Source organism: Hippoglossus stenolepis, chromosome 18, assembly GCF_022539355.2.
Source record: "Hippoglossus stenolepis isolate QCI-W04-F060 chromosome 18, HSTE1.2, whole genome shotgun sequence".
Taxonomy (NCBI): Eukaryota; Metazoa; Chordata; class Actinopteri; order Pleuronectiformes; family Pleuronectidae; genus Hippoglossus; species Hippoglossus stenolepis.
In genome coordinates, this window is record NC_061500.1 from 4,519,164 (window position 1) to 5,095,879 (window position 576,716).

Consider the following 576,716-nt stretch of genomic DNA (forward strand, 5'->3'; position numbering starts at 1 on the left):
AAGGCTACTAACCTTCTCATCAGACTGCATTTTTAATTAGAGATAATCAATATTCAAGGCGATGGATTTACCACAGTTTATATATCCATCAAGGATCATAAATACTTAATGCTTAAAAAAGTAAGAAACCCCAACACTCACAAAATTTATTCCCCAAGATTGTGGCAATCTGGCAAATCAGATATGATTAATTATAAATTGAACCATTACAGCACGCTTCAGAAGCTCACGTACCACAAATTGCATCCACAACTGGGGTTGAACATAAATTTGCTCTCCTGGTATTTCTGCAGCTCATATGCAAAGTCGCCGGGTCTGATTCACATGCAGGGTCCGTTTGACGCCCTGTAGTTTCATTTAGATCAAAAAGACTCAAGTAGACAGAGAATCACAGGATATCCAGAATATCTGATCATATACACACACACACATACACCCCCCCCACGCTCATCACCACCACCCCCACCTCACCTTGCCTCTGAGAATCTCCGCCACTCTAGAGACAGACTCATTAAATCAAAGAGCCAGAGAGAAATACATAACGCAAATACTCCCGTCTTTTGTCTTTGTTATGAGACACAGTGAATCCCGGTTAAGCACTTCCATGATTCTCCATGTTGGATCGTTCAGGGGAGCAGTGGACACTCGACGAGGCTTTGACAGTCACACCACATTAGTGCAGTAACTGTAAAAAAGGCCTTTCTGGGATTTGTCCCCTAAAAATATTCTCACACCACCGGAAGCCGGAGCCTCTCAGGAGCCTGATTTGAAACCTCACAGCCTGAGGACAAGGCAGGCAAAGGCAGAAAAATAAATTTAAAAAAACACATGCCCCCAAACTGCTCCTATTACAGACACAACATGGCAAAGAGTAGGGAAACAATAGAGTTATTTCCGCGCAGAGCAGAGAAGGACGGAGAGCGATGGCATCTAGGGGCAGAGGGCTGCAGGGCTGGGTAGGGGCTACCCAGGCGGAGGTGGAAGGAGGGGTGCTCTAATGGGCTCAGGGAGGCTGGCGAGCCCTGCTGGAGGCCCACAAGAGGCCCTAGCCTGTGGTCTTGCCTTGGGCGGGCCTGCCACAGCAGCAGTCAGGTGGGCTGACAGACTGAGGGAGAGGAGGCCCTCCCCATGTGGCCTGCCATCAACCCCCCCACCACGCCTTCCCTATGCACAGATGTTCAGGGTTTGGGGAGCAACAAGCTGTGCGGAAACACACAAAGACGGGAATTTAACGTCGGCAAGTTGCATCTGATCTGCGTCATATTCCACAGGATTTCTCTAATTGAGTCAATCTGCAGGTTTGAGCATGTGTCAACTGCGGACAGATTAAAAGTTAAACATTCACTCATGCAGCATGGAGCGCGCCGACGTATGAGGTTTATTAATTAATGGTCATTTACAGGCTTGAATTAAACATGAACACGAGTCCTGAGCGTCCACACATATTACTACAAAGTTTGTTTTTGAGAAGAGAGAATAAAGTGCCGGCATCAGTGTGAATCAGTGCATCGACACACAAGTCTTTTCTCTCAGGTGTGTTATGGACTTGTGCTCTGTACTTATACACTGGACCTTTGGCCGCAGAGCTCCCTGAAGCCCCATCCATATAGCCCACTGCAGGAGGTAAAGATCAGGGCGGCCCGGCCTGGACTCTCCCCTCCTGCCCGGCGAGGCGTGTGAAGCCTCTGGCACGACTCTCAGCATGGGAAAAGTGCAGCTTTATCACTGCTGCTCAAACATTCATCACACAACCTCTTCTGCAGCGCGCTCCAAAGGGAGACAATAGAGCCTTCATCAACTCCCATCTGAAGCTGCCGATTTACACAGAAGGTGGCAGAGAGGCAACTTCAAAGTTTTTTCGGGGGGGCCCGGGTCGATGCACACACACACACACTGAAGAAGAAGAAGAAGAAGAAGAGAAAGAGGAGAGGAGAGGAGAGGAAGGAGAGGAAAGAGAGGGGGACAGTCGAGGAGGAGCAGCTCTCTCCAGTCTGGAGGGAGGTCATTATCAGGCCATGTTTACCGCAGCACAGAGAACACTGATGTGTGCTGCTGTTTTAACATTTGGAATATAGCATTGCAGCCATCACTGCAGGAAAAATAGTTTATGTTCCCCTGTTTGTCTACGTATGCATGTGCAGTATGTGTGTGTGTTTGCGTGCAGTTGTTCCAAAAGCCGACTGAGACGAGACTTTAAAAGGCATTTGCGTTATTTCCTGCATAGAGAGGTGAAGGTCAGCGTTTCCCCGGCGAATATCAACATCTTTGCACAAACAGCAGAATAAATACTTTATACGATAAGGTATCGGGAGAATATACTGCAAGAAACATCAGATTTAACAACTAATACGTTAGTTGTGGACTCCTAAAACTGTCATTTTCTCTGCAACAAACAAACAAAAAAAAGAGGCTGCAATCAGTTCTCTGGGCTCGAGCAAATATCAAGTTGTTTCAAGAATTTTGTTGACTTGAGCTAATTCATCTGCCCTACTTTGCCTCGTTTAATATAATCATGAATTGCTGGAAAATTATAAAACAAGTGAACTCTCGCTCATTTAGAGACTATTTTTAGGCCTGGATATGAGAAAGAAATTAAATAAGCAACACATTAATTACATATGATCATTGTCTCAGATGTTTGTAGTTTAACTTTTGTTTAACTTAAATTATAAATGTGTGGTTTCACATTGTGAGTTCAAACCTAATGAAGGTCTATGACTGCAACAGAAGTGCTGCTGACAGTGAATTCAAGATGGTGGACGGACGCAGAAACAGCATTTCAATCCCATCGAGTCCTGTACATGTGGTAGAATTGACAATAAAGTTGACTCTGTCTTGACAGTGAGCAGGAGTTCACGACCTTGCCAGGAGATCAAGGTCGGTGGTTCGATTCTCGGATCCTCTCGTCCACGTGCCTAAGTGACCTTGGCCACATGATTGATCTTTGTTTTGCCAGTGTTTGGACATTTGAGACTAACTTCCTACAGGACTGATTTCAAGTACTGACGTGATGGTCCCCCTGATAATAATTAAGTCGTCGTATGTTACATGTTGTGGATAACTGTAGTTTCTCTGTATCGTCAGTGGACCACTTTTACACATAAAACGTGTGTGTGCTAGTGTGTTAATTCTAAATAAAATATGTATATAATCCTAGTTTTAGCCCATGCAGCATTATCATGAATAAACTGCTCTGTTTTCACATGTGGGCAAAGAAAAGAAAAAAACTGGAAGCGTCTTACGAATCAAGAACAATAAAGAACAATAAATGTGCAGTTATTTCTCTCAGTGGCAAAGATGTTTACAGACCTGCTGTGTCTCTCCTGTATCTACAGACCAGTTAACCCATATTTCATAAACACACAGTGTGACTGAAAATAGCAAAACAAAGTCAAACTATGCCTCATCGCTGGTGTCAAGCGAAGTACGACGGCGTATTTGAATTGGAAATCTGGCAAAGTGACAATAACAACCTCGTGCACTCGCTCGGAAGGCGAGAAGAGGGTTAAACGAACAAAGCCTTGAAAAAGAGTCCAATTCTCCAGCTCCTGCCCCGATCCTCGCAGTTACCCCCACAAAGTACACAAGAAAAAAGAAAATAGTATCATGCATATCATTCATTAGCAGCAAATAAAAGAAATTCTCTCTAATAGTGCCCCCAAATCCCCGAGCTCCCAGCACCACAGAGCGGGGAACTAAAGAAACAGGGAGGTGGGGGGGGGGAGATGCAAAAGGAAGCCGTCTCCCTCAAGTGCTTGTTAGGCCCAAATTATTACAGCGATGAATAATTTTAAAAATAAATAAGAAAATAAATAAATAAAAAAGAAACATTTATAGATCTAAGTATTATCAGAGGAGCCGCGGGTCTGTTGCCAAGCTCTCTGGGCCCGTTTGAAATCCGCCTTTGTTTTTCCCTTTGATCTTTAACTGCTAACCTATCCATCGCTTCACCTGATCCCCCCCGTTAGTGCCTCTTCACCCACTTCCCCTTGTTAAACTTTTCTCAATACGTGGCGCGGCACTGCCCGCACTAAGCGGTGTAATCATAATCGCATCATCATCATCATCATCATCATCATCATCCTCCTCCTCCTCCTCGTCATCATTAACTTTTCCCTGTTCTTTCACAACAATAATTAACATACTGCACGGGGAGCGAGATTACAGAGACGGCAGAGAGTAAATGAGGGAGTGCGGAGGAGCGCGGAGCAAACGAGTGGAGGGAAGGAGGAAGAAAGAAAGACAGACATGAGGGGAAGCTGCGACCACTTCCTCTATTCTCGCTTCCTCTCCTCTCATTGCAGTTCCTCTGATTCGCTTCCCTTTCCTCTCCTTGTGTCTCGTCTCTTTTCATCCAATTTCCTTTTCTCATGCTTCATCTCCTTATCTCGTCTTCTCACTCTTCATCTTCTTCCTTCTTCTTTGCTCTCTCCTCTCCTCCAGTGCCCTCGTCACCCCTCTGGACTCCTTAACTTGCACCCTATCTCCTCTCACTTCCCTTTCTTTTGTCCACTTCTTATGTTTCCTCTTTTCTGTCTTTCTCGAATTTTACTTTCGTCATTTTTCTTTCTTCCTTGTCTGGTTTCTCTACTGTCATTCTGCCTCCTTGCATCCTTTCACCTCTTGCTTCCTCTACTCTTCCTCCCAATGTTTCCTCTTTTCCTCTTCTCTTACTTCCTTCTCTCCCCACTGGTTTCCTCTCATCTCATTTCCTTTTCTCTCATCTAAACTACTCTCCTTTGCCTCCCTCTTGTTTCTACTATACTAATTGTTTCAATCTTTCCTCTATCCTCATTTCCTCTACTCTCATCTGTGTCTTCTCCTCCTCCTCGTTTCCTCTTTCATGTCCTCTAATATCATTTCCTCTTTTCGGACTTCCTCACATTTAGTCCCCATATCTTTTACCTTCTTCCTGATGCACTGCTCTTTATCACTACTTCCCTTTCCAATTTCATCTAATTTAGTCTCGTCCCATCTGGTTTACTTTTTTCTCTTCTTCCATTTTTCTATTTTTTATTTCCGATTTCCTTTCCTCTCCCCTCATATCCTTATCTTCTTCTCATCTTTGTTTCCTAGTTTGTTTACTCCTTCCTTCACCTTGTTTCATTAATCCCATCATGATTTCTCTCATCTTCATGACTCATACCTTGTTTCCTTTCTTCCTGCTTCCTCTCCTTGAATTTCCTTTTCTCTCATCTCATTTTATCTCCTCTCCTGTTTCCTCTCCTTTCGTCTTCCAGTTTCTTTTTCTTCTTATCTCCTCCCACATTCTTCTTTCATCTCATTTCCTTTCCTTGTTTCCTCTCTCTGTTCTTCTCTGAACTTGTCTCTTCTCATCCACTTTCCTTTCCTTGAAGTTCTTTCCTCTGCTCACCTTGATTTTTTTCATCTTATCTCATTCCTTTCCCTGTGTCTCTCTCTTCCTATCCTCATCTCTCCTCTCCTCGTTTCCTCCTCTCTCCTCCTTCCCATCATGCATCTCCTCAGGTTTGTGACCTCCAGTGCGGGGATGTCCCAACTCTGTGCTTTGTGCCCATGCTCTGATTTATATTGTAATGAGACTTGTCCCAACATCCCTTCCTCCCTGTACTCTCCCCCACCTGCCCTCCTCCTCCTCAGCCCACTCCCATCTTTTGCCGGTACCCTTCCTCACCCCATCTCCCCCCTTTGCTCCCTGAGCCCCTGAGTGGCTCGCTCGATTCCGTTTCATCACACATCAAACAGGCCTGACGCTCTCCACGCGGGCAGGACCCAGGGAGCGCAACATCTGCACGGGGAGGCAAGCGGGGGTGTGAAGGGGGGGTGGACTCTGGCCTCCGAAAGGGCGGGGGGGGTGCACGTCGTGCTACAAGCAGATGTCACTGGGACCTGAACAGCAGGCTGGGGGACGCCATGCGAAAGAGATGTAGCGAGGGACCCACCCCTGCAGCCCGGCCCAGGGAGGGGGAAGAGAGGAGATGAACCCGAGTTTCTCCAAACACTCCACCTTTGCTCCCCTTCTCCTCTCCTCACCTTGCAGCCTGGCTCCCCTCCTGCTCCCCCTTGTGATTGTACAATTAGGTAATTAGTCACCTCAGTGCTAATAACCTCATCATTACTTGCCTGTGTGTGCTTTCTCTCCATTTCAAAATCTGTGTCCTCCACAGGCGCTCCCCTGAGTCCTGACGTGGAGGTGCAGGGGCAGAGGAGGTGCACAATTACCTTTGTCTGGCTACTCCCCGTGGCACAGAGAGAGCCGAGGCTCTGATCCAGACCAAAGCAAAGGCCCTTGATAATGGAGACGGAGAGCCTGCTCTTTGGAGAGGGTCAAGATTGCTCTCACATCCATTAACACCACAGCTATTTCATCACTGCCTCGTTGTGGCAGGCGGGACCTGTAGAGGGACTGTGATCAGCCACCGTCGAGTGCAGATGCTGACATTTCCCCAGTTAGTGAAAGTGGCAGTTGGGAGCTTCCGCTGTCAATGAGTCATCAAAGGGCTTGTTTGAGAACAGCTGTTGACGTCAGTGCACTGCCACGAGCATTAACCCTAGTCGAGAAGTGAAGTTTTTCCTTTTTTTTATCCCCGGGATTGGTGATGATCCTTTCATCTGCATGGGGCTACAGGCAGATCTCAAAGTTCACAGAAATGTTATCTGTCATCAAAAAGGAATCCTTTTCTCTTAGAAGAATTTGGAAAAAGGTTGAGCAGAAGAGTTAATATTAATAACTGGATTTTTTTTTTGCCTGCTTCAGCATTTACTGAGAATCTCTCCAACTTTATACAGCTGCCCAACAAAGCATTCATTAAAAGAATAACAGTAGTTTTCTGTTTCCTGAGCGCCGCTGGATTCATTTCAATTCAGCGCAGTGTGAAACTCCAGTTCAACTTTTCTTGTGTTGTAATATTGAGCTAAGTCGTTGTTTTCAGACCAGTTCAAGCTGTCACACAATCTCAAGAGAGACTTAAAGTTAAAAACATCTACACTGACGACTGTATCTAAAGATGGATGGCATGACAGCTCCCCTAAAGTGAAGCCAAATAATCTTTATCGCCCCCTGGTGGCTGGCTGCGATGTAGGCAATAAACCCTGCCTCCTCCTCTATGTTAGTGGATGGGACATGGACCAAACTATCAAAACACGTTAAATAAATCTTTTCCAAATATCAATTCGGTCATTTTAGGTAGTTATTATGATACAGATGTTTGCTCAAGTGTTTGTTTCTAATAAGTTTGATTTTTATTAGTTATTCAATGAAAATAATGGTGACAGCTGAGACTGACTCTCGATTGGTCAAGCTCATGTATCAGTGGAACCTCAATACTGTTGCTCCACTGTATGTTTATTTACAGTCTGTCTACACCTACGCTTTAAGAACTATTATGCTGACGTATGTGAGGGAAATCTTGCGAGGTGAAGTTTCTTTTGAAGACAGATGATACGATCACCACATCTGAACTGTCCGTGTGAAAAGGTGCATATTAGACCTATTTAGTTCCCAGTTCCTGTATCAGACAAATATATATTTACATTTTGAGTATCTTTCATCTCCACCAAGGTCAGAGTGAGTGTTCGCAGAGATATTTAGTACCTTTCTCAAGTTTTGATATCTATTTGGCCTCCTGAAACACTGACATGTTCTGTCAGTTGATCTTTCCTAGAGTTTAAAGTCCCAAGTGGAACGGATGGCAGACGACCATTTCCGGATATTCACGTTTCCAGTACAAACACAAACCTATGGAAGGAAGTTGTTGCAGATATTGATGGGCTACTATAGACTACGTCAATCTTTTTCCTGAAGGTGCTCTACGCGTCAGTAGCAGGCAACAACACATGGAAAGCCATGAGAACCTTTTACCACTATCTTCGTCTACACCTGCAGATTTAAATCGATGAATCGGACAGGGATGAAACCGAGGAAGATGACGACCTTGGTCAAATTGTGTTTGGAGTTCGATCAGAGACCCGAGGTCAGCAGTGGATTTTCATTAGACGCAAAATTCTAAAAAGACCCCACTACTAGCAATAAATATCAAATATTTTAAAAACTGTTTAACAGGAGGAGAAAAGATCTCAGAGATTTTGATACAAAAATACTATGATACTGTTTTTTGACAAGACAAAATTGAACAATTAACACTGGGGCACAATTTTTAAACCTGTACTTTTCATTTCATGGGAACTTTGAACTTGTAGCATTTGTCAAATCTCCTCAAAGTTTCAACAGCACAGAAAAAAAATCTTCTCATCTTTGCCACAAATTCACCCTCATCCATTCCTCATGAAGTAGTCTCGTGTTTTAGGTTGGTGGAGTTTGGGTTCCCTGCTGTGCTCGCAGCGACAGCCGTCATGTCATCCTCTTTATAATTCAGATTTCATGGAGCCAAACATCTGTTTTTCGTGGCAGATTGAATCAGAGCCTCGGTCCTGACTCCTGACACTCACATGTCACGTTGAAGGACAGAGGTCTTGAATTATGGCAGAAACACATAAAGGCAGGTTGATGTTGTTATTGTAATCCCCTGTAGACCAATGAACAATTTCACCAGACTACTTTTTAAGTGCACTGTGGGGGTCGTATAGACGGAGATATTCTCCTAGTGTGCATCCATACTTGTATATAAATTAATTTTTACAATGAATAAAACATCCAGACTTCATGTGCAGGGAGTTTTAACTATGGAGACAAACGTCAAAGCACAGAGAGAGAAAATTAATCGTTGCAGCCAGTAACAATATTTTTCCTCTGTAACAAACTGCCGCAAATGGATTTCAGTAGCAAGTGCGTGGTAGGCAGCAGCCTTTATTAGACAGGGCTGAATGCATTGCTTTAGCCTGACAGCGAAGTCGGTGCACTTTATCACAGTCCGGGTAATGAGAGATAACTTCTCCGCGTCTGCGGGAAGCGAGTCCGGCACCACAACCCCCATGCATTTTTTATCAGCAGCAATTACTCAGAGCTTGTTGATATTTCCTTTTCGTTTCATTTGGGAACATTTGCATCAGATAACCAGAGGCCTGCTGTAGGGCTAACTGAGCCGCGCTGCAGTAAATTATAGGTCTCCAACTGTCCGACAGCATATCGGAGGATTTGCTAATGGGCCGGGCTGCAGCACGAGAGGTCAGCCGGTTCTTTGTGACGTCTGGGCTGTTGTCACGTCTCCTGGTTTATCCAGTCCAACAATTTGTGGGTCAAAACTTGGTGTCAGCTCATGATACGATCAGTAGAAATACACAGAGGGCTCAGTTACATGCATCTGCTTGCTTGTTAGCAACTCAAAAACTTCTTAGACGTGTTTTGAAAAGAGATTTTTGTTCATCGTGAGGTGAAATAGAAACATTTTCATAATTTTCACAAGGTCCAGAACTTTGACATGACAGCGGGAACTTTGGATCGAAACCACCAACCATGAAATTAATGGACAACCCTGCATCCTGATATCAAAATATTTCACCCGGTTCAAAACAAATTCACCCAGTTCCCATCATACATGAACAATAAAATAACTGTATTACCCCCCAAATGTGGCATTCACGCATCCGTGCTAAACATTCCTGCACAATTTGACGCATATTCTTGGGTATATATTTATAAATGTATAAGTCTGAATGACCTAAATTCCAAAAGCTATAACATTCCTGCAGATCATGAAAGTACAAAACAGTTGGTCTATTACCTATTTTAACGCAGCTCCTGAATCGGACTGATTAGATTTGGGACGGAGCCCTATCTTGCTCTCTGTGATTATGCTGCAAACACTGCTCACATAAAAGAGTCGTTTCCCACCTGGTCTGATTGGGACACCAACAAACGGTTAAAGAATAAATGGACTGTATTTATTTAGCACTTTTTGCCTTATTGACGAGTCAAAGCTCTTTAGATTAAAAGCCTAACACACATTCATGCAACACTTCTAAACACTGGTACTCCATTCACACACTGCCGGCCCAACTCTCAGGGGCAATTTGGGGTTAAGTATCTTGCCACTTCGGCCTGGAGGAACCAGGGATCAAACCACCACCCTTCTGGTTGGTGGATGACCCGCTCTCCCCCCTGAGCCACAGCCGCAAAGCAGCACATAGCAAAGTAGCAGGATTAACAGGATAGACAGCATGTTTCTACTACACACAATTTGATACATGTTTTGCAGTACTTAAATATAAAGTATCCAGAAATATACATTATATCAATATATTTAATTAATGAAACCACTGCCAAATGAGCTTGTGTGTGTGTGTGTTGCTGTATTGTCTCATTGAAACACTCTCACACATCCTCTCATCACTTTTAATTAGCTGCAGTTCTGCTCAATTAATGCTGCAGAGCTGAGGTGGAGATGAAGGGATGAGTATCAGTCTCTCCATGACAGCTCAGGTTAGATCAGGCCTGATTGACAGGCAGACTTCTACCCTGATCAAGGTGCAGAGACCAGGGCAGCTGCTTCCTGGTGTTTCGGATTTGTCGTAATTGACAGGTGCAGAGAGACGTTCGGGGGGTCCTGGTGGAGCTCTGCTCCGTTTATGCAGATTAACACGTCAAAAGTACAAATGAATAAATAAACTGGTAAGCACGAATCAGGCATTTAGCCTGAGGGGATGCCATGATTACTAGATTAAACAAAGTGACTAATCACAAAAACAATCCGCCTCAGAAGTGGAGGAAGTCAATAGACGCCAAAGCTTGGGGGTAAAAAGCTAAGTCATCTTAATTATTCAGCTATAGGCAAACAAAGATAGGAATTCATGATTAATTCAGCAATGACAGATAAAAAATAAAAATATATGAAGAGATACTGTAGTTTGGATGAAAGAGAATGTGCCCGGGTAGCTACATTATTCAAATGACGACATACAGGAGATTATGATGTTTTTGACAATGGACATTTTTAAAATTCAAATGAAATATTCAGATTTGTGGACAGGATCAGAGAAGTGGCACAAATTCCCAAAGCAGCCCGGGCACCGGAGGTAGAGGCCCCGAGGGAATTCTTTGGGTCAGTATAAAGAAGAAGGTGAAATAACAGATAACGAACAAACGCTGCACACGTGAGCTGTTTTGACACTAAAAAGAAAATCCTCGTTCCTTTGAAACCCAAATGAGCTGATGTGAGGTCCTCGTTCAAAACACACAACCAAGCCACTGCCCATGAATCCAGTCCTCAGATGTTTCAGTGTCTTTTCGGGGTGTTTCTTTAATACGGAGCCGAGTTGACCCGAGCAGCCGTAACCTCAGCTTGAACTTCCTTCATGTCTGGACACAACTCAGCAGCAAACACATCACTTCTCTTAAATTGGCCTAAAAGCGGCCCTGGTTTCCGGACTTCTCTCTACGTGCCGCGGACACCGGCCTCCTTTGACCTTCGCACCAAGCTGCGGCCTGAACCTCGGTTATTGATTTTTCTAACTAACTGTTTACTCCTCGTCTGCACACTTTCCCAGCTGCTTGGAGAGCATCGTGTGCCCCGAGGCGATCAGCAGGGCTCAGCTTGTTCCAGTCTTTGATCATCGTTCAGCCAGCGGATTAACATATGCACACTCTCTTCCTCTCTTTGTCGCTGAGCTTGATAATAAATCTACGGCCCTCTTCTTTCTATCTCTCTCTCTCGCCTCCCTCTCTCTCTCGCTTCAATATGGGACAAGCCATGAATCAATCACCCCCGCTTTACGCCTCGTGTCCGACATGGATGCAAATCACAGAAGGATCTGTGGGTAAAGCTCTGCTTATTAAAACCCGACGCCTGACTCATTACAACCCGCTCATGCACACGCCTGTCGCCAAGACGAACAGCAGGTAGCACGTGTGAAATACAGCAACATTGGACGAGATAAAACACAGAAAGACGAGATTAGCCGACTTCCGCGACTATTACCTCAACGGAGGCCAGAATTAAGCCTCACCCACTTTGCCAAAACTAAAAGAGAATCGAAGGCTAATGAAGTTAATTACCGCGGCATTGTGGGAGGTTACAGCCTCGTCTAAAAGGGGGCTTAATCTGAGGGAAGCCGCGGTGCCGAGGCTCGCCTCCGTACCTGCCCTCGCTGTGCAGTAAGTGTACTAATTAAGGTTGGTTTGAGTCTGCAGCCACCCCAGTTAGCTCACTTAAAGGGCCAAGGCTTCTGGGGTTTAGAACAACATTCACAACGACTCTGCAAGTAGGACACCGAGCAACCGTGTGTGAGAATGAGCAGAAAAACAGAGTGTGTGTGTTTTCCCAGGTAGATAAGTCACTTTTTTTTTTTCTTAAAAAGCAACCAATGTGGTTTCTCTAAATGGCCACCGCTGGGACACGCCCTCACTCCCCGTTGCTGTTCTTATTTATTACGACCTAATTATATCAGCGTGTCAGCGAACGTTGCCGGCTCCTTGCCCTAAATGCCACAACGCTCTCATAGCTGAGCTCGCACTTGCAGACCTTACGTTTCCAAGCCGTGTACCATTTAACCACGGCTTCTCGAGGCACGCAGGGTTGTTAAAGCCTGTTCTCTTTTTTTCTTTTTTTTTCAACCCCGCTCATCCCATCACGAATGCAACGGATGAGGCAAAGGAGCACACGCCGTGAATAAAAATACAGTAACAACATGAGTCCAGGACTGGCAGGAGGAGGAGGAGAGAGTGTGGATGAGTTCCCCTCCTCATCATCAGCGTGTCGGCCTGAGCAGGCCTGCAAGGAGCTGGAGCTGGGGCCCTATTAAAAAAAACAGAAGCCCAGCTTGCTGGAAAAGATCCGTCCTCTCACCTCGGAAAACAACAACCCCGCTCGCCCCGACAGCGAGACAATCAGCCGTGCACTGCTCAGGGTGAGACGGCGGTGACCCGGCATGCCGAGATGAGGCCGGTTCTACACACTGATGAGCGCTTTCACAGACATCAAACGGGGGGCGCCGCAGACCTCCTCACGACCTGCCTGTGCTGCCTTGTCTCCTGCTCTCTGCTTTTATTTGAGGTTGATACGGGCAGACGGATCGGCAAATATCGATCACGGCGCGCTTGGTAAAATTCTCCCTCCAGGTTTGAAAGGTGATTACAGGCCCTGGACCCAGCTGATGCAGACCGGGTGTGTGTGTGTGTGCACATTTACAGTTTGTGTTTTTCCTACCCCACCTGTCAGACAGGCCAAGGAGAGCAGCCCTATATTCTTTGGTTCGAGTGTCTCCAATCATCTGCAGAAGAGAGACATCTTTAAAAAAAAACATCCAGACAGAGACAGGCAGGCGGGCGGGCAGGCACACTGTACAACACAGAAAATAGGTTATAAAGCGTGGAGAATAATGCATGTGAATCCTAATCATCGAAATTCAAATGATTTGGATGCATCCCCAACCAGCCCTCCTCTCCTTGTCTGCCTTCTGTCGAGGCCTCAGAACTCACCAATAGGATCGGAGGGAAACAGGCTGCAGATTCAGAGGGTTTGCATTAGGAATGGCCCGTTATTAATTAAGCTTGTGGGGAAGAGTTTTTTGACAGCGGCTCCCGAGGCGGCAAGCGGTGTGGATCTTGGCGCTGACCTGGCCCAGCAGGGGTAGGAGCTGAGTCTTTGAGGTGGTGATGGTGTGGGTAGTGGGGTAGAATGGGCGGTGGGCGGGAGAGAAAGAGAAGGAGGGAGGAGGGGTGGAGGCGGCGGCGGCGGTGGGGGGGGGGCTGGCTCCATGCCGACAGCCAAGCCTGCCACGTCTGCATGCCCGCTTTGAAGTGTCACCTTGAGGGAAGAGCCGATGGCCGGGAAGCCAGGAGGGCGGGAGCCGCGGAGAGGAGTGGCACGGTTGGCATTGCCAGACATGGCGCTTTAATATTGCATGGGCTCCCGTCCATCTCTGTACACACTCAGGACATTCCTTCTGCTTGATTTAGTTTGAAAGTAGATCTTTGTTTTTTTTTTTCCTCCTCCTCTCTCGCCATGCTGTGGCTCAACACCTGTGCTGGTTTTGTGCTCGTTCTTTCCTGAACAAATGTCAAGCTCTGCAGTCAGAGGAACTTTAACAACTCCCTGCATTATGAAACTTGACAGTGTCGCGTTCCGCCTGCTGAGTGATGCAGAGTGGATGCATATGGCCTCAAAAACGCCTTCAATTATTACGCTGCAGAAAGTCGTGTCCAGCATCGTGAGTCACTGCCCTCAACTGGTTTATAGATGGAAATATTTTCATGTTTTCTGTAGGATTTGAGAATATTTGAATGATTCCATGTTTACTCTCCTTTGTTGAAGGTGAAAAACTGAAACTCAGTAGAAATAAAAGATTATTCCGAGTGATTTTACTGCATTAATGTTTTATAATTGCAGGACTTTGACTCCTTCTCACCTTCTACCTTCGTGTATCTTGAAACAAAAGAGAATAAGATAAAATTTGGTTTTATTAAATGTATGAGACAAGTTGATCAGCATTGGAAACCGACACTTTCCTCACTTTAAATAATAATAATGTCCTCTGCTGGTAAACGCGACTTGCGAGAATGAATCAGAATTAAAAAGGAAAACACTCTTAAATCGATAATCACATGCAACATTGGCCGACTTTCTGCTAAATCCAAGTGCGATCCAGTCTGGTGCTAATTGCTAATGTTGCTTTCATCACTCGCTCAAATGGCGTCTTCCTTGAGGAGAACCCACCGGGGGACCGAACTTAAACTTTCACTATTTTCCCTCCAGTCGCGCCGCGTTTCGCCCCGACCTGCTGCCAGCTCGGTTTCAGAGCGCGGCGGGGAATCAAACATGGCGTTAGTTTGAGGAGTTTATCAACAGAGGCTGCAGGAAGGAGGTGTTTTGAAGTGAGGGAAAACGCATTTAAAAAAAAAAAAAAACACTCACACTGCACGCACTTTCTACCCACTTTAACAACCGTCCCAGTTCACAAATAGCAGTTTTAACTCCCCTGATTAGCACTGACATATGCAGGCTTTCATCTCTCCCTCCATCTTGTTTTTTTAATCAGATTAACCCAAACGGGCATCCTTTAATGGCCTCTTTTTTAGGAAAGCTGAAAGAAGGGAGATAATTAAAATAATTAAACCGCTGGGACCGGCCTGTGCGCGCTCCTCTTTTCTTTCTCGCCTTTAAGTTTTGATTCTGCCTTGCTTACTGATTCGAGCAGCACAGAGAGAGAAAGACTCATCATCCTCGCTTAATTGCATTAAGTTGACTCTCGGAGGTCCAATTTTTCCCTCCAAAACTAGCAGCCAATGTAGGATCTGATCTTTAGGTGCATGTCAGCCATCTAAATGTGGAAGCAGAGGGGGGAGGGCATGTTTCTAAACAGCCTTTATGGAGCATATTTATTTAGTCAGCGAGTGTATTTTGCATAAGGCCGAAGATAAAATAAAAAAAAGCAGAGAAAAAAGTATCCTCTTTAATGATTATTTATTCATGGACTTTTAAGCTTTTAATGAGGACAAATGAAGCCGTTTTCCAGAGTGTCAGTATGTAGTATGCTTACCAAAAATATTCTTGTTTAGCATTATCTCTTGCACTGCGTCCGCAAGGAATAAACACTAACATTTAAATATAACTAGGATTTTGGAGCAAGACTTTGAAGCAATCAGTTTGTCTTGATCTTGCATGAATAGAAAATTTCCCCACAAGTTCTGATCAGACCCAGCGATGATGATGATGATGATGATGATGATTTATTAATTATCAGTTATCCTAATTGGAGTTAAATTGGTAAAAATTTCAATTGACGAAGATTGGATTCAAATAAAAAGGAGTTTGGGTAATTCCTCGGGTTAAATTGTTGAACTTAATTCGAGCAACTTTATCTATCAATGACCCCCTGAACCTGACATATAAATGCTCCTTAATATCAATTATTCACTAATATATTCTCATTCATATGAACACATGTGTCGTACGTTTGTAACTTCAACACCGACAACCGCAAAGGAGGAAAAAAAAAAAGTAGGCTATACGGCAGCATCTGAGTTATCTTCTGCATTATAGGTGTACATATCTTGAATATTATAATTACACATCTTCAGATGAATTCAAACTTTACTTCCTGTCAAAAAGAATCTAATGAATTTCTTGTATGAGGATTTTACTGAGAGCAAGAGCCCCGACATCCTCCTCAGAGCGCAGCCCCGAACTTTACACAAGCTCGGATGTGTCTTTCCCCCCTCATGCACTTTCGCTTCATTCAGATCATTTTCACAGGGCTTCATTTCAAGTTGGCACAAAAAGAGAGAGGGAAGAATCCCTTTGCTGGAAATACTTAAGATTTATATTTAAACTTTCATGGAATCTTTGAGAACATTGAGGAGCAATTTCACATTTGCACTGACATCTAATTTCTCAAGTAGAGTCTGAAAGCACAAATTGCCAAGGATTCCCTATGTGCCCAATTATCCTGCATCAATTTCCTTGACCCTGCGGAATGCTGGTAAATTAATCATAGCACTTTTTTTTTTTTTTTTCTTGAAATACATATGCACACGTTTGATAAACTAATCATACTTGGTCGGTTATGCTCACAAAAAATGATTCAGTCCCTAAAGTGGGATGAGAGTTAGCAGCAAGGCCCCGGGAATAGGGAGCTGATAAAACATACGTCGTCACATGTGCACACACAAAAACAATAAAACATGTGCACAAGAGAAAGTCAAACACAAAAATCACAAAATAACGTTAAAGCAAAAGATTCAAAGTTTTCGAATTTTATGTTTTCTTCTTTTTTATTTCTATTTTAGAAAAAGGAAAATCAAATCCATCAATTAATCAATACGACAGATTCAATTATTGATTAAATATAAATCAATATAGATGAATGTTTATATTCTATATTTATATCGCTGGTTTTAGTTTTTATGATTTTTTCAATCGTCTTGATGTTGTATTAATTTAATCAAGTAAAGTGAAATGTTAAAAAAAAAAAGAAATATATACAGACTGGAGGGAAACAAATCACATAATGACACTTCATCAATATCATCAATACGGCGGTCGTGTGTTGACCTTAGCAGCACCATTAACAGCCTAAGGATGTGAATCATCTTCAGCCATTAGCTGTGTAACACCACATTTACCAGGATGACTTACCTGTTGATCCCAACATGGCTGCAGTTTTCTGGAGCAGTTTTCTGGAGCAGCAGTGTCCTCTGGTGGAAAAGAGCAGAAGAAATGGAATCAAACACAGAAGACGCCACAACAGGGAAATTACCATTAACAAAGAAAGATATTCACCTGGGAATGTGCGGTTTTGGTAGAAATTAGAGACAATACATTTAAAAAATACAAACAAAGTAATATATTGCAAAAAAAAGAAAAGCAAACAGTAACTTGAGAAACAATTCTTATAATTAATGAAAATCTCAGCTGGAAAAGGTACAAGTCTAAACTGTTACATTACAAATATAAAATAAATTTAATTGTGTTAAATTGTGTGATATATTATAAAATTACAAAATTATATTTACCATAAATAACCCAAACCTGTAATAGTAAATGTAAAAGCCTAAATTAAAATTGACAAAATATTACATTTCAAATATATGTGTTACGTTTTACAATATAATAATATAAACTAAACAATTAGATTTTCCAACTACCCAAATCCCTAATAGTGAATGTAATAGCTTAAATTAAATTGAAAAAATATTGCATTAAAAATATCCACATTAAATTTAGTCATATATCATGAAAATAAATAGTGTCATATTTACCGTAAATGACCCAAATCCTTGATGTACAAGCCTAAATTAAAATCTACTATATATTACGTTGCACATAAAATTATTCAATTGTGATATATATTATGAAAAAGTTACTTCTCCAGTGAATACCACCTTCAACAGTTCTACACCAAAACATGAATTTTATGTTGTTGTTTGTTTTAGCGTCTAAAACTGTTGAATCTGAGAACAATGAAAAAGTTTCCGACTCACCTGGTGTGGAAAGAAAAGTTTGACATTTAGAGAAAAACGTTCATTCACTTTCTTTCTCAGTCAAAAGACTAATTTATTTAACTTCACTTAATTTAGAGACGACTGAGGAAACAAATGGCTCCACTCACTTTCCATTTACTTTCATTTCCAATCCACCTGCCAGCACAATACTCCAGGAAATAGTCAGCTCCCTAACTGTCTGTAAAGCCACAACTTATCCTTTGACTCGTGTTATTTTTAAAACAACCTAACACTTATTATTTTGAGCTTTAGAGGTGCTTGCTGGTGGACTTACCTTTGGTGGCCTTCTTGTGTCAACATGGGGTGTGTGCTATGCTAAGCTAACTGTTTTTCCTGGCTCCAGCACATAGACGGTTAATAAAAATGGCCGACGTGTGTCCACTTCGTCCCACCGTCCAGACATTCGGAGAGCAAAACCCCGCCTGTGCCCATGCTCGACCAATCAGGAGTCTGGTCTCAGCTGTCAATCATGACGTTTCGCCCCGTTTAATTGGCAGCAGAGAATAAACTTAAAAATAAACTCTTGAGCAAACATCAGTGCGGTGAGAAATAACCTAAAATTACCAATATTTGAGAAAAAAATATTTGATGTGTACTTGATCCATGTCCTAACCATCAACATGGAGGAGACTGGGTTTCTCACCTTGAGGCTATGGCAGCCAACCACCAGGGGGCGATTGAGTTTATATAATATCTATATAGTACAGCCTCTAGCTTTATATTTAATAATAACTTTATTTGTATAGCACTTATCTAAACAAGGTTAGCTAATGTAGCTATTCCTTCATGAGCGGCTCCATAGCGACAATTCTAATTCTATAGTTTATATAACGTGTTAACTTGTTAGTTTAACTTAACTTCACTTACATTTTTTACAATTTGGCATAATTTAGTCTTGTTCCTGATATAATAATAATAGAAGAAGCAGGGTTAGGGGTCATCTATACTTTTTAAGGCAATGTTTAGGATTTATAATATTTATTTTTTTTAATTATTTCTTTGTCAACCTGCCCAATAAATCCTATTATATAAAACACTTCAGCTCTATTTGAACGCAATATATTCAAATGTCTTGTTTTGTTAATTTTAGTTAACGAAAAAAATAAGTAGGAAATCCTAAAATTGTAAGTGGAAAAAGTTTGATTATTTTCATCTAACAAAAATAAAGGGCGAAAAAAGTTTTACTGTTTTGTCAAACAACTGAATTATTATAATTGTTTTAGCTTTTGGGCTCAAATATGTGTTTGTTCCATCGCACCCAACTTGAATATAAACCTCTTCTCATCTTCAATATCTGAAAATGTTCCGACACCAAAACAAACTAAGCTAATTGGTCATATTGACGTCGAGCAACATTCAGCAGCAGACACAAAGCAGAACTCAGGGGTTGTAGTGCAAAACATTGAAGACGATCTTTATTGTTCACAGTTAAACACAAGCCACTGCTTTAAGAACTTCCTTTTTTGCCGTTTTTGTCCCAGGTTCCCTGGCTCCGGTCAGAGTCCTGGTTTCTTCAGTTTGTGCTGATTGTACCTTCTGTCTTGATTTGCTGTTGTTACTACGGTTGGCGTTTAAAGTGGATTGTTGAACATGCTTTAGATAGCGAGGCAGAAGGAAATGACAGCAGGAGCTCCCGGTGGACAACAGGATTTAGACGACTTTGAAAAGAGGGAGTTTAGGTCTGATACTTAAACTGTGTTTGTCTCAGTCTCAACACTGTTGTTTGGAGATATTTGAATCCAGTCAGATTACAAATGTTTTCTCGCCATCTTTACCAGAGAAAACCTTTATATTTGGAGCTTGGGTTTGTGTAGCGTCTCTGGTCTCGTTCAAATTTCGGATATGTAGTGGTGGGCACACCTCTTGGGTGGCGGAATAAAAAGTAAAAAGGTACAACACAATTTGGAATTCTTAAAAAAAAAAAGCATAAAATTTCATCAGTTCCTTCATTTCGTTCACTTTCCTCATCTTTTCCGACACAGGAGAATCAACACGACGCCGTTACCTGCAACCTCGCACGCACGCTCGCAAAACAAAACACACTTCGACGTAGTTTAGCAAAAAAAAGTTAAGGTGGTCCAGCAGCAACGACGTCACAGTTCAAGGTTTCCCCGAGTAACACACACACACACACACACTCACACACACGCACCGATCGCTTCCATCGCTCCGCTGTAACACTCGCAAAAAAAACAAACACGAATCAAGTCTGTCGTCAATCCAAAGATCGAGGAAAATGTAACAATATTTCATGTGTGATTTAAGGTTTGTATTTTGAAAATCCTGCAGTTGTATTTGACAACAGCAGAGGATTTCGGTTTTATTGGTCCAATTTTTTAGATACCGTCTCTGAGGATTCTGTATCCGATAAATGTGACAACAGAGGTGAATGGAACTTTGTTTGTCGTCCTCACAGCATTGAAACAAAATCCTAAAAATGATTACAGCAAAGTGTGTTTCTGAAAACAGTTTCCCCGTCACTCCGGATAATCCACAGAACTCTGAATGCTGTTCGCTGTGAGGTCTGAGGACTAACCAGAGTAACTAGGAGGCTGTTTCGAGACAAACTGCTGCAGAGTGTTAGAAATTAAATGTTTCACCTCCATCGTTTCGGGATGAAGGGAGAAAACTGACGCAGATTTCTCAAAATATGGACATATCGACACAACTGGAGCCAATTTGGAAAAGTTTCTAATTTGGTTGATCGTTAAATCTCAGACTTATAGTGTCACATCGTGTTCGTCTTTGTCTCATGATCAAACTCATAAGTTTAGCATCCTCACTGGTAACATTGCAACTCAGTATTCCTGTCTCCTCCTCAAACAAACATTCTTCAGGGGAATGAATCAGTATAAATAAAAAAGAAAAAGAAACGCTGGGGGAATCCTGCTGTCCACTCAGAGGAATGGATCAAATAACACTGAATTGTGGAGAGTAGCAGACATGTTACTCTTGCTGATTTTGTAGCTCTTCTCCATTTTCAAACTTAAGTCCGTCCTCATCCGCTTTCCATCCCGGCTCAGTTCTATGTCTCTTAACTGTGCTCGTGATGTGTTTCATTGTAGTCCATGATCTTTAGATGCTGTTGCCGGGGGCGCCCTGACCCTGCCTGAACCCGCCCTACACCGGGCCCGGCCCCTGCCTTCTTGCGGGGGCTTTCCTGGCTGGAGGCCCGCTGCTTGGGCTCAGATGGGGGCTCCTTGGTGGGCACGGTGGGCACCGTGAGCGGGGTGGCAGGAGCTGGCATTGGAGGAGGAGCCGGAATGGGGGAGGGAGCAGGGTTGACGGGGGCAATATAATCTGGGCAGGGTGGCTCCACACACATCTCAGTCTTCAGACTGTGGGCGAGGCCCGCAAGGCGCGGAGGCGGCGGCTGCTCCTCGTCGCACTGGCTCTCGCTCTTGTTGCGGAACAGCTCGCGCGCCCTCATGCCCAGGAAGCTCTTGGCACTGGGGTAGGAGCCCACAGTGAGAGGCGCGTTGGCGGGGGGCAGGGGTGCAAGCGGGTTGACGTGGGGACAGGACAGCGAGGGCTCCACCAGCAGGGGCGGGGCCAGGTCCTGGCTGCCATTGATGGAGTTGGCTGATGACTTGGAAGAGTGGCTCGCCTTTGGTTGCCCTGGCGATAAAGTGCTGCCGTTGCCCCGAGGGGAGTCGTGCGGTGTTTTACTGGCCGCCTCCTCGTTCGTGTGACTTTTACTTGGTCCATCTGGCACCAGGACACTGTGGAGAGGAAAATATTGACGTGTTAAGAGAGATAATTGCTCCGTCAAGATGTTTAGAGCTGTAAAGGCGTGTAAAGTCATGACGTCCAAAAACAACGTGTTGATGTTGGGTCCATGCATGTGTGTTAGTATCTGCTACTGTAGAAACATGGCTGTGCAACAAGCAGATATAACGAGGTGACAACGATTCTTAGTTTCTGACATATACACTAACGAAAACATTCATTCATTCTATTTTCTAATGTGTTAAAGTTTATGTTTTTTATGTTTGTGTGATTGTGTGTCTGTCAGATCTGAGTCTGACCTGGTGTCAGCAAGAGTGTGTGGGTCAGCTCTGCCCCCTGGTGGCGAGCTGGCAGCAGTGCTGGCTGGAGCTTCCATCTCCACTCGGCTGTAGAGCTGCAGGAGTTCGGTCTGCAGCAGCTGAGTGATTCTCCTCTGAGCCGAATGTCTGCTGTCTGAGGCCTGCAGCTCCGACCTGAACACGGAGAGACGAGATCGGGTTCGAGGAAACAGAAGAGAAGCGAAGAGGGGGAAAGGAAATACGAGAACAGAGGCGGTTAAAATCAAGCAGAGGGAAAGAGGACTGACAGATTGTACAAACAGGCACAGAGACAGGTGACTGATTTCCAGCATGTTTACACAGGAGGTTTGTAGCTGCCTCTTTAAATACAAACACAATTATGTCATGTTGGATTTAATTAGACAACAGATTAATGTCTACACGTTTACAGGAGTTACTATTGTGCCGATGATGACGTGCAGAAAACAGCCATCAAAGTACTTGTCTGTGCATCATCTAGGTCATGATGATCCAAGAAAAATGAGACAATTGGACTTCTCATCCAAGACATGAGAACAGAACTTCAACTGAAGAGGCCAAACTCACTTTGCCTGACATTTCACATCCTCGAGGAACTTCTTCTGCTCGGCGATGAGGTGTTCCTTCTTGGAGAGGTGCGTCTCCAGCTCGCCGACTCTCTGTTGCGCCGCCTCCATCTTCTGACCCTGAACCAACAAACTCTGCCTCAGCGTCTCCACCTCTTTCCCGTAAGACGCCTGCAGCATCCGGGCCTCCTGAGGCGACGGGTCGTTGTCAACAGCAGCAGGAGGAGCAGGAGGAGCAGGAGGAGCAGGAGGAGCAGGAGGGAAGAAGAAAAACACGAGATGATGAAAGATGAATGAGGAACTTTATGGAGACATTTATTGTGACTCTACAGTGAATGAATCTTGGACCTATATCATGTTCACTTATACAGTTTTCCTCGCAAACTACTGTATCAGGGATGCAAACCGATGAAGGGTGATTTAATTAAAAGGAAAAAGCAGCATTAACTGAACCTGCCAAAACACACAATTCAACAACAATAGTTTCTCTTATTATTCATGAGAAATTAACACAAACCTCTGAGTATGTTAGTGTATCCTCATAGTTCAGATGAAGCTAGCTTCCTGGTAAAAACGCTTCAGTCGTTTTGACTTGATGCCCAACAAACCCAATTAGTTTCCCCTTTTTCCCCCACAGTACGTCTTCCCTGCATTTCACTGATTCTGACTCACACACACTTGCACTGTACCTTTGCATTATCGCCGCCGCCGTGGTGTAACTCCTGCATGGACAGCTTATGTGCCTCCCCGAGGAGCAGCAGCTGCTTGTTCAGGAAGCTCATCTGCTGCTGGGTGCTCTCGCTGTTGCTCAGCTGAAGGACACACGAGACAAACAATGACGACGGAGGGCAAAACAGCGATTATGCTACAAATACCTGTCCACAAATATCTGGGTTATACTTCACAAGATGATTTAGTAGATAATCATCTATGAATTCATCAGAGACTCAACAAGGAACCAAGTGTTGTGCAGATGCTTCAACATCACCCTAAGAAGCTAATTGGGGTTTATGACAGAATTCACTATGGGGTTGTTTTAAAAGAGAAATGTTTCGCTCTACAGCTGCTATGTGACAATTATCTTTAAAAAAAAAAATCAATCCCATCTGCCCTGGCGGCTAAAACGATTCCACAATTTGTATTCATGTTGTCCGCATTCCATGAATTAGGATCTTCACTCGACTGTGTGGATGCTGTCTGATTTGAAATGCCCGTTTCCTGAATCAACGGCTCCTTGTTTGTCAGGACTTCAGTTCAGTCTGGGTCAGAGGAGGGAAACAGAGCTGTAAAAACCCCAGGAGGCAGAATAACACCCAGATCCCCAACGTCACTGACCTAAAAATAGAGGGCGAGAGACGACATTTCCAAGGCAACTGAGCCTCGGGACAGACTACAGAGAGGTGACGGGACCAGGGTAGGGGGGGGGTGTGTGTCGTTGTAACCCCCTGCATGTCTGACCCAACTGTCTGCCACTGCTCTTACTGTCGTTCCCAGTTCTTCCATTTAGAAAACAGGAGGGAGGGAAAAGAAATCTGTGGATGAATCTGAAGAGCAGAGCTTGAAGTCTCTCGCTGATTTAACATAAAGCTACGTTTAAACACCTGCCAAAATAATACCAAACAAAAATGTGGATAAAGACCTTCTGTGTAAGCAGGATTTGGTTTTAAAGGTACCGACAAAGAAAGATGAAGGCAGCTTTACCTTGATGGTTGTCTGGTTGAGGAGGTGACCGGTGTGGCACACTTTGTTGTTGGCTCTCTGAAGCTCTGCCTCCAGTTCATCCATCCTTTTCTGACACTCCTGCACCTTACTCTGGAGACACAAGACAGTTTCAGATTAAAGACGTATGTGTACTGAATACGTGTCCTGTTATTTGTCCACAGTGTGTGTGTGTGTGTGTGTGTGTGTGTGTGTGTGTACCTGGAGCTCCTGATTCTTGGTGTAGTAGTCGTCTCGGCCCTGCTGCAGCTGCCTGATCTGACTGTGGAGCCTGGTCACCACAGTCTCCCTGTCATCCCACAGCTGCCTGTACCGTTGCTGCTCCACCTGCAGACTCTCCCTCAGAGACAAGATGTCCACACTCTGCAGGTTCAGCTGGTCCTTCTGGGGACACATTAACAACTTCAGTACAAAATCGTATAAATAACGAAATGTTTAAGGCAGTTTGCAACAGTCTGTGCCACAAGTTTTTGTGAGAATAGCGATGAACACACACAAAGAGAGACACACACGCATTTTCTCCACAATACTAAATCAGCGTGCAACATTTCTGCAGAAAATTAATGAGTCTTTCAGTTGATTGCTGCATGAATGTGCCAGCGATCCTCCCCCTTGTTTATGTTTCTTTCCTGGAGACAAAACAGCCTTCATGGCTTCTTTGTGACCATCACTTGTTGAAAACATAATCTGTCTGAATAGGCGCAAACAAAACAGCTTCAGTTCAATTTCCTCGGCGACATGCTGCAGATGAGACCTGACAGCAGAAGAGATTTGACAGCTGGAGTCATGAAGTGGCACAAATGCCTCAGCGATCAGTAGAAACCTCTGAAGAATTGAGATGCTCTTTCTCCTCTCGCTGATCAAAATGCAAAGAGGTTGCTGAAGAATAAAACCTGTAAACCCTGTCGTCTAATTGTTCTGTGGTGCTGCATCTCAATAAACAAAGACTACCACACACCTTTTGTCTAATTCAAGCACAGTTGTTATTTGTAAGTACCGAAATTTAAAAGGTGCTTAAAAGGGCAAATCTGTGATAATGAGTTGCAAACTCACCATAGCATTGTTCTGCTCCTCCAGTGCAGTGGCGTTGATGATGCGTCGGAGGAGGCGTCGGTTGCGGACGGCGTGCTGCTCCCTCTTGTAGCGCTCGTACAGCAGCTGGTTGTGCAGCAGGAGCAGCTGGCTGCGCAGCGTGTGAAGCTCGTCCAGCGGAGCAGAGCCTGGGGAGGCCATGATAATAATAACGTAATTAACACGGTCACACACACATACACACTGATAGGATTGGGATCAATTATCATTCAAGTGTGGGACGCCAAAAATAGCACAGTTAATGTTGTGTCAATATAAGTGAAGAAATTACTGTACATAAACGTGTGATATATAATCACGGTTCTGTTATCAGTTGTGAGATTTAGTTTTTAAACTTTGAAATTGATTTGCTGATCAGTCACACACACACACAGACAAAAAAATTGAAGATAAAATTGTGGTCGGTTAATCACAATATATTTTAAAAGTGTAAAATGCAGAACCGTTCAATCAAAATCAAAAAAACACCAAATCATAAAATTGTCCATCATAATTTTAGATAAACAGCATAATTTTTTTACGATGTATAAATGGAAAGAGAGCAGAGAAAATTTATTTTCTCTGGAGAATCTGATCAGTCATGAGAAAAGACAGGAGCTTTGTTTTAGGTGTAGTAAAAAAAAAGAAATGATTCAATTCCAGAGTTGTTATTACAAGTTGGCAAAGACTTAAGCAAAATCACAGTGTTTCCATTTTGTCGTGAACTGCAGCTGGAGAAAATCAGATTCCTGCTCTGGGAGACCGAGTGAAGAAGAAATCTCCAAACAGCCAAACATTGGAGTTTCCGACTTGATCCGTGATCTGCATGACTGTGGGAACTCTGTGTGTTCTGAATAACCTCGGCTTAAACAAATTCCCTGTCCGGCCTGGCAGCATTTTCACTTGCTGTTTATGTCTCAAGAGCTCGTGATGAATACCTAGTCATGCCTAAATAATGCTCCATCTGCAGTCTCTATAATAGCCTCTTTTATCAGTGTGCAACAGTGTTGCTGTGTTAGTGCTTTACCTCCAAAGTGCGTCCAGTCAGCTGACTTACTTGGCAAAGGTAATCTGTGAAGGGAGAGAAAGAAAAACTGTGAAAAACTTTCTCTGGGGTTTTTCTGTTCCTAAGCTGCTCTCAAGTGAAGAGCATTCATTATGCAAATGTGAGGTTTTGTAATGTCAAGGTGTTCAAGGGGCTTTAAGAGCTTCTGGGTTTTCTGTGGGGGCAGAATCTCCTTTTACCACAAACTCTGGACTTTTTAAACTTTGCAGAACTTAAATATTCACAAACAAAACCGTATAAGACACTTTATAACAAATGTATATTCTAATATTTGGATTGTTGTATCTTATAAATGTATCATGGAGTTCTCCAACCAAGATACTGTGGTTTAAAACTCTCTTGTCTGAATTAATTACAAGTTCAATTTCACAGAATACATCATTGTAAGTTTGACATTTTGGGAAATAAGCAAATTAGCTTTGATAATGAAAGTAATACGAGAAGATAGACGGATACTTTGTCCGACTGTTTAAGATGAAGCGGCAGCCAGCAGCCACTTAACTTGAAATACAGACTGGAAGCAGGCGGAAACAGTTAGTCTGCTTCTGTCCATCAGCAACCAAATCCACCTTCCAGCTCTAAAGATCGTTTTCTCACTGGTCAAATCGAGCTCATTTCACATTATGTGTCTAATCCAAGAGGGTGAAAATATAGATAGCATCAAATTAAATACTGCAAGTGTCCAGTTTGTAATAAAGTGACTTGTTGGTTTGTGTTTCAGGTGACATCACTCGCTCCATCGGCCGTGTTTGTCTCTGGCGAAGCTGTTAAAATGTGGCGGTGATGAGCGACTGAATTGATTGTTCTGAGCGACTGAATTGATTGTTCTGAGCCCGGCGCTGACTTTGCTGACACTGTCTCTACTGTTGTGTCATTGGGTTTGGAGGACTGGCTCACTCTGTGTGTGTTTGTGTGTGTGTGTCGAAAGAAGGGGGTGGCAGCTCCTGAACAATGTCATACTTGTTCTCGACTGGGTGTTTCCTTTGGGCCACTGAAACAGACTGGAAACAACCCAAGCAGCCTCGGCAGAGTGAACCGCACATCAAAACACACTCCTGGGTTTCTTCAGTGATCAACACGAGCTTCGCATTGACGACACATTCACAGAACTGCAGTATCTCACGATCCTCTCCATAAAACATTGGTCAATAGCATTTAGGATTTTCTACAATTGTGTAGAAAGGGCAGTTGAAGAGCAGTGTCGAATTTGGCGAGATCTGGACACGTTATAGAATCAATATAAATAAACTTTGAATAAACAGGCGACCAGTGCTCTGCAGCATCAGGAGGCTGGGACTCATCAACGTAGATAAAGAACAGCGCGTTCAACACAACAGCAACAACTGATTCTCTAGTTCTGGGTTCTGTGTACTGAGTGGAGCTTCACTGAACTCTGAATAAACAGGTGAACGGCTCTTTGTGCAGCAGCAGTGATCTGTGGAGTCCAGCAGCAGGTCTTTATTTGCCGTGGCTCATTTACTGAAGGTCACTTTAGCAGTTTTAGAAAGAAAGCTACAATCACATTTAACACAGATTAAGCAAACAGCCCAATCCAAACAGATGCGTTTACAATGGGCCGTGTACTCGTATGATTAAAATACTATCGCATTTTACAAGATTGCTAAAGGCTGATTCAACATCAAGCCCCTCACCTCTTAAGAACTTTATCGTGGACATCGCTCCCCTGCTGAACTAGGCGATCCAGCACCTCCAGTGGTGAAGCAGTCACTACCCCTTCCTCCTCCCCGTCCTCCAACCCCTCCTCTTGCTGTAACAGCTTCTCCATCGCCGCCTTGTGCACCGCCTCCGACGTCTTCTGGCCCACGAAGAGCGAAGCCGCCCTGGGCAGAGCCAGATCGAAAAACGACTCGTAGGGCACCGGGGCTGGCGTCTTGCTGCACGGGCTCGGGGAGAACATCCCGAACCTGCCCACCTCGTCGTCTGGGGCGGAGGGACTCCGGTGCAGGTGGTGATCGATCGGGGTGAAACAGGACTGGAAAGACCAGGACTGCTCGAGGCCGAGGGCTGAACTCCTGCTGTCTCCTCCTGCTCCGCCACCTCCTCTTTCACTGCCAACGCCGCTGGTGCTTGCCGTGTTCTCCGCTTTGTCTGGTGTTGACACAACATACTGGGGGCCGCGGATGGGGCCTTCAGGCTGGGCGTTGGAGTGGGTCTTGTCTTGTGCCTGACAGCCAGTCAGAGTCTCAGTGGTGTGATAGAAAGGGGAGTCGAAGCCCCTCGGGCCCTGCAGCTCCTGTGTGTCTTCAGTGATCTTCAGCAGCTCCTCTGTGATGGCAGCTGCAGCAGAAACAAGCCATTAAAGCTCAACATGAACCTGTGCATCTTCCATTAAACATTCCAACACCCACAACAGGTGTCAAAAGGTGCATTTACTTTTTGCACATTAATGGCAATTTTAATTATGAAATGTCCATTTAATAGTTCCCATGGATATATGTAGGTCTATATTTATTTTAAGTTGTGATAAATACATGTGATGTATGGCATCTGCTCTAGAATTTATTTGTAGGGGTCCCAGGGGCACTTTTTTGCTCTCACTCTTTTCCCTCCTGCATCATTAGTGTTGTTTTCAGTTATTAACATTATTAATTTTCTTTATATATATATATACACTGAAGTTACATACTGCAGCAAAGTATCTGCTATCTTCTTTATTAAGATATGCTGTAAATGAATAGACCCAAACTGGGTCATTTTGCGCTGCACAAACAACACAATCATACCAAAGATCATAAATAAAGATGGACGACACCTCCTCTCCACTTCCACTTTGACTTTTTGGTCCACGGTTTAGAACCTATACAGCAACCAGCCACCAGGGGGCGATCCAGATGTTTTGGCTTCATTTTCTAGAGGAGTCATGTCGGCCATCTTTATATACATGTCTATGAATCACACACACACCTTCCCACCTACCTTAAGATCTCAATTTGCCGTTTCTATAACTTTAGTACCGGATAATTTGGTATTTATGGATTCTTTTCTTGAAGAGGTTGACTAACAAAATACTAGGATCTGGTTCTATGAGATACATACACACACACACACACTAAAACCGATGCTCACCTTCTTCCCTCTCCTTCTCTGTTCTCAGCTGAAGCTCCAGCTCCTGTTTCTTCATGAAGACCGACAGCTCTGTTAAAGTCATGGAGACATTCTCAGCAGCTCCTGCATCTACAGAGGAAACATCTGCATCAGAAAAAAGTCCACTCGAAAAAGCACAAATACCAAAACTACCAATACAAATCCGGTGTGGTTATTTTTGGGTACGGTGATTTCCACATCAATAAAACTTATGATCCAATAATTCCCTGGTTTAGAATCACAAAGAGAGGTCCGCCCACCGGAGAGCTCAGTCGAGCCAAGTCCAAATTATATTGCATGAGTTCAGGCCTGTAAAAAGTCCTCTACTGTTAAATTTAATGCAATAAACTGCAGTAATTAGACTCATCATGACTCACCTCGATTTGTTGGTATCTCTGAACTCTTCTCTGTGTCTTTCACTGGCTCCTGACGCACCAGTGTGGGTTTACTGCTCTCTCCTTGTCGACGATCCTGAGAAATCACAGCATTGACAGTTTTATTCTAGTATTTCTTGTATTTACTCTGGGTTGGTGTTAATTTAATAACCTGCAGGTCAGAATTAGAGACTCTGCATTTGAATGCTCCTCACTGTCTTTTTGCAAACCACTTCCACTCAAGTTCCTGACAGATACAGGTTTTTAGTTTAACTACAAATAAAAATCATAAAAAAATAACAAACAACTTTAATTACTTTATCTTTTATCCTATTCGTTAACTTCTGAGCACAAATAGAAGACTTTAAAACATATTAGAAAAAGCAATTTGCCTCCTACTGTCAAGGAAATGAGTTTTCAAAATGACTAACGAGATGATTTGAAATGTCTGGCGTGTTTTTCATATTTGTTTGGATGTTTGTGATTGACGCAATAGGAAAAGCCTTCAACTGGCTTATGAAAACTTGATTAATCAATATTTCATTAAGTCCTTCAGGATATTTGTCTCTTGGTGATCGATTCCTGCACATTACAAACTCACTGAGGAGACAGTTTGAAAACTGGGAGAGATCCAAGGACATGTTTTTAAAATGGAGAGGACACAACATACCTTTCTTGGGGGACTGGACTGGACTGTGCTGGCTGGTAATGAGATTATGGGAAAGTCATCTGATAGGGTGGGTGGTGGGGAGGAGGTGGCTGGAGTGCTTGAGGCAGGGGTTCCTTTCCCTCCTGCTCAGACCAAAACAATCGGAAATGAAAATTCCACAGCGTCACTCAAGTGCAACATAAAAAAACCCCCACTGGTGCAGAGTTGAAATATCTTCTCATGATGTAACTTGTACCTGATGTGCAGTGGAAGCGGCTGGGAAGGTGTGAGGCACTGTGGGAGAGCTCCGAGTTGGGCGACATGCCCCTGGAGGAAGGGGGAGTGGCCATGCCACACAACGAGGAGGGGCTCCACAGAGGGTCCTTCCCCCCGCAGGAAGAGTTGAGTTCACAGGTCGAGTTCTGCAAAGAAAAAGACCAAAAACAGTAAGTTATTACAAATCTGTCAAAAAAAATGCAAATAAAATAAAAGCTCAATAAATTAGGTTACACTGTGCTTAAAGGAACAGTTCAACATTAAAGAAAAATCGTGTTGATACGTTACTAAACCATTTTCCCATTTCCAATCTTAAACTACCTGCTTGCTGTAATTTCATACTATAGACTGTTATTAAAGATGGACGACACTTCTCCACTTCCTCACACTATCCAGAAATGAAGATAAAATATCCCAGATATGAAAACTCTGCCAGCCAGAGTCTGCTCAGGTGTAATCAGGGGATGGAGCCCCGGTATCGAGGTCCCACCGATAAACAGGCCAATTGCAAATTGGTCTAAGCATTACAAACTTACTGGGTAACTGATTAATAATAAAAGTTGTTATATAATAACCTGGTTATGCAAGTATTTTATTAGTCCCAGTGGTATTTGCCTAAACAAACAGTCCTGGTTTAATCTGGATTTGTATTAAATTTTAACTCAATACACCAAACCAACACTTCTCAGGATAGTCAACGAGAGCCTGTATGAGAAAAATCTATTCATAATTTTAGTGAACAGATCCTTTAAGAAGTGACTCAGGCGGATATAAAAAGTTTTCATGCACGTTACTTGATTTTATGATCGCGACCCAGAAACCACAAACTTCTCTAATCACTGGGTCGCAGAGACAAATCCTCAGACGGACCCCAGGGGGCAGAACAACACCCAGACCGCTGCTTCATGTGGCCGGGCCAATAATAGAAAGCCAGAGACAGTATCTGCTACGCAACCAACCCTCAGGGGCTGGTTGTGGTCTACAGAGGGGTATCAGGACGAGGATGCCTTGTAATTCCTGAAGCTTGACCCAATGGTCTGCCAGCCCGGCGACTCTGATGAGTCAAAAACCGTCTGTCTGCTCACTTTCTCTCCACGCCTTACGAAACATGGCGGTCGGTGGTTGCTCTAATTGAGGGCTTTGTGGGGGATTCTGGAGGAAAGCAATTAACTCACCACATGTGACAGATGATACATGAAGTGTAAACATGACCCGGTGTACGACAGCAAGCAGCAAACAGAAGCTTAACGACCTAGCGCTCTGGTATTACCTCTGATCATCAGTTACGGACCAGTCTCGTGTATTAAACCAGGACTTTGACAGCTTTTGACCGGATTATGGATGATGTTACCTGGCGTCTGGAGGTCTGTGGGCTGCGGTAGGAGGGCTGTGTCCCTGAGAAGGGGGGCAAGGACAGGGGCGGGGGTAGCGGCTGCCGTGGAGTTGAGAATGGGGTCGAAGAAGAGCTTCCTGTTGTCAGGAAGAAAAATAGCCTGATCAATCTTCGAATGGATGCAACCTGCAGTTTTCTGTGCTCTTTTGGAAACTGCTGCTCAATGCTTGTGATTTAAACCAATCAGAGAAAAGAATGTTTAATTTGGGAAATAAAATGGAATTGCAAAGATTAATCCTGGTAATTACTTATTGTTTTGAGATATAAAACATTAGAGTAGTGAAAAACCTGAAAGATATATAGATATATACAACAAAAAGGAAATACATATATTGATCATCATGCATTTGTGTAAAAAAAAACTTAATAATAACATCAGCAAAATCCTTTAAAATCCAGTATCGTTCCAGTTTGGCCAAGTTTCATAAATATCCAAGATGTTTTCTGACCGTAGCTGCTGTGGAGGTCTGTGTAGGGGCTGGAAGTGCAGTCTTGTGGTCGCATGTGGATTTGGGGGTAAAAGCTCTCAGGCATGGTGGCGTAACCCTCCTCACAGGAGGCCTCCTTGGGGTCTAGAGACACTTTGGCACATTCGATGACGATATCATGGATTTCATACTTTTTCCACCTACAGAGAAACACAGCACCGTATGTCAAAGTCATGCATGAGAGAAGATGTAACACCAAATTGTTCCATAGTTTGGTTAAAGCAGCGTGCGACTTGCCTTGTGGGATCAAGCTCATGGTCCTTTGTTCCAGTCACCAGTTCAGGATGTATACGAACGTGTTCAAGCATCGGCTGAGTGGAAAGATTGGACACAAAATTAATATTAGCCCAAAAAACTTTAATGAAGAGCAGCACAGCAGAGCAGCAGAGGGAAAGTTCTCACCTTTACCACCTCCTCAAATGTTTCCATGTTCTCCTTCATGCTGTAGTGGGACCGCAGGTAGGACACAAAGTTGCACGGGTACATGCCGTAGAGGCGGTGGAAGAGGGAATAGACGCTGGCGTGCAGATGGATTAGATAAACCTCCGAAATATGCCCTGAATGTGTAAAAAGCCACAAATGTGAACTCCGGCATAACAAATTCAACTCACACTGCAAGATACTTTCAAGAAAAAGGCTAAAGGTGTAATGTAATCTGTTTTTAATATAGAGCTTTTCTAGTCTTGATGACCAATCACACAGTACAGTTTATTGACATTCATACACACACACATTCATACAGTGCATCTATGGGCAGCACTTCTTTCTCTTGGGGAAATTCAGGGTTCAGTATCTTGCCCAAGGACACTTCGGCAAGCAGATGGGGAAGACTGGGATCGAACTGCCGGAGGACGACCGCTCTCCCCCCTCAGCAACTGTCTACTTTTCAGCATCAGGTTAGCAAGATAGAGGTTCCTACCAGGGTTCTTAAGGTTCCAGGATGCCAGGCGGCCGAAGATGTCAAAATACTCCCACAGGTGTTGTTTCCCCGCTTGAGGGATCATGGGCAGCAGAGTGATCAGTACCAGTACTCCGGTTATCAGCACCACTACGTCCGTATCCGTCTGCCAAGGAGAATTTGTGGGAACTTGAGTGGCACGTTTAATTGCTAACATGCTGCATCGAACGTATAAGGAAATGGTAACTCTTAAAAATGTATAACTTAATTTTAACTAACTATAAAATCTGGTTCATGGAAGCTACATTAAGCCAGCCTCCAAAAAGGTCAGTGCAGATAAAATAAATTGCATTTAATTGACCTGCCTACTGCCTGACATGCCTCCACAATGATAAAAACACACAATGAAAAGCACAGTTGTTGAATAAATAGACTAATTCTCATCCTATAACCTCTCAACCCCTGACAAGGAGATTTCTTTGTTTATAACTGGGCCGTTACCTTGAGGCATTTGAGCAGCGAGAGCAGCAGGGGGTATCGGGCAATCTTGTGGATCCAGGACGGCTGCTTGCGGATTACATGGCCGAGCAGGGTGAGGGTGGGCAGACGGCAGGCCTGCTTGGTCATGCACTCGTTCATCTTGTCCAGAAGGTGCTGTGAGGAAGTCGGGAGAGGAGTCGCAGCAGGGTTAGATTCGAGTAGATACTCTCGCAGCAGTGATTTCACTGGAATTAATTGATTTGACTTTAAACTTTAAATCCTGTGACCAGGATTATGTCGTGATGGTTCTCACCTTATCATGTGGCTCTCTGACTGAGGAGAGGATATGCATGGCCTGGGTAGAATTAGTTTCCAGAAAGTAGTCCACCAGGCTGTTCAGCAGCATGGACCCTCGCTCTTTAAGAAAAACGGGAGAAATAAATTATTCATTTTTGAGACGGGCATAATAAATCAGGAGGTTATGTTAAAAGACAATGACTCTTCAACCAAACGCTAATAAAAAGGAGATGATAAAAGCTGTCAGGTGCAATCTATCAAAGCTCATTTATCAAACCTCACCACATTGACAAATCACGCTGACATGAATCAATCCAAATGGTCCTACCGGTGCTGAGCTGCTCATTGATAAGGCCTCGGATCTCTTCTAGCTGGTGGAGGTCGGAGGTCTCCAGGAGTGGGAGGAGGTCCCCCACATTGGGCTGCTCCCTGGCCATGGTGGCGGTGGCAGTGCAGGAGGTGGAGGCAGTGTCTCTCTGTCAAGGTGTCAGTCCCTGCCTGCCTGGAGGACTCCTGGGCCCACCCTCCGATACAGTCTCCAGGCACCTCTGCATCACAACAGGACAGAAACATTTCCCAGAGTTAGTCAGAGCCCTGATCGGGGATTAATGGTCACACGTGACGATAGTGACGCTGTGCAGGATTTTTCATCGTCATCGGCAATGATTAGAAGAACTTCATCTAAATTAATTAGTCATGAAGAATGATGAAGATTGAAGGGAATTGAGAAAATGTTGTTCCCATGATGTTGTCACATTGAAAGCTTTATACCATTTATTATCACGGACACCATTTATTGTTGTCATACACGTACCTGAATCCCAATTGAGCTTCAGTTTGAGTCCAACTGAATTAATTATCAATGATTTTTTCCATTACATTAATTCTGTGATTCCATCTTTAGTATCCAGTATTTTTATAACTCTTGTGTCATTTTACCAACTTAATTAAACAGCCCCTGACGTTGTGGCTGATAAGGAACCACATAAGAGCCATTGAGCTGCTTTCATTAAGTGACAAAGGTCCAGTTCAGACCTGGTATTAACATGCGCCGCTGGTGATACTGTCACAGGTGGACAGCTCAAAGTACAAGTGACAGCTCACCCATGATGCATTAAGATCTGATCACCCAGACCACATTCGAAGGTGGAATTGCAACCGCTCATTGACACTGACCTCATAAATACGTCTGCAATCAATGAAATGATCACACAGAGTCAAACTTAACACACAAGGTACAGTTCACCAGGTCCTGATTCTATTTGATTCAGGATATTTCCATCACAAAACATATTTTGCTCAAATATGAAAGAGATTCTCAGAGAACTTTCTCCATTGTAAAAGAAACCTGTTGCATTATACATAATTATGACTGTTACAACATGCACGAAGTGCAGAGGGTGTGGTGCAGAAACTCGGTCAAGTCAAGTCAACAACTCTTCATGGGTAAACAAATCCAATATATTCACCATTTGTACATACACAGTGTATTATAAACCATAACTTTATGTGGAAGCCCTTTGCAGCCTCTGTCAATAAGACATACACTTAATTAAACATTGCTAATACCAGTGAAACACACGCTTTGATGTGATTGTCTGAAAAAAACTACACTGGTTAGGACACAAGATAGAAAAAACTGTGTATCAGCATAAAAAGTAGAGCCATACATGTAGAAGACAAAGATGTCAACGTGGAAAGACAATGAGATTCTAGAGCTTGTGGTGATAAGAGCTGACGCTGGTGTCAATGTGACATGAACAAAAACATGCCATCTCCGCAGAGGAAGTCATAAATTAGGTCCTGCCTCCTGCTGCTCTACCAAGACGCCGTCCTCCGCCAAAACACTCCAGTGACTTTCCTGAACACATCAGACAATCCACTGCTGAGTTCTTCGGCAGAATTCAGCCGCGCAAATACGTTTCAAATACGAACCTCATTTGACCCCGCAACCCATTTCAATCCTTCCTGTTTACTGTCAATGGCCTAAATTCAAACCACAGCAAGAACAGGCATGAAAACCTGTCTACTGTTTCAGGTTAATAGTCTATTTATATTGTGTGTAATATATTTAGGCGCAACGCTGAGTCACTAGTTTCAATTAAAGCAGAGTCATGCAAATCTCCATCTGAAAAACAGGCCCAGATAATCTTGATAGGCAGGTCATTATCCTCGGGGTGTTTGTACCCAACAGGGGAGATCGCGTCAGTCTGTGTTTCAACACCTTGGCCACACACTCAACACACTAAAGGATGATTAGCACTTCATTAGTGACGAATAACAAATCTTTCAACACAGTCACATGACCCCCCCCCCCCAAAAAAAACAAGCCCCAATACAACAGAAGGTCATTTAGAAAACGAGACACGAAGGAATTAAACGATATCCAGCACATTTGATCTCATTTCCACTGAAGTCATATGTCGGACGGAGACACTGCCCTCGAGCTTCTCTCACTCACAACAGATCAAAACAAGATGATAACAGCCGGAACACGACATCCCTGCTTTTTGAATCCCCGCAAGAAGTCCCAACGCGATTGTCTCCCTGTTATCAATTAACTGCTCAGTCATGCGGCCGCTGGGAGGCGGGGGTGCGGGCAGTGGATTGAAATGTAGGTGGGGGGTTTTCCACCCGCTTCATTCTTGCAGGGACAGGTCAGTGGCACAGGAGCCACCCTCAGTGTGGTCCCAGGCAGTTTGGGATTAGCTCAGGACGAAACAAAGAACCTTTATGTGGCCCGAACGCTCCCATGTACACACTAGAAATAACATCTGGCTCAGTGCGAGCATTTACCGACAGGCTCCTTCTCCCCTGCGCAAATATTCTAAAGTGGTATCAGAGAGACAAACAACCTGGTCAGTCAATTTCAAGAAAAATGTTTACCATCCACCTAACTGACCTGTTCAGGGCCCTGCACGGCAACGTGGGATTTGTGGTTAGCGAAGTATCTTCAGGTTTGATTCTGGGGTTTGAGTTCACTTCTTAGGGGGAGTGAATCACCATGGTAACCTACCCTGCCCCTTTAACCTGCAGGTTAGCATCAGAGGATCTGATCAAAACCTGTCAACTGCCCAACTACTGACCAATCAGATCATTGCAAAACTAACACTGAGTCATCATTCCTATTGAGTCTATGTGTCAAACAACTACTCAATAACATTTTTAGCCATAAAGGTATTGAGTCTACACAAGCAATGTTCTCCAATTAATTTAGAGTCAATTGCAACAAAAAAAACCTCACAAAAACTAGAAAAAGAAGAAGCAATGCGAAAAATGTGAGCTCTGGTGCTCTTGTGGGAATCTGTTTTAATCTGAAACCAGTCCCGTTCCCTGGAAACCACTGGACTGAGTCCTCCGCTCACCCCGACAGATGGAATCCAGCAGTGTCGCCACCTCAGGACCCTTAATTTAGATCAGGAGACCGCCAGCTCATTTTAGACTGTGTTAAATTTTGTCAAAAGTCTTGTAAAGCAGCTTGTGTTTAGACGTTAAAGGTTGTTTACACTGTTTTATTAATTATATGCTGTAGGAAATATATTACAGTCCTCAAATTATAGCACTGGAAATGTATTATTGTGGATAGCAGTAACATAACCTGGAACACTGTAAACCTAGAATTAAGGAACATCACTGCTTTCAACTCATTTTCCAATTCTGTAAAAACAATGATGACTCAAATAGGTCACCATCTGGAATAGTCTTGTTTTTGTTCATCTAAATCCCTCATGTCTCCTTTTGATTGTCTAATTTTTACCAACTGTTGTATATTGTGGCTTTTGCCTCAGCTTGCATGTGTATAATATATAGGTTTGTTGTCTGTTCTCCTTTTAATATAAATCTGCCTGGGAGTGCAGATTAAAAATGTGTCAAAGAGAGTTAACTCTGGTGCATGTATATGAACCATTGTGCTCATATGAATGAATGGACACTGTCCCTTCTAAATAAATACAAGTTTAAACAGTTAATACAACAGAGGGACTGAACGTGTGTGTCAGGATATGAATGAGTGATGACAGGAAAAACAAAGTCAGGCTGAATTCAAGTATCAATGCAGCTGCAGGATATTGTTTAAACGAGCAGAGAGATGCATGAGGAGCTCAGTGTTGAAATGAAGCAGAAGTAGAAGTGATGCAAGCACCGAGGCCCCGGTGGCCCAGTGGCCCAGCGGACTGAGGTGCAGGGTGAAGGCAGCTGCAGGAGAAGCTGCTGCTGTGTGCGGACTGACCACAGGCTGCTGCTGCTGCTGCCTGTCGTAAACAACTCGCAGAGAACAATGGGCAGGGTTGGGTTCTACTTCATCCCCCCCGTTAATAAACCCACACGGGCGGCCTGTCCCGCACGAACCCGACCCGCAGCGAACCGAACACGCGAGACAAGCCCCCGACGAGGCGGGTTGAAAGCACCGACATCCACGTTAAACCCCATCACTCGGGAAAACAAGCCAGTCCCACCGCCGAGAGCTAACGTTAGCTGGCAGCAGCCAACCCCGCGCTCGGTCCGGGGCTCATCCCGCCTGTCAGCCGCGGCCGCACGGCGCAGACGGAGGCCCACCAGCCCCCGGTGGACCACACGGGTCCCGCGGGACGAGATTCGCTGCGGGGAAAGCACGTTAGCTGTGAATAATCGGAGCTGTTTACCTGTTAGAGAAGCTGCACTCCACAGGGCGCCGCCATCTTGAACACCTCACAGCCCATCCCACCGCTGTCACCCTCCGCTGTCGGGCTGCATGCGAACTAATCCCACAAGTTAGCGCCGCCGCGAGCCGCAAACCCGCAACTTTAGCGACTGATTTACCGCAAGAAATGTGAAAAACAAGTTTCGCAAATTACACCTGATGACCCAGGAGTGTAATCAACGCCCGGTCACATCGGGGTTTTCGCCGCTGTTGCAAAGCTAATATTGTTTTTGCAGTCTCCTCATTGGTGGAAGGATGGAGTGAGTGTAATGCGGTTTCGCGTGACCCACATGTGCACAGCGCACGCGCAAATTAGTCTTATTTTTTTTCACCAGGTTCATTTTCTTTGTCAAATTAAAAAATAACTAAAGTTTGTTATGTTTGAGGAAACTGAGACAGAGAAAAAAATCACTTTCACAATTCAAATGTTCATCTTCTTTGTCAATTTTTTAAAATGAAGTTAATAATGGTTGGGAATAAAATAAATAAACATCCACTGGAGGACAAAACTGATGAGATCATTCATAATAATGAAGCACTGAGCAATATATATTATATATTAATATTAATCCTCCAAGTCAAATGTATTCATGGTCATTCAAACGTTTATACCTCCTCACAATGTTAAAAAACAGGTCAGAAAGATTAGGACTTTTAATTTGAAATTTGAACTAGACAGCAGAGTTCATCAGATCTCACAAAACCGTTCAACTTATCCGCTTGGCACTTGTCATGTGTGTTGTTAGTGACCAAGTGAAGTGCAGAGTCACATTTTGTGCCATTTGGACTCACAGCACCTTAAATATCAATAAAAAAAATAAGCAACCAGTGCTTTGCAGCATTCAGTCTGTGTTAGTTGAACATGTTTTCTTCTACGACCTCAGATAAACTACAGTAGTCATCTGCAGCTGGAGCGAACCTCGGGTCAAAATCGCTGCCTGATCATTTTGATAATTTGAGTCTTATTATTTCAAAGTAAATGCACTTCATGATATTCGTTGTGTTGCCACAATGCTTCACATCGAGCTGAATTACAGAGCTTGGATTTTGAAAAGTCGTCAACTTGGGTCTTAAGATTATATCGATTGATCGACAGACCTCTGGAAAAAGCCAACATGAAACTGAAACAGCAGTTAAGGGATAAAGCGAATTTAATTAGATTTTTTTATGAAAAACACATTAAATCTTCCCTGCAGATAAACCAGGGAGGATGAACACAACGTTGTCTGACTTCACTCTGCCTGTTTATAAAAAGCTCTGCACACAAACAATAAAATACAGTGAAGATACACACTCAGACCACAAGATGGCACACTTGCACTTTTTCTCCTCATGTAACTCCCCTTCTCACCAAAGTGTTCCTCCTCTCCTGAACTTTGTTTTTAACAAGATCTCACATAATAATTTTTATTATTATGTTTATTGTTATTATACCCATTTTTATACCCATTATTATTTCATTTTATTATTATTATACCTGGTTAAACTCCTCTTCTGCAGCTGTAGTGTGTGAAACTGGAGCCTCCTTGGATGAAATCTGACTGAACATCTCTGTTGATGCAATGTAAATGTCCCGGACTGGTTTGGTGTGTGTATCTTTGGAGGTGCTACACCCTCATATGATTTCTTTATGGTCGTTTAAATCTTGCGCACAACACACACTCATACACCGGAATCCTGTAAATCAAACACTGTTAGGTAGAAACAATTGGTCGGATTTTTTGAGGGGGGGTTGAAAGTTCCCGTTTTCTGAAGTTCAAATTAAAAATGTACACACTGGTAATATGTTGTTGTTTTGAATGCAAAGTATAAGATCAGTTGGAAATACATGTATTTCTCGCCCAAAGCATTGACGTGTGTTTTAATTCATAACCTTGTAGTTAACACGTTTTCCGCTTCACCTGTTGTTTCGTCTAACTGCTGCAAAGGGCCCGTGTTTTTCTAGGCAAATTTCCCTCTGCAGCTCTGGCCTCTCATTGGTGGAAGCCACACTCAGATTCCACTGTGAAATTATCTGATTGGATATCAGGGAGGGGAGAAAAGAGACAGCAGCGAAGTGTGTGATGCTTTCTTTAAAACACTGCTTTGCTTTTCTGACTTTTAGGAAAGGATTTAACGACAAGTTCTCTGCCTCTACTCATCTTCTCCTTTTCCACAGGACGGGAAATTATTATTATTTAATATTATTTACATTTTTAAGACGCTCTTTATTTGGACGGGAACCTGCTCTGTTCACGGTGAGTGGCCGCAACTTGTGAAATAGACCGAAAAGTAGCTTATAAACTAAAATGAAACTTAGAAACAAACTTTTAAACACCTTTTGAAAATGTGTTAATTTACGATTATTGTCCTTCAAGCTGCTAAAATGTGAAGGAAATTGATTTTACAAGCCGTCTTTCACTTTCACAGCTAATTATTATTTTTAATTATAATCAATAATTGTTTTGATATTTTTATGTATAACTGTGAGTGGTCAAATTGTTTTTCTTGACGTTATTCGATGAGACATGAACACCCAGCGACCGTTCTAAGCTCTTCTGACCCGATCAAACCTCCTAATTAACTTAAATTAACCACTCGTTATAATTTCTCTGGTGTAGGATCAACATGCCTCGGTCTTTTCTGGTGAAAAACAAAAGGTGCACGTCCTATAACGTCCACCGTTCATATGACGAGGAGCCTGGCGCCGCCACATATACAGGTAAGACTTATTATATAATGTGAGTACATGAGGGACACCTAAACTGCTGCTGTCTACTTTTATTGACATAGAAAACAACTTTAGAGCAGCTTGCTTTGTATTAAACATTTAAAATGGGATATTAATTATGCTGATATCAATACATCAGTGTTCAAATCTGAAAGTCAAGATTTAGCTCTGACAGAATATCTCCTGTGTGATGAATGTCTTCCAAGAGGAGCTGCAGGGTTTTGTGTTTACTTGCTGTCCATAACCACACAGAGTGACGTATTCTGTTTGAATCAGTCCTTCTCATTTTGTTTGTTGCAGAAGTCCCACCAGCAATTCAGATCTCAGAAACTTCAGACGGGGCTCAGTCGGAGGGGGAGTTCTCCCCCCCGGACCGCTCCTCATTTGAAAAGGAAGAGCCAGAGCTCGCCTGTCCCTTACCCGTTCACCCAGAGCCAGCCAGGCCTCCTGCAGCTCCCACACAGCCATACTTCCTCACCGGTGAGCTGCAAGTGCATCTTCTTCTTATTCCTGTTGCATTGCATCACTTCAGATCAGAGTGTAAAATCATGTCTTCTTTTTCTGTGTCTGCAACCTCAGAGCCTCACATGGCAGAATTCCCTCCCTACTACAAGCCGTCGTATTCCTGGGATCAGGTGCCTTCGTCCTACGAGTTGCGTCAGGTGACTTTCAGCCCCACGGTGCTGCAGCACGCCAGCAATCTGTACACCCCCCACATCAGCCGCAGTCCACAGCCTCAGCAGCCTCTGGACTGCAGCACGCACTACTCCCCCACCTCCAACACCTACCACTGCATCACCTGTGACAAGGTACGTGCCACGTGATGACCTACAACATGTGGGAGATGATAGAAAATATCTAGGATCTAGGATAGTTTGCTCAATCCTACAATAAATCCACTGTACATTGAAAATGTCAAAAAGGTAGACGCATTTCATATTGATTTGATTACATCAGCAGGCTGTGTCACTGATGGTCAAACTTTGTTTCAGGTGTTCTCAACACCACACGGACTGGAGGTCCACGTCAGGAGGTCGCACAGCGGAACGAGGCCTTTCGGGTGCAGCATCTGCAGAAAAACCTTCGGTCACGCCGTCAGTCTGGAGCAACACATGAATGTCCACTCTCAGGTAAAACATCATAAGTCATCCTCAGCACTAACCTTTCATAGAGTTTGGATGACGTGTGAGAGACAGTCTGAAGAGTCAGAATCAAAGCAGCGAAGAAGAATCTGAGACGTTTACACTTTTAGACCCTTTGTGTGAATTAAGGTTGAAAATGCTGGATCCTATACTTCCCATAATGCACCTGTCTTTATTTGACCCTGAATACATCACTGTGACTCCATCAGGGTCATCTGTTGTCTTCAAATGAAAACTATTTCTGCAACTAGAATAAAATATATGAAGTTATAATTCAAAGAAAAATACACTTTTAGCACAGTGCCAGTTCTAAACCTACTGGTTTAGAATGGGCTGTTAGCTTAGCCTGTGGTAATGGTCTGTAGACTACTTCAGAATACCTTGTGATACTGTCACTTTTTTATTGTTTGTGTGCTGGACGTTGTGTGTAGAGCGTTTTATAAACAGTCGATGGTGCAGAGTGAAGTTAAAGAACTTTGTGTTCGTCCTACCTGGTTTATTTGCACAATGCAAAATACAAGAAAGAGTAAAACTAAATATTGTAACATTTACAATTCCCTGAAAACTGGGCAAAGTCCATCTGACGATGAAGACCATGTGTTATGACTGAAAGCACCAGAAAAACTGCCACAGTAAATGGACCTTTACTCTGAATGTCAGCGTTTGTGTGTAACACTTTTGTCGTACTTTTGTTTTTGATCAGGAAAAAAGCTTCGAGTGCAAGATGTGTGGAAAATCATTCAAGCGCTCGTCCACTCTCTCCACACACCTGCTCATCCACTCGGACACGAGGCCTTACCCCTGCCAGTACTGCGGCAAGAGGTTCCACCAGAAGTCTGACATGAAGAAACACACGTACATTCACACTGGTAGGTCTCAATATGGAGGTGTTGGAAAAACAAGTCAAACTGGGCATGGCTCCTCTCACTCTAATCATCTGCTTTCCAAGTGCAGAGTCTCCAGGAGTAATATAACTGCTGATAAATCTGAAAAAGAAACTTTAAACAAATGTCCTGTTGATTTGCCTATCTGGTTTTCCTGCTTCACACGGAGCTCTGTGAGAGGAACTTCCTGCAGCCCACATTTGTTGCCAACAAATGTCTAAACAATGGTTGGATTCTTCCCTCATTCATATGAATATATATTTTAAATTCATGGTAAAAATATTTGGCACCATTTGTGGTGCTTGTGCAAGGCAAACGTGATTTTCCAGAGCCAGTGGAGAGGAAGTTGAAGCTCCTTTTTGCCCCCACAAATCATTGGAACATGATCTTTGATTTTAATCCTGTTGATTTCTTATTGTATTCTTTGTATTTTACAGGTGAAAAACCTCACAAATGCCAAGTGTGCGGCAAAGCGTTCAGTCAAAGCTCCAACCTGATCACCCACAGCAGGAAACACACGGGATTCAAACCGTTCGGATGTGACATTTGTTCCAAAGGCTTCCAACGCAAGGTCGATCTCCGCCGGCACCACGAGAGCCAGCACGGCATGAAGTGAAGCCGAAGTGAGCACTAAACCCTGAGCGCAACGGTAGCACACTTATGTACAAATGCTTTTAATAATAGAAGCAGTAATTTATTGTTAACACTGATAATAACAAACAAGATGATATAACATTTATTTATACATCCGGTTTATTTTGGTCTTTTCAGATAATGTATAAAAATAAAGCTGTGAAATCAAATCATGTTTTAAGGTGATTTAACTTCAGAAAAATCTGTCATGAGGAAAATGAGTAGCTGATAAAAATATATTTTTTAATATATTGGAAGTTTTCTTCTTTCAAATATGTGTTTACATCCCTTTTGGTTTACTGTTAATTTAAAATAAGCTTCAGCAATGTAAACGCTTTTCTTCTTGAAAAATAAAGTTGAACTGAGTATGAAAATCTTTGGTTGCCCCGTTGAATAAAAATGAACAAAGTGTAATACAACATGCAATCCGTCGTGGCTGGAAGGGAAAAGACAAGCGGCGGTGTTTGTCTAAGATGACACGATGAGCACTGCAAACACACAATTTCTCGCCGTTCGACTCTTTCTGTGTGTTTTCCTGAGTCACTTTCCTGTCGAAGCAGGATGTAGAACAACGACACAACTGTGGCCTCGGGTGAAAATCTCTTGCGGGACCGGGAAGAGATATGGAGTGGAGTAATACTGCATTCAAATAACACACCTGAAACGGCATGCAAATCTGAGGCCGGGGAACTTTTCATTCCTCAGAATCGAGGAGAAAATGAAAGAAGAAGTTTTACATCCCCAAATGTTCGAGGCTCTGCAGCTTCCTCGTTATAAAGGCCAAACCAGCTCCATAATCTCAATATGAAATCAGAACTGTCGCATAGACGGTAATTGTGGCAACACACATCCATTGTTGCTGCTTGGCCTTCACAGTGAGTCCAGTGGGATACAGGGATTAAATAAGAGGCTGAGGGAAAAAAGGGATTGATTACTTAGTCAACTGTCACCACACCCAGTCAGCCTCCTGGATTTACTTTAACTCACCACCTTCCTCAAACACCAAACCTGTTGGGACATTAATCTGCTCCAGGCAAATCAGATCATCACCTCAGCCTGTTAAATCTGACAAACACTGCAGTCACAGTTTCTAAGACAGGTTTTTTAAGGGACGTTAGACCAACTGCTGGTGTAACGACGGGAAAGAAACTCAGCTTTGTGGCTCAATCGACCCTAATTGGGATGGAGAAGTTGGTTTTTATGTGAGAATGAATGACTTCTGTTAAAGTGCTATAAAAAATAGTCAAACAATAGAATATATTTCATATTTAAGGACATTTCAATTTTCAGAAGGGATTTCTTTCTACTTAAACAAGTTAAATAAATATAATTCAGAAACATATTGAGCATCGTATCACGTAACCAATCTTAATCTTTCGTTGATATTATTATGACGGGATCATTGCCTTCACTTGTGTCTTTGAGTTGAACAAACTTAAATGGATCAGTTCTTTTAACCTGGATCTCCGCCTCCCTTCAGCGTAGCAGTGCTTTGCTGGATTCTGATTGGCTGATTCGCACAAGTCTGACAAAAAAAATACAAAAACGCCATGTTGTCTTTACTCTTTGTGTTTTCACGTTGCTGGTCTGTGTCTCACTAAAGGTGCCTTCAAGTCATGTTATCTGCAAAGATGTCGTTACCATTTTTTTTTACATTACTGGACGAGTGCAGACACGTTTGCACTGCTGACGGCAACAAAGCTAAACCAGCTCTGTCATTTTTACCCGTCATTGTCTTTCATATCATGACGTTTAAGTTTTGACTAATGAGAACAAATTACATTCCACAGTTGATATTGACGTATTTAAATAGTGTAAATACTTTAAATACTTGTCAGAAGTGTTGTTTACTGCAACATGTACATTTTTCCTTGTTGTTGTTGTTGTTGGGGGATTGAAGCTGAATGGTTTTAGTCACATGTGTGGTTTACTCTGTGCAGACAGAAATCAGCTGCTCCGTCAAACATCTGCTTCCTTCTTCGGAAGCAGCTCTGTGAATAACTGTATCTGAGTTTATTTCACATTTTAGGATATTAACTTTTACTGATGTTGCAACTTGTCCTTTACTGTTTTGTCTCTCAGCATTAGGCCACTGATGACGAGTCCTCTGCCTTCAGAGAGACGTGGCCCAAACCCCTCCTCCTCCTGAATTTTTTCGGTTGCCTCAAAGTTGTTCAGAAAAGTGACCTGAGGAAGAATTTGAGTTCTACACTGTGCATCTTTGTCAGCTGGATAAAAAGGATTTAACATGCAGGGCCAAACTTTGGTTCATTATACTCAATACCACGAATCAAAAGATGGCATCACAGATTAAAGAACAATAGTTTATTCACCTGTGTTGCAGAAATCAGTGTCTGAACCGGGGAAGAGAGGAGACATGAGAGGTTACTGTCTGGCAAACAAATCTGTGAGCTTTATGCAAAATGTGTTGATATTACTGGGGCAGCGGGGTCTGTTGTGATCCCGCGCGACAGTTAGACCCGCCACCGCATCCTGCTGTGTCTGCTGAAAACAGAGCAAATCAAAATCCTGCACAGGTAACCAACAGAGAAGAGGATCATCCTGGGTGGGACTGAACAAACAGGACATAGGTCCTGAAAGAGAAGGGGCGGAGCTACAGGGGGGGTAGCCTGGGGAAAACCAGGATGAAGAAAGCGTGCGGGGCCCAGATGCACCTGTAACATTCCTCCACAGGTAAACAGGTGCACATGGGTGTGAAAAGCGTTATACTCAGTGGAGTCATTTTCTTAATTTATATGTTTGAACCAAAATGTCTGGCAAAGCATCAGAGGGAGAGTGAGCTGGAGCTGTTGATGTGGTTATCCAGCCCTCGGTTATTTGCATATGTGTGTTGCCTGAGGCGCTGTGGTATCCTGAAAGTTGCAAATACACCTGATTTTATTTCTCAAACAGTCAGAAATACAGTCACTGAGCAACATTTTTCTCACTCGAGATGCAAACGTATAGAGAAGACATGTACAGAAACAGCATAATGACAGTTTAGAAATATTTTTTGCATATTTTAAAAGTGTAATTGGTTCTTGGAGCATGTTGACATGGATCGTGTCGGCACAATCTGACACCAGAAACAGTCTCAGCACCAACAAACACAGAGATCCACCAAACCTGTTCCACCCGACAAAGGATCAAATCAACAAATAAATACAAATCAAACGTGACTGCACCAAACCGAATGCAGCTCTCTCTCTAACACACACACACACACACACACACACACACACACACACACACACACACACACACACACACACACACACACACACACACACACACACACACTGAAAGTAACAGCAGGTATTGCGACGGAGCACAGGGGTGAAATTTGTCTTGCAAATGGGTTCTATGCAAATGAACCCTGGACAGTTCTGTGAAAACGCTGCAGGACGCATGGATGAACATCCCCGAGGCCACGGGGCCACGCTCATGGAAAACTGAGCCCGAGATCTCCCCTCTCTACCCGTGAGATCATGGAAATCTGAAGCACTATTTACTGTCATCATATGGACCGTTTGTCTCATCCTATGGGTTTTCTAACCGGCTTTGTTTTGGTCATACACATCTCTGCTCCTCCCCTCCACTCCCAAAAAAAATCACTTTTACTGTTGCATGTCCCAGATTTTTTCTTTCTTCTCACCGTTTCTACATTTAAACTGTTTCCACGTGAGGTGATTAAGAAATTTAGGATTCATGCAAATGTTTAGTCTTATTTCTCTGTGGTGTTTGGACCTTTCTCTGAGGGACTTAAAGAAAAAGTTTCCTTCCCACGAAGCTTCTGGAAAACTGTTTTCCATAAAATCAGGGCCAAAATGTAAAATGATCCGAGTGGAGACCAATGGTAACAACTGGTTAACTAGGTTAAATCTTTAAGTGTATGAGAAAACAATATGAAACAACATTAACAACAATTATTGGAGAGTTTCTGAGATTCATTAAAGTTTAAAGACTTGTGGCTGAGGTTATAGGTGAAAGTAGTTATGACAGTGTCTTATTCATTTCCAGGGAGATTATTCAAGTGTTTAGATGCAAAAAAGCAGAATCCACAATTATGTAAAAGAAGAGCCATTCTTTTAAATATTAATAAAATGAATGATAACAATAATATATTTGTATAGTGCTTTTAACAAATGCTCAAAGAGACTTTACAGGATTACGTAAACAGAGAGCAGATGAAAATAGAAAACTATAAATGTAAAAGATACATCAAAATCACATCAAGAGACACATCATATCATATTGAAAGCAGTTCTGAGAATGTGGGTTTTCAGTAGATCTAGTAAAGAGTTTACATGATATAAAGATAATATACTACATAAAAATTGCAATATTTTCAGTGTATGGAAGTAGAAACTTCAGTTTCTTAGAGTTGTTGTTAGGAGTGACCAAGAACATCCACATTTTATTATCAGATAAAGTAAAAAAAAAGTTATGTTACATCCTGAAATCCTGATTATAAACACAAGACGGTTACCGACAGTTGTGCTGTTTTCTGAAAAGTTAGTGCAGAATGAGATGCCTGGCAATGATGCTTTGTTTACAAAACAGACAGATGAATCTAAAACCGAGCTGTCAGCAGATTTCCTCTATGTGACTGCACACAGGAAGCTGCTGTCACAGTGTGAGGGTGTGATACTGTTTGATTGCCAGTGACACTGTGTTGTGGTCCTGGGCTCCTATAGATAAGTGAAAAGATGACGACAGCACCTACAAAGTGTCGAGCGAGAGCGATAAGGGCGGAAAGAAAATCTACATTTGTTTGAGGCGGATTTTTCTTCAGGATTTAATCGTCTGTTCTACAAGCAAGCGAGACGACCTGCGGCCTTCAGGGTGGATCCGGTCATCAGAAGAGCTCCAACCTTCCAGAGATAAACACAACTCACCGACTTGATGCTCTTGAACATCTTATAGTTACAAATGTGGGCTTCAGCAATCGTTGTAAAACTCAGCTGGGACCTTTGTTCTCATCATCAAGCAGTAGCAGCCAGAAAATGATGTTCATTACTCACTAAAAGATGAGCTGGCGTGTCAATTAAATATGTCAGAGCATGTGTACGACACATTTAATGACAGAAGTGCCAATAAAGAGTCAAAAAACTACGGAGCGGCCATCTTGGATTTCGGAGTTGTGGGTGGTGAGGTTCCTGCGACTTAATGGATGCAACATTATTTAGGATTTGCTTTCATTAGTCAAGCTAGCAGCCTAGCTCTATGGCTGCTAACCACCATTTTGGTCCACATATTAAATCTTAAAGCTAATCATGAGTCATTTAATCAAAACTGGGAGAAAAATCATGCTTTTCTAGACCTGCGCCGTAATGTGCGCACGTATTTAACCAGTAATAAAGTAACGTGAAACCTCTGCTACTGGAAATGTTGGGTCTTCTTAGCCTTGTTGAGAGTTGTGAGTACATTTGTAACGTGGCTGCAGTGAAAGAAATCACTGGTAACAATCTTTTGTTTTGTCAACAGAAAGTGAATAGGTTCAAGTGGGTGTGGCCTCGTGTCTACATCACACACCCAAACATGGCCGTGCGTGCAGAACGCCTTTCTAACTTACAAACGGCGAGCTGACGGGACGCCGGAGTGCACGGGCTGAGTGAGAAGTCAGTGTGAGCGGAAACGGAGGGAGGGTTGAAATCTGAAGGCAGCAGACTCTTCCAGCACGAGCCGGGTGATGGAGGCCGACTGATAACGTTATCATGGCCGCCGCACACTGTAACGGCTGGAACAGGCCCGCAGAAAGGCAGGGAGGAGCGGACAAGCCCTCGACAGAGATAGCAGCGCCAAGAGCTGGGCCGACAGTCGATTTACGAGGGTCCCCGAGAGCGACGGGGTAAAAAGATAGAAAGAGAAAAAGATCATCAAAATCTTCACTTCACCACAGCACACAACAGATTGTCAGTCAGTGCCTCCCGTCCCCACCTCTTTATAACCTTCCCACAAAACACTGAGCTTTATAACACTGTGATAAACCTGTACCGGCCGAATGTGCAGTTGTACCCAGACAATATTCCAACAAGAACAGAAGCATAGAGTGAAGAATCTGACAAAACAAACAGAGATCCAAGGAATAAAATAAAATGAAAATAAAAAATAAATAAAATCCTTCCTGTAAGAACTGAGAGAATAGTCGTGGACATGATGACTAAAACAGAGGTTCTAAAACTAACAGAGAGAGAATACTGGACTTAGATTCGCCGTCATTTCACAGCACGTATATGCAGGAAGAGCACAGTTGTTGCTAAATAATGCTTCTGTCTTGTTCAAGTACAGAGACTGATTCAGGAACTGCTTAGCCTAGCTAAGTGTTAAGTCAAGCCCAAAACAAATAGACTTTGCAGAACCCAACTCTTATTTGCTTTACATGTTGCAACCTGGATTTAAAAATTATTTGTTCGCCCCAGGCCACTGAACTGTAATGCAGTTGTTCATATGATATTAAACGTGTATTTTTAGGTGTGGGTTTTATTCCTTTAACTGCAGGGTGAAATTTGCAGCTTTGGGTTTGTTTTTAGTTTTTTCATTTAATGCTCTTAATCTTTAATCTAAGACCGATCAACCTGGCCTGTACTTGACACACAGGGTTGAAATTCGGTGGTGCTGACAGGTTGACTATTAGTTGCTGTGTTGAGAGTCAGATGCAAAACAAGCTGACTCCCAATAGAGGAAGTTATTCCTTCAATCTCTACCATGTGAAATCTATGCACCTGGCATGACAAAATCATAAAATAATACATCCGATTGTTCCTTTAAAATAAATACTAATATAGGAGAGAACACCTCAACTCGAAAGAAGGCGATTCCAAAAGTGCAAATACCTCCAGGCCCACATTGTTGAAATCTAGTGTCAAGCTTTGCACTTGCCGGCAGACATGAGAGAAGAAGGCAAACTAGAATCAAAGTAAACAGAGTGTAATTCCCTATATGACTGCATCTTAATAAGTTGGTAAACTGACACATCTGTTGAGGCCTCCTTCTTCTCTGAGGGGTTGACAGTGTGTTGACAGTTTCAGGGAGGGACAGCACGCAAATCCTCTTTGCTGAGCCACTCCTGACGTCAGTGGACGTCTCCTTCCCACAATGCTGAGGTACTTTTAGTAAATGTTAAAGCCTTAAATGATAAGAAGTCATAGACGGATCCATTAAATTCAAATAGACTCTTGAAGATGCTTTCAGGACAATTCAGTAATTTGTGGGGTGGAACTTTAATGGAGGCATAATCTCATTGACTGTCATGTTTGGTTAAACACCGCCACCATGTGGTGAAAGACTGTTCAGCAACAGACACTTAATTTCAGCACAATATATATTGAATTTACTGTGAGTCACAATTCATTTTTTTTTTAAATTGAAAATAGAATAAGATGCAACAGGGAACTTGGAGAAAGTAGAAGAAGCCAACGATGAGAAAAAGAAAACACCAATAGAAAAATACACGTGCAAATTATACAGAAATAAATACATAAATTATATTTATTATAAATACAGAACCTGTCTGTAGTTCAATGCTTTGTGAAGTTATTAAAGTCTGCTGCTCGTCAGTGGTGATGGAACTACACAAAGCATTGAACTACAACCAGGTCCATCACTTTTGTGGGTCCCCTAGAAACATTTCCGTTGTCGTTTTTCGCCTTTACACCGCGTTTCTGTATTTGCACGTGTTGAGACTTTTTCACAGCGCGTGTCGTCAAACTGATAAAGTTGATTTGCACGTGTCTTTTTCTACTTGCGTGCGTTTTTCTAATTTGCAGTATAAATCAATGAATCTATTTATTAAAAACATAATAAATAGAGAAAATAAATGATAGAGGAGGAGCGAGATGCGTCCCCCAGTGTCCTGTTTTATTTATTATATTTTTAAGGTTTTGTTTGACGTTGAAGAAATCGTTTTAGTGACATCTGCGGAACTGTGTGTGTGTGTGTGTGTGTGAGCAAGGATTTCCGCCCGGCGTTATTTTGCACACGGACACGTCCTCGCTCTTTGCTAGCTACAGGCGCGTAAAACGGGATTTTCTTTTTATTTCACGTGTTTCTCGCGCTTTAACCGCAACTGTTACTGTTTCCCGTGAGTGTTACGAACGTAAAGGGGGGCTGAAATGGCGGAGTTCAACGAGTTGAAGCTGGATTTTACCCTGAAAGAACTGACCTGCGGGGCGGAGGACCGGGACGTGCCCGGCGCCTCGTCCACCGTGGAGCTGCGGCCCGACCGCCTGGTGTGTGTGGAGTATCCGGCGGTGGTGAGCAGCACCGACAACATGCTGGAGACCCTGGGGGGGGAACGAGCCGTGTCCAGAGTAAGTGGAGACATGTCCTTACTCTGTTTCCTGTTCCCATTATCTGTTCACAATATTCTCATCCAAGTGCCACCCTGCTGTGTATTTTACACATAAAAGTACACGATGTAAAGTAAATACATAACTTTAATAAAGTTGTGGGTGTCAGGCGTAACAAATGGACTTTATCTTAGTTATTCGAAGCTTGAAACAGTTTTACAAAGTCTCTTGTAGACTTACTCTAAGTTCAGGCTTCAAAATTAGATCTTTATGCTTTTATTGGCTTAATATTGTTTTGTACTATAATATATAGTAAGTCAACAGAGATTTGGACCTTGACATTGTAAGAACTTGATAGCCAAAGTTTTTTTCTATAAGTTTGTGGTTAACATATAATATTCTATGCCAATTTGAGGTAGTAAACAACCTGATGCCGATACACTGGCTGGACGGTTATTCCTAAATCGTTGTTATCAAACCCTTACGACAAAGAAATGTACTTGAGGTTGGATATTTTACAGTGTAACCCTAAATTGTATTAAAAGTAACTATAAAGTAAAGTGTCTATATATTTGTACAACAGTTACTAATAATTTCAGTCCATATTGGCAAACAAACGCCGACATCATATGTTCATATACCATATATGAAAGGCTCATCGGCTGAAAGTATCAACCAAGAGATATATCTGTCTCATCACTCATCCTATCATCTTATGTGTAATCGCCTGCAGAGATCTGATAACTGTCCGGTTTTCCTGTGACTCCTCAGACCTTCGCTCACCCCAACAGGCGTCTCGAGCTGCGTTACCGCCCTCAGGACCCCTTCGGTCACCCTCTGTGTGGAAACCGCTTTCCGTCCAGCAACCTCCTGCTCAGAGTGCGGCGGCGTGTGCGAAAAAAAGACCCCAAGGATGCGCAGATCCAAATGGATTTGCTGGGCGTCATCGGAACAACCTATAAATTCCAAGGTTGGACCAAAAGACTTCTCGTGTGTGAAGCACAGAATATGAATATCTGATGTCTAAACTTTATTAAAGGACAGGATTTGATCATCTCAGACATAAAATGATGAGTTTGTCCTTTTTTCTGATCACGTCTTTGTTCTTTGCAGGGATGGCCGACTTCCAGTGCCTCGCCGTGCATTCAGAAGGTGGAAAAGATGTGTCCTTGTACAACAAAATCATCCTTCGTAAATCAGAGAATCTGGAGTTTTTTGAGAAGCCCATGCCTTACTTTCTTCCCCCGGCCATCTTCTCACGTCTGGACAGTCCCGTGGATTATTTCTACCGACCCGACATCCATCACAAGTCAGTAATGGCTCCGTGATTTGAACCCTGATTTGACCACAACAACTGTTAAAGATACAAAGAGTGGAATTAGTGTTTTAATACTTTTGAATAGATCTTTTAATACAAATTTTCTGATGTCTATATTTGAAATATAATATTTTTGGTTGCACTGTGATACTAATGCATCTTTTCAGGAGTATAATTCATGATATTAATTATTTTCCCTCTCCGATCTGTTTATAGCCAGATGCCCTCCAACAAGAAAAGCTTTATCGGTCTGAATCGCGTGCGTCGGCCCAATAATGCCATTTTTGTCAGCTTCATTGATCCCACTGTGCCCAGTGAGTGTCTCGAGGGGGCCACGCTCAATTGGGCACGAGTCTGCCTGAAGGACTCTGACAGAAAGACTGAAGAACAACTGAAAGCGGTTTGTGTGGCTGCTTCCTAATTATTTCTACATGACGCTTTAACACCTGCTCCAGTTATTTTTTTTCCCATCAGATTGTTTTCACTCCATAAATAGCATCTGCTTTAAGTCGGAAAAAGATGTTGTAATGTAATGTTTTGCACGTACGATTTCACATCCTCTTCGGAGCCTTTATCTTATCTCAAACCAAACTTTTTGTGCTTAGATGTTTGAGAGCCGGCCCATCTGGTCTCGGAACGCGGTCAAGGCCAACATCAACATCCACCCTGATAAACTGAAACTGCTGCTGCCCGTATTTGCCTACTACATGGTGAGCTCCGTTCATTTTCCCTGATGTCATTCAGAAAAGTAGTAGGATGGAAAATTCACATGTATTTATGGGTTTGAATTGTGTAACACACAAGTCCCCCAAACAACCTCCATGACTCATACAGAAGAAAATGTATTGTCAATTAAACTTTTTTTACATAGTTCATAACGGCAGTGTTTCAGTGGGTTTTTATTTTCTTGTAAGTGTTCGTGATGTTCATTCTGTATATTCATTTATATCGTTTTCCCAAATTTGAGTTAAACGTGCAACTTAATTTTGAAGGTGACAGGGCCGTGGAGGAGTCTGTGGGTGCGGTTAGGCCATGACCCCCGAAAACACCCAGACTCCAAGATATACCAAATGCTGGATTTCAGGATCCGCTGCAGCAACAAGCACGGTGAGAGTGCTTCAACGGTTCCTATTGGTAACAATATGTTCGGTGACATTGTAGAATATAACTGATATTGACTTCTGGTTCCCTCCTTTTTTAGGTTATTCAATATCTGACGTGCCAGTAAAAGCCAAGAGGAGTGCGTTTAACTACAGTCTGCCTATTACGTTCAATAAAACAGGTGAGTGGGAGGGTTTTATTACATGTGTGTAGAGGATTTATTTTATTATGAAAGTCAACAAGTCTTGTCACAGCAGGAAAAAGTGTCAATAACAACATTTACATAAGTTTCTGTTTTGTTTACGTGTCCCAGTAAGTAACAACTACTAAAATGGTTAACTTGACACCATGAAAACACATTGACAGTAATTAAATCCATTGCTCTAAGTGGTCCGGTCAGATAATGCTTATTCAGCTCCCTAAATTAAATAGCAGTAACGTGTTCTCTATAATCTCAGCCATCTTGATGCTCTGCCAGAGTCAAGGGAAAACATGTTGGGCAAACTGCTGTTTTTCTTTTTCCAGGCCCTCAGCCAGCAAGTGTGATGGATCTTCCCGGTCAGGAGGGTCCCAGCTCCAGTCGAGACACAACCCCCGTCTCGTACCAGCTGAGGGTCAGTGAATGTCCAGTACTCCCACCACATGTGAAAGTATTATGACAAGCTAACTGGTTTCAACTGGTGCTTATGCTGAATGGCAGAGTGTGTCTCAAATGAGATTTCATGGGGATATTTTGTCTATTCTATTCATTCATTTATTTTATTTATGACGTTGCATATTATGTGAATGCCCAATAGTGAAAATGGTGGAACATAAAAGGCATTGTATAATTTTTTTCTCAGAGTGTTTTAAGTTGTACAATAAATACTGACCTCTGCATCATCTCCACAGGAGGCCTCCTATATTTTCAGAGAGGGCATGCTGCCTCCTCACAGACAGATGTTTTACCAGCTCTGTGATCTGGATGTGGAAAGGTAATCCAGTTTTGTGCACACACAGCAATGTTATTTTTCATCTTAAAGGATTTAGGGCAATCAGACAGAAAATGTCTATTTCTTTTAACTGGCATTAACATTTTGGAACTCAAGTTGTCCTCCAAAAGACTTTTGATAATGTGATTCATTAGGTTGACCAGCAGGGCTTCTTTTAAGAACCACATTTAACCAGATTTCCAAAGCCGGATCTTATGCTCCCACATATATTCTTTAGTTTTCATTAAATTGGAATCAAAAGGGGCCTTAGCAACAGCTCGTCTCACAGTTTTTAGTTGTAATGCAGTTGTTGGTGTGTTTCCAGTATCAAAGAGGTGACTGAGCAGAAGGGCGATGAACAGGTGTGTAACGAGCGGGACGGCTGGTGTGTTCTCGGTACCACCGACAAGCTGAGGGACATGATCTCAGCCATGATCAACAAAGTCACCCGGGCACTGAAACCAGGTAAGAAATGTAATGGGTTCCTCGTTGGGTCATACTTCACTTCCACAACAGACAGACACACAAACAGCAGTGAAAACATAACCTCACTGGTGGAGGCACATGGTCTGTTGTCTGATGTCCTTTCTGTCCCTCAGCAGTGCCTCCAGTCCTCAGAAGAAGCCAACGCAATGTGTCAAAATCCTCGATGAAAGATGGTTACGCAGAAGACGGGGAGGACGAGGATGAAGGTGAAAACGAAGACGATGACGACGATGAATTTGTGCCGTCTGAGGGAAGTGAAAACGAGATGGAGACAGAGATTCTGGATTACATGTAGCAAAGAACAGACATTTGATGACGCGTCTCTGTACTGATGATATTTTTGTATTATTTGTTTCTGTAAAGTGTAAAGTAACTTAGTGAAATGGAAATAAAAACCAAAGTATTTCTATTCTTTATGTTTGTGTGGATATATATGTCTTTAAACACTATGATTTTCAATTGGTCAGAAACTGAACATTTTATTAAAAACGATTCAAAATTATGACACAAGACGTACACAGCATTATACAAGTAAATTATCTAAATTGCCATCTACTGACCATATGCTTTAAAAACAATATCCTTCACTTAACTGTGATAGTGTGGTGGCTTATGGTCAAAACTCAAAGTGGCTTTAATGTTGCATCTGTCCCATTCTTGGGATATCGATGTATCAGGAACAGTTTCATTACAAGTTGCACAAATGTTAAATCAGACTCGAGGTTTAACTGATAAGAATTCGGTGGTCGGAGGTCGTGACCCCACAAAACACGGCTTTTAGTCAAGAATTTAAATGCAAAATGTAAATTAAGATTCCATCTCAATTTACTTAAGTTCTTCTTTATTGTAGGTTATGAAAGGTATTTATAGTCCAGGTTGGATTCCTGATGCAAAATTGCAAAAGTTGGAAAGTCACTTCTCAAAGGTTAGTATCATAAACCATCTTTATGTGAGACCTAATCAAGTTAATGCCTCAAAATGATTGTAAAGCCCAACACAACCTAACTGTGCAGTCACAGGACAATTAACATCCATATTAATATTTCTCATATCCTGTACCTTTGTAAAATGGCTTTAATTTGATATTCCATTAAAGGCAAAGAGGTTAGAATGGGTTCTCTGAGGACAAGGTGGGTAAATATTATGTAACAGCAAGAAAAGTTGCCCTCACACTGCCCAGTGGTCAGATGTTCAGGGGCGGAGTCCCCTTTATAAAAGACCAATCCTGAAAACCAACCTGGTTCTCAGTTATGATGGCGATGCTGGGGCTTTTGGTTGCTTTTGCCGTGTTCCAGGAGGTGATCACCGGGTCCTCTGTGAGTTCTTCACAATAACAATATCACATTTGTTCAATTCTAATATGTTCATTTGCCAAATGTCATTGATGTAGTGCTGTGATTTTGTTACTTCACAACTTTTTGTGTGCTTCTCTCTGTAGCTCGGGGTAGTGTACACGGAGGGGGGGATGGTGCAGGGCGAGAACATTCGTCTCGGGTACCGTCGTCACATGGACGTCTTCAGAGGGGTTCCCTTTGCTGACATCCCTGGAAGGTTTGAGAAGCCACAGCGTCACCCTGGCTGGGACGGTGGGTGATTGATCTTCTCGCAAATTAGATCTGACAATCAGACCAAAACTTAAACCGTGTGTGTCTTTTATCAGGTGTCATGAAGGCAACTGAGTTCAAAAAGAGATGCATTCAGGTGAACCTCATCATGACCGATACCAGAGGGAGTGAGGACTGTCTGTACCTCAACATCTGGGTTCCCCATGGCCGCTCAGGTAAACACAGAGAGAAGCACCAAGTGTCGTTCACGATAGATCAACACTGCAGCTGCCTCTGATTCTGTTTGGTCTGTAGTCTCCACAGATATGCCCGTCATGGTGTGGATCTACGGAGGAGGCTTCTTGGCCGGAGGCTCCATGGGTGCTAACTTCCTGGACAATTATCTGTACAGCGGTCAGGAGATTGCAGACAGAGGAAATGTTATCGTGGTGACGCTGGGATACCGTGTGGGAACTATGGGCTTCCTGAGCACTGGAGACTCGAGCATGCCAGGTAGATGGCGGTTTATTCTCTCACAACAGCCACAGAATCAATTATATTATAATGAAATGTTCCATCTTGTCAGGAAATTACGGTCTGTGGGACCAGCACGCCGCCATCGCCTGGGTGCACAGGAACATCCGCTCGTTTGGAGGAGACCCGGACAACGTCACCGTCTTTGGAGAGTCTGCAGGTGCAGCTAGTGTTAGCTTCCAGGTGAGTTTTGTTTCTAGAATCAAGCTCATTGAGTGTGTTGAAGTGGAAACACCTGAGAGGTTCAAAAACATGATGATAAAATCAGGAGCGTTTCAAGGGACTTTGTGGGTCTTAGGTAAAAGGGACCAAGGGGGCCCTGCATCGTAGAAAACCAAACCAAATGTACAGGGGACACTGGGTCATGAAACCCCCTGACCAGGCCCCGTGGCATGGAGTGTCGCAGTCTACCGTTCATAGCCGATCATAGAATTTAACAGAGTTGTCCCTCTCCTCTTCAGGCCCCCAGACCATTGCCTGCTATACCTACCCTGTTGCAACGCACCTGAATACAATGCATAGTTTGTATGTTTGAGTCTAACCTCTTTGTTTTTTTGTGTGTCTGCCCACAGACTCTCACTCCCCACAATAAAGGTCTGTTCAAGAGAGCCATCTCCCAGAGTGGAGTCGCCCTTTGCCCGTGGGCCATCAACAAGAACCCCCGCAGGTTCGCTGAGGAGGTACATCACGGATTCTCATAGATCTTTCCACTTCCTCTATTAGACTTTGACGTCTCTTATTAATAGTTATCAGGCATTTAAAGATGGACATCAGTGTATATTAAATGTAAATGGAACCCTCTCCTCAGGTCGCTCTGAAGGTCAACTGCCCCACGGATCAAACAATGGCCGCTTGTTTGAAGATGACCGATCCCGCGCTCCTAACGTTGGCCGGCTCGCTCAGTCTGGCCAGCTCACCTGATAGTAAGCACTGCAACCACACACAGTCGCCTAGATTACATTTACATTTCAGATATTGTTTCTTTATACAACAGCATCGCACAGAGAATAAACGTCCAAGTCAAAAGTGTGTTTTAAACACCTGCGAAGAAATTTTGCTACTTGCTATAGAGCTGCTTTTCTAGACATTACCTGTAGGAGCTGTGTGTTTTATGAACCAGCAATTTAACTGGACATAAAGAGAAACCTGACATGGCAAGACTGCGTAAGGTCCAACTGAGAGTGAATGGAAATACACATTGCAGATAGATTACAAACATGTTTCTATCTTGCCTCCAGTCGGCAGATTTTGCCTAAACCAAACATTTAACAATAAATGTTAAGGTATTCTTCAGATACAGTATGCACAACATGATTAAGTGTTAGTTTATACAAGTCAACAGCAGCTCCGTCAAATGGTAAGTAAGATGCCACAGTTGTAATGAGTGTCTGGTGGTATCTTGCCCCTGTTAGGCCCCATTGTAGGAAACCTGCTCCTGTCTCCCGTGATCGATGGCGACTTCCTGCCTGATGACCCTCGCAACCTGTTCCACAACGCCGCTAACATTGACTACATCGCTGGAGTCAACGACATGGATGGACACCTCTTCACCGGTTTAGATGTTCCTTCAATCAACTCTCCCCTGGTGGACACCCATGTGTGAGTTCAAGTGTCATGTGATCAGTGTGAAACATCGACTGCCACCACAGAGCAGTGTTTTATCAGACCTAACTTCCAACCATTCACATGTGCAGTGAGGATGTGAAGAGGCTTCTGGGTTCGTACACCAAGGAGAAGGGCAAGGCTGGTTTGGACAACGCCTACTCCACATACACCTCAACCTGGGGATCCAGACCAAGCAGGGAAATCATCAAGAGAACTGTGGTGGAGATCGGAACAGACTTCATTTTCCTGGTTCCTACACAGGCTGCTCTCTACCTTCATGCTGCCAATGCCACGTGAGAAAAGGGTCTTTTATTAGCGTTATCATTGTCCTTATCATTGTTTCACCATATTGATTTAGTAGTTGGGGAGTAAAAGTGGAGCTAACATCTCTCGGCTCCATGGTGGCAAAGGTAGGAGGATAAATTTAAAGGAACTAAATGGTAAGGTGCAAAACAAGGCTTGTACAACTAGACGTATGTCATTATAACCAGACTCCTGCATATATATATATATATATACTGTACATATATATATATATATATATATATATATATATATATATATATATATATATCATATCTATATTTAATAAGAATACAGCTTGTAGAGAGCATCTTTTTTCATTTTTTTTAAAGAACTGGCCGTACCTACTCCTACTTATTCTCCCAGCCCAACCGTATGGGCGGCATAGGCAGACCCTACCCCAGCTGGATGGGAGCCGACCATGCTGATGACCTGCAATACGTGTTTGGAAAGCCTTTCACCACGCCACTGGCATACTGGCCTCGCCACCGTGATGTCTCCGGCTACTTGATTGCCTACTGGACCAACTTTGCCAGAACTGGGTATAATTCTGCAGACACAATATACAGTAGAATCGCAGAAATTGGAGATAAAACAGTGACTGAAATAGAAAAACACAACTGCCTCAATTCAGTTGCTCTGTTGTCCTTGCTTCCACAGAGATCCCAACAAAGGAGAGCTGAGTGTGCCCGTCACATGGCCCGAATTCACCAGCACCTCACACCAGTTCCTGGAAATCAATTCCAGAATGAAGAAAGACTCTGTGGGACAGAAGATGAGAATGCGTTACGTTCATTTCTGGTCCAGCGTCTTGCCCAACCTTTCCACAACCGTCTAAGAATAAAGAGCTTGTGCAATAACCTTAAGTGTAGAACCATTAGATGTAAGGAATCACATCAGTACTGTGCATCATAAATAAATTGACAAGTACAAATAATATTTTGTTTTGTTTTATTTAATATTTTATTGTGCCTCAATGTAGTGCTAAAAGAAGGTGTGTTTTAGCTCAGCAACGATAACAGACACGACTGCTATGACATTATAATGTTTTGGTATTGAGTTTATTTAATGTGCAGAACATTATCATTGGTGCACAAGTGTGCGTTAACCTCATAATGCCAAATAAACAAAATCAAGAGCCTAGAAAAAATTGTCTTTGTTGGATTGTTTGTCTTCAACAAACCAGTCAGGTACAAATACACAATCTGCACAGCTTGACAACAAGACAATCTGACAACTGGGCAATGATCAGGTTCCGGCAATACATGACAGCACTGCCATAATGTTACCAGCCTGTCAGCATTAACTAGCATCCAGTTAGCTAGCCAGCTAACACAGCTAGCATAGGCCTAGAAGTTCAAAAAGTCAAGCTGCTAAACTTACCCCTTTAAGAAGAAAGTATGCTTATGTTTGAATGGATATATGTGCAGTTTAATACCAGAAGTGGAACCAGCTTAGTAACCTATGACCGAGAAATACGTCTGTTTTTGCTTTAAAAAACAAACTTTTTGTGCTTAGATGTTCGAGAGCCGGCCCATCTGGTCTCGGAACGCAGTCAAGGCCAGCAACAACATCCACCCTGATAAACTGAAACTACTGCTGCCCGTATTTGCCTACTACATGGTGAGCTCCGTTCATTTCCCCTGATGTCATTCAGATATATTGTGAAATGAAATTAGAACATGTGGAGACTGTCAAATTACAAGTTGCACAAATGTTCAATCAGACTCGAGGTTTAACTGATAAGAATTCGGTGGTCGGAGGTCGTGACCCCACAAAACACGGCTTTTAGTCAAGAATTTAAATGTAAAATATAGTCAAATGTGGTCAGATAATGAATCAGTAACACACATTTTGGAAGTCGATCTGGAAACTTTACTAAAATACACTTAATTAAAATTCCTTCAATCTCTTAACTGCATATGTCTGGATGGACATAAACGTTTCTTTTTAAAAAAAATTTTGATTAATGTCCTTTTTAATATGGTGCCATATATCAGGCACATTGTAAAATGGGTTTTGAAAAGTCCTGTATCATTATATGTTTTTTATAAAGTATTGAAGATAGATTCCATCTTAATTTACTTAAGTTCTTCTTTATTGGAGGTTATAAAAGGTATTTATAGTCCAGGTTGGATTCCTGATGCAAAACTGCAAAAGTTGGAAAGTCACTTCTCAAAGGTTAGTATCATAAACCATCTTTATGTGAGACCTAATCAAGTTAATGCCTCAAAATGATTGTAAAGCCCAACACAACCTAACTGTGCAGTCACAGGACAATTAACATCCATATTAATATATCTCACATACTGTACCTTTGTAAAATTGCTTTAATTTGATATTCCATTAAAGGCAAAGAGGTTAGAATGTTTTCTGTGCTTTGTGGACAAGGTGGGTAAATATTATGTAACAGCGAGAAAAGTGGCCCTCACACTGCCCAGTGGTCAGATGTTCAGGGGCGGAGTCCCCTTTATAAAAGACCAAGCCTGAAAACCAACCTGGTTCTCAAAGTCATGATGGCGATGCTGGGGCTTTTGGTTGCTTTTGCTGTGTTCCAGGAGGTGATCACCGGGTCCTCTGTGAGTTCTTCACAATAACAATATCACATTTGTTCAATTCTAATATGTTCATTTGCCAAATGTCATTGATGTAGTGCTGTGATTTTGTTACTTCACAATTTTTTTGTGCTGAATCTCTGTAGCTCGGGGTAGTGCACACGGAGGGGGGGATGGTGCAGGGCGAGAACATTCGTCTCGGGTACCGTCGTCACATGGACGTCTTCAGAGGGGTTCCCTTTGCTGACATCCCTGGAAGGTTTGAGAAGCCACAGCGTCACCCTGGCTGGGACGGTGGGTGATTGACCTTCTCACAAATTAGATCTGACAATCAGACCAAAACTTAAACCGTGTGTGTCTTTTATCAGGTGTCATGAAGGCAACTGAGTTCAAAAAGAGATGCATTCAGGTGAACCTCATCATGACCGATACCAGAGGGAGTGAGGACTGTCTGTACCTCAACATCTGGGTTCCCCATGGCCGCTCAGGTAAACACAGAGAGAAGCACCAAGTGTCGTTCACGATAGATCAACACTGCAGCTGCCTCTGATTCTGTTTGGTCTGTAGTCTCCAAAAATCTGCCCGTCATGGTGTGGATCTACGGAGGAGGCTTCCTGGTCGGAGGCTCCATGGGTACTACCTTCCTGGACAATTATCTGTACAGCGGTCAGGAGATTGCAGAAAGAGGAAATGTTATCGTGGTGACACTGGGATACCGTGTGGGAGCTATGGGCTTCCTGAGCACTGGAGACTCGAGCATGCCAGGTAGATGGCGGTTTATTCTGTCACAACAGCCACAGAATCAATTATATTATAATGAAATGTTCCATCTTGTCAGGAAATTACGGTCTGTGGGACCAGCACGCCGCCATCGCCTGGGTGCACAGGAACATCCGCTCGTTTGGAGGAGACCCGGACAACGTCACCGTCTTTGGAGAGTCTGCAGGTGCAGCTAGTGTTAGCTTCCAGGTGAGTTTTGTTTCTAGAATCAAGCTCATTGAGTGTGTTGAAGTGGAAACACCTGAGAGGTCGAAAAACATGATGATAAAATCAGGAGCGTTTCAAGGGACTTTGTGGGTCTTAGGTAAAAGGGACCAAGGGGGCCCTGCATCGTAGAAAACCAAATCAAATACACAGGGGACACTGGGTCATGAAACCCCCTGACCAGGCCCCGTGGCATGGAGTGTCATAGCCGATCAAAGAATTTAACAGAGTTGTCCCTCTCCTCTTCAGGCCCCCAGACCATTGCCTGCTATACCTACCCTGTTGCAATGCACCTGAATACAATGCATAGTTTGTATGTTTGAGTCTAACCTCTTTGTTTTTTTGTGTGTCTGCCCACAGACTCTCTCTCCCCACAATAAAGGTCTGTTCAAGAGAGCCATCTCCCAGAGTGGAGTCGCCCTTTGCTCGTGGGCCATCAACAAGAACCCCCGCAGGTTCGCTGAGGAGGTACATCACGGATTCTCATAGATCTTTCCACTTCCTCTATTAGACTTTGACGTCTCTTATTAATAGTTATCAGGCATTTAAAGATGGACATCAGTGTATATTAAATGTAAATGGAACCCTCTCCTCAGGTCGCTCTGAAGGTCAACTGCCCCACGGATCAAACAATGGCCGCTTGTTTGAAGATGACCGATCCCGCGCTCCTAACGATGGCCGGCACGCTCAGTCTGACCAGCTCACCTGATAGTAAGCACTGCAACCACACACAGTCGCCTAGATTACATTTAACCCTAAATGTTAAGGTATTCTTCAGATACAGTATGCACAACATGATTAAGTGTTAGTTTATACAAGTCAACAGCAGCTCCGTCAAATGGTAAGTAAGATGCCACAGTTGTAATGAGTGTCTGGTGGTATCTTGCCCCTGTTAGGCCCCGTCGTAGGAAACCTGCTCCTGTCTCCCGTGATCGATGGCGACTTCCTGCCTGATGACCCTCGCAACCTGTTCCACAACGCCGCTGACATTGACTACATCGCTGGAATCAACGACATGGATGGACACCTCTTCACCGGTGTAGATGTTCCTTCAATCAACTCTCCCCTGGTGGACACCCATGTGTGAGTTCAAGTCATTTGAAACATCGACTGCCACCACAGAGCAGTGTTTTATCAGACCTAACTTCCAACCATTCACATGTGCAGTGAGGATGTGAAGAGGCTTCTGGGTTCGTACACCAAGGAGAAGGGCAAGGCTGGTTTGGACAACGCCTACTCCACATACACCTCAACCTGGGGATCCAGACCAAGCAGGGAAATCATCAAGAGAACTGTGGTGGAGATCGGAACAGACTTCATTTTCCTGGTTCCTACACAGGCTGCTCTCTACCTTCATGCTGCCAATGCCACGTGAGAAAAGGGTCTTTTATTAGCGTTATCATTGTCCCCATCATTGTTTCACCATATTGATTTAGTAGTTGGGGAGTAAAAGTGGAGCTAACATCTTTCAAATCCATGGTGGCAAAGGTAGTAGGATAAATTTACAGGAAGTAAATGGTAAGGTACAAAACAAGGCTTGTACAACTAGACGTATGTCATTTTTACCAGACTCCTGCATATGTGTGTATATATATATAGTATATATATATATATATATATATATATAACTATATATATATATACACTACCGTTCAAAAGTTTGGGGTCACCCAGACAATTTCGTGTTTTCCATGAAAACTCACACTTTTATTTATCAAATGAGTTGCAAAATGAATAGAAAATATAGTCAAGACATTGACAAGGTTAGAAATAATGATTTTTATTCGAAATATTAATTTTGTTCTTCAAACTTTGCTTTCGCCAAAGAATGCTCCATTTGCAGCAATTACAGCATTGCAGACCTTTGGCATTCTAGCTGTTAATTTGTTGAGGTAATCTGTAGAAATTTCACCCCACGCTTCCTGAAGCACCTCCCACAAGTTGGATTGGCTTGATGGGCACTTCTTGCGTACCATACGGTCAAGCTGTCCCACAACAGCTCAATGGGGTTGAGATCTGGTGACTGCGCTGGCCACTCCATTACAGACAGCATACCAGCTGCCTGCTTCTTCCCTAAATAGTTCTTGTATAATTTGGAGGTGTGCTTTGGGTCATTGTCCTGTTGTAGGAGGAAATTGGCTCCAATCAAGCACTGTCCACAGGGTATGGCATGGCGTTGCAAAATGGAGTGATAGCCTTCCTTATTTAAAATCCCTTTACCTTGTACAAATCTCCCACTTTACCAGCACCAAAGCAGCCCCAGACTATCACATTACCTCCACCATGCTTGACAGATGGCGTCAGGCACTCTTCCAGCATCTTTTCACCTGTTCTGCATCTCACAAATGTTCTTCTGTGTGATCCAAACACCTCAAACTTTGATTCGTCTGTCCATAACACTTTTTCCAATCTTCCTCTGTCCAATGTCTGTGTTTTTTTGCCCATATCAATCTTTTCTTCTTGGCCAGTCTCAGATATGGCTTTTCTTTGCCACTCTGCCTAGAAGGCCAGCATCCCGAGTCGCCTCTTCACTGTAGACGTTGACACTGGCGTTTTGCTGGTACCATTTAAAGAAGCTGCCAGTTGAGGACCTGTGAGGCGTCTATTTCTCAAACTAGAGACTCTAATATACTTGTCTTCTTGCTGAGTTGTGCACCGGGCCTCCCACTTCTCTTCTACTCTGGTTAGAGCCCGTTTGTGCTGTTCTCTGAAGGGAGTAGTACACACCGTTGTAGGAAATTTTCAGTTTCTTCGCAATTTCTCGCATGGAATAGCCTTCATTTCTAAGAACAAGAATAGACTGGCGAGTTTCACATGAAAGTTCTCTTTTTCTGGCCATTTTGAGAGTATAATCGAACCCACAAATGTGATGCTCCAGATACTCAACTGGCTCAAAGGAAGGCCAGTTTTATAGCTTCTCTCACCAGCAAAACAGTTTTCAGCTGTGCTAACATAATTGCACAAGGGTTTTCAAGGGTTTTCTAATCATCCATTAGTCTTCTAAGGCGATTAGCAAACACAATGTACCATTAGAACACTGGAGTGATAGTTGCTGGAAATGGGCCTCTATACACCTATGGAGATATTTCATTAAAAACCAGACGTTTCCACCTAGAATAGTCATTTACCACATTAACAATGTATAGAGTGTATTTCTGATTAATTTAATGTTATCTTCATTGAAAAAAACAGTGCTTTTCTTTGAAAAATAAGAAAATTTCTAAGTGACCCCAAACTTTTGAACGGTAGTGTATATATATATATACAATATATATACATCTTTTTTCTTTTTTTTAAAGAACTGGCCGTACCTACTCCTACTTATTCTCCCAGCCCAGCCGTATGGGCGGCATAGGCAGACCCTACCCCAGCTGGATGGGAGCCGACCATGCTGATGACCTGCAATACGTGTTCGGAAAGCCTTTCACCACGCCACTGGCATACTGGCCTCGCCACCGTGACGTCTCCGGCTACTTGATTGCCTACTGGACCAACTTTGCCAGAACTGGGTATAATTCTGCAGACACAATATACAGTGGAATCGCAGAAATTGAAGATAAAAGAGTGACTGAAATAGTAAAACACAAATGCCTCAATTCAGTTGCTCTGTTGTCCTTGCTTCCACAGAGATCCCAACAAAGGAAAGCTGAGTGTGCCCGTCACATGGCCCGAATTCACCAGCACCTCACACCAGTTCCTGGAAATCAATTCCAACATGAAGAAAGACTCTGTGGGACAGAAGATGAGAATGCGTTACTTTCATTTCTGGGCCAGCGTCCTGCCCAACCTTTCCCCAACCGTCTAAGAATAAAGAGCTTGTGCAATAACCTTAAGTGTAGAACCATTAGATGTAAGGAATCACATCAGTACTGTGCATCATAAATAAATTGATATGTACAAATTATATTTTGTTTTGTTTTATTTAATATTTTATTGTGCCTCAATGTAGTGCTCAAAAAACTCCCTCTACATGTGTGCATTTGAAGTTAAGGTGTGTTTTAGCTCAGCAACGATAACAGACACGACTGCTATGATATTATAATGTTTTGGTATTGAGTTTATTTAATGTGCAGAACATTATCATTGGTGCACAAGTGTGCGTTAACCTCATAATGCAAAATAAACAAAATCAAGAGTCTAAAAAAAATTGTCTTTGCTTGATTGTTTGTCTTCAACAAACCAGTCAGGTACAAATACACAATCTGCACAGCTTGACAACAAGACAATCTGACAACTGGGCAATGATCAGGTTCCGACAATGCATGACAGCACTGCCATAATGTTACCAGCCTGTCAGCATTAACTAGCATCCAGTTAGCTAGCCAGCTAACACAGCTAGCATAGGCCTACAAGTTAAAAAAGTCAAGCTGCTAAACTTACCCCTTTAAGAAGAAAGTATGCTTATGTTTGAATGGATATATGTGAGTATCTTCAGTTTAAAATGTTATATCAGGGGACATTTTTAATTCCTGAATAGCTCTACAGTGAAATGAAGCATACGTCCTTGAATACTGATGGAGTGTGTGGATCTGTCACGGCAGGAAGGATCAAAAGGGATTTGTCTTGAAACACAAATACATTTTTCAGGCAACTTGCAGCACTGTTGTGTGTGTTGTGTGTTATCTTGGAGGTTTTTATCTTATCGCTAACCTCGTTTTTTTCAACAATCTGAGAAATACTCCACCTGCGTCTGTAAATCAACAACAACTCAACTTTTGTACCAGTTTTACAAGCACCAATGAGATTTCTCTCTTCCATGGGCTCAGGTTTTTTTCAATATGTGTACATCTACAATGTATATGCTCTTTATGTGCACGCTGTATCTTACAATTGTTTTTTAGTCATTCAAGAAAGTGTGACAGCGTCAACATTTAATACAAATGAAGGAAACAACACTCTTACTAAAACAGACCTGTGGTTCTCATGTCAGAATAAAGCCTCTGAAAATAAACCAGCCACTAACTATGGTTTCTTACATATTTGCAGTATTTAGTTTTATAGAAAATTCATTTCTAGGCGACAGGGTTGAATAGAGATGTTGAAACAAATATCAAAAATATTTAAAAAAGTAAAATATTGTCCCCTCCATGTTAAATACTGTGATTTAAATTTGGCATAAAGTGAGTATTCGTCTATCATTTTAAAACTTGAACTTTAAATTTTCCAAAACAATTAAACCTCTATGACCGTTCAACAAGAAATTGCCAAAATACCATAATGCACCCCTCAAATCCCTGAAGTTAATTCCGTCAGTTCATATGAGTTTTTGAAACATACAGCACGAAAACACTGGAATGGTTTTATAACTTGATTCTCTTCGTTTGGCCAAGTTTGCACCTTGCTGCTTCCCATCAGAGGTCAGAGGTTCAGAGGTCAAATATTGTCCGGTGAGACCACAGGTTGTATAACATGTGTAAACAGTTATATTTAGGGGGAGGTGGTCTATGTGTATATAAGCATGTGGAGAGGCATCTGCTGGTTACTGGACAGCCATGGAGAAAGTGAAGATTTTGTTGGCGGCTGTTCTGTCCCTGGGAATGGCCTCTGCAGCCTCTGTAAGTCAAATCATGATCGGAATCTGCAAATATGTGAAAATGAAATACTGTGCAAACAATCCTGACACTTTAATAGTTCTTCTACGAGCTGTACTTTATTTTGTTGTGCTCTTTATTTTTCATACTCCACTGTGTTATATACTGTAAGTGAATGGGAATGGTCTTCTTTTGACTGTGTGTCCAGCTGGGGGTGGTGCAGACAGAAGGCGGCAGCGTTCAGGGACAAAATATTCCGCTCCGTCTTTTCCGATCTGTGGACGTTTTCAAGGGAATTCCCTTTGCTGCGCAACCTGGAACCTTTGAGAAACCCAAACCTCACCCTGGCTGGGACGGTGCGTTCAGATCTGATCTGACCAAACAGAGCAGGACACTTGAATATGTATTTTTTGATGTAGAAGCTAAGAAATTTCACTTATACTGCAAAAATCCCCCCTTAACACTGAGAAGGAGCAATAACAATGCTTTTCTTCCTCAGGCGTACTGAAGGCAACTAAGTTTGCCAACCGATGTCTCCAGATCAGCATGTTCCAGACCTCGAGTTTCGGTAGTGAGGACTGCCTGTACCTCAACATCTGGGTTCCTCATGGCCGACAGGGTACCTTCTTTATGTTTCACCACATCGACATGAGAAGCACTGATACAGCAGAGGAGTTTCTAATTCTTTATTTTTCTCCTCTAGTGTCCTCCAACCTCCCAGTGATGATTTGGTTGTACGGAGGCGGCTTCATGGTCGGTGGCTCAATGGGGCCGAACTTTCTGAACAATTATCTGTACAGTGGTCAGGAAATTGCAGACAAGGGGGATGTTATTGTGGTGTCGGTGGGATACCGTGTGGGAACTTTGGGCTTCCTCAGCACAGGGGACTCCAATTTACCTGGTGAGTACGATTAATGGGGATTGACCGAAACAAAAGAAATAGTGTTAGAGTTAGTTTAATGTGTGTTTGACTAAAGATTTGTCACCATGACAGGGAACTACGGTCTGTGGGACCAGCACGCCGCCATCGCCTGGGTGCACAGGAACATCCGCTCATTTGGAGGAGACCCCGACAACGTCACCATCTTCGGAGAGTCTGCAGGTGGCGCCAATGTTAACTTCCAGGTGAGAGGCTCAGCTAACAAAACATTACGTTACAACTTTCTCATCCAGAAAACGTTTGCAAGTTCCAACTAATCATTTTCTTGATAGTTCATAAATTACTTAGGTAGCTAACGTTAGCATTTAACCATTCCTTGACATGAGGGCGGTTTTATATTGAAATATCGATGCAGGTCTTGGACACATTAATTTAAATCTGTAACTGAACTGGATGTAATCAAACTAGCAATGTAACGTTCACTGTCGTGTCTTCATTCAAGTTTAAGGTCCTAAACAGCTATTTCATGTAAACTATAGTAAACTATAGTAATTTTGATGCTATTTGCATGTGTTCCTACGCAGATGCTCTCCCCCCACAACAAAGGGCTGTTCAACAGAGCCATCTCCCAGAGTGGAGTTGCCTTCTGCCCCTGGGCTCTCAGCAGGAACCCAAAAAAGATCGCCGAGGAGGTATGTCACCATCAGATCTTCACGGAGGAAGTCATTGGTTTTTGGACTTTCAGCGATACAAACATTACATTTTATAGTTCTGACTTTTAATGTAACTATCAGCTGATATAATTACGTTGTTAAAACTAGCAAGAAGGCGTCTCACTAGTCAGCTTACAACACGGCTTGATTTCATGTTTGTGCTCAGGTTGCTGCGAAGGTCGGCTGCCCCACTGACGACAGGATGGTGGACTGTCTGAAATCGACTGATGCTGCGACTCTCTGCATGGCTTCTCCTAGCATCCAACAGGGCTCCCCGGACCGTGAGCGTTACTCCTCCACATCCACAAATGTGAAATTATGAACCCAGGAAAGAGTCACATACACAGAGGGCCAACAGTCCCCTTAAATCAAATCAAGCTGGACCAATTTTTACACACTAATAGAAATCAGTCCCTTAAAAGTTCCTCCTGCGCCTTTTAAAAATGAGCTCTGCCCAAAAAAACAACAGAAACAAATAAAAACGGACGCGCCATAAGATGCCACTTTATGATTAAATCTGTTTCAATCCTTCTCAGATCCTGGTGTGAAGAACCTGCTTCTGTCTCCGGTTGTCGATGGCGACTTCCTCCCTGATCAGCCCAGCAACCTGTTCCAGAACGCCGCCGACATAGACTACATTGCGGGGGTTAATAACATGGATGGTCACCTCTTCACCTCAAAAGACATTCCCTCCCTGGGCAACAAGAATCAAGACACTCCTGTGTGAGGCCTCATTTTGTTCCAGGCGCTCCTATAGCTCTGAAATTTAAATCATGACACGTAGGAGCCTCCACTGTCCTCTGACTAACCGAGCACGGCTTTATTTTCTCTGCAGAGAAGACGTAAGGCGTCTCCTTGCTTCTTATACCAAAGACAAGGGCCAAGCTGGTTTGGAAGTCGCCTTCACTGAATATTCCTCCAACTGGGGGTCAGAACCCAGTCAGGAGACCATCAAGAGAACTGCAGTGGACATTGGGACTGATTACATCTTCCTCGTTCCCATTCAGACCGCCATTTACCTGCACACTGCAAACGCCAGGTGAGGCCACGAGTTACAGTCCTGCTTAATATAACATGACAAAGTAATACTTTAGTTTGTGTTTGGAAAAAGTCGAGATATTTTCTTCTTTCAGGACTTTGGAAGTTAAAGTTTGAGACTGGCATCGTCAGATTGATGATAATGATGAAACATGTTGTGATGGTGTTGAACAGGTCTGGCCGCACCTTCTCCTACCTGCTCTCTGAGCCCAGTTTATTGGCCGGGCCAGGCAAACCCTTCCATGACTGGACGGGAGCCGACCACGCGGACGACCTCCAGTTCGTGTTTGGCAAACCCTTCTCCACACCGAGCGCTTACGGAGACAGACACAGAGACCTGTCTGGCTATATTATCGCATACTGGACTAACTTTGCCAGAACTGGGTAAAAAAAACACTTGTTATGCTTGTGCAAAAACATAACGACAATTTTATAAAACTTCACATCAAAACTTTCACTATTATTTTCCCAGAAACCCCAACAAAGGAAACCTGGCGGTGCCTGTGATCTGGCCTGAATGTACCAGTAATGGATACCAGTTCCTGGACATCAACGCTAAAATGAACGAGAGCTCCACTGGACAGGAAATGAGGTCACGCTTTGTCCACCTGTGGATCAGCACCCTGCCCGGCCTTCCATCGCATCATGACACAGATGCTCTGTGATGCATTTCCCGTTCCATTAAGACACATATTTTACTAATAACAGAGTCTGTACAATAAACTTTTATGTGTGGAAAAAACATGTTTTGTGGCTTTTTATATAGATGACCCTGACTAAAGTGGAAGCCTTAAACATCATCAGGAGAAAATACAATAATATGTAAACCGTATAAAAACTTGTTTTTAAGTTAATACAATAAATGTTAGTGTGCACAAGCCCAGAAAACAATATTTACAGTGTTATTCCTGTTTGTAAATCTTATTTTCACGTTGCAGATAATTTAATGCATGGTTGTGACCACTGTGAATCCAATGTCTCTCCATACATAATTACAAATGATATTTATTTGTTTTTAAATGATTGTGAAATACATTATTTCTTTGTAAATATTGGCCTTGTGAATTAAACACAATCTGCAGTGCCCTTATCACATACGACCAGTAGAGGGTGCATTCAGAACAGGCAACTGCTCCACTCAGGCTACAGGTCTGTCTCTATGGTCTGAATCTTCTCAGTGCAGAACTTTAATGATGCACAGTTACTACACTACACTTTGTGTTATGAGCTGCAGGCGTCTCAGACTGGCCCCAAAAAATATGATTCTCAATCATAACAGACTAGAAATGCACAGTTACTATTATTATTATTATTAGACAAGCACTACTAATGACCTTCCCACTATATTTCAAACATTTGTTTTCTTGTCGTGCAGCACCTTGTTCGTAAATCGGAAGACAAATTTCTACAGATTACCTCAACAAATTAACAGCTAGAATGCCAAAGGTCTGCAATGCTGTAATTGCTGCAAATGGACCATTCTTTGACGAAAGCAAAGTTTGAAGAACAAAATTAATATTTCAAATAAAAATCATTATTTCTAACCTTGTCAATGTCTTGACTATATTTTCTATTCATTTTGCAACTCATTTGATAAATAAAAGTGTGAGTTTTCATGGAAAACACGAAATTGTCTGGGTGACCCCAAACTTTTGAACGGTAGTGTATATTAGAATTATTATTATTATTAATACACTATACGGACAAAAGTATGTGGACGGCCCAGTCCAATTCTTTTCTGCACTTTTTGTCTTGTTTTGCATCTCGATGTTTGTGGCAGCAGTTTGTTTGAAGGCACTTCACAGTTTAAACCTCACACTGAGCCACATCTACACAGACACATATTCACAGTTTGATGTGGAAGAACCAAACTATAGAGGAGCATCAAACCTGCTGCTGGAGGTTTTCAAAATAACATTTGTCAGTCACTTAAGCTGGAGGCATATTTCAACCTATGAATCACTGTATGGATTTCATGGATTTCACAAAGGGACTAACTTAGTGTCAGACCATGGGCGTAGCTTGACTAAATACCTTGTCTCCAGGACACTTCGTAACCAAACTCATCCACTTACCCCGCTCCAGTGAGCAGACCTGGAGATCCGCTATGAAGGCGCCACCTGCTGGACTCTTCTCCGGGGACCTCATGTGGAGGTTCGAGGGGCCGCTGGATGCTCAGGCCGGGGCCGCGGTTCGCTGCATCATCGCCGGGGTCCTCATCTACGCCGCGTGGCGGCTCTACCGGCTGCTCTTCTGCCCCCTGGTGCTGCTCAGGGCCCTGGACGATGTGGGATACGTCCCCGAGGACGGACGCTCCAAAGCCCAGGCGGCGAACGAGGTGCGCCGCAGGAGGAAGATCGGTGACCTGCCTCCGGTTTATCCGAACGGGTGGTACCGAGTCCTGGACACATGCGTGCTGAAGAGGGGCCAGGTCAGAAATGTCACGGTTCTAGGTATGATAATAATATATAATATAATAAACATAACAACTAATGATATAATGTTAAGCTGTGTTCATTTTGCAAAGTTACAACAATTTAATAAAACACAATAACTTTTATCTGTGAGCTCCGTCAGGTTCATTCACATAACTCAGCAGATGTACAGGAATACACTGGGTCACTTACTGTGTTCAGTTACTATCAGTTACTGATGGTATTCAGATACTGACTCGATTACAGTCAGCTGCTGTCAGTAACTGGGTCAGTAACTGTATTCACTTACTGGGAGTATTCAGTGACTGCAGTAACTAAACGTATTCAAGTAACTGAGAGTACAAAGGTCAGTAACTTTATGCAGTAACTGAGAGTAATTGGGTCAGTAACTGTATTCGGTTACTGAGAGTATTCAGTAACTAACCCTAACCCTCACTGAGACTATTCAGTAACTGCAGTAACTGGGTCAGTATGAGTAAATGAGTGTATTGAGTTAATAAAGTATCCAGCCCAAATGTCTGCTTTGCAGTTAGAGACTGGAATCAAATGGATTACAAAAAACAAAGCAGCTAATCTTTTACATTACTCTTATTGATGCCAAACATGGACACATGCAGGCAAAAAAGTGTCATTCTCACGTGTTCAAATGTTTTCATATTCATAAAAACACGTTTACCTGATCTGAAGTATGGATGAATTACATGTACAATCTCACCTCCTACAATATAGAGACAACTAACCAATCGATTACTTTATTGACACAGAATCATTTTGCAACCTTTCCTGGGAAGGAAAAGTTTCACGCTACGTTAGTAGTTTCCAGGTAAGATGAGACCAGCTCAGTTGACAAAGTAGTTGCAACACACAGCAAACACACTGGCCCGCTGCCATTGTTTGAGAGGTTTACACTCTCGGCTGCTTAGTGACGTTCTCCTTTTGAACAAAGCCTCATTCTAACAGCTCGCGACTTGCGTGTCATTTAACCTAAAGGTGTCTTGGAGGTGAATGTTGTGGTTACTGATAATAACTTGGTATTGGATCTTGGATTTTTTCTCAATGGGGGGGCAATTGACACAGAGGGGCCAATTATGTCCAACATCCATGTTAGCTCTAGTGCCAGTGCCCCCTGGTCCAGCACCTGGATCTGCTTCAATTATCACATAAAGGTATTGAAGCTTCAACTAATTGATTAATTCACCGTCAGTTTATTTGCTGATTCCTGTTTAATCGTTTAAGTGAATAAGGGCCATTATATTTTTCTTTAAAACTTTAATGTTATATTTATTACTTCTGCCAAGGAGGTTATGTTTTCATCTGCGTTTTCAGGATCACGCAGAAATTACCCGAAGGATTTCCACCAAACTTCTCATATTAGGCATGTTTAGTTGACTGATATTTATGAGTGTGTGTAATTTGGTGTCCCTTGGTTTCCCAAAGGGACAGTTGGGCCTTGGTGGACGTATGAGCTCTACTGAGAGCCATTCTAGTTTGGATATTTGGCCACAGTCCTACAGACTCAATATTTATGAGCAGTGTGATGCAGTGTGACGCTCTGCACCACTGATACCTGACCTGCACTAATCTGGGAGCAATCCCAGCACGATGGGTCAACTAAATGTCAAGCAAAGACAGTGGATACAGAGAGTGAAGACCTCCAGATGTGGTCTCCAGGTTCGATTTCCACCCTCGCCACACGCACTGGTCACAGATCTACTGTGGAAGTAATCGATCCCCGGAGTCAAATGTGTGCTGCTTATTCTGGAACGCCTGTAGACAGAAGGATACAGGTGCCTAAAGTAGACTATTTCTGAGTGAACCTACTATAAAAATAATTTAAACATGTCTTGATTTTGTATTCAACAAAGAAATCTCCATCAGCCGTCAGATTTGTTGCAAAGATGCCGTGTGGGGGGATGTCTGTCATTGCAGACAGATATCAGGGGTCATGACTCTGTCCACTGCTCGCTGACTAGCTTCTTGTATCACAAGGGTCAACAGTTATCTACACAGACAGTGATGACGTTTTTTTAATCAGGTGAAATATTGCATTTAAAGCCTGACGCTGTTATAATGATTTCTCGTAGGCGAGCAGGTGGCAGTGTTTCGAGGCCAGGACGACAAGGCCTACGTGTTGGACGCCTACTGCCCTCACCTGGGGGCCAACCTGGCTGTGGGAGGACGGGTGGTGGGAAACTGCATAGAGTGCCCATTTCACGGGTGGCAGTTTGCTGGGAATGATGGGAAGTGTGTGAAGATCCCCTACGCGAAGAAAGGTAGGAACCGAACCAAGAAATCTCTCACACATTCACCATCTGACAAACATGTGAAGCAAAAACAAATGAAAAGATTATGGTGGAACATGAAGATTGATTATAGCCCAGCAGATTTATCGATTGGCCAATAATATCCGGCAATAAGAGCCTTTCAGAGAAATATCAGAACTAGGATTTTAATTTGCCATATACACCGATATAAAAACTTTTATTTTACAGAGTAATAATGCAGAGGAGATGTGTATTTATGTTTATATTTTATGTAAAACCATTGTGGAAAACTGATGGAAAATGGTTCATCTTCTTGCTAGCATGAATAGACTGTCGATTTTCTACGTTCATAAAAATCTAATTTCTCTTTATACATCCTGACTGAAGAGACAGTGAATCAGCTCCAGGTTTCATTTGTCCTTCAGTGCCTGATTTTGCGAAGGTGCGCCGCTGGCCCAGCTGTGAGGTCAACGGTCACATCATGGTTTGGTTTCACTGTGACGGAGAGGACCCTCAGTGGACTGTCCCAGAGAAGCAAGCGATCACAAAGGGAGAATGGGTCTACCGGGGTCGAACCGAGCACTTCATCAACGCTCACATACAAGTAGGTGGATGTGTACGTTTGTTTTGAGGGTAAAATCCAAAAAACTGCAGCCAGCCACCAGGTGGTGATCCAGATGCTTTGGCTTCACTTTTAGGGAGCCCGCCATCTTCATGTACAGTCAACGGTCTTGATGCTTGTCTGTCAATCCAGTCATGATGGTGTTTCATGCCGACTTCTCCTCTCTGCAGGAGATTCCTGAAAACGCAGGAGACTTTGCTCACCTCAATCATCTGCACACCCCGGGCATCATCAGCGGCAACGATCTGTGCCACACCAACAGCCAAATCTTTAAATTTTTCCAACATGAGTGGGAGGTAAGACTCTCGCTCTCTTTTAGCTCCATTATGCCATTAACTTTTTGATCTTTGACAGTGCAGGATATATTTGTTCTGAGAGGATGAAGTAGTAATTAGTCTGTTTGGTTTGTGTGTTTGTTAGCGACATTATGCAAAAACAACAAAATGGATTTTTACAAAACCTGGTGGTGTGTGTGTGTTTTTCCAGGCTTGCTGGGATCCACAGTCAGAGCCCAACAAGCACTGTGCCAAGATGTACTTGAAACATGGTTTGATTCTGTTTGGACACCACTGCTCCCTGGGGGATATTCACGTTGTGGCCTCACAGGTATGGTAAAGTTTAACTTATATATGCGGTTGAACATAATATCTATTTATATATAGTAATATAGTATTTACGGCATAAACAACGTAAATATTATTTAGAGTATATGAATGTAGTTTATGAATCAATACCTAGTGCATAAAAACTGGATTATACACATCACACAAGAACAAACAGAATGAAATGAGCAGACGTCTGTTTGTGTTTCAGGTTGGTCCCGGACTGGTGTTTCTCGATTTTGAGCAACTTTTGATTGGCCGGGGTACGATCATACAATGTGTGACACCAGTGGAGCCTCTACTGCAATGTGTCACTCACACCATCTTTTACCAGTGGAACGTCCTACCTCTGATCCCCAAAATCATCCTGGCAGGAGAGAGCGTTCAGGTACTTCACACACAAACCTGAATCACAGTGATATGGTCTTTCACTGTCATGTCATTTATATATTTTATATATTCATGTCGAGTGAGCTTCTCCTGTTTTTCTTTTTGTTTCTAGTTTGAGCGAGATTTGATGATCTGGAACAATAAGAAGTACGTCTCCAAGCCTCTGATTGTGAAGGAAGACTCAACCATCCAGAGGCACAGGCGCTGGTTCAGTCAGTTCTACAGCGAGAACAGCCCGCGGCTGCAATACCAGCACGACACTTTTGATTTTTGACCTCTCTGGACTAGAGGAGGAGAGATCAGCAGGGGAGAAGTCCGGGTCTCAACAGGGTGTCTCCATAGAATCCACAATTTATTTTATATGTCACTTATTTAAGGGGGAAGGTGACCTGAATTTTTTGCTGCAAGGGCTTTGCCTTCATTTCCATTTCCATTTCCATGAAAACTGTCCTTTGCCTGTGTTTCTGGGACTTTCCAGCCTGTGTCTATACAAGTGCCTGAAATGTATTTGATTAAGTGACTGGTTTGAAATTTGTAAGAACCAGTTTTACTGATCAAAGTAAACAATACTGAGAATGCCATAATTACCTTGTTGTCCATAAAATGTCCAAAAAGTCAAGATTGAAACACTCTCGTATTTTTATTACTACCAGAAATGTCCTTTACCCAGGTCTGTGTGCAGTAGCCTGTCTCCCTACGAGACCATAGCTGTGTCCCCCCTTGTGGGCTGATTAGACTGTGAATGCCAAACAGAAATAAGACGGCCTGGACTACGGAGGATTTCTGTGATCTGCGTCACTAGCTTGTCCCACAGTTACTGCAGTTGGACATAATAGGACGTTTGTTGTCCCTTGGTTTTAAGCAGGTGTAACTGTTCGGTTGTGTTGAAGCCTGCCAAAAGTGTTAGAATTGTACATCTCATTGATTGCCATCGCCATTATCTCCATTTCTATAAAATAGAAAACGACTTTTCCCTGAAAAGCAATGAACCCTGGGATAGATCAGCCCGCGAAGGATCAGCCCTCGTTGCTTGGTAATGAAAGAGCACATTTGAAGGACCCTTCAAAAATGGTTCTTCTAGAAGCACCGCTGTGACGTAATATGTCTTCAAAGGCAAGTCTCCGAAAAAAGGGAAGCCTCTAAATTGAGACACAGCTCATGTTGTGTAAGATATGCTTCATAGGGTGTTGCGTTTAATATGAATTCATGATGTAGCAACGTCCGGTTGAACAGTAGACTCTTTGTCAGCATTGGAAAAGCAAGGTCTAAGAAATTTGGTTTAGAAATGTTAAATTAAAATCACCATTAATGTGTTTTTTTAATAGCAGTGATATTATTTAGTTTATTAGCCAAATAACACATCACTTTAATATAAAGGGGCCAAATCCAGGGTAAAGAAAACAACAATTTGTACAATTAAGATGAAACATACACTATTCAAAACATCACTAGGATTATTTTATATTCAATTTCTGCCAATACATCCCTTTCACCTAAATCTCACACACTGGATGTTTAAAAGAATCTGTATTTCAAAATATCTCAGACGTAGCGTCACACCTCCACCCAACGGGACAGGATCTGGAAACTTCCTGTAGCCGGACATTTTGCATTACTTGGTACAGGGTGAATGGATCAAACTTAAATATATATATAGATATTTTCATAAGTAATAACTCGCTTACTGTCACAGTGTAGGTCTTAACACACAGTCGTGAGTTTTTGTTCCCCTCACTGCTGTAGCTGATCTGAAATGGATTTAAATGTATTTAATTATCATATCGTAATTTCGCTTGCTTTACCGACGCGTGTCCATGTGCATGAATGGATGATTCTTATCGTCATTTCAATTGACGGTCGGTTACAACAGGATGTTTCTGAACGGTCCGTTACACCGTCCTCATGTTTGGACGGTTTCACAATGGAGTTTCAATACAGAGTAACGTAGACTTTACTCCGTGGTGAGCACACCGACACGGCACGTCAGGAGAAATGAAGCGTAGCCGCTGGTCTCAAACAGTAACGTTCTTAAGGAGGAACGTGCACGGACACATTCTCTTCCTAGCATCCCTCCACGCTGCGGTGTTTCTTCAGTGTTGTTAGTTGTGGTTAGCCTGTGGTAGCTAACAAGCTGCTAGCTCAGCAACAAGTCTGCTTGGTGTGGAGGGGTGTCTTCATACTTTGAGGGTCCCTACTGACCCCTTCAAGTCATTACGGATAGTAAAAGCCCAGAAAATGTATTTTACACAATATGGGCCCTTTAAGACATTCAGTAGTAATCATGAGGTAAGAAATACACATTTCTGCTGTGTCTTGTGTTGAATTACTTCATGATGGGTGTTGACTTACAACTTAAAGGGAAAATGCTGAATGGCTGTTTGCTGAGCAACAAGTTGTGATATCCCTGTTCTGAGGAAGCTGCTGTCTTCCAGGAAAATCCACTCACTGACATACAGGTCAACCATAACCGTTCTAAATTACACAACGTGTTCTAGGGAAAGTGTGTGTTGTTCCATTTTAAAACCCCTTACCAGCGAAACCCTTCCGTAGACTTTCTCCTAATATGTTGTAATAGTCTACTTTTTCTCCGTAGATGATTGCATATTATGGCCTACTTGTTTTTAAAATAATTTTTTAAATCTACTGCCGAGCTCCAATAACATCAAGACATCACAAACTGAGATCTCTGCAGTGATGGCTTTACAGAGCATTAATCACAAAACGCCACTAGAGGGTAGGTTTGGAACACGAGTCCACTCAGGCTGCAGGTTTGTCAGTGTGCTCTTTGTGTTATGTGCTGTAGTCGCCTCCAATCGGCCTCATTTGTCTAAAATATGACGCAGTTTACTAAAGTATTTTTGTTTCGCCTTTCCAGCTCTGGCTCAGACCCAAAAATATCACAGTCACAAATCATGTTGACCCAAATCAGGACTGCTCTGAATGATTGCATCCATGTACATGATATATTGAATTCCTTGAGAGTGTGTCTACCGTGCTGTCTTCACACACTTGACTGTGGCTCAGCTCTGCTATGCGGTGCAGCCTCCTGTCTCATTTGAATGAGTCTTATTTTGAATTTCTCAGAATTCTATCTAGGGGTGCTCCCTCAGCAGTTTACTCTTTACTTGACCTTCCTGCCAGCCGGCCTGTTGCAATCTGAGCACTGTGAGTCAGCTAGATGTCAAGCCAAAGACAGTGGATACAGTAAGCAGATATCTTTTGATGTGGTGTCCGACTGGGTGACAGATTCAGTTTGCACAATCACCATTAGAGAGTTCCTAGAGATATAATACAAATCAAGTGTCATACACATTTAAAGGTCTTCTGCAGTGAGGGTCTCCTGTTTTTTTTTGGTGTCTAGTCAGAGCAAGATTTGATGATCTGGAATAATAAGAAGTATGTCTCCACGCCTCTTATTGTGAAAGAGGACTCAGTCATCCAGAAGCACAGGCGCTGGCTCAGTCAGTTCTACAGTGAGAACAGCCCGCGGCTGCAATACCAGCGCGACACTTTGGACTTTTGACCTCTCTGGACTATGTAGGAGAGACAAGCAGGGGACAGGTCAGAGTTCACATAAACCACATGTCTCAGGGAGTCCAGGATTTATTTATTACATCACATATAATATATTAAAGGTGGAAAAGAGCACCACATTTTTCAAGGTTAGAGATACCCACCTAAAAAATGTCATCAAAATCTAGCTATTTTTTTTCCTTGAGAAAATAAAGAAATTGTCCAAAAACGCAATATTTACAAAGGTTATGAATGTTTCTTGGATCTGCCCCTTTATCCCGATCCACACCAAAAGTTAATGGATTCTTCCTCGGCCCATGTTCCCTCCTTACACCAAGTTTTGTGGAAATCTGTAAAGTTGTTTTTGATCACAAATGAACAAATAATAATATTAACAAACCAACAAACAAACCGCACATGGTTGTGTTTCCTGTTTTACTTTGGTAGTCACCGTTGTCCCTTCCGGTGTTTGTCTGGCTTCCCCCCCGCCCTGGTGAGTTTCACCTGTGTCAGTGTTCACCTGAGTGTCAGTTGTGTGCGTTTGTCTGTGTGTGTTTTTTTAGAGAGTGTAGTTTCTCACCTTGCTTTTTGTCTGTGTGTTTGTCTGTCTGTGTGTGTTTGTGTGTGTGCGTGTGTTTGTCTGTCTGTGAGTGTTTTTCTGTGTGTGTGTGTGTGTGTTTGTCTGTCTGTGTTTGTCTGTGTGTGTTTGTCTTTGTGTGTGTGTCTTTGTGTGTCTGTCTGTCTGTGTTTGTCTTTGTGCCTTTTGGACACCTCTGCCTCACGCTGCCTGTTCACCGGACCAGTAAGTCTGATCAACGACTGTGTAACAGAACTTTTGTCATCACGCGGAGACATTTTGTGTCCTCGTCTGTCAGTTCTGACAGGTGATGTTTCTATGTCAACACACACCAGCTGCTCTATCACTTTCTCTCTCACTCTGCCTTCATCTGCATTAGAAAGGACACGTGTGTAAGTATGAAGTTAAATCCAGAACGCGCAAACAAACTGGGCTCAGCCTCACGTTCTGTCAAACGGCAGCTGTGTTTGTTTTCTGATTCACGTCTCAGATGACAGCTGATAATGATTTATGACTATTTAAAGAACCACTTCACCAGTTTGTCTTGTGTCTCTACAGAGAAATTAAACAAGTAGTTTGTGCTACTGCAGTTTGTCACAGAATCAGGTGGACGTCGTTGTCTCAGGATCATAATGTACAACAATAATAACGTTAGCTAGTGGAAAATCCCACAGTATATATTTAAAATGTTTATTTTACACTTGGCATTAACACTTTAAGGTAAAAACATGTTGAATGATGATCTTCTAATGTAGAAATAAACTTGTCTGCTGCAGTTTGTGCTGCGATGCTCTCCTCGTATTTATGTTTACAATTGTACAACAGGTGGGGTTGGTCCTGCTGCCACAACAAACTGGGGTTCGAATTACATAGGGGACTGTGTAATGATTTGTGAGTGATTACGATCCGAACTATCCTGAAAAAGTGTTTTTACTCTGCTGACCATTGTTCATTTCGATCTGTAAACTCCTTTGTCAATTCTCTGGATTTTACGTGCAGGTAATATCTGAAAACGGCTTTAGTTATCAGTTGGTCGTAGAAGACAGAGAGGACACGTTCTAAAGCAATCAAATAGTATCTGTTAGACAGCACAACACTTCTTATGAATAGCGCATGAACCCTTGTGCTCCGACTCAATATTGAAACATATTTTCATGACCAAGGCCAATCTACAGATGTAATGTGTATTTAAATATGCCGAATAAATCTGCTCTGCTCTGATGCGTTTGCTCTTGCATCTCTTAACTAGCACAAGCTTTCCATTGCACTAAATATGTCAGTGTGTTAAATTGAGCAGAGTAGTTAAATGTTCACCGTTCTACTTGGCCAGTGGCACTTCTCTGAGGTTCCCCTTATCTTTGAGTATGCTTATCTTATCTGGGTTCATGGTGGGGGAAAACTGTGCTGCCTTTGTTTTACTGAAGCATTACCTCAGCAGTTGGCTCATTGGATTTAAAGTAATGAGGAAATGTTGTGTTAATCTCTTTGTGATGAAGCATGGCGGAAGCAGGAGACCTCGAAAGTGAGAAGGAAGCCGTTGTTACGCTGGAGGAAAAACAGCTACCAGGTGCTGTCAGGGTTCTATACACAGCGAGGGGAGCAGAGAGGCGAGAGGATGAGAGCGAAGAGGTCATCCAGCCTCTGCTTCAGCACAAACACCAGGACAGCCGGGATGAGAACCACAGAGCAGACACTCAAACAGCGACAGATGTTGCTGACCCAGAGACATCTGTTCCACACGAGCTAGAATTGGCGGGCGGGGATCAGCGCGGCTGCAGCGGGAGTGTCAGGAGCTTGTGCAGTGACAGCGGTCGACGCGAGTGCCACATCTGCAGTGAGCAGTTTGATTCGCACACTTTGCTCGAATGTAACCACACACTGTGCCAACACTGCGTGGATGGCATCATGAGGCGGGCCAAAGACCCGGGCAGACTGCAATGCCCCTTCTGTCGGCAGACCACCCCGTTCCCACAGTGGGAGATCAGAAGACTTCAGGAGGAGTTCTACAGCAACTGTGTCTACGAGGCCACACCGGCCCTCGTCATCCGTCCTGGCCCTGAACCTCAGGCCGTCAGTGCATCACCTTTAAGCTGCTTCGCTAACACACTCAGAGACATATGTGAAGGCTGCAGTTGCACTTCCCACCCTGTCAGAGGACCGAGACGGATGGGACCAACCTCGCGCTGCCTCTTCATCATTGTCTCCGTGCTGCTGCTCCTGGGGCTGCTGGGCTTTTCCCTGTATTTGGCTCTTACTTATATGATGATAACCATCTTTTTCAGTCATGGCTAAACTTCTCAATTGAGGGACTTCAGGTTTTTCCAGAGTTTGACCTCTGGAAAAAGGTTTGTTGAACTTTGTGTTTTCACCAGAGGGACCAGGGTCTACATTCAGTTTCAGGGGAAATCCTTAAGGTTAAGAATGCCTGATTGGTCGAGTACTTTAAATATACTTTGTTTCTAGAGCTTGTCTCATTTCCAATCAACAACTTAACAATTTGAATCTCTGTCATTTTTACTTTTGTAGTATTACTCGATCTATACAACATAATTGTTGTTCTATAGTCCTCTGCATTACCGCCACCGCCTGGCGGACTGGAGTGGAACAGCTTGTTGTTGCTATTGGTTGTTGGTAGATCAGCCGGATAATTTGCTTAATCCCCCCTGGTCTTTTGACCACGGTGGAAACGTAGGTAGTCTGAAGGAACTTCTAGTTTCTTTTAATAAGTTCCAGGTACTTTAGGTTGAAACGCAGAAAAAGTTAATTGTTTTACAGTTTTTTTTTAATAACCTCATTGATCATTCCTTCACGCAGCCTGATCATTTGAGACACTTCCTTGGACTTACCGAGGAACAAAGGAGAATGTGAATATAAGTTATCAGCAACATAAATGCTTCTATCAACCTCTGACTTTTTGTTTTCTTTGAAGAATACTTTGTGCCACAGCGAAGCTAATGGAGGTTTGACTTTGGATCAAAAACTCTTTCTGGGTCTCGTGTTGACCTACTTCTCACTAGAACAGCTTGGATGCTTTGTGCTGTTACTGCTGCATATTCTTAGCAACAAAAACCCGGCTTGATCTCCTTTCAAAGTGCATATGAAGGAGACTGGGCCCTACAAGTTCACCTCTTACATCCATGTTGTTCTTTCAAAGACAATGATGACAGCTAGATTTAACGCTTCCCTCTTTAATTGTGGATGCACTTGCACCTTCATGTTTGTTACTATGTAAATGTGCAATTAAATATATATATATATATGCTGTAAGTAAGTACTCCTATAAACATATTGATCATGTCTGCTGTGTAAAAATTAAATCAGGTTTTCTGGGGAATTCTGGCATTCTATTGGTCTAAGTTACACTTGGTATTAACACTTTAAGGTAAAAACATGTTGAATGATCATCTTCTAATGTAGAAATAAACTTGTCTGCTGCAGTTTGTGCTGCGATGCTCTCCTCGTATTTATATTTACAATTGTAGAACAGGTGGGGTTGGTCCTGCTGCCACAACAAACTGGGGTTCGAATTACATAAGGGACTGTGTAATGTTTTGTGAGTGATTTCAGACACAGCTTTTGACGTTTTCGGAAATAGCATAAACTGTGAACTATCCTGAAAAAAGTGTTTTTATTCTGCTGACCATTGTTCATTTCGATCTGTAAACTCCGTCAATTCTCTGGATTTTACGTGCAGGTAATATCTGAAAACAGCTTTAGTTATCAGTTGGTCGTAGAAGACAGAGAGGACACTTTCTAAAGCAATCAAATAGTATCTGTTAGACAGCACAACACTTCTTATGAATAGCGCATGAACCCTTGTGCTCCGACTCAATATTGAAACATATTTTCATGACCAAGGCCAATCTACAGATGTAATGTGTATTTAAATATGCCGAATAAATCTGCTCTGCTCTGATGCGTTTGCTCTTGCATCTCTGAACTAGCACAAGCTTTCCATTGCACTAAATATGTCAGTGTGTTAAATTGAGCAGAGTAGTTAAATGTTCACCGTTCTACTTGGCCAGTGGCACTTCTCTGAGGTTCCCCTTATCTTTGAGTATGCTTATCTTATCTGGGTTCCTGGTGGGGGAAAACTGTGCTTCCTTTGTTTTACTGAAGCATTACCTCAGCAGTTGGCTCATTGGATTTAAACTAATGAGGAAATGTTGTGTTAATGTGATGAACAGACAGGAACAAGGGAAATCTCTTTGGGATGAAGCATGGCGGAAGCAGGAGACCTCGAAGGTGAGAAGGAAGCCGTTGTTACGCTGGAGGAAAAACAGCTACCAGGTGCTGTCAGGGTTCTATACACAGCGAGGGGAGCAGAGAGGCGAGAGGATAGGAGCGAGCTAGAATTGGCGGGCGGGGATCAGCGCGGCTGCAGCGGAAGTGTCAGGAGCTTGTGCAGTGACCGCGGTCGACACGAGTGCCACATCTGCAGTGAGCAGTTTGATTCGCACACTTTGCTCAAATGTAACCACACACTGTGCCAACACTGCCAAAGACCAGAGCAGACTGCTGTGCCCCTTCTGTCGGCAGACCACCCCGTACCCACAGTGACAAATGACAATGTAATGTGAAAGGGGTTAATCAACACATTGGAAATGTGTCTAAATTTCTGTCCGTCCAGAGTTTTCAAACTAAAATGTGCCCAGTAGAGTTTCCAAAAGTCTCCGTTTTAGGGGTTTGTCACCTCGGAGTAATGTGGATTTCAGGCGTAAATATGGCGACAGTGATACATTTTAAAGCAAAAACAGATAAGTGTGGATGTAGCCTATATGAGTTACCTGGTAGCTGCTTTCAGACATGCACTGAACTCTGCAGTTCCTCTGGGTTTTCTCCAGAGGGGGTGCATGTGTGAACGCAAATGTCCGAGTGAGACGCTCTCCAGTATCTGCAGAATTTTTCCGCCTGGCCTCCTCGAATAAAGTCCCTAGAAATCCAGGAGAATCCCACGTGAGAACAAGTAGAAAACAAATATCTCTCTGTGAAAAAGCGGTGACACATGCGTAGAAGAGATGAGATGGTGACAAGAGCTGACACCAGTGTGTTGCTGTTGTGAACCCGTCTGTGCAGGGAACCTCCCGTTGTCTTGTGCATGTGTGAAAGTCAAACTGCCGGTGAACTCTGCAGCCGATTCTTTGGATTTTACCCAGAGGTCGTGTCTGAAAGCGGCTTTGAGACTTCTGACAAACCCAGTAGGACCTACCTGCCTGCAGCATCAGATGGCAGCCAGATATTTTGGGCTTTTTAGCCTCCAGTTTTTCTTGGGAGAGAAACATATCTCGTTCACAAGGTCCTACATGAATAATGTATGCCATAAAAACTCAAAACATCAAAATCTGTTGTTTTTGGCTTGTTCCTCGTCCACCAAGAGGCCAAAACACATAACAAAGATTTGTTTAAATAAAATGTCAATCATTGGTTGACTGGCTGTTGACTCAAATGCAGAGGATTAAGTGAAGGGAACAGCCAAAACGTGGTTCTCAGAAGTATAAAAAATACATTTACTCACATTACTTAGAAAAAATGTATGAAAAATGCATGGATATCTTGCCTTGGGCAAACTAATGTAGAGACAATAACACTTAACGCCCTCAGTTTCAACATGGTGAGCTGTGGAACGAGAACATCATGTGAAAGGACAATTCGAAGCACTCGACGGAAAACACAGACTCTACATGTGTATACATACGTTGCATCTGGAGAACAGGACGGGTCTTTAAATCCTGTGGAATTATGTACGACTGTTTTCCGCTCCTGAGTCAGTGGACTGTCGATGACTCAAACGCAAAGTTGGAATATGAAATAGGGCATCGCTCTCTAATGTGAAATTTAAAAATGTGTCCATATTGATCAGGCCTGCAGCCGACCCCCCCCACAGGGCTCTGCAGGATGTTGGCAAGCAAAGATGGAGTCTGAAATCCGGAAGACTCGCTGTGTTCACTGCAGCACTAACGCTTCAGCTTCGGGACGAGCGAGCACGCGAGCTCTGAGGGGGCTCACACATCCATAATTTATGCAAGGACTTAACACTACATGAGAAACACATCAGATCGGCAGGCATCCATCTGGAGATGACTCATTGAGGCAATCCATTTCGCAGACCCCATCAGCTCTGTTTATGTCACAGCACACGGTCTGTTTGGTTCCGTGCTTCGATCACAAACTGTGGGCTCCATGTCGCCGGCGTCCAGCGATCGATGACGGACAACAGCTCCACTCGAAGCGCTGCTAGATCGCTTTGCTGAAGGGAGCCTCACACATCATTTATGATGCGCCTCTTCACACCATTCCACACGCACACGTTGCAAATGTGTTCGGAAAAACACTTGTGTGATGGAAAAAGCAACACAAGGAGCCGAGGCACAGTTTTCTGACAAATGCGACTCTGTCATGCTAAGCGCTAAAGCATGTAGGAGTTCAAGCACTACAGACTCTGTGTGTTGCATACATGTGTAATCCTTCAATTACAAACACTTCTGACTGTTTGAAATGATTAAAACAAGAAGTGAAATCACTTAAAGTCATTTTGTTTTTGTCAAAAATAAGATTAGACAACAGGTTAGATCTCCTTTAACAGGATATTGATTTTAATTTTAAGACCTTTTAATGCTGCCAAAGCAAAATGTCATCACCGTGTTGAAATCATGATTCATCACCAGATTTTGAGGTTTGAAAGTAAATATTTAAAAACCCTGCATAAAGCTCATTAAATTAAAATCACTAAGATTGCTTAGCTGCTACAATTGCTAATAACATCTTGATCGCCCCCTGGTAGCTGGCTGCAGTATAGGTTGTAAACCTCAAAAATCTTGTCTGTCATCTTATTAGTTGTGCTATAATTGTTCTGGTACATTTGGTTTTGATTAGGTAAGTTTGAAACTGACTTGATTGATGAAAAGTGATGTTTAAATATATTCAACCTTTGTTCTCGTATAGAAATATTCCAACCAAATGACAGATAAGTTAATGAGAAATAGTTTTTGTTGTTAACTCAAAACGCACAGATTCACACTCACTCCTTGCAGAGCACTGTGTGGGTTGTGTATCAGTCTGTGCTGCTTCTGTGTGGGTGGACGGCTCAAAGCGTGAACTCAAGATTGTGCCTGTGTGTGTGTGTGTGTGTGTGTGTGTGTGTGTGTGTGTGTGTGTGTGTGTGTGTGTGTGTGTGCGTGTGTGCGTGTGTGCTTCTGCGTGGATTAGTGTGTATATGTGTAAACTTAGGTTTAAAAGCCGACAATGATCTGTGTGTGCTCTGCTGCCTGCATGTGCTTCTTCGTGTGCATCAGCCTTCACAGGACCCTGTGTTGTGTTGCCCCAGCTGCAAACGTATGATATTATGGCTGCAGAGCAGATTGGTCCGGCTTTATTGATGTGTGAGTTGTCGATGAGTGGGCGGGGAGAGGAGGGCTTCATAACCTCGTTTAATAAGAGGCCTTCACACGGTCAGGGCCGACAATAAGTGGAAAGTTTTATACAAACTGGCTGTGGCACGGATGCTGGAGGAGGGGGTTTAATCATCAAGGGCTCTGTTCAACACCGTTATTTGTTACCTTCAGTGGATTGGTAGTGACAGGGACTTGTCTCGTTTGTTTCGCATTTTGGAGGCAGCGTATTTCCTGAATGTCGCTTTTTTTTTACTTTAGGGAAGAAAAACACCTTTTTAAAAAATGGACGTGTCCGGGCTGTGCTCCAGAGAGACGCTGTGTGTCGAGATCAGTGGAACCAACCACGTCTGACCAATCACACAAACAACCTGCAGCTTCTCAATCCCACTAATTATGTCCTCTTGAGAAGTTTATAGACACTAAAGTGATTTTCTTTGAAACTATAACATTGTATAGGATAGGAGCTGAACTAAATTGGAAGTGGAAATAATAATAACTTAGGCATGGTGATGCAAGACAGTGATGCTCTCCCTGAATGTTGACCCAGTATTTGAACTGGTTTTCTGGCCGTTTGATGGACTGGTGTCCTGTCCAGGGTGAACGTCACCTCTCCCTCAAATGTCAGCAGGGACCGGCTCAACCTCAACCCTCAAAAAGCAGAAATGATTGATCGGTGGATATTTCCAGCTAAGCCTCCTTCTAACAGTTAACGTACATTCTCCTTGTCTTAAGTTATGTCGAGAAAACTAATCAGATGTGAGCCGGACTCGTTGTGGGAGCACACAGCCGGCAGCTGATGGATGTTGATTTCCTTCAGCCTTGTGATTAATTCATCAGCTCCCTGCAACCCGGAGACACACCGCTGGGCTGCGTGATTTATAATTCAGAGCGTCGTTCAATGATTTTTTTACCCTGGCCTCTTTTTTCAAATCACCTTTTGTTTTCTTTTCCTCAAATGCACGAATCGTTGGTGTTAATACCCCCCCACAGTGAAATGTCTGACTGTTGTTATTAATGACATAAAAATGATTGATTCACTCACACTATTGTTTTTCATCCTGAAGCCTGGTTTGGTTAACGTGATGTATTTTGGCGTTTGCTGAATAAAGTCTTACCACAGTGTAAAGATCTTCTTTGTGTGTGTGTGTGCCTGTTAAGAAAGATCTTGTTTCCTAGGTAACCAGGGGGGGTTGATTCTGCTCCTGTATCTGCAGGGATGCTGCTCTCAACTTCAAATTACCCAACATGCACATCATCACGTCTGATTAATGAGCTGTCCAATGAGCTCGGTCCATTTCAGGGCGAACCAGACCAACCTCTCCCAGTGTCATGGAGGAATAACTCGCATCAAAGCGCGTGTCCATGGCTCAACTGTGACCTGAAACCCGTCAGGTCGGAATGAACACCCTCCTCCTCCATCTGCTCCTGTGCAATCGGGCTAATTCAGGGGGGAAATTAAATCTCACAAAGCCTGATTTCGAACCACACGCACCAACAGCACATCGGGCTGAATTAACGCTGCAGCAGCATCCACATGCCCTGCAGGTGAACGCGACCCCAACGCTGCGAGTGTGCATCCTCCACAGATCCGGCCCTTTCCTGTCTCATCACATTTTACGCGCATTTGGAACAAGCGAGTGCATTTATTTTTCATACGAGCAGCTTCTCCTCCAGCAGCATCACGCCAACGCGCAAATCCCAGAGTGGGGGGAGCTGCTGATGCGGCGGGAGCGCGCACCACCACCACCACCACCGCCACCGCCGCGGCGCGCATGCACAGCTGTCAGCACCAAGGACAGCGGCAGCAGCGGCTCATCCAGGAGCGACCGGCCTCACGGAGACAGAACAGTCCGCTCACAGCGCAGCGAGCAGCGGCCACAGGGAGCGACACGCACCCCGGAGAGGAACCGGCCTGGAGGCTCGGACTATGCTGCAACTCTCCCTTCAGAACCACCGGGAGGTTTGAGCTGTTCTGCAGAGGAGGAGATGGACAATGCGGTTCCCTGGTTAACACCCTGTCCCTAATATGCTTGTGCACATTCCTCCGCATTGCACATAAATCCACATCTTTTTCCTCCCTCCCTCCTTCCTTCTTTTTTCTTTTTGCACGCCCTCCCCCGCTCTACGCCGCCCACCTGGATCGAGCCCGCAGTCGTGCATACCGCAGGCTGAGCCGTGCTGCTGCCCACAAGCCAGTCGAGCCGACCCGCCACCGGAGAGGATAGCGGCCGGGCTGCACGGTGCCGTCTGCTGGTGCGCACGATGCGTCTGTTTCTGCTGGCGGTGCTCTTCTGGTGCTCCTGCGCGCGGGCCGGCTGCGAGCCGAAGATCGTGAACATCGGGGCCGTGCTGAGCCAGAAGAGGTTCGAGCAGGTCTTCAAAGATGCCGTGACCCAGGCCAACCAGGTCTACGGCCGGGACAAATTCAAGCTGACCGCCATCTCCGTCACGCACAAGCCCAACGCCATCCAGATGGCTCTGTCCGTCTGCGAGGACCTCATCTCCAGTCAGGTACAGTTCTCTGGTGCCTCTGCGTGGGCGCACTGCTCCATTCTCCATCCAACACCACCTAGATCCATGCACCTCCACCACTGTCAGACTACGCATCAGGCGCAGCAGCCTACAAATCCTCATCACTTGCAATAGAAAGTTGATTTAAACGCCTTCATCTGATGCGTTTTCTCCCTCAAGTGCCATCGAAGTGGTTATTAGACCAGACAGAGATGTTGTTTGTTTATCCAGAGCCTCACATTTGCAGATTAACTCTCCACTCAGCATGCAATGTATAGAAACACTAACAGAAAGCAGCCAACATATCATAACAGTGCTGCCTTTTATCCAATTTGGCATCCATGCTACACTTGCACAGGATTAATTCACTTTGTACAGAGCTCACCACAGACCCATCTGTTTTAATACAGACGTGAAACAAAAACAGACTTTGGTTTGGGGCATTTCTCTTAATGAGAGGGCAACTGTATATTTCAGGACACACAGCTGCAGAGCCACTGAACCAGTGAGGGGTGAAAATGAGGAGAACGTCATTAGCCACTTGGCGTTCAGTGAGAGTGTGATGCAGGATAACCTTTTGGCATGAGCAGAAACTGTCTGTATGTTGACGTGGATCACACTCGCTCAGACGCAGCCGGTTTGACATGATGCAGAGGGAACGTTCAAAACGTTTGTGCTACAATGAAATTTTTTTTTACCTCAATCAAGAAGGTTGTGTCTTCTTCAATGTCTTAAAATGTTTCCTTTGTTGCTGTATTTGTGAGCAAGATTCTGCAAAAACTATGAAACCCATTTGCACCAAACTTGGTGCAGGGATGGGGCCGGAATCGGCAAAGAACCCATCACGCTTTGGTTTGGATGTGGATTAAGGGACGGCACCAGAAATAATTTTTCACTCTCATAACCATTGCAGCAATCAGGCATTTTACAACATTTGCATTAGTTTTTCAGGGTATAAATGCATAGATCTTATTCTTCGCCTGTTTAGGACTAATAAATAAATATTTTAGATTATCAGACGACTTAATTTGCTTTTTATTTCTACTGCAAGCAGTATATAATCAACCAATGTTCAGGATTGCTTGGCCCTGGCGGAGCTATGCAACTAACTCTGCCACTCTAGTTTCCCTAAGTGCTTAAACGCCGGTTTTCCTTTCAGCTACACACGCTTTACGACTCATGCATGTGCTGCAGCTCTGACGAACAAAACACATTTCATCAGTTATGCACGGTGCATGCTGAGCGTGTGTATGCGCCTTAAAGAGTTGACACACACCGATGCACATACAACCTTCTCATGTGATGCTCTACATGGCTTTTATAAAAGAAGCCGGCGTTATGTCATAGCATGTTGAGGCGTGAAGTCCCTCTCGCTCTCGCTCCCACACACGTAATTAGGCCTCATTGGAAAAAAACACCCCCAGCTTCAGCGCTGCTTTCATGTCCTTGATCCTGTGTCTGGTGTAATGACTCTAATTGATACAGGCTTGGAGAATAATACTGTCACATCCAAGCTTTTGTCACCCAAAGCACGAGTGTGCGAGCCGCCTATCAGGCCGTACAGATTACACCAACACGGGTTTCAGTTCACCACACACACGCACACACCCTTTTGTAAATGACAAAGTGAAACATGGTTTAGACAGGAAAGTCCACAGAAGGTTAAATCGGATGAGAGTGGCTTGTAGGCCATAACAGTCAGTGACGGGGAAAGTCTGTGGCAGATGGAGGAGTAGATGCCTGGGAGCAGTCCTTGGAAGATAGACCTCATTTTTGACCCAACCATACGGAGCGCTCGTATCCAATAATCCATGCCTTCACAGCCATGCCATCTTTACTCCCCTTCCTCCGCATCTCCATGGCAGATCTCGAGGCTCTTCTTCAGGAGAGGCACACAGAAAACAACTTCTCTATTTGTTGACCCCCCTTTGGTTTGCTTAAAGCTGGAATAAGATAAAAACTAAACAGCCACATTATAATATTCTTCTGGCAGCACACACTCCTCCAAACAAAGGAGAACATTTCTTTGCTCTTCTGTTATGGAGGAGTTTGTCCCTGAATATAATTTATAAAGACACTCAAGGTTAAAAAAAATGTTATTTTTAACCGGTTATACAACATGTGTACCAATAAAAGATTTGTTTTTAAAGTATGCGCAATTTTCATTCATCTTGAGGTCGGGGGAAAAAAAACAGATGTTTCATTTGAGGCTGGAGCAGAAAACTGCCCCCGAGCCCAGAATCTGTGGAGTCATTTGTCTGTATTAATTTGATTAATTGTAGATAAAACTAAAGAGGAAAGGGCTTAAATAAATTTGCATTAATCCGACTTCAACTAAGACGAGGAACACTCTCTTACTTTTCCTCCACTAACAGCGTGAAAGTGATGAAATCTTGAGGCTTTTCTACATAAATAACCTTTTTTTATTATGTAATTATCATATATTCATCACTGTAATGTTTTCTTCTGGTGCTGACAGACCTGACAGAGTCATGGATGCATTGTGTCCTGTTGTTCCTGTATAAAGAAATATAAATGTCAGGATGTCAGAACAGTTTTTTGCAAAGTAATCCTGCAATAGAAGAAAATAGATCAATTTGATTAAGGAGGACGGATAATGGACATTTTACTCCCTACTCATGTAATTATAAACATGTCACATGTGATGAATGTGGTCACGACCATGTTGAATTTAAAGTTTATGCACGAGTTTGATTAATCTTGAGGTTGGAAAACAGATGTTTTCGTCCAGGTTGGATTTACATCCAGACAAAGCAGACAACTGCCCCCGAGCCCAGAATCTGTAACAGTCATTTGTCATTTGATTAATCGTAAACTAAACTAATGAGGAAAGTGCCTGAATGAATTTGCATTAAATCAACTTGAAGATGCAGAACACACTCTTACTTTTCCTCAACGAGCAGGTTAATCAGCTCTAAATAAAATATTGATGCTTTCTACAACACAGAAATGAAATGTTTATGATGTAAATGTCATGTATTCTTTATCATAATGACGTGTTTTGGGGCTAACGTCTTCGTTGTATTGTTTCAGGTGTTACTGTGTTTTTAAGCCTCCTCATGTTGTTGTATACTTGTGATGAATTAATGTTTATTAAGTTTTATTTTTCAGTACACTGCATGTTTTCAGTCTCATAATCTATATAACTACCAATTAATCCATCAAAAAGACAAATGGAAAGAGAGAAAACCTTTAAAAATGGATGCCTGTATGCCTATAGTGCGACTGTACTTCATCTTAGTGGCAGTGTCAAAAAAGACAAAGTGTTCTTCTTCTCTGTCTCTGCAGGTCTACGCCATCCTGGTGAGTCACCCTCCCCAGTCCAATGACCACCTCACGCCAACGCCTGTCTCCTACACCGCGGGCTTCTACCGCATCCCGGTGGTGGGGCTCACCACCCGCATGTCCATCTACTCAGACAAGGTGAGTGATAGATGAGAGAGATGTAAAGACAGAGACAGAGAGAGAGAGAGAGAGAGGACGACAGGAAGTGAGAGAACGCAGAGCGAGGGAGGACGGCGCTCCCCTGGGGCAGCTTCAAAAGCTTCTTAGATTAAACGTCCCATCGCTCTCCATTAGAGGAGCTGTGATTAAATGGGTTTCCAGCTGGAAATTGAAAGAACATCATTAATAATGCGTCGTCTGACCTCAGCAATTTTTTTTATCAAGCACAAACAAGTAAAATGAGACTTGAAAGCGATCGCATGAATAAAAAAACACCCACGGACTCGGTTTAACATCTTTTTAAGGGCACATCACTCACGAGCTTCATCAAATCAACGTGTCTTTTATTAGTCAATTATTTAAATCCCGGAGAAGCTGTTTTATCATTAAATGTTATATTTCTAAAACGGCCATTTTATCTTCTATGTGCTCTTTCAGTACATAGTTAAACATAAAGGTAGAAATTCACAAGACATGATCCTCCCCACTTTGCTGAAAACGCCATTTTGGAGCCTGGCTGCAGGGCTTCGCTCCCGTTCAGCCGCAGCAGCGTCAGTGAGTAAGTCGGGCTCACAGCCGGCGTGTCAGTTCATCCAGTGGGTGTCAGACGGGGGTCGAGGTCGGGGATCTGCAGGGACTAACATTTCTCCATGGTGACAGGGCCGACACATCAGACAACAAAATACATCTGCCCTTTAGAAGGAGAAGCCTTGTCTGTGCTGTCCAACACCATTGCACATCACTGGTGAAACATGTGATGCAATGGTGCCACACGGTGAAGGTTTGGTTTAGGGAACTGTCTCTGGTAGGGCAAGGGAATTAATTTATGTTAAAATGACTAAAACTCTTAAGGTTTGGTGGCTTTTGTCGCTATAGTCACAATATCTGCTTGATTAAGGCAGCTCTAACAAATCCACCAAATCCTGTTTGAAATTATTCAGTTTCCTGCTTAATATCGGAGATAAACGCTGTTTTTTAATAACCTCTAAGTCTTTTTAACTGATCTACAGTTCAGCTTTACTCTTCAACTTGCTGGACCTGATTCTGACAGTTAAAGCTGCGACTCACAGTCAGTTCCACACTTCTCACCAAAGTTAATTAGAACAGACGTTCAGGGTGAAGAGGGGAATGAAAAAAGGAAAAATTCTCCATATTCACACAGTCACTGATCCATCAAACTCATTTTAATGAAGCTGCTGTTTTATTGTGAAAAGGTCCCATGATTTGTTGATCCTCCAAACCCCCCAGACCTCCGACTTTTATGTCCAAACCAGGACACAGTGTTCTCCAAATGTTATCTGACTAAATCTTGTATGTTACATTTATAAATGTATTACAAGACGTAAGTGACCTTTTAAAAAGGCCAGAATCTGCCGTTTGGGAGAGTTTGCGTCCGCTCATTTTGTGATGAGTCATTCATTAAAAGTCAAGTTTTGTCATGTGTGTGTCTCATCCTCATCGTCTCCTGCTCCTCAGAGCATCCACCTGTCCTTCCTGCGGACGGTCCCTCCCTACTCCCACCAGGCGCACGTGTGGTTCGACCTGATGCGCGAGTTCAACTGGAACCACATCATCCTGATCGTGAGCGACGACCACGAGGGGCGGGCGGCTCAAAAGAGGCTCGAGACCCTCCTGGAGGAGAGGGAGACCAAGGTGAGACGCTCCTGCTCCGCACGAGCGAGGGCGCTTTTTTAAAACCTCAGAGGTCTTCTGTGTATGTAACTGTTTTCCTTTCTGTTGTGTGGCAACATCTCTTTCTCATTGTGTAAACATTGGCTAACACACCTAGAAACATCAACAGCGTCTAATGTGGTCTAATCTGACGAAAGTTTGTATGTTTATTTGCTCATCTTCACGTTGCTTTTCGCCATAGTCCAAATTATCCTGTGTCTATCCACAGTGGGAGCCAAATAGTGGACTTTAACACGGGGCTTTGCAAACCATCACAGACTGGGGGTGTGTTGAAGTGTTTTACCGGGCGGCCGCGGTGGCACTCAGGTGTTTCTCTCCACTCGGCGTGTGGAGGGACGAGGGGGCCGGTGTTTTCTTGCTCCCTGCTAACTCATGTTCACAAGATGCTGGAGATGGGGTTTTTTTCGGATACCGCTGATGCATCCATTTTAAGTGTAGCTCTGAGCTGTGTATGTGGGTCAGTGAAATGCTGATCTTCTGTGAGCCCGAACAGACTTGAGACTGCAGCGATGCGTGCCCTTTAGGAGCAGAGAGAGAGGAAGAGAGGGGGGGAAAAGTGCTATCTTTTTCATCCATTCATTTACTAAAATGAAATTACCTTGGGATATGTCTTTCTTTTGCTTCTTCTTCTTCTTCTTCCCTCTGTGTCATGCTCGCCCCTCTCTGGGGCTCTTTGCTGTAATTGTGTGGCTGAACCAAATGAGTCCTGGTTCAGAGATTTAATTAAATCAGAAGCGGAGGAGACATTGAATATGACACACACACACACACACACACGCACACACACACACACACACACACACACACACGCACACACACGCACACACACACACACACACACACACACACACGCACACACACGCACACGCACACACGCACACACACACCCGAGGTATTACAGAAGGCAGCTACAGCTGAAGAGCAAGCTGCGTCAGTTAAGTGACTGGCATCACTATCGATCAACAACCACCATTAGAAAAAAAACCATCTCAGTTAATCATGTTTAATTTTGCATCCGCATCCAAGCAGTTTGAAGGATAACGCTGATGAGTCAAATCATCCAGTATTGACTCACATCCTGCAGCCTGGAGGAGAGATGTGTGTATTAAAAGCCCTCAAATCCGCTGAATTCATCCAACTGACAACTGCAGCATCTGTGTCTCTGGAGTCTGATTTGCAGCAGCTTCAGAAATGATTCAGACCCCTTCACTTTTACTGGGTTGCAGATTTCACTTCAAGTGGGTACACTCCCATGGATCTACACTCAGTGACACAAAGTGGAAAAATAGAAAATATTGAAGCTGAATGCAAAAGGTGTTTAGTTTACCTACTGTAAAATAAAACATGGCGGCCTCCATAGAGAGGACCTGCTCCTCATGTAAATATAAAGTATTTAAATATAAAGGGCTCATTCTAAGGTAAAGAAAACAACAATTTACAATTGAAAACATCACTAGGATTATTTTATATTAAATTCTGCCAATAGATCACTTTCACATAAATCTTACACACTTTTTTACGGCACATCACGACAAAATCCAGCCACGAAGTCCGAGGAACTTTGTGTGAAGACCTCCACAATAAAATTTGTGCTGTAGCATAGAGAATATTTTCGATCTGCTCCGGGGCCCCCCTGGTGAGTTGCCCTGGGTAACCAGTCCTCTCACCTCCGCCTCTGCTCTGACATCTCCTGGATGCTACGACATCAGCAGAGTGATGAACTGTCTCTTCCATTCTCTGTCGGGTTTGTTTGTGTCACGGTGTCGAGTAATCACCTCAAACTGTAAATGCATTAGCAGCTTGAACTGTGGTAGGTGATGGGACACGATGCTAGTTTCCGTGCTGCAGATTTCAGCCTCGACACATTATCCTCTCATCAGGAAACAGGGAGGTGTGATTCTCGCCAATCACCCAATTTCTGCTGCATAAACACGGTGAATTTACATGATTATTATTTTTTAGCTCCACGCAGGAGGTCACGGGGGGGAATCGCTGCCACCACCGGCAAAGAGGCTCAGGACACGGTGGATTTAGTCAGAGAGCAACCGTGAGCAACACAACATGAAATATTAATGCCCGACTGTGAGGATACAAAAATAGATCGCTCAGAAAAACTCTTCGGGGAGAACGAGACAAAGAGAGGGTGTATTTGTTCGCTGTGCTGCCGGAGCGTTCTCGCTGAGAGGAATTTTACAAGCTCGGGACGCTTAAACACTCATTTTATCATGTTTAGTATTTACACAGTGGAGTGTTACGACAGACAGAAGCAAACTGTGTAAAGAATGTTAGTTTATTTGTGTTTTCTGCTCATCTAGTGTGTTAAATCTCTTGTTTCCACTATATACTGCAGTTTTATTTTCATCAATCTTTTAAAATGTCACAGAACCTTTATCATTTATCAAATGTAAGTGGGATTATCTATAACCCAAGTGACAGCTTGGCGTTTTGGTTTCATTTAAAAAAAGGATGGAACAATAACCTCATTTAAAATTACTGGAACCAAAACGCCTGACACGAAGCTCCCAAGAGCCTCAGCTTGTGTTGCGGCCTCTCGGCTCGGTGTGAACGGAGCAGCTTCTCCGTGTGCATCTGCTCGCCAGCCAGCAGTTCTGTTAACTGATGCACAGTCAGCGTCGCCTTTTGTGAAGGAAGGGAATCGGGCCCAGAGTGCACTGAGGTGTGAGCTGCGAAGTGAAGCAGCTGTGCAAGAAACCCCGTGAAGCAGAAAGACGACGCAAAATGGCTCCGTGGTCCCAGACAGGAAACCGTCCCCCGAGCTTCACAGGCCACACGGACGGTGAAAACCTCGGGTGTCTGAATTAAGTTTATCCTGCTCAGCGAGCCAGTGTCCAGTGTGGTGGCCAAATCCAACACTGCCTGCTGAATAGCACTATGTCGTCTTCATGAAGTTCTGTGTTGCAGAAAAGACTTCAACTTTCAAAAGGGAAAGCTAATTCTTTTTAAGATTTAAAGCTTATTCTTTAAGATCTTCCTGCAGCAGTGAGCACAGCCTGCTTCCCCTCTGAAGCATAATCCCAGACTTCACTCAGAATTCTGGCATTTTTAATTTAGAAAGCTCAATATTTGTCTTGTTCTTTTTCAATGTGGACACATCTATCCTCAGAACCAATTTAGAACGAGCATGTATTATCGAACTGGGACACAGCTTTTTTGAGCACTGGCTGGAATTGCATTGTAGGATGGAAAAATCAGAGAGTAAATTGTTGGCTACTCTTTGATTTGTGTCAAGTGGATTTAAAAAAACATTTACAGTGGATGAATGTTCCAAGCTTTTAATTAGTGTTTTGGTCAGATCAGTTACTAACGACTGCATGAGGAGAATTAGCTGCAGCCTTCGGGGCCAGAATGACATCACGTCAACAGATGGCTGGACAGAGTGAACGTTTCCTGGTGCAAGTTTTGTTGTTGTGAAAACTTTTAATGAGCTCTTAGTCACATAAATGTCGCACAAGAAAGGTCACACTTTGGATGTTTTGTCGGCTGTGATTGTTGCTGAGGCTTTTTGCATTTCCAGATGTGTTGCAAGACATTTGTTTGTCGTCCAATAAATGTGGTGACGCTTCGGACTTAACGGTGCGAGTTCAGTTATGTTTGTGAAATGTTGCGTTTCCAGTTGTGTCACGTTAACTGACAATTGCGTGAAGAAGAAACAAATATTTCACATAACTGACCGACGCAGGTGAATCACAGAATCATTGCTGATAATGAATTAAGTTCTGTCATATCTGTGGTATCTGGATATTTGGTCACGTCTGCTGCTCTTTGCAAGCCCCTCTGTTAAAGATCCCAATTTGAAGCAGAAAAGTGGAGATTTGTTGGAATGCTTTACTGCCCTCCATTTTCAACTGTTTATAATATTTTTCTGTGTCTGCATATTTTCTCTGTGCACATTACTCATCAGAATAAAAAAAGGAACTATGAAAACCTCGACCAACTGTCCTATGACAACAAGCGAGGACCTAAGGTATATTTGCATGGTCAATGCACGCCGCCCACCAACTTTCCAAACGTAGCAACTAGAAACCAGCCCAAACCAGTCACCAGCCGAACCCAGAAATGTCCCTCTCTTGGTAGCACGTGTTTTCTTTAATTTTTTACTTTTGAGACATTTCCCTATGATTTTAATGACGAATGATTTTGTTATGAAAAATCTATAATTTTCGGTCATTCCAGACAAAAAAAAAAGAAAAAAAAAAGAAGTCAGTGAACGGCGCCCCTCCTCCCCCGCTTTTTTTATCATTTTCATTTTCTCCTTTAATGAAGGAATGCATGCACTCAGAACACACACACACACTCACGCACAAAACAAGTTTGCAAGTCCATTCCTTTGTGGAGAACCGGTAGTGTGGGACGAAGCCGTTTCCCAGATGCTACTTCCTCCTGTTCTGTAGCACTTCCCTAGTTTTCGGCAAGTTTTTTTGTTGGGGGAAAACGTCCCCCCCACACCCTTCACCTGTTTTTAGTTACTGGTTGCATTGACCTTCTTCTTCCCCCCTACCTAACACATGCACGTCCTTCTTTGGAGCCTTGATAACCCTCAGTTTGCATGCGAACAAATGCAAAAGTTTTTTTTTCCCCCCTTCAAGCTTTTTTTTATATTTTTTAAATTTTTTTTAGTTCAGCCGGTTCCCCTGGATCGCTCTCCTTTTTTATCTCTGTCTCCCGTTTTCAAACAAAATCGGCCAAGCTCGAACCAAACAGGTAAAGAGGCAGCATGGTGTCTGAGGCAGGGAAAAGTAGCTGGCTTGACCTTTCTTATGCCCCGATCACAGGCAGAGAAAGTCCTCCAGTTCAGCCAGGAGACTAACTTAACTGCCCTGCTGCTGGAGGCCAAAGAGCTGGAGGCCCGAGTCATCATTCTGTCCGCCAGGTGAGACGTTCACAAACTACCAGATACGTGCATCCTAAAAACATAGTTAAAGGTTTGTTAAGTGTGTTTTTAACGTGTCCGATTCCAGCGAGGAAGACGCTGCTGCGGTGTACAAGGCGGCCCGCTTCCTCAACATGACGGGCTCTGGCTACGTGTGGCTGGTGGGCGAGCGGGAGATGTCGGGTAAAGCCCTGATCGAGGCGCCAGACGGTACGTTCATCCAGGAGAAATCAGCGGGAACGCACGAGTCAACCTCCCCCCCCCGCCCCCCCAGGCCGATCATAACACATAGAGGATTAGAGAAAGCGATTACATGATTAACTGTATAATGGTTTGTTGTGTGTTGAGCCTTTAAACGTTTAAGCATTCTCCGCTTAAAGGTTTAAATGGGGTGTGTCCGCACGCAGTTTTTTGGTTTAAACGTGCATGTGCTGGTTTATTCAAAGGTTCATTCATTCTGCCCTTCTGCCATATTAACACGCTGGTTTCTAATGAATTATAAAGGGAGAGTTTTGGAACAGGTAACTGATAGAATGGTAAGATACAACAGCCTCTTTATCTCTTTGTTCCTCACAATAATTTGTCACTTTTCTTGGTCACAAAACGTTGAGCGTCTTTTCTTCCAGGCACTCGAACACAAACCAAACCCCCAGAGCGTTTTTTATGTTTCTGTGTCCTGTCCGTGTCTCGTCTCATCCACCTCTTCTGCAGCTTCTCCCGGGAGTCTGCGAGACTGATGGACCTGGTTGCAATCAGAAAACTTAGCTGAAGTTGGATTGTTGCTTGGTTTAAATTTAGGTCTGGTGTTTTTTTCGTTCCTTCCCGACACAGATTTACCTGTGATGCTTTGCCCCAGTACTGAAAAAAGAAAAGAGATCCAACTTCAAGGGCCACTTTATACATGCTGCGAAAAGGTCATCGGTGGCAACATCAGAAAAGTCATCCGTTTATTTCACATCATTAAATTCCAAGATGTTTCCCGAGCAATCGTGGATCACACACCTGATGTCTGACCTTTATTCGGGATGTCTAAAGCCCTATAAGTTTTTTCTCACTCTGTGCATTGCAAAAGGATCCAGGGAGGCCGTAGCTGGCTCAGGTTGGTGATTGTCTGTTTATCGGCCCGATCTCCTCAGGTCTGATCGGCCTCCAGCTCATCAACGGCAAGAATGAGTCGGCCCACATCAATGACGCGGTGGCTGTGGTGGCTCAGTCCATCCAGGAGCTGTTTGAGAAGGAAAACATAACAGAGCCTCCGAGAGGATGCGTGGGCAACACCAACATCTGGAAGACGGGGCCCCTTTTTAAACGGTGAGATCGAATCTGACAGTGAAATGTCAGTCACTGGATCTCATACCTCCTTTTCGTAAGATATCATAGGAACCGTTTCATGAGACTACGTTGCAGTATTGAGCTTTGAACTGCATTTTCTACAGTGAAAAGTTCTGTATACATAAAGTTTAATTTTATAGGAATGGCTTAAGACTTTAACTTCATTTAGCCGCACGTGTCTCCAAATTTCTCAGGTCAAGAAAAGCTGGTTTCAAAGTAGTAAATGATCCTTATTCAGTTTCTGGCTCTATGGCTTGAGCGCCCTGCCCTGAGCGATACACAATCAAAGGCACTGCTGCGTTCCTAATAGGTGACACACGATATCCATGCATGAACAAGTGTGCGTTCATTCACACGTGTAATCGTTCTCATTCGCTCGCCGCAGGGTTCTGATGTCATCCAAATACCCAGAGGGCCTCACGGGACGCGTGGAGTTCAACGACGATGGCGACAGGAAGTACGCGCACTACGGTATCCTCAACTACCAGAAGACTCGACTCGTTCAAGTCGGCATCTACAACGGAACGCAGGTAAACAGAGACGGAACCTGTTTGATAAAATATGGTGATTTTATAGGATTTTGTCTTCTTTATTTTCTGCTCCCTGTCCGTTAGTAGGTTGTAATGTACCTACACTGTGTCATCCTCTATTTTTAAATCCATGTTGGACATGCAGACCCAGTTTTCTATCTATAGCACAATGCACTTACTGGAGGACAAGTCTGCAATTCACTGCAGACCACCCCGAGTGCGGACGAGAGGGGGTTTCAAATATTTATTGCCATGATGAATTGAAACATGCATAAAATTTACAGCAGATGGATTCTGAAAGGGTGAGAGAAAGAGGAGAGAAAGAGGAGAGAAAGTGGCTAAAGAACAAACTAAGATGAGGCTGAAAAGTGTTACACTTCCCCGTACGCTTTTAAAGTTTCATGTCTGTTTCACTCCTGAAAGTGTGACAGCCGCCATCTCGGAAAGATTCACTGTTGGAGGTCAGTGGAACCAGGGACTTCCTGGGAGGGTGTTATGTTATCTGTTAAGCTTGAGAGCGTTGACTGAAGACTTTTTTTGTTTAGGTTTACTCTTCACAAAATTTGAGTTTGATGCTTTGCCCTGAACTATACATTATAGTTATGTAATTTACATAAATTGTAAATATCTTTATAAAAATGTATGTCAGTTCATTCACCTCCAAACGATCCTCGTGAGCAGATGTTCCGGTAAAAGCTCGTAAAAGGACCTTTTATTTTTGTCACATTTCCCTCTGGATCAATCAAGTATCCATGAGTTCAATTACATTCCATTTGTAGTTAATGGTGGTTATTAAATTGGCCGGCTTTTCCTGGTAATAGCTGTAATAACAATAAGTTGGTGAAACCCTCTGGTATAAGACATAAGTCAAAGGTCGACGTGATAAATTAAAGGGACGCAGAGCGGTGGTTGTATAACGCTGACTCATTAGTGAAGCTCACCCAGTGTTGGAGCCTCATCAGCAGCTCGCCTTCTGTCAGCACTCACCTACATTACTTTATATTCGTGTGGCATCCCCGCAGGTGGTGATGAACAATCAGCGGAAGATCATCTGGCCCGGAGGAGAGACGGAGAAACCGCAGGGCTTCCAGATGTCCACTCGATTAAAGGTAGCGTACCTTCACAGTGCTGCTGCTGCGATGTGACGTCCGTGTCGACACGGATCGAGTGCGAGACCGCGGCTGACGTGCTCGCGTTGGACAGTGCGCTAACGTTTGCCCCTCAGAGAGGAGTGAAGCTCATCTATGTTAATAAAGGCAGCGGTGATGTATCCGCTATGACCTGTATCTCTCCAAATTTCTCCTGGGCCTCAGAATGGCCTCTCCTCGGCTATTTTTACACCCATCCCTTCATCCTGAGTATCTGGGGGTGTGTGCGTGCAGTATTTGTGGGTCTGTTGGGATATTTCCGAGTATTTTCTCGCTGTGGCGCTCTTGAAGTCCTCCGGGATTTATCGGATCAAGCTCCAACAGGCTAAACAGCTCTCTGTCCCATCTGTTGTAGATCGTGACGATACACCAGGAGCCATTTGTGTACGTGAAGCCCACTATGCCGGACGGAACGTGCCACGAGGAGATGACACTGAATGGAGTCTTAATTAAAAAGGTTATCTGCACTGGGCCCAATGAGACCATCCCAGGTAACACTTCAGGGACGTTTATATTATCACTGTGCTTTTACTGCACTCGCCAAACACCCACTGGAGATGCATACATATATATGCAGTAGGTATCTATATATGTATGCATGTAGCTGAGTGTGCCATTCAGAGTGAGTGGTTGCTGAGGTGCTGGGACATGCTTCGTCTGTGTGCCGTGTGTTCAGTGCGTGTGAGTGTGTGTGGTTGTCTGCAGTGCACCGTGTGTCACGCATCCTCCGTGTTCAGTCTACGTGCGCCGCCGCCTTTGGATTAAAGAAAACAAATCTCGCGCGTTTCCCCCCGGAGTGATTTTAACGTGCAACCATTGCTGTTTTTTTTACAGGTCGCCCAATCGTACCCCAGTGCTGTTACGGATTCTGCGTTGACCTCCTGATCAAGCTAGCTATGACGATGAACTTCACCTATGAGGTGCATCTGGTGGCTGATGGGAAGTTCGGAACTCAGGAGAGGGTCAGTTTCAACATCAACATATATATATATATTTTTTAATAACCTGCATATATCCTGCATGACGTTGCACAGGTTGCATGCAATATGTCACATTTCAATACTTGTTTTTAATGATTTTATTTTACTCCACTAACAGTTTTGATCTCACTAACTATTCGGAGGTGAAGTGATAAGCAGACTTCAAATGTCCGGAGGGTGAATCTGCATTTTATCCCTGATGTAGAGCCGGTTTTTGAATATCTGCACAAAAGGATTAGACAAGCAGCAACTGCAACTACTTTTATTCTGAAAAGGGCCATAACATCACCGAACTTGATAAAAGGAGAATGTTTCTGAATGTGCCTGATTTCTTATTCGTCAAGAGCCATGAATTATTCTCTGTGGAAATTGGTGAAAATGTCAGAAAAACCGACCTTTAGTGCAACGGTAAAGTCAAAGAAACAAAACTAACTTCTGCAGAACCCTGTGATTTTAACAGCTTTAAATCCTGCTGGAGTTTCTATTCGATTCTAACCCAGAAATTTGGAAGGCGAAAAACGAGCATGACATTTGATTCTTGCGGTGTTGTGCAGTGCATGATTTTAATTAGAAAACAGCAATCTGGCTGTTACGTAAGACGGAGACAGTTTCAAAGCTGTGGAGCACACCCACCCCCTCTAGGCTTAACCCAAATCCTTATAACTTGCACGCATGCTGTGGTCTAGACGGCAGCAGGTTGTTCACTGATCCTCATTCTAACACCTTCCTTTTCTGGGCTCCAGGTGAACAACAGTAACAAGAAAGAGTGGAACGGCATGATGGGAGAGCTCCTGGGGGGCCTGGCCGACATGATCGTGGCCCCGCTGACTATAAACAACGAGAGAGCCCAGTACATCGAGTTCTCCAAACCCTTTAAATATCAAGGTCTCACGATCCTCGTTAAAAAGGTAAGTGGCCTGTTTGCTGCTCCATCACCGAGACAATTATTACCCCCTGAACTTCCACCACAGCACAAATCTCACAAACAGGCAACCTGTTATTTTATACCTTGTTTTTTACAACACAAACAAAAATATATCTATACCGCTTATGACTTAGAGGGTCGGGTAGGGAGCTGGGAGCCGTTCTCCTACTACCCTTGTATTTTAGTGAAAGTACAGATATTTACTGATGTAATATAGTGTAATAAAAGTAAAAAGTACCCGAAAATAAATCTACTTGTGTACAGATACATGAAAAATGTACTTTTGCACAATAACAAAGTAAAGAAACTTTGTTACATGTCACCACTGCATGCATTCATGGTATTCATGTTAGTTTGGAAAATTACTTTCAAATCTGCATCAGAAACATTCAGTAAAAAGTATTTTCCTTCATGTTTGTCTGCGATAATCAAACGTATGATAATCGTTACAGTTGTTTGTGATCAATCAATAACGCGCTGCGCTGTGTGTTTTCAGGAAATTCCTCGCAGTACACTGGACTCGTTCATGCAGCCGTTCCAAAGCACGCTGTGGCTGCTGGTGGGTCTATCGGTGCATGTGGTGGCGGTGATGCTTTACCTACTAGACCGGTTCAGGTACAAGGGGGACCTGTGTGTGTGTGTGTGTGTGTATACGTGTGCCCATGTGTGTGTTCACGTCTGTCTATTCATGACTGAATCAGCGAGTGTGTGTGTACCTGCACTCCTGAGCGCTGCAGATCTTCCCTCAGTGTGGACGCGGAGGCAGACAGAGGTGAAGATCGTCTCCAACCATCCCACCGCTCCGTCCCTGTGCCACCCGTCTTTGTCTGCTTTTCCTTTCTGTGGACGTTGTCTCCCTCTCGCTTTGCTTGCTCTCGTCCAGTTCCCTTCCCTGCCTGGGGCTGCCAGGGTTTTCCCTCTCTGCAGGTTCTCAGCCATTTCTCACTTTGTCTCCTGCAACCCTCCCAATTTCTCCACTCTAGCCCGTTTGGAAGATTTAAAGTAAACAGTGAAGAAGAAGAAGAGGACGCCCTCACCTTGTCATCTGCCATGTGGTTCTCCTGGGGAGTGTTGCTGAACTCTGGAATAGGAGAAGGTGAGACACGACCCACTAGACAAAGAGAAGAGAATCATAACTGAAAACTAACAAATCGTCTCTTACTGAGCAGTAAATGTCCCTTTTTCCCAGAACAGTGGGACGTTGTCGAGAACCTTTGATCCTTTCACAGTTTTGCAGATTTATAAAGACAAAACGTGTCGGTTGTGGCTTCAGCTGCAGGAGTTTTTTTGTTTTAGGATGACAACTTTTTTCCTTTCAACTCAGCTTTAGCAAAAACAGGCTTTGATTCAGTTTGTCTTAAACAGTTTATACCCTTTGACTTCCCTCGATTCCTTTGCCTTCAAGAGTTTCCTTTTCCTGTTTGATATTTTAGTGGTTATATGTTTTTCTAGGTCATTTTTTCTAGGTTTACGTTTTGTTTAAATTTTTCTGTCATATGTGGGTTTGCATTGTTTGACTATTTACAGTAGTTGTTGTGTTTGGAGCAATACTCAGTGGTACTTACTAGAAATGGAGGTATCCAGCTAACTACCTCACTTATCTGACTTGAAGTAGAAAATGACAGAGCTGAAAGGTTAAAACTTGAGCTCACCTCACAGGTGCCCCGCGCAGCTTCTCAGCGAGAATCCTGGGTATGGTGTGGGCCGGCTTTGCTATGATCATTGTGGCCTCTTATACTGCCAATCTGGCTGCCTTCCTGGTGTTGGACCGGCCTGAGGAGCGCATCACCGGCATCAATGACCCAAGGGTGTGTAGAGTGTGGTGTTAGCCCCATACCATCACACACAACAACATTTTTATTCGTAGAAATACAAAAATTATGTAAAACTATTTATTATATAGCACTGGAAGTTATTAACAGGCATCACATGACTGTCTCCTCCCTCCTCCTTCTGTTTTCGCAGCTGAGAAACCCATCGGACAAATTCATCTATGCCACGGTGAAGCAGAGCTCCGTGGACATCTACTTCCGGCGGCAGGTGGAGCTTAGCACCATGTACCGCCACATGGAGAAGCACAACTATGAGAGTGCCGCCGAAGCCATCCAGGCCGTGCGTGACAAGTGAGTCTCGGCCAGGCCGGGCCGACCAGACCTAGAGTCGGCCGGCTGCTCAACCTATCAGGCACACAGGCCAGGGTCAGTCCAGTCAGCTTGAGGGTGGGTGGGTGGGTGGTGGGTGGGGGGGGAGAGGGACATGGACTTCTGGACCAGACGGAGGCGGCAGGTCTTACTGCGGTGCTCCCTCTGATCCAGGCCCATCGCCCGGCCAAGACAGGGACAGCGGCAGGTGTAGACGTGTCAACAGCAGTGGCACCAGTGTGAGTTTGAGCTAACATTGAGTGGAGCAGCCCCCTTTTTCAGGTTGTACCCAGACGAACCTCTTTGAGAAGGGGGGAACCCAATGGGGGACGCGCCCTCACCCATCGGGCATTGGATTTCATTTGGGTCGTAAGCAACGGTAGCGATTGCTGGTAAAAGCTGAATGACACACGATGTGGTGTGCAAGAGAGAGAGAAAGAGAGAGAGGGGGGTTGGAAGCCGTAAATGTGTATGTAAATCATTGTACTGTTGCACCGTAACCCCCTCCTTCCCCTCCTCCTCCTCCTCCCACCTTCCTCCTCCCGCCTCCCCCCTCCCCCTCCCCCACAGCAAGCTGCATGCTTTCATCTGGGACTCTGCGGTGCTGGAGTTTGAAGCCTCGCAGAAGTGCGACCTGGTGACCACGGGAGAGCTGTTTTTCCGCTCGGGCTTTGGCATAGGCATGCGCAAGGACAGCCCCTGGAAACAGAATGTGTCCCTGGCCATTCTCAGGTCTGTCCCAGCAGAAGCTGCATTACTCGTATGACTTTTTTCTTTTTTGGTTTCTTATTAATTTGATTTCATGGTCAGGTATCGACCAGTTAAAGCCGCCCAATACATTGCCTTATGTGACATCTTCTTCTCTGTATCTCCCCTCTCCGTCTGTCTGTCTGTCTGTTTGTCTCTGCACCTGTTCAGCTGTATGTCTTTCATTTATGTTGCTATCTGGGAGTGAGCGGCTCGGGTTATCCCGCCACCGCGGCCTGCATTAACTTTGTCACCTCTCTCCCCACCACCCCCTACAGTTCCCATGAGAACGGCTTCATGGAAGACCTAGATAAAACCTGGGTGAGATACCAGGAGTGTGACTCAAGGAGCAATGCCCCAGCCACACTCACCTTTGAAAACATGGCAGGTATGGTCCTCATGGCGTAGCTAAAGCGTTAAAAAGTGATTGGACAAAAACTGCAGTGGTAAGGTACTGTAGCCCTTTTTTGTCCAATACCTTTACAAAATCATTGTTTTAGTGTCGGCGTGGTTGCTCTGTGGAAGTGTGGTGTTCAGTATCTTGTGCTGTGGTTTTGTGTGGGTGTGGTATATTAGTATGATGTGGTTTTCAGCCGCTGTGGTCAGTAGGAGCTGGTTGAGGAAGCAGGGGCGACCACTGGGCATGATGGGCAGACCTTGCAGTCATGCTGAGTGGGAGCGGCTGAGTTGTCGACCACCAACTCACATGTCCCTCTCTCTGTTTTGTCTCTGTTCGTCTGTCCCGATCGGAAAGGTGTCTTCATGCTGGTGGCTGGAGGCATAGCCGCCGGGATCTTCCTCATTTTCATCGAAATTGCCTACAAACGGCATAAAGACGCCCGCAGGAAGCAGATGCAGCTGGCCTTTGCGGCCGTCAATGTTTGGAGGAAGAACCTGCAGGTAGGAAAGCTCACACTCGGGGAGGCCTCTAAACTTGGGTGCAAGAGAGCCAGCAAAGACCCTCACGGGGGTCGATTTCTAGGACCTTTTCCTTTTCACCACTGGTGGTCAAACTGCCACGTTGCCACATGAGAAACCGTGATCTCCGTTGTCGTCATGTACTGCAAGCGGCCACCCTGTAGGGCCTAAGAGTCTCGAGAGGCCAACAGCGCCCGTGTGTCTTGTGTGTGCCTGCAGGACAGTAAGGACGCCTCTGGAAGTCAAGCAATGGCCGGGACGCCCTCATTAGTATGTAACGATAAAGCAGGGGCCATTTTACACCTCATATCACCTCTCGCTGTTAGACTAACGATAAGATAACTGGCTTTGTGGCCCACCAACATGATGGACATCAGGTTTAAGCCTCCACCTTCCATGTCCATGGCATGAACTAATAGGTCTAAGCTGCTGCGGTGCTTTTAACGCTTCATAAGGTCAGATGAAGTGGACATGGAAAGCCAACGAAAGGAGATAAATCTGCAGTGATACAGTGATTACTGTATGGGTGATGCTCTTTGATCGTATCATATTTTAACAGCAGCCAGGGGCAGACAACACAAATAGAGCATGAAGAGTAAAATCAATGCCCTGGCACAATTGCACAGAAGTGACTCTCCCAGTATTGTCAGCGTAACTGCGTCATGCTACAGTGCACACTGTGTCTCCTTAACCAGTGTGGTGTCCACAGAGCAGACAACAAATAAAGAGAGTAAAACATGTGCACGCCGGAGGCTTCATGCAACACAGTGGCATCGGATTTAAGGGTCAGTTCTCCCAAATTTCAAAAGTGCATATCTTCAAATTCTTCTTTGTGCTTTGTGGTGTCAAGTCATGCAAATAGTTTTGGTTGCACGAGCCGGGAGTTTGACATATCTGCCGCCAAACCTATAAAATCAAGGCAAACCGAATCACATCTGATCAAAGCCACCTGCACGATGAGATACCACAAGTAAATGAGAATTTAGCGTTTTTAATTTGAGTGAACCGCCCTCTTCCATGTTCTAGCGAAGAACATGATTTGCCGCTGTGCTCCAATGCAATCAAAAGTGTTGGAGCTTCTCTCCTGCGCCCACACACGCTCCGTCCCTTCACTCTTTATGGTTTTGATCCCTGAGAGTCTGTGATGTGTGCAGCCCGTCTGCTGCCTCTCTGTAAAGCTCAGTTCCTTGGCCCTGCTGAGTAGTGACAGCAGGGCTGGAGGAAGGAAGGAAGGTACAGTATAAATCACAAGTGCCTGTCAGCAAATCCGTTTCCTCCAGAGAGTGTCTGCCATCGACCTGACTATTGTACGCAACTGTCGTGAGTGTCTTCATATGTTCGCTCTCTAGGTGCACACAGCAGGCGAATGCATGCGGGGGGGCATCACTGAGAAAGGAGAGGGACACACTAAACCAGCGCGTTTTAGATCCATGTCGGTGGTGATCATGTTGATTCCTCTGCTCCGCTGAACAGAGACAGCTCATGCATGTTCATCTGGCTCATCGACCGTCAACGTGGACCCTCGAGCTAAAAGAAAGGACACAATCTTCACTGCTCTAACTATAACCGCCGTAATGGGGTCTGATGCAAGGGGCACAGAAGGAGCCCACGGAGTCGAACTAATACAATCTGTTCTGTTCCGCGCGGACATTATTCCGGGATCTTATTAATACTGTTTGGGTGCACTGCTGCTCTGATTACTCACTGTGATCTGATTTGCACAAATTCCAAATGACAACTTGGTTATGTAGGACACAAACTCAGCACGATGGAAAAAGTCCAAGTTCCCAGTTTGTGTGGCCTCCTCCTTCCTCGGTGCGGCGAGCACTGAGACCTGGAGTCCCGTCGTCGGCCTCGTTTTGACTGCTTGCACCCGTGTTTGTACGTAACTCTGTGCTTACACTGCCTCCGGTCGGTGTGTGATGCAAAGCACTGCAGGGTACTGTGCGCCCACGTACCTTTCAACATGACGATCTAATCTCAGAGTGCGTGCACTTCTGACTAAGTGAAATCTGTTCACGTGGTACACAACTCATCCCCCGCTGGCTGACATCATCTCCACATGTTGTTGACGCTCAGACGCCCTCGGAATAAAAGTTAATTATCTAAGGTGCATGCAATGTTCGAGCTGCATGTCTGAGACTGTTTAGGAAGTGAAGCCACAGAGATGTAGAGGGAGCAGATCGAACGAGTACATTAAGCATTTAGCTGCTGTTTAAAACTAATTTATTCTCTATCATTTAAATTCATAAATTATATATCGTACAAAGTTTTATATCTAATTTCGTCTTACTTTCAGCTATGGACACTATTTGCAAATAGGCTTTTTACTGTCCAGTACAAAACATAGAACAAGCTGGGGAACATAATGGTGCATTAATATTTCCCAGAGGAGTTGATGGAGAACAAACCCAGAGTTAATATTGGATTCATATTGATGTGTAACTAAATTGGCAAATTAAAGATATAATATGTAGGAATTCTTTATTAAAATATAAAAAAAACAACTACACTGATATTATATATTTTGATGAATTGTGTACCTACATTGTTCAAACCTAGAGAAATCCACAAGTAACAGGACGTTTTATTTGGGTCGCCTTTTAAATGCGTCATATCGTCATATAATTGAATATAATCAGACTCTGAAACATCGGGTTGTGTTGACCTCTACATCCCTGAGAGGCTACATGTGTGGCTTGTGGCTTCCCCTTTAAAAAGCAGATGTCATTCAGAAGTGCACCGTCTGAGCTAAAAAAGATTTGTCCGTTTGGGTTGAAAACAAATTGTCGCAGTTCCAGCTCTCGGCCGACGATAATAACGATGATGTATGACGATGCTCTGCGGCGGCTCGTGTGTTTCCAACGTGAAACAGGCGGCTTCCTCCTCCACACTGTGCAAGTCCCATGCCCCGCTTCATCCGACGGCCCAGCATGCCCTGCATGGCCGGGACTGTGCACACGCAGCACCTCATCAGGGCTCAGAGCAACCAGACTGCAGCCCGACTGTTAGAAGAAGAGCACTGACCTCACCTGGGCACTGATTTCCTTTTTTTTTCTTTCTGAACCAAGACGAAAAGTTGCACAGGCTGAATTTCACCATTTACTAACATGAAATGTCATCTTCCAACAGGAAAAAAAATCATTTTATATTCTATTACCTGCTCTAAAATCAAGTGATGTTGTGCCAGCTTTCATCTCCACTCCACGCCAGCTAGTGCCTGCCCCTCCGCCTGACATCATGTCTTCAGGGCTTTGGGAGGAGAGCGCAGGTTGGCGGCGTGATGGGCGGTACGAGCGTACCCTAAACGAGCCTGGTCATGTGACCTGATGAACAAGGATGTACTGCGGGGCCCAGGGCTGGCCAGGATTGATTTGTCATGCTATTTGTTTTGTGTTTTACTTATTCTAAGTTTTTCCCCCTTTTTATTCCCTTCATCCATAAAGATGTTTTTTCGGCATGTTGAAATTCACACCACACTGCCCCGCCCGCCCCCAGGGCCTCCCCCCCGCCCCCCCCGGCTACCGCTCCCTCCTCCTCCACCTATTCTTTACGAACATCCATCTCAGAGCTGCTTTCTTTCTTTAAAACATTTAGCCTCTTGAAATCAAACAAATCGCTAATCTCTCCTTTTTTTGCAGCAGCAGTGAGAAACCATTTCTCCTCAATCTTTTGTTTTCTTGCACTCTTTCGCATTCTCCATCCCATTCCCTTGTGTGTGGGGTGAATTTCCGTTATACCGCTTTCAGGTATAATGACTTTAAATGGGCTTTAGTTACTGACATTTGTCGCTGTTGTTTTCCCTCCTTGATATGCATTTTACTGGCCTCTGATACTGAAGCTTCTCGACTTTTTAATACCTGCCTGGCTTTGGATGTGGATGTTTGCTTTGCTAGTTTTTCCTCTTTCTTTTTTTTATATATATCCACCCTTTTTGGGGGCTTTTGCTTATAAGGATTCTTCTTTAAAGTAATAACGATCAAGTGGATGGAAATTTATTTCATTTTTCTTTTCTCCCCCTATGCAGCCCTCTTCCTCTCTAGAGACTCAGGATGTAAGAATACCTTAATATGAGTTTTTTTTTTTCTTCGCACACCAACACGCAGTTATTGTGCCGAGAGTAGCTGTGGGGCACTCTGGCGGTATATGAGGGGAGGGAGGGCACCAAAATTGGCTCGACATCTTCTCAGGGAACAGCTTCTTTTTCTTTATTTCTTAGCAGGAAGGTACTCTGAGCGCTGTCAGAACAAGTACCGAGTAGATTCCAGATATCTTTAAAGGGTATTTTTGGCATTTCCAGTTGAACTTTCAACTGTCAAGCGTGTGTTCAGGCATTATCCAGCATATTTCAGATCTTTAAAGCAGTTTAACGCAGGTATCACACCCACTGACATCTTTACTAGTCATCACTCATTTCAATGCATCTCTAGGGGTCAAGTCAGTGTGTGTGCACATTTCTAAGGGTCAAACTGTGCCATCTCGTACAGTTCCTGTGTTGACATCGAAATGCAGATGCCCTCACACCAAGCCTGAACAGATATTTCCACTCTCTAACAGGCTGTATCCCTTTCTCTCTCCCTCTTTGTGCATATTACACTTCCAAGTGCTGTAATCTTTCTCACAAGGACCCTCCCTCTATTTAGACAATACACAGTAAGGTCATTTACTGGGGTGGTGGTGGTGGTGGTGGTGGTGGTGGTGGGAAGAGAGCACGGGTGAGACTGGAACCACGGTTGTCACCCCAGCCAGAGAACATGAATAATGTGTCTACATATATTCATTTTAGGATAGGAAAAGTGGTAGAGCAGAGCCCGACCCCCAAAAGAAAGCCTCTTTTAGGTCCATCAGTACCAACCTGGCCTCCAGCATCAAGAGACGTAGGTCCTCCAAAGACACGGTAAGGAGACGAAGAAGCGACATCTTCCCTTGTTTATTCCTCCGTCTCTTTTTCCGTTTCCTCTCCTCCTCCTCTTCTGTCTCTTCCTCCGTCCTCTTTCTCTGTCCACTCTGCCAACATCCCCATATCCGGCCGCGACAGAGACCCATACTCCACTCACCCATTTCCACGCGACTCCTGCAGCCTCTGCCACGTGTCTGTCCGTCTCACCATCGATCAGCCATCACCATCTCGCATCTGTAGCTCCTCTAAAGGCCGGAGGGCATCAGTGCAGGAACTCAGGGTAGGCCAGGGAGCAGGCGTCCCACGTGTCCAGGGTTTTTATTTTTTTGGTGGGATTAGTGGCTTCTGCTGGACGGGGGGGGCGACAAAAGCAAAAAGCAGTCTGCCAGTGGTGTTTTGTCTTGGGCTGCTCTTCCTCCGTGCCGCTGGTTTGGACGTGGATTCTGGCGATTGTGTCCTATTTGGTGGCGATGTGGTGTGTGTGTACTGTACATGAACTTGTGTCTTTACATGTTCGCGTCCTGTCTTTTTGATTGCTTGAACCTTCGTATATATCCACCTTTCTTTGCATCAAATCCCGCCGCTGTTGGTTTGCTTTTGGTTTGAAAAGCATGCGCTGGTGTTCTGTCTTTTTTCTTTTCCCATCTTCAAGGTAGTCGTCGTGACGGCCGGTCCTCCTGAGAAGAAGAACTAACGTGCTGTCTTATTGATCAACAGGGTTACACTCACGGATTCCTATTAATCAAATTACTTTTTTGCTTTGTCATATTTTTATTTGTCATGATTCTTGTTTAATTTTTCAGTGTCCTCGTGCTCTGACCTGTGCATGCCTCTTTCAGGGAATATTTTCAGGTGGTGAAAATGCTCTTCTCTTGTGTTTTAACCGGCTACAAACTCTGTGAAGCCTTAGACTCTCATTGTGTTTCAAGGCAAGCGTAAAACACAAGCTCTTCTCTCTTTCCCTAAATTGCGGTTTTTACACCAGTTTTGTTGCTTGACTCCTTTGTTGCAGCATAATGAGAGTGTCAGGTTTTCTTCACGCCTTCACAGCTCAGATAAAAAGCCCTGTTCGTTGCGGTGGGGAGGTTGTGCTCCACAAGCTCGGAGTGCCCTGACAGACCAGTGACCCGCGGTCATTGTCCCCAGCTGCTTCACCGGGCGAAGCTGGTCGCCGACCGAACCTGGAACAGGCCTCTAGAATAAAAAAACATAAATAAGGACGTTAGATCTCTGGAAATGTAGAACAGACACCTTCACGGAAAGAGAGGCTTCTGGAATAACACTGTTTTCAACGTGTGTCTCAGGGGAGATGTAGCCCGAGCTAACGGGTCACACAGTAAAGATATTTCTCTGCGTGTTATTATTTGCTTTCCTGTCTTTCTCTCTTTCTCTTTTTTTGGGGGGGGGGGATGTTTCACATTTAGCCAAACCACCTCTCCTCTTCCCTGGAGGTTTCTCATTTGAGTTGGTCTTGTTTGAAGAGAAGAAGAGTGGAATCGCCATTGCTAACCCGGTTCAGATGCTGCTTCGGGACCCCTAGTGGATACAAAAATAATATATATATATATACAACAGCTTTTAGTATCGCTACGAAAAAAGATGCTCTACTTGAAATATTTACCATCTTCAGTCTTTGACCATTATTTTAATTTTATATAAATGTTCTTCTTTTATATTAATGGATATCAATGGACTTGAGTGTCAGTGTCCCTCACCCACATGCCACACTGCTCCTCTCTCCCTCTGCCAGCATGCCGACTACTCTAACTGTCATAGAAACGGTAGAAGAAGTAGAAATGATCCTTTTTATTTTTAATCGTGCCACATGTTTAGAATCATTGAATTAGTAGCTTTATAAGCATTTCTTGTGGTTGTGATGTGAGTGAAGTGTCTCTCTCTTGCTGGTCCACTTGACCCCCAGTAGGGTGCGCTGTTAGCAGGTCCTCAAGGTACAAGACATTACGGAGGGGGCTGTAAGCCACACGATAATGATGATGATGATGCAACTCTCGGGTCAAGGAGATGAGCAACATCCACAATTTTCCACTTGTTATGATTGGGTCTGGATGTTGCCTCATCTGTCAGCATGTTAGTTGCATCACAACAGCTTCTAAAGCTCACATGCTTGAATACACTGGCTCTAAAGTGAGAGGCGACAAAATTCGAAGATCTTGCCTCCTAATTGAGAAAATACAAAAATAAATATTTGTGAGGCGGGTAAAACGGAGGCAAGACTCTTCCCTGTTCTGGTTCTGCAACAATATTTATTTGTTATGCATTTAATGTTCCAACTAAAGAGGTTTCAATGCACATTGGTCGTTGTGAAACCGGTTTTACCAACATGGCGCTGAGTCAGGATTATGACTGGCATGTTGGAAAAATCAGTTGGATTATGAAAAGCATAATGCAGACGACTCTGCTGCTCCGCCCAATTTCACAAAAATGATGAAGCAATTCCACAAAATCCTCGATTTATCCAGTATTTGACTCTATTCACAGTGTTTAATGAGGCATTGTTTCATCAGGTTTCTATTTTCTTGCTCATTAGCAGAAAAAAAGCCTCTTCAGCGTTGTGCAAACGTGGCTCGCTGCTGTCGAACACTGAAAAGACTCGGAGGCAAAAAAAGAAAATCACTGTTGCCATAGAAACTGAGCACCTGCATGGAACCGGGATGCGGTTTCCCCTCTCATCACCGTAGACGCCTACAATTCAACGCACTCTGCTTTGAACGAAGCACAGTGAAGTGGGGACGGGACGTAAGAGTCCCACACAACAGCACTTTGAAATCGGCCTAAAATTTCATCTTCTCTGCACCCAGATGCTAAAATTAGACGAGCCGCCCAGTCTGCACGAGTACAAATGGCTGCGGGGAGATGAATGAGCTGTCCGCTCCATATCCAGGACAGAACATGATCACCCAGGCTGAAAAGACAAATATACTAAATGATGCCCTCTTCAAATTTGCTGTTGTCTGCTCTCAGGGGCCTTACGTCCGCGCCCAACTAGCCCACCTCAGGCAAACTGCTTCCAAAATCGAATACAAAAAGATGTAAGAATGAAACTGAGGTCTGCCTGAGGAGGGTTAGAGAAAACCTCCTGCTTCAGAACCCGTGAACCTTTCGTCCTTTGGTTTTTCCGTATCGAAACCGAACCGTAAAAAAAACAAAAAGAATGTCCATTTTTCTGTTTTAAAACCAGAACTAAAAAAAGATCAACAAAAAAGAGAAAAACATTAAATAATCTTCTGGAAATGTAAAAAAGGGAAAACAGAAGAGTGTTTTAGTGCCTGCACCTCCGCATTTCCCATAGCGTTGTATTTTTCCACAGTATCACGATAACAAAACAAAAACTCACTTTATTTAAATTAATAAACACATTTTTTATTATACTGTTTTCCTGCTCTGGTTGTCCAAAACAAAAAAAACGACACCGGGTTTTTGTTTTTATGAATCCGGTTCGAAACAGAAAAACCAAAGAACAAAGGGTACATGGATTCTTCTGGTTCTTAAAATCTAAATTAACATAAAGAAATAATGTTGCAAAAAACAATATGCTTCCAAATGCTGCTTTTGCCCAGAAATGACATCTTGTCATGTGTCTGCTCTTTCCCTCCATTTGTTTTCACCTCTGCAGCAGTACCCACCCACTGACATCACGGGCCAACTCAACTTGTCGGACCCGTCTGTCAGCACTGTGGTGTAGGAGCGAGGGAGCCACCGAGGTCCGCTCCCCGAGGAGAGAGGAAACCAGACGAGGAAGGAGGAGGGAGAGGAGGAGACCTTTTCCCCTGTTCCCTTCGAAAGGCCGGAGCTTTTCTTTTTCACTGCCTGCTGGAGAAGAGGCTGAAAACTGAATTTGCACCTTTGTTTTATTTTTTTAGATAGATCCCTGAGCATGCACTGACGAACCCATTGGACTCATCTACAACACTTCTGTATATTATCCGCCGACTTATTTAACCTTGTTTCCGTCCTTTTACTCACAGATTTACTTAATGTTGGGTGTTTCTCTAAGTTCCTCCGCAGCTGTATAGCATTTAGCAAGCCAGGTTTAGTTTGGTTACGTTTAGGGATTTAAACCAGTACTGTTCTCTACATATCACTTCTAATTAGGGCCTGGATACCAATAGTAATATTTAGTATTTCTTAACAACATGTACTGCAATAGAAGGCGGACTGTATAAGCTTCAAAGTATTTTTTAATAGGAACTACTTGTGTTTTTATCTACACTTTTAGATGAGGATGGGAAACACTAATAATGGCACTAACAAAGAGAATATGACTACTCTCGTCTAATGGAAGCATGTGTGTGTGCTTGTATAAGAGCTTTATGTATCTGAATGAGGATACTGATGTTTGTTATTTTCAACATATAGAGTTTGTTTCTCGTATTTAATCTTGCACCAATCTCCCAAAAACGCATGTGTTCTTTTTTCTGGCAGGAACTCGGCTTCTTTTTAAGAAAAAACTGTTTGGCTTTAATTCTATTTATAGCAGGTGAAGTTTCATCATTTGTCTGTTGAAACCGTTACGTAAGGCTTCTGTGTTTTCGTTTTATTTTATGTCCGAACAAGTTTGACATGCAGCCACAAGCCATGTTGTGTTTGGGGACGCCCTCTCTCTTCCTCTCTCCTGCCGCGGCACACTTTCTCATTTCCAGTCTCGAAGGGGTTGCATCAAGGGGCCAGGTTTTTTCACCCAACCAGAACTCGGTCCTTCCTGCAAAACCTCCTCCCCGAGCCGTGCCGAGCCGGGCCGGGCGGGAGATCGTTTACAAGAAGGAACCTGAGTGAATCGAAAGCTTTGCTCAGCCTGCAGGTTTGTGTGCAGGTCTTGGTTAGATGCAAAAACAGGCCTTTTCCCAGCTTCTGGATGTGAGAAACCACTGCTGTCGGTTTACAAAGACTATCACTTCCCTTCCTGGTGTCTGGCACTGCAGAGCACTTTATGTCGAGGGGTCTCCCAAACCGAAATCTGCTGACTTACCCAGAACAGAACCACTAGAACATCAGTCTGATGTATTAACTTCTCCACTTGATTCAATTGCACAAATCTCTTTTTAATGCTTTATCGAGAAATCGTGTTTACAGTCTTTATAAAGAAAAAGAACAAAATAACACTTTTTAAAACACAATTTGGTTTCTGAACTTGAAACCGAGATGTTGCTTCTGATCCTGTTCTCCTTCCAGCCTGTGCATGCTTCTGTCTTCTTATCGGTGCTTTGGTTTGTTTTCGGGATGCGTGTCGTGGCCGTGTACAGTTGAGCTGAGCTGCGCCTCAGTCGAATGAAATGTAAATAAGAGTCTTATGTCCAGTGTAGGTGGGGCTGAGGAGATTGTACCGCGCTCGTTCGATGACTGCGCCTGAGAATGTCCTATGTTATAGTTACACAATACAGCCGTGACACACAGGCATGCATTAACACACAAGCGCACACACACACACACACACACACACACACACACACACACACACACACAAAACCCCTAAAGGGAGAAATTGCCTGTTTTTCTTACCTTTTTCCAGGAAAGATTGCATTGAATCATCTTGTTTATACAACTGTAAATAAAATATACTTACGTTGCCAACTCTAATAATCCTGTCATTTAATTATTTAAGGATTAAAACCAACAGTTGCTCACATTATCAATTAATCCAAGTCTCAATCAATCCAATTATTGTGTTGGCTGCAAAATATCACAAAATACTGCACATGGAAGACGAAACAATCTGTCTCAACAAAAGTTAAAAACATTTTACAGTTTGCAGTTTTGAGATTTAAAAAGTGTTGCGATCGCACAGCAACACGACAGATTTGTTTCACAGCTCCACTGCCCGCTGCTGAGAACAGTTCAGCACTAATGGAGAGAGAGTGCTGCTCACACGGGGGAAGCATCATATTTGGCAGCCAACTTACCAGCAGGTGGTCTGATCTGCTTTTGGCAGAGACGGACACTTTTCATCTCACGGTCCAGCGGAGCATGATGGAGCCTCTATCTCGCACAAGAGGTTGAGAGTAATTTCCTGGTCATTTAATTTATTATTGGAGACAGGACTGTTAATTAACTGCCCCAAACTTCTCCGAGCAGCTGCACCCTTCATGTTCATGTTGACTCATTTGGGTTTGGACGTTTTAATTTACTCTGGAAATCCGATTTTCTTTCTTTTCACGAGACCTATTATTAGAAGAGTTGTATAAACCTTATTAAACCTGGGGGTTACGAACCATGCACATCAGAGACTATTTATAAAAGTGAACAACGTGTCTCCACTTCCCACTACTCACAGATGAAACCAAAATATTCTGCATATATACCAACGCTGCCATGTTGTGCATTTGGAGTCAGTGCATGTGCAGTAGCCATTGGAGGACGGAGCTGTGGAAGGTCACCGATTGGCCACGCCACTCGACCAATCGTGAATCAGTCTCAGCTGTCAATCACGATGTTCCACCTTGTTTTTACACCAATTAATGAAGAGTGAAAACTTATCAGGAAGATGAACAACTGAACAAAAGCTCACATGACCTGTACCTTGATGTGGCCCATGTCCCACTTGCTAACATGGGGGAAGCGGGATTTATGTACACTGCACACAGCCACTAGGGGGCGATCTTCATTTCGCAAAGATAGACTTTTAGAAAATGTGGACTTACATTTAAAAAAATAAAGTGTAGGTCTGTGGAGAAAACTTAATTTTCACAGACTCTCGACTGATTATGCAATTTGCAAGTCTGTGTTGTTTGTAACTCTGCAGCCATTCACATGCAAATCCAGCATGACAACAACATGCAGCTCCACAACAGGCCACCGTTTGCCTGGGCCTTGTTTCCCCCATTAAAAGATTAATGATTACATTTTTTCCTCCACCTACATGTAGATTAACAAGGACATGACACAGAGGCTCCACCCTGACTAACCCTGAATGTGACAGAGCTGCAGGTTTCTTCTGTCACCGGCTCTGGCCTGGATAGAAGCATTTTTCCCTCCATGGCACCAGGAGCCTTGGAGCTGTGCGCATTCAGGGGCGCACGGATTGGATGAGGGTCAGCCCGGCTCTTTACCCGGGACATAAATTCAGCTCAGTCACTCCTTAGCTATCTCAAGTGAAATGTAAATCAGGTGGCAGGTGGAGCGTGAACCACACGCGGGGGTTATGGTAACTGCGGGAAGTCGTTCGCCACTTCTCTCTCTCTCCGCTTGGAGGTTTCCAGGCGCACGGAGGAGCTGCTCCTCTCACTTCTCAGCGTCACCTCATGGCTCAGCGGTGCTCCTCTCATCCCGTCCTCCCCGTCCTCCTCCTGCTCGGCGGGGTGGTCGCGGTCCTGCTCCTCACTGTCCCCGCTCGGGACGTCCTGGACGCGCCCGGGTTCGCGGTAAGGTCCTCTGGGTATTTTTGGACATGTGTCAGTCGATGTGTGTGGGTTGAAACTCAAGCTATGTTCTGCTGGACGAGGACACTCTGCTAATATATATGACTATATATAGTGACTATATATAGAGTGCAGCCTCAATGGAGGAAAGAGTCATGTTGATATGTGATATTATTCCTATATTCTGATTCATTCAGCCTTATAGCAAAGTACAGGAAATAAACAAAACCTTCCAAGACACCAAGGAAACACAAATAACAAACAAAAATGTTTGCAAAAGAGAAGTTAAAAAGTTAAAAAACTTAATTGCCCCAAGGATAAAACTGAGTTGAGATGTTGTTATTCCATTTTAAAGTTGCATAATATGTGCGAAATATGTTCCAAATGATTATTGTTTCAACAGCATTTTGATAATCATACATATATACACGCTAGTAAGACCTCATTCATTTTGAAATATATTTCTAAAATGCGGTTTAAAAAAACAATAACATATGGACCACACTTGTCTTGTGTTATATTGCTGATGAGTTTATGTGCCGACCCCTGTCCGTTGTTTTGTTTGTGTGTTTGTCAGAAGGATTAGGAAAAACCTGCTGAGCGGATTTTCACAAAACTCGGTGGAAGGATGGGAATTGGGCCAAGAAAGAAACCCAAGAAATGTAGCACTAATCCAGGAATTCTTTCATCACTTTCTTCCCTATGTTAGATAGGGTGTTTTTTGACACTTTCATTGATTCTTCAGAGAATAATTCATGGATCTCGATAAAAGAAAATACATATCATCATCGTCAGTATCTTTGTGGTGTGTGCACCTCATGGCTGAAACACAGATAGGCTGTAGTTGCCTAATTGTACTAACAAAGAACATGTAAAACAGACAAAGAATTAAAGGTCCATAGTGCAGGCCGTAAGGGGATCTATTGCCAGAAAGAGAATATAATGTTCATAACTAATGTAAAATCACCTGAAACTAAGAATTGTTGTATTTTCTTTAGCTTAGAATAATTCATTTATATACTTCCTCTTCCACAGAGTTCGTCATTGTTTCTACTGTAGCGTAGAACGGACAAACCAAACACTAGAGACGGCCTTTTGTGCTTTATGGTTCCTGCAGGCCACCGTAGGTCCTACATGCTTTGACAACATTGGTTGACACACCACAAAATCCTTCACACTGAACCTCAACAACAGTAAAAGGTCACATTCACCAATGCAGGAAACTGTCAGTGTGATGAGTTTCAATGTACAAGGCTCCATATCCATCATATATCCAACATGTCTGAAGTGAAGTATCAATGTTTTCTTATATTATCAAAGTAATTGCAACAGCAAACCTCCTCAGCTGAAAGTCTGAACCCACATTTGCAGGGTTTTCATCTGTAGTTTGCTGCTGTTTGGGGATTCAGAGCAGGATTTCACACAGACCGACTCCAGCTCCTGTTTCCTTTCCTCCCTTGTTTTTGTGTCACTCGCCCAACATCCCATGGCTCCTTTCTTTCAGCCAAATGTAGCTGCTCTTTCACTCAGTCACCAAAAAGGGCACAAAAGGTTTTTTTTCTTACATTTCGCAGGGAGACGAGTTCAGCAGTTCCCATAGTGTGTCAAACGAAGGGACAAAACACATCATTAGAGCGCCGCTGTGTCTTTGGCAAGTGTTGGAGCGAGTCCTCATACGACTGGCTGCACAGCAGTAATGACAGAATGAATATCAGATATAACGAGGAACACTCCCACATGTTACCGTTCACCTGTGAATCTCAGGGCCTGTGACATGTTTGTTGGCAAATGCCCGATCGTGTATGTGTGTGTATCTATCTCTGCACATGCATCTGTGTGTCTGTGTGTGTGTGGGGGCATGTGCGATTCCTCCCCGTTGGATCGTCTGTCACATTCCCTCTTGCACGGCTGAATTTCTGCATATTCAGAGTCCAGGTTTCTTTCACTCAAAGTGTCAGGACAACAGGTCTTAATCGCTGCACGGCAACAGGCAAGAGACTTTCTGCTAAAGGAACTGAGACAGTGACTTTTAATGGAAAATTCAAATGTTGACTGGATAAAATCCTGGCATCATGGTTGATTTATCTCAGTTTGTTGATGAGGAACATTAACAGTGCACTCTATTTCCTCATATAGAAACTGTGTAAAGGTTGATAATAAGAACATGATGGTTCACTTCCTTAGGTTGACTTACCGCAGGCCTGAAAACAACAATTGTTGAATGCACGAGAAGTGAAGAGACATGCGGACACACACTGAAAACATCAAATAGAACAGCACTCAGTTAAGCCCAAGGCCGCACAGTCCCCTTTAATAAAATAAAGCTGCTCCAGATTTCACACACCCATAGATGTCAGTCCTCTGAATGTGCCTGATGGCTTTCGTCAAGATTCATGAATTATTCCCTGGGAGATGTTGAATGTTGTGTCGCAATGTTAAAGAAAGTGATTTGTAAAATTCCTGGATCGACCCCCTTATTTAGAATCTGCTCCAAAATTGAATTGGTTCTTCCCCGACCCATGTTGCAGCTCTGCCATGCAATTTGTGGCAGAGCTTTAAAATCTCAAAACCAATTCTAAACGGAACAGGGAGCCAGTTGAGCGACGTCAGGATTGCAGTGATGTGATATCGTCTATTAAAACCAGGAAGAGGCCTATAGCTGCTCCATTTCTATGATTTCCACGTCTCTCCACCACATGGCCGAGTGTCATCTGATACCCAGAAGGCTCTCTTTAAAGGCCGACGCCATTATTTAACGTCTGTCCTTTTCCGTCTGCAGCGAACGCCTTTCAGATGCCCGAGATCAGTTTCAAACAGCCAAGATCTAAACATGTTCTTCAAACCCTGTTAAGTGGAAATGTTTATAGCCGTCTCTGTTCTCTTCTGTTTTGTATGACTCTTTTTGTTTATTTGTTCTCTGTAGTATGGGATTGTCCTGGATGCTGGATCGTCACACACAGCGTTGTACATATACAAGTGGCCGGCAGACAAGCAAAACGGCACAGGAGTGGTCACCCAGCACAGTGAATGCCATGTTAAAGGTAAGATTAAAAAAAAAAGACAATGAAAAGTTTCCTCCTTCCATAGAATTAGTTGCTGCTACATTATCTGTTTCTGGCCTTAGAAGGAAAGAAGCCAAACTGTCTGGGGCTGTTTACATTTCATAACATCACTGGTACATCTGTGGGAAAGTGTATTTACACACTGGCAGTTTCTTCTCCTTAAAACACACAGTTTCTGTGAAATAAGTCAAGAAACAGGAAACTAAAGTCTCACAACTAATGTGTCAGCAGCAGTGGTTGACACCCGCAGCCTGAGTCAGACTCTCTGGGAACTGTCATTATATATTTTATGATTTCAAAAAGTCAAGTTTAAACAAATGTAAACACATATAATGAATTCGAACTAGTGCAGTGCCCATTGTAAACCTGCCTTTTTGTGATGTTTTCTTGTCCTGTGTCGATGCTCCGGAGCTACATTCGATTTATTCCTTGTCATTAGTGAGTCCTCCTCAAACAGTTCCACAATATCACTTCTATAAACAGTCTATGAAAGTGAAGTTAGAAGATATTGTGTTCATCCTACCTGGTTTATCTGCAGTGAAGATTTTTATGTAGTTAATGTTTTTCATAAAATGAAACTAAATTAGTTTTAACACGGTTCACGTGTGTGACTTTAATATAAGTTTGAATGATTTACTTAACTGGTGTTATAATTTTTTCTTTACATTTCAGCTGTATGAAAGGTCTGTGTAGCATTCAGCACAATCTTCAAAGTTCACAACTTTTCAAAATAAAAGCTCGATACGACGTGTTATAGCTTTTACTTTGAAGACCAATTACTTAAGAGGAAGTGATTAAATGAATGTTTTTGCCTGACAGAGATCAGCACATTCAATTTGTATTAATATTGAACGTATCACACGTACAAATTGCACCAAATTCGACACTGCGCTCCCCATTTATACTTCCCTGTTGTTTTTACAATACACATGCTAGGTTAATAAGTTGAACGATTTGCAAGACATGCGATCCACTGATGTTTGTGGAATTAGTAGGTAGTAGTAGTAGAAGTAGTAGTAGTACAGCTTCCATCCTTTCAAACCTTCTGAATGTGAATGTTTGATCAGTGTGTGGAGTTTAACATCAACCCCTCTGATTGTGACAGGAATATTCTTTCACAAGATCGAGTGGGATCTGACACAGTTCAACAAGCCCAGCTGTTTCTTGTGAATTAATTGTATCACCACGACACACCTACAGCAGCTCAAGCAAACCTTTGTCTCCCTGATTAGTGATTTGGCAACGAGGACTGAGTCACAGTCTAGATGTGTGTGACCTCACTCCTCTCTCTGTGTCCTGTCTGAGATAAAGTTGTTTTTATTTTCCTGTCACAACCTGGATGATTCATTAAAAACTTCAGTCAGAAGTGGACTTTAATCCTTATTTGGATGCTTCAGTTAAAGTTTATTATTATTAATCATTTTATTATTACTTATTCATATTAAGTCAGTCACCAGGGACACGTGGTTCTGTTGATTGTTGATTTTTCTGTTTGAGCCAAAGAAAGCACAGTTAGTTCCACGTTGACTGATACGTTTTCAGCCATCACGTTTCTTTGGGTGCGATTGAACCGTATCATGATGCATCTGGGTCACAGCAGCGAGCACGAGCAAGATTCTGCCGGTTCATTTTGTAATCAGATTTTTTTCCTCACTCACTCAGGCGGAGGGATCTCGAGCTACGCCGGCCAGCAGGGAGCAGCCGGGCAGAGCTTAGAGGTCTGTCTGGACCAGGCGGTGAAGGACATCCCCAAAGAAAGACACCGGCTCACGCCCGTGTACCTGGGAGCCACAGCTGGCATGAGGCTTCTGAAGTGAGTCTGAGTGTCTGTCTGTCCTTCTGCCTTACAGTGACCGAGACCAACACAAAACAAGTGTTGTCTCTTGGGCCAGGGACATGCAGCATAAAGAATCGAGTAGATACTCCAGCCAATGTGACCAGACCTGAACTCAAATATCATTTCAAAAAATTGGTCCCAACCCGTGCGACCAGACTTCTGTGTCTGTCTGTGTTTGTTTATGCTCTATGTGACCTTTACTCCAGTTCTCTGAATCTAATTCTGCCTGATAGGTTCCTTTTGGTACTGTAATAAAACTAAAATGATTATCCTATCTTCTAAAGATAATCGCTTTCTTTACACTGCATTAAAACATAATTCCAAATTCATAAATAGCATATATAGGGATAAATTGGTGACTGGTATATTATCCTCCAATTAATAAAATTGATTTAGTCTTTTCACATCAAGGCATTTTCAGTCAGTTATTGAGTCCTAGTGTGTTACCTTCTCTTTACAGTGGAGGCAGAGTCTGTGGTTTGTCTGTGTCTATAATATAAAATTGAAACAATATAAAATATAAACTATGAAAAGGCAACAACGCAAAATTAATTGCGTTGTTGCCTTTTTTTTTACATTTCTATTTTCAGAAAGAAAAACATAAAGATAAATATGACTCTTGACTCTTGAAAATACAGTTTTCTTATTATTTTTGTTCTATATCCCATCAGTCAAATAGTTAGTTTTTTAATCATTTATCATATCAACAAGTTTTAGTTTACTTTTGAATTCATATTATGGCTTATATTATTATATAGGCTTTCTAAAAATAGTCAAATTACATTTTGGCATAACTTAGTTTTCTACATGATGCTGATTTAAAAAGAGACACCAAGAGTTAAAGCAACTTGTTCCTTGGGAAGTGAACTTCTCTTATCTTGGATGACACACTTGCATGTTTTGCCTACACAGTTTCTAAGTGACAGTTAGATATGAGCCCTGCAGGCACGAGTGGCTTTCTTTATTTCCATTCATTTGCATGGAGCAGGGATGTTGACATTGTGTTCAGACATGCTGGTAAAAACACAAGCTCCTAAGAACCAAACCTCAGGAGCAGGAAGCCGACAGGAAACTCGCACTTACCTCCACCCAGGCCGATCGTCCACTTTATCATCATACTGCATATTTAGATCTGAAACACCATTTACACAGAAATGTTCTGCAAACTGCTCATATCCACTGTGTCCGTCCTCTGATATAGTCGACAGTAACTGAACAAAGATCAGCCTCCTAAGAATTCTTGTTTTGATGATTGTTATTATCCAGATCCACTCCAAATTTCACCTACTCATAGATTTCGACCTTCTACACGTGTCCGATTTTTGTTTCATAAAGATCTCTGCGTCATTTCTTGGGAGATTCACAAAAGAATTGATCCCTAAATTTAGAACAGCCTTTCATTCATTTCCATGGAAACTGCAACAACACTGAAGAAATCCCTGTTTTTCCTCCGCACCAGTAAATACAGTCCGGAGCAATCGGGTCGGATTCTCCAGGAAGTGGGACACAGAATCCAGTCGTACCCTTTCAACTACCAAGGGGCGGCCATATTGAGTGGTCAAAAGGAGGGGGCGTACGGCTGGGTCACCGTCAACTATCTCCTCGAGAACTTCATAAAGGTACCGATGGAGTCATGTGGTTATTTCTATGGTGACTGATGACACCTAGTGGCGTCTCCTCGTTAACTACCACTCAGTCTGATGTACCGTTATTGTCTGAGTACAATCAGTATCAGTGTGTTTGAATGTATGTGATGTGAAGTTATTTTTTTTATAATCGACACAGAAACCCTTTTGTTTCTCTTAATATTCCTTTTCAGTATGGTTTCGTGGGGCACTGGCTTAGCCCCGGCAGACCCACGGTGGGAGCGCTTGATTTCGGCGGAGCGTCCACCCAGATAACATTTGCCACTCAGGAGGACGTGGAGGACAAGAACGACACAATGAAGATGCGTCTCTATGGACACGAGTACTCTTTGTACACGCACAGCTTCCTGTGCTACGGCCAGGACCAGGTCCTCAAGAGGCTTCAGGCTCACCTAGTCAAGGTGAATATGACACAGTGGCTCAACGGAAGAAAATCCATCTTATATGTCCTATATGAAATCAGTAGATGTTCATTGATCTCTCTGTTGTTTTATATGTGATAAAACAGGATAAGATGTGAAGCAATTGGGTTTAATAAAGGGATATCATTTAATATAATGTGGATGTTGTAAATGGGCAATTTAGATAAACATATTTATTATTTTGAAAAGCATTTTAAGTGTCTCTCATGTCTCTGTCTCAGTCTCAGGGTTATTCCCAATCAGCCGTCCACCCCTGCTACCCTGCAGGCCACAGCATGAGTTTCAAATTAAGCACTATATTCAACTCTCCGTGCACAGTGAAGTACGCGCCCAGCTCCTACAACCCAGAGGCCTCGGTGACGTTGCAGGGCAGCGGACATTATGAACACTGCGTGGGCAACGTGTCCGAGATCTTCTCCTTCGACAGCTGTTCGTTCTCCCGGTGCTCTTTCGACGAAGTGTTTCAGCCAAACGTCACCGGTAGCTTCATGGTAAGAGAGGAAATAAATGATGTTATAACGTTTTACCATTTCTGACTGTGTTGTACATGTCAAAGATAATGTCTCCAAACTCTGAGTTTTGTATTTCATGTCCTCCTCCATCAGGCGTTCTCTGCATTCTTCTACACTCACTCCTTCCTGCAGGAGGTGACTGGCATCACCGTGAACTCGCCGTCACGGCTGGATGACGCCGCCAGGACCGTGTGCACCATGAGCTTCAGTCAAGTAAAGTCCTCTTCTATTTAGGTTCTATTTGTTCATGATGTGTCACTTGTCATTTGTCATTTTAGAGTTATTTCTTGTTTAATTTGCTAAGATGTATTTCTGTGGTATCACTGTCTTAATATAGATTTCACATTTTTAATTAATATAAAGACAACTCTTATTGTTTAAATACACTTACCATGACTGGAAATTGAAAAGTGCAATTATTCTGGTATTTTTTATTTTATCTTCATTTTTTATTTATTTCATTGGAACATTTTCACACATTGAATTTTTGTTTGGTTCCAGATGTTGCTTCTTGCTCCGAAACAAAAGTCCCGTTTGCAGGACTACTGTGCCTCCTCCGTGTTCATCAAGGTTCTCATGTTGAGAGGCTACGGCTTCGACGACGCATCTTTCCCTCGCATTTCCTTCCAGAAGAAGGTGAGAACTTCATCATTTACACATATGTTATAAATATATAACACTAATTCCCCACTGACCTGCAGTAATACTTTGTTGCTGACCCTGCAGGCCGGGGATGCCTCGGTGGGCTGGGCTCTGGGCTACATGCTGAGTTTGAGCAATCTGCTGCCGGCAGAGAAAGTGGGGCAGAGGAAGGCCCTGACCCTGAGTGCGTGGGGAATGCTCGTCTGTCTCTGCGGCCTCCTCCTCAGCGCAGCCCTGGTCTTCATCATGCTCCGAGCTTGTGATGGGAAGAGGAAAGGAGGCAGTGACGGCCCCATCTAGATACTGTAGCAGCATGGTCAGAAAACAATAGCACAGATATGCAGTTTTACCTCCAACACGCTGGATCTGGATGATGGAGTGAACGTGTGCTTTCATTTAAAGGTGTTCACATTATCTCTCTGGCTCTTTTAACTCAATGCTGCAGAAGAACCATCCTAAACAGACCCATTGCTAAATATTTGGCTCCGACTGCATGGATGTATTAATGTTTTCTTTTCATTTCAAATCCAAAGTGCTGGAGTAAAAAGCCAACATAATGAAGAGTGTGACCAAAACTTCTCTGAGTGTCCTGTAGGTTTAACCACTCCCTGGTTGCACTGAAACGTCAGGCGAAGTCTGAATGTATATTTTATTCTTAGAGGAGACATATGATGCTTTTTTAAATTTCCTAGTGTGTTAAACAGGCTCTTTGTGACTGTGAAAGTTCTGCAAACATCCATCATTTGAAAATGGGTTTTTCAAACTACAACAATCTCTGACCACACAAGCGCTTTAGCTCGGTATCAGTTTTAATCCCCGTCCATACCAACGAACAAAGAGGAAGCATTCGGTTGTAGAATTGTCGCAGATCGTATGAAGCACTGTTAACCTGAAGCACACTGTGGAGATTACCACCAGTTTAATATAAAATATATATTTTCTTGTTTTTCTATATGAAGACTTTTTTTTTCCGCATTAAGCTTTGTTTGCAGAGTTTAACACAAAATAATCCATAATCTACAGCTGCAGAATCACAGGCTCTCAGTCTCTGGGCACATTTAAGCTGTAGCTCAATAAACGTAAATCACCACTCAGCAAAAGATTTGATTTAGTCCGTAATTGTGATGTGAAACACAAAAAAAATCAACTAATAAAGATGGAATGGACGAACAGGTTTTTCTGATAAAATATGTTTGTAATATATATATTTACCCTCATGTCAGCCACAATATTGTTATAGTTAAATAATTTATGTTGATATTTGTATACAGTAATGCAGAATTGTTGAATCTAACCATGATGCAGTATGTATCTGTGTTAAAATGAATAAATATTTCAATTGCAGCGATTCATGTAGCGGATGTTGAATTGTACATTGTATCATGTATATTTCTGGATTTTTAACATTTTATGAAATAAAACTTTTTAAATCAGAGCTTCATGGTAAAGGTTTTCTACTGATGTTGGATAAATCAACATTTGTAAGTGTAACAGTAAATGTGAAACATTTTCTATTAATTAATATTAGTTCAGATTAAATTTCTATATTGTCATATTACACTGCTCTTTGTTTGCTCACGTTGTAATGTTTGCTCCTCAGATAACAAAATAAAAGTATTTTCTTTATTTAAGAGGGACATTGTGATGTTTCCTTTCTCTTCATCTGCAGCTGGTTCTCTCCTCCCTGAGTTTCTCTGGACTACAACTGCTACGATGTAGGAAACGGATGACTTCTGGCACAGTTGCATTTGCCTTCAGAATAAATAAATAAATGTTTTTTTATTTATTTTGAATGAATGAGAATTGCTGTGTAACTCTCCAGATCGTTACTTGGGCTCAGCACAAATAATTCATATGACATTTACTATAAAATAAATTCAAGGACAGACCTTTTGCTAGTTTACACATTGAAAATGTTAAGCACATAAAACATGTGTTGGTTCATTTGCAACGAATGCCACACTGCACATTTGAATGTAAATAGTTTTGTATAGTATTTGACTATTTTTATAGTAAGTTTTTTCTACCTTGCTTTTATTTAAATTTAACTATTGTACTGTTGACCCTGTGTTAACTTGCATATGACAAATAAAACTTGAAACACCACAAAATAATATTTATTAATAATTAATAATAATATGAGATTCAATGTCACCATAAACATACAAAATATGTTAAACAAACAAAATCAATATGAAAGGTAAAAGTCCATCTCGATACTCGCCCAAACAAGAAAGAGCATAAAAGCCTGAGGTTTTATTAGTCTTTTATTTTGAAGGCATTAAGCGGAAGTATTGTTGTAGATACCGGAAGTATTGTTGAAGCTACCGGAAGAGTTTGTTTTGATGCCGGAAGTCTTTGCGTGGAGCAGGTGAACAGTGGAGGAGCCGCTCGTTCCTGGGATGAGTTCGTGTTTCTCCGTGGATTTAAACGACCCCCCGAGCTGCTCGTGTTTCTCCGGAGCTTGTTGAGAAATTAATATATTTTTTATTTACTTGTTGCTGAGAGGAAAGTGTGGACATGTGCTCTCAGACCAGGGCCGCGGCTCTGATGGCGGACATCCCGCGGGCTGACATCGATCCGTCCGGCGTGTTCAAGTACGTCCTCATCAGGGTCCACAGCCGAGAGGAGGGGGACGACTCCGAGGTGGACATCGTCCGAGGATACGGATGGGCCGAGTACCACGGTGAGTCAGGAGGGTCAGGACCCCATGACAGGGGGGCCCATCACAGGGGGGGGCCATCACAGGGGTCGATGGTGCAGAGTGATGTTAGAAAACTTTGTGTTCATCCTACCTGGTTTATCTGCGATGAAGATTGCAGAGTCAATGTTTTGAATGATGTTACTTTTGCCCTCTGCTGGACAACAGGGGAACATATAACTTCACCTTACTTTGTGCACTGTGACCTGGCACATTTATGTCACAATGAAAAACAATATATCAAATGGCAAAATAATTTCATTTATCAGTGTCATTTGAATATGTCACACATTTCATATAATACAAATAATAGAGCATTCTGGATTTCATTTTATTTCCTCGAGATATTTTACCTACTGCAGTTTAACCTGATTTATCCTAGATACAGAACTTACAATTTAGAAATTAAAAATAGTTTTAAAAACTGTTGTCATATTCTTCTTCTTGTAGCTGATATCTACGACAAAGTTTCGGAGGAGCTGGAAAAGGACGGACACCTGGACTGTGAGTGTATCGGAGGAGGGAGGATCAAACATGATGCCCAAGACAAGAAGATCCACGTGTACGGATACTCCATGGTGAGAGGTCCCTGCAGGAGAACAACAATAACTGAACACAGTGTTTTATCAATGTTGATGTACAAATATTGATTGTTTCCGTTCAAACGAGCATCATTTTAACATATAATCAAACCTTTGTTTTGGTGCTTGTCCTTCCAGGGATTTGGACGAGCAAACCACGCAGTATCCACGGAGAAACTAAAGGCTCAGTATCCAGGCTATGAGGTGACCTGGAGCAATGAAGGATACTGAAGTGAGAGCAGCCTCTGGTGGACGCTCCCTCTCCTGGACTCACAGAGTACTTAACTGACATAGTACTTAGCTGTAACCCCTCATGAGAAGGAGGAACACCTCATTAAAAGAACATGTTGGGTTTCATAAGAAGCTTTTTGAAATTAATCATTGAGGATTTAGTCTGGATTCCAACGCAGCAATCACACATGGGTGCAGATGAGAAGACCCTGGAGAGGAGGGGATTCATTCTCGTCTAAAACAAACTCTGAAGTGGTTCCTTTGCAACAGCAACATGATCCGACCACCATCAAACCCAGCTACCGGGTTAGCATGCCCCAGAACATTGTCATTATTAGCCCCCTTGTTCCGCTCAGTTGTCTAAAGGCTGCACGGCTTGAAAGAGAGTGGAGTATTTTTCATATTACCAAGATGTGATAAAAATTTGCCAACTCTGCCGTTTCTCTATGGTTCATTGCACTGAAATACGCACAGATCCAAAACACAGGATCTTCTTCATGCGTTTACTTTCTTTCTCCCGTCCCAGACCAATAAAGAGAGTATCTCATGTTTCATTTACTGATGCACATTTTTGTTCGTACCCAGGCTCTTGCTGTGAGGTGCTAACCACTAGGCCACCGTGCCCCCCTTGTTCTGATTATTCTCTGTGTGAAAAGAAACAAAACCAAGGGGGAAACACGATGAGTTTACAAATTCATCAACTGATTTGGGCGAGAGCAAACTATCTACAGGTGTGAAAATGCCCATAGACCAAAACTGGTCACATACTGGTTTTAGAGTCACGTAGTCTCTTGACCTCATCACCACATCTTGTTGAAAAGTGAAAAATTTAAATACTTTGTTGTATGTTTGATAACTGTCTCCTGGAATTTGCATATGAAGTTGTGTGTTCCTACTGTTACAGAACAGAACAAACATCCCCCATCGTTCCTTATCTGATGTTTGTTTTACAGCAGCTCTGTTCCTGGCAGCTGCAGACTGTAAACTACTTCTAATGTCATGACCTTTATTTAATGATAAAAGTACATGAACTTGAGGAACTCCCATTAATGATTAGTGTGTTATAATACAGTTCCCCACTTGTATCCTCTGTGGTTGTAGGTCAGACAATACTGCATTAGTTCATTGTTTTTGGACAAATCTCACAAAGTTGATGGCGAATATCTTGGCAAACCACTGGCAGCAGATAGAGTCGTACCACTGGGGTCCTGATAAATACAGGTCCGAATCATTATAGGTTTGGTTTGAAAGTGTCGCTGGGTTCACCAGCAAGTCTCTAACTTGGCCTGTGCACTGTTTGTAGCTGTGTAGGTAATGTACAGTGGGTTTATTTGAGATGTTCTTGCTGCAACAGGAAACATGTATTTTCAGATTCAGAATTGTTCATATTTTGAAAGTTTCCTGCTGAATATTGGAGATAAACACTGGTTTTTAATGACTTCTAATAAATTTTCACTCCATATTCCAAGACACTGAACATCCAATTCAAACTTTAAAGGAAACATTTACATAGTGTGTCTTTAATAAACCTCTAAAATACACAATTATCCCCATATTTAGCTTCATTTCTATTTCTCTGAAGGCTGGTAAAAATACCTGAATACCTAAGCTGGAATAAAATGTTCCCATCCTGCCAACATGACATGAAGAATCATGAAACATCTTCAAATTCTAAAAACTGCTCTTGTGAAGCTCAAAGTCAATACCCTCAGAATTATAATGTAACCTGTAGAGTGATTTTTGTGAAGACAACACCTGAATTCTTCCGTAATCGTGTTTCCAACCGCATCTCCTTCAGTTAATGTGCAACAAGCGGAAGTGTCCTGTACTGTAATTTGGAGGAAATTATTTTATGATGGTTCATTGCAGTTGCATGCTGGGTGAAATTAAAGTCCAGCTGTTATCTCTGTGAAAGGGAGAACAGGTCAGAGTCGACTATTAAAGTGTCTCCAGGTTGAGTTGGAATCTGCAGACTCATCTGGTGGAAGAGGGAGGAAGATGTCAGAGCGGGGGTGCTCAACGCTGCTCCTGCTGCTGCTCCTGCACTGGGGTAAGATCTCACTCAGTCCACTGTAAGAGTTTGGGTATTTATCAACACTGTTGTGAAGCAATAACGCTGCTAATGATATATAAACTAGTGGCCTTCATATTTCTACCCATGTCACAAAAATTACAGGAAGAAATGTTAAGGTCTTATCACCTTTTCCAGGAGCTTTCAACTGTCAAAAGAAACTTAAAACAGACAAGTGAAGAATCTACTTTTTTCCTTCTTGGTGCCAGTTTCACTTCACCTGCTCACAGATGTATTTTGTGGCTTCTGAGGTCACGGAGGTCATGTCCCCTTCTTCAGGGGCTCTGCAACATGGTAGGCAAAGCAAGCAACTGTCTGGGGCCCCAGGCTGAGAGAGGGCCCTTGAGAAAGACTGGCAACAAATGTAATTTGTGAGAACCCCTTTATCGGCTATGAACAGGAAACGTCACCATGGTTGGAAAAACCCAAACAAGGCCCTGTTTTAGTAATTTCAGAGGTTTAGATGAAGACTAGATTGTTTCAATGAAGGAACCTTGGGCCCTTTTACATGGGGCCCCCAAAGTCCCTTGAAACACTCCTTTCCACCTCTTTTCTGGTGGTTTAAGCAGACTCATCTTTAATGAGCTGATTACGGTTATTGCAGTTATAGTTATAATTGATTATAGACCCAATATATATGTATTATTTTAATGACATGCAAGGCAGCAAAGTATATCACCTGCTGTGAGTGTGACAAGTGTGAACTTCTCTCTATGAAACATGCATGTTCCTGCTCGGTGTCATGTTTGATTTCCAAACTCTGAATCAGAGACCTTTGGATGGACGACTGGTATTCTGCTGCCGTTAACCTGATTACGTCTCCCTGGCCTTTGAGCCTGTTGGCATTAACCAGGCCGTAAACCTCAGACAGTAAAGAGTCCTGATAAGAGAGTTTGGGGCTGAGTCCTCTGTGAGACTTTATGCAGCCTTCAAACAGAAGAAGAAGAGAGGAAAACACTTAAATAACCAGAATGTCACATCGTAGAGCGAGTACCTCCGCCAAGGCCCAACAGACCCCTCATGGGTTCATTTTAAGAAGTAACACTGTCCGCTGATGTTTTTTCTTCTCATAACACAGTTGCTGATTCTCAGGTTCAGTCGTGTCAGACCCCTGAGGGGAAATGTGACTTTGTGTGTGACTGTGGCGACTGCAGCGACGAGCAGAGCTGTGGTCAGTACTAAAATGGTTTTCCTTAAATATGTTGCCAGTGAACACTCTCATCTAAACTGAATTATTTAGTGTATGTTATTCTCACTTTGATGCCTGATCTAAAGACAGTTTCATTTTAAAAATGTAATTGTTAATAGTGTTATTTGGTGGACAATTATTATTTGTTCCTCATATTTCAAGGCTACACAGGAAAAGTCTTTGAGTGTGACTTTGAGGACGCAGCCCAGTGTGGATGGACCGACCGCTCCGTCAATGAAGCGTACAGCTGGGGGAGACACCAGAGAGGAGGCATGCTGCTGGACAGCGGGCCGTCCTCTGACTTCACCACCGGGACGGCTACAGGTATTATTTATTTATTTTCACTCAAATAGGGAATACATTTCATGCTGTGTCTCGGTTATACCACTAGAGTGCATCAGTGCAATGGCACAGTGGATCCATGAGTGAAGAATTCACAGCATATTAAAAACCAGCAGCGGTTAAATTCATCATATTAGATTGTAACTCATGTCAGGAGGAGATCCTCAGGGTGGTGTGTTACTGGAAGTGTTTCATTTGGATTATGGAAACCAATAAACCCTCTCATTCCATTTGAAGACTTTAAAACATACTGCACAGTTTCTACTTTGTGAAACTACGTGTAATTGTCAATGTTAGCTGACATCGTCTGTTTTCTGTTTTCTGTCATGAAAAGTAATTATGGTTTTAGTGACACTATTTTTGTATGAAGGATTAACTGTAACACACCATAAGGAGCAAATACAGGTTGTGATATAATGTGTTTTTTATGGTGAGTCTGCATCTAGGAGAGTTTTGTTTACTCTTATGTAAGATGAAGAACCAGATATTTGTATAAAACAGAGCTAAAAGAGTCGAAATACAGGACTTATATTCATCAGGTCGACAGAAACATGTGTTTGTATTTGCTGAACGTGCAAATAAGAAATTGTTTCTAAATAATTTTGGCCACATCAGCTTTAAAGATACTAATATGTCGGTGTTGAGTTTAAAAGAGCTGAAAACAATTGGTCAACAAATATATAAACAAATTCAGAAGTGCTGACATTGAATTAAATGAGAATTGAATGAAGCGGGTCCCTGCACTGACCTGTAACGTGAATAACTTGGGATATGTGACTGACGTTTCCCGTCTCACAGGCTGGTTTATGGGAGTGAATGCTGTGAAGTCCGAGTCCCTCAGAACTGCAGTTCTAGTCTCTCCAGAGATGAGACAGTCTTCAACAACCTGTCGTCTCCGTCTCAGATATTTCCTCTGGGACTCAGGTAACAAACATGACTGCAGGTCTTACATTTAAATAGTTCACCGTAAAAACATCACTTCTATCGACAGTATTTTCATTTATTACTGGTGTATTTTTTGGGGTTTCACGTTTTGTCCTGAAATAATCTCATAAATAATGATTCTAATTGAACAGATTATTACTCTGTTGTATCTCATAACTCTTCTGTGCTGGTGCTTGTGGTTTTTGTCTGGTTCCCTGTAGGTCACACAGGTCTGGGCTCCACACCGCTGTGGGCGTCCGTCCTTCGCTCGGATTCTTCAGAGGCCACAGTGTGGCGTCCTGAGGCCACCAGTGTCCGCGGCTGGAGGGAGGCGACCATCTTTTTGGGCCGTATTCCCACAAGCTTCCAAATCCGTCTTCACTCACAGCGGTCAGAGGGGCAAAAAGGAGACGTGGCCATCGACCAGCTGGAGTTTCTGGACTGTGCTCTGCCCTGTGAGTCCCTGAAAATATCCCACCAACACTTAATATTAAGAAATCAATCAATTGTCAGTATTTTGATGTTGTTGTTATCTGTCTTTACATCATCAGTGCCATTCCCTGGTAAAGAATGCCCAGCAGGGATGGTGAAGTGTCTGAACGAGGCCTGTGTGGAGCAGCGGCAGGTCTGTGACGGCAGCGACGACTGTGGTGACGGGAGTGATGAGAAGACCTGTGGTGAGAAGTCACATCGTCTGAGTCCCACCAGAGCCTGTGTACTTACCCAGAGATGGATATGACTCACAATGCAAACTAAAATATGTGCAAAACTAATAACACACCTCCACAAAGGCCCAACAGCTGCACCAAATTCCACACACCCAGTCCTCTAAACAAACAACTATATATACAATAGAAAATATTATAAAAAATTACAAAAATTCACTGTGTGAATGTTTTTATACAGTTAACGTGAGTTGTGTGTGTTGTGTGTCCAGAGGGCTTCCAGCTCTGTGACTTTGAGGCCGGCCTGTGTGATTGGGACCTGAGGTCCTTGTCCTCACTGAAATGGGTGCGGACGAATCAGGAGAACATTTCCATCTCGGATCCTCTGAGAGGACCAGGCAGGGATCACTCCAACAACAATGCAGCAGGTAACATTTCCATATATATATATAGAAACTGTGCTGTTCTTCTCTCAATCCTACTATTCCATACTATCATTATTATCATTGCAGGTCACTTCCTATATGTCACTGTCCCCGAGGGTGGTCTCTCAAGGGACTGGGCCACTTTTCAAAGTCGTCTCCTTGATCCCACCAATAGTTCACATCCTTGCAAGGTGAGAACTTGATTCTTTCCTCCAACCAGAGGGAGTTTTACTCCTCGATTTCAACAAATACACTTCAATTTAACATTTAAATACAAAAACATAACAAAAAAAAGAAGAAATGACTTTTAACAGTTTGAACGTCTATTCTTTAAGCTCAATTCAAATCTTTTTTGACAAGTTTCCGCCGTCTGCCTGCTGTAGATGGTGATGTACACGCACCAGTTTGGGCCGAGGTCTGGCGGTCTGACGGTGCTGGTTGCTGAGAAAAAGATCTACCCTGTGTGGAAGCGAGGCGGAGCCCTGGGTGATGTCTGGGTGAAGGCAGAGGTGGAGATTGTCGCCAGCTTCCCTTTCCAGGTGAGTCCCTCTCCTCAGGTTGTAGCTATAATCACGACGCTGATTGTAGCCTGCAGTAAAAACATCTTTACAACTGAGACCTGTCCCTAATAAAGGGGAATAACAGGAAAATCATTAGACATGGTAACATATTGTAATATATTCATTGTTTATAAAACAAATATAATCTGTGAATTTACATCTATGACGACGCATGTAAAGCCTCACAAGCTAAAAATGGAATTTTCTCTCCTTACAGATTTTAATAATGGCAGCAATCAGAGACTTTGCATATGGAGGTATCGCTGTCGACAGCATCACCTTGTCCCCTGAGTGCCGCAGATCATCTGGTAAACCTTGGTCTTAAAAAACCTAAATTCCTAATGAGCAAAGAATCACCCTCTGCAGGATGATAACATACTGTCTCACTTTCTCTCCCCGAACAGGAAACTACACCCTCCCAAAATTCCCAGATTCTCCTGGAGACCCGTGTGCTGAACCCGACAAGATGTGCGATTTTAACCCGGACTGTCCGGGAGCAGAGGATGAGGCCAAATGTGGTGAGTTTCTGTTTTATCCTCCATTACGCTCAGTTATCAACAGGTCTGCACCGGTACAAGGGAGGAAAAGTATTAACTATTTGTTCAGGGCCAGTCAAAGCAGAAATAAAGCATCTTATGTGACATCAGCTGCCAACAGAGAGTGACAGGTTGAAAATGACAGATTTCTAAAATGTTGAGTATTTGAACCAAGACCAGTAAAAAGGTGTATGCCCCCGGGATCAACACCTATTGCTTTGTGTTATCGTGTGATTTGCGTGTTTCGTGTGAGACGTCTCGTGACTGAATGAATCGTGTCTGCAGGGGATTTCTCGACCGCTGGAGGCAGCTCAGGCTGGACTGACTCCAGCATCGGGAGTCAGGGTTGGGTGCTACATCAGAATTCCACATCCAAAGGTGCAGTTTCATTACGTCACTCTCTTCAGTTTGTTCATTTCATTTCAAGTGTTTCAAAAAATGTCTAATTTTATCATCACATTTCCTAGAGGAGTACCTGTATGTGGCCCAGGCCCCCGGCCAGCAGCTGACTGACGCCCAGACTCGCACCCCCCTGCTGGGACCCTCTGGCCCCGCCTGCTCCCTCAGCTTTGATTTTGCTTTAACTGGAAATCCAGATCACATTGGTACGGCTGTTTTATTTTTTTACCACGTCTTCTTACTTCTTCCATTTCCCCCCTGACACACGACTCTGATCCTTTAATACGACTCCGATAACTTGTCTCTGCTGCAGGTGTGCTGTCTGTCAGGGTGATTGACAGCTTGCTGGGCTCGCAGGCTGAAACGTGGGAGTTCGCTGGGAAGACGGGAGCAGGGGAGGGGGCGTGGCAGCATGCCAGCGTAACTGTTGGAGCCAGGAAACATCGCTTCCAGGTCAGGATCGGCCCAATTAAAGAAAATATACATTGCGTGGTTCAAAAAAATCTACCCAGATACATTTAGATTTTTTTAACAGATTAATTTGAGTAAATGTACAAAATAAAACCATGGCAACGACTATGTTATGTTAGCATCCTCCTGCTGCTGCTCCCCAGATTTCAACAGTTTTTTAACAGTTTTTTTTAACAGATTTCTTTTCACTGTGTATTTCATTGCATTCATTGCGTTGTGTGTGAAGTCTTTGTATTTTCACCTATTAGTCCTCTGCCATTTGTCTTGTTTTCTCTCGTCCAGCTGGCGTTTGAGGCTCGTGCTGTGAAACTGTGTCCGTGCTCCAAGATTAAAGTGACAAACGTTAGCTTCGTCGACTGTCACGCCGCTTATTTCCCATCTTCTCCAACCGGTGATTCTCATATTCACAGTACTGCACAATCCATATGTTCATATTTTATCTACAAATCTTTGATGGATTCTTCTTTCCTTTTGTTTTTGTCCAGCACTGTCATGTAACTTTGAAGATGGACTGTGTGGATGGTATCAGGACAACAGTGACAACTTTGACTGGACGGTGCACAGCGGGATGGACCACACCATCGGGATCGGTGAGATATATATTCAAAATGAATTGAATAGATTAATTAAAAACTCTGTATGCAAATTTAAAATGTCTTTTCCTGATCTTTAAATCCCCCTCCCTGTCCCTCTAATGATGTCCAGGTAAAAGCCTCGTCGTGGACATGTGGAATCCTTCTCTGCGCGGTTTGTTCGGACGCTTGGTCTCATTTACGCAGACGCCCGGTCAAACAGAATACTGCCTGTCCTTCTTCTACAAACTGTACGGACCCAACACAGGTGAGGATGTGACTGTTATTGATAATAAAACATCCTTATCTTTGATCTTGTATTTGTGCTTTTCATCACAAACCGATTGAGAATGTTTTTACACCATCCTCCCCCCCCTCTCACTGATTCCGTCCAGGTGCTCTGAATGTAAAGCTGCTGGATGACCACGGGTATGAAACCATCCTCTGGACCCGCAGCGGAGCTCACGGCAACGCGTGGCACGAAGGACAATGTCCGGTACCGCACCAACTCACGAGCTTCCGGGTATGGACTAAATTCACTCTGCAATTATTCATCAGCGTCTCAAACATCACAAAACGTGCAATTTAAAAAAAAGGAAAGATAAAGACAGATTGTTCCATTTAATTTCACTGCTTTGCAATCTTTCTTCTACCCACAGCTGATGTTTGAAGCCGTTCGCTCCGGCTTTGACGGGCAGGTGGCCATCGACGATGTGGCGTTTGTGGCTCGTCCGTGCTCTGTGCCCAGGATGTGTTCCTTCGAAGGCCAGCGCTGCGGGTACAGCAGCTCGGGTAAAGTTCAGTGGCTCCACCGCAGCGGAAGCACCGCCACGATGGGCGGACCCAAAACTGACCACACTCTGGAGACCGACCTCGGTGAGAGAAGATGGGATCAAACCACACTGAGGTTTTAATGTGTGGGAAGGAAGCTGATTAAAGTCAAACTGTGCTTCTCAGGTTTCTACATGATGGTGAACACCAGAGCCGACATTCTTCCCTCGGGCGGCACGGCGGTCCTCACCTCCCCCGTTCGTCAAGGAGCCACCAGGACTGAGTGTGTGCACTTCTGGTACCACATGGGGGGAGCGTATCCTGGTGAGGCCCCTCCACACACACACACAAAACACACACACAAGGCCAAACAACACCATTTAACTGTGTGAACTTTGCAGGTTCTCTGACGGTGTACATGAAGCCGGCGAAGGGAGAGAGGGTGGAGATCTTCTCCAACCGTCTGAATCAAGGTGACGTCTGGCGCCATGGCAACGGCAACATCTCCAGCACCCTTGTGGACTGGCAGGTACAAGGGAGGAGGGAGGAGGGGGGAGTGATGGAAATGTAGATGAATGGAAAAATTGAGTAATATGTTGATTGGATAAAGTTATCGACATTTTATTTTTAAATTCTTTAACATTTTATTATAACCTTGTTTATATTATATTTATTGGAAAACTATTGTTATGGTGATCAACCAGGCTGTGTCTGTCCCAACTGACATTCATTGTCTATTTTAAAGTTTTTAAGTCCATTAAAAACCAGGACATGTTTTGTGTGTAGTTCGAACTGACAGTGTGGTGATCTTTGTTCTGCAGTTGGAGTTCGAGGTGATCGGAGCTGGAGGCAGAGACACCCACGTTGCAGTCGATGACATCTTCATTTCAGCGTACCCGTGTGACAATAAAGGTTTGTATCAACGGGACTGATCAGAATTAGGGCCAGAACTCAACCGGCTTTTCAGAGTAATGTGCAGGTTCATCAAGAAAATCAATCTGGTGCGATTTCAAACCAGCCACAAAGAAAACATTCCAGCCACAAAATTAAAGCTCTGCATTTTTATACACAGTCTATGCTTCACATGTTGGATACTGAGACCACATCGAATTAAAAGAATACACAATGCAAAGTATAGCGACATGATTCAAAGACGTTAAACAACATTTAAAAAAGGTATATATTTTTTAAAGCTTTCTAATTTAAAAATAATCAGTGCACGGGGGTGTCCTCTTTGTGATAGTGTCTTACTCTTGGTGTTTTCAATATGTCAGGTTCTAGGTGCAGTCTGGAGAGAGGGATGTGCAGCTGGAGCAACACGCACAACGTTAAAGTGGACAAACTGGACTGGGAGCTGACGAGTCATGAGACGGAGAAGCACTACTCCACCCCGACTGAAGATCACACTCTGGGCACAGAGAGAGGTGAAGCAGAGAAACAAACTTCTGTGTTCCGGTCGTTGTTAGTTAATCCAATAACATGTAGTAAACATGCACTGAAGTGTAAAATAGACCTCCTTCCCTTTCTTCTTTCCGCCAGGTCACTTCCTGTTCTTTCCAAGCAGCGATCGGACGGCAACCAATCAAAATGCTCAGCTGCTGAGCCCTCACCTGCCCCCGACCAAGGGCACCTGCCTGAAATTCTGGATTTACAAACCTTTCTCATGTAAAGATCAAAGTTCTACCATCCCACCATTACTGGTTGGGACAGTACAGTTATCAATAGACCTTCAAGGCGTTGTCTGGATGTGCGTGATTTACTCTAAATGTGTTGTTTTGTAGCGGACAACCAGCTGAGGGTGTCGAGGATGACTGAGGGTCTTCTGACTGAGCTGCTGGTGGTGAACGAAGTGGGAGGACTGTGGAAACGCTTTGACATAAACATCATGTCTACTGAGGAATACCAGGTCAGACTCTCACACTTAATACACTGCATCATATGAAGAAAGTGGCTATAACACGTTTCTAACACGCGACAGACAGTATCACGTGTAGAAAAGAGTTCCTCTGCAGGAAATGGCTTTAGTTTTCTCCACAGCACAAGAAATGATCAATTCATTCCTGTTTCTGTTGTTAACAGATTGTGTTTGAAGGAATCAAAGGCACTTTAGGCTTCATCGCTCTGGATGACATTGAATACACCATCGGGATCAACTGTGCTAAAACAAATTCAGACACGTGTAAGTGCTCCCATCCAAACAAAAATGTGTGGTATGCTCAATTTGTCAATTACCAGGACTTTTTAACTGCCTTAACGTGCAAAACCAGATTCTCTGCCTTTCAACTGAGATTATAACCATCATTTAAACATGTTCCCATTGTCCTCACCCCGCTGTCTAGTAGAACCAGAAACTGATAGTTGTCCACCTCCCCTGCAGCCTCACCAAAACAAGACAACGCAGGAGGGATGGCAGCCTCCGTCATCGTGCTCCTGCTGATGATCGGCACTCTGATCGCAATGCTGGTTTACTGCCTGCGAACTCGCCAGAAGTTTGAGGCTGCGTCCCATCAATCCTCATCTTCCACAGGCGGTGCTGGTTTCAGAAATGACACATATGAACCAGACCTCACAGTGAGTTCACTCAAGAAATTACTCAAGTGAAAACAAAGGCTATCGGTCTTGAAAGCGTTTGGTAGTGAAACTCTCAGTCCACAGACGAAGCACACAGAGAATATCAGGGTAGATAAGAGGAAGATTAACTCAGAACATTGACAAGAAGAAAGATAAAATATCATGAATTATCTATTTGTTTCACATGAATGAACTTATGACCTGGATCATCATGTGTTTATTTTAGGAAGACCGTGTGATAGTATCATCTTTTCATAACCATCCAATGGCCGCTGGGTTCAATAACGTCACTGTGAGCATATTATACCCTCTTATCATGATTAATGATTAACTGTTATCGTTTTGTCACCGTTGACTCTTGTCCTGTTGTGTTTCTGCAGTTCTCTGCTGATGACAGAGAGACGGAGGTGGCGTAAGGCAGGTGAGGAGGTCGTCCTGCCACCCAAAGGTGGCTTCGTGAAAATGAGGCGATATCACAGCAGAAGAACTGCTTGTGTCGCCCTTACATGACACACACACACACACACACACACACACACACACACACACACACACACACACACACACACACACACACACACACACACACACACACTCGAGGCTCGCAGCTCTCCGCCTGTCGACGGACAGACGGAGGTCAGAACGAGGACTTCAGATGTGTTGTGGATGGAAATTTGTTTTAAATTTCTTTAAAATCGAGATTGGCCATAACCCATGATGGCAGATATGACGTGTAAGGAGGTCCAGGTTAAATGCAACATGTCTGAATCATGTTGGTCTGGTTTCTGAAGAATTTAGCAGGTTGAGCTCCTTTCTCGTGGCTGAAGTGACGTGTCAGTCAATTCGCTGCAGAGTTTCTACTCAGCCTGTGAAACCAGTTGTATCGTGTTTTCTGTGGCTCTGGAGATTCTCTGTCAAAGGAAACTAGCTGATTCATCACCCAGAAATCTCAGCTTTACAAGAGAAAGCCTGAACTTCAGGTAGAGCGTTCAAAATGTTTCAGTTTACACGGCAGCGAGAATCTAATGAAAGACTTGATCAAGTTGTGTTATGGGAGGAGACCTTGTCTTGCACTTTCATAGAAGGACAAAGCTGAGTCAGTGATGTGTCCCTTTACAGAGGAAGGAGACAGAAAAGATGGACGATAAAGAGACAGTTAAAAACTAGTGGAAAGTTTAAAAAAGTTAAGAGAGGAAGAAGAAGTGTTTGGAAGAAGACTGTTGTACGGTTGCGCTATATTTGCTGTGAAACATGAGATAATTGATCAGTAATGATGAATAAATAAAAGTTGAGCACTGAAACACTGATGTCAGTATTTTTTTGAACACTTTCTCTTTAGGAGAAATAAAATGTGTCGTGATCATAATTCTTCACTTTTTTCTTGGTATTTTATGGGTGGTTTAAAATAACATTTCTAATGTTTTTTTGCTAGAACTTAAAGCAGAAAATTATCAGTCAAGAAAAAGAGACTAAGAACTTTAACTATAACTAATTCAATATTTAATTGAAAACATTGTCTAGTTGCATCTTCTCCACTTTAAAGATTTATTGTTTTTCTATAATCGTTTTTAGTCGCTGATGAGGCAGAACGGTGCAGCATCTATATCCTATATTGTATTCACTATATATTTTAGAGCATATCATGTATAAATCAGTTAATTGTTGATGATGAGAATAATCGATATCATTTTCTCGTTCATTTTCAATGGATGGATGTTCTAATAATAATAATATTAAAGGGGGTCCTGCATGCTCTTAATGTGAAGCTCCCTGCGTGGCTCTGATTGGCTCAATTTATGTTTCGGATGAGCTGATGACGACATCCTCCCCCTAGCAACGGTTGCGTCTCTACGGCAACATCATCTGATGTCCCCCCGCCGCTGTTGCCACCGTGGCTCTCATCTGTTGCCAGTGAGACGGAGAGAAATGATTGCGGAGGAAGCTGCGGTGTCGCGGGTGGAGTGAGGGAGACCACCGCAGCAGGAGCAGCAGCAGCAGCAGCAGCAGCCTGTGACTTGCAATGCCTGAAAGTTTGAGTGGAAACAGGGCAGCTCCTCTTCTTCCTCCTCCTCCTCTTCCTCAGCATTAAGGAGCCTCTCTCATCTGCACCGTTTTGTTTTCCTGAATGGATCCCGCCGTGCTCATCTTCCTCTTGTACGTGATGATCGCGCACGAGCTGGTCTGCGGCTGGATGCAGCACCGGAGGCAGGGCTGCAAGCCCCGGAAACAGGCTGCAGGACCTCTGCTGTGCTCAAGGTGTGCGTGTGCATGTGTGTATCTGTGTGTGTGTGTGTGTGTGCGTCTGATGGGCTGGGGTATAGGTATTATTAACTATGTGGAGACCTTAAACAGTCCACACACTACAGGGACATGTCCCCCTTATGTGGACATGAATAATTCAATTGTGAGGTGAAGACATTTTTAAAGGTTAGGGTTAAGGTGTTTTAAAGGTTCAGTGTGTAGAATTTAGTGACACCTAGTGGTGAAGTTGCATGTTGCAGCTGAATACCCCTAACCTCACCCTCCTCTTCCAAACATGAAGGAGAACCTGTGGAAACCTTCAGTTGTCATAAAAACTCAAAAGGTGTTTAGTTTGTCCTGTCTGAGCTACTGTAAAAAACATGGCGGCCTCCGTAGAGAGGACCTGCTCCAGAGGTAAATATAAAGTATTTAAACAAAAAGGGCCCATTCTAGAGTAAAGAAAACAACATTTCGTACAATTAAGATGAAACACACGAGTGAAAACATCACTAGGATTATTTTATATTCAATTTCTGCCAGTAGATCCTTTTCACCTGAATCGTACACACTGAACCTTTAAGGTGCATCCACTTCTTATGGGGACTTGTCTTAGAGTCTTAAATCAATAAAGAAAGACATTTTTGAAGGTTTCAGTTAAGGTGTCTTCAGAATGAGGCGTGTGGAGCATAGATTGTCTCGAAAAATGAACGACGAGTCTCCACCACCGAAACGGAGCCAAAATATCATATCTTGCACTCAGCCTCAGCGAATTAGCCTCTGGGGACAACAGTCGATATTTTGGGGCTTCTGGTAAAGACAGTGGATATTCAGGACAAAACTCAGTCTTCCATTGGCCGTACACTGTTTACATTCCAACTCGTTTCATTTAACAGAGGAGTTGAACGTTTCTTTACACACATGATTATTCTGTCTTTGCTTTTCCTTTGTTTAAACAACCTGTGCTTCCTCCTCAGTTCCCAGGTGTGTCAGGGAGCCCGGAGGGCGAGCAGCCAGTCGGTCAGGACCGACAGCGGCGGGAGAGACACGAGGAAGAGCTGCCGCATTGTGAGAAAAGCCTAACGAAGAGAGCTGCCAGACATATGAGGATAATTGTCGAAGACCTTTGTGTGTGAACTTGCAAGTTTATGGCACATTTGACAATTGAACAACTACTGTGGATATTTGTGTAACATCAACCATTTGACATTTTCACCACATGGACTTTTAGGCCAAAAATGCAGCATTTTTACTTAGACAAATGTTTTATTGCTGAATTCCCTTTGTCTTTGTTTGAGGTAATTGACGACTTAATGTGAGTTATCATGAGCATCTTGGATACTTGTTATTGGTCTGTGATTCACCATAGAACCATGTGCAGTGTAAAGTCAGGGATTGTTTGACATGTTTTTCCTCCTGTTCTCTGTCTCTCAGTGAAGTAAACTATTAAATAAAGAGGCAATAAAAAAAAAATCTTTCTTACTTTGTTCACTCAATCAATCAAATCAGGCTTTAACAAGGTGTTAGGAACGTTTTCATCGTCTCTCTGTCCCAGAGCCAGAATCACATTTCAGAGGCAGTTCTGGAAGAGTTTTTGTTTTGACTTTGACTAGCGTGGTATGAAAGTCACAAGTTGCTCCGAGCAACAACAAGAAATATTGGCAACAAAAGATGTTGAAGGGGGAAAATAACCACTGTAAAAAGTCAGGTTTGTAATATCAAGCAGGGTAATAAGGGAAAAACAAAATGGTAATTCATCCCTATTACTGGCTGGAACCAGCGCAGTGCCCGTTCTTAACCTGCCTGTTTGTTTGTCCTGTGGTGATGCCGGTTGCCGTTTTGCTTTCTGAAAGTGATCTTCAGTGATTGACTGTAAAAGCCGGCTGCGGGAGTCAGTCTGCAGAACCTGAAATGTTTTGTTTCCTGTGGTTGACCTCACGTGAACAGCTGTTATACCGCTATTTGTATTTGTTGTCTGGGTGTTGGGAACAATGTGGCGTGTCTTATAAACTTACCTTACTTAGATGACGATCAGTGGAATCCTGCACTGCAGGGAAAAACAAAACCACATGCACTGAAAGTATGTTGTGCATCGAGTTGGTTTTGTTTTGATGATATATTAAGATGTCCTGATGGGAAGGTTACCTCCAAGCATAAACAGGAAGTTATGGACTGCTGCCGCTCGCATGATCAGTGAAACACACCTTTACCAAAAATCGAATTCATTCCCTGGATAAGTGAAAAGTTTGACTAACTAGGTCACAGGGGAGCTGGAGCCAATCCCAGCGGACAATGGGCGAGAGGTGGGGAACACCCTGGACAGGTCGCCAGCATATCATCAATCAAATCAATCAAATTGTATAACCCATATTCACAAATTCCAAAATGTCTCATAGGGTTTAACATGGTGCGACATCCTCTGCCTGCATCACAACGCAAACAAACAACCTACGACTCCCACATTCACACCTAGAGTCGATTTAGAGTCTCTAATCCACTTGACCCCAATCTGCAAGCTGGGATTCAAACCACACCACCATGCCAGAGAAGAAATAATGATCCATAAATTTCTTGAAAACCAGTTATTCTTTACACTTTGTAAGTCGGTTCCTTCGAGGTCCTGGAGGCCCTGGAGCGTACTCTCTCATGTGTATCTAGCTGGCTCCGCGCATCACACACTTTTAAACACACCATCCCAGCGTCCCATGTGAACTGTCCTGTTTCTCTAGGAGCTGTTGAATTTCCACACTCCTGGCTGATCTCAGGACGACTGACCCGACGGAAAACTCATCTCTAATTGTGTTTAAGAAGCTGCGAGACTCTCGGCTCAGCAAACGGCAGACGCTATCAGCAGATGGATTCTCTGGCACAGGTGGGCGCTCATTACCATTTCTCGTGGGAGTTTACTGTTGCTTCAGTGCAGTCAATTCATTGACTCATTGTTTTTATTATGAAAGTGGCGAACGGGTTACAAATAATATTAAAGATTTAAGTGTTTTATAAGTGCTGATAATGTAAACAGCATGGATGATTATAATAATAATAATTATAATAATAATAATTACAGTAATACATTTTATTTCACGGTGCCTTCATAGACACCTTATATCGTAAAGAAATAAATAATTCAGGTTAAAAGCATTAAAATTAGATTAGGAGGTATGTCAGATGTTTCAAACATTATCACAGCTACTCTTACTCAGCATGAACGATCAGACCATTCTATAATAATCACTTTATTTATACAGCACCTTTTTAAAAAGTAAAGTTTACAAAGTGCTAGGACAGACAAAGCAGAAACAGGACACTCAGGGGTAAACTGCAAAAAATGTATTCACACTGATGACAATTAATGACTAAGAGCAATAAGAAGACAGCGTCATGTAAAAGCAAATAAATGCAAATAAACATAAGCATTGAAACGTAATAAAATATAAAAAAGACGACATCAAATAAAGTCAGGTCTGTAAAAGTGGTTTTCATGAAGTGATATAAAAAAGAAGTGACTCGATCTGTATTAATTTTATCGGATGACGTGTCTTTATGCAATGGAAACAAATGAAGCGGAGGAGGAGACCTGCAGTTAAAGGTGCAGCTGTTCAGTTAAATACCACAAACTGGTTCAGGTAGAACACACACAAGAAGCTGCCTTGGTAGATACTAACACCTGAAGTCACCTGCTACGCCGTAAGTCAGAATATATTATGTTATGAATATATTATATATATATATTATTTTTAGATTTATTTGTTGAACAAAACTGTGCAATCTTAATATCTTAATTTGTTTTTGTTGTTCCTTATATTTTGACATTTTATAAATGTTTTCATTCTCAGGTTTCAGGTCACACTGTAAGTTATTTATTTAATTAGAAAACGTTTATATGTTGCTGAAAGAAAATGAAAGAAAACTAAGCAAAGACTTTGTGTATATATAAAAGTTATATAAAAGTTCTTTATGCATTGGATTTGTTGAGCAATAAAATTATAATATAATGGTAAAATCCATGGTCATTCATGAACCAGAAATCAAATCAGTTGCCTGTTTTTCTCATTCTTATTACAGTCATTGCAGGAATAATGCTACAGATTTGTATCAGTAGTAAAAGAGAACAACATGAACAGTTTCTCTAATTCATTCAGCTTGTTTGTTTTTTTCTTTGCTTCTTTTGAACATTCCCTGTGAATACTCTCATAAATCCAGCTGAGATGAACTAAATAAGTTAATAAGTGAAATTCAGAATCAACCTTAATAAGCTGTGGACTTTGTGTGAAGGAGTGAAGAATTATTTTCATATTCTTGTGAAAACCTTGCACAGGTTGTGTGAGGAGGAAGAGGAAGTAAAGAACAAAAAGGAAAATGTTGGTCCACTGAACCTTAAAGGACAAATGAAAACATAAACAACGACACTTAACGTCTGTATTGTTTTCTCTGTCTGAAGGAGAACATGGCATCATTGTCACTCAGCTCTCGCCTCAACAAGAGCCTGCGTCAGCAGTACCTGAACCTGTCGCAGGAAGGGAAGTGCCAGGTCACCTACATCTGGATCGACGGCAAAGGAGAAGAAGTTCGTGGCAAAACCCGAACCCTGGACACTGAGCCGAAAGGCATAGAGGGTAAGTGGCCTACTTACTTGGTGATTTATTAGTTATCTCAACATTTAATCAGAAGGCCCACATTTTTAAATTCAATGAAAGATCTTTAACCTAACATGGAATAATTAAAAAGGTAAAACCATTAAATTGGATCGCTTAGTCTGCCCTTACATTCAGCTTGTGAGGAATTATTAAGCAAGTTATCAAATAGAAACCTTGTGGACAGGGAGTACCACAGCACGCCTTCATTGTACACGGCACACATGTGTGTACATCCTGTTGACATAACAGGTTTAGCTGGAGAACAAACATTTGCTACTGCTGTAATTCCTTTGTTCGAACACAGAGGGACTCGCCACTCGCTGATATACAATTTCTAAATCATTCTGTCACTCAAACTCGTAAACACGCTGACAATATTCAAAGACTGGATGAAAATAAATCGGAGGTATGTTGGCGGGTGCAACAAACATAACAAAGGAGGGTGGTTGCTGCTGCAGGCCGGACAGGAGAGAGCGTGAGACTGCTTCATGGGCAGGTATGAGAAGATGACATTCCCAAAATGAGGTGTGATCGGACACATTGTTGTCAGTGCACTGCTTTGATCAGGACGTGGAAAGAAATTTGATCAATGGAAACTTTGTCTGCAGTCAGTTGTTTAAGGGCACGTTGTCAAAATACTATTGTGTTTGTATTGGAAGGTGCACGAGGTACAAGCTGGTTGTTTGCCAAGTTCAATCTCTTCAACTTAATTGCAAATCTGCATGACCTTGCTGAACCTAGCGTCTGATGCAGTTAAACTACAAAGAGAGCTTTAAATATGTCTGAATGGATAAAGTCTGTGGTCTTATGAGCTACAGAATGGTGAAAAACCAGGTCTGAATTTGCAAGAGAAGCTTTTTGTCCTAATATTTTGGGTTAAATCGTCTTCTCAGAAATCCCTGAATGGAACTTCGATGGCTCGAGCACGTACCAATCCGAAGGCTCCAACAGCGACATGTACCTCAAGCCCGTCTGCATGTTCCGGGACCCGTTCACCCTCGACCCCAACAAACTGGTGCTCTGTGAAGTCTTCAAATACAACCGCTTGCCTGCAGGTACTTTCTTTTTTATAACACAATTTACTGGTTCTCGCTCAGTTTGCTCAGGATAAAACAAGCTCTCTTGTTTTTTTTTTGTACCTTTGCTCTCTAGAAACTAACTATCGGACTAGCTGCGAAAAGGTGATGCAGAAGGTCGAGAAGCACTGCATCTGGTTTGGCATGGAGCAGGAGTACACGCTGTTAGGAATAGATGGACATCCCTTCAGTTGGCCCGCACAGGGATACCCACTACCCCAGGGTGAGTGACCTCCTCTTTGGAACATGGGTATTATAAACTGTAATAATCTCTGGCCCTTGATCAAGATAAACAGCTGCAGAGCCACGAGAACAATATGATTTTGCCACATTTATAACTACAGACTTGATCGAATATTAGCGTGGAAAGCTCGTATGACAAATATAATATATTTATTCATTTATTCGGTCATTTATGCTTTAATTTTCACTTTCCACCTTGTTCCCCACGTTAAGGCCCTTACTACTGTGGCGTGGGGGCACACAACGCGTATGGACGAGACATCGTGGAGTGTCACTACAAGGCCTGCCTCTACGCAGGGATCAAAATCTACGGCACCAATGCTGAAGTTATGCCATCTCAGGTAAGTGTCAGCGTTATTCTAATACACAGGAGACTGTTCATATTGACGTGATTATCCTCCAAAGCTTTACACTTCCCCTCCAATGTTCCCTTATTGACTATGTTGCATCTTCTGACTTCAGTGGGAGTACCAGGTGGGCCCCTGTGAGGGCATTGCGATGGGCGACCACCTGTGGGTCTCACGCTATCTGCTGCACCGCGTGTGCGAAGACTTTGGGGTTATCGCAACTCTGGACCCCAAACCAATGACGGGCAACTGGAACGGCGCCGGTTGCCACACGAACGTCAGCACCAAGGAGATGAGGGAAGAAGGGGGACTGGAGTGAGTAAAACTTAAAACTTGCTCTGACAGTAACTCAATCATGCATCAGTACTCTAGTAATGTTGAGTATTTATTCTTTCAGAAATGTCATTTTTAGTTATTCAAGATTATTTGTATTAATGTTGTGGTCACTCATAGTTTTTTACATCTTTACTTGTGTCCCTATTTTGACTGTATGTGTATTTGCAGTCACAGAAACAGAGCAACAGACACCAGCTTATCAAACTAACATGTTTTTTTCGTTTAACTTTTAATTTAATCTCAAAATTTCACTATATTTCAAAAATACAACTCGTTTTTTTAATTCTTTATTAGAGGTTCTTTCACTGTGCACTAGTTAAAGTTTCAACATTGTTTCCAAAACCTGTCTCTGCTGCCCCCAAGTGCTGAGATTGTCAGGTTTTTCATTCACAGGACAAATGTGGCAGGACGCAGCCACCATATAACTGTAGGTTTATATATTTGAAAACTACATTGGCACTCAGTAGAGCACCAAGGCCCCACAGTGTTTGAAACCACATTCAAATTCATTGGATCCAGATTTTTATTCGATTAAATAGCATAAAAATCAGTCACCTCAATGGGCCTGATTTATTTTTAATCATGATCCATGAACCATTCCCTGAGAATTAAATCTGCACCAAAATCGAATGGGTGCTTCATTGGGTCCCGTCCCACCCCGCCTCGAAGTTTCATGAAAATACGTTGAGTAGTTTTTGCATAATCCTGCGAACATTCAAACTATTTGTCCACACATTCATCTTTTCTGTTTCCCTGCTGACAGATACATCGAGAAGGCCATCGCCAAACTAGAAAAGAGGCACAAGGAGCACATCAGCGTGTACGACCCTCGTGGAGGCCAGGACAACATGAGACGTCTCACGGGTCACCACGAAACCTCCAGCATCGAAGACTTCTCTGCCGGGGTGGCCAACCGCAGTGCCAGCATCCGCATCCCTCGCCAGGTGGGCGAAGAGAAGAAAGGCTACTTCGAGGACCGCCGCCCTGCATCCAACTGCGACCCGTACGTTGTGACAAAGGCCATCGTGTGCACCTGCCTGCTGGATTTAGACGTGCAGGGCAGTGGGGTGGAGATAAATGTGAGTTCACCTGAGATGGAGTCCTGAAAAGCTCGTAGGAAAGTAAATGAAGACATGCACACTTAGTGGTCAGCGTATTTATTGAAGTATAGATGTGAATGTGAACAGAGAGTCACAACTCCAGTACTGTAGCTGTACTTAGAATAGAGGAAATGAATGTTCTGCACTGCAGCTTTATTGATGGATGTGTTGTTGTTCTGTACCTGTCTCTGCTCTTTCTGGCTTTCTTTGCAGTAGACTAAATGACAACAAACGTCAAAATATAAATTAACCAATAAATCAATATAAGCTAACTATTGTCATTATTGTCTTCTACGTTTAAGTGTTCAGGTTTTCAAGTGTGTGACGGTGTTTTCTGCAAGTTTTTTTAATCTTATCATTTATATTGTTCGGTCTTTATTGTCACATTACAAAGTGACCCCCGAATATAAGTTACAGAATATATACAGAATACATTGATGTTGAGAAAGTTATCATACTTATATTACATCTATTTGTTCATCGCATCTATAAGATGATTCTCGGTTACATTTTTAGAAAACTATCCTTTATGATACACTAAAAGAGCGGTTGAGGATGTAGAGCGGGTTGTCCAATAACCAGAAGTTCAGTGGTTTGATCCCCGGGCTCCTCCATTCCATGTGTCCTTGTGCAAGATGTGTAATGGAGACACAAATTGCACACACTAGATTTTTTCACCAAGATCTCACAATGTCTATTCCTTGACATGAATCCGAATCAAATTTAAAGGGCTCTTCCTTGAATCCTGCCCCTTCTGTCCACCAGGTTTTGTGATAATCCATCCTGCAGTTATTCTTTAATTCTGCAAAACTAACAGACAAGTAGATTTCCTTATTTTCTTTTCCATATTTCTACTATAGGAACTTGTTGTGTAGGATTGTTCGGCCTCGGTGGAGGTATGAGCTCTACTGAGTGACACTCTAGTTACAGATGTGACTGACATCTGTCAGTTGTCCATCAGGTGGAGCCACACATTCAGTTCTCATCTCACTACATCAGTTCAACATGTGCAGTTCACCCGTCAGACCTGACAGGAGGTCAGAGCAACAAAAAAAGATGGAGCAGAAAAGACATGAATGAGGCCGTGACGTCATCACACTCTCATCACTGGCACGGGTTCACCGCAGCCTGATGCTCGGCGTACTTGACATATGGCGTCCGCGTCGTTATCCTCTTACTTCCTGACATATGATCCTCCCTCGCATTCAGCCTGGCAGTGTCAAAGTGACTCATCACCCAAACTGTTTGACAGGAGGCTTTGAAACATGACCAAACAAAACCAAAAAAAAAGATTCTATAGACCGGATCAGATGCCACAGCATTCCAGATCTCCATGGATACAGGCAGTAGCTTGGCAACCGTGGTGTTTGTCTGTCGTCATGGAAACATACGTCTCAGAGCTTTTTTAGCAGCCTGGTGAGAGGATGACAAAAAGAGAGGAAAAGATAAATATCTGTCTTTTCTGGTAAATGCAACATTTTAAAGCCCCACAGTGAAAACTACTAGTGAAGGAAATATGATTAAATATATTTTCTCTGTGAGTTTTTAATGCACCACAACCAAAACTTTCACATCTGCTTCAGCCAGTGACGATGCACGTTCGAGTACAGAAATTGACAGGAAGTGCTGTTGGCCACAGGAAGTGACCATAGAGATGGGAAGTGGTTGAGGGCGTGTGACTTACTGTCAAACTGTATTGTTGTGGTGTGAGTTTGATCTCGGCTGGAAAATGCAAACTCAAATTAGTCCCCTTCAGATTGTGGTGTGGTTGAAAACTTTGGCTCCATAATGCAGAACTCCACCATGCTGGACAGGAAATGGTTTAGACTAACTTCCTGCTCTGTGGTGCCGCACGGGGAGAAACCGGTAGAACCAAAATGCATCTATTATACTACATTGGTGAGGAATGTGCCTGATATACAACATTTCCAGGAAAGTGCATCGTAACACCGAGGAACTACTGTACAAGAGAATTGAGATCTGAACTGAAATTAAAATTAAACAGGAAACAACTTAAAGTAACATCAGCAACAATGGTACATCTGAAGGTAAGATAAGATAAGATATACTTTATTGTCCCCATGGGGCCATTTGCTAAATCAAATTAATCTTAGTTAAGAATATTGACATCTTAATTTATTTTAGCTGTTTAACTAAATAGATGAATAAATAGATAAATACCACTATTAATAGCTATAATAATAGTAACATATCTATTTTGAATGACACCTTTGTTGGAGGAAGTTTGTGGAAATATTCGACCACGTCTATTATTATTATGATCATCAAATCAACCTTAGTATCAGTCAAAGATCATAAAAACGCCACATGAAGAGTTAAATGATTAAAAAAAATAAAAAACATGCAGATCTGATCCCTCCCTCCTGCGAGTCAACAGCCACAGTGACGTCAGTGGCGTGCACGGGAGCGCGCGGCAGCAGGTGAGTGCGCGGCGTCGCCTCCTCTGTGCCGGAGACGCAGCGGCGGAGCGGCGCAGCGGCGGAGTCATGGGGAAGCTCCAGGAATTTGACATCACGTTCAGCGGCAACAAGGTGGTGTACGGCCCCGGGGAGTCCATCGGCGGCACCGTGAAGATACGGACCAGCAACCCGCTGCAGTACAAAGGTGAGGCGGCGGCCGTTGGTGTTGTTCGGTTCCGGCCCGCGAGTCGCCCGGTTCGCCCGCGGTGCGCGGAGATCCAGACAAACTTTCCGCCTCCGGGGTGAGGACGCACGCGGGGCGGACGGAGGACCGAGTGGCGGCGGCGTGGTTCTCCTTCGGTGTCCCGCACCGGAAACATGTTCTCCGGTTGCGGGGCTCCGGGGGCTTCGGTGCCCGCTGCTGTGCGCTTCCCGGCTCTTGTGCCATTTCAGCCGGTCGGTGCCGCCTGGCAGCCGCTGAGAGGAGAAACCCACATCCTGCAGCACATCCTGCCGCCGACTACATGTTGCTTCCATGTATTGTTTTGTTCACCAAGCAGAGAAAATGTTCGGGGATGTTGTTTGCGCAGAACAACAGGTGTTAAGAGACTTTATTTCCCTTTTTTAAATAACGATCTTCATGTGTTTGTTGTGTGTGTGGAGGAGAATCTAAAGCTTTTACTGTAACTCAGGGCTGGGCATTAAAATAATATCAATAATGATGACAGCATAGTTTAAATATAAGGACATAAAGTGCTGGTTCAAGTGATGAAGGAACATATTTTCATTAATACAGTTTAAAATGACAGCAACAATGACATAACCAAAGTTCAAGTTGTTTGTTTTGGCTCTTTTATTGTTATTATTGTTATTATTATTAAGTGTACAACTGAATTATATGTGTCATAATATTAATACTACTAATAATAGTAAAAGACACAGTTACAAAGTGCTTCGCAAAATAAAATCGCAAAGTTAACAAATCATAAAAAATCCAGACAAAACAAGATAAATCAACATTAAAACAATAAAAGAACAATATTAGTACAATGTTGCCTAAATGTATAGTGTGAGCACAGTGAGGAGGAAGAACACCGTTTGTTGCCGTTTTTAAACTTAAAATGAATAATAATGTTTATTATATATCGCGATAATTATCGATATCGACTCACGACATGTATCTTGATATATTTTTTTTGGGCCGTGTCATCCAGCCCTGCTCTAACGTCTCACAGAAACTCCTGGAAGTAGTTGGTAATGTGGGGAGAAGCAGGTCGTGGAGAGCGGCTCTCCGAGTTACCACGGATGCTCACAAAGAATCCATTGTGTGCAAAGTGATCCTTGTGGGGATTCTTCCCTGATAATGGGGGTCTGCTGTCAACTTGAGCCAAAGCACTTTTTCCAGGAGAGTCTGGCTCGGAGGTATGTTAATTGACTGGGTCTGTAAATAAAGAAGCGCCGCTGTGAAGTGCACTGTTGTTTAGGAGATTTCTGTTGGAAGGAGAAGGCTTTAAGAAGTTCATGTTTCATCATCGGTGCGTCACAGGAAGCGCTCAAAATTCAAAAGAAAACGAAGGGAATGCACAAAACAGACACAATAATGAGACTGCTTCTCTTTTTGATGCGTTTTATATGAGGGAAACAGCAGAAGATGAATATAAATTTAGCCAAATTTAAATGTTTTGGATTCCCAGTTCCACGTGTTCGTGTCATAGAGTGATTAATTTGTCATAACGCACTGGCTGCCCTGGAGCAGATGGCGTTGCTGCAGCGGTCAGAGCTCCTGCTGAGCTCTTTTACACTGTAAGGTCACACGACTGTCGCCCATCTGTACTTGATACCGGGCGTTATTCCTACATTTAAGCCCCGTGGTGCTGGATGCTGTGGAGCGTGGTGGCTTGAAGAGCATCCACAACAGCGGGGGGAGCTTCTCCAAGTCAGAAGAATCAAAGCAGTGATGCTGACAGTTGTGGAATGACGATGAGGTGATAGACGGGGACAGAATCTGTCCGTTCACTTTCGTTTCATCGAAATGTATGAACAAAATCCGACTTCACACCTGCAGCGAAGTGTGAAAGACCGCTGTGTTTTCAGTTCTCAGATTCTGCTTCAGCTGGACGCCTTCACCCTACACTGCCTCAGGGATGGTTTTACCTTTATAGTAAACACAATTTACTGTTTTCAAAACATTATAGTAGACGAATGGCGATCAGAGAGCAAATACCTCAACCTCGGTAGAGAAAGTGAAAAATACATCCTGGATCTGCATGTTTTTCCAAATCTGCTCCAAAATCAAAATCTTCCTCCTGTAGACTGTTCATAAAAATGGACGTAGACTCTTGATCCAGAAAGTGAAGCCAATGCGGAAGTGCCCGGAAACCTGTATTCTCTCTGACGACCAGAGGACAACTCCACTGGTTGTCAAAGAAGCCTGTTTCTATAGAGGTTTATGGCAGTTTGCAATCCAATGGTTGGCGACGTCATGGTAGGTTACCACCATGGTGCTTTGTTCTGTTTCGACCTGCCCCTCCACAAATTGTCATGGAAATCGGTTGAGCAGGTTTTGCGTTATCTTGCTCAAAGAAAGACAAACAACGATGAAAACACAACGACCTTGAGTCTTATCCGTTGATAAATATTTAAGTAAATTTTCTCTGCGCCGACAGTCTGTCAAACTTCCACAAAGGGTCGTCCTCTAAAGAAGAGAGTTTAGCTTATTCAGCCATGATGAATGTGAATTTACTGGCATGCTGTTGAGCGCAGACCACAGTGTGTGTGGCATCGAGGCGTTCTCTCATTCATCATCTGGAGTGGCACTTTCTGTATCACAGAATATTCTCACTTGCGTTTCACCCCCCGAATGAAACTAAAGGTTAAAACAGAAGTTGTATAAGAGGTGGTTGTTTTGTCAGTTGTCAGTTTTTCCTCCCCTGACTCCTCCTGTACTGCAGTCGAAGAGCCCTGTGCTCCGTCTCGGGCTTTCAGAGCATCCGTTAATGTGCTGTAAACGCTGAGGCTGCATTATGTGCCCTGGGACACACCCCTCTTAACCATGGCTGCCGATGACTGCATCAATCAGAAGGCTTGAATCACGCTGCAGCAGGGAAGTGTGTGCAGGTCGACTTTGCTCAAGTGGCAGGATTTCCTGTTTTTGTGACTTGTGAGGAGAACAGTCGTCGGACCTGACTTTTATTACCGTGAATGGTTCCTCGTGTAATAGATTTTCTGCTTTTATTTGATGAAGGACGCCTCATGAAGGCAGTTGATGAGGTTCATGTGTGTACACGTTTTTACTTCACAATCTGAAGAGACTGTTTCCATCCTGATTGTAGAGTTGGGGCATAGCAGGAAAGCGGCCATTTGACACCAGTGGAGCTTAAATTAGCTGATAGACACAAAGTTAATCATCAACATTTCTCCTGGTTCAGTTACGGTTCCCTCTCCTCGTCCTGACAGCGGATGTTCCCGTCCAGGAAACTGATAATTTGATATTTAGGGTCTGTCTGCACTTTATCAAAGTGCACAGTTAGGTTTTTGTTTTAGGTCTTTGGAGTGAGTTTGTGTTTGTGTTGTGGCTCCAAATGATCTGTATGAATTCTTCTTTATTTGCATTGCTGTGGGAGTTGGGTGTGTTCACAGTTACCAGGTAGGAAGGTGAAATAAACACAGACAGATATTAATAAACAGATCCAGGCTTTCTGAATCCTCCGCCTCACTGTATTATTGATGATGGAGACCATTAGACAGCATCTGTATTGATTAGCTTTGAGCAGAGCCATGAACGCATGAATGAAAGGACTCGAGTACGCCACTTACAAACATTACTTACATTAATGTTGAACCTGCACTACAACTCCGTTCAGCCACTTACCTGTATCCAGACATAATGTTCATATTGGATGATCGTGCAGAGTTTTCAGCAGCAACAGCCAGAATTATGGAGCCAATATTGTTGAAATAGGACTTGAGTGTGTTAATGTAGAGAGTTGTGTAACAATCCATGTGTGCGTAATCAGATTTTTAAATGTTTTAATGTTTCTGTAAGTGCTTACTGAAATAGGCAAAACCTAATTTTGTGAAGTCATGGCGATCTCGCCCTTTTGACTTTTGACCTCTAGTCAGTTCATGTTTGACTCTTTGGGTCCAAGTTGTACCAGATTTGAAGAAGTTCCCTCACTCAGCGCCCAAGGTATCTCTTTCTGGAGAGTCAGACAGACAACCTGAAAAACATAAGGCCTCCAGCTATGGCTTCATTAAAAACACACCTACTTCTAAGCAGGGCTTACCTCTGTGTTAATGGTGACGAGTTATATATCCGAGGTTAAAGAGGGCGTAGCCAACCTGTCTGTTCTGTTCAGCCTCCTCTTGTTTCTCCGTCGACCTCCTGGCTCTTTGTATGATGTATGGTTACTTGATACAGGAGATGTTGCTGCATTGACCCTGTCTGTCAGCTTGTAGGGTCATTTCATCTCATGTGGGACATACAGTGAGGTCAAAACGTCTGACACCATTAGGAATGTCCTCTGTATCTCTGTATTGACAGTTTACTTCAGGCTCCAACGTGTAAAGCTGCTTTCAGACTGTCTGGACGTTTTCTGGACTTTGCCGTTCTGGAAAACCGACTCGGACATTTGGGTTCTCACGTACAGCCCCTTTGGAAGATTTCTGGAAAATGTCCAGACTTGAGTGCATCTCTGAAAGCAGCTTGTCCTACTGAGAAGCCCGGAGGTTTGGAGCAGCAGTTGAAACAGGAAATTAGTCGCCTCAGGTGAGAGTCCACTTGACCTGACTCTCTGACGCTTTACAGCCTCATTCATCCTTTTTAAAACAACATATCTAGGTTGTCAACAGTGTAAACGAAGCCGTGTCGGTGTGTTGTTCTTTTGTATCTTCGATTACATCAGAGGATCTCAGCTTATCTTTTAGAACAGCAGACGCACAAACATTCACTGTAACCCAATCATAATCTATGGTAATACAAACCAACAGCTTTATGTAAACAAGAGTAGTCGTCCCTCAGGTCTACGTCAAGCTGGCCACAAGTGTGTGTATGCACTCACACACACTGACACGCACACTTTGTACCTTTGAACTGTGTTATTAGTTTTTTTTTAATCTTGTATTTAAACCGGAGATTTGTGAATTGCTGATTTTGTGGGCAGTAAACAAATTACTAACCCATCCTGGTTCCCCGAGTTTCACTATAAAGGTTTCACTACAATTTAGTGTGGCCCTCCATGGCTGTTGTTCTTTCCCGGACAAGTCCTGACTTATCCACAGAGCTGCTCTCTGTTCAGCAAAGAATTTATTAAGTGTAACTCAAGATAAGACAGACGACTGGGAGTGTATTCAGTCACCAGTGGGTTATCTGTGCTATGAAAGCTGTAAATGCCATTAACCTCTTACCTTTTTAATGTTAAGAAGGTGTGGGTCCCCTCATCTGGAAGAAATGTGACTGCTGAGATTGTAATGGTTATCTTAGCTAAACCTTAATATTAGATTTAGGTACAGAGTCAAATATACTCTATGTCTTTAGTATAGAGTATTTGTCCTGTAGGGTTAGGGTGGTTGACTTCATAGAGACAGTTACTGACAGAGTTTGCAACATCTTTCATTCAGCGCTGGAAGTCGAGTCTTGGCAATAAGAACCAATCAGGAAATGAATGTGGCTGAAAACCTAAATTGGATCAGCAGCATGTCGTAACCTCTCTGTAGCTTGGAAACTCTGAAATAGTTTGTGAACAGCAGAAACGTAGTGGTGGTGTACTTTAAAATTAAAACTTTAAAGGTTCAGTGTGTAGAATTCAACGACATCTAGTGGTGAAGTTGCATGTTGCAGCTGAATACCCCTCACCTCACCCCCCTCTTCCAACATGAAACAGAACCTGTGGTAGCCTTCAGTTGTCATAAAAACTCAAAAGGTTTAGTTTGTCCAGTTTGGATGACTGTAAAACATAGTAGTGTGGATGTAGCAATACCTCAGGGACACATACGTAACTTTATTCTCAGAGAAATCAACATAAATTTTCTCACAAATTCCTAGATCCACACTAACGGGTTCTACCTCGGGTAATTCCCGACCTCTCCACAAAACTTCATGTATATCTGTTGAATAGTTTTTGCAAAATCCTGCCAACAACCAAACAAACATGTCTGGTGAATCACCGACACCAGTGTTGTCACAAGTGTTTTACCTGCTGGGAAAATGTTTGCACCGCAGCGTCAACACATTCACTCTTTTACACACGAGGGAAGTAATAATAGAAAGCCAGTGTTTGAAACTATGTGGGCAGAATTTGAAGTGGGCACGGTGATGAATGACTCAGGGTCGTCTCACAAGAGAAATGAATTCTGTGTTGTCAACCAGTTTGACCTTGGATATGCAGTCCAGGCAGGAGCAGGGACTGTGCATGTACAGATACACTGAGTAGTGCACACGTATTTGAATCACAGGGACTGTAGTGAAACCGAGGCTGAAAGACATTACCATTAGAGATAATGGTTTGGTTTCAGGAGGACGCTTGTAGCCCAGATTAGCAGCATATTCATCACTGTTTTGGATTCAGCTGATCATCAAACGCTGTGTTTACACAGAGAAAACTGGGATTGAAATAGATACAGAATAAATCAATGAATCCAGTGTATGTGTCTGTTCTCTCTGGCTCACGAAGACATCCCCGCAGGCTGAGGTTTCACTGTGAGCGTCTAGACTCTGGGGGCACGACTACATCCTCACGTCACCACCTCGAGGGTTAGTGACAGGAATTCACAGGAGCTGCATCCGGATTATTAGGACATAGTTTCACACACCAGCCCCTAAAGTGATTTATAGTACATACTGTAGACTGAGGAATATAACAAAAACGTCTATTGTTTAAGATGGGAAAAACTACAACTTCAGCTACTAGTGCTTCTAATAAGCTCCTTTAACAACAATGAAACACCCACTCACATCTCGCTCTAATGTGACAGGGAACAAATCCACCGTTGTCTTTCAGCATTCTTCTTCTTCTTTGTTTGTTTAATTAGATTTTACTGAGACGTGCAGGTTAAAAAAACGACTTGAGCGAATGAATAAATTATCTGGAAAAAGGAAGAGGAAGGTTTCTTTTTATTCCCTTCTGACTTTTGGTGTCTTTTGTCCTGACATGAGGAACGTGATGCATGACTACTCGGTGTGAGTCAAAGCGACTTCATTCTCTCTGCTTCGTTTCATTGTGGTGGGGATGGTGGCATCGATCCACGTGTGTACGTCATCAGTCTCCACTGTGCCCATAGAAACGGTGAATCAAATGGAAATCTTGGCACCAGCTGCTCCGGCTCCCCTTGAACTTATCTATCCAACCCCCCCTGTCTTTTGAAGTCTGTCTCACTCCTCCTGATGGGCACACACCCCAGCTCCACCCGCTTTAAAGCGCTGTCTCACTTCCTGTGCGGTAAAATGAGAAAAAGAGCAGAAGCAGTTTGCAGACAGGATGTTGTTCTTCTGAGAAAGTTGTCAGCTGGGCCTGAAAAGAAGGAAACTCAAGATAGAAAACTTCAGCCTGGGAGAAGAAGGTGCTTTATGGCTGCACTTGTATATTTTCACTTGTATATGAATTAGAGCGTGGCTGTTATGAGCCTTTCACAGACATGTCAGTATCGTTGTTTGTTTGCAGATATGGAAACGTTTAATTTTACAGAATAAACAAAGGTAGTTTATTTTGTCAGTTTTAACACTGCTCCATGTCGGCCTTCTCCAAAAACAACTGCAGCGGCAGCGAGCTGCTTCTCCACTAAGTTTAGCTCCTAATAATGGACCATGTGTTCCAAACAGTCACTAATTACACCGGCAGCCCAAGTCAGTGGATGGTACTAATGAGTCAGATATCGTGGGTCATCATGTGCCGCTGTTGCAGCTGCAGATACAGCAAGAAGACCATTGTAGCCGCTCAGACACACCAGCATTGTTCAGTCAGCTGTGATTTAACTGCGACAGTTTCATTCAGGCGGGTGACGGAGGCCAGAGTGTCACCGTCGGGCGTCAGCTGATCCTAAATGTCTGATCAAACATGTTTGGAGCAGTGTAAATATAACTGTGCCGGAGGTATAACACAAACAGTGTTTCCCACAGCGTTATATTCAATTTGTTTTGGGAGCAGGAGGGGGTGTGTTGACTCATGTGAGAGCATGCAGTTCACTTGTATGCACTTCAGGGTCCCAATGACAGGAACGAGATTCGAGAGCTTTTGACGAGGGCAGATGTCGGTGTTGATGTGCAACGCTATAAAAACGTGATTTCCTGCCTCCTGCATGCGCCACCCAGACGCCACCTCTCACATGAACACTCTGGAGATTGTCCTGTTGTTCTGAATGTTTTTCTGACCCTGGACAATCTACTTCTGCATTCGTTACATGTGAAAGGCAAGGACAATTGCTGACTCTCGCTGAACTTTGGTCTATGATTCATAACAGTCAGATCTCTTGTTCTCAACTGTCTCAACTAAGATGACTAACAGTGCCGTCTAGTTCTGCCTCACACTTTCTGCTGGTTTCCTTCTTTCTTAGGTCCTTAAATTTTGTTTTTGATGTTTTTTAAAGATGTAACCCGATTCAACATGAGTTCCAAACCAAACCACTTTGTTTCAAACCAGTAAAATGAGATCAGGTCGACCGAGGACGCTGCTGATTGCTATGAGGGAGAGGCCAGTGCTAAAATGTAGGTCGCTGCTGACATAGATACCATCGAAAGTCATCCCAGCCCGGGAAGAGGCAGTGTTTAATCATTTTAATTGCACCAAGACAATGAAATGCAAGAAACTATCTGGAGAATCAAATGATTATTTATATTTAGCAGCTGCATTACCAACTGGTAATGTTTTTGTTGTCCTGAAAGACAGAGTGCAGAGGAGGGAGGGATTACACATCACACATCTGCTGATTGTTTTATGATGTAACTTCGGCAGGGATAAGCTTCTTACACACACTGTTTGCAAGGATTTGTGTGTACTGTTTGTGCAGATGTGTATGCACTTAAAATGCATGCAAACACTAAACAGCATCAAGTGATCAATGGTCTTAAAGCATGCAAAGCTTGACAGAAACCACAGGGTTGGTGGAAGAGTCCTTCAGCCGGTTAATGATGTAATGCTCATAGAACAGTTGTGTGTAGGGCTGGGTGATATGGAAGAAAGTCAATAACGATATCACGATATAAATCAAATCACTGTTTCTGCCTTAGATGGTAAAAAAGATTAGTGGTATTACTTGTCTTTGTGGGCACGTGCTTTCACAATTTGCAGTGCACGCTACTCTGCTTTTTGTTGGACTTTAAATAGCCAAAATAACTCCGTTGGGATCTTCTTCTGTAACGCTGTCACTCGAGTTTTCGTTAACATTTTCTGTCATTATTTTCTCTTTTATCTCCCACTCCTGACGTTCTGGTGTGCACGGCTGCAGGAGCCCAAACATTAACACGTCTATGCCGGCTGCTGCTCCTACGCTTTGTGTTGTGTGTGTCAACCTAAACTGACGTGGCTGTAACTCTATTCCAGCCATATGCATGGTTCGGTGCGGCGCTATTCTCATCATCGTTTGTTTTGTCTGTCAAAGCATGGATGGAATGAGTTCTGAGTCTGCCTCCAAATGACATGAAAAACGCAAAATGGTGGCGCTTGTATCCTTTGTGCAACAGGAGGAAGTAGAAGCACATCGTCCATCTTTATTTAGAGTCTGTGAAATAAAGGGTTTACCCTATTTTCCACTTCTGCTCTATATGTCAAATCATGGTTGCATATCGGTCAGTAACACAAAAAAGTAAGAAAAGGACTTGATGAGCAGATCATAGTAGAGTATCATATAATATAGTCGCTTCATATAGTTAATTTGAGTTGCTGACTGAATCAATAACCTGTTTATTCATGGCCAGCCTCATTAAACCAGAAATTCCATCTCTAGTTTCTGTGGATTTAGTCTCAGTGCACTGTTTGCGTCTGCTGCCGACCTAACAGAGAGGTTACCTAGGACATGTCTGAGCGAACAGCCCGCCCTCTGTTCTGTTCTGCAGGGGATTCCCTTACAGTCACTCCAGTCAGGAGTAATAGATCAAAAGATCAGGTGGCCGTGTTTGACATGTCTCACAGGGAGGCAGTGGAAAGAGGATAAGGGGACACGCTGGAAAAGTGAGAGGGACTAATTGTTTGCAGCACTTAAAGATTTAATGAAGGTAGTAAGTGTCGCATCGGATTACTCGGCTGTCCTTTGGCACAGGGGCGAAGGCTCGGACCTCTGGGGTTTGAGGAAGAAACTAGGAATCATTTTGACAAAGGGTTTTAGAAATGTTGCCAGTGTATTTTTTTCTGTCATGTCATTCACGACTATTGTTATTGAAAATGCTACAAGATGAAAAATAGCTTCTCCAGAAGACTTTGTTTCTGTCTAAAGCTCAGACCTGTCAAAACAAAACGAAAAGGGAAATCTTAAATTTTGTGATTTTAACATGAGAGAAATAATAATATTATCTCTCCATGACGATCTAAGCATAGGATGGTTTGACAATCAAAAATTGGACTAGCCATGTCTAGATAACACACATTTAACCTTTAGTTTAACCTTGAAGGCGACATATTCTGCTCATATTCATGTTCACAATTGTTTTTGTTTCCTTACTTGAAAAGGTTTACAAGCTGGAAACAAATCACTTTCCTCAAACTGTCCATTGCTGCTGCTCCTCTTTTCAGCCTCTGTCTGAAAAACTTTGTTTTAGCTCCTGTCTCTTTAAGACTCTTTAAGAAATACCAGCCTCTGTTTTTTAACCTGGCTCTGTTATGGGGGTGTGTCAGCCAACGGGGATTCATTATGTAAACGTTGGTTACCGTGATTTCACGATAGTGCAGAAGTATTGGCCGAATTACTGAGGTATTTCAGAATCTTCCGTATTTAGGAGAACTAGATAACACACTAGAGGAAAGGAAACATTGAAAAACGAACTTAACTTAACTGAAGTGCGTTTATTGGCATCATTAATTCCACGTCAGTTAGATTTCGTTAGGTCAGGTTTTGTGGTTTGTGTCGACCGAACTTTCAGTGTAAAACCGCCCGGACGTATCCCACTGACGCTGCTCTGGACGTCTCCGTACCTCATTATGCAGGAATGTATTTAAATGACGTCCGAGGAGCCTTTTCAGTGCATGTGAGGAATGTTGATCAGTTCAAGTCATTCAAACGGCCTTTTCTTGGGCAAGCTCATGAAATCCTAATGGTTGTAAAGATGTGTTTTTTCTATCTGCTGTGAGTCAGAGAATTGTCTCACTCTGCTTTGTTCTTTGACCTTAAACTCACTTCAGACCATCACCTGAAATTAGACTCAGGAGAAATCAGTGGGGGGGAAACAAATCTGTGCTTCCAAAGCCGACTCCTTTTTTCCCATGAAGTGATGCAAGAGGCAGTAAACTCTGACTTCATGGTTTCACCCCACAGGCACATTTTCTGCCTCGTGATTAAACATTTGCTCTTAGTCTGTGTTTTGTTTGTACCCATGTGTAGAGTGTAAAAAACGTTTTTCTGTAAATAAACTCAGCCATGTTTGCAGAAGAGCAAATACCAGTTTTGTGTAACTGGCACATTTTCTCGGGAAGTGGAACGGAGACAGTGGAGGAGGAAATTGGCATCAATGACTTAGCAATTAAGTGTGAGGGGAAAAAATAACCACAAAATATTCTTATAGGCATAATGAGGACACAGTAGAGGAATAGCTTTATAAACTTTTACATGACGATACAGCACTTCTGTGTAGCTGTTGTTGTTTGTAAAGTTATTGTGTATCAGTGTGACCCTTGTATGATTTTAATTACTTCTATTTAATTGTTGATGTAATGTTGTTTTTTGTGTGAGCCACTACTGGAATTTCCCCAAGGGTATGAATCAATTATATTCTTATCTTATCTTCTCTTGACCCCCATATATTACTCACAGGTATTTGTTTTTGGTAGATAACTGTAGACGCAGTATTTGCTATGTTCGCTACATGCTCACAGGTAAGAAAACTGTCGTAAATGAAACTGACTTTTTTAATTGGTTAAAATTTGAATAATTATTTAAAGATTATTCTTATTCTACTTTTTTAATAATCGGTTATTGATTAAGTCATTGTTGAAGCAAATATGCAGAATATTTGGTGGTTCCAGTTTGTGAAATGTGAGAATTTGATGCTTTGGTTACAATAACATTATAGTAAATGTAATATTTTGAGAGTGTTTAGGACTGTTGGTTGTCAGTAGTTGTAAAAAATAACTGGTGGATTAACCAATCGTAAAACATATGGTCAAATATCAGGTTAAATTTGGAAAAAGAGGTTTGTAGAAAAATATGTTCATATTTCTCAACGTAAAGTATAATTCTAGGTCAGAGTAGCTACTGCACCAGTATAGTGCAGAGTTTCAATTGTAGCCCAGGTATAAGCATGATAATACATGATTCCTGATTTACATGATCAGCAGATGAGGTCGAAACGACTCAGTCAGGTTTGTGGTTACCTCTGCTCAGGCTGTTTGTGCCAAGTGCAGTAAAATCCAGGGTGTGTTTGAAACAGATTTATCCGAGTTCCCTCATCATGAGCGATCACCTGACTCATCAGAACCACACCTTCAACTGCCAGCCACTTCCTCCCTGACCCACCATCGCTGATCTCACCCTCATCAGAGAACCAAAACACAGCAGTCGTGTTGAGGCAGCCAGCTCTCCAAACGCTATCGCTGCTGACATCTCCTGGATCCGTCGGCCCACCCCGTCTAACTCGCTAAACACAATGAGTAGTAGCACCAGGCTCCTCTCCGCCTACACCACACTCCCATTGAACTGTGGAGAGGACCTGGACCGACTCCAGTGTGTTGGTAACAAATCCAGTCAGCTGCTGAGTCAGAGCACGCTCCGCTGCCGGCTTCTCTCTCGTCTGAGTGTCAGTTTGCCTCAGGCTGTGGTTTATTCTGTGGAAAACTGGCCCCTGCTGTAGATTCCTGTGCTGGCAGTTCCCAGGTGTGAATCCATCGCTGCTGGTGCGAGGGCAAGTTGGAAGTTGTCAGCTTCAGTAAATTAACCAAAACTCAGCGGGTTGAGTTAGCATTAAGATTCTAGTTTGTACACTTCTGAAGTTGGTGAAGAGCTTCGAGCACTTGCTGTTTGAGATCTAATCGAATTTACCACGAATATCGATATTTGAAGCCGGCCTTCTTCTTGTTTGAAGATCAGAAAGATAAATAACAGCCTGATTAGTTTTGCTAAGGCTCTTTTCAGTTTTGTTCAATCAGCAGTGTAAAGACATATTTGGCAGCTACTAGTTGTTTCAGGGGGCTTTCACATCTTAGTTACTGGTGCAGACATTCTGACGTCTCAGTTCCAAAATAGTTCAGACTTTTGGGAAATTTGCAGGAAGCTGAGACAGCATTAAACAATAGAAGAAGAAGGTTGTAGTCATTATCCAAAAACATTTTACTGCGCTCCCTAACTTACAATGTGAAACCAAAACAAACCAGATCAGATTTAAATAACATATCAAAGACATGAAGCTTGGTTTGAAGATTCATTCGGACCTTCAAGTGTAAAAAACGCCCTTAATTTAAAACATTTCTGACATGATGGAGTCACACAGGTTTTAAGATGAAAACATAAAAAATCAAGAGGTTTTATTACAAACCAAGCACGAGGCTAAATTTAGGTTTGGACTGTTGGTGACACATTTCCTTCTTGTGCGGATGAGGGTCTCATCCAACACATCATTACCACCCCTGATCCATCTGGCTCCATGCGTGTGTGGAGGGGCTCGGCCGTTATTCAGACACAGACAGCCGGTCTCTCTGCCAGAGGAGCCCGTCTCTTACGCAACTATTCTCTGTTCAGCTCTGCCGCTGCCACTCTCCCTGCCGCTGCTGCTGGATATTAACAGATTATTCCTGCACTGACCTCATGGGCTCGAGCTCCTGACTTTACCACAACAGACACATCACGTCACAGTCGTTTCTCTCTTCTCTGCTCGGTGAAGCCTGCAGAAAGCTCACGGGTCGTGTTGATGTGGAGGATATGGAGGTTTTATTCTCCCCCCGTGAATGAGGCAGATGGCCAGAGGAGCAGATTGCAGGGTGTAATTAATGGCCGAATAAATGGACATTGAGCTGCGGAGATTTTAGTTTTTGTTTTTACCGAAGAGGTCCCTCCCTCTTCCCCAAAAACTGTGCCAATGGTCCTGCTGGTGTGGAGAGAGCTGCCATCTGCCACTCTGAGGAAATGTGTTTGTGTGTGTGTGTGTGTGTGTGTGTGTCTGTGTGTGTGATGCCAGCACAGGGTCACAGGATCCTGCATTGGTATGAGCTGTGATTGGTTAAACACAGACTGTGGCAGGATATTTTTTACATCAGATTGTGTGTTGTCGTTTTTTGTTGTAGTAAATGGTCTGTATTTATATAATGCTTTTCTAGTCTTATCGACCACTCTGGTACATTCACACACACACACACACACACACACACTCATGCAGGGCTTCAGGCTTCAGGGTTCAGTGTTTTGCTCAAGGACACGTTGTCATTCAGACTAGAGGAGCGCTGGTTAGTGGAAGCTGGTTAGAGGGTTTTGGCAATATGACGACAACAGGTCGACATTTTTTTACTTGGCTTCCAGCTGTGGACCCCACGGACACCTAGTTCTTATCAACCCACTTTCTGGGCAGCTTGGAGTCATTTTGGAGCATGTGCACAGTTGGTGCCCCTGTAATGTACGACTCGTGCCGGTCTTGTGAGGAGAGGACGGTGTTTGAAGTATCTGATTCCACACTGGGACTGATGAATAAACATTGAAAACAATATATAGTCCTGTCTGTCTGTCTGTCTGTCTGTCTGTCTGTCTGTCTGCTTGTCTGATGACTGAGATAATACAGAGGCTGCGTCAGTTTAATCCTCTGCTTTCTGTCACAGTTATGATGTGTGTGTGTGTGTGTGTGTGTGTGCGTGTGTGTGTGTGTGTGTGTGTGTGTGTGTGTGTGTGTGTGTGTGGTGTGTGTGTGTGTGTGTGTGTGTGTGTGTGCGTGTGTGTGTATGTGCATTAGGGTTTTTAATTTCCTCTCAGATGGATAAACAGAGGGATAGAGAGAGTATGGGTTGTGTGATAAAGAGATAAAGAGAGAGAGAGAGTCAGGCTGTGGTCAGGCTGTGGTCACGCTGCAGGCCAGTAGATCTGTTTCTACCACACGACTGTTGATCTCTCTCCATTCTCTTGGCGAGAAGGCTTCTATTGTGAAAAGCCACAACCATCAGTGAACATATCTGCAGCTTGTGTTTCTTAGGGTTAGGCACATTTTTTGTGTTCTTCCAAACATAAGGCAGTATGACACAGACATGAAAACACTGGATTCAGGTTCAGTTCTGAGTCTGCAGAGATTTTCAGGTTAATCTGAACGTCCTGCTGTAACATCAGAAATCTTGATATGACTTTAACTTTCCCTGTTTCATCATGATCGTCCAAACCAGTCAAACCGGAATCGTCCACGTCTTCAACCTCTTTAACGTCTCCGGTTTCAGCGCAGCTCGTTGGTAAACATCCTCCTCCTCACCTCTGGTTGTTGACAGGGGCCCGTAATGATTTAGTGAGACTTCTCTCTTTGTGATTCGTTCTCATGGCTGATCAGAGTGTTTCGTGCTGCCAGTCTGGGTTTTTCACTCTGCGGTGCCCGAGCTGCTTTCGATTAAGAAGCTCTGCTAACATGTACCGTAGGTTTTGTGATACGTCACCATGTCAGCATCACGGAGCGTTTCATATCCGTCACATTAGTGATACTTGTTCTACTTAAGATTATGCAACCAGCTGTTGTTGCAAAATGACAATTCACAAATGTCAAATGCAAGCATGCATCAAAAACAGAAATAGATCAAATGAAGAAACTAATGTGCAGAGTAATCTATACCTGCAGCCCCGTGTGTTTTTTAATGTTGGGAATGTCTTACTGATCCTGAACTTGACATCTTTTTTTCTTTCTCTCCTCTTATTTCAGCCATCAAGGTGAACTGTCAGGGCTCATGTGGGATCTCCAACAAAATGAACGACGCCTCTTGGAGCCTGGAGGAGCAGTACTTCAACAGCACATTGTCTGTTGCTGACAAAGGTGACAGCAGCAGAATCCTAATGGCTTTATTTTTAGGGTTTCTCTGAATCCCCCTCATGTTTTGAACATTGAAGCACTTTACCTACTTTCCAGGCAGCTTTTTATTCGTGGAAACATTAAAATAATCTTCTCGTACTGTTTTCAGGTATGAACTCCCAAAAATATGAAATATTGGGTCTGTACATTATCCTGTTTGTGTTTTTCATGTGAATAACACAACAGGAGATTGTCAGGAGCGTTCACATAAGGGGTCAGGGTAGAACATGCAGGCGGCAGGACATGTATTTTTGGCCAGCTCTCGAATCTTGTCGTCTTTTCAAGTTGTTTTCTTGTTCGGCATCGTGTGGCTCCTGTTTTTCATCCTGAGATATTTGGGCTGACAGTTTTCCCAAGGGGGCTGACAGGAAAAACTCTGCACAATGTTTGGAGCAATTGACTCAGACATGAGCAGGAAAATGTCCAAGTTAAGTGCATCTCTAAAAGCAGCTTTATTAATCCAGAAGGGAAACCAATGGCTGCCTGGAAGCTAAAGGAAAACATGCAGTTTATAGACCTGTAAAAACAGAAGCATGGTCCTTTAACACCACAGCACACATGCATGTGACTGGGCAGGTTCTCTGCTGACATCCTGCATGTACATTTGTAACAAAGGTTATGATTTATCTCTCTTAGCTGCGAGCACTGAAATGTCAGAGCCTCCACAGCCCTGTCAACACGGAGCTGTGTAACATGAGTGAATGCTCCTGCCTCACTCTTCATCTGGTTTATGGGAAATCAGCTGCAGCATTCAGGCTTAATCTCTCAATGGCAGCAGCAGGTTTTTCGCAGCCCTGTAGTGAGGATTTAAAAGCCTCAATCAGTCAGAGTAACCGTCCCCTGTCGGGATGCTCCCGCCTCCCTGTCTGCACGCCGCCTCTCTGAGCTCGACGTGGTTATCAGTGTCCAGCAGCGTCCGATGAGGGCGTCGGACATGCTCCGCGCAGGGTGTCATTCCGCCCTGCTGCTCTGAGGCCCTGCTCGCCTGTGGAAACCAGAGCTTACGCGACCTTTTGTTGTGAGTGGGATCTTCCATCTTTTGTATGTGTTGCGTGATACCGCCCACAGCCAGACGTTGAAATGTGCTGTGTGTGCATGAAATCTGCTGTAAATGCAAATCGCACTGTGCCACTTGCCGGTGGTCTTCGGAGCATGAAATCCATGTTGATTAAAACACTGCAAAGCAATTTAATATTTAGTGCTGTTTCTCAACATGTGCAATATACATCAGTTTACATCCTAAACACGGCTGGGAGGTACATTTATTTCTGTAAATCTGTAGTGGACAGAGGAGAGGAGAGAGAATAGACAGTGAGCAGTGACTCAGAGAAAAGTAAGTACTGTGAGGTAAACTAACTTTAGAAAAAAGAGTTTGGTATTTGTTTGTTGAATGAGGAAGAAAGTTTTTTATTTCTCAACATAACAGTTTAGTATTAATACTGAATCGCAGGTACTGTTCCGATGCTTGTCTTCACAACTTGTGTTATGAATAAAAAACAGTCAGCCTACGATCCAGGGCTTTCTGGTCTACAAAACCTATTAGTTATAGATGTGAGGGTTTATGGATGTTGAAATCTTTGAAGCAACAGTAAAACTCATTAAACACCTCAGTACATTCATAATACACAGACAGAACCTAGTGTAAAACACCAGGACCACTCCCTGTAAATAATTCATTACACACCCTCCCTCTGCGGTTCCCATTTATCTCTGACATTTTTTCCATATCCCATTGTCTTCCGAAAATGGGTTTGCTCTCTCTCTGCCCCCCGAGGGCTGAGCAACACGGGGAGAGTGAGACAGGAAGGGTGACGGAAGACCACCACACACACACACACACACACACACACACACACACACACACACACACACACACACACACACACACACACACACACACACACACACACACACACACACACACACACACACACACACACACACACACACACACACAAAGCGAGCCACGCTCTGTGGCTGGCTGATAATGAGCTATGCCATGGATGCTTGACGGTTGGAGGAGTGAAGAGCAGTGATGTCAGAGTCCACTCTTCATCCTGTCACTGTTGTGGGTTAATGCCCCCACTGCTCCACTGTTACTGTGGCTCTGATGAAGACTTGTTTTAGCAACCGACAGCTTTATATTTAGACCGTTTGAGTTTTCGTGTGTTCTCATATGTCACATTATTCATTCAACATCTTGGCCTATAAAACATATAATGTAACCTGACCCTCCTTTTATTGTTCCTCATTCATTGAGACAGGTTTTCCTCTGTGTATCTGTAGCAGCTGCTCAGCCCTCTACAGTGGAGTGTATGATATAAGGTGTCGCACCTGTACTGGTTCAGAGCACGAATCCTTCCACTAGAAGTAAACATGATGCAAATGAACACACACACACACACACACACACACACACACACACACACACACACACACACACACACACACACACACACACACACACACACACACACACACACACACACAGTCTGGGCACTTCCCCTCAGGAACCTGAGACTAACGGAAAATGCTGTGTGCCCGTCCCTAATGAGAGGAGACATGTCGCTTTGTGGAACAATTTAGTCGAGCTGTCGGCTCATTGGAGAATTATTAACCTGGTTTTCTCAAGGTGCTCTCAGCGAAACAGAGACGCTGATTGGCTCCTCATGTTACTGTTATCCATTTAATTGACCTTGAGAAGTAAACAAGTATGAAGGCGTTTTTTTTCAAATTACACTAGAGCAGCAAATGTGTGTTGAATAGAATAACATTTTGTTGTCGTGAAGATAGACTGTATATAGAGATGGACGACAAAAGTGAAGCCTGGTGGCTGGCGGCAGTATAGGTCATAAACCCCGCCTCCTCCATGTTAGTCGATGGGACATGGAACAAACTTTAGAGTGACTCACGATTGGTTGAGCTTGTGTATCAACGGCTCCTCGATACTGCGACTCCACCCCCTGGTCAGTACTGCGCGGACTCTGGCTCCAAATGCACAAGATGGCAGCGTTTGTATATTTTGGCTTCACTTCTCGACAGTGGGAGGAAGTGGAGACGCGTTGTCCATCTTTATTTACAGTCTATGGTTCTGCATCGTTATTAAAAAGTCTCTTTGTTCTTTGGAAAACTTAGACAGGGGTTTTAAGTCTTTGTTTACAATATGAAAAATGTAGAATAAAACCAGATGTGTCTGTTAATTGTTAATTGACCTGTATTGTAACAGAGCAGAGTGTCTCCCTCAATCTCGGGGTCGATTGCTGCTGCTCGTAAATCACTGATTAACTTTGCTGGGAAAAGCTCCAGCTACGTGTGTTGACCCTCACACACCCAACGCTTTATCACTTCCTCACCGTGACGCCGGCTGACCCGGTTTCGATTGCAAAGTTTTGTTCGCCTACAAAAGAAATCTCGTCCTGGCTGCCTTTGAACGGCAACGCCTGTTCGTCTCAGAAACTCCATCCCAGTGGGAAAGTGGGTGAGCTCCACAGGCCGGGTGCCTCGCCGGGTCATCTACTGTTTACCAAGACGTGTGTCGTCAAATAAAACACACACTCACACGCACAAACCGTTTGATTTATCACGACATTGATGTTTTTCTTCTCATTCCACTGGGTCACTGATTAACCTGCCTCTTTTACAGGGATTCTGGCGGCAGGCGAACACAGTTTCCCGTTCCAGTTTCTTATTCCAGGTGAGTGCAAGTGCTCCTTCCTCTATGTCGAAGGCACGCCCTCCATTCCCGTAATTGTTTTCTCGTCGACCTGCTTCATCAAAAGTCCACAAAGACGTCAACAGGAGGAGCATGCAGGTCTGATAACCTGTTCTGATCTCCGCCCTTTGTCCCTGCCACAAAGCAGACACGCAGTTCTGTGGAAGTGTGTGAAGAGTCATTGTGTTGTAATACAGTTCAAACAATCAGGACGAAGATTTGATATCTGATGCCACTTGTTCACAAACAGGTCCTCGATGTGGACAAGTGACGGTTTCCTGACGCTGCAAAACCACAACCGTGCAAATCATATGATCAGCTGAACACACTCGCCACCTGGGAGGGCACACACAGACACACACACACACACACACACACACACACCCGGTGCAGCGTCTGTTATCTTGCGCTCTCTCAGGCGTGGGCTGAAGCACAGGGTGGTTCAGGTTATTTATAGTCCTCTCTCCTGTTGTGCAGTCACTGTTTAATTGCTCTTCATGCACCCATGCCTGTCCCCCCTCCTCTTTCAGACTTGGGAGCATCAGCACAGTGTTGACTATCATGTTGTGATAATTGACTCAGGAGAGAGGTGTCTCCTACTGACCCCTGCTGGTGGGGTCCAGTTTACACGTCCGGAGAGTCAACCTGACTTTATTAATTTCGACTTTAAAAGAAATTCAATAAGAAGGGGAACGCATTCCTCTGGTAAAGCTGAGTTAATTTACATTAAGTATTTCCTTTCTTTTTTTAGTAGTTCTTAAAGACAAGGCTAAGGGTCTTGATTGACAGCGGAGACTGACTCGTGATTGTTCACAGGTTACTGAAGTTAATCAGAAACATCATCTCGAAACAGTGACTTTTAAAACAAATTCAGCTCAGTTTATCGTAAGTGTCCCGACATCTTTAGACCTCCAAATCAACGAGTGTTTCCAATGGTTCCTAAAAGCAGGAAATAGCTGCCTGTTGAAATGACGTCAGCGTCTTGACATGTGATAGCAGCTGAAAAAGTCAGAGGGAGGTATTTGCCTGCGTCAGGCTTCACCCTCCTCAGCCACGAGCTGCTCAGTCTGCTGTGTCTCCAGGGAGTGTCGGCCCGGTGCTTCCCTCTGCCCCCCCGTCAGGGCGTCTGCTGCCAAGATGTCTGCAGCACAACAACAACATCCCGCCTCTCCTGGTTAATTCTTATTGACAGCGGCAGCAGCAGATGTTTCTGCGGAGCTGCCATCGGCCCCACTCACATTAACATCTGAATGAGGATCAGGGAGGGAAAAGGGGAAAAGGAGCAGTGCCACAGAGCTGCTGGGCTTTTAGTTTGACAACACGTTAATGACCCTTTATTTGTTTGGTGATTTAAATGCAGATTGTTTGTATGAAGCCCAGTGTCAGATGGTATCTCTCCTTCTGTCTGTCTGGCTGCTTTCTCCCAAAATAGTTGTTTTTATCTCGCTCCTCTTAAATTTCCTGCCCTCCGGTGTTTTTCCTCCTCGTCTCTGTCCTTAACTTGAGTCCAAAACAAAATTGTGTCCCTTTCTGCTCGTGGACAAGATGTGTGTTGTCTGAAAGGCTCCCTACATCTTTACAGCTCTGATAGAGGCCTTAATGGACGACACTTTTATTCTAGCTCTGTCCTCACCCCACTAATGGGACTATAATAGAGAGCATACTTCCACCGAGTTCTGTGGAAATATGTTCAGTAATTTTTATGTTTTCCTGCTGACAAACAAAATGTCCTGGGTGAAAATATAACCTCCTTGACAGAGATAATAGTTTCTTCTTCTCCTCCCGCTCTTCAGTCGCTGCCCCGACTTCCTTCGAGGGTCCATTTGGGAAGATTAATTACCGCGTGCGGGCCGCCATCGACACCCCCCGCTTCTCTAAGGACTACAAAGCCCAGAGACTCTTCTACCTGCTCAACCTGCTGAACCTCAATGAGGTGCCGGACATTGAAGTAAGTGTTCGATGCACAAATCTGTAACTTTTATCACCTCAATAATGTTTCTGAGACTGGATTGAAAGTGTTTGTTTTTAAACCTAATCTCGAGACGTGAGGTCTGGTTTAATGCTTCTCTTTATTTGATCGGCCTTCCGTCTTATTCGATTTCACGGCAGAGAAGGATCCAGATTCATTTTCCCCTTCACTCTGCTGCATTGCTCACTTATCATTCTCGCTCTTCCCGTCATGGCTGCCAGTTTCCTGATTCTCTGGAGCTGTGCAGGAATAGATCATCAGCACAACGACTGCTAATGAGCCGGCTGACTTGCTAAACAATCCACAAACAAACATTTATCCTGCGACTCTGTCTCTGCAGCATTTGAGCTACGCTGTGACCACGAAGAAATTCAGCTACCTGCTGGTGAAGACGGGGACCCTGATGCTGAAAGCGCACAGCGACCTGAGGGGCTACATCCCCGGGCAGGTCATCAAGTTAGCAACTGAAATCCACAACAAGTCTGGGAAGGACACGGGATGTGTACTGGCCAGTCTCATACAGGTACACACTGGATTGTCAGACAACCAAAATGAAAACATTACCTCCTTTGCAGAAGTAAGAAGACTGTAAACATTATTCCATAACATATTCATAGTCACATCTGCATTTCTTTCACACCAGAAAGTGACCTATAAGACCAAACGGCCTTTGTTTGACCTGCGGACCATCGCAGAGGTCGAGGGAGCCGGAGTGAAGGCAGGAAAACACGCAGAGTGGAGGGAGCAGATCATCGTCCCTCCTCTTCCTCAGTCGGTGCTCGCAGGCTGCAGCCTCATAGACATCGAGTATTTCATACAGGTCAGAGAGAGCGTGGCCATTGTTGTATTAAAAGTGTTTGTCATTATCCTTTAAGTAGCGGGATCTACCTGAATGATATATCTCTTTAATAATAACGTAATTCAGGCCTATGCTTCCTTCATAAAGTAAATGTGTGTTACAGGTGTCGCTTAAGTCTCCGGACGCAGTCGTCACTCTCCCCATCTACATCGGCAACATCGCTGTGAACTTATCTCCATCGAGGACCATTCCCTCCACTCCAGACCGCTGCGGCGGCGCCATCGCACCCGGCGCAGCAGGGGTCACACCCAGTGCCCCACCGGCGGAGCCATATGAGGGGTCGTGTGCCGCGGGCATGGCCAGCGAGGAGATCCCGACCAAGAGTCACTCTCAGCAGGATCCCTTCGGTCAGCCGGTCACCATGTCGCCCAGCGCATTCGGCCACGCACCAGGTGCAGCGCTGCCTCCCGGCCACAGGCAACCCGACATGTCGGCTCCAATGTTCTGCGTGTCCACCGGGGCCACCATACCTTTCTTCACCGAGGGAGACGTGACTCCTGTACCCACTTCCTGTTCGCTCATTCTCCCTCCAGAGTACAGCAGCTGGGACTACCCTCATGGTGAGTTATCCACATAACCCTCACACACACACACGCAAACACAGTTTAAGAAACACTAGACTTGAACTCCAGTTTTACTGACCAGTGTACGCGTCTGTGTTTCAGAGCCTCCACCCAGTTACGAGGAAAGCTGCAGCAGCGCCAACTCCAGCATCAACAGCCGCCAGTAGGAGAAGCAGGCGACGAAGCCTCGTGACCACACCCACCCCCATCTGTCTGCACTCGCCTGTCGACCAATCAGAACAATCAGACACTCTGGGTGAAAGAGGATGGACGGTATACCCCCCATCCCCTTCTCCAACACCCCAAAGATTTTTTTTATCCTTCTTTTTCCTCTAATAATTAAAAAAGGGATCATATCTTGTATTGAATATAAGAATTTTAATTTCCCCTCATGTCCCTGCAGGTCGAGTCAGGTGACTTATCACTGTGCCTAAAAGACAGATTTTGGATTGTCGCGCAGCATCTCGAGGATTCAGTGGTTGGACATGTTTTCTCCTCCTTTTTATTTGGTCGTCAGTGAATCGTTGCATCTGTGATGCCTTGAAAATGATTGGGGCCTTTGACAAGACCCGACGTTGGCCTTTTTTCTGTTTGTGCTGTCGTTCTAGTTGTGCACTTGTTACTGTCGCCCACTGATCGTCCATGTGTGTGTCCTCATCGCGAGCGAGGCAGAGGTGTCTTCATGCTGGATGTCAAGAGGAGAGCTCACAGCCACAGCTCCTGGTCTGTGTGTAAAACCAATCAGATCTCCCATGTGTTGGACCTTTCATCTTTTCATCTTTTCATCTATCAAATCCTGCTCACAGGGAAATAATGTCTTAGGTAAAACCTCTCAGTTGTGTAACTTTACACACGGGTAGCAGTAAAAATATTCAAAATACATACGTCTATTTGATCGCTTTATTGACATGAATGAATAAATTATTAAATATATATGTTGAGAACATGTAAAATTCAACAAAGGAGAACACATTCACTGATTGACTCTGGTATTGGAAGTAATACATAACATAAATAGATATATCTTATTATTTGTATTATTGGGATGATAAATGTGCTGCCACCCTGTGTCGACTCATAACTGAGAGGTTTTGCTTTGAGAGCAGTTTTGTATTCTGGGGACAGTTTGTCTGCAGATGAGGCTCATTTCCCTGCAGCAGGACTCGGGACTGCAGCGCCGATGCAGTCTTCCTCTGCCCTCGTGTGGCCACAGCTGGTAAACGCTTTCCTCTCGACTTGGTCCAGATGCAGTGATGAGCCGTGCAAACTGAAATACCTGAGTCTTCAACGCACCATCTGATGTCGGTTGTATAAATGTACATTTTTGTTTCTTGCAACTGTCTGTTGAGCAGAGCTGGCAAATACAGAATATTTAGTTTTTAGAAGTGATGCAGGTGTTCTGCATCATTGTTTCAGTCCTGTGAGGCCACAGATTGTTGTTTCTCTCCTCTGTGTTGCCTTGACTTTCTTTCAGTGCAACATCAATGAGAAGAGAATCCTCTGAGATGAACATCGGTGCAGATGATAAACGTACATGTGCACGACGCTGCACTTTTTGTCGCTCCGAATGTGTGGATTTCTGTGAATGTGCACTTCTACTGTATATGTGTGTGTGTCTGTGTGTTTTTACTCAAACTCAAAACAGTAAAACAGTTTTTACTCAAACTCAACAGTCAGAAATAGATTCCTTAGTTTCTGTGTTACATTTACTGGTAAAGTAATTTCTTTCTTTCTTTACCTGCATGATTTCAGTTTTACAGCAACACTATGTAACAGCGCCCCCTGCAGCCACACATAGTGATTGACTCTATGCCTGAGTGTGTAGTCCCACTGAAGTGAAACACATCTGAACTGTTGATATTACCCATGATCCCCGGCTTCCAGAACCAGAATTGTTGCCGCTGTAACAAATCCAACAAACTCTTCATATTTAAACGTTTCCTGCTGATTTATTGGAGATAAACTCTGGTTTAAAGGTTAAAAAGTTGCATAGTGTTGCTTTAATTCTCTGAGTAAAAATGTCATTTTATGATTTTTATGGTGTCACCATTGTCCAAGTTTATTCATCAAGAAAACTTTTTGTTTTGCACATATACAATGATTGGTCACATGTAATAAATAACAGCTCATTACTTGTGTTTTATATCTGATTTTACATACATTTGTCTAATTTTGTCTTATATTCATGACAGAAAATATCCTTATTCTTTATCAGGCCAAGCCCAACACACACTCGTTTCCTGTGGGAAACTAATGCCACTGAAAACCGTAAGCACAATTTAGACTGAATGTTTGTGTGTCAGTTAGTGTGTTTGTCTTATTCCACTACACATCAGTACGATCTCAAGTTAATATGCTCTGCTGTTTTTTTTCTCTCTCTTGACTCAAGATCATGTTGCCACGTGTTCTTAATGTGAAATCTCCACAAATTTGATTTTTCTAATACTGTTCTGGCTCGACATTATTCTGAATGCATGCCTTAAACACTGTGGACGTTCATCGCCCCCTACAGGAGCCTGTGATGCTCTCTCCTGTTGCAGGGCCTCTCCCTGTGGATGTGCTAAGTGCACTTGATGTAAACAAATGTAGCTTTTAAACACGGTGAGGAAACACTGGACCTTCAACTGGCTGAACGTTTCACTTTTACTAGTATTATTATTATTGTTGTTTTAGAAAATGTGCAATTCCTCTCATCTCCAAGAACGCTTCAGCAACCGCCTGGTTCCCTGAAGTTTAATTTCACGTTGCCTTTTTTTTTTGTGGGGAAATCACTTCTAATTCTGTAGATTTCATCTCCACCAGAAGGTTGAAAAGCTTTACAGTGTGAAGCCCCATTTGTTCAGTCGTTTGTTTTTCACTCTCTCTCTCTCTCTCTCTCTCCTCGTCACACATATTGATGAGTGGTGTCTGTTTTTTGTATTTTTCTACTTGTAAACTGTTTACAGGTGCAGTATGCAGATGATATAATGTCAGCGCCTCGATCAGTAAATGTAATATTTCAACTTACAGTGCAGAATCAAAGTTGTACTGTACAGAATAACAATAAAAAACAATGATAACATGGACATTTGTTTGTTGTTGATAGATAGATAGATAGATAGAAGTGTGTAAGTTTTTACCTGCCAGCCCACTCCCCCAGAGGTGATGATATACATTAGTATGAATATAATATGTATAAATTAGTAATGATAAACACAATGTCTAGAGTAACTAAGGTTATTATATATACAGTATATAAGTTCTTTTGTGACAGCCACCGGTTTTCAAAGGATCAGATAGTTTCAGCTGGGGATCAGTGAATTTATGTGAAAACAGTCTTAAAACTAAATAATTGTTTTAAAATTGAAATCACGGATTATACGATGACACCCTGATCGTGTACGCTTGTGGTTTACTTTCTTTGCACAAGTGAACAAGGCACTGTTGGAATCTGACTCAGCCGATAACATCTGCTGGCTGCGGGTGAGTCAAACTGCAGCACGCAGCACAACCACATCACAAACTGGCTCTAGGGACACAAACATCCCATCCAGAATATTTGGTATCATGCAAATGAGGGTTTAAAGTGTTTGTGTGGCGATGAATAAAATGCACAAATGTCAGCAAGTGGAACAAAGGGGGCATTAGTGAACTACCTCATGACGTGGGCCTGCTGTTGAAAAGATGTGACTCCACACAGATCTGACGTATCACAACCTTATGGAGCTTTTATAGGATCGAATGTTGGCAAATATTAGTCTCTGTACATATCAGCAAAATTACTTTTAGGCATTTATAACTTTAAACTGTTCCATGTGCTGCAAACCCCCAATCTTCTGTCAACAGTTTGAACTCCAGCATGTAAAGAGGTTAATCTTCCAGCAGAGGGAGGCAGCAGGATATCACACAGAGCAACAGGTGGGTGACTGACCTGCTGAGAATTGCATTGCAGCATTTTTATTGTCAGGAACACATGACCAGTGGAGCACATTTCACTTTCAGTTTTGTGAGCACTCAGGCCTGATGTTTAGAGACAATGTCCTCACATCCAAATCCACAGTATCCCTCTGGGGGGGACACTCTAAAAACTTTATGTTTAACACATTGCACATTATTTTAAACACAATCCGAAATAATCTGGCATCATAAATTGTTATTGGCTCAATAAATCCCCACAAGCAAAATGATTGTCTTCCTGCTGAAAATGTTGCAATACACATTATATGAACAAATCTATTATTGCCGATATGAGACTTACAGTCAATACATAGAAGTGATTGGAGAGGTGAAAGATAAGTGGTGCAGGAATTAAATATAATACCAATGCAAACATAGATAGATACATGATAAAGATAATGATAATAAACTCGATTTATAAAGCAACTCTCAAAACACAGACATGAACAATTATGATGAAAAAAGAGTAAAAACTAAATGCACTCAAACATTATATAATATATAAATATATAATAAAGGATGGATTAAAAATAGATATAACAAAAGATAGGGGGATGGGAGCAGACTGGCAGGTAGATTGGCTCACGCCTCAGTGAAGCAGATGGACGGACGAGACGACAGCTTGAAAGAAAAGAGCCGTGCAGATGGACGAGCGGTGCAGATCTGAATTAACAACCTGACACAGCCGAAAGTAAAAAAAAACACTCCAGGCTTCCATTGAAGTTGTTGTATTGTCGTTGATATTCACTGCTCTGCTGCTCCTAATGAGGCTGTTCTCTTCCAGGCTGCAGCTTACAGGTCAGGGGTCCGACAGAGGAAGGACGGATTTGTTCAAATTGGAAATCCCCTTCCCTGATGAGCGGATGGAACACATTCGCTTTCAAATTGTCTTCCTCTATGAGTCAGCAGGACGGGATACGATTGGCTGTTTGGGCTTTAGAGGAGATCTAGGTCAAAGGTCAAAGCCACTTCACAGATAAACAGCCTGAAATAGATCGCGTGCCTTGTTCCTTAAAGGTTAATAAGTATTTTTAGAGTCATAAAAGTTGAATAATTAGTTTTATGTTTTCATTACTGCCATCACATTATAGTCCTACAGTTCTGTATGGTTGAAACATTGAATAAAACATTATTTGCATCTTTTTGCTACTGTAGGTAAGTATTTCCCATGATTATGAGACTAAAGATTGATCCACCGGATTATGAGACATCTGCATTTGATCCAATATGACACATCTGCTATAAAAAGCTTCACCAGTTTCTGTTGAAACTGAATACAAGAGGTGTTGATTCTACCCTGCGGTGGTTCCGTGGCTGTATTGTTGAATCGTACTGTGTCACAGTGACACATGTGCTTCTCTCCCTCCATTAATGTTCAGGGTAAGGTATTAAAGGTCACTGCCTTCGATAATGAGATGTTATTGTCACCCGGTTTATCGTCTGCTAAATGTGGAGCGCTGGAGCCATTAGTGGGATTAATGTGCATATGTTCTCATAACACAACAGGTGAGATAATAACCAGATAAATCAGGGGTCTGTTTCGTGGAAGCAAAATCTGAAAGAGCTTATTTCGGTCCCATCCTTGTCCCCATGTGCAGGGTATTACTGTGTAAAATGGTGGTTTATTGTGGTTTTGACAATGAAGAGTTATTTGTGATGTGCTTGATTATGATTTGCTGGCTGACGAAAAGCATTCTGCTTATTCAGTGCTTTTTGCACATGTGTAAACAATTAGTGGAAGACAGCCGTTTAGTGGCAAAATTTCCCAAATGCCATTTCTTGTTCCTTCCCATGGAGGCTGATGTGAATGTTTTTTTGTCAGTCAACACTACTTATGAACAATAAATGGAATTCATTAAATACAAAGCTGTGGGTATTTATCTTGGCACTTTCTCTCATCCTCATATCTCCCTTAAACAAAGGCAAAAAGTGATCATAACAACAAGTTGAGTCTAAGAGTATTACTTGAAAATGAGCTTGATCCAAAGTAAAAGATTTAGTTCATAGGATCAAATTTCCCACACATTATTGTTATTATTATTGACAATTTTTTTTACATTATATTGTTATGTTAAGCAGTTGGTTACAGTCATATGTTAATGATAAAGCAATATAGATGTGTGCATGTCTACATAATGTGAGTAAGTTTGAAATACTCTGGTTGATATCAGCATATTGTTGTGCATGTAAACATTTGTCATGTAACATGTTCTAGAGAGATAGATAGATAGATAGATAGATAGATAGAATGATAGATAGATAGATAAAAGGATAGATAGATAGATAGAAGGATAGATAGAAGGATAGATATATAGATAGAAGGATATATAGATAGATAGAAGGATAGATAGATAGATAGATAGATAGATAGATAGATAGATAGATAGATAGATAAAAGGATAGATATATAGATAGAAGGATATATAGATAGATAGAAGGATAGATAGATAGATAGAAGGAGAGATATATAGATAGATAGAAGGATAGATAGAATAGATAGATAGATAGATAGATAAAAGGATAGATAGATAGATAGAAGGATAGATATATAGATAGAAGGATATATAGATAAAGAGAAGGATAGATAGATAGATAGAAGGAGAGATATATAGATAGATAGAAGGATAGATAGAAGGATAATATGATAATAGATAGAAGGATATATAGATAGATAGAAGGATAGATAGATAGAAGGATAGATAGATAGATAGATAGATAGATAGATAGATAGATAGATTTATAGATAGATAGATTGATAGAAGGATAGATAGATAGATAGATAGATAGATAGAAGGATAGATAGATAGATTTATAGATAGATAGATAGATAGATTGATAGATGTATTTACTTGTTTTCGAGGGGGTCCCAAAAATTGTATTACTTTTTTATTCAATTTACATTAGTTTTTATGATCAATATAAAATGAATTGATTTTTGATAAAGTTTTAAAAAAGCAATACTTTGATCTGATCTTGATTTTGTAGGTAAACCAATGCAGTTTGGTCATTTTCAACATTGACTTTAGATAATAAATAATTTAAAGAAGTAAATAATATAATATAAAACAACATAATATGCTATAAAACAACATTATATAAAAGGTTTAAAAATAAACAGCATGATAATCCCTGTGTTTCACGTCACATTCCTCTGACCCTGGATCAGTGTTGACAGCTCAGACTCCATAATCCCTTCACACACGACCCGCCCCCTTCCCGACCGACAGCCGGCTCCTCCAACCAGACAGCGGGCTGACTCGTCTGGCCTCCTCCCTCCTCCTCCTCCTCCTCCTTCTCCTCCTCCTCAGTCCCACTCTGCTCCTCTCCTGTCCCGCCGCTCCGTCTCCAGTCTCTCCGGGGGAACAGCCATGGAAGGCGACAACATAATAATGCCCGTCTGACTCGGCGGAGGAGGCTTTTCAAGGTGAGTGGTGTCGAGCCCCGGGAGGAGAGAGGGCACGTTAGCGGGCAGGAAGTTGTCCTGGCGGGGGGAGAAAAGTTTGTCCGCCCGGGCAGGAGCGGGAGCAAAGGGGAGGAGGAGGAGGAGGAGGGGGATTTACTCCGGGGTTCACGGTGTGGATGTCCCGCTGCTTGCTTACGTGTTGCTCCCTGTTTAGATCGTGAAGCGTCCAAAAACACCTCCATTGTTATTTAATGTGCAACATGCTCGAATTGAACTTTGGGGCTTTTATTCTGGAAGTTGTTGGAAGACAGAAGCAGCAGCAAAAAAAAAAATCAAATATGATTATTAATATTTGATGTTTTTCTTTTTACTTGATTTGAAGTTTGTTATTAGAGTTATATTCAATAAATATCTGTGGGATTTGATTTTTTTTTTTTGTGGCGTATTTATTGTGTAATTAGATAAATTGTTGGTGTTCAAATTTAATTTTAGAGGTTTTGTTTTGGAAGTTGTTGGAAGATAGAAGCTGCAAACAAGCAAAAAAAAAATCAAATATCATTATTATTTGATGTTTTTTACTTGATTTAAAGTTTGTTGTAAGAGTTATATTCAATAAATCTGTGTGATTTGATTTGTTTTTGTGACAAATATAATGTGTAATTAGTTAAATTGTTGGTTTTCAAATTGTTGGACGACAGAAGCAGTAATATTATTATTACTTAAGAAACTTGGCTTGATTTAACGTTTGTTATGAGAATTATATTCAATCAATATGTTGTTATATTGATGTGTTTTTGTGGCATTTCAAGGAAAATAGTTGGAGCTTTTGTTTTGGAAGTTGTTGGAAACAACTTGTTTTGCTGTAAACAAGCAAACAAATGTAATATCATTATCAGTAGATTCATTTAGCAGGATTTAAAGTTTGTTATGAGAGTTTTAATCAACCAGTATGTGGGATGTGTTGGTTTGACACAGTTTATAAACTGTTGGTGTCACATGTTGCCTGCAGCTGTGTTTTGGGCTCAAATTTGATTTTAGAGCTTTTATTTTGAAAGTTGTGTGAAAACAGATGGTGCACACAAGCCAAAATCAAATATTATTATTATTATGTAAGACATTAAGCTTGATTTAAAGTTTGTTATCTTTCTTGTAATCAATCAATAGGTGTGATTTGATGGTTTTTTTTACGGCATATTTAATGTCAAATGATTGTGATGGTTCTTGATGCTACATGTTGCTGTAGCTGTTTGACCTTTTATTTTGAAAGTTGTTGGAAGAAAGAAGCAGCACACAAGCAAACAATCAAATATTGTTTTTAGCAAATACACATGGCTTGAGTAACAGTTTGTAATTATTGTTATACTCAATCAATATGTGTGATGTTTTTCAGCTGTATGAAACAATACACAACAATCAGCCAAAACATAAATATATGTAACCTCTGTAATATTGGTGTATATTGTGTTTTATGGGGATAATGAGGAAGTAAAGTAAAGATAGTAGAAAGCTTGTTTTTCCCTCTACTTGTTCTGCGTCTATCTCTAGAACCCAAGCAAAAAAACACTGCAGCATATAAATCAATCACTGGAATCATGATAAGCACTTGTTGATGTGATAAACAACACTGCTCTTCATCTTGCGCTTTCCATTTGTATATAAATGTGTGCAATTACAGCCCCGGGGAAACAGTAAAGGTTAACGTCCTGCAAATAGAAACAACTACAGTGTACACATACCCAGACAGAGACAGTGGGACGGGGTCTCGCTACAGATGTGCATTCCTTCAGCCAGCGCAGCGATCGCGCCTTTAAATAGAGCTCAACAGGAATGCAAACAGTCCAAGCAGAAAGATGAAGCCTCTCCGGTGTAGGAGAGGTGAGGACGGTGGTGGAAGGAGGCAGAGAGACGAAGCAGAAAGCTCTGTTGTTCAAAAGAACATCAGATATTTGCTTTTTCTCGAATGTCTCCGCAATCAAAACCAAAATTTCGGTTAAACTTGTGCTGTAACATCACAAATTTACAGCTTAAAGCCATCAGGAAAGACAAAGAGGTCATTTAGAGGAACGACTATAATGTGGGAACTTGCATCACAAGGTTGCACCTTGCATATCAGGGCTAGGATTAGGTAACCTGATGTCAAAGTACGCTGGTGTTTATCAAACACACCGCCCGCCCTGTGATGCCCTAAAGAGATGATCTAGTGAAAGGCGAAAGTATGTTTACGCACACGAGGAATTCGAGTCTCGCTCTGAACGTACTCCCACACAAGAACTATGTGTCAAGAAGACACAAGGGGATTTCGCCAAAACAATGACAAACATAATGTAATGATGAGATACGTAACGTTGGACAGAGCACATCAGGGCGATTTTAATTTGTTTTGTTCTCATACTTCACTTTTTAATTGTTTATTTTTTTAAATGGGCAGAAAATGTCAAATCTGATATGAATCAGGGCCGGCGATCAGAGAGGATGTGATTGTCTTGATTAATGCAGAGCTGTATGTAAGACTGTGTTCAAGCCAAAGTAAGTTAGTGAGATCCCCGGATTGCACTGTGTTTGTGGGTGTTTTCAAGTATCCAGCTGGAATCGTTTATGTAGAACATCAACACCAAACGTAAAAGCATTTCTCCCCTATTTTTGTTTCTAGCATATCATACTTAAAATAGTTTTAGCATATTTTTCAAGGATCTGTGGTTCTTATCTATTTGACTCCATGGCAGATTGTAATCTGTTGTATTTTGTTGCGTGAAGTGTTACTGGTTTGTTCAGCACGTAGACGTCATGGTCAGGTATCAGGTTGATTGGTTGTTGGCTGTTGTTACCATTTAAAATTATTCTGAAAAGAAAGAAGGACTCACACTCATCAGCCAGTTTGTTCAGCCAGTCCTTCAGAGTTTATATATCCAAGGTTTTCAGTGGTTCCTGCTTTTACTCATTATTTAGCTAATTTAACCTCATCAATTGAGTATATGCAGAGAGTTGGCGTTTTGTTGTTCCGTCCGTCCCAGCCAGAGTCATTATTAGCTGTGTTTCCACAGCAGGAACTTTACCCATGTTGCTGTAGTGTTGCTTGATTTATTTTTCCGTAATTGTTGTATAGTCTCCTGCATTACTGCCACTTGGTGGACTGTTTTAGCCTCAGTTGTTGATACGTCAGCAGGCAAATTTGACTTATCTCTGATGGTTTTAAGGCTGCAGGGGAAAGGCAGGTGAATAACAGTCTGCAGGAGCCTTATTCCCTTTATAAGTGTTCCTGGGAATATACGTTCCAGGTACTTTTAAACATGGCAGACTGTGTTGAGAGAAGACAAACCTCTGGCCTCTCTCTGCCTCATCTCTTTTCAATTACGAGAGATTTTCCTGGATTTCACTTCAGACTCTGGGTGGCCTGATATAGTTTTATGCTCTAGTCCGTCACAGTCTTAACATATCAGCTCTTTTACTGGGTTTACCACTTTACCACAGTGAAACTAAAAGTACACAGAGAAGGACAAACCTAAGACACCTTGCTGTTTACCGCTGGGGAGCGTACCCATGGATTAAAGTCTCTTTCTCTCCATATAAATAGAAGACTTGAGAGTATTTATGATTTACAAACATTGTGACCAAAGAGCTTGTAAAAAAACTATTTACAAATACACGTTTGTAAAACATACAGAGAACAAATGTGCTCTTTGGACTCTGAGGTTACACACGTATACAAAAGCAGAAAAGGGAAATCCGAGGTGCTCAGAAACGCCTTGTTTCATAGCTTTTGCAGAACTGATACATGTTTTTTATTTAATTCTTTCTCAGGGAGAAAGTTTTCAAACGTGAAATCTTCAAAAAAAAACTAAATAGTGTACACATGTAAACTTCATGTAAACTGCAGTGTTGACAAGGTGGAGGATTCACACTATGGTTCTGAGAAATATACTAAAGCAGAGTCTGGTGAGCTGGTTCTTCCCTATAACACATTTATTAAGAGAAAGTAGTCGGGAGTAATCAACCGATTACTTTGAGTTAATCAACCGATTAATCACATGAATGCGTAGAGGAATAATTATTAATCAGAGACAGGAATTTAAACTACACTGGCCCCATTGTTTCATAAAAAGCCTAATGTCTTTTTTAAGCAACTGAATAAACTGAGGCGTAGAATTGTGCTGCATAGTCGGACTTACTGTCTTTTGTTCACTTTCTGTAGTGCAGCTCAGTTAAGCTCAAGTCACCTCCAAACACCTCAATCTACTCTGAGAAAGGTGCTGTTATTCAGCTGATTCCCTGCAGGCAGCTCCCACTGGCAGTCCGATCGCTGCACTCGCTCGGGCCAAGAACCACATGCGCACACACACATCCACACAAAGTATCCAGCGTCTCCACTTAGACCTTGACACAGACTCGTGCGTGCACATATACATGCACAGGCGCAAACCCAGACGATCCCATATGCATGCACATAGAGCTAAACCCAATCCAAGCCGCCATAGTCTCTTCTCCACACACTCATATTTCACTAGTCACACACACAAGGCCCACGGCAATCAACTTTAAATTAGAGAGAACGCTGCTCCAAGAACTTGAGTGGTGCTTGCCAGGTCTGAGGCCATAACTGTTCTTGGTGTGTGTGTGGGTGTGTGTGAGAGGGAGAGAGAGAGACAGAAGGAGCCAGCTCTTGATATTAAACCAACTTTGAGGGGCCTAGATTGGGGGTTTTCTCCTCCTCTGTGCTGCTGTTCATGCACTTTGTCCCCGTGTGTTTAACTGTTCCCTGCGCTCGAGGAGTCATTTCGCGACTAGTCACTGAGTTGCAAGTTATTTGAGTCCAACCTGGCTTCAATTTAATTTCTACCTCTGCCACGATTGTCCACTTTTGCTACATTTCTCAGCCACAGATCCAAGCCACAAGGTCAAGCCACTTAAGTTTGGCTTGACCCTGTGGTTTCGGAGCTGTGGCCTCTTCTGAGGGCTGCTGACCAGTAAGGACGGTGATAGTAAAAGTGTGACAATATGGGTTTTTTTCCATGGAAGAAGATTTGTTGTGTGCTCCTCGAGCAGCTAAAGCCACTGTCACTGTTAACTCTGCCCGTTCCATAATAAACGTCTCCCTGTATGAATCCATGTTGAATCACGGCTGGATGTGGCAGTGCTGCAAAGAAACCCTCCTCGCTCTTTGATATACGGTGCCTGATGCCAAACATCTGAAGTTTGCTGCATCTGTTTCTGATAGAAAAACTGACTTATGCCAGCGGACTCCATTTGTTACGATGGAAATATGTCAAAATGATCTCAGATCGTCTGCATTTCATCTGTTAGCGTATGTAGGAGTATAATGTATGGCTATATAAGAGCACTAAAGAGCAAGCCATATCATGGAAATTCACCATAATTTAAAGACTCCAGATAAATTCAATTTAAGAATGTTTAAGAATGAAGTTATGTTATATTTAATGGCACATTAACATTGAAACAAGCTGTGTGGATGCATGATTTATATTCACAGTAATCCTCCTATATGGACATATATATATCACTCTCTCAACAGCGGTTTTCCAACTCACTGGCAACATAAATTACATTAAACATTGTCTCTTGCGTTGCATTTCAAGGCCAAACAAAGGCACATCTGCTACTGAAGTTCCAGGGCGGAGACAGCACTATTTGGGGTAATGGCGTATTTTCTGTCATCTTCTTTCACGCCTGTGTATTTAACTTGACGTGTCATCGTCGCAGCTGTGAGAGAAGAAGGAGAGTACCAAGTTTAAATCTACACCTAATGTGGTGGATCAGTTTCTGAACTCATTGTTGTTCATTGTGTCCATTGATTTATAGAAGTTGGTCTTTTATTACAACCCTGCAAGGTTCGGTATCAGTTTACTAGATGGAAAACGTTAGATACAGTGTAAAGGAGGTGGAGGAGAGAAAACGTGTAGAATCTGCGTAGTGTGGCACACCAAACTTTAGAAAAATACCAATTCAATTTCTTGTATTTACAAAAGTATGAATGCATAGAAGATGTTTTTGTGCATTGCCAAAATGTTGACTAGCAATAAACCGTAATTGTCAGTAATCCCAACTTTGTTCTGTCATGCAAAAGTATGGCCTCATTTTTCAGAGTGGTGATGAAGGCTGGTTTACAACAGTAGAGGACTGGCTGATGTTGACAGCTCCACTCTATCCTTATCACTCATCGGGATGAATAACTGTGGACTTGTGAATAACCACATGCACTCTCCAAAAGTTCCAGGAAAGAAAAATGTTAAAGACAGTACTTCCTTCCCATGCAAATGTGCTTTATGATTCTCTTGACCTCTCACGGATCTGCACTGCAGGAACCAACTGCACTTTTATCAACTGGTAACAGACACAGTTAGAATTTTCTTTCATTTTGAGTGTCATGTTTGACTGTGACCAACATAACTTCATATTATTTCAGAAATGACCATTTTCATAACGAATGTGCAGACATGGCTGGTTTCTAGCGACTGTACCACCCTGTTCATTGTAGTGTTGACTGTGGATATACAGCTAACTGGATTATTCAAGTTTGCCATCTCTTAGTTTGTGCTGGAATAAAAACACTGATTGCTTTTATATAAAACTCTGCCTCTAAATCACAAGTGGTGCCAAACCAGCGTGAAGAATACTGAGGATTGATTTACAAGCTGCTGCAGCAAAAAAAAAAAAATGCATGAGCGTTTTGGCTGCTCTATGTTGACTCCCTCCCTGCAGGTGTTCATATTTACCGTCACTGCCATCCCCCCAAATGTTCTCGTTGTGAACCTGATGCCTGAAGTGAAATTAAAGCGTTTTTTTTTTTCTCGTTTTTTTCGTCAGCTAAGCACATTGATCCACCATCTTGTTATTTGAAGAGGTTCATTAATGCAGACTCACAGTGACATCTCAGTAGGGTTTTATTTGCCGAGGCAGCGATGAGATCCGAGAGTAAAGGTAAAGAAGAGATACGGAGCTCTTATTTTTTGACTTGCAGCGGTTTTATATCTGTCTCCACTACAAAAAGCCTGTAGTGGATTTCTTTTGGGTGTATATGGACTTTGGTGCCAAAATAAGTATTCTACAATACAAAAGACATCAATCTTTATTCCCTTAAGTGTGGCTTGTAGGCAGCTTTTTCTAGCTTTTGACTCCTGCAGCGCTGGCAGTCAGCCAAAAAGGTTACAGCATGGTTATACATTTGGAACTGTGGATCATTCAATTGTAGGATCTTTACGAGCTACTCTGATTTTGCAGGTTCTGATTCCGTGTAGAGTTAGGATTTGGCATGAATATATTTATTTTTGTATTTGGTTGTACCATAAATAACACACTTTACATCTGTGTTGTGTGTGTATGTTGTTTTGTTTTGCATGATTGAATAAATGTAAACCCTTAAACACCCGTGCAAAAGGGGAAGAGTCCGTTTTGAATGTGGGGGACTTTTGCTGATTTGCATGATTTGCATGCGTGTATCCGTTGTAAGGAAAATATTTTCTTTGGAATAGAACTGAGCTGAAACAGTTAATTAGTCTAAAAGGAGATGAAACTGCAATTTCAGATTTGACAATTTGATGCTTTTTGTTCGTTGTTTTTGGTTTTGGACTTTTGAATTTAAATATGTTAACTATGATTTTGGAAAACTGCAATGCAAATCTTTTTGCAGTAAAATGTTGTTGGTTGTTGAGAAAACATTTAGCTGATTAATCAGTAATTACAATTTTGAGTTATATACCTTGTCCTGTATATTTCTGGGCATTTTAACTTAATTTTGATAAAGACAGGAAACAGGGTGAGAGGTTGCCTGACTATGTCTTCTTTTTAATATTATTTGTCCGAGTTACAACCCCTCTCCTCTGATTTAAGTTTATTAATAAAATAGTTTTACTGTCACCCTCCACTCAGAAATCAGGACAGGATGGGAGGTTTGCGACCTCCCTGAACAAAGTTATGTTTTCACATCCATCTACATAAGCAGGAAAGGTATTCTCTCTCAAATCCCAGTTTAACATCTGGATGTAACAACGGGATTTTATGACATCACAACTTTTTTGTGTGAAGGAATTTTTCCTTCTTTAGGTCATCAGGTTGTATTAGTCAATGTTTCCACAGCAATTGTTTGTTGTGTGCTTGAGGAATAGCTGATAGAGTCAGTCAGGCCCGGCACCCAATAATAGTTTCCATAGCAGCAGAGGTTATAAAGATATGGTATGCCGAGCCTCCGGATCAAGGCTGTGAACAGTCATAACACAGGGGCCCTTCCACTCTGGGATTTCCATCGGGAAAGTATTGCATGAATTACACTGCATGATTTAGGTGCATGATTTATTGTTACCTAGTGGAATCCTAACACATGTACGGGTATGTCCAGAAGTCCCATGAAGAATACCCCTATTTGGAACTGTAGTACATTTTGTATGGGTTAAAATACTTAGGAATTTAATGGCATTACACAGTGTATCGCTCATCTCTTTTCCCCTTGATGACTAGAACTTCAATAAATATTTCTGTGTAAGACATCTGGCATCTAATGAATCTTCTTCCATCACGAGTAAACATGCTCCATCACACTCTGGAGGCCAATCACGGTCCACAGTGTTGGATGATATGGAAACTTGAAACTTGTAGTTCTCATACACTGAGAAAAAACCTGTCAGTGGAAAAGGAGACGTCTTGTATCCAATGAATTAATACATATTTGTGTATTCATAGATTATGTACTTTTGAATTTAGGTTTATTAAACTTTTTTGTGAAAAATCAAATAGGAATTATTCTGAATTGCTATGTTTCTTTTTCCTTTTTACTAAAATGTTGTCTTTAACGTAGTGTTGATCATTTGTTTTACATGATTGTCAAATTAAATCTTCCTCATTCCTCTTGATTGATTTTACACTTTGGGTAAGTTTCGATACAATGGAGCTTGTTTTTCTTCTTGTTGAAGAACGGCTTGGAAAAAGGAGAAAAACCCTGATGCATCCAATTGTGTTGATCGAGTGCAGACACTTAAAGCAAGAATCCAGAAGGAGAAGAATTTTGATGCTTGGCACTCCTATTAACTCTTTTATGTAGCTCAAGACAAGAGTTGCAGAAAAAACGGCTAAAATGCAATGGTGGGTGGTCTTAAAGATTTAGAGGGCCACCCTTTGTTTAGCAAATGTGACGACTCACCACTTTGGGTAGAAGCATCATTTTAGTGCCTGAAAGTGTGAGAGAAGCATGTGAAGCAGTTAGGAGCGTTTCACCGGACCACGTTGTGTTCATGTGTTTCCGTTGCAACCAGGCGACTATTTTTACTGGACTGATCATACATAATTGATACACTTGTCCGTTTGAATTATGTGAGAGTCAGTTAAGATGGAGCAAAAATTGTCTCTCTCTGTGTGTGTGTGTGTGTGTGTGTGTGTGTGTGTGTGTGTGTGTGTGTGTGTGTGTGTGTGTGTGTGTGTGTGTGTGTGTGTGTGTGTGTGTGTGTGTGTGTGTGTGATGACGTAATTGTGTTGGAATGTCAACAGAGAATAAGTATGAACCTGCTCCAACTTCTACCACACATTGCCTCCTTTCTTCTCTCGCTCTCCTTTCAGTTTTGTTTCTCCCTCGCTCACTCCTAACCCATCCTCTTTCTCCTTACTGCTCCCTCTTTATTGTTTTATTGGCTCTTTGTCAATCTTACCCCCCCCAAACTGCCTTTCACCCCTGCATCTGCTGTGTTTGTTGTCTTCATGGAGCGTTAGCCGCCTTAAAAGGAATCCAAATGTGTGTTATCGAGCATAGTAATCGTATCTGATCTGGCAGCCAGGTGGCAGAAACAAATGAGGATGAAGCCAAGATTACTCAAGCAATGTCTCTTGGAGTAGCCCCCCTTCACAATGCAGGTGAAGTGTCCAAATGGACGTTTTGGACAAGATGAGGTCTGATTTAAATTTTTTTTATTTCTCATGAAGTTTTGTTAGTTGGTTAATTCGAGGAAAATCGTGTGACACTTCAAATGTGGATATACAGTTCTGGAGGAGTGGGACATATACCTTGTCTTTGTGCAGTTTAATCTGTCAGTCCATGTAGAGTAGATACACAGATTCATGTAGAACCTGTGGTGGCCTCTGGGTAGAAACCTGGCGGTGCAACATGTTGGACTCTGTGGATGTAGAAATAAAGGGCTTGTTTTATGGTAATGGGAATTTAATGATTCTTGTAGTTTCAGGTGAACTGAACTTCTTCCAATGTTCTTGGAGGTTTGGATTTCAATCAATGCATAAAAAGGTGGATTAAGTACTATTTGTCTTTTCTAAGTAAATTGTCATCATTATGAATAGTAAAGGCTGATTACGATTGATCTGAATCATGTCTGTGCACACATGCTCAATATATCACATTGTACCCACACAGTTGATGGGAGTTGGCTGAATATGGCATCATCTACCAACTGTGTGGAAATTGTTGTGCCAAACCCAATATTCTTTTGAAGACAGTTTTATAGCCTGGGTTTAGGGTTGGTTGCAGTGAGTCAAGCAGGCAGCGTTGACATCAGTGCATTACAAAAACACTGCTCACCCAGTGCTGGAAAACAATGTTTGGCAAGAAAATCTGCTGTTTCAATCTTGAATAGATCGATATGACAAATGGTCCTTGGCCTTTGGTTTATTTTGCCAATTGCATGGTGTTAAACAGGTTGTTTATATTTGAGAGTCAAGAGATATGGATGCATGAAGATGTGCAGCAGCTAGAACTGTTCTTGTGCTTTTTTTCGAGGCAGAGTAGGAGAAGCAACCAGCTCTTTACTAGTTAACTGACGGCCTGGCATCTTCTCGAGGTTGAAGAACCAAACCTTTTTGAGGTTGGAAACAAACTGCAGCTTTCGGTCAATGCACTATTCATGCGCTGACCTGGATTCAGCTGCTAAATGATGAAAATACTGTCCATGAGACAAAATGTTGGATCGGATGACACATTACAAAACAGTGGCGAGGAGAAACATGGCCTCTGTAACCTTAGATAAGCATATTTGATGACCAAGAAGACTCCGTTTAGTGAAATGATGTTAAGAAGGAGGGTTTTCCCTGAGTCAACATTGTGTTAGGTAACATTACAGTCGGCGGCTGCAGCAGCACAGCAGAGACCAGGTCTTGCCTTGTTGATGCATTGTCACACTTGGATCTGATCATTTTGCAAGTGCATATATGTACTTAATCCACATGTTGCCAAATGCTCCTAATGTAATTTAGGCAACGTCAAGAAGAGGAGAAAACCCCCAGGAGCTTATATCAGTATTTTTTGTCCAATCAGTAAAGACAAGATACTCGAAACGCCTATGAATCGATTCCACTCCCTTGCTGGGCTCGGAAGTGGTGTTTACTTGGTTCCATCATTTAGTACGTGCCTTTTAGATTGGGAGAGTGACCACAGAAAACGTTTAGATGTGGACAGAGGAAGCGACATTGACCCTGGAAGGCGGTCTGGAGAGCATGGCCTGGGAGGAGTACACACAATTCTCTAGTGACATTGAACTCATGGACGTGGACAGTTCCTGGATATCACGAGGACATTGGTATTCTAGGAAAGATAGTTGAGATACCTCAATAACAAACCATTAGGTGATACCTTAAAAGGGTTATTTGGGGCTGTGGAATACGACGAAAAGCGTATATCTTGATAGCGACTATTTCATAAACTGGATAATGATGCACACTCCAACCTCTCGAATGGGTATATTTGGTCTATGTTTTTGCAGACGTAAATTGAGACGAGCCATTATCGCCACACATCTTTATGACAATGTGCAGCGGGCCGGGCAGAAGTCCAAGTCTGGAGTTTGTTTTGATTTCTCAACTTACTCATCTGCTGACTCTCTCCGCCCTGTTTGACATGATTCTAATGTTGATGGTAAAATAGGTTGGTGGTGATTAAGTTTTGAGTTTTCTGGTTTTCATATCAGACTGTTTCTACCCAAACCACTAACTCTCTTTTGGTTAAAAGCTCCTCTGTTTGTCTTGGCTTGTCTGAGTCGGAAATACACTCACATCTATTTGTTTGTGTTGCGTTTATGCTAATTTCCTTCCTGCATCCGTGCCGTGTGGAGAAATGTAAATAACCTACCGAAGGATTAAAAATATTTTATTGTAACTAGTCTAATGTGTTTTTATACATTTTGTATTATAGTTTTAGTGTTGTATTAATTTGCAGTGTGTTTTAAGTGTCAATCCCACTGATAAATAGCCAATTAGCCCACTGGGGACCAATAAAGTTATCGATTGATTGTCAAAGGATTCAAATCTTCTTATCATGTCACTAAACTTGTAACATTATAAACAGTACATTTGGTTCAGGTTGTTCGTCAGATGCCATAAACTAGTGAGATCTTGCAGATATTAATCTGGTTTGACAGATTTTAACTCTGAAAAGGTTCCTCCCTCCTGGCGCTGCTTTTGATCTTACACAGGCTCTTGAATCTATGTCCTGGATCACTCCAGAGACACACACACAAACACACACACAGTGACTCAAAATCAACAAACTTTGAAACCTAGTCATGGCGGCACACCATATCTGCTCTTATATCTCAAGCAAACTGGTTGGACAGTCGTTTGTGAGCCAGGAAGCAAACACTTCTCTTTAATTATAACAGATTTATTCAAACAGAAGTTCGATTCTGCTTCCAGCAAATAATTGACAATAATGAGGTTGTTGTTGCCTTTTTTTTTCTTTCCTCCTTTCCATGGCTCATACTGTAACCCACTTACCCGGCTGCTTTAGTTCACATAGAGTGTGTTTGCTCCGCTGTCGGGTTCTGTTTGAATAGTCTCTAGAATCTGAGGTGAACAGTGCAGATGAGCTTTATGAGTATTGGCTTTAGCCTGCCATGTATAAGATCTGTTTGCCCCTCTGTCTGCCTTGGCTGAATAGTCCTACTGTAGATCCTTCAGTGTACACTGCAGCTCCAGTGTGTGTGTGTGTGTGTGTGTGTGTGTGTGTGTGTGTGTGTGTGTGTGTGTGTGTGTGTGTGTGTGTGTGTGTGTGTGTGTGTGTGTGTGTGTGTGTGTGTGTTCGCCCGGCATACAGTATATGGGGGCTTTTTGCTTTACTGTGTGATCTTCTTGCCTGATCCCGTCTCTGAGATTTTGCCTCCGCTTGGCAGGAAAACTATGCCGCCTAAAGTATTTTTGCCTTTTGCTTTTATTTTTTGTTTTTCCATGGTTTATGGTGGATGTTCAGAATGATATGTGGTAGCCCATCTGTGCTGGCTTCTATATAATTTTTTTTTCTAGGGAAACATCTGTGTTGCTTGGTGAGTTTGTGCCACAAAATGTTGAAAGCAGTAGGAATAAACTGGACTGTGACACAATTAAAGAAAACAGTGTTTGTTCTGTCCTTGGTCTGTCTTTTTAGGTTTCAGCCAATTAACAAGAAATCAGACATCCTTTCAAAAGGTTTCTCCATTTTGCTCTTCATATTAAATTGTGTGGGCAGGTTTCCAATTATCTCTAAGGTTTTTTGGTCTGTGCTGTAAAGAATGATAAGACTTTTATTTTTTATGATGATTTGTCGATACGACCGGTGTTTCCATTCACTGTAGCCTCCTTTATTGCTCTGTTTATTTATTTATGGTACATCTCTTTCTTTCCTGCCACTTTCCTTGTTCCCTCCTTCATTCCTCTCTCTCTCTCTCTCTCTCTCTCTCTCTCTCTCTCTCTCTCTCTCTCTCTCTCTCTCTCTCTCTCTCTCTCTCTCTCTCAATTTCACTCCGTTGTCAAATCTGCAATGAATTTCATAAATCAAACACAATGAATTGTATTTAGACTTGGGTATAATTACTCCCTGTGGTCAAATGATGCAAGTTGAATGTTTAAAACTCATTTTTGCAAATGTAAACATAACGACATGAGACGTGCCAAAGGGGGTGAACGTTTTATTTGATTTCTCTTTCTTTGTTTCCATTTTTGCCATTTGGTTTTGATTTTGCTTCCTCTGACCCAATGTGCTCATTAGTTTGGCTTGTTTTTGTGTTTATCTTTAGTCTTGATTATTGGTGTGAAAGCTCCATGTTGTGGTGTTTTATGGCAGAGTATGTGCCAGTAAGTGATGGTGGTGTTTTCTTTATGAATCTGTGGTGGGTATTGGGTTACTGAGCAAACCTCAATATTTTTTTGAACAAAACATGCTTAAAGCTTTGGGGACAGAACACTGCAAAGTATTGGTCGGTATTCAACGTGTTTTAAACTCGTCTTGTGATCATGTGGTTCTTCTTTTAAATCATAATTTTTTTAACTTTCATCAAGAGAAGGGTCTTTCAGAACATGTTAAACGTCCGACCACCTGTTTCCCATTAAATATTCTCTGTGAAAGTCCAAACATGCTGTAAATCCTTCTTCTGATTTGTATATATCTTCAAGCTGGGTTTGGATATACGTTTGTGACTAACAGCACAGGCATTTACTTATATACCAAAAAATACATCGGGCTATTCTATATCTCGGTCTGTGTCTTTCTGTCTTTTCTGCTTTGTCTCGTTTCCAGCTACATTTTTTAGCAGACAGTCAGGCAGTAGTAATCAAGAAAGTATGGCTTTCTCATTTTTCTGCTCTCATAGTCCCCCCCCCTCCAGTTTGGAGTGCGCTGTGACTGGAAGTTAAACTAAGAGTTTTTCTTTGCCCTTGTGTATAGCCGAACGACTAGAGAGGTTCATTAAACACAGTTAACGCCAACCCTCTCTGTAAGTTCTCTCTTCTTCTCGCCGTTTCAAACCCTCGACCTTCTCTCACTCCTTTATTGTGTCTATGTTTTCTTTTCTTTTACCTGTTTCTCTTAGCTCCGTTACCTACTAAACTTGTTACCTACTCTTTCTCAGCGTGTCAGGACAGTCAGCCTTTCTGTAGTAGTGTAATGGGGAAAGCATGGAGTTCCCAGCAGAGTGACTCATCGCTCTGCCAAACAGGGGTCGTGTGTGTGTGTGTGTGTGTGTGTGTGTGCATGCGTGTGTGTGTGTACGTGCGTGGGTTGGTGTGTGTGGGCGGTAGGGGGTGGGTTCTCTATGTTGTGTTTATGCGTTTGTGTGTGTGTTCGTTCTAGCATGTTTGTGTAGTTTGGGTGTATATGTTTCCCATGTTTTTCCTTCCTGCTGAACACATGGTGGCGAAAGCTCTTTGCCAGCTGGGTCATCAGTCGGTGAAAGTCAAACACACACGTGAACTCACACAAACGCACTCGCATCCAATATGGTGTCTTGGGGAAACAACATCTTTAAATGTATTACTTCACATATCAGTTACTTATCTATCTCTTTGAATGTATTCCTTACTCTTATGACACTGCGCATGCTCAAGGACAGTTTTGATGTTGAAATTTTGTTTTGAAAAATGTGAAAATTGCTTTGTTAGTGAGATAGTTTTTCCCACCATGTTTTCATGTCATTGATTCATTGGCGTCAGTCTTGGGTGGCAGTAAAAAAGGGAGTTTAAGAGTGATACTTATTATGGTGATTATGAGACCATATCTTGAGTTATGAGTTCTTTTATTCGTTTAAAGTAAATCTTTATTTATATGTTATCCTATTATGTCACTGAGAAAGAGTAATAGGTCTTAAGGGTAAAAATTGTGTGTTTTTGATTATGTCTTCCTTCGCTGGATCGTTGATAGTTGTAGCTGCTGAGCCTCCAGTCTGCTTTGTACTTGGTGTCAATGAGGACAAGTGACAGTTCTCCTTAAAGCACAAACAGTCCAGTTTGTCATAACTTTTTGTATATTCATGTGCATGTGTGTTTCTCAGTGTTGCATAAAACAGCAATCTTCAACTATCTGCTTCATGTCTTTATAATTGCTCCCAGCAGCAGCGTGGCGCCAGTCAAATGTGGACGCGCATTTGCACACGCATGCACACACACACACACACACACACACACACACACACACACACACACACACACACACACACACACACACACACACACACACACACACACACACACACACGAAGAAACACACAAACTTAAAGCTACATGCAGCAGATGCTTAGTGGAGTGTGGCAAAGCACAACTGGCCAGAGACTGTGAGTTAGCCAACCTGCTGGCTTATTCAATTGGACCAGGTCTGGTACAGCTATCATCAGCAGTGTGTGTGTTTGCATGTATTAGATTCATATTTCTCCTTACGTTTTGACAGTACGCCATCACATGAGCTATCCACTGTGGTTAGAACGCAATTATTTATTTGGTTAGCACTGAAAGTAAATGCAGCTGTTACAGGATTATATAATCATGGTTCCACATTATTAGCCCCGAAACGTCAAGAATCTTAAATTTAAATCACAAAAACATATTTTTCTCTCGATTGTTTGGTCTCCGGCTGCTTGACCAGTGTTAATTTCTCTTGTCTCTCTGTGTCTGATGATGGGCTGGCAGCGCGAGGCTGGTAATTGATCACACTGCAAAGATTTGTGTGTGTATCTGTAAGTGCCTGTGGCTATGTCTGTCTGTGTGTACGGCCTTGTTGGATAACAGGGAGCAGATGTGGGTGGGTAGGTGGTGTATGTTTAAAGAGCTTGTCATTGGCTCACACAGAGCAGATGTTTGTTCGGCCATCGTCTTCCTCTGGCTACTAGCACTGCTGACTCGAGTTGGTTCTGCTACACATCAGATACGGAACCAAACAGCATAAATTTAGACCTGTACAGCGTACAAGAGCACGTTAAAGCAATCACACTCTTTTAGGATCCGTCAGCACAATGGTACTTTTACTGACTTATGCTTAGGTCAGTGTGCAGATGACTGGGAGTCTTAACCAGGACACTATCGCTATGGAATTTTCCAGACGGTAGTTATAAAGTGCTGTGGTTTACGGTAATATTCTGGCACCGGCAGCTGACTCCACTTGAACTCAGCCCAGACATTTAAGCATAGTTAAACATGTTGCGAGGTGAGATCACATCTACAGATGATGTTATTTGTGGAAAAGGTTCCTCTTTCACCTATTTGTACTTTGTTCATTTAGTTTCAATCTAGAAAACCAGAGCTTGTTAACAAATGTCCCAGGAGCTTTTCCTGCAGCTGAGTCGGTTAAAGCTGCTTATTGCGAGTTTCTTTTTCAAATAGTGTGAGGTGCTGTTGTTTACTGTCAGCCAGACCATGCTTGTGCAATTAGCCCCACTACTAAGGCAGGAGCCCTCTGTAGTCGGTGAGAAACCGGAGCCTCACGTATCATTACATCGTCTCTTCGGAGGAGTTGTGGTTTCAGGTCTGCAAAGTTTAAAGGGAGCCCCTCTCCTTCACACAAAACACTGCTCCTGAAACTACTGAACTTGTGTAACTCCTCGTCAGAAGTCCGGCTCATACTTTCACATCACTGTGTTTTCTTGTAACATCGCAAAACACTTGCATAATAGCAGCTAGTCTGGCACGCCCCCTGACAAAGCAAGGTAAAGGGAGAGCAGAGGCTGATATTTCCCACATGTGTGGAAAGAGGTTGACCAATCACAACAGAGTGGGCCAGCTGGTCAATCAGAGCAGACTGGGCTTTGTTGGGAGGGCGGCCTTAAGAGGAGTTGCAGCTATGGACAGTATGAGGACAGAGATGTTTTCTGAACATAACAGCATGTAAACCTTTTTGTAGTAATAACTTAAATTTTGAATTTTGAATTTGAATATCCGCATAATATGTATCCTTTAAGATTTTGGGATAATGGTGCCACGAAATAAAGTTGTAAGAAGCTCAAACAGTAGCTCACCTTTGCACAGTTGGCCGGTCACGATATGAACTATGTGTATGAAGGTTAGCTTGTTGAGTCTATGGGAATAGCTACACACTATTACATTTGTAACAGCGCCACCTCCTGCAAAACTGAAGGTTTGCTGAAATGGATACACAGCTGATGTACACAGCCCTACGATTTTGAACACAATGCAGTCATTGGAGCATAAAAACAACAATGATTTTGTAACCCAACATGATTTTCTCTGCCTTACATAACCACAAGATTTTAGAACAATAGCCTGGTTTTACACAATGTTGCCTTTGTGTGCTCGGAGGTTAAGGTGCAAGTCAATAGGAGGAGTGCTCAATCAGTCCCAAAGCTTGACTCTAAAACTCTTTTAACGAGTTTTTGAACCATGAATTGTGCATACTGTTAAACGCCCTCAATAGACGTTTTGCCCATGGCTCATGTTGGTAACCGAGGAGGTTTCACTGGACAACATCTGCTTGGCCAATTCATTCATGGTCCTTTGGCTCTCCTGCTGGAGTGAGAGCCAGTAAGCTGGAACAAAATGTGGCTTATATAAGTGGTTTTAAATGCAGAGTTTATGAAGCTGGTTACCAAGCAAAGAGAAGTTGGATATCTTACTGGAAAAAATAAGTAGCTTCTCTTTAGGTCACAGGAATGACATCAGTCCTGGAGATCAAGACTTATTCTCTAATCTGTAAAATAAAATTATGATCTCTGCTACTTTGTATTAAAGACTTAAAGATACACAATTCTGGTTTGTCATTCGATTTTCCTCTCCATTCACTACTTTGCTTATTTACACATAGGTAGAGCCAAACGCATTATGGACTATGCTGAAGCTCAAGCACATTTGAATACATAGTCAAATGTGTTTGAGGTGGTTATACTTGCCCGATTGTTAGAAATGAGTTTCTTTGCATACAAACAAGCACTTCTCACAGTTGTACGTTTTCTCTTTGTGGGGCCTTTTCCTAGTCGTGATGACACAGGTACGGCCAAAACAACGGTGGATTCTTTGACAGCGTGCTTCTTCTGCCAGCGAACAGTTTACTATTTACTCAGGAGATTTAGCTACAGACCCTTTGTGGTTTGTAATGGGACTTTGCCAATGCCAGATCTTCCTCTCTCAGCCCCACTATGGCTCTGTACACAAGACACAGAGGATTCAAATCCCGCCTGTGGTTCACATTAGAGCATGGTGGGGTTTACTGTGGCACAGACTGCCGGTATAATGTTTTCTTATTTCAACCATCCTTTCCTAGCAGTGTAATATAAATACATAGAAAGGTTGTCTATCCGTGGTCGGTATATGCAGTTATCATCTAGTATTGCTCACACCTTGTCCTCCTCCATCATTACATATCTTGCAAAGATCTTAACTCTGCAGAATTGAGTAAGTCACCAGATTTGTTTAAACATTTTCATACAGAGGAACTACCACATTTGACATCTGCTAAATTTAAGTTGGTGTTTGGTTATTAATGGCCACTCAGATTTCCATACTTTGCTGTTTCTTTGCAAGTTATTTATCTTCGGCTGTTATTTCAGGCAGCTGCGGTAGTTGTGACCTCTTTTAATAATGATAATGCGGCAGAGTGAAGTTTGTATTTGTAGTTTAAGGTGGCAATTGTCTATTTAGTTCTCATTTCCCTAACTATTCCAACAGCAGTGCTTCCCAAACCAGGGGCCGTGACCCCCTGGGGGGTTTTAAAATACAAATGAAAAACAATTAAAAACATGCATAACGTGTATTTAGCCATTGTTGCAGTGGTTAATCAGCCGTCTGGTTTTCTTTGCCCCCACATGGCCTCATAGGCGATGAGGTCAATTTACGACGCCACAGCATATACCATGACACATAGGAGCTTTTTTCCACTATTTGTGGGCGGTAGCTGCAAAGTTAGGGAAGCCATTTATGTGGCGGTGAATCATACACACCTCATTATTGACCCACTTCCATCAAGTATAAGTGGTGAAGCAAAGGAAGAACTGGAAAATAATTTTAAAATGAAAAAAGCATTTATTCAATGTGATTATATTAGTTTTTTCAAGATTGATGTTGATCACTGATGTACTTTCAAGTAGTTATCATGGATGTTAAGGTATAGATAAGTCACTTTAGTCTTGTTTTTGTGTGTGTAGGTCTGTGTTGTGTCTCTGAATTTTCTCTCTTTAACTTGTCAAACACACACAAATATAATCACAGACAGAAATGCAGTCGTACACATCCGTGTGGACATAACTTACAGTCCAAGGGGTGTGTTTGTGTGTGTGTGTGTGTTTGTGTGTGTGTGTGTGTTTTTAGTTCGGCCTTTACCCCATTATGCATTTCAGTTTGCGTTTGTTTATATATGAGGTTGGCTTCAGTATTACAGACTTGTATGCTCGCTGGGTGTGTGTGTGCATGTGTGAATAGCTGGCATATGGTAGCCATCTTGTGCTGGCGGCAGAGCTGGAGGAAATTCCAAAGTTGTAGAGCTGAGTCCAAGATACACACACACACACACACACACACACACACACACACACACACACACACACACACACACACACACACACACACACACAGTACAGGTTTATGATACTGGTGCCAAACTCGGACACACTAAGTAATATATTTTACTCTTGAAAGGACTAACAAGTCAATGGAAAATTCTACCTTCACTAATGAGCCACAAGCTGTTTTGCATTTTGTCATTGCTTAACATATAATCACTTTTTAATATTCCCACACTCTCTCACACTCTCTTTCTGTCTCACACACATACACACACACCGACACACACACACTGAGGCCTTGGTCTGCGGATTGGCCGGGTGCTATCTCAGTATCTCTGTACACACATGGCAGCCATTACTCCGTGTGTGTTTAGGCTTGGGCATAAGTTGGAAGTAAGCCTCGCTGCTTGATGGACAGATAGGATTGGCCTGGTTTATTTTATTGTAGGGTCCGTTTCTCTGTTTTCAGCGTTAACCATAGACTATATATAAAGACAGATGACATAACAGCTCCCCAAATAGAGACAAGCCAAATCATCTTGCTCGCCCCCTGGTGGCTCGCAGTACTGGTTAATACATGTTTGGTTTGATTTCTGCCATTTGAGGTTTTCACACTTATGCATGTCCAAGTGTTCAGTAAATAATTTGTGGGCGTGGTTAACATGTTCTATACGTCTCCCTTCCTGTCTCCTCTCTCACATGCTAGACATTTCCAGTCCTCGGTAACAGATATCCTTTACGCTTATCGTCTTTTCTCATCCTCCTCAGGATCACAACCTTTCATTTTTCAACTTCATCTGTTTCCTTATCTCGTGTGCACGTCGAGGCCCATCAACGTTAGATGATATTGACTTCAAAGCTTGACCGAACCTTTGTCTGCTTCTGTTTTTCCCAACATGACTGGATACTAATAGCATTTATCTTTCCCTGTTTTTTCTCGGTGGTCTGTCTTCTGTCATTTTCTGTCTCTTTGATTCAAAGCGCATTTGCTGCCATCCTGCGATGCACATACCTAGCCTTGATCAACCAAATCCAACTAAACTAAAATCTGATGAGGCTTTAATTGATCGTCAGAGCGCCACACACTGGAGTCAGACCAAACCATGGGGCCAAAGTGTTTCCTCTCATCTCGACAGCTGATCAGATTATCCTGCAGCGTGGAGCAGGTTCATCACAGGACACGTCGGCCTTCCTGACAACTGGTACAGCGCTGGAGCCTAACAAGATTTACCTCCTGTTTAATTCTTCCAGGGGAGCTTTGTTAAGTGGGGGAAGGAAAAGAGAATAAGGAAAGATTATCAACTCTTACCTCTGAAATTACTTGACATTCATAAATATTTGAAAACATAAATCTTTACAGAATAATTTGACCTCGTTTGACTCTGAATTCTCCTGGAAATAAGCGACAAATTTAACATTAGTGTTTGGATAAAATCAGATGCTGTGTGATCTCCTGTCTCGCCTGTGCTAATATCTTTCTGATGAGTTGATAAGCCTGTAGTCACAAGCAGGTGCTGAGGCTTTGATTCTGCAACGTTAAATATTTCGACGAGACAGAAAGAGGGAAAGAAACAAAGAGCCAGCGGAATAAAAATAGCAGCTGAAAAAGCTTGATGGCTGCAGTCTGGCAAACCCTGTTGTTCAGTATCATCGGGGAGAAAGAAACCAGTATTTTCATCCACACCATCTACGGTGTATAATTAAAGCGTTTTACAGATTTTCACAGACAAATTAAGCTTAAAAATAAACGAGAGGCATTTTAAAAGTTGTCTTAGGTTTACACCAGGTTTTATTTTCCAAATTCTCACTCCACTTTCGACATCAATTTATTTTTGAATATTGGGGGGTGTCATTATGAGCTTACAGGGGATCGCAGCTGGCTCAACGCAACCCAGACAAACATGTATAATTTGAAAGAAAGCACAGATCTCTGCACTTCAATCTGTGAAATCCATTTTTAGATTCTGCGATAACACAGCTAATGGCTCAGGCATAAAGAAAAAGAACTGTGAAATGTAAAAAATAAATAAAATTGGATCTATTATGTTTGAGCCTCTGAACCAAATCTCCAAAGATTTCCCTTTCAGAAGGTTATGACTTGGATCAAAGGGGTTAGTAACAATGTTATTTGGGGTATTTTAAATTCCGGTTTGTGCACGAAAATATGTTTAAAAAAACAAGCAACCCCCGCCTGTGTATACTGTACAGTATCTTCACAGCACAGGAAGTCAAAAAGGGATACGCTTTATCTTCTGTCCTCACTTGTTCCACTGACCCAGCCACACACACACACACACACACACACACACACACACACACACACACACACACACACACACTAGCACACAAAGAAGACAAATGATATTGTAAACATTTAAACACTGCATATGTGTCTATATCACACTGAGATGTAGTTACACATACATGTGGAGAAAGACACGTATGTAAACACACTTGCACTGAGGAGCTTCACATATGGAGACACAACACAAACACACACGCACACACATGTCAGTCAGCAGTGTTGTTATCGCCTGGAAAGGTCTGATGGGTGTGTGGTGGTTGCCATAGTGACCTGAGTAAACACAAGAGCTTTTGTAGTTCACCTCCGCCGCCTTGTCTTGACCTCCTCTGGTTGGTGGGTTTAGTGCACGAGGCAGGCAGGCAGGCAGGCAGGCAGGCAGGCAGGCAGGCAGCAGGCAGGCAGGCAGGCAGGCAGGCAGGCAGGCATACACACACACACACACACACACACATACACACACACACACACACACACACACACACACACACACACACACACACACACACACACACACACACACACACACACACACACACACACACACACACACACACACACACACACACACACACACACACACACACACACACACACACAGATGTTGTATAAGTTGTCATTGTTTCCTTATAGTCGTGAGTGCAGGCAGACACATCACTCTGGCGTGTCTACACAAGGATGTGTGTGGGTACACAGTACGCTAAATTAAACATCAGTCTTTGTTAATCTTTAATTAGTGACATAGACTGTAATGACCAGGACATCCTGTAATAATTTGCTTTGTCACTGGACAGTGTGTTTGTACAATCTCTGTTGTTTATGAGACTAATCTGACAGAATAGACGTTAATATGACAACAAATATGTTTGTGTGTTTTTATATTCGCTTGTTCTAATAACTTTTTAACCCCTAATATCCACATATCTGCTCCTGTCTTTGCTTTACTTTGTTTTTAAGCGCCTTATCTTCTGCTTAAAGCCCCTAACACCTCCCCCCTCTTTTCTTTCCCCTGTCTTCCTCCCCTTTCACTGTCTTGCCTTTCCTCTCGTAAAGCTGACTAAATGTGCAGTGGCATGCCGGAGTGTGAGTGACTCACCATGTGGGATTGTGCCGCCACAGAGAGGACTGGCTTAAAAAAGAAAAAAGAAGCCCCATTGCATTGGATTACTCATCATCAGCACACTCCTCAGTTTACTATGAAGGCCTTTTTTTATCGTCAACTCTGGATTTGCTCTTGAAAAATAATGGGGAAGTTCACCTCCTGCCTGTCCTGGGTCTGATTTTCCCATTCACTGGTGCTTCTACGGGCACAGTTGTTGTTCTAAATGTTTTCAGTGTGTCTCAGCGTTCACCCCTTGACCTCCTCGTTACTGTTGGCTAGGAGGGAATGTTTCTTCACCCAGGAATCTCTGCAGGATCTGTTAATGCTATTATTCTTTTCATTCAGTCTACAGTGACAGCACTGGTGTGCATTTAGCAGCTTTCAAGAGGAAGCTGTGTGCTCAGGGGATGTGAGACTTTGGGAATACTCCTGGTGACAATATCCATGGCTACATTCCCCCTGTCTATTATGGTTCTCGCTGGAAGAGTTAAAGTAGAGAGGTGTCGGGTGGAGGTGAGTCAGAGAATAGGTTTGTGAGTACACACACACACACACACACACACACACACACACACACACACACACACACACACACACACACACACACACACACACACACACACACACAATCTATGGAATGAAAGCGTTGAAACTGGAGAAGCTCACGTCCTTGACATTGATCGTCTACTGTTTGCAGTTATAACATTGCAGTCATTTTGCATAAAGCGTTATTGTTCTGTAAGTAGTGGGATCTTTAGATATCATATGTCAGGTCATAACCTGACTTGCTCGCCTTTCCACACTCCTAGACTCTTACTCTTTTTGATCTGGCTCTGATTATTACAGATTATTTTAATCATTTCAGAATGTTTTACTTTATTTTGTTCTCATCTGTTACAGATTTACAAATTTTGTAGTTTATTTTTATAACTAAGAGCATATAAGAATTTAGTTCCTTACCACTGTGCAGGTACCTCGGTGCGGTGGTGAGTGTCACAGCCCATCATGGACGTGTTTACACTGGATGAATGGGCGGTTTTTCACATTTAGCTTCAGAAATCCTCCTCCAGCAGCTGCGGGAAAGTGGTTTGTGGTATTATCAGGCTCGAGCTTCAAGTAGCCGTGTGGCTTCCACAGGGAGTTTCACTATCCCTCTGATAGACTGAGGAGTGAGCTCAGCTGGGCCTTTACTGTTTTCACTGAACTGTCAATGACTTGTGTCTCATGCATCAGAGGAAAAAATAACAAACATTTGTGAACTTGGCTTTCTCCAGACTGAGCACTTTCACACTGCTGCTGAGGAGATGAGGAGAGAAGCAGATTGTCAGCTCGGCATCTGGTCGCTTGCTCACAGAAAATACTACGAAAATGGTGAAAAGTAAGAGAAGGTATTTGCAGTCGTTGCAAAGTTCAGCCTTCACCACTGTTGAGTTGTGAATGATAAAAAAAAAATCAGGATCGATTTGAGTGCAGAGTTAACCGTATCTGATTAAAATGATTTAAATTTCAAGTGGGAAAATTAGTTTAATCACACAGTTTCACTTTGAAGGAGCTTTTTATATTATTTCCCTTCTTTTTTATTTATGTCTTGCACATTAGTTTTTAAAAGCTTCTACCGAGGAATCAGATAAAACTTCCACTACGGAGATGAAAGACAGGCGTACTCTTGTTTTGTTGTTCAACTCAGAAGCCTCCAGCTGTTTCCCTCCGATATATCAGATCAAAGTGTTTGCACTCCTTCAAACTGCTGAAACTATTTGGAGACTTGCAGTCACAAAAAAACTGGCTAATTGTCCCCCAAACATAAAAAGGCGAGGGGGGGGGAATGAAAACCACATTCTCAAGTTTACATCAGGTTTACCTCAGTTTACAGTATCTAACTCAAGACCCCTGGTTTTGGTATTTTCTTTGGCTGAGGGAATACGGTTTGAGATAAATTGGTTTGATGGTCCGCTGATGTGGCCGTAATGGCTCCACATTTTTGGGTTGTATCCTGAGCTCGTAAATCTTGACATGCTGCTGCATTTAGAAAAAATCCTCCCAAGCAGACGGTCACACAAACACAGCCGGGTTAGGAGGAAGAAAAAAAAAAAAACAACACTCGAGGCAACAGGTCATCTGACACACAAGTACGAGCAGGAACGTGTTGCTCAGGGGCACGAGGGCAGCTTAGCACTTTGCTCTCAGGGAACAGCACTGTTTCCAAGTGTTAGGGCAGGATCATTAGATATCTTTGTGCAAATATGTTTACTGGACTTTGCACTGTCTGGCATTAGAGATGGAAAAGTAAAGAGCCTGTGCAGGAAAAACACAAGCAGGCATGGAGGGAGAAAATAGCTCCGTAAAGGTGGTGAAGGGGACTTGGGAGATAAGGGAGAGCAAATGAGAATTGATAGAATGGATGGGTGCGGGGGGGGGTGCGAGGAGATGTAGCCTGCATTTTCTGGTTGCTAGTTACTCCGGAGGGAAGCAGGAAAGGGGAGAGAGTAATCCATTAGAAAAGTCTGACACAAATATGTTTACTGAACCTTGAACATTCTGGCATTAGCCGGATGGAAAACATGGCCGGGGACTCACTGAAGAGCCGACCGGGGGAAAAAAAGGTTATGTCGAGCTCTGAAAACGAAAAGGGACACGGACTGAAAGTGGTGGACACGGGCGGGACAACTGTCCATGGGATTTATCATCAGGATAGAGTTTGCTAAAAAGCATTTGAATCAATATTCCCTTAACCTATTTAAGAAATTTGGCAAATGTTGTCTGCTTATTCACTTGACGAATTGCTGGAGGCATTTTTCCTTTTTGGCAGTAAATATAACAATCTCATCAAGATATAAAGTAAGATATCATAGTTGTACTTCTGCCATTTTAGAAAAAATCGCAGACCCCTTTTGTTTTATTTTTCTATGTTTTGAGTGTCAAATACTCACCACCATTAGATTTACGAGGCAGCCAACAACAGTTTGTAGCTTGCTCAAGAAAAAGCCCTTAAACAGACACAGACGTCTTTTACTTTTGCAAGACTGCGCAGGAGGGATCGTGGTGCGGAGCTGCGGTATCAAGGTCCCACCGCGGCACACGCTTGACCAATCGCCATGAAGGAGGTATTTGACTCAAAGTGCAGCCAGCCACCAGGGGGTCTAAACACAATGTCTAACGATGTCTTTACCAGTCCTGTAAACACACTGGGTCGCTGGTACAAACCGTAGTGAATGCAAAGAGGGGGAAGAAAACCTCAGGGGAGGGATGGACACAAAGAAAAGGGGAACGTAAACAAGTGAAGGAGAGGGGAGTCGGCGAGATTTGAATTTGCTGAGTTCCCTGTGTGAAGTTAACAGTGCCCCGGTGGTGAATGTATCACTGCCGTGCTATATCAGAAGACAGCAGTGGAAATCTAGTCCGTCCCTTCCCCTCGATACATCTGAAGAAGTCCGTGAACGTTTTGGGAGAATTTGACTTGCTGTTGGTGTCAACTGGACTACTTTCTTCATCTGTTGTTCTGTTTTGGCAGATACATGCATCACTTTATGGGAAAAGGAGACACTGAAATCCACTCTTCATATCTAATAGCGTGCTGCATGTGTAGTTTGCTCTGAAATTGCTTTAATATGTTCTGAAAGTCCGGCCAAGGGGATTTAGATTGACCAAAAATGTGACGATAAGTGGGCCTTTGTGCTTTTCCCACAGTGGTGCAGTTTTGTTATGGTTTGTTTTATTCTGTGGGGTCCAACTCTTTGTGCAATGAGGCAGAACAAATATGGGTGAAGGTAAAACCAAAAGGACATTGGTTACGGGTGACTTAACTTAACTTAGTTCCATGAAAGAGGTTTAGCTGATCGGTCTTGACTCAGTTTGTTGGTTTGTGCAGTGAGAGAGAGGGATACTCTGCTTTTCCATTGAGATGTGTTTACTTTGGTTAAGAGGACGGTGGTGTATCCCGAGGCTGCGGGTGTGGGTTTACAAAGGGAACAAAAGCCATGGGTGTCTTGATGCCCGCCATGCGTCGCAGGTGCGTGTTGCCCTTCGCTGTACCTCTATCGCCCTGTGACTGACTCTCTGATATTTCTCTCTCTCACTCTTTCTTGTTTGCCAGCCTCCTGTATATCAATCCAAAAGTCTTTGTCCTGTTTGACTCACACAACTGTTACAGTATCATCCTCATTAAATGACTCAGAACCAAATCGTTAAACAGAACCCAACATTGACCTACAGTAGTTGTACTTCCTGTCTCCCAATTACCAAACGCTTTGTCACCAATGTTTAGACGTTGGCGGCCTCGTCGCACATGTATGAGCCAAACATAGCACCTTGTTGTTTGGATGAAATGTTTATTATGTTATTGTTGTGGTTTAAACAAACACAATGAGCTGTTTGGCTGTGTGACCTCATGCTTACATAGCCAAGAACCACGCTGCAAGGTTTAAAGCGGTTTATTTGTGTAACCCAGAATCACACAATTGTAGTTCTTCCACGGTAGTTCCTTCAAATGCTGCGTTTGGTTGCTACAAGGTAAAGCTAAAGTTTCCCAGATTTGGGTGCACATACTTCCCAAGTATGAAAATGGGCTCAAAACAGATGTATTGTCTTTGTGTCTGACTTTTATCGGACATTTCCTCCAGCGTACTATTTCAGTTTCTTGCTGCCTGTCACTAATAACAACATAAACCGTCTTTAGCTTCAGTCTAAACTCATGATACTCTCGGACATATTTTTCTTTGTGATTTTTCTGTGGCCACCGGAGAAGGTGTGAGTGCTGCAGGACTCGACTTGTCAGTTTTTAAAATAAACTTTGTTTAGGTTTTTCCTCTGCCGCTCCATACAAAGCACTTGACAAGAAGAATGACAAGTAAATAACAGTAAGCTGACAGCGGATGAACATCCTGTCGGTACACGTACAATGTGTCTGCAAATCTTGCTTCATTTAGAAGAAGTCAGTGTGAACCTTTCATGTACTAGAACTGGAGAGAGAAAGAGGTATTTAGAGGTTAAATGAAACCGAATCAATGAGAATATCGTCCCTATTAAAATGATTTGAAGCTTGAATATCGTAAATTCATGCAACATTTGATTTGTTTGCCTGCTCTCCTCTCTGTGTACATTGTGTGCTTATGTTTCTCTGGCTTTAAGAATCCACGTCACAGTCAGTGACTCTCCACCTCCAGCTCATCACTCATCCCCCATTTTCTTCTATTGAAGCAAAGCTGTGTTTGACATTGAAAGAAATCCAGAGAATGAGAACTACAACAAAAAGAGCAGTGGGCTGTTTCTGCTTCGTGTCAATCCCATCAGACCGTCTTAGTCAGTAAAGGTCTGGCTTTGTTTCTGTAGAAACACGACATAGAACTGTTCAAATGCAAAGTAGGGTGATGAGTAGTCATAGAGAAACTATTGACGTATTTAATTCAACAAGAACTTTGGATTGTCACGTACTCATTCATGCTTTTTCATGCACTTTTTTTTTTTGCTCCCATCTGCCTGTTTGAGGGTGTGCTCCTTTATATTTATTCCTATCTTTTGCAGACTCTCAGATTTTCGTTTTAATTTGGTCCAGCTTTTGCATGTGTGTGAGAAACCATTGTTTCTTTTTTCCACAATTGAGCTCAGAGAACAAGTTTTGTGAGGGTGGGGACCACTTTCTGATTTGATCGAAAGCGAACGGTCTCAAACTTTTTGCGACCCCGGTTGTCGGTATTGTGAGGACATCACGCATTCAGCTCCGTAAAGAGAAGTGACACCAGAGATAAGATACTGTGAGTGTGTTTGGCCTCAGGTGTTCAGCCTCTCATACACTTTCCTCCACTTTCCCTCTTCATCGTGTTCATAGACCCTTATTTAGTCTCTCTCACACAGCAGTTTCCACTATCTGTGTATGTTTTGATTTTCTAAATTACATCAGCCTGAGGGCATATTGATGGACCTGGATAAGAGCTGTGTGTGTGTGTGTGTGTGTGTGTGTGTGTGTGTGTGTGTGTGTGTGTGTGTGTGTGTGTGTGTGTGTGTGTGTGTGTGTGTGTGTGTGTGTGTGTGTGTGTGTGTGTGTGTGTGTGTGTGTGTGTGTGTGTGTGTGTGTGTGTGTGTGTTAAAACACTTGGACGCAAACACGACACACACACAGTACAGTTATGCATTCGGCTGTCTGTCATGAATGCTCCCTGTGGATAAAAATATCAGCGGCATCAAATCACACTCTCATAACTTCCTGACGCATGTCATGACCGCAGGGGAGTGTAATTCATTTGTTTTATGGTATTGAACTTTAGTGGGAGAGATGGAAAGTCAGTTCCATATGTGTTCCATGTCTTTTTCCCCAGGGTTCCATCACTAGTTTATAGTATAATGCACTTTTATACACCATCTTCTGTTGGTTCGTTTAAATAGGAAATGTGTTCAGTGGTTTTACGGCACAAAACTGGAAGGTGGATCAGTTTTCCAAGTTGTACTAAGACTTTACTTTTCCCCGAGTTTCTAGGAAAAGTAAAGCCAGTGGAAACAGAAATAGTATTTCTCAGAGTATTTTAAATTTTGAGAAAGACCACAACAACTTAACTAGTGTGAGAGAGAAGCTACCAATTTTCTCTTTATTTTGCGGTACTAACGAAAAAAGCTGGCTTCATTTGTGACATGATTACCTGTTGTTACCAAGCAACCTTTACTTTGGTTTGTCATTGCTATAGTGAGGCTTAAAAACAACGACTAATTATTGTTCCTCTTTCTCTCCATTTGTAGATGCCAGGCCTTTTGTCCAGTCCTGTGTGTCTGACAGTCATCTGGTTTCTGTCCTTGTCGCTGCATCCTAGTTGTGCTCAGATTTGGACTGATGAAGGTAAAACACTCACATACACACTGTATAAATGCAAATAATTAAAATGACATTTTCCCAATGCACGAATGCACAGCCATGCACACACACACATATGTGCACACACCGTTTCCAGTGCACAGATTCCTTTGTGTACTATGTTTGATGTTCTTGACTTATCTGGATTCAAAGTACTTATGGTATCTTCAGTTTCTGCAGAAGAAAGGATTGAGTAAACATCTAAAATGTGGAATAAAACCTGGATACATGAAAAACCGCAATCAGAGATCCTATTTCTTGTTGAAATGCAATTTTGCTCTCAGCAAACAAGACATCTATTGTTGAAGTTGCGTTTCACCCCCTTTCTGGGATCTGTACATCATTAAGTAATCTTCTTTCTGTCTGTTTCTACTCTATTATCTCCTGTCTCTGTCTCTTTAACTCTCTCTATTACTTCTTTCTAAAATTAGACGAATTAATCACTCCAGCAGTTAAAATACACACCCTCAGCACTCGGAGTGAGACTGTCAGACTTTTCCCTTCCCATTAGTTCTACCCTGCAGCAGCTCCATGGTTCTTTTTTCTTTGTTTGGAAAGTACTGAGTTTCACCCAGCTTGCAATTTCTGTGCTGCCTGCCATCTGATTTCAATGTCAGGAGAAACTTGCAGCCTTCCTGTGTGCATTAGTGTGTGCGGGTATATGTACCTAAATGCATATGTGTGTGGTTTTGTGTGTATGTGTGTGCGTGTGCAGGGGGGCCCTCTTGCCAAAGGCAGAATCAGATATGAGTGGAACGCTGCGGGTTTGGGGAATAATGTACTTCACTGCCAATAAAACATGAATACACACATTCAGAGCAGCCAAGTCTTTGCACTGCACCAAGGCCCCAAGTAACACACACGCACACTCACTGACACACACACGCACACAGAAACAGGCGGAGGGGGGAGTATCTGTGTGCACTGTGTGTGTTTGGTTAAAGGGGAAAAAGAAAATCTGGTTGAAGAGAGAATGAATAAAAACGATTGCAAAAGAGTAAAAGATTGACACAGAGGGTGAACTTATAAGATAGAAAGATTGTGATGATATGAAATAATGATTCATTCAATTTATATGGAAATTTCTTTTATCTTGGAGCTTTGATTTACTGCAGGTGTCTGGTTGAGGGTTTTCTGTCTCTCTAAAGCAATTTGGGGCTTTGTGATGAATCTGTTTGATATCAAAATTTCTATTTTCCAAACGCAAGGGCTACAATTTTGATTACTGTTTAACCAACATGGCTTCAGGTCTATTTGTACCTGTGGCAGTCGCACTCAACTAGTGGTTTGCTCACTTATTTTCGAGTGTGAATAACAGAGGGACGTAGTTAGCACAGGCTCCCATTTTTAAGTTTGACTCTTTTCAGTGTTTCACCTTTAAATCTCCATAATTGAGACCCCTGAAGATTTTTGGCTCGTTCTCTCAATTTGCGAAGCTTCAGTCAACAGTTAGTCTTCACATGTGGTCCGTTTATATGAAAACATTGTTTCTTGCACCAGCAGTTAGTGAGTTACCTGTCATCAAAGATCACTTTTCAATGTATTTAAACAATTATGATTAATCAGTGTCACTGTTGAACAGAAAGCCAATTAAGTCAAGAAACAAAAGGGTCCTCAACAGCAAATTTATAGAAAATACATTATACAAATACAATTCTTCAGCCCTACAATGAGGGGAAATTATAACTGAAATTTCTGGTGCGCTGTCTTTTGGCTTCACTACTCAACTTGAATAGCACAAAGAAAAGCGCATTCCTCTGCAAAGGCCCAACAGTTCCCTTAAATTAAATCAAGCTGCACCAACTGTCACACACTAACAGATATCAGACCGAGGAGCCTGATTAGTTTATCAAGATCCATGAGTTACTCTCTCAGAAATCAAGGAAAATGTTGACAAAACGCTTTTATCTCGTCATGTTCCTGAGCCTGTCCACTTATCTGGATGTGCACAAAAAACGAATGGGTCCTTCGAGCAAGTTCCATGGAAAGTTGTCTGGTAGTTTCTGCAGAATCCTGCTTCCAATCAAACCAACCACCATACAAACGGACAGGGATGAAAAGATATCCTCCTTGGCAGAAGTAAAAATAAACGTTTGTGTCTTTCTAATGTCACACTGCTTTGTTAATAGTGACACAAATAGCAGCTCTCTTGAAAACACTTCCCGTAGCTTATTTATATAAAAAAAAGTTCCCCTCAGTGTCTTCTCTTTGTGCATAAGACTCCTACACACTATACAAGCATAAACACAAAATCACCGTGGAGCACTTTGCTGCTATATATTTCCCAGCTCTTTCATTCACGTCTGTGCAGCCACTAAAAAAGCAGTAGTACGGCCAGAAAGGCCAGAAAAGCGAACTCAAGGTGTCAGCGTAAACAAGTAAGAGGCCTGCAAGTCAAGTATGTGTAAAATTGATTTAAGGATTAACTCAGATGGTCCCTAAAGGGCACACGAGGTTATTGCAGCATGGAAAAGCTAATATAAATACACCGATACAGCAAATTAAATAAAAAACATCCTCAATATGCTTCTTCTCCACCTACCAGGGCCTCTTGAGCCTCATGAGTCGTAGGTGATGATGTTTGAGGTCATCACATTGACCCTTTTGAATTTATAAAGAGCGAGGAGAGAAGATAAAGAGGGCTGTGTGTGGAAAACACGAAGCGAGATACAACCCAACCTCGGGACAGATAGTGTGTTACCAGGGCAGGGGAGGCCAGCAGGGAGTATGCATGCCTGAGGGATCGAGGCTGAGAATTAGTCAAGGTGTGTTCGTGGCAAACGGGCATGTGATGTTTTTTTCCACACCGCATCTACTGCAACAGCCAGCTTTCATATAAGTGGCAGCCAAGCCAAACATGCACGCACATACATTCCCATATGGCAGATAGTGTATCAACTTAGCAAATCACCACAAATATTTGTTTAGGTTTACACTGCACTTAGTGTTCCCTCAAATCCGCACTGCCTTCCAGTTCAATGACATGGCTTCTACTTCTATCTTATCCTTTATTAATACAAATTGTTGTTTTACTCACTAAACCAACACCCATCTAAGTTGTTTTTATTCCTTCATTTTTCATCACTCATCGATTGGTCATTTCACTGTGGAGTTAGATTTGGTTTTATGTGCCCAAGTTTGGAGATAACACGTCTGAAATGTGTTTTCAGGGTTACAGAGGGTTTTATTTGCGCTGCTCATAACTCAGTTTTCAGATCAAAATGAGCTTTAATGATGTTGCTGTTGGTATGATGAGAGGTTGTGACATTGTTCTTTTTAAGTTCTTCAAAAGTAATTTTGTATTTATGCCAATAATCTGGCTGGATTTTTGGGGGCTGATGTCAGTACCGAGACCTAGATATCAGCCAATAGATATATTTAAAAGAAATAATTCCCAAGGTGTTGTTATCAAACCCTAGGGACAAAGAAATCAGCGCACATCGGGCAAAAGAACTCTATCATCAGTATGTGTGTGAAAGGCAGATTTTCATTGGTTGGGCCCTAATTAAAACTGTATGAGCACCACAAACAAAATTATATAGAGATGAAGACCATTAAAATCATTAGCAAATAAACCTGAAGCTATTTGAATGGCTAGATGTCACTATCAGTGATTTGGGGCATCACATCTTTAAGTTATGCAGATGAGAAATTTCCTAATTCAGCATTAATACGGTCAATTTGAAACAATGAAGAGTGAACAGGATGCACTTTAGTTTAGTTTAGTTTGTGAAGTTAGGGCCAGGGGTTTGGAGATTGTCCTTATATCTTCTGGAGGCAGTGAACTTTACTTTGTAAACAGACAATGAGGAGAAATCATTAATAAAGTTTTACAAACTGAATAATACGTGTGGTGATCCTCAGTGGGATCAGCTCCACTGAAGGATATTTACTGATGCATAATCGTTTTATTGTAGTGGTAATAATAATAAACATTATACAAAAACAACACTGCAGCAGCTTTGTACTCTGTGCCAAAGTCTCCTCAGGCCGTGGCTCCCTCACCTTCTATGGTCTTGTTATTGTCATAGTGCTGAGCCTGCTGCTGAGCCTGCTGTAAATAACAAGTGCTTAATTCACATGAATACAGGCGGACACACGGCATGTCATACTGTGCAGTGTGCAGATACTGTAAGCCAGACGACATGTGCTTCAATATTTTATGTGGTGTCTGTGTTTGCAGTGTCAGGCGTGCAGTACGGGCACTTGGAGTCGAATGTGACACTGGCATGCGGGAAGTCGCAAATCAGGTAAGGGATGAAAACCACAGCCCGTGGGCCTTGATGGTGTTTTTATTCTAAGCGCAATAACTGAAGTCTTCTGGTGTTTCCCAACCAGGACGCCTGTGGTGTGGCATCTCAACCACAGCTCAGCGCTGCCATGGCACAAAGTGACATCGAACGGCACCTTGGTCCTGCTGCAGGTCGACCACTCGGCACAGGGCATCTACAGCTGCTACGATGCCCGCGGGCTGCTCCTTCACTCTGTCAAACTCCGGCTTGGTCGTAAGTTTTGTTGCGACTTGTTCGGGCTCAAAGTGGCTCTTTAAAGCCCGGGGTCAGACTACATCTTACAGCAGGATTAAAGCCCGAACAGGAAGACGTAGGGCGTTGTCATTGGATGTGATACTCAATCATTCTGTCGTGTGCTGTGGATTCTCTTTGCAGTCCCAGTCCCTCACAGTTCACTTCATTTCTTTGGATAGTTCACAAAAAGCATAAAATTTTAATTCATTAATTTATTGTGGCTATGGGAAGACATCTTGTTGCCACAGTGATAATCAGGGGAAAGTCACATGTCCCCACATGGACAAAGCCGTCCACTTCCTGTCAATGTTTCAAACGGGAAGCGGCTTCCTGAGTGGACTTCCTTTTGGGGGACAGGGATTTTTTTACAAGCTTCTTCTAAAATAGTTTGGTTTTATATAATAGGGACAAGAGGACACAGACACACAGAGAAACATCTTAAAGGGCTCTAAAAAATGTACTCCCCCCCATGGTCCTGAAAGTGAATGCTGTCTGACTTCCATTTCCCAGATTCCCCCGGGCTGCTGAGTGTTTCCTGTCAAGTGCCCAATCACACACACGTGCGCTGCTCCTGGGTGGAGTCGGTGAGGACCTTCCTGCCAGCCCAGTACAACGCCTCCTTCAAGTAAGAGCCGCTTATTGCAACTGAAACACCAATGTCCAAGGTCACACACACAAATCAGATACGAAGACGCTAAATATAGTACATGTCCCACAGAGTGTGCGAGTCTAACCTTCTCTGTTTCCTGTCTTAAAGGTGCTTTCCTTCCCCCTAAGCATAACACACTTAAACGACAACTTTAACACGACAGAATAACCGAAATACTTTTTCTTGTTGTCCAGGGGCAACAGTCTTGAGTGGAGGCCATGTGTCGTGGATGTCGCCCGCAAGCATTGTGATGTAGACCACCCCGCCTTCTGGCAGACCTCTCACACTCTTAGAGTCACGGAGACCAACGCCCTGGGGTCTTTGATCACATTTCACATCGTCAAGTTACACAAGCTATGTAAGATCATGTGAAATACGCACGCACGCACACACACACACACACACACACACACACACACACACACACACACACACACACACACACACACACACACACACACACACACACACACACACACACACGTGAATGGGGGTGATTATAATTAATTTTCTTGTTCTTCCTGTCACATTGATGGAACTGATGTATGTCTGTGAAGCACGGTGGTGATTTTCCCGCCAAAGGTTGATCATGTTTCAGTTTTATCTTGTTTTCATTCTCAGCGCTACTGGAACTGGCTGCTGCGTTACTCAAAACCTATTGAGATTGGCTTTCAATTCTTTTGGCCCTGTCCTTGCTATTATTTTATTTCCAGTTGTAACGTAACACTTATTTGAAATAGCTTGTGAACATAGCTCAACTTCAGAAGGACGTCTTTTATACTTCAATAGCTAAAAGCAATACACACATTTGTTTTTATTAAAAACAGATGGACAGGTATTTGATAAAGTTTTCTTTGAATTAAAAAAGTGCTGAACTTTTATACTAGTTAGTGGAAATGTAAAAATAGCAACACTGCGATATCGAAATCCTCGTGACAGATAAAACTGCATTCAGAATCTGACTCTGCAGCAAAGGTCACGTTTATTGTAACTATTGTAATATTACATCATACATTGACCGAGGGAAAAATACATTATTTCCCTGCAGATTTTAGTAAAAGTAAAACTTAGCACGAAATTAATTACTCAAGGAAAAGTACCTCCAATCTTTTACCTCAGTACATTACGTATTAACATGTACTTGGTCAGTTTCCACCACTGAAAGATTCTCCTGTACACAAGTACAAAACACATACACATAAAATGTCAGGCGTCTTATGCTGCACACAATTCTTCCTGACCGCTTGTGCGACCGTGCCCTTTCTGTCCTAATATAATGACCTCAATTATCTTGTTTTGCTGCTTCACTGTCTACATGACATGTTTCTTATTGCTCTCACTGTCGGAGCCGTTCAGAGTCATTGAGACCGTCTCCACAGAGGCTGGTGTTCCTTCTCACCACTGTTCTCCGCCTCTGCTTTCTTGTGTGATATGTGATATTGTGTGAAAATGCATGAATAAATAAAGATACAACAGTGTGTGGAACAAGATTAATGAGATGGATAATTAATGAGGAGGTCTTTTTGAATGAAGGCAGCAACTTTCTACCCTCTGGAGCTCATCTCTTCTTTTAAATAACCAAGCCAACCCAATAGAAATTAGTTTTCTTTCTATTCCTCTCTCGTCGCAGTGAAGCCAGACCCTCCAGAGTCCGTGTCGGTGAAGGAGCTAGAAGGTTATCCAAAGAGGCTGGTCGTCTCCTGGAAGTTTCCCTCCTCCTGGCCGCAGGACGATGCATTTCCCCTGGTGTTTCACATCAGATACAGGCCACAGGGCTCCATGCACTGGGCCGAGGTGAGTTAGCCAGAAGGTTTCATCTCAGTGTTGAAGTGAGTGCAGTCTGGGTCAGAGCTGAGCGTCGCATCAAGCTTGAGATGGATTGTGGGAATACCTGGGGTTCTAAAGTGGAAATCTCATATTAAAGGAGAAGTGATCATCATGACGTATTTATGATTGAATTATGATTTTGTTAAATTCTTGTGAATCAGAATTTAAATCTCATTAAATCAAGCAATGGCTGAACATTTTAAAAATTGATATCATATCAAATGGCTGTTTTTGTTATAATAAAAGGGTAATCCATAATTTTATACAGATCTCATTCCTGTTATGCCGCTGTCACAACCTCGGCCTTTCTTTCTATTAACTGCTGCTTTCTTCTGTCAGTTCTACTCGGAGGAGAGTCCAGTTGTGGTATTAGACGCCCTGGCTGGCCACCTGCACCAGGTGCAGATTCAAGCCCGCGATGAGGTGGACGCAGAGAGCCAGTGGAGTGAATGGAGTCCCCTGCTTCTCATGCGGCCCTGGGAAGGTCAGAAAGAAAATTCACAAATGAGCTGATTTCTAAATTATTACTCAGATCGAGTCAATATATGTTGATTCAAGAGAGATATCAGATGGAGTGGAGGATTCATGATGAGTTTTAAAAGATATGTGTCTAATCAGATCTCTCTCTGTGTGTGTGTGTGTGTGTGTGTGTGTGCTTGTCTGTTTGTACTACAGCCTACACCACCACGACTGAACCCACCGAGGAGCCAGAGGGTACATTCCCAGAAAAGCCTGAGACCTCGACTGCAAAAACACACAGTGAGATTCCTTCTGTTGCTTCAGATGATAGTTGTGGGTTGTGATTTTATTCAGGAGAGACACTGGAGCTGATGTCCTGCTAGAGTTGAACAAACAATCACAACACATATATATATATACATTTATCTCTTTAGAGAAGGTTTTAGCGTGATAAGTTGAATCACGTGAATTATATTTAATTAAACTGCAGCACAAGTATGTTTTGTAACCTCATTATTTTTGGCAGAAAGAAGCAGCCTCAGCCGTTAATGCAGCAAAAATCTCCAGGAAGATGTTATTTACTGTTATTCTGGTCAGATTGTACAGTGGCTTCATCACCAAACTACTAATTGCAGTAAATTGTGCCTGCAGGGTGTATAAGTGTTTTTTTTACAGTGAGTGCCCAGTGTGAAATGTTAAGTACATAGCAGCTCACAAACATGTGGTAAAGACACACTGGTTAACACAGACTCTCACACACACACACACACACACACACACACACACACACACACACACACACACACACACACACACACACACACACACACACACACAGTGTATACCAGGAGACAAACACACACACAGTTTGGGCAGTGGAGTAAAAAGCTGAACGCTGCCATCACATTTCTCGTCTGCGAACCAGATGTTGTCTTTTATTCTTGCTGTCATTTCCATTTGGGCTCATAAATCTCCTCTTCATTGTTTTTAAATTCTCTAAATACCAAAATAAGTGGGTTTTTTTTAAACATTTTATTGTTGATGTGTGACTGTGTTTCTGCTTTGTTTTACTGTTCAGAACAATGTTCAGTTGTTCGTATGTGTGTGAACGTAACTTGTTTACTCCCGCAGCGCGATAAATAGATGTTTGTGTGAAAGCTATAATGGCGGATTTAAAATTAACTTCCCCCCCAGAGAGTAATTAAATCCCCGAACACACACATATTGCTCGGACATTTTTTTTGTCGTCGCAAAAACACATGGGGATGAAAGTGTGTGAACTCTTTCATTCAGCTCAGCCTTCCTTCCTCCTCTATATTTGCTTCCTCGTTTCACCACGCGTTCACGTCTCTGTCTTCAAATTATCTGCTCATCCCCGTCTCTCCGCTCGTGTCGTTGACCTCCCGTGTCGTTCTCTTCCTCCCTGTTTCCCACCCAGATCCTGTGATTGAAGGTGAAGGTAATTTGGGTTTGGTGATTTTGCTGGTATTGTTCTCCGTGGTCCTCCTCATCACCGTCCCCTCCCTCATCTATGTCGTGTGGTAAGACACACACACACACACACACACACACACGTATCCAACATCCACAAGCATGCGGTTTTGTGGTCAGTGTCTCTTGGATTGAGTTTTTTAGACTTTGTTTTTTTTATCACTTTAGTTTTTTATATTTCCAGGGTGAGGCAGAGGCGGAGTGATCACGTGACCAAACAGGAACTCACCTCTATGGTCAAGATGAAGTCCATGCCAATCTAATGTAAGACACACACACACACACACACACACACACACACACACACACACACACACACACACACACACACACACACACCAAGTCATTTTTTACCCCGGCCAAGGAGTTCTGCGCTTTGTTTGTTAGCATAATTTCAATAAAGCCACTCAACCAATGTTGTGGAGGAATGAGGCAAGAGCCAGGAAAGAATTCGTTCAGGGGGCAGATCCAGGAATTCTTTTAGTGACCAATGCACTTTCCCAAATTCTGTTGATTTCTCAGACAATACTTCTTGGATCTTGATGAAAAAGGCATTTTTTTTTAGGACTGATATCTATGAGCGGGTGGAATTTGGTGCAGATTCAAATAAGAAATGTGGTTTCATAAGAGGCCTGTTTGGCCTGGGCGGAGGTATGTGGTCTACTGAGTGTCATTGCAGCTCCACATTTGTTTCAGTTGCGCAGATGTAGTGAACATGTTCCCGCTGAAAGCTGCGTGTGGTTTATGCAGATAGTTTTAGATCTCTCGAGGGGTGTGGTGAGGCTAATTAAAATCCCAATTAAGTGTAGCTTCTTTCAGATTTATATGACTGACCACAAAATGCTCTAAACCGGGAGCAAAGCCAGTGAGAAAAAAGTTCAGCGAAGTAAAAACTGAAATGGTTCAAAGTGCTGCTATAAACAACATTCTGACAACCCTTCAGATGTCCAGCCAACTTCTGATTATAAGTCTAACATACACACACACACACACACACACACACACACACACACACACACACACACACACACACACACACACACACACACACACACACCCACACACACCCACACCCACACACACAGATTATAACCCTGTCAATATGCCTTCATATATCTCATCCTGCTCTGTTATTTAAATATGTGCTCTTAAGACAATGCTAAATATACATCTACTATTTTAAATTAGCTTTTTCTCTTCCACTCTCCCTCCTTCCTGACCTCCTTCCTCTCCTCTCCTCCTCCAGGTTGATTTCAAGTATCTTCTCATCATCAGCCCGTTCTAGGGCTCCTCACAACATGAACCACGCTGCGTCCGAGTCCATCCATGATCCAGGACGACAGGGACAAACACATTCACGGAACTGCAGAGTGTATAAAAGCTGACTGAAGGGTTTTTGCACAAATCACACGTGCAGGATTTTCCTGGACACATTCAATGCTTACACCTGACTGCACTACCCAGAATGCATCAGCAGACTCCCTTCCACTGTCCACGGGGGACACAGAAAACAGACTTTGCTCTGTTTCTTCGCTCGCTTCACCGCAGCTCACGCCTCCACAGACTGTGGGAGCGACGCTGCACCAAGACATTGGAAGTTCACTCACAACCGACGCTGCTTCAGGTGGACTGACTCCTCGACCCGTTCAGGGAGAGAGGGGTGACGTTATTTTTAACCGTTGAAACTTTTAAGTAACAAATTATTACAGGAAGTGCAGCTGCCAAACAGGAGAACAGAAGATTTTATTTTCTTTGTGGGACAACTTGCTTCTTTTTTCCCCCGAACCCAGAACTCCTCACTTTCTTGTTTTTTTATTTTTTTGAGATTCAGATTTAATGTGTGTCCGTTACTACACCGACCGACTCAACGCTGTGAAGGAAGCTTAACAAGTCTCTGTGTGCGTCTAATGCCAAAGCAGCAACTACGGGCATTATAGTTTCAGCTGAAGGGGCAGGAAACGACCTGGTCCCTGCTCCTGACCTGAGGGGGATGGACACGGAGGATAAAGTCCAGGGTGGGTGGCCTGGGTTATTTAGACTATATTTCATTTACGACAAATGATTTTACATGTTGCATGACGTGCTTGTTTTAATTGTCTTGATGTCATTAGTACGCGTCACTTTGTTTTGTTTTGTTATACCTCTTTTTCTATCAATCCATCCACTGTTCCTGAATGTGTGTGAAGAAAAGACGCACACGAACAGAAAGAGATCAGAGAGGAGATACAGGCCTGTCACAGAGCACCAGCATTACGACATTACTTCAATAGTTAGTCAGAGAATATAAGAATATAGATATTCAGCTAATACTGTAATACTAGACTCCAAAGAAACAATGACTTCTTTCTTTGGAAATGGTTTGATGTTGTTTTTTTCTCTAAGAGATTAAACAGCCTCTGCCAATTCATGGATTCAATTTAAACTTAGTCAAATTGAATCAAATCTGGTTCTTTTTCGCTATCATCATATAAACAATCATCACTTAAACTAAATAGTCAGAAGTCAAAGCAAATAGTAATTCTGCAGTTTCCAAGAGGAGGTCTTCAAATTGCTTGTTTTGCTAATTTCACAGATATTAAGTTTAAAAGATTTGAATTCTGAGAAAAGCTGAAAATCATCCGTTCGTTATCCTCGTTACAACATTAAATAAATTAAGTTAATCAGCCATTTTATTACTCAAAGAAAAAGTATGGCTACAATATCCTTTACTGCCTAGAGACCATTTTAAGAAGAGTCCATAAAGGTTTGCTTATGTTAGCAATTTGTTCTTGGCTATATATTGAGATTTCAAAGTAATTGCACAAAATGCATCACTGATAAAATCTAAAATTAATAAATAGATGTTCTTAGTGCAATGCACCTGATGTTGTGAGCTCTCACATCACAGCTAACATCACTGTGATGCTGCAGAGTGGAGACAGACCAGGAACTGGTTTGTGGACAGTTACTATGGAAACGAGTAGCAGTTTGTGTCCACAGCAGTGGGCTCACATCCAGTGTGTACGGATGAATGTTGATGGGAGGTTTGCTGAGGTGATTCCTCGCATGTTTTAGGGTTTTGGTGACGTTTAGAATGAAATACAAAAGTGGGGCATTGACACAGAATCAATAAGAATGAACAGATGCCGTTAAAGTTTATACCTGGGTTAAGGTTAGAGTTAGAGTTAAGGTGACATGGCAAAGAACAGGACTCACAAAATACTGAACTGTCGAGCTTCCACTTTGAAAGTCGAGTTAATGCAGCTGAGTCCGAGCATGTTTGTGTGTGGGCGTGTGCACGAGACGAGCACTAAGACGAAGACTTGACAAGAGCGACTCTCGCTCACTGGACTCGTGTCTCACAACCACCCAGCTCAGTGGAAATGAACGATTTCTGGGTGGCTACTGCTAAACCCATAGGGTTGTATTTAAAGATGGACGACATAGCAGCTTGATCACCCACTGGTGGCTGGCTGCAGTATTGGTCATAAACCCTGCCTACATAAATACACGTTAAATATTTTTTTCTAAAATGTGTTTTCAGTCAATTTAGTTGGTTCCCATCACACCAATGACTGACCGTCAAAGTGCAAGATGGCAGCACCTGTATCCAGAATGTTTTATCGTCCATCTTTATATACAGTCCATGGTTTAACCGTATGAAAGACTTACAGTTCAGTGTTTGTGGTTCCGTTCTGCCTCGGACACCTTGCGCCCACAAACCTTGCGTCCTGGCTGACTGAGCCACAGACGGAGGTGAGAGGCTGTTTTGAGCGAAGGCAGCTTACGTTTAAACATTTCTTTCCTCCTTTTGTTTCTGTCGGTCCGGCTGTTCTATGTTCTGTTGATCCAAAGCTGTGTAGTTTTCAGATTGACTGACTGTGTAGTTTGTATCAGAAACACAAGGTGCATATAAGTCGAACTCTTTCCAGTTTGACGACTGTATGTTCTCTCAAGCTAGCTCGACATATTATGCATGAATCCAGTTGAAGCTTTTTTTTTGTATATTATTGTATATCACACTTTTTAAAAAAAAAGTACATATGTATGTTATACGTGATGTTTATATGTAGAGAAAAAAACTTTGTCCTTGGGATAGTTTCACACACATGGTTTAACTCAGTCGGTAAATTAGCAGTTGATACCAGTTTTAGAGTTTATTATATTTAAAGATTGGGGAGACTAAGATTTGTGAAAGTCTGTTTAATATTTTTTAGCGTAATCCTGTTCACAAACAAACAAGCTAGCTACGAAAACCTCATTTGTCGAGATAAAAACATAAAAGATCTGCACCAAACTTTAATGAGTTCTTTCTTGGCCAATGTTCCATCATTCCACCAAGTTTCGTGGAAATCTGGTCAGTCGTTTTTTAGCAATCCTGTTCACAAACAAACCGACTGCGAAAACGAAGATCTCTTCACGAGGTTTGGTTGAAATTGGTTTGGTAGTTTTTGCGTAATTCTGCTAACAACAACAACAACCTCGACACAGGTGGAAACAAAACCTCTTTTGCGTAGTTATTAAAATTCAGACTAACTCATGTTCTAGGTTTCTGTAGAATCAATAATTTCTGTAACATTTCAATGCAAATTCTTTTTAGTGACACGAGGGAGATTCCCGGTGAAAAACATCTACTGACTGAAAATAATCCATGTCTGCAGAAACTTCCCCCTGTTGTGTGTTTGTGTCTTTTCTCCCCAGTTATATGAAGCTGTTGTTACTGTACATTTACTGTATGGACAATGTGTTTACTGAATTCATCTAAGTCCAACGTGCGCTCTTAAATTCACTGTTCACCTTCGTTCACGTCTTTGTTTTCAGATGAACCACAAATTGATCTTTACTTTTTCCTGAAGATCCCGAGATCCTGTCAAAATTTACACAGAAAGCAAAACCTTTTTATTTTTATTTTACTTTGAAAGGTAGATAAAGGTTGAATGGGTGTTTAAACAGGATTTGAAAAATAGCAATTAAATGAATATGAAATGTATTTTTATTATAGTTTTTCTATTCGTTTTAGTTTGTTCAGCTGCTTTAAATCGCAGAATTAAACAAACAGAGGCAGTAAAGTACAAATCTAGAAAACCTTTAAACTAAAATACTTTTATAGTATACTTTATTAATTGCTAAATTAAGAGATATTTTTTTATCAAAAATTACGATTTTCTGGTACCAGAATATAATTTTTTTACAATTTAAACAGCAAAAAAAAAGGAGAGAATTCTCCCTAAAACATTTTTTATGATAAAATTAAATATCGACCATCCTTCACATTGAGTTTAATGTGGGTGATGTTGTATCTGAGCGCTTTCCACCCTGTCCATTCAAGTTCTTATTATTTTGTCTCTCTCTGTCACTTCAGTGGCGTTTTCTGTTTGTGTGAATGCACTTGTGGTTTTTTTCTCCGTCTTCTCCGTGATCCTCTGCAGTATGTGACAGCAGATGGAGCCTCTGCTGGTTTTAGTTCTTACGAACCAAATTACACTCAGGCGTCCATTCTCAGATGTACATAGTCTTTTTTTTTTTTGTTGCTTCATGTGTACGACAGATTTCACTATAAGCTGTTTTTTTTTTCTCTTTGTATGTTTCTGTGAAATAAAGACTATTTTATCACAACTTGTAAACGTCCGGGCTTTATTTTTGTATCCGATGCCTCTTTGCTTTCCTGCGTCTGCCTCTGTCTGTGGCATCGGTTGTAATGTCAACTGTCTGGTGTCCGGAACATTTAAAACAATGGTGCAAGAAGCCTTGGAACAAATGAGCCATTGATGGAGACGGTCCCTCGTGTCTTTGTCACATCGTTGGGATCCTTCGAGCTTGTGGGTGAAGAATCGACCACATTTCGCCTGAAGCACGTCGCTTCTTGTAGCAGCGTCTTCCTGGAGAGTTTCCATCATCTGACTGTGACAGAGTCTGATGAATCCCAAATGCTCAAGCTGCCTTTTGTTGTCTTTGTCAAAGAGGCCTTTAAGACGCACAACTGGTCGGAAATTGCTCTGGCGTTCGGGGCTCCACTTCCCATATTGCAAACATGTTGTCATGCAGGGTTCAGCTAATGAAGTCCAGGGTCCTCGGCTGTTCCCTTGGCCGTCGTAGATGTCAGGTGGACGACTTCTGTGTCTTTGTAGAACAGGAAATCTTTGGCTCCTTTTTCTGGATAACATTTGATGTACAACAATCCTTTGTCCCGTGGAGAAAACATCCAGACAAACACAAGCAGAGTGATTTGGTTAGTTATGGACATTTTTCATGGATCTGTACATGTAGATTCATTTTCTGGAGCTTTCAAATTACGTACAGATATTTACTTGGACTCGCTGGTTAGATTTTGGTGGTCAAAGGTCAAAGGGGCCTCAAAAAACATGATTTTGGCCTCTTGAATGTGACACCAACACAGACGTGAGGGGATTTCTTCAACTTTTGATCAGTGTGATTTGGACTTGAAGATGACGTGATTTGCTTTCAGTGCTCCAAGGTCAATGGTCACAGTGACCTAAAATTAATCTGGGAAAAAATGTCCAAAAATTAGTAAGTTCAATGCAACTTGAACTTCCTCACTGAAAAGTTTCTTCTATTTTTAAACAGAAAACACACACACATGAAGAACGAGATAAACAGCCCGTCATCACAATGACTCACGCAGCTTATCACTGTTGCTTGAACTTCATGTTCTTTACAAACTGATAAGAACATGTTATTATTGTGTGCAGGGTGTGGTGGGGCTGGAGAGAGCAACACATCTGAAGTAATAAACCTGAACTTACATTTTGCAAGACCTTGCAAGTAACCATGTAACTTTGAATTTAAACATTTGGTTTTGGTTTTATTCACCATTTCCTGCCAATAACATGTTTGTTGTGTTGGTGAAAAGACGAACATGAGGTTATTATTACACCGCAGCATCTTTTCAACTTATAGCAAAAATATTTACTCGTAGAAACATGATTGAAAGTCTAATTTTGATTGATTATACGAGTTTAAATGTGCGACATGTATTAACGCAAACCCACAGAATATATACATGATAGATTTTATTGAGATAAAAAGAACACAGCGTGAAATCTTCAAGCTATTCACATTTTCTCCAGATGAAAAAACAAAACTGGAAAAAACCCAACAACAATAAATAACATAAAATGTGCAAAATCCAACATAATATTGCATCAATGAAGGTCACATGGTAAAAAAATAAGCAGCAGCGAATGAGATTGTGTTTGACAGTAAATGACACAGGTGAGGATGAGACCACAGCCTCCGTGTACCTTCTGTTCGGTACAAGTCAGAGCTACAGATGGTGAAAGTAGATTAAATAAATAGTTTCCATGTCACTAACTTCTGCTTTGAACTGTGTTTGCATAATTCCACTGTAACACGATGATTCAAATTAGTCGGAACATAATTTAAATAAAGATTAAAGTGCGAAACAATAAGAAAAGAAAAACCTAAAAACACCCAAACAACAAAATATATAATTAAATTAATCTCATGTACCATTTCACGACTCTTTGAGCAAAGACTCCACAGAGAGAAAATATATTTAGTTATCAAAAGTGAAAGTAATCGAGAATCACTACAGCTCACTGCCGCCACCTAGCGAACAAAAAGCACCACTACAACAGCTTCACGAGAAAAAAATCTGATGGAAATTGAAAAATTGTTTTCGTCTCAGATTTGAGAAGTTTTCAACATAAAACTAAAATCTGTCTCAGTTGAAAAAAGATTGGCCATTTTATAATTCAATCATGTACATTCAAATAGTACAAGCCTCTAAAACCCATTAAATACACTGGATTACATATTATTGTGTACTAATTAAAAAGCAGTATTAACAATACTGTGTGTGTGTGTGATCAGTCTACATCTAGAAGAGTGTGTAATGATTTCAGCTGTGTCTTAGTGATTTATAATATTTATGAATGACATCACTGAAAAGCCAATTAAGAATTCCGACTACTGTACATTATCATTTAAGTACAGTAGCATAAGAAGAAAATAGCAACAGGTCACATACAGCAAGTTAACATGTAATATGTAGATATTACTTTCAATGAACACACTATTGTAAAAGTTACTCCCTTGAATGTTTATAATAATTACACAAGAACCTGCCGAGTTGAACTTTGAATTATCTTAAGAGCTTTTGTTGCAGCAACTGAGCCAAATCCGTATATACACACACAACGATGATGGAGCTTCCTGTTTACAACGTAAGAATCTAGAAAAAAGCCTAAGAAAGAAATGTACAGCATCTTCAACAGAGGATCTTTTAAAAGTGGATTAATTCTCCCTCCTCTCCCTTGAAATGAGGACGTGTTTCCAGCTAAATCAAACAAAGTCAATTCTAGGTCAAGATGCTGTAAACGTCATAAACAAACAAGGAGTAACCACCAGGTCAAGAAACTCCACAATCATCGTCCATCTCAAAAGTTTGGCACTGAAAACCGGTGCTGCAACTCAGAGGTGCAGAAACCGGTTCCTGTTAAAGCTTGATCGGAGATTAAGTGAAAGTCGCAGATGATTGTTGTTGTTTTGTGGCGGTTTATAAATGTACTTTTAAAGTATATTGACTTTCACTACTATGGCAGACGAAGAAGTTTAAAAGCACAGTGGAGTAAATGTGGTGAGCGTGACACTGCTGACCACGTGCCGGTGTCCAGCAGCCTGTGGTTGACCTTTGGTTGACTTTTCCTCGAGTAAGGACGAGGGCGGCTCGCGGTAGTGGAGGTGATTAAGAGTTCAGGGCCACAAGACATGATGTGAACACTTGTGAGTTCGAGTCCCTCGTGTCGGTCACGATGAGCAGCCACCGACAAGTCTCTGCTGAACGATGTGTCAAAGCTTTAAAAGGTCAGAGACAGTTATTGAAGAACAGCAGAGAAAAAAGAAAAATGTGATTGACACCTGATTTTGAAAAGCTAATCTGTTTCAATCTTTTTCTTCTTCATCTCATAGCAACCGTTTCTTCATCCAACAAATAAATCTGAAAAAGATCGATTTGTCTTTCCAGCAAAATCGTTCAAATACAATTTCCACGAAACTTCAGTCACGAACATCCTCCAGTTATTTCAAGTAGGTAAAAGTTGTTTCTCAGATTTCTAGCCACATGGGATCAGCACCAGACGACACTGGTGAGTCACTGGCCTCTAAACGTCAATGGCCACCCCGTGTTTGGTGGAGATCACATCCCTGGTTCCCGTCAGATACATGAGCACTGAACACAGGTGAGGGAGCGTCGCCGTGGTGCTGATGTACAGCCAGTAGGGGATCGGCGCCGTGTGGCCGAAGGGGCACATCCACAGCCCGTGGCGCACGGCATCCCGGACGTGGTGCGTCGCCATGGAGATGAAAATCATCCACGGCAGGGAGCACCAAGCGTCTTTGAGGCGTCCGATCCACATGAGGAAGCGGAGGGAGAGACAGAGCACGGGGATGAGGGAGGAGCAGTGGAGAGGAGGGCGCTGAGGGAGAGACACGGCAGCCTGGAAGGAAACAGGGAGAAGGAATCAGCCCTAAATACTTAGAAACTTGTTCTTTGGTCTGAGGAAATCAATCCTTAATATACAAATATCAATACTTCAAACCATTTATTGCAAGAGATCTGTAGAAATGTAAGAAACTTCTGAAATAACGATCAAGACTTGATTTTCATGACATTTCTTCTGGCACTTATTCGGTAAAAGGTTTCACATGTAAAAAACACATTGAATATACAGGAGAACCATGATTACAAGGTGCCGCTCTTACCTTGAGTGACAGGGATCCAGCCATGTAGAAGTGGTCCAGGTCTATGATCGACGCCAGCAGACCAGCCAGGAGCACCTCGTACAGATCGCTCTTTTTCCTCAGTCCAATAACAACCGCCCACGACCACAGCCCCACTAATCCGTGTGTGGCGTTGTCCAGGGCGGCGCGCAGCCACAGGTGGTTCTGGATGACCGACATTTGGAGGGCGTGGTCGGCCACCACGCAGAACATCCCGAGTCCCGCAGATGCCAGCAGGGAGGCGGAGCTGAAAGTCTGTAGGAGGGCCTGAGCTTTCTCTGTCTCCACAGCCAGGCTGAGGGGTACAGGAGCCCCTTCGCCCCTGAGGCCCAGACCCAACAGCGGTGACGAGGAGGGGGAGGAGTCAAGCTTGGAGTAGAATCCTTGCATGTTGACGGACGGCTGTGGGGGCCAATCGCCACTGACGGTCAAAAAGATTCAGGTAGACTGGAGAAGGAAGGAAGGAGAGGGATTAATGAGGGCGTCACCCTCTTTCCTCTGCCGCCATTCACACATTTGAAAAGAAGTTGTGTTGGAGTTCCCTTCACTTCTGCTATGAGGCCAAGATGGCGATCGTCGAGGGTGAGAATCAATCACCCTGTTTTACTCTCACCTTGACAGTTCGAGGGAAATCCAGATTTGTTATGCACTCAAAATACCAAGTGGGTATTGAAGTACATAAATTGAGACACAGCTTCCAGGGATATTAGACACCTGCAGCCACAGGAGGGCAGTAAATTACACCATGAATGAAAGGAGGCATTTTTACATCCTATGAAGGGACTGAGATGAGATGAGAGGAAATATATCACCTCCACGTTGGAATCATTCTAATGAATTGTCTGAATTAAGATAAATTGAAGACAGGGATATAAACCATGGACTTGACTCTGTATTGTTGCGTAGATGATTTATTTCTGGACACATTTTCCCAAGAAAGATTAATTTTAATTCCTGAGTGAATGTGTTAACGATCTACTAAAGTAGAGAAGCTGCTGATTGTATTTAAAATATGAAATCAATGCTATTGCCAATAACTACAGCTCTTCCATGAGGTTATGACAAAGCACATTATCTTATCTCATATTCACTGATGTGCCTCTGCTACATCAAGAATAGACAGATAGACAGATAGATAGATAGATAGATAGATAGATTGATAGAGAGATAGACATATAGACAGATGGATAGATAGATAGATAGATAGATAGATAGACAGATGGATAGATATATAGATATTTATATCGATATATAGATAGACAGATAGACAGATGGATTTATTTCTGGTCTAGAGGTTTAAGATGCAGCTGGTTGACTCCTTGTTTAACCTGGTGGAGAAGACTCAGTGTTTTCTTGTGAATCCACAGATGAAGTTAAATCAGATTCTGTTTCTCACGCAACACTGTGAAATGTAGGACAGAGTCACGTGACATCTGAATCCACACCAACTCCTCCATCTCCTGAAGGAAGAAACGTTTTGTTTCCTCAGTATGAAACATGAAGTAGCTGCTGGTTGAAGTCTGCACCTGCTCACAGCTCCAGGTGAACGTTAGCATGCTAACTGGGGTTAGCGCCGTTTTCATTCAATTCATTATTCTTCATCGCTCATCTTCTCAAACAACACCAGCATCACTGGGGCTAATAGCTAGCTCAAAGCTAACCGGCTAACAGTGACAGATGGGGCTAACGGCTAGCTCAAAGCTAACCGGCTAACAGTGACAGATGGGGCTAACAGCTAGCTCAAAGCTAACCGGCTAGCAGTGACAGATGCTGCTGCTGCTGTTGCTTTGTGTTGGCGGACAGCAGCTAATTAGCAGCTAGCTAAGCTAACACCGCTAAATTCCACTGCACGACACGCGTCGCGTTACGTTAAAACACGTTATTAACTAGTTTTCTGGTTAATTCTCGTGTTGTTGTAGTTTTTTATGAATAAACACAAAGACACTCACCACATCTCCCTGCATCCGCTGTCGCCCACACTTCTTCTCTGGTGTTTTGTGGTCGGGTTAGCGGGTGAAGGCTTTGCTGCCACCCTCAGGTCAAGAGAGGAACAGCCGGGAATATCAACAATAAGAAACAATGAATTTCAGTTTCATGTTTTATTTGTCATGTGCAAGTTAACACAGGGTCAGTAGTGCGAGAGTTCAGTTACAATAGAAGCAAGGTAGAAAGGGCTGCTATAATAAAAGTCAAATACAATACAGAACTAAAGCTATATACATTCAAAGGTGCACTGTGACATTCGCAGCAAATCAAGTAACAACTTTAATTGTATGGAGTGTGTATGTAGTTTTTGCACTGTGTGTGTATCAGTTGTTTCACATTTTTTCCAATGAAAGTGCAAACAGGCAGTAAAACAGACGTGCAGAGGGCTGCAAGTCATGAGTTAACTGTAACTTTAGGAACCTGATGTCCTGATGGTAGAAACTGTTCTTCAGTCTGGTGTTGCTGCTCCTGCTCCTCCTGCCAGATGGTAACACAGTGAACAGTCACTGTGCTGAATGGCTGTGGTCCTTAATGATGATGGAGGTAAACGTCCAGGATGGCTGGGAGACTGTTTCCATTTCTTTGTCTTTGAGCCGGTTTGAGTGTGATGACGGGAAATTGGAAACATTTCTATAATTAAAAATGACGAATTTCATCCTAAGAATAATGTTCCACAAAATCAAATGGGTAAATACAGCCTGAGTGGGAGAGAGGGCGGTTTTCAACATGTTTTCAGTTTTTAAACTAGTTTTTAGTGTGTATACTTTAGTGACATCTAGTGGTGAAGTGTCATGTTGCAGCTGAATACCTCACCTCACCCTCTCCTTCCAAACATGAAAGAGAACCTGTGGGAACCTTCAGTTTTCAATAGATCCATTTCACCTGAATCTTACACACTGAACCTTTAATGACACATTTTTATTCCTTATTATTCTATGAATCCAGAGCTGGCCCTTCCTATAAGCCAATAAAACAGGTGCTTAAATTATAACCACTGACTGGGCTAAATCATGAAGCGATACATTTTAAAATAGATTTGGCCTAATTTAATTATTCTGATATACACAACTACTGACTGAAAAACCCTGTTGAAAATAAGGTAGATGTAAATAAGGAGGCTGTTGGGCCTTTGAGAGCTGACAGAGATAAGAGATCTTCCCTGAGAAGGTGAGGAATCGTCAACAAGACCGACACATAGAGCAAAAGTCAGAGTCAAAATCAGAATAATGACTTGTGGCCTTGATTGATTTGTGGGATATGACTTTAGAGAAGTGGGATAACTTTGAATAATTCAGCACCATGGACAGACACAGTGACAATAACTGTGTTCGAACGTTTCAGCACCACAGACAGTGCACAGTATCTGCTGCCCTCCAGTGGCCACAGGCAGGACCTGCATTTCTCTATGACATTTGTGCAACAAGTTTGTGTGACAGAAGATTAAAAAATAAGATAAAGTTGCACGAGTTAATAAAATCATGGGTCTGAAGGTTCATCTCCACTGTGGTTTTCTGGCGTTGGTTAAAAATCTGTAAAATTCAAAGGGAGAATCAGAATGACCCTTGAGTTGCCATGAAAAACAAATTAACAAATTAAAAAATTAAGGAAATTAATTTGTTTTGAAAAGTAAAAAACACATTGCTGCCAAAAGTAAAAGCTCAAGTGACTTAATGAGCTGCTGGAGCTGAAATGGTATGAACAAATGAATTGGGGAAATAATGGCCAGAGCAGGGAATACAATAAAACGGTATAATTGTAGTAGAAATGAGAAAACTAATAATGTAAGATAAAAAATGTAAATTGAGGTGGGTCTGTCACTGGGAGAGGCCCAACATGAAGCCCAGGACAGATGGAAGCAGATCGTCGCGGCCTTATGCCCCCGAATGGATGAGGAGGATGAAGGAAGCAAGTGAAAACAGAACATAAACGATGGAGAGTAAGAGCGAGAGCGAGAGAGAGAGCGAGAGCGAGAGAGAGAGGGGGGTACGCTGAGGAGAGAGCGAAAAGCCGGGAAGCAGAGATTGTGTCATTCATCCAGTTATCAGTGAAAGGTCAAACCAGTCATTAGAGCAGAGCAGGGCTGTTAGAACTGACAGGCTCTGGATGAGACACACACACCACACACACACACACACACACACAGACACACACACAGGAGGTTAATGCGGATCACATTGTGGCTGCACACAAAGAGAGCGTGTCTGAACATTTCCGCTGCCGTTTAATTAAAGCTCAGTTGGGGTGAAAAATTCCAAATCGTCACCTATTAACTCGTTTTCATTAGATGCAGAAAATGTGATTTTCTCCAACACAAAAACAAGTAGGACAATAACAGAGCCGCCCTCCTCTTCACCCCCTTTCTTCACGTCATGCTCCGTCATTATAAATATTAATTGGGTTCTCATAGGCGCCATAATCTAAACAGAAAAGGAAAAAGAAAGGAGGAAAGAGTAATGAATGAAACACCCACACGAGCAGATACACGCAGGAGTCGGGCTGACAGCTGTTAGATGGTGTATTGACTCGTCCTGGGTCTCGGGATCGCTCTGCCAGAGCTCGTCAGAATAATGACAGAAAGAGAGCTGGAGAGAGAGAGAGAGAGAGAGAGAGAGAGAGAGAGAGAGAGAGAGAGAGAGAGAGGTAAAGGTCAAAAAGGAAATTTGGCCAAATGAATCTCCTATTTCATTCTCCTTCCATTTTTCTGTTGAATATATCTGTTGTTATTGTAAGAGTCTGAAAAGTGTTATGGTTAATGTGGTTTTAGTCAAAGTTTTACTTGTTGTTTTGGCAGTTTTAACATCATAGTCACTAAATTAACTTCTCGCAGCAAATGATTGTAAAAGAGTCAGACAGGACAAAAGCGTTCAGTTTTATGTCGAGTCACTTTCTGTCACAGTCCCAAAAGTTGTCTCCATTTTTATTTTAAATGTAGTTTTCATATAGAGGTAAGATGGAGGAGGCCCCAACATCAGCTGTGTCCAACCAGCCGGTACTTCATGATGTCGGACAGGAAAATGATAAACTGGCCCACAAACAGAGGCTGCCTGGCTGGTGGTGAGTCCGGAGACTGGTGTCGAAGGTAAGTAAGTGGAATAAATGAAGGATTACAGACCACACACCTGATTTCCCTGTGCCTCACATCCTGCACTGCCCACATTCAGCGAGCAATGGTTCGTGATCTACCTCGTCAGGTGATTATCATTCGTCTGCATATGTGTAACCTTTGTTAGGGGGCGTGTCAGAACAGCCGTGGACGATACTTTCATGGTTCCCTGTTCCACCAACGTGTCGACCATCAGCTGACGGAGTGTTTCAGGAGCTTCAGTGGTTTCTGTGGCGGAGACGAGCTCCACATACTCTTTAAACTTTGCAGAACTTTAACAATAAAGGAAAGAAAGTGAGAAAGCATCATAAGTTCGACTTTGAAGTCTTCGCTCAGATTGTTGCTTCAACCGATGAAGAGGATGCAACTGGTTTAATCTTTCTTTAACAAACAGCCGTTATGTGTGAGCTCAACATGATGCATCTGATACACTTAATATCAAACATATCGAGCATAAGGTTATAAAAAGTTTATAAAATAATAAAGGCCACAAATCCTCAGCGGTGACAAAACCAACTGAAAGATACATTTTAAATGTCAAGAAAAAAACCGATGACCTATGAAACACCAATTTAATAAATCTGAAGCTGTAAATATACTTTGGCCCGGAAGCCAAATTGAGAGAAAATATTGTTGTGACGAGTATTGATCTGTAAAACTTGAAATGAGGCGATGTTTGTTTATGGCTCTGGAAGCTAAGATGCATCAACTCGGGTTATTACACTGAAATATTATCTCGGCTGTGTTTAAAGGTTGATTTATTTTCTCCCCCCTCTCACCTCCATCTTGTAAATATCAGGTTCTGATACTTCGTGTTGGAAAAAGGCGAAATGAGCACGAGGCCTCGGTGTCGTCATTCATTGTGAAATGGTCACATTTAATGGTTGAAACCTGTCATTGTATATACATCTATAAAAAAGACCCCAGGTACAGGTTACGACATTCTACTGCTAATACATACATTATTATTATTATTAAATAATAAACTTTTTGTTCAATGTTAAAGTTACATATCATAGTTTACAAAATAGGATCAAGGAGAATTAAGCCATTATGAATGTCTGAAAAAAAGAAAAAAAAAACTAAAGTCCTATATGTGTGTTTTTATTATTTGTCCATAAAATCAAAAAAATACAATAAAACACATCAATATTCCTTTGAATAACATAATATTAACTGGTGATATTGGCTACTGAAATGTAAACTGCAAAGAGACTCTTGTAAAGGCGTCAGAATCGGGAAAGCAAACAGTATTTTTGAGTTATTGTATTTTACAGCACAGAGCAGAATGGACCAAACCAACGTAGCTCGTTCTTAATGCTTCACTTTGTGGCCGTCATTACAAAGTCGAAATCAAAAACAAAAAATGTGTCGGGGAAAGAATAAAAGAAAAGAATAGTTCAGTCTCAAATCCACTTAATTCTTTTTGTTTTGTTTTACAATCCAGGTCCTCGTCGCCAGGCGCTGAAAGCAGAATGTAAAGCTAATCGTCTAAACAAGCCAGACTACAGATACCGAAATTTTCAAAGTGTTAGTCCTTGTATCGAAAAAAACGACCCGCCGCCGCCGCCGCTCCTGACTCGGCCGTCGGAGGCGAACGGATTCAGAGTCTGATTGAGTATAGGCTAGTTTTGTGGCGTCTTTGTTAAATGGTTGGTTTATACAAACAGGAGCTGCAGGGTTCCTCCGATTCATCCCAAAGTTTGATTCCTGTACCGTTTAATGCAGGACACACACACACACACACACACACACAGACAATCACACGCACACACACACATACACACGCATTCAATTTTCTGGGGTGTTGAACCCATGACGAAGGCAGGCACAGGCTTCAGGAAGCTCGATGAATCGTTTGGGAGCCGTTTAGTTGGGGGTGAAGTTGAGTCTTTGGCATGATGGTTTAGCTGTATGGGGACTGCTGTGGGAACTATACACACAAACACACAGGCTCGATATATGTGTGTGTGTTTGTCTGTGCAGCGCTACGATTTTAGCGGAGGGGTTAAAATTAAGACTAAATCAATCGATCGATCAATAAAAATAAAAAATAAAAAGAACAGAAAAAGGTTTTGTTCTCTTCCTGGAGTTGATTTTCTTGCTCTGAAGAGGAGATTCCCTCAGTCAGTCGGCTGTGGCCCATCAGAGCCACCAGGGGGCAATATAAGACTATTGGTGCTGATGTGGTGCTTGTTGCTGCTCCTGTTGCTGTTGCTGCTGTTGATGATGATGATGATGATGATGTCACTTTCAGAAGCTCCTCTGAAGATCTTCCTTGTCACCATTTAATCCCAAAAAATGCGGAGTCGCATTATCATTGTCTGATTTCACGTCTGTGTAACCTTGGTGAGTGAGTGTGTGATGGACAGAAACGATCAATGCACTGAATCCTCGAGACATGTGCAAAATAGAAAAAAGACCAGCCGCCTCCTCCTCCTCTTCATCTTCCTCCTCCTCCTCCTCCTCTGACTTCTCGTCTCCCTTCTGGAATAAGACGTTTGAATCTGGAGAAAGAGACAGAGGCACAAATTAGGAAGGTCAGTGGAGGATTTAGTGACCTCTGGTGGCGTGTTTGCAGATTGCAATGAACTGGATAAACCCCTCCCTTTAGAAGTGTTTATAGGAGATACAAAGGTTTCCCTCATGTAGAGGATCCTCTCTAGAGCCAGTGTTTGAGTAGTTTATGTGTAATATTGTTAACAAATGCAGACAAAACCATAACCTGATTCTTGGCAGAGATTTTTCATAGTCTTTATCCACCGACAGATTTCTGCACACTGGATCTTTGAATAGAAACTTCCTTGTCAAAAAGACCGAACGACTAGTTTCCTGTATTCTTATCACATTTTTATTTATCTGTAAAGTGACTGCAACTTACTTTGTTGTGGAGTAGAGTGCAATATTTTCCTCTTTAATGTGATGGAGTATAAAGTAGCCTTACTTTGAAATACTTGCATGAACCAAACATTTAACCCTCGCAAAGTATTTGAGTAAATGCACCTTGTTCCTTTCCACCTTCGCTGCCTGTGTGTTCATCTCCCTGTTTCTCTCTATCTGCCTTCAGTGTGTGTTCACATTTATAAAAAACGCTGTGGGCCCACATTACGAAAACAAATCATAAATCTGTCGTTCTCCTTCCACGATGTGTGAAGTGCACCTGACAGATTTATCCACCGGACTCGCTTCACCCTCCAGTGGTTCAACCCATCAGCTGCCGCTCTCTCTTCCAGGTGCGGCCACGTTTATATGTCCCGTGGTTAAAGGTGTCGGTACGGTCGCGCAAAAGCCATTTCCTGTTTGCCTTCATCTTCAACATAACCGCCGAGCACGACATTCACCATCTCAGCACTGGTTGTATCTACGTCCTCCACGGGTCTCGTGATATCACCACATGATTTACAGGGTGAAACCTTTCAGATGAATGAAATGGGGCAGCTTCAGTCCCTGTAGTGGTTCTGCAGAAAAATATGAAGACCCCCCCCTCCCCCACTGACACCCCCAACCCCCACTCTCACCTGGGTCATAAAGCGAACCCAATTGTTATTGCTCCTGACATCAATAGACATGCATCGACCTGCAGATATGTGACTGAAGTTCCAAGATCAATTCCAAGATGAGGGGTTGTCGACTCATTACAAGAGGCGTGTGTGTGTGTGTGTGTGTGTGTGTGTGTGTGTGTGTGTGTGTGTGTGTGTGTGTGTGTGTGTGTGTGTGTGTGTGTGTGTGTGTGATCTCTCACCACATGAGCAGCAGCAGCATTCCTAACAGCAAAGGGGAGAAGAACGTGAGGAGCCTGGCCGCTCTGCCCACTGGAGGTTCAGCCTTTTGTGGTGCGTTGGAAGATGGGATGGGAGATGTCTTGGTCTCTGGAAAAAAGAAAAATATAATAATGAGAAAACACAATAATCTTTGGGGCATATTTTTAAATTAACTCAAAAACTCGACTAAACCCTCGTTCTAATTCGTCCTTTATATAATTCCTGGTGCTAAATCTTCCCCCGAACATCATTTTGATGAATGGACACTGAAAGATGCTCAAACCTACCAGGAAGAAGCAAACAGAAAAAGAAAATACAGTACAGAACCAAATCAATTCTAATCTGCAAGCTCAATCAATACGGGACTTGTCAAGGCAGTTATGAAGTGAACTGGACAGAAGAAGAACAAATCTCACTCACAGGGAAGCCGTGGGGAAAGTGAAGGACAGAGAGAGAGAGAGAGAGAGAGAGAGAGAGAGAGAGAGAGAGAGAGAGAGAGAGAGAGAGAGAAAAACAGATGATATATGGAGACGGAAAGAAAAGATAGCGAAGCACAGGATGAGGTAAAAACCCGGAGGTTAAGAGCAGGAGGTGGAAAGATGGAGAAGAAAATGGGGAACGTGGAAATTAATAAATCGTTAGGGAAACAGATTAATACACACAATGAAAACGTATCCTTCTACACACCCATGATAGACTGTAGATCTGGATTTTACAGCCCATAATGAGACTGGTTTCACATTCAGGTCACAGAAATGAGGATTTTTTACTTTTTATGCTATCGTCCATGTGTCCGTCCCAATCTCGTGAACGTTATTTTACTCTCTGTACCATCAGTGATGCCAAAATTCCCATAATGTACAATGATTTAGGAGTTAATAATAATCAATACAGTAAAATATGGATTCTATATGTGTTTAAATTTGTTGTACATGAAAACTGTTCATCTCTTCTCGTGTGACGTCTTTTCGCTAATCACAGTTGGAGGATGAAGACGACAGCGAATCAGAGCTTGAACTTTAAAACCCAGCTTATTTATGTGTAACAAGTTGTTTTAATTTGGCAAGATGTGAAGGTCAAATACTTAAAATACTTAAATACTTTGTCTAAACATTAGCTGTGTATTGATTTATTGATATTTCTTTTCTAGAATATGACTCACAGATGTTAATTTCGCACCAAAGTAATGTGCACATTTTAAGCCTCTGTTACTTGAACATCTCCTGCTTGGACTCAAAGTTGAGCTGTTAAATTTATTGACTATATTTACATGTAAAATTAGAAAAGAGTTATGATTTCACTCTCCTGCATTTTCCAGTCGGTACAATTAAAAAGCTTGTGGCAAAAACACCAACGTGCGGAATAAGCCGGTTTTAGAGCTTCACTTTGGTTTTTACACGGCGTGACAAATAAAAATATCACAGTTTAATGGTTTAATGTTTTCCAAAACGCGGCAACTGCTACAGCTGCAGGCGGCACAATACATATTAACTTGTGTGCACTGTTTGCTGCCTGGTCTAGAACCCAGAGCATTTCTTTCTCTAACTGGAGAGAGAATATGATTTCCCTCTTCTTCCAATTAATGACTGTTGTGTGGTGTCGGGGGTGGGGAGTCGGGAGATATTAGGAGGAAGCAGCCAGGTGTGAAATAGAGAGAGAGAGAGAGAGAGAGAGAGAGAGAGAGAGCGAGCGAGCGAGGGGGGTTCCGGTGTTCAGTGCAAAACTTCCAGCCCGCAGCAAAACATTGTGCTTCTGAGGTGGTGGGGAAAATAAAAATTATGCAGAAATGACGTGACGGCGGCGTGAAGAGACAGTTATGGGAAGTGTGTTGATGTAACGAGCTGGTCGAGGACGGGGAGACGAGACAAAGTGAGGAAGACACATCTGTGTGGACGCTGAAGAACAAGGTGGAGTTGTAAGATATTGGTTTATCACTGGAGTCAAAGTAAATTTCTATTTAACACATTTGATTTGTCATAACCAGACTGATTTGAGAGACTATTGATTAAGTCGGGTTCTTTTCTTTTCCATCCAAACCTTGGAAGAGCTGCAGTTGTCACTAATCCTACATCACCGATGGATAAACTGAACTTTTACTCCTTAACGATCCTGGATCCCAAAATCAACATCACCTAAATGTTAAGTTTTATAGCTTTTCTGCGCTTATCGATCAACTCAAATCGCTTTATAGTATTTATATTTCTGCTGGCAACATTCAGGGTTCTGAATCTTGCCCAAGGACACAGACTGGAGGAGCCGGGGATCAAACCAGCGACCTTATGCTAAGTGGACGACCTGCTCTATCTCCTGAGCCACATCTGCCCTCCGGCCACTTTGCAGCTTGATATATATATAAAGTGGATTTCCTGTTCCTATTCTTTGGAAGGGGTGGCTGCTTATTAAACACTTGCATTCACATAATCTTGCTCCACGACATTTGTAGGATCAGGAACTACGTGTTTATCAATATTCCTGGACGTGAAGGATGAAAGAAGTGAAGCATCTTTTACGAGTTTAGTGCTCGACAGCGTCCAGGCTGTGTCTTTTTAGAGGAAAAGAAACGATGGTTGCAACTTTTTTAAAGCTGAAGACGATCTGCTCTTCACTTCCTGGAATGTGGTTGCTAGGCGATGGTCCACTCGCTCATGTGACGGGCTGAGCGTCACCGGACAGAACAAAAACTGAAATGCAACGATCTACTATTCTTCACGAAGCGTGCGTCACCTCATGGACACAAATTAACAGTAACAAGGGAGGTGGAGGAAACAAGGCAGAAGCAAGTGGACAGAAAAGAGAAGAGAGGAAATGGAGAAAGTGTAAATGTGTGTTCAGACGGCACACTACGCAATAATGAGTCATTTAATTTCCTTTTCGGCTGAGAGGACAGGAAATATTGGTCAGAGTGTAGATGTTAACAAGCTGAGTTGTCCCTGACTGAACCTTTTGTGTTTATTGGTCCAGTCATCGAAAGGCAATCAGATATTTTCCTTGTTTCCCTGCAGATGTGACTCTGCCTCATGTACATTGACAGACCGGTGGGTGCAAATTAAATAATTAGTTGATTCACATCCCAAAGTCGCATTTCTAGTAAATAGTTTTTAAGTAAATCCGTGTTTTGTTTGTGCTTTTCCATCAAATCTGGCTTTTGCTCTCAGCTTCTTTGACAAACTGAAAATGTGCATAAAAACAGGCAGATTAAATTTCTTACTCCTCCACTGCCTTTATTTTAAAGACCCGAGGGGATACAAAAAAAACAGAGAGATTTTATACATCAGTGGGGAAAAAGCAAGCTGCCCACTAAACAGATGCAATCAGTCATTCAGGAAGAAGCATCTGTAAATAAAGTGGAGGGAGGCCAGAAAAACAGATGAAGTGTGACGTAGGAAGGAGGAGAGGGAGAAAGAGAGGGAGTGAGAAAGAGATAGAGACCTTCAGGCAAAAAGAGGGTGAAAGAGAGAAGAGAAAACGGAGAGAGGGACGGGAAGCAGGGAAGCAGCAGCTGGATCGAGAGGAGGCATGAGGAGAATCCCAATAACCTCCTGTTCTGTCCCTGAGAACAAGAATAACACAACGTGTACCGAGTGTTTGTGTGTGTGTGTCTGTGTGTGTGTCAGAGGGCGACACTGTGCATGTGTGTGTGCGGTGCTGTTTAAACATGTCTGAGTTAGAGCAGCATGTTCTGTGTGTACTGTGTAACACGTGTTTTTCTAAACATGCTCCTTCAGTGACGACTGTGGTGACGCTCAGCGTGTGATGCCGCCCGCGTCCAACAGGAGTCACTGTTGTATCGCAAAAACATGAGAGTTGAGAAGTTCCAATGGACAGAGACAGACAGACCAAACATGTTGTACTGAAAGGAATGAAGGAAGATTTCAGACTGCGTCGTATTTCACTGTTTTGCCCTGAAAATTGAATATTGTTTATCAATATGTTGACATTGAAGGGAGAAGCTTTAGATCCATGAAGTGAGAGATTAATGATGGTGGAAAACAATGAGGAACACAGTGTACATGTGCTGTTTACAGGTGGATCCCTCTCAGGTCCAACCTTTCCCAGGATTCACTGCACATACCTAAAGAGCTAGATACTGTTCATGGGTGAGCGATGCAAGGCCAACAGCGGGAGAAGCTGGTGACACAAACAGGATTGGTTTGGCTTTTTACGTTGGACTCGACAGACCGAGTCCTCCGAAAGGATGTGGCTTGGGGATTGGGAGAGAGTTTATATCTTGGAAAGGTGATGTTACTTCCTGGAGTCTCAAAATATTGCCCCATGAAAACACTTGGCTTTTTGTACTGGGCCTTTTTCACATACATATTTATACACAGTTTTCTAGGAACTAATGTAGTTTTGGATATCGTAGCGGCCTGGGATGCATCTGGGGACGGTGCAAATGAATCTGCAATTTTAGAAAGTTTCAATCAGCCACATGCACGATGAAACCTGTCAACTCTCATTAAGTGTTCATACAGTGGCTGCAGAGACGTGCACGGCGCTGCGCTCAGACTCGGGAATGTACATCTCGTTGTTCGGGGATCATCGGCGCGTTGAGGGATTTGGATTTGACGAGCGAGCAAGCCATCTTTGATCTGTGCCGCACGCTGAAGGGACGATGCCAACTGGATAATACCCACAGACAGTTGTTGTCCTTGTGTGTGTTAGAGGGCGTCAGGGCACGCGCAGAATATAACGAACTACAATGATCTTCATGTTAAAGGATCATTTATAATGCATTAAAAAAACTAGAACGTGCAGTTTTGTTATTCTGTAAGTTAAGTCAAATTGAAATCGGAGTAAGAGACGTGAGAGTTTTTTTTAAATATGTCAGCGTCTTTTCCTCGGAGGCGGCGAGCAGAGGCTCTCAGGCTGATGTGTGCTGATTTGTCTGGAGGCGGCTGGATCTTGTAACTTAAGCTGCGATAAAAGTTCAAGGCTATCAAACGCTTACAGTGTACTCAATTTAATGATAAAGGAAGTTATTAACCGAACTTAATTTCATACCTAACTGGCTCAGGAAATTTACTGTGTGACAGCCGCGAGCACAAAGAACAACATTAAACGGGGATCCAGCATTATCTCCCTCACGATGGTAATTCCACAGCTCATGGACTTCAACACTGATAAAAAACCAAACAGCATTAAATAAAAATGCAGAATATCTCTACAAACTGTCAGAGTCACACTCAATGTAAGTCTTTGCATTATTATTCTATATTAATCTTCAATCCACTTGCTGTGTGACTCGTGGAAAATACAGTCATGATCTCCAGAGGATAAACCGTATGAAATTTTCTATAAATGTTCCCTATAGTGCCGAGATAAGAAAACAAAATTTGGTTTATCATCACGCTGCTGTTTTCCCACCGAGCTACGAGCCTTAAACTTTTAGATCCGTTTCATTGAATTTCATTTTTATTTTCCTATTTTATTTCCGTCTCTTGTGTTTTTCAACAAAGAGGCATTGTCATGTTGAATCAGCTCAGTTGACTGGTTTTGTTTTAGAGCAGCAGAGAGATGTTTGTTTTGAAGTCAACTGGTTCCGGTACTTGACTCAACCACTGAGACTTTCTCCCTGGGGAAGGAACAGAGAGTTTAAGCTTTAGCAGGGTGGGGGGGGTTAAAACTCACCGGTGGGAAAGTCTCCTTCAGTTGTGGAGGTGATGGGCAGAGGATCTTCAATCCAGGGCGTGGCATGGACGGCGACGCTCCAGTCGCTCCATGTTCCGATCTCTGTGTCCTTGGCCGCCACCTGTGGATCACAACATATTCGGTTATTCATTTATTTATTCATTAAGTTTTCATTTAAGTTTTATTCAGCAAATTTAACCAGTAGTTATTGTGGTAATTGCATGAAAGGCATTTTTTCTGGAATCAAACCACTAACCACCACTTTTACTTGTTCACATTAGCAGTGAGATGGAGGCGTTACCTGGATGATGTATTCCTTCCCCACGTAGGCATCAGTGATGGTGTGGGAGGTGCTGTCCGATAACTCCACCTAAACAAAGGGAGGAGAGCAGGTTAGCGATTAACTAAATAAATCTTATTCAAGAATAAAGGTCTCATTTATATGAAATCATACACAGATTTCTGAATGTGTTATTTGACCCCAGGGATATGGAATTTCTCCAACATCAATTCCCCACTAAAAATAGGAAGTTATGAGTTCCTAAGTCAACTTTGGGTCTGGACGTCCTTCTCCTTCCAACCAGAGCTCTACCCATAAATTATGTGCTCAGTATAGAAATCCAGGCCCGAGCCTTTAATGTTTTATGGTGGGTAGATTCGGCTGTGCCATAGAGTAACCATGTTTTATTCAACGTCATTTATTGACAACACACCTTTCATCATTATTCCGTGCATAGGTCAAGTCTGTTGCTTTATTCTCACTGGGTTTTACATTTTCTCTGTGGAAGTGATTGAACCTCCACGTCCCTGCGGCCTCCACACGCAGGCACATACCAGCACACACACACACACACGCACGCACGCACGCAAAATACCAGCAGTGTAATTGATGATTACAGCAGATAGCTCTGGCATCAATGCCACATAATTTGGTAACATAATATGACGCACGGCGAAATTTAAAAAGTCCTTTGCTGCAGACTTTAATTTGCAAAGCACAGCGGAGAATGAACTGCATGTTTGAGTCACTGGGGAGTGCATGAGAGAATGATTTGCTGCTGCCCTGTAATTTATGGTTAGTGGTGTGTGTGTGTGCGCATGTGGGTGCATGTGTGTGCATGTGTGTGCGTTTGTTTGCCTTTGGCCAGTGTCTGACGGACCGAAAGAAAAATAGGGAGAAGGAGGAGGGCGCTGCTTTTTCTACTCCTGAAGTCAAATTGAATGATTTAGTGACGTGTCGGTTGCTTTCTGCTGTTTGCCAGTGCAGCAACACACACACACACCCACACACACTCAGACACACAATCAAACCGACTCAAGAGCTGCAGGTTATTTGCAATCCTTCATTTTAACAAGTAGATATTTTACAGTATTATGTAAAATAGACAACAGACAACAAAAACTCCAATTAACATAATTTAACCAATTCTAAGGAATAATCCAGGGGATTTAATGTTTAGAAGAAAGTACATCATACTGTCTTATTAGAGATTTTAAAGAATTACAAACTAAATTGACTTTTATATCTCATTATGCTGCAGATATTTTGCAAATTTAACTTTTTTCCTCCATGTTGGGCTTCTCGTCAACATGCTAACAGCGATATCTCCAGCCTGCAATTTGGTCAGAAAGCCCCTCACACCAGTTCATCATTTTAACAACTCTCCGTACCCGAACCTCCGGTTTTCTCTCCTCAGTTCTTCAGGATGTGCAAATGTGGAGTTGATCTGACAAATAACCCCCTTGTACATCCCCAGCATCTGTGCCCCGTCTCTCTTCCTGTAATCTCCCTCTCATCGCTCACCCTCTCTGGAAAGTTGACCGCTCAGTTTTCAACATCGCCTTGATCTTCACAGCCTCCATTTATCTGCTCTAATTCTCCGTCTCTCTCTCTTGCTCCGCGGCCCCACCCTCGCCCTCACCCTCTGTTTGGAAGGAAAAGTTCAGGCTTTATCTGTCCAACCGAGCGCTACATTTACAGGCTTAATTTCATTAGCGGAATGCAATAACAACGTCATCCGAGTGTGCATGTGTTACATGTTCCCGCTGAGTGCTGTGTGCATGCGCGGGTGTACTTGAGTACATTGTATACAGTGTGCGTGCATGTGTGCGCTAACAGACATGTGTGCGGTGTCTTCCGCTGTTTACATGTGCACCAACCAGCGTATCCAACCGTAGCTTCTATCGGCATTCCTTCCCGACTCTAATGTGCACATGTGTGTGTGTGTTTGCATACAAACGTCTATGTTTTGTGAAAGTTCAGCTCCAGTCTGCGTTTCCTGTAAATCTGTGCAAGAGTCTTCATATTTTTTTCTTGCCAAGTGTTATGAGAAAATATCCCTCTCTCCATTTGTTTCTCTTTGTACTCGCATGTTTAGACTCATGTCAGTGTACCCCCGTTGCTTTGCTATTGGTGTTTACGAGGCCAAAGTGGAAGTAGTGCTTGTACAGGCAAGAGTGTACATGTGCACGGACTGTGTACTGTACGTGTGTGTGTGTGTGTGTGTGTGTGTGTGTGTGTGTGTGTGTGTGTGTGGAGGAGAAAGTAGCGTAAACAGCTTAGAGATAAACATTTCCAAAGAGATGGATGTGTTGCTGCGTTGCCAAGTGGCTAAACAGGGAGCAGCGAGAGCAGCACTTAATATCACGTAGTATAGGGAGCGGGGGGGGAGGCAGCGATGACGAAAGATGAGGGGATGTGGTGGTGGTGGTGGGGGGGTAGATGGAAGGAAGATATGTTTTTTTGGAGAGGCTGTCGCTATCGCTGCCAAAGAAGAAACCACAGTTCACACTGCGAGACCGAGCATGTGAGCTGCCCAACCCTCAACGTTAAGATATGTAGACGTGAACTGCCAGAGCCGACGTACGACCTCTGACGCCACCACGACCTGGAGGACTGAGACTTGTGTTCGGTGCTGATTGTTTGCGACCCTCTAGTGGATGCGTTGCTTAACAACCCCCGGCCAACGTAAAGAACAGTGAAGGTTACGTCATTTGAAATTGATATTTCTCTTTTCGTTTGTAAAGGCAGCACAAATGATCCTTAAGCTGTTTTGGGAGCTGCAATTAAAACAAAGTCTTCATATTCACTAAAAGTGTTTTTGCAATTGTGTGTGACTCACCCCCCCGACACACAAACACCCAAATATTTATGTTCCCATAATCATGTCCCCTTGACTCAGGGTAAATATTCAGAAGACCACAGATATAATACGATAATGATAATAATAAAGCCAAATGGACTGGCCACAAAATGGACAATTTTGAGAGTAATGATCCCTAAATGTCGTCACTCAGGAAAAAAATCTCATGCGTAAACACCTTGTGTCTGTTTTGTGTAAACAGGGAATGTGAGCATGAATGTTTGATGATGAACCTGAGAACTCGTGGAGCTCGGCCCGGTCTGACGGCAGAAATCCACCTGAGACGCGGCGCACCTGGATTTCCTGACCTCCTTCAAGGTGAACAACCCAAATGCATTTCTGCCTGCTCCCTGAACCAGGGTTCAATCGCTTTGCGGTGGAATAAATCACACACACGCACACCACACGCACACACACACACAGCTACAATGCAGACACACTTCAAGAGCTTCTGCACAAATCCAGACAATGAGAGGGTCAGAGAGAGAAGATGTGAACATTCCTCAGGGATTGCATAAGGAACTGTGAGGAAAAGAAGTGACCCTTTACTTTTCACACATCCTCTCCTCTCCTGCCGTCTTTAACAACTTTTCAAGTGGGATCTATAAAGTTTGGATTCATCCAATCTCCTGCAAATACGCACGTGCACACGAGGTCTTATTATGGGCCCGGTAAGTCCAATAAAATCACATCAAACATTTGGAATCTGTGGAATGAATCGTACATATAGCCTGATATATTTTATGGTCCCAACTGAAGCGGCAGGTCAGAGGTGGAAAGGACAATAAAACAAGCACAACAGGAAGAGGAAAACACAGACAAAGGCAGGAAAAGAGTGAGAAATTAGGAGGATAAGAGGAGAGAGGGAACAGGGAAATGCAAAAAAAAAGTGAGCGTCAACAGAGAGAAGGAGAAGCAGAGAGAGGGAGGAGAAGGAGAGAATTGGCGTCGGTGGTCAGATCTAATCCAGTGAGCATGTCTGTTGTCCTGGAAAGGAAACCCAATTATATGGCACTTCTACTGGCCCGATGGCACTCTGTGTGTGTATGTGTGTGCGCGCACTGAGAAGGTTGGTCTCATTAGGTTGACTGACAGCTCCCATTTTTCCACCAAGCTCTCCTCCCCATTTGAGAACACACACACACACACACAGACACACACACACACACACACACACACACACACACACCACACACAGACAGACAGACACACCCACACAGACACACACAGAATATGCCAGGTCCGGGGGTAATTTCTCGGACAGTATTTCTCTCTTTGAAGCCCCGATCGCCGCAGCGGCAATTACTGTAAAAGGAAGTTAACCCCACCCCCCCCTTCGGGAGGAACCCGGTTGCAAAATCCCGAACTAGACCTTGCACTCTTAAAAAGGCCGGCGGTAGCTCGAATAGCACGGCGGCGGCGGCGGTGAGCATTAACTCTGGTTTACGCTGTACCGCTGGCATGTCAAAAATGTCCAACGCGAACGCGTCATGAGAGATAAAACTGAATTCAGAATTGATCCCCTGCTTCCTCCTGTATCAGCTCTAAAAACACTCCTGTCAATGTCAGCAGGTTTTTCTCCGCCAGCAGCTTTTGGATCCTGAACAAATGAGGCCTGCAGCGTTTTCCCGCAGTTTTCAGACGGACGTCGTCAAATGTCACGAGTGGCACGAATGAATGAACGTTAGCTGATGGAACCGAGGTCTATAACCTACCTTATGAGGGGCCTGAGGTCATGCACGTAGAGATAATGCATGTATGTATTCCTTATATATGTGATACATATATTTTCCAAGTGGATTCCTACATTGCAAGGTACAGGGCCTTACTAAAGACAAAGAAAAACACGGTTTACCCTCCACCACGACTCAATCTGAGCCGTCACCATTTCAACGTTTCCCTAATGGATAATTTAACTCTGGATTACAGATCAATTTTCTTGGCTGCCTGTTTGAAATCACAACACATTTGTCTGAAACAGATTATCTTTGAATAAACCGATCAGACTCAGACATGGGGGCAAATTCAGATCTGGGGTTTTTGCCAAAATACTGAATTAGAGCAAAATGAAGTCCAATAAAAACAAGTGTCGTGCTGCTGCTGACTGAGCTCACGCTGCTCATTTCTGCTCAAGAAATCTCGAGAACATTTGTCAAAAACCCTCAAACTGAACAACCCCCAAAAAAAAAAATATCCCCCATGTGCGCCTGTCTGATGCAATGATGAAAGCCGAAGCTGACAGCACATGATGAGCTGTGAAACTGCTGTACGCTCGACCACCGCTCTCCCAAGACGACCGTGTTGCCAAACGGCAGCTGGCATCGCTCACTGGAAGTTGTAGCTTTTAGCAAAAACATTTTCAGTTTCTGTAAAATGTCCATAAATATCTAAAAAGACGGGGAATAGGCTGCACACAGAGATTATTTAGTGTTTACATCAATTTCAATGCAATCAACAGGATATTCTAATTCATCCATCAGAAAATGATGGATTAGAGGCATATTGAGGCTGGGGAAGCTGGAGCCAATCTTGGATGACTGGGAGACAGGGGGGGGAAACCCTGCACATAGGCCCTGGCAGAACCCAGGATTCGAACCTGTGTAACGGCTTAGGAGGTGCATCCGTTTCAAACAATGTAACTGTCGATAACTAGAGGTCAACGCAGAGTTGAGAGTTTCTGACAACAACAAACACGGCGATGGTTGGAGGAGGTTGTGATAATGTAGCAGCAAAATTGTCCACGTTGAAAACTAAACGCAAGAATTAACGCAAAGTACGGCCAGAGGGCTCCGTCACTTTACATATTCTAATGTGACGTTAAGCGAAAATGAGCTTTAAGGCATCAGTACTATACTCAACCACTGGGGAGCCTTTATTTTATTCCTTTCTTTGCTGTGTTCATCTTCCTGAGCATGAAAAATCCCCCCTCGTGTGTCAGATATTAACAAGCTTTGTTGACTTCCTTGTGTCTTTCTATCAGAACTTTATTGGCCATGAGACACCAGCTCCCAGGACGAGGTCAACACAGTGTGTATATATATGTGTGTGTGTGTGTGTGTGTGTGTGTGTGTGTGTGTGTGTGTGTGTGTGTGTGTGTGTGCTGACATATCAACAGAAGATCACAGTGTGTGCGTTTGAAAGCCGAGGATTGACATGGTGATCTAGAAATCAATAGAGGCAGAGGAGAGGGCAGCGGTCCCCATTCGTCTTCATTCACCCTTACACAGTAAGTTCTCCAAAGAGCCGTGAATAGAAAACACTGAAATATCCCAAGTGCAATCTGGGTAACACGCTCGAGATAAGAGCGCTCGTTCTCCGATGCTTGATCTACGTGACACCTCTTTATATAATAGTGCTTAACGAAGAGAGCAAGCACCTCCATGTTGCACGTCTGCTTTACTTTTTGTACTTTCCTCTACTGCCTGTGCCCCCTCTCTCTCCTTCCCTTATACATTATATAGTTTTCTATTACTAACAGAATGAGAACTGGTTTAAATTAAAGGAGATATTGTTGAGTTGAACTGTTGATAAGCTCATCACAGATTCACAGTATTTATCCCCGTGTGGATTTTGGTAAAGAACACAATTTGAGTTTAATGTAAGTCGACAGCGGAGGCGAATGGTGATGACTTTCATACGTGGCAGCGCCGAATCTGTTGCTGTGTGTGTGTGTGTGTGTGTGTGTGTTAAAAAGATGGGGTTTGATAAATGGTCTGTCTGTGGCAGTGTCCTTTAGATGGGATGTTTTCCCCAAACAAGGTCTAAACATTTATCATGTGCACCTATGGATACAAATGGATGGCTTGAGGGACGGATGGTTAGATAGCTGGCTTAATGCACGGATGGAGGGATAGAGGGAAAGATGAGTGGGGTGATGGTGAAACCCTGGAATTGCTGAGGGAGGGGAAACGGCGGTGGGAAGGTGAAAACGAAAACAGGGACTGAAAAACGCAGAAAATGAGGGAGAGGGAATCTGAAGCACTCATTACCTTCAGTGTCAGACTGGATGGAATAACCTCGTATTCAGTGTCAATCCCTCTGTCATAATAATAATGTTACCATGCACCATCACATACAAAGAGTGTATCTACTCTCTGCGACGTACTTAGCATCACACAACACACACACAGACACACACATCTCCTGGCTCCCTATCGATTCATCTAAGTGCTCGCACGGACGGGAGTGACTTTTGGCAAAGATACAAAGACCATTACTACGCGGACGAGCTGGTGGAGGAGACGACCCGCAGCAAGGTGGAATGACACCGACGAGGAGAGGTGGGGAAAAAGAGGAGGGAATGATGGAGGGAGACAAAGTGACAAAGGAAGTGAGAGGGGGAGATGGATGGGCGGCGGCGGCGGGGGGGGGGCGGATGCAGCGTGTCAGGCAAAGGACGATGGAAGAAAATAAATGTAGGATAAATAAATGAATGAAGCTGCGTCGGTCGAGCGGATACAGATTAGACTAAAGAAGAGTTTTAAGTGCACCTCTCTGCTCCAGCTGCTTCAGTTAGTAGCTCTGTCTGTTGCTCTGCGCCTCTAATCTCATTTTCTACTGTTTGCACTGTTCTTTCCAATGTCTGATATATGGAGAGCCTGTAAATCTGTAACACTGCTGCATTTTTTACACTACACATGCCTGTAAACGAGGAAAACATCGGCTTCGGGTCGGGACACAAAAAAACAGAATATCCTTTTGGTTTGGGTCGGATTTGGTTTGTTTCCTCTCAGGCTCGGTCGGGTTCAGACAGAAAAATTGTGGCCTGAGACAAACTATTTGTTATTTCTTTGGCCTGGTCTGAATTGTTAGCAATAGGCTGTTTAAACGCAACAAGTTCTGCACACACAAAAAGTTCTGCAGCTCAGGAACTTCATCAGAAAAATGTGATCTTTGACTTTCTTGTGTGAGTATTGTGTTCTTCTTGAGAACTGTGGGGATCAGTGTGTAACTTCCCTATGTGTTGACTGTCTGTCAGAATAACACTGATTATCTGGGACTGTGTGTTTGTTGTTATTATTGGATGTAAACTCATGTATATGAATGTAACAGAGCTCGGATTGCATTTGCATGTATATTAATCTTTTTAATTACAAGAGCTAGTCTACAGTTGTTTGTGCGTGTTCATTTATTCATATGCACACCAGCATTCATGAGTGTAACTGCTCTGTGAACAGCATGCATGGCTTCGTGCATGAGAGTGTCTGCATGGAAACGCGTGTGTTCTCAGCAGACTGGAGTTCAGCCACGTCCCCAAAGGGCAATTACCGCAGAGCAGATGCAGTTTCATACCATGAAGATGATATTGAGCAATCTGAAATTGTTCTTATCACAGTCGCTGGACCATTGCTTTAATTGCTGTGAGAGTTCGAGTTCACGTCTCAGCGAAGGGAGCGTGGGGTAGGAATGGAAACAATGCAACATGAGGCCATGGGAAACAGAACAATGTACTGAACTCTTGCAGGCATGCAGATGAGGCGTAGCTTCATCCGTCAATTCTGTTTGACGATTAGCTCTCAGTTACAGATTGAAGTGCAGGAAAAGGTGCAGGAGTGAAGCGTCGTGCAAGAATACGCTGACAAACACCCGCACCTCAAGCCAATAAGTCACCGTTTTAGGGTTTTAGACTTTTTGATGGCTCACTTAAGTGCAAAGCTCGGAAGCTGTGGCACATATTGAAGTGTCATTTGATTTGTGTCATTCAAAGTCTGCAGCACACACACACAGAAGTAGTAGTCGAGGTACAGCCGGGCCTGTCGCGGCAGCAAATGTGATGAAATTGCCACTTTTCCGGAGCGCTGATGCACGCAGGGAATGAGACATTGGCGTCTCAACTGTTGATGTGTGTCAACAAGCAATAATGCAAGAATTCAACAGTAACCATGTGCGCTGCCCTGTGGAGGAAATGTCCTGAAACGGAGCTTGTTGCACCTGAGTGACTGTTTCTGTACCAGCCTGAGGACAATGCATCTTAAAGTAGTTTATCATAAACACGCAAAATCACATGTATAGTATTTTCAACAATATCTCAACAATCTTGATTGTTTCTCAAGCTTTACAATTCTGTCGGAATTATTCTCCTGCAAAAACACAACATGGTTTGGTCTTTGTGCGCAAGACAGTTAAAGTAATAAAAGGTCTGCACCACTTGCAAAGCTGTAATTTGTTTTGGGCATATTCAAGAAAAGACAAGAAAAACAGCCGTCGACAACTGGTACAGCAGACGGGTTAAATACTGTAAGTATATAATAATCAGTTTACGCCCGAATAATAATAATATATGATTAACTTTATCTACATGGCACTTTTCCTGTGAGTGGTACAAAGTGCTTTACAAGGACGTAAACCCTCCAGACAGATACAATGAACAGAGAAGAAACATGAAACAACAGTAATTCACCCGCTGCTGCTGCTGCTCCTGCCTCTCGACAGCTGTGGACGGTTAGTGAGGTGGTGCTGCAGCTACACGGCAGAGACCTGCGCACTGTTCGGTGAACTCCCCGCGGCTTCACCTCTCATGACCACAGACGAGAACCCGGAGCCGGGATCAGTGTGCAGTCGACCTCTGCAGACGTACGCGATCGTTTGATTCGCTGGGAGATAGTTAAAAGTCCGGGAGCCACCTCGTGAGTTGTGTACTGATGCAGGGGGGGTGAACGTAGTGACGCATTAACTTTGCAGTTTTTAGGACTTTAGCGAGAGAAAGTCACTGAAGCCTTTTTTTGGGGGAGATTGAAAAAAATCTACAGACGTAGAAGCTCCTGTTAAAGGATTGAATTTGCCCTCGTGACATTTTTTCAAACTGTCAATAATATGTTTTAAATCCAGCACCCATCTTTTTAAAAAACTTTTTTTTATAAGAACTAAAACTTTTCGGGCACTTTGTGTGTTTGAATTTTACATAAATTCAAAATAAGCAAATCAAATTCAGGTTGGAGTGTAGTCTGCAAAGCTTATGTCCACCACTCTAATTGAATTATTCTTACACCATCCTTTTAAATTCCTTGTATGTGAACACAATAAAGTCGACTCTGAATCTGTTTTCCAGTTTTCCTGCCTTGTGTCGTCTCTAACGTGTTGTTTTCTGCAGTTTTGTCAGTTTGCAAATCATCCGGCTGCTTATTATAATGATCTTTTACTTTTTTTTAACATACTACTGTTACTTCTACAGGTAAAATCCACCAACATTTAAGGGTTTCACTCTTCTATCGGTTTATCACAGTCAAGTCAAAGTTCTCTTGTTCTATTCTTCCGCCTCCGCCCACTTTTTTTCAGGCCTAACATATTCCAGAAGTTTTTCCATTCCTCCTCCTTTTCATCTCCCAAACCATTCATCTATCTTCCTCTAACTTGAAACACCTTGTAACTGATAGCTTATAAAACTTCCCTTTCAAAGTAGCCTCTCGTGCTCCCTTCTCCCTCTCGTCTGCGCCGCTCTCATCCATTTATCTATCTGAGGCCGACGTCTCTCCATACATTTTATCACGCTCCCGTCCGCACGCCAGTTTCTCTTTTTCCCCTCACGCATCATCCATTTTTCTTCCCGTGTTCTGCAGTGTCGGACTCATGTGCTTTATTGAACATATTCAATAAGCACAACATTCTTTGCCCGTCGGCCCTGGACATGTGTGCATTTTAATCACCTTCCACACTCGGAGCCTGTTATTCATTCTAACTACATGTGAAAGCCGTTCTCTCTCACCTCTGCTGTCAAAGTAAATTGCTCAGCAACACTTTAATTAGCATTCAACCTCTGAGGCTATAATTAATGATGTATATAAACGGGGTATCTTATTTTGACAGCCTCGTTAGACGCCGCTTAATGATTTATGTGAAGGGATGACAATTTAAAATCTAAATGTTTTTATGATACTATTACCCAGTTTTCTTTTTAAACTAAGACTGGAGATGGGTGAGAGTCAAATTTAATGGAAAAGATGTAACAATACATTTTTATGTGCTGGTTGTTTCTCATTTCTATCACAAACTGACCTGTTGCAAGAGCGTTCTTGAATTAATTTGGGCTAATTTATGCACATGCAAATTCCAAGAGCAGAGATCACTTAATTATGTATTAACTACATCACACACTTTCTTGTAGCACCGCCGACACTGTTTCCCCTCAGCACTTCATAAAATGGGCAGAGGTGCAACAGTAAAAAATGTCCAGAGGTGACGGGTTCAGACATCTCCCATCTGAAAACCACACTAAGTGCTGCAAAACATTAAAAAACCACGACCACGGAGACATTCATCAAACGGCGCGGTGCGAAAAAAAGAAAAGGAATACTCGCAGTTTTCAGCTGTCATCGACTGTATTTGTGTAATTTCCAAATTGTGTGTTCGTACCCAATCCAAATATTGACTTAAGGTTTCCCGCCCCTCACGTTACGCATTAGTTCACATATTGATTGATTAGTGGTGAGCGGGAGGAAGAAAAGAAACTGAGTGTGTGTCAGGTTTAATCAGCAGCTTGAACCGTGGAGATCTGAGGCATTGTCACACGTTACTTCAGTTCAACTGCTGTGTGCACGTGTGTGTGCACGTGTGTGTGTGCATGTGTGTGTGTGTGTGAGAGAGACATATGGGGGAAAGAAGAGAGAGTGAACTTATATCTTTATGTGTGTAACTGTGCTGAGTGTGTATGCAACATGTGTTTTCTTGCACAAACGCAAACTGTGAATAACTAGTTAACTATCTCTAACCAGTCTGAACGGGGTCGTTGGGATATTCAGAGTCTGAAAACAAACTTCAGCTGCAGGTCTGTCTTATACCTTCAGAAAACCCCCCCCGGCTGCCGTCGGGTTCACACCAACAACCTTCCAGCTGTGAGGTGACCAGTGCATCACCAGCATTTAGTCTTTCAACCACCAGAAACCTACAACAAGTTCCCAGAGGATAAAAGTTACATGTTCCATTTCCTCATTTTGTTTAGACAATTAACCCAAAACTAATTCAGTGGTCGAGAACTTAATAATGAACAAATCTTTACATGTGAGAGGCAGGATCCACTTAATACTTGTCCACTTTATAAATCACTCGAATCGGTGATTTTAACGGCTGTGATTCATTTGCTGTTGATCGATTCCAAAGTGTAAGCTCCCAGTTTATCTCGGTGAAGGAGCTGAAAGCAGCTTATTTAGGAGGAGGATTCAGATCAAGGATGCCTCGGGGGGGTGACTCATCTCAGGTGCATTTACTTTAGTTCAGGTTGTTTGAACCTGGTGAAAACAAGTAATTACACTGAGCGTGAAAATGATTTTTACACTGCTACACTGATGTTTTACATTCATTTCTTATGTATATAATGTACAGAGTACTAGAGCCATATGGAGATTTCTTTGAATTTAGAAGAAAGTCGTAATATTACAAGAATAAAGCAAAAATGTAATTAGTGAAATGTCACAATACAGCAGGAATAAAGTCCCAATGAAAAGAAAGGTGTAATATTACAAAATAAAGTTGTAATTTAGAGAAAAGTTGTGATATTACAAAAATAAAGTTAAATTATAAAGAAAAAAGAACAAAAACATGTTAAGTGGCTCTAAAACTCTGTCGTTCAGAGATATTATACTGAACAAATTGTACAGAATATCACCAAGTTAACCCAAAACCAAAGAAAGTTACCTTACTTAACTTGAGAAAAGACACGTGAAAGATTGATGGAACAGAAGAATATAGAAAAAAGAGGATAAATGATACAAACAGGTGTGGAAATAGACAGAAAAAACAAATGCATATTGGTCTATCAATCATATACGTGTGCACCTGTGTTTCCATGTGCAGATCTGTAACCTGAGTTCTTGGAACAACACCTCTGCGAACCATTGACGTGCATGATAATAGCGCTGCAACGTAAGAACCCCTGAGCAGAAAGAGCTTTCATCCCTGGAATTCTACAGTGGACAGATTTGCTTTTGCCCTCAGGGAACCGAACCCACAAGAAACAGTGGGTTACAGTAACATAAGCAGGTGAGCGATTATGTCTGTCTGACCACAGATCAAACTTGAACTGCTGCGGGTCGGACCAGAGGCGTTTCTCTGGGTCACGACTCTTTTTGTCCTTCCTGTGTCTCTGAGATCCTGTTCAATTTACTACCGTTACTCAAAAAAATGCACAAAAAAAAGCTTATTTATTGCAAAAGAAGCTCATTCTCAGAAAGACATTTATCAGCTTCTAAAAAATCTGCATTGAATTGAAACTGTAATACGTAGGAGGGCAGATCGGTTTCTTTAAAGCAGCACTTTCCAGAAACGAAACAATAACCAGAGATTTTCATATATTAAATAACGCTCCAACAGGTGTTTTCCAGTGTTGACTTACAGCTCTTGGTTATGGAGATCTGAACACTGATCATTTATAACCCCCTTTGTTTTTGGCTCGGAGAAACGATTCCGTTGGCTCCTGTGGATTCAACCTTTTTCCAGACTGTATTCCTTTTGCCACCTCGACTTATTGTCAATGACGATACGTGAATATCACACACACACACACACACACACACACACACACACACACACACACACACACACACACACAAACAAAGAACTCACATGCTGCCACTGGTCCCGGATGAGCGGTCGGTACCGGAGGAAGTACTTCAGGGGGAAGTTGTCGATGTCGGGCCAGGTGGCCGGGCTGTGCCAGGATACCTCCAGCCTCCGAGGGTTGAGACGGATCGGGGTGGCCGTCACTCGCTCTGGAGGATCTGGTTTGACTGTGGGGGTAAGAACAATTATTTACCACCAATTTAGCACATAAAGGGGATAAAAGGTGCCACACAAGCAGCGAACAAACAGCTCAGATAAGGAGATTTCCAAACACGAAGTTTAACGACTATATTAAAGCAACAGATTGCCACATTTCAAAGTCTCAAGAGTGATTTGTTACAAACCCGCACGTTGATATTCCTTCACACAAATGTGTTGTTTTTGATTAGAAAGACGCTTTATTATTGTGCGGTTCTGGAAATCGAGAAAAAAAAACATCCTTCGGTTGAAGCAGTGGCCAACAGAGATTGGAAGCATCCCCCGAAGATCAGAGCAGCTTGGCTCAAGGTTCAACACATTTGTCTCAACCCATCACAGCACAGCACACATTAACTAATGGATGGGGAAGTGTGGAAAATCTGTCTTTCTTTTGATTCCCAGTAATATTCACTAACTTTGGGGCTCAAGGCTTCAAATAGTTGACAGAAAATCTGAGTTCTGAACAAACCTGGGGCAGCGAGTTTAAACAATGAGGTAGGAGAAGGAAAAAACTTGAGTTTTTGAAGCTCTGCAGAAACCTTTCCTTGTGTTGCTGTACATTTTCCTGTGTCGTGGGTTCAATCTCTCGGTCTCATTAAACTCACGGTTCAAGAACCTCGACTGAGCTTAACCTCATCATAACATTCTTCAGACTATAATGTCGTAGATATCCATGTGCCTGTTCCTCGTGCCTGTTCCTAACCAGTATTTCCTTTTCCTGCCTTCAGCCAGCTGTGGACGTTCGGCTGCCTCAGCTGTGAACCCCCCTGAATTCACTCAAGCTGCAATTAATGGAGCGAAGCTTACGAGCTAGTTCAGGAAGCCGACTCGAGCTGCACTGCTCCAATCATGGGATATATCTCATTCTCCACAATCCTCTATAATACAAACCCTCCCAATTTGTCAGTAAGCTGCAGAAATATCCCATCAATCCCTTTGCTTGCAGCTTCAACTCTTTCTTCACGATTTATGTTGACCTGCATTGTAGCATAAGATTCAGGAGGTGTTATCACTGCACAGTCTACAAACATTAAATTTGGTGCTGTACCCAAATATATTAGATCCAACGTTGCACAGAGCGATTTGCAATAAACCTATTATTATTAAAATCGCTCTTTCTGCGGAGAGAGAAAAGTGGATCCAGGCAGAGCGAAGCCAAAGTGAAGTCCGAGGAGACCACGGAGCAGAAATACTGCTCTTTGTTCACATCAAGCTTTGTCCAACACATGCAAGCAGAGAACAAAACTGAGGGAAATCTGTATGGGCGGGATTTCCCCAAGGCTTTTAAAGCATTCATCTGACTTGAAACACAGAGCATTAGCTTTGTGTTGCATGAGCAATGAACACATCCTCCTCTTTTGATGACCTCTGGGAAGGCACCTGAAATCTGACCAAGCACAACTAATAACACTAAAACAAGAAAAAGACCTTCTCCTGCACCGAGAGTTTGAAATCTACAGAGACAACGGGAGTTTAACTTCACTGACCGGCGCAGCTTTTAAAAGGAAACAGTTGGACGACGGTTCAAATGTACAACTGATGATTCAAAATAGACTTTCGCCATCTTTTGGATTAATTAAAAACATGGGGATAAAAGTTAAAAGATGTTTTAACCCAGGTAAAAATAGAAAAAATAAATAAATAATACAAGAAAGTTGTGTGATCATAAGAGTCTCATTTTATCAGATCCCAGATCTATTCATGCTTTGGTCTAAAAACGTCTGTCATGCCTCCCATGGCGCTGTTTATTCTAATTTGCGTCCACATCACTGCGGCTCTTTCGTGGTTTAAGCGTCACGTTGCAAACAGTCCCCGTGACCTGTCCTTCTCTTGGCTGGAGATGTAAGTGAGCAGGTTTACTTTATCTTTCAAATGTTTTATGCACCGTCTGCTGAAAATGGAACAAGACACAAGGAGGCGGAGCGACTAATCTTTCTTCCCAAAAAGGAAAAAGAAAAGTGGTGCAAACTTGTCTCACAGTCGCTGAGATTATGCAGCAGAAAAGCGATAAAACATTGTGAGATCTGCAAAAGCTTAATCTGCATGTGGAGCTCAATGTACCAATGCGTGTCTGAGCTCATCCAGGTTTTTCCTTCTCTCTGGTTGTAGTGTTTCTAAATCCATTATTAGCTGCCATCGAGTTCTTTTACTTAATGCATCCAGGTGTGACCGCATGACAAAAAAAAAAAGGGACAAAACTCTGTAGCTCCTCTCTCGCACCTGACCGTCAATGCTCTGTAATAAATAGCTTTTTCAAAAAGAACCAAAAAATACTGGATGATGACGTCCATCAGTGCACTTGAACAAATGGGAAAAATGGGTAGAAACAGAGTGTCAGGATCCACGGAGATACCTCACAGAATTACTCAAAAAGGACAATGGAACAAAAAGGTTTTCAAAATAAAAAGTCTGCTCTTTAAGAAAAAGCTGTAATGTGTGATGTAAGAGCAGCATATTAATGCTCCTCCATTCACAATGCCCATGGTTTGTGAACAAAGCTGATATATATATATAATTTAAAGTGTTAAAATCTTCACTATGTTTACATGGACACAAATATACTGATATGAACTGAATTAAAACATTTTCTAATTACCTCAACCTGTTCGAGGTCATACTTGGAATAAGCAATAATCATATTTAGACAAATAATATTCAATTATCAACCCATTTAAACACCATAATCAAAATAATGAACATTTTCCAGGTCTCCAGCCAAATTCAGTGCAGTTTTCTAATGGACGAATGTGAATTAATGTGATTCCATCAACTTTCTTCATGTAAATATTGAATCTTAGGAAATCACAACAACAGCATGAAGCACTTATTAATAATCATAATTACTGAACTTCTACTTCTCATGGCAAATATAGATATTACGCAACTAGTTTAGATCAATTTACCACAATTAATCGCTTGACATCCCTAGAAATTAAACATTACACAATCTTACTCTGTGTTTTCATGCAGCATCTTGAAACTCTGACAACAATCTGACCTCCAGCTTGTGTCGTTCATTCCCTTGAAGCAGCTCTGCAGGATTTGGGTTCTCTTGGGTTCTAAGTAATTGCACTACTGCTCTTCAGAAACCTTCTGCTCTCCTAGAGACAGTTGCACTTGTTAGGTTTTATACAAGGCAGCAATTAAGTTAGAATGACTCCACACCTCCGCCAGGTCCAGGAGGGCTTTTTTTTTCCTGCCGATCTCTGACCTCCTTTTGTGGGGAGTCAGCAAAATATCACAACACGCTCATTTTCTTTTTTCTTCTGCTAAATGAATAGACCTGAATAACAGATCAGCTCGTAAGTGAAGCCTGGAGATTTGGTTGCGTGAGGAAAACAAACAGAATTATTCTCTCGCTGTCATTGACCTCTTCGCTTTTAAAATCTGCTTTTTACTGACTACTCCAGAGGCCGGGCTCTTTTTGTGTTTTCCCACAAAGTAAACCTCAAATGAACACAATCACTTTTTTCAGTGTGAATTAAAAGGTTGAAATTCAGTCGAGGTAATGATGCTGCTTCACCCTTTTTTGGAATTAGGTTACACTCTATTCATTAAATCCCAGTGAATGTGAAACACGGCACCAAATGACAGCCGGTGCCCAGGTGGTGTAAAAGTTTTTCTTTGTCGTGTGTATAAATGGTTTAACTGCAGCAGCCTTTACACTTCAGTTGTCGTTTGATCACTGTGACACTCGAAAGTTTTAATCAATCATTTGATGAGTCTGGAGCTTCCTTCAGGGATCTCTTTGTAACTGTACCCACACACACACACACACACAAGCGCTCACGCACATGCACACACATGCACGCACAATCTCATCTCATCTAATTTCATCCCAGCTTTGGTCGGATGAACAAGGACAGTTGAGAATTGTCTTACTCCCACTCAGAATTCAGAAGTGCACCAGGAAGCATGAAATTGTTTTATTTATTTACGATCTGCCTCGTTGTCCCCGAAAATGAATGTGACTTACAACCTAGAATGGCATGAGAGAGACTTTTAACAAGGAGGCGATGAAGAGGAGGATGAATAATACGACGCAGAAAAGCAAAGAAACAGAAGGGAAACGTGGGAATGATGAAGGAGAGACCAGTTTGAAAACATGTTTTTATGAAGTTTTGCCCTTTTCAAACTGTGTTTTCTTTGACAATAACAGGTCTTTTCGTTCTTTTTGACCAATTACAGCAGCTGTGTTGATTTATCAGTTATACTAAGACAAAAAGCAAGTGGTCTTAGCTTCTTTAAACACACCACAGTATTTAAAGCCTTTATTACTTCCACCGAAGAGGGTATGTCTTTATCTGTGTCTGATTGTCAGCAGCGTTACACAAAAACTACCGGACAGATTTCCCCAAAACTTGGTGGAAGCATGAAGTATCAGTCAGATCCAGATCAGGTTACGGATCCAGGAACGTCTTAACTTTTTTGAGTTTTAAAACAGTTTTGTTGATTGTCAATTTGATGCAGATCTAAACAAAATCCAGATGTAGTTAAATGTGGAATAAAAAGCTGATTTCTTCTTTCTTTGTGGTAACGCAACATTTTATCGTTTTCTAACTGCAAAATTAAGAAGTTTGACAAAGTAATTGCGAGACATTTGTGCCAAAAATATGACATTTTCAAACTTAACCCCGAGAAGATTTGGTTGATGGCAGCAGAGGGATAGAGAAGGGAAAGAGTTAGAGGGGAAGAACCAGGAGGGAAGAGAATAATAAAAAGTACAAAGTCAGGAGAAGGGCGTGCAGGGATGAATGGGAGAGCAGAGGCAATGAAAGGAGCAGTGGGGTATTTTGCTATCACCAATAGTTGTGGGATATTTCCTCAGCCAAGGCGCTAATCCGGCTAGCATTAGCATTTTCATGAGTCCTGTGTCCGGCGCTTGGCAGAGCATGTCACTGCCTCATTTGGTTACTTATATGTATACACACACACACACACACACACACACACACACTCTCTCTTTCCTTTTTCAATACACCCTCTCAACCGACTCGCGCTCGCCACAGTCGTGTTTGTGCGTCATGCACACCCGTATCGCACTCGGGGCAATACAACGGCGCTGAGGACTGCCGGCAGTAACTTCCCTTATCTGCCAAAGTCTTCCTCATTCCTTCTTTAAAATGAATTTCTCCTCTCCGCTGCTTTCCGGGCCTGAGCCGCTTATGAATTCTAAGAGTCTTGCTGGTATTATGTGGCCCTGTGCAGCCTATGAGGGAACAAAAACTTCACAATCTCAACCTGCAGTTTTCTTTACAAGTACTTACCGGGCAACTTTAAAGGGGAAATGTAATAGTCAATCAAAGCACTACGTTTTAAGGTTAATTTTGAGCATTGATTACTGTCACATCCCGTCCGAGCCTGAATTAAAAACGTTCTGCTGCAGGAACAGGTTCAGAGGTGGCCTGGTTATTATCTAGTGCCTCTGGTAATGACCTGGGTGCACAGTCAGTGGGTTTCTCGCTAATGGACAACGCTGCTGTGCTCTCTTCTTTCAGCCCGTTGACATTTATTTGGCTGTTGAAATTTTGTACCTTTCTTTGTCTTTCTGGCATCAAGCAGAGCTATGTGTGTGCTCAACGAATCTCCAGAGAGGGAACCAGGAGTGAATTAAATCAGTCATCTGTCGTGCAACAAATTTCAAAATTGCTCAGGGGTTGGAATCCTCACAGAGATGCCGTGACACTCGGTATTTTAGTCCATTCCGTGTAGGAGATGGGTCTTAAATTTGTCCCTGACCGTAAAAACCCAAAATCGTTAACTTTAATGAAAAAGGTTTTTTTATTATTCTGCAGGTTGAATAAGTGAGAAAGAAATATTTCAGAAATATTCAAAATACATTTTTTTCTTTTGAACCTTCGGAACTTTAATTAAACCATTTCACTGTGATTCACTCTGAATCACATTCGGTCCTGAGTGTTACAAGTGTCTAATACAACACCTGTCACTTTATATGGGCTCTCACACGAGAAAGAATAAAGTTGCGGCAAAGGAGAATGAAAGGGAAAACCACACGACACAATAAAAACGTACCTATACTGGACTCCTCGAAGGAGGTGGTGGCGGAGGCTTTCCCCAAGGGGTTGACCGCCGTCACGTTCACTTTGTAAGGGAAGCTGGAGAAGACCTCAGGAAACCGTACGTGGCAGCGGTTCTTGTGGACGGAGTCTTTCTGCACCTCCAGTGAACGCTGGTTGTGTCTGGAGAGGAGAAGGGGAATCAAGGGCAGGGTTACGCAAAAAACTACTTGACAGATTTCTACGAAACTTGGTGGAGGAATTGAACGTGGGCCGAGAAACAATCCATCACACAGTGGTGGATGAATTATTTTGTTTTTAAGATAGGGCAGATATATACGAGGAAATGATTTATGGATCTTGATGAATAAATGTTCGGCCCTGGCTCTACTCTTCTAGTTCAAGTCAATCGTCCAAACTTTGTATTCAAACATTAAAACGTGCTGATTCTACCTCCTGCTACACAGACAGTTGTAGCCAGACTTGACTTTTACTATCTTACTTTGCTTTGTGTACATTGTCTTTACAGTTTTACTTCTTTATTGTACATTTACAAGTCGGCTACATGTTGTCATAATGTTAATCTACATTATGTTAGCATTAATTGTTATTGCAGAACAAAGTGAGATATCAGCGACTTACAACAGAGCTCACAATCACAACTAAAGCATCATTACATTGATCAGGACACACGTGTTTGGTACATGAACTGGACTTCTAACAGCTTACTTTGGTTTTTGTACGTGCTTTTACATATTATAATTTATATTACACATGTTTATAGGCTAAATCTTGTCCAACTTCAAACAGTAGATTTAAATTCGGTCAATAGTGAGTCAGTTGTCTCAAGGGAACAGTTTATCTATCGCAAATAAATGCCAGCAACAGAGCACACACAAGGACAGAGACAGTTCTCTTTTGTTAGGATCTTGAGGGAAAAAAAAAAAACATACAAGGCTTTTGCTCATGCCAAGAAAAACATCAAAATAAGCATCTCTCCACCTGTTGAATGCTTCTTTCCTCCGTGCACAAAAAACAAGCGACCAGGACACTCACGCTGCCACTCTCCCTGCTAATCTCTTTATAGTCCTCTTCCTTTGTGCCTCTCTCTCTCTCTCTCTCTCTCTCCCTCTGTCCCCCCTGCTTCACTCCTCATTATTATTCACACAGAATAATGCTGCTGTTACAACATTAATGAATCCACCTGCTGCGGCGGGCGCTGTGGGACGCTGTGATCTGGGAATATCAGAGGGAACATGACAGAGACAGACTCACTGGGTTTCCATCCACACAGCGTGAATATCTGAGATCTGCCCACTGTCCTGTTACAACGTGCCTGCACCCCCGGTGACACCGAGGGGTTTAATGCGGAGAAAATCCAAACTGATGATATTTTTTAGTTTTTAACTTAAACTGTAAATCATCTTGTTCACATGTTAGGTTGGATTTTTTAGTTTCCATGCAGTGTTTTTCTCTCTGTTCTGTGTGTTTTTTAAATGAATTGGGCCTAAAACATTTTAAAATTTATATCTAATACAGTGTAAAATCCAAGTGAATCATAGTCATCTGTGATTTAACTTTCTACCTAGTATCAAAAATACTTAAGTCGTAAGGTCATAGGTCGTAGGTGACACCAACATATGGAGAGGACGAAAAGACGACTAAATCCACAAGTTGCACCCGGACACGTTGATAAACTTACTGTACGTCCACTTCGAACGTGGTGGGGATGTACGTTGCGTAGAGCTGGTGCCAGCTGCAGTAGAAGCCTTTAGGGTAAGTGTTGGATCGACAGGTGACCGTGGGCTCCCGAGGCGAAACTACAGAGAGAGAGAGAGAACAAATACAAGGAACTGTTAAATTCTGAGTTTCACAAGTATTTCATATAAAACTAAAAGTCAGACAAACAGAAAAGTGACAGTAACACTGATGAATGAGTCAAATTAGTTTGTTTTGACACCATCTTGCTTCCAAAGTTATCAGGTCGGGTCCAACATCACTCAATCAATCCATCTGAGTAAAGTCTGCTTTTAATTAATGTTGGAAATGTAGGAAATGTCGTAAAAATTCTGTTCACATACTATTGTGTGTATATAAAACTGCTATGACTCATTATCTTCTCTTAAGGATTTTGAACCAAGCAAATCTATTAAATAATCTAATATACTGAAAATATGAAAACAGACGGAGCAGGGGGGGGGGACAAAGAGACAATTTAAGCAGCATGTGGAAGTGGAAAACGTAAAGGAGACAGGAGGAGGAGGAGGAGGGAGGATGCTGTGTTGAGAAAGGAAGGATATTGGAGTGGTGGAGCAAAAGAAGAATAAAAGAGGTTGGCCGGAGAAAAAAAAAAAGGAGCGATGTGATGTTATGCCAACTCTGGCCTCCTCTAAGATTAGTGTCTTTTCTTCACAGCTAGTCAACCGCATACTTGTCTACCACTCCCTCTTTCTCCCAGCAGCTTCCTACCCTCTTACCCTTCCTACCCCAATCACACACTCCTCATGTACAGTATGTGTACAGCTGCACTATCAGACAGTCAAGTTCCAAATGTATTATTAAACTAAACAAGATTTATATAAATACTCTATAACTTGTCTTTTCTGTTCCTCCAATTACTCTCCTGTCGTCTTCTTTTATTTTTCTTTGAAGGTTTTTCATTTCACATGCGGTGCTTCATTGTTAAGGGCTCTTTCAGGTAATTTCTTTGCTCTCCGGAGATTAATTCAAGTCTTAAAACTTAACTTTCTACCTTTTATATGACATATTTATACATTTTATCCATCCCGCCCCCCCCAAAAAAATCCCTTCCTGACCTTACAATGTCTTTACCTCATTTAGTTTTTAAAGATCTATGAAAAGCTAATTATCCTCTGTCTCTCGCTTCCTGTTTGGCTACTGTTCGCTTTAGCAAGTCATGTTATAGGAGTGAATCAGCTGCACAAATAGAACAGACTAAAAACAGAAAGCCAAGGGATGTCTTATATATATATATATAACCATGAATGTAAAGGTAAAAGATAAGACGAGCCAACAGGCTTGACTACGTTATCTAACAGCTAATAACGTGCTGCTAATGTTAGATAAACTTCCCCCGTTGCCTGCTCTGACTCAACGATAATACAGATAATTAAACCTGACTCTGCTTCTGATTCGCCTCACGGTGAAATGAGAGGAATCAGAAGTTTCCTACGGTGAAGTGATGGAAAGCTCCACCCATCTATGTGACTGAGGTGAAATTATTCAGCTCTAAATGTTTAGTTCACTCTCAAAATGTCATATGTATAATACAATAATAAAAGAAAAACACTTCATAAGGTTTGTTAACTTTCATTGAACAGGCTACATGGGTTTTCACTGGCCCCAATGGAAAGCAGCCAATGAGTAATGTATACTCCTGATATGACCAGTTCACTGATAACGGCTCCATTCAAACAATTTTATTCTTCCTTTCATTTACAGTCGGTAACACACACCGGGGTCGACCCGTCTTTAGGAGCCACTAACCCCGTCATTGTTGCAGACATGGGAAAAACGACATGAGCCGCTGGGTCGGACAGGATTCGTGTCCCATGTGGGGGAAAACGATATCGGAGCGTGTTTGCACAGCTCACAGCTTCCAGGGTGTGTCCAGGAAAAAGAGGAATCAGTCAACAGAACAATGTTACAGAGACGGGTGTTAGATACGTTTTTGTTTCCAGCTACTTCCAATAGTTTGATATGAGTTAAGAGTGAGAGTCAGAGGTCAGGGGGGGATTTCCAAGTTTGTGGTTTTTGGGGATTTCTAAAGTTTAGATTCGAAGCTTGTGTTTTGGAATTTTACTCCGAATTGTTAATCATCAATCGCCTGAATGTCAATGTGGATTTATCTTGGGATGTTTGAAAGTGATTACATTTGCACACATGTTATAAAGTACGAAAATAACAGATAAAATGTAGGAATATACAGTTTGTAGGCAAGTATTTTATTTTTCTACATCAAAAGAAACAACTTGGAGTATATTATCACTTTCCAAAGACTAAAACAAATGTATTTAATAAAACAATATGTGTAGGTTAATGTAAATAATTAAAAGAATCCAATATACACTGTGAAGAAGATATTTCACAGAATTTAACAATTACTTTTATTAAAAATATGAACTCACAGTTGTAATCCGTAAATTAAGAAAAATAGATTTTCCACCAGATTTTTCAACTGATTAATGGTCTTGAATGTTAAATAAGGTATAATTCTATGTAAAAAATATTTAGGTTACTGTAAATGTTAAGCATCTTCTGCTGCCACAGTTTTTTTACCATTTTCTTTTACAATTCTATAAAATTCTATAAAAAGTCTATAAAATAAAGTGAGTGTCCTGATATTCAATCAGTATCCAGAGTATTTCCAGCGGCGACCAAGTGTCTCCAAAATAAACGTTGAAGAAAACCAGCACAAGAGGAAAGACAATCCTTCGGGGAACTTACAAAGAGCAGACAGACATTTCACTGCAGCATCACGTCTAAGAACCGCTTTTACTTCTGCATGTGTTTTCTATCTGTAACTCTAGGAGAGAAAAATGCGACGCCAGCGGTGCTAAGTCTGATTCACCCACTGTATCTCAAGCATTTCATTCATCACCGATACTTATTCAAATAAGTACTTCGCAGCCTCAGTTTTGGAAAAGCTTATATTCTGTCACTTTTTGAAGTTGCAGCACTTCGTAAATGTGGCGCTTCTTCTTTTCTATCTCTGCCTCTGTCGGTTTAACCTTGGCTTCTGAAATTCTTCTTTTGGATCAATAGTCCAGACCTTAATTTGAGGAATCCTATTTCTTTTTTTTTAATTTATGGCTCTATGAAGATGAATTCCCAATAAAAACATTTCTGCAGCAGCTTTCTGTCTAATTAATTCATGATGTGAATACGATATTGCTGCTGCTGTCTTTTGTCCACGGATCCTCTCAGTGTGTATTTGGTCAAACACACACACACAAGCCTACAAATATAAGGCGTGGGCGTCACTGGCTGCCGTGGGGTCACTTCACTGTCACACACAGCTGCGTGTAAGCGGTCACCCGGGCAACTAATTAGCCTGTCAATACAGCCCACAATGAGATGCCAGAGACGACGTCCAATCACACTCAATTAATCACAGAGAGTAATTGGGGCCATCTCAATCAACCGGCTCCTCATCTGAGAGTGTCAGTTAAAGAAGTCACGAACGCACAATTTAGAGCACAACACACACTGGCACACGCACAATGGGAGCTGCAGGGACCCCGGTTTAGGCTTCGTGGAATTAGCAGTAATCAATCAAATGAGCTTATTAGCTACTTGGAGGAGTTCAAAGATGAAAACAAAGGCTGGAGGAAAAACTAAAAACTGAAGCAGTGCAGGCGGGAGGAGGATGAGCACAAGTATTCGCTCACGTCAGCCATGTTTGGAGCGAATTATTCAAACTCTGGGGTGTTTACTCCTTTAATTGAACTAATTTCGCCCTGAGTGAGTGGCGTCAATCAAAGCAGCGCAGCTCACACTATAAGAGATGTGGTTTGTTACGAGTGAGTGAGGTCTAAAGCATCGATGCTAGATGACCGCACCGCATAAAGGGTGAGTACGTACAAGGAGACAGATGTTTAATGCCAGCTGCTCAACATAGGTTTGCAAGGGCGAATCAAAAACTGGACTATTTCTGACAAAGTAGGTGAGAAAAACTTTTTCCAATGCAAACGCTGCTTCTAAAAACAGTTTGATTAACATTTAAAAGACCTCGATTACTCATTAAACTTAAGGCTGAACACTTCAACAGAGACGTGGCTCTCTTCTCTTAGGCCGTCCGTCCTGAGAGATCCAATCGCAAGTGGTCAGCGCCAAGTTCTCACTTCCCTGCTCGATGTGCAAATAATCACGTGCGTCATTTGTGTTTGCAAAGACAGAATGATGTTGTTTGACAGAGTTTACAGATGTGTTGATGGCAGTGTTTGTGTATAAACCGCTATTTAGGGCAGTTCTGCACTGTTTTCAACATTTAGCCTTGGTGTGTAGTTCCTGATTTCAACTTGGTGATCTTAATACCAAATCACAGTCGTAAACAAAAGTGACTTGTTGGCTCAGTGGCAGAGTACGAACAATGCCACAGGATGTAGAAACATTCAGTGTTTGAACATCGAAGACAAGAAATCAGAAGGAGGGAAATGAGGACGTGATGGGAAAGGACGGGTGTAACCAGAGGCGGGGATGAAAGAAGAAGAAGAAGAAGAAGAAGAAGAAGAAGAAAACGGGACAGTGACAAGAAGAGAAGAAGAGAAAGCACATGAACAGAAGACAGGAGATGAAACTGGACATGATTCTTTCATCAGATTCTTTACAGACAACAAAACATCAAAAGCTTCCTATGCATTAATGAAAATTGATTGAAGGAGAACGGAGCGGAGCGGACGAGGGATAATGCAGCTGTAGGAGAAAACAAATCAAAGACGAGTATGAATATTAAAGACAATAAAACAGTGATTCTAATTAAAATGACATTGTGCATGTTGTCCCCTTTTTCTCCGTGAACCGTGAGTCGGTGGCAGACAGGACACCACTCATGAATAAATGTTATTTGAATTAGGGCGCTTTCATCATCTGGTTTTGAATTGCTAAATGTTGCATGGGATTTGGCGGACGCCCTTTGTTCGCCCCACGAAACGCACACCTGCACGTGCACGTGAGGTGGCTGAGGCTACCTTTGAATGATAATAGGTCACAAACTCAACTTACTGTGGCTCATAAATCATAATGAGAAAAATAGAGTAAAAGAGAGGAAGAGAGACACCATCTATTCTTTCTGAGCCTCTCTAAGCCTCGCTCCTTTCGTTTTATCAATCAATATCCAAGATTCTATCAATTATTCATTTCAAGTTTAACCAGGACTCGGCCTCTGGCTCTAATGCGGAACTCTTGCAACCACACACGTTAAAAAAACATCTCTGATTTCAAGTTTCAGACACGGATTTGAAATTCAACATTTTTTCTGTTTCAATATGTCATGTTATGCCCTGTTTTTAGATCCTTTATGTTACAGTTAAACAGCAGAGAAAAGCATTTTCTACCTCAAGAAAGTTATGATGAAGTGTCTTAAGTGATTTCATCAATTAAATGGGGGCGATCGCTTAAATGACACATGCAACAATATACAAGGAACCTCCATTTTTAATCCTTGAGATCACACGGTACAAATCGTGATGGAGTCTCGGTCTCACACTCTCTTCTTCTTCTTTTACTATTCTAAACCTGTCACACAAAAATTCTGGGTTTTACACACACCCCCACACACACAAGCCCCCCCCCACACACACACACACACCCAGACCTAAGTTCAAGCATCATCTCTATCTTCGTAAGGACAGTCACATGTCGACCCCATCCCTAACACTAAACCCAAACTCTAACCTAAACCTTTAAGCCAAGTCGTAACGCTCCCACCGCCCTTTGAAGATGAGAGGACCGACCACCACGTCCCTTCTTTCCCCAACATGTCCTCACTCCACAACACTCACACTGGTCCCCACAAAGATGGAAATAGAAATAGAGAGAGACAAAAAAAAAATGTGATGAGGGACAATGACATCCAGTGGCCTGGTTGCTGGGCTGCAGACCCTGTGGTAATTGGTATTTGCTTGTGTTGGTCGCCTTCCTGTCGCTTTGTGTGTGCGGCTGTGTTCGTGTGTGTGTGCACGCGCCCTCCTGTGACAAAGATCCTCTTTCGCGAGACCCAGAATTTTTGTGTGACAGGTTTAGAATAGTGGAGGAGAAGAAGGGAGAGTTTCGGCTTAAGAGGGAGTATGAGAGAGAGAGAGAGAACTACAATGACACACCGATTATACACCGACATTCTGCTCTGTCTTTGGCCTTGGTGAAAAAACAAAATCACCAACTTTCCTGGCACAGAGTATCTATTAACCATTTTCTACTTTCACGGAGTCAACTCGACAAAGTCTTTTCTGAGCACAGCTAACAAATCCATCTTTCTCTCCATCCATTTATTAGTCCGTTTATCTATAATGCACATCTCGTTTGGTTTAAAAAAATCACGTTTTTCACATTAGGAATCCTTCTGGGACAAACCACATCCTCTTGGAGCCTGTGCTGCTCTGAATGGCAAAACTTGTTTGGGCAGATGGTTTTGGTCTCTGCTTGCATCGGCCTGCCAACGCCGGGCTCCCTGCATTTTAGATTAGCTCGGCCCGTGTGTCGTGGGGGAAAGATTAATGTAAATAAGACTGTGAGGACAAATCTTCGAGAGACAGAGCTGGTGCCTTTTTGTCCAGACCGGCTTTCATGGCGAACGGTAATGTAATTGTGGTGTAATATTTTTATCCCGGGGCTCTGAGGCTATCCTGATGTATGCACATGTCGGTGTGTACGTGGCTGTATGCAATTATATGCGGTAAAGTGAATATGCAATTCTATGTATATGTAATTGAATTCAATGTGCCTGCGTTTTCCCGTAAATGATGTGCACTTGAATGTCTCTTTTAAAGTGTGTGTGTGTCTTGTGTATGCATGCAGCAATATTTTTTGTATTTTTAAAAACTTTACGGATTCGGTAAATAAGAAATAAAGTTAGGTAAAAACAAAGTAATAAAAAAACGAGTGTGTTCCGCATTTGTGTATATTTCTGAGTGGGAGTGCCCCTTATTGCACTTCTATTTGATTACACAGCGCCTCCAGTGTAGTTTCATACAATCGCTGAGATTAACTTACTGACTCAGTGCATGAGAACTGAAACACATGCACCAAGCATTCCTTCCTTTCCTTTGATTCTTTTCTCCCCTCGCTCACAGTCCCTGGGCCAGAGCGGCTCCGAAACACGAGGGAGCGAGCTGCACAAAACAATGATGCCCTGGCATTCCAGGAATGTCTGTGGGCCAATTGGAAACAGCCATGTGTGAGAGATGAATGAATGAAAGGAGCATGAATACCTTATGAGAGCATCAGGAGCTGATAAGTGAAAGAGAGAGAGCGAGACAAAGAGAAACCCTGAGGTGTGTAGGATGACATAAAAGAGGTTGGACTAGATCAATGATCTGTTGAATTGTTTTTCTCGTCCTGAACAATGTTCCCAAAATATACAAATATAAGACCCAAGCTGTTGTAAAGTTGAATCGCCCTTTAAAGAACACTTGAGGAGAAGGAGTTAAGGAGGGAAGGAGGTGTTGAAAGGTTCGTATTGACCTCTGCAGCTCTGCGGGTCAGACACAGGAAGACGACCATTATACCTGGACACTTAAATTCGCCACCGCCCCCTCGTCTGTCTCGCACTCTCAGACACACACACACACACACACACACACACACACACACACACACACACACACACACACACACACACACACACACACACACACACACACACACACCAGCCACCTGACATCACAAATCTCATCTTGCTCAAAAAAGCTCGGGATAACGGCTTAAATTTCACAGGAAATAAAACCAGAATCTCCTGCAGCTTCACACTTATAAACACGATCTCACGTCAAACACTTCCTATGGAATCGTTCTGACACTTCTCGGCTGCCGAAGCCTCGGATGGTGAAGGCTGCAGATGTTATGGGAAAGATAGAGTCATCAAGTCACTCAATGCTTCAGAGAATGTGGGTGTGTTCTGATGAGATAGCCCCACTGCGCAATGGAAAGTTTTCAAGTCCCCCAACGCTCAATGAATAATCATTACCTAATGCTCATTGTTTAATATTTCAGGAAAAGAACAAAGTTGCAAAGCTCAAACTGTGAGTTTGACTTTAGGTTCGCTTGTTTTTTTTAAAAGACACAACTATTACCTCACAGCGGGAGATCAAATTCCTTCACCGCACAGTATATCCTTTCCAGTTGTTTCTCTTTCCTCTCAATTTTCTACTTCGCTTTCCTCTTTCTCTCTTCCTCTTCCAGTCAGCAGACATGATAATGGTTGATTTGCATCCTCCCGCAACCGGAGAAGGCTACGGTGTCGAATAAAGGAAAAGAAAAAACATCTGAAAGCCGAAAGGCCCTGAAGAAGTATGACGGATTTGGCCTTTTACACAAATAAACACATTTACTGTGAAGTCAAATTCTTATTTTTCATTCAGACTCTTCTTCTGAGTGTATTTAGTTTAACCTCGGACCTCTGCACAAACTAGTAGCATTGAATCCAGAAGCCTTCGAGAGGCCAGGCATTCCTTTCATGCTACTTCATTCTTACCATGTTTCATTATTATTTATCCTGACAGAGCAGTGGAGATAGCCATGGAAAGTTTCGGGGGAACAGTGCCGTGCCACTCATGAGTGATTTGTTCATTTAAAAGTAATCTTCTTAGCGAAACCGGGATTTTAACTTTTCAAGCTGTAGCCTCACATGCCTGGACATTTATCCACACTCTTTTCTAATTCCTTTTTTTGGGGGGGAATCGATGCATTACTGCCGAAACAAAGGCTCGGTTAAGACAAAAGCAGCAAAATAAGATTTATCTGAAAAGTTATGGACTTTAAGAGATGGCTGAGTTGAAATCCATGTTTTGACGTAAGGGATAGAACAGTCTTCTGCTCCATCAGAGCATGGGCTGGTTCAGGATTAATTGTCTTTGTTTGAGGCACCACAGCAGGTCAAGCACTAACAGGATGGGGTCTAGCACCGTGTCATACTTTACTTATTATAGGGTGACACTTAAAAACTTCAGTATCAATCGTAATCATCCTTCACTTTCCGGAAAGGGGTTGTTTCAAGTTATAACCTCTGCCAAGGAGTTCATATTTCTGTTGGTTGATTTGTTGGTTGGTTGGTTTGTATGTCAGGGAGATTACACATCAATGGATTTCCATGAAAATTGTTGGGAGGATAGGAGATGGGCCAAGAAGAAACCTGGCGTTGACACAGACAAAAAAGGGCGGATCCAGGGACCTTTCTTTTACATCTGCGTTTTTTTTTTTTAACAATTTCCCAGGGAATAAAGTCAGGAATATAAAGGGGACTGACATCCACAAGTGTTCACAATTTCTTGCAGCTTGACTGAACTTAAGGGAACTGTTGGACCTTGGAGACGGTCTTTGCTCTACCGAGAGCCATAGTTTCCCTCTGCTCTTCACCGGTACGGGTCAAATCCTTAAAAGTCAAATTCCCTATGTTGCACTCAAGGAAAGACATATTCTCATGGGACTTTCCTTCTGCCTCTATTCCACTTCTATAACAACCTCAGCCTTCTTCCTTTTGCTGAAACATAGTGATAGCCAAAGTACGAGTACATCATACTGATGCTGGACAAGCTACTTGAAGAAAGTTGCTGGTGAAGTGAAGGAATACGTAGGAAAGTTGCTGAGGTCGATGCGGTGCCAGCACAATGATGAAAGTAGAAATTGCCACTCCATCAGAATCCAGGCAGTTCCACTAAGCAGTATTCAGTATTAAACCTCGCAAAATTGAAATTTGAGTGTGTTAAAGCTGTTGAGTTGAGATGTCTCTAGCACCGCTAAGAGGTAAAGCTCGATGTCACCGTGGCAATAATAGCCCGAGGCTCTGTCAGAGACGTGTGCCTCTCAGCCGCAGTGGTTGGTGATGGTGACATGAGTGACAGGCTGGGATTGACCAATCCGAGGTGTCAGTCTGCCAAATGCAGAAACGGCTAACTGCCATCACTCACGGAGGCAGAGGAGCGAAACAGGCAGGTACCACCAGGGTCCCCGATGTTTGAGTGGAAACAGCTGACTCTGGTAAATTCAGCTGTCAGACCCGGAGCAGGACGAGACGGACAGAAACAAAGACAGGCAGGGAGACAGATATTAGAAGTGTCTGGCTGGTAAAGCTTGAGGCCTTCGTTGTGAATTCAGCCAGCTGCTGTGCGGTGTGCTGTCTTCTCACATACACCGTATTCTCTTCATGGGGTTATGAAAGGTGTCACGTTACTGTGGAGACACAGAGGGTCGTTCTGCACAGTCTGAGTAGAAACCTTTAGATACGAGTAGAGAGCTATAGATAAAGGCCAACAGGTAGCAGCAGACACGCTGCGACAGCCTGAAAGCCAGCGAGCAAGACGAGAGCACACACTCAAACCAACAAAACTGAGAAACAAAGAAGGAGGCACAGTATTTCATGCAGTTCTCCGCACCTCGGGGCTACTATAACACTGATTCTTGGTAATACTGTAATGCTATTCTAATGGAATGTTTGCACAGAGACTTTACGCCTCATGGTTTCAATCAGGTCCTCCACACACCAGCTGTGCTCTTGCCGATCGAGCCCCGGCTCCAGCCAAGCTGGGAGATCTCAGCTCTTGGCAACTTCGGCTGAGAATAGACATTTTATCTCAGTACGTATCCACAAGGAAAAACAAAAAAGGCGATTATCAGTGCTGCTCACATAATGGTCGTGTCAGTTAGTTAGCTGATGATACAGTAGGTGTGGTGTTGGGGCAGAAATGTCCCATGTGTTAGGCCAATGGACTTATTGTTGTTTATTGCTGTCTCAACTTCCTGTAATTGGTCTGAAAGCCCAAACTATCCAATTCAAACACCGCAAATCATCCGAACTGTGGTTCAGTTTGATCCGGAGTACATTTTGCTCCTTTGGTCTGAGGCACCTTTAACACATTAATATATTTTGGTTCAGACTAAACCTAAAACTTTGAAGGTTTGTACCAAACAAGGTAAGTTTGAAAGAGCTACTGAAGAATTTGTAAGTAATGAAAAACCAGAGTAAAGAAACCAAAGTACTTCCTTAAAACCTGCTAATGATCGAGTCATCATAGAGTATAGTAACTGTTAAGATTGTGCAACCTGTGTGATGTTGAAATTGGATGCGACCTTTTCCCCTCGGCCGTTGCTAAGTTCACTTCTGCTCAGAGTAGAATGACCTGGTCACTGTGCATCCCCGAGGTGATTTATTGCTCTTCAACAAAGATCAGGCGTCACAGCGAGGATACGACGGCCCGAGGAATTAAGGACATATCCCTCGTAATGCTCCCTAACGTGTCCTTCTGTGACGGTTCCCAAGCAAATAAAGTGTAATTATAAAATTCGATACCCTCGTCCTTGGGGGTTGATGTTCCCCTAAGTTGCCAGTTGTGGAGGACAAGCTGGAGAGCTACAGTAAATTTTGGTAATAAAGCGAGTGGGAGTGGGTCTGCACGGTTCAGTGGAGGAGCAAACGCTGATCTCATTCTCTCAGCAGCGCTCTGGAACAGGCACAAGTGCAACAGGATGCTCTTATCGCACCTTTTCTCATTCCTTTTGAGGCTTGTTTGGATTTGACAGCAAAGACACACAAACACACGGGCCCGAGCCTCGAGTGAGGAGTGTTACCCTGAATCAAGAGTGATGCGTTGAAGCGGTGCATTCTTTCCCTCCTTTCTCCTCCCTTCTCTTATTCCTCCCTGGCTTCGGCCAACTCCACCTCCTGAAGTTGATTGCGTGATATGACAAAATGGAAAATTTTTTGGGGGTCCAAAAGGGATCAATATAGAAAAAAAAATAAATGTAAAACACATTGTTATTTTCTTTGAGGGATTTCTGACACGATAAAGTGAACTTTGCAGAATCCCCAAGACGTTGTTCTGAACCTTCATGGCTTTTGGTCCTTTGAAATTAAATTTACTCAAAAACCCTTCGTCGCAGGCTGAGGTTCAACCCGAGTGTTGTGCGATGGAAATGTTGGTGAAAAAGAACAGAAACACAACCTCCGCGGAGTTGGATTTGCGCTGCATTTGTGTGCTTGTTAGCAGGATTACACAAAAACTACATGACGGATTACCACAGAAGTTGGTGGAAGGATTTGGTGTGGGTCAGGGAAGCACCGATTCAATGTTGGCAGAGAACTCGGATCAGGGGGGCGGATTCAGGGATTTCTTTAACATTGCCAGAGGCCTATTTTGATGTTTACAGCAAATTCCTACAGGGGTTAATTAATGGATCTTGATGAAATAAGCATCAGGCATATTTAGGTGACTGATATTGTAGCTTATGTATGTATTTTTATTTTCTTACAATCGTCTTGTGCCCCATCAAATTTACCTTGAAAGGTCACAAGCTGCCTCATACCCTTTGAGAGTAAAGTTGTATATGTATCTCAATCTTTTCGCTCATAGGCTGTAAAATGGGGCTCGAGCTGATCATTTCCACTCAGGGAGTTTTGTAACCCCTATTTTGAAAGATCACTGCTGAAAAGTTTAAATGTAAAAAAAGTTTTTTAATGCCTATAATGCTGGGAGTATCACATTAAGATCAATAGTATCTCGGAGAGAAAAAGGCTGGAGGCAGAGGGAGAGAACGCTGTGCATCTTCTCTTTCATTTTATCTTTTCACTCTCTGTCCCTTTTATATCAATTTCTCCTGCACTTATTCTTCTCAATGCTTCCTTTCTCTATCTCCTTTTTTTTGTGGTGATTTTAAATTACGGGTATCAACCAGCCTCAACCCTCGTGACCTATCATTAGTTGATTACAAACAGCTTTACTGGAACTCGGTACCTCGGCTGTATTACAGGGCCTGGAGCGATACGGCAACCTGTCATTATACAGTATGTTATCAGCCGCTGCCGCTGCCGCTTCCACAGTGTTGGGCTGCTGAATCATGTGCGTATAAAACGGTTAGAGGGGGGAGGCAGGCAGACGGCGAGGGAGACGACGGAGAGAGGTGTGTGGGGTGGGTGGGGTGGGGTGGTGGGGTCAGAGATTAAAAGCAACAGGGGGAACAGAGGGGTGGGGGATGAAAAAAAAGAAAGTGAGTGGGCAAGAGACAGAAAAAGAGGATAAATGACGCTCATTGTTCCTTCCTCTCGCTGTCAGTTCTCAGTAATGCTAATCATTAGGCTAATCTGACAGGATGACACACACACACACACACACACACACACACACACACACACACACACACACACACACACACACACACACACACACACACACACACACACACACACACACACACACACACACACACACGGTGTCCCCAAGTCCCCCGCCCCGTGTTGCATTCCAGTGCCCAGTGTCAATGAGAGGGAACCGCCACATTACATGGCTGTTTGTTCCCTTTGTAAGCTCGCCTGCAATGCTAGTAAGACCAGGGAGTGTGTCCGAGTGTGTGTGTGTGTGTGTGTGTGTGTGTGTGTGTGTGTGTGTGTGTGACCAAGTTGTCTCTACTTTTAAGATTAATTTCACCTCGCTGCTAATTTACAATGAAACCACAGTGTTAAAAACACATTCTTGGAAGAGAACGGACCAAATTTGTCAGGTTTACTTAAAACATCTACTTTGTGTTGCCATGCGGAATCAGCAGCCGCAGTAACTCCATCCTGAGAATTTGATTAAAAGCAGGCTGGAGTTAAAAAAATATATAAATAAAAAAATATCGCTCCACTTCTGGCTTCGCTTTAATGAAGGAAGTTGTTTGATTTAAAACATATTTCACCCCGAGATTTACTGTCATATTTTTTTACACTCGGTCTGGCAGAGTCATATAAGTGTGATTAGTTTTTTTTTTTTTTATTCCTTCACAGTCATGGTTTATAAACATAAACATAAAATGAGCCTTGATTTCAATTATATTGGGCTGTAATCCACCCGTCGTTCCCCGGGAGACGAGCGGGTTCTGCCCCGGCCTTGAAGGGGCGCTCTCCGCGCGGTGTTTATCTTTGGAAGCAAATAAATGACAGGAGGACTTGATCCAGTAGCTGTTTTGACTGTTCGCTATATTCTAATTTAATCAACTTGCTCTTCTACGACTTTATACGATCCAGCTTTCCCGACATCTAAACATTCTGCAGAGAGCAAAGTGAAAAAAGAAAAAAAAAAAGATTCCTCTCACTTCAGGGAAAGTTGAGGAGGCCACACAATCCTGGGCTTAAGTGCGATGCAGTACCGTTTGTTAAGTGTGTACGAGTGTGTGTGTGTGTGTGTGTGAGAGTGTGTGTGTGTGTGTGTCTGGAGGGAAAAGAGGGATCTTGGTTTAGAATAGGTAACAGTGGAATGTAATTGAGCTGAAAATTGAAAAGCGGAGCCGTGGCAAAGCCAAGCTGCTTGTGCGCGTTTGCGTGAGAGTGTGTGTGTGTGTGTGTGTGGGTTGTGCGGACTTCACAACGTGTGTACTTGCGTGCACGATTTTGTGTGCAAGTAGCTGTGTTTGTTTGTGTTTTAAAACCAGAGTGGGATGCCAGTGTAATCCTTGCACAGCCGGACCCCCAAGGATAACAGAATTTACTGCTGAGTGGGTGAGCCACACAGGCATGCATATAAGAGCACGCCCACACACACACACACACACACACACACACACACACACACACACACACACACACACACACACACACACACACACACACACACACACACACACACACACACACACACACACACACACAGGTACACTCAGCCCCATGCCAACTACCTGAGAGGGTAAAAAAAAAAGCGCAGAGGATGAGAGCGTGCTGAGTCTCGCTTCCCTTCTCCCCAGACACACTCTGGAAAATTGGAAAGAGCTCGGTCGTCTCCTGCAGGCGTCACTCATGAAGGTTCATTTTACACAGTGTTTACATAATACGACATACAGGATACGCTGCTACTTTACAGTATAAAGTCATCTTTAGCTAAACTCAAGAGTGCCGAGTTTCATTCCAGGTCAAACTGTAACCCTGAGTCCATGATTAACATGAGGCGCAGGGCCACAGATGTAAACAAGGACACAGTGTGTGATGGAGGTGAAGCTCCCTGCAGCGCTGCGAAGATGAGGTTATACAGGTTTAATGCCTCATCTATGAGCGGCGCCGTGACGACTCGCTCTGCCTCGAGGTGGAGAGAGAGAGAAGTGGTGGAACCAAAAATCCACATATTCAAAGTCTGGAAAATACAGGCAGGACTTGCGGTGGATTGCTGTGTGCACCTGTGTGTCTGATACACCCCCGATCGTACAGTGTGAGGAGCCTTCAGCACCGTGGACGGCACAGATCTGCAATTACACAGCTGGGCTCTCGCCTCAAATCTGCGGAAAGACCAATTTCTAAAAAAATACTAGAAATGAAGTGTGACACTTTAAGACTGGTCCTATCCCATTTAATACAAGTCACAGATAAATGCTTCCGGTGTCTTTTTAAAGCTCTTCTCCATCTCCATATTTATCTGAGCACTACGCTATCCCTAATATACAAATAACAGCATTTTGAGTGATTATTACTGTTGAATTGGAAAACAATATAATTTTAATAGAGAGACCCTAATATTTAAGTTAACTATACAACTTCTATTGTCAAAGGCAACTGACTCTAGGGTGTTGTTCTCTCTTTTTGAAGAACATTACGTGGGATCAGCTCAGAGAGCTCAAAGAGAAGATGAGTTTCTTTCTCCATCTCTTCTTACATTTACTCCCTCTCTCTCCAGCTTCCTCAGTTCTTCACCTTCTATCTATTCTGCTATTCCATCCTCTCTATGAGCATCTGAGTGCACGCTTGTGTGTCTTTTCGTGTGTGTGTGTGTGTGTGTGTGTGTGGTCTACAGTGAGGGCTGTTTGACTGCTTGATAAGCGAGACACCCAGGCACTGACAGCTTCATCCATCAGCGTGTCTGTCTGACGGACAGGCCTCTGTAGAGAGGTCACACTTCACACGCATATGTCTGTCTGTCCCAGTGTGTGATTGTGTGTGTGTGAGTGTGTCTGTGGTCAGATATAAATATTCCTCTGTGGGGACACACGCATTGACTTTGCCTCAGTCAGAATATCAATGTGAATCTCTGCTCTCCTCTGAAGTGACCTTTTTCTTTCTTCCTGTCTTTCAGTCGGTCTGTTATTTTTCTTTTCCTGTTTACATCATTGTGTTCTCATCCCTTCTTTCTTTCCAAAAACCTTCGTCCCATTCCTCACACGAGTTGAAGTTCGGATCAAGGGAAACACACGCAACATGTTCCTGTGTTTATTTCACCCATTAATCACACGCTGGCATGTGGGTTTATTCACTCAGCGGCTTGACAACCTTGGGAACTCTGCAATGTTCCATATGCATCCATTCACTCGCACACATGAATGACAATATCAGCATGTGAGAAGGTGCATACCAGACCGGTGCAGGAAGAAAGAGCGCTGTCACTCATTTCCCCCGGAGGATCAAAATAGTTCCCAAACACCCGACAAGGAAGTCGCTCCTCGGCAACAGACGCAGCTAAAGGAAGTGAAGAGGAAACTGACCCCTAATTTCTGGACTAATTGACCCCAACATTTTTCCTTATTGTGGGACAACTTTGTTATGGGAACATGATGCATTCATACCAGTGTCGTCATTGTCTTTGTCATTGTGAGATAAGCTGACATGGGGGGGGGCGCATCGATTACTAGTCCCATTGTAACTTAACAGAGTCACAATTACCTCTCGGGACATTTAGTTAAACTACTGAGGTATTTTTGTGTAATCTGTTTGGTTTTGGTTAATTAAGAGTTATCTGACATTACTGTGACTTCGTTTGTTAGATGAGCTGTTTAATCTTCTTTTTTCATAATCTCATTCTACTTTAAACCAATTGAAATATGTTTCTAATAAGTGGGACATTCACAGTTTGATTAATATCTAACTCACTCTAATCCATCTATTACTTTTTACGCAGCCCATTCATTCTATTACTTGTCATTATACTATACTTAAAATTTCATGATAACAGAGAGAACAAAATGCATATATTAATAATCTGTAGTTTACGAAATGTCTAATGACTGAATATATGTTATATGATACATTAATTCATTGCCTTGATTTGTTTAACACATCTGAAAAGACGGCACGGCAAACTTTAGTGCGTCCAACAGGGATTCTGAATGATGATGTTTACCTGAGCTGGAATCTAATCAACCTGCTTGTGGGAATATTCTAAACAAAATACAAATACATCCTCGTGGGTTTCTAATGTTATTCGGTGGATAATTACAACTCCAAGTAATTACGCTCCAAGTTATGCTTTGTATAATGTTACCATTGGGTCTGTGAGTTACAACCGGAGCGCTGAGATTCCTTAAAGCTGAATTAAAAGCACACAGACGAAGCTTGTACCTGTGGATTTCCAGATAACTATCAGTGAGTAACTTTGATACTGTAGGAAAACGATCAAAGTGATATTTAAGGGGATTCGTGGATGGTTTTCTATGATGCACATCCGACATAATGGTACTTTTAGAAAGTTTAAATCACAGCGAATCTAATAAAAACACTGTGTCAAGATTCGTCCATGTTCTGACACAAACTGCAGCGATGGGGCGTTAAGGGATTTTAAATACCTTAACCGCCATGAGCTGTCTCGCTTTCTTCTACAGTTTCATGAAACCAAACACCTGTTGCATATATTTCAAATTGAGGATATTTTACATAGTTTAGATGTAAAAAAAAACAAAAAACACATTCTATCCGTGTCATACGATTCACTGTGTTGACATTTTTGTGACATCTGACATTTTATCTCCCAGTTTTTCACCTCTCTCTCTCTCTCCTCTCTCGCTCTCCTCGACTCTTTCCCAACCATCCTCTCTCGCCCTCTCACTCGAGCGCGCGGTCGCTCTCTCTCTCAGTCAGTCTCACATTCCAGACAAGCTTGGCTCCTTTGTCCTGAATGACATCACAGACACAAGGCCGTGACAGGCAGGACAGGAGGAATGCAGGGCGAGAGACGGAGCGAAACCATAAAAGAGATATATGATATATGGAGGGAGAGGGAGAGAGGGAGGGTAAGCAGATGATGGAGAGAGAGAGAGAGAGAGAGCGAGAGAGAGAGAGAGTCTATGAGGGAATGAGAAAATGTGAAAGAAAAAGGGAAAACCAGAGAGAGGGAGAAAGAATTCCATTGATTCAGCAGGGCATGAATGGACTTCACAGAGGACTCCTCAACCAACACACACACACACACACACACACACACTACTGCCCTCCTATACCCGTCCACTCCCTCCCGCTCAGTCTCTCTCTCTCATCCCTCCGTCTGTCCCCTCCTCCTCCGTTTGTAGGCCTTTCATTAATCTCCTTTAGAGGAATCAAACAACAGCGCCCCCGCCACAAACCCACAGGGAGAAAGTTTCCACACAGGAGCCACTCAGTTACACAGCTTAAGACAACAAGGTTTCACCAAATCAGTCAGATGGGGCAGATAAAAGCTTCGCTGAGGGAGGTTTTATTAGGAGGAAGCATTTGTCGTAGAGTTTGACGAGAGACTATAAACTCTCCTGATGGATGAAGTTAAGAAATGTTTACCTGCTTCAACGACAACTTTGCTGATCGTCCTTAGAGATTTGTATTTATACATGAATGAAGGTTGTTTTATTTCATTCCAGGTTTAAGTACCAGCCACATGGACAACACAAGATAACTCTTGTATTTACAGTATTTTGTCTGTTGATCAATGAGCACTGTCCCTGTCAAATACAATAAACTAATGACTAAAGTAAAAATGTTACCATGAATTGCAGCAATCCTAATAAGTACTTCCAAAAAGTACATGTTCAAGGTGGTGACTTGCCAGCGTAAGGTCAAATCCACTTATTTATAAAGGGCCTTTAACACAAACAAGTTTGTTAGAAAGCACTTCATGATATTAAGAGAGAAGTTAAAATATGATGACATAAAATAAAGAAGACCACTCGTATAAAAATGCAGCAAATCAGTCACACGGAGAGACAACGAAATGAGAGGATTTAAGAAGTTTTCAATATGGAAATGGCCTTAATTTTCTCAAAGTGCCTCATTTAATGTGATCCTTGCCACCTCCCCCGTGCTTCACCCTCGCGAGCACCCGTTTGGAAGCAGCTCCGGTAATCACAGCGGATGACTGCGGGACACCGTGGCCTTCCACAGCCGTTACGGTAGAGAGCAGAAAAGTGGGACTGACGCAGGATGTGGGGACGACGGGCTAGAGCGCTACGTGAAACTTTAACTCCGTGGGCCACAAAATCACACCCGACAGATCGCTTCCCCTCGGACGTCTCAGCGCAACCACATCACAGGCAAAGAGTCTGTCATTGTGTCGGGGGGGAAAGTAAGGGAGGATTACAGGGGAAAAAAGCAAAAGAAAGAAAGTCAGAAGAGTGAAAAGTGAGACAAAAGAAGAGTGAAAAGTGAGACAAAAGAAAAGTGAAAGAGAGAAAGACTTCACGCACTGACCGCCAGGCCACCACGGTGACACAATCATTTGCCGTCGGATCGATAAGTCATTATCGCATTCAACGACAAAACTGCGCACACATTTATGCAAAAAGACACACACACACACACACACACACACACACACACACACACACACACACAATGCAGTTGCACACAGTTATCTACACACCCATACACACAGTCGGAGATTTGAGATATCGAGTGGTTGGATGAACTTTTGCACAAAACCTCTTTGCTGATGCGGTGAAATAATTTCACCCCATTAAAAGCAGCAGAGCGGCCTCGGCCAAACTAATTATGGAGAATTCTGTCAAACTGAAGCGAAGGGGGAGTGGTAAATAAGACAGTGTGTGTCTGTGTGTGTGCAGATGATGTACACAAACCCACAGTGAGCACTGTGCCATCTGCGGATGAAATTAAGAACCAATGCGGCGCATGAAATCCAGAATCTGCTGCAATAATCTAAACCAGATCCCCCTTCATTTTCCAATCAATATCCCTCTGAGTCCATGATAATCTCCACGAACGCTTGAGTGACACGAAACAAAAAGACTCGTGGACGCAGCTGTCAGATGGCGTATTGACGGGCGGCTAATCGAATCCATAACGGCAACGATAATTACTGTAGGTAGGAAATAAGAACGACAATAGCGATCTCTCCATCAAGACGTAGGTTATTATTAGATTAGACGTGCTAAATGGAGCCGCCTCTGGAGTATTTTAGAAGCTTAGGATTCGCAGATAATAAGAGGTTTTCAAGATTTATCTTTTTCTTCACGTTTTTCCGTATTAGCGCAGTGAAAAGACGAAGAGAAAGGAAAGATCATCTTGCAACTGTGCGAAACACAAAAGCTTAATCTGGTTCAACGGTCCCAATTAACATTTAAATGAAAGCGCAATCTCTCTTTTCACTTAGTTCGACAATGAAGCTGATTAACAAACATTCATTTTCCCGGAATTGGTCTTAGTAAGTACAAGAAGAAGAAGAAGAGAAAAACAACACAAAAAAAAGAATAAAGAAAAAGACACATTCTACACACGGAACTGCATCTGACGACCGCTGTGCCCTGCGAGGAGATTAAAATCAAGCGCACACACTTACACACACACACAGCGAAACACTGAGCCAGCGAGTCATTAGTGTGTGAGTGATGGTGTGTTGGGTTTGAGCTGACTCCGGTCTGCATCGGGCCCGAGATGCAATAACAGCAACAAGAGCTGATCACCGAGACAATTACTAATAACCCAGGTTTTTCCTCCATTTTCTGCTTTTCCATCTTTTCGCTTAAATACAAAATCCACACGTGTTTTGCTTTGTAAAAACCTTCATGACCCCGTTGATCTCACTCTTGTTTTTTCTGCTGTCTTCTCCTTTATTTCCCCCTCTCTCCTCTTTTCTCTTAACGCCGTCATCTTTCTCTCTTTCTCCCCTTTCCCTCCTTCTGGCTTTTTATATCTCCCTCGGTTTTCTTAATATCTTTCTCTCAATTCCCCCCCGTGGACAAACAGCTGTTCCATTTAGGGCTTTTGATTAATTTCATAAACTAAATCACCCCCCCGCTGCACTTTTCCTTGTGTGACAAGACGGAGGGAGAGGAAGAGGAAGAGAAAGAGGAGAGGAGAGGAGAGGAAGAGGACTGATGGCACCCTCGCTGGACAAGAAGAGCTTGTCTGTTTGTTTTAGTTTATGGTTTGAAATATTAAATATTTGGTTTACAATAACGTTAAGTGGCCTGGGCCTGAGTTATGGTGCCGCGGTGGCTTCTCTGTTTGTTTTGTTGTTTATGGCTCTGAAATATTAATCTTTTCTTGTAGACTAATAAGGCTAAGTGGTCTGGGGGGGCGAGTGAATTACGGCCTGTGCATCGGCTGCCTTTTGGAGCATTGAGCACATCTACCAGCTCGCAAAGCTCGCGTCCCATTAGCGGCCGTGCATATGTCAATCTATGCAAACACACAGCCGTGTTCTCACGATTTCAAAAACACTGACACATGTTTTCCGATATGGCCATTATTTTAATATCTATTCCGATTTTTCACAGAGGTTTTACTAAATTCACCTTCTCTGATAGTAAACTCTATGGCTGCTTTAAGAATAATTATACATACAGTGTAGAAAAGTATCAACAAAACCCTGGAGGAAAAACTTTTTAAAAATCTGTGCTCAAAGCTGCTCCTCTGTTTTTTAAAAAGAGCGTCTTAGTATTAACCAAAGTACAAAGAAGTTAATCTTATTTGTCAGAATCATTAACGGATAATAAGAAAAACCCTCTGTGTGCTCGTCTCCACATCAGAACCATGAGCTCACAGCGTCCTTCACAGAGAAGAACACAACTCATGTTGATAAAGCGAGTGTGTGTGTGAGTCGCTTTTGTCAGCTCAGAATCATTGGGTGGTTGGTAAATAAGAACTTTTATCCTGGTTAATGGGAAGTAAAATAACCAAAATAACTTTTACAGCTCTTTCAGCGTCACTACCTCGCTGACTGACACACGTCCCCCTCTCTGGATTTCACCAGGTTCAGACGAGGAACTTGCATCTTTGAACGTCACCTCTCGAACTCTGTGAGCCTTCGCGATCTCTCCGCACTTTCAAAATCAAATCTTATGTGTTGTTTTCTCCAAATGATGCAATTCCAAATACTGCTGTCGATTTGGCTTGTTTCCAGCGGATCCTCTGCTCTGTGAGAGGAGCCGCGGGGTAAAATCAAAACTTTTCAATTGAACTTTTAGAGCAAAGACGAATATAGACAACACGTTTTCTCCAATCAGAGTAAAAAGGTAGAGACTTATCTGTTAGTGTCGGGGCAGCTCTGTTGATGCCCTTTACACTTGGCATTTTCTCTAAACAAAAACAGCAGTTTAAATAGTTTTAATCACTTTCATATGCATGTGTGTGTGTTTGTGCAGACTGGCATGCGTTGCTTCCTAACTGTATATGTGTGGTGCGGGTCTCTGGGGGGGGATTATGACTGCATAGAATAATGGCTGTGTGATAATTAATGGGATTAACAGATTAGACAGAAGATTACGGGCTGTTTCCATCGCGACTCCATGGACAGACAGAGAGATGGAAAAGAGGTGAAGGAAAAGGAGGAGGATGAATCAGTGAGATGTGAAAGGAAAGAAGAGCGAGAGAGAACTAACTGTTCCAAGGTCAGAAAGTTATTAGTCAAAAACTGACAGATGTTGAAAATGGTCATGTACTGATTTTATTACTTAGATTTTTTAGATATTGATATAGATCTTGATTTAAAGTTTTGTTTTGTATAAGTTGACATTTGCTTGTATTGAAACAACATTTAACAATTGAGAATTGTGGCTTTTTTGCTTAACAAAAAATGTGATCTTCATTCTTCTTCTAAAAACAAATTGTGCAATTCAACTGAATGTTATTTCCAGTATTTATGTAAGTTTGGTACAAAAGAAAACCAAATTATAAACCTCCACCAAGGAGGTTTTCCCCCCTGTCCGTTGTTTCGTTGGTTGGATTGTTTGAAAGCAATTACACAAGAACGACTGAATGTTTTTCCATGAAACTTCTTTTTTGTGATCTATTGAATTTAAATGTGGTTTCATAAGGAGACTGAGGCGATGGCGGAGGTATGCAGTCCACTGAGAACCAAGTCTCTTATTGTTTTTGACCTCTTTCTTCTGCTCTAAATAATAATGGACAGCGTGAATGTGAAGCCGTCACTGACTCATGCTACTAAACTTTAAATAAGTGCAGGGTTGGTGTTCCACACCTGGCGTGAACCCCGGGGGACCTCACCGGAGTCGGACTGAATGGTGAAGCCCGGATCACTGCTTCTCTGCGCTGCACCTGGATCTGACAACAGCTGTCACACTTCACCAGATGTACCAAACCCTCAGTGCAAACAGTAACGGTCTGGGCGGAAGAAAAAGAGAAATCCTCAGAGACTTAGTGGGAGACAGTCACCTCCAGTCTCTTCACATTGGTCTCAGCAACCGGTAATGTTGTCGGACTGATTCTTTCTGAGAAACCTCCACTTCCATCTTCCTTGGCTGCTTGTAACAGCAAATATTATATCCTGGCAATAACATCCAGCAGGATGTGTCCTGGTGTATTTTAATCATGCAAACCCCTTATTAGATTGTTATTTCTGTGTTGCTCAAGTGCCGTGCGCCGCTGTTTGGGAAACAACAATATAACCGATTCCCAACGTCCGCTCTGTATTTGGAATATATTGAGGTTTTCGGTTTTGTGCGCCCCTGTGTCTAAACACTACCTGCTACCATCAACAACCACCGAGGCTGACATCACGTTTCCTCACACAAACACACACATGCAGACACAGAAACATGATGAACACTATGTCCAGTCTTCGGCCCACACAGAGGCAGACTGGACAAGGCCATGGTCAGACCCAGCCGAGGCCACAGGTCTGCAGATTTCTTGTCATAACATCACAACCTCCTGTCTGGCTTCACACAGGAAACCTTGGGTCAGGTTGTTTTTTTTCAGTCTAAACACATAATAAGCTGTAGTGGAGAAACATGTATATTCACTTTACACCAGACTTCAGTAACTGCAGTCTCCAGAGTATCCAGACTTCAGTAACTGCATTAATTACTTTAAATTTAAGTTTCTTGTAAATATTTAATCAAGGTGAACCTGGAAGATATGAAACAAAATGTACTTTAAATTCAAATAGCATTTTACCAAGAATAAAAACAACTCACAAACAGTTCTTCTCCACTTATTTTCCTTGCTATTGAACTAAATTAAAATTCCAAAGGTAAAACTAGAAAAAATTACTGCCTTGCTCCGTCACAACCAAATTAAATATTTAGTCCACTTCATTATGAAGACTCCTTTGCAAACCGTCATGCGTGGGAGCCACAAAAAAGAAAGCGGAAAGAAGTGCATTAAGAGCAGACATAGGTAATGATTCACTTTGAAATTCATTCATTGTGACATTAGTCATAATACACTTGTTGCTCATTATAAACACATTAGTGTGCTGCTGGCAGGTTGAGAGCTGCTCCGCGTCTGCTCTCCATTACACCCAAACTACACGGAAAAAGAGAAGAGCTCATTGTTCTCCAGTCCACTCGAACCCAGAGAGGGAACACATTCGAGGAGGATTGATATTCCAAATTTATTCCTGCAGAGCCTCAATCTGACAGTGAGAAAAAGAGCCGCGCAAAGTGGAAGGCGCTGAGAGACTTTGGGGAGGAGAAGCACGGTCCAAACCAAAAGCATGGATCACATTATAATTGTTAGTCCAGGGGAAGTGGAGCTTTACTTATTAAAAGTAATTTACAGTCAAGAAGGCAAAAGAGAAATAAGAGAAAAAATCTTGAGCGCAATCGCTTGTAATATGCATATGTGTGTGTGTGTGTGTGTGGGCGCGCGCATGTGCTCTTGTATCAAAGGGCAGGCTACGGTGTTAGCTGGATGTGGATGGAATGTGACACGGCTAACCGCTCCGTGCTGGGACACACAAATACCACCAACGTCACCTACGAAAAGGTCCTTCTCTCGCTCCCCCATCTGCAGACACACAAACGCACATCGGCAGAGTAACACACACACACACACACTCACATCAGGACACGCACTGCACTGAGATCACAGAGAAACAATCTGAGAGCTGCGGAGAGTCCTCGGTCAGAAACCGCGCTGCTGCTGATTGTGCGGTTACTTTGAAGGGCAATTTCATCTGGCTGACAGAAACGTGTGTGTGCGGGAGGAGTGTGTGTTTTTTCAGCACCGGGGGGTCAGTCACCTGGGGTGTTGGGGGAATTTTCTATCAAAATATCCCTGTGTAATAGTAGAACTCCTCACACAGAGCCATACGTGTGCACGTGAGTGCGTTCATTCATGTATCCCCTCAGCTTTTCTTTTTTTTCTTCTGCATATCCTGCAAGAGCAAGTCTGTGAAGCTCTGTGGTTTCTCTGTGCGTGTGCATGCATGTGTTTGGGTATCTATATATATGTACAAGTGTGTGTGTGTGTGTGTGTGTGTGTGTGTGTGTGTGTGTGTGTGTGTGTGTCAGGCTGGCATGAGGCCAAAGTGAATATAATTATTGTTAGTGCTCTTTGGATCTGACAGGACATGTAGAGGCACATAGGCACGCCAGGGAGGTTGTGTGTGTGTGGTGTGTGTGTGTGTGTGTGTGTGTGTGTGTGTGTGTGTGTGTGTGTGTGTGTGTGTGTGTGTGTTTGAGAGAGTGTGTTTGAATTAACAGCAGAGAGATGAAGGAAGCCAGTCCATCATCTACGAGGTCTCTTTTTCTCTCAGTATTTGCGTTTGTGTGTGTGCGCAACATGCAATATGTTGAGAGGAGAGTGGCAGAAAAGAGCTTCACACACTAACTCCTAAATCTCCTCATCACGTTTCTCAAAAGACGACACTATGACTCCAAAAATGTTGTTTGAAGTGCTGCTCACAAATTAAGCATTGAGGGAGCGCTGTCGTATCATAATCACAAAAATGTGCGAAAACTCCCAGAGTGAAATACGCTGAGGGAAATATTGGTACATCTCCGAAAGGCTGTGTAGTTAATAGGATTGACCTTTAATCAAATCTAAAATAAACCCATTTCAAGGTTCCTCCAGGACCTGAGAGTTAAATAAACTCTTTAAAACCTGCAAGAATAATTTGTCCAATTATTTCCTTCCCGTCTCTGTCCAGGTTTTGAATATGCGGTGCAGTTTTCTGTTGTGAAAAGAGGTTTTGTCCTGTGTCTTGTTGTGGTGATGTAGACGGAGAATGTTGTTTGTCACAACAGCAAAAGTGGGATGCAAGAGTGTGTTTTCTGTGTTGAGAGTGCTTGTGCCGAAAAAAAAGGCGAGTGTCAAAACAAATCAGATGTCAGTGCAAAAAACTAAATGGAATTTTTGGCATCAGAAACATCGGTGAGTGCGGCTGCGCGGAGTCGGAGTAATCTCATGTGATCTTGGCACAGATGCAGGTGTCCCTTAGAACTACTGAGGCCCCCAATCATATACAATTCTCTTCACACAGGTTTCAATTCGATATAAGTTCTTCAGCCATCGGAAAATGTTTGCATGCAACAGCAGAAATGCAGTTTCGTTGGAAATGGGGTAATAAATTGAGTATGACACAGTCCGTACCGGCGGAGGTTGAGAGGTTATTTTTCCAATATCCGTCATCCAAAAGTGTTTGCTGGACGTATGGAAGCTTTTGCCTTTTCCTTGATTGCATCCCCTTAGTCGTCTGATGGCAGCAGAAATGCTACCCTTCATCTGCAGCATTTAATTAAAGGGATGAGGTGCATACGCGTGTTCAACAGCTCAATGGCTCATTCACTGTTTGTACTGTGACTGCACTTGTTGGTGCAACCATCAGCGAGCTGTTGCACAAAAGGTACAGACGTTTCTCGATGGTGCATTTGTGCACAGTAAACTGGTCACTTCCATAAAGTTTACAAGCTGGAAAAAAAACCTATAATATCACATATTAAAATGGTATCTTCTAATTTGCAATAAACAGGAAACAGTTTTAAGTAGAAAGGACAAAATGCATGTGAATCTATTCAAAAGGAGTTTTATGCTTTTTCTTTCCTGTTGTGTGTTCTGTAGGTTTCTGTGTATGTAAATAGTCTGAATAGTGAAAATGCCAAAAGTCTGCAAATGTCTTCAGCAAATACTTCCAGAAATCCAAATACTGCACAATGTATTCACTCTAGTGGCTGGTCTGGCACGCTCCCTAAAAAGAGTCAGGTAAACTAAAGTGGAGGCCAATGTTTCCTACACACATTGGAAGCAGTTGACTGATCACAACGGACTGGGCCTGTCAGATCAAGTGTTTCAGACAGATGCTGAGAAGAGGAGCTGCAGCAATGGACAGGTGACATGCTGTGAAAAAGTCCCGTAAGCTTTTCACAAAGTCCAGAAGCTTGAATTCAGTGTTTTGGAAACTTCAAACTTCTCTGTTAGTCAAGTTTGTCTGAATTACTTCCAGATGAAAAAGTCGGTAGCTCCTTCATTTCACTGATTGGCCGTGATTGACATGAGCCCAAACCACACACACTAGTTATCTTTCCCTAATGCGACCTCCGTTATAACTGAGCCTCAGCTGCACAGACACTTCTGGTCGATGAAAATTACACATAATGATAATCCAATGGTCACACACAAGCGAGTCGCTGAACACTCTGCCTTTTGCATTCGCCTCTTGATTCCAGGGTCCTGTGGTGTCTTAAATCGAAGCGCTGCAAAATACTCCTAATAATACATCTGCCGAACCCCTGCCCCTGCATCATTTCACAGAGGGAGAGAGAGACTGACCAGAGGAGACAGAGGAGGTGAAGACAGGAAGCAGACAGAGGTACGGAGAGAACGAGATGAAGCATTTTAGACAAAAGAGTTGACAGCAGGAGAAAAAAACGATGGAGAATGGAGATAAAAACAAACAAGAGCGTGAGGAGATAAGTGTAAAATTTACACATGAGAGAAAGGATAAGAAAGAGGGAGAATATTAAAGGCTGGAGGACGTAGAGAGGAAAACACTGGAGCAAGCTGCAGGAGAGATGTGAAAGAAGAGAGGGAGCATGGGAAAGAAGCAAAGTGTTTGAGGGAGCTTTATGTGGCGCTTGGGTTGATGAAATCTTGAATGACCCCCTGCCGTGGACCGCTCATTGAGGGTGCGTCCCCACTCACACACACACACACGGAAACAGACTTTCACACAAACAAACACAGACACAAAACGTGGGCTTAAACTTGTGGAATTCACATTCACGAAAATGTATACATCTCCTCTTTTTGTGCGAATGTGGTGACACACGCCCCTTACACACGCGCGCACACGCACACACGCACACACCAGACCCCGTCTCTACCGCCGTCCCAAGCTTTCATACCGTTGTCCTGCTTCTGTCCCCTTCCCCTCTCCTCACGCTGAGCTCCCTGCTCTGCTTCCCCTCCACTTTCTTCTCCTCTCCATCACTCCTCACACTAAACGTGAGGTGACAGTCCGTAGCCAGGGACGAATAGATCAACACAGAGACGATAGAAAGAGCGAGACGGGGGAAAACCAGAGGGTGAGCAACCTCTCGACAGGAGGAGAGGGGACGGGATAAAGAATAAAATGAAAAGGTTTTAGTTTTAGAGAAATATGGAGGCAGATAAGGGAGAGTGTTGTAAATATCCAGCTACAATTTCACTTGTTTCTCACATTTTATTAAAAAAGTTATACAGGATAAAAACTAAATGCAAAGTGTTGATGCCTGATTCAATCCATCAAACTCTTTTCTGTGATTTGAGAAGGATAATATAAATAAATGCATTTAAAAAAAAGGCAAAGTGGGACGAAGGCACAAAGTGAACAGTAAATATGAGGCTTATAATATATGTGCAGAGTATTGTTGCCTTAAACCGTTGAAATCCTCTCATCAGACGCACGCAGAGGACACAACTACTCTTTATGATGTACAAACAGGCGCCTCTGAGGTTAAAAGAAAACTTAACACACGCCGCAGTGGCTCTGAAGTTTGGTCTGGATTTTTCTCTTGTTCTCAGGGTGACTAAAAATATTTCAGCTCATATTCTGTTTTATTTCCCTGCAGGGTGAAATCTCTCTTAAAATAAAAGCTGCTTGCTTATGATTTGAACTTTAAAAAAGTAAGTCTGAAATGTATCGTCCAGTGAAGTGCGGCCGCCTCATTCCATTTCATTTAGGAGGCAAATAACCTTCATTACACACAAATAACTAAGAAAATAACACAATGACAACAAATACTCACTTTCTGTTAATGTTAACCTCCTGCTAACGATCAGGTGAGGAACTCAAACAGGCAAAGAAATATGTACGTAAGGAAAAATCATTTTAATGTCAACTCAAACAAACTATCCCCCCCCCTCTCCATTAAACAGCATTAAACACAGCCACCGGGTCCGCTTTAATGTGCCGCTTCTCCTTTGTGCCATTAAAAAGAAACAAGTGCATAATTCAGCTGCTATGAGTGTGTTTGAGGCCAATGTTTATTTCAGGAATTCAAAGGATATGTTTTCAGCTTTGCTCATTATTTGGAGATGATGACGGTAAACAAAATACTGTGGCGCCATTTCAAGGTGTCTGAACCTTAATTACATTTTTAATAAACTCCCTGGCATCCGCGCGCGCGCGTGTGTGCAAATTACCCACGAGAAAAGCATTTTGTGTGTGTCTGTGTGCTTCTTGTGTATTTTCTAAAGGGTAATTTGTGGACAAAGGCACACACACACACACACACACACACACACACACACACACACACACACACACACACACACACACACACACACACACACACACACACACACACACACACACACACACAAAGTTAATGTACTGTACACATATGAACACACACACACACAGACGCACATGGATGGCCAGATGCTACATGGGCCATATCTGGTGAACTCCAAGACACGTTGATATTGAAGCTTCTAATGGCCGTCATTAATCACATGATACTAAATCACTTTAGAGATAGAGAGGGCGGGAGGGAGGGGAGTGAGAGGGAGAGGGAGAGAGGGGAAATAAAATGGAAAATGTGATAGAGGACAAAGGTAAGAGAGAGTGAGGATGGATCTGAGGAAGAGGCATTCGGAAAGGACGAGAGAAAAGGAGAGCGATTTGAGGGATCAATAATTTACTATGATGACATCGATTTTTCAGAACACACACACACACACACACACACACACACACACACACACACACACACACACACACACACACACACACACACACACACACACACACACACACACACACACAATAATTTTGTGTGGTGCTTGCCAGTGATATTCGCAGCAGCCCTAATGGTAGTGTTACACTTTGTGTTATATTAAAGATCATTTGATAAACCCCTTCTAGTTTCTTAAATTTCAGGGTGACCTTGCCTTAACATAATTAATCAAGATTTGATAAAATGCAGAAACATATCACATGATCTGCAGAAGATAGTGTAGCTTTAGTTCTACCTGATGTTTTAGGGGCGGTTGTGGCTCAGGGGGTGGAGCGGGTCGTCCACTAACCTGACGGCAGTATCGGCAGCGTGTGATAGAAGAAGTGCAGCATATGAATGTGGTGTGTGATGTAAAGCACTTTGATACGACTACAAAAGTGCTAGGCTTTACATAAATAGTCCATTTACCAATTCTGGGGAAACTGTCTTTGAAATATACTGGATCTTTCTTAGGGGGTGTCTAAAAAGTATTTTTTATTAAAATTTGGATATATTGGATAGGCACTACAGTTCTTGGCATCTTTCAAAAACCGTTAAATTCTACCATGAACTGTTTTTTCTGTCCTTGAGCAGTGGAACTTGGATACGATGAAGTTAAGCTACAACAAACACAAGCTGGTGCATCTCTGTGTTGTTTAGCCCACACATCTGCAGCTTCATGTTTCTGGCTGTTCCTTTAATCCACTGCTTGTTTCTATTCGTGATGGTTTTAATTTGCTGTGTTGCCGCCGCCGCCGCTACTGTTGACTTCTTCCTCCGATTACCATGGTTACTTGTGAATCTGACCTTTTTAATTAACACTTCCACTCTGTTGAAGTTACTTTGTCTGCAGCATTGTTCGTAGTTTATCTATCCAGCTGCATTACGTAATAATGAAATAAACAACTCGGGAACAAAATATTCTTTAACACCTCATTACCAATTTTATGACGGGTGTTATCGTGAGCCATGAGATGTGATACTGCAAACCCCCCTAAGAACAGGAGAGAGAAACCAGAGTGTGAGATGTTCTCCGTTTCCTGCCTCTGGCTTGTGGTTTGCTGTTCGTGTGGCGAGACCAAAGGCGGCACCCATATCATTAGCTGTGCAGACGTATGAACACGTCCCGTCTATAAACAGTCAACAACACTGAGGCAAAACACTTCAGCCTTGAACGTGACCCAAAAGCCAAAAAGCACACATCAGTGAGGCTGCCATCAGAATGACTGGCCTCACTGTGTGTGTGTGTGTGTGTGTGTGTGTGTGAGCACATCACATAACCACTGTGTGAAGGGTAAATAACCGGGTTTGATGCTGCCAGGGGAAATTCCCCAGTCAGATTATATACAGATCAATTTTCATGTGGGTTTAGGGGTAGACAGATGTTGCTATGCATTTATCACTACTTGCGCCCAAGTACACACACACACAGACACACACACAAGCAGATGCCATGACTTCATCCGCAACACCCCGGACATCAACACTGAGACACACACAACTAATTAAATGGATTACTTTCACCGTGACAGTTAATGAACTTGTTCTTGTTGTGACATTGGATACTGTTATCATTTGACCCACTGCTCTGGAGAGAAAACCCACATATTTCCATGCTTGGCTCCGCTCACAGTCACAAATGTTCGTATGTGCACAGAAGACATGGTAAAGCATCTGTTCACTGAATGACTACAAGTCCTCGTTCAAGCTGGCAGTCGCCTGCTTTACGTTTTTCATTAGCACTGTTTGCATTGAGCAGATGTTGTTTAAAATGAGTGCAACATAGAGGCCAGGTGGGAATAGCTATTTTTTTCAATGCAAAACAAAATTAAGTTAAGGTGCAGTGAGCAAATGATGATAGTTGAGAAGAACATGAAGTGATTCTTCAAGATCTGCATTTATTATTATTCACGAGAAAAGACACGGAGCGCCACCGTCGGTCGGACCTGAGCGAGACGACTGTCGGTCCCCTGGTGGAGAACAGACACTGAGGAGAGGTGGAGCAGTGACACCTTCGCTACAAGGAAGAGGAACACAGGTGTACACAGGCTGCTCGGTCGAGCTTCAGTGCATCACACCGGAGCAGAACAGAAAGTGATAAGCTGAAACAAGGACACTGAATCCGACACTAGAGAGCTGGTGGCAGCCATTGGAGGGAGGGAAGGTTGATAAGGTTGCTGGATGGATGGATGGATGAATTACCTACTCCACAAGAGCTCATTGTGGCAAAGTGAGGCTTGTTGCAAGGTTTTCTCATCTGCAAACCAAGATAGGGCCCACAAAACATTTTTTTTTTTTTAAATAGAACATTAAGAAAATTGCTTCTTTGAAAGAGTTGAAAGGAAACTTCAAAGGGATAATTACTCCCCATTAGGAATTTTCAACCATACAGATTTAATAGTTCATGGCCAGGGGCCGTGTTTTTTGGACTGCGCAATGAGGATGCAAAACAATACGAGGAATTCTGTTTTTAGAGAATTAGCGGTCACGTATCTGGATTTTAATCCAGGACTTTAGCTTTTAATTCTTGGGAAACATCCATGGTTACAACAACAAGACGGCTGAGAGGGAGTGAACAGTTGTCTCCTTGCTCTAGGTCATGAAACGCATCTTCTTGCGTCCTACTAAGCTTTGCCAAAAGGTAAAGTTGATCTAACCTCGACCACATTAGCACTAAAAGAAAAAAACCCAGTGGCTCAGTCAGTGCACAGCGGTTCACTGGCTAAGCCTCGCCTCGGTTTATGTAAACTACTTTTAGAGGGAAACACAAGCACACTGAACCACTGCCGTGTTCGAGGAAAGTCTGAAGAGCCATTAAACCAAAGATCAAATCAATAATGACATCCTGCATCACATTACTCTGCTGCCTTCAGCCTATGACACCAGTATGTAATCGAATAAATTATGTTCCATTTACCCATGAGGCCATTAATCCCAATCTAATGGCTAAGCTTTGGATCTGAATTGACTTTCAATAGCCTGTAATACCTTCAAAAATCTAAGGACAGGAGGGTAAGTGAGGTTCTACCAAAAGCTTGATTCTCCCCCCTTACCCTTGACATTGCTCTATCCTGTAGTTTGAATTTCATAATAGGCAGCCGTCCGGTTTCCTATATCTAAAGGATTTCTGAAGATATGAAAAAATTGTTGTGATGTAAAAACCTCAAATGAATAATTCAGTTTTTCCACTACAATGGACAGCAGACATAGTCTCCCAGGAAATGTGTCTTGAGCCCTGGAAATAAAAAAACACGAGATTGAATTCCGTAATGACAATAGAGGCCAGATCTAATAAGCTGTGCTAATACCTCTTTTAAAAGGGGTATTTGATGCTCGCCGTGTTTGACGTTAGCCCGTCATTAACCTGGAGGTCACGGTATCGAGACAGACGAGGACAAAGACGGAATTTTTAGCACATAGGCGGGTTCGGTTTAACATGGACAAAGTGATGATAGAGAAAACTTCACAGCATTTATTTCAACGCTGTAGTATGAAAAATGTAGGATGAGCTGTACATGTTGATGCAATATCTATGATATTAATAATATAGAACTCTTTAAGGTGTAGAATACCTGCATGATATTGCTATTTAAGTAAAAATATTTAACGTAATAGCAGCAAAATGTATTTTAACAAAAAAATCAGTTTTTCACATGTATTATATATACACAATAATATATATAATAATGCCAATAGATGATTAATACTTAATAATCAGTGTGTGAGAAGCATGTTACTTATAGTTATAGTTACATATATATAGTTATTAGTTAGTTGTAGTTACTGTTGTAGCTGCAGCAGATAAAACTACTTTTTACTACTACTTTACACATGGAAATACTTAAGTAAAGCTCAGTAATTAGTACTTGAGTAAATATACTCACTTTCTGACACTGGTACTGTATATACACACACGTGAACCTTGCACATACTCTCCCAAACCAACTTCTAGGAGTGAGCAATGGCTGGAACAGGTTCATTTTCAAAAAAAAGTATCATATCTCAAAGACAAATATTCACATTGCCTCCATTCAGCCTCCGATGAAAGACTATTTAGTTTCAGAGTCTGACTCGGAGAGAGCTGCGATAACACACATGCTTGAGAGTGTGCACACAGCGGAGTCTGGCTGTGGATGGATGAGTTCATTAATGTGGGGCTACATGTGCCAAAAACAATCTTTCTGTCCGTGTAAAAATGTGTATATGCTTTGCGTTCATGCATCTTACATAGTGTGTGTCCACTCTCAGTTGTGTGTGCACTGTAAGGGTGAGTGAGTGTCTCTGTGGGAGTGTTATGTATCTAATTGCTGTATGCTTTAATAATTTACATTCTCTACTCTCTGATGCCCATCATTAAGAAATGAGGGAATTACACCCAGCTGCATGAGTGCACGTCAATGTGAGTGTGTCTGCGCACATATGCTTGTGTCTGTGCAGCTTTGTGTGCGTGTGTGTGTGTTTACATTGTTGAGTATATAATCGAGGAGGTTTGCATTTGTGCACATACAGTATATGTGTGTACATCTGAGTGTATCCCTGCCTGCTCATGAAAGTGTGTGTGTGTGTGTGTGTATGCATGGCCCTGCCGTTTGTGTGTGTGTGCGTGTCTGTGTGTGTGTGTGTGTGTGTGTCTTCTCTGAACCTCTTCCGACCATTACGGTAAATGTACATTATTCATTGTGACCTGCCAAGATCATTATCAACAGAGAGCAGAGACGGACAGAAGGAAATGAAAGGCTGGTCGGGGGAGCAATGGAAGCGTGTTTTGTCCTGTTGGATAAATAACATTTTACCTTTTGTCACTGACTCCGGCTTGATCACACAATATGTTATCTGATTTATCTGAACCCTGATGCGTTTGTCTTTTTATATTCCCCTTGTATCCACCTCTCAAGAGGCTTCATAGTGAGATCAAACATGTTCCCACTGTTTGTTTTCATTGTGATCGTGCAATCCCATAAGTAGGGACTCTGAAGTTTTACTTTATTCGACTAACATGTATACTTTTATCTAGAATAGGCTTTAAAATAAATATTTGCATGAGCCCGATGATGTACCTGGACCTCATCACGGTGGCTAATGAGGGCTGTATAAGCATATTAACCTCTAATCTATTGTCCTCCTATTTTAGCCGTTGCCTGGATAATAGCTTCTTATTTATTTGTGCAGTAACGAGCCAAGAATGCTGAGTAATTCTTGAATATTTTCCGAGAGGCTTCATAGAAGGAAATCTGTAATTTGGTCATATTTATCAGGGGAAATGAAGGAAGGCTGATTGATACAGTAAATCATTTCCAAATAAGTCCATGTGCTACACACAGAATCACAACAGCTGAATATGCAACGTGTCCAAAGGCAAACACATATTCATACACATCCAATTATCCCATAATAAGCACATACGACATAATTCCCAGTAACTAGGGGAAAATAAAGTCAGTTAATATGCAATTTGCTTTTGCTATTTCAATATGATTTCCCAGTAATAGTTTAAAAAAATATGTTTGATAAGTGACATATCATCATCACACACACACACACGTCCTGAATAATTCTGTAGTCATGCTCAGAGCAGCGGTGCAATCTTATTATTAATTCTGCCTTCATTTCCCAGAAGCATTTTCACAATGTCAACCATCTCTTTTCATTGAAAGTCAGCACTGTAACAAAATACCATCGGGAAACCGCCCGCAGCCAAAAGTGAATTAGGTTAATTATCTCTTAATAAGCTTTACAGAGATAATACAACAGCAGCCACAGAGAGAGAGACATACATGACGAACCCGAGGCCAACAAATCCAATTTTTATTCCGAGTCTAATCACAAAACGCTGAATGTCAACACTGCAATTTACAAAATGACCACAGCGGATGTAAGTGGACCTCTGTTGCCATTACAACATCGGTTATCACAGAAACAACTGGAGCGTGAAAATGCTGAGTAAGGACGTTCAGTCCTGTGTCTCCATCAGTGTGGGCGTTCTACTGTTCTTTTTCTGACGCCATTTTGTGCCATGGGAAACCACGTCGTACAAAACAATGTCAAACAACAACAAACCTAAATTTATATGTGGAGGAAAACTGCCCAAAAAACTGGTGAACTTTAGTATTTTCAAATCAATTTCATTTAATTTCTCTTATTGTCTGAATTTACATTTTATAGTTGTCTACATTATGTGCTCCGTCCTATGTCGAGCTGATATATGACACAGTTAAAGTGCCATACATTGTTTTAAAAATTAAACTTCAATAGAGAGAAAGAACAACACTCTGCTATGGTTTAATTTACATAAACTACAAACTGTAAAAGTATGATCTGAAACAAATTGCAGTTTATTTCTCTTCTCGGATGTTAGAAAAAAGGTAAATGAGCGAAAAAGTAAAAGATAAATCAGAGAATCCAAAACAAATTGAAATTAAAACAATATGACAGAAAGGACAATGAGGAGAATGAAAATGAGGAGAGTGTCAAACAGAAAAAAAAGAAGAAAGGACAAAAACAAAGAGGGAGAAGATGGAGAGAAAGTGGATGGAGGGAGGGTGGAAGAGAAAAGAGAGTCAGTCGAGTGTAGTATTGTTTTGATGATTTCATCTCTCTCTCCGATTAGCAGACAATAACTTTTTCCATCCAGACATGCAGAGAGAGAAATATGAAATTATTTCTTTTCTCCTCTCGACTCTTCTGATACCGTTAATCTCACTTCCTCACCCAGCTGCTGACACACACACACACACACACACACACACACACACACACACACACACACACACACACACACACACACACACACACACACACACACACACACAGCTGTTTGCTGAGAGAAGCCTCTGAACATATACACGATTTATTGCTCTCGTTCTCTGTTAAAAAAAGAAAATACTGAAGCAAACTGCTGAACGAGTCTGTTATTCACCACAAACATCTTTCATCGCCTAACAGATTCTTCTCAACACTAAAAAGAGATGGAGGTTAAGTAAATCAAAAAACATCATCTGTCTCTGATAATGATTCACATCACAGCAGATGATTTCGTTGTGGATGGATGCAAAACTAAAATAACTCCAGCTCGATATATAACGAGCTACGTCACCTACAGAGCATCCGAAGAGCAAACAGCTGCTTCGCCATGGCAACAATATTCTAAATGTGATAAGATGATAACAGAGAAGTTTCACAAGTCTTAAATTAGCATCTGAATGCACATTTGCATTAGAATACACAATACAGAAAGACATATGTGCAGTTTTTGGCAAATAACTAAATAATGGGAGCATCTGCAGCATTGCACAGATTCATATATGGATGGTTCCATCACAATAGTTCACTATTTCTTAATGGTGAATATTGCTTATATGTTCCATAGTGTGAATGTTTCTCCTCCTGCACCTCCAGCAGATGCAGATACTCAATCTGACACTCGGTCGAAGACTAGTTTGACACCTGCGATTAGAGACAATCAAAGGTGTGGCAACACACAGGAAAGCAGAAATATGTGTGATCATGATGTGTCTGAATAACTGGGAAAAAAAGTTATTTCCAGACTGGGATTATTCCCGTGAACTCCGTCTCAAGTCTGAACGACAACTTAGAAGGTGGGAACATTTAGTCACAAAAGTTGCAGAGCGGCTAAAGTCATAGCTTATCAATCAATTAACATAATTAACTTTCATTTGAATGTCTCAAATGTTTCACTTTTGTCACCAGACTGTTCAGCCCACACAGACATTGTTAATGATTAATGTGCATATCATTGAGATGAAGTATTAACCTGTCACATCTGATTCTTTTACTTTTTCGGTCTGATGGAAAAATATGGAGGCGTGTGAAAGTGCCTATTTACATTCATTATACATTCATGATTCCCCGTCCCTGTATTGTATAAGATTGCATATTGTTCTATGGGAAGAGCAAATAACTTCGTACTGCTCAAACCTAAATACTCTTTAGTATTGTTCACATTTAAATTGGGGTCTCTTTATATATACCTCACATATGCATCTGTATCAGTAACTCAACTGTCTCTCAAAGACACAGATCGTCACAGTAAAGCTCCCACACGATATATAACAGAAAATGAAGCCATGTCGAGTTGAACGATTTTCACATTCAAATCAAAGGCGAAAACAGTGAGTAAATGTTTTGCAGTTCATGGAGGATTTGTTGAAAAAGAAAGAAATGCAGAAGGAGACATACACAGACACACAGACAGACAGACAGACACACACACACACACACACACACCATTAGATGCACAACTAAAAATCTGCCAAAAACATCCAGTTTCAAACTGTAAAATACATAATTAGACTTGTGGTTGTCTGTTTGTGTTTGCACGCTGACCGTTTGATGGGAAGCCTGCACAAATAACTAGCGAGCTTGAGCTTTAGTTTGTGCACACACACACACACACTCACACACAGACACACACACCAATACAGCCCACATTCTTGTCCAGCCAAAACTAACATCTCTGTATTTTTCCACAATAAGAGCAGCTCATTCGACACAGGAGCTATGTTTGTTTGAGACTCCTTTCATCCGCCCACCCCGACAAGTGTGTGTGTGTGTGTGTGTGTGTGTGTGTGTGTGTGAACATCCAGAAGGCAGTGTTTGTTTACCCTGAACACAAGTGGAGTTCCTGTTTCCCATATCCCTTTCTCTACAGCTTCTTTTTTCCACATCCGGCGACTAAGTTTTACCTCTTTTTTTTTTTTTTAAATCAACCACTTCTGGAAGGTATATTTCTGTAGATTGAGCTCCAGTGTGCTCCAAAGAACGAATCTTAATATTAACGCCTTCTTTAAGCTGTAACATTGATCGCACTGTTGCCTTCTATACGATCTTACATTTCCTGTCCCTGCCGTCTCCCTGTCTTTTCCCAAGCTGTTGTGTTCTGTGAGTATATGTGTCCTCTGGGACCGTCCCATTTAGCCACACTCCAGGCTCACAGCTGCCAGGTCCCCAGAGAGTGGACCAACAGGCTGGTGTAATTGAGACATCTCCAGTGCTGCCGCTACAGTGTGTCTCACACTTGGGTTCCTGCAAAACACAGCAGTCGTCCATTCATCAGAGACACACATCACTGTGCCACTGCTGCTCCTTAAACTTTGACACTTCTCTCTAGTCCTACAACTTTCACTATCAGCTTTTAACTGCTGCTCTTGCTACACCTTCTCCAAACACTACACGCTGTGCATCCTGTCATTTTAGTTTAAAGTGTGATAATTACTTCTATTCATAGTTATGCTCTAAATAGTTTATTTTAGCACAACTACTGTAATTCACGAATTTTATAGCTACCAGTCCTCAATTTGCTTCTACAACCACCCACTACACCTACTTTAACTATAGCTGAGGACAGACACTGCCCTCCAAAGGAGAAATGCTGTTTAAAGAGGAACCCCCAAAGAATGACGTACAGAGAAACCACATTATGGAAGTATCCTAACCAAATAACACAGAGCCCAAGGTCCAATGCCCTGAAGATGGGATTCTAGAAGGGCGCCTCCAGAGTTCATGTGTCCGCCGCGGCTAACGCCCAAATTCGTCCACGTTAAAGACGGTGAAATAAAATCCTGGATCCACACGTTTATCCGAATTCGGCATAATCCAGAGTTTATTATCTTTGTGTAATCCTGCAAACTCACACTGATGAAAACATAACCTTCTCGGCGTGTAGGTCATAACATCGTGTGGAAGCGCAGTTACAGCAACACTAAACAAACACCGTCTTCTCCAACTTTGTCTCGACAAACAGCTTTTCATTGACAATACCAACAATTTCTTGGAAAATGCCGCAGAAGATTTCTCTCTTTGTGTCTGTGCAGCAGAAAAAAAACACTCCTGCAGCATCTTAAAGGGCGACGCTGTCCGCCTGTATATTATCATCACTTTAATAAGTCACTGAGTAAGTGGGAAACAATCTTCTCTGGAAGTGCAGATTAGTTTGAAATGGCCCAACTAGACTAAATGGAGAAGTCACTTTTATCCTTAGGCATGAAATTATGTTAGAGGATGGTCCATTACACACACACACACACACACACACACATTTAGAGAATATAGGCAGAAAAAAATATAGTGAGCATGCACACTCTTCGAAGATGCATGATTACACATTATGCATGTTGGATTCTACATTCAGACTTCACCCATACGTGCACTCTTTGTACACTCTGCTCTCTTGACTTACATCAATGCGTTAATTTTCTTTCCTCCTCTTTCATTTGTTTTCCCTGACTTTCATCCACAGACGCGTTGTCTCATTGTGTCTCTTTGCGTTACTCTCATCCTCGTCGCACGACCAACTCCGCACACATCACAGTTAGTCGAAACCCCTTTATCTGAGCGGATGAGAGTCGAGGGGACGCTTGCTAATTCTCTCACTTCTCCGTGTCAGAGCTTTAGAGCAGCAATGGAAGGCTAGAGAATATAGATGAAACATTTTGGAGAACCTTAATAAAAATGCACAGTGAAACCTTTACGTCATGTATGGAATGGATTTTCATACCATTTTGATATGCTTGTAAAACTGAACCCTGTCTGCAGGAGTCATATGTGCAATATATTTTATAGTAAAAGTTGCCGATGGCTGCAGTGGAATTTAAAATTCCATAACGATGAGCCGGGAAAATCTATTTTTGATGAGTTGCCCTGGTCCTGAAATGTCATCGAGAATATTAAGACAGTTTCAAGAGACAAGGTTATTAAGTCGTAGCTTCACTTTAACAGGCATGAACCAGTTCTCACTTATTTTCAAGGATAATAATTGACTTTAAAGCTTCAATGGTGAACTACTCACAATCTGCTTGGGGGGGGCAGCTTTCCAAAATGCACGGTACATTAAAAAACAGATTATCTATGTGTTTAAAGAACATTATCACTCAGTGTATGGGTATTACACCAACTTGAAACACCGAGACGTATGAGTCTTCCTCTACTTTTCTTGTTGAAGTGTTTGTTTCCACCTGTGAGGCAACAGTGTGCGACTGTTTCTAAAAGAGCAGAACACTGAGGAAAGTGTTTGTAACACTGAGCAGTTTCTCTGTCTGAGCTTTGACAAGACCTTTTTGCCTGGGTTTCGGTTTTAGGTGTGGGACACATTGGACTGAGTGGATGTGACAGAGCTGCCTGCACGGGTCATCGGGAGCGGACGGTTTTACCTCTCGGAACATTTGACATTTGGACAGAGACACACACACACAGACAGAGACAGAGAGAGAGATGGAGAGATAAATGGCCGATGAGCATGTTTTCATGGATATCTGACCATTCCGGAGTCGCTTGACGTCAATGGAGCAACCTCACGGCTGGACACTGAGCCAGGAGGAATAGTTTCTGGTCAAAGCCTCTCCTTTCTCTCTCTCATGCACACACACACACACACGCACAATTACCAACACACGGACACACACAAAATTGTAAAAAGGGCCGAGACAGCCTAGAAATTTCAGTTTCACTGGATACTAATCAAGAGGGAACAGGCATTTACCTTCCTGGCACAGAAACAAAACACACAGTGACAGCCACAGAAGCACACACACAGGCACACACACACGCACACACACACACAAATGCGTGCACAGACACACACACTGACAAAACCGCAGCTTTGAATTTTGGCAAAAACAAAGATGCACACCCACAAAGACAGTGACAAATTAATATGAAGCGCACAACAAGGCGCCCACAAGCAGCAACACCTAGATATACAAACCACAAACACACAGACACACACAATTCACTGACATTTGTGTTTTGCTGCATGTCAACTGTAGGAGAGCAGAGCGAATAAAAGAGACGAGATAATAATACAGTCGCTTTATTCCACTACCTATGGATGGGTAATTAATGAGAGAGAGAGAGAAGCAGAGAGAGAGAGAGAGAGAGAGAGAGAGAGAGAGAGAAAACACAATGAACCCTGACTCACCTCAATTTACAGATGAGCCCTATTTTTTTTTATTGTGAGTCGGCGGTGGATCAAAACTTACTTTTGAATCAAATATATGATTTTGAACCCCAGAGCCATTTTATACCTGTTAATGAAACAGTCAGTGATCTAAGAAAATCTGGAGAGTAGAGGAGAGGAAGAGAGAAGGAGAGGAAGAGAGGGGGAAGATGAAGGGGAGAGGAGAGGAAGACGAAGACGAAGACGAATATGTGAGGCGAGGAAGGGGAAGAGGAGAGGAGGAAGAGAAGAGAAGAGAGAAAGAGGAGAGGCGAGGAAAGGAAAGGCGTGATTCGATAGAGAGAGACAGATGAGGAGAGGATGAAGAGAGGATGAAGAGAGGACAGAAAAAGGAGCGAAAGAGGAGAGGCGAGGAAGAGGAGAGGAGAGGAGAGGAAGAGGAGACAATGTGATTGGATAGAGGGCCCATTGAGGAATCAAGAGTCAATATTCTCAGTTCCAGGAGAAAAGAAATTCAACAGGTGATGACGAATGGAAAAACTGAATAAAGTTGTACCTTCTTCAGATTGATATAACAAGAGGAGGTGCAGGGTTATTAAAAGGGAGCAAAGAACAAGGAGGCGAGAGGACCCTCTGTATCTCGCACTGCCAATTACCAGACGTATTTCCACGGTTTTGTTTCATGCAGAGCATCCGAGTGGAACGGAGCTGGAGCAGTGAGAGTTTAATTGGAGCGAGGATCAGCGTTTTAGAAGATTCAACGTGACGCTCCGGCCGAGTTCAGCCTCCAGTTTGCGGCAATTGGCTTTTTGTCTGCATACTATTTATCCATGTGCCCATTAAGCTGTTTACCAGCAATGTTCGACTGTGCTTCAAAATCCCATTGGCTGCAAAACCATAATACTTATTATTCTATTTTAATATGGGAACACATTATATATTCTCATCAAATATTGAGTTTCCTCCTGTTTTACCATTTATAAGAGGAAACCCAGATGGCATTTCACTGTGTTCTGTCTTTTTCCTCTTTTAGAATTCACAGCAGCTATTTTACTTTCTCTCATCGCTGCATTCACGTGTTTTGGTCTAATACGAACAAAGATCCTGGTTTCTTCCCTGCACTGTTTTCTGTGTTGGCTCCTGGTCCACGTCTGCATCCACCTGGTTTTTAACTAACTTAGTTTCTCTCCATTATTTCTTCTGAAACTTCTACTAGATCTGGACGAGTTGATCCACAAGCCCTTGTTTTTTTAATTGGCGTTTGCAGTGTTGCTCTTCTTCTACTCGTCTTTTTACAACATAGCTCAAACTCTCTCTGTACTTTGGTTTAATCTGACACATCACATTTTAGTCAGGCAATGACCAGCTATCACCAGGAAATCACTACTTACTCTTTCATGTAATTAATTGATATACTTGCTGCACTTTGAATGAAACATTTATTTTTTCTACAATATTTTTTACTGTGATTTTCATGCAGAAGAAAAAAGAATATTAACTAAATCAGTCAAACTGAATTTTTCCTTCTCGCAATGTACATGTTTATCAATTCTATAGAATAGATTTGCAGATGGGACAACACAATATAAAATTTGTATTAAATGGTAAAAGTCAATAGGCAATTTCTGCAAGGATTAAAAAAATATGTTTGTGCCCTTTCAGGATCTGCAGATCATGTTTAAAAGTTAAAAACTTACAGGCATTGAGAAGAAAAGGAGGACGGCGCACTTTGCCTCGCTACACAAACACACACAGAGACCACCCCCCCCCGGTCAAATCGCCTGTGAACCCCTGGTGAGGACAGCGGGAGCCGAAACATCCCCGTATTAGAATTTCAGCAGAAGCTTTTATACACCAAACAAGTGAGAGAAAGACGACAAGGGAAGGAGAAAGTAATGGGTGATGCGGGGAGAGACTAGGAAGCGGCATAAGAGGATTAGCGAGAGAAACAGAACGAGATAGAAACCACAGGATCCGGCCGGAATTCAAAAAATAGGAGGAAGCAAAACAAGAAATAAAAGTAGTAATTGTAGTCAGAGGGAGTTTGAGGAGAAATGAAAAATACTGAAAAAGCACAGAAGACATGACGTGAATACTGGACTCGAGTTTTTGAGAAAAAGAAAAAAACCTTTGTTGAGCTGAAGAGCCGGAGAAAATGTGTTTTTCTTGCTTTTTTCCGCCCGAGCTGCGCGAGTGTATAACCTGACACACAGATGCAGTTAAACCTCCGTAAGGACAACACACCTTGTTACATTATCAGGAGCAAAGAAAAGCAGCATTTTCCTGAGGCCTTAGTGATTTTTCCCCACATTGCGTCTCCTTGAAACAGTAACACTGAGAGGGACGTGCAGGGAAAACAATCCATCTCGCCAGATTACTGCTGATACCCAGCGGATACACAGAGGCCAAAGCACACAGTGAATCCCTCTCTCTCTCTCTTTTTTTTTTTAATATGTCTGCGTTTCCCTCGTGGCTTCCCATTGACTTCTTAAACTGGGCCCATTTTCCTATTTGTTATGGTTGTCTGCTACAATAAAGTGATGGGAGATGCTGTTGTCCTGCAAATAGAGCAAAAAATCGAGAGGGGGGAGAAATTGGCGATGTGGAGCGGAACAAAAAGAGGAGAAACTGAAACTGGAGGGCGGAAAAAAGGAGAAGAGGGAGAAATATGCTGATGCTGGGGATGAATATTGAGATGTTTACTGCGACAAACCCAAACCGAATGTTTAAATACAAAGGATAATGGGGAAAAATTGAAGGAAATTAATTAGAAACTTCCTTCAGATCAATTTATGATTTTGAATTTTTCCTGTTATTGTTTCAGTCCAGTCAGAGGTCAGCTGGAGTACAGCTCACTCATGCTCTAGCTCAGGAACACTTGGTGGCACTGCTGACTTAGACGAAGCATAAATCTAAAACTCATATGATACAGTTCTCTTTCTGGAGATCAATATTTACGCAGATTCTCTTCCCACGTTAAAACAGGACGAGAAAAAAACTAAATCAATTTCCTTTAGCTCTTGAAACATTATGAAAAAATTCCTTTCCACCAGGGTGTCATCAAGATTTACTTCCCTGACACTGTGGCTTGTATTTGTCGCTCTTCCAGGTGTTACCTTCCAAACATGCATATGAATTTTTAAAATTCTCGTTCCAGCACACTTCTCACGCTGACAGAAACAAGACCCCCGAGACCGGCCGGGCTTGGCAAACTGTTGAATTCAATTCCACAGCCGTGTAAATCCTCCACGCGAGTATTTTTCTATTCATTATGATTGACTGGGACAAGCAGAGGGGGGGGGAGGAGTAATTAAAATGGAGGCTGAGTGGCTCCAGCAGTGGCCTTGCATGTGGGGCCAAACACTTCCCAGTTTAAGCAGGAGGTCCCAGAGGAGGAGGCTCTACCAGTTCACCCTCCTCCATAGCGATCTGTCTGCAAGGAGACAAGACAATTCCATTACCCAGCAATGTAGCACGGGTCCCCTGAGTGTGTGTCTGTGTGTGTGTGTGTGTGTGTGTATGCTGGGGTCTACACACAAACAAGCTGCCCAGAGAAAGGGAAGAGACCAATTGGTGTCTGTGTGAGAGAAAAAGTTGCCTGAGGGTAAGAGATGCACATCAATTTAACAAGAGAACTCACTCCTCCTTCAAGTCATCTGCGGAGAGGCTGACGGGCCTGCGTGTGTGCGTGTGTGTGTGTGTGTGTGTGTGTGTGTGTGTGTGTGTGTGTGTGTGATCTTCCATACACTTAAAAATTTGATTTAAGCAATTCATCAGGAATGGATTATGTCAAATTTTTTAGTTAACTTTTCTTAAATTATGTTCTTGGGTAAAGAAAAGTTACAGTTCCTTAACAAGTTCATTTAAATTCACTAGATCCTGATTATTTAGAGTTTTTGCATAATCCTGCAAACTAACGATCAAAACAAACCCTTCATCAGTGGAGCACCTACGTCTACCGAGGCCCCACAGTTCCCTTAAATTCAATCAAACTGCACCAAATTACACACACTCACTTATCAGTCTACTAAATATGCCTGATTATTTTTCAAGATCCATGAATTATTCCCTGTGAAATTGGGGGAAATGCCAAAAAACACAATATCTCACGTTGTTAAAACAAACAATTCCTTCGTGTGCCCCTCTGTCCAGATCTGTGCCAGAATTTAACGGGTTCTCTCTTGGCTCACGTCCCATCCCTCCATCACGTTTCATTAAAATCACAGACTGGGGTGAAAACATAACCTCCTGGTACAACTGCAAACCATCCTGCCTTTGTGTTTCAAATAAAACATTTTATAATAACTACTTTGTTATTATTCACAGTGTTGTTGATGCATCTTGTTTATTCTTATTTTAGAGCGAAACAGAGGGAAATGGAGACAGAAAGAATAGATTTTGTTTCACACGTGACCACAGTGAGCTTCTCCTGCTCGAGACTTTAAACATACTAACCACATACACACAAACACACATGTGTGTACACACGCTTCAAACCGAGCCAAATGGACTTGGCCTTGTGACCCAACCCACACACCGACAATACTGGTGGTTAAGACTTCAGTCATCATTTGTCGTCTGCACCGCAAGTGCGTTTCCATATTGGCACCGCTGTGATCCGAGAGCGGCTCAGCCTGGATTTGTTTACAAGAAGGACTCCGTGCCAAAGCTGGAAGCCCCCCCCCCCACCCCTCTCATGTGTGATGATTTATGGTATAAATTCATTACAACCCTCGCTCAAAATATAAATGTTTTTTCCTTGGTTACAGCTGTTTAAAATCTTGTCATTACGGTAATCTGAGTGCTTTGTCTGGAGTGGCCTGATTGCCCCGTGAATTGTCTGTCAAGAATTTCGAGAGAACAAAAAAAAAAGAGACGAGGAGAGAAAGAGAGAGAATGGGTTCTCGTCTCGTGTGAGCTGGCCGCCTGAGTGAAAGGCTGGCACACTGACGGGCTGAGTAACTGGCTAATGGGCTCTAAGGACGGGGAGTGATCAGCGATGGAGCTTTTAGATATGCACGTCCTGATGTTTGGAGGGGCCATCGCAATTTCACAGCTCTATACGGCAAATCATCACGTTTAGGAGCTGGTGCTAACAGCTGGAGGAGAGCAACCTGACGATTTAACGAGAATAGGAAAAGGTGTGCATGAGTGAAAAGGGACTGAAACTGAGAAATACATCAGTGTAGGTTCTTTAGTGTTTTCTGGTGTTTTATCCTCAATATTGGTCATTGGGTTTTCACAGTACACACAGGTATACACATGCACACACTCTTAACAAATATCTGTTGTGTTCATCATGAGTTTATTTGGCTAATTCAAACCCAGGATTTAAGATTTAACCTATTTAAGTCTTATTTTTTACATAAAACTTTCTCCGTATTGTCTACACATCTACTTTGTGGACCGCACTAGCATAAAAAACAGATTATTCACAATAGCGCCAATGTTACATCATTAAAATGCTAATGTGTCAGTGTCTTGGAGCAAGGGAGCGATAAAGCCCCCCCATCAGACGGACGTTTGTCTTCAAAGGTTCAATTCAATCGGACATTAAAACGTCAGCACGGACAATAACGTTACAATGTATGTTTCTGGCAACTCGGTCAAATTGCATTGCTACAACAATGCTTTTCATCTAGAGCAGCGTTCACATGCAACTTAGATGACATATGATTAAAACATTCGTCCATCTGACATCACCAGGAATCACACTTTTATTTACAAGCGTAGAGGTTTACTGAGCGGACGTCATTTCAACGTATCCGAGAACAGATTCCACTGATGTGTTGTTAGGCATCTTTCTAATCATTTCACTATGGAAACAGTTGATTAGAAATAAGAAATTACCTTATATCTGCTTAAGTGTAACTCCCACATCATACCAACATTAGTACAATTTATTTTAACACCTGAAGCTACTGCACCAGCGAACAGCCGGTCCGTCTACAAGCAGTACATGTGTCTTACAGGCCGACGGTGTGACAGGTCATCAGGGTGACTGGCGGGTTATATACTATATGAGCATCTGCTGTTGATGTTGTGTTAGCTACGAGTCACAATAACTGGTCAGGTGCAGTTGTGATGCTATAAATTGTTTAGCTGACGGCCAGTGAAGACAACGATAGATGGAAAGATGGAAGAAAAACAAGCAATAACACCCGTGTTGTGACAGCGAAGGAAAGAGGACGCCGTATTTCACCAAAGGGCTTCAGAGCTTTATCACCTCTTGCTTATTAAACCATAATGAACTTTCACTGTCCACCCTTTTTTTTTTCTCCATCAGTCTGCAACCTGGTGTTTCTCCACCTGCGCACATCACTTCTCTTTGTGCAGACAGTCATCGAGTTGTTCAGTGATGAAGTGGACGTGTTTGTGTGTGTGTGTGTCCCCGAGTGTTTGATTACGGAGGAGATGGACACTTTTTATCCAGTAAACATTGTGGGACTACAACACCCGGTCATGTGCACACAAGTGCTCACACACATGCCAACACACGTCTGAATTTGTATAGTGTTGAATACAGAGTCCGACCGATACCGATTCTTGAGGGTGAATGCAGATACAATTATGAATATGAGGGAGAACTAAATAAAATATAGATAAATATATTATGTCAAATGAACATACATAAGATGTCATCAGTTGTCATTTTACAGTATAAAAACATAACTGCAACCAATTAAATTAAACTTAAATGTAGAAATTAAACTGTATTGCTATGCATAGATTATTCTGTAAATTAAAAGTTATATCTCCAGTCATAAATGCCACCATGTCTGTGAAAGGCTCAAATCGGACGATTTTTATTAAAAGATTGCTCAGGCTCTAATTGAATATAAGCAATGTGACAGACATGATATAAACATCTTACAGAAATACAGGTAGAGGGGTGAAATATACAAAGACACCTCACAGATGCACACACAGAGACAACTGTGGGGTTTGTGTGATTGTGAGGCAAGCACACGTACACACAAACTCTTTGCTGCAACAAACTTGGATGGAAAAGAGATGAGGTGGGGGGGGGCGACGTATGAATGCTCTGAGGAATAATGACAGAATAAGGCAGATTTTTTCTAATAATACAGAAATGTATTTATAAAGAAGAGATGAGGAGAGAAAGTGAGACGGACAAGAAACAATCACAAAGTTTGAGAGAAACTGAGACAAGGTGTAAAGACTGAGGAATTAATAAACACAGACAGATGGCTCCGTGCTATTCTCCTGATAACAACGCTATCTGTGCAAAACATAACAAGCCCCCGGTGCAAGTCGTAAACACTGCATAAAATCAAACTATCATCGCGATGGTAATCACAACAAGTGTAGCCTGTCATCGCGTCACTATCACTGTATCTGCACAACACTTTGCTTTCCTAGGTGACAGGTAATGTAATGAAACTGTGCAGATAAAAAAAAAACAACTGAAAAGTGTTTAATGAGAGGATATAAAAAACAGAAAAAGGAGATCGTTGCTCTTTTAAAGGGTGAACTTGCGTGATTATGATGTAATATCATTATATCAGTGGAATGAAATGGTCTCAAAATGATATATCATATTATTTATCAACAAAATTTGTTATTGTCATATAGTTAATATTAATAATATTTTTAATAATGCACCAAGCGAGATGTTTCCCTGCACATCTTATGAATTTCTCTCATATCCAAGCAAAATTGGTATCGTACAATTAAATATCCTCAACTGAATGGACGAGTATATACTGTATGTACAGCAACAACAAAGACCACATCGCCCCCCCGCCCCGCCAAACCTCTTGATCCACAGGAAACACTGCAGTGAAACGTCCTGTAGCTGTTTCAAAGTAAAAGCACTCCAGCGTTTCTGTTGATTGAATCACTTGATTTGATTTAACAAGGTTTCTATTGCTGATGCAGGACCAGAAGACGCGTGGCTTCATAGCGTAGTGTCACAGCATTTAGTTGGGTACATAGGCTACTTTTATTTAAGGGAAATATAGTAATCAAACCAGAAACCTCACGTAAGCAGCACCACTGCAGACACACAACAGACACGCTGCCTGTGTGAGGAGACGCCTGTTCGACGCAGCAGATCAGCGACACAGCCGTCAGGTGCTCCTCGCGGCCCCAGTGTGGCACAGGTGTGATTTTAGTTTGAAATGCAGGAATTAAAGTCGACGTGGCCCGAGCGCGCGAGTCCCGAACATGTCGTAAAATCACCAACTGTTATCAGGGTAATTATATTCACTGCCAGGCTTCTCCACTGGGGTATTGTTCCAGCAAACGTGTAATTCTCCCCTCGTGAGTAGTTACGCCATGTACGCTCTCCCGCACACAAACACACCCACACACACACACAATGTGAGACCACCAAAGTGTCATTATGATGCAGACAATCCCCACAGGTAACAACAACACATGCACACACACACTCCCTTTGTGCAAATGCAGTATACACTTCTCTATCTCAATCTTCACCCACACACACACACACACATTGTGGTCTTTTCTGTTTGTGCCTTGCATCACTCACCCTGCTGACACAATCCTCCAAACATAAAACCCTCATTAATTTGGTATTATTTCAGCATTCGGTAATTCATCATTGCCGATATGATTAACCAAACTGTCACACTCACGTACAGTCTCATTCATCAAACGTTTGAATGGAAATGTTACGTTTGCCGAGAGCCTGGGAGGAAATCTTGATAGGTGATGAGGTGACGCGCTTGGCTTTCTATTGGCTCTGATGAAAGGTTGATGGGATCATACACTGGAGGTGGGGTTTCCTGTTTAAACGATAAGGGCATGTGCCGGCCAGATTTTCTGAATTCTGTCCCAACGTGACTTGGTTTTACTCTCGTTTTAAGTCAAATTGGCATAAATAAGATCATTTATTCAGGGCGTTTAGCAGATTTACAGTAAAGCAATTTACTGTAATGACATATTAACTCAGCACAGGCGAAGTAACAGAACCAAACTTTTCTTTCTTTCTCTTTTTGACTTTGACCTGAGTTGCTACGCCATCATATTTTTCATAGCCCTGGGAGTGATAACTTCTCCCCATATATCAAAACTTGTCACTTTTTGGCATCGTGCTGAAGTGGTCTGCCACGACTGATATCGAAGAAATATTAAATTTTACCTGCGACAATCAAACGACAGCTTCAGTATGATTCCCGTGGGAATTTAATTTTGAAGTATTGCCTGTTCCTCATTATACGAACAAAAACAATCACTGTTGAGTAGAAAACGTATGTCTCAAGTTTGTTATTTAATGTGCAACATCAATCGTGGAGCATTACTGCAGCGACAGATGTGTTTTAACAGGGAAAACTGAGGGAGAGAGGAGGGGGTCAGATGCAGTTGTCAATATAAATCTGAGTTGTTAGTAGACGTAAATGGAATAAAACTAAAACCACGCTTCAACACTTTTTTGATATTTTTTGATTTAGTAGCCTATTAGTTATTTGTAATACCATTTAATCATAATATGCAAGAACAATGAGGAGATTTATTTGATGTTTTGCTGTTTATTGAGTGTTTGTCATTCTCTGGTGATAAAGACGAGTATAAAACATTCACTCTGCAGGTCTTTAAACTTGAAAGAAATAAAGACAAGACATATTTCGTGGTATTTATCGATATGGACGATTAGGAAAATGTTTTATCTTGAAACATTTGTTGGCCATATGGTTCAGCCCTTGTAAGAATTCAGTATTAAATGAATAATATCCATGAGAAAACGTTCAATAAAGATAAGGACTTCCAGCGCTCTTGTTAATTTGGTTTTAACTTGGCCGTTTTAAAAAGTTGACACACGGACGAATGGAGATTGAGCTAAATATCACATTTACCAAAAGGTGTTTTCAGTCCAATTACCCTCAGGGGCGCTTGTCATTTACATCTCCATCCCATCTTAACACCATTATTATGCACAGGCCCAGTGAATAAAACCGTCACCATCAGAATAATGGATCTCGAAGGAGGCCATTGCCAACTCACAGGCCACCGTGACATGCTGTTAAATTGACACTCATTTAGCTTTTGTATGATTATTAAAATGCACGGCACTAACAGCAAAATGACCGAATGTCAGCTGGCAGTGGCTGGTTACCATAAGAATTCAAGTTTTATATTCGCATTTAAAATTTAAATGAAACACCCTTTCAAATATTATAACTTACTATTAAAATTGTCATTTACCTAAAGGCTTTTTAATATCCAAGCAACAAGAGTATGAACTCGTGCAAATTAAGTGCATTAATATTACAAGGTCTGTGACACAAAGTCATAATGTCAGCACTTGAAATTATGTGTAAATGTATTCAGCTCCATTGTGGCAGTAATAGAGCGACTGTAATTGCTCAGATCGTGTTCCTCGACGTGGCTTCTTTTTAACAACGGTGCTGTTTGAGCTCCACAAACTTCAGCTGCAATCAACAACCTGCGAAACGGCTTCTCTGTCATTTAAGAACTCGGTGATTGTGAGTGGTTGGTTTCACCCATAGTGCGTCATTTGGGAAATCAGGCACAAAAACCCACAACTGTGAAGATACCACCAACAGGCAGTTTTACATGTAAATTGGCCAAAGTAGTATATATCTAAGTATATATATCTAAGCAGTAATTCCACAGTTGCTCTTTTTATGCATGAATATGGCCAGAAATGGTAGAAAATGTCTTTGACTAACTTTCATCTCATCAAAAGCACTTTTCCATAGTTAGCAACTAAACGTTTACGAGTTTGTGTAACAGCTAAATAGCAAAAATAACTATATCAACATAAAACCCCACTTTGTCAGCGTTAGTATAAATGACTGTAGTGTTTTATAGGTTATGCTGAATCACTGACATTTTCAAATCTCTTCTGATTCTAGACACGAAAAACAATTCAAATTAATTAAAATATTCAACCAAATCAACCACTACTGTCATTTGGCAACTAAATCCTTCTTTAAATAAAATAAAATTTGCCCTTTAGAGATGTAACCACGTCACCATTGACACACTTACACACATTAGTCTCACCATAGAGTACCACCATAAAACATGAAAGAAGAAAGTGACCACAACCGGAGTTGAGTGGTGCGAGTATGAGGAGAAAAGTTCAGCACAAGGTGAACAGGTCAAAAGCAGAACGTGAGAAACAGCAGATAAACACCAGAGTAATAATCGGTTGTCACCCTGCTGAGGAAAGACAGTCGGTGTAGAACCAAATCCAAGCGGCTACATTTCAGCCTGCGATGCTGCGGGTTCAGATGTTTCTGGTCACAGTAATCACATTAGCCGTATGCTGACTTGACATGAGCGGACAGCACAATTGCCGGTTTGCATTGAAATGATGTACGAGACGATTCGTGGGCCAACAGAATTTAATGCAGCAGGATCCTGTAATTACCAGTTTGCCAGTAAATTGCATGGTGCAGCATCGTTTTTAGTCAATGCCAGAACTACGTCGAAACTGAGCAACCTTTGAACTCACTCGCAGCTGGTGCAACATTCTGTGTATTATATAACAGATCCAGGATTATTGTAAATGATCCATATATTTGTTTTTGCTTTTTTGCGCATACACATAAGACTGAAGTGAAATACAAGTGAAGGCCCTGAAAGCCTTTTTCCTTTCACTTTTTACTGCAGCAATGACCCAGTTCCCCTGTGGGATGATTAAAGATTCATCCCGTCTTATTAGACCTGATATTTGGTCGGCGATTGCCTGGGAACTTACTGCCGATGTGGAGGAGAATGGTGTCGCGCCTCTCGCCGTGCGGGTTCTGAAAGCAGCTGTAGAGTCCGTTGTGGCCCAGGTTCACTTGGGTCAGGATCAGTCTGGGACCTTCTAGATGGTGCTGGGCCTTCACATCTGTCCCGTTCACCTTCCATGACACCGACGCGTCATTGTCCAGGGAGCCGCACTGCATGGTGACATCACTGCCCATTCGCTCATACTGGTTCCTGGCAACTGAAAGCACACAGAGGCCAGGACGAAGGGTTAGAAACATCAACGGTGAATAACAAGTGAAATATGTGCACGGTGAAATCACTGCGATTTGTGCGACTGGAAAAAGGGGTAAAAAAAAAAGCATGGACTGGAAAATTGAGGACATTCCTGTGTATTCTGTTAAACTAGAAACTATCAAAAAGAAACAGCCACAAGCTGTTTGAGAAAATATGATTTATTAACAGTTTTTAACCGGCATATTGAACTGAATATTCCAAATATAATGTTTGGGGTTATAAGTACTGCTCTGCCTATTTGCTTACTCACTGATTTAAATTGACAGTTTTTAGATAATGCAAAATCATTTATATATGAATGAAGAACAGCAAAAGAAAGTAATATTCTGTTCCATACATTAAACAATATGTCACTCCCTCCGAAACCTTAAGAGGAGGCACTGTATAGGACGATGCTACTTGAGTTTTCTGTGTTGCCTCTATCCTTGGTTCAGTAAAGTCGTGGGGACCATGACCACAAGGGGTTGAGAGACAGTAGAGCCTTATGGGCGTTTCATCCCGGACATGGGGGTTCGTAGCCCTGCTTTGTGGATAAATCCCTACAGGACCTGTCATGAACACACTGGGTGAACACTTAAACACAAAAGGATCAACAGCACAACAAGATACAACAATAAATTATTGATCCCCATCTTAGGAGAGGCCCCTTTTTCTGATGTGGGATCAAATGCCGTCCTGAATCCTCGTCTTTCTTTTTGTCCTGCGTGTCCCCTCCCTCATTTATTTTTCACCACAGTGCCTCTCAACTCGCTGTTTTTCGCCGGAGCCCTCTTCCTGCTCTCCATTTCTTCAGACGTGCCTCTAAAACGCAGCCCGACACAGATGTCAACCTAGTGTTTCATGTATATTTCATGCCCCATAACAGAGCCATCTATATTTAATAGGACAAGATCCCTGTCCCCATTAACATTAACCTGACACTGTTTGTTCTCTCTGTCCTCCTCTGCCTGTCGCTCAATCCCTCTTAACCTCGCCAGCCCTCGCTCGTCCTCGCACACATGCCATCTCTCCTTTTCTTTCCTTTTATCGCTGTTCTTTTCCGACCCGTCCCTCCCCATCATCTCTGCGTTTTCTCCTCGTCCAAATAATATGCGTGCAATGTGCATGTCAGTGGCAAGAAATGCAATGTTTGTTTGATCTCCTCTTCTGTCAAGTTACTTTGAGCAGATGTGTGACTTTATTTACATAAAAAGTTATCCGCATCTTAGTGGGGGGAAAGAAAAACCCATACAATTTGACTTTGATGTTAGCTTTGATGATGTGCTTGGTGCCTCTCGTGCTTTCTGTGGCGACTAAATGTGCGGAGAGAAGAGATGACACACTTTCCCTTACCATTGTATAGTCTTAACTTTGATGTGGTTTCTGGAAAAATTATAATTCTACAGGATATCCTGTACAGTCTTATTAAATCTACTTCTTTTTATCAAAGTGAGAGAGCATATCATCTAAAATGTAATACCATTAGAAAAGGTCCTTGCCCAGTCCTTTCACGGCCTTTAGGTGGCATTTAACTGTTATCCAAGTATGAGAGGGAAATCATAATCCTCCCCTAACTGATGTCATCAGAAAGGGATGTTTACAAGTCTGAAAAATATTTGATAAAATGGCGAGGAGCATGCCCCATGAAACATTATGCTGAAATGACCTTTTTTGTGGATTTTTCTTGTGAGTGTCCTTGAGTCTCTAACACAGAACCGATTGCTTGACCTCCTCTCTCCTGCCACATCCCATTCTTCTTATCCTCTCAGGTTACATCAATCTCTTTCTACCTCTGTCCTTTCCAATATCCATTCATCTCTCTAACCTTTGCTTCTCCCCCCTCCCCCATGCCTATCGGTTCAATTTCTGCTCTTCTCTTGTATTTCTAAAAAACAAACTTCTTACTCTCCTCCTCCTCCACAGTCAGTGTCCGGGCTCCATTTGAACAATCTAAGCTGATGGTGCAACTGCATTCAGGGCATATCCTAATCCATTTTTGCTGGTTTAAAGGTGGTAAAAAAGGTTGCCGCACCATGTGCAGGGTTCAAAAGATTTGTACTTTCTAGAATGTCTTTTCAACATGTCCCGGTCGCTGATTAGCTGAAGTTTCCGCTACAAAGCTACAAAGAGGAGTCGACATCTTGGTGAGACTTGAATTACGTCTTTGAAGAGGTCACACATAAGGAGCGGCAACTACCGATTGAACGACATTTTGACTCAGATCTTGGCGAGGTCCTAAATTTGGCTGCAAGTGGACGTATCGGTATTAAAATCATCCAGCGTGACCTCACATAATTCTCACTGTCTCTTTCCCTTGTCTCGTCCTCCCCTCCCTGCTCCTCTCCCTCTCACCTTGAACCCCGCTCCCTCTGAATCCAGCATTCATCACTGATAATGAACACCCTGCACACGGGCCACACACAACGCAACGCTCGTAATGGCATCAGTGGAAACACAAGCAGAAACACTTGTGAGTACACTCATGTCCTCCCTCACACATATGCAGAGGCCCTCACCGTGCCCTGCATAATGTCCTTGTGCTTCATCAGCATACAGACAAGCAGGCCTAATAACCATAATGACATTCAGCTCAAGTGCTATTGATCTTTTGGTAATAGACGGGTTGCTGTAAGAAGCTCTAGGACAACGTTATGTTGTACCAATGAGATTTAAACCATCAATGTCCTTCAAGAAGCTTAGTTTTTTACAGTATTTACTCATTATTTACGTGTGTATGTTGATGCCAGATCATTGGCTCCTTCAGGAACAAAGTCTTTGACCCTCCTAGAGGCAAAGCAGTACAGATAACTCCAGTTATTAGCTTTTGTGTGCTGCAATAAATAAGTCAGGTTTTATTGATACTAAAATAATGATTAAAAACACGAGGTGAAAAACAAAAAACAGAACCAAGGGCACTGCAGGTTGGAACAATATTTTGATGAATCAGAACGAAACATGTTCACTGAACTTTTGGGATTCAATGAGGTCAAACATAAGAGTGCATGCTTTGGACTTGTAGGATATATGTGGGTATTTTTATAGGAATGTGCCAGGGTATCTATAACTACATTCACCTAACCTAAAAATAACTATTTTAAAATTCAATCTGCAGTTTCAAGGTTTGGAAAAATACACATTATACTTTGCCTGAAACTCAAAGAAGTGTGAACAACTTGTATATTTCACACACGTTCCTGGTATAGGGCTATTTTCATGTTCTTCAGTTTGTTGGAACAAGCCGGGTACAGTTTGTGCAGTTGTCTTACAATGTGGAAAAATAACAGGGAGCTCGAGGGGTTACTGGGAAGACGCAACTCGTTTCTCGCCATTAAGGGAAAGTTGAACTTTTTTTTATTTATAGCAGAATTCCACTGGGCGCTGAGAATATTGTAGTTCTCATGCATTCTCCTGATGTTTTCCCAGAGCAGTGCATTATCATATCATGTTGTGTTGAGAGGTCAATGATGCTAAGACCTGCAGGACCTGTCACACACAGTGAACGTAGGTTCTAGTCCATGTCATGTATACCATGACATATACATTTTTTAATCATGCAAAAAACTAAAAGGTTATGAATCAGTAGACCAGTTATTGTCGAGAGCGCAGCAAGTGAGATTATGCATGTGGTGGAGAAAGAGAGAGAAATAAAAAACAATATGGAGAAGGAGAAGAAAGAGGAAGGAAAAAATAAGAAAATGGTACAAAGACTAATGGACAGACTGAGATCCAGTGAAAAGACGGATGTGGAAACACAGAGAATGTGCATTGTGTTGTCTGCTTTAAATGAACAGAGTGACACTGACACATTTACATCTCATTCTGTTCACCTTGATTAACTGTAATTCAACCAGAGAGATCAATTAAGGTCAAAATATCATTAGCCGGGTATCAGAGATGATTTTCATGAGCTCAAGTAGCTCCGCTGTTTGATGAGCTGATTAAACAGCCTCTAGGTTGACTTGTTCAAACATCGAGTGCCGTCGGGCAGGACATTGTTCTACCTTCCCTCCGCAGCATCATCAAATGTCTGTTGATGAAGTGAGGACATCGACATAGGAGGAAGATGTCAGCTCAAGGCTTAGCGGCGTGAAAGAAAGGCTTTAAATGATTCGAGGCGGCGGCTGTGATTCAGCGTTAACAGGCCAAACGACACACACATCGATGCTTCAAAGAAAGAGCCCAGGCAAACGTCTCACACAGAGCGAGATCACTTCACACGCATGGACACGTTTAACACCAAATTAAGGGTTTTAGGGAACTTGGGGGAAAAAAAGGAAAGCTGCTGTTTATATGTGAAAGTAATTTCTACCAATTTTGCAAATAACATATAATAGAACAGGGGCATGACTTTAAATACCTTAAGAGAAAAACTGTGGCTTCAGCTAATACTTTATCATATGTAAACAATCTGTTCTTTACTGCCATAAATTCAATTGTTTTGAATAAAATATATTGTGGATTAAATATATTATCATAGAGAAACTTGCAGAGGAGTTTAGACCAATCCTGAAGCCCTGAGTAGTGACTGCAGGCTGAAACACCAATCTGTCTGTGTAGACTAAGAAGCAGAACATGGGGCAAAAACTAAATGTGAAATCACTTCTCGCTGCATATGGAGCCTAGTTACTATAATCGCTACCTGTGTGAACGTCAACAGCGTTTCACTCCTCTGGATTTTGGCACCGGGACAATAAGAAGATTCTGTTCGGTTCAAAAGAAGTGAGTCATCCTCGATTTTTGTCGCCGTGTGAGATTAAATTTCCTCCTCCTCATAATGCCGAGTAAAACCTCAGAGGTGGCAGAACACAACACTCGTCAAAAGAATTATATTCTACAGCAGCCGTATGCATCGTTCTGAAAGGTACTGACTGTTCAAACCGTTTTCTACAAACGGGGGCGTTTTGTTGCAAAAACACACACATGGGTAATTCCGAGGAACCAATGGTTCTTAACGTGTAAGATCTTCTAAATTGTCAAAATAAGCATGTGTGCACAAATACACAAACAACTATAGATGCATTTAGCAAGCACACAACCCACAAAACACACACACACACACACACACACAACGCCCTCTTGACTAGAGTACTGCTGGATTTAGATTATGGAGAACCAGTTGTGTGTCACTGTGTGTGCATGCCTGCATTTCAATTCACAGAATAGCTGCCCCCCCTCACATGTGCAAGAGTGCGACTCATCATTCTGCATCGCTGACTTCACTCAGCCATGCATATGTGTGTGTGTGTGTGTTTTTAAAGTGTGTGTCTGCGAGTAACTGGCTGTAAGTTATGATCCGGGTCCACGGCAGCGGCGTGAAATGAAATTGAAGTTCAGTTCAGGCATGATTTACTATCTCAAAATGTTATATTCTCTGTGTTTGTGCGCCTGAACATGCTTCCATGCGTGTTTCAGAGTGATTGTGCACGTGTGTTCCTCTGTGACTATTTCTAGAAAACCGTGTGTGCGTGTGTGTGTGTGTAGACCTGCTTGTGAATTCATTGGCATGTGCGTATCTGACCGTGTCGCTTTCCAGCCGGGCTGTAACTCACTAGAACATTTATCAGTGAATCGCATTTGTATGCCTAAGGGGAGCCGTGCCTTTTGAAAGTCCAACAGTAAAATATTGGATTGGCTGACACACTGAGATAGAGCCCAGGAGAATTATCAGTTTAGGTTTAGAAGGATCAAATTTGTTGCACTGTGTGGCTGCGCATTCCAATGCTGCTTCTGTTTTTCTTTTATTCCGTGTTTTCATTTTAATTGGAAATTCAAAGCCTGGATTTTTATTGAAAAATATTCTTTATTCAACACGGTATTTTAATAAAATATAGTAGCTCAAAACGGAGTACTTTGCTCAGTGACTGTGCTGAACCCTCTGAAACTTTTTGAATATATAGGCTACACTTCAGAAATAAAGTTTTTTAATCCTTTTTTGATTCTAAAGGTTGTTTTATCTTCATTCCTTCAATCCACTTGGTCACCAAGTACAGAAACACAACAGCTGTGTTTAGTCAGAGTAGCAGTTGTAAGCAGAAGATACAGAATATTAACGGGGGTCACACGTGGGTTATTTACACCTGATTGGTCTGTTGCTCTGGGCCCCTAATCCACCATCTCTCCTCCGGCGTCGGCCTTCACTTGTCTTCTCATCGACCCCACGTGAACACAGACGCTCGGCCATGAAAAGCAGTTAACAAGAATATTTCCTATCGTTATGCAGCCTTTCTTTGTCGACTGGCTAACAAGCACAAATATGACTTTGTTTGAATGAGGAAAGTGAAGCCCAGACGCTGAAATGATGAAATAATCCTGCAGAAGGTTTATAGCTTGAATGAGGTTGTTTCAGAAACAAAGCAAACAAATACTGACTCTATACTGAGGGTATTTTTACATGTGCACCATTAGACGTTATATCTGTGCTGTTTCTACTGCACGAGTCAAAATGACAGATATGAAAGATGCTGTTTATCAAAGTAACAACAAAAAAACTAAAACATTCACTGATTTCAACAGGATTTGCTGCGATTGCCTGTTTGAAATCACTGTAAACTGATTATTTGGCTTGTTGAGAAGGACAGTTTCCTATTTTTGTTGAAAACTTTAGATTTCAATCGATCTTTATTTGTCAGGTGAAACTGTTACGGATGCATATGACTAATTTCTGGTAGGTTATAGACAAAACAAATACTCAATTTATCAGTAATAACTCAGAGATTCATCAGGGATGAAAAGTAATCAGGACCTGCAAGCCTCGTAATGAGCTTTCATAAAATATTGGTTTGAAATATGTGCATATTCTGCTTCAGTGGACCATATTTCAAACAGGTAGTGTTTTTCTAATCATTTTTAAAGCCACAGAGACGCGTTTTCTTGCCTCAGTCAGCATGAGCCACAGCTGGTTAGGCAGGTTCCTCAGATGTGTCTGAGAGGTACGACACGGAAAAATGCTAAATGCTCCCAGCGATTCATGAGACACAGATCCGATTAACTACTGTAAGTATCGGCACCAAAGTGCTGTTGACACGTTCACAGCCGTGCACATATTAATGTACTGCAGACACACACACAGCCACACACACACACACACATATGCAAGCCACCCAGTCACCAAAATAACAAGCAGACTTGGATTAAGCTATGCACGAACATGGCACACTTCTGTACCCACCCACACACACACACACACACACACACACACACTCTCTCACACACTCTCCCTCTCTCACACACACACATACACTTCCTCTGCAAATATCTCGGAATTAAGTTATCACTATATCCTCCCCTGTCTCTTTCTTTCCAACAGAGAGATTAACATCCACTCTCTCTGCTTCTGCGTCTCCTTTCATGTGAGCACTGAGGCAGCTGTAGCTGTGTAAGTGTTTGTGTGTGTCTGTTTTCTGTGCATGTGTGTGTGTGTGTATGAGTCAGGGCTTCAATGCTCAAATAAATCCACTTCCTGTTTCCTGCCATCTTATCTTGGCCCCACCGCACATGTAGATATACAGCGTTCTGTGTGTGTGTGTGTGTGTGTGTGTGTGTGTGTGTGTGTGTGTGTGTGTGTGTGTGTGTGTGTGTGTGTGTGTGTGTGTGTGTGTGTGTGTGTGTGTGTGTGTGTGTGTGTGTGTGTGTGTCAGTCTGATCATTGCCCTCATCATCTGGCTTGCGGAAGCCAGTGGAGAAGACAGAAACGGGGTTAATTGATACTTCACATTTTAGATGTCTGTGTTCTGGGAGGAATACGGGAGAGCACGAGATAACAGGCGGCGTGAAGGAGTGGAGGAGAAGAGAGATGGAGTGGAAAGATGAAGTGGAGAGAGCAGTTAGAGGAAAAAGGGGGACAGCACAGGAGGGAGGAGGAATTGTTGAGAGCGAGTAGGGCAGTTAATATTTTACAAGCCTGGATTAGAGAGGTCATGAAATGAGGAATGGGAGAAGGATTCCTGAGAGCCGGCTACAGGGAGAAGGAGTGAAAAGGATCGGGACAGCTGGATAACACCGCTTTGATCTGAAACATCTGTAGGTTTTTGCGGCGGGGAGAGAAAAACAGAGAGTGGTGGGAAAAGAGACGACTGCATCCTGCTTCATCTGTTTGTCTGGACAGGTTTCACTCTGACTTCCCATCCTCCGCCGTGCTGCTTTTTGCTCGTATTCGGGTTGAGATTAACGGATCAAACTTGTGAGATTTCCGTTGAATAAATATCATAAGTCACACTGGTTAATAGGCCTATGGTTCACTGATATACAAGTATAGCAATATTCAAGATTTGTAGTATGAAAAACTAGATTTTGGAGTCGACAATCGCAGGAGAAATGCTGGGTTCATTTTCTAATGTAATCTGTATGAACAGATTAGATCAGAGCTCTAATGTGTCACACATGCAAACGCAGATGAGTTCTGAGATTGTTGTTCCGACTGCTGCGGCTCAACATTAAAGGCATTTAGCCGATTTATTGCAACCACTCATCAAATGTGCGTCTACGAGACAAGATGACATTTCCGGCTCGGGCCAGCAGCAGATCAGTTGGAAGCATTTCAGGGCAGCGAAGGAATAAGAGGCAGCAGCTGCAGCGAGATGAAGAGCTGCACACCTCCCAGCTCTCGGCGAGGTAACCCGCTCCCCTCGCTGTGCCCTGCTGCTCTCTCACTCTCACACTCGTGCACGGCATAAAATCAGATCACGGCTGGTCACAGGACGGTGGGAAACAAACACAAAAAAAAGCCAGTTGTTGAATGACTTCTTTATTAAAAGAATATTTTTTTGCTGCCTCCAGAATTCTGTGACCTGAAGTGCCAAACCACATTTGCCGTCTCCACACGGAACTGCAGATGTCGCCAAATCAAGGATTGAAATCGTATCAAAATGAATCAATACGGCTTAAATACAGCGTGCACAGTGGAGAAGAGTGCACGTGTACTCCCTGCTGACCTTTTGCCAAATTGCACAATACTTTTTAATGAAAGATTTACCATGTGGGTTTCCACTGTGTTATCAGGCACGACTTGCAGAGACCTGAGTTCTGCTTGACATGAGCAATCCATCACGGTGGGCACTTCATCAACATTACTTTCTGTCAGATCGGCAAAAGAAGAAACGTAAACATCCAACACTGTGATGTCAGCGACGCCGTCTCTAACCAGACCGGCTGTCTCAGATCACAACAGACTGTAGCTGTTTGGTTTCTTGGAGGCAACACAGAAGCCGACACGTCCTCGGGATTAAGACACAAATGAATTTTCCAGCTCATAATCATCCTGGTGCATTTCCAGAGGGAAAGAGATATGTTGATATGGTTCTTGTGAAAGAGAAAAAAAAGAAGTGCAATATCAGAGGGGGTTGTTATCTGCTTTTATAAAATATCATCTACCTAATAAATATGTTGTCTGGTTCCACTTTGGCAAGACTGTATAAGAAAGATAATCACACATAAGCCTACAGAAACCTCCCTCCCAGCCCTAATCTTATTGGTTAATAACACGGCTAACATCACCCTAAGCCTTCCCAGAGAGCCAAACTCTGAAGGTCAGCGCTAATACCAGACCGCTCCTTTATTAAACCAAATGGGGTGGGGGGGGGAACAGAGGAAACATAAAGAGATAAAGAGCAGGGGAAAATAAAAAGGTGTAGGAAAGGTAAAACTATGCATACTGAGAGACTGGGACGAAAATAACAGCAGAGCAATGAAAAGCAAAAGAGTAAAGGGCGAATGAGGGTGAACACGGCGGAATTTAACAAGAGGAAGAGGCGAAGTATGAAGTGATGAGTGGGTGGAAGGGGAGATAGAGGAGAGAAGGGTTTCAGAGGGAGAGATGAGAAGGAGGGGGCCGGGCAGAGAAACGGCGACTTAATTAATGGACTGTAATATATGACGATATTCTCTGGCTTCCAAGATAATATCGGCGAAAATTACTGCCTTCATCAGGGGGCTTCACTGTGCAAATATACCACGACCTTGACAGAGGAGCCGAAGTGACAGGGAACTTTGAAAGGAAAACTCTTGACAGGAGCTGAACGTGTCCTGCTCGCGATAAAAAGTTATGATAGCTCCAATTAAGAAAGAGGCTGATGAAAAAAGCTGAGTATTTCCCCCCCCCCCCTTTAAAAATCGGCTGCAGGAGCCAGGCCAGCTCATATACGCTTAAAAATTTGACTTGGCAAGTTGACTTTGTTGACACATTATACAGCCATTAATTTGTTTACTTATAGGATGAGGTCATTTTCTCAACTGCAAAATAGCTCTTCACTTGATTCAGGTGACTTCAGGTTTCATTTTTAGTTGCATGGAAATATTCACAGAAACACAGTGAACTCGTGTCCACGTTGCACGGAAGGTTTGCGATTGTTTGATGAAACCCAGACTGCAAATTATTATGTTTAAATTAGAACGTAGCAGCAAAGCAGTGTTAGCTCACTAAGGATTAAGAGGTAAATAGTGAAGAGAAAACATTTCTGATAACTACAAATTCAACTTTAAAGCCTGATCTTATCATTCAATTACTGCAGCAGGTGCAGGTTGAAGAAGTTTCAGTTAAAATCATGAGAAAATGTTGGAACTGAAAAAGTGAGAGAACAGAAGCACATCTCTGCATGAGTGAGGTTATTTCTGTCCTGCTGCTGAACTCCAGCGTTCACTAACTGCCACAGAGCGATCAATCACCCGACAGCAATCAGGCCGCTTCGTCAGGCTGTTGCCACGGCAGCTAAATGGAGTGCCGGCGCGTCACGACTGCACAACAGCGCAGCTCCCGGCATTATTTTCATTGTTATTTGAGTCGGCGATCAAAAGGACCACCATTCCAAGTGGGACTCGAGGCTATTTCCCTGAACCACAGAGGCTCGGTGAAATTCAAGAATGATTTTTTCTGCGGCCGTGCGCTTCCAGTGTCGGCTGTGTGACAGCTTTTTTTCAAGTGGTGGTGGCCACCGAGGGACGGGAGGAGCTCTGAAGATGCAATCAACTATGTGCGACTGTGAAAATGTAACAAACACAGTATGTGCACAGAATCAAAGATACACACACACACACAAGCACATATACACATCTATATGCTTAGATGTGTGCATGCCCACCTGCTCACTCTGTCCCTTGTCCCTTGTCCCTGACATGAATGTACTCGGGCACAAGGCGAGCGCAGAGTGAAGGGAAAGTACAGCGCTGTCAGGTTCAGCCACAGCAAAGCACAGCGTCACATCTGTAATCCGAGCGGCAGAATACGCACAGATTATCGCTGCGTCCCCCGAGCTTCAGCTGGCGTGCCACGAAGGGCCAGACACACAAAAAACAAGGTGTTGAACAAATAACTTTTGGAGGAGCCCAGTGGTCCATGCACGGAGATTTATTTGAACTGCTGCAGAGCCGTCTGTGCTGCTGCTCCGTCCTTGATGCTACAGTTTACTCGCAGTTTCGCGCTCGTCCTCTTATCAGAGGGAGATTAGCGATGCGTTTGCGTGGATGAAAATCCCAATCAGCGAATCGCTTACCCTGCGAGCTCATGCAAGTAGCCCTCGTTAATACATATTGTTGTTATGAGTTTAAAGGAATGTGGGGTAATCAACACAGTAGGTTGGAGCCATGATAATAAATAATGTCCATTACCATAGCAGCCATGTGATTAGAGTCAGAGCCCGAAAACAACACAGGAGGAGCATTGATCACTTCTCAAAATCTGAATAGAACATGATGGGAAAAAGACTGTGAAACATAGGCTACGTCTGTGGGTGTTAATATACAGCATGTGAGCTTGTTTGTGTGTGTGTGTTTTAGCAAAGTCCTGCAGTTCAGGTCTTTCTCTCTCACACACACACACACCACCAGAAAAGAAAGCAGCTCTAAGCCCAAGGCACACACAGCCCACACGCACTGTGAGGGGGAAAAAAGACATCACGGGAAAAAAGTGTTTGTTAACTATGTGATATCTCTATATGTGTAACCAGTGTGTCCATGTATGAATTAGTTTATGTAATAAGTTTGTGTGCCCACATCTGCACAAATAAAAGCCCAGAAACAGACATTCACTGGATCACACACAAACAGGGTTTCAGGAAAATATTAAGAATTGAACTAGGTGCTTTTTTCCTCTTTTCATATTTAATCTCTTCCTCTCTATGAAGATATATGATAAATAATTGAAATATTCTGTCAGATGCACTGAATACAAACTGCACAGTGCGGGACATGGCCAGCAGCTCTCCTTAGTGAAACAGCACAGAACCGACAGTCAATAACAGGCAGAAAGAACCAGCCGAGTCGACACAGCCAGAATCAATACACCTCTACCTTAAAGATCCCAAATCACTTCTTTCTTTCTTTCTTCCTAAAGCAGGAGGCTTGATACTGAACACGGGTCACAGCCAGTGTGGCTCGGCCCTGTCCCTCCTTTGTGTGTTGGCTGTTAGAACTGCAGGGAGCAGGGAGGCAATGGCACCATCATCATCATCATCATCATTACTTCCATCACTATCATCATCCTCATCATCATTACTGGCTCAGGATCCAAAATACATACTCGTACTGCGTGTTAAAAGACCTCTCACTCAAATTAACCTTCATTTGTGTTCTCTCTCTCTCTCTCTCTCTCTCTCTCTCTGATAGACACACACTCACACACACATAACCACAGACAGCTCGGCCTGTTTCCTGCAGACTGTGAAACCGCAGATATGCAAGAGATGTCAGAGCTGTAACAACAGGACGTCCAAATGGGAGAAATTAAGGGGCTTTGTTGGTGGAATGTCAAAACACATGTTATGGATGAGTGAGAGGAGCGAGGGCTCTTTGAGGGGGAGAGAGAGAGGAAAGAGGGAGAAAGAAGGGAGAGAAAGTAAGTGAAAGAAAGTTAAAGAAAGAAAAGCTTTGTTTGATTAATTCAGTTTTGAGTAAAGTTTGAGGGAGAAAGACAGAAAGGAACCGGCTAAATATACTGAAAGATAATTAACAGAAACACCAGCTCGCTCGTCAACTGGAGCACAAAGGTGCAAAGACACAAAGTGTGTGTGTGGAAACTTACACAGATAAAAAACATATGCACACAGACACACACACGGTTAGTCATTGGCCTCTCTATCCAGCAATAAGCCGGTCTGAAGTCGAGCTATAATGACATCCAGGTATGTTTGCTCTTCATTTTACACGGCTCATCGCAGCTCCAAACATGGTATCAGCCCCGTTTGTGTGTGTGTGTCAGATGTCCGTGTTATTGTATACACACGAGGATTGCTTTGTCCTTGTGTACATCTGCGTGGCAGCGTATTTGTGTTGCTTTGTCCATGTTTGCCATATTTGTTGGAATGCGTATGAGCTCATGCAATCAAACGTGCATTAGTGTGTGTGTGTGTGTGTGAGAGAGTCGGCAGAACTTTGCCCACATGCGTAGACTGAGTCCTCTCCCTGCAGCTTGTTGACATTCCAGTAGCTTGGCCTCTTTGTCTGCACCAAACTCTCCTCTCACACACACACGATGTCTGTATCCACCACACTGTCCAGTTTATTGTTACGAAGACAGATTTCCAAATGTTTACAAAATCTGTCACAGTAGACAGTATATTTAAACTTATCAAAAACTAACAAGCACGTCCACCTTTCATCCGCGGGGGTGAGTAATAAAGATTAAGCACGGTTTACGCATTTTTGGCATCAACAACGTAATTGTAAACGTGTGGAAAATTTGATCAAGAGGCCGTTTAAATCGGATGAAAAGCTTTACCGCCGCTCTGGGCTGTGTTCGGCGCGGTGCAGAGCACAGTCAGGTGCACCCGGCCCTGTGTGCAGAAAGTGCCAGGGGTGCCCAGTGAATCAGCATTGCACCGGGATGGGATCAGGAAAAAAATAAATACATTATCATACATTACAGTTGGCCAAGCGAGAGGTTGAGAGAAGCAGTCGCTACATGAAGCAGTGACAGGCTGGGAATCCTGCAGAGTGTTTTTCTCAGAGATCTTGAGAGTTTCAAATATGAATACACTTGCTCAAATATACAGCCAGTGGACTTTTGGATTCTCCCTGACCCCCGAGAAACGTACAAAAAAACAAGCTATTTTCCACACGTCCGTTTCAGGTGCACAGACGCCCGGGCACGCACGTCCAACTGTTGAAAGGCATTTGCTCGCTGCATTTTGATTTTGTTTGGAGGCATGAGCCTACATGTGTAAACTCCATGGTCGAGGACAGGAGGATTCATGTCTCATGTGCTCTGTTGAAGGAAGGTTTATTCAACATGTACATTCTGTGCAGCACACATGAGCCTGCATGTTTTACCGCCACACTTCTGGCAGGAGTGTTGATGAAAGGATGAGTCCTGACTAATGGTGTCTTTCAAAAGTGAGAAATACATGACAACCAGATGTAACGCAAAATAAGTGAAATGTAAGCAGTCTAATAAAAATGTGTTATGTTAAGAATATTCCACCTGTGTTACGTTTGGAATGAAATAAAGCAAGTTAAAAAAAGTTAACTTTATCTTTAACTTTAAGGATAAGCTTGTACTGAAACAAGCCTGGAAACTTCTAAATAAAAAGACAAAGTTGTGTTAGTAGTACTGTATGTGGTAGTTTTTTGCCAGTAATTTGTTTTATTATAGCTGCAGAGAGAGATTATTGTTCTGCAAACTATCCAAGCCCGACCCAAACCCAACAGGCATGTGGGAATGTGGTCCGACCCCCATGTTTTCCCCAATTACAGTGTCTTTTTCTGTTTTTGTATTTCAGACTTATGTGAGTATGCGTGAAAGTCAGGGATCAAACCCGTGACCTTTCTAGCGAAGCCCCCCCCCCCAGCCCCGTGACCTCCGCACAGAAAGAAATATGCTGCATGAGAGGAAAAGAAAGAAGGATGAAGGAAGTGGCGAAGGTGGAAGCAGATGTAGTGCATGTTGATATGCGGGAGAGGGGGAGAAATATTTTATGGCTGCGTTTGTGCATGAAAGAGGCGGAAATTGTTGCCCTCTTGTGCCACATACCTGATTCTCCAAACAGCTGTCGAGCTGGCAGAGAAAAGGCAGCAACTGATACAAGACTAGATGGAGTTTGAAATCATATTCAATATCCTAATGATAACTAAAATTATTCGAGGAGCATTTTATAATGGTGAGGATGTTCCCATGCATGTATTGATGAAATGTATTCCTAGCTGACTCAATGTAACAGCTTTTCAGCTCTTTTGGATTCAGAAATGTGTGATAAAAAGAACATGTATAGTATTTTAGTGTGAAATTGATGTTTATGGGAATGATGCTGTGCAAGTTTTGACATGTTTTATTATTATAACGCAAAATATTGGCAGATATGAGACGTTTCTTATGCTGAAGTCAGACTATACAAGATATTTTTGTCTGTTAAACAAACATATAGTTCCAATGTATTTATGTGCATTTTGCTAACGGGGAATCGTAACAGTATATAAAAGATAATCCACTCTGGACCCATGCTGCTGTCTGTCCTCACTTACAAAACTGTGAAACTTAAGACTTTGCCAGTGAGTTTTTAACACCCTCTCACTGACCTTCTCCTAAACACATGCACTCTGTAAAATGCACCTCATGCCGCACAGACATGCAGGGTCACACAGCACAGAAGTCGAGGAAGCAAAACGAGTGGCCAGACCACGAGCCGGGCAGACAAACAACAGCAGACAGTGGGCAGACTGACAAAAAGAGAAAAATCGATGGGAAAGAGTTAAGCTGGAGCCACGTTAATATTGTTCCCCGTCGTCCGTGTGCCCACGTTGAGACTGAGATGTGACTGACAATGAAAATCCTTGACTGTGTCTCTTGTATCAACACATGCAGACACACACCGAACGATCCGGGCTTCTTATCGCAGTGAGATAAAAAAACAAACAGTGCAGAAGCAGTAAGACTTTAACTGGGAACAAATGAGAAAATAACTTATTTGTGTGGAGCATGTTTTGTATCCGTCACTATTTTTGACAAAAAAGTATTTGTAATAATGATACTCAATGCATACAGATTCATAAATTGATTGACAAGAGAAATCATATCATATACAGTCCAGATATCCACGCACATGCTCCTTGTTCTCAATTTCTCTCCCACACAGAAATTCCCATGTATGAGATGTGCCTTGTGCCTTCAAGGACAACACTCGTGCACACTCCAATTTAATACCATGCTGAATGCTCTCTTCACCATCACGAACGTGTTGCATTCCCGTGCATGTGTGTGTGTGTGTGTGTGTGTGTGGGTGATGGGTGCAAGACACAGTGATATGGAGGATTTCAGCAATGCCGGCTGGAGACGATAAGAAGCCTAAGTCCCCTACGCATTCTCACATGGATAACCAGGACTATAGGCTCCATCTATAGAAACCGCAGAGGGCACATGGAGAGGAATAGTAAGGGTGAAATAGAAGAATTATTTTTCTTTTGCAAGCCTTGAAATCTGCGAAAAGAGCTCAAGCACATTTTCCAACTAGCAATCAGTGATTTATTATGCAGCGACGTTTCGGTACTAGACCTTCATCGGGCAAAACCAGACTTAAAATCAAATTCCACTTAGCTAAATCACGCAGAGACACCACACCTCACCAGTACCAATAAGTTCTACTTGTTCTATTTGTGCAAACATGCTCCTGCAGACAGGTGTGAACTGGGTTTCGTGTTGTCTCATTGAACACGTGCCTAACAACAAAGCACAATGCATTTTGATCCGTTATTGGTTTAAGATTAGACTCAACCTTTCAGAAAGCGTGCTGAGGCGAGTAAGAAACAAGAGCAAAACAACACGGTGCGAAGCTGTGTGGTGCGCACACACACACAGACACACACACACAGAAACACAAACTCTTGCAAGATTAGAAAAGCAGCTTTGTGTGTGTGAGTGATGGAACAGCTTCAATTCATCACTGTGTGTACGGCCACATGTCCTGACATACAGGTCTTTCTTTGGTGTGCGTCAATGTATGCTTGTGTGTGTGTGTGTGTGTGTGTGTGTGTGTGTGTGTGTGTCGATGAGGTGCAGAAAACTTCAGCCAGAAGGATAATGCTACCTCTACTAGATTACCTGCACAGTGTGTGTGTCCTTGTGTGTGTGTGTGTAGGCCGCTGTGATAAATGGGTTGCGTTACAAATTTGACAGATCAGACTTCATGTTACTCTGCTAGAGTGCTATGTCAGACACACACTCACTGCGTGTTGCATTGTGCAGGAGTTGAAAATGTGTTGTTGAGTCAACACGTTGGATTTGTATTAATTTGTTATCTTACGTTTTGTGTCATATCGTGTTTTGTTGGTTTCAAATGCCACATTGAAATATAAAGGGGCTAAGTATTATTGGAGAGTCAGTGCCAGCCTGACCTTTTACTGTGACACCTACCAAAGTAATTACCTCTACAAAGGGGGGGGATGTTTTCACCTCTCTTCGTCGGTAGGTTGTTTAGGAGGATAACGCACAAATCACACAATAGATTCCCGCGAAACTGGGACGTGGACCAAGAAAGAAATCATTAAACTTTGGGTGGGATTCAGGATCTTTGTTTTTTCTGTTTCGTTTTGAGTATTTCTTTTCAGTGTCATTATGATTATTGTTAACAATATTATCATTTATTGGGATTCAAGTAATTCCAGCATTGTTGTAATTGCTCAGCAGTCAGTGTAGAGCAGGTTCACACTCCCCTGCCTCGACACTAACCTCCCCGGCACTTTATCCTGCAGATGTTATTACCCAGTTTCTGGCGTCTAAATGAGATACCTCATCACGGTGCCATGGCAGGCCACCCAGACTATGACAGCACATTACGCTGCATAATGACCGGTTAGTCCTGCTGGATTATGCGATGCGCCGTCCCAAGGCACTGCCTCGGTTTGCAGGTCTGACAGTGATGGAGCAAGCTGGGCTTCAGTGTCTTGCTTAAGGGCATGTGGTTATTGTACAGAGCCAGCCTGTTATCTATTAATAATGGAACAATCTCCCAAACCATTAGGCCATCATGCCGCCCACAATACCTACAAGGGGCACTGAAAACTCAGCAGACACTTTTATGTCCAAAGTCCCATCACGTGTCTGAAGTTGTAAAGCACTTGTGCTCAATGAATTTCCTGTATTTTGTTTTTTCAATGCAGAGCCGCCTGCAGAAGAGAATGTTTTTTTTTGTTTGTTTGGGATGAAAACCCTGAAACTAAAGCACATTAAAAGCTGTTAGTGCTTAACTGTAGGCTATGATAAATCAAAGAGGATGAAACAAAGTAATTAACTTGAGTGTTGAGAGCATAAATCCATCAAGGCTCATCAGTGCCTAAAATATGAGATAAATATTTTATTTTCCCATTAAAAGGTCCAGAAATTATTACCAGAACTTTTCGAAAATACACAATCTCAAAGAAAGTGAAATAAAGAAAAAGATTCTACTTTTTGCAAAATCCTACAGACAAACAATTGACAGGGGTGAAAACATAATTTCTCATGTGACATATGTATCAGTCTTTATCTTTATTAATCTTTGCCGTTAAAAATATGAATCTGTGCTGAGTCATACCCATTAGGTTGGTTGAGAAATGTCCGTAGTGGATTTCCTTCCTATGCCAATTTGTGATGAAGAGGCACACTAAAGTATTTCATCTCAAATACGGTGAAGGACAACAACTCTGCATGTTTTCTGGTTTTACTGCTGGATTTGACCTCCAAAGATCACACAAACACAGTACAACACAAGCTGGTGCAGCAAGGGAGCATGAGAACCTTTGTGTGTATTTGTGTAGGAGTTGGTGTGGTTTCCTATAGAGTATGTGCATATTGTCTTACATGTGAACAAAGTGTTGGATGTCACCACCACACATTGTTTTCCTTTCAGCTTATCAGAGCTACAGTCAGGTTTCTGTGAGCGTGATGGACAAGAGAGCTTTGAGAATTTAAAATCTGAAAGAGCTGCACAGAGACTATTGTGCCGAGGATTGAGGGTTTGGAGAGCGAATACTTTTTTTTTTTCTGTGTGAATCCAATTCCTCACCAGGAAATCACACCTCGGCTAAAAGGAGAGAGAACTGTCCTTGGACAAAGACACGGGCGATAAATACACAAACGCATGCACACACAGAAGAAACGGAAAAAAGACTAACACACACTCTTGAAGATGGACGCGCACACAAATAAGTACAGACTTCCTCCCTCTGCCCGGCTCTCTTTTGTTGCCTCTCCTCTACAAGGACAAACAGCTCTCACACAGACGTCCTAATGTTTTTTTGAAGTCCCGTCAATGTTGATTCTTTCTTCGCTACACATGTACTGGCTCAAGGCGCTGCCGTACACAGAGACGCTGTCTTTTCAAGAAAGTTTTACAAAGAGATACAAAGTGACAGAGACACAAACGCCAACTGACAGCAAAAGACAAACCTTTGTTTTCATCCCACTGCAAAGAAATACTATCAAAACGGATCAAAGCTAAAAAAGACTGCAGGAAAAATAGGTTTTAAAAATAGTGTTTTATGTGTATTTTTTTATTACTGTAAATGCAGGATGCTCCTATAGCACAATAAGTGTTTAGTTTTGGTGTAAACACCTAACTTGAAGTCATGTGTCCTACTTTAAAAAAGGTCAGTTGTCTGGTCTCGTTGCCGTGGGAAGCAGAAAAGCTGGAGTGTGGTAGCTCTAAACTCACACGGTGCAAAACTCTGAGAGGTTAAACGAGGTTAGGACAATGTCCTTTTTCTCAATATTGCTTTTTTAATATGTCAAATGAGTTTCCCGAGGCTTTATTTCCCCTATGCACTGTTATCTGCTTCATTTTTCATTTTCCAATCACAATACACACGCAGTTTGAATTCCAATCTATTTCAGACCAGTTTATTTTTTGGGGCCTTTTCATAGATTGTATTAAATGCAACATTTAAATTCTGTGCACCCAAAACCTTAATAGGTATATGCAGGATGTGCATGGGATTAATAAATCCCATATGCAACAGTTCCTCCTGCTGGTATTGGGCTCCATTGTTTTGTCTCTCTTTTCCTGAGTTCCTGTCTTTTTTCATTCCGCTCGTCTTTGCCTCACTGCACTCAGAAAGCTGTTCTAGTTTCTTCTTGCACTTGATTAGAGGCAGAATGACATAAGTTGAGAGGAATGGCAATTAAGTTGAGCTGAACTAAATTAAACCGAATTTCAATGTGATAAATAGTGATCTTTCCCCCGCTATCGCTCTCCTACTTCCCTCCCACAATACGTCACACTGAAGACTTCCCTGTTCACGATAGATCAAATTAAATGTGTATATTTAGACGTGTTGCACCACTGAAGGGTCCGAGACCCCTTTTAAGCCTCTGGTGATTCACTTCCAACGTTATTGCGAAGCCACATTAGCCAGAACCCTAGCTCACGCTGGCTGGAATTACATTAGCTTCCTGGCAACATTAACTTATTGAACAGTCTATCAGGAGGAATTGGGGGAGCTATTGGGGCCGCAGTGATTTTAACGGCACGGGAAAACACAACTTGAGATTTAATGGGATAGAATAAACAGAAACAGAAAATCTATCCTGCAAATGGTCACCCTAATCAATACGGGCGGCCGCATTGTGTTCATCCACAAATTAAATGCTATTTTGAATAACTAGAATCAATTAATTTGTTAAGTTGATTTTCTTTGAAAACACAGGAGGCTCTTTTGTGTCCAAAATTGGCTTTTTTCCTCTTTTGAACACCAGGATTGTTGGATTCTTATGTAATCTAAAAAAAGAATCACACGCTATTCTGAACCATCTGAATCATTTAAACACATCTATCTTTCTGTCTCCGTCACACCGGGGACAATTGTCAAACAGCCCGATGCATAAAGAACACAGAGATACTTCTTTTTTTAAACACAGCAAGAGGCAGAACAAAGACATCTCATGAGCAGCAATTTTAGATTTAAAACATTCAGCTATAACTTCAAATATGAGATTCGCTGCCCCATGAAAGCAAGAGAGCAACACAATAAATCAAGTATAAATAAACCATCCAAAAATGTTTCCTTATCTGTATTCATGAGTGACCTGAATATACAGATAAGCAAAGGAGCTGAGGTTTTTATTTGTATTGTGTTGTACTTAGAAAAAATGCATTTAAACACCTATGAGCCAATCACAAAGGTTAAGAGACACCCCTTCATATATATCATAACAATTCATACAATTCAGGTGATTGCACTCCACTGAAAATATCACTAGGATTATTTTATATTAAATTTCTGTTAATAGATCCCTTTCACCTAATTTTTACACACTGAACTTTTAATCACTAGAAAATTCTTAATCTCCCCAAATATTTACCTGGACTTTACTTCTACTTGCGTTCCCCCGTGTTACGATTATCCTCCACGCAGACGCCCACACACTCAATTAGCCGCACGACGGGGGTAATCAGAGCATTACAACAGCCACATGTAAAAAGTCACTGAACCACACGCGTGTATATCCACACACACAGCAGAGCGTGCACTCATCCGGACGCACATCCATGTTCACCGAATCTGCCCGACACATCTGCACTGGCACACACAGAGGAAGAAACACCTGAGTGTTGGGTGTCACGTGAGATTGTTGACAAATCTCATCCACACACACAGGTTTGTTGTGTGCAAACATGTTTGGTGAATTATGGTGGAGCATCATCCCCACATTAAAATAAACACACCTGTGTGTAGAAAGCTGCATATGTGTCCACTTAAATGTTCGTAGGTGTGAGTAAAATACTCTCTGGCTAAATGTATTGCTTTAGCTCTAAAATGCTAAATGCCGTCTGACCCTGAAGCCGTCGCGGCACCATTTATTTGTCATTAAACACTGGCTGACTGTGACCTGCTGCTAGCCTCATTAGAATACACTAAAGTAAATGACTCACATTAGGCAACAGACGCGTGCGCGCGCACGCGCACACGCACACACACACCAGTGCTCTGATGTAGTTCCCTCTTTTGATTAACTGTTCAAGCCCAAATAAGCGTATACACTGACTGATGCAGGATAATGCTGCTCAATAACAGTTGCACCTGCGCGTCCTCCTTGTCCTCCATCCGCTTTTTTAATCTCTGAAATGCGTTTGAAAGCGAGGAGCACAGGCAGAGAGAGAGAGAGACGAAGAAAACGACAGAAAACAGGAACTCTGCGACTTACACTTTCCGTTCTTGAATGTCATATTTCAAGGAAGCCCGTATCTTTCTGTTGGATGTCGTTAATGGAAAGGATTCTTAGAGAGGAAGGGGGAGTAGTGTGCAGAGATAAAACACGGACGCGGAAAGAGGGAGCGAAGAAAACTCGCTGCTCAATTGTGTTCCTGTGAACATCTCTCATAATGTTCCTTTTCAGTTTTGGAAGGTCATGTCAGAGGAAGGACTCAGGTGAAATGAGAAAGGGTGGATTTGTAGGGGATCAGGACTCTCGGCCTTCGATGTGTTGATGAGTAATATAATGGTTTGGATTCGGTTTTGCTCGCTGTCACGTTGAGAGCTCAGAGGTCACATTTTCAGAACTGTAGCTTTGTTAGTCCTGTCGAATGAAACCTAGTTTCAAAGTCTGTCATTTTAACGACAACTCATTTTATACTTATTGACTGATGCTCCAAATTGAATTTTTTGGTTCTTTGATGCACGTTTAAAAAAAAATACAATTTACTAATATTGGTGTAGTGGAGAAGGACACGTTTGGGCCATCCCTCTGCAATTTTAGAACAGTCCTCCTGATAGAACTGTACAAACATGCATGCAAAGTGAGAGAGCGAGAGCGAGACTTGATCAAAGCTATACTGGGAATCCCTACTAAAAGATTAATGAGTTAAAGGAGTTGGACAACACACAGACACACAAACACACACTCGCCAACACGCAGACATTAAGCATCAAACACACGGCTCAGACAGTGAGATTCCGAGATTCCATATCTTAGCATATAGGGCCGCGATTGGTTGGAAATGGGCCATTACCAGACAGATTTTATCGGACAGTCGGGAACCCTGTGTCTATACTGGACCAATTACAGGACATTCACGACTAAACAACAATGGATTCTACAAATATTTGTTATGCCTTTTTAAAAAGGACCAACAGAAGACTGAGCCCTCTCTTCTAAAACAATCCCATCGGTTACACGTTGTTTCATAGTCCCGGATAAATATCTTATTCGTCTATACGTCAAACCTTACTTCAAAAGGTATCAATCTTGATACCTGACCTAGGTGCTCTGGCAAAAAACGGTGGATTCCTTCTTCCAAGCTGAGTTGACGTCCTAAGTGAAAGACTTCAACCATCTCAGAATCGTGTTAAATGAAATAGATCAAATGTAGTGCAAGACTGACAGGTAGGAGTTGTACTGGACAATTATCGTCGAGACAGAGCTGAGCTGGAAGGCAATACTTCAAAACTATGAGTCAATCTATTCTCCAATCCCCCCCCCTCCACCTCCACCCTCTGGCCATGAGCCTGGAGTTAGTGACCAAGAGAGAGAGAATACAAATGCAAGACGAAGGAATGACTTTCTTCCACAAGGTGGTCGAGCTCACCCTTCGAGACAGGTTATGGAGCTCGGACATGTGGAAGCAGTTCGGTGTAAAGTCGCGGCTTCTTGGCATCAAGTAGAGCCGGTCGAGATGCTTCAAGCTGCTGATAGAATTACCTCCTGGGCACCTTCCATTGGACCAAGACCTTTTTAATACGATCTTAAATTCTTCCCAGTCTCTCTCTGTAGGTTTTATTGCGACCGCTTCCTCCCTCCTCTCGAACACGACACTTAAGGCAGCATGCATTAGCCCACATATATATATAAACATATTCTTAAACCCCTTTCAAAATACCCACAACCACTCTTCTCTTAAACGCCCAGTGCCATAATCTGGCCAGCCAATCACGAGGCAACAACACAACCTATGTATCAGTGTCAATTATCAACTCTATCTGCTGCTGTATCTTCTCAGACTCTGCAATCAGACAGGCACTCAGCTGGACAGCTTGATTCCTGCCTGCTTGTATTTCAGTAGGGATGCAATCCTGTTGCATTGTCCAACTAGTTGCCCACCAATCTAATCAACTGGTCGATTGGTGTAAGTATCAAGTCCATTTGTAGTAAGCTATGCACACGTGGGCGAGGGTTAATAGGACAATGATCAAGCAATTCCTTTTTCTTGGTGGTTTTCCCTACTTCTCTTGAAGGATAAGGACAAATTATGTTGTACCTTGCTAAGCCCTATCAGGCTAATTGTGATGTGTGAATATGGGCTATACTATTGATCGATTGCATATAGATATTTGCCAAACTAAATATCTTTAAAATGTCAGCATTGTGGTTAATCTCGGTTTCTTTAGAGGCACAAAGTTCTGCTAAACAAGTAAAGGTTTATATGCAATGCTTCAGTTGCAAATAACACATTTCTGCTAATGTTATTCTTTGCTTTTTACTTTAAAAATGCAATTATTTGGGGCCTTCTTTCTTTGTTTCTGTTTCTGCTCTTTCCTAATGGCAACATCATTCACACGTTGTCTTTATTTTCTGCATTTGAAAGCAACGGGATTACCTCACCCCGCCTCCCTGCCAGTCACCCAGTCAGTCAGTCAGACTGTAATCCGTCTGCCAATCCAGTCAGTCAATCAATTGGTTGAGCTCCAGCTTGAATTTAATACCAAACAGGAAACACTGATTACACTGAGTGCTACTCAGGATAATGAGCGCAAACAAGGTTCCCTGCCAGCACATACAGGCAAACAGACACACTACACACAGACATCAATTTTTGTGTTTATTTAATTATTTACAGCAGCTGTCTGTTTTCTCTGATGGCACATCAGAGTTTGGTTGAATCCCATGAATAATGGATCACATTTAGTTGTCTGGATTTGTCTTTTTGCACTTGTGCAAAAGTGTCCTTGCTCACAAATGACAAACAGCCCTTTTTTTTCTGAGTCCTTCAAGTCATGAGAGCTTTTGAGTTTTGCTGACATGTTACAAATTACATCTCTGAACTTGACAGTCCAGCCTGTTTCATTGTGTTGTCATCACAGCCCAATGATTTTTCATTATCCTGCATAACTTTTCTTACTCCATGGACTTCTGGGCCTTGTAAATCTACTGTATATGGCCATATAAGAATCTTATGAAAATCCAAATGGTGTCAAATCTGTATGTAAAATTCTCTCTGTCTGTGGCTCGTTCATCTTATGGGCTTCACACTTGGCATGTGTATTGTTAAGGGCCCCGGGAAGTGCAGTGTTCAATTTGGTGGTATTTGGACACCTGGTATGTTCAATTTGAATAAAACTTTGATTAAACAGGCAACCAGCGCTCTGTTGCAGCCTCAACTGGGACTAATCAACGAAAGTGACGTTGATGATCCCGACAACAAATCATTCACGACAACAGCAATGACAGTTCTCCTCGTCGCGGTTCTGCGTCCTGATTAGAGTTCCATCAAACTGATGGTCTTTACTTGTCGTGGCTCAATTACTGCAGGTCACTTTTACAGTTTCTGAGAGAAAAGCTGCAACCGGGATCTCCACAGGTCAAACAGACGCATTTCAAACAAGAACCGCACGAGTAATTGAAAAGCCGAATAATCACAGTCAGGATAGTATCTGCAATTACACTAGTTTCCCTATTGATATACAACATTAACATGTAGTCTACAATCTAGACTAAATAAAATACTCATGTAAAGATTGGGTTTAATTAGTGCATAGAGAAATAATTACCTGTATTACATAATACTGTGTATTTTCCATCAGATTTTTGTTGGGGGGGGAAGGGGGGTCTAAGCTATTAATGCTAATTACATCCACCCATGTGCATGTTGTCATCATGCATGAAAGGGGGGTTAAATCACATGGATTACTTTCATTTGAACATTTAACAAGGGTGTGGATAAACACGGCTGTGTTGAATCCCGGGGTTCAGGACCAGACATGTCGGAGAGTCCAGGCAGCACGCGCAGAATCCTCACATATAAATACAGCTCTGACAGCCGTAATACCACAGAATTAGTGTAGGAGTTAACCACTTACTCTCCTCTGCTGCTCTGTTTCCTGATCTCTGTCTCTCTTCCGCTCTCCCTGCTCTGTCCACAGTAATTAGATGGAATCAATGTGAGGTAAAGAAGCTCCACGAGGGGCAGAGAGGAAACACAAAAAACATTTAGTGACGGCGGTGCAGCGTCAGCAGCGAGGTGATGTCATGGCCGATAAATCCTCTGTCGACCATTTGGGTGATTGATTGAGGGACGGGAGAGGATGTGGAGATAAAAAATGGAGGGAAGAAACGTCCCTCGAGAGGAAGTAATAGAAAGAATTAGGAGATGAGAAAAGGAAAGAAGGTTGACTGTAATATTTTTTTTTAAACGTCAGGGCAACAAGTGTGGATGATGGGGACGGTGAAGGATGGAGTGATGGAGAGAGCCATAGGGGAGACAGATGGAAGGAGAGCGAGAGATGGAGGGAATAAATATAAGCTAGTCTCTCAATCAGGATATGGACTCTAATAAATAACGTGCTCTCTCAGCGAACAGCATGATGTCACCACATTCACTATCACACACACACACACACACACACACACACACACACACACACACACACACACACACACACACACACACACACACACACACACACACACACACACACACACACACACAACTCACTTAAACTCAGAATCTGTCTCACTTGCACCATATTTCCTTTATCCTGTATTTAATGTTAATTTATTTTGCTCGGCGTCTCTTTCTATTGAGCGTTCTAGGACTTTGCTCATTTATATTCTTGCTGTGCTCGTTCTCAGTATTTACTGTGGCACCCCCATTAACGGCATTGCAGGACGTTCTGGCGCATCTCCGGATTAAAGTAAGATACAGCGAAAGATGCAGAAGGAGAAGGGTAAAAAGAAAAAAACAGAAAAGAAAAAGAGATTGAGACAAACGGTGAGAGAAAATACGGCAATTTTTTGTCCACGCAAACGATCGATCTTCAGGTCGTCCACGCACGAGAGGATTCACTGTATGTAATGTGAGTGATGGTATCATTGAGGAAATAGAACAAAGTGGGAAAAACGGAGACGTCCACAGCAACCAAGAGTAATGTGTTGAGTTTCATTTGAAAATTCTGTTTTTTACCTTATGTGTGTGAAGATGGACCATAAACAGGTATATTAAACCATTATCCAATCATCAGCCATTGCTTGCCGGCCTAATTTTACAGTTTTGCAATCGGCAGCGAGCGTAAATGTGTTTTAAAAGTCTTCACAAGTCATAAATGTTGGACATCATCCCAACTACATGAGTGGAAAACCCTGAATGAATGTGCAAAATGAACAGATCTGCAAGGGGACAGTCAGAACTGGTCCATAAGGAGGTAGATCTCTGTTATCAGCATGTTGAGCCATGTAAAGAATCATTAGACACTAATATTCTGATATTTACCTGATTAAAACATCAGTCTGTAAAGGCATTTTAGAATTATGTGACATCAACATGTGGCAATTACCAATTCATGAGGACACATGCCCTGGATTCCAGAGTAAACAATGTGTTGATGTGAGTCACAATCAGACTACATGCTCTGTGACGTGCAAATGGGAATATGAATGGAATATTCCATTAGCAACATCATAACGGAAATACTTTCTTATTCAGAATAAGGTCAATAGTGGGATTATTGTCGTCCACTTCAACGTCGTCAGTGTCAAGTCATAGAAACAAATTAAGAAAAGCGAAGCAAGAAATGATCAGAGAAGGGAATCAATAAGACATGAGGCCACACGAACCCGTGGGCAAGAGAATGTGGTTCTATAAATACATGTTTGTCCTTTTACAGCTATTATTTGCTAGTCCTCTTGCTACAGAGCGATCCAGATGTTGAGAAACTGCATATTCATACAGAGTAGTGATACTTTCATGTAGTTCCAGTGAACTTGCACACACAATGTTCTTTTCTTTTGTTCTGCTGGCAGTGAGTTCCACTGTCTATCTGCTGAATAAAATAAAGTTATTAATCCTTGAAATCCTGGCTTCTCCTCCTCCTGGACCACAGGGGGGGTCAGAGGTCAGCTGCAGTGGAGCAGAACAGCATGTCTGCTCCTAGTTGACATTCAATGTCTTGCTTAAGGACAGCAAGGGAAATAGTTGTTAACACAGACGCTGTAAAAGCCGTAAATATTCCAGGAGATTCATGGTGATGGCTGCTCCCTTCGTTATTGGTTTGTTCTGAGGTTGAAGCAATATTTTTACATTTGCTCACGGATGTTTTTGTGAAGGTAGAAACAGGTCTGATCACCTGACTGTTAGGATTTCCCCTCTCTGACTCCACGTCGCCCACGTCCTCTCTTCATCTGTCATCTGTTCCATATCCTCTCCACATCTTTCCCACCCACGCCATCTCTTTCTACCCTTTCTAACTATCTCATCATCTATTTTTCACCGGCAGTCAAAAAAAAAAATCAAATTCACGTTCAAAGAAGCTTGATTGGCGTGATCTCCGAGGCTCACTCCCTCTTCTCTCCGCGGGTTAGCTTTCAATTATTTTCTGCTTCCCTTTGTTGATTCGAGAGAGGTTTCGTGGAGGAATTGTCGTTTCCTTTGCTTTGGTTTCCATTAAAGTTTTTCTCCCTCCAGTCAACACAAGTCACTTAACAAAAAGCTGAGTGGAAATGGCACAACTCACTTCACTTTGCTCAGAATCACAAAGAAAATGTTTTTTATTTGGGGGCAAAAGTCTTAAAATTTACATTATAGGTGGAAATATGTTATAAATGACATATTGCCTGTTATGCACCATCTGGGCATTTACATGTCAGATATAAGGCATCACGCTGATTTTAATAACTAACCAATTATTTTCGGAAATTTATATAATTTGTTTTATAAAAAAATAAAAAACTTCAAATTCTACAGTGTCGTTGAGCAGGATACTAAACCCCAAATTTGACCTAGAAAACCATTTTATACGTACAGTCCATTTATATCAGCGTCTATAATGATTTTTGACGATTTTATCAACACATTTGGTTTTTAAAAAATAATTTTGTTGGAGCATGTGATACATATATATATACTTAACAGTTTTCTAAGTATCGATTAATTAATTTGTGTGTGTGCCATCTAATGCCGTTTTCTTGCCATGTTTGCTGCTCTTCAGTCTCGTCTTCCTCCGTCCTCCTGTCTTTCCGTCTCTCTCTCCTCGGTCTGCCTCTCTTTCACTTCCTGTCTCTCCATCATCCAGACAACATCGACGTGGAGCTCGTTTCTAACCGACTGACTCAGTCTCTGTATGTGTTTACTACCAGTGTCTCTGATTATCTTTGTTCAGCAACACACTATTGTCATTAGTTATGAAGTCTCGGATGGATTTCCAATACGCACACTCACAGACACACACACTCACACTCACGCGTACACATACAGTGTGTGCCTTCAGTGCATTCTGTACAAATTGAGTCAGACCTATAACAAGAGAGTTACTTCCCCTTCAAATCCCTTTGTACTCGATATGTGTGTGCACAGGCATTAGTCACTGTGTGAGTGTGTGTGTGTGTGTTACTCTCTGCCAAGTGGGGCGTACCCCAGGGATTCCTGTCAATCAAACCGGCTTGCAATTTGTCAGAGAAATAAGGCACTTTCCAAGACAGACAGATGTGTGTGTGTGTGTGTGTGTGTGTGTGTGTGTGTGTGTGTGTGTGTGTGTGTGTGTGTGTCTCAGAGTGAGTGTGTTTATTTGCGCATCTGTGTTGTGCATATGACATACGGGGCAAAAGCACATCTGGAAATACTCGGACCGTTGTGTGTTTATGCATTTGTCTTGTGATGGCTTTACAGATGTGTTAGACAGTATGTGTAAGTATGTGCGTTCATGTTGTGTGTGTGTGTGTGTGTGTGTAGCTGATTCTGTGTAGCATGAAAAACAAAAGGGAGTGATAAGCAGTGACAGATCCACTACAGTGCACACTCACGCACTCTACCTCTCTCTCTCACACACATACACACACACACGCACGCACGCACGCACGCACAGACAGACACACACACTTCTTCTGAGAGACAGAACTGTCAGCTCTCTTTCTTCTGTTCGTGTTATTCATTCCTCCCTCTCTCCATATCTCTTATTCCCTGAAGCGCTGCCTTTTCACCCTTTTCCTCTCTTTGCTTCACTCGCTCTCTTTCCTACATTCTTTCTCCTTTTTTTTCAGAACACCACAAAAACAAAAAAAATGACTTTAGACTGATGAGCACAATGCAGCTACATTTTATTCATAATGCATAAAGTCATACATTGACTCACTGGAGTCATCTTTCAGTTGATTTCCAAAAAGGAAAATTAAGTTGTTTTACTTTCCACACATATAGAACAGTTGGAGGCACAGCGCCCACTGTCGCCGTCTCATTCTATCAAACATCAATTGTTATTCCTCCGGAGTTTCATTTTCAATTTGTCTTCCTGTCTGTTTCCATCCTCCTCCCATCATCTCTCCATTTTCACAAATCCTTCCACTCTTTGTTCTATTTTCTGTTTTTCTTTCCATCTCCCTCTTTCACTTCACTTCCATGCTGCCTTTCACCTAATCTCCAAAGACAACATTCCCATTCCCTAAGCCATTTCTGCCCAGTTGGTGCATGCATGTGTGCGCTTGTTTGTGTGTGTGTGTGTCTGTGTCTCTGTGTGTGTGTGTGACACCTCGTGACACGGTGATCTGCGTCACTCGAGACTTATTGACTTCCTTAGACTCTTTCTTTGGGTGAGCTGGGTGAACTTTAACAGCCCGACCTCATTGGCTAATAAGCCAAGGCCACTCTTCACTAAAAGTCAAGTGACAAATTGTCTCCCCTGTTCTACACACACACACAAACACACAAACACACAGACACACACACAGACACAGTCTAATTTATGGTCATGCATCCTCTGTGAACTCGCAGAAGAGCTGCACTATGTGGCTCTTTTCAGCTTCTCTTTTCTCCCTCGAGAAACCTCAGCTCGCAAATCATTTGAAACATGCTCATGATCATCAGTTGACATGACTGGCTTCTTTGTTAAACCCTTATTTGTGATGGGGGTAGCCTTGGCAATGTGGGCCAAAATATTAGCACCGTGCACCGGGGGGGGATGACGAGCAGATCGGCTATTGTTGCTGTGTTTGTGAACGAAGTGGATTCCACCTACGCTTTCTCACAGGTACATGTTGCTTTTGACTCCTGCTTCTTTGACTCATTGCTAATAAACAGTGACTGTAGCCATTCTCTCTCACACACACACACACGCACGCACGCACGCACTCAACTAAATAACAGCAAGAAGCCAGGACCATACCCCCTTAAAGGAAAACAAGCTTAACAGCTAAGGCCACATTCGGTTTCTCAGCTTCACATTGGTGGTAGTTACAGGTTTTCAGTCCTATTTGCCATATAGTAGCTGAAAAAACCCTACACCCCAATAAAACTACATTTTAATTGCTGTTATGATTTATTTTAATTTAAATATCCAAACAATCGATGCAAACCCCCTAAATATGTCTGAATTTTCTCAAGATGTGGAGAAACGCTCTATCTCGTGAATAATACATTTATGGATCAGCACCACAATTGAGCCGATTCCTCCCTGACCCACAATGCATCCCTCCACCACGTTTCATGGGAATGTGTCCAGAAGTTTTTGTGTAATCCTGCAAACTAGCAAACAAACGCAGATGAAAACACAACCTGCTTGGCAGAGGTAATAAGCTCTGCAGTCCCAAGCGGCAGAAAATCTTTGTGGCCATATATAAAACAAGATATCTTATAGCAGCAGAAACGATTCAATAACAGCAGAGAGAAAACTGATTATAGAGATTTAAGTTGAGTAAAATAGTCGAGAGAAGTTGGAAAAAAGTCGAGCATCAGTACTGAAGCAGTGCATCCAAGAGGACGAGAAAGTGGAAATAATGTACTCGAGTGGAGCTCAGAGGAGAACAGTGAAGAGGAAGAGAAGAGCACAGCAGAATACATTAAAGTCAAACAGGCCCATTTGGGTCCGAGCAGACAAAATAAAATCAGGAGGGGAAGCGGAGGCAGGGGGGGGGGCCTCGGCGCGGAGCGGGTACAGTGTAATGAAGATAAAGTGCATACTCACCAAGCTGACTGCGTCTCTGAGCGTAGGCTACCACCACCGCGGCCAGAACTACACAGCACAGCGATGTCACACGGTTTGCCATCTGTAGACACACACACAGCAAAGTCATCAGCGTGAGCGCGTGCACCGAGAGTGAGTGTCCCCCTGACTGACAGACAGACCCATAGACACCTACAACACCATGGAAGAGATGGAGAGATAGCTGCTTCCTGTCCTCCCTCCCTCTCTCTCTCTCTTTCTCTCCCCCTCAATCTCCCAGTGTCTCTCTCTCTCTCTCCTTTCACTATTGTAGTCCCTGAAGTGGCTTTTCTCTCTATCCGTTTCCCTCTGACTCATCAAACTCGCTTATTTTAAGAAGGGATTTCCTTTTTTCCCACTGTTGTTATCCCTTTGACTGTAAAACACCCCCCACTCTGTCTCTGTCTCTCTATTTCTGTTCATCAGCCTAATGGGTCCATCCTCTCTGGGATGGGCCATGGCCAGCAGCTCTTAAAGGTATAGCACACCACAAACAAACACACAGCTTTCATGGAAAACAACAAGACTTCGAGGAAAAAACACTTTCTCATTGTTGCCATGGAAAAACTTTATAATTTCAATTTTGACCGTCAAGTATTTCTTATTTACAAAAGGTGAAGTTGGATGGAGGCGCAGAAAAGTTCTCTCCTTTCTGACTCTCTTTTTTGATTTCTTCATTCCTTTCTTTTATCTTCTTGCTGTTAAAACATTTATTCCTTTGTTGAAATTTCTTTGACAAATGATCCAATTAAAACCAATCCATGTATTTTATTTAAAGACCGTATCTCAAAAGTTTCTTGCCCAGAGTTAGAAAAGATACCACGCTCACATCTGCAAGCTACTGGATAATTTATTCTTATAGTTATATATATATATATATAATAATCCTAATAACACTAATCAACAATACAAATATGTGACGCTTGTCTAATCTGTACTGAAATCAAAATCTAAAAATGAGAAATCACTATTCTACAGGGGTTTGTTAGATAGTTGGACTGATATAGTAGAAGTCGTCTTATACTAAGCGAACAGGAGATTGGTATCAACTTGGGATCTTAACTTTGCATCTCGAGTGTCAAACTAGCAGGCATGACTCCACACTGCTGTTCAACAAGAAATAATGCAATCATGCAAATCTCCCTTTTGAATTTCTGCATCCGTTTTGCCTTAGACAGATGCGATATGAGGTCAGAGGTCGACAGAACTACACCACTAAAGCGTGCATGAATCCAGCGTCCTGTTCAAGGACACGAGCAGGATGGATGCCAGCCAACGAGGGGGCCTGAACCCAGATCCCCCGCCATCCATTAAAACATGGCCTCCTCTCCTCTCTTAGCAGAGGACAAGGGAAAGAGAGGAGAGGAGGCCGGCTCTCCTGCAGACCGAGGTTGTCTGAGGGTCTGCTTGCTGCTGAGTAGGTACGATGTGTGCGGAGAACAGAGTGAGCACTCCAAACAGAGGCAAAGAAAGGAAAGTGAATTTCCTTGTTCTTTTAATGCAGGACTCCAGCTGTTACAAACCACTGTCATCTCCCATTACATCTTCCCCTTTGTTTAGCTTTAGCTGTTTTTTTTCTTCTTCTTCCTCTTACTCATCCTCTTGACTCTCTTTTCCACTCATCTTCTTTTACCGTCGTTCTCACCCACTTCACGATGTATCTATCACATTCCATCCTTCGCACCGTGCCCTTCACTCGGCTCTGTCTCTCTTTGTTAAAGCCGGACATAAACACCACTACACCGCGTTTGAGCATCTCGGGAAAATAAAAGAGACATAGCTGCGAGCGCTGCCGAGTGACGCTCGAGAACATGCAAAAGCTTTTACAGTCGGACTGAGACGTCAAAAGGCAATAAACCAGTCAAAGACATGAAACACACGGGGGAATGTTTTCATGAACGGCCAAACTAATGGGGTTTGCAAAGAAAAAGCTTTTACACTCAAACAGCTTTTTTTGAATGGTGAGGATCAAGGTTTACTTTAACTACAAAACTCATTTTGTTGACAAAAAAGAAAGAAAATAAATAACTCTCACACCTGAATTATTTATTCACAAAAGAAGACTGCATTTTTCTTTTCTTGTCAAAGGAACAATTTGCGTGGGAGCTTGTTCTTTTCATTTGGAAAAGAGGGCGAATTCACCTTGTTTGGTTTGGACCTTCTGACTTTTCAGTTTAGTCCGAACCGAATGAACGGGTGTGAAAGGTGCTTCGGACCAAAGTCTGGACCAATGGACCAAATTTACTGCATGAATCAGTTTAACTCTACACACACACCAATAACCTTGAGTGTGAGACATGCAGTTCATTCCAGCTGCGAGCCTCAACTCCGCACTCACAGATTGTATAGGATCGACTATGTTTTGTTAAATATCAGCGCTGCATTTTCACCATTCAAATGGAAATTGTACTTATTTTCTATGTACTATATTCAAAAAAAGTTACTTTCTACATCTGCCAACACTCCAACGTCAGACGCACGCCAGTCCACGAACCAATCAAAGCCCACGACAAAATTCGGATCAAATGTAAATATTGTAGCAATGACAAGAACCTTGGTTGAGACCAAGATCCAGACTTTCACATGTGAAAACGAGCTAAAATAAGGTCACTGAAGAAACTCCCTGCAACACACATTCACCCACATATCTGTGACCGTGACCACAATCCAAACTGGATCCACGACCACTTTACTCCAGAGCAGTGTGAGTAAGACAATAACTTGCTTTTGCGTTACATATATTAAAGGATCAGCTTGTCTGTGAACCTGTGACTTTGAAAGAGTCACTGAAAGTTTGTGTCTTTGTGTGTGCACGCTTGTGTGTGTGTGTCTATTTGCATGTGTGAGTGATTGGCAGTTCATATGTTTTTCATCTGAGCAGATATTGAGGAGATTGACAGGGGGTGAAATTAAAATTGCATCCCTTGTCAGAGCATCACAATCCCCATCTCTGCTCTTCATTTTTCTAAGTGCTGGTTCGCCCATCAAAACCCAAATGATGTGCGCCTGTGTGTGTGTGTGTGTGTGTGTGTGTGTGTGTGTGTGTGTGTGTGTGTGTGTGTGTGTGTGTGTGTGTGTGTGGAACTGTGGGGGTATTTAGCCCGTCTATCAGCAAACAATACAGTTTTGAAATGTGACAGCCTCAGATCGCTCACATAATGACAGCCCACAGGCGGTTAGCGCTGCAATCACACAAACTCAATACGAAACCCTCCTCCCTTTATCCATCCATCCATCCTTCCCTCCCTCCCTCCCCGGACCCTCCCATTTATTCCCTTCTTCTCCCCATCTTCCATATTTATTTATTCATTTCTTATTGGAGGGGAAAGGGCTGAATAGGCGTGATTCTTTTTGGCTGCTTAATTAAAATATATAATTCATGGCTGCGTCAAATGATTTTTTTGCCTCTGCGTCTTTGTGGAGTCCGATTTGGGAACATTTGCATTTAAATTGGAAAGCCAGAAGGGAAATACACTAGGCGGGCCAGGGTGCTTGTGTGTATGTGTGTGTGAAGATATAAGGCGTCCCTCTTTTAAATAAATGCTCATACTGTACAAACTCTTGCTTGTTCTTTCTTTGGTCTTTTTTCACTCATAATGTGAAAATCACACAGGTACACCGGTCGGCCAAATGGCACAAAAACACATTGTGTAATGAAAATTATGGAGGTTTGTCCTTTGAAATAACAACTTTGTCCACAAGTTAATTATTAGACTGATATTCCACATTTCAGAAAATCCCTTACACATTAAAGTCGTATAACAAACACAGGTTTAATTTTAGTCGTTCTCTTTCCGTCTCCACCTCTCAAAGATGAAACCGCCAAATTCCCCCCTGTCAGCACACTGTCACAAACTGAATAGTTCATTACGAACGTGTTTGCAGAGAAAATAAAGGAAAGCGTTCTCCTGGGTTACAAATGAGCTTCGTGATTTATCGCAAGAGTGTTGCGTTCACAGCCCTGAGGAACATCAACCATATGGATGACTGGGATTCAGAAAACCATCAGCGGGGAAACTGCAGGTGAGGGTATTTCTTTCAGAGCGAGGAATCCATCATGTAAGAGAACATGACACAAAAGCTGAGAGATAGGATTGTGTACTAAATTGATATTTATGGATAAATCAGGCAATTAAGACATATATAAAGTCGGCTGTTTTTAAGATGCTAAAACCAGCGTGTCCGGCCCCATCGAGCGCATTAAAAGTATAAACTGTCACAGGACTGCAACTTTCTGCACACAAGCAGGAAAATCTGCCTAATATAACAACCAGAGGGAGTAAAACAAAAACACACAACTCTTCTTGGAGCTTGAACAGGCATCGTCCCTTTAATTCCAAAAGTTTTTAAAGGATACGCAGAGTCATGAAAAACTCTGAAATGATGGTGATTCACCAGAAGAAAGAAAATACAACTTGCCTACAACAAGGAGAAAGGGTGAAAAACTCCATATACTTTCTGGTAGAATATTCTAATTTCATCATCATGGAAAATAAAACCTTTCCATCTCTGAGGCATCTCATCCAGCGGCTGCACATTAGAAGAATCCTCACTGTAGAAATAAGAGCCCTGTTCTGTGCGCCACCCGGTGAACTGATGGTACGTTTGTCCTACCCTGGGGCGATGATAGGCAGGTAACTGTTTTTTTCTTTACAAGGTGACGAAGACAACCGGTTCTTATTTGGTATTTTGTACAAAAATGAAGAACAAGAGCGACTATCAGCTGGAAAGTTTAGTTTAAGACAGCAGCCTGAAGTCAAGATGCCTGCTGGGTAAATGCAATCCCAATGTTCAGTACATTGAGTTTTACTACAAAACTAAATGTTGTGAGAATTCAATGAAAAACAACCATTTCAACACATTTGAACCTTTGGCTTAACAAGGTTCATATCAAGAGTCTTCAGAAGTTCTCAAGTTGTAAATAACAACCCCAAAAAGTCAGTAATTTCGAGTTAAGAACTTTTTCCAATTTCTCCTAAGAAATAGGGAACAACCAAGTTTTTAAAGGTGCATTTGTTGCAGATTGATTTGACAGCTTCCAGATTTTCTAACCACACCAACAGAATTTATTCTGACAGCGTCCTGCAATGGCCACTTCTGCCTACAGAGGCCACTGTTTCCACTGCTCAGCAGAAGTTACGAGGTGCATAAGTCATATTTTCATCTGTTCATAATTTGAGGAAAAGTGAAATGTCTTGTTTTAAGTAATTAAATATGAAAAATACCTCCAGCTTTCTCTGTAAAAACAAAAACAGACTTTTCCTTTAGTGCTTAAGGAGAGAATTAACATTTGTCTAAGCCCCGGCAGTGACTGTAAACCAACTGACAAGCGTTTATTCACACAGGATTCAAGCGTTAATTATCTCAAATGTTAATGAGTTTACTGAGCCTGTGACCCTGGCGACCATAATCACAGGGAAAAAATGGATTTATGGCACCTCATCCATCAATAACTGTACACATACACAAACACCTAATGGCAACACACTGGTCCCTGTGTAACCCTTAATGTCGTGCTCCACAACCAATAATAGAACGTCTTCATTCCCATAATGCTTTACTTTGCTTGGCAACACTAATTCTCTCATCAATCATGCAGGATTTCTGCAGATTAGCAGCGCTGTTCGAGGGGGATCCTGATAGTTTGGCTGCCGGCATTTTGGGTACAACACACACACACACACACACACACACACACACACACACACACACACACACACACACACACACACACACACACACACACACACACACACACACACACACACACACACACACACACACACACACACACACACACACCGATGTGCACTGCTGGCATTTGGGGCTGAAGTGTTGATAGCTGCATGACTGTGACCTTTATTTACATACTGGCTGTAATTGCTCGCTAAAGACAGCGTTGATTGTGTTTCTAGAGGTAGCAGGGGTCGAGCTCATAAACACGCGCTCGTGCACGTGGATGATGGCACTCGGCTCAGAGTGATAAATTTGGCCATTGATCACATGTGACTGCTCTCAGCTGGCTGAGATCTGGAGGAGCTGAACACGTCAGCTAACGTGTATCATGTATCCCACAGCACCGGCGCTGCTGCCGCGGTGCCGCTGGTGGACGTCTCGCGTCACATAACTGCAGCATCTAAAGTGTTAGAGTCTGACACAGCAGCAGAAACTGCACACCTCACGGGGCAGTGGAATGAGCCGATGATTTACGACCAGTATTTGTGTACCAAGTTAAATTATCATCTGAGCCTAATATCATTACACACGGTGGGCTGCAGCTCAGGGTTGTGTGTGAATAAACAGCACAAAGCTGCAAGTAACAGATCTCTGATGTGCACGTATGAATGCTTCCCATGTGGGATTTCTGCACTTGTATTTTTGCTTGAATGTGTGTGTGTGTCAGTGTGTGTGTGTGTGTGTGTGTCGTGTGTGTGAGAGAGAGAGTGTGTTTTTGTCTCCACCCAGCCATCTGGACCTCCTTGTGTGTGTAGCAGCAGATTTAGGTAGTTAGAAAGCTCTGGAAAACACGGTGTTACCTCCAGCCCTCTCACCTCTGAACTCTATAAGTGTATCAAAGCTAAGAAAACAGAGCACTTTGTGTGTCTGCGAGTGTGTGTGTGTGTCTGTGAGTGTGATCGAGCGTGTGTGTGTCAGCATTCTTAAGGCCTATAAGGCTTTGAATGATGGGTGTAGACTCCCCTTTGTGAACAGGGAGCCTCCAGGAGCTGCGCAGCATGTGTGTGTGTGTCGGTGTGTGTGTGTGTGTGTGTGTGTGTGTGTGTGTGTGTGTGTGTGTGTGTGTGTGTGTGTGTGTGTGTGTGTATTAAGGAGAGTGTGATGTACGGTCTGTGATGTTCTGAACAGAGGTGTTTTTACAGGGAGTTAATCAGAACCAGAGCTGAAGCCTCGCCCACAGAGGATGAAACGCGTGCACATGCATTCACACACACACACACACACACACACACACACACACACGCACACACACACGAGAAAGTCACCTACCTTTCCCAGCTTCACTACCACTAACCTGCAGTCTGATAATCACCTTAAAGTACCTTTTAAAAATGATAGGTTTCTAACAAACGTTACTCTCTTTCCTCTTTACACGTATAGAGCAACAGAACATATACATGTGGACAAAACTGCAAACTCATCTATTAATATTCAAATTTTTTAAAAATCAATTAATTAATTTATAGCAGGTTTGAATTTGCTTTCTTGTGACTGACAAACAGGCAAAAAGACCAATAATCAATTACCAATACTTCCAATCAAGGTTAAAACTTTTAAAAGCCAAAAACTAACCGAACTAACAGAAAGAGAAGAAGATAGATGTCTTATTCCAGTGTGTGTGTGTGTGTGTGTGTGTGTGTGTGTGTGTGTGTGTGTGTGTGTGTCTGATGGGCTGGAAAACTAAAAACAGTATATTTACTCAACCTGGTTGCCAAGCCTCTTCAGTAAATACAGCAAGTGTGTGTGGACATTTGAAACCTCGTCTCACCTTCTCGGTACAAAAGAGCCGAAGAAGAAAATGAGAGAAATGAATATGTTGCCTGTTTATATTGTGCAATTTACTCTTGTTGTGCAAATATCAAGATTTTATGTGTATTTATTATTTAGCGAGATTAATATGATTGAGGATAATTCAGTTAACGTGTATAATTTGCTTTTCTCCTGGACCGATACTTTGGTTGAACGATTTAAGTCGACCAAGATTTGCTTTAGTTGACTATACAACCTGAGTAAATGTTATTGTGTCCTTTTTGTAAAGACAATCTGTATGAATATGTGTTTATAACAAGTATAAATTTGGTACATTAATATAAAATATTCCAAAAATGTTCATTTGCTGAGCCTCAGTAGGACCGAACCTTTGTTGTATTTAATTTTATGATGATAAATATCATATGTATATTGTTCAAGAAGAGGGTAAATAACAAAACACTAATTATCAAACACAAATTGTGTCCAAAGTAGTATATTTCCGGGGAATATTTGCAGACAAATGTACTTTACTCTTGCACTACATTGACCTGTCAGGGTAATTCAGTCAAATCTATATATACAAACTGTTTTTTTCTCATGAATCATTATTTGTATGTGTGAATAACCGTAGATCATGTGACTAAGATACGACCCTGTGATATGAAGACATCGTGACATGTTATCAAAGTCATCTGTGAGACTTTCACCACGGGATGTAATGAGCGGACTGCATGCATCTAAACCTGATGATCTCACACTCTGCGGCCCCGGGAAGAACAGCACTTACTCATCGCTGACTTAACACTGATGTCATTATCTAAGCTCAGCCTGTGTCTCTACGTGTGTGTGTGTGTGTGTGTGTGTGTGTGTCAGACAGTGAGAGAATCATTCATTATCTCAGCCGACTGTCTCTGTTCACCACGAGCCCTATCGGCACACATCACGTCAGCCGCTCTCTTTCTCTCCGTCTCTCCCACTGACGCGATAATTCAACATTTTAACTCAAGCTGTCCGTCTCGTCCCCCCCCCACCACCCTCGATCCACGTCTCTCATTCCACCTGCCGCTCTCATATCTGTCATCCTCTCTACACCTTTCCCTCTGCCCTTCTCTATTCACCTCCCGCGTACACGCTCTCACCTCTGTCAGTCACAATCTCGCTGTCTGGTCTTTCCATCTTTTCTCTCACTGCACCTCTCTCTCTCTCTCTCTCTCTCTCTCTCTCTCTCTCTCTCTCTCTCTCTCTCTCTCCAACTCTTGTGTCCTCCAGTAAATGCTGATGACAGCATTTCCCTATTTCCACGCGGCAGAGAGCCCTGAAGTTCCTGGAGGAATTGCAGTGATGATGATACACCAATGAGTAAGCAGGGACAGTGACAACCTCTGAATGTAAATCTGCTCCACAGTCCATTCGTCTCCATATCCACTGACTTCGCTTGGCCTTCAGCAAGTGAGTTTTGGTTCAATGAGTCAGAGTTTTAATTCCCTTGAAGCATCATTGTTTGAGGTTTTAGAAATACAAATTTAAGCATGTTGGACAGAAAAGAGAGCTTGTGTATAAACAGCTCATTCCTTCAGATGTGGGTGGGAAACATGAATCAGCAACAGCTCCGAGGCAAACTGTTGCTAAGATGCCTTTGAGCAAAGAATCGAACCTCCACCTGCTCCATTGGGGCCTCCCTGCACTCCACAACGGAAACTAATCTATAAAACAAGTCCCTGTTGTTGATAAACACAGCAGCATGAAGGTGAATCAGAGCTGAAATGAACGTCTACATTACCTTTACACATAAAGGTTAAAACATTTTAATCTACAGGAGCCTGCGGAGGGTTTTCATCTTAATCATCTTCTATTATACTGTTGAAATGAGCTGATTTGCAGAAAGTAACAACTTTATTTATCTTTTCATTCCGAGCGCCACGAGTAGCTGGCTGTGTAATTTAAAAGAAGCAGCAATTTTCATGAATGTCAATACCCATACAAAGAGAGGCGATGAGAATTCAACGTAAAAGGTGAAAAGAAGAAACACGACGCAAAAGAGTAAATCTCAAAAGGTAAAAATCTAAAAACACCACTTTGGATGCAGGTCTGATTGAAGCTACACATACAGTGTGTGTGTGTGTGTGTGTGTGTGTGTGTGTGTGTGTGTGTGTGTGTGTGTGTGTGTGTGACTTTAAATAAACATTTGAGTCATCAAGGTCTTGACAGTACTATTAGCATTCTCTTCCCATTTGTCCACACACACACACACTGTCACACCCCCCACTGCTTTGCTCCTGCCCTTTCATTGTTTATTAGCGAGGCAATCCGTTATAAAGATTTCGGCCAAGCATCGGCGCTGCCTGGTCCCCGTGCTCACACCTTGAGTCCGACCCCAGCTGCATCTAAATGACCTGCTGCGGGGAAATAACCCATGAGCGGCGTCTCGAAGGTTGCGGTCACGCCCGTCAGAACGAAATAAATCCCAAAACATAACAGCAAAAAAAAGAAAAAAGGAGCGGTAGGGACATTAAAAGGAAAACAGAAGAGGTAGTGCTCAAAAAATGAAGACGTAGATGAAGTTGGACAAAGGAGAAGATGAGGAAAGGGGCTGAAAAAACACAGGGAAGAATGAGGAGGGTGTGAAGAATTGCTAAGAAAACAAGAGGAAGAGGAGCGAGAGAGAGAAGAGGCGAAGAATAGCACAATATAAAAGGAAAGTGAAAGAGAGAAGGACACGAAAACTCCCGTCTCCTCACGCCTCACCATACTGAGGACAACGCTTGTTCTGCTCCACGCTCAAATACACACGGATGGTCGCTCGTGTGCAGTTTATGTAACTGTGTTTGTCCACCGATTATCATGAACTCATTTAAGACTCTTATGCAACAGCACTTTATATTCAACATGCAAAATCATATTTCTCACACGGGATTTGGGAAACTCCAAATAGCCAAATATCTAAAACCGCCCGAGCTGAAAGAAGTTCTCAGACTAAACCGGCTGAAAGAATAAAATATGAGCGAGAAAGAGTGAAATATACTTGAACCCTGCATTGTGATCATATAAGTCACAGCAGGAGTTTGAACACATGTGGTCGTCACCTACCAGTGGGAAATACGGAATGACAGTGGAAGAGAGACAAAATTATGATGTACATTGAGGACAAACTCAAGAAATCAGCCCACGCTCAGATTCCAGGATCAATCAGTTCACACGAGGGAGCGTGTGTTAGGGTTCAAGCTCAAGTGGAAACCTCTACTGCTGCTTCCTCTTCTTTACCCACGGATGCGGAGGTGAACGTGCAGCTCTTCAGTCTCTGGCTACGCTTTCATCCACCTGGAGGTGAAGCAACAAACGTCCCTTAAGTGGAAAGCCGGTGGCCCGATCCCTGGGTCCTCAAATCCGCAAAGTAACCTTGTGCAGGACACTTGACCCACATTGTCCCTGATGTCTAATCTGTCAAATGCTGGACAATGTGTGATAGAGAAAGCACTTTAAATAGAAGCGCTGCATGAATATGTGGTAGAAAGTGTCAAGTGCTCTGAGAGGTCAATAAGACTGGAAACAATATAAATACAGTCCTTTCCATTTACCTCTGCAACCTGCAGACGTATTGAAACATGTGTTAGAATAACTAGGTCTGGTTAAAGATGAGGACATGAATATGTGAGTAGCCTCAGTGACGACAAAGGGCACAGTCACACATGCACATACGTGTCAGTGGCCAACCTTCGCCTCTTGGTTCACTTTCAATCAGCGCCAGTGAGAGGGGGGGGAATGAAACGTTAGCTTCCTGTGGCTGAGCAAATCCGCAGCGTGTCTTTGCTTGGACTTCAACTTTGGTGACTTTGCAATTGTCTTTGTGTGACTGTCCCCCGTGATGACAAAGCGTGATGTTTAGGTCTTAAGCAGTCTTTGGCATTGAAGGCAGCTTAAAACATAAACACTGAATAAACAATGATATTAAATGTTTAAACAAATGTTGAGGAAGTTGCTGTTCCAAGCCGAGAATGTAGGTTATTGGTCTTGTACGTAGGAATTGAAATGAGGTTTTATTACTTTTGTACCAGAACTCGAAAAGTCGAATTCAATCAAATTTGATGCAAAAATGTTGCTTGTATCACAACAATGTGCACAGAGGCTTTGCTATTAAGAACAGGAATATGTTCATTGACAGATACACAATACATCATTGTAATCATACCGTGGATGAAGTTGAACACAGTTTTCTTTTAAGTGGCTTCAAAACAGCCTGTTTCCTTTCTTGAAATAAGCTAATTGTTGCCATTTTTCTTGTAAATGGTGAAAAGAATCCACTAGAAAATGACACACACACATTTTGATCCATCACATCACAAAGACAATAGAAACATTGGGGTTTGTCCAATTTCTGGATTCCGTGCTATTTAGCTGGTGCCAGGTTGAGTGATGTTTTTTATCTGATCTCTCCTCCAGATGATTCTGGCACTCTGATTGGGTGAGCGACGCCAAAGGGCACAAGTTAATGATGCAATAATGGTTTTCTACATAAATAAGAAACCCTCAATTTTAATCTCGTCTCGCACCCCTTGGGCGAGAGCTTGTGCGGTCTGTGCACACAAACGTGAACGCGGCTCCCGGCTAGGAGGATCACAGAGGGCATTTAGGCTAAAACACTTTAGTAAACAACGCCGTTTCCAGTGGAATTTGGCTGTTGGGGCTTGTGGACACTTGGATGACACCACAGGAGCAGTATGGAGGCATTTTATGTTTGACTTCTGTTGTTATTTTACGTTTGAAGAAATATTGGATTTGGCTGCTACGCTGTTTACCCCTGAAACTCCAGAAGTGTTTTTTGGACTCAAACACTTCCCCCACCCTCCATCGGCATAGTGGCGAGTAGATAATGAGTGAATTCCCATTTTTGGGTGAACTCTCCCTTTAAAGAAGAATATTTTACATTTAACGACATAATGACACATGATGCACATGATGCAGTGGCTGTAATACAGGCTTATGAAGTAAATAAGCTGAAGCTGTAAATGACGTCAGTGTTCTGTGTTTAACGTGCTGCTCGATTCAGAAAAAAACACCCAAGAAAACAAACGTGCAAATTGGGCTTTAAAAATGGCCTGGAAACACAAACACACAAATAGGATTCTAGTTCATGAAACATGAGTTACAAGGCAATTCTTCAGAAAGAGTGGAAACAAAAGGATGAATAATGACTGAACAAAAGTAATCTCGCAGTGTTGTTATCCGGCACAATGGGATGACAAACGTTCAGTGGTGTACGGCAAAGTGGCTATAATGGTTTTTATTGTTTGGAGGGGCCTCAGAAAAGAAGTGATGCAGAGATGGATGTTAATCAAATGCTTTCTAGCTCCCGTACGCATACATATAAATGAGTGGGAGCATATGCACAGCTTTTTGGAGCTCAATTTTAGATTCGGTTTCGCCGCCCGTGTGAGATGACTGACAGTCGCTGTCAGATTCCACTCCATTACTTGCACGCACACTGAGACGCGCATATATATTGATTACTGAAGTCTGCAGCCTGTGGAGTGGAGCCAATGTAAGGTGGGCGAGCAAGGGAGGAGGAATATGCACGTGCATGCACCGGAGAATGAAAGGGTTTGTGCAAGGACACATTTTCTTTTTAGCGTCTATCTCTCACGGACAGACACACACATGTCACAGAGATTAAACCAAGGCAATTCCACCTGCTCGCCGTTGTCTCACTTTATTTTTCACTTGAGAGGAGCAGCGAGGAGAGGAATTATTCTATTAAACTTTTATAGGCTAAGATTAAGATTATTATTGACTGAATATTATTCCTCTGAGAGGCAAAGGGCTGCTGTAAGAGCACTAATACTCTTGACTCGTGTGTTTCCTATTTTGGGAGTTGCTTGTAATGTTGGTGAACTACAGCCAGACTTGAGGCTTAATCCGCTGTTGCATTTATTGTAAGCTGCAGATGCATAAAAACTGTCAGCTTAATGTCTGAAATGTGAGGAGGAGAGGAGAGGAGAGGAGAGGAGAGGAAGAGAGAGGAGGAGAGGAGGAGGAGAGACAAGGAGAAGAGAGGGGAGAGGTAGAGGAGAGACAAGGAGAGGAGACGAGGAAGAGGGGAGACGAGATGAGGAGAGAGACAAAGAGTGGAGGACAAGGAGAGGAGAGGAAGATGATAGACAAGGAGAGGAGAGGAAAGAAGAGAAGAGGAAAGAAGAGACAGGGAGAGGAGAGGAAGAGGAGAGACGGGAACAGGATAGGAGAGGAAGAGGATAGACAAGGAGAGGAGAGAAGAGGAGAGGAAAGAAGAGACAGGGAGAGGGGAGGAGAGGAGAGGAGAGGAGAGGAGAAAAACATATAGGGGAGGCAATTTAGAACCAGATCAATGTCAATGCAGGACTCAGGGTAAGAGACGAGTCTGTTTTGAACTCAAAACACTTGTCTGATCATTCACACTCCAAATAACACACACACCCACACAACCATTTAGCCAGGAGCCAAAAAGCACCTGCCACCCAGACATGCAGGTTTCGCTCTCCCTCTTTCATTGCCTCGGCTTTCCATTTATACCTCGTTTCTGACACTTTGGCTTGCACCTCTCCCTCCATCTCTCTCTCGCTCTGTGTCAGCCCACCTCTCTGTGTCTGACTATCTATGTCGGCCTGTGTTTTGCTGACCTGCAATGGAGAACTTTGGTTGCACAAGGTGTGAAATGAGACTGCATCGATCCGTCTGCCTGTGTGGATGTGTGTCTCAGAACGTGTTAACGTGGGGGTGAGTGACTTTGGTGTGTGTGTTTGTGTGCGACAGAATGAGAGAGAGAGAAAGAGAGAGCTGCCCCCCCCCCCCGTGTCATTTTCGGCTAAGTCGGTTTTTCATCTTATTAAAGTGAATGTGCCGCGTGCGCACAAAACCAAAATGAGTCAGATAATGGCATCATCATGGGATCGCACGTGTCATTGTCCTTCAGTGACATATAGCTCACATTTACTCTATAGCCTCGTTCACCAGTATGATGTTATATAGGCCTGTAGTTATCTGTATGAGTGTGTAACTGTGCATATTGTATTGCTGCAGAGTTTATTGAATGTCTAGACGCATAAATATTTTTTTGTCATACCAGTGTGGGTTGATTAATCCTAATTCACTCAACCCTAATAAAATGAATTGATATAACTGCACTGCCTTAAAAATGTAATGTGATGCAAAGAAGATAATAGATTTTTTGGGAAACGATGCCGACACAGATATTGGGGAGAAAAATAGGCATTTATTTTTCAGCTGAAATGTAGAGACAGATTTACTTTTCTCTGCATTGTTTACTCTGTTAGGGATAAGTTGTTATATCGGCAAACACAGCAGATGTCCACACGTCTGTCGGACGACTTTTTATTGACGACCGATAAATCATTCAGGCTGTAAAAAGTCCTGGAAATGGCTTCAATGAGGCAGCGAGGTAAGAATTTCTCCTTCTCATCTCCTGAGACGCAAAGATGCTCAACAGCAGACCACACATTTTAATGTTCACCATGTGGTTCGAGAAAAGGCCAAAAGATAACATTAAATTATAGATGAAGCAAACGTTGGCCACCTTCCTGAACAGCTGGGCTTATTTCAATCACTCCCCACATCATTATTGCTGAAACTTTTGCATTCCTGTCGTCTCTGGCTGCTCATCTGCTCGGTACATAACTCTGAGGGAACCAACCCTCCGACATCCAGGCCCCCAGCTCCTGTTTCCAGCATTAGGGAACTGTCACAAATCCCCTGTGCTGTCATACTGGCTTTGACTCTACTTCCATGTACAGTATTAGCTATACACCAAAGAAACGCATTTATAAATCATCACATTTAATTTTATTTTCAGCGTGTGGGAGGATCAGGTACAGGAAAAAATATAATTCTGGTTGATTCAGACGTATAAAAATAGCTATAGCATCCAGCTACTCCTTGAATCTCTCTTAATTCCAAGTAAATTAAAATCCATTTAACACCCTCAGCATTTCACTTGATTTCCTTCTGCTTAATTCTCTCTTTTACAATCCTTAATGTCTACCACAATATTTTTCTAGCTCCTCTCTTGTTCGCCTCCGCCTTCCTTCCCTCTCCGGCCTCATTTTCTACAATTTGATCATTCCCATGCTTGATCCATCTAGCCTCCACAAGCTCTTTCACCCTATTTACCCCGTATCCTTCACTTCCTCTACTTTCTCTTCATCTCGCCTTCCAGTCTCCGGCATGCAGCCTCCCTCCATCATCTTCACCTCCTCTGCCCTGCTTCTATATCCCCTCTCTCCATCCACTCCCCCCTTCTTCCTTCCTCCTCCCTTCCATCCCCCTTTCCTTTGTAAGATAATACATTTGCAGCCTGAGTGATCTATTGATTCTACGAACCCCAGCGGCCTTCAGAAAGGTAATTTTTTAAAGGAGGAAAGACGATTAGACAGAAATGCAGCACATTTCAAGGTGAAAGGGGCTTTCCCCGCTTTACTCATCGATGGAAATATCTCTGCTTTTCATTTAAAGAGGGTCACGTTTGATGAGTAACAGTGCAAAGTGCTCCACGGTCGTGTCCTGCCAGTCTATCCTCTCTTCTTTCTACAACTCACATGCTCGTTCTCCTCTTTCTGCAGAATCTGTGACGAGTTTGACAGAAGACCGAAGCCAAACTTTGTGGCTCATTGCTGTACATTGCATTTTGGAATTTGCTCGGTGTCTGGGTTCATGAAAAAGTGCCTGGCAAAGCTGGGATCCAAGCTTATTTACACAACTTAACTATGTCAAGCAAACCAATAAACCAGGGGAAAAGCAGGGTATTGGGCCAAATTCTGGCTTAACCACAGTTGACTGATGCTGCTGATACGTTCTTCTAAATAACCGAGATGACACATTGCTGAGATAAGCTAAAGATATCGATTACGCAACCTCCTCAGTGAAGTGAGACCACAGTCACTCCCTGAGTCCACCAAGAATCCGGTGATGTCACAGAATCTGGCTTCAGGATACAGTTTATGAAAGAACCGGTGATTGTGTGCGTTTCAGTCCATTAACTCCCTTGTTCCCCTTTGTTCCTGGTTTGCTCTTGCGTTCAGCGCCTTCTGACAATATCAGCTGTGGAAGAGATGAAAATCGAAGCCACTGCAAAACGTCAAACATTATTATCAAATGATTACTCTAGTGTGGAGACCTGTTCGCAATGTACACTGCCTCTCGGCCAATGGCGGCTTGGATTGCCTCCATCCCCCAAGCGACCCTCAAAGGATAAGCAGTATAGATAATGGATGTATGGATGGAAAAGAGGTTTGCTTTCTTCTTCTCGTTCGGTTTATTGGCGAGTGGCAACCAACTTCAAAGTGCATTACCGCAATCTACGGTTGTTGGTGCACCTTTCCTGGAGGTACAGCGATACCAGGTCGATGCGTGGAGTGGAAGGAGCAAGCCCCTCTTCCCTCCAACCATAGGTTTAGGCATCTGCTGCACCTTTAATGGATGGATTTACATATAGACAATCTAAAAAGTAAGACATCATTCATTGAAGAAATTGAAAAACTTGAAGTCATTAAACAGTTAAACCAAGCAACTCCTGTCTTTTAAAGGTTATTGGAAAACCAGTCTATTTCTGTTTGCTCCATTCTCCACAGGGGATTATTTTGAATTCAGATTTAGTTGTGTTTGCGGCCACCAGAAGGTCACAGGGGAACGGTCTGACTGCGTCTCACTTCCACTACAGCACTTCTACGATGGGGCAGATTTATATGAAGGACCTCATGATGACGGGCACAGCCAAGTCATTTCAGGTGACGACTTCATATCAGCAGCAGCCCTTTTCCACTCGAGGTCCGCACCGATCTCCTAAATTTTGACGCGACCTCACGATCCCCGAGTTTGTCATCCGATCAGTGGATGTCAAGTCTGTGACGGGCCATCAGCAATCACTCTCCATCCTCTCAGGAGGAGTGGCTCAGGGAAGTCTGTCTCACGCTCAGCCATGAATGAGTCGGTTTAAATGGAGTGACCCAAGGGGACAAAGACAGCCGTTCCAGTGGAAGCGAGTGGCTCAGTGACCGGAGACTAACGCAGGTTATCGTCAATGGTAATTAGCCATCATGTTGCTTTTATGTAATGGCTGGGACGGACGCTGGGGCATTATTCCGCACCATCAATCAGAGATTAATTTTTATTTGTTAATTTATTTACTATTTACGGAGAAAGACTTTGATATATCCAGTGTTCATGCGGCAGTTGAGTAAACTCATTATTATTCATTACATGAACCATATCATTATCATGCCACTGATTTGCATTCAGCTCGTTCACTTACCTTCATAAACAAGTACACTCATGAGATTAAATAATTTATTCCGACAAGGCATGATGACTGCTCGAGCGTCATGTTCGGTGTTTATCTTTTTAATGAAAAATTGCCTGTATTGACGACGTTTCCATTTGTCCCTTGGGTCCAGAACTGTCTGTACTCGAACTCGAAACTTTCCCAGCATAACCTCAAGGTCACCCAAGGTCTGGAGAAGTGTAGTGGTGCAGAACAAACAGCACAACTCAGTTTCATTATGTGAAGAAAGCCACAGGTAAAGCACCGCTGCTGCTGCTGCTGCTTCGGGATTTCTGAAAGTCTCATTATCCAAACATTTTGATGAGATTAGATGCTCCCCCCGTTTTCGTTGAGCTTGACAAGAAAGAGGTTTGACTGTGCAAGATTAACTTTGGGGAAATGGGCCGATTGAAAAGGAAGGATGGAAAACTTTGTTGAGGCCCTAACAATTAGGCTGCCAAGGTGGGTTGTTACATGCAAATCTTGGCTGGTGCAGATAGGTACAGGAGAGAAAAATGGAGGTCGAGACAGCCGCCTCTATCCCTGCCAAGAGTCTGATTAAGTTTGGGGTTTAAGAGGTACGTAGGAAGCGGAAGGTGGAAGTAAATAATAGAAAGTAGAGCTTTGAGTGGGAAAATTAATGATAAAAATGACTAACAAGCAATTTGGGAGAGAGAAAAGCCGCAGACACATGAGATGGGGAATAACTTAACATCAACAGATCTCATACCAGAGAGTCCTCCCTCCTCCTCCTCATCCTCTTTTCACTTCTCTCTTGTGGAGGGGGGGGGGGGTGGTAAGTCTTTATCAAAACAAATGGGCCTCTGTGAAAGTACTGCACTTGTGTAATTGCATGCAATCAAAGCAACTCTGATGGATCCTGTCAAGGGCCTGATAGCGACCATCTTGGCTACTTCTGCTCTCTAGTGAGTACAGCTCAACTGAACTCTTCTTCTATTCTCCAGTTTTCTGCTCTGGTCTTCCTCAACTTTTCCCCCTTTCTCCCATTTATCCATTCTTCTTCATTGCCGTTTGGCCTCCGTGCATCTCACCATCCTCTCACTGCATAACCTCCCATCCTCCAGAACAATCTCTCTGTGATCGATATTACTGCTTAGCCGCTCCATAAAAGGTGGTGTAATGGATGTCATAGCTCACTGATATTGTTGCTGCGCGTCACCATAACCATATGTTCAGATCTACCCAGGAAAATGGAGCCATTTCACCATGTGTTTGTGTGTTTATGTGGAAAAGGAAACATTATGCAGGAAAACACTTCACTCCTGAGTAAGTGCATGAAATTTCCAACTCAAACAGAAAGTCAGGTTTTGTAAAACAGTTTTTACTGAATTTACGCTCTGTTTGGGCATTGGGTTTTTTAGATGTCGGGAATTTCTGCCTTTGCCATAAAACAAGAGATATGATTGGGCTGCAGCTCCAAGGTGATGCAGTGGTTAGCACGGTCGTCTCACTGCAAGAAGGTTCCTTGTTTAAATCCTGACTCATACGAGGTTTGTGGAGATGCATAATGTTTTCTCTTGGTACTCTGGCTTCCTTCCATAGTCCAAAGACATACAACTGGGGTTTGGATAGTTGGAGATTCTAAATTAGACTAGAATAGGCAACATAGAAAATGGATAGACTTTAACTCAAGTCTTTCTAATAAGCCGTGCCTCATTGTGAAAACCTTTCCAAGCATATGGACGCACAATCCAAAGTTTGAATATAAGCATACGAAGCAGACAAATGTAAGTACCCTGAGCCTGCAGAGAGGAAGGTTGGCAGACAGGACAAATACATGAAAGAAAGAAAAGAAATGCAGCAGGGAATGTTGACTAACAGCAGGGGGATGCACAGAAGCACTTATAGGAAAAGGGACAAAGACAAAACAGAGCAATATGGCTGAGAGCACAGTGTATGCATTCAGCAGATGGGTGATGATAATTAGCTACTGAGTGAGATCTAGAGCGCACCGCTGAGCTCTCCTAATTCACAATATGCTAGATTCAATGCGCAAGGTCAGTTCGCCTCCATGTGCCTGGTGGAGCTCGTACAGGAGTATAGACGCTGGGGACATTTTCTCCAGTTCCTGGTTTTAGCAGCCACACCTTCTGCTTGCGTCTCCCCTGTTACTCAGCTACTCAGGTGGAGCTGCTCCTTTCCGACTGACAACATATCTCAGAGTCAAAGTGACACGTTCAATCTCTTCTGACAAAGTAGAACTTGTTGCCTTAACAGCTTCGACCTCAGCCTCCTAACTTCTTACACAGAGTCGAGCAGAGAGGTGGCCCGATGTGTTTCCTCCCTGAGCGTGAAGATGGCTTGGGAGGTTTTAGTTTACTCTTACTTTTCTGCTCCACTGCTCATATTACACGCTCACTTTGAAATTCAGGGGACATCTCCTTCCCGGCTCGCGACTACCCGTGTGGCAGCCAATCCCTATTCGGCGTGCTCTTTATTAATCCAATCAGCTGCTTCTGTGACAATCTGCTTCCAGCTCATTACACCCATGCCAAAATTGAACTCCCTCCCCGACCACCACTGCCAACATAAAGACTTGATGTGGAAACAGTGGCAAGGCGGCCAAGCTGGGGGTAATGTTACTCAGCAATTATAGGGTTTATCTCAGTAATCTGGGATTGACTCCAACTGGACTCTCCCAACAGCCTTGTCTAATCTACGCCTCATCAACGATATTTTATCTTCACGAATTAGTTAAATTATTCAGTGACTGAAGTCGAGCCGATAAAAGTCCACAACTCACAGACTTGGATTCAAGCTTATGGCTGAACTGATTTAAAATCCTTGGAGACCACAGACACGAGGACATGTAACCAGTCTTTATCATGAGAATGCCAGGGCGAGCCAGTCAAGACACGCCAGAGCCGATTTCCAGAGACTTGGGAACTCAAAAGAAACTTGTGTAATCAAACTTGACTTCAGAATAAAAACAAACAGAGGTGGACAGCCGGCGTTGGACACAACAAGCTGCTGCACTGTTGCCAAAAGAGATACACAAACCCCTGAGTTTGTGTATCGTCTATTTGTAAAAAGAACAGCAATTAACCCACAATAGCCGATGAGAGTGAGCTGAACGAGAAGCGTCACCAACAGGATGTAGCGGATGAGGCTACTGTGATGAAGTCTGTAAACTCCTCTTACTACAGGGTCATTTGTTCAGATCAGCCTTAAATCGTCAACACCCCCGGGATCGTGGAGACGGCTGAATCAGACCCAAAATCTGCTCCCATGTTTTTCCCCTTTTCATTGAACACAATAGTCACTAATTATCCTAAAGGACTGTTCATTTGTAGTCTAGTATTCTGAGTCATAATTTCTTCTATAATTACTATAATTACTTGATGGGCTTAAGACTAGTGGAGGACCATTCTTGTGTTATCTGGACTCTTTCCATTGTGAACCATCTAATTAAACAGACATTTCAGAAATGTAAAATAATAATTTAATTAGTGCACTGAATATATTCATATCTGACCAATAAACCTCTAATTTCCTCTGAAACCTCCACTGTGGATAACTTGCATATCTATAAAAATCTTGAATGTCTTGTTTTTTGCATCGGCAGCACTTTTAAAGTTCACAGTTTTGGTATAGGGGAGCTCCACTGGTATTTAGAGATAGAGAGGTATTAGAAAGGAGGAAATGAAAAGATGGTAAGACGAAGAAGCTGATGAAGATGAGCTCAGTCAGAGGCAGCACGGAGCTGCCTGTGGAGAGAGGGAGTTTGAAAGTGAGCACCAGAGATACAGAGGCAATAGAATCAATTGTTGTATTATAACAGTGGGAAGCAGAGAAGTTGAAAGCCATGGCTTGACTGACAGAAGAGGCGAGCCGTGTGATCCACAGGGAGAACATAAGACATTTCTTTGGCCCCTGCTCATATTCCTCCACCTCCTTCTCCTCCTTCACGGTAAGTGATAGGAGTTAGTCCTAAATCCCCGAGCCTGCAGGCCGACGGGTGGATTAGCTCCCCTGCTCTTCCGCTATTCTCTCTGCTTGATTCTACCGCGGTTTTACACCAGAGGCGGGAGGCGAGGAGCAGCGGAGCTGATTTCATGGCGGCTTCGCTCAGATTAGACAGGAAGCTGGAGAGGGTTGCCAAGAGAGGTGGGGACACCTTTCACCCCTTTACCTCTGTGGGTCCCTGGGGTTAACGCTCCCCGTGTCTGTGGGCTTGTGGCTCCCGCTGTTCTCTGTTTGTCTGCTCCGACCTTTTTGTCTCAACTCCCTTCGATTGTCTCCTTCTCACGAGTCCTGCTCTCTTCCCTTCACTCACACGGCTGTAATCTTTTGTTGGCGTCCTCCAATTTTCAAGCTTTCGGGAAGAATGAAGAATTTTATTTGTTTGGCTGTTGCAAAGTTATATATCTTTGCTGCTAATCAGTTTCTCAGCAGGATTCTTCCACGCACAGGGTAAAATTTCATTTTTGAACTCTCAACACAAAATCAGTTACAGCGACTCTTCTCTCTGTGGTCTGTGAGTGTTGAGAAAACAGAAGGCTCCTTAGATGCCTCAAAGGATGAGACGGTTTGAAGCCTTGTATTTCTAGTGATCACACACACTCTCACACACACATACACACATTTATTCGCTGCCTCTACACACCCTTTATGAATCAGAGGAGTCTTGCCTGAGACATTGTAAGCCGAAAAATCTCCCTTGGCAGGGCTGGATTTCACCTTTGGCTGACTTGTACACATTTAACTTCCCACAAGAGAGAATCTGGTTTGAAATATGCTCTTCTACATTTACAGGGAGCACAACAAAGGGTGATGGGTTAGAGCAGAGAAGCTTGAGACAAAAGAGATCAGGTGAAATTGTTATATTTAAAACACGAAGTGCACGAAGAGAGTACTTACTAAATCACTGGTTTAACTTCGAATGCTATATATTCTCGGAAAGGAAACCATTACCTACAGAGACTGATTTAGCATTGATGGATCTGGGACAGGGCTGTAAACATCAGATTATTGATGTTGACAAGAGACTTGTTCAATTGCTGCTGTTCTTTAAAATGTACTATTTATTATAATATATTTTCTTTCCCGTGCTTAAAAATGCGAGTAGGTCTCACTTATTTTTCCAAATATCTCATTTTCAAGAACAACAATCTGAAGAACTCATCTGTCTAGCATTTGCCACTTTATGTGCCTGAGTTTCAGCCCCTGGGGACACAATACAACGTCTAGTCTCCGTGTACACTCTTCAAAACTGTAATTTCTCGAACATAAACTTGATATACGTCTGCACCAGTGTCACAAACAAAACCCTGAGTTGTTTTGTCACTTGAAACTTTCTCAACGACAATTAGGACAATATGAAGAATACGTTATTCAGCACGTAGAGGTTGTTTTTTGTCTCGTCTCACTTTAGTCAGTAATTGCGAATCCTTCTCCGTTGTTAAATGTGAGCGCTAATTAACCTGCTCAAGCTCCGTCTGTGCCGGTTGTACATGCATAATTAGGATTCAGATTCTAGTCTTTACATTTCCAAAGTACAATGTAGGTTGTTTTTTTTTTTAAATAGACCCAGTGGAAATTGATATATACAAGACTTTTCATAGACTAAGTGCATTTTATTATATTGTAGTAAAAAAACATCCCTGTTCTGATCCAACTAAGAATTTTCAGACCACTATCACTAACCATTGAAATCCCCATATTACCATTATGTTGCTACTTTGCCATTTCCTTTATCACTGCTGGCTACAAGCAGTGACAAATATTTGCTTCAGACAGATGGTTCACATTAAAAACATCCTTCCATCCTGCTCAGGTTTTATTGCGAAACATCTGCAGGATTTGTTGAGTTCCATCAACAAGGAGCTTAGTATTAAATCATAAAAATAGAAGTGGTTTGATTGGTTATCAAAAAGAGTATTTGGGTTCAAAAAGAAACTCAAAGCAGTGGAGTGAGTATAGTATGTTGTTGTACCGATAGGCTACCAGCTTTTTATCATACACTTATACGTTTGTTGTAAATTAATCATGTATTTACAAACTGGTTAAAAAAGCGTTTTCAGTGTGGTTACTCTGTTTTTGTATCGACTACTCAGGGTTTGTGTTCCTGCTGCCATTGCGCTCACCTCCCTGCTCCTCCACAAATCCAATTACCTTTGTTTCCCAAAACAAAACTCCTCACAGGAAATATGTTTCTACTCTGTCACAGACAACATCTGAACTCATCTCGGGGAAGTTTCTACACAACTGAAACAATTTAACCTCGGAGTCGCACTCGCAGCTGAAAATGTGCAAGGCCTGACACAGCTCTCCCCTGTTGATAAACACACACTTGTGTTTGGTTACGTTTTGTCATGATTTATTGAACTAACTCTATAAACAGGCAAGATAATGACTGCAAAATATTACAAACACTGTCAGAATTGTGTAAGACCCAGCTCTTAAATACACAACTGGCTATGCACATACACACACACACCCAGTAAAGCAACCCTCCCATGTGCATTCACTCTTTCTCACACACACACACACACACACACACACACACACACACACACACACACACACACACACACACACGACGATCTAAAGTCAATGATGCTGTGCTGCCTGCAGCGAGCACAGGAAGATGGTAGAAGGAAGAAAAAAATGAAATCAATATATGAAACAATGCAGCACATGCCACATTTATCACGTGCACGTATTTCTGACAGACTGCTCCACATTACCAAGGCACATTGACTAAAACATTTGCATGTCTGTTATTGGGACACAAAGTATCACAATGTCAATATGAGCTATTAACGTTGCAGGGCCGGCTGGTGCAAGAGGATGACTGAGATCACACGAGGTCACTGTCGGCCCCATATTGGCGCAGTCATTTGAGGATGAGCCCGTGCGCTGCCTGGACGCAGTTATGGATATGAGTGATGACGATGAGGTAGAAGATGATGTGCTTCGGCCTTTATGTAGGTGTCAGGGTCAGTGTGCCGCTGTAGCGACAGCGTATGCGAGTGGAGGTCAGATCAATGCCAACAGCAGTTCAGGGATGCAAAGATTTACTGTTGAGCCTTGCACAGGAGCTGAAGGTCTAATTTATCCAAACATATATAGTGGCCGCACACAGCGACCTTCATGACATCATGCTTCCTGGCTCTTCATTTTCAAGCCAGGGCTTTTTCCAAGTCGCCATCCAGTCGGAAACTGATTTATCTCTTAGCAAACTTTTTTGCCTAGAGCTACAACATGCAGCAAACCATAACACTTGCTGAAAGCAGATGAGCGTCCATGGCGAGTTATTGTCACGAGCAATGCCCTTGAAATTTGACGATCCAAGTCATTTTTTTAAGTCATAGTGCAAATTTCAAAATAATTGCAGGCCTTTTTTGGGGGGCATTTGATTGATTATCATTAGCAAAGAGGCGGACAGGAAACAACGTGGGAGAGAGAAAGAGACATTCAGCACAAAATCCACAGCTAGAATCAAAAATACAGAGCACTATCTGTATTTTTATTGGTGGTTGGACTTGAAAGTTTGGTCAATTGAACAGTCTACTGAAATCTGTCAGTACGTACAGTTCTATACTTTTTGTTTAAGTTTATTAATATGCAGAGAATTTCATCCACTGGTGCAATGACATTGTTAGATTGGCAACATCACTAAATATTACCCATCTTAATGAGCTGTCAATGATAATAATGTGTAGCCTCAGGCTCACAGACAAAAAGTCCATAAATCCATATCAAGCAACAAAGATTGAAGAATCTGGAGACAGAAACTCAGCAGTAATCACTAATGCTGCTGCCGAGCATGATTCAAACATAAATGAAGGTATGACTTTCAGATGTTGCACCCAGTTCAACCAATTACATGTCACCATCATCCTTAGGTAACTGAAAAGTTCAGTTTCACAACACCACAGTTGAGAAGGGATTCAATTCTGAGAATTGGAGGAAAAATGTGTTTGTCCGTCATGAACAACATTTCAGTGTTAATATTAATATGCCTGAGTGACAATATACAAAGAGACACAGAGAGAACAATGGAGAAGACGCACTAAACCAGAGGACATATGGGGTCGTCTCATTGTGTGTGTGTGTGTGTGAGAGAGAGACTTCTCTTTAAGAAGCATTTACAAAGCAGAGAAAAACACATTTATTTTCAGCAAAATCACATTATTTTCCAAGGAGGCTGTGATACGTGAAAGTGTGTGAGTGTTGGTGCGTGTGTGTGTTTGTGCGTTTGTGCATGTGTGTGTGCGAGCGTCCACGAGGGCTGAGGTAAGAGGCTGCTGTGCTGTGGAGTGAGACGGAGGGCATTAGTCAGATTTGACCAACAAAGAGGCTGTGAGCACACAGCCAGGGGATTAGACCAACACCACAGACTTTCATTAGTCTACAGAGAGGAAGAGGAAAAGAAAGAGCAACAGAACGGTGGAGAGAGAGAGTGAGACACTGGATTACAAAGATAGTTGGAGACTTTCATGAGTCGAGGGAGAAATGTACAGATGGAGGATGAGCGGTGAGATAAAGAGAAGTAAAGCGAGGCAGACACTGAGAACACTCCACCGCTGGATTAGTCCAATACCGGGGACTTTCATTAAATGGGATAAAGGGAGATGGATGGATGGAGTGTGAGAACAGGACAGTGAGGGAGTGAGGGCAAATAAAATAAGAGAAATAAATAAAATAAAAAATATGCAAGCATGGCAGGAAGAAGGGGGGACATGCAAGAGTTGGAAAGGAAGTGAACGAGGAGTAAAGAGATTAGGTTTTAAATGGAATAAAACAGATGAGTGGACGGGGCGGAGACACAACGCATGAAGGGAGGAAGATAGAGAGGGGGAGAATGAGAGAGGAGTGACACACAGACAGAGAAAACAAAAAAAGGAATAGTGGAAAAAAGAGGAAAGGAAACAGAAAGGGTGAGAAGACAGACGAAGAGGGAGGAGGAGGAGGGAGAAGAACAACAAGTAGCGAGGATTAGCCCCTCCACTGCACACACACACGGCCTGGGAAGAATGCTGCGGTGCCAAACTAATTAGCTACAAACTCAACTATAGCTCATGAACTGCAGCATAACCAGTGGAGACCCAGGCCTGGTCTCACTGGTGTGGATGCACTTCTTTCCATATCTTCATGTGTCTTTATGGCCGCCACCGTGTGCGGTTGTGTCTGTGTCTGTGTGTGTGTGTGTGTGTGTGTGTGTGTGTGTGTGTGTGTGTGTGTGTGTGTGTGTGTGTGTGTGTGTGTGTGTGTGTGTGTGTGTGTGGTGTGTGTGGGGGATGTGCTTACACTTCAATGAGACCATGACAAATTAAACGTCTCCACTCAGCAAGATAATCAATCAACTCCCGGGCGATTGCAGTTTATTTTTCTTCCGTTTTTGTCCGATTTGCATATCCCCCTGCCCTTAATCTCCCGAAGCTGACTTAAACATTCATTACAGGCTTTATATTACTTTCTCAGCCTAATTTATAACGGCTGCCACGCTCGCTCATAAAAGACATGATTGCTTTTGATTAATCAATGGGATTTTTACGGACAATAAAATGTCAGGAGATATTCGAAAAGCACCTATCGCAGTTTCCCAGAATCCAAAGTGACGTCTTAAAATCACTTGTTTGGTCCAACTAACAGTCCAAAGCTCAACGGCATTCAAAGACAAACTGATCTCAGACAGATTGATGGAGCGACTGATCATTAACTTATCGGCACGAACAGATTTTCAAGCTCGTTGCTTAAGTCAGCTCAAGGCGAATTGCATTCCAGCTTCAACTGAAGAATTTGACCACATCTGGATTAGAGAGGCCTTGTGGAGTTTCCTGGTAAACAAACATAAGTCGTCCTTAAACTCACTGTTGCACTGTGTGTATCCTTGGGCTTTCACAAAGGTTGGGTACTTTCCATTCCCAGTAAAACTTCGGCAAAGTACAAAACTTTTTTACATCCTTGTGTAGTAGCAGTCTTCTTCTTCAATGCACTGCAGTCTAACCCGACAAGTTACTTCCACCTGTTCATCAGTGACCGAAAACAATTCGGATTTACAAACTCATAAACCTCTACACGGACCCTGATACACAGTATGACACTGATGGTTTTGATTGACATATTTCACATTTGAAACTCTGAAAGTTATAGACAACCAAATGTGAGTATACACATGGTGTCAAAGAGCATTTGAAATATCTATAGCACCTCAGAGAGAAGCATCTGGATCTGTGCACATGAGCCAGGGTAAGTTTGAGTTATGGACGTTATAACGACAACATATCATTGAAACGTTCATATCCTGAAACATTACTGATATTGTTTGCTAATAGCGACAGCTGGCATCAGTCATAGCAATGCTACACAGACGTCTTATGTAATCTTGTTTAGGCTAATGGGTCAACAGCTCATAACCGCATTAGTATTAGTCGACTGTCCAACTGTAACAGCCGACATTTTAAATGAGCACTTTCACACCATTGATCTGTCACCTTGGTAGTCAATTAAAACTCCTGCTTGCACACAGACTGTCTGTGTATGTGCACAAGTGCATGTGTCTTCGCCTTTGTTGCTTTTTATCATTTGCTGTGGTATTAAACCTAATATTATTATTAGTATTGTGGAATTTCAAAAGGTATTGGCAACTACCAAATTCCCGGTATTGGTACATCCCTTCTTAAAGTAATTCAACTATAAGTCACCTACATCAAAATTGTACAATCTTTTACATTACTTGGTCTTTTACAAAGAGAAATTTGTGCAGTGTACATTTCTAATCTTTGAATCACATTTATTTCCATAGTTCATTAGCACAAACATGAACTTGGTCCCCTGCATGTCTCCATTTCTGTTGGAAGTCTTTCTGAATCTTGCGTCATCAAACACGTCTGATCACCAAAGCTTTCTTAAAGATTCGCAACTTCAACAAAAGCCGAGGGAATCGCCGTGGTCACATCAATAAGTGGACGTTTGCCTTGGAAGAATTCATCTCACTGGCTTTGCTTTGCATGCGGAGAAAGGACTGCAGGGTTTCAAGTAAACCCTGTTTTAATTTGACTCAGTGGGAAGTGACAGTCTCCCGCTGACAAGTCAAAAATATTTCAAGCTTGAAAAAAAGGATAGAAATGCCACTTTTTCCTGCCTCTCCTTTTTTTGAGTTGCACTGGCAGAAGTGTCAGTGAATTTCTTGAGGATTTTTGATAAGCACTGCGAATGACAAACACAAATTTAATAGTAGGATGGCGTGATGTGTTCCTCTTGGTAAGTGACAGTCTTTTACTAGTGTTTATATGGTCTTCTATATACCTACAAGAAGATTATTTAAGATACAGAATCTGATTCCACTATTCTTCATGCTATATGAGAGAATATCAACTGTGAAGGACGGCCATAAGAAACAGGGGGGAACATCTGCAACAATTGAATCATAACTTCAAAACATTTAATTGTTGTTGACATTATCGTGTTCATGCGTGTCAGGAACAATCCGACTTGACGTTGCGACCCTCCCTCAGAGGCACGGCGTTGATTGACCTTGACGAAAAGTCATCTGGTCCGGAGTAAAACTCGCCCTGACAATACACGCGCTGCTGAGATCTGCACCGAGCTGCACCGAGCTGACAGCCCGGCAGTGTCGATGCCAGAACAGATGTTGTCTTTTGTGATCAGCCATCAAAGAAAAAACAGTCCCCCTTTGTCATTGTATTGTTTGATTTCAATTAACTATTTAAAGTAACTGATGAGTGATGCAAGCTTTTATCTCGGGAACAAAGCAAAGCAAATCAAAGCTCTTATGTACATGAAGAAGAAAAATCCTATTTGTCAAGTGCACATTGTATACCCAAGCTCCCAAATTGCGTATTGTTCCAGAATTGAGAGACACCAGGCAAATGGTTCATTTGCCAAGTAATATAATCAAGTTTCATTTATTTTAAAATAGTTGCATTGTAGAATACACAGAACACTGGAGATCAGAAAATATAACAGTGACTGTAATTACTCTGATTGTTTCCTCAAAGCACCATCGAGCAGCGAAACCCGTTTGGAATTGAGTTTGGAGTTTAGCGGCGCACCTTTCATCTTCTGTGCATGTTCTGTCGGGTTAATGTCGCACTTCACTACTGTTCGACTGACGCTTTGAATGCACCACCAGATGTTGTCTTTGTCATAATGTGTTTTTAATCACCATTCCTGAAGTCAGATGCCAGCAGGCGGTTTCCAATCCGATTTGCATCACTTGTTTCCCCTCATCACTCTTTAACAGCTGAGAGGGATGCAGGCATCCATCACTCTTAACTAGCCGGGCTGTCAAACATCTGCAGCCCCACAGACACTAACTGGACGTGCACCAGGACCACGCAGGACATGACAGCGCCACGATCCGATCCCCATGTTTTAGACATGACACAAGTCAATTACTCTCATTTTTATATTGTCACTCATTGAGGTTTTTTACAAAAATGGGGTATGACCTCATGATTGACAGAAGTGAGATTGACTCGTGATTGGTTAAGGTGTATCAGCGTAACCTCCACATCATGGCTCCATTCCCCAATCACCAGGGCAGCGAGACTCTAGCTCCGATTGCAGCACCAGAATCCAGGATATCGTGGCATCATTTGGAAACAGTGGAAGAAAGTAGAGACGCATCGTCCATCTTTGTATACAGACGTTAATGTGGACAGATAAATGTCTCCTGGTTACTATGTGTATATACTGTACTAGTGTGATGAATATAAACATACACATAAACAGTTTTTCTCCTTTTTTCTCAGATTGCGTTATAGACGCTGCTGGGTCTGTCCTCGATGTATTAGTATGCATGTATCACTCCATATTTCATTTAGTTGTTTTAAGGTCACTGTCCAACAAACTTCCATGCGTCCTTTACGTTGTTGTTGTCGAGGGCAGCGCAGAGTCAAGAGTGTTTCTGACGTCAACAAACATGTCAGGAGTTTGAGGTAAGGTCACTTTTAAGAAAGAGGACAAAAGGAGCCGTTTGTCCTTATGCTCGGGAGAAGTAACATCATACAGACGTCTGCGGTTTCTTACTAACTTGACAACTTTCTCCTCAAAAAGTTCAGCCACTCTTAAAATTTATTTCGCATTTCATTGTCTGTAGTCGTAAGCTTTCAGAAGACGTGTACAAATATGGACGAAATTAAAGCAGAGTATGGACCAATTACAATCTATGCCAACCATATTCCATAGAGGGGCTGTGGGGGTTCAGTCATACACAGATTACTTCATCAGACCACAGAAGCCAGACAGGTTCTTGAAAAATCACACATAAGGTTGAAGAGAAAGAAGAAACCAGCTTGAGGTTTCCATCTTGATCATTTCACCAAAGAGTTTTTTTTTTTTCTGTTGAAGAGCCATCTTTCGAGGCACACAAACCCAAACCACATCCCCCACTGTTCTCATCCAGTTTCAGACAAACACCTCCGTCTGATGTCTGGAGGAGGAAAAAGACAATACATAGAAGCACTGTAGAAATGTTATTATCACCACGATACCGTCAGTGTGTGTCGGCACAGAGAAAATACAGTCCATAAGAAATTAGATCACTGAGGGAGCCTTACAAATGTAAACAACCTCCCAGGAAACGGAGAGGCCTCCCAGGCATGGCGTGAATCCTCAAACCAACGATGGGTATCTTGAGTAGTGACAAAGGAGGCACATTCCACTTCTCTCTCCTCCATCTCAACTTCAAATCCTCTACGTGACACTTCAATAACTTTTCCAGCCTAAAAACCATTCAACACACATGTCTTTCATTTTCATACCATAAGATTATCTTGTCAATAACGACACAGCATCAAAAGATTGTGACCAAACCAAACCTGCTGCGTCTATTTTGTACAAGGCCACTGCTTTTTTTTGCGAGAGAAACAAATGATCTCTTCAAACCACATCCATCAAAGGCCTCAAGCTTTAGAAACTGACTTCTGGAAGGACAGAGCGTGTTTTATTCTGAAAGCATCGAGAGGATCCACTAAACCTTCCTCAGACGAGCTCTGTGTCGACGTATTAAATATGCTTAACCTTTTAATTGTTGAAGATATTCACGAGTATTTTGATGATGAGTTGAATAGTGTTGGACGGTTGTTTTGAGAGGAAATGAGTGATGGGCTTTGGTACATATCTCATTTTTAGAATTTGAAATGTTTTTATGTTCAGCAAGGTTCCCTCTACCATCAGTTTTTTGAAAATGCCAACATGCTGCTATTAACAGCTTGGAGATCGACTAAATATTCATCCTACAACTATTCTCCTTCAGTATTTTCTTCCTTTCTCCTCTTTTTGGTCCTGCGCTCCTCTATTTTGTTTGCCCTCCTTTTCCTCCCCTCCCCTCCTCGCCGGCCTCTTCAAAGGTAAGAGGCCGTCGGCAGGATTTCAGCAGGAGAACCACACCACGATCAGAAATGTCAGCACCTCTGTCACACACACACGCGTCAGCACTTCAAACACACGGACACACACACACACACCCATGTCATTAGGGGGTCCACATGGCTCATATAAACGCTTGTCCAGCAGGAAGGGAGCTCGGCACAGAGGAAGGCGAGTGGAGGGTGAAAGAAGAAAGTGTCGGAGCAAAGAAAGAAGAAGGGAAGGGGAGAAGGTGAAGACAGAATTGCTGCAGCAGGTATAAGGAGGGAGGGAGGGAGTGACAGAGATGAGGAGGGATGTGCTGCGCTCAGAGGGTGAACTCTGAGGATTACCAGTCACCAGAGGGTTGTTCGACCATCGCTGAAGGAGCTACAGTGTGTGTGTGTGTGTGTGTGTGTGTGTGTGTGTGTGTGTGTGTGTCACTAAATCACTCCCTCCTGTTCAGCTCTCTGCCTGTTTTCACTGGAACAGCTCCAACACCTTTTAACAAACAAACTACCTGTCATTGCTTTCCGTCACTGCGCTCTACTGCTTTCCTCCTTTTCCTGCATTTTTTTTGCCATCCTTCCCTCCTTTTAATTTCCCACATTTCCTCCGCACGACCCTAATTTTCACACTTCTCTTATTTTTTTTGTTCAATTTTCACTCCTTTGGTCTTGGTACCTTATTCATTCTTCCAACACTCCCCTCTTCTTGGTTGCTTCATCATTTCATTCCCTACACTCCATCTTCTAGGTTCCTCCACCCCATCATTCACTCCCACCTCCGTCTTTTAGTTTTTTTGCCTGTTCTCAACTACAGTCATGCACCAAGTACCGTGAGCGAGAGAATGGGAAGTGAAAAATAAAAGCCATTTGAGAGACAGACAGGAAGCGAAAGAGAAGTGAAGGGAATAGCAAAGAGAAGGAGGAAGGATGGATGATTTTTGGCAGATGGAGATAATAGAGAGAGATGTGGTACCAGGAACGCAGACGGGAGAGTGCAGAGAACGCAGGGTTGCCAGATACAAGCAGACAGAATGAGAGAGAGAAAGAGAGGAAGCTGAAATGGCCCAGAGAGGGAAGGAAGGATAATATAGAGAAAGAGACGAGGGAGACAAAAACTGCATGTAGGGGGCGTAGAGTGCAGATAACACAAAGGGCAGCAAATGCAAGAGGTTGAGGCAGACAGTGTGGGATTGCAGCGAGAGAGAAAAGGCGAAGAGAAGCTGAGAGAGGAGAGGAGTCTATACTCAGATCAATGGATGGCCTGTCCTCTGCTGCGTCTGCATTTCCTCTGGTTCACACAACAAGGCCCTCTCACTACATCCAGCAGAGAGAGAGAGAGAGAGAGAGAGAGAGAGAGAGAGAGAGAGAGAGAGAGAGAGCAAGGCCGAGTGTGTACATGTGTGCATGTTTTTGCAGTCATGTGTGAGGGAGAGGATTTCATTCAGGACTGAAAATGACCCCTCTGCACTCTGGGCTTTTCTTAATGTTGGAAGTCAACGGTCGGCGATGGAAATTTCAATCTGTGGCCTCTCGCACGGCCCCCTGGAAGTAAATCTACTCCGTACAGGCAGGCCTTTATTTATAGCAGTGTGAATGTCCGTAGATTTTGTATCTGCTGGATGCGAGCGTCAAAGTGTTTGTGTGTCAGAGAGACTACAGGCGGTGCTTCCTCGTCTTTCACCCCCTGCTTCGTGGGAGGGGCTTCACCTCTCACTGGATGCATAAAACAGATGGATGGAAGGTGGCGTGATCATTTAAAGACAAATCAATGACTAATTTATCTACAGGATGTCGAAAACAGTGACTCCAGAAGCCGTCAAATTGGTGATAAACAGTCCAAAATCCAATGAAACGAGAATCAACAATTTTGTTAATTGACCAGCCATTTCAGAACTAATGGACAAATTGCTAAATGGATGCATGACGAACGCACGGACGGAGATTGAGACTGGCTGCAAGGAAAATAGCGAGCACATACTGGTGGTGGATGATCTGACAAGCAGCTGCAATCTCTGCACATTGTGGCGAACACTGCAACGAGAGGACGAATGCTGCATCAGCGTGGCCTCGATTATGACACATCAGCGTCTCCTCTCATCCTGAATTAACTGTTGTTTGACGAAAGCCTCAGGTCAAGAGAACATGCCTCAAATCCAGCCTTGCAGATACAAGTATTAAATTAATATAAACTGTCTACATTTTGGGTTTAAAGAATTAAATTAACTTTTTAATATGATTTTAATTGGGAAAACACAAGATTAAAGGTTTCTGGGTTGAATATTATGGTAAACACATCGACACACTGTTTCAAAAGGCTCAAAATAACAGTATATTATGCTTAAATCACTGAATAGTCTTGGATTTTAAATTCTCAAAATGAACCTACCCACCGCCAATCAATTTTCAAGCTTGATATTTCCTAACACGCGAAGCTGAAATTGAAATTTACTGCTCAGCTATACGTCTCAACCTCGGTCAGGCCTTTTAGCGATTGTACACGATTTCCGTTTATTTTCGGAGACAAGTGATTTGCCCAGAGACAGACAGCAGACTGCTCGCAGGTTGCAAGGGCACAATAACACGAGGCCACGCGTTAGACCTGCACAAGGGTATCAGCTCTCAGGGGTGTGTGCGCGAGTGTGAGAGTGCATGCGTGTGTGTGTGTGTGTGTGTGTGTGTGTGTGTTAGAGAGAGAGAGAGAGAGAGAGAGAGAGAGAGAGAGAGAGAGGGGGAGATGGGATGAGACAGTGTGTGACGAGGCGTGTGCATGTGTGTCCTCCAGCAGCCATGATGCATTAGTGTAACCTGATCCCTCTCCTCCCCTGCGAGCCCTAACCTTGAGACAGACAGGGAAATGCAGGTTGCAGAGCCACGTTCTGTTATAAATGAGGCTGTTGGTCTTCATCACCCATTCTGTCTAGAATTAGATAACCGGGGAACGCGAGAATGTTAATGATCCATTATCCCTGCAGCTTGATGTCAGCAATTTGGGGCGAATCCATTCTTTTTTTGTTATTGTTGTTTTTTCAAGGGGGATTTCTGACATAAGGATTTAACACATTACTTCGACAAGGAGGATTCACCGCAAGCTAGAGGGTGTGTTTGTGACATTTCTAACACGGGACCGAAGCAAAACTGATAAAAACAATCAAAAATATCTCATACATATGGGAAAATAGGTTTTCATGGAAAGACAGATTCTAGAGCTTTTGGTGATGAGGGCCGACGCCGGTGTTGTTGTGCTATAAACAAAAACACACGATCTCCACAGCTGAAATTCATACATCCAGCCGCCCCTCACCAAAACAATCCAGAGATTTCCCTGTTGTTGTGAACGCATCTGATCGATAATCTCCTGCTGCGTTCTTCATATGTGAAAAAACAAACTCCAAAGAAAGTCTGGACAAAAGTGTGTGGAAATCTAGTTCCTCTCTGAAAACGTCTGTAGGAGTGAAAGCAAAGCGAATACTATTGCAGTACAATGTCATGACCTTGCTGCATCTTCCCCCACACTAGGAGTAATATAGTAATGTTTTCTACTCTTTATCTTTAACTTTATTATCCTGCACTGATTAATATCTGAAAATCATTAAGTGAAACTCTGTACTAAAGCATAAAATCCTGCTTTCCTGTCACACCACAAACTTAATGGGGGGAGAGATGTTTCATTATATCCTCTTCCTTCATTGTAAAAAACTGTTATGCCTCAGAGTCATTTCTTTCATTAAGGAACCTGCGCCATTACTGGCGCAAGTATAACGAAACCCACAATTGAAATTCTTCATCTCAAATACATTTAATAATAATGGGGTATTATTCCTCATCTTATTCCCCTACATTAAATAATACTATTCCCAGAGCCCATTAGGAAACTTAATCATCGGAGGCTGCGATCCACTGCGGAGAGATAATTACACTTGATGATATTCACAGATAATTCACAGATGATCACATGATTCGGCCTCTCTTTGTTTCTCTGTAGTTTCACTTTCTGCTTTTCTTCTGCAGCCCGTCACACCGACATGTCACTGTGATCTGTCAAACTCGAGTATTTTAAAATTACCAAGGGAGCCAGATGAAAAAAAGTGTCAAATCAGAAAGAGAAGATAAAAGAAAAAGAGGTGAAATGGGAATTTTAATCAAAAAAAAGACAGAAGGTATAAAAATAGAAATGTGGAAGGGCGGAACAATACATAATTTACATACATACGTTGGGGTAAGGTCATCAAGGTTTAAATATTCATTATGGGTGTCAAGTCGAAGCTTTTATATCTTGTAGGATTCAATTTCACTTCTCTGCTCATTCAAGGTTTATGTTTGTTGAATTATGCATCAAAATAAATGTTATAAATACACTTGTACTTTTTGTTGTTTCCTTCAGAAGAAGCTTTTGTGTGGCAACAGCGATGCCAGAGTTCGAGGTTTGAATTCCCAGCGGAGTCGCTCCTTGTAAAAGTGAATGAACCTTGGGTCACTGCGAGACACGCCGAGGAGAAAACATAAAACATGTTCCGAGCTGCAGATAAATTCATGCTAGGTTAGATACTGCACCCGGGGGAGAGACAGGAAATGCATAGAAGTGCAGGTTGACATTTTACATCTGAGGCATTTGTCCGCCACAATGCACATCGGCTGCACTCTAACCGGACAGCTGACATTTTGACGGACACGTTGTCCATCGCAGAGATCAAATCTGAGAACTTCCGATTTCAGGGCGACTTTTCTCTCTGATTTCACAATTACACCACTCAAGGCCTCGGAGTCGTCATTTGCAGAGATCAGCAGGTCGGAGGTTTATCGTCCGGCTCAAAGACACTTTAACTTGATTCAGACGTCACACTGATGGTTCAGAGTAATGGAAAGGTTACATTTCTCAACTATGGAAATGTCATGTATCCAAAAACTGTGATTAAATGTTGGATGGGTAATTATTATCTATACCGCTAATCCTTATCACAAGAGGGCTGGAGCCAATCCCAGCTGGCATTGGGCGAAGGTTGGAGTTCCCCCTGGACGGGTCACCAGCGTAACTCACGACTGACATATAACAACCATTCACACCCATGGACAATTTAGAGCGTCCAGTTAAACTTGGAAGAAACCATGTACCCAGAGGAAATCCACGGGGAAACAAGGAGAACATACAAAGGCCGTCAGGTTCGAACCCAGAACCTTCTTCCCACTGCACCACCATGTCATTAACGATGCCAATTAAGCCATGGTTAACCTTAGCACACTTTGGGAAAACAAAACTGAAACCAAACTTCAACAGTTTCACTTCTATTTGCAGCAGATATACATGTTGAGCTCTTCAGTAGAGTTAATAAATAAGTGGGTGAACACAACAGAGGATACAGAATGCTGTGCAGTCACTTCTGATCAATAGTCTTTTAATTTAACATCTTGATCGTATCATTTCTTTCTTCTAGTTTGCTGCTGCCGTTGTATTGTTGCTACATATTGTTTATTGCACCTGATCTTCTGAAGAGGCCAAGATGTGAGGAGCACTTTGTCTAACATCATATTATAGTGTTGGACATATTTTTAATACATTTTCACCTTTTATACTCTCCAGACCTCTCACTGCCATCCTCCCGCTTTCTTCACCTCCTCTTTCACTCTGTTCTTCATCTGCTCTTATTCTTTTTCCTCCCTGTACTTCCTGTTCCCTTCTATCTGTTCATTTATCACCGGCCACATCTTCTCTCCCTCCCCATCTCCATCCCCATCTATCTCTCCTTCCTGTTCCTTTTCCACTGTCCACTCAGCCCCCTCCTCTTTTTCTTGTTCTTCCTTCTTCTCTTCCTCTTCACTCATTTCTCTTTTTGTCTCTCTATTACCCCCCCCACCACCTCCCTTCCACTCTCTGATGGGTGTCCTGTTCCCTCTCTCTCTCAGGGAGTAGCAGACCTCCTGACGGCTAAGTATTGATCGTCCCATCCCCTCTTCTCTCTCTCCGTCTTACACACACACACTCACACTCTCTCACACACACACACACACACACACACACACACATGCATTAGGGTGACAAGATAAAAGGGTTTGTATGCCCCAAGGCAAATGCAGCTAAACATGAGACCAGGGGCTCTCAGCCTCCAGCTTACGTATCAAGAACAGAAATATTTAACAAACCCAAGGCTGCGAACTCACTCCCATATCTCTAACTGTCCGAAAATTACCATTACATATATTTACGACGAGCTTATTTTTATCTGCACGTTAAGCTCGGCACGAAATAACATGAGTCTTGTAGAATCACTGCAGTCGAAACATTCTTCCGCTGTTGCCTCAGAAGGCTCAGGGCAACCAGCATGCTCTTGTCTGTGTGAGGGAAAATTTCCGGATAATAATACTATTTATAATCTTTGCCTCGGGGCCAACACTTGACTCTAACGGGAAGAAGTTTCCTTGTTTTTCTGTAAAAAGACAGTTCCAGCACAGCTGTCTTAGAGGCATGTTTAGGGGCCAGTGTGTATTACATATGTAAACAAATTGAAAATGACAAAAAGCAAAGTTTGGGTCTGTGTTTGATCCCTTCCATGTATCTCCATTGTATTCAAAAGAGGGTAGTTCTGTAGAGCGGAAGATGCAAACGGACACTTCACTTCCTCCAGGTCAATACCATTCAGCTGCAGAGCCACAAAAACATAGTAACGTAGAAAGTTTAGATAAAATCTTTCAAGATAATTATAGAAAAACTATTAATTGTCTCTAAATCTCATCTCTGGAATCACACACATTTTATTGTAACCTGCAGTTAATTGTAACGAGATTTACAAGAAATTCTAATTTTGCAGTTACATCTCGCTGCCACTTGGAGACGGAGCACAGTTGTATTGAGTAAGATTGGTAAATATATCAAAAATAAAATCAATACACAACGTAAAACAAATTCTGTGCAATGCAACTGTCGAATATAATCAGTTTATGAGGCTTTCTCCTTTTCCAGTTGCTTTGCTCAGAATTTATAGTGAGATGCTTTTGTCAACAGCACCGTTCAGCTGGGAATACAACCCCTAACTGTGGCGGTGTTAGTGTCCCATCCACTGCACCCCAGAGCTAATAAGGGGTTGTGAGGAATCGATACCTGGCACGAAAAAACAATGTGACTTTCAGCCGCCGTGGCCACATCAATCACTCTCATTGCCATTAGCTCATCGCTCGACACCAACTTGGACTTCTCTCGCCTGCTACCTCACAGCCTCCCTCCGCCCACGATGGTCGCCGGTTTCCCTCCCATCCTCCACCTCTTCCCCTCTCCTCCATTCTCTGTCTCCCTCCCTCTCTCTCCCTCTCTCTCTGCCAGCTCAGCGGATGCCCCTTGTCACAGCTCCTATTTCAACCTTCTGAAGTTTCCTAATTGATCGCAATTAGAGCCGCTATAGAGAAAAGGGGTGGGGGCAGACAAACGGAGATGGTGAGGGAAAGTGTATGTGTGTGTGTGTGTGTGTGTGTGTGTGTGTGTGTGTGTGTGTGTCACAGCGAGAGAGGGAGAGAGATTAAAATCAATGAGTCTGTTTTGAAAGTGGCTATATTAGCAACTGGACTACATTCGACCACAGGCTGCTGAGGTAATAACACAAGAGACCGGGGGGTGACAGAGAGACACAAAGAGACTGTGACTCACAGCAAGAGGCAAAAACAAAAGAGACTACTGATGGAGGGAGTTAAGTGACGCTGAGTGAACGATATTAAAACAGTGACTGGGAAAAGGGAACCTATCCAACGCTGACACAAGTGTTAAGCTTTCTTTCTTTTTTTAAACACAGTGTCACATCTTACACCTATTTACGAGAAAGAGTGTGTAACAGTCAGATTAGATTTGGTGCATGAGTTTTGATTTTTGTCTCCATAAAGACACAGTGGTACCAAACCTGGAAAACATCTACAGTTTGGAATGCTGTGCAGTACAATGTGGATGCCCAACCCGATCCCATTGGGACCAGTGAGGACACAGATTTCAAAATTATGTATGTGTCCTGGTCGGTGACATTGGCTGGGTCACATAAGCCAAATTTCTGTAGGTGGAGAAAACAAGTAATAAACATGTGTGTCAGGGACGAGGTAGGGTCAGGTTTTGACACAAATAAAAAAGATTTCCCATCAGGTCTGGTTTAGTTTTCTTTCTGGCTTCAGTGCACAGTCACAGTTTGTGCTGCTAACTTCTCCATATACAGATTGCGGTTAACAAGTGCAGCTGTGATATCAAGGAAGATAGTAAGTCATCCAGTTGAGCTCTGGCAAGAGTTTGAATCAGAAAAATCCTGATTCTTAAGAAGAAGAAGAGGAGGATAAAACCCCAGAATAAGAGATGTATTAAGGGTGAATAGACGTATGTAGAGAAAAACAGATACAGGGATAAGTTGGGATAAAATCAAATGAGGCAGACAGAGAGTTTTGCGAGAAATGTAGTTGCCAAGAGAGAGCGACGGATAGCAAGGGATTTGTAATAGAGAGATAGAGAGGCAGAATGACAAAGAGGAAGAATAACAATGGTGCCAAAGCCTCTTCCATCCTCCTTGCAAACGTCCCTGATCCCCTTTTTTCTCTCATTTAAATTCCTCTCCATTGTCATTGCAATCCGGGCCTAACCCCCCACAGCCTGGCAAATACACACTCATTGACACACACACAAACACTCATGGACATTAGAACACACATGCGTTGACCTCCAGCAGAAACCACGGCCGTCCCAGGGAGCCGGGCTCACACATCTTCGCTAATCCCCATCAATGGGCACACACATGTACACACTCACAATGTTTGCTGGAAAGATAGGCTCGAGTTTCCCCAGACTGCAGATGTCAACGTGACCCTCGCCGTGCTAACATGGGTGAGGAATAGCAAGCAGCTTGTCACCAAGCATCCGGTGTCTTGTCGGCAACACAAGGCCGGGCAGGGCTGGTGCCGAGCTCACTTAGGCCTTGTCAACATGCATAGACGATACAGCTATAGCTTTAATTCAGCTCCTCGCCTTACCATCTCCTGGTCAGCAGGGCTTACAACCACAGCACCCTGGCTTGTCAGCAGCGGTATCTCAGAGCAGACACACACGGCTCTCTGTAGCATTAGCCTCCGATGTCCTCAAAGCTGTCCAACAGGAGCAGCGGGGCTAGGAAATAGCGTCCTGTCAGCATTGGGCAGGACATGGCTGGGTTAATAGAATCTCTTGGCTTATCACTCCCTTGTCAGCAGTTCTAGGTCACGGAGATGGCACCCGGAGCTGATCTTAATATTGCCTTGTCAATGTGCACAGGCTAAATCTGGACTGCCAACAAACCCCGGGATCACGCAAGAGAGAGCAAGACACATTGAAATGAAGCCTTGTCTGCAATTTCACCGGTGTTGTGTTATTCCTTATCACTCTCATGTCAACAATGATAGAGCAGAGATGGTAACTGCTGCTTCCCATCTTACCTCTGGACTATTATATGATATTACCTTCTAATAAACACGAAGCAGCAACAGCCTCAAAGAAAACAAAAGCCTCGGATGGAAACTTTAACTGTTGTATTGCCGTAATATTTCCCTAGTGTGGTCTTATTTTGCTTGTTTACAAATCACTCTGGGATAAACATGTGAGTAATTGAATTATAGTTTTCTTACAATCGCTCTGTAGCCTCCTCCACGAGTAATGAACTTTATTAAGAGCTGCTCTGGGCGAAATGAAAGAATATTGGATGTTCCAAAAAGGAACAAACACACATCCGGATGCTTGAGATAATGAGTGAAACTAGAACGGCTCTCAGGTAATTTTTAATCCATTAGGCCGGGACAGATTCACACACACACAAACACTCAAGGCTAGAATGGCTGATACGAACGTGTACACGCAAACAGACAAGGTATTGTGTAGACAGATCAGTCCATATGTTTATATGCACATCAATTTCCCACTATTACTCAAAATATGACGATATTATGAATTTGATACCAGGGATGTTAACAGACTTTTCTGTTTGCATTATCTGAAATTGACCTTATTCCACCTTTAGAATTTTCTGATTGAGATGTGGGATATGCAGATATACAGGTAAAGCAGGTATTCAGAATATGCGTCTCAGCTTAGTTATCTGCAAAAATAAAAGCCCATATTTGTGGACAGACGGTGACAACAACCAACAGTACCTGACTGACTGAAATGAGTGAGTGATCCCAAATGTTCATGAGTGAGTGAGTTAGAACTGGAGTCAGTCAGCCAAGTCTCCCCATTGGCCATTTCTCTTTCCAAATGAATTGGTGCAAACAGCCTCTACTGGCTCAACCCTTTTTGTGGAAAGCAAAGCGACAGATCTCGCTTCTATCAGCTTGTTGGATAATCCCTCGCTTCTTTCCATGGATGACAGTCATCAGCACAACCTGTGAGAGGCACAGCTCTCTCCTTTCATCTGCGCTGTTCAGTGAGTGGCAGACAATCGGAGCAGCTGTTTGCTACTCAGACGGAGGCCGGGCACGAGTAGTAAGACGGAAGCTCACCCAGAGGAGCTGTATGTGTGAACTCAAATGACCAAATCAGTTCCACACGACATTAAACTGCAAACTTTCCCCAGCCAGCTCCCTGGTACAAAGTCTGTGAAGTGTGCAAACAGATAAACCGCTGCAAGAAGCCAATACTGGGCAGAAAGACATTTTGACATGTCACTGTAGAAAAGCCGCCAGAATAATTGAACTGAACTGAACTGTTTTCTGTACCTCATGTGCTTTTCTTACTAAGACATGTTGAACATCTAAAGGGAAACACATCGTCAACTTCACACATTGACCACAACATGCCTGGTCAGATAGTAGGTTTTGACCTCTTGATAAGACTTAGGGTCAGGGTTGTGTGCTGCCTGCGTCAAAGTCAGGAGAATCAGGTCTAGACATCCAGACCCTCTCGTGTAGGCTCCATCCCTTTAGAGCAGAGTAGACTGCATGAGGCTACAGGGCTTTCTTGCAAACCTCTTAGTAAAGTAGCCAAGCTTCACACATTAAATCAAATCCATGGAAAAATGGCAAATAACTCAGCTCCTTTATGCAGACTTCTGTGGAAGTGTGTAAAATATGGAGCCAATAGTGTTGTTGCACATGTTGAACTCTTCACAGAAAGATGGATGCTCACATTAATAAATGTAGAGTCCAACGTTTTTGCAATAATACAATCAAAAGCAAAACAACTTCATAACAAATGTGAGAATAAAGAGATCATAAATCACAGCTGGAGAAACCTGACTAAACTGTTAACAGGTTTAACATGCATCAGACCTTCAGAGTTTGAATCTCCTGCGTTCCGTCTTTCCGAGTCATTTTTATGTGTTTCTGAATGTCAGCTCTTTGTTTATCATCGTTATGCAACATGACATATGACTTGCTGCGAGGCCAAGCACCCCGATGGGAAGGAAAATAAATTCTTGAACTTGAACTCAATTACGGTTAAGGCGAAAACAGAGTCGCAGAGTAATTGCGTTGCACTGCACCTGGCTGTCAGCGGTACCCTAAAGCGCCTGCAAGCTCGTGTCCTCGGTTCAAATCCCTGCGCCAGCATATAGGGAAAACATGGAGCAAATGAGTAATGCTCCCACGTCCCTCATTGACTGCAGTCAAGCTGCCCTTAAGCAAGGCCCGCAACCCCCAATTTCTCCACTGCTGCCGCCGAGTGAGCAACAATTTGCATTTGGTAAATCTGTATGCAAACATCATCGGTCAGTCATGTGTAAAAATAAATATGTCTGCTTTCGACAGCAGCTTTTCCTTGTAAAGTTTAAATGAGTGGCATTAAACTTTATCCTCAGGTTCCAATGAGTGAATAAAAGTGTGTACACATACTATTAATGTTCAAAGCGTTGCGGCAGGCATGGACTTCCCTGTAGGTAACCTTATAGCCCGGAGCTGTCAGTATGAATGCATGGCTGTGGCCTGCGTGGAATCTGGGTATCTGTGTGTGTGTCCACCCCATCTGCGTATTTCCTGTTCCAGTTTGTGTCCGTGCATGTCCCTGTGTGCCTGCGTGCCAGCAACTAGAACGTCTGCGTGCCCACATTTCCGAAGGTTCCCCCATCCGACCGTCGACATGTGTATGCGTTTGTCGCTGGCATTTTGCGCACAGGGCAACTCTATCCGCCTCCATGGAGTCCTTTCAACGCCCGCCACCACACACACAAACATACATCACACATCCTATCACTGACACACACGTCACCACGGCAACCAGATACAGCGGAGGACCTGCTACTGACAGAGAAGCACAGACCACCATACTGGCAGGCCAAAGGTTTTCAACATGAGGAGAGCGCAGCTGCTGCGGTTGCTTGTTGAATCATGACACACACGTTTTTCCAACAATATCCTGGAACTGAGACACAACAACTAAATGCAGTTCATTCAACACGAAGCTTTCACCTCATAGACAGTCCGCCGTGTTCCCACATGTGCTGAACAGGTTCACAGTGTTTCTCTTCACACATGTGGTTCCCGTTGTCAGTTTGATTTCGCACAAAGCACCCGGTTCGTAAACTATCATCCTGAAAAGTGGCGATGGGCAAATTTCACGTGACGGCAGAGCAAATTTACAAGATGATGCAGATCCACTGCCGATGTGGTCGGCTGGGAAAACAAAGAACGATCGCAACACTTCTATCTATTTATAAAGCGAGTGAAATTGGTTTCACGGACCCCTGGCTCATAAAACTTACTCAGCACAAAATAGCGAAAGGACCACATAAAAGTCTAAATTCAACGAGATAAAAACAGTCGAGCAGAAAAAACAAACAAAGTCCCAGTGAGCTCAACCTACAGCAAAGACATCTACAGTATATATGCAGGAGAAAAAAAAAGAAAAAAAGATCTTACCTTGGACAGGACGAAACGTCAGCACAATCCTCCTCTTCACCCTGTTAAAAAACAACACAGTGTCATTAATCTGATCTGGAGTCAGTCAAAAACGGATTTAAGTTTGCAAAAGTAAAAGTTATTGTGCCTTTAAAATATTTCATTATTTGACTGAGAGTCCAAGGAAAGCACATCCAATATTTAGGAATATTAAACTTGGAATTAGTGATGTATAAAAGGGTTAATATCCGGCTTAAAAGCAACCAAAGGACTGGAAAATGGAATAAATTGTTTTAATAGCTTGCAAAGATTTTACCGGACCCCGACCATGCAGAGAAAACAGAAATAGCACAGTTCTGCAAAAAGATTTTGTATAAATTAGAGCACTTGAATTTCGAAGCAAGAAACAACATGAATGTCTTTGCACTTTCTTCCCTTCCATCCTCCCAGCAATGTGTCATCAATGATTTTCCTCAAATCTACTCTCTCCACCCCTCCTGTTATAAATGGCGTTTAATCAGACAGTATTTAAACAGTAAATGAAAAATATGAATGTATATGTATCCAGAGTTACGAGTTCATCGTAGTCTTATCTACTCTGTGCACCAACTTCTCCTCCTTTCCATCTGGTTTCCGTTCTGTCCACCTGCCCATCAGTCTGCAGCGAGGGACAGGTGAGCCTATTACACGCTTCCCACACTGTCTGCTACACACTCACTCTCACACACACACACACACGGACACACACACAAAGCCACACCAGCTCTACTTCATGGTAGCTTAGAGCGCCACGCACATCAGCCAGATCTGCTGCGCTGTAAAACGGCTGTTACCGCAGCCACGTCACGCTCCTGATGAAGTGGTCCAGTGTCGAATATGAGTGCTGCAAAGAAAAATGCCATCACCGGAGGATGGAGGGAAAAGAGGCGAGAACGGCCGTAATGGAATAAAGAAGGTCGAGCCCTGAAATTGAGCTTCAACAGGCAACAGCCAAATTTAATTAGAAGTTAAAGTGTTAAGTGTAACCGAGGCAAAGACTGAAGAGGATTTAAATATTAACGAGACAGAATCTGTAAAACAAAGGAGTTACATTTTAATCACTGTTATTGACAATGAGATGGAGCAGATAGGGATTTTATTTCCCCAACAGCAGAATATATTCACACCCTGAGACAACAACCGAATAAATGAGAGTCTGTGTGAAGTTAAATGAAACTCACAGCGAAAGATAAGCTGCTTTCAGACATGTACTGGACTGTTTTTTACTTTCTCCAGAGGAGGTGCATGTGTGAACCTGCTCCGTGGTCCGCCTGGCCTCCTCTACTTGTTATTTACAGAATTACCCCAAACTGACAGTAGTATACTTGATCTGTGGGGGATTTAAAGCAGTGGGGGGACGTCTGTCCTTCAGACCCCCCAAAATATTTTACTCCAAAAGACAATTAGTGTTTTATTCAAAATAAAAATACAGAAAATCCAATATTTCTTTTGACAATAAAGGAAAAAACAGAAACTAGAAGACTAATATGTTCACGGGGTTGTTCCTTCTGACATAAATGTTACATGTCAGCGCTGACCAGCATGATGGTAGTTGCGGAACACCATGTTCTCCAAGAGAAATGGAAAAGGCCACAGGGTGGAGATAGAGCGGGTCGCCCACTAACGGGCAGTACGGTGGTTCAGTGTCCGGCTCCTCCACTTCTCATGTTGAAGTACCCTTGGGTTATGTGAATGTGATGTATGAGTGATAGAGAAGTGGTATATATATAGAAATATATAGAAGCGCTGTATGAATGTATGACCTGTAGTGTAAAGCGCTGTGAGTGGTCGTTACGGTCAGAAAAGCTCTACATAAATTCAGTCCATTTGCAAAAGTAGATTTTTTTGTAGGAATAAAAGAAAAGCCAGTGTTGCTAGTTGGCAGGGTGATGAGGGGGTTAACTTATTTGACTTAAACCTCAATATTAGAACTTCCCAGTATGACTTTGTCTTTAAAAATAAAAATAGAAAACTGCATTTATCGATCTTTTTGTACTTTAATGACACAACAGTTTGCTGACTCATTAGAAAGGGATTATGTACTCTCGGAGCCTGGAGGTGATAATCAGCACACAGTCGCTCGTCCCTACGGCATAAGGTGAGGGCATTACAGCCAGAGAGGGTCTCAGTAGTGTTCCTTAATATGGATGACAGGAAAACACATTATGGCTGCTGTGCATCTTTTAAATCCTCTTGTAATCACAGCAATTACTTGTAATGGACTGGTTTCCCCTTGTGCATACTCCAATTTAAAAAAAACAAGTTGAACTTCTGAGGCCTACATGTGTTGTGTCAGTTCAACAGACAGTTTCCAGTTGTCATGTCCCTCTTACATCTTCTGCCACAGATCCCTCTGACTATAGTATCACAGCTCGGACATGTTTAGGCTGTTTTTCTACTTTGTTGAGTCGAGTCAGTGCCTCTCGGTTCCTCTACATCCATCAGTGGCAGAAAGGCTATTTACTTATTTATCTATTTCCAGAAAAACTTGACTGGAGGAGAGAGTGAGAGGGAGAGAGGGGGAGAGGAGACGGAGTTGGCAGTGAGGGGGGTGAGTTTGTTTACTGTTGATGCCGTGCGGCAACATGGCAGAACGTGCTATCGTGTGAGACATCGCCTTTTAGACAACTGCTCGCTGTCTCTCTTCTCGTTTGTTCTTCCTCTACCTGCATCTCCCTTTCTCCCTCTCTCTGTGCTTCTCCCCAAACACACACCTTTCTTTATGTTATCCTTATTTTCTCCTTCTTCCAGACCTTGACACCAGCTGCACATTTCCAACTCAGCAGTTCCACAACTCTCCGGATGACGCAGTGGGATTTCACGCCAGCTAAGAACATACGAGTAATAATAACACTAAACCAAAAAGAGAAAAAAACAACAACAAAACAGGCAAGGAAATCAGCAGAAAACAAATCCCACAGGCCTCAGTGCAGATAGGGACCTTGACGGTATTAAGGAGGCCAGACTAAATTTATTTATGATGAGTGGAAGAAATATCACGCAAGAAAGAAAGACGAGGCGAGAATAAGAGGAAGAGCTAAATATACAGAGGCTACTACAGAGAGACGGATTAAAATAGATGAGATGTGAATGCGAACAGTGGGAGAAAACCCTCGGAGATAATTACGCACTCAGCGTGTGTCTTTTCAACACCCCCGTAACAGCAGATCACCCCAATTCCACAGCCACGGAAATGCAAACGCCGTACTCTTTAATAATATTGTTCGATCGCAGCTCTAGAACGTCGGGTTTTCTTTCCAAGCGGGCAGCCGAAGCCTGGTGAAATCTGAAAAATCCTGCCTGTTCATCCTGATTCAGGGGATGTGAATGCTACAGGCAAGAGATCTGACCTGGAAACTATTGCCTGCAGTCAGGGTTTCATTTTGTAGACTTTTGTTGCCGCCCAACGGAAAATGTTTTCAAATGATGTTAAATCCGGGGCTGAGGTGTTAAACCGAACCGATTGTTCGCCTCAAAGCCGGCATTTCCACCCTTTTTGATCCCGGGCCGACTAATGCAGAGCAGACAACCTGGAGGGTCTTTAATTTGCAACACAAAGGGCCGCTCTTAATGGGTTTTGTGACCAACACTGGATTAACTTTTGTAACCGGAGCACATGCACTGAAACTAAATGCTAATCAGGATATTTATTTACCCTTTTGTGGTCAATTTGAATTACTGTATCCTAAAGTTTATTGTTACCAATCTTGCTCAGTGAGTGACAGTTTGCCGTGTCCACTGGCCACACATAATGCACTTTACAAACAGATGTCTTCACTGCATTGTGAGTTTATTGCAGGGATAAGGGATTACAGAGAGAAAAAACAAAAAAACGGGGGGGGGAGATTCACTGCATTCACCAGCCAAATGCAGGGATTGCATTTATTCATTTGTCTGTTTTCTGTTAGTCTGTGACTTCAGTACCAAGGAGCTTTCAGGAATGAGGTCGAATTGTATTCTTCACTTTTCTGTAACACAATTCTGCACGTCATGTTTGAAGAATTCCATCCAAATGTATTTTTTTACCCGTCACTCTGCACTGGAGGAATAAACATGCTTCTCTCATTGCAGAACATATTGTAACTGAAGAGAGATATAGTTGATTCTACGCAGACAAAAACCTGCAATATTATTTCTCTGTCAAACATTTTTATCTTTTAATTCTAAAGTCTACGACAGCCAAACGTGGATGAACTTTGGAGTAAAAAAAAACAAAACACCACCCTTCACAAATAAAAACTAAAAATACAGACAGTGGATTAAAAGGTTACCCTGGCAGAGTTACTACTATAAATCAATGGGCTAAAAGGAGACCTAGAAGCCACTGAACTGCACACTGCACAAAATCCAATGTGAACCCAACCGACTGTCCCCCAATTCTTCCCTTCTGCTCTGTTTGTCTGCCCGTTTTTTAAAGCCAGGGCTATTATTAGCAGCCAAGGGGATCAGGTTAAGAAGATGAAGGCTCAAAGAGCATGGAGGGACAGAGAATTTCAACATGAGCATAGTGAGGGGTAAACCGGCAGGAAACAGGCCGACCTGCAGACCACGCTTACAAAGAAAGTGAATGAGAGGAATCTTGAGAAACTATGTGTCGCAGCATAGCTTGAATCTACTGGAAGCGAAGGTGTCTTCAGATAAATATAGCGATACATGTTTTAGGAGTGCAGTTTAGTTTGAATGTCTCATTTATGTCTTTAAATAGAAGAGCATTCAAAGCGTGCACACCTGCCCTAAGGCCCAACATTCCCCTAATGAAAGCACATTTAAATCCCTGAGATCTGCATCAAATTGCACATACTTAAATAACAATTAGTCCAATTAAACATGCGCCAATGTTTCGGTCAATCAATGAAAATGTTAAAGAAAGTGAAAAAGGATTCCTGAATCTGCCCCCTGATCCAGATTCACACCCAAATATGATGGGTTCTTATCTTATTTATTTTCACACGGCTTCCTCAAAGACAGACGAACAAGCGGAGACCAAAACATAACCTCTTTGGCAAAGATAATAAGATAATGTTGGGGTGATGCTGCGGACATTGGAAAACAAAAAGATGCTAAGAGGGACAGGTAAGGTAGGAAAGGTCAAACGGTAATCAGGTAAACTTAATAAATGTGTCAGAAATCATGAAACTTTAAAGCAGCAAAGCTTCAATAAGTAAATACTCCATAAAATAAGAAAGAGTGTGACATCAGTCCCACCCTGACCCCAATTTAAGTGCTCAAATCTTTCTCTGAAAGTCACAACCGCAACCAAGGACAGACAAAATCCAAACTAATCATAAAAACTTTGATTCTCTCTTTAAACAGGTCTCAAGTTGAGCACTTTGTGCCGGGCTGAGCAATGGCATCAACCTGAACCCACACAAAAAGAAAACTCAACAGATAACGGCGGAAAAAAATCAATAGAAAATGTGGCAGTGAGTGGGAAAGGATCGCACAGTGGAGATGTCAGAGGTTAAGCGAGCAAACTGGAGGCAGATAGTTCAGACTATAAGCCTCGTAATCTGCCTCATAACTGTCATCTGACATCACTGCAGCAGATGCTTCATCTTGGATCCTGCTCTATTCTAACGTAGTGGGTGGGGGTCTCTCTGTCACACTGTAATGCAATGAAAACAGAGAGGATGGTAGGGAGATGGTCTGGTGCTCTCGGCTGCAGTATGTACGGCCGTGCACAGAGGCAGCGACAGACAGCGGGTGAACAAAGTGATGTTAGGGTGTGTGTACGTGTTAATATGCAACCAGCTAAGTATGGAGTCTTTAAGTGACACTTACGGAGCAAACGCACCGTAAAGCGAATATATAATGTGTTGATTTTTATGTTTATGGCCCCAGATGTTTTGCACACATTTGATGGTTTGCCTCGCGTACAGTCGGGACAACCTGTGCAACTACTGACCTGGTTCTAATTAAGTTGTTAAAGGCGAATGAGGCAGCTAAGAGAGGGCGGTTAAAATCAAAATTGGCTACATGTGCAGTCGGTACAGTACAGGAGCACAGATGATGAATAATATCTCAACTTGAGATGTTCACCAGGTAGAAAACACCACACCGACTCTCCACGGCTCTGAAATTAAAATAAAAAGCTTAATATCTACTAGTGTTGATACGTTTTCCATGAATTTCCATGACAAAGTGGGTAATTGATAAGAATTGAGTATGTGATGAAGTTATAATGAGGATCAGCCAAATATCCCACCATTGGTTGGCTGGCTGAGTGTTGGGGTTTCCTCAATGGCTGTTTAAAATGTCAAAAGGAATAGAAAATATTTTTAAAATATGTTATAGAAGTTGTTATTGTTCTAAATGCACTGGTGTCACATAAGTAGGCTACTCGACATCAGGCAATACACAAAGTCCATGCATCAGAATAGGTGTCGGAACATCATTACATCATCAGGCTGCAGTTTAAAGTCCAGGTTGCCAACTTTGTTGCGTAATTTTCTGCTTCTTCACGCCCACTTAGCAATTCCAAAAAGCACCATGTGACAAATCTAGCAACTCTCTGCACAGACCTTAGCTACTTTCCATAGAAGAGTTACCAGCACTGCTGCGACTGCAAATACTGCAGGAGCCTCTCCTCCACTATACTGCAAATGATGTGAAGCAAGCTCGTTACAAAACGTCCAAAGTGTTGGGGGGGGGGTTCATCTTAACAGCTCAGAGAGAGAGACAAACAAAGAATCGCAAAGAGAGGGAAAAAAAAATAATGAACCCTAGAGCCCTGTGAGAAGGACGAAGAGAGGAGAGTGAAACCCCAGAGGGACGTTCAGGAGATTCAAACTCCTCTCATCACTGCGTCCGCCTCTGTGCCACGAGATGTAAAGGCAGTCAAAGCAGGAGAGAGGGAGGAAGAGACAGATGAGAAGGGAAGGAAGAAAAAGAAAAACGAGGGAGGGTGGTTAAAACATTTAATTGTGTTCTCTCCTCTGGCAGACTGATAACAACTGTCTGACTCTCGCCTGGAGATGGGAGTGAAGGGCAGAGAGAGGAGAGGGGGGAGAGATATATAAGGCAACGTGGATAGAAAGGGTTTATTTAACAGATTGGGGGGCAGAGAGTTTGAGTTCATCTCTGGTGGGAGATAAACTGGGAGCGCTCAGAGGGACTAAACATTATTCTGCATTGCCTATGGTAGATTAAGCAGAGTGGGAAACCAGCTATCTGACGTTACTGAGGAAGGAAGTTAAATTGTTTATGATGCGATCTCCAGAGTTTTATGACAATAAAACCTAAAATATCAGGGGGAAGATATGGTTCAAAGCTAATGTTTGACCAGCCGACAAATTACACGTCGCCTGTTGTGCTGTGATGAGAGCAGGGGATCAGATTAGCATTTTAAATCATGCAGGAGATGAAATAATGTGTTGCTCCTAAGTTTTGCTCCAAGTTTTCAACACGACTATTTCTTCCCCCGAGGTGAGACGAATAAATCTCTATAATCTTCGGGGCCCCATTTCTGTGGCAGTGCAAAGACTAGAGGAAGCAGCTCAGAGCATTTTGTAATTTCTTGACTTTGACATTTGCTCTCCCCCCATCAAAGTAGAATTTTGATAACAAATGCACAGTGAAAAAAAGGAGACCGGAGGCGGGTGGTTCATTCAAATAAGGATTGAATGGATTGAAAGTCAAATTTTGGTTTGGGTGTTTTGCTCTGAGAATTTCCATCGCAGAACCTATTTAAATCTATTTATTTTTTTATTTTTTTTTACAACAAACTGCCAGAAAACAACCCCACACACACCGATTCACTTAACTCGCTGGTTAAAACTTGGTATTCATTGGTCTCTTCAGGACACGACAGATTAATCTGATTCATCATTCCAATGTGTCACTCCCTCATTTCCAACTTTCTTATTTGGCAAAAGTTAATGGTTTACTCCTAAACTGCATTATGGTGCAAGCTGTTGCTTTAGATCTTAAGATTTGACAAGACGATAAAACATGATATACGGTAGAATTAAACCTCAAATAGTGTTTTTTTTTACTTCTAATTTGCTTCTATCTTCATAAATCAAACCGGTAAAAAAAACCACCCACATCATCTGCCTCTCGCTGCAGATTTGTGTGGCTGTGCGTTGACGTTGCGTCGCTCTGCACCTTCCAGACAACAACATGATTTGTTGAGCGGCTGTCGCCATGCGTCACTGTGATTGGCACAGCTGTTTCAGAGAGATGAGACCAGTGATGTGTGTGTACTCATTAATCAGCTCAGTATTCAGTTCCCATTCACCTTCACCCATCCTTTTTGCACTTTGCACTGCTGCACATACAGGTGCACTTACACAAGGTGTGCACGGTGATGCCCGAACAGTCCATGCACCAACTGCTCCGTCCTTCTGCCAATGAAATAGGGCCCTCAATGTAAAATGCCTAGTTCGATAACTTGTTCTTAAAGGTTAGCAACTGACAGATGCAAATCACCACCCGAGTGAAATAAATTTCGGTGCACAGCGCGCCCCACAGCTCAGTTTGGCAGTCAGAAGAGTGACTAAAGAGTGTCAGCATCCCCAGGCAACGCAGGAGGAAGAAATACAGAGATAGAGAGGAGTTAGGAGAAAAAAGAGGGGGAAATGACTGGCAGATTGATAAAAAGACTGTCATCTCTGCTGGGACGTGAATAAACGGATGATGGTGTGGTGGAGGAAGGATCAGAAAGTGGAACGGGGGAAGTGAGGAAAACGAGTGAGGTGGTTTATGCCAAAGTGAACCTCCTCTCCTGGACGACTGCGAGTGGAGTCAGCCATAAAGAGAAAATAAAAAATGGGAAGAGCAAGAAAGGGAGGGATGGAAAAAACAAAACGAAAAACGACAGAGTCACGGGAAAAGCAGGTTATAAGCAGGATAGGACACGCTGTCAAACTCGGCCAAAGACGGCGGAGACTGATCGCCCAGGCCATGTGGATGGGTACCAAGAAAGATCAAAAGGGGTGGAGGGAGAAGAAGAGAGGGATGAAGGGAGAACAAAGAGGCAAAACCGGACTAAAACGGGCTTAACTGCCGTTCAAAAGGACGGAGGGAGCGAAACGAGGGATGGAGGCAGAGGGGGAGCGAGGGCAGAGACTGAGGGAGCAAAATGGTGTGAAATTGACATGAAAATGAGGGGATGCTTGGGGAGAAGCCAGCCCAATGCAACACCTGAGGTTTGCGCGGGTTTAGGTTGGGTTGGCTCTGCGCGATAAGATAAGTGCCACCTTATCTGTGGCCGTCAGACTGTAAGCACACCAACTGACATATACACACAGTTTCTTTTGGCCGGAGGAGACGCAGACGTGGACAAAAAACACTATTACAAGATTGGCAGATAGGTATTTGGGGCTGTTGTTGGAATTGACTCAGATGGTTATTTGTGTGTGTGGCCATCTGTGTGTTGTTTTGTGCTCATACTGCGTGTGTGTGTGTGTGTTGTGTGCAAGCAACAGGGGGCTTACCTCTGTGCAAAGGGGTGGGGGAGCATCATTGAACTGATCATGGGGTCCAATTATGAACTAATGGTCCATGCCCATCATACATAAGAGGAAAATTCACATACAGTGTGGTTCAAAAGACCGAGACCAGTGGAAAGTGTTGGATTATTGCCTCAATTTCAATGTAATGCGTCGATGTGTCACATGTTTCATCCCCTCAAGCTGCCACACAGGCTGGAAATTACACTTTATCCCAAAAAGCCCCAAACTCATTGTGAAAATTGTGGGAATAAAACCCTGATAAAATGGTGCACTCCACTGGTGTTGGGTGAATCATCTCCATGCTACTCACTTTCTGTCTCCACTGTCCATTCACTTAGAGTTCAAGCGGAGACTTTCATTCAAAACCACGAAATACGAAAATCAAGTAGGTTAAGAAACCAACATGTTCTGTCTTTCTATGAAGAATCAGCATTACAACCTGCAGAGTTGGTCAGTGAGTGTGTTGGAGTTGTAAGAGTTGGGACATATGTGGGAGATGCAGCCGTATAATCTGGGAAATTGGATTTAATATTAATTCAATACGACTACTACTATTACTACTATGAATAATAATCATTAAATAATATATGGTATAATATATGGTATCATTACATCAAAGTTAAGCATTGAAATGGTTCCTTCATTCACAGATTTCCTTTTAAAATATGTTGCCGGTTCTATTTTGTGTGTCTTTAGTGAGAGAAAAGCAGGAAATAACCACTAGATTAGTCGAATAAGTCACTTTTAGGGTAAATAAGTCAGGACGTAATGAAATGCAAGTGTCTATTCTTGGACTACATGTGTGAAAGTCGAGGTTTTCTTTGTGTCTATCTGTATCCATGTTAAATATCATTGTGGTTTCCTATTGCATCGCCTCGGTGCATGTTTTGTGTGTTGTAAGCCACACACTGTCTCCCACATTGGGATGTATATGCAATCAATGTCTCAGGGAGGCAGGCTGGTCAGCGGGGGGGTATATATATAGTACAGACTTAGTCCTTTGTGAGATGAAAAAGGTTAGAGGATGTAATCAATGAGCGAGTGAGTGTCATAAAAGGAAAGAAAGAGGAGAGAGAAGCTGGTGACTGTGTTTTTGTATTGCATCACAATATTGAGGCTTTAAGTGCTGGATTGAGAAACTATAGAGATAAAGAACAAAAATAAGCAATTAAAGCAGTAATTTACTCATCAGCTCTAAAACATAAAGATACTCCACTTTTTTTTATGTATTAATTAAAACATTATATAGTTTATCTCGATGAAGCGACTTTAAAGATATGAGTGGAAATGGCAACATGGATTTTCAACTCTGCCATCGAGCTTGTGTTTTCACCTGTTTGTTTATTTGTAAGAAGGATTATGCAAAAGAGCAGCGAACCAATCTGCTCCGAGCTTGGTGGAGCGGTGGGGCTTTGAATCTTGGTGTGGATCCAGTCAGAGAGGAGGATCCAAGAGTTGTTTTTTCCACTTTCTGTTGCATTTTCATCAGTTCCTCTGGATCTCGATGTGTTTAGAATTGTCATTGTTTTTTTGTTTTTCCCTGCAATGTAAATAGCTGTGACGACTGTGAATCCTGATGGAAAGAAATGTCGGAATCTACTGAATACACAAATATACCCTCAAATGAAATATGAAATCCCAAATGCTATTATATCTCCACAAACACACTCACAGATTCATATGGCCCGGGAGGACAAACAATTACCAAATGTGTAAATATATATGATAAATACCTAAAAGGAATCTGTACCGTTTAGATTCATATTAAGAAAGGGATCAACATCATGAAGCAGCATCATTACTTTGGCGGAGAGTCAGGGGCAGAGATTGGATTTTTATACTCGGGTTGCTCTGATGTGATGGTGCGAGATCCAGTCGGTCATCTGCAGCCATAAATGTTAATTAACAGCCTTAGCTGCTGGACATTATTTCCTGCGATAGCCAAAAGGGAGGACCCATAAAAATAGGGTGCATGTGCATGCGAGCACCTCACATGTGTGTATATATATGTCCTTATATATGAGGTTCTGTATGTGTGTGTCCGCAGTGTCGTGTGTGACAACGTGTGAACGTCTGCGTGGTCCAAGGACACGCGCTGATGGAAACTGTCCCAAAGGCTCCTCTGTCCTTTCCTAATACGTCTAATAAGCCGTCAGCACAAACCATAACTAGCTAGTCACACCGCGACAACATAATAAAGCTGTACAGGGACAAAGTCAGGTAAAAGTCACACCGTGGCCACATATTACAGAGCGAGCACACACACACACACACACACACACACACACACACACACACACACACACACACACACACACACACACACACACACACACACACACACACACACACACACACACACACACACACACACACACACACACACACACACACACTCGGGTGAATTACACTCCGACATCAAAAGAGCAATAAAAGACGTGGGAAAAGTAAAAACGACGCTGTGGACTCGTATTACAGCTCAGTGTGGTCGGTGTAAGTCGAAGGTCAGGCTCTGTAACAAGGTAACACTATGACCTCACAGCACGGCTATAAAACGACCATATTAAGGCGAGTCATTGTGTGATGTCATGGTTTGAAGACCGCAGTGAGTCAGAAGTATCGCAACGACGCCGTAAAAATCACTCTACATTTCATAGCCGGGTATCAGGCGGCCAAAGTAAAGTCTCCATCACTTACTGTTCATTTCTGTACTGAAAAAGTGTTTAGTGATGCTTCAGTGCTTCAGACTCAGACCTGAGCAGAGGTGACTGGATAAAGGCAGATTTTCAGTTCATAGAGAGCGAGAGTTGGCCCCAGTTGGCTCCATATAATAATTGGAGCCTGATTGTTTTTTACGTGGACTTTGGATCCAAAAGAACAAGATGCCAGCGTTCTTATCTGGGATATTTTAGCTGTATTTAAAAAATGATCTTATTTTTAAAAACCCTGGTCTTGTTTGGTGAATCTGGCTTATTAATGAAGATGGAACCCCAACCACGAACCCAACAGTGTCTGTGGAAAACCCAGCTAATGGAGACGAGCCATAACTCTCTTTTTCCATCTCACTGTCGACGCCTGTCTTCCTCCCCTCTCCCTTTCTCCCTCATGCCCCATCAATCAATCCATTTATCCCTTCTTCCCCATCCACCAGCTCCCCCCTTATCTATCCAAATGTATTGTAGGATGCCACCATTTCAGGCCAGGGTAGTATTCCTGACCATGAAGATGTTTTACAGCTACCCCCCACCATCAACGCCACCCTCCCTCACTCTTGAACCTCACCTTCCCTAAACAGATAGGAGAAAAGCCCCCGTGTTGGAGTCACGGTTCAGTGGTTTCTAATTATGTGTTCGCTGTAGGAGGCTGGTCAGAATATTTCATATGGACCCGGGAGAGTGCGAGAGATAAAAGAGACGGGGAGGGGAGTGAAAAGATAGAGAGGCGTGAGAGAGAGACAGAGGGAGATGGAGAGAGGAAGGAGAAAAGCAACACACGCGGCACAGTGCATAAATACAGCGGATTTATTGTTTGTGTTGTCCAGGGATGACATTAGACAACCATAAGGCGGAGAGTGAGAGGAGGAGAGGGAGAAAGGGCAGGGAGGAAAATGTCAGGGTTTGTAGGAAACTTAATCTACGATATATTTAAATGCAGGTCTTCCATCAAAAGGGTGGCATGATGGTGCCATGTCTGGGTCGCCCCGGGTTTTTCCGTGCGTCTGTGTGGCTTTTGTCCAGGTATGCAGACTTCCGGCCACTGTTCAAAGACATGCAGCTTGGTTAATTGGCACCTTATATTGTCCATAGGTTGAATGTGAGCCTGGGAGCATGAAGAGTGGTTTGTATCTTTATGTCTTTAAGCTCTATGGCAGATTGACGAGCTGTCCAGGGAGAATCCCACCACTCGCCCAAACGTCTGCAGGGATTGTTATATATCTGCTGGATGAATGGATTCTAAAAAGAGATTGAATATTTACGGTGCTCTCAAAACACATGTTTTCCACAACAGCGTAGGCGATGGTTAAGAGTTTAGTTCCGCATCCGATACACTTGTGTTACCTTGAGGGGATGTATCACGAGCCAGTAAAGCGATAAAAACACTTTAAATCACACGTGTTGCTCATTAACGTTTTCCTGCACATGAAAAGCATCTCCTCCAATGGCTCGCATCCCACAGGAAAACAAATGCCTCCCGGCGTTAAATGAATGCTAGCTGGAGCTGATGGTGTAAAAGTAGAGCTAACTTTTAGAAATTGGAAAAGCAGCACTGCACATCTTTAAAGTCCAGTTTCATTTTTACCATAAAGTGTCATATCTGTTTGCAAACTATTCTTTTGTGAAGCATTGGATGCTGCGAAACTGCTAATGATAGCGTCGTCCATTTTGAACTTTTAGCCTCTCCGTTCCCTCAATAGACTGTCAAGATGGCTTCCTGTTGATCAGCACGACAAATCTACAAAATAAAGGTTCGCCTGATTTGGACTCACTGCACTGATTGTACTGCATATGATTTATTTTACCGTGTTAAATGCTGGTGTGACCACGCATTAAAGCTTAATTGGTCTTGGAAATCTAGACCAAATAGCATGAAGAAATCCACAGGAACATTCAAAAACCTACACAACTGCATACATTAGCCCTGCACAACCCCTGAGGCGTCTTCACCGCACAATAAAAAGGTTAAAACGTCCACAGACGATGCCTTTTAGTGATTATACAATAATTAGAAAGGACTCCTTGACCTTGCACATTCAGCCTCAGGAAGACACGCACACACGCACAGATCGGCTGTTCTCAGAGCTCTTAAATGACTGGTGTCATTAATGTTGGTGTGCGGTTGCCAGCTGTAATATTTCCTGTGGTCATTAGACCATCTGGTGGCCTGACTCGTATCTCTATCCGTCTCTCTCTTCTGCTGCTGCCGGTTTGCCTACATGTACGACTCAGTCCACGTCTTAGTCTCTCCCTCCAACACATCCATCAGTGGTGTTTCTCTATCTTCACCTCTCCTCGTACCTCTTTCAGCCGCACCTTCCCTCTTGGATTTACACGACATGTCTGCCATACTGATTCTTTGAAATTATTTTTACTCACACACTTATCCTTTTAAACCCCATCCATGCCTCTTGCCCCTGGCCACTTCACCCACGTCTCTGTAATGGCAACCCGCTGATGTATGCAGCCGTTTCTCCACTTCAATATGTTAATTTAAGAGATCTTGTGTCTCGTCTATGCAGGAGGGGTCAACATCCCTTGAAATTATAACTTCATCATTGCTGTAATTGCGACGTCTTGGCGAATATGACAGCACTAGTTCAACTAACACTGCTAAGATGTATTTGCATAAAGCTATTTTTCAAAACTTTTTCAATTAGATTGGATAAATGGACATTTTAACAGAAATGTACATTTTTGTACTAAGCACAGAAACATTTACAGATATAACAGACATGGTAGCTTTCTCGTGAAGTGACCTCCAATATAATAACATAAAGTGTTACTCCCACGTCATCATTTACAATGTAAAACATGGTGGTTTGCAAATACAGAAAACATCAATATGGAGTTAGAAGAAGATTAATACTGCAGAATTAACACTTCCCTCGTGTCTCCGCTGACAACTAAAGCTAAAGTGTCATCAAAAAAACATAAATACACTAATGTGATCCATTGTAATGGAGCAGTCTCATTTAATGCACAGTTCCATGAGTAAGGGTCTCCATTAACTCATGTGCAAACATCGATTCAAAAGGCAGTATCAGCCATATGTTAGTAACATGACAGGCGAGTCCTTAGCAATCCACACACCCACCCACAATCTGTGTGAACATACACAATCTCACAGAAACGTCTGTTATCGCGCTGCCTCAATCCCTGAATTGCTCTCTTTGCTTTTTATGTTTCAATGGATCAATAAAAACCTTGAGGAATTTTAACTCTCTTCCCCGCAGCACATTGAAAAGCTCGGTGTGCCAAATGCAATCTGAAATTCATCTTAACATGCACACTGAGTTACCAAGTTTTAACACGTACACATTTAGGATTTTCAGTCTGTAAATTCTGTTCTTCCATCTACCTGTGGTCCACAAACACATGAAGGTAAGATATGAATGCGTCATTTAGTGGCATCCCATCATGACTGCACACATGGCAATTTAATATGTAACATATCTCAAAATTACATATGAATTACTATGCAGAGAAGTAGAATTGTTAAATAAATGATTTTGATGAACACAAAAGATTCAATTTTCTCTCACATTTTTGGTCTCGAGGTTAACGGTGATGACGGTTCAACTAAAGAATGAAGCTTTTATTTCAATATTGGTGTCAGTGCTTAGAAATTAATTTGACTATCCTCACTATACTATAATTGAAGAGCTCTTACGCTCACTACTGATGTCAGAGTCAAAAGAACAAAACAATAACTGTAATAAAAGAATCCTACTCAGGCGAGGGCTTTCACAATGTGGACACTTCTCTATCAAGGAGGCGGCAGATTGCTCTGGTTCTCATGTCGATCAAAAATAGAAAAAGAAAATGACAACCATTACCAGAGAAAGATCGTACACGTTTGTCTTTGCAACACCGTGTGGGGCAGTTCTTCCCTTTCGCTTTTATCACTTAAATCTTTAGCAGAGAAGAGTGGGTCCATGCTCCATTCACCTCTGAGACAGCAGTGACAATCACATGTCTGCTATTGTCAGGTTCAAATACAACAAGAGTGGCCTTTTTGTATTTTCCTTTTCCACCAGGAGGGCTGAGAAAGAGGCAGTCGCTGAGTCCAATAGAAATCAATGGATACTTAAAAGCCACCAGATGAATGTTCCTACAAATTGGCTTCATAATTAATAAATTAGTTTAAAAGCATTGATTAAATTTGATGTAAAATGACCAGATGTGTTGTATTCCACTGCAGTGCACATTCAATCAAAACGTAACAGTCTAATTGAAAAATGCTATTTAAACTGGAGTAAACAAAGTTCTATCACAAGACACTGCGGCTTCTGTGAAGTCTATTTCTGCTCAATAAAAGTCATCAGTGAAGCCGGTCATGCCACAGTTTCATGACTTAAACCAATGGGAAAGTCAACTGAGCACAATTTAAATTTTAGGCAGCATCCTTTGTGTTCATGGACAAAAGGAAACTCTGTGGTAAGAAAATACATAAATATGCATACAGGTGTTTTTTAGAAATTGGCTCAGTGCCATGAAAAGTATCCAAGGGTGGTCTTTTTTGCCTTTAATATTTTACCTTCATCCAAATTCTAATAATCTAAGTTAGAATTAAGTGTCAAAACTGAGTTGCACATGGTGACCAGACTTTCAATGTTCGCTTAATCATTTCAACAACGAAAAAAATAGACGTCATCTGCCCTTGGAGGCATATTTACAGTCTTAAATATTCATAGGGTATTATTCTTTTCTTTTCTTTTGCCTCGCAACTCTGCACCTCCAACAAGACAGTACGCAGACCTTGTTCTATTCCTCTTAAAAGAACGAAGCCAGGACACTGCAGAATAAAACTGTCATTGCCTCATGGCAGAGAGTGCACTGCTTTTGAAGGGAATTGGACGAGCTGATTTGATTGGCCACTGACTGATGCCAGCCTCCCACACACACACTGATCATATTGTTCTCCTAAATACACAAGTGTGTAATGTACAGATCCCCATTTCTCCCATGTAGGCCTTGTTCTTTTCAAATTAGATTAGGGGGATTGTGGGGAGTCAAGAAACATCTATCGTTCAGTCTATTGTGTTATTGGAAATCTATTTAAAAACCTGGTTTACATATTGTAGAACAAATCAAAGGAGGACAGTGCCACGACCATCCCAATCCATGCTCTCTTCGCCGCTTCCTTGACCACTAAGCCGCCATAAGTTGGGGTTTTCTACGATGAGAAGCCGTGACACAAAATCCAGTTTAGAAGTTTAACTGCGAGAACGATGTGGAGTCAGAGCTCCACAGCATCTCCGGGTCCAATGTAAGCACAGTCTGTGAATGCTGCTGCGGGCGGGGGGGACTTCGGAGCCGGTGTATGTTTCTGAGGTAAAGTGTGCACTCCATTGTTGAAATCGTATTCCTAATGGGGGTGTCACAGCCCCGTGAGAATCCCTTATGCCAGTCTTCTGAACATAAAGCCTTCTAAAAACCTCCTGCAAGTGAAAAACAATTCGAGGAGCTAAGTCAAGTCCCAGTAATATTCATAATTCCAGGTTATCTGCTGTTTATGTGCGTGTGAGAGTGTATATACATTATGTTTAAACAGCACTACCACGTACTGTACATCAAAGGGTGATTGCTGGAGCCTTGGGTGCTTCCCAATATGAACGATGTCAACCAACTGGGAGCAGAATGTGCTCAAAAGTGAACTTGTTATCTCTGCCGATTTCAAAGGTCTGTTCTCTTTCCTGCTGCAAGTTTGACCCATTTCTTCTGGGGCAGCTATTTTTATATATTTGTTCCTTTTTGCTATTGCTTATTATACAAATTACCAAATTAAGTTAAAATGGCAGTATTCATCTCAGGGCGCTTTCACACCTCCCTTGTTTGGTCTGGACCCTTTTCAGTTTAGTCTGAACCATAATAACAGGTGAAAGGTGCCTCCAGCCACAGTCTGGACCAGTGGGCCAAAACTTAGTCCAAACAAAAGAGGTGGTCTCGTTTCGGATCAAACTGTTTAGAGAAGGTTGAGACAGCATCAAACTATAGAAGAAGAGAATGAGGTGGAAGAGGTTTGCTCATCGTCTTCACCTCTGACGATATTTGAATGACATGACGTGATAGCAATACCATAGTGATATTACAGTGGCAACAGAATAAACCAAATAAACCGATTCAATCCCTTTTTCCATTTGAACAGATTAGAAGACACATTTTTTCGAAAGCAATTCGACATGAGTCACACGCCCTAAGATCGGTTTGTCTCGTAGTGAATCAGAAGCTGGTTTGTTGTGACCAGGGATCGTGAGTTAGACGATGGAGATGGAACATTGTCGAGTAGGAATGATGTGGTGATCATTTCACGATTTGAAATTCATGCTTAGTCAATTAAACTGCTGCCCATAAGCCTCACTCACAGCCATTTATCAGTGAAATGAAGCCGCAGCAAGAGCCACTCAGGAAGTCTGACTCAGCAGAAAGTTTGTTCATGCGCTCTGGTATCAAGACTATAGCACGGAAGAGTTGGGATTCTTTTAAAACTAATTAACACTCCTCCGACCGGTCAGAGCCGGGTGCACGCCGAGGCCTTAGTGCTATTTAGGAAACATCCCTGAGAGGATATACAGAACTTCACTGTGACTGTGATGCAAGCAGTTGCAGCCATGTACCAGTTTGTATGATCAAAGTATTCATAGTTGCAACAAATCATGTGACAGCAGCGCAAAACACACAAAATCACACAGATACAGATCAGAAGCTTCAGTTGTGTTGACATCAAACATCAGAATGGGGGGGGAATTATCTTTGTGAATTTGACCATGGCGTGCTTGTTGGTGCCAGATGGGCTGATGGGAGTATTCCCCAAACAACTGATCTCCTGGGATTTTAACACACACAACAGTCTCTAGAGTTTAAAGGGAAAAAACAACATCAATTGACAGTAAGGGAACAGCACCTCAGACATCCAGTCTTTTCAAAATGTTGTCAGCAGAAAACCTTGAGGTGGACGGGCTACAATAGGAAAAAGGCCACAGCAACTTCCACGCCATTCAGCCGAGATCAGAAGTCAGAGGCTGCAGTGAGCACAGGTTCACCAGAAGTGGGCAGCTGGAGACTGAAAAAACAAACAGGCCTGGTCTATTGAATTTCACTTTCTGCTGAGGTTGCAGACGGCAGGGTCAGACTTTACCATCAGCTTCCTGTATTAACACTGCAGGCTGGTGTTGGTGGCGGTGTGTTGAGGGGAAAGTGTGTTTGGCACATTTTGGGTCCCTTAATGCCGATCAATCATTTGAATGCCACAGCCTATGAATATTGCTGCTGATCATGTGCATCCCTTTACTGCCACAATTTACCATCATCTCATGGCTACTTCCAACATGATGAGGCACCAGGTCACAAACCAGTGTGGTACAATGGGAGATTCGCAGGGATTCTGTGATGCAATCATGTCAACATGGCACCAATCATGGGGGCTGTTTTGAAGAAAGGAGGTTCTACCCACTTTAAAGTACGCTGCCCCTAATAAAGTGTATCTATCAATCATATACTCATTTTTCAATTTTCTGCTAAAGGATCTCTGTGGAAGCAATCAACTTGGACCCACCAATTATAGCCTAAGCAGGTGGAAATGTATACAGCTAGGTCCTAATTCACTGTATTGGGGGATTTAAGTGGGAAAATTTGACACAAAAACCCACCATGTAACCGTAACCTGACTTCCTGACACACCCACAGACTCACACACACAGAGACACACAAACACGTAGCATATGCTGTGTAACTACCATCTAAAAGGAGGCTTTCCAGTCTTGACAACTCAATTTTCTGATTATTATAACATAATCACGGCAGTTAATAGGCATTCTCATATTTCATTTAGGTTTTTATGGAAAAAAAAAATGCTAGTTTGAGGCCATATTACTTCTAAGTAGGCAATTAAAACAAATTGCTCCTAGTAACAGAGAAATATGGCCGCTTAAGATAAGTTCCATATGGACGTTTTTTCCTACATTTCTGTGTTTTTGAGCTACCAGTCGATGGATTAATGCCACAGTGGAAGGTCGTGAATTATATCACAGACGCACACATTTAAATGGAAATGCCAGTGAGATACACTCATGCGAGTGCACGGTCGTATATTCTGTGACAAAACTGTCATTACAACAGAATCGTGCGTGTGCATACATGTGCGGGCAGATGCTAACACACACACGCTCGCGCTTTTCACACATACACTCGCAACCCGTCAAGTTGAGCATAACCGAAGGGCCTGAATTTGGATTTCACACTCGAGCTAAACCTCCTTAACTTTCCTCAACAATATGGACGCCTCAAGCAATGTCAGCTCCCCCCCACTGCCACTACAAACATTCACTCCTTCTTTACAGATAATGTTCTCCCTCTGGTTTAAAACCTCATTAAAGAACATTGTTTTTGTGGAGGAAAGTCAGCAGAATCTTTTAATGTCTTTCATGTATCTGCTTAAATGGACTGAGACGGGATACTACATGTTCTGTTATTACAAGCTGCGTTCAGTTCCACTGTGTTACGAGTGCGGGCCGACAGCGTCAATGGATCTTTTGTAGGCAGCAACACTATTTAAACAGTGGTGGCTTTGTAACCGCAGCCAAACAGCGTAAGGTGCATCATATGTGTATAAATAATGAAATAAGAAGAGGGTAAATGTAGCATGACTTCCGATCATAAAGTGGTTCCACGTCTAAATATTACGAAACAAGAAAACCCATGGAATGTAAATAAAACAGGCAGAAACCGTGAACGAGACACTACGTCTTCGAGTGGATGCAACGTTGTTGGCTTGCACGTTGCTCTTGCCTTCTTTCTTTTTTCCTTGCTTGCGTGAACTCCCATGCAATCCGACACTTCCCAGAGTCTGAGAGACAGAATATGTGGGACCATATAATGTCCATGACCAATAATGCATCAGGAATGTGTTGCGAGGAAATCGAGGAATTTGTCATGGGGAGGGAAAAACTGGACGCGCGGCAGGAAATTGAGCGACTGTTCAACATGCCTTCACAGTGAAATCTAATCTACTTCTAAAGCATGCACGCGCATTCACATGCAGGCTTTCACTTTCTGGCTCTGACTCTCAAACACATACAGACTCTACTTACAAATTGTGTAATCAGAAAAATGCCTAATTACAATCTCGGCAATCAGAAGGGAGCGGATTTATTTAATTCAATTGTCGGCCAGAATTAAAAGTCACATTTGGACAAAGTCTCATTTAGCTAAAATGCTCAACTCCATCATATGTGTATAATCGGAAAATGGCATGTAATCAACATGGAGGCGAGACACTACAGGAAAAAAACATTTCTGCAGTAGTTTATTTTAAAACCCTCTACAGATTTCCATCTGTAGATTTAAATGAAAATACATATATTTAACAGTATTTCTTTCCAAATAAGTATATTCTCTTACTTTCAGAGCCCCAGGACTTGCACACAAACTTTCCAGTTGTATTCCTACATCCTCTTTTAAGTTAGTGTTTGTTCATGTATCATTCATAGCTTGAATTATAGAATATTTTCTCCCTAAAAACATGATCAAAAGAGATTTTTTTTTCCGCGGCTGATGAATATCCTATTTATAGAGTAAATAAATTATGGAGTATAGAAGTGTTTGTCTCTAATGTGTCGACAAAATGAAACAAGAATTAAGAACCTGGCTTTATCCAATCGGCTAATCAGCACATATTTAATTAGATAAAGCCTCAATGTCTGCAAGTAATCAACTGGTGATTTCTATAACCCTGTTCACCCGGAGTGTCCTGTCTAACACTGAGGTGGATGGGACCAGTTCCGGTTGCGCCCATCAGCACTGGCACCACTGCAGGAGGCTGTTGAGAGCAATGAGAGCCACAGATGGAGCATGTAAAGGTTGCATCTGGAGGGAGACGTGGCAGAAGGCGAGCATGACTGCAGCCTCTGGGCTTTCTGGTCTCTGGTTCCATTGGTTTTCAGATGAGTCGTCTCCAGGAAAAAGGAAAAAGAGGAGATAATGGATGCAGCAGTGGCAGAAATCACCTTAAGGGTTTCGGGTGTGATTTTGAATTGTTTTATGTGGTGAAGTTTAAGGAAATATGGTAAATTGAGGCATTGGACCATGTGTCGAGAACTTTATGTTGCTCATATGCCCCGCTCGTGCTATAAAGGCTGGTTTTAAAAATACGGGATCAAACAATAAGCGGGAAATAAGCAAACGGAATCCAATCAACAATCTGTGATGGAGCCATAAATAAGCACCAACAACAAGATGGCAAGCTCCGACGCCGCGCTGAAAAAAGCCGAACGACAATAGGAACACGATGGCAGGAAGTAGTGGGGTGATGGTGATGCCCACAAAATGACAAGGGAAATAAAAACAAATTAAAATACCTATCCCTAATGAGCGGGATCGCAGGGAAACAGATGGTGTGTTCAGCTGGTGTTTGGAGCGAGGGTTTTTATCCACCAGGCATCGATTTGTTGGCCGTAGAACTGTGGCGCTTCAGGCAGCCAGTTTACATGGTCTGACCGGTTCTGTTTTTGCCAGGGCTGCTTCCAATATTTACAACGTTGGGCTTTTTTGGAGACGGGTCGATGCGAGCGTCGACGCTCCTACACGGCGACCTCTTCGTGATTTTATAGGAGCTGTGATTGCGAAAAAACAACCCATTTCAATCTCTATTTCTGGAACAGGATGTAACATTTTAAGTTATGTAAAAGGCTCCAATCACACAGATTAAAACTAAATTTAAACTGTGACAATGAACAGACATAAGATACACACATGCTCAGGGTGGCACATAAATACACAGTGTAACACAACATATGGTAGATGCAATTAAAGAAAGAGAAAACACACACACACACACACACACACACACACACACACTGAAGTCATTTACAGTGTGGGAGGTTATTCTCCATTTTTTTTTCCTATCCCTCCTGATAAGGGGCTATTTTCTGCTCTGGCTCCATGTCAAAGATAAGTCGGCGTTATCTCTCTCTTTCTCGCTCTATCTCATGCACACACAACAAACACACACAAACCAACACACACACACACAACAAACACACACAAACAAACACAGACAGATATACACATAGAAATGGAGAGCAGTCACATTCAACCTGGGGGGAAAATCCTGGGAAAAGAATGATATCCTAACCCTGACAGACCAGCGGGTCTCTCTCTCTCTCTCTCTCTCTCTCAATGTGCGTCTGTCATTACGTGTCACTGCATGTGACTCCACTGTGAACACATGTGTCTGCGTGAACAGCAGCGTTTGTGTAAAAGTGTTTGTTTACGTTGACATGTGCTGTGTTTGTATGTTGTCACTGCATTTAGTTCACGCATGTGCTGTATTTTTGTGGTTACTTGTGTGCTCTCTGATATTATGTGGGTGAGTGTGTGTGTGTGTGTGTCTCTCTGATACGTCTCCTTAGCCACAGGTGCAGAGAGATGCTGACACGGCTTACAGAGAGACACAGTGCAGGGGAATGAGTTTATTTATCGGTCTCTGTCTAGTTCTCTCTCTCACACACACACACACACACAAATGCAGGAACTCAGAAAGACAAACATAAATGCCACAGTGCTACACAGACACACAAACACTTGAACGGAGAAGAACATGCCTGCACACACACAAGATTCCTGCACACAATAACACACATCTGGGATGAGTACGGGACCTCAGGCACCTCGCCAAGGTAAATAGAGGAAATTGCCAGCCTTGACATTTTTGGGTGCCGAGCGAGGCTTCTCAAGGTGACAGCTTTCGCTGGGTGTTAGTGGGAGATGAGGATTGGTGCTGCCTCACAATCAACGCCCTGTCAATTGGTGTCTGTGTGCAAGTGTGTGTGTGTGTGTGTGTGTGAACAGGAACATGCATGTGTGATAGTTCACTATGTGTTTATGTGAGTGTTTGCAATAGTGTCAGACACGGTCCTGTGGTTGCATCTGTTAACATATGTTGTTCCATGTATGGTTTTCTCTACAGACTAAAAAGTTACTTTTTGTGCTTCGTTAAATACAACAGCTTGTTAAAGATTAAAAAAAGTGTTTTGTTTAATATGATGTGCTTGAGGAGAGTTCATAATTACAAGTGATAACAGGATTTGGTGCCATGAAGGAATGATTTGTAAGAGCAAAACAAGTTCCAGGATTGAGCAACGGCAGAATTATGAATGCAACTGATGTGTTTATGATGCAAGACAAATTAACTTTTCAATGAAATTAACATTTCAGAGAGCGGTGAGGCCTTCCATCTTCAAAGATGCACACTCCCTGACTTAAGAGAGTTATGGCATTCGATTGGATTTTAAAATTCAGGTTAGCTCACGAATTTGACCCCTGTGCGTCTAAACGATCGGCACGTACCCGCTCTCATTCAGAGTTCTCCCTGGTTTCTGGGGGCTTAGGCGCTGAGGTGGGAATAGGCATTTTTTACATCATTACATTATTCATAAACAACACAATGCAGGTTGTTGTTTTTCACACTAAACTCCAGACACCGATGACGTTTGTGCTCTGAGCTGAACTAAGATGTCGCTGCAACACAAAATAACCCTCAAACCAGACTTATATTGAATATGATTGATTTGAAATGCAATTTTCTCATCCGCCCATAACAATGTATACGTATCTGTAGACAGACAACTCGTCAGCTGACTGAGGTGATGTTCACCTTTTTGCAGACGTCAGTATTTTTGAGCTCATCATCATCAATGACGGACGTCATTTTTGGCCTTTTCGTCGATTTGCTTTGTTTCATTTCTGCCGTAAAGACGCCAGGAGATGCTAAGAACTAATTTTCACTCATGAATTTATTTCCTAGGTGGCAGCAGAAACTCCTGCAGGTTAAACTGGACTAACCAAACACTTGCGAGCCGAACAACATTAAACTTTTATTCAAAGAAGGAATATATCTTGTAATGAATGAATATGTAATCCTTTAGTCCTGAAATATAAGAGAATATACACTTTTTAAAGCTAAGGTGTAGAAGCGTTATATTTTCTTTTGTTAGAGTGTGTATGGAATCCTCTCTTTCCAAAGCAATGGAGAAATCTCATCATAGACTGATTATAGCTCAGTCCTTCTTTGTCCCCATTCAGTAGTTTTCTCTTTAATCAACTCCAATACAGTAATAATGTGTATTTATCTGTAAGTGGCATGTGGATGTGACTATCTCATTATGTCTTTCAACAACACAAGAGAACATAAACTGGTTATGTAAATAACCCCCACTCCATTCACGACAACACAGCTCCTGTGCACAAGTGTTTATGACCCAGTGTGCATGATGCTTATTCCTGTCACCTTGACTCCCTTTGTGTGAAGCTGAATACATTATGGATAAAAAAACATGTTTCTGTATGGATGTGAGCAAATGAAGATATGAAAGGAGGTCAAACATTTCACATTCATGGGCACACACAAACACTGGCCCATACCCTAGAATAATGGTTAACATGGTTATCACTGCAGTACCCCCCCCAATCATAACTCAGCCATACTTCTTCCCACTGACTTATTGCGTTTGGACCCATGGCGACCAGTGCAAACCACCAGCCTCACATTCCCCGACAGCCTTCGACCCACAGTTGCTCCTATCAGATCCAGTTGTCAGGTTCAATAAGGGAGCCAATCACTTCAGTTAATCAAGGCCTCTCCCCGAGGTTTTTGCATCAGGCTGTGATGCTGGCGTATAGCTGTTGTGTTTGCTATTGCAATTTAGTTGTATGCAATCCCCTCCATCCATCCACCTACAGCTCTCATTCATTCTGTGTGTGTCCTCGGATTAAATACTCTGAGCAACTCCAGCTGCCATTAAACGTATTATTTGCAATTTCGGCCATTAAACGGTCTCTCAATCAAAATGATGACAAAAGACCTAAATCGATGACGTTGAGAAGTTGCGTGGGATCATGGGAGTTGTTAGTCTTCGCCAACGTTGCTGATGAGAATCTACCTGACGCGACTCATGTGAACAAATCATGTTCACGGATCAGGTAATGTAGTAAAGTCGTAGTCACATTACGCAGCCAACGGCAATGAACAATCGTGAACCATTAAGAGTGACTAATACAAACAGTGGAAGGAGAAATCAGCTGACTGGCAAACTGGCTGGCGGCTGGTTGTTCCTTCGCCATATGTCCTCCGCCCAAGAAGGTAAAGCAGAGATGGACATAGTTCTGAATTGGTGGATTGTTCTTTTTAGACATTTTAAAAAGAGGAAAATTACATATTATATTTTCAATTTGCTGCTTGAACACTGAACGCCTAAAAGCATTTTGACCACAGGCACATTCAGCAAATCCTAATTCTGTTATCCTTATAAATAGAAGCTTAAAATGATAAATAGAGGAAAACATCTTAATCTAATTAGAACAAAACACTCAAGTGCTGTCCCTGAGGTGTCGGGTATTGCATTGTTAGCCACAGCACCTGCCTAGATAACCATTACAGTCCGGTGAGCACAGACTTTTCAGATCATCGCTGATACTTTCTGACATTACTAAACCAGACTTAAATCAGCTTCACAACATATTTTTTGAGGTATCTCTGGTTTTCCAGCTGTTAGGCACTGTGCCGTTATTTACAGGCAGCTAATCCCCCGGTGGACGTCCATGATGGAGCGAGGCGGGGTTGCTAGGCAATTTGTGATGCGACTGCAAAGTTTCTATTAGCCGGGCACAGAGGGACTGACGGTTCTGTGTAATATATTAAGACAGAGTGAGTCTACAAACCACTGTAGTACTGGGGTCAGGGTCACTTGTGTCGGGATCATAATTTCTCTCTGGGTTTTTTCCTGTCCTGTCTATTGACCCCTTCCTTATTTTGCTTCTTGCTTAATCCCCAGACAAGGTAACCAGCTCCTGCACCCCCCCCCACCTTCCCTCCACACAATGTTTCTTTGATTCACCCTAAATTCTTTCCCCCCCATTTCCCTTTTTCTTTCCAGCTCCCTTCTCCCCGTCTCTTTCGGCCTATCCCCCCCCCTCCCCTGGTCCCTGCCCATGTACTCCCTCTCCCCTCCCTCCGTCGGCAGTAGCTACCCAATAAAGGATGTTGTTAATATCATTAGGCAGACTTCCTCTCCGGCCCAGCGCCCGGCCCACTCCCTTTCAGCCATAATCAAGCGTGCACACCAACTATCAAAGGAGACATTGCTAATAAACTACCACAGTGAAGCGGAGAAGAAAAAAAAACACTCCTGCATTACTGTTGGCTTCGCACGGTGAAATAAATGTGTTTGTGTGCATGTTGAATCCGAGGGCACGGGTGGGGTGGCAGGGAATGGCGGCGGGGGTGCCCGTAACCCAGACAACGCTAATAAAGTATACTCCAAGGGGCTAGCGCAGTCTAATGCAAATCCGCCACTTAAGTATAGTAAATTAATTGGGGTTGAGGGACATGTACACAAGCGGACGTTGCTATTAAAGTGCGCTGTGGGAGGAGACAAATACCGTCAGTTTAGTGGGTTTAAATGGGGAAAAAGCAGGGGGGGGGGGTGGCAAGTGTGCCTTCTTGTTGCACTGCAGTCATTTGCTGTAAATTATCCCTAAAACGGGAGGGCATGCCGTCAGCTGCACGGCTTGGAAATGTTGTCTCCCGACAGCTGAATGATACAGTGTGCATTTATCACCAGTGAAATGTGGTCTGAAGGGAATATGTGATGCAATACTGCAAGCAAGGAGCGCGCTAGGTTTTTAAAAAAAGGGGAGACAGAGGGGTGGGAGGCCAGTGACAGGAGTCGGCTAATAGAGTGCGGCGCATTTAAAAAAAGCACATATTCTAATGCAGGCACAGGCAATTATCTGTTTAAACGTAAGTAGGAGGTGTCAAGTACACACATTCATCATCCTTTTAATTGTAAAAGACACAGATGAGACAGCCCCGGCTTTGCCTCCATTCTTTGAGCCTCCTGATAAAGAGAGGACTTTCTTTTCTTAAATCAAAGAAATGCTCATTATTCTGTTTACCAGTTGGCTGAGAGGAATAGGAATTTCCTTTGAGCGGTGAACTATAATTCCAGTTTATTAAATCTTGGCTCTGGTTTCTGCAGCATTTGGCAATTTGCCCCTCGCCAAACTAATTGCCCAGAGCTGGGAGAAGGGGAGTGTGTCAGGTTGTGGAAGAAATGTGCTCAGTGCAACGATCATACAGGTTATAAACAAACCCCCGAGGTGAACAACGTGATCCGAACGACTAAACGATTACCGCCACTAATGGAGGTTATGTTTTTGTTTTGTCTGCCTGTTAGTTAGCAGGATTAAGAGTGACAGAGACACAGATTTAAGTGTAGTAGAAAAGTTCTCAGAGACCCCTTCTGGTTACGCATGATGCTGCTGTTAAAGACCACCACCTTTTTTCTTTTGGCATTTCAGTTCAGCATATTTTCACATTTGTCTCCAAGTGTTTTAAAGTTTTACTGTTGCCTTGTTTACAACCGGTGTGACAGCTCATTTCTTACCCTGTCAGACGGTGGAGTGCAGTCACCACGTCTCTCCAGCTCAGGGACTGTTTCCGTGGGTACAATATTAACTTAGCCAATTGAAACAATGACCAAAACTATCAAAATAAGACCTAAAGTGTCAGGAACTGTAAATATAATAACATACTATAATATATAATTGAAAATCAGCCAACCTTGCAGAGGGACTCGACTTGCAGCATTAATACATAAAAATGGGACAGTGAATTCTGGCAAAAAAAAATAATCATAGCATACATTTCTAGAGACACACTGTCAGTCAAGGGAACAGGAAGTTCATTAGCATTCATTCACACCACCGATGAAGGAAATAGTCCCAGAAAACAACATTTCAGAACGACAATAAGTACGCGAGTGTCAAAAATAATGATGGAGAAGAATCTACCACCACAGAGCACTGCAACCTGTTTTTGACACAATTAAGTCGAGCCTCTCTGTGTGTGTTTGAACAACCGTGGGGATCTTTCATTGTTATGTGGCCGCCACTGAGCTCCACGGTCATGCTTTATTTATCCCTTTCCCTCTGCACTGTAATGGAAATATAAAAGGCTGCATTGATTAGTGTTTAAGGATCAGGCTTTAATAGATTAAAAGCCTCCAGCTCTGAGAGAGGCACTCACTCATACACGCTTGTGCATAAAGGCAAGTGTGCGTCGTATACACGCCCAAAAAGCAAACCTATGGACGGTTATGGAAAGAGCTTGACGTGAGCAACAACAGACGTGTACAGGCAGCGGCTTCTCACACTTGAGTGGACACAGACATTAGAAAGACATAAGGATACACAACCATAAACACACAAACAAACAAACACACACACACGTACAGTTAGCAGTGCCAGAAACAGAGCACTAAGGCTTTTAATAGCCTATATGCATTCGTTAATGTAATAAATATTAAATAAATATCTTGCAGGACCAACAGGATGTAGCCATCTGCATGTCATTATCATGTAGAGAAAAAAAAAAGTGCCCTAATGTTCATTTTCCAATTGATGGAAAATTCATGCATTTTTAACGCGGTGCATTATTAATAATACGGCACCATCCCAGAGCCGTTTTCTACACACAGGGACGATGATGTCATGTCTCAGCTTGAGTTTGATACAAAAAGTAAACGTGCAAATTAACGAAGACGGCGGTGTTGCAGCTTTCCATACGGCTCGTGAAGGAAAAATCTAATTTACTAATTTTTTCAGGTTATTTTGGTAAAAAAACAAAATTCCAAATTGTGACTGCAACTGCATTTGAAACACTTTTCCCTCTTTTCCCATTTTCTCTAATCTTAGCACCTCTTCTTCTCTGTCTCAATCAATAGAGGCCATAATGGTGTTGAGCTCCCTCCTGCTCACCATCCTTTCTTCTCCAGTAACACAGATTACAGTCGTACGTGTTAGTCATCATTCTCTCCCTCTAATTTCCTCCCATCACCCACACACCTCCTACATTTGCCGTCACACTCAGCGAGGTCTATCCTCTCATTGCCACTTTCCTTCTGGTCCCAATCACGCCTGATGGCATCCTGTTGTAAAACTGCGCCACGATTGAATCTCCAGTGTTTGTCTCCTTTTTCCTACCACAAATCACTCTTGTTGTTAGCCTCCCGCTCACCTCTCCAGTCTTCTTTACAGTCATCTCGTCTCTCTTAATCTCTCCCTCAAGGATTCACAGCCTCCTCCTGTAAGGTCTTCCTCGTCTCCTGTATTCCCTCATGCCGTCTCAGGTGAGAACATCCTTTCTCTTTGTTAGACTCAACTGTTCGTGGCACTTCGGTCGACCTCCCAGTGTCTCCTCTCCCACAAGAAGTGACCACACGTCTTGTCTGCAGTTAGCGATACCCGACCTCCCTTCTTTAGCTTTTCTCATATTTCTGAACTGTTCATTTTATCGCATTCACACTTCCATAAGGGGGCAAAGAAGTGCAGAGTCTGTGTCATTGTGATGCACTCAGTATTAAAAAAAACATTAAGTGACGACAACGACTTCTCTAGTTGGGGGTTCTGCTCACTGAGTCCAGCTTCACCAGACTGGGAATAACCAGGTGAGAAGCTCTTTGTGGACCGAGTCCTGCAGCTGGTCTTTACTTCGCAGCTCAACTACTTTTACAGTTTCAAGAAGAAAGCTGCAACCATTACAAACAAGCATGTTTGGAACAGGCATTGGACTTGTACATTAAAAGACATGAGAGTAACAACTGAAAAAAATTGCTATTTAAATAAAAGTGGTGGCTTTATTATAATATATTTTTTTACAGCACATCCAGGATCAAAGATTACCCCTCAGCTTTTCCTTTAAATGATTAATGTATATATCAAACTATACATGTCTGCTCACATACGCATTTCTTCAAAAGGAGGTAGAGATGGCAGGCGTATAACTGATGACAGCAGATATGTTGCAGGCAGGCTAATGCTGCATTTATCAGAACTCGTCATAAATGCAGTGAAAGGGAGAAAGGTCACAGACATAAGTAGCTTTTGATCAATGGCCTACAAACCCATGGCAGAACAGATGAAAAGCCTCCACAGATGGCAGATACATCTAGATGCAATTGATTTAACCAATTTAAAAAGGTGCTACATGCTGTTTTTATTAACATGGCAATGTGATAACAAACAGGCTTTATTTGCTTTTATCTAGTGGGACCACAAGTGAGCACCAGGGGTAATCGTTCAGCCAATATAGAAAAAAATAAAAACATGTGCTGAGCTAATTTGCCAATATCATTATTTCCAGTATTTAAAGGATCAACCACGTTAGCAGGTCTATGGGACTGGATGCTAAACAGAGGATGGATGAAAAACCAATCGCACATCTACAGCTCAGAGATGTGCTCAATGACTCCCTCACAAGTTTCATCATGTATTCCTGCACTGGATACATACTGTACTATATTGCGCCGTTGCCTGGAGGCATATTTACTCTGCTCTGCTTGTCCTCAAGATGCATTTAAATATACAATGTGCTCGTGTCTGAGGAAATTATGTTGAATGCGAGCACTTAATGTGTCTCAATGCAAAGATGGGTGTGTATGTTTCTGGCATATGCACGCACTCGAGTTTGCAGCGCACATGTCGTGTAGCGTGTGAGTCTGTGAACTGCCTTCAGATGGCAGGAGACAGAAATTCAAACATTCATTTGAAAGTTAATATTCTAATACAATCTTTACAGATAAGCACTGAGGACAGTTTGGAATAGTTTGCCTTGTGATCTAGCAGAAAAGTTTGCTGAGGCCAACAAGTGCACAACCGTGCGTCAAGATTTATCTGCAAGAATATGCAGCCCATTGTTGACGAGGGGGGGATCATTTGAATGCATTCGGACCAATTGTGTGTCATTGCAAATTAGTTTTCATTTCTGGAAAAATGTGACAGGCCTAGAGGAAACTTTGGAGTGTGTGTATGTGGATGGGTATGGACGGCGGCGGGTTGGGGCGTACAGAGTCATTAACAGTTTTCTCAGTTTCCCTCCTTTCATCCCTCGTTAGCTTTGATCAGAAAGTTAGGAGTCAAAATCTTCTATCGTCCGCGCTGCAAGAATGCTACAGGGGCTGAGTGGAGAAAGTACAGCAGAGACTCACACATGTACGCACACAAACTGACACGCACACTGACCCACTGGCACACACAAGAGTTGACAGATGAAAAGACAAACTGACAGACCCTGACTCGGAGGCACAAAAAAAAAAAAAGCAGAAGCAAATAGAACAAAAAGGCAGCAGAAATATACAAGTTTAGAAAAATATCAATTTACAAACCAAGCACGGAGACTCACAACCACAGAAAGAGACTTTTCTTTCTTTACATATATTTCACAACTATAATTTAAAAGGTTCTGATCCAATGTTGGAGGGCATGTTATGAGCTGTGGCATTAGAGAGGGGTTTAATATCTTCATGTTCTCGCCATATTAAAAATGTACAAAGAAAGCACATGAGTCGTTTTGGATTACCGAAATAATTACACACCCAAGTCCCCCTCTGAGCCAGATCTTCCAGCTCGGGGTGCAGAGAGGAAACAGTCGTTAAACTTGGATCTCTGAGACACGTGTGAAGCCGCTTAATTGGGGCCAAATCTTAACAAAATCTTGTCATGTTCTCAAAGCCTCAGGTGTATTTAGATAAAAGCACACAGCAAGCGGCACATCTAACTAAAGAGAGACACAGGGTCGACGGGGGAGAGTGGGAGCTCGCAACCGCATTTGTTTCAACAGAGGCATGTGATACGTCTCTGTTGGTGCACACCACACACACACACACACACACACACACACACACACACACACACACACACACACACACACACACACACACACACACACACCAAAATCTACCATTCAATTCTTCCCTTACGACTCTAGATTCTCACTCTTATCAGACCCAAATCCTTTCGACGCCCTTTTTAAATCAAATGAGGTTCAGCTTTGAACATTTCTATCGCTTTTCTTTGGTTGAGAAGAAGATTCCAACCGGTTGACGTGTGAGAGTGTTTCCTAAGAAACAGACACATTATCTGGCATAAATTTAATGTTTTTCGTGCCAACAAGTTTTAGCAATGAATCTGTCCATTGATCAAAGTTGACCTGAAAGTTTCCTGTAACGCCCTTTGCTACCAAAAAGAAAGTTTCAGGACTAATCTCCCTCCAGAAAAACCTTTTGTTTTCAAGGTGACTAACTCTCCATACCTCCCTACCTCTCAGCCCGCTCACACACATCTCCACACCGGCTTCCAATTTGTTGGCTTTGTGTATGTTACAGCAGTGAGATTCGCGGCCCCTGCGCTGCTCTGATCAGACCCGCACTCGGACATCTGTCGGAGGATGTTTACCCAGGCAGTAAGTATGTTAGGGGAAATATTATCCTAGTTTTACCTTACCTTTCTTCTGTCTGAAGCATAAACACCAGCATTGCAAGCCAGGGATGGGAGAGGAGAGGAGGAAAAAAAGAGGAGTGTAGAGGACGTAAGACAGAGTGGACCTAAGGGAGTAACAGTGCGTTCACACATGTGGATAAAAGTAGTTGGCGGTATCTGGCCGGTCATGAATCAGTTGTATTGCGGGTGTATTTAATCTCCGATGCCTGCACACACCAACAATCCACAAACTATTTTTTATATTCTGCTAACTTGAAGACAGGTCACAGAGAATAACAATTTTTAAAAGTTCCTTTGCATAATGTAGCAGTAAATAACTCTGAGCTTCCGTTTCCACTGAAATCAAGATGAATGTCACTGGCTGTCGCTCCGACTGTGTCTGAGCCTCTAAACTTCTCCCTGTAGTGCGGCCGGGCTCTTTTGAGTCTGTCAAGCTGAGCGAGGGCGGGGGGGAGGCACAGGGCGTCAAAGCCGCGACTCATTCACAATGACAGCAGCCGACGCTGTCCCAGCTTTTATGAATCCATGCGTGTGAACAGCCCATAAGAGCAGGAGTGAAAGAGGGATGAAGGGGTAAAGGATGAGTCAGTGAGAGGGTGAGCGATGGAGGTAAAGACAAGTAAGTAAATGGATTAGTGATGATATATCAGGCGAGAAAGAGTTGAAAGGAAAGAAGGAGAGGAGAGGATAGAGGGAAAGTAAAGTTCAGAAGTATATAAAAACTTTTATGTAACCCTGACACTGAATATAAACTAGTGTCACTAGTTTAGTGATTCATTCATTCTGCTGTTGGTAGAATTTTTACATTCCAGTTCTTTGAGCATCTTTTTAAAAGGCCATCACTCTTTTTCAGCATAGACTCCTTAACTCCACTGGGACAAAAGACGCCTCCTAAAACCTTGACATTCACGGAAACCTTTATTTATTTTCAGCCTCTATAAATAAAATTATTTGAGGGCTCGAAACTTTCATCGTGGATCATTGCATTTACCCTACTAACTGGATACGGTTGGAAACGAGCACAATTGTTGTGATTTCCAGTTGTGTTCTGTTTTTATCACACGCTTCTATCAGCGTCAGAGGAAAATTAAAGGTTTAAGAGACCCTGTAACCGATTTTGTCAGCCACTCACTAAACCTTGACGAAGTGCGACTTGAAAAACTTTTTCTCTGGTTGAAACTGCATGGAAATAAAAAAATTCACATAACGCATTTCATCGAATTTTCGGAAATCGGTCACACATCTTGAAAACAACAAAACCAATGACAAACACACATCGCAGAGGGAGATGCATATGTTGCATCTGGTCTTGATGGGTTAATCAGATGCAAGTTTTCAATTGTAGGACTTTTTTTCACATATCAACAAACTGCAACTTTTTATTCGTGCTCTACTGAGAAAATTCCTAAAAATCTGTCAATGAGGAGTCAAACTTCCAATTTCAGGGTCAATGTGCAGAGAAGTCTCGGCGGCTTTTTATCGTCCGTGAAAAATCTATATACGTAGACTTTACCTGCTGCTGCTTGGCATAAAGGGACACAGACGCTTAACACAGAGTTTTTTTTCTCATCATCTCTCTCTCACACACACACTCCTCTGTCACACACACACACGCACGCCTCCTCCCGTGTGGTGTTGTTTCCAGCCTAAAACCAAACCATGTGTGGAAGCTATCCTGTGCCGGGCTACACTGTATATGCCCTGTTGGTAATCGGTCCCTCCACTAGAAAAAAAGAAAGTACACTGGGAAGTCATGTACAGCCTGACTCTCCTCATCTCTGAGCTCCTCTGTCTGCTCCTGACAGCCACTGTCTCTGCTCTCGTCTGCATTTCTTCACCTTTTCCTTGTTTTGTTAATCATTACCATCTCTCACTCCTTTCGCCTCTTCTCGCCTGTACCATTCATATTTGAACCCATTTCTCCATCTGCCTGCCCTGCATAGCTGCCTTTTCCTCCCTTGAACTCTTTCTGTCAGTCTTTCTACTTGCACCCCCTTTCTCTCCCCCCCCCTACCACCTCCCATCTCTCCCACCCGTTCCACCACCAACTAGGCATGAAAACGGTGCTCCATTAGGAGTGCCTGGGCTAAGCCCGGTCTGACACACACTGCTTTGATCAGCCGTGAGCTGGGCTAAACACCCCGCTAAACTCCCCAGTCTGAGGAGGCGAGGTAGCGAGGGATGGGACTGGGGAGGATCAAAACTGAGGAATGAGATGGAGATGCAGGCACAATAAAGGGAAAACACACAGTCTGAGGAGAGAAGCTCAATTTCCCAAGCTGTCCACTAGTATATTTCTCCCCACTATTCTTCTCTTTTACTATATTTTCCTTCACATCTCTTTTTTATAAGTTATCCATCTCTCTCGCACCTCCACTCCCCTTCTCCCTCGACAACTTCCAGGAGGTCTCGACAAAACACACGCAGCGTCTGCAGGTGCACACCTCACAGAAGCCGAAACACGTGCACGTGGAAAACGCAATCAGATCGGATGTCTGACTATGGAGAAGTCTCAGAGCAAATCTTTGCAGAATCTCTCTCAGAGGAAAACTGTCTTGTGGTTAAATAAATATTGTGCCCACTCAAACACACACACACACACAGAAAAGTTGTCTGGGAGAAAGAAGTGAGGGAGAGAGAGAACGAGAGAGGGGAGATATATGGAGACCAGACCTCCATAACTGACAACAGTAGGAAAGAAAAAAGAAAAAGAGCCAGAGCTTTACACATTCATGCCGGCAGATACTAAACCAGCAGCAGCAAAAGGACAAAAAGCTCCCGTCTTTTTCTCCCAAGGAGTGAAGAGAAAAGGGATTTCCGCTCAGTGCTAATCAATCAGGCTGTGATAATGGCTCCCATGCCTAGCTGTCGACTGGAGGGGTCAAGGCATCCCGTGACCCAGCGCCCAGGGCCCAGGGGCCAAAGCCCCTCTCAGAATAGCACCCCAGGACGGACTCCCCTGGCTAATTGTCCAAGCCAGTGTCAGCCTTTTCAATGCCCCCCCACCTCCCCTCCCTCCTCTCCTTCCACTTTCTCCTTCATTCCTCTCTCTTTCTTCTCCCCTTTCCCTCCCCTCCTTCCCTCTTCACAACTCTGCGATTCTCTCCCTTTCTACACAACTGAGCAATCTCCACCAGCATGTACCAGCGTGGGGTTTGTGAGGTGGTGGTGGTGGTGGTGGAGGGGGATGCAGATAGAGTGGAAGCTGGATGAAATAAAGAGCGTGTAGAGCTTAGGAGACACACAGAAACAGAGGGGGGATATGCAAACAGGGAGAAAAGTTAATGAAAAGACGTGACAGAGACGAGGAGGGACAGTGTCAGAGAGGAGAGATCAGTGGCGGCAGCGGCAGCACGCAGGGAGGGAAATGGGAGGCGAGGCAGGAGGACAAGAGAGGGACAGGCAGAGAAGAGGCAGGCGAGAGACTCCCTGTCCTCTCCCCCCACCGACACATCACTCATATCGCTGCAACAGAGTACTGTGACGGGTCCATCATCTCCCATCTGCATATCAATACATTTCTATAAATCACAGCCGGAGCAGCGTGCGTCTCGGGGAGTCCGCTAAGCATCCGCTCGGTCGTCCTCCACAATGCAGCCAGCATACAAAACACAAGAGGACAGGGAGGACATGGGACACACAGACACACAGACACACACACAGAAAAGAGTCCAGAGCCAACCCCACTCCAGCTCCGTGCAGTGGCATTCCTCTCATTCCAAGCGCACGCTGCTAATTAACAGCATTAGATCCCACAGACAGAGGGAGAGATTGATGGAGAGGTATTCCGCTGTTGCACTAGCCCCACATCACTATCCTCTGCCACCTCTCCTTTGCTCCTGGCTATTCCTTCCTTCCCTTTTTTTGTGTCACAGTCCCTTCCATCCAACTCTATTTCCCTGTCAGGTCCTGGTCAGGCAGCGCTGAAGAAGACCAAAGTCCCCCCAAAAAAATGCAACAAAATAAAATAAATTCAAATCAAATGAATGAAAATCAATGGGCTACTCACTGTGAACCTCCTCTTTTTCTGTATTTCAGTTTTTTCCTGATATGTCACTTCTTATCCTCTTCTCCACTGTAGCAAAGGGGAGTGTGTCTATCCCAGCGTGTGTGGTGTGTCAGTCCGATAGAGGACAGTTGCCGTCTGCGTGCATGAGCATGTGTGTGTGTGCATGAAAGAGAGCGGGGAGAGAGGGAGAACGTGTGCGTCTGTCTCTGCGTCTCGCACTGCTCTGAGAGAGCAAGCCGAGGCTGTTTTAAACAGGCTGCTCTCCCCATGTGACCAGCCCAGCCACAGGCAGGAATACATTACAAAGACACACACACACACGCACACACGCACACACTCTCACTCTCTGTCTGTTGCTCTCTCTCTCCCTCTCCCTCTCTCACCCATCCACACACCGTGTCCATAGTGCACCCCCTAGCCACCGCTCAGGGTAGTGGAGGGAACAGCCCACACACATAATAGATGTGCACACACACACATGCACGGACACACAGCATGTACACACACATTTACAAAGAGTGAGAACGAGAGGAGCAATGGGTACCCAGATGCATGTGTGCAAGACACGCACACACACATACAGTATAAACACTAATACTTAGAGAGGATGTTTGGCTTTGGGTCAGGTTCGGTCCCAGTGGCCGAACAATATGCAGCAAACATTTGATTTTGTGAGTTAAAACAATTAACCTAAAGCCTTGTTATTGATTAATTGAAACAATTTGATGCATCAACTCAGAGCTTGAGCTTACAGTAATTATAAATGTAAAACACAAGACAGACTTTAATGTGCATCATATTGTTGCCTATTACCAAATGTAAAGAGCAACCAAGTGAACACAGAGTCACACAGAAAACAAAAGAATAATAGATCTAGTGCAATTAGAGACAATTCGCCCAATTACATGTTTTGTTCAATGTTTTTGACGTTTCCCTCTCTGGTGTGCTGGTGCAGCTTCACACCTGGAAGCACTGACCTTTTCAGTAATGGAAACCTTTTAAAGCTGACCTTCTGTTGCAAGGCTGATACAATTGCATAACAGCTATTACACCTTGAAGAACAACAATGGAAAACACCACAGATGAAGTGCATCAAGTGAAATATATAGTGGTTGCCCCGAAGAAGTACATTTTCAAAATGCCACAGCCATATATATTATTTAAAGCCACAGCACGATAGGATGGTGCGAGTTGAGGTGATGACAAACTGTCTCTCGAGAGAAAAGATTCTCGGGAAATAAATCCGACAGTTCGCCAAGACCACAAATCATATCATTATTCATCATAACTAATGCAGCCGGTGCAGCATTCAGACTACATGCATACCAATGGATGGTTGATCAGCTCCTGACACATTTATCATGTAACGTTCAGGAACGTTCAGCGTCACGCCGCTGCTCTGGAGAACCTCAGGACAGAAATGAATCACCGCTGAAAGTCCTTTATTATCACAATAATACCCAGGAGGATATTTTCTATGATTACGAGCACAATTCAAAATGCCAGTTAAACACATCAAGGCCTGAAGGTGTGACTGTGCCAGAGCGCCCATACAAAGACATCTGACTTGGCCTCTACTCACAAAGCCAGACTCATTCAGCATTGTGGAGGTAGGTCTGGCTGCACAAATTATTACTTCATAGGGGAACAAAAGGTGCAACTTTTCTACCCTGAAACCTCTTCTCAACCACTTCAGTACTCGAGATATGGGCACGTGAACATTTTGCTAACAATCTGTCAGACACGCAAAGAAACCACGAGCAGTCATACAACCACACGGGTGAAAAACAAACCCAAACCTGAGCCAAACCTCTTAATGGATAAGCAGTAATGATAATTGATGAATGGATGGACGCTCTCCTTAAAAGGGCCGTGGGGGCTGTCACCAGTCCAAGGTGACATTGGGCGAGAGGTGGGGTACAGCCTGGACAGGTCACCAGTGTATCACAGGGCTGACATACAGAGACAACCATTAACTTGGTCAAGGCCATATGATGAGGAATGTGAATGTTTGGCATTTTAACGTAAGATCATTACTCAGCAATGCAATAATCAACATTTAAAAAACTTTGCGCACACTAATATAAAAACTTCTGTGAAAATATAATACTGCAGTTTTACATTGTACATACATAAGTAGATAAACAACCCATTTACCTTCCATCAGGATGCAAATTATCTGCCTTTTTTGCTGCATCTTCACAAATCAATCTCTATAAAAAACAAAAACAATTCCCTGATGTGCTCACACTCCCTGAAATATTCCATTAGAAAAATAAACCTGCTTTGCAACTCACTATTGTGTTGAAATCAATCCCATGCGTGTACCCTTGGCTTTTGAAAAAGGATTTATTTATTAATCATGTGATGTTGGCACAGTGTCGGTGAAGTCACACTGTTTATTACCAACCACTGTGCCGCTTGCAGACACTTGGCTTTTGTCCACGTGTGGCATCATACCACTAATTTTGATCTAGTACAAATCTTGTGTAGCTGCAGCTCAAGCACAATCCGCCTGAACAAAACAGATGCAGACAAAATCTCATGCAAACAAACTTTTACAAAAGACAACACAACACAGCAAAAACAAAACACATACTCACGCTAACGTGGTAACTGTTACATTGGTTCTATGGACAATGCAATGACAGGAGTATTGAGGTTCAGTAAAATACTACACAACAATTCCACTGCTTCGCTTCTCCTCTTTATATTGTGCAATTATACAATTTTCATATGTTCCTCCCTTGTTTGCCAATTTCTGCATTGCCATGTCATGTATTTTCCCCTTAGTGTTGTGTAGCATTAGGTAGTCGGCCATTTCTGGGCAGTCTCAGCTGTGGCTGCACAGGCTCCCTCTCCATCACTGCAGGTGAACTAATAACTGTGACTAGTGGAGCTGGTTTATCAGCTCTAGTCTCTGTTAAACGGCTGCGATCAGCTGCTGCCAAGGCTGATTGAGACAGGCTGTGATTTTGACTACATGGCACGATGCCGTCACTGATACTGTGGCTGTGCTCTGGCTGTTAGGAACCACATTGGTCGATAATGGGTTTTAACACTACATGCTTGTTGCATGTGTGCAGTGAACTGACATGTGCTGGCTGTTGTAGTGGAAGTACTGTCCCCCTGCACTCCTTCATACCTGATGGAAGCAGTGCAGCTTCAGATCCCTGGAGAATTCATCCTTCCCTAATGTTAATATAATAAAAGCAGTAATGAGTAATAACTGTAATTACTGTACAGCGACAGTAGTGTTACTATAGCTTTATATATTCACCCATTAATGTAGTTCCCTGATTTGACCTCAATTTATCACAGTGCCCTTCATGGCAATTAGTAATAACTGACACAAAGGCCACAAATTATATAGATGTCCCTGAGAGAAATAAACTTGCTTCTAAAATAAAAAATGAAAATCAGCTGTGTAATCACATTCTGCCTCAGCTTTAATGAGATTGCATGAAAACAAAGATGTAAGGACAGATTTTTGGTATTAATCACTTACTTTTATCAAGTTATGTCTTACTTTAATATGAAATGGTTGCCCAATTTAATTTGGAAGCTGAATAAATCCCAAAGTTCAGAGGACTCTCCTTAAAAGGAACTCGGTTGATGATATAACTTTCCATCACATTCAATAAACATCTTTATCGTTGAATCCTAAATGTCAAATTATTGGATTAAATCTATAAAATCTTTACACCTACAGTATATTTTGACTGCAGTTGGACACAGTACCCTACAAGTGGTGTTTACAATCAGAGGAGCTGTGATTGGAAGAAGACAGGATAACACTCTGAGCAGTTGCCATCACCGACCCCCCAGGAGGAGGAGACAGTCGCCCAATTACCACCATGATAGACAGCCGGTGACAGAAGATGAGACAGGAATGGAAAGGTGAGCCAATGAGGATAGAGGCAGAAGTCTGGTGCCGTGCTGTGTGTAATGTAAGGTATAAGGTGGAAAACAGACAACCACAACTCTCTGTTCCTACACCTCTAGATTTGCTGTTTGCGGAAAGTTCCCAAATGTTCTGGGAACACAAAGAAACATTTCCTGAACTACATTAGGGGAACATTGACTTTTGGGTTCAGTGAACGTTAAAAAAAAAACACCCAAACCAAACAAATGTTGGCGGAGAACTGGGTGACAGTGAATATAATGCAGGAGTACACCTCCGTGAGAGTTTTGCTCCTTTTTGATCCCAGGCATGAAACTACAGCTTTGCCTCGAAGCCAGAAACTAAGTGGATTGACTGATTTCAAATGCCCTCTTCAGGGCACGTCACCAGATTATCACAGGGATCCACCTGACAGACAAACACCTTCAGTCAATTTCCAAATATCCACAGCTCAGTGCAGATGCGGGGACTGATGGTAGGCATCAAATGAAACTTGCCACCGTTAGAATCAATTTAGGCAAGTAGGTCAGATATTCTCTAAAGAGCCATCTCTTAATACAAGGCAGCCGTCCATGTGTTATATTTGGGTTTGTTAAGCGGGTTAAATGTTAGTTAATGGGGTTTTTTTTAGGCATTGCTTCTAGCACCTTGACCTCATTACTCCTTTTTTTTGGGCCAAATGTTCCAGTCAGTACTTTTACTGGCTCTAGTGCTATAGAGGGAGAAAAATTCAGCGGGGAAGAACTGCAGTTTAGGTACCTTTACTGTATGAAGTATGCAAGTATAGTATCTGCCAAACAATTGTTTCCTTGAATCCCACATCAACTCCGTCCTCTCACTGACCATGAACTCCTGAGCCAAACTAAAATAAAACTCACTTCATCATTAGCACCATAGTAATTACAGCCGACCCTCGTGTGCTCAGGTTCATCTTTCGTATATTTCTTTGGCAGGAATAACTTCTTAGAACAAAGTATGGAAATACACGTCCCCTGGGATTGCAAAAGGCATTAGTCTGAGCAAGGGCATCAATGCGGAGCAGCGTACACTTGCCTACAGCCAGAAATCATAAACAATATAAGGGTCAACAACTTCTTGAAATGTTGAAAGTCCCAAATTGGGTAGAAATAAATGAAATTATTAAATCATAATATTATTTATAAGCCGCCACGGAGACTTTTTTTGTTGGAGCCCAGTAGGAGTAGTTGTTACCAAGGCAACATTCAATAGGGATTCAAATAGGGAATAAATAAAAAGATAAAACAGTCGTGCACCACCACTGTGTTATTCTCTCTCATAACACATTATATTATATAGACTTCGGCGCATTAATAAAAGCAACTCGAGTTGAAGAAGAGGAAGAATCTGTCACTGACATTGTTGAAGGGCAAATGGATAACAGGGACAATATTCAATGCATACTAGAAATACAACAAACAGTATTTGTTCCCATTACCCAACACAGTACATAATGAGAATCACTCTGCTATTTGGGCTTAATGGGGAAACAGTAAAACATCATATGAAACCAGCTTAAAATAAAAAAATATACAGTTTTGTGTGACATCACAATGTGCATCACAAAGTTTATGTGGCTGCACATTCAAACCCTGAAAAAGAGTTGTTGCAGGCGTTGGGATATTTTTAGAAAACGTTGAATAGAGCAGATGACACTAAAACATCTCACTGCAGTCTCTGCAGGGCTGCAGATAGTGAGAGCATTTGCATAGGGTCAGCTGCAGCAGGATTAAATACTCGATGCAGCAAAGTGGCTGATCAAGACTTGATGAGGCCACAAGAATCCTCCTTGGATATAGGAAGTGGTACAATTTGTTCTGACTTTCAGGAACTTTGCAATTAAGGACTTCAAAACCACATTTTACAACGTGGCACGAGGCCAAGGAGCTGCCATTTCAAGATTAATAAGGAGGTTTAGCCAGTTTGAGTATTTTGATCTCCTTCATCTGATTCTGCATTAGGCTCATGTGAAGCTTGTTATGACTGACTTCAGGTTCTATATGCAGTTTTTAACAGACAAAGGTTTTGTTGGCCCATTTACAGTAGCACTACACAGACTGCCGGTTTTCTTGTCGTAATTCCTTGCTCACCCACAAGAGACCCGATTTCCACAGTTGTCATGTAATGGGTTTTAATGGATCAGTTTTTATAAACTGGTCGAAAAAAATTTTTTGTAGCTATCATTAGAATGTGAGGGGGACTCATATTGAGATTATTTTTTTACCATTCACCTATCAAAATCACCTGTGGATTTACTAATATTGATGTGTCCTGGACCTTTTCTGTGAGAAGAAGTTGCTGTGAGAGGTATTATTGATTATTCTGTTGATATCATCTTCCCTTTTGAAGCCATTAGTGATCATAGCACTCAGGAGCCTGAATGAGGCAGCTGGTTCTGTTTAATTGAGCTTTAAAAGCCTTTGAAATGTGCAGACTAATTGAAGTGCTGTGAGTAGTTGAGGTGTTGCAGCACGAGACTGATGATGAGCCCATAGGTTAGCAATAGGCCTATTACCTACCACAGGTAAATGTCATTGTTAAGTGACCCCTTATGATGGCAGGTGATAGACAAAGTCTGCGTTAGGAGGAGGTTTGGGTGTGTGGTTGTTTTTTACATCCACACAATCCAACCAACAACCTCCCGGAGTTTCACACTTGGGTCACCTTTTTGTTTCCTTTCTATTCAAAACCATGCCATGTTTTTTTATTGAAATCATGACGAAGGGCCTGTCACCAGAACGGGCCGAGAACGAGCCAAGCCTGACTGAGTGTTTATTATTGTAAGCATGACGATGAAGGTTTCCGGAGATGCTTCAATGGAGCGTGGAAGAAGAAGAAAGGGGCCTAAGGCGTTGTTACGCCAGGGCGTCCGAGGCCACAGCCCTGAATGTTTTATGAATAGCCCTGGATCTAAGACAAAAGAAAAACAACTATTGAAAAAACCCAAGTAGATGTTAAGTCCTCTGTGTCATTCAAGCAGCTGATCTACTTCCTTCTACTTGGCATGTGCACATTTTGTGTTTACTCCAGAGACAGAACGGGAGAGCACCTCTTGCAGGGCTTTCCATTGTTGGCATCTGGTGGCAACTAGTGAGGTTATTCACTAAGAAAAGACTTGACTGCTGTGGATATAAGAATCTCTTTCAAAAAGGAAAGGATGAAGGCAAAGAGGCGCTGGTGAGGCTGGAGGAGATGGAGGAGGTGTAATCTCCTGTTACTTTGGCAGCAGGTGAGTCAGGATGCGAGCGTTCCTCTGACTCATCTACAAGCTCGGGTGGCTGAGGAAGAGGGCTCTTTAGCTAGCTATGGTGGCTTAGTGGTTTTCAAACGTTAGCGTAGAGCTTTGTAAATCATCATGAATAACACAATAGGGACAGGAAACTTGAAAGGGCAACGAGAGCAGAAGGAGGAAGGGATACGGTTCTGATGCTAGGGAAAATAGATGTTATCAGAGCAGAGTTTCCATCGACTACAATGCAGCAAGTAAAAAGTGTTATGGAGAATTTTAGGTGTTAGATCTGCTTTGGTAAATTTGATTCCCTTTCACTTAGTCTGCATGGTCTGATTTTGTGTTGGCCTCTCTTACCCAGGATGACACAGTACATAGAGGAAGGTCAGAAGAAGATTCATCACGTATTTTTGTGAAAAGAAGTATCCGTAGGACCCAAGGCTGAGTACTGAGGCCAAATAAATACAGGAAAGTACAAAAAATCTCTGCAAGAATGCACTCTGATGTTCTTGGATACAGATGAAAAGACAGAAGTAGCGTTAGACCAGATGAGCCAATGTTTTAAAAATATTTGTCCAACAGAGAAACAAAATGGAATAGTTTGTGAACACTTTGACTTTGTTGGCACCTTTATGAAAGGACAGCTCAGATTTAGTGAAAGTTATACAACCCTTAACTTCTTAACATATGGCTCATCTACCAAGTCTGCCTGATTATTGAGAATACTTCTGCTTAAGACATCACCTTCTCCAGTAAGTCCCTGAGGGACGGACACATTAGAATAACAGGAACTGATACCTAATGTTGCATTGCGTCTCTGGAATCAGCAGCGCTGCCAAATCTGTCCCTTTACAATATCTAAGCAGTATCTTGAGCCCAAATTCTACCAGATGAATTAATCATTTAACATGTACAATACAGTTACTATCATCAAAAAGTACAAGATAATCAAATCAATCTTGCACTTGTCCACTAAATGTCATCCCAATAGGTTTGTACTCAAATTAAAAAGGATAATTCACGTTCACAGAATGTGCTGAACAAAGTCCCCAGGACTGTCGCAAAGAATTCTCGAGTTTGAAATTCAATACCGTGAATTACAGGTCATGAGTTTATTCTCTGCCATACACTAATCCTATTATATCCCCATGCAGAGATAACAGAGCACAATGAGTGTTTGAAGCAAAACTGATTCAGTCATTTTCTAAAAGGTTTTAATTATCAGCAGATGCCAAACTCTGCCTCAGGACTGGGATCGCATTGAATATAATCACCTTAATCAAAGCATTGTGACTATGTGTTAAAATACATGGACATTTTTACCAAGAAATTGGCTTATTAAGTGTAATTACTGGGAGAGGAAGGAAATTATCACAGAGATTACGAAATATTAATCAGGCAAAATGACGACTGGCCTGGAAGAAAAAAAAGGTATAATATTATTTGTGACATTGCCGTCATTGAATCTCATTGAGCAGAAATGTTTATTTTATCGAGTCCTCAGGCTGAACAACGTCCAAATGGCTTCGCATCAACCATCCAGACCAATACAGTGCAGTTCAAATACCACCGGCAACTTCAGCTACTAAAAAAAAAGTACAATACGGAGAAGCACAAACTAAATGAGCCAACACTGATACAACTCTTAAAAAGGAGATATAAAATATTACAAAATGGTCATTGCATCACCATGTACAGCCTGTCATGAATTATGGGATACATTTTACTGTGCGAGCTCCAAAGCAACACATGAACTTCAGGCAATTTTCAAGCTACTAACTTCATCGATGACATTTTTTTGCCGTGAGCGTTTTAAATCAGTCTTACATTTGTAATGAAAATGCAGCAGGGTCTCAATATCATCTCTAACAACCTGGACACTAAACCATTAGTCTAGAAAATTGTGGCACATTCAAAATCCTGATGGTTTGAATTAAATCAAATTTTTTTTATGCAATAGATGATATTAATTTGCTCCCAGGTGCATACTGGGGGTCAAAACTGTGCAAAAGGTAAGACTACACAAAATGCACAAGGTAAAATAATGACAATTTCTAAATGGAACAGTGCTGGAGAAAAGCTAGAGACTGAACATAATAACCTCAAAGCAACGCTTAAAACTGAACTGAACGATTTTAAGTGTGTCAAATATTCTTTATAATCTCATCATGACAAATACAGTTTCTTGTGGACAGTGACATGACCACATTTGCCTTTTCTGGGAAAATGTTATAAATTACATTAAATATGTTTTGCAGCCAGTTAAGAAGATTCAAATTTCTCAATTGGACTCAATTTATAGAATAAATGACATTTTAAAGTGGCAATCATTTGAGTGGAGCTGAGTAATTCCATGTGAGCAGCCAACTGATGGCGTGTGTGGTTTCATCAGAACACGAGAGGATTAATGTCCATCTTTTGTTGCCCTCCTGAAGGGTTTCAACACACTGACATCATCTTTCCTTAAATATTAAATGTCCCTGCTGTGTGTGTGTGTGTTGATAGAGGGGGCATATTTGTGCATAGGTAACACTGTTTACGTTTCTTTTCTTTGACAACGTGTGTGAGATAAGGAGCGTGTGCGAGTGAGAGAGTGAACATGTGTGTGTATTCAGATTTTCTTTGTAGAGGTACATCTAGACAGTGCGAGTGTGTGTGTTTGTTTGTGTGTGAAAGAGAGAGACAAGGGAGTGTATGATAAATATTCAGTGTTTATCAGCATGTCTGGGCGTGTTGGCTGAGGTCAGGGAGATAGATTTCTCCTCACTGGGAGACGGCAACAGCATTGCACTTGATTCCCGGAATCATAAACAGCATCTGGCCCACAAGCCTCCATCAGCGCTAAGCTAATATTTATTTGCCCTGATAAGATGAACACAAAATGTCATTGTTCGCCTTGCAGGGTATTATGTTTGCCTGTTGGTCTGTTTGCCCTCCTAAAATTGGAACGCTTTAGCAGTGATATCGCCGCAGGTTGTGTTGGTGTCATAATGTCAAACGCCCGCGCGCATCTTCCTGTCGACTTAGGTGCGAGTTAACACACAATGGCGACGCAGGGAGAAGGGATACATGACAAATAACACAACAGATATTTCACAAGGTTGTTTTTTTAAGTCTTTTGTTGTTTGGATTGGGTTTATCATTAGTTTGATATTTCAGAGCTTGTTTACTTGTTTTTGTTCAGTTTGTACTTTGAGTGTCAAGACTAATCTGTATGGTTATGTTTGTATACCATTACTGTTTATACTCATCTACAAAAGACATTTCAATACCATTTCTTTGGCTGAGTTGTACCACTTCTTTGAAGTGAGTTATCTTAACTGGTGGAAAGCTGCTTTAAATACAGAAAATCAAACTTAGGTGCAGAGGCTTTAAACTGTTGGAAAGGAAAGCAATGCAGCGAATTGCTTATGCTATTGAGTAGTTACTAGTAACATTTTTGTAATACGTAATATACAATCAGTAGTTGACTGCCCCATCGGTGTTGATACTGCCCTTATCTGTCCAAGCTTTGAAATGACAATGGTAAAATTGCGATCACAACCACGCTAATCTTAAGAATTCAAAGGCAACTTGACCTGCTCTGTGGTAATGAAACAGCCGAGGGTCTGCAGTCGAATACTGTGAAGTCCAAACATTAGGTTTACTGTGTGTGGACATGGAGGAGGCTCAGGACACGGAGGAGGCTCAGGACACGGAGGAGGCTCAGGGAACCTCCAGGTGAACCAGAGGGGATTGGCACAGCTGAGACTAGTTGGCCAATCAACTCACCCTGGACTCAAAAGGCAGCAGCTGAGCCTCCAGAGGGAGACGGACTGAGACACACACATGGGAGACACACATGAGAGACACACATGGGAGAGACTGAGAGAACGAGCCGAGCCGGGCTGGGCTGAGCTAAAAAGAAAGCAACATGAATTAGGTTATGTGTTGGACACTTGAAGTTGAGTTCTGACTGTAAGTTTGCTCACATGTGTGTTGTGGAGAAAACGGAGATGCTAAAAAGCAACAGTTTCGACCCCGGTGGTATCTGACCGTGAATCTACTTAACCAAATGTCACAACTGTTTCCTTCCCACCTGTTGAATTCAAATGAGGACACTCTTGCTAAAATCAGTCTTGGTGTGTCATTCTGCTTTTATGATTCTATTTCTCTGTCAGTGAAACTGGGCCAGGTTACATTCGTCATTCGGGAGCTGTAATAAAACATTAGTTTTACTTTTACATAACCGAAAACTATTGTTCCTGCAACGTGGCGTTCTTGACGTTTCCCTTGGTTCATAAATACATTGAATGCACCTAACATAGATTGACATCATAGCTCTTGAATCTGAGAAAAAATAGACTTTACAGTTCAATCATTGTTTTTGCCTCCCTTCTCTTTTGCAATGTCATCAACCCCCTCCTTTATTCCAGTTTTCTGTCTCTCCCACCTCTTCTCTTTATCGCCTTCACCCTTATCATCTTACCCGCCCTCTCTCTTCCCTCTGTTGCATAACAACATAAAACAGAGTAACCTGACCCACTTTATGTTTTACTATGTGTTCATATAGTCCAATAGATATGAGGCTCAGGGTTTATTAGAGATACAGTGAGGAGAGGAGGTATATGATAGGAACTCCTAACAATTAAAATGTTAACGGGATCCAAATCAAGATATTTGTGATAGTGTCGAGAGCTGTAAGGAGGTATGATTTGGTTCAGGGTTACATCACATCTAAGGTCCTCTCATCAGGGCTGTTGGGTTGTACCTTGCTTCAGGCCGAAAAGGAGATGGTGACTTTGAGGTTTTGGTTTCTGAACCTTGGAAGTCGCTCCCTTTGGACTCTGCAGATCTGTGTAGACACTGGACACCCACAAAACCCTAACTCAACACCATTCCCTGCAAATCTCTTTTTTGTTTTCGCCTCATACAGTATCATGTAGGCTGATGAAGCAGCCTTCTATGAGTTAAATGAACACATTTGCTATGAGATGATGTAACATGTTTTCTAGCTGTGGCTCTTTCTGCCTGTTCATTTCGTGTGGACGCGTCACTTCGTCGTGACGAGTGTTGACACATTTCTCCTGACAGCCACATGCAGGGATGCTCCTAGTTTGACACAAGTCTAATCACCAGCCTGTTAAATATTAGCTGGATTAAGATCGTGTTGGACTGTGGTGCCGTTTTTTTTTTAAAAACCACCATCGCATGCAGCAGTGTTGGACTTGACCCCTAAAGTCGTCAGTCAAGCCCGTTACCCAGAGGATTTACATGCAGTCACGTTGCCTCTCCGCTGACAGCACCAGTCAAATACATCACAACAGGGTGTTGAAAAGCTGCAGGCAATGCAGCAATGTCTGAGGCTTATCAGGGAGTTAAAATCCTCACGCAAGACATTCAAAAAAGTTCACTTCACATGACACTGCTGTGCACTTTGGCAGCAAATCAGACCCCCTGCTGGGTGCCTTGTAAATTAGGAAGGCACTGACTGGGCAGATAGCTTTGACTCAAGTCAGTAAAAACGGGATGTGAGTGACAGAAGCCCTGAGGACGGAGTTAATTACGTCTCAAGCTGACAAACTAAGGGAAATTTTTTTGTCTACAAAGATCTGTTTGATGACTAAGATGATTAGTGCCAATCACAGCGCAGGCAGCCACACATTCTCATAACGGGTACAGTGAGGATTCTGCAATGCGAGAAGATCATTTCACAATGAAAATCAAGTACTGCTTTTACTACGCAGAAAGTTTATTCATTGTACCAAATGTGGTCAAGTCTTCTTGACCACCTGTCGAGCAGCAGGATGATCTCAGCACTGTTTAAATCAGATGTCAAAGTAGCTGCAGGAAGTTTTCTTGTTTTGATATGTGATGTGCTGATTTTCTGTACATGTCAAATAGAAGATTATTTCAAGGATAGATTTATGTGGAGATGTGAAAGAAAGGTTAGCAGCATTTCAATGAGAGGCAACAAGACGTTTTTCATATCAAGAGCCATTTCAGTTTTCATAACACGCTTTACAGGTTTTACTCACGATATCCCATTGACCTCTGCGATGGGCTGAGAGCAGCATGCATGACTTGCCCTGGTAACAAACTTTGTGGTGACGCCACACACATAAAATGTTGTTTCATTGCAGCCCAGAGAGAAAATAAGTTGATAAATAATTTGTTTGCACAGAGTTGTGGCCGGTGTTTTTAAGACAACACTAATTTGCATTTATAGCTTTTAAAAGTTTCTTAATTTCTCATGTACTATGATTGAAACATGTTCCTTCCGTCGGCTGAGCCCATTTCCTACAGTATGAGCAGCAACTGATTCCTGATAATCCTGCGTCTCCTTAAGAAGCTAAGAAGTTTTTACAACTTCTTAAGGCTTTGAGTGGTAAATAAATACAGACCATTTACCATTTGAAACTGTTGATGGTCTCAGGGTGGTCCCAGAGGGTGGGGGCCATGACACAAACTGCCAAGTCATCTTTAGGTTTAAATCAATAACTTGTGCTCACAAGATAAAAAATATCTTGTGGGACTTTAGAGGCTCCGTGAATCAGATATACAACTCTGAGAAGACTTCTTCATGACGAAAGAATTTAACTTTCTAAAGGTACAGCTCTAAACTGACGTGTCAGCTCTCTCACCTGTAAACTGGCGCTGGTCCTCATCGTGTTTCCTGCTGTGGATGCGAACTTGTCCTTCCTTGTCCTCATCGTTTCGTTCCTTCCTCTCGGAAAAACCCGCATCATCCCGCATCCTCCCGCACCTGGTTCCTCTGACGTTGTTAATTATCATCACGTGTACCTGCAGAGCGTGCTTCCTTCTCCCTGCACGCGCCCTGACAGGTGCGCAGCCGGAAGGAACCACTGTCTCCTTGTTCCGGGTTGGTTTAGTTTGTTTATTTGTGTGTGTTTGTGTTTTGTTTGTGTTGCAGTCTGGCTCTGCCCTAGAGGTCCCTACCCTCATTTGGACTAAACCATTAAGATGGATGACATCACTGCCCCCCCCCCCAAAAGTGAAGTCAAATTTGTCCCGATCGCCACCTGGTGGTTGGCTGGTGCATCGATCATAACTTCCGCCGTCTCCATGTTAGTGGAGAGACCCAAATGGACCAATAACAAAAATCTAATTACATACACGTCAAATTTTGTATTACATATTATGTATTAGGGTCAGAGTATCACTTTATATCAGAACATACTTTGTAGGTATAGATTTCAATGAATGATGGGGCACTTATCAAAGGGAAGGTGACAGGCATATTTTAAACTGCAAGTAGGAGGAGCCACCAACCAGATATTCCAACAGATATTTATATGTAGTTCTTTTCATAATGAAGTATGTCAAAGGGTTCATTTTTCTGGTAAGCTTGGTTTTTAATTATTTAATGCTGTAAAAAAATAGGGTGAAATGTTGTGATTGGCAGCTGAGACCGGCTCATCGTTCATATTAGGGATTATCTTCATTTCTGGACGGAGGGAGGAGGTGGAGATTCGGGCGTCCATCCTTTTATTTGGTTTATTGACTAAACTGTGACATCCTCCTGACTTTAAAACACTAGAGACTAAATCACATGCAGCCAAATAAGCTCTCATTGCACCCATGACTGCTGCAAATAATAATGAAGCTCCTCCAAAATGCCTCTTAAATAAATATAAGCAAATGAAATTCAGCGAGAGACAGTTATGTCATCATCGCTTATAGAAAATGATGATACAGCCGTGTTTGGTAGAAAAAAATAAGGATTTGCTCTGCAACAAGGATTCTGCTGGGAGAACTAATCCCCAATTAACCACATACATAAACATTAGATGTGAGTAAGTACACAACAATACTTAGCGCATAAGGAGGAGGATGTGGGGGGGGGGCAGATGATGCTGGTTTGAAGGAGCCTGGTCACAGTCGCTGCTCTGATGTGATTGGATGTTTCTGATGAGCTAATCAAAAGTGCAACTTCAGCAAACTGTCGACTCTGTAACAGGATTATAATATAGTCTAATGCAAGTATAATTAAGGATGCAAAGCAAATGGCAAATTAAAACTGACTGAACAGAAGCTATTTAACTCACTTTCTATTTGCAATGTCACACCACTGTGACAAAAACCCTATAATAAACTGAAATCTAGTGTTTTGTCTCAAGGTTTCAGAGTTTGATTATTGTTTCACTTTTTATTGCTGCATTTCAATCTCTTCAGTCTCTCACCTTCTGCAGCCAGTGGAGGAAATGCTGCAGACCCATTTTGCCAGAAAATGAACCCTGCATTGAAAAATAAGTGAATCCTGAGGAATCCAATCACATATATTCCACATATTCCACATTATATTCACATATAACTGTTGCTGAGAGGCTAAAGATTAAGTTTGTGTTAAATCAGATGGTAAAACTCATTTGGGTTCAACTATCATCACAGGTATTAATTGGTGATGCAACCAATACAGGAGCAGTTTCTCCAGTAGGACAACAAGGGGGACAAAGTGGTTTCGTGCACTTTGCTGAATCGAGACTTGCAGGAAACCAACGCGAGCTTGAATTTAAATCATCTCTGAAATTGAACTTGTGGCACAGTCTCATCGATTTGCCATTTAGTTTGTCCTCAGGATCCTCTCCGCACCCAATTATTCCCGTGTTTCAGGAGGGAACTCAAAGTGCAGTCCTATTCTGAACCGGCGATATAACGAGGAGCCTTTCCACCATCTCCATCTCCATCCCCACCGCCGCTAAACCATTGAAGATTAAAAGCTCTTATTAGCCCTAAATACTCAATATGTCTCCATAAAAGAGGCCCATTGAAGTTGAAGCAAAACAGGGAACAAGATTAGTCCGGCGTGTGTCGCCTGCCGCATGCTCTGTTTGTCGGCTTCAATTATCCACAACACTCTGCCTTAATCCTTATTGCAATTAAAATTCCAACTAGAATTGGAAAAACATATCCAGACACAGAGAGGCAGGAAGAGAGCTCAGTAAATATTAACCTTCCACACTCCCAGACACAGTAGGAGGACGTCAACCAAAAACTCTGTGTGTACAATAGCTGAGGGAGACTCGGAATTTAAACCGCTCCATGCATATGCGATCGCCATTAGCGGAATAATGTTGGCTAAATAACGGCACATTGATTTCACAAATGAAGTAATTGGATAAGGATGATTGCATTAGCATATTTAAATAGCAAAGCGATCGCTGCAAATTTCATTTTCATCTCATTATCTGGCATTGATAACTACTCTGATACAGAAACAGTGAATATTCCACCATTTTTCGGGGTTTGGCTTTTTTTTCTATGCTCAGCATAAAAACTGGGGTTATGATGAAATATAGGAATGTGGCTCACACACATCACATATGTACCTGTTGCAATAAGTAAAATACTGCAGAGTATAGTGAGTATATATATACATATAATTTGTTTATTGGTCTTATGTGACTGTTCACTTGACCTTACAATTTTTTCCAACCGCACAAAATGACGACAGAATCTGAATTTTAATCAAATCTCCAATAAAACTGTGACTTACGATCTGATTAAATCTGCAAGACGCAATAAAGAACTCACATTATGAGGCTATGAGCAAAACACAACAGCACAGTGCTATCAGCTGTCGAAATCCAAGCCCATCTACTTCAAAGCCCTCTTGTTCTTATAAACTTTCACAGTTTGGGGCCTAAGACAAGTGTCTGTTTTCTATATTTATCCCAGATGAATATCGGTTTGCCTTCTCTCTAAGCCAGCAACACAGTCCAATATCCTGCTGTGTGTTAAGGGACGTATCAGAGGCTAAGAGAACACAGAAGTTCTTCTGAGAGAAAGAAATGTAAGATATATATTGCTCACACACACACACACACACATTGTGCATACGGAGCCTTACCAACACTCATGAAGACACACAATGAGATTCACTTGAGAGATGCAGATGAAACGCTCAAGAGAAAAAAGAGCGGCCCCTTTTATTCAAGAAAAAGACGGGTTCTAAAATAAAAGGTGGGAAAAAATGCAGAAAAAGCCCAGAGTCAACCGCAACTTCAGAGCTTCACACATGCCAGGGTGAGAACTTGGCTGCTGGGGGAATGTGTCAAAGCGAGGCCCCTGTCTGAGGAGATTTAGGCCTCAGCCAGAGATGAAACGAAGCCTAACCTCAACACAGAGCCTTGCGGTCTTCTGCCTCACTCTGCATGTGTGTGTGTGTGTGTGTGTGTGTGTGTGTGTGTGTGTTAACACATTTGTCCCTGCATGTCTCTGGGACACTATAACAGTGTGTGCGTGCAATGTGTGAGTCCATGTGCATATTCTGGATTCTTTCATGTATGTATATGTGTGTGTTGGTGCGTGTGCGTGCGTGCGGGTGTCTCACCACACTTTCCTCGCTCAGATCCCTCAGCCTCGGTTCTGCGGCACAGATTTCATTAGCAGCCCTCTGGCTTCCCCTCCGCCATCTGAATCTAATCCTCTGGCTTCCTTTGACATGCATCTGACTAATGAACGTCAATATTTTGGTTAGAGCGACCAGGATGTAAAGACAGAGGGTCTTGGTTAGGGTGAGAAGAGTGAAAAGAGTGATGAAAGGCGTGTGTGTGTGTGTGCGCATGTGTGTTTGTGTGTTCGTGTGAAAAATGGCTTGGTTATTGTGAAACCAATGTCACCAGCCTAAAATTAACGCAGGCTTGAAGAGCGAGGACTTTTGTGCCATTTGTGTGGTCTTGAAAGCTTCAGGTTCCACTTGTGGTTTAAGGGTTTAAGTCAAAAGCAAATTACCAGCTGTTTATCAAATTAATCCATATGGACTCGCCCGTCTCCTCTACATCTGGACGCGTGTCCCTCCACTGAGGCGATACTGCAGCTTTCCACGTTGTGTGTGTTTGTGTGTGCGGCTTCAGGTAAAGCGAAGAAGAGACTCTTGACACTTGTAAGTGAGAGAAGACGGAGGAAGTGTGTGCATGTCCTCTCTTTCCCTTTTACACTTCTCCTCGCCCTCCGAGAAGATGAGCCGAGTTCATATGCTCCCCCCCTTTTCAGCCGCTTCTTCACAATCACTCACTTACACACTTTCCACACCTGGGAGCTACCGAGTACAACACACAGTATTATACTGTTGGCTGTGAATGGCTCCACTCGGAGTATTTAGGGATTAAGCACTTCCCTCAAGAGCAGCTCAGTGGTAAGAATGAAGGCAGAAAAGTCTTTCGCTCCCCCTTATTCCCAGATTCCCTCAGACACCCGGGGGGATTAGAAACACTGACCATCTTTTCAATAAGCCAGTTTCTCACCTGTTTTTTTTCCTCTTTCCTCTCAATGCAGACTCCCCCCCTCCCTGTGTGTGTCTAAGGGAGGCAGAGAGCATGGGTAAAGACACAGAGACGCAGTAATTACAAATACAAATGTTTCCCTGGAAGAGCAAGTTCAGACTAAATTTGCAGAAAAGTAAATACATTCAGTGAGCGAGGGCAGAGCCAAGATCACACACACATGAAGGTGAAACTTCCTGCACTAATAAATAGTCTCATTAAATCCATTTCCCAGGACGTCATGGTTACGGCCTCACTGGGATTCGGGCATATTTGTATTTCCAGACGGTGAGTTTGGTTTGGGTTTGGGCCTAAAACTTTAAATGTGGATGTTTCGCGCTCGGAAAGGAGATTTGACGACACTGCACAAGACAAACTTTCAGTCTCGTACAGTCCAGTGATCTGATGCACAGATGCTCATTGTGACCTTTACAAAGTGTCTACAAGCTTTCTTAGGACAGGTCAAACTTTAAACAGATGTTTAATAGATATGCTCTCATTTGCTATAGGACATAATGGCAATGGCAATGGATGCAATCCACAGGACTGTCATTACCTCCACCAATGAGCTAATGTTTTCACCATGCATTTGTCTGTAAATTAGGAGGATTACACAAAAACTGCTGGACAGATTGTCGTGAAATGTGGTAGAAGGATGTTGTATGAGTCAGGGAAGAATCCATCAAATAAAGAGATTTCTCAGAGAATAGTTCCCGGATCTTGATAAAAAAAAGTTAGACCTGTTTATAGATATTTACGTGTATGGAGATCCAAACAAAAATCTGCTGCTAGTGAATTTAAACATGTTTTCATAAGGGGACTGTGTGCATTCGAGTAGTTCTTTACTTTTATTCCTCAAGCTGCATTGAATAAATATCTATTGTGACTGTTATAGAATAATAGGGGCATGTTTGGGTTAGGGGTCGTGCGTTTGCAGAAATATGCTGCAGGAAGTTATTTAACATCATCTCAGAGTTTTGAGAGGTTGCAAGTAATGTCATCATCTTGTAGTGAAAACAACCTCTAGGTCGGTTTCAGGAAGCTGCTGAAAAATGTCTTCCTCCCTGAAATAACTGTGTACTCACTGCATGTGAGTTGAACTTTGAATAACATGGATTTACAGACCGATGCTCTGGAGAAAGAAAGTTAGAACATATGAAATAAAATGACGGACATTGACGAAGAGAGGAAACTTAAAACAAAAACAAATAAGAATGGACAAAGAAGAGAGCGACGGACATGAAAAGTGCACGTCTGTGTTTTAAGTGTGTGCATGTGTGTGCGTCACATCCCATTCTTAGCGGGCCTTCAATCAAGACGTGATTTACAAGCGCGGGTTTCTCCGACCACATTTTACTGCCTACAGGCCTGCGAGCGGTGGCTTTTATTTGGCAGGGGCTTAAACCCTAAGAGTAACAAGTTGGGCTTTTTTATTTGGCCGTGGTTTCAAACTGCCATGGGTGTCTTTCGGTTTTCCCGACCGCAGAGCGAGAGAGGGAGGAGAGACGGTGGGGGGATGGAAAAGGAGGAAAGAGAGGGTAAGTATGAGCAGCAGGATGAGGAGGAGGAGAACAGAGGTGAGAAGTGGAAGACGGTGATAGCAAGAATTGAAAGGAGGTTAAGAGAAAGGGACAAATGCAGAATGTGAAGGGTAAAATCTGTAAATCAACACTGAGCTATATTCTCTCTAATCTCAATAAACAGATTGTGGATGTGAATTTGCAGAATCTGTGGTGAGGGACAAGATCTTAAGGCCAGAAGTCCACTGGTTTCTGTTTCTAGAATCTGGAATCTGACATCTGCATCAGGTATCAGACGATATTGGATGGGCTTCTCTTACATTTCAAGTTAAACATATTCTGGAATAAGGTTAGAAACAGGCATAGTGGTACTGGGTAAATGTGGGAGTTCATTATCCACCAGCACCAGATGAGCACAGACCGTCCATCGCACAATATAACACAACAGTCTTCTGAGCTCATTGTGATATAGTTTTTTACTGTGAGTCAACAAGTTCAATAAAACCGAGCTTGGTCCCAGAGAGAAAACGGAATTGCCTCAGCTTGCACATTTATTTTTATACGGTTATCTACTTCTCTTTCTGCAGCCGGCCTGAATGAAAGTAAGCTACACTCCCCTTGCTACTAATCTTTGACCCAACCTTAACTTAACTACACTTTTGGGTCAAATTTCCCAATCATGAGCCGCGGGACACTGAAAGTCAGACATGAACTGATAATCCCCTGAAATTATGAGGCTGTAACTGAGGTTGGACATCAAATAAATCCTCGATTCACTTGGTTTCATACACTATTATATTCTGAAAAACATCTAAAATACAGCTTTTCCATTAACTTTTATATTTGCATTATATATACAGTGTGTATCATCCAGCAAGTAATAAAAAAGAAAAAGTGCTTGAACTTGATCATCTGTATTTGAATAAGGACACGTAAAGGACAAGTAAATATATTTTCCACATAAGCCCTCGGGGAATCAATGTAAGTCAACACAATGTCCTCAAGAGTGAAATAGAATAAGTTGCTGTGTGTGTGTGTGTGTGTGTGTGTGTGTGTGTGTGTGTGTGTGTGTGAGAGAGAGAGAAGAAGAGAGAGGGAGGGATATAGATCCGAGTGCGGACGTGTGAACATGCATCTTAAGAGTGTGACGGCACTTTGACAGACTGTGCATCTGCACTTCCCACACTGATGGTTCTCTAAAAACCTTGCATGCATCTGCCTCAGTAGCTCGGACAGATGTCAACAGATGTTGACCAACAGATTACAAGCTATGTCGCTCACTGGGCCGGAATATAATAACTATCAAGGGAGAGTTAAATTGGTGAGTTGGATTCCAGAGCAAAGAAATGCTCTTCTACGGCTGATCTAGTTGAGAAGGTTGGTCTGAAGGTAACAGAGAGAGAGAGAGAGAGAGAGAGAGAGAGCTCTCTGTTGGAGGCGTTGTGTTGTGGTTGGGTGGATCCCCTGGGTGATGCTGCTCATCTCCAACTCCACCCACCAACTTCCATTACCCAACGCAACAGAAGGCCTGGTGTAAAACAGTGTTTTATAAATGGAAAGAGAGACAAATCAAGGACAGCTTCACAAACTATGAAGGTTACGGACAGAAAGATAAAATAAAAACCTGCTGGATTCGCTGAATTGCTCGTGTTCGATTATTTTTAAACCTTCAGAGTAGTGAACAAAACCTGTATTCAGAGGAACGCCCTGTTCACGCTTACCTTATTTTCTGATGTCACTAAACTGGCGAGGGATAGCAGTTCATTTCCTGTCGATGTTTAACTCGTGTTGAGGCCTTCCACTGTGTAAAAAACTGGCAAAATCCATTGGCACAGCAGTCAAGTAGTTACCTGCACATCGAGTCAGTCCTGAAAACCATCGGCCGGCACCTCCTCGACTCCCTCAGGTCTTCACGCGTCACCCCACAACTCTTTCTTTTCTTTGAAATTTGGCATCGAGTGACAACATTGGCTTTGAGGTTACGTTCACAGTGACACGTCACCTCCTCTGTCTCTAAGTATGAAGGGGTGTGGGGTCTCTCTGCCGAAGCTCTCCCATTAAAACGCACGGGGGAAACCAAGTGACCCCAAAATATTATGGGAGAAGAAATGGTGGTAAATACAATAACTCCCATGATCCCACGCTGCTTCACGACGTCATCAAACCAGGTCTTTTGTTATTGTTTTGCTTGAGACCCCTTTGAGGACGAAGTTACATCTTGTACTTTTTTTTTAACAGCTGGCTACTTTTCTGTTGAATGTGAAAACCCATTGAAACCCATTCACATCTCCTCAAGCCTCAGAAAGCAGGACAGCAGTTACACCGATGTGGGATCTGAGTGAATTTCTGAAATGCAAATAAAGAAACTCAGCATGGACCACGGGGTGGTACACACTTTGCTTCCTTCACCTCTTTCATCTCTGCTTCCTGGTTCCTCTCGCTCTTTGTATAACTTGGATTCCCTCTTGAATCCCCCCCCCCACACCCCCCACCCCCCCTGTACAAATACAGTATATTGCTGTTTAACAGAATTAATAGCACATCCTGTACAAACCGAGCGTATGTCTGCGTGGATTTGAAACCAGAGTCACGCTACGATGCTGCAATCTCTGATTATTTGTCTTTCTCTGGTGCTGTCAGAATGACAGATCAAATATTGCGGGAGGTGGTCTTTACTTTGGAAGCAAAATGTTTTCATTGGTGTCTAATAAGCTTCCATCTCCCAGGGCTGCACATTACAACCCCACAATTTCCTCAAAAAGCCTCCAGATATGTCTTCCCTGATGGATTATAACATAATTGAGTTTTAAAAAGCAGCTTGAAAGACGCTGAGAAGGGACGATGTTGTAAGGACATTATTTTCAACAGCGATTCACCGAGCATATGTAGGAATAGTGGAAAACATCAAGAGCTTTCTAGACAGATAAAAGCCTATATATATATTTTCTAAGGAAATAGTAAAGCTCTGATTTGAAGTATGATTTATGTTTACCCTACTTTCTGAATGCTAAAGTCAGCCACACACACACACAATATGTTCTTTTATGAATGTTTACCCACAGGATTCCGTTCACCCAAATGTCTGCAAATCAGGATTGCTGCAGAGGCAGCAACACTGTCAGTCTGTCGGAACAAAGTGCTCACCTCTTTGCTGAATCTTTTCCAGGGAACGCTTTCATCATTCGACAAAGAAGCTGATTCTGTCAGGATGAAAAATTCATTTGAATATGCTTGAGGTACGTGTAATTTATCGTGCCAGACACCAAGACCCCTTTAAAAAACCGAGCAGATTCCTTGAAGGTTGAGTGAAAATATAATGCACTTTTTGTTCCCTCTGTCTGTCACCATTAAATATTTATCTAATACGCTGTCGAGTTGACGTTTTATCTTTCATTAAGGCGTTTTGTTTTTTAGTGATATTTGTTAATGTCGCATTTAACTCCTCTGTCCTCTGTCCTGAATCTTTTCGCTGGAAGCTAAAAGAAAAAAAAATAAATTGGCCCGTAGCTGATACATAAAACATGTTTTCTTTTCTGGCTCATGTTTCTGAGTTAATTTATTGTGAAAGGTGTGACTGAAAGGAGAGATGTGGCTTTTTGAAATCCTCCGCTAGTTTCCACCACAAGTGTGACCCAAAAAAGAAGAATTAAAATTCAGTCCTCAATCCAGTTAGTCAGTGGAAAAGAAGAAAAATGCCTCCTTCCATGTGAACCAAACACAAATGGCTATATTTAATACGTTTAATAAGATTAGCCACATTTATTTCTGTTAGAGATGGACACACATGACAAAATCAATATTTATCATAACTTAATGAGACGAAAAACCAGATTTTCTTTGAGAAATGCGAAAGAATCACCAATAACACATCATGTAACCTGCTAAACACCAGATAGATAGATGTATAGAGGCATAGATAGATGTGTAGATGATAGATAGATAGATAGATAGATAGATAGATGTGTAGATACCTCAGTCCAACACTAACACTAACTCTCACCTGAACCCTGAAACCGGGGTTAAACCCTCAAACAGGCCTTTAAAGTTGTACCAGAAATGTCCTCACTTCATTATTTCTTATAGTCTATTTTGTGTTTGGTAAAGCTTACATCCAGAATGTGGCTCACTTGAGCTTGGATCTCTTCTTTGGTTGTTTTCTCTTTTGACTCCTGCTGTGCACCAACTGTCCGCGTGGAATCATTGTATCTTATTTGGCTGGTACAGCGCAGAATAAAAGTTTGCACCACTTTCCACGTATTCCTGTTTCTGATGAAAAAACTTTGCAAACCTGGAGGCAGATTAAGAGGCTTCCAACTGGAAAAAGATCAAAAAAATGACAAATGACGTTGTAAAAGTGGACAGAAATGCCAGCTTGTCCTTTGGTACAGACAAAAATGTTTTAACTAGAAGATGGTTTCTCATGAAATTTAGCACAGACAGGGAATGAATCTCACAGACTTCAGTGACCCCATTGTACTTCTCGGTGCCTTATAATGGAATCTAGTTCAACAACGATTGATTATTCATTCGTTGAAATTTACATTCATCAATTAAAGAGCTTAAATGTAAAATGAGCTTCCCCGTGTGCCTTCAATTAACCCAGTGGTTCAAAAAGGTGCAATGAATTTCATTTGGGGTAAAATGGGTCTCAGTAACAATCAGAAACAACTCTCGATATTAGCTTTAATTGGAAAAATACAACACCATTCCTAATTATGAGACAGAATTAAAGGCAATGGGGAAATAGATTTTCTTTTTTTTTAATTAAAAAAGGAAAGCAGACAGATGGATGGACGCACGAATGGGTGTCAGACAGAGGATAACAGGGGTGAATTAGAGAAGCAAGAAATAAGAAAGAGACAGTCTGGCACATGTAGACAAAAACAATGCCCTCCAGATGGAGGAGCTGAGCGAGAGCTGCCCCTTTAAAGGAGGAGGAAGATACAGAGGTGGTCTGACTATTTGAGGACTGATCCTTTTCATGAGAAATAGGAAGAGAGAGGATGAATAAATGTTTTTCCTGCTGCCTACATTGTACTGAGGCTAAAAGTAACAGAGCAGTCGTAGGTGTTTATGTAATGTGGGGAAAAGAAACAATAAAGAGCATGAATCTGCACAGTGGAATTGTATATTTAGACGTTAAACATACATGACATTAATCTTTATCAACATTATGAACCTCACAAGTGAATGTTTTCAATGTTGTTATTAGGAATGATGGTTTCAACACTGTGATGGCCTCTCCTGAGGTGATTAAATTCACCACATTTGTCCTATTGACCTTGTCAGGAAGTTTTAAAACAATAGAGAGCATTGGAAAATAAAGTTACAAGACAGCCAGACTCTGACCAGACTCCTGATTGTGTGTGTGTGTGTGTGTATATTGTACATCTGAGGTACAGCAGGGGTGAAGCTCACCTCCCAAAATCCCTTTGATCTGTTTTGATCTCCTTGCAATCCCCACTGTATCCCCAACGCCCCCAAAGGACTGACAGGGATTTATATACAGTGGCTTCAGAAAATATCCAGGCCACTTGAAATTTCCACACCTTATTCAGCTGTTTATTTATCAACAGTCCATAACACATAATGATATTTTTTTCGGACCCTTTGGTGACGCACTCCAACGTGTGGTCAAATGTTTCCTACTGGCTTGAATACCAAGTCCACTAAATTTAATTGACCGAACAGTTTAGAATTGACACATGATTAAATTGTGGCCAGACAAAGATGAGGTGTATAAAACCACCTCTAAAGTTGTTGAGTGTTCCCACGATCACACCAGAAGTTTGGAACTGTCATGAGTCTCAGAGTCGACCATAAACCAACTAGATGAGCCTTGTTTAGGGAGATGACCAAGGATACAACTAATCCCTTTAACAAAGCTACGGAAATCCTCTGCAGAGAAGGGAGAAAGTATCAATCTGGCCTTTATGGTGGAGTGGCTAAACAGATGCAACTGTCTTTTCAGGTGTATCACAGTCCGGTAACAATTTTGCCAATTAGCATTTGAAGGATCCTGAGAGCGCGAGGAGGTGCCGTGGTCATGGAGATGGGTAAGAATTAAAGAAAGTATGAATGCTGCCAAATTCAGAGGGGTCCTTGAATAAATCTTGCTCTAGAGTGCACACAACCTGAGATTGGGGCAACGGTTCACCTTTCAGCGCTGCAATGATCCGAAACTCTGGTGTGTAAATATTGAAGAAACTTACCCAAGAAGAATGGAAGCTGTAAAGTTTAAATGAAGGGTCTGAAAGGTTAAATTTCCAAGTGTGAAGGGTAATACACTGAATACTTTCTCAATCTACTGTCGATGTAGACAAGATGAACTTGAATCAACCAACCCAATGTTGGATGCAGTGGAATATCTTGACGCCTTGTGTTTCTGGAGATAATGTTTCGCATCTGTGAACTCAAAAGACTCTTCCTGCTCCTGGATTCACGCAGTAATGACTGTGGATGCAGCTTCTGTTTTCAGACATTTCCTGTTTTTTTTCTTAAAGTTAGTTTAACTTGCTTCATATGCTTTTTCCAACATGAGCATATCAGCCTCAGGCCCAGATTTATGAGATCGGAGCAGATGACCCCTTTGAACTTGATCAGCTCCTCCGTTGAGAGATGACTGAATGCATTCAGGAGTAAAACCACATTGAGCACAATGCGCACATTTGTTTCCGCTTGCATATCCTGGAAGAAAAAGAAAAGATGTGTCTGGAAGCCAAAGGGGATGAATCAGTTTTAACCAGTATATCCTGGTAACTGGGAGGTCTTCTGTGGAGGACGCACGAGGGGATTTTGAATTCATCGGGGAGGATTGTGGCCGCATCTCACATATTCCAAGATTGTTTTGAACATTTAACAAATTGAGGATTAATGTGACAGATGCTGTAAAATGTGGTCTTTGCACTTTTGACTCCGTGGACTTTTTTTTGTCGTCGATCATGCTTTGATTTTCTTTGTAGGGATTGTACATTATACCCTTTATGACTTGCTTGACTAAACATTGAGCTGTTTTGCTTTTTTTCCTAAATTCAACTACTGTTGTACAACGTGAAGAAAGGATCATGGACAATTTATTGAGGGTTGTTGGGTAATGATGTCTGACAAGTGTTTGTCGAGCCTTATTTGCTAAATGTTTCGTCAAAAGTAGAAATAAAACTTTGCCCAGAATCAATAGCCATAATGATAAAACCCAGATCAATAAAACTCTATTGGAAAATGACGTGAACTGTTTTGTAAGGTTTGGATTTTGATCTTTTTTCAAGGATCATTTTTCTCAACAAAGATGAGAGGTAAAGGTAAAGAGAGCGATTATTGATAAAAATCCATGTTAAACACCAAGTTTCACTCACATACTTATCACCTTTATGTCCCATCTCTGTCGTCATGAACATTTTTCTTTCTCATATAATAAACCTGTTAATCTCAGTTACATTTCTATGTGACAGGCTCAGACAGATTTTCTCTCCCTGTAATTACACAGGTGTCGTCCTCAGAGTTCAGCAGGACTCAAAGAGCCAGAGGCAACGGTTCCTCTCGTGAGCAGATGGCAGAACAATGCTTCTCAATTTAATTTGTGTCGTTTTGGGAAAACAAGAAGAATGCGATCTGATATTTGTAGCTCCACACAGATGATTTCATTAAAAAGCTTTTGTAGGAAAGGGTGTTAAATGTTAAGTAAATGAAGTGAGAGACTTTTTTTTTTATCTAAAACCAGAGACCATTTGTTAGAGAGAGACAATGTGGGTGTTTTTAGATGGTAAAAAAAATAATATTTAGAAATAATCTCAGAAGTCATTGGGATGAAGGTCCAATAGATTGTAGAGAGACATATTAAAGAAAGATGAGGGATTTCATTTCCAGTAATTTTTGCACATCTGTGCCAGAGAGACTTTCTGTTTGAATGCGTTGAAAATACTTTTTGGACTTTTTGTGTTCTGGACTTGCAGTTTTTCCGTGTGTTTGGACTTTGCTTTGTGTATTTGGATGTTCTGTGTGTGGTTGTTTGTTTAGCACTTTTTGTTTCCTGTTATATTTTGAAACTTCTTTCCCAATCTGTGTCTCTCTTTACTTTACTTCCTGTCTAACCTACTTTACTTCCTGTCTTGCTTTACTTTACTTCCTGGCTTATTTACTTTACTTCCTGTCTTATGTCACTTCCTCTCTTACTTCCTGTCTCCCCTGTCACTTTGTGTTGACCCTCATGGATTAACCTCGTGTTTCTGTTGACCTGTAGATCTTCTGTGATGTTTCACTTCCTTCAGAGACTGTAAGTTCATTATTTTTGTTTTCCACTTAATTCACCTTCACCAGTCTTCACTACTGCGGCGGCAGTCGGGTGCTGCTTTGCAAAACCTGACAACATGGACGTGTGACTGTGCCGATCCATCCAGTAGATGTTGAAATATGTTACTGAATCAGTGAAAACTTTGTCCTGCTGGTGGCGCTACAGAAAATCAGAGGATCACCAAACAACACCCTGGTTGGGAAATATTGATAAATCGACCAAATCTTATAAACTCAGCAAAGTCAGCAAGAGCCACGACGTCTTATAGAAACTTCATCCAGTAGATGTTGGGATATTTGAATCTGGACCAAACGACCGCATGGCAGATATTTTCTCATTTATCAAAAACACGTGTGCATGTGGAGGTAGAGACACGATTCCTTTGTTGCATTTTTATCTCCCCCTTCCGACATTAGCATCTGAGTCTCGTCACAACAAAACACTGTAGATCTACTCAGACATGAGTGGGCTGTGCGTCGCTCTCTGAAGTGCATCGCCACCTCCTCAGAGACGCATTAATACAGAGTCCATATCTTATTCATGCAGTGTTTCAATTCTTTCTGTGAATGCATTAGTCCATTCAGTTCCTCAGCCAATAGCTCACAGCCACACTCAATCAACTAATCCATTCATAAATGTGTTCATGTATTTCATCAGTCATTCAGTCTGCTGCTTTTCCATGTACTGAACTCCGTCCACCCATCCGTCCATCCATCCATCCAGGTTGTAGCCAGCCCCTCTTCCCAGGACCCTTGGTGGTAACGATAATGGATGGATAATAAACGTCATTTAAACTGCACAGGACTAAAAAGCAGCTCCTGTAAAGAGACAAACAGGACATGGATGTAATAAAATGGTGCATTAGGACTCATGAAGGGCTTTTCCACAGCAGAGGGCTGGATTTGCAGCATATTTGTCTATTTGCTTGTGTTGTATTTGCAGCATATTGGCCTCTATATGGTTTTTATGTTTTTGCAATGATAAAGATGGGTTCAAATATCAGAGTGGAGCCTTTTGGGCCACTATTCCCATTTCAGACCAAAGTGCATGCAGAGTACAGGTGAGACACAAGTGATCATAAGAGAAAATGAGATCAAATAAGGGATTAAATGATATTTGACTTTTTTCCTGGCCAGTCATGCTCTCCCGTGCTTGTAGTAACTCCACCTTCACTGAGCGTCTCCACCCCCAAGAGCTCTGGTGCCGTTGCGTAATGGCCGAGAGAAGAAGAAGCCCCGACAGCTCCCGGGTGTCACTGTGACTATTAAGTGGGGCTTTGCTGGAGAAGGAGCAGCGTGTGTGTTCCGCCGGCTTCCTTTGAACCAGTGAAAGGTTAAAAAGGATTTTCTCCTCGGACAGTTTCTCATTCTGAGTGTGATTTCTGTAAATGACAGCAGTTTCCACTCGGGGGCCCTTCATTAGAAGTGGCTCCCTCTCGCCAGCCTTTGGTTGGGTTCAAAGGTCGAGCCACCTGAAGCTCGCTGGTTCGACTCCCCGCGGTTCAGATTTGTCCTTTTCACACATGTGTGTCATTACACGTCGCTCGGCCTCAAAACACATTCCTGGCCACATGTAAACTGGATTCGATTTACAGCTGTGAAGTGGCCTTTTTCTCAGAGAAAGGGGGAAAAAAATAAACGTTTTAAAATGTTAGCTGTGCCGCGCTTGGAAACCAGTGCCATATGTTTATGGCTCCACTTTTAACTTTTAATGCTCAGTTGTGTTGCTAGGGAGGAGTCGGGCGGAATCAAAATAAAATCGACAAACAACAACAAAGCAGACATTTGGACGTTTGTATGATTTAGTGTGAGAAGGCTTGTGATACAGGAGAGGAAGCAGAGGCACTTCTAGGAAAAAACTGAATCCAGACCTAAACGCCAAATTAATACATATATAAAAACTTTTACCAGATCTTTATGAAAATGTTTTGCTCATATACAGTTTACTGGGCTGTAAATACTGTGTCCTAACCCTAACCCTAACCCTATGTCACATGGGATAACAAAATTCTACACAAACCTTCTATAAGTAGTTCAATACTTCAATACCGCTCAAAACTTGCAAGTGCCGACAAAGAGCAGAAAGTTATTTATTGGAAATGGTGACCCTCTGTGTCGTTTGACCGTCTGAGCAAGCTGCATCGATTCTGAGGGTCCGAGTCGTCCCATTAGTCTCTGATCATTAGCACAAGGTGTTTTCTGAGCTGTTGCTTTTATGACATTTCAAGCCAGCAGGGTCAACAGCACTTGAAGTAAATAAATGTTTATGATGCTGAGTTGTGCAGTCATGTTTCCCCATCCTGAGGTCCAGGTTTTCACCACCGTCATTTATTTATTTGCTTCTCGGTTTGTTTGTCAGCAGGATTACGCAAGAACTACTGAATGGATTTCCTCGAAACTTGACGGAAGCCTGGGACATTGTTTTGGCACCAGATTTAGACAAAGGGACTTTCAGCGTTCAAGTGAAAGGACGAGGTAATTTCCCTTTAACGCTGTGTTTTCTTTGACATTTTCATCACTTTCCGGGGAATGATTCATGGAACCTAATGGGGGAAAAAAGCAAGTCAGCATATTTAGGCAACTGATATCTCCGTGTGCAATGTGGTGCAGCTTGATTGAATTTAAAGGGTCTGCTGGGCCTTGGAGGAGGAACATAGTTAATGGACAGTTTTTATTTAAAGCACTTTTCCAGTCTTAACAACCACTCAGAGTGCTTTACAATACAACTCACATTTAAAGATACACATATCTGAAATACTGTTCCCCTCTGGGTGTCTGTATCTTGCCTAAGGACACTTTGTGAGGGATCAAACCACCGACCTTCTTGTTAGTGGACGACCCTCTCTACCTCCTGAGCTCTACTGAGTACCAAGTGTTTTTGAATTATGTCTTAAAAACTCTAGACTCTGTAGCTTATATATAATGGAATAGTAGAATGAGAGTTGGCAGGAACCACAGATTGTTAATAAATAATAAACATTTAAATGTCTGATGCTAAAGCAAGACAACGAACACTTATGTTTGTGGCTCAATCCCCAAAAAATACATTTCCAAAATGATGTCTGGAGCTGATTCATTCCACTTCCAACCCTCATGCCCGCTGGACTCAGACCTTGTCAGCAGATGGAAAGTGGGAGATTACAAATTGTGATGTCTGGATTAACTTTGTGATAAGTTGCTTTCCTCGGGGGGGGCGAGCCTGGTGTCGTAAATATGACCAAGATCAAAGAGAGGAACGCAGCTTTTCTGTGATTTTTCAAATATGACGCCAGCATTAGTCATATTGTTTGAGCCAGTGAGTGAATCAGCGCCTTAAACGATCAAAGGGAAACGATTTAAGATTTAAAGTCGTTATGATTCTGCAGTTTGAAGAGAATCACTGGTTTGGAAATCAAACATTTTACCTGCCCCTCCACTTGCAGCTTTGGTTTCCCTCCCGTTCTTTGTCTTTTTACTATATCGCATATATCTCAACCTCCACTGAGTTTCCTCTCGCTGTATGAGAACACACAGAGCAGCTGCCAATGCCAATGTGTGTCCACTAATAACTGGCTGCTGTCGGCCAAACTTCCCTCATTTCTTTATTTATCAGCGAGGAAACGTTGGCATTTCTTTTCTGAAGCTGCGTTCGTTGCTATTTTGTGATACAGCGGGTAATCACTATGTTTAAACTGGTCAGTCGGAGAAGCCTGCGGTTCCTGTTTCCTGTGTAAACGCAGGAGGCTTAAGCTCTTCCACAAATCTCCTAAAAAAAATCCTCCTGCTATTTTATGTGTCAGCATTGATTCAGGGTCTCATATTTTACACTTTTCCTGTGTTTTATTGGAAGTTTTGATTTCCATTAGGAGATATATTTGTGGTTTTTAAGCACCGACAATCATCCCAAAGTAGTTTTATATTTTCTCTCTCAGGCTTTTGCCCCCCGAGCAAGAACAGCTTAGTCAATATGCAATCAGGAGAAAGGCTCCCTTGCTTAATAGAGATCAAAATGAAAATATAGAAGATATTTAAGGTGAAGAAACCAAATTGATGGTTGGATGGTGGGTCATGTTGGGCATATTTTAGCAGCTGAGCACTACAGTATCACTGCTGTCGCCCCTGTGCATCACTCCCACAAGGCATGAGAGTAGAAGTATAGTGAGGCAAAAGAACCAGGGAAAGATTTGACGGGTGTTTGTGCCACGGAAGCGGATTCAAACATCTTCCAGCAGCAGTGGCACAGGGACTTGGATGGGACCGTGAGGATAAGTGAGGCTTTTCATGGACTCCAGGGTGCAGGGAATGTGGCTGCTGTTCAAGAACAGGGATTCAAGTGTAAGACTTGTTCTTTTGTTTTATTTAGAAGAGGCTCCACTAGATAAGCTTCCCAGAGGTGGAATAAAAATGACGTGGTTCAAAACTTAAAACCATGAAACCTTCTAATGCCAATCAATCAAAAAATAGGCTCATATTTCTTTTATATTTGTTGTTTTGTTGCTTTATATATAGAATGTATTCACTGATCTATGAATTATCTTGGTTTTATGTCTTTTAACAAATGCATCTTTCTTAAATAATCTGCATATAAGTATTATTATCTTTATCAATATGGTTAAATGCATGTTTTCCTTTACATTAATTGTATTCATATAGCATTAAGAATCCTTTTTACCATACTGATAAAACCAATTTCTGCCTCAGATGAATAATTTTTACTCTTGTAACTGTTTCTTTTCATCTCACCCAGCACAAAAGTGTTGCAAATAACAAATTGTACATAATCAAAGTGCCGGAGTGAATGTTGTTTTTGTCTCCTCGCTAACAAAAAGAGCACATGTAAATTTAATGATGTATTTCGCTTGCATATTCCTGTGTTTTCTTGCCGTCTCGAGGCGTCTTCCCCCCCGAAATGAGATGAAACCTGTGCTGAAAACTAAACACAACATTGGCCGCGGTGCCAAGAGAGAGAGAGAGAGAGAGAGAGAATGAGGGAGACGAAGGAAAGTCATCCAATTTTCATTTGTTGGCCGCTGCAGCCAAAACTCTCATTTACTGTATAAACTCCAGGCTGCCAAGAGCTCACGTCCAAATCAAATAGCACCGCACAGCAGACACTAAAAAACGCTTCCACTGTCGGACTCTTCGGCCAATTCATATTTAGTCTAAAATGAGCACAGATGGGGGAAGGACTTTTTTAAAATTTTGTCTCCTCATGCTGGTTTGTGTGAATGGGGCGGGGGGGAAGAGGGTTTGCATTTGAAAGGGACACATGGTGATGAAAATGTTCTTGTGATTGTTCTTATTGAGTCATGAATATCATTTGAGAGCGAGAGGAAGCAGTTGCGTTGGTGAAAGAGAGAGAAAGCGGTGAGGGAGATGTGTGTTTGTGTGTGTGTGAGTGTGTGTGTTTTTGTGAAAGGCTTGGTTTTAGCTGGTGTGTGTTGCAGAGAGGGAGTCTGCACACCCTCAACTTCACGTCCACAGGGAGAGCCACTCTGGGGCTATGTTATTCGTTTCATATGCATCTCATCACACTAAAAATCCAAATGAAAATACTTTATTTGTCACAGAATGTCTCGTCGGCCATCCAGCATCTGGCTAAAAGGCATCATGTCGTTTAAAGTGGTGTTTTTCCACCATCAGTTCCAGTGTGAAGAAGGAAAATAATGCAGAAGACAAATCACTGTTTCTCATTGTCCTCAGACTTGAACTGTGACACACTCATTCGGAAAATACTTCATATGTGCACTTTGGTGGATATTGCATTCGGTTATCAGGCCCCTGTGTGATGTGTTGTGATATTTTTCACATAGATTGGAAGGTTGACTATAAATTTACATCCTGTCTGTTTAAACGACACCGACATTGGGCCAGTAGCCAATCAGTGAACACTAGTAGACCGTAGTTGGGGAGCCGTGGTTAGAGCGGCTGCACAGACTGACACGATGCAGTGGTTTTCCTGAATGCATCACGCAATGCAGTCAGCAAGAGTTCCCTACTCACCATCCACAATTAAATGATGACACATTTGTTCAGATTTCAGCAGAGGGTGCAAAATATTGAGAACTGAGGCTGGAGTAACATTATCTGTAAATAGTGTGTCCCTCAAACCTGCATCTGAGACCTCATGTTCATTATTGGGAATACAAAAGGCTGCAGTGGTTAAGTAACAATGCAACAGTATATGCAGGAGAAGGCTGGCACTGTTTCACTGAATCATATCTATCTAACTCCAAATTACTGGGGTTAGTCTAATGTCTGTGACAAAAGAAAAGCAGAGTGAGCGAGCGAGAGGAATAATGATTCAACCCGGTCTTTAAACCGACCGACCCCGAGTATCCAGCATCTCCCATCAGCCTGGACGAGCTCCACTCACAAGAGTTCTCTGGTTCCCACATAATGGATTGCACATTAAATTTCTTTTTAATTCCATCCCATTCACCTGGGGGAGCCCTCCCAGATAAAATGTCTCTTTTTCAATAGCGGTCTGCAGCCGTCCAAGTCAGCATCCCATAATTTAATAAGAAAGAACATATACAGGATATACAGAGTTTTAAATTTAAGAGAATTTCTGTTATCCGGTCAGATATTAGAGCACAGGTTTTCAATTATAATTATTAGCACCATCTTCTAAAATGAACGGGGACTTTATTGAACCATTTGTATTCTGGTATTCAAGTTACCAGCCAAATTATTAAACACTGAAAGAATGATCGTCAGAATAAGGAAGATATGGCGTAATAACTTCAACTGAAGTAATAAAAGGTTAATGAAATTTTTGCAATTCATTTATTTAAAAAATCCATCACGTCCTCCACTGCAACAGAGTATTAAGGCCATGTTGAAGAAATACAAAATCTATTTCAGGAGTAAAGTTCTAATATGAGGAAAAAGTCCTGATTGTGTTAAGTAATGATTTTAGGCTACATGTTATTTTACAGGGACAGATTTCAGAATATCGACCTGATTGTGTATCAGTAATTTTTGATAATTTTCAGCACATTTAAACAACACTGTGAAAGTAGTGATCGCAATAATTTTGGTCAGTTTAATTGAAACTTTCATACTTTCAACTTTAGTTAAAACATCTGCAATAAACTAAATAAAGTTATAACGTGACGCTGATCTGATCCGATTCAAACTCCGGTGGCAGAGTGATGCAACAGTCAACGTTACAGACCATTGTAATTATAATTGATGATCACTGTGCCTTATAAATGAATGTGGTAAAGATACTGTTGCACATAACTGTGATTTCAAATCATATCTCGCGTATCAGAACCACAATATGCAGCTGTTGCCGTTACATTGACAATGCATTATATTGTGTGTGACCTTCTCGATTGGATTTCAATTTCCCACCACAGGTTAATCAATCACCTTTAGGTTTGAGTTTTAACCGCGTGAACTACTATTACCTGTGGGAGCGCTGCTAAAGTCAGGTTTAATGCTACAAAGCAAATAGGGAGGTGATAGCAATGGCAGCGCGGGAAGGGGACTCATAAATCACACAGCCGGGCTAAATGTGTCGCTGAGAGAGCCCATTAGAAAACACAAATGAATATGCATGGGAATTGATTTGGGGTGTGTGCGTGCATGCATGCATGTGTGTGTGTGTCTGTCTGTGTGTGTTTGTGTGTGTTCGTTGGCTCCTTCAACAATCAGGGTCATCATGTTTTTGTTTTTAATGTTGGAAAAGAGGAAATAGCACAGACTATTACTATTATCAACTGATAGGATTTAAAAGTAATGTAAAAAGTATATTTCACTCCAATTTCTACTGGAGAAATATAACATATAAGTAAGTATATTAGTATAGCAAACAGTGACAATTTATCCCTGTGGAGGTAATACTCATTTGCCCGTCTGCACACACACACACACACACACACACACCGACCACACTAACACACTCGGCTTCCCCTCCGCTCTCTCCCTGTCACACTCCGTATCCCACCATCCTCTATCTCCCTCCTCCCCTTCTCCAGCCAGCAAACCCAGCAAATGTTTAAATTACACGACCAAGTAAGCAAGATTAATTAAAATGATAATCTACGGGGCGAATACATTTCACAGCTAGCCAGGCGGCGGTTTGAAATTGTTGTGCGGGGCTCTAATGTCGGAGTGGAGTGTTGACCTATTCATTCTGCTTTGGTGAAACAGTCATTAGCCCAATTAAGAACTCGCAGACAATGAAATCCCCAACTATATGCAAAACAAACACCCCCCAAAAAAAACCTTCAGCGCTATAATAAACTTCATTAATGTAATGTATGGTAATGAGCGAGAAAAAAGTACTGTTTGATTTATGTGAGCCGTGAAAGTTAAATAATGTATATTACTTTTTAAACGAGGTATTTGGAGCGCTAACATCTGTGCCAATAGGGTGCTGATAGAAATGATTTACCTTCAAGGCTTAAAAAAGAGTAAACAGTCATAATTTCTTTAATCCTGCTGTTTTATGAGGCACATTACACCACATGAGGAAAATTCCATTTTCCATTTTTTATACTTTAATCCGGCATCCTTGACTAAGATGCTTTATTTTTTAGTTTATGCTAATCGAAAGTAGCTGTTCGTCCTTCGGGTTTGCGGCGCAGCTACAGCGACGTTTTCCTGCTTCTCAGTTGCTCCGTCTCCTCCGAGCTTAATCGCAACACGGGTTCGATTCTCCGTTCCCTGGATGTGGGATAATCCTCTTATGGAGTCAGTGTAAACCCAAAGTTGAGAATGTCTCATCAGTCTCTGAGTCGTTCTCACCACAACACAGACGAGCAGCACTCTGTCGTACGAGCCTCATCCCCCCCGACATGGGGAGATTTTAAGAAGATGGTTCTCAATCAATGTCAATTAGCGGCTAAGATGGTTTCATCTGTGTGTGTGTGTGTGTGTGTGTGTGTGTGTGTGTGTGTGTGTGTGTGTGTGTGTTGTGTACGCCTCGTCGGGCATTAGTGTGCTTGTTTCTCAGCTCTGCAATAGCCTCCTCATCTCCATGCTTCATTTATCTGTCATTAGCAGAATTAATGGCCGTGGGTATGAGCCAGGGATGGAAGGAGGGAATATGGCGTCTTTCCAAAAGTGGAGTGGAGAACAACTCTGTGAGAAGTTACACAGGGGGGGCTGATGGATGAGGATGAGGAGTGGACCGAGAGAGGAAGACACGGTGATGCGGAGAGAGATGAGATGCAGACAGGGAGAGAAAGTATTAAAAGCGATTGTCTTGCAAGGGAGGAGAGGTAATTTGTATCACTGGCTGAGGGACAAATGTGTTGAGGGAAGAGTCTGGAGATGGAGAGAGAGACAGACAGGGACAGATGGTGTTCATTTAGATTAAAATAAAGGGGGGGGGGCTATGCATATAGAGAATGGCACAATGTCTTATTCCTCTATTATTTCCGGTCATGTCCTCACTGAATACACCCTGCAAGGTATCTTCCTCTATCTTTCTCAGATTTAAATCAACACTACGGCAGCTCTATTCATACACTTAAAGAAAGAAAAACCTGTCGAGTGGATGAGAATGAAAACGCAGCATCATATTGCAGCTTGACTGCAGCAAATGAAGGGTTGTTATGTACAGGAATCCACCTCGGTTAAAATATAGCATTTATGAAGACCTCAATATTCACCTCTGTCTGCTATGATAGTCTAAGTATGTATATTTACTACTTAGCCACTTTGGTTGACACTAAGGATGCCATGAAATTTTGTTCACACAATTACGATCCCCAGAGGATGAACCCTATCTGTCTTTAGTGGTCTTCAGGGTTTTAACCCCCGTGTGTTTGATAGTTGGTTGTTATTGACCATCAGACCAGAATTTTGCTTTGACCAAATTCTAGCAAATTAAAATCCCTGTCAGCCTCAGATGTACTTTGTATGAAATACGAAACGATAATGAACAAATGTGTGCAGCCTTTCTAAACCAACGTGGTCTTGTTAAATCACCAGCATGTTCACATTGCATGAATACAGCATTGTAATTTGCTTTCAGTCCTGTAAGCAACTACTAAAAGCTGTTTCCTGTGGTAATATATTGTGCAAATGGAAATATTTTCACTTTATCATCATGTTGAAAAGGCAGCTCGTAGTTTGGCTGTGTGGAAAAATATATATCTTTGAATATGCTTGACACAAAAAGAGCAAAATAAGAGAACAAAAGCTACAGAGGCAGATCAACAAGTGTCTTGATCAGACAGGGAGGCTTCTGTCCCCGAATCAAAGTGCAGAGATGAATCGTTCTGGCGACCTGAAGTCAGAGGAGGTCACTAATGTAAACCACAGAAATAACAAACAACAATGGCTGCATGAAACAGACTTTTGTTCCCTGCTCCTGAATGTAGTAATAACCTCAGATGTCCAGACTCTCTCATACAAACGACTCCGATGCATTAAAATACAAAGAGGATGGTGAAGAACACACTCAGATAATTGATGCAGTGGTTTTTCAACTCGGATAGAAGCAGATTATGTGAAGAGCCATTGGTCTTTTGAAAATATGACCACTCGGGCTTCAAAATACGAGAATAACAGTATCGACGACTGCAAAGAAAATGGAACGAAAGACTGAACAGCGCAAAGAGGGTGATGGATAATAATCGCAGGGTGAAGGAGAAGAGAAATAATTATATCCCATTTAATTGCTAAACAATGTGGAGCCTTGGTTGCAAGGTGAGCACTCCACCAACTGTACTGTGAGGCTCCGCTGTAAGTGATGTGGTCCACTGGGGCATGCTGGGTAGAAAAATGAAAAGCTTTGACCTTGTGCAGTTCACTGCTTGACTACGATACTCAACCAAAAACCAAGTCTGCATGTTTTTTTCTGCAGTGGTTGGAGGGAGAGAGGGAGAGAGAAGTGAAGGATGCAGGTGGTGAGGAGCGAAAACGAGTGAAGGGAGGATGAAACGAGGCTCGTTAGAAGGAACAGATGAGAAGAGGATAAGTGGGAGGATGATTGCTGAATGAAGTTTAACATTACGAACTCTCCCTTGTTGCACATCAAGGTAATAACGGAGAGTTTCTCATGTAGCTACATAGAAATGAGGTGTAGTTATATTTATAAAGATGTATATTTTCACATAACGAGGTAACCATCGTGTAGGCTCAGCAAACTACATTGTTCTTCGTCAACATCGGCTTGTTGTCTTCAGGGTTTTTTTTTTCTGGAAACGCAGTCGGTGTTTAGGCCTTTTGATTCGAAGGGAAATCTGAAAAGCGAGGACATGATGCCTCCACATGGAGATTAAAAGCAGAAAGTGTTGACACTTCTTTTCTTCCAAAGCCTGTCAGAAGACAATGAAAGCAGATAAAAGTTGGGGGGGGGGTAGGGGTGACGGATTCGGGAGTAGGCTGTGGTGTTTTTTTTTTTTTTGCCCTCTTCAGTGCCACAATGGAGGCTTCAGTGAAGCACAGATTGCTGTAATCACACCTTGTCTGGTGCAGCTATACTAAGATGCTAAGGGTAAAAAAAAGAAATCGAATATGACTTTGCATTACAATGCTGCAGCCGCGGGAGCGTCGGCAATGCAAAGTGAGAGGCTGCACTTTAAAACAAAGGGAAGAAGCTTTCACTTCAACTATAATGGAGCCAATGTAAGTGTGTATACACGCTCAGGGTCTGACAGCTACTGCAGAGAGAGTGGAGGAAGTGACTGACAACACTGTCTGTGGGGGGGAATGGGAGAGGAACACACACACACACACACACACACACACACACACACACACACCAGGTTTGTGTGTTGTAATAGCTCACAAACCCACACAACTCCAACCTGTGCCATGATCATCATCAGGCTCTGAAAGGCTCATTAGGCTGGCAGGGCGCTAACATTAACGTGTGTGTGTGTGTGTGTGTGTGTGTGTGTGTGTGTGTGTGTGTGTGTGTGTGTGTGTGTGTGTGTGTGTGTGTGTGTGTGTGTGTGTGTGTGTGGGTGGCAAGGTATACTAAGCCTGTGCATTTGTGTTTGTGCACATCTGTGTTTGTTTGCCCAATGTTTGTGTGCGTTTGCTTTATTTGTGTGTGTATGCTTTCCTGATGTGCGTGTGCGTGTGCGTGTGTGTGTGTGTGTGTGTGTGTGTGTGTGTGTGTGTGTGTGTTGAGGAGGGGGTCAAGCAGTCCGGGCTGCAGAGGCAGGCACAGAGTAATTGAAGCGGCAGTAATTAAAACAGTTTTAATTGTTTTAATTGGTGTCATTAAGGCAGCGAGGGTCAGACTGCTGACACACACAGACACACACAGACACACACAGACAAGCACAGACACACACAGACACACACTCACCTATAAACATATCCTGTGTTTGTGCTGAGTGGAAGTTTAAGCTCCCTCATACTGTCATTGGTCAAAGCATCAGTTTTATGTGATAAATATAATATAAGAGCAATCATTCAAACTATGATTACAATAAGAATATGATGATTAAATTAGACTAAGACTGGTGTGAAGCTTAATAATCAGAATCAATATGTCAATATGTTTCATCACTGGTGTCCTGCAGGTTAACGTCATACAGGCTCCACAGTAGTTTTTTATCGAGTGAAATAAAGTTTGAAGTAGAAGTACACGGGCCCATTGGGAATGAAATATGTCACTTTTTTAAAAATCCCAATCGTGATTTGGAAGAGTGCAATTTTCTAATCTCAAGAGGAACAATTCCCATTAAAAATATCAAGATGAGCAGCTTTAACAAGATGTGAGACGTGAGAGATTCTGTCAGCTGAAGATAACTGTGACTAGCAAGTTGTGTAGCTAATTAACATTTGGTGCATGAGATGACCAGACTACAAAAATTAAAACTTTTTGACTCTGATGAGCTGGAAACGGTTTCTTCATGAATCCTTCTGATGTTTAAATTGGACGTTCAAAAGAGTGGTGAGTGTGAGAAATATGGTGCTGGTCGATTTTTTTGTTTCCTCAAACCAAATTAATTTTTGCTCGCGTATAATTTTTCTTCAAAATATAATACATGTGCTCGCAAATTATATTTTTCCGTGCTCCAGTTCTCTGGAATGAGGCAGAAATACGGGAAAACAGGAAAAGCAACCAAAGCGAGACCAGTAAATATGAATAATACATAAGAACGTAGTGTGGTTCCAAAAAACGAAGCCATTGTGAATATGAGCAGCTCATTATCATGGGGAGCAAAAAATACCCCAAATAAATAAAAGCCTGTTAACAGACAAATTGAAGTGACTGACAGCTGTCTGAAGGCAAGAGTTAAGGTTGGGTATCGCATTAAAAGGAGAATGTTGAGAATTTCAGTGCAACACCTGTATTTCACTGCCTGTAACAACAAATACACAGTTTAATACTTCAGGTCAGGTCAGAATTGTGGAGGCAGCAAAACAAAACCTCTCTCGTTCTAATACACACATCACTCAACAGTTGGCTTTTTCCCCCACCGTTCTGTGAGCAACAGTGAGAGAGCAGCAGCGGAGCCGGTTACCTGGCCGGTGTGCAGCCTGTCGCCTGCAGCTCCTCATCTCACGGCTCCACTGCAGCTGCTGCTGCTCGTCACACGACTCCCTGACACATTCCAAATTGATCCGCTGTCCAGAAAATGGCAAAAAAACAACTGTTGTCTCGGGTGGTAGACCCGTGTTGGATGAGCGATAGCGATGCTAAGCTAACTGACGAACATATTGCATACTTGCTTTTAATGTGAAGCTAAAATTAATTAAAAAAGCCAAAGAAGAGGTTTGGTTTGTTTCAGCAACAATCTCAGAATAGAATTTAATTATAAACTTAAATATGAATATATGCAATTGCTTTATCAAAACAAACCAATAGTATTTATATTCTTCATACAGTTCTTCCTCCCCCACTAAAAATGTTGTATATTTATATTCATGTAGATTTAATTACACTTATTTAACTTCACTAATTTGAAGCGTCTTTAAGCCTTTTTGTGACACCCCCCACCTGCCCCTTCTGTTCTCTGCAGCATTTTATGAAGCTGCTTTCGCCACCGCTCATCCAGGAAATTGTCCTTTTCTGTTTTTAAAATGCAATAACCAGACTCATCAAATGTCTCCGAAGAATTACAGGTTCATTTCCAAATTGCTTTTTTCCTTGAAAAAGGTTTATATAAAAAGCTGTCTTGTTTAAAACACAAACAGAGGAGCTCAAATGATTCCGTCATTATCGCCTCTACAATTTATAATAACCAATAACCAGTCCCAAAATTGAAGGCGGCAAAATCCAGTATTTTCTTCGAAATGACTTTTTAACAATTATGTCAACCTGATGTTCATGTAGTTGTTCTTTAATGTTGTGTTCTTACTTTTTATAGCTTTTGTAATTCTTTTTTCCCCCTTATATTTATCTGTTTTTGTCCTTTTTTGCTAATGACAATGTTCCCACATGAAGTGTAAAGGTGCAGCCGCTGAACGTGGATCCAAAAGTAAAAGATATTTTAAGAAAGGTGCATATTTACCAACGCTGGGGCCTTTTCTGTTATATCTCTGCAGCAGTTACACAACATATTAACAGTATAATTTGGAGATAACAGCTTTTGATTAAGAGGGAAGACGGTGGAAAGAAAACAAGTATATGCATATTTCCATAATTCATTCATTGCTCATTGACCCATGTCAGCAAACATTGTTCTATCATCCCCTCTCTCTCTCTCTTTATTCAACTAAGATCTTTACTTTGTTAACTCCACTGAATCAATGTGTGTAAGAGAAGAAATAATATCTATTTGGCATTTTTTAAATGGATTTTCTCTGATGTATAAAGAACAGTGTTCACATGATGAGGGCTTGATGGAGTTACTGGAGCAAAGATACGATGTATGATAATCTGAAAGTCGCCCACACGCTCCAATCCATGTAATATTTCTACAAGCTTTCATTCATGGACACCAACTAACGACGGATTCACCTCCACGAGAATGGAATTGATGCTCCTGCCGCTTGTAAAACATGTAAACGCAGTAAATAAAACTCCCACTGATCCGTGGACGCACAGATTTGACTTGTATTGAAAATCTTTCTCTCGCCTCATCCCTCCATTGTATCTCTCACTGAGCGAACACGCGTTAATTGCATCGTGAATACTTCCCAGCTGAACCGTTAATCAGTCCATGTCAATGACCCCACATTACAAGATCTTTTATTTCCAGCCACACGCCTTCGACATTCCTCTCTCTCCAGCACGCCGCACTGTATCCATCGATTCCCTGTGAAGGACGCGAAGGTCACGCTTTCGATAATTACAACCAGTGGATTATTACGCTGTAAATAACATCAGCATCATTAGTGCATGTTTGAGCAATTAGAAAAACATCTGTCTTTAATCACAGGTTGTGAATACAGAACCGCGCCAGCAGCACCTCGTCGCCGCGCCAGAAATGTTGTGCAATCAGACTGGAATATCTAAAAGTTGTTTTCACCGTCTCTGCATTGTTGTTAATTTCTCGTCCCTGAAATTTAAGTCATTTGCATAATTAAGCAAACGATAATTGGATTTCTTGGCAAAATGATTGGAAATTGCAGGGAAGGAGCTGAAGGGTTGTTTTGTTGTGCTGGTTTATCTTCTGTGCATTTCATCCCTTTTAAAAATCAAAAGAATGTTGAGTCTGAAGCTTCTTTAGAAAAAATAATAATCACATTGGCACTTTTTTTTCTTGGATGCCAGAGTTGTTGTTGAACAAAGCACCGGAAACATCAACTTAATAAAAGATCAAGATCTATTAACACCTCAGAAAGTCTTTGAGCCTTATAAAGGTAATTCATGGCCAAGCTTTTGTATTAGGATATATTAGATCATACACAAGCACTTAATAAAGTGTAACCCAAACCCTATCTCGGGTGCGCACACAAACACAACCTGACAGACACATACAGTAGATGTAAAGCTCCACTTGAGCACTTCAACGTCTCTCCAGTTATTTCTAAAGCTGCAGCAGCGTTAACGTCTGAGCTGAGAGTCAGTGAGTCACACAGAGATCCTGTTCTGGCCCCTACACGGTGTTTTCTGTCAGGAAACAGGAGATCCACAGTGAGAGGATCAGCCTGAGGTGAGAGGACCCGAGTCACATACACCAAAACTCCATGTTTACCTTTTAATTTTGCGGTAGCTTCACCTTCACTCGACGATCACAGAACCTCTGAGTGTGTTTCAGTGGCTCTTTGTATCTACGTAGTCACATCAGGGAACCCTGGCAGCTGCGTGTTTGTGAATGCACACGTCAAGAGGCAGCGCCCAAACAAAATAATAAAAACACAACCCACACACACTGTTGCAAAGTGGAGAAAAACAAATGCTTCAAGGTTTTAATTTTAATCTCTCAAAGTAAGACTGATTTGCTGAATTATGACGTACGATAGAGGAAAGACACAAAAAAGAAACATTATCATTATAATTATGATATGAGTAGGGGGCTAATTACCAACTGCTAATTCTTCCCTGTGTCATTATGAAATAATGAAAATATCACTCGAAACACTATTAGAGAATTATTAAATTTTAATTAGACACCCCAAGAGCTGCTATACTCCGCTCCTTCATCCCTTTTTACAACTAATGACACTTGTTTTATTCTATTAATATTTAATAACTGATGGAATTATTAGTGGAAGTATGGAGCAGCTCAGCTTTTAGGACCCGACTGACTCCAAATAGACAGGTTTACCACCCTCTAGGAACAGAGTGTCTGTCTTATATCTTGAGAACCGTTCATCTTATCCGCTTCACACTTGGCATGTGCGTTGCTCAGGGCCCAGGGAAGCACAGTGTTGAGTTTGGAGCAATTTGGACAAGGCAGTGTGCCGTCAGTCTGTGGACCGAGTGGCACATCACTTCTTCTACGTCCTCCGATAAACTACAACAATGGTCAAACTTGCCGCCAGATAATTTTCTATATTGGACTGAAACGTGTTAATCATTTCCTGTTTGGCAATTTGTCTTCATACTAAAAGCACAATGCAGACTTATGTTGTTGCAATGCTTTGTATCGAGTTGAAGTACAAAGCTTTTATGGTCCATGGTCTGAACAATGTGTAGACCTTATCTTTACTGCAGATAAACCAGGTAGGATGAGCACAAAGACTGTTTATAAAAAGCTCTGCACACAAATGATAAAAAAGTGGTAGGTTTACACCGGGCGCTGCACTTGTGTAGTGACAGAAACAACTGAGCGAGGGTAAGCGGGGTGAAGCAAAAATGAGAAGGTAAAAAAAGAGGAGAAGGTATTGACAAAATTCAAAGAGTAGGTGTGAAGCCCCAGAGGAACGACTCATAACAGATAAATAGAATCGAATGTCGGCGTCCTGCAGAGACGTGTGCGACTGAAGACGTCTATTTGTGTGTGAAGTAGATTTTCGAGGCTAAAATTGTGAAAAATAAAAGCCATTGGATTGAAAGCAGGCGTCAGTTTCCTGCTGTTCCCTCTGCTGCTTTCCCTTGTGTTTTAAATCTCAAGAGACTCAAAATAGTTGTTGTTTTTGTCCTCTCTGTTGTGACCTGAGACTTATTTTGGCTCTGTTTTCCTCACCAATCTGACCTTGTCCTATTTAATCAACCCTCAGTGACGTTATTTTGCTGTTCATGTTGTTGTTGAGCGAAGGAGAAGGTTTGAAATTAAGTGAAGTCAGATGTAGGACGTTGGGAAGTGGTTCAATCAATATGCTTCCACGTTTAGCAGGTTAAATGAATGTCTGATTTGAAAAATACACATTCAGGTGTTGCAGCTTCAAAGTGACCTTTGCTGCAGGTAGAGGGGAAAACAAACCACCTCTGAAATTGTGGCTAAAAATCTTCTGACCTCAGAAACTCAGATATCAAGGTGCTTTCAATGGAAAAAGTCATTGAAACAGAAAATGATTAAATCATCCGTCTGTATAAAACCACTACTGGAATAATTAAAAGTCCTGGGGACATATATTGTTAATTACTCTCTCGTGTGGCATCTCCAATATAAACATGCACTAGATGTGACAGGTTTCCACCTACTTCCATTCTATATATTACATATATATATGTGGAAGTTTCAGGCCATTTAAAATAATAATGATACACTTGCACCTGACAGTTCTTCCATCTTCTCTGTTATGAACATAATTTCCACTCATCTTTTACCTGAGGAAAGTTTTAGATTAAACTTTTGATAATTAAGTGCAGTTTCAGATTGTGTAGATGAGAAAACAATGGTGCTGATGAAGTTGTGTTGATTTTCTGTGGCTTGACGGATGTTTTTTTTCTGTTCGTGATAATTAAAGCTTGAAAAAAACATCCATTAAAATCTGAATTTCAAAAAAATTCTTTCAACTTGATTTAAACACAAGTTAAGTGCCTCAGGACCTTAATATACAAAGTCCGGTCACCCTTAGTTACCAGCCTGGACCTAAAATCTACTAGTTCTACTACTCGTACGATCATTGGTTGGCAGATCTTAGATTGTGCCTTTGAGGATTGGGACTCAGCAGCTCCGTGATATAAGTGAGGGCCAGACTCTGCTGGGCGTCAAACGAATTATTAAAATAATCTTAAAATCAATCCTGAATTTTACAGGCAGCCAATGAAGGGAGGGAAGAGCTGGAGATAAGGGCCCTGTACGCTTTTTGTGAGTTAAAATGTAAATCACAGCGGCTGCAGGGTCGAACAAGGATGGGTGACAATAGTGGGAGTTAATGTGAACCTCTCACCATCTCATGACTGTGACAAAGTGAAAGAAGTCGGGGGAACATGTAATTTCTTCAAAAACTAGATGTGTAGCTCCTTAGTCAGATTTGACTCAGTGCGTAGACTCTTATCTCCAGCGCCTCACTTAGATAAACCCTCATGCGTTACACACTGACTCAGCGCAGTTTAAATTCCCAACTTTTGTTCCAATTTTCCTTTAGGTGACGATTTTAAAGCCGTTTAAAGTAAGAACATCCTATTTTGAAAAAAAAGAGACAATGAAAAAAGTCTTGGAATATTGGAAATTTGTGTGTGTGTCTGAGCATCGGCTGCTCCTTTCAACTTGTGTGTGCATGATGTGCACGCTTCACATTGTTCGAGTCTGTACATGCAGCACTAATTAAGAGCTGAGAGGAGGAAGCATGGTCAGAATAATCCCTCCTCCTCCTCCTCCTCCTCCTCCTCCTCCTCTCCCTCTGTCTTTCCTAGACACACAGAGTGCACGGTGAATGGAGGATAATTGGTCTGGGCACTGGGAAGACACTGCATCTTGATAGATTCTCCAGCCTGTGTGGTGTTCGATCAGTGACTGACTTCACAGGCAGCTTCACTGTCACCTGACTGACCCGAGATTTAATACGGACTTCAGTTGATTTTCACGTTTTAGGGGTTTTGTCATTTATTTCATTGGAATTTTAAAGCCACACCAATCAATAGTTTTGTATCAACAATGGATTGACATTTTATAAGATGTGTAAAAACCAACAGAAGATATTTTTTTACAGCTTTTTACCTGACTACACTACACAGTCAGCTGTTGTTTCAGCACCATGGACAGCTCTGTTTGTTACGGTGAAGGTGGCACTGTGTGAGTTTGACGGACGGAACACGTCTCGTAGAACCTGGTGTCAACATCTGTCTCCACTCTTAGTTTGTTCATTCATACCTGGCTTTAAATTGTGGACAGATCTCATGTCCTGTTCACTTGGTGTGTGTGTGTGTGTGTGTGTGAGAGAGAGAGAAATGGATTTAAATCATTTTAAATAGTGAAAAAAAAAGATTTCTACTTTGGTGCTTGTAAAGTCTACAAATAAATCAACGTATGGGATGAGAGGTGAAAGTTTTCATTCTGAAACTGCAGCGGGTCAGAGGACGTCGGCTGAGTCGGTGCTACTTCTCAAATGTGTCCTCAATGCATCGTGGGTGAATTCACAGCTGTACTTAGAGCAGTCCATTTGAAATGGATCACTCAGGACGGATGTTAAAATCAGGTCTGACCAGGGACTTCATTTGATTTATTAGCCTTCTTACCTTTCTCGTCAATGTTGCCAATATTGTTGTTGTGCAAAGACAGAAAGGGAAACGACAGGGACGTGAAGGGAGAGACGACGAGAGGGATGTGAAAGAAAGAAGGAACAGACATTAAAAACTTTATTCCAGCTTCAGTGTGAACAGCAGTTTTCAAACTAAACTGTCACTGAGCAGGTTTACATGTGTTGGTGTCATATTTTGTTATTCCTTAAAGAAATAACTGAGGTTTTACATTTTTGGGAAACAGCTTATTATAGATGTCAAGGTCGATATCGAGCTGTTTATCTTAGCTGAGCAAAGAGACTGGAGACCAAGGGGAAAGAAATGCAGCAGCCAAAGTAAGAAAATATGACGCTGAGCAAGTAAGAAACACTTTAATCTATTCTTCTCGACGATTTTCTTACTTTCACACACGACTTGTTGAAATCTGCTGTTTGACTTAACATTAATTAACAAGCGTGCTCTGTAAGATTTAACATCTCGAACCACTGCTCTGCTCTGTTTTTTTAATAGTGCCATAAACCCTTGTTCACCTCGACCCAAGCAAACACAGCAGTGCTAGTTGACTGAGGACATTAACTTTTCATTGGCCATCAGGCTAATTGGCTGCTTGATGTGACAGTGTTCAAAGCGAGCTGACTCACATTCTCTCTCTCTAACACACACCCTACACACACACACTCACTCACGCACACACACACAACTGCACAAACTCACACCTTCCTCATCCCTGTGACAGCTAAATTGGGATTAACGAGCTTTTAGGGAAAAGCTGCAACAGCAGCTCCTTTTCCCTCCGTTTTTCTTCCATTGACACCCCCGTGCCTGGCTGTCTGGCAGGCTGCTGCTTGATCTTGCATCAAACACAAACGTTTTCCTTTTTCTTTTTTTCCCCTCTTGAGAAACGTGGCGTACACCTGCTTGGAATACATAGCCTGCGGGGGTGGGCTTCTTTCTGGCACCACACTGGTCAACAAACACCGCTTTGAGATCACGTTGGATTTCAGAGTAAAAACACAAATACTTGGGATGAAATACACCTTTGAGGATAGACTACAGTCTCGTGGTGAAAGGCGAGATTCACTCTCGTATAAATAGGACAGAACTAAAGGAACAAAAGTTAATGGGCTCTAATATTAATGTGACAGAACCCGGCAGATGGTGGGGCTGCGAGTTGGCAAAGTGAGAGTAAGTTGTACCCAGCATGATGTGGTGGTGCCAGTTTCGCACCACGCCATATTTCATGCTGAACTGAAGCTGCACAGCGTGTGCAAATATTGTGGGAAACATTGGTCTTTAGTGCTTTCAGACTTAATCCTCACAAATACAGTTTTATTGAAAAATGGCAATTGTTGACTCTTCTTTTGAGGGAAATGCTCATAGAGGCCGTCACAGCAGTGAGAGGCACAGCAGAGCTTTGTCTGCAGTTTTGTCGTCATTAACAACACTTTTATTTGCTCTTAAAAACCACGGCTGAAGCTCAGGTTTGGGCCGTTTCTCCTGACTCATGTGCACATGAACAGACTTGATTTAAAAGGCTCTCCAGCTTTTTTTATGCAGAACAGTTTCCCCCACTTTGACTTGGATGAAATTCTCTGAGCGATGCCTAATGAGTGATGTCCACATGTCCCATTTGCCTTTCCCTTTGACGGGCACTGCTAGTCTGAGCTAGCACTAATTACCAATCAAGTGCTCATTAGGTGGCTGTATGATAAACGTCCCGGTTTAATAAGTGTGTCATGCACTGATGATGTGGAGTCATTGTGGTTTAGTCCTTGAGTGACTGAAACGGGCAGCGGCAAATACTGAAAAAGACAAAAAGGCAAAGAGTTTTATTTACCAAATCTGGATTACTGCTTGTATCAATCATCTCTCAAATATCAAACACCAGAAGCCAGAATCTGAGGCTACAGGGTTGGTCGGCATTGGCCCAGATACAGCAAGCACATCCTTCTCCTCATTGGCCACCGTGAACATTCTCTGGCACGTTGGCACACGCCATCTGTAAAGTCGAGGGGGACGCCGCAGTCGTGATAACCAGCGAGCTCAACTTCACCCCGGGGAAGAATGGAGCTCACTCAGATGCTGCTCACAGTCTCACCAGGACACATGTACCATCACCCCCCCACCCCCAGGCCCCCTTACACCTTCTGTATGTCCGCGAGGGGTCGGCCGCCAAGGATGCCAGAGAGGCTCCCTCTGCCTGGTCCTCGGCCACGAGAGCCCATCTGTAGATATGATGTGTGTGTGTGGTCCAAAATGTGACCACACATGCTCCGAACCTCCACATTGCTGCGTGTCCTTTTCTGTTCATTCATTATCTGAGGTGTGAAGAGGCTAAAGTTAGAAAGACACACTCATAATCCAATATATGAATTTTATTATGAAACGCAATATGATCTGGACAGTTTACAAGTTCACAAGATAGAAAAATAATGCTGCTGTCAATGACTACATTTACATCGACATCAATATAACAACTATTATTACAGTTATTCTATCATATTCTATGTTATTATATTCAAACTAAGACTTGACATTGATTATAATGTTTACTTTAGTTGCTACTAGAATGTTCTATTCATATTCCTGTTCCTATGTTGCAGACTCGAAAAGGACGTTATAATACCTACATGTCCACAGAGTCAGACTAAGATCTGCATACTCCACATCTTCATTTGATTGTTTATTCTGAGTATGAACCTATTTGTGTGAAGGTCGTCAGAAAAAGCTGTTTACATGTCAGGGTCTTATTCAGACTAATCTCTTGATCTAGTTCATGTTGGAATATTGGCGTCCATGCAAACACAATCAATGTTCTAATCAAAGCAGGTGATCCAGATAAAGAGTTGGAGGGAGATAAAACGTCCAGGCGCACGAGTGGAAATGTCACGTGTGCACATCAGTTGCCACATTGTTCATCAAGAACAGCACTTCCTCGTTTGTGCCGTTTGATCTACAGATGTTCTGCAGAGAGACTCGATAAAAATAACCGACTAAAGCGAATGTCCATCTGATGCAGGAGTCATGCACAGGCCAACGGGTGATGAAGGGATTTACCCAGACTTTTCCTCGTCTGCGACCCGTCAGAGACTCAGAGGTGAGGCCCTGCATTTAAAGTACAATCTTCTCATCTAACATTAACTCCAAATTGTTCTTAGATTTTATATTAATCTACTTGTGAATCTAAATGTGATCGTACTCACAAATACATGATGTGTGATGTGCATGTTGTCTTGACTCGTTGAAAAGCTTTGCAGCACCAGTCAGTGAAGTCAGAAGGTCCATGCACACATTCAAATTCTGCTGTTTAGAGAAGAATAATTACAGTAAGATGAATTGGACGACTTCCACCTATGGAGCGCTTATGTCGGGAACTGATAACTGATTCCTTTAAAGGGACCGTTTGGACTTGGCCTCTAATCGTGTTCTGTCTGATACTCGTTCATGTGCGGCCTCTTAGGTCCCTGACATGTTTTTACTGGAGCTCTTGAATCCCCGAAATGTATTTTTTCCCACCTGGGAGCAGAACTCATCATTAGAACGAACCAATGTTAGTGTTTCTCTCATTAAGGTTTGAACCTGCATCCAAACACAAACCGAAACCTCGTCGGCTACAAGTTTACAACTAATTGCAGCTCTTATGCAACGTTTTCATTGCTTAAAGAAATGATTAACGAGCCAACTTCTTTCATCATGTTTTCGCTTCTCAAGTGTAATTTCATGCCACATAATCTTTTAACTGACGACACCAGAACCCAAAAGGCCACGAAAGCGACCCACGGAAAAGCTTCCTGTTTAATTGCAGGTTGAGGCAAGTTACGCACATTAAGTGGGAAATTAAAACTGTAAATTAGGCGCTATCAAAAGTGCATCGAGGACTTGAAGTGGAAATCATTTTTTGGGCGAGGTGATTAATTAGTGTTAAAAAAAGGTTAAGTCTGGTGTTTCTGGAGTATGTGCAGCATGTGTGTGTGTGTGTTCCGAACTTTTCTTTCAATCACTGCCAGAGAGATAAATCAGTTCCTCCCATCTGTTGGCCAGGCCCAAAGAATAGGGAGAAAATGTACGAGGAGACTAGAGAGAGAAGAGACGGATAAAAAGAACGAGAGTGAAAAGAGATATTCATGAAAAATACTCTTCTGGCTAATGATACGTTTTCCCCGAGAACGCAAAATAAAACCACACAACTTTTTCACAGGCTACTGTTTCAGTTTCTTTTTTTTTTTAACTCAAAACCCAGCTCATCTTTAAAAAAAAAGGGACAAGTAAACATTCAAAAGGTCAGAATTCATTATCTGGGAAAAAAATAGCTGGCAAAAATAAAAAATTTAATAAAGCTGCTTTTTCTCGCTCTTTCCTCATATTCTGTCCGTCTTCCTTTCAAAGCTCAGCAGAAATAATGAGATGAAAACAGAATGGCCCGTTTGACACCTGCTGTTCCACCGGCTCTTTTAAACGGTTTCTCCGGGAAAAAATACTCCCAAAGTTTTCGAGTATTCTAAAGACGCTAATAGTCGACAGCAGTGGGCGCAGATGATGGAGGTGAAGTCTATTGTTCGGTGTTTTAAAGTGACGCAGCTTGTCATTTTGCATTTGTGTGATATGCAAGTGTACAGTGAGCAAACGCACACAATAAGGTCCAGTACACACACACACACACACACACACACACCAGCTGATCTTGTGTGGTCCCTGGTGTTTGAACATAGCATTCAGCGACAGTTGGTGTGTAGTCTAAAGAGTAAGAGACCCACAGGCTACACACACACACACACACACACACACACACTCACCACTGGATATTATATTTCCGTACAACTAAACTGCAACAGAAAACCTGTTGTAGGTTGCTAGATTTCATTCACAGGCAACCTTTTATTTTTTTAAATGAATGAAGGACGAGAGTCTTATCTGTAGTTTACACTGTTATATCTGACAAATTGATCTTACTCAGTAAAACAACAAGAAAACTTTAACAATAAATGTATCTACCGATGTAATTCCAGAAATCGTTCATCAGTCCGTCTGTCTGTGGCTCGGACATCTTAAGAACCCCGTCTTCTTCATCAGGTTAAGGTCACACAGGAAATGCTGCTTCTAAGTCCGACTACTGCCGGTTTCTGGCTGCGTCTCCTCCACATTACCTCCGGTGTCTTATTATCACGACTAGAAAACTCAGTTTGGGGGATTATTGTTTTTGGAATTGGCAATATGCAAACGTAAGAGATTTGGGAAGGATTCGTTACTTCCAGCTCATGATTCAAGGCACAGTGTATAGAATACTTTCTTCTATCCGAAAACGTCATTCTTAGTTATAACTTTTAAAGTGTTTTCATAAAGTTCCTACATCTTGAATCCTCATTTCTATCGATGACCCCTGCAGAGAAAGAAAATGGCCACTTTCTCTCAACATCTATACCTAAGTGAAATAAAGATTTAATAAAGAATTTTATTTCACTTTTATTCTTCCATTTACAGTTATGATGAAAGAAAGGAGGTTTTTACGTAAGATTTCATGTCGAAGTGTGATGAATGGAAGAATATGATGAAACACACACACACACACACAAACACACACACACACACACACACACACACACACACACAAACAGATGCTACACCATAATGACTGAGGTGGTGCCTCGGCCAAACCTGTCCCCTAGAAATGAGGATTCTATACACCGGAATTGCAGCAGCAGTTTGTTGGAAGCTTAATTGCAACTTGATTACGTTTTCTATCAATGTGACGAGGAGATGTTGTTAAGTTATGTGTTTAGCAGGTCGTTAATACCGCTGCGTTACTGTGGAGGGAAGCTGGAGCACCCAGAGTTCACCCACACAGTCACAGGGTGAACACACAAACTCAACATGAAGCTTGTAGTCGAGCCCAGAACCTTCTTGTTCTGATGAGACGTTGCTAACCACTGTAACCAAAACTCTTAACCAGGAAAGTGTACAGTGCAACGAGGAAAATAAAACAGTGAATACACTCCGAATATGGAAAGGTACAAAGCCAGGTTGAAAAACAAATGAATGCGAACAAAAAGCTGCATAGCGAACTCTGACAGGTGAAGTGTTCCGCTGCTGGTGGTTGCTAACATCTGCTGGTGATCCTTGAAATCTGCTGCTGCTGTAATTTATCATAAATATAGTTCGGAGGACATTCAATCGTACAAGGTTATATTCACCATCTTGTCCTGATTTTAAAACGTGCTTAGCATGAAAGAGTTGAAAGACCAAAGATAAGTCAGGGTTGCATCAACACTTATTTAGTTTGGTTCGAAAACCACAATAAGAGACGTGAAAGACGCCTTGGACCACAGTTCGGAAGAAAAAACGAAAGAGGTCGGCTTAGGATCGGACCGAACCATAGTTTGGATCGTTTTTCTGGAAAAGTTTGGACTTTCGTAGGAATTGCAGGAAGCTTAAGGGCATTACACATTAGAAGAAGAAAATGAAGCAGAAGGATTGCTTGCGGTCTTTGTCCTCACAACAATAAGAAGTTATTTCTTTTTTCTATGCACTTTACTGAAAAAAGTTAGCAAATGCAAAGCTGAATTGACGCCGAAGTCAGACGCACGACCGATCGGTGTCAGGTATCGGTAGACGCAGCCCACGTAGATGATGACAGGACGTACGAATGTCAAACAAAAGTCTTGACTGGGTCCTTAAATTGCAACGTGACACCAAAACTAACTGCGTGAAATATAAAAACCGTAAGAAAGCTATATTTGTTTAATTAGTACATTTTCTGTTGAAGCCTCAGTGGTAACACCCATGTTGCATATTCTCTATCTTATATCACTAAACCACTTAAATTAATCATACAGCTACAGCAGGGAACAATGAGACATTGTTTAGAGATACAATAAAGTTTCCCTGTGCTGTAATTCCTCAGCTGAAGTGTGTGCTCAGTGTTATTATGTGAGAATCCTCTGTGATTACCCATATCACTGTGACGGTAATCCCTCCTCTTGGCAGCTTTCAGGATCACGCTGGCGGCCATATGTCCGAGCGATGGCTGTGTCCAAGCCCTTCTGTCTAGGTGATAGACTCGGCCCAATTAACACTAACGAGATTCAGAGCAGAGGAGAGCGAAGCCGGGCCAGTCGTCGGCAAACTGTCACGTGCTCCTCTTCTATTATTCTGCGTTTTGGAAGTTGTTCTCTTCTTTCCTGGCTTCTCCTCTTCTCTTCTTCTCAAACTCGGCTCCATTCTCGTTTTTTCTTACTTCTGCCTTGACTCTTATTCTCACTTAGTGTCCTCGTTCAGTCGCCCTCGTTTGGGCTCATTCCTCCTTCTTGTCCGTCTCCTTTTAGACTCTCCCCCCCCCGTCCCATTTCCTTACCGCTTGCATCCTCGTCCTCATTCCTCCTCATTTTTATATTCTATACGCTCTTTACAGCATACACCTCAATAAATATTGACCCTTCAAATCAAGTTCTTTACCAAACCTCTTTCCTTCGTTCAGTCACTTTCCTCCTCACTCACTTTAAGTCTGAATGTTTTTATCTCCCTGCACAGGTGACATTAGAGGGGTGGGTTTGTGAACGACACAAAATGACAACGGCTGCGACAGTGTAGACAAAAGACATAAATGCACATTGCACACACACACACACACACAAAATTGGATGACAGACACCACCTAATGTTCTGCAGCCCCCTTTAGTGAGTGGAAATTGTCTGATTCAGCCGCCATGTCAAAGTCCCGGTACGTGCAATTACAGTCTGTGAATAAATCTGAATATATTTGCTTCCTAGTCACCTGTATTGGTTTGCTAACTGATGGATGCCCTTTGGGTTGATTGCCGTCTTTAGTTTTACATTTAATCTGCTGCCTTTTTTATTCTTGGCAGTGACGGTGGGCTTTGTTGTCTCTTTTCCTCTCCCTCCCATCACAGAGAAGGCAAATCGGAAATATGAGAATATCCCACCGCGGCTACGTGTGTATGGTGGCATGCAATAAATAGATATAAACATAAGCTGCAATTGAACTCGTGGTCACAAAGTGCAAGATATGTTTTGAGGGAACGTAACCACTGTGAAATCTGCTTGTCGAGCTGCGTCACCCGTTGTAAGAGTCTGAGGAGAGGAGCTGTTTTCACTTGGTCTCAATATTGTACATCACTTAGCTGAGCCCCTTTTTTTAGCTGTTGCCCTGAGCACTGCTCTCATCATTCACTGAGACTAATGAGCTGTCTTTGCTGATGTAATTTACCTCGTTTTGTGCCAGGCCGTATGAAAAATTCAACCGTCGCCATGAAAAATAGTTGTGTTTTAGCCCTTAATTATGTGCATATCTTTTCCAGGCAGACGCTGTCGATACCGACGGAGTCTTTCATTTCAATTTGTTGGTGACTCGTGATCATAGAGGAGACACGGAGGTTTATAGCTAAACATATACAGAGATAAATCAGCAGCTAAATTATAACTACATACTAACATGCATGTAAATGTTTACTTCAATTTATGCATAATGCACAAATACAGATTAGATCCTCATGCAATCATCCTTTACTCAAATACATTTCTCTAATCTAGGACCTACATATTCTTTGTATTATTTAATCAAATTTGTATTTCCTCCTGTTGTATCTTGTCTTCTCTAATCTTATGGGATGTACTCAGGGGTTTTATATACAGTATATGTATGAGACAAGTGCAGGCCATGTGGACACTGACATTGTTTTAAAATTACAATAATTTCCTTGTTAGCTAACAAACACACATTATTCGTATAACTCATGTCACCTTCTATTAAGATTCCCTAACTAATTAGACTTGTGTCATTTCTTAATAAGCTCCAAGCAGATTTTAAATGAATAATTTAGGAAGAAGGACTCGTCCGCTGACGAGTGTCCCGTCAATTAGCAAGTTCAACCTCTAACGGCCGCTCTGTGTCTTCCAGTGTTGATCTCCTACGCAGCACATCACCAACACTCGTTGCTAATTGGAAGCAGATACACACATGAAGTATTCTGCAGAACGGACTTCAAGAGAAATTAAAGTCAAACATAGTCTGAAAAGATTCCTCACCTGATTGTTAATTGTTTGAATTCAAAGTTTCGCTGCGTTAAGAGAAGTTGAAGTTAACCTGGTCATAGATCAAGGAGGAGACACGGAGGTCTCATTATTTATATTTAATAATTTTTATTTCATTATTTTTCTCAAGTTTATGTTTAAGAATTTCCATAATATGAATAGTAGTTGATGTTAACAGTATTGTATCATGCTCCTTCATTTAGATTTGCTTTATATAATGTGGCGCATCTTAGATTTACCCCCAAGTCAAAGCTTTAGAGGCTTTTAATAGCTAGAAAGCATTAAACATATTACTATAAAAACAGTGTCAATAGTAGCACAATTACAAAATGAGACATCCAACACTGGAGCAAAATACATATCAGAGGCTGCAGAGGGAGGAGAACGGGCAGAGAGAACCCAGCTGACCTCCCTGACAGCGGCTGACTGTTGTGTTTGGTTCGCTGTTATCTTTTTTTTGGGGCTGCAGGACTAGTTTATCATGCACGGCCGTATTCATGGTCTCTGCACAGTCGACTATTCAAGATCCCCATTGTGACATATCCATGAATATTTACAGCTCATATAACCAGTAAAAAAAATAAGGTTATTCAGTGGTCGGACCTGCCGGCTTTGTTACTCGTGCAAGAGCTGAAATGGTGAATTTCATCCCGGCAGCGTCTAATGACTGAAGGCAACAGCTTCTCGCCTTGGAAGCTAAAATTCAACTGCATTTCATTAGAAAATAATTCATGTTTGTATTTTTTTTTTATTTTTTATCCTTCTGTCACATTCTCTTCGGGTTTGTTAATGCAGCTCCCACCTCTCACCCCAAAGTTCAGCTTCTTGAAGCTAAGTGGAGAGAATTACATCAGGTGTTTGTGTCATTTTTGTTAAACTTTAATTTTCCTGAATTGACAGAAGTGCACGCTGGAAAAACACTTACCTCGACCTTGCATCATTTCAGCTCGAGACTTGTTCAGACTTATTAGACATCACATCGTATGAGTCACTGCTGATGACGTCCTCTTCGAAATAACAGGAGAGCAAAATGTTCAAATTGAAAAAGGACAGTTTTGTGTGTAAACCTAAAAACAAAAAGGCATTATGTAAGTTTGGCATTGGGGTAAATTTAAAATGCTAGTTTGGCCAAATACGCATAATGTGTGTTATTGCTTGTTACGATACGTGTTCTCAGAGCCGGATGTCAACTTTCTTTCAGATTTCAGTCTTGAAAAGCACTTTTTTTTTCATGCCTCGCTGCCATTCTGCTCATGATAATGTGGTATTTCCAAACACAAAGACTGATATGCAGACATTTCAATGGAGCCAACTCACAACCCGCCAAGCACCATGGGATTTAGACTGATGCATGACATTCTGGGAGGGAGGGGAGGGGAGGGGGGGTCACTCACCAAATCCCTTTTATAGTTTGCATTTCTTTGTGTTGCAGAAAAGAGACACTTCACCTCAGATACCCTCGGAAATCTGTTATCACCTTTTCTTACACATGGTTCAATTCATCTGTCCGAAAAAACCTCCGTCGTTCCATGTGCTCGGCCAATAAGAGCTGATTTAAATAACAACCTGTTTGATGAACGAGGGGACTTGACATTCAGGGATCCTCATGATCGAGCTGTAAGCACCCGTGATAAAAAACGGCACAAGGTCCTTTTAATGCATAATGTGACGCAGACATGTGAAGTCCACGTGTGCTGCAGCCAAAGCACCACCTCATATCGCCGGCCGAGTTCTGGGCCAAGTGAAGCAAAGGCCTTCAACCACGAGCCAAATTAATTTCTTTGTCTGAGCTTCGGCCAGCTTTTCTTTCTTTTTTTTTTTGCAGATTTGAATTATAATGCACACTTACAGGAACTGTTTGCTTCTCTCAGTCACCTTGTCTTACTCTGTAATTAGAATTTATTGAATAATGATACAATTGGCAGAGCTTTGTTGGTTTTCTAATGAATAATAAAGTAGACGGGCAGATGAGGAAAGAGGTGGGGATGCAAAGGGGAGAAAATCACGAGTACTGCAGTTGAATGGAAAAACACTGCAGACATTTGCAGTACAAGAAAAAAATTATATTGATTAACTTATTTAATTGACCATAAGGTTTAAGAGATAGAAGAGAAAAATGAGCCTCTCGATCATTAAGCAGCTAAGGTAAGGTTTGTTGTCAGGTGACCTCCGGTGGCCGTGGTAACAGAGGACGTCAGGTGTCACAGCAGAGCGACAAAGTCCACGTCAGGAGAAGGTCGAGGTAGATCGATCTGTCTTACACATTTTTCCTCTTTCAAAACAACAGCAGGCTTTGTTTCTTTTATCAACGATCGTTCCAAAGCATCCGCCCATTAATTATTGTTGCTATGACAATGACGTTCTAGTACGCAAGCTGCTGTTACGCTCCTACGGCAACAACAACTGACCCATGTGGTCATTCAAGTTGAAGGCCATGTTGTGATGGCCTTAACGACAGAGGGTTGCCCCGGACGACAAAATGATCAGCGATCTGGGTCGTGGAAGAAAATGGAAAAACAAAAATAAAGGGGTCTGAGAGTGAAAGTTCAAATGACGTGTCCCGAAGTCCAAAGTCTCAAAGTTCAATTTGATGAGTGACTGTGGGACAGAAATTCTTGCTCGTGGGTAAAACGTTTTTCTAAAATTCGACAAGACACAAATTCAAATCCACTTCAGACAGACTAATGTGCTCTCCAGACAGTTGTCTTTGGATTCCAACAGGTTATTACAGTTCGGATAAAAGCTTTGAGACTCAAACGCAGAGTATTTGTTCATTTTCCATCACCTTGGTTGAGGGTTTTTTTTAAAGTTGAGGCAGCCAATATTACTTTGAAAACTTTAAGTAAATATTATAGCCTTGGTTATGAGAAACCAAACTGACTGTTATTAGAAAGGGAACTTGAAGAAAGAAACCTTTTAGTTCGTTCAATATTACGAGTTAAAAACTATTTTAATTATTGTACAGTCACAGAACATCCTGTCTGAAATCTTTTTTTATTTTTTATTTTTTTTAAATGACTCACCTTGGAGGATGGGGACAAAACACATTCACACACAGACTCACAAACACACAAAGTGCTGATTTAGGGAGTGAATAAACCGCTTGGAAAATGATCTAACACACTTTGACTGTGAAGAAATTATTAATCACACTAAGCCCATTACAGCTAAATTATTCATGGTGTGAAATGATTTCCCTATCGTCAGAGGAGCCTGTATATGTCAAGTGGCTCAAATTAACTGCATAACATGATGGAGCTTTTTCACGTTTTTACTGCGGGGGAAAAAAAATATATTACGTGGCCTTGCAATTAACTTGTAATCCCTGTCTGATGACAACCTTGACAGGCGAACACTGGTTGGTGCTGCTCGATACATGTAAATCAGTCTTTCCATGCATGTTGTGTTTCTTATTTCAAAATATTAGAAGATTCTGAAGATCTTTATCAATCCCCAAATTAATGCGTTTTTTGGTGTATTATATATAACTGGACTGAGATGGTGGTTGTGTCTGTTTGAGAAAAAACTGAATTGATTCTGACTCATTCAAAGGCCCTGAACACTGTCAATGATGAAAAGAGTGAAATCTTCTTTTTCTGGCCCGATCTCTGAAGGTTCCAGATATATAATTAACGTTTTTCCTTTCCCAGAATAAAGTCAAATATAGTTTAACCTGTTTCACCTCTCATCTGTCTATAACTGTGCAAAGGAAGAGAGTGCGAGTTAAAGTCACATTGAATAGAAGACGTGCGACTAATGTCTTCAGTAAGATAATTTGTTTCTTAACATGTGTCAACAAGTGAAAAAAGATAAATTAGCCTTTAGTTTGACTCTGTACTGTTCAAAACACTCCTGATGCTAATTAACCAAAGTAATTAGACCATGAAATACAAGTGATAACACACGAGTTCCAGCCAACGCTCAGAAAACAAACATCATCTCCACCTCAGCTCTTCTGATCCAGACAGAGATGTGTGTTCTCTGCTATTTCTTTGTAAATTCAACAATAAGCTCCTTTGTTTTGTTTAAGTTCAGCAGTTCATTATTCTCTGCACCACTTAGCAAGATGGCTGAATCCCTCCTGATATAAATTCTCATTGTTTGTAATTACAGTCGTGTGAACAGTAGAGGGCCGAGTTCACAACCCTGGGGGACTCCGGTGCAGGGCACCAGAGTGAAGGAGGCGTACCCATCAATCTGAATCGACTGGGGGTTTGTTCATGGGGGCACCACAGGGCAGCAGTCATTATTTATACTACATGCTGGTGGATGTCCCGAAGTGACATCGATATGTTAAATCTGTCAGTAATAACACTATTAGTACTCAGACCCAGCAGCTTGGCTCATATTCGCTCTCAGCAGGAAGCTCCTCACTCGCGCTGTGGATGTCGACAGTGGCAGGTCCTCTGGAGGCGGAGCAGACGCTACTCTTTGTTGAGGGGATCAAAGCAAACATCAGATGTATTAAGCTCATCACGGCCTCACACGCGGCAACAGAAGTCCTGTGTTGTTACCCTGTAATATTCTGGATTGCCTGTCACATCCCCTCTGTGTTGTTGATGGTAAGACCTCTCCACAGTCTCCGCTGATGCCTTTAGTCTTTAGCTGTGTTGTTCGCTGCCATGTTATCCGTCCGAAATGCAGCTTTTTTGGGGGCTCAGGATGGATATTTGCAGGGAAACCCAACATATTAAACACTCCCACATTTACTTTTAAGTCTCTCTGTGCTCTTCTCTTTTATAAAGTGCAATATATTTCCTCTCATATTTTCCTCTGCCTCGATGCTTCAGCCCCTTTTTCTTCCGCATCACTCCTCCTCACTTCTCCATGTCAGAACAATTACTGTTTCAAGAGCCGCGGAATAACTTGTCATTATTTTGCCTCCTCTCTTGAGTCTCTCCTATCCTTATCCGCAAGGTCACTGTAAAAAGCCCTTCACGTTTAGATGGCAGATAGAAGGCAGCGGTCTCGGACAATGTTCGTCTCCAGTGAGTGATGATGATTAAATCTGACACTGCTGACTTTGACTGTGCTTTTTCGTTGTTGGCGAAGCGGTGCGTCGCTGAGATCATACGTGGTCCAGATCGCTGAACAGAAGTAATGAAGCAGCTGCCTGAAGGTGTGTGCAGACCTGTCCAACCACCAGGTTTCCAGCTGCAAACCAACAGGGAAATCTGTTCAAAGGAAGGAAGAGTCTTATGGTTTTTGCTTCTCTGAGCTGTTAGCGTGAAGGTGCCCTTCAACAACAAACTTAACCCCAAGCTGTGCTTCAACAGAGCAGCCGCAAGACAAAGAAAAGTATCTTATGGTGCATCTATCTATCTATCTATCTATCTATCTATCTATCTATCCATCTATCCATCTATCCATCCATCTATCATCTATCTATACATAATCCATACATCCATACATCTAAACAAACCAATGGAGAGACTAGTTGAATCCCAGCTAAATAGAATCAAGTAAATGAATACGGACAATTTCCATATTTGTTTGATAAACAGAATATTCAGGAAACACAGAACATATTGACTCAGCCATGAAATCCATCTTGTATAAATCTGTAACTGTAGAATATAAACTCATCCTCAGCAGTGAAAACCCCAAATTCCCTAAAACAATTTCTGTATGTATAAAACCATGTACAGCACATGTCTTTTGGTGTCCTCAATGGCAGCTGCGTCCCTGACCTCAAGGAGAATCGGGATAAGCTCTGTGATAAAAAGAGATTTTATATTTTTTATGGAGAGATTTAAAAGATGATATGAAGTCAGCCAGCCTGAAAAGAAGGGATGAAAACAGCGTCACAGTGTCTCTGGGAGTTGTGTCCTGCACCTGACAGCCCAACTGGAACAGGACGAGGCTGAGAGGTGGTTTGAAACACAAAGAAAAACAGTGTGAGTCGTGAGCAGAACATTTGTGAGACAACAACAACTCTGCTTCTGTTGCTGGTCACATATACGATCTCCTCTAACAGTGCTGACAGCTGAACGCCACCGAGAGCCATCATCACTGAATTAGGATTAAAATGCAGGAGCTCTGTTTTCCTGGTCGGTTTGTTTACAGGGCCAGCAGGCGAACTAAAATGTGAGTGTCTGGAGTAAAGTGGGAGACACGTCAGGCATGTAGAGCAGACCGGTACAGGGACCACGCTGACAGATGCAGGAGGCTATTCTTGAGGCCGAGGGATTGAAACGGTCGACGAGCTCGTGATCACTGGGGTGTGCATGTGATTAAAAACACACCCATCAGTCAACAGGCCTTTTTCGCGACAGTTTGACCTGTGGGAGGAGGAAATATCCAGATATGTCCAAGTTATTTACACCTCTGCTTTTCCTGCCAATAAGCTGAACGGATCTCGAAATATGTGAGGACAGAGCTTTTCGTAATATTCTAAGATGAATTAGATGGATAACAGGTAACAGGACTATTTGTTCAAAGGCTCCACTGAAAAGTGTTGTCTGCTGGGTTAATGTAAAAAACATGTTTGGTTGATTGATCATCTTTACAATCAAATATCATTTGAGAGGGAAAATGTTGTGGTGGCAGTAGAGGTCAATACTTTTACAATTTTAGCAATAAAAACACAAAAAAAAGTCTGTTGGGTTTAATGCCACTGCGGTGATTTACCATAAATTCCCTAATTCCATATTCAGTGATTCAGATTTCATGTAAATTAAGGGATGACGTGTGTTTATATTGCTGCAGGAATTCCTCTTCTACAATTCTGGGCATAAAATAACTCATGTTTATAATCTAGTGAAGTTTCAAACAAAGGCTGTTTGTGATATTCTAACATAATGGTGACGAGTTGGAGTCACGCCACATGGTTTTAATTGGGACAGTGTAATAGGATGATGATGAGGATGGTTACAGGAGCCAAAGAGCTAATGGGATTTAAACACTGGGTTTCCACTGTGTGTCTGACAAAAAGGAAAAAAGGAGTAAACCCCTCAATTTGAATTTATTTGATTCTATTTTTTGCTGCTGGTGTTTCGTGACGAGCACGGGATCACATGGTGTTTGTGTTGTATTTGCATGAGGCGTAATGAGGGTGAAGACAAGTGCCACGAAGAGGAACAACTTTATCCCATCATGGCTGCATAAATCTCCACGGATATTGATTTAGCAATTTAGTATTTGGTGAGCGTGTGTTTATCATTTCATGATTTGGGCACTAACGGCGGTAAATAGGTGTAATCTGGTTGTTTTATCGTGTCCAAAATTTGTTTTGCAGTAATTTCTTCTACGTGTGATATTTTTTAGGCAGCGGTGACATTTTAAACTGCCGCGGTGCCTCATTACCGTCGAGGAGATGCAGAGCAGGAACCGGTGACCGTCAAACTGACCATCTGACGCTGCAGTGAAATCTCCGTGGGAGGTCTGGTCGAGGCCTCGGCTCTAATCTACGTGTGCTTCTTTTTACTGCTTTGGCTTCTTTCATCTTTTTTACAGATAGCCTCCCTTTACCAGATCCTGTCATTTGTTCCCATGTGAACCGAAGCTCTTTTCAGCCTGTGGCCACACCACACACAGACATGTTCAGACGCACACGGCGGCAAAAGAGGGGGGAAGCTGCTTTTGCCGCTGCAACCACAAACCACACACACACACAGAGCTTCCACAGCGGCTTCCACTTTGACCATACGTACTTCACAATGACAGGCAACACACACATGCTCACACATGCACATGATCAAAAAAGATATATATATTTTATATTGCTCATATGGACGCCTGGAGATGACAGCACCACAGGTTCGTGCAGGGGCAGATGTAGATTAAACACATGTGCTCCGGAGCTGTTTTTAGATTTGAATGAAAAGAAGCACACAAACAAAGCAGGAGTGTAAAGTTCATTTGCACTGGGCAAGAGACAAAGACCTACTTAAACCAGAGGCCTTCACCACTGGGAAGTGAAAATATACTGTGGGTAGAGCTTTTCCTATTTTCGTTTGTAAAAAGTAGAGGTCATCTTGTGTCGGAAGCCGAGACATCACCATGGTGTTTTCCGGGAGCTCATTACTCGTGGGTCAGACCACAGCAGATCACCACCAACCCACCTGTGAAGTCCCTGCACAGTAGTTTGGTTTGATGTAAACTGTTAGTATAAACCTGCCATTGGCCACAAATGACACATGTCCCTCTCACCTCCTTCCTGCCTGTGACTGTTTTCAAAGTCTCCTTTGCTGCAGAGAACAACAACAACAACAACAACAACAACCACTCAGTCAGTAATGTGCTCACTGAAAATGGTTCTAATGAAGATTTGAATCACGCAATCACACAGTCAAAGTCTTTAACTTTTCCTTTAGCGGTTTCTTTGTGGCAAATTAAGCGTTTTAATGAAAGTGATTCATCCCCAAGTAGCAAATGTTCCACCAAAACAAGACCCCCCCCCGGACCTTATTTTGGATTGTCGCTGCGTTAATAGTGCAACACGACTGTGAGAACATTTGGTGAATCTCACTTACTTATCTTTAAGACTGAGTCATTTGAAATTACCTTTGGAGACGGAATAAGCTAATCATACAGTCAAACTTCAGGAATGCCTTTTTGACAGCTTCTTCCACCTGCACGTTATGAAACATTAGAAACATCCTGTTTCACAAGGATACAGAAACACTAGTGTGTCACATCTGCATTGGACTTATGCAATTCCCTGTTGTAAGGATGTCTCAATGAAGTTGTGAAAAGCTTCAAGTTCACCCAAATGAAGTCATATCTTCTAATAAACTCACATTTTGGGTGTGCCTTTAGTTTTGACCACCAATACAGTGTTTTTAGAGAAATGGGCTAACTAAAATGTGGCCTGTTTGAAGAATGGTTGGATCATGTGTTGCTTCTTGCCCCATAACAGAATGTAAAGGTCAGTGTTTTCCCCGGATTCCAGGGATTCCTTTGAAGAGTGGACGTGTTATCGTGACTGGAACATAAAGCCAGAAACTACAAAAACGTGACCTGAGCTGTAATGGAAACATTTTTTTTCTTCTTCTCATGTGTAAAACACAATCAAAACAATTTCACATTATGAAAACTGACAACCCCCAAAAGGTTCCAATTACAAAAGCCCAGGGGGCACCGAGCACTATTCATTATTTTGGAGGCAACATCCAAATCGCAGAACCAGCGGAGCAGCAAGACAAATTCAAATAACTTTCTTGTCATATCTATTCTCAAATCTGAATAAATCTTTTTGCTGTTTTCTTTTTTACGGTTTCTACTCTCTGTGTTTTAGACAAATTATTTATGTGTGGTTTCATTTTCCGTGTCAAAAAAAAAAAAGAGGAGCCACAGTATCTGTAGCTTAGCTGGAGTGCTCAAGCATTTTTCTATTTCTATCTGCTTTATTTTGACACACACACACACACACACACACACAGTAACACAAGCCTCTCAGCGTACTTGGCTTCAGCTCTGACATTTAACGAATGCCCGTCTTGGGACTTCAACAAACTCACTTCACTTTCAACAGACTCTTTTCAGAAGTTAAAGCTCTTTGGTTGCAGCCACCTGTGTTTTTCCATTTTTTTTTGTGTGTCTTTTATTCAACTTCAAAACAGAGACGGAGATTCAGCCAAGCTCGTTTCGAGAAGTTTCTGTGGGGACAGCGGCTGTTGACCTTCACTGAGGAGTGAAGCAGAGTTCCAGTCGCTCTATCTTGTCCTGTCTCAGCTTTTTTATTTCATCATTTGTCTGCTTCTTACTTTCTCACCTTCTTTTTCTACTTCCAGCTTTTTTAATCCTCTTCCCCCACATGAACCTTCTCTACTGAGGCTATTAGATGTTGTGTGAGTCTGTGTGAACAACTTCTCCTAAAGCACCGGAGTATTTTTACACCAGCTTACAGGAGCAGAAATGACCTTAAAGGCACGAAGTAGTTTGAAATTAAATGGTAATATGATTTCTGTGGATTGTTTTCTTGCAGATTTCTTGTTGCCAAGGCTGCAACTTGTGACAGTTTTCATTACTGACTATTTTTTGCTTTTACTTTTTGGAGATCTAAAATGAAAGAAATAAGTTTCCCACAGCCCAAGGTGACATCTTTAAATTGTTTTCTTCCTGCGATCCGGAGTAAAAGTCCCAAAGCTCCAGTTTACTCTGATATTCTGAAAAGAACCCAGCAAGTAATGAACTCATTGTTTCAGCAGCTCTGCTACAGACGACTCCAGCTCTATGGCATTTATATTTGAAGTTACGCAGCTTCACGAGAACCCGGTGAGGTCGTGCGTCAGCGCTTGGTAGATGAGCTCATGTTGGCTTCTGCAGTGAATGAATGGCTTCAGTGGGGAGCGGTAATGGGATGGAGAGGGAGAACGTAGAGAAGGAGAAAGGGACGGGAGGAGAATCCACCAATTGGAGAGGCTACTCGGCTCGTTAGCAGGACCGAGCAACACCAACCAGGGAAGAGATCAGAGGGTGTTTCTCCTTCTTGCCCGCAGATGCAGAGATGGGGGGTTGCTGTGTTTGTGTGTGGCCGGTAGCTCCAGGAGAAATGAAAACGCCTGTGGATCAAAGGACACAAAACAGGGAAATTGGCTTGAGAGTTCACCGTCTGGACTCTCTGTGGCACTTCTGATCTCTCCCTGGTATCATTTGGGGTTTTGGGGTTTGTTTGTGGCTGCACCCATTCTGGAAAAAAACACTTTAAATCTTGAGCACAGAACTGGAGACAAGAAGCAGTTTCCCCCACTTAAAAACTGAACAGCAGAGCCGGGAGCAGGAACGATCTCATGTACTTCAGGTGCTGTTGCCAACCTAGCCCTATGCTGCTCCATTTGGTCCAGCCAAATATTGTGTACCTAAATAGGTCAGGGATGGGACTGTCACCCTATCACCTTCAGTTATCTTGTAAATTTATTCCCAAGATCCAGAATTAACCGTCACACTCTCATCTGGAAAGAAAACCCCCCAAAAACAATTATTTTCTTCTTTAAATATTCTTTGCTCAATGCACAGATCCTTGTTTATCTCCCATTATAATTTGAGTGGGAGCAGTGAGACTATAGACCAGAGAAAGCTGATGTTATTCACCAACTTATTGTGTCAAACAAGGACATTCCTTGTTCTTATTTAACATTTTCAAAGCCTGCACTCAAAGATAACATTTCCTATTTTTTTTAGCATAAAAAATATGTTTTTTTAACGAAGAGTAACAACAAAACAACTGTTTCATTATCGTGCTAATTGAGGCTTGTGTGAGTCTTTTGAAATACTTAAATATGTCCCCACATTAGAGTGTTTGTGTTGGAGGACAACATCAAGAGGCTTCAGAGCCAGGGACTCAGCTCCCTTGGACTACTACAGTATATAAACACAGCGGTTTGAGGATGAGAGCCCTGTCCTCTGCTGTCCACGTCGTGAATCTGAATACTGATTTGTTGTTTTGAATAACAATCCAGTGTGTGAGAGTGACAAAGGGTGAAAACGTCAAATCCAGTGGAAAGAAGTGGGAGATTGTTGATCATACTGGCTGCAGCCAGGACACCGTCTCCTAAAATTTGCCGTTTCCTCATCCTCATCTGGAACAAAAGGTTAATTCAGCCGTGTCAGTCTTTGAGCTGGTGTCATTCTGCTGCTCGGTTTTGATAAGTGCTCATGGCAGTAGGTGTACTGGTGCTGTCAACACCCCATTTGCTTTTCCCCTTTTCTTTTCCTAGTGTCTGCACAACACTGAATTGTTTTGTCAGTGTAAAGTCAAAAGTCATAGAAAACAGACTCAAAACAATGCAGTCAGGGGCTGAGAAGCACAAACACGAGTCAATCACAGTCGAGGAGGATGGAGAGATGTGACATGTGCTGCAGTCGCCACTGTTTGCTCGTGTCTTCTATTTTTCTAGGGAAAAATCAGTTTGTGTTAGAAAAGAATCAAATATGCATTTTAACTTCTGAATAATGTAAAAAAATAATATTCAGAATAAAGGAACGTGCGGAGCGAGAGATCAACTTCTCTTCTAAACAATCATGACTACAAAGTCTCAAGCTGTTGGAAAATTTTCAGAGGAATATTGTGGATTTCGTGTTGAAGCTGCATAACTGGGTAAACACCGGCACTACTGAGGGAATATTAGAGGCACAACTCAGGAAAGACAGATCAAGGTAACTATGTGATCGTTGGCGAACAGGTTGAGTGTTGTTCCAGAAGAAATCCACAGAAACGTCAGCTACCTCCTGCAGAACGATCCTCTCTCTTTCTACAAACCACTCCTGATGTTTCACAATCATATTTAGCCACTGCGTTGGTTTTTGCTGCAGGTTTGGCCACAGGGTCCTATGTGTCTGTGCGGTACTCGTGTGAGCAACACAAGGAAACACAACCCGTGATTATCGTCTCGGAGAACACATCGTCCACTGAAGTGACAACAATTGCTACGTTTTACCTGCTGTAGAAATGCAGAAGGAGCCACCGCTGTCGTGTGCGGGTCTACGAGACCATTCTGAGGTGCACAAAGCTTCGGGAATGTCACCAACTTCCCCTGGAGCTGTGTCTGGATGACGTTTCCAGTGCGACATGAGGTTGAGGCCCGAGTTCAAATATTTCCACTCAAGTGGGCGAAGGGAGAGATGCTTATTTCACGACTATTGCGTCACACGTCTTTTGCATTGATCCAACCATCCAGCCAACAGACTGACAATGCTATCTGCCAGAAGCATGGCTTAAAAAAACAGTGCAGCATTGTCCCTGTTCTGCTTTGATTTAAACTGATCCGTGGCAAATGGTAAAAAACACACATCTGGGTTTTAAGCTCTTATCCCACCTGCATCCATCTTTCCCTCTCACTCTGTAAATGCCACTTAACATTTTCTGTCCCTCCTGGTTTCTGTTTGTCTGCTTTGGTTTTGATTTACATTGTCGCCCATGACAGATCCCCCCCCCCCCTTTCGAATCAGCCTCCTCTTTATCTTGTGAGCTTGAAATAGCCGCTGGCTTGAAGACAGAGTGCTGTTCAGTGTTTGTGATACAGGGACAGAGATAGAGAGAGGGAGAGAGTATTTTTTTAAAAGGACCCCATAGCCCAGACAAAACTCTACAATGGATTCAATTGTCCATAGATGTGAATGGGAGTATGAGTGGCTGTTTGTCTCATGATGTTTGTCCTTCGATATCCTCTTGTTCTGTCCAGGGTATGGATGGATGGATGGATGAAAGAAGTAGTTTGACCTGGAAATGAATCTGAACCAAAACACAGAAGGTCCCATCTGAACATCAGGAGGGAATGAACAAACAACATCAAGAGAAAGAAATGAGTAAGAAAAACTTTGTAATTGATTCAGAAGTCTCCATCCTCTTGTGTCTGACCGTCCAAGGTCGTGCATGAACATGAAGCCAGGATGTTTGCATCTGGTGCGTCGTGCTTTATTTAACCCTATGCACCAGTTTAACATGTGTTTTACAACCTTACTATAAAGTGAAGAAGTCAATGCATCCCGCTCATAATCACATATTTTGCTTCAATGCAGCTCAGACTTTCGTAAACATCTAACTCCAGTTCTTGTCCTGATGGTAACCATGTGCTTTGAGCTACAGAAACATCTCCATTAGTGCTTTTAACCGTGTTTCGGTTGACGTGAAATGCAAATGTATTTCAATGTCAGTGGATGTTTTGCAGATGTTCGTCAACCCCCCCCCCAATGTAGTGATAAAAACCATAATCCAGGCACAAAACTGTAATGTTTCCCCACAGAATGTATCCGCTAAATCAAATTAGCCGTACATGAAAGTGATTTTAGGAGACGGGGTGGAACATGCTCATAATTAGAGACAACAAGAAGTGTGAACTTGCCTCCCTCCACACTGCAAACAGCTTGCCTGCTAATGCACACGGACAGCTATGTTGAGCTCATATTCATGCACTGTCAGAAAAATGACCAGACAATGTGCAAAGCAGCCGGCGCCGACTGCAAAAAAGCTCCCTCACATGGATGCGAAATGAGAAGTGGCACAATGTGTTTGCCTTCGCAGACAAAAGAGGAGAAAATCTACCACTAAATGGATCCTCTGCATCAACAGCAAGAAGCCGTGAGAGCCTTATCAAACTAAACTGATTCTCCGTCTCTTTCATTTTGGCAATATCAAAGAGCTGTATTTTCTTTTCCCCTCAGCTTTATTCTGGCATCTTAGCAGCACAGACTGTAAATTGAATTTGCGTTGGATTTACGGCCAGAGTTGCTTGTGTCTGAATTATTTGGACATTGTCTTTTTCTGTGGAACTGCACTTTGAGGGCAAAATTAATGGATTTTTGTTTGACTGTGCTTACCACTTACTGTTGAAAGTGAATAGCATAACTGTATCTTTAGTTTTTTAAGCCATTATTTTGAGGCTTTCTGTGGATTAACTTTTTATTATATTGCCTTTTATTCTTCTTGAGAAATGAATTACTTAAGTTGATGAAGAAAAGTAGTTTAGTGTTTTTTTCAGCAAGACGAAGTAAGAATAAATAACCGAGGTTAGTGTTGCAGTGATTTTTAATAATCATATGTGCATTTTCCGGTGATGATGGTGGATGTGTTTCAAAGTTATGGACTTTATATTGGACAGTGGAGGATCACGACCATAAAGAATGACTCAATGCAGAACGCAAAATCCGTAAAAATACTATTTTAAGGATTTGAAAGTACAAGACAGGTGCCATGTATAGTATAAGTATAGTGTATCATATAATATTGTAGTATTATTCTATGTACGTATCCCTGTGCGTTACACATCTATATACCCCAATCAACTTCCTGCATCTTTTCCCTGCATATTATAAACAATTGTAGCATACAATCATAATTTCTGGGAGGCACTGGTTACACAAACACTGTGTTATTGGTAACAGGTAACTGGTTTCACTATTGTGGCTGAATGGTGAAGAAGCACATGATGACGGGAGACTCGAGATTATATATCCAGCAAAAATCGGATTTGACCTTGACAATTGCAATCCAAATCTCGATTGTTGGCAAATCGGTTAGTGTGAAGGAAAGAAAACATGAGTTTACAATGACGCTGTTACCAAATGCCATTGGTGTTATGTTGGATTTCCACTTTATCTCTGAAAAATTGAGAGGAAGAAAGATGTTGCACTTCCTGCTCACAACCCTGTGCAGAGATGTGGTGATACTCTCTGCTTGAGTGCGAGGATTTGCAAGACACAAAGGCTCATCAGCACTATTACCACTTAGAGTTGTCACTGATTGATGTTGATTAAAAGTCAAAAGTTCTGGGTTTTGGCGCGATGAGGCCACAATCAAGACCGGGGAAGAAGAATCCGACTTGGTTCCTTACTCCTCCTACAAGTCAGAAAGTCACACACGACGATGCGATGTGCATTCATGAAGGAGAAATGAACTGCACTCTGGGATGAGTAATGGTGGTGTTCAAAGTTTCATGTGACAAAACTGGGAAAGGAGAGAGGTGCTTTCGATGCAAGACGGAGGAAGAGGAACAGAGTGAGATGGATGTGAAGTATTTCTGATCTGCAGACGACTTCTGCGTCACCACTTTACAATCCTCTGACACTTTCTGGACTTACTGTATTTATAAGATGCCCCTTTGGTTCCTTCATCTGTTCTCATTATGCAGAAGCATGTGGTGGACATGTTGTATTAAGCTTTGATGAAAAGGGATAAACGAAGATCGTATGATGTCACACGTGCAAGTATCACACATCCCACGGCTTATGGAGTTCCACATCAAATTCAAATGTGCCACACGACCACTCATTACCCAACCTGCACTGTTCCCTCTGTTGACATCAATAACACAAATACACATCAGGACACCTTTCACGTTTTAGTATCTGATGGGAGCCATTAGCCTGAACATGCATAGCTGCATATTATCAGCATATTTTGGCCTCACTCTTGTGCAATGGGATGAAGTGGAGACTTGAGTGTGGTTTCTCGACCTGAGTCTCGTCGGGTTTGGACAAAAATGTACAAATGATCACGTTGGCTGGGCTAACTGCTGGATCTGTGCCAACACACGGGGCAGCTGTGGCTGAGGGGTTGAGCGGTCGTCCTCTAACCAGAAGGTCGGTGTTTCGATCCCAGTCTTCCCCATTCCACGTTTAATTGGGCAACATACTGAGCCCCAAAATAGCCCCTTCTCATAAGGGAAGTGCTGCACATAGATGCATGTGTGACTGTGTTTGAATGGGTGAATGGCAAAAACAGTTTTGAGTTTCTAGTCATCAAGACAAGAAGAACGCTACATAAATACGGACCATTCACCATTTCATGTTCCTGTAATCAGGGAAAAGCTTAGGTGGGACTCGTACACACAAAATAGACACGCTGTCAAGTTCAGACAGAATATTGAGGCTCGAGCCTGTGTTGGCATCTGTCGACCATCTTTATTCACACGCTGAGATCAGATCAGACACACTCCCGCTGCACAGTTCCCACGTATCCAACATGTGTGTAATAATATCGACCACAAAGGGCTACAGCGTGAAAACGGTTGCACACAAAACCCACTCATAAAGCAGAAGCACACACACACACACACACACACACACACACACACACTCAGAAGCAAGGAGGCATAAACTCTCAGCCCAGCTGTCAGTGTGACAGATGTCTGCTGTGAGGTGGGTACACTCACTAAAGGGTCTAATCAGTCAGACACAGCTACTTCCACACTCTGCGATGAGCGGCCTCGCTCACTCTCTGGCTCGTTCATGCACAAACACACTGGCACTGTCCTACATACATACAAAACAGTGGCGTATTTACACACACACAAGCATTTTCTGTTAACCACACGGCCATTACGGAGATACTACAATCTATAAAATCACTGACCAGGGAGAGACAGATGACGGAGGGCAGGGACGGGGAGTATCGCTGGAGGAGAAACCGATGAAGGAAAGTACAGTGTGTGAAATGTTCAAAGGTATTGAGGAGATGGGATGAAGGGGAAATAAAGCAAGAAAAACAAGATGTGCTGGAGAAAGAGACGGACGTTTGAAAGGATTTGAGCATAAGGTAAAGAAACTAAACTATGACATGAGTTGATATGTGCCATGAAGTTTGAAGGGGCACAGCGAAGCCATTTTAACTGTCAGAATCCTCCGATGTTTGCTGGAGTCTGGAAAACAACAAGTGAATTTCAAACTAAGTGCATCTATCTGAACAGGTTATTACCTCCGCCAGCGAGGTTATGTTTTCATCGCCATTTGTTTGTTTGCCTGTCTGTCAGCAGGATTCCTCAAACGTCACTGAAACCATTTCCATGTCATCTTGCAAAGGGGTGGGGCACGACCCAAGATTGTCCCCACTGAATTTTGGGCTAGATAAATGATAAATGATCAAAATGGAGGGATGTAGTTGGTAAGGAAGACTCCTTCTGCAGGAAATAACGGAAAAACATCCGCAAATGTTTGGTAGAGGCAAAGACCTGTGCACAAGCCTGTAGCGGCACGCCATCTAGTTGAGTTTCCTATCTCTTTTCCCGAGGTTAAGTGGACCTGGAGGTTGGGCCACATCTGGGAGACTGACCAGCTGCAAACGACTGCACTGACTCATTCTCACCTTGTCACCAGACAAGACAAGGCCTGAATGGTCGTCATACGAGGCAGCCAACATGTCCGCTATCTCACTCTCTGCCGACCCTGTGGAACTCCACAATCTTTCCAATGTAAACAAGTGAAAATGCAACATTTGGGGTCTTTTATCAAGTGTTTGTGTCGAATCCAGTGAAGTTGCAGGTCTTCAGGATTTTTAAACATTTAGACATTTATCAGATGTCCTTGCTCGGTGAAGCGCTGTGAGGACAATAAACACAATTCCCCTCCGCTACAAATCGCTCCGGGGAACAGAGGTTCCTTTCAGACACAGATTATTGTTTTTGAATTGCTTCACAGATAAGAAAAAAGCAGCTTTATCTGCATCATAGGTCAACAAGCTGCACATGTTTATGTTTTCTCCCCCATATATCGCACTAGTGGGCCTCTCAAGATGCTTATCGGGATGTGTACGCTGGAAAATAAGCAACATCGGTCCAACACTAAAGAAAAAAACGAAAGAGAAAGAGTGTAAAAGCAAAAGATTTAGATTTCTTTTCTTCGGTCATAGCCTGTGGCATGTTGCCAAGTTAATTCTTTTCCAAAATGTCATTGCTCACTTCGCTGTGGAGGTTTATGCACTTGTAGTTCAGAGTTCGTGCTTTTCTTATAAATAAACACAAAAAGACGAACAAAATATTTAAAGCTGAATCCATAAATATATCGTTTGAAAAGCTGAACACAGAAAAAAATGCTATCACTGCACTGAGTCTTGCATGCATAAGATATTGGATTATTCATCCTATTTGTAATATAAGATCTGTCCTATTCTCACTTAGCAAAGAAAACCAACCAGTTTCTTTAGTTCTTTACTTCAATCTGACTTATTGACCTGATACCTGTCTTTATTGTGGCTGTTATCAGTTATCAGCAGTTGTTGTGTTGTTCGGGCTCAAGCTATTTTCTAATACATGACTTGTCTTTTGCTTAGGCAACACTTTGGAGGAGGCTGGAGGACAAGTACCATAACGAACCAGCACAAATCCCAGTGTGGCTGTGGTTTCCATTGTTGTCGTGCATACATCCGTCTGCTTTATAACTGCATGTGCTGCCCTGTTTGCTGACAATGGGCTTTCTATAAAATCGGGCGAGTGTTGGTAGCTCCATTGTGTGCTGTGTCATACGTTTTTCTCCCACATGCACACGGCCGTCTTTGTTTGCATGTTTTGTACCTCACGAGCGGCAGCATCTCCATTATCCCGGCACAAATAAAAAGACCATGAATTGAAACTGCATTCATGAATATAAATGGATTCGGATGGTGGGCTTTCTACTGGTTGAAATAAGTTTTCATGCTGGAGCTAAGATATGCAATTCTGGCTCTGCCTCAGATATGAAGCGAGTGTGGCAGGAAATCAGCATCAAGTGAAGTTAAAAAGGAAGCTGAGCACTTTGAGGAACGTTCTGGATGTAAAGCATCAGCTGGTTAAACCAATGACACCTTGACCATATTAAACAGACAGTACACTAACATTTTGTGAGGCCTTTAATGGTTAATGCCTTTGGGCTCTTAGCACGAGGAGAGGCCACAGTCAGATATTATCATTAATTATTTATTTTGCTTTATTTATATCTTTCTTTTGATGTCTGTCCTTAATATTCTGTTTTTTAATTTAGACTTTTTTGTTTTTAAATAACTGCTGCATGAGAAAGCACTGAGATAGAACTTGGATTTACCCGTTTTAATCATGTGCTACATTCATGATTCTGATTCTGATGATTCTGTCACTCAAGCATGTTCCATTATAACCTGGCATCTGTCACTATTTCTCTTCTAATGCATTCGAATTATGTTTCCTGCTTTGGCATTGAGTTTGGATTCGGGTCACATGTCTTTTCAGACTGAGGTCGCGTGTTAACAAACCTGATCTGTATCTTAATTTGGAAATACACATGAAAGTGGCTCTGATTTGTAAAGATCACAATCAGATCTGGGTCAGATTCGGTTCACTTGGACCTGCTGTGTGAACGTGGTGTATGTTATGAGTCTGGCCCGGCCACATCTGGAGCTGACTCGCACTGTGTTTTGATCTCAGCCTATTTTTAAATTCAGTTTGTACAGTTTGGCCGCAGTCGTCCCCGCTATTATATCCAGATACAATAGTTTACTCTGCGCTGAGCAATAACCTGAGATTTACTGCGTGTATAAAATGTGACGTAATACATTGTAAAAATGTTTGTGTGCGATATTGTAAGAGATTATATGGAGCGTGCAATTCACTCTCAGAATTTGGACACATCAAAATAAAATGGCAGACAGTAAATATAGTTCACGAGGCTGTGATTTTTTTGGTACATTTGCGTGAGCCCATGCAGCAGAATCTGTCTCCTTGACCTGAGATGAACCACGTCACTAAAAACCAGTTCCACCTATTGTGCAAAGACAATATAGACATTACTTTGTAGTAACAGGTGCACATACAAAGGCCTCTAATCCAGATAATGCAACAGATTGTATTTTAGTACCTGCTCCCTCCTCCTTCCAGTACCAAAATGATTTACAGTACCACACTGTGAATAATCTTTAAATCACTGACCAGTGCAGTGTGGCGCTGTGTGTTTTAATTGCATGCTGTTTCTGTGTTTTCCGTCTCCACCTGCCTGCCTCTGAAGACACTCTCCTCGCCCGTCCTCCTTCCTGCTGCCTCATCAGTTCTGAGGCTCCAGTTCTTAGGATCCTGTCAACAGTGCTTTGGTGCTAGAAGTGATGGGAGCGCCGTGCTCTCTGCCGTTCTGAGCATTAGTCATCTGAACACCTCGCCTCAGGAAGGAAATCGATCTCCTGCCAAGTTCAGGGGAGAGCGAGGAGAGCAAGAGAGATGGTGGGGGGCGGGGGGGAAGAGAGGGAAACGTGTCCCCACACCTGCAGCTCTTCCCAGGTAGAAAACTGTGATAGATCTTCTGTCAAGGCGAAGAGGGTGTCACTTAAACATTATAACAGATGGCGTTCTAAACGCAGAAAGTAGACGGTGTCTCATGACGTCTAATCAGCTAAAAGCCTGAGGAGGAAGGACCTGATTATGCGAAGCTGTTTACAATTCCAGCCTTAATTGAAGCTGCATTTTTTTTTTGTACTGCCTTTTTTTTTTTATCCGTGTGACCACTGTTGATTCATCACAGCAGGAAACGGCCGAGGATAAATCACTTGTGGTAAATTACACCCGGCCCGAGCTGAAATTACACGACCGAAACAAAAGGACGTTGTTGTGAGCAATCCATATTTATTTTCCGATATAAACACGTGCATATGTTGTACTTGTTTTTTCGTGACCCCTTCAAATAGAACAATGCAACAACGGTGTTCAGACACAAACCAATCACGTAAAACATATCCGGTTCACTCAGAGGAGAATTGACTGACGAGGATAATGGAGATAAAAGACAGTTAAAACATCCGTAATGTTTTGAGGGTCTAACCCCTCACAGACAGGTCAGTGTGTTTGAAAGAGACGGAGCGGTGCAGACAATGAAGCGACGGCACAAAACTTCTTTTGTGTTATTGTGAGAAGTGGACCATCTCAGTCTGGGTGATTAAACACGACACACAACTTCAACAGAAGAAGAGTGAAGCTGCCCAAAGTGAAATCTAACATTATAACAATAGAGAGTTTACAGAATCTACTGTTATACATCTTTTCACTTTTCAGACCCACAGGTAGAAACCATCGGAGCAGCTTCTGCTCTTTCACTTATTCCAACATGACAGTGGCAGAAATCATGTAATTAATTCTGTCACTTCCTGTTTACACCGTTGTTGTAGTTTGTCTTTGAGGCAATTAAAAAAGGAATAAATCCCCAAAGTAACCATGTCAAACTTTTTTTCTGCATGACTCCTTTTGATGTTAAATCCTTTATAAAATGATGAGACTCAGGATGAGGCAACATCTAAAGCCCACTCTCCCATTACTGTCGCCCCAAAACCGTGTCGCGGATCTGGCCACCGACAAAATCCTTTATGCTACGGTTCAAACTGAGCCAATATTTGGCCTAGTTGCTGTTTGTGATTTGCATTTTTTTTTTTCCTCTTTGCATCAAAACCTGTCCCTGAAACTCAATGAAATACACAGACTTTTCTTTTTTCATTTTTCTGGGGACTGCACTTGATGATTTGGATGTGAATGTTTTTCAAAGAAGCCTCTCTCCTTGTGTGTGTGTGTGTGTTTGTGGGTAGCGCGAATCCTGAAAGCCGAAATGAAATAATAAATATGTAAATGCATCGCCATCACAGGGTTTCGACAGCAAAATGCTGGCTGCCATCCAGCCGTGCCTCCATTCCAGCATTCATACAACACAGCGTGTGTCGCGAGCATGTGTTTGTGCTGCGTGTCTATGTGCGCGCGCACGCCACACTGAGTGGGTGTAAATGTCTTGTGTGTTTTATCTGAGTGTGTTTGCAAGTGTGCAGTGAATGTGATTACTAATGAGAGAGTGGCAGAGAGGCAGTGTGTGAGCGCGTGGAGAGACGTACACTGTAACCTCCATTGCCAATTTATGCAGCCTAAGATCCACATGTGAAGTGGAGCAGAAAAGGCATCTCTGTGTGTGACAGTAATCGCCCCTCTCTGCCTTTTATTACTCAGCTGGAAACAAACAGACTCGCAAATGATTTGCCATCCGGCTAAAGGTACCAGGAAAACTATCTCCAAACATTTCTGAAATTCTGAATCACAATATGGAGCTCCGTGCACCAGTGGGAGCACTGACCACAGACCACGACTATAGGACTTTGTAGACACACTCCTCGCATAACAGAGGAGATGATGAAACAAGAAGCCCAGGGAGGGAAATACAGTCGGGTTTAGTTTTATTTTTGCAGAATGGGACAATAAAGATTGCATCTTCACACTGGAAGCTCCAGTAGGAAGAACAAGTTAATTTCAGGAATATCAGGAAACTGAAGATAATCTGGGTAAACTTGCCTAAATTTTGAAGGACGTGCAGTCGCCGCTCGGTCTGTGGTCATGCTGGTTGTAGCTTTTTTTCTGAAACTGCAAAGTATTTGAGCTGCGGCAAATAAAAAAGACCGGCTGCTACAGAACCCTGATGCTGCACCACCACTGCTGCACAAAGAGCTGTTCACCTGTTCAATCAAAGTCCGGTGAAGCTCGACAAATTAGAGAATCGGATGTGGATTCAAAAAAGTCAATGTCACTTATGTTGATGAGTTACTTAATAGTGAAAGTTTTTGTATCCAAATTCGCACCAATTTCCACACTGTGAAGCCGATAATATGAACGGACAGATTTCTGAAATTAGTATAGAGCAATAGACAGCCACAAATTAAGAAAAATGTAGGTTATGCACCGATGCAATGAAGAGCTTCATGTGGACACAAGACGATAGAATCATGATGAGGAGAATTCTGGGACTTGCAGCTATTGCCACTTCTAGTAATTGTTATAAGTTTACACCATTTGATCAACTAGTTTCATTTTACTTTGGTGTTTATCCAATCAAATAAAAGAGAACCAGAGGAAATTAAGAAGAAATAATTGTTGAGTGAGTACTTTGTTTACTGCGAGGTGTAGTTAATAAGTGAGACGTGTCAAAAACAGTGAGAGGAAAACAGATTGGAATTCGGAGATTGCATTCTCCAGTTTTGATGAAACGGGACCCAGGTGCTTTCCTACATGGCACTTTGTCACAAAACACTCGTCCTCGCAAAATTGTTCCAGGCGCACGCCACAAGCTTTAATTTACTCCAATGGCCCTCACTTCCTGCAGAGAGCACCTCTGGGATCATGTGGAACAGAAGTTTTACAGCAGGAAAGCAGAACTGAAAAAACTGTGGAAACAACATGATGCAAATGACAAAGTCCTTGAATCCCCGGCAATACAGGAGCCTCCCAAGTAGTTAGCAGGTGTTGTTAGGAAACCAGCGTGAGGCCCAAGAAACTACCTAGTCCACAAAACTCAACAATATAGACACACACAATAAATCAGGTATTTATGGTTACTCACATGTTTTGTAAGTTGGCTGCGGTATTAGAGTACCTCTAGCATTGGCCCTGATTGTACAAAAGGAGGTTAATATAAATATATATATAAAATCATTGCATGAGAGGGCAGGTCGGCCACTTAACTCTGTTGCCAGTTGTCCCTGCGAGTGGCGGTTTCTTCTCAGATGATTAGTTTGGCCTTGGCCTGGTGTATCACTTTGTTAAAAAGGGGTTGGGGCATTAGCGGCTGCTCCAGACTTTGTGGAATCCGGGGTAGTGGACTGTGCTTTGCCAGCTTTTCATTTCTGGCAAGGCTTTTTTCATTTTTATTTCCGTGCCATTTCTGCAGTGAAGGGCTATTTGGGACTCCAGGGATTTTCCCACGTCACCATTTTAAGCTACAGGCTTCAAACCTGGTGGTGGCCCGTCTGTTGATTTGTTTGCAACAATAACACCAGACAAGGATTTAGATTTTGTACAATTTAGCAGAATCCCCGGCCAAGCTTTTACAGACGGACACAAAAGCAAACACCAATTGCAAGTTATTAAAATAATATGAGCTGTATAATGATTCTGATGTGTTACATGAGCCAATCTTATTATAACAATGTGCCGACTATCCAGCTGCGTCCATTTGCACGACCATAGTGCACGACTTCTTCAAATACAATTTAAATTCTTTTTTTTACTTATTTACAAATGTAAGAAGAATGGAAGCTTTAATGATCCCATTTCATTCAGTTAATCACATCCAGACTGTAATTCTTACAATTCCCAAACCTATTTTGGATAATATTAAATTCCCATCGCAGCGAATGATAAACTAGACACTCTTTCATTATTTCCCTGCCTTGCTGTCGTTTGTACTCTATAATTATGTTCTTGCGTTGCATTTCAATTATTGCTGCTTTTTGTTCTTGGTACTCGTGTTACTTCGTGACTATCGGTTGCTGCATGTCTCTTTCTCCCACTCTCGGAGCTAAGTTGTTAATAAGCACCTCCGGAGCTTTAGGGTTCTCCCGGGCTTGACGGATCGACCCAGCGAGAGGCATTACAGTGATTTACATTCTACATTATGGCCACATATAAGTCGAGAGAATGTACTGCCGCACACTTAAGGGAAGACGACTTGAACGCAGCTGAATCGCAGTAATGATTATAGCTGACAAAAGGTGAGGGAGTGGAACTTGGCTCGCTGCCTCTGTTTAATGAAACGCTGTCATCCCTAATGTCAGTCACTGGAATAATAACTTTGGTTGGATATAACTTCTCTGTGACAGTTGACGGTTGTGATCATGATTTGCTTTCGCCCCTTAGTGCACACGCTCGCAGGTTCAGAAGTTTATCAAGCAGATTTTAGTTTAATTGTGGTGAAATACGACGGAGAAGCAGATGCACGTGGATTTGATTTCCTTCGCTGCAGCTACTCTGAGCTTTTTAGGTGTTGGGGTGATACACGCTGGTGGAGGGTCGTGTTTACATGTCCAATTTAAACACCATCTGGTGCCCAAACCTCATCAAAGGTGGACATCCTCACCGATGAACAGATGCACCCACTCGACCAGCATGAATAAGTCCAGCTTTTATAGAGTTACTCCATCCTGACCACCAAACAGTAAAGTTAGAAACATAAAACAAGCAAGATTTTATAATGCCGACGTGTGCAACAGTAATATAACATCATTCTTTTACAATCATAACAGGATACGTGTGTGAGTAAACAGGTCTGTGTAAGAAATGGATCATAAAGTATATGTTTCATGAGTAGCAGGTTGTTGTAAATGGGTTTCCCCCCCCTTTCTTTACTCTCTTATTCAAAAACCCTGCACTGGCACTCTAATCGCACCTGCTTGTGCTGAGATGATCTGCTTGTGCTCAAACTTGCTCTTACATGTCCTGCGCTCCAGCTTCATCCGCTCTCTGATTTCATTGCTACTCTTGGATTTTGTATTTTGTTTTGCACGATGTCGGTCAACATTCGCCAACCAATAGAATGCCAGGTGTTGACAAATGAGGAAAAAATCCAAGAGAGCAGGTAAGTCAGAGAGCAGACGTTTTACACGTGTACGAAGAAGTGTGAGAGCGAGAAGAAGGACTGAAGATGGAGCTTAGGTAATCCGTCCGAGTGCAAGCGCACGGTTTGAGCACAAGCAGAGCTAACCTATGCAGGAGAAGAAGCCGTCTGACTGCAAGACTGAGAGTCTGCAATGGGCTTGTACATCAGCAAATTCTCATAATAACTAAGATGAGCATTTAAAACATCGAACGATTTCACTCACAGTATTTTTATTCATAAATTCTGGGTAAGGACACATTCAGTGTAAATCTGCTCTTTTATGCGCCCAGCCTCACTTCTCCGAATGACACCTGTTATCCTTCAGTGTTAGTTATCTGTTCCGGGCGCCAGACCCTGATCTCGCTCGGGCAGAGTGGATTCATCCTTGCCTCCCTGACACGTCTCCTTTCCTGTCACTTCAGTGTGTGAGCTGCTTCAAAACGCTCCAACTCAGAAAGCTTGTGACATATCAACTGCACACAATCATCACTGATGTTTAACAACCCGGCCAAGAGGCGAAACAGTCAAACATCACTGGCTTTCTTCCAGATTGAACATTTGCTCAACCCTTTTTGGTACATTTTTAATTCATGCGAGTACCAAGTTCACATTACTCTGTCACTCTAGTGATGTCTGGCCAGAGCATTTAGCCTGCGAGAGAAACAGTGAAAGTGCTGATCCCTGCTGACCAGTTTGGTTTCCGGCGAGCTCACAAAAGATGATGCACAAAGCTTGCGCTTATTAAAAGATAAAAGTTCAAAGCTTTGGCATTGACCCTTGTTTGCAAATAATTTATTGGGTTTAAAAGCCTGTAAATAAATGAGCATCTGATGGTTTTCTCAAATGGATGAATCATTAACTTTCACTCATTGGGGATCTGTTTCATAACACAAACGTCTTTTAGCAAAAGAGATGAATGGAAACTAGATTTAAAATTATTCCATGTAGGCCCCTCAACCAACCAGTGAGACTTTCCACCTGCAAACACGATTTATTTTTATGTTCAGGATTCAGTTCTCCTTTATTTTTGAAATGCCCAGTGGTCTAAAGTGGTCATTAAAGTACTCGACATGGCTGCTCTCTCTTCACCCACAACCCTCAACTCATTTTTATATATGTTTATACAGTTAAAGCCCACGCACGTACCACTGCTGGGGATCGAACCCACTGGCAACAGCACAACCCGCTGTCCCACCGTTAGTACACTTAGTTCTTGCTCCATTTCCAAGCCTCCTTCTGCAGGTTGCAGAGTTAAGTATTTTTCCGTAGGAGACCCCTCAGGAGCAGGCCTCGTACATTTTGCTGTAATAAGGAGACTTGCAGGGTTTCGTACTAATTAACTCACAACTTGTAAAAAAAACAACATTTGATGATTTTGCACCAGTTAGTCTTGAGGACTGGGGTGTTAAATTAGGTGACCCCCTGGTGGTGTGGAAGCTGCTGCAGCTCAGCGTGTGCAGCTCGTATGTGATCGTTGAATTTCAAAGCACTGAGCTTTAGAGGGGAAAGCAGAAGAGCTTGATATCACATGTGTTGCATACGTGTTCAAGCTGGAGGATCACAAATCAAAGATGATATTTTAACATTGCTTGATGATTTCATACTGCAGGATATACTCTTAATGTTATCTACAGTATTGCCTATTGTAGGTTAAGCTGGATCTAAACTGATTACAAGAGTAACTTTATGAACCATAACGTCCTATAATCTTTAATAAACCATGAATAACTGTTTAAATATATGTTAAATGTGGATCAGATGCTTGGAAATAAAGCGAGAGTATTTGCAGTGTTTGTCCTCGACAGGAACAGACGGGTGGATGGTTGGTAAGTGGTTCGGCAGAGGGTCTGACAAGAGGAAAGAGAGTTTAGTACATTTAAAATCCAAAGACGGGCCCAGATTGAATCTGACCAATTAAAATGTGCAGTACAAGCATATGGGTGAGGGACTGAATTGAGACTAATTAGAGTTTGACAGAGGCTTGGTCCTCGTGGTTTGCTGACGGAGGAACGTGAGTTATTCGTCTTGTTGCTTCACCTCCGAGAGTGATAAGTAAGAGATATCATTGCCGACTGGATCGGTGGCAGCGACACACCCTCCGCTGACTCCTCATTAGTCTCAAGTTTGTCCCTTAGCCTGCGCCGTATAATCGAGCCACGACAGATGCACACGGGCAGGTTGACTAGCATGAGAACGACTGATTCATCAACTCATTAGAGAGATGGCTGGCTTATAATAATCAGCACATCTCGGCCGTTTTTTAAATTGTAAAAAGTCACATCACACACACACACACACACGTCCGTTTCGAGACCAACCCGACGACAGGATGGCGAGATAATCAGTGAATAGTGGAGAGGAAGCTAATTAACAGCCACTGCGAGCTGATAGTTTGAGCAGATTAGCAGCTTTCTGGAGAGTTGAGAGAACAAAGATATGCCTGTCAGGCTCTATCCATTTGAGTAATAAGGTGTGTGTGTGTGTGTGTGTGTGTGTGTGTGTGTGTTTGCATGCATTTCTGTATTTCCCTATATGTGTTGTTTGCACTGTTTATTAAATAATAAAATGAACACAATTATTCAGCCTGATTTTCAGCGTAAATGTTCCCAATTGCCTGGAACTTGGAGTGAGCTCAGCGCAGAATGTGTTTCTGTTAATATACGAGAAAGTCACCAAAACTGGGGAGGAAATTAAAATACGCTGAATTAATTAAATTAAATGTGATTTTTGAAACTGATTCTTCACCTGCTTCTTGATTTTAATCCGTGCAATAATTGGAATAATTGACTTCCAGATTAGAGTTGAATATTTTATACTTGTAGTCCATCTCTATTCCACTGCTTGTCTTGTGTTTTTTACATCTCCATCACAGGGAGGGTATAAAAAGGAGCGTTTTAAAGAGGAGTCACTGTGAATATCAAATAGACAAAAAGACGATTCTATTGCCGCGCTCTGAGCTGCATGTGGAGCCGTCAGTATCCTACCAAATTGTTTTGGCTTGTGCTGCTTAACGCTAAGAGTAAAAAACAGGTAACAGGAAACACTGAAGCTGGAAAAGACATTTTTCCCTCCGATCCTTAACTTGCTAAATGTAAATGTAAGAAAATGGTTGTCAGATGAAAAAAAAAAAACTCAGCGACGGATCTTCAGAAACATCCCAGCAGGAATGAACATGACTGAAAACGCTGTAACACAATAAGTCAAGTAGGTGCAATGATATTCTAGTCGATCTTTTTTCAGCGACTGACTTGACACAGAAATTTTGCACGAGGGATCTCAGCGGGGACACAATGAAAAAAACAACTGCCCTCATTCTAAGATGAAACCTCTGTGATAATAAAAGTTGTGGATATACAGAGAAGCAGCGTTTGCACAGCATGTTTTCGAATTAATCATCATTTCTGGGGATTCCTCCAGCGGAGAACGCTGGAGTCAAACTTTCTATACTTTATCTCAAAGTTGTGTTTGAAGTGTTTAAAGTAAAACACTCCAAAGGAAACACTGATACTGAAAGAAATACACTGTTTGAGATGGAGCTTTTCTTTTTTGTAACTTATCAGCCAACATGTTTGCTGATACTGTATCTGTACGAGCTGATAGTGGCTGAATAATTAGTTATTGCTTTAACTCTCAATATCAATATTGTGTGATAATTATGACTATTCATAAGTTTCGTCCTTCAAGTTAAGAGGTGCAGTTATAACTACATATGTCATGGTTAACATATTTGAGCCCAGACAGTTCAGTATGATCACAAGGAATTAAATCGTCTACCAGAAAGATAATTGTGTAAAATCCAATCAGAGTGAGCATCAATTGAGGAGCTGAATGATAAAAACTTAAAGAAAATGCACCGAAAATATGCAATTTTGGAATTTTGCCAAGAGTTTCATGAGATCATCCTGAGAAAACTTATGTGTGCTCGCATCTTTTTTACCAGGGGTTTTTGTCCTTTGCCCTTTACAGGCAGTATCTTTTCTTACCTCACGATAAAATCGATTCAGCCCGAGTGCTGACGAAGAACATATAACATCCTCACATAAAACAGGGTTTCCCTCACCCTCTGGCACTTTCACTATACAACCATACCTGCTTCTTTTACACACTCAGCTTTATTAACTTAAAGTCGACTTAGGAGCCGGCCGTTCCCTTCAGGAGGAGAAGAGCGAGTGTGAGCGGATTACAAACCCACTCTTTGGTCCAGTACGTGCGACAGACTAAACTCTGGAGTCCTGATTATCAGAGGCGATAGAGATAAAGTTCGGGCGCTCGCTCTATGAGCTGGTGGAGGATGCAACTTGAGCACCTCTGATCTATTGTTGTTTGGCACCGAAAAGTGACAAAGTAATCAGTCACGGACAATAAGTGTGAATATGTAAGAAAAGGCTAAGGACGCAATTTGTCACAACACGTCTTTACGATAGATGGCTTTTTTAGAAATGATATACGATGCTTGAATATCACATTCAAGCATCATTTCAGGGAAGGTCATTCTATTCCTGATTTTTATGAAGGCTCCAATAGTGTCTGAAATATTTTATAGTTCTGCTCTCTGTGTGGAAATATTTCCCCATGCACCGATGAACAGGTTTTTTGGGTCATTTTTCTCTTCTGATTGTCACACTCCATTGGATCTGAATTGTGTTGGTGGGTGAGTGAAGAGGGTTTTTACACAAACTGAACAGCGAACGGAAAAGACGACAACACAGAGGACACAACCCGGAAAAAACACTTTAACAAACAATACTTTTATAGTGACAGTCCCATGTTGTGACATTATGTGTTGTACATTATTTAAAGTTTCAAGTTTTACTCAGTTTCTCAAAGGGGTCGATAGCACAATGAGAAGTGTTGGACCAGAACAGGTCAGCTCAGCGATAAGAGCAATGTCATAAAATAGAAATGTATTAAATCGAGCTCATAATAAATCAAAAAGCCTTAAAAAAGCCTACAATTCTATATTAAGAGTCTTCATGCAGTCAAACAGTAAACGGAAGTAAACAAGCAAACAAACAGTAGAAAACAAGCAGGTCTGCTGTGCAATGCATCATGGGATGTTCCCAGATGTATTTAGAAACACACAACGTGCTCTTGTCCTCGTTCCACTTAGCTCTGATAAAACCATATAAAAGATCTTCAACCCTATATTCATATTTTGAACTGGCCTAAAATCAAAACCAAAAAAAGTCTTTGCAGGAATGTTTACATTCTCGAAACCAGCGGCTGCCTGGCAGGCTGGAAAAAAACTGACTTCATCTTCTTCGGGAATGCTTTGGAAAACAGCGAGTCGTAATGTGAAGTACGGGTGACTTGAAGTAAATGGGCTAAGACATTCAAAATTGGGGCCTTTTGAAGTGCGCTGCTCGGGCTCAGTAGGCAGAGCCTTCTAACCACACCACTTGTTGTCTACATCCCGCAGTCTGACCTCAAGTACTGTCTTGAGTATGTATGGGTGAGTGTGTGTGTGTGTGTGTGTGTGTGTGAGAGAGGAGGAGATTACACCTCCCTTTTTTTATGTCTTGGTGCTGGATGCCAGATGCAAACTCCCCACACACACTCACAGTCTGCAAGCCAGAGCCTGTAAGTGTGTTTATTACCTCCAGTCTTTGGATTGTAAAGAACAGGAAATGTTTTTCCTCCACCTCCTCCTCCTCCTCCTCCTCCTCTCACCTTCACGTACAACACACACACACACACACACACACACACACACACACACACACACACACACACACACACACACACTACCTCCGTCACTCGCTTCCCCTTTCTGCTCCCCCTTGTCTCTTTCTTCATCCCTCTTTCGTGGCCTCCCACATCCTCTCTGGGTACCAAAAAAAAAAAGGGCTTAAGGAATTTATAAGAGTTTATTTTATTTTGGTTCTAATATATTTTCTGGACCGCTGCATTATTGCTTTTGTGTAAAAGCGTGGGAGTCGAGGCATGAGACGTACTAGCAGCTCCTCCCCCCCTCCAGCATGCGAAAACAGTGTCAGTGATGTCTCTTTAATTTAATATTCAACGTTTTACTCTGGGCTGTTTCGCTCCGGGTTGGAGGCGGGGCCTTGTGGACGCTGTTGTTTCCTGTATCGTCTCCGACACTCAGAGCTGCTCAACTGCAGTCACGTGTAATTTATCTTCATGTAGAGATGATCTGTATCACTGATCTGGTGCCAGTGCAGGAGGCGACACTGAGATGGAGCAGACATGAGTGGAGGTTGGGATGTTGGATGGGATATATGCATGGTCACCAAGTTCCACTTCATATTTGCATACTTTTAATCACCTGCACCACTGAAGATTGTACATGGTTTCACATTAAGGGATTTACCGTAACCTCTGCTAGCTGCTGTATATGAATACAGGCTAAAACCAATGCTACGGCTAACTCTAAAGCAGCTATGTCGTCTTTGGAGGGTTCAAGTTCTGTGATTTGTCAGTATAGACACTCTGTGTGTTGGTTGTCTCATCATGTCAGACCCTCTGTTGTCTGCCTCTGTTCTGTGTTGGCCTAGTGTTGCTGTGTTCCTATTAACAGTTGTAATCCAATGCTGAAGTAACAATCCAAGCCTACACTATAGGTATGTGCCAGTGCTCCCATTACGCAAGTATAAATCTGCCCTAAACTTGTTATATTTCTGGGTTTGAGGGTAATAAAACTCATGCAACCTGAGAGTCCAGATGTAATAGATTTAAGTAAACAAGTATTATTTTTATTTTGTTTTTTTTACTGCCCTCAGTTCCAGGCTGTTACCCCTTCAGGAAACCCATTTAGTCACATTGCACAAAAGTTGACAATGCATAATAATATTTTACAGGCCGTGGGTAGTTCGTTTTTTATATACTTCTTTGGCTTTTACAAGGTACACTATGTGAACCCTTTCCTCTCCGAGCCAGTGTTTTATACACAGTATAATTTCCCCCATAATCACCTCCATTATCTTCAGATGTCCCTCTCCGCTCCTCACACCCCCGACTCTTTTCACCAACTTCTTTGTTCTCACCGTTTCACCGAGTTCAGGCTTGTGGCGGCGGCTTCTCCACACTGATCAAAATGCTTTTTTTTTCCGAACAAAGAAATGTTTTCTACCTTCCACCTCCTCCTCCGTGTTAAATTTCATTCCTTTGCTCCAATGAAGTAATATTGGCTGCTGGCCTGATCATAAACAGACCATTATCACGGAATCTGGGGAGCCTCTTTGATGTCCCCGACATCTCGGTAAGTAATGAGGAAATTTGCAGCTTTGATCAAGGCGTGCTGATTTTCAGGACATCGCAAAAGGGGGCTATTTCACGAGACAGTTAATCTGCAACCACTACCTCCCAGCGGAGCGCTAAGTGGACACCAGATACCGCCGATTTGCATTCAAATGGTGTTTGTCCCCTGCAAGAGGCCAAAGCCCAACACAGCACCAGCCCTTTACCGAGATTTTAATTGGTTACATAATAAATCGTTGTTAAATGGATGCAAGATTAAGGGGAAAATGAAAGCAATGCATATTAATTCCCCCTGGTGGTACAACAGGTAGAGCAAGAGAGTGACACGGCCGAGGTTAGAGGAGCCAATCAAAGAGGGGACGTGTGTTGGATAAACATTTAAGGGTGCATGGCTTTTTAATTTTAGGTGGCAGACTCCATCACACAAGAGGTGAGAGGGTCAGTCTTAACTTATGATCTGAGTACAGAGGGGCTGGAGATAATAATAAGAAGGCAAATAAGCATGAGGCAGAGGTTTGATTTAGCGACATTGAGACAGGAGAGTTCATTCCCCTGGCTGCATCAGGCCCAGGACATTTTATTGCCTTTGCTGTTGAGACGAAACAGACACTTGACCTCCGAGTGGTGAAGGAGAGAGATGCGTTCCCTTTTATACGCTTTGCAACTTTTACAACAATATGACATCATGCTTAGCTCAGTACTTGGCTATTTTGAAACTCACAACTTATGATAAATCATGTAAAAATATCCCTGATGCAACTTTTACTCCCATGCACAAGTGAACCAGTCTGCAAACTGCTGGCTCTGTAATTGCAATTTATTATTTTGGACGGAGGATGCATGTACTAATAGTTGCTGACGAAATAAACATGTCAGAGACGTCTTTATACGAGCTCGTAATGTCTGTGCTCTCACTAGTTGAAAGGGTCATGTGTCTCAAATGTCTCCAAACCCAAAGAACTAAAACATTTCTCTGGAATCTCTAACCATTAAATAAATTTGGTTTTATTTCCGTTGGTTTTGAGTTTTCCCTCTTACAGTCAAACTTAACAAAATATAGTTTACCAAATGAATAGATAGCTCATCCATCAGGATTATATATCAAGTAGAAAGTGGCTCTGTAATGGTGCTTTTTGCTGCATGAGGTCTCATCTCTCATCACTGTTACTGTTCACTTCTGCACAAATTGCATGCAAATAGCTCGCAGACAATCACAGTGGCAATGAGTTAAAGATTTCTCCTCTAGCCGGCGATAATAATGAGCTGGAAAGTGACACGAGGAGAAGAGATGAAGTCGCAGAGAAAATGGGGAAGATGAAGAAAAACTGAAAATGTCTGGGAAGGAGAGCAGAGGCACTCAGGCTTGCCATCTGTAGCCTAATGTGGGTCTGGGTTCAAACCGGCCGAGCTCCCCTCTCCCACATACCATTCATCTCTAAAGACAGACACACACACCTTAACTATTCATATCTGTCATGAATTTCACATGGTCAATTTAGGGAGAGTAGATCGCTTGCAGATGATTCACTCATGACTGAATCTCTTATGTGGGTGTTCACGCTGCAGCTGAGGCTTTTCCATCTTACTTTGCTGTGTCAAAGCGGCCTGGGGCTTACACAATGTCTCCTGACACCAGCACCATTTGAAGCATAGATTCTGTCCCTTCTGTGTGCTCTTGCTTGCTTAAAGCCTCGCACTGTATCTTACAGTGAAGGCAAAGGCTTTGTCTCCACCACAATAGGGTGGCAGGGACACGAGAAAAAGCCAGAGGCGGAGAAAAAGCACGAGCTGGCTGCAAAACATGGGGAAACATGAGAAGTACAACGGTAAATCTATGAATTAAGCATAAAGCTGTATGTGAATTCAAATTAAGTTATTGATTTTGAGGTGCAAACAGTGCATTTTATTACTCCTGTAATCCAATAATGATAAATTAAGGATAATAAATAGTTTTTCATATCAACATGCTAAGACGTAGTTTACGGAATGGCAGCGTCCATAGCAACCACCATAGCAACAATAAAAATGTTGGACTCCTACAATATTCTGGCGAGATCTGAAAAATATTCATGGAAACTAATAAAATTAAGATCATAAACATGAACTGGCTAAAGATTGTGAAAGTAAAAGGCATAATTCTCGCTAGAAATGTTGTCAAAATGTATTTTACAGCCCAAACTATGTTATAAAATGACATTTTAATCTGAAAATACAAGGAATGTCGGCCATGTTTTTGTTTTCACACACAGGAATTTGAGAGTCATGTGATGTGGGCTCAGGCCAATGCAAAACAATGGGCGGACAAAAACGTAGGCATCTCACATCTTCAGAAGCCAAATTGTGAGATGCCTACATTTTTGCCCAGTGGACAAACGTAGCTATTACACGTTTTGAGATGAGACTGGGTTGCTTTGGAAGCCCGAGATCACGTCTGCCAAACTGCCAAATGGTCAACACACAGAACTGGGCAGACGGTGCTGGGCACGCTCTCTCACACACCAACCAGTGGCACCGGATCATCACCTGCTGCCATTTCCTCCTTTCACGGCCCATATGGCTTCTCTACAATGAGCATTCACGTGCTTCATGAGTTTTTGTCTTTGTCTCGAGCTGCTACTTGCCAGACAATCAATAAAACAATAAAGTGTTGGAGCAGGATAAATTCATATCTGTGAACAGTGTAATCACAGAACTGCGACAGACGAGCGGCTTCAAACAGAGTTGTTGTCTTCCAGTGTGTCAGAAGTGGCTCTTTTGTTTGTTCTTGCCATGGTGCTTTGTTAACTGAAGCAGGAATAATTAATAGCTGTATTAAAAAGACAAAAATCCAGATGCAAAAATGAAAATCCAGCCAAAGTGACAAATGTTCATGTTGTGTAATATCCTGGCCAAAGACTTTAGAAGCAGAAGATGAAATTAAGACGAGATTTTCCAGCAACCAACTGTTTGCTCATTAGTATCAAGTGGAAAAGTTGTTCTTCCGCCAGATCATCAACTTGCTTTGCAACTTTATTATCCGACTCTGGCTCCACACTGAAACATCCCAAAAACTTCTGGATGGGATTGTCTCGAAAATTTCACATGCATTCATGGTGCCCAGAGGATGAATCCTAACATGGGTGATCTCCTGAGTTATTATCCAGGGACGCCATGAGGTTGACATTAGTGGTTTTGCATGAAGACGTGTGTGTTACCCACAGGATGAGTTATAAAAAACACTGGTGTTTTCTTAGCTTTTCATTCGGCAAAGATATCAGAGTTTCTCCTCTGAGCCGGAGAAGAAAACAAGAAATGCTGAAATTATCTTCAGGGAACCATGAACCAACTATCAAACAATACGATCACACAAGAAAAAGACATTCTTTTTGAATGACGCAGCTCATTGTCTCCTTCATTTACATCTGCCTTTAACATTTTTTGTCTGCCTCAATGCCTGTCTCCACTCATCCGTCCCTGAATCCCACCATTCACGCTGCGTCCGTCCATTCATCCCACAGTCGTCTGCTCATATTTTTATTCCCAGCCTCACATTTATTACATTCTCCCGCTCCGTCCAAGTTCTCTCTGTCCACATTCGCAGTTTAGTCTTTACAACCTCACACCTTGAATCTGCGAGAGCTGTGGTTGCTCTGTATATCTTTCTCCAGGTGTATTCATCCACTCTTCACCCTCTTATATTCATGTCCTGCAGCCCATCGGGGATCTGCGGCCGCTTTTCCTGAAAAGCGGAGCTGATTTCCTTCCTCTTTCCTGCTCGGAGAGTGACTGAGCTCTGAGAGTGAATACAGTCCAATCAGCGCACATCGCCCGGGCCACTTGTGCGTTGGCACTCGAAAAGCAACACTTTCCATCATCAGCCTGATTCATAGCCAGGAAACGTCTTCTGGTTGCTCTCTCAATCACTCTTTTCTCTCGCCTGTTTTTTTTCTTATTTTTTTTATCTGCAAGTGTATGTGTGAATGTGTGTGTGTGTGTGTGTGCAGAGAATGGAAGTGCAAGGAAGAGAAAGTAAGAGACATTCAGGCCCTAATCTTCTTGTTTCACACTGTCAACTCCTTTTGCAGACTCTTGCTCCACTGTGACTGGAGAGCGCGCACGGTTCCATGTGTGTGCACGCACAGATACACACACACACTTAGGATATTACTCACAGGTGCAGAATCCCTCGGAGAGAGGAGCCGTCGTAAATCAGGCGCGATTGAGATGTAAAACCGATGTTCTCCCGCTTTTACAACCCTGAGTCATTGAAATGCAACACGACTGAGTTTGTATGTTTTTCTAAGAGACTCAGGAAGTGTAAAAGAAGTGGGGGAATCTGTAAATCCGCTTTTTTTTGGAATTGAACTTTTCACAATCGTCCATGTGCTGAGGACGTTTTAATTCAGTGCAAATGATGTACAGCTGATCAGACGTCAAACATTAAAAAGTTGAATTTTACAGGCAAAGTTAATTTAAATTGTTCTTGCTGGAAGTTCATTATCTCGCAAAAGCTAAGTTCATGCTGTGTGCGTTTACTTTTTTCACGTTTTATCGCCCGGATGACCCCGCGGTCCCCAGCGTGGATCTTGACTTTTCTCCACACGGATGGAAGAACACCAACATCCACGCAACCTCTGCAGGACTAAACTGTTTGCTCAGTTAATAAATCTCTCCATCACGACTTAAAACTCGCCTCCTCCTCTTCCACTATAACCTGGCTGCCATGTTTGATGAGAAACTCTCTGACCATGTCCCCCTCGTCTCCTCGGTTGTGCCGCTTGGCGTTAACCCGTCTCACAACTCTCCTCCTGCATGATGTCAGGTTGTCTCTCGCCCTGCCTCCACTCCTCCTGCGCCGCCCTTCATGCAGAGCGAAACCTTTACATGTGCTGCACAACGTGGCAGCGTGTGTCTCGTCTTCAATCAGCCTCAAAGGGCACATGTCACTCTGCTGCTCATCGACGTCCACTGGCTGCCAATGACGGCCGTAATCAAATTCAAGTCACCGGTGCCTGCGGAGTGGATTCCACGTCTGCCTGAACTCAGTCACACGGGCTTATGCTGCGTCTCGGCCACTATACCGAGTTTAACCAATCGCCTTCTTTTTTTAAGAACCTCTTGAAGACTCATCTCATCTGAGAGCATCTTCTCTCCGATCCCCTCTAACACAAACCTAACTCACTCTCACTGTGCACTTTCCTTCCACTTCTCTACCTGATCTCCGTGCTCTCTGTCTTATTGAACAGATTTAGTACTTGATGCTTATCCCTCACTCGCGTGTTCCCTTTGGATAAAAGTGTCTGGCAGATGAATTTCAGGAGGTGTAGGGCCCACGTAGTCGGTTGGAATACTGAAATGTTAAAGGTTAAATCATATATAGGTGCTGCAGCACTTGTATAAATTAATGATTGGTGCTCGGAGGTTGTAGCTTGATGAAATCCATTTTCCTCTCTGTTTCCTTTTCCATTCTTTCAGATATTTCTATTAGTTTGCTTTGAATTTACAGTTCACAGATGTTCTTGTACAGATAATCCATCGCACTCGCTAAACTCATCCTAACAATGATTCTGCTGTGTGACTATATGACAGATTCTATTAGTGTGGCTGTGCACTGTTAGGAAAGAGCACATGTTAGTGGATTATGAGACGATACACCAGCTTAACTGTTTGTGTTTGTGGGTCTGTGTTGATATTGTTGTGAGGACATATTTCATTTTCACACCTTATGGTGTTTTTACCTTAATACATTTCAAATCTTTTATGGGTTATGAGTAAACTCAGGTTAAGCCTCGTGGGGGAACGTCTTCATAATAAGACGTCCTCAAAAGTCCATTATTACACATCTGTGTGTTGAGTTAATGGGGACATCATGGTCCCCGCATTTGACTGCATGCACAAATGTTTTTTTTCGCATGTGACAAAGCACGTGTGCACGCGTGTGCTTATCTGCAGGTGTGTTTTTGCACACAAATCATGGCAGCGCCGGAGACATGGGTCGCTGCCTTCCGTCCTCACGGTTCTGGATCCGCGGACCTCAGCTCATGTTGCAAATGTTCACCATCCAACCGACCGCCTCTTCTCTCTGTGACGGTTTTAGGGTTTTCGACTGTTTCTTGACGCACAATATTCCATGTTTGTGACTTCTGGAGTTGTTAGAGATAACATGAGATTCTCATCATGGTTCACAGTCCTGTCCAGAAGTGCCCTTGAGCATGTTTTCCGCACATTTTCGAAACTATAACTTTACAAGAGTAGGTTCATTGAGTTGACTACAGTTCAACTCAACGAACCTGAGCAGATCTGAGGCTTTGCAGGATATTTTTTTACGATGCTTAAAAGTCCCGAACAATTAGACAACTCCCCTCTGTCCCCTTTATATCCCTACAGCCCGTCCTTCCCCATCCTCGTATCCTCCCATCTCATCCCCTCCTCCCTTCTCTCCTCTTCACTCTCCCTCTGCTCTGTGATCTGTTGCTCCTCGGGGTGACGTTTTTGGGGCAGATTGATGGCGTTGAAGTCTGACTCGGGTCAGCAAGGCCCTGCTCCTTCCCACATGTCTTCCCATCTCTCCCCCGGTTCCTCTGTGGCTGAATTCCTGCTCCGTACCTCCTTCCCTACATCAGCTCTCCCCCATACTGTCCTGCACTCCATCAGTCCCACCTCCTCCTCTTTACGAAGGGACCGTCCATCTCCTCTTCCCCTTGTCCCTGCATTCTTTCTTCCTCCCTCCTCTCTTCCTCTGCCTGGACAGATTAATAGTTTTCCCGCCCTGTAGAAACCTACAAAGGCCTGTCCCTCCCCTGACAACACTAAACAAAGTCTCTCGCTCTCTTTCTCACTTTCCTTTTTTCCGACTCGCTTCTCGTTCGCTCCCTCCCAGTGACCTGTGCTTCCTCTGGGTGCACTATACCACTATACCTCCATAACTTTCACTCTCATCTCCCTCTGTTAAAACACTCACTATTTCCACTCCGTTCTTTTCTTCTATTCACTCTCTCTCATATGCAAAGAAATGATTAAATATGGCCCATGGTTTAGTTATGTACTGTACAAAATTCACGAGTAAAATTTCCGTATTTCTTCACCATTTTCCTTTATATAAAAATATAATTTATCATGAGTAGGAAATACTGCAGAGTTGTGGGGAGTTCAACAACACATTTCAAATTCTTCTTTCTACTTTCTTAATCAAACATCGTCTCTGTTTGACGATAACAAATTAAAACTACATTTAGTCCTGTTGATGAAAAGATAAAATTATTCTCTAGATTACAGTGCTTGTCAATTTGAGACAAGCACTATGGAATATTGTTTAGGTTTACTAAAAACAAAATTGTCGATTTTAAATATGTCTTGTGAAAGAACATCAATCGGAGGCAAGATGATTAAATAAATAAAAGCACTGCTCATAATGTATTGAATATTATCTTACAAACTACAAGACTGGTAAAGCATTTGAAAAAAAAATCCACGTCTGCTGCCTTTTGACAACTCTGCAGAACAATACAGTCGAATGTTAGAAAAAATAAAATAAATGAATCCACTATTCTTTGTAGGTTGCGTCTTGTTTACGACCTTAACATTTAAGATGAAGCTATAGTCCCGAGCTCCGGGGCTAAAACTGTGAAGGTGCAGTGACCTTTTGTTTGCAGGACGGACACATACTGTGTACAGGCCTGTTCAGATATAGAATGCAAAGAAAAAAAAACATTTTAAGATGTGAACATGAACAGAAGCAAACTTGCTGTTGTTGGCAGACACATCTGGGCAAGTTGAAAAAAAATTCTGCTGATCCTGTGGTTTATTGAAAATATTTCACAAGTAGAGAAAAATAACAACATCTCAGCACGTAGCTAACGACCTTTAGCTGATTTCTGTCTTGAATGAAAAACACAGACGGCACAAAGGGTTTCCAAACTCTTCAGTGACGGCTGAACCCAGAGGCCGCGCTCGGGAGAACAAGCAGTGAAAACCTATAATCAGAACCCAACGACTCCGTGACATGTCAGGCCGGTGCCCGACCATGACGAAAGCTGTGTAATTTGGATAAACCCCAAAATCAACAAAACACTGTGCTCACTCATCATCTCAAGTCTGCGAGGACACTGGGGAGTGAACGGATACAGAGCTCAACGATACAGGGACTTAGGACCAAGCGTTTCCATGGAGATTGATTTATATACTTGACTCTGCAAACTATAAATATAACGGGAAGATAATTTTTGTGCAAAACAAAGATAAACATGAGCATCTTATCACATCTGCTAAAGAGGGTAGGTTTGTTTGTTTGTGAGCAGGATTACATAACAAATACCAAATGCAGTTCCATGAAATTTGGTGGAAGGACGTGATTTGGGTCAGGGAAGAACCCATAACATTTTGGTGAGGATCCTGATCAGGGGGCAGAGCCAGGATTTCACTTTATTTAACATTATGAGTGGTTTTGTTTCAACCTTTTCATGAATCTTGAAAATAAATAAACTGCACATATTCAAGGGCCTTTTAGATTTGAGTGTGTGCAAGTAGGTGCAGCTTGATTGAATGTTAAGGGACCGTTGGGCCTTGGTGGAGATATGTGCTCAGCTGAGTGCCATTCTAGTCTTGTATTTAAAAGCAATCACACTTGTCATTAAAATAAATGTGATGGCTATTACCATCTTCATCATTATTCTTGATTTCCAACTTTCTGCAATTAGTTTTATTGACCTTATGCAGTTGTGGCGTCTGAGAGATTCTGGTGAAGATTTTACTCTGAGTCCACAAATAACTTCTTGAGGCCTCTTTTGGACTCGGACATGGAAATCATGAATCTCTGGGCGCGCACCAGACATTTGGATGCAGCCTGTTTGCGTGTGTCTGCACTTTACTCCCCCCCCTTTTTAAACAATCATCTCCTCGTAAACTTTTTTCTAAAAACCTCCACTAGAAACTTGGAAAAACTCCTGAATCACAACTTGTGCTGCATGTCATCAATGTCGCCATCCTTTCCCTGACCTTCCTCCGTTTTACTGCAAGAACGTAAAAAAAGTGGGAACAAAAAAAGCCTTTTAAATGAAATGTAGAACTTGGAAGAGGAGATAACAGGAGAGTGCAAAGGGAGGGCAAGGTGGAGACTAAAGCCGCGTGTCGAGAGGACACAGAGATTGGGACAGACGGAGGAAGAGAGATGGACAAATGGAGGAAGAGGAGGGTTGTGGCCGGGTCAGGACCGTCTCCTGTCCCCACAGGCTTACGTGGCTTCCCAGCAGCGCAGGTTCAGCAAAGTTCAAGGTTGGATTGATTTGTATTTGGAGACCCAAAAAAAAGTAAAACTCGGCTCATTCGGTGCAACGGTGCTCTTTGGCAGCACATGGTTTCACTTAAGGAGCATAAAAAACAATAAATAGACTATAATAATTAATATTGTGGCACATCATATCATATCATAGCAACATCCAGTGTGTCGGCCTTGAATCCAGTTGTGAAACAACATCTGGCTCATTTCCAGTGAATTCCAGAAACAGTTCTCCTCTGCTCTCTGTCAGATGTTTTGAGTAAACATGATTAATTAGACTGAAGCTCCTTGATGGCAGACACAGTAAAGGTCAGTGTTCATACTGGGGGAAAGGAAATCAGTGCATCTTCACTTGTGCACACTGTTTATCCACATTCCCAGTGATGCATCGCGTTATCCGGTGGAATCTAATGGGAGACGTTCAGATTTAATAGCCGATTTTTGATTATCGCTGCTTTGCTGCTTGAGAATAACATTTGCACGCTCGTATTTGCAGCCGAACAACAAAGCACAGATGACTGGTGTTTATTTCAAATACACAGTAGGTGTTAAGCACAAATACGTGTAATTGATGTTGTGAATGTGGCTAATGAGATAGAGGCTGCATGGAAATCAGAATGAATACACTGGAGTCATATGTTATTTATGAATCAGTGTCTGTGTGTGTGTGTGTGTGTGTGTGTGTGTGTGTGTGTGTGTGTAATTGCGCTCTTGTGTATGAGCAGCTGCGGACTGGCCCTTGTGTTGACACAAAATACAAAGATCCAATACAACAAAAGAAAATGATGTTGGCATAATTGTATATTCAGATCCACATTCTTATAATCAGCTGGTTGCCTGCGACAACAAAGATTAATACTAATAAACAGTTAATTTGCTTGGCAGGCTCTCTGCCAAATGTTTTATTATGTATTATTGTTTATTTCAGTTGAGGTAGCACGACAACAAAAACAATTTACAACAAAGCATCACAATGACAAGTTTTTCCACTTTGCCAAAACAAAATCAGCTTCTTCACACTCTCCAGCTCCCAAAATGGATTCCTCTCACCACAGATTACACACAAATATCCGCTGAGCAGACACTCAAGTGTCCTAAGTGTCCTCAAGCAGCGTGCTCTATTTCCACCAGCTCCAGAATGAAAGAAGCCTTGACCTCAGCGAGTGAGTAGTGGAGGGTTTGTATAGACTCACAAAGGTGTGTAAGCAGGATGATGTTAGAGCCTCTCGCACGCTGAAGGTTGAGTGTAATGTTTCCACAGCTGTCTTTGTGTTGAACGAGCCCGGCTGCACACATCCATGCTATTGTGCTACCAAACCCACAGAGAGAATGGCAGGGGAGCATATTTCCAAGTATCTCTTGAAAGAAAGTCAAGTTGAGGCATTCACACACAAGCAGAGCTGCACGTTACAAGTCGTCTTTTATCAGGCGTCTCTGCGAAGGTGCAGCGTGATCGATAAGAATCTAAATTATTCCACAGTGCCTATAAGGTTTCCACAGTATTGTAAAAAGGCTATACACCTCTGTCATGTAACTGTGAAGCTGCTTTCACACATGCACTGAAGTCAGGACATTTTCTTGAAGTTTTCCAGGGGAGATTCATGAGAGGACGCAAATGTCCGAGATGTTTTCCAGAACTTTTCTTGCCAGCCTCCTAGTAATGTGTCACAGGATGAAAAAAAGAGGAGCTATACATGCACTTGGCGATAAGGGTATATCATTTACCTGTCATGTCTTCCCTCCACCAATCTCTACCTAGGAAAAACTCCTCATTGAATATTCTTGAAATGTTCCTGTTGTTGTGGACACATCTGACCTGGACAATCTCCTGCTTGTGAGACAAACTTTCATGTTCATGTCTAAAAAACAAGAATCATGAAGTTCTTGCAAAAGCTGACACCATCATTTTTCTGTGCTTATTATTATTGTGAATATATGAGCCTCCAAAATATTGCATAGAGGGTGTAGCTGTTTATTTAGACCCTGAGAATCGCCTGCAGTCTTCCTCTCAGTCACAACAACCTCCAGCAACAAGGTGGAGCCGACCGCCTTCAGCTTAACAGGCAGAACCCAGGGACAAAAATAAGTCTGCACAGCTCGGCTGCACCGCTCGCTGCCCGGCGCCTTGAACAGGTGAATGGACAGCATGTTGATTCTTTCTTCTTCCTGGGTTCACAGAGGACAGGATGTGAAGAGAGTTTAGAGAGGAAATCAACCAGGTAGAATAAAAGAGGAGGAAACGTCCCCCATTCGGTTCCAGTAACCATCCACCTGAGAAACACAAGCGTCTCTTTCTGGAGGTACAGCTCAGCTTTGAGATCGATAGCTCCAGAGAGTAACCGCTTTGTGTGGTTGGTGCAGCAGTCATGCAGAATCGATGCAGCGCTGATGGATAATGGGACACTTCAACAATGTTTATCATTGAGAGGAACCGGGAGGTGTGTGGAACAGCTTGACTTTTTCCAGGTGTTCCTTTTTGCATTGAGTGCAGATTTATCGTTGGGTATCCAGTCATGAAATAGCTTCAGCCGAGCAGCTGCTGCACCCATCTGCTCCACCGGACCTCTCTAACTACACATACACTCAAACACAGGTATTCTATGAATGCAGAGTACATGAATGAGTCAGTTTCATTGATACTTTTGACATTTATTGAGCACATATTAGTCATATATGTGGGTTTCGTATCTTCCTGCCAATACAATAGACTGTAAATACTGAGGGATGATGTATCTCCAGTTCCTCCCACTTTCCAGAAATTAAGCCAAAATATCCTGGATACGAACGCTAACATTTTGTGCCAAGAGCCATTTGGAGCCAGAGTCTGGAGACAGTTGGGATTAGGGGATGGAGTCATGGTATCGTGACCCGCCCATACATGGTCTCAACCAATCCCGGGTCCGTCTCAGCTGTCAATCATGATGTTTAACCCCATGTTTATAGCATCAAATAACTAATTAAAACCACATTTTCATGAAAAAAAGAGAATTCAAACATCAGTGATAACAAGTACCAAAAATTATACGTTTACTGTAGCCAGCCAACAGGGGGCGATCACAATGCTTTGGCTTCCCTTTCGGAGAGCTGTCATGTCGTCCTTCTTTACAAACAATCTTTGATCAATACACACACATACACAAACAATATTTTATTTTACCCTGAACTTTAAAAAAACATTAAAAACTTGACACAGCAGATCATAGACTGATCTCTCACACACACACACACTTCTTTAATATACAACCCCAAGCTCCACTGGGCATTACATATTTCTGCTGCCTACTATATATTCAATTAAATATAACCACACCTATATATTAAATAGTTGTCACTTTGAGTTACATCTCTTCGTGGATCATCGGCATAAAAACAAAACAACATGATGAGTGTGTGACCTCAGCAAAAATTTCATTTATTTATTTCTTCTCTCACCTCATCCTCCGAACCTCCTCTCTCTCTCTCTCTCTCTCTCTCTCTCTCTCTCTCTCTCTCTCTCTCTCTCTCTCTCTCTCTCTCTCTCGGTCCAATTTCCGTGCTGCCAGCGTGATGACATCTCTGTTCACCACATGTGTTCTGGTGTAATTAGACAAACCCTGAGCCTCAGGCTTTTTTTTAAAATGACAAATGTTCTCCACCTTGCACCTGCCTCGTGTTCCCCCTCTATCATGTTGGTCAGTTGCTTCACATTTTTTTATTTTTTGTTATTTCAATTAGTTTATTCATTTCTCTTTATTTTAATTTAAATTTTCTCCTCTATTTTCCCTCGGATTTCAATCTCTCTTTTCTCTTTAATCCTCCACTGAGAGCTTTGTCTCTCCAGAGAGAGAGAGAGAGAGAGAGAGAGAGAGAGAGAGAGAGAGAGAGAGACCTTGTGTTTTGTTTCCATTCCGCTCGACTTTCTCTCGCCCCAAACAACAACATCATTTCAGCGCTTTTCTATCTCCCACTCTTCTCAACAATTTAATTTTCAATTATGCTTCAAAACGTTTGCCGGTAGCTGTTGTTGCCGGAGAAATTAGATATTGAATAATAACAAAAGCCATTATTTTTTTAACCTTTAATAAAGACAGACTCACTGAACCGTGACTCTGGATAAGAGACTGGATGGATGCATGAGTGGACAGATGTGTGGGAATGGACTGAACCATTTCTACTGGCAACAGCAACAACTATCAATAATACAACAAGAAGAAATACCACAGGAACTAAACTATAGGAAACTTTGAAATGACTCGAATTTAAAATAATTTAACCCTAACCCCTGATATGAGCCCAGAATCAGTACAAGTAGAAGTGATGAAGAGAAGATTTATTGTGGAGATGAGGGCTCTGCTCTGCTCTGGCAGGTAAAGGCTGAGGTCAACGAGGACCCGACAGTTTGCAGGAGGGAGCCAGAGTAGACGGAGCTGTGAGCGGGCGGGGGTGGGTGACCGGTCAGTCGGGGGAATGGAGAGCGGACTGACAGGGCAGGAAGGTTGAGTGAAGCTGGAGACGAGCCGGTTGAGGAGAGCTGCGTCGTCTGAAGAGAGTCGAGCAGAGTAACTGAAGCAAGGAGGTAAATGTTACTCAGAGAAAATCTAAAATCCCATTTGAATTACCTGTAGATAACACAGAGATAGGTCTGTTCATTGCATTGTTGTTCCTGATCCACATAGTTTTCAGAGAATATTCAAGTTTTTTGGGTCGTTCAACATCAGACTCGTTAAGAAAGACCTTATTGTTCAGACTTAATTTAGACTCCTCCCCAATATAAAGACCTTAAAGTCTGTTGTTTTAAACTAGAACGCTGCTAACGTCCCTTTTGACAGAGGATTGGCTAAAAAGACAGTTGTGACGTTCTGCATCACATCATGATGAAAGATGACAAACTGTATAAATTGTGGAAATGAATTCAGAATCTCACACACACAGAAACACACACACACACACACACACACACACACATTGAACCAAAAGCTCCGTTGCTCCCCGTCTCTCTCCCTCTCAACCTTATACACAAACACACATATGCATAGTCAAACATGAATTTGCATTACCCCCCGGCATGTGCACACCAGAACGCAAACATCATCACACAGAACATACCTTCCCCCCACTGTGCCCTCTCGCTGCCCCGGGTCATGTGTCTCCTGTGTCATATCCGATGTCTTTAGCTGCCTTCTCCCTCTGAAGCCTCGGAGCCGGCAGCACGGCCGCGCTGCCACTGGGTGTAACAGTCAACTGTTGTGTCCTCAAAGTCCTCACGTGTGATTCTACTTTTTCCTTTTTCCTCCAGACGATCTTTTCAATGTTTCATGAGCTCTCAGGCTGACCGCTGATATTATGCAAATGAAAATGACGGCATCCAAAAAAAGGCAGCGGATCCCGGCGGCGTGCTGATGGCGTCCCCAAGTCGGCACAGCTGGTGCTCGGTGATTGGCTCCTGACGTAACTGTACTTGTTCCAGTTTCTTATGTGAGTCAAAAATCAAGACAAGTCAAGGACACATTGTAGTTTGTGCCTTGATTTACAGTAGCATTTTCCTGTATCTGGTTACAGGTTAAATTCACCTTCACTACCATAAAATGACCACTTGAATCAACAAAAAATATAGAAATGCATCAATGCTAATCTTTTCTGCATCGTCTATTCTGCAAAATAAGAGTTTTATATCGGCAAACATGTATTCAGATGGCTTGGTGCAATATTTATTTATTATATATCAATGTTTATTTATTATATTCATCATACCACCTCATAACAATCATATCACTTAAATACACTTTGCAATATTCATATTATTTATCATACTTATCTATATTAGTCTCTTTGCATCCTCGTTACCTCGCCTTTATTTTATACTTGTTACGGCTTTTGCTTGTGTTTATATTTTATTATATAGTTGCTTGATTTTTGTATTTGTATATTTTGAATTTTAAATATTTATAACAGGCACAATTTGGTTTGAGGAGTAAATTGTTATGAGTTAACTGAAAACCTCTAATCTTGGGTGTTGTTGCTAAACTAAAGAATAAGTGGGGTTTTTAATGTTAAAGGCTTTTTCTCTCTTTATGTCTCCACCAACTACAAACAGAGTGGGTTTCATTTTCCATCACAACAAGACACTGACGTTCTTAATCATTTCGTTCTCCTTCCACTCCTCTTTCTTCCTCTCATTCGCCGCCATGCTGTCTTTTCTCCCTGTTTATCTGCCTCTTCTCCCCCTTTTCTCTGCTTCCCACCCTCTCACTTTACCACAGAAGTGTTTCATTCTCTCCGACCCACTGTTTTTGTTGTTGCCGTTGTTTTCCACTGGTCTCGGCTCGACACCTCAGGGCTCTCTCGCTGTTTTATCTTCGGGGTGTTGAACAAAGTTCGATAACACAAACAATCACGTGCTCTTTTCTTTTCCTTTTTTTTTTTTTTGAAACAAGCCCAACAGATGGCGTCCAGGCTTCCCCTCAAAGCCGGGGGAAGGCAAAGCAGTGCAATTTCTTATTTGGCACTCAGAGGACCAAGGAGATAGAAAGATTGCACGCTTGCGGCTTAGTGGTAGAAGAATGTATGTATGCGCAGTATCACAAATATACAAATATTTATTGAGCTTGATTATCTTCTTTCATCCCTTTATCCTTGTATCCACCCTTGTGTTTACAACCCCTGTCTATTGTTCCATCAAAATCCACGTATTGAACTAGAATGGCATCTCTGCCAAGGCCAAACACGCCTGTTAAATTCAATCATGCTGAACCAAACTGCAAACATTCATTAGTCTCCTAAATATGTCCGATTTTTTTACATCAAGATCCAAGATACACGTCAATATTCCTTGATAAAATCGGTAAAACTATCACCACCCCCTATCTTGGAATGATCCCTGAATCTGCCCCTTTATCTAGAATTTTAATGGCTTCTTTCTCATCCCATGTTCCGTCCTTCCATCCGTTCCCATCCCTTTATCATTCCCGACTCCAGGTTTAAAAGTTCTCACGTACCATCTGCAGACTGCTTTTACTCACTCCGAATCCCCACAAGCGTGTTAAAACAGAATTATTTCAACAATAAAAAAAGTTTAAAAAAATCCACAATAACAAAACCACATCTGCCCCGAATATGTTTTTCATCCTTGACTTTACAAGGCTAAAATATGGGCTGAATTACCCAAAGACAACTGGCTCTCATCTGCCGGGCGATGTTTTCCTCCTCTCTGCATGTCCGCCTGCTTCTCTGTGTGTCTCTCTGTTTATGCGCTTGTTAGTGCACCGCTCGTGTCTGTTACTGCTGATTTCATCTGCTTCCTTTTATCGCAGCGCGGGGACGTCCATGTTGCTGCCGTGTCCGGGGTCGCCGGGGTCAGTCCGGCCATGTTAACGAGGTCAAAGTTCAGCCCGGCTCACAACCCTCGCAATCGGACGTCGACGCGTTGCCGTGGTCTCGACACCATGTCGCCTCGGTCTCCCTCCTCGCCATCCATCACACACCTCCACCTGTCCCTCATCGCCCCTGTGGGGTTCATCCCTCTTTTCCTTCGCCTGTCCTGTCTCTCCATCCTATCCCTTCACTCCGTCCATCTGTCTTTCATCACCTGCTACTTTTTACCACTCTTTTCAGCGCTGCCCTCTTCCTCTCGAACTTTCCTTGCCCCCGCTGTCTCTCTTTTTTCTTCTTTGTCGTCTTATCCTGTTTTTTCGTCTCCACACCTTCTCTGACTTCTGTCAGTCTCCTCATCATTCACCTCCAGTCAAATCTTTTCTTCTTGTCCACCATCATGGACTCCACTTGTCCTCATCCATTTCCACCGACTCATCACTTTTTTATTTGCCGTCACTTCTGTTCATCCCCTCCATTGTTCTGAAATCCTCTGCCCCCATGTCAGCACCTGGTTCCATCAAATATGATGTTCTTTTTGAAGAGGGAAGAAACTTCCGAGCACAATAATACAACTTCTATTACTAAATGTTTATCTGGTTAAAACAGTTGGAGCTTTTTCTGTGTAGTGTGCACTGCCAACAGAATTATGCTCTGTCAGAGAAGCTTCTTATTACTTTTCTGTCTCTGATTTACAATCTCAACTTTACTTGCAACTTTTTGTACTTCTGTACTTTTACAGTATATATATATATATATATATATATATATATATACACCATGTGCTCATACTATACAGTATATTTTTGCCAAACAAGACGCAGCCCTGTGGCCTGGAAAACAGCTAGTTAGTCTAGAGGCAACACAAGTGGGCAGTAAATCCTGAAATAAAATAGAAACAGGCAACAGCAGAGTCTTTATTTGCTCTCAGATCCACTTCAGTTTCATCTAATTGAATCATTTGTTTGTTTTTGCTTTTATCTGTTTGTCGTTTATTCACCTTTTTAATGTCTGAGCTGTAAAGATGAACCAGACTCAACCTTCGCTGGGGTGAAAATGCAGATTGTTGGCAGACGACCTCAATAAGTAAACTCTGTATCTACAGTTTATCTCCATTATCGTGATGGAGGTATGCAAACCATTATACAACACTCCTTTGAAGTCTGATATACCTTTAAACACGTTCCTCTCCCTGAGATTGTGAACATGTTGCAGCAGATACTGGTGCCAATCCAGCCCCCTTCAGATCCACTGAATCCCCTTGGTGGACGGACGCCTGCATGTGTCCTCCTCAGTCTTTAAAGCGTTCCACCGGCTCTACATGCGATGCCATCAGTTGAGCGAGCTGCCAGACACACGATTTGTTGCTTTAAATAAAACAACATTATGGCTGTGGAAAAAAAAAAAAGAAGTGTTTTCATGGACCCGGTTAATTCAGTACAGCCCAGAGCCAAACAAAGGCCGTCTCCCCCTGCAGATGAATTAAAGTGGTCGTAAAAAGTCAGGTATGAGGCAAAATATATGACACGGCGGAGGCATTTCAATACATCTCTGAGAGGAGGTGTTAGTGGGAGTGAATGACAAAGCTCAGGGCCGGACGGGGAGACGTGTTTCTGCAGGGTAAATAGAGAAGGAGACATTGAGAGAGTGAAAACAGGAGGAATAAATAGTAGAAAGAAAGAGAAGAGGAGGAAAAAGGCAGACAGACACATGCATATGAGCTCAATAGAGAGAGAGAGAGAGCAGTTTCTCTCCTCCGCTGTATTACTCCCTGTGATCTCCTTAACATAAATCACAGCGGTTTATCTTGCCAACAATGCACTTACTGCACTGTTCATAAACAATGCTTTTATGGCTTCTCATCAGATTAACTTACTTAGCCGGGGAGCGTGATGGAGTGAAATGCATATTTATAGCTGCGGCATGCGTGGAGAGAGAGCGAGAGAGAGGGGGAAAGAGAGAGAGAGAGATGAAGACATTGCAGGAGGCGAGAGGAGAGGAAGGGTGAGAAGGAGTCGGGGATGAAGCTAATTGCCTGGAAGAGATGACATTTATGAGGTGGCTGAGAGGACGGTGGAGTAGAGAGATCACATAAAAAGGGAAAGTGGAGACGCAGGGACAGAGAAGAAGTATTTTGGAGGAGACTTGTGATCATAGAACATCTGTGATGAGATGTTCCTCTCAAGAAAAAACAACTAAATCACCTACTTCAGCGAATCCACTGGAAATATATATTTTTATCCTAATTTCACCCCCAAACCAGGATGATTTCCCTGAACCTGTAACAAGCTTGTTTTTTGTGCTTTAACCTGAAAATCCCACTCACTCCTCTGGGGAGACACTTTTTTTTTTAAAGTTATAAAAACAGTGAATATCAAGGATTAAATGAAGAAACTGATTTCAGACTTTTCCCTTAATTCAAAACAGGTTGTTTTTATCGTATGCTTTTCATTTCAGGCGATCATGTTTTTCCATGTCCTCGTTTCCCTTCCTTTTTCATTTTTCTTTTGTTTTTTAAACAATATATTTATCTCTTCCACTTTTTATATTGTGACATTTTTTAAATTAATCTTTAAATAAGACTTATTATCGAAGAGATTCTCATAAATAGATGTATAAAACAGTCCCTGGTTATCTCTTTATTCGAAACCCTGAGGAAAGTCTCTTTTTTTTATTTTAAAAATAGATCCTATATTACTTCTAAAGGCCTTTTATCAGAACTCTATGTGCTCCTGCTCCTTTAAACACGAGTGCATGAAGTTTGCTCACACATGTGTGTTTCTGTGATGTACAAAAAAAAAAGACAAACATCTTATTCTAATTTGCAGGATTTTTATATGCTGCAGAAATGTCTTTTTATTCCTAAATGGAGGATTGTGGAAAAACCAAAGTCAGACTATAAAATATAAAATAAGTAAACAATGTAAAAGTCAGTTTTGTTACAACTGTGACATCAGACCTCTCGGATAAAGTCACACAATAATATCAGATGTAATATGATAACTTCTTTGTTTACAGCTCAAAATTTGGGTTTTTATCTCAAGGTTTCCTCATCCTCTTTATGTGTGTGTGTGTGTGCGTGCACTTTAACATATTGCCTTATTTGTATTCAGTATTCCTGTTACCACTTGTCTCTTGAAGATCCACCTGGCTGAATACTTTCAGTCCAAGGAGAATCGTTAAAACACAAGTATACGACATACACAACAACAGGTTGTGTGTTAGGGGGGGGAACCAAACAAACAAAATAAAACCGTTCCTGCTGCATGAGTTCACAGGTTTAGGAAGCCCCCATACATAACCACTTCATTGCCTGTCAGACAACAAGGAGGGAGGGAAAAAAACCTGACGGAGAGGAGAGAATGTCTTCTAACCAGAAACACATTTTCCATAAAATCTGGGTTTCACCTTGGCCTGACAGCCGCAGTCATGTCCCCGACTCCTACAGTGCAAACGGGCTCCTCGCTGCTCCACATGCACACACTCACTGTAAAACTTTTAAGGGGCTCCGCGGCTGCAGCGCAGGGAGATGGTGGGAAACACGTGACTTTTGACCTCGCCGGTCGGGGTCGCCGCCAGGCCGAGGGAGCCCTCAGAGGGAAGGAGCCTCGTGAAGATGATCGGACGTGACAGCCCGACTCCTTCCCCGGACAGGAAGTCAGGTGGACGGCTGCTCCGAACTCGCCAAACGACCTCCACACGGACATTATCACCTGCTTTTAAACTCACAGCAGGAGCTGGACAAGATTAAAGCTTCACGCGAGTAACTAACGGATCAGATTCCACATTAAAAGTTAGTACCTGTCCGGCTTTGTTTAGAAGTCTAAAGTTTCGTTTACAAGGAATTATATTACCTTGTCCCTGCTCTTTATCAACAGCTTTACTACAGTTGGAAACAGGCTGTGGGGTGGATGTTATTTCAGATTTTATGTGTTCACAGTATCTTAACATGCAACAAGGCCTAACACACGCTGGTACACAGACATTTGGTCATTTCGGCCATTGATTTAAATGTACGTTTAATTCTTTTATTTTATTTTATTTTATTTGAATGTGCCTTTAAGGAAAGTGCAGAGAGGTACTTGAAACTAGACCCACTGTTTGGCATACATCTTTTATTATCATTATAAGTATGAATAATATATATATTTTTTAAATAAATTATAAAATATGCGTTTATGTGCAGTAAACAGTGCAAAATATCACCATCGGTCACCAATTAGCAGTCGTCGAAGTACAGTACTCAAAAGATACTTCTCCAGGAAGCCGATGTTGTAAAGCTGCTGTTTTGTGGTGAATTATCATACTAACATGAACTGATGCAGGACAATAGAACAGAAATCTGTTGTATATTTGCTTCTGTCTTCTTCAATTCTTCAGTTTGTAGGAACAAAGTCAAAGACGCGACAGGACAGGAAATGTAATGCTGAATCATAAAATCTTCTACCAGAGAGTATAAATCACAATCAAAGGGTCAGAGCTATCCAAAAAAAAGCAAAGGAGGCCACTCTGTGTTTTTATTTCTGGATGACATCAACTCCATCTCTTATTTTTCGATGGTTTTGAGGCTAAATACATTTCATCTCATTTGATAAAATGTATTTAGCCTCCCTGAGAAACCGAGTTGGAGGTGCAGGGCAGCAGAAGCAGTTTTCTACTTTAATGTAACAGACGCCTAAATCTACTTTTTCTCTTTTCACACTATATTTGCTTCACGTTACACTGGAGGTAAAAAAATAAAAATAAATCAGCAACCTCCAAGTCCATTAAGCTCTACTGTAGCAATGCCATTGATAATGGATGTATATCTCGCCTGAGGCTAAATCGACTTCGCCAATGCGCTGCTATCTGCGGCGGCAGGCTGGGTAGCAAGTCTGCGGCACATATTAGTGATTTACTAGGCTATTTACAATGCTGCCGCAGCCCCGATCCCTCACATTGTAACTCAAAACTACATTACAGGTTCAGCCGCCTGCTTATCTCAAGTCATAATAAAAGTTTGGGTTCCCTCCATTTAGATGGTCTATCATTTCCCTCCAGGAAAAACAACTTTATTTCGCTGTAAGGCATCTTTTATTCTTTTTTTTTTTTTTAAATGAATGATGTCAGATATGGAGTTGAGCTGTTTGATGAGCGAGACAGTTTGCTTCCCTCTTGCAAATCGCATACAAAATGCACATAGCAAACCTTAATGTACACACAGACACACACAGGATCATTGTGTTTGATAAGTGAGGACATGTTATCAGTGTGCAGCAGCTCAAACAGTGTGAAGGCCAAACTTTACCCCTGGTCTTAAAAGCTCCTGGTTCCACTAACACAGATTAAAAACTGGGTCAAATATTTCATGGCCATTTTTTCACCTATTATATGAAAGAATACACCAAAATACCTTTGTGTTTGTTTTGTTTCAACTTTATTCAAAGAGAGCAGAGGCAGGGCAACTTGTGGGAGTTGTGGTATATTGTATGAAAAGATTTCAAGACCGATTCTAACCAAGGACATCGCTGTCAATATTATCATATGCCTCAAAACCTGACCTGAAACCTGCATTGTTATTTTGCAAACATCCATCTATTATCCATACTGCCTATTGCTTTGAGGGTTGCAGGTGGGCTGGAGTCGATTGCAGCTGACATTGGCCTAAAGGTGGTGTTCATCTTGGTCAGGACACAGGGAAAACATGCAAAGTTTTATTTCTCGTCCATACTCTCGTGCCTGAAACGCATATCCCATAGCCACTCGTAGATATGCATGCGGGTGCAAACAGGAAGGTACACCCCCCAACTGCCTTAGTGCTTGAATAACAGCTCCTACGCATGTAAGCAGCTGTATCATTGTAAAATGCAGAATTTAACGGCACAACGGCTGTTAGCAAAGACAACAGAGTGAACGCTTGTTATTGATTGTCCATGTTGTGTTTTATACTGGAAGCTGAGCTTGTTTTCTCCTGAAAGGGGGTCATGTGATAGGAACCAGGCGAATCTGCGAAGGTTACGTCATTACAGAGTGTCTATGCCATCATTTTCAAACATCTCCGTTTCTGCTCGTCCAAACTAAAGTGCAGCCCCCGAGTTTTCAATCTGAAACGGGTCCAGCAGCGTCTCCTTCTCATTTCAGCGACTCTAAAACTCCAGAGTGGCGTGGACGCCCGGTGTCTCCACAGCAGAGTTGATGCATTTTCAAATGAAAACTTAGTAGTTTGGATGTCACCCGGATCTTATTCCTCGAGCAGCCCAGTGAACAGGTGTCAAGTGGCCGAACTCTCAGTGTCTGAAATTCAAATTGGTCGTCACAAGACAGAAGAGCGCTGACACACAGAGCACGTTCTTTAGTCCAGGTTGGGCGGCTCTCATCCCACTGTGTGTTTATCTCCCCTCAGACACCAGTTACGCTTTACTGGCCTTCGGGGAGTCGAGCTTGGGAGGAGAACAAATTACCATGCACACATCCGCCCACAAACACAAATGCATGCACATACAGTGCGTGCATATAAAAAACCACTCAGGCGTACAAACATTTGCTAAAAAAAGGTGAAAACACAAATAGGAATACACAAAAACACACACTTTTCCCTGCAGCAGAATCCTGCATGTATGTGTGCATGCAGAGTGACAGACACACACACAATATCAGTAACAGTCAAAACAGCCTGAAGAGAAAAGCTCTCACAGCAGCTTCCAGGTGGATGGATACGCTGTGCAAATGGCTTCCTTGATAAGGTTTGACAGTGTGGAATAAAATGTGACTCACACTCAATTTAACTTTTCACTGAACTTGGGAAAAAAAGTTGAAAAACCGACAATTCATGTGAGGCCAAGGAGAAGCAAACACACTGTTGAGTCACCTGTTTGAATTTTTTGTCGGTTCTCTCATCTCGCTTTTCATCTTCTTAACAAACTAACCGCGCTTGTGCCAAATCCACTTTTACTGCATAGCACCTTAATTAATCATGTGTGTGTGTGTTTGTGTTAACTTTCCACTGCCTGAGGAAAGTAATGAGCCAACACGACAATGTGGACAAAAACAACAGATCTATGTTTTATTTATCTAATCAAACGTGACCCCTGTTCTTAGTGATTCTCTGGCTGCTCTGGATCCTGCTTTTAACAAAGTGACTTTTTAAGTTATTGTTGGTGTTATTGGGGTGAGCTAGAGGATACTGGAATTTCCTTAACTTATTATATCCGACCTAATAAATGAGGATGGACTAAATTCGAGCAGATTTTTAGGTTTGGTGACGTTAGCTGGGGGGATCTAGTTTACACCTGTTTACACTGCACGTGCCTGTAATCAGGGTTCGAACACAAAAAGCAGAATACCTGTCAGGTTTGGGTAAGAATCGCTTGATGCACGGGTCCAAAGACGGAAAATTGAAAATCAGGAATGACAGAAAATTGCAGCTGCTGTCCACACCTCGGCGTAAGGCCTCAGATTAATGTAAATTGATTTAAACAATGTTAAAACTGACAACAAGCAAATACTATGAGCTTATGTGTCGTCCTTTGAAATATGGCACTTCAAGTAAATATCATAGGAACACAGTCATAATCTGGAGACTTGTAATGATTCGTGGTGAATTCTTGAGTTTGTTGCCATTAAGGAGACGAAGGGAAAGCAGGTATAGACTCACACAGCTGGGTTCACTGATGCAGTGTGTGTGTGTGTGTGTGTGTGTGTGTGATTCAACTGAAAAACATTCTCGCTAAAAGGAACACGCCCCCTCATACACGTGCATGTGTTTATAGCGGCGTGCGACCAAAAGATGAATGTTCACACAAACAAACACACACACACATACCAAGGTGCCTTCCATTGCTCGGACACGTGCACACACAGCGGTTCCTGTGCAGACACGCATGCCGAACACACAGCTCATACCCTCATGCCACTAAGAAACCGAAAGAGAAGAAACAAGCCTGAGATCTGTATCAGGGCATTTAAATCAGAATCAGGTGCACACACACACACACACACACACACATACACACAAATATACATCTCAATATTCAGCCTGACATTATCTTGCAAATCTGTTAATTGTATTTAAGGCGAATTCGATTATCTCTGAACTTTGGCCTCTACATCAATGTCCTTGTTACGCAGACAGGAAATTGTTGAATAACCATTACACGGCCGTCAAGTCGGACCAGGTCTAAGTGAGACACAGTGTTTCAGATTAGTCTCACGTATCGTTTTTTCCTATTCTCAATCTCGCAAAAGGGCTCCGATCAAAATGTCGTTTCAGGAAATATCTTGGGCCGATCACGAATGTAAAGAGATAATCTTTTTTGGAGATAATACAAAACTGTCAGTCAGGGGAAAGAGAGGAAGAGTAGTGAGGAAGACGAAGTAAAAAGCTAAGGTTTAAGACGGAGAAGAGTTACTACATGTGTTGTGGAAAGTGACCAGTCATGAAGGCAGGTTGAGAACTAAACTGGGAGCAGACACAGGCCGGAGATGAGTTACTGCAACTGGCTGCACTCGGTCCCAGAGGGAGACGCTCACATCTGAAACCAACATACCCGAGGACCTGAGAGAGCCACGAGGCCGACTGAAAATAATTATTTCATTTTGTTTCCATTACTCTTCATTTCCCCTTTGCTTCCCTCAGAGCAGGGAAACGTGACTTTCAGAAAAACTGTATTTACTCCATCGTACCTGGTTATGTTGAACAGCTGCAATTGAGGTTTGAAAATAGAACATTTGCAAAGAATTTGGTTCAGCAAGGGTATCATTTCTTATTTTTGAGAAATAGGATTTAAAATGGACAGTGCCTCGATTCACAGTGGACATTGTGTCTACCTTCATCTTTCATGTTACTGTTACATGGTCAGAAGGTGTTGACAGTTTATACTGATCACTGTCGGCCTGCGAAGGGAGAGAAGGGCCACGGGTGTTTGCCACAGACAGGTGGAATCTGGGATGTGACTGTGTTATGATGAAACTGTTAGTGTGTCCAAAAATGTGTTGGTGGGCCCCATGACAGCTTCATATTATGAGAAAAAACACATTTATAGTTTGTCTAACGTGAGCATTTCCTTTACTTTCGTGTTTGGGATTGTTGGCTGGACAAAATAAGACGCTAGAATATGTTTACTCGGACTTGTGCTGCAAACTCTAACTTCACAAATTTGCAATCAAGTTACGTTAAACCATTTAAAGAACTATGCAAGAGGAACTTTTTGGTAGTTGACTGATTATCGAGTTCCATCTGGAATGCAGGAACATGAGCTCTCACCTGCAGACACAAGCTTTCAGGGGCTGCGTCCTCAGTCTACTCGCTTTATAAAGACCTTTGTCTTCGCCTCTGCAGACGTTTGGAGGCTGAACCAAAATGAGACAGCCGGGGGTCAATGGAGGATTTCCTGTTTGGATCACCAACTGGTCCCGTCCTTGCTGTTGCCGTGGTACTTTCTGCATAGCTCAGCATCAATGGCAGGTAATGAGTCAGCAGATTGCCCGAGAAAGATTCACCCATTTCCCTGTATCGACGGACAGATTTATTTATGAATGGAACCTTGGATGTGGGACAGAAGTGGTACCGATGTGAAGCAGCCTCCAAAGGATGCAGGACACAGCTTCCGTGAGAAAACTCTGCATCACCACAAACGCTGCTGGTAATAAGTTTCCCATTGATTGTCTCTGTGTTGTTTCTCCCTCGGTTGGCATGTGTCATTTGGTGACTTTAAAGAATCGTTAACTAAGTTAGGTTAATACCGTGTTGCTCGTCTCCAGTAGAATCGCGATGCTCCAGTCCAACAAAACACTCAAACTGAATCTCCCAGCATTCTGCTCTCGCTCCAGAATCTCACATCCATCTCTCTGCCTCACAGATAATTTCTTTTTTCCGTGATGAAAGATGAGAGTGAGGAAGATGAAAGTCCTCAGTCTCTCTCTCCTCCCTATTGGCCTTTTTCCTCATATCACATTCCCCCACTCATCCAAACACATCTCACCGCCTCTCTCCTTAAAACCCACTTTCTCATCCAGTCACTCGCTCTCATTTTTCAAATTGCACTTCTTATTAGAATTTGCTCGGAAAAACAAGTTTTGCCACAGCTTTATCTTCTTCGTCTCTCTTTTTTCATATTGCCGTCTTTTCGTGCCGCGTCTTCCCCGCAACGCTTTCTCGCCCGCCCTCCGTCGCCGCCGCCACTCGAACATCTTTACCGCCTCGCACCCAAACCTCATACCCGTTTGAATCTAAATGCTAATGACAGCTCAAGTCCTTGACCCCTTCTCTTACACAAGTCTTCCTTACTGCTGAATTTTGTATGATGGAGGGAAAACGGGGAGTGAGAGATGAGAGGAGAGTTTATTGTGGAGGGGTTAAAGGCTACTGGCTCTCATTATAAAGATCTGAAAGAGAGAAGTGACAGTGATGGATGCATTTAAAAGAAAAAAAAGGCAATCTTTGAGATTAAAAATGCATATATAGTGTTTTAAAATCCAAGGCCCGGGGTCACGCAGGTATAATAGTCGAGGTGTGTGCTTGAATGTGGCGACTGTCATTTTGCTTGTGGGCTTCTTTCATATCATATATCAAGTCCTGCAGGAATCGGACAATCAGGTGGATGAAGTTTTGTTTTATTTAAGTCGGCAGATATTAGATTCACATTTAGGCCGAGAGATGAGACGCGTGATAGGCAGCGAGGTGATTGACAGCAGACGTTTAGAGTTATTGAAGTGTGTTTGTGTCCGTGTGTTCGCGTGGGAGTGTGCAATGCCTGTGTGTGTGTGTGTGTGTGTGTGTGTGCGAGTTTGTGTCAGGTATCGAGCCGAGTCCTCTTTAAGCTGCTGACCTTCAAAGGCAGCTAAATGACAGGTGGGATCACAGCCCTTTGGTTTAATAATGAACCACCTGACATTTGAAGATCAGATCAGCAGCCGCATTACCGTCGGCGCCGAGGAGTAACAGATACAGACGCCCACGAATTCACATTCACACGCGCGCCGTAGATCCCGAGGTGTCACCGCTCATCGACGGTGACCACAAAGGTTGAAGACGAGTGGGAGCCTCGCGTGCTTCAGAGATCATGTATCACAGCACGGCGTCCTGCTAATGGAGCTTTCCACGTATTCCTCTTATTGATTTGTGCGATTGACATTTTTAAATGAATTAGGTGCACTGCAAACAACCTTTCCTCTTTGTATAATGTGTGTAAAGATACCAAGTTTAGAGGGTTGACTTTTAAAAAAGGAGCCATTCAGAGATCTCGATGAAATCATGCAACCCAATGACCAAAGTTCACAATGTTGTCAATTGAAACGAATGCATTAGTCACCACAGTAAAACGATTACAGATCTGTTCGGTGCTCACACTGAGGTTGTCTTACGATCGCAATTTCTTTTCAACCGTATGACTTCACAGAAAAACCACAGTATCAGAAAAACACCCATGAAAACCGCGACTTGCCGACTCTTGCGGTGGAAACGAGCCCGGCGCAGTTGCACAAGACGTTTTAAATAACCTCAAGCTCAGTCAGCCGTGCTCATAAAAGAAACAATGTATGAACAACTGCTTTGTCATAGTTCATTACCGCTTACATGCGAGGGGAATTAACGGTCCGATCCAATGTGGTTCCAGTTAAAAACAGGATGTGATCTGCTGTTGATTTCTGACTTGGTTGCCGGGTTGTTTTTTATTTTGTTCTTTTCTTTTGGCAGAGTTTTAGGAGAAACCTGAAAGACCTGAATAACTAAGATGCTTCATCTGCCAGACAGCGCTCTGTTTTGAATCACGAGCTGATTTGGCCTCAGAGGAAGGACTGCAGCCATAAACCTGCCCCGTCTCGGGTCATCTTTAGATTCGTATAAAACAGGTGCTGAAGATATGCTGCACTTGAAGATATGATATTTACACGTCTTTATTGAAATGTCTAAAAACTACTAGACTTATGTTGTATATTTTGATTTTAATCGCCTTTTAAACCAAGATCAGTGCATAAACTGGGGCCTCTTGTGAAAATCATGTGCCTCAGATACAGATACTGATACTGACGTAGGCTCAACGACAGCACTGACACATTTTCCATTTTCCATGATTTGATTAAAATCTAGTTTTGTTTAGATTGCTCAAATCATATTTACACTACTTCTCAATTAAATGCTTACTTGACAAATCGTGAACCCTGCAAAAAATCTGCAAATAAAAAAACCTGCCTCACCACACTGAGAGAAGAAATGAAACCAAACCAAAACATGATCATAAACCTAACCATCGGCCACGTGAATAGTGCATGTGAGGTAATATGTTGCGTCACTGTTTGTGTCACCAAGATGAATTCCCTCCGTTGAACTGTGTGAGATAAAGCGTCTCAGTTCACTGGGTACTTTACTGAATCAGTAATCAGAGAGCTTTCACATTTTGTGCCACTTGACTAATTTGCACGTCGATAAATCACATGCATGAGCATTAGTCCAGATGCACATGGTGCCTATTTGTCATCGTGTTAATGGTTGTCAGGAGAACACAGCTAATAAGATGCTCTACTGTAAAATCAATGCTTTTGATTTCTTATTATTGTTTTTCTTTTACTATAACACATGATGGAAACACAACATTTAGAGAAACACAGGGTTTTAATTAGATTTTAGATATTTTGACAGTAAGAACCCGTTAATTTCATTTGAAGACTATAGAGACCAATTACAGTTCTCATAGCATCAAGCTGTTTCATTATATCATTTGCATTTTTATTTTTGAGATGTTCATTATGAGGTGTCTATTAAAAACCCTTTTATTGTATTTGAAATCAACACTATTACCATTAAAGTACAATAAAAAACTCCTCATTGAAGCATAATGGGATTTCAACCCGTCTGCCTATGATATTAACAACTAGTTCCATTAACCAAATGTTCTGAGTTTGTGTAGTTTAATGATTTTGGCATTTACCTAGCTACAATTTACTGTATACGTTGATAATTAGAGTGTGTGTATACGGCTGTGGGGGACATCTTGCCAAATGACGAGAGGAGGAAGCGTGAGCTGCTATTAATCTTGATTTATTTTCCTGGTTCCCTTTCAGGACAATTCATGAAGTGATGTAATTGCATTCTCCAGCATCATAATGTTCATATTGGATTATTCTGCAGAGCTAAAGTGTCATGGACAAACTTTTTTTTTTGTGTAGCATCCCCAGTAGTATCTATAATAAAGTTGATGTATAAAACCACATTATTAAGATAAGTCCAACGTGTCACACATCCATTAACCTCCTGATCTCCACACACACATACTTTACGCTGTGACATATAAATGACACACTTCCCGAAATGGATGTAAATCAAGTGAAGCACAATCTTTCAGAATGGACATAATTAAATGATGTGTGTGTTGTGTGTGTGTGTGTGTGTGTACTGCTGTATTGATGTGTGTGTGTAAAACTGCAGCTACAGCCTTCATCATCCACTAAATATCCTAGTTGTGTAAGATCCCACCTATTCAGTAAATAATCAAATTCAACGTGAGCCCCTCAAGATCTGCTGAGGTTTGGACATTCTCCTGAAATATTCCAGAGGGCTGAATATGAGAATGAATCAGTTGCTGAGGACATTTTCGGGAAGTCTTCCTGCCACGGTGTGGTAAAACGTCCGGGAAATGTCCGTGAGTGAGTCCATGTGAGAATACAGCAGGAAAATATCTAGAAAAATCACAGTGGGTGAGTTGTTGTGTTGATGATATTTCAACGGGAATGAACCTGAAAGGATACAAACATCTGAGGATGAAGAAGAGGAGCCATGGAAAGACGACGTGATTTTTGGTCACATCCGGAATTCATATGTCATCTCCTGCTGCCTTCAAAGCATGTGAAAGGCAAAGTATAGAAAATGTCTGGACACAATTTCCAGGACATTTTCTAAAGTGCACGTCTGAAAACGGCATCAGTGACGAAACCTTCTCTGTGATGCTCATACATATTATCATCCTGAGTGCGATGTTCTCATAGTAAATCCTTGGTTTGAACACTCTCATGTGCAGGATGGGAACTAACCCGAGCCTCAGCTTCGATGTTTCCTCACATGCACCCACACGTTTGGGTCATAAATCCTCTTTTGCGTTGGTTTTTAATGTTTACACTGAGATCGACAGTGGCTGCAAATGGTTTTCTTGGTGGATGATAAACATTTTGATAGATAACACGTCCTTGAGTTTCTTTCATGAACTCCTTCTCAGCCTGTTGGGCCACACCAGTTGTAAATTACACAGACAATTATCCGCTATCAGGAAACTCCCTCTCCGAGTTGGGCCGTGGTGTTTGTGAGTGTATCCATCTGGCCTCTTTTGTGGTTACTGGAGTGTGTGTGATGCTCCGTCAGGGAGGGGGTGTGGGGGGTGTGGGGGGGACTCCCCGGTATAATCCCTGCTGTCAGATTAAAGATCGATTGAGGTAAACCAGAGATAGTCTGGTGTTACATGACGGTGACATCATGGGGGTTTCTCCAGTGCTGAGGATGAGAGCAGGGGGAAGCAAAGGGGGAGATGAGAAGATAAGCATCCGCACTAATTTATTACTGTGAGTGTTTCCCTGTTTTATCTCGAGCACCTTTTCTTTTCTTTAAATCGCTTTTTCTGACCTGCTCGTTCTTTAAAAGCACTTAATTAATAATTTGTACCTGGTCGATTTTGTCTTTGTATCTAAAGTCCCACACGTTTCCACAAAGAGAGCAAAGTGTTTATTCTTAGATTTTCAAAATGTGGCTTTGAGTTAAACCTTTTTTTTCATCTGCAAAGTGTAAAGTTATTATTTTTTAGGGGATTTTCTTCAACTTGAACTGGAATTTTTCTCTTTTCTTTTGTTTTTGGTAGGTCCATGTGTTTCCTTGGTGTGTGACTCGTTACCAGAAATGAGGTTTGTGGTGGCGTCCGACCATAATGGGTTCCATTTGCAATTTTAACAGATTTTCTAATCGGCTTTCTAAAAGAGGAGTGTGATGGATGAGAGTCGAAACACACATGGAGACGTGTTCCAGGAGAACTTTCATGCTGCCGCTGACTGTGGCTGGATGACCAAATGAAATAAATGTCCTGTTGGTAGATCTAACACACACACACACACACACACACAAACACACACACAAAGAGAGAATGTGCACAGAGTGATGTTTGTATTCAGTATTTATCCAAACCTTGTGTATACAGTATGTTCCTCGCTGCTCAAAGGCTAAATGCAAATTGAATTTTTATTGATATTTTATTTGTACATTCCTTCGTCAAAGCTATGATTTTAATGTTCGGTGGTATTGAATTATTTTATTATAATTTGTATTTAAATTATGGTAATGTACCTCAAGTCAGAATTGTATTCGTAATGAGAGCCACTGTGATTTTCAGCCTCACTGAATGGAAACGATGACAGAAGAATAAATTGTGTTTATTGCTGGAGGACAACAGACCCTCCTCTCCCCGACAATGTTATTAAAGATTCAGATTGAAAATGGAAGTCATTCGTGAACTTTGAATATTTTTTTTCAGTCGGTCTTACACATCCACATTCATATATAGACTTCCCGGGTGTTGTCACCTGATTTACCTGTGTTTCATCTGCTGGGTTTCTTCAGTGCAGCTGTATTTAAACCCTTAAGACTGAGTTTTGCACATTTCTTACCCTGACTTTGTCACGTCCAGCTCCATCCTTGTTACCTGAATCCTGTCTGGATCCTCGTCTCGTATCCCTTCACCTCTTCTGCCATCCAGAGACTCATGTGATCCACTGCCCTGCTTCAACTAAACACTCAAAACGATTCACCTCTCAAAGCATAAATCCTTTTCTAAATCTTTTCAACCATCGAGTCTTGAGTTCTGCATCGTGTTACTGTTTAAAAACTAAGACCCATATTCATGACCAACCATTGATGTAAGTTTTCTGCTTAAAATAAACATAAAAAATAAGACAAAGAAGAAAAGGTGGAAATCTACAGAAGATATAAAAAGACGAGTAAAGAAAGACAGTGAAGGAGAGACGACGTCAAAGAGCAAAAGAAAATGCCAAATAAGAACAAAACAAGAAAAAGACGTAGACAAAGGCGTCCATGGGGGAAACCCAAACAATGATTAGCGTCCTACGCTTCTTCTCATTAAAATCTAATTTGCGTTTTCCTTTTTTCTTTCTCCCACTGGGCATCACATGTTTTCATCAAGTGGTCAAAAGCATCCACACATCCCCGTGTCTGTGGTCCCCAATGTCTCCTTGTCTGTCTCCGTCTATTCACTTGCAAAGTGCATCAATAACACAGGAGGAAATATAATTTGTCCTTGTTAGAGAATCTTAGTAAAGGACAGGATGTTCTGTCTGTCTCTCTCTCTGGGTCATTTCTTTACTCTTGGGTTTTCCTGCCTGGCGATGAGAGGAAGTTAATGGTCGGAGAACCGTCTTAAATTGGTCCACAAGCAGGGAGAGGCAGATAAAGATGGAGAATTTAAATAATTCACAATGCTTCCATGCAGGACAAGATGGTGACTGAATGTGTTGAGTATGGAAAATTCTATGTTATTTGACAATCACCTGACCTCAAACGAGATAATGGAGCATTGGCCATCATCATTCCCATCGACGTCATCGTTGTTCACTTTGAGGACGTGGAGTTCGAGGCCGGACGCTCTTGGCTCGCAGCCTGTATCAAATTAAACTTTCAAATTAGGTGAGATGCTCATTTCCATGGCAACACTGACATGTGCTGAGACACGTTTCATCATCCTGGCAACACAGCAGCTCGACTGAGCCAGTGACACAATGACAGAGAGGAAGCTGGACTGGATCTGTGTTCAGGGGAAATAACTGTGCTCAGTCAATCTCCGAGGGCAGAAGTGAAAGGATAAATGTTCGGGAAAACAAAGAAAATACTGGATAAGATCTTTGCATAAGCCTTTTTATTCTGTACATTGCTGCAATGATAAAGGATAAATGATGAGATTCAAACAGACACTGGGATAATCACCTGGATGTGATTGGAAAAGAATGATTGACCAAGAGAAAGAAAAAAGAAGCAGCTAGAGCTTTTTATCATTTCCAGATAAAATGATTTCTGAGAAGAGACAAAGAGAAATGATGGAGACAGCGAAGCTATTTCAGGAAAATGACGGATTTCACCGTGAAGAAATAAGAAAAAGGGAAACAAAAGTTAGGGATGAGTGAATAAAACTGAAAGAGAGAAAGAGGAGCAGCCTCAACTTTTTAAATTTGATATGATGATGCTTCATCAATCACTATTTATCGATGTTTATTAAAAGGGATCAACACATATACTGAGTAGCTTGTGAGTACCCAAGTATGACAATGACGTGCTGAGGCTCAACAGGTAAAATCCACCACACTCACCATCTTAGTTTTGTGTGTTATCCCTCTAATATTTGCCAATTAGCACTCAGCCTAATTGGAAATCCTTGTAGTTTTGCAGGTTTTGGTTCAAGAGATGACATGAAAGTGATGACACAAGTCTTTAGGATTCATCTGCAGGAATCTATTGTCAAAATATTTCAGTCTGGACCGAAGTCGTGGTCCAACCCCATCGAAGGCGAATACAAACTTTCAGCTGCAGTGTAATCATGTCTGTCTCCCCCCCCCTTCATGTTTGGTGTTTGACACAGTCATCCATCCAGCAGAAGCAATCTGGAGAAGAGATGGGACACACTGGCAGTAGACTGAATGAAATATGATAATGGGCTGAGGCTAGACAACCAGGCAGACTGTTACACACACACACACACACACACACACACACACACGCATGTGCACCGAGTGGCACAAAGTTAAAGAAGAAGACGGGGAGAAAGACACAGGGAAGAGGTCGACGCACTAAATGTCATTTTGTGTCTGAGCGGACGGAGACGTTAAACACGATTGATGTCGCTCACCAGACGGACATTTTGTGTCTGATCGCAGGCGGCCGCTCCGAGGGGCTGTTTGCAAATTAGATAAGTTACAAAATGACCCCTGGAACGACACTGAGACCCATATTTTGGATCAGATGTGAGCTTGTTGCACCGGGGGGGACGTGTTTTATTAGTAGACTGCAAAGAAAACACAATTTTTGCATCTATATGTACGACATAAAACATGTTTATGAACAGCGTGGACAGGAAATTGGTTTTAAGACGTAGGAGAAAGTGCCGGCCTCATTAAGTGATGCATTTTTCTGATGAAACTGTCAAACATGGTGATTTTGGGTGAAAGACGTCGTGGTCTTGAATGAAACCTGCTGAGAAACCAATTTAAAGAATCGTAGGAAATAGGATCGGAGGTTATTATAATAGCTTGTTTCAGTTTGGGACACTTTCTTTTCGAATGGGCCATTTGTGTAATATCCCAATGTGGGAAACTTAAAGGCTAATACAATTGAAAGAGAGCACGATGAAGTGTCTTTGGGTCGAATAGAAACTGTTTTATGGTTTGACTGTTAGCACGACCCTGGTACTTTTATTGTTCTCTGTTTTATAAGATGTATTTTGTTTTAAAATTGCATTTATTCAGAGGGTAAAATACAGATTATTGATCATTTAAAGTCTGTTTGATTAAACATCTCCAGAGAAGTAAGATATATTTCTATTCTTGCCCAGAGGGACTGTAATGGAACCTAATCCCCCCCCCCCCAACTCTAGCAGACCGGTTGGGGTGAGCCGGGAAAAGTGGGGGAGAGAGAGAGAGACCTCAGTCTGTTCTGATGTAAAATGATTCAGGATCCAGTCGTTGCTGTTTGTTCAGAAATATTTGCACGGTGATTCAAGTTTGTGAAGTTTCCACTGACAAAACCCAAATCATCACCTTGTTCTTTGTAATAGAAAAAGAAAGAATTTATGCTGCAGCTGCTAAATAAAAAAAAACCCTGAGAGTGACATTGCAATCATTTGAAACTCTGCTGCTGTTGCTGCTGTTTGGTAATTGGAATATTTGTGCTGACTTCCGGGGGCTGATGGCAACGTGTATTTTTATAAAAATGTCACCGTCCAAAGGGCGTCAGTGATGGTGTCACACATTTCTGTGAAGCAAATGAGCTGAAGGATTTGTCATGAATTATTATTATTTTAAGTTTCATGTTGAATAATTGGGATAAAAACCAGTGAATATAAGCTGCTGTGGGAACATTTTCTCGACTGAAACGCGACAGACTGAGATGTGAGAGTCACTCCGGTGACAGTGTTTTGAATAGACCTGCTGTGACGCACTGTGCCAGGGAGAAAACAGACAGAACATATATTTATTCACGAGCGGGAGCTGTACAGAGAGAGACAGACATTTGTCAGATAAATTTACCTGTCACACTGTAGACACCCAAACAATCTGTGCTTTTGTAAATGGAGTGAACACAACAACTTATCAAGATTGCCGCAGCGCTTTTGACAGAAGGTTAAATGAAACGAGGCAGAGTGAAGGAAAAGCATGAGACTGTTATTTCACCCACTTTTATCCTCAAAGTAAAACTTGATCCGATGATCAGGGACAAACTATTTGTCCGACCCCGGGGATTCGTTTCTTATCCCAGCGTGAACTTGTCAGTTCAACAGTTTTTGTGAAATTAGGTTCAACAAAAATCACTGAGATTTATTGGCAATGTGGAGTTAATTGCGGGGAACACTTACGAGAACAATACCGCTGACATTACATTGTCATCTTGGCAGGAGTCTTGTGGGGAAAGAAAATCTGGCCTCATAATAATTTTATGATGCCATAAAATAAATTCTATAAGCTGAATGACAGTATAAACCCCTGCTGCAAACCTATGTGCGATTCACGGTTTGTGCCAAGATGCGTTTTGTCTTTGCCGTCCTCAGCGGTGTCCCTGCAGATGCCACCTATTGATCACTGTCAGACTTCAGCTGTGAAAACATAATCACATTCTTTTTTTAAAAGATGCACGACTGCAGATTATAGGATTGTATAATAACCACTGTAACCATGTTGTACTTTCTCCAGTGAGCAGGTTGTCGTCATGTTTGGAAGGGGAGGGTGAGGTGAGGGGTGGGTGTTCAGCTGCAACGTGCAACTTCACCACTAGATGTCACTAAGCTCTACACACTGAGCCTTTAATTCAGGGCCCTGGTTGGTGATAGGGCAGCGAAGTCAGAGGAAACCAATGAGCAGGCATGACTGGACTGAGCCAATCAGCATGTTCCTACCTGGAGAGGAAACAGGAAGGAAGAAAGAAAAGCAGGAAGGGAGACAAGGAAGCTCTTCCCCCCTGTTTGGCCTGTATCACACTCTAACCAGTGACACCACCTTAAAGGGTAAGTGTGCAGCAGCTGAACCTTTGAACTTTAGATGATCTTTAGGTGCAAACACAAGAGAAACTTCATAGTTTTCTGTCGCTGGAAACAAAGCAAATGCAACTATTAGGTTATTGTTTTACTGATATTCCAACACGAGGAGCTGAATAGAGACTTAGTTCACTCGTAAGTAGTTTCAATTAGTTGTAAACTAAAAGCATCAATAACAATGTGACTGATAGAGAAGACAACCACAGCCTGATCACTCACAGAGACACATAAGGCATAAGGCAACTATTTTATTCAATGCCAGAAAATCCTTACTTGAAATAACAATACCACAGAGATCCTTCATGTTTTGGGATCTTTGTTCCATAAAGACACAAACAATTGTTTTATAATCTATATGTTTTGTGTATTATTAGCTCAAGCTCATTGTCTTTGTCTATATTAGAGATTTAGATGAAGTACCAACTAACCAATTAAATGGTTCCCAAACTTTGTTGAACGTTACCATCCAAACTTTTCCTCTGTAATTATTGCATAACCTCGGAGTCATCAGAATTTTAATCATACCTTTTAGTAACTTTAAAATAGCTGAGACAAATGTCTAATTATTCCAAGGTTTTAACACACTGGGCCTGGATGTTACCTCTTGTCAAAATGCTTTTTATTTTGACCGCGTTGTCAGGTTTTGAAAATGAACTACAAAAAAACTAAAGTTTAATTGCTACCAAGGGATATAAATGAAAAGATCAGACTGTTTTCGATAACAGATCGAGGCCTGAGGCAGGAAAAAAAGTTGTTTATCAAGCCTTTTTGGAGCTTTTTTATTTCCCCCCCGGTCTCGTTGCTAACTGATATTTCAATCTCTCTCACTACCGGGCAGGTATGAACCAGCACAATCCATATGAAGACATCTCCTCGGCTTCAGGAGTCAGGAGCATTGGAGAGGATCAGGTAGGAGGAAACAGGATTTGAACGAGACAAGCTGGGAATCAGGGTGCATCTTGGGACGAGCCAACAGACAGACATAAAGTCGGTGCCAGTGGGATTAGAGGAGGAGGCGGCGAGTAAATTGGGGGGGAAGTGAAAAGGTGGGCTGAGCGAAGAAGCTTTGGATATTGTCAGACGTTTCCTCGAAGAAGGAGCCAGACGGGTTGGCAGGAAGTGAGATGGTGGGGATGGTCTGGAGGTGGACGATTGGATTTACACAGGATGGGAGTCGTGAAATGGTGATTGCGGCGGTAACTTTCGCCGGGGCATCAACCGCGATGTCTTAAGCGGCAGAGACGGATGCAGAGAGGGGGTTGAAAGTGGAGGAGGGTTATTTATCAAGCCGTCCTCTCCTGGCTGGCTCCAACCCTGCAGACTTAACTTGTCAGAGGAGTGGTGGTGACACGGTGAGGTGCGGAGGAGAGGGGATGGAAGAGGGTGAGTGACAGCAGAGAGGGAAAGTGACAGTGCAGGTGTCTGTGGAGAGAGAGAGAGAGAGAGAGAGCGAGCGGGAGCTGGATGGGCACAGGTTCTGTCAGTCACACAGCTGAGAGAGAGATGAGGAAATATTTAACTGTGTGCACCGTGTGTGGCTGTGTACGATGTCGGACTGAGGGAAATGCATCATTCAGGGAGTGAAAATCTGCTCATGTGCACAATCTTGACTCCTCACACATCCAGTATCCGCTGTAAGATCCGCTCTGTATGGATGCAATATTTAAGAGACAGGGGTTTATCTTGATGTTGAGAAACTGAGAGTTTCTGTGGAGAAAGAAAGTTTCCAGAAATATATGAGGTGTTGCCGCTGAGAACAGGGCGTCTTGAGAAATAATAGGCTTATGTCAGATAAAGTCAAGATCGACCGCACGGAGAAGAAGTTACATTCCTTCTTTATGGAAGACCATGTCCTAATTGTTGTAAACGAAGTAAGATGTCTGTGTCACATTATTAGGAAAGACTCATGGGATGAGTTTCTATGTGTACAAATTTGACTTTTTAGAGACGACTGTGCTTCATTTTAATTTGTAGTCCAGCCAAAGTCCTGCTAAACTGAAAAAAGCATTAGGTGGCAGGTAGTGATGTATTCAGAAATTTTGCTCAAGCTTCCGAGATGCACAAGTGCGAGCAAAATGTTTGTGTCTATAGCAACGTCCCCACCTTTTAATGCTCTGCAGAGGAATTGTATGCAAAAACGAAGTGGACCAAAGTTGTTACAAACTATGTATCTGTTGCCAACTTGGAAAGTGTGATAGTTGTGTTCAATATATCTGTGCTGTAGTTTGTAATTTATTTTATTTTTATACTGTCTAGACCTTTGAGTCTGGAATAAAGCTTAACTAACTAACTAAAGGTCATGTAAGAAAATAGATAGGCACATAACACAAGGGAAAATACCGCTCAGTCAAAATGAAATCATTTATTGCACCATCATGGCTGAAACGGCGTGCAGCAGAGAAGACTATAGGTGTTTTCCCTTTTTTCCCTGAAGTCATCTGAGACACTGAGGAAGTGCGGCAGCAGCAGGGAGGCGTGAGGCAAGAGGAGCCGCCTTCTGAAGAGCTGACTGACAGGCTGTCACTGGTGGAACCATTCACATCCTTTACTTAAAAAGCACCAATGCATCAATCTGAAAACTCCCCGTTCCAAGTGCAGATCCGGTCCCGTTTGACTGATAAATTGTTTTGTGTGACAACATTATGATTAATTCTGCAGCACCAGGGGGAGCAGCATCTTGCTGCTGCAGGTGGAGCTTGTTTAAACTTTATATATGGTTTTAGATACTGGGACGACTTATGAATCTGAGGGTTTCTGATGATTTATGGAAGAGGGAAGGAGAAAGTTCGGATGCACACATCTGTTTTCCCTTTTCTCTAATCTTTTACTTTTTGGTGAGATATGAGAGAATTTTCTACATTTATTGAAATGAAACCATGTGAGAAGTTTAGTGTGAAAAATCATAACGTGGCTGAGCTGTTAACAAATCATCCGAAATGTGACCCCGACTACAAACTGCTTCTCACAAGACGTCAGAAACCACAAAAAGTTGGAAACCAGTGATGTAACAGTATCTTGGACAGTGTTGTATTTTAGGAACTTGATATATTATCCATTGTTAAAAAATTCATCTTAACTTTTAACCAAAGCTGTCAAATAACCGTATACGAGTCAAAGTACTTCATACATATACCTCTGGAATCTGGAGCAGTGGAAGTATACAGCAGCATAAAATGTTAATACATAAAAAATGAGTACCTGAGTATGATACGATGGCACTAGGAATTTTTATACTTTAGGTTTTTTCTCCTTTTAGCTGATATACTGCAAATCACTGTTTTAAATAACCTCAGGAAATAAATATTGAACTTAGGTCCCTTTCTGCAACTTCCTGGTTTCTTTTCCACTGCATCTGTGGAGCTGTGATCAGGAACTGCATTTAGTTACATGATGTAAAAAGACCAACAGGTCCACAGCATGAACAACACTAAGGGAAATGCAAGGGAGCAACACTCATTTCTGAAACTGCAGTTGTGCATGATTGGAAAGTTTTGCCTCTCGTCCACAGTGAACTTTATCATTTCCTCATGAAGAAAGTTGAGAATCGTGACAGTGTGGAAATCTGATTTGCTGTCGCCGCTGTGACCATGAAAGACTCGGCTGTGCCCGACTGCCCTTGGCCGACGGTTCTGTTGATTTGCCAGTCAGGCCGTCTTCTGTCCCCCCCTCACTATTCAAATTCTCTCTATGGAAATTGAATGGAATTCAGAGAGCGGCTCATTGTGTTATTCACAGTCAGAATGAATGGTGACCGGATGGTCTGCATCGTTACTAAAAGCCTGCTGGACCATAAAAGCTCTGCACTCAGATCTCATCAAATGTGTTCACAGAAATCTGTCCAATTGTTTTTTTTGGAAAAACATTGAAATAGATTTAAACACGTCTTTTCGCACACAGTGTTGTCATGTACACACAGTGTTGTCGTGTGCACACACACACTGCCTCGTGCTTGTTGTCGTTAGCGACTAAATGCCCACACATAGCAGAACACATGCTAACCATTCTCACATTCAGTCAATCACCTGTCCTGTGTGGCGCCTGGCCCCCAGGATTAGCTGTGATCACAGCAGTCATTTTCACAGCATTAACTCGGATCATTGGCTGTGTTTGGCCTGAGCTGTGAACTTGGTGACCTGGGAATACACACACACACACACACACACACACACACACACACACACACACACACACACACACACACACACACAGACACACAGACACACACACTCACACACAAGAGACTAAATGAGATAAAACATTATTGATCCCTGTGACGAAAGTTTATTCAGTGCAACTGCAAAAAGAAGGGACTGTTATTAAAACATGAACATTAAGGATTATTATAAACACAATGTAAACACACTGCTGAAAATTAAATTGTGCAAGTGGGAAGTAAATTGATTTATTTACCATAAAAACATACATAACCAACTCCTATATGTAGCCTCATGTTTTGTATAAATGTAGTTAGTAATGGTGCACTGTACATTTGGTTATCGGAGGATTTATTGGCACAATCATCTGTATAATAACCAAACAGAGGAGAAGTGCACCCCAGTAATATAATGTTATATAAAGTAAATAATACTAAATCATGTAGAGCAAACAGATTCAAGACGTACTGTATGTAACTTTACAGCACTTTTATTTTATCACCCGAAGTTCCCTGAAGAGTTTGTTTCCCAAGTCTTTCTCACAACTGCACACACACACACACACACACACACACACACACACATGCACATAAATTCTTTAATATTTCAAGTCCAACAGTAGATTTTATTATTCATAACTAACAACATTTTTTTTTTGCCTTTTGCTTCTCTTGCAGCTCTTTTTATTCAGCCCCTGCACAGTGTGCTGTATATTTTCCTAATTTAGTGAAGAGCAATCCTCGCCTCCCTTTCTATTCATTAATTTCCTCCTGACAGCAAAGAAGTGTGAAGTAATACAAAATTTTGGAAATTAAAGACTCCCTCAAAAGGATTAACAGCCTATTATAATTTGACCATAAACCAAATGTGGAGGATGTGTTTCTAGAATAAATTCAGCCCTTTTCCCTTTTTTATGAAAAAGGGTTTTTCTTGCATTTACCACATATTACAAAAGGAACAACACATCCCTTGCTTTGTATTGTGTGTGTTTGTGTTTGTGTGTTAGTTGATGTCCATGTGTCCTTGTGTCTGTGTTACCAGACATTTTACGTGCAGGCATCAGCAAATCAAATCAAATTCTTCCGATGACCTTTTTAATGTCACTTTCCAAGCCTTTTAAATGCCGCTCCAGGTTCTCACTGTTGCTCAGTAGCAACATGTGAACTCTACAACAACGTCCAAGGTAAAGTCACGAGCAATGACACAGTTTATGGAAAAGTTTAGGAAAAATGATTCCTTGTGATGCAGTGGCCTTCCTGTGTGAATGTGCATGGTCTCCTCGTGTCTGTGATGGTTTTCTGCTGGTTTCCTCCATAGACTGGTTTCCTTCCACTGTCCAGAGACATGCAGCTTATATGTGAGTTTTATTTTAGGTAATCCAATTTAAACCCAAAGATCCAGCCTCATCACCAAACCCCACGAAATGAAATAAATAAACTTTGAAATTGAACTGGTTCTGTAAAACCACCAACCATCAGCAGCCCTGTGTAATGATTCTTCCGTGCTGCATTTAACCCGAGTGTCTGACAACTTGAACTTTCCCTCGACCTCCATCACTGACCCGGGTCACCGAGGTCGAAGCAGCTATTACCGAAGAAACTGAGGCATTCTGGGGGATTTTAACACCAATCATGTCTTTCTGAATGATGGCCCCTTTTTTTCCTCCAACACACAATTTGACTCATTTGGTTACGTGCACAAATGGAGCTTTAACACACACTCCATCGCTCACTTTCTCATCGCCTGCTTTCCCATACTTGAATTTAACTGGAATGCAAAAATACTGTCGTAAAAGTGAAACATTCGGCCCGAACTGATTGCAATAAACCGCAAGCCGCACTGATTAAGACCAGATAACGGGTGTGACTCCATATATCTCTTAATAAATCCAATGAGATGAAATGTAAAGCCAGTCTAGTAAATCAGCCGCGTGCCTTTATGTGGTGGGAAGTTAAAGATCATCACTGATCCTGTGTCGAACTGCAGTATAATCCACGGTGATAAATCACACGGGGAGACTGGATGTGGCTGGAGTCACTTGTGCGAGTCGTGGCTTGGCCTTCATAAAACAGAGTTCAAGTCCAATATTGATCTTCCATTGATGAGAGATGCAATCGCTGTTGATAAATCACCTCTTTTCTTTATCTCGTTGGGAGCCGTAATAAATCCGCTCACTCACACGGACGCAGCCGCAGTCGCTTCGCTCCATAAATTCAGGCTCGAATTTGTTTGGATTGAACGACTGCAGTTTGTTCCTGTGTAAATAAGATTT

General features: G+C 42.4%; 17 protein-coding genes and 1 long non-coding RNA gene across 28 annotated transcripts; 15 read left to right on the forward strand and 3 right to left on the reverse strand.

Moving 5' to 3' along the window:
* Positions 1 to 19,262: 19,262 nt before the first annotated feature.
* On the reverse strand, positions 19,263 to 39,233 carry tsc1b (TSC complex subunit 1b). Its single transcript, XM_035184807.2, has 22 exons — positions 38,944 to 39,233; positions 34,632 to 34,851; positions 34,320 to 34,423; positions 34,028 to 34,180; positions 33,548 to 33,692; positions 33,031 to 33,185; positions 32,866 to 32,939; positions 32,590 to 32,768; positions 32,099 to 32,217; positions 30,728 to 30,893; positions 30,493 to 30,614; positions 29,826 to 29,919; positions 29,431 to 29,538; positions 27,996 to 28,641; positions 26,305 to 26,348; positions 25,260 to 25,426; positions 24,408 to 24,590; positions 24,189 to 24,299; positions 23,177 to 23,299; positions 22,489 to 22,676; positions 21,904 to 22,077; positions 19,263 to 21,597 (listed from the first exon to the last, which is right to left on the reverse strand). Exons 2-22 carry the CDS (start codon positions 34,738 to 34,740, stop codon positions 20,910 to 20,912), a joined length of 3,852 nt encoding a protein of 1,283 aa, XP_035040698.1. The 5' UTR covers positions 34,741 to 34,851; positions 38,944 to 39,233; the 3' UTR covers positions 19,263 to 20,909.
* Positions 39,234 to 41,021: 1,788 nt separating this feature from the next.
* Positions 41,022 to 44,724, forward strand: gfi1b (growth factor independent 1B transcription repressor). Its single transcript, XM_035184877.2, has 7 exons — positions 41,022 to 41,218; positions 41,582 to 41,682; positions 41,992 to 42,171; positions 42,271 to 42,500; positions 42,684 to 42,821; positions 43,537 to 43,702; positions 44,155 to 44,724. Exons 2-7 carry the CDS (start codon positions 41,589 to 41,591, stop codon positions 44,331 to 44,333), a joined length of 987 nt encoding a protein of 328 aa, XP_035040768.1. The 5' UTR covers positions 41,022 to 41,218; positions 41,582 to 41,588; the 3' UTR covers positions 44,334 to 44,724.
* A 7,567-nt stretch (positions 44,725 to 52,291) lies between these two features.
* Positions 52,292 to 56,933, forward strand: gtf3c5 (general transcription factor IIIC, polypeptide 5). 2 transcript variants are annotated; one of them, XM_035141819.2, is made up of 11 exons: positions 52,292 to 52,662; positions 53,413 to 53,611; positions 53,755 to 53,950; positions 54,176 to 54,359; positions 54,565 to 54,669; positions 54,952 to 55,066; positions 55,161 to 55,241; positions 55,586 to 55,674; positions 55,952 to 56,034; positions 56,357 to 56,496; positions 56,634 to 56,933. In XM_035141819.2, the coding sequence occupies exons 1-11, from the start codon at positions 52,465 to 52,467 to the stop codon at positions 56,810 to 56,812; spliced, it is 1,569 nt and encodes a 522-aa protein (XP_034997710.1). In that variant the 5' UTR covers positions 52,292 to 52,464; the 3' UTR covers positions 56,813 to 56,933. The 2 variants fall into 2 exon arrangements, with proteins under 2 accessions (XP_034997710.1, XP_034997709.1); XM_035141818.2 differs by having other exon boundaries at positions 52,293 to 52,662; positions 56,631 to 56,933.
* Positions 56,934 to 57,767: 834 nt separating this feature from the next.
* Positions 57,768 to 61,430, forward strand: cel.2 (carboxyl ester lipase, tandem duplicate 2). Of its 2 annotated transcripts, XM_035184793.2 has the most exons (11): positions 57,768 to 57,833; positions 57,956 to 58,103; positions 58,178 to 58,297; positions 58,377 to 58,574; positions 58,648 to 58,778; positions 59,168 to 59,275; positions 59,404 to 59,518; positions 60,008 to 60,194; positions 60,290 to 60,493; positions 60,836 to 61,045; positions 61,164 to 61,430. In XM_035184793.2, exons 1-11 carry the CDS (start codon positions 57,768 to 57,770, stop codon positions 61,339 to 61,341), a joined length of 1,665 nt encoding a protein of 554 aa, XP_035040684.1. In that variant the 3' UTR covers positions 61,342 to 61,430. The 2 variants fall into 2 exon arrangements, with proteins under 2 accessions (XP_035040684.1, XP_035040685.1); XM_035184794.2 differs by lacking the exon at positions 61,164 to 61,430 and having other exon boundaries at positions 57,776 to 57,833; positions 60,870 to 61,026.
* A 1,571-nt stretch (positions 61,431 to 63,001) lies between these two features.
* On the forward strand, positions 63,002 to 67,906 carry LOC118125836 (bile salt-activated lipase-like). The gene is made up of 11 exons (XM_035184864.2): positions 63,002 to 63,082; positions 63,205 to 63,352; positions 63,427 to 63,546; positions 63,626 to 63,823; positions 63,897 to 64,027; positions 64,403 to 64,510; positions 64,639 to 64,753; positions 64,939 to 65,125; positions 65,210 to 65,413; positions 67,342 to 67,551; positions 67,670 to 67,906. The coding sequence occupies exons 1-11, from the start codon at positions 63,017 to 63,019 to the stop codon at positions 67,845 to 67,847; spliced, it is 1,665 nt and encodes a 554-aa protein (XP_035040755.2). The 5' UTR covers positions 63,002 to 63,016; the 3' UTR covers positions 67,848 to 67,906.
* Positions 67,907 to 69,534: 1,628 nt separating this feature from the next.
* Positions 69,535 to 72,869, forward strand: LOC118126035 (bile salt-activated lipase-like). Its single transcript, XM_035185175.2, has 11 exons — positions 69,535 to 69,597; positions 69,782 to 69,929; positions 70,073 to 70,192; positions 70,277 to 70,474; positions 70,568 to 70,698; positions 71,038 to 71,145; positions 71,333 to 71,447; positions 71,703 to 71,889; positions 72,002 to 72,205; positions 72,379 to 72,588; positions 72,677 to 72,869. Exons 1-11 carry the CDS (start codon positions 69,535 to 69,537, stop codon positions 72,867 to 72,869), a joined length of 1,677 nt encoding a protein of 558 aa, XP_035041066.2.
* Positions 72,870 to 74,284: 1,415 nt separating this feature from the next.
* zgc:92275 (cholesterol 7-desaturase nvd) lies at positions 74,285 to 79,136 on the forward strand. Its single transcript, XM_035184863.2, has 7 exons — positions 74,285 to 74,657; positions 76,724 to 76,912; positions 77,329 to 77,507; positions 77,696 to 77,821; positions 78,012 to 78,131; positions 78,339 to 78,515; positions 78,630 to 79,136. The coding sequence occupies exons 1-7, from the start codon at positions 74,312 to 74,314 to the stop codon at positions 78,789 to 78,791; spliced, it is 1,299 nt and encodes a 432-aa protein (XP_035040754.1). The 5' UTR covers positions 74,285 to 74,311; the 3' UTR covers positions 78,792 to 79,136.
* A 3,413-nt stretch (positions 79,137 to 82,549) lies between these two features.
* Positions 82,550 to 86,678, forward strand: LOC118125922. The gene is made up of 2 exons (XM_035185004.2): positions 82,550 to 82,832; positions 84,104 to 86,678. The coding sequence occupies exon 2, from the start codon at positions 84,105 to 84,107 to the stop codon at positions 84,897 to 84,899; it is 795 nt and encodes a 264-aa protein (XP_035040895.1). The 5' UTR covers positions 82,550 to 82,832; position 84,104; the 3' UTR covers positions 84,900 to 86,678.
* A 4,821-nt stretch (positions 86,679 to 91,499) lies between these two features.
* On the forward strand, positions 91,500 to 121,166 carry grin1a (glutamate receptor, ionotropic, N-methyl D-aspartate 1a). 7 transcript variants are annotated; one of them, XM_035184497.2, is made up of 22 exons: positions 91,500 to 92,509; positions 95,819 to 95,953; positions 97,451 to 97,627; positions 101,589 to 101,651; positions 102,460 to 102,557; positions 102,646 to 102,767; positions 103,694 to 103,868; positions 104,275 to 104,419; positions 105,442 to 105,528; positions 105,923 to 106,058; positions 106,402 to 106,529; positions 107,291 to 107,455; positions 107,969 to 108,087; positions 108,456 to 108,568; positions 109,132 to 109,280; positions 109,438 to 109,595; positions 110,184 to 110,345; positions 110,639 to 110,748; positions 111,115 to 111,260; positions 115,306 to 115,332; positions 116,065 to 116,175; positions 119,813 to 121,166. In XM_035184497.2, the coding sequence occupies exons 1-22, from the start codon at positions 92,261 to 92,263 to the stop codon at positions 119,879 to 119,881; spliced, it is 2,844 nt and encodes a 947-aa protein (XP_035040388.1). In that variant the 5' UTR covers positions 91,500 to 92,260; the 3' UTR covers positions 119,882 to 121,166. The 7 variants fall into 7 exon arrangements, with proteins under 7 accessions (XP_035040388.1, XP_035040386.1, XP_035040384.1 ...); XM_035184493.2 differs by having other exon boundaries at positions 91,501 to 92,509; positions 105,923 to 106,070; XM_035184495.2 differs by lacking the exon at positions 101,589 to 101,651.
* A 1,802-nt stretch (positions 121,167 to 122,968) lies between these two features.
* entpd2b (ectonucleoside triphosphate diphosphohydrolase 2b) lies at positions 122,969 to 133,309 on the forward strand. The gene is made up of 9 exons (XM_035184500.2): positions 122,969 to 123,554; positions 126,475 to 126,592; positions 128,276 to 128,426; positions 129,910 to 130,069; positions 130,270 to 130,497; positions 130,740 to 131,009; positions 131,124 to 131,243; positions 131,532 to 131,666; positions 131,757 to 133,309. Exons 1-9 carry the CDS (start codon positions 123,435 to 123,437, stop codon positions 131,970 to 131,972), a joined length of 1,518 nt encoding a protein of 505 aa, XP_035040391.2. The 5' UTR covers positions 122,969 to 123,434; the 3' UTR covers positions 131,973 to 133,309.
* Positions 133,310 to 133,996: 687 nt separating this feature from the next.
* Positions 133,997 to 135,743, forward strand: phpt1 (phosphohistidine phosphatase 1). Its single transcript, XM_035184502.2, has 3 exons — positions 133,997 to 134,358; positions 134,824 to 134,951; positions 135,093 to 135,743. Exons 1-3 carry the CDS (start codon positions 134,193 to 134,195, stop codon positions 135,183 to 135,185), a joined length of 387 nt encoding a protein of 128 aa, XP_035040393.1. The 5' UTR covers positions 133,997 to 134,192; the 3' UTR covers positions 135,186 to 135,743.
* A 1,776-nt stretch (positions 135,744 to 137,519) lies between these two features.
* mamdc4 (MAM domain containing 4) lies at positions 137,520 to 147,097 on the forward strand. The gene is made up of 29 exons (XM_035185177.2): positions 137,520 to 137,550; positions 138,335 to 138,427; positions 138,608 to 138,769; positions 139,586 to 139,711; positions 139,933 to 140,166; positions 140,263 to 140,388; positions 140,649 to 140,804; positions 140,889 to 140,992; positions 141,185 to 141,340; positions 141,579 to 141,669; positions 141,766 to 141,879; positions 142,183 to 142,275; positions 142,365 to 142,502; positions 142,610 to 142,749; positions 143,050 to 143,158; positions 143,253 to 143,357; positions 143,473 to 143,607; positions 143,735 to 143,862; positions 143,999 to 144,215; positions 144,297 to 144,434; positions 144,512 to 144,639; positions 144,932 to 145,022; positions 145,385 to 145,534; positions 145,650 to 145,775; positions 145,892 to 146,016; positions 146,190 to 146,289; positions 146,488 to 146,681; positions 146,908 to 146,973; positions 147,062 to 147,097. The coding sequence occupies exons 1-29, from the start codon at positions 137,520 to 137,522 to the stop codon at positions 147,095 to 147,097; spliced, it is 3,612 nt and encodes a 1,203-aa protein (XP_035041068.2).
* A 5,385-nt stretch (positions 147,098 to 152,482) lies between these two features.
* Positions 152,483 to 156,930, forward strand: LOC118125760 (glutamine synthetase). The gene is made up of 7 exons (XM_035184710.2): positions 152,483 to 152,606; positions 153,361 to 153,535; positions 154,450 to 154,611; positions 154,709 to 154,855; positions 155,089 to 155,216; positions 155,338 to 155,537; positions 156,322 to 156,930. The coding sequence occupies exons 2-7, from the start codon at positions 153,367 to 153,369 to the stop codon at positions 156,662 to 156,664; spliced, it is 1,149 nt and encodes a 382-aa protein (XP_035040601.1). The 5' UTR covers positions 152,483 to 152,606; positions 153,361 to 153,366; the 3' UTR covers positions 156,665 to 156,930.
* A 2,219-nt stretch (positions 156,931 to 159,149) lies between these two features.
* On the forward strand, positions 159,150 to 185,403 carry arrdc1b (arrestin domain containing 1b). Its single transcript, XM_035184709.2, has 8 exons — positions 159,150 to 159,283; positions 175,091 to 175,201; positions 178,881 to 178,931; positions 180,743 to 180,897; positions 181,259 to 181,441; positions 181,562 to 181,738; positions 181,881 to 182,337; positions 182,443 to 185,403. Exons 1-8 carry the CDS (start codon positions 159,166 to 159,168, stop codon positions 182,505 to 182,507), a joined length of 1,317 nt encoding a protein of 438 aa, XP_035040600.1. The 5' UTR covers positions 159,150 to 159,165; the 3' UTR covers positions 182,508 to 185,403.
* A 4,189-nt stretch (positions 185,404 to 189,592) lies between these two features.
* On the forward strand, positions 189,593 to 234,651 carry il11ra (interleukin 11 receptor, alpha). 2 transcript variants are annotated; one of them, XR_007034986.1, is made up of 12 exons: positions 189,593 to 189,700; positions 219,993 to 220,089; positions 224,288 to 224,354; positions 224,443 to 224,609; positions 225,141 to 225,255; positions 225,474 to 225,637; positions 226,910 to 227,073; positions 227,446 to 227,590; positions 227,782 to 227,865; positions 229,004 to 229,106; positions 229,225 to 229,320; positions 230,303 to 234,651. XR_007034986.1 is itself a non-coding variant. In XM_047344494.1 (12 exons), the coding sequence occupies exons 2-11, from the start codon at positions 219,993 to 219,995 to the stop codon at positions 229,317 to 229,319; spliced, it is 1,185 nt and encodes a 394-aa protein (XP_047200450.1). In that variant the 5' UTR covers positions 189,593 to 189,700; the 3' UTR covers position 229,320; positions 230,303 to 234,651. The 2 variants fall into 2 exon arrangements, 1 of the variants encoding a protein (XP_047200450.1); XM_047344494.1 differs by having other exon boundaries at positions 229,241 to 229,320.
* A 1,402-nt stretch (positions 234,652 to 236,053) lies between these two features.
* Positions 236,054 to 240,827, reverse strand: tmem267 (transmembrane protein 267). The gene is made up of 3 exons (XM_035141708.2): positions 240,747 to 240,827; positions 238,780 to 239,244; positions 236,054 to 238,514 (listed from the first exon to the last, which is right to left on the reverse strand). Exons 2-3 carry the CDS (start codon positions 239,185 to 239,187, stop codon positions 238,179 to 238,181), a joined length of 744 nt encoding a protein of 247 aa, XP_034997599.1. The 5' UTR covers positions 239,188 to 239,244; positions 240,747 to 240,827; the 3' UTR covers positions 236,054 to 238,178.
* A 3,911-nt stretch (positions 240,828 to 244,738) lies between these two features.
* cntfr (ciliary neurotrophic factor receptor) lies at positions 244,739 to 443,738 on the reverse strand. 2 transcript variants are annotated; one of them, XM_035184508.2, is made up of 11 exons: positions 443,480 to 443,738; positions 405,948 to 405,988; positions 360,957 to 361,038; positions 328,636 to 328,869; positions 274,887 to 275,004; positions 273,201 to 273,367; positions 266,973 to 267,136; positions 253,577 to 253,645; positions 253,276 to 253,396; positions 247,629 to 247,755; positions 244,739 to 246,393 (listed from the first exon to the last, which is right to left on the reverse strand). In XM_035184508.2, coding segments are annotated over exons 3-11 (1,083 nt in total). In that variant the 5' UTR covers positions 405,948 to 405,988; positions 443,480 to 443,738; the 3' UTR covers positions 244,739 to 246,392. The 2 variants fall into 2 exon arrangements, with proteins under 2 accessions (XP_035040399.1, XP_035040398.1); XM_035184507.2 differs by lacking the exons at positions 405,948 to 405,988; positions 443,480 to 443,738 and adding an exon at positions 402,099 to 402,412.
* Positions 443,739 to 570,213: 126,475 nt separating this feature from the next.
* On the forward strand, positions 570,214 to 573,500 carry LOC124855067. Its single transcript, XR_007034994.1, has 3 exons — positions 570,214 to 570,260; positions 571,129 to 571,199; positions 572,725 to 573,500. It is a non-coding gene; the product is annotated as an uncharacterized LOC124855067 (long non-coding RNA).
* The last annotated feature ends 3,216 nt before the right edge of the window (positions 573,501 to 576,716 follow it).

Excerpts from the sequence above, each read along its gene's own strand:
- grin1a (XM_035184493.2), top strand. The coding sequence starts at position 92,261 with ATGCGTCTGTTTCTGCTGGCGGTGCTCTTCTGGTGCTCCTGCGCGCGG. Across the intron at positions 92,510-95,818 it reads AGGACCTCATCTCCAGTCAG|GTCTACGCCATCCTGGTGAG; the intron begins GTACAGTTCTCT and ends CTGTCTCTGCAG. Across the intron at positions 104,420-105,441 it reads GCATCTACAACGGAACGCAG|GTGGTGATGAACAATCAGCG; the intron begins GTAAACAGAGAC and ends GCATCCCCGCAG.
- LOC118126035 (XM_035185175.2), top strand. The coding sequence starts at position 69,535 with ATGGAGAAAGTGAAGATTTTGTTGGCGGCTGTTCTGTCCCTGGGAATG. Across the intron at positions 71,146-71,332 it reads CAAAAAAGATCGCCGAGGAG|GTTGCTGCGAAGGTCGGCTG; the intron begins GTATGTCACCAT and ends GTTTGTGCTCAG. Across the intron at positions 72,206-72,378 it reads CTGCACACTGCAAACGCCAG|GTCTGGCCGCACCTTCTCCT; the intron begins GTGAGGCCACGA and ends GGTGTTGAACAG.
- tmem267 (XM_035141708.2), bottom strand. The coding sequence starts at position 239,187 with ATGCAAGGATTCTACTCCAAGCTTGACTCCTCCCCCTCCTCGTCACCG. Across the intron at positions 238,515-238,779 it reads CTGGATCCCTGTCACTCAAG|GCTGCCGTGTCTCTCCCTCA; the intron begins GTAAGAGCGGCA and ends GTTTCCTTCCAG.
- gtf3c5 (XM_035141818.2), top strand. The coding sequence starts at position 52,465 with ATGGCGGAGTTCAACGAGTTGAAGCTGGATTTTACCCTGAAAGAACTG. Across the intron at positions 55,242-55,585 it reads TATTACGTTCAATAAAACAG|GCCCTCAGCCAGCAAGTGTG; the intron begins GTGAGTGGGAGG and ends TTCTTTTTCCAG. Across the intron at positions 56,497-56,630 it reads CACCCGGGCACTGAAACCAG|CAGTGCCTCCAGTCCTCAGA; the intron begins GTAAGAAATGTA and ends TCTGTCCCTCAG.
- il11ra (XM_047344494.1), top strand. The coding sequence starts at position 219,993 with ATGCCAGGCCTTTTGTCCAGTCCTGTGTGTCTGACAGTCATCTGGTTT. Across the intron at positions 224,355-224,442 it reads TGCGGGAAGTCGCAAATCAG|GACGCCTGTGGTGTGGCATC; the intron begins GTAAGGGATGAA and ends TTTCCCAACCAG. Across the intron at positions 227,074-227,445 it reads GCTCCATGCACTGGGCCGAG|TTCTACTCGGAGGAGAGTCC; the intron begins GTGAGTTAGCCA and ends TTCTTCTGTCAG.
- LOC118125922 (XM_035185004.2), top strand. The coding sequence starts at position 84,105 with ATGGCGGAAGCAGGAGACCTCGAAAGTGAGAAGGAAGCCGTTGTTACG.
- phpt1 (XM_035184502.2), top strand. The coding sequence starts at position 134,193 with ATGTGCTCTCAGACCAGGGCCGCGGCTCTGATGGCGGACATCCCGCGG. Across the intron at positions 134,359-134,823 it reads CGGATGGGCCGAGTACCACG|CTGATATCTACGACAAAGTT; the intron begins GTGAGTCAGGAG and ends TTCTTCTTGTAG. Across the intron at positions 134,952-135,092 it reads ACGTGTACGGATACTCCATG|GGATTTGGACGAGCAAACCA; the intron begins GTGAGAGGTCCC and ends TTGTCCTTCCAG.
- arrdc1b (XM_035184709.2), top strand. The coding sequence starts at position 159,166 with ATGGGGAAGCTCCAGGAATTTGACATCACGTTCAGCGGCAACAAGGTG. Across the intron at positions 180,898-181,258 it reads ATGAGGTGCCGGACATTGAA|CATTTGAGCTACGCTGTGAC; the intron begins GTAAGTGTTCGA and ends CTGTCTCTGCAG. Across the intron at positions 181,442-181,561 it reads TACTGGCCAGTCTCATACAG|AAAGTGACCTATAAGACCAA; the intron begins GTACACACTGGA and ends CTTTCACACCAG.
- mamdc4 (XM_035185177.2), top strand. The coding sequence starts at position 137,520 with ATGTCCCCTTCTTCAGGGGCTCTGCAACATG. Across the intron at positions 142,750-143,049 it reads CCAGGAAACATCGCTTCCAG|CTGGCGTTTGAGGCTCGTGC; the intron begins GTCAGGATCGGC and ends TCTCTCGTCCAG. Across the intron at positions 146,974-147,061 it reads CTGGGTTCAATAACGTCACT|TTCTCTGCTGATGACAGAGA; the intron begins GTGAGCATATTA and ends GTGTTTCTGCAG.
- tsc1b (XM_035184807.2), bottom strand. The coding sequence starts at position 34,740 with ATGGCCAGGGAGCAGCCCAATGTGGGGGACCTCCTCCCACTCCTGGAG. Across the intron at positions 30,894-32,098 it reads CACAGACCTCCAGACGCCAG|AACTCGACCTGTGAACTCAA; the intron begins GTAACATCATCC and ends TTTTCTTTGCAG. Across the intron at positions 21,598-21,903 it reads CACACTCTTGCTGACACCAG|TGTCCTGGTGCCAGATGGAC; the intron begins GTCAGACTCAGA and ends TCCTCTCCACAG.
- zgc:92275 (XM_035184863.2), top strand. The coding sequence starts at position 74,312 with ATGAAGGCGCCACCTGCTGGACTCTTCTCCGGGGACCTCATGTGGAGG. Across the intron at positions 78,132-78,338 it reads TTCACGTTGTGGCCTCACAG|GTTGGTCCCGGACTGGTGTT; the intron begins GTATGGTAAAGT and ends TTTGTGTTTCAG. Across the intron at positions 78,516-78,629 it reads TGGCAGGAGAGAGCGTTCAG|TTTGAGCGAGATTTGATGAT; the intron begins GTACTTCACACA and ends TTTTGTTTCTAG.
- cel.2 (XM_035184793.2), top strand. The coding sequence starts at position 57,768 with ATGATGGCGATGCTGGGGCTTTTGGTTGCTTTTGCCGTGTTCCAGGAG. Across the intron at positions 57,834-57,955 it reads AGGTGATCACCGGGTCCTCT|CTCGGGGTAGTGTACACGGA; the intron begins GTGAGTTCTTCA and ends TTCTCTCTGTAG. Across the intron at positions 59,276-59,403 it reads CCCGCAGGTTCGCTGAGGAG|GTCGCTCTGAAGGTCAACTG; the intron begins GTACATCACGGA and ends CCCTCTCCTCAG.
- cntfr (XM_035184507.2), bottom strand. The coding sequence starts at position 402,188 with ATGCTACAGAGAGCCGTGTGTGTCTGCTCTGAGATACCGCTGCTGACA. Across the intron at positions 273,368-274,886 it reads ACGTTCGAAGTGGACGTACA|ACACAACCAGCGTTCACTGG; the intron begins GTAAGTTTATCA and ends TCTCCTCTCCAG. Across the intron at positions 253,646-266,972 it reads TCCGGGACCAGTGGCAGCAT|GTGGAGTTATCGGACAGCAC; the intron begins GTGAGTTCTTTG and ends CCCTTTGTTTAG.
- LOC118125836 (XM_035184864.2), top strand. The coding sequence starts at position 63,017 with ATGATGGCGATGCTGGGGCTTTTGGTTGCTTTTGCTGTGTTCCAGGAG. Across the intron at positions 63,353-63,426 it reads GCGTCACCCTGGCTGGGACG|GTGTCATGAAGGCAACTGAG; the intron begins GTGGGTGATTGA and ends GTCTTTTATCAG. Across the intron at positions 64,754-64,938 it reads TCTGACCAGCTCACCTGATA|GCCCCGTCGTAGGAAACCTG; the intron begins GTAAGCACTGCA and ends TGCCCCTGTTAG.
- LOC118125760 (XM_035184710.2), top strand. The coding sequence starts at position 153,367 with ATGGCATCATTGTCACTCAGCTCTCGCCTCAACAAGAGCCTGCGTCAG. Across the intron at positions 154,856-155,088 it reads GGGATACCCACTACCCCAGG|GCCCTTACTACTGTGGCGTG; the intron begins GTGAGTGACCTC and ends CCCCACGTTAAG. Across the intron at positions 155,538-156,321 it reads AGGGAAGAAGGGGGACTGGA|ATACATCGAGAAGGCCATCG; the intron begins GTGAGTAAAACT and ends CCCTGCTGACAG.
- gfi1b (XM_035184877.2), top strand. The coding sequence starts at position 41,589 with ATGCCTCGGTCTTTTCTGGTGAAAAACAAAAGGTGCACGTCCTATAAC. Across the intron at positions 42,172-42,270 it reads ACAGCCATACTTCCTCACCG|AGCCTCACATGGCAGAATTC; the intron begins GTGAGCTGCAAG and ends CTGCAACCTCAG. Across the intron at positions 42,501-42,683 it reads ACTGCATCACCTGTGACAAG|GTGTTCTCAACACCACACGG; the intron begins GTACGTGCCACG and ends ACTTTGTTTCAG.
- entpd2b (XM_035184500.2), top strand. The coding sequence starts at position 123,435 with ATGGCTCAGCGGTGCTCCTCTCATCCCGTCCTCCCCGTCCTCCTCCTG. Across the intron at positions 128,427-129,909 it reads GCTGGCATGAGGCTTCTGAA|TAAATACAGTCCGGAGCAAT; the intron begins GTGAGTCTGAGT and ends CCTCCGCACCAG. Across the intron at positions 130,070-130,269 it reads TCCTCGAGAACTTCATAAAG|TATGGTTTCGTGGGGCACTG; the intron begins GTACCGATGGAG and ends ATTCCTTTTCAG.